This window comes from Chlamydotis macqueenii, chromosome Z, assembly GCF_036417535.1.
Source record: "Chlamydotis macqueenii isolate bChlMac1 chromosome Z, bChlMac1.mat, whole genome shotgun sequence".
NCBI lineage: Eukaryota > Metazoa > Chordata > Aves > Otidiformes > Otididae > Chlamydotis > Chlamydotis macqueenii.
In genome coordinates, this window is record NC_141593.1 from 34,603,101 (window position 1) to 35,168,446 (window position 565,346).

At 39.4% G+C, this 565,346-nt stretch overlaps 4 protein-coding genes and 1 non-coding gene across 6 annotated transcripts; 1 reads left to right on the forward strand and 4 right to left on the reverse strand.

Annotated features, from left to right (window-relative positions):
* The first annotated feature begins 7,693 nt into the window (after window positions 1-7,693).
* ADAMTSL1 (ADAMTS like 1) lies at window positions 7,694-445,634 on the forward strand. Of its 2 annotated transcripts, XM_086771491.1 has the most exons (30): window positions 7,694-7,896; window positions 117,532-117,651; window positions 273,749-273,876; window positions 285,401-285,446; window positions 296,171-296,407; window positions 315,151-315,277; window positions 321,369-321,443; window positions 324,435-324,592; window positions 336,323-336,434; window positions 337,025-337,163; window positions 349,977-350,027; window positions 354,099-354,303; window positions 356,133-356,280; window positions 360,346-360,430; window positions 369,147-369,448; window positions 370,971-371,100; window positions 389,937-390,147; window positions 399,877-400,056; window positions 400,605-400,758; window positions 402,071-403,211; window positions 407,707-407,834; window positions 411,357-411,485; window positions 420,985-421,164; window positions 423,009-423,143; window positions 435,483-435,683; window positions 437,259-437,439; window positions 440,165-440,372; window positions 441,620-441,729; window positions 442,716-442,936; window positions 444,493-445,634. In XM_086771491.1, exons 1-30 carry the CDS (start codon window positions 7,816-7,818, stop codon window positions 444,597-444,599), a joined length of 5,430 nt encoding a protein of 1,809 aa, XP_086627617.1. In that variant the 5' UTR covers window positions 7,694-7,815; the 3' UTR covers window positions 444,600-445,634. The 2 variants fall into 2 exon arrangements, with proteins under 2 accessions (XP_086627617.1, XP_086627616.1); XM_086771490.1 differs by lacking the exons at window positions 7,694-7,896; window positions 117,532-117,651 and adding an exon at window positions 256,679-256,783.
* An 11,863-nt stretch (window positions 445,635-457,497) lies between these two features.
* On the reverse strand, window positions 457,498-495,857 carry SAXO1 (stabilizer of axonemal microtubules 1). Its single transcript, XM_086770951.1, has 4 exons — window positions 495,781-495,857; window positions 465,630-465,809; window positions 462,558-462,760; window positions 457,498-458,450 (listed from the first exon to the last, which is right to left on the reverse strand). The coding sequence occupies exons 1-4, from the start codon at window positions 495,855-495,857 to the stop codon at window positions 457,498-457,500; spliced, it is 1,413 nt and encodes a 470-aa protein (XP_086627077.1).
* A 1,105-nt stretch (window positions 495,858-496,962) lies between these two features.
* On the reverse strand, window positions 496,963-520,379 carry HAUS6 (HAUS augmin like complex subunit 6). Its single transcript, XM_086770950.1, has 17 exons — window positions 520,214-520,379; window positions 519,639-519,734; window positions 518,849-518,927; window positions 517,705-517,837; window positions 516,999-517,146; window positions 513,608-513,673; window positions 513,439-513,490; window positions 513,046-513,228; window positions 505,650-505,834; window positions 505,107-505,236; window positions 504,435-504,531; window positions 502,538-502,631; window positions 501,046-501,109; window positions 500,153-500,335; window positions 499,573-499,708; window positions 498,176-499,192; window positions 496,963-497,326 (listed from the first exon to the last, which is right to left on the reverse strand). The coding sequence occupies exons 1-17, from the start codon at window positions 520,306-520,308 to the stop codon at window positions 497,274-497,276; spliced, it is 2,811 nt and encodes a 936-aa protein (XP_086627076.1). The 5' UTR covers window positions 520,309-520,379; the 3' UTR covers window positions 496,963-497,273.
* LOC147596303 (small Cajal body-specific RNA 8) lies at window positions 501,208-501,337 on the reverse strand. Its single transcript, XR_015261530.1, has one exon.
* Window positions 520,380-521,093: 714 nt separating the features above from the next.
* PLIN2 (perilipin 2) lies at window positions 521,094-535,157 on the reverse strand. Its single transcript, XM_086770061.1, has 9 exons — window positions 535,024-535,157; window positions 532,848-532,904; window positions 532,570-532,765; window positions 531,823-531,905; window positions 531,014-531,299; window positions 530,516-530,700; window positions 529,625-529,759; window positions 528,657-528,947; window positions 521,094-522,086 (listed from the first exon to the last, which is right to left on the reverse strand). Exons 2-9 carry the CDS (start codon window positions 532,875-532,877, stop codon window positions 521,952-521,954), a joined length of 1,341 nt encoding a protein of 446 aa, XP_086626187.1. The 5' UTR covers window positions 532,878-532,904; window positions 535,024-535,157; the 3' UTR covers window positions 521,094-521,951.
* Window positions 535,158-565,346: the final 30,189 nt, after the last annotated feature.

A 565,346-nucleotide genomic window follows, 5' to 3' on the forward strand; every position in this document is an offset into this window, starting at 1 on the left:
TTACTTTAACACTGAGATGTGACGTGTTTCTTGGTGCCAAAAGAGAGGATAGTTAAGACTGCCTAAACTGTTCAGGTTGCTTTGTTTTTAGGAATACATGGGCTGTTCTTTCATCATTGCTAGGAAGGAGAAAAGTTATTTGGTTATCTGTGCATGCCACTGGTGAATGTAAATATTTTTACTATGCATACACTGTATATGTTACGTTAAATTAAGATATTCTATGCTGGCAATTTTTCTACACATGTTGCCTGCCTTCCACACAGACAGCCTAGGCTCATCGAAGATTTTGGGCCTGATTCTGCTTTCATCCAACTGATGATCAAGGGTAACTCCTGAAAAACTGGACAAATTGTTCTGGCAGGAAAGAATATTTGGTCTTATGAGTAGTTCTCATGGTTTTCAAAAAAGTGGATTGTTTATGTAGTGTTTTAACTTGAGGAATTGTGGATTGTGTGCTTCCCTATATCTGAGACTGATGCATGACAGTGAATTCAATATTGGGAGAGAGAAAGTGGGAATAACATTTTAAAAATGCTGATACTGGATGGTTTACATCACTAGATTTTTTTTTGTCTTCAATAACTCTATCAAAAGACAATGGTGCACAGAATACCTTATTGCTTACAAATAACTTCTGGGATTTTTGGAGGATGTAAGAGGAAAAAGAGTAAGTTTCCCTCTTCAAAAAAATCTTCCTGTGCTATAACCAAATGAAGCCAAATTATGGCTATGAAGACCTGACAAGGAATAAGGTAAATAGTTCTGCTTTTGTGGAAAATGAACCCATCTTCTGTAGAGAAGGAAAGGAACACACGATGAAAAGAGCAACAACCCTTCCGAAATGGCTGCTGCTCTATCTATCCAAAGTCAACATGTCGGGAAGAAACTTGATCATTCCATAAAAACATGCAGATAAGCCCCAAATACTGGGTATTATACTGATTTGATTTATATACTAGAGTATGATCATTCTCAGCAACAGAGAATGATTTGGACTTTTTCTGAGCAAGGTAGGTGGAAATGGACTGTGTACATTTTTTTAACTCAAGTATGTTCCTACCTGTACCTTCAAAGAAACACAACTTGTATAATGGGGTAGAAGACTACTGGAAAAGATTTGTACCTTGTAGTTGGTACTATGAGCCAGTGATACAGTGGCCAAAAGGTTTTATGCAACCATTGGGTGTGTGAAAAATGAAAACTAACTAGTGGTTAATAGCTGATATTACCGGTGTATTTAGCACAGATGCAAGTATTGCTGATCGTTTTCTTACATCTGTAACTCATACAGGATACTGAACTACAGAAGGCTCTGAGAAGAGCCAAAGGAATGATTAAGGAGAGGGAATCAAATCTACTGAAGTTTGTCAGAGAATAAAACTGGTAAGGCCATAGTTTGCATTGGTTCAAGAAGTCTTATGGCCTTTCTTACAAGGTAAGTCAGCATAGGGGATCAAAATGGTGTCTTTTACCTTTCAGTCTGTGAAAATAAAGTCTTAGAGTGGATCTTCAAATACAGAACTGCTTCAGGTTGCTAGCTTTCCGGTTGGCACAGTAAAAGTGGCATGTGGCTCCAACCTGCCATTTATCATGTGACGTGAAATAAGCAGTGTTTCACACTGAGAACTGCAGTGATAGTGTTTCCAGTCAACTTACTGACTACAACATGTTTGGTGCTCTGTAGCAAACACTGAATGATGTTAGTTCAGAAACATCTTTGACCTGCAGAGTTAAGTGTTTGGAGTGATGCAGGAGCTAGGGACCAGGTTTGGATTCAAGTAGAACAACAGATACTGTACTAAAATTTCAGTAATATAGCACTTTGGAAAGATAATCAGATGTCAATTTAACAGTATCTGAACAGCATAAATGAAACAATTGTATGAAATCACTTATGGATTTGTTTGGTTTTTTTTAACCAGGCCTTTGGAATTGAAAGGGCGTGGATGTTTACTCCTTGTATTTTCATTGCCTACTGTTATAAATCTATCTGTTACATTGTAAGTCACAAAAAAAAAAAAAAATTGGATTTTGCTCCAAAATAGTGTGAAAGGATCAGGTTAATAGAAGTTAGTGGCATGTTTGGTATTGCAGAAGAGGTCTGCAGATGACAATCTAATTTAAAGGGAGAAAGTATGTATTAATTTTTATTGCAATTAATCTCACTAAGAGTGAGATCACAATCTCACACAAGAGAGCATCACAAGCAAAAGCTCATATCACTGAAAAGTTCCTTAGGAGGCAAACAAGACTGCTTATTTTTATTATCAGATAAGACTAATAAGAAATACTTAATGAACTCCAAAAGTTGTATTGCTAAAAGATTATGACAGAATGTAAGAATTGCCATTATTTTTTTTTGGAATAAATACCAAACCTCAGGAAAGAGTTTTCCAGATATGCTATAAGTACACAAAAGTAACAAAAAATATGCCTACTTGTTCTATGCTAACATGATGCTTTAATGAAGGAAAAAAAGCACCAAGGTATGCAAACAAGTACTTCAGCCATAGAGAGTGCTATTCTGCTGCAGCAGAAAATGGTTTCTGGGGCTGGAATGTGTAACTGCCTGACAGCCCCTGTATCAGCAGAGGGTTTCCTATGACACTCCATCTTCCCATAGTGCATACGTGCACCATGCTAAAATACTGATGTCTGCATCACAAATGGTCATTTACAGGTCAACAAGAAGGTGAATCTCTTTTTCCACAGCTGCTTACATAACATATTTAAATGCTATTGACGGTATTCTGCTCCTATCCCCTTTTCTGAGTGATGAAATTGCTTGAAAAGAGTTGAGGAACAGGAAAGAGGTGGTAGAGTTTTGCTACCACCTGTCTCTTCCTCCAGCACATGCAAGGAGACCAAGAATTGCAGGTGCAGGATGAAGAACTGGATTAATCCTAACAGAAAATGGATTTTAATTAGATCTGGGAGAGGCTTCCTTCCCTGAGATGTTGCTGCACTTTTCCTGGGTTGGATCTACCTTGCCCTATGTAAAAGGATACTAGCAAGTAACTTTGAGACCTACAGGGTTCTATCCACCAGTTTGGGTTTATACGCTCCCTAACATCACAGCCTGCATTCACAAGACAAGAGAGTTGCATTTTTTTTTGCTATTGTCATTTGTTTTCCCTAAATGATGATGGAGAACTGCTAGAGGAAACTGTCCCGGAACTGCCCTGAATTGATGCACTTCTTACTGTAGACATGACCACATATTTTGGCAGCACGGTTGACTTCCACTTCTGAGGCTTCCTTATTTGGATAAAGGAAGTATCTTTAAAAAAAAAAAAAAGCCACAGATCCTTGAAAAATCATAGTGCTACTAAATGTGGTCTGAAACTAAATTCAGTACAATATATGTGACGGTTTCCCGATTATATTGCAAGTATAGAGACTTCTAAACTACAAAAGAGGTGGTAAAGGAATCAGAAATAACTTCTGCGTCAGTCTGCCTCTTCCACAAATGTTATGTATCTTTGTATTTTAAGTACCTCCTGTGTATCCTTGGGGAAGAGCAATGGTAAGTGATTTGGGAAGGTCTTTAAACACTCTATGACAATTTCAACAGCTTTTTATTGTTATTAATCCTAGATCTTGTATAGCTAGTTAAGCCTCACCCAGAAAGCCTCACCCAACAGAGTTTATATGTGTTATTATACTTTGGAATGTTAAGTGTTTTAGATGCAGTCTCTGCTGGGAGCTCTTATATAAAGAACAGGTTTTCTGCCATGAAACAAGCAAGTATTCAAAACATGCTCCCCCCACCCCCTCACCCCAATCCTGAAGTTGTGCTGTATTGTTTAACTTCTTAACAGCTTGTGATGTTGGTTTTTTATAATATAAGAAAAACAAATGCTGTCACATTCTGAGTTTTGAACAAGCCAAAATCAAGAGATTAAGTGTTCCAAACACTTAAACATTTCATCCAATTAGTTAGTTCAGTCTGGCTTCTCTGTCTCTGAACTGCTTCCAATAAACTGCGGATTTGAATATAGAAAGATAAACCCCTTGATAAGTTTCTACTACTGTACAGATATAATGTTTCTTTTCATATAAAGTAGTTTTAATGTTTAAATTTGCATGTGAATGCTTTGTTCTTTTTCTATGCTGATTCCTGAATTTCTGTGACGTATTTTACTAATTCACTGTATTCTGTCACTCTGAAACAGATTCTGAAGGGGTCTGATTCTGAAGACTCTGAAAGACCACCTCAGATGTCTGCTGGCTGGAGGGGAGGCAGGGCAAGGGCAAGGGAGGGGAGTTGTAGACGTTCTGCTTCACTGTTCTTATCATTAGTAGTAAGGCATATTCTAGAGGAGGATCCCCTTCAACTTCACCATCTGGGATGGAATTACACTATCAAACCTACGTGTTCTAAGGAAAATAATTAACTTTTCAAGAACGAGAATTACAGCTCACTAATAAATTTAATATTTCAAACATCACTGTTTTCTGCTTAAAACGCTTCCTCCACTGGTTATAATTAAACTTGTGAGGTTCAAGTCAAAGTCATGCCAGACACTAACTATAAAGAAAAATCATGTTTGCTACTTATTACTGATTTTTAATAATGTGTAGCTAAAAATGCAGAAGAAAAGGAATGTGAAGATACTTAATCATACAATGTAGTTTGTCCACCCTGTACCTGAGCTAACTCTAGCTATGGAATGGAACCTGTCAGACAAGCTGGAAATCATTGTATTAGTGGCAAGTAGTGGAGGAAAAGAAGGGAAAACTTATACACATATTTTCTATATTCTTTTAAAAGTGCTGGGGCTCTTCACTGCCTTAGCAGCAGGTGACATACAGGAGCGAAGAAGGGTCTACCTACCCTGTGAGACACCCGAGGGCTGCCATGTTCAGACCCTGCCAATCATCTAAGCAGGACCAAAGAATCCCAACAACTTTCTACATTTATGAAAGGATTGTGTACTCACAATATGAGCTGCTGCTCACTGAAAGCGAGTTGTATGTATTCAAGCACCTAAGTCGAAACTGTGAATATCTAAGTGGAAATGTGGCTCCCTTCAGACTTTCTGAGCTACTGGAAAACTTGGGCCCCAGGAATTAATCCTGCAGAAATACTGAGAGTGGTGGGTCATCACTATTGTAGCACAGAGGAGCATTTTGGCCAAACATGCAGTGAAACTCTGAGAACAATGTAGGAAAATGCCTAAAGCCTCAGATGTTCAATCTAACATCAGCCTACCCTGTATTACATCTGCTCGGAGACACTACCTGAATTTAGAGTTGCAAGTCTGTGTTACCATTTCTGCAGGAAATAAAGAAGTTTCATAGGAAACAGAAAGAGACACCGAACAATCCTATCTTGTAATACCAAGGCAATGTTGCTGGGAGGGAAAAGTTGGATTTTTTAAGAGTGTACCCTGCCTGCTTCTAAATATGGAGAAAAACATATCCTTGCTAAGCATATTTTTTTTTGCCTTCTTCTGGCTAAAAATGACTTCAAAGTTGTTAACCTGTCTCTTTTTCTGAAGAAGGAGAGTCATTCCTTTGGAAACCTCCTTACATACATTCCCTGCCTACACATGAAGCCTTGATCTTTTCTGAGATCTTGAAAGATCTTAAATCATTCTAAGTTTTCTCAGGTCCCTGGGCTGATGACAGTGTAGATTTGATATCTGGTGCCTGGCAATACCGTTGTGAGTCTCACAAAAGAGTAAGAAGCATAATTCTGTAAGTTCTGTTCAGTTCTTCTCTGGTTAAAAATAGCTGTCTTCATGTCCGTTTAACTGGGAAGACACTTTCAGAAAGCTCTTCCTGCCCCCCCACCCCAGTCATTAATGCATAACTCTACTGTTCTTCTAGACTCAACTGTAAGAAAAAAATACCCTTTTTTTTTTTTTTTGTTAAATCACTATTAGACAACAATGGAACACTTTCAATAGCAAAGGACTGCAAAACTACCTGTAGCTAGAAAGTCAATGTAAGAGCAGAGAAATCTTGTATTTTGTATACTAATAACATAGAATTCATACTGTAAATAGTAACAATTGTCAACAAAACATTTCATGAACATTAACATATAGCTCTCAGGCCCGTCAGGCAGTTGTAAATGCCAGGAAACGTCCTACTCATTTCTTAAAAGATAAGCATAGTTTGCAACATGAAACTTGTAAACTACTCATTCCTGACAAATTGGATGTCATGTTTTGTTCAGTCAAATTGTATTTCTTGGATCGTGCAGCATTTATGACATATTTTAGACCACACTATTCCATGCATACAGGAGCCTTCACCTCTATAATTACATGCTAATAAAAACAAGAACCACAGAATGTTTACATCTTTGTCCAATCATATGTCTTTAGAAAGAAAACAAAAATTCCAGAAGTTCATCTGTCATGCATATTCATAGGTTATTACTGGGTGTACTTGAATAAGCAAGCACTTTTCAATTTAAGCTACTGTGCTTTATGTACCTGTACTTGAAAGAGCATTTCAAAATGTTAACCATAGCACTTCTGTTTGTGGTATAAATAACAGGTTGTAGAAAGTTATCAGATGAAATAGGTTATAAATCTCAATGTAAAAGAGCTGTTATGATTTCACATGCAGATCTGAGCCTTAAACCCAACATACCTTCTCTGTGCGGGGCAAAGACTTTCTCAACAACGCCTGACATAACGCGTAAAAGATGAAGAGAAATGTGGCAGTCTTTAGTCCATGCACATGCTGCTGCATCAACATATAGTTTTATTTAGGATTCCCCTATGATTTATTTGGCTTTTCAATGAGGTGTGCATTTTCCAGGGATAATCGAAGTATGTAAATACATGTGCCCGGATGCTATGGAGCATCTGAGTAGGCTCACGGTGAGAACTTTAGAAACGTGTGTAATAACAGTACATATTCTTGTGGTTCTTCAAGAGACTTACAGGAGCTGCCATGAACCTTTCGCAAGCAGCCAACACAAATTTCGCCAGGTTGATGTTCTAGTTTGAGCTCTGCCTTTGACTGTTGCTTGCCTTTTGACTGTTGTATCAGCAGATGATGGGGTTGCGGGTAGCAGCCAACACCCTCACGTGAAGGCTTGAAGGCGACCGAGAGAGCTGTAGGAAGGGGCTTCACACCCCAGGCCAACTGCCTGCAGCCTTTACCTCTAGGCAGATGTGAGCAGCAAGTGTCACAGCACACCAGCATTTGTCGGAGAAATGCTCCTAGGCCTAGAAGGCAGGCACATCAGAGAAAGCAGACCCCCATGGTGGGAGGAAGCCCGTCCCTGAATCGCCTGCATGAGTAGCTATGCTCGCCCGCCTTGCGCTAGCCTCTGCGTTCCTCCCTTGCCAATATGTGACTTGTGCCAGCTTTAGCCATCCCTGCCTGCGCGCCCCGTCCCTGCGCGCCCCGTCCCTGCCTGCCTCACCCTGTCAGTCCCATCCCTGCCTGCGCGCCCCGTCCCTCCCCAAACGCCGCACCCCCGCCTGCGCGCCGTCTCCCTCTGCGACCCCCACCGCTGCCTCAGCGCCCCATCCCTGCCCGTGCGCCCGCCTCTGCTCGCCCGCGCACCCTCCGCCCTGCCCGCTCCCCCGGGGGAGCCTCGGGAGAAGCGGCGGCGGCGGGCGGGGGCGGACCGGCGGCGGCGGCTGCTCCCCGCCTCCCTCCCCGCCGCCCGGCAGCGGGGGGCCGCGCCCCCGCGCACCTCCCTGCCCTGCGGGGCCCGGAGGCGCCGCGTAACTCCGCGCCGCTCGCAGAGGCGCGCAGCGGCGTGCGGCGAGACAGGCGCGGAGCGGGCGGAGCGGCTGCCCCCGGTGCGCGGCAGCGGAGCGCCGCGGGAGGAGGAGGATGGCCGCGGCGGCAGGGCAGCGCTGGGGCACCGCCGCCCCCCTGCTCGTCCTCGCCCTCGGGCTCCTCGCCGCCGCGCAGGTAAGGGCCACCGGGGGCTCGTCCGCCTCCCCGGGGGGCAGCGCCGGGCCGGAGCTTCCCCTGCTGCGGAGTGGGTGGGGGGCGGTGCGGGCTGCGAGAGCTCTGCGGGGCGCGGCGGCGGGACCCCCGCACCTGCAGCCCCTGGGCTCGGGCAGCGCTGCCGCGGGCGGCGGCAGGGCAGCCCCCCTCAACCGCAGGTGCCCGCAGCCGCTGCCCAGCACGGCGGTCGGGCGGGTGGGGGGCTCTGCCGGCGGCTGCCTGTGCCGGCGCCGGGCCGGCCGCTCGGCTGTGGGCAAGGGAGGGTGGGAGTGTCTTTATCACAAAAGTTACGGTGCTGCGGAGCTTTGCTGAGTGTCGGGGCGGGGGGAGCGGGGGGCTGAGGTCCCGTAAGGAGGGGGGACTTACTCCCAAGTTTGAGAGTCCCCCCGCTGCGTTTCTCCGACGGGTATTTCGTTCCGAGGGCAGAGCGCTGAGGCGGGCTGTGTCACTGCGCTTCTCCTGGGTGTCACTTACATCCTCTAGCAGGCTCTACAGGTAGTTTGCTTTGCGTGGTCATCCATTTGCCATTGCCCAGCTTTTATTCCAGATTCTAGCCAAGGCGAAAAAAAAAAAAAAAAAGGAAAAAAAAATAGAAAAATAGCCTGTGATAATGCCTCAGTCAGCCCTCTGGAGACAATAAATGAACTCACTTTCAGCTTTTTATGTGCCCTAAAGAAAAACAAGTGTGAGCATGGGTCTCTTAAATCATTCCCATTTTGTTTTATTTTCAAATTTTGAATATGAGTTTTAAATAAATAATAGCACACTTGCAGTAAAGATGATGATCCTTTTGTGTTTAGGGCATTAGCTTAATTTAACCCTCTCAAGAAATAAAATACTTAAGAATTAAAAATAATTTTTAATAACTAAAGAATTTTTAAAAAAAAAAAGTACAGGATGACTTGAATTTAGAAACATTATTCTTCATATAACTTCAGGCTGCTGCTGGATGGGACATTTCAGCCCTCGTCCTGTGCTCCTGACCATGTATTTCCTCCTCCCCTGAAACTCTGTGGTGACTGTACATCCATGAGCAGGTTAGCCTAGCGATCCCAGCGAAGTTCTTAATTTTAGTAGAGAAACTTTTATGTTAGATTATTTTGCCTTCTGTTGTTCTGGATCCCATGTGAAGGAGATGATTCAAAAGCACAGTAGAGGGTGGTGGGGGCTGAGCTGTGACGCCACTGCACACCTGCAGGTGTGTGGTCGGCACTGCGTCATGACCATGTCACCGGAAAAGTTGTTGAGAAAAGGCTGCAGGGTGCATTGGTAGCACTGCTGCGCCTCAGGAACCCACACACTGGCCCGTAGAGACCAATGTCCAATGGGATCTGGTATATCTTTCTGATAAAGGCCGCTAGCACCATTATAGCTTTGATCCTGCGATGGAAACCTCACCTGTCACATCCTTTAGCCCTACCACAAGCTCTGTTCCCAGGGCTGACATTGGGCTGATCTCCCCTGGCACTCAGCTCCATCCCTGCTTCTTCTGGCCCTGTGCACCTGCTTGCCCTCTTTCTTGCAAGCAGCTCCTCTTTGTGGGGAATTAAAATAGGTCCTTACTTCTTTTTTATGTGCAAATACAGAATATTCTGACGTACTTTTGAAAATTGTGGAGTGAGTGAGATGCAGCACAGTGGCCTGCGAGGTGGAACAGACAGGTGATGTAGATTCCTTTGGCTTTTATGTTGGGTACTTGGTTACATGAATTTCATTTCACAGTTACTGAGATATATGTTACCCTTGAAATAGCAGTGTTTGGTGCTGCCTCCTGCCTCTGGTCTCAAATTTACATGGTGATAGTGTGAATAAAATTGGTTGACCTCCGGGACAGCATTTCCTAGGGCTGAGAACATAATCAGCCCCGGAAGCCTTCTGTTGTTTTTCTAGCATTTGTAATGCGAGGTAGTGGAATAAGTTGGGATTAAAGTTATGCCTTACTAAGCAGTGACAGGTATGTGTACATATCAGAAAAAGATCTTAAAAAGGACTGTAATTCTGTATAATGCTGCATTGCATTAATCTAAATTTTTGATTAAATTAAGATGAAAAATTATTCTTCTCATGTACTAAGTATGACCATGAGTTTAGGATTTGAACCTGTTGCCTTTTTTTAGAAGGAGAAGTAAACTGAGTCTTCAAATTGTGTTGCTGTTGTAACTATTTTATAAAATAGTTCCAGTAGATCCAAATATGATCTTTTAATAAGTAATAAATAGGATAAATTAGTAATTATAGGTCTGAACTCTACTTTCAAGTTGTATTTTGGACTTAAATGCTTCTCTGCTGGGGATGACATGCATTCCTCCTGCATCCTCAGTTCAGTGTTCCTGTGGAATTTCAATTTACTCTTCTTTTTTTGCATTTTTTTTTTTTTTATAATTTTGTCCTCCTTTAGGTCTGTAAACCAATATATTGGGTTTTAGTGGAACTCCTCTGCTTAGAATGATTATTGTCACAGTGATTTTTTTTTCTTTTACATTCGCTGTTGCAAATTTAAAAAATGTGGAAGAATTTATAGTAGATATTCCAACAAAAGAGCCTAAACTGGCTTTTAAAATTTCTTTGTGACATAATAGTTATTGTAGTAGCCCCAGCTTTTACCTTTGCGTAAGACTTCATGTATGAGCTTCGTGGATAAATGCAGGCATTTTCACATGTTTTCTATGGGCTGACTGGGTATGAGCAGGTTTAGGTCCGGAAGGGGTGTAGGGAAATGTAGGCCATTGATAAATTGAATTTTCATGCTTGCCATTGTACTCCTAGACTTTTTTTTGTGCCTCATATTTGCTAAATCCTATTCTGTTTTCCTATTTAAATGGTGCGGTAGCTACAGTGTTCCCTTTTTTATGACCAGGATACGTGTTATAGGGTGGGAGGGAGCGAACTGGGGGTATTTTGTGTATTAGGAAATAATTCATATGGAAAAGAAAGTATCCTTCTGAAATACTTACATGTAGTGCATGTAGTGACACAATAGTAAATTATATTAAACATCTACTTCTATCTTTTCCCCAATACTTACCAAATAAAAATTATCTGAGTTTTTTTCCACTGTCCAGAGAAGACTGTAACTTTCTTGTCTATTGAATAAAGTAAGAAACAAAGATAGTCAAAGATACTGAAAACAGGAATACAGTCAGAATCCCTACATTTGAAAAATTGACCATGTTGCAGTTAGGTCAAAATACTTTGGTCTGGAAGCATTGTAGATAAGACTGTACAGAAAAAAAAAAAAAAAAAAGATAAGGACAAAATATTAGAATACAAGTAGTAAATTTACATAGTTCAACTAGTCAGCCAGTACCAAAATATCACCATGCCCCTACTTGTTTCATGTAGAATCATCTTGAAGGCAGTTTGTACCCATCAAGATAATTTTGTAGTGTGTTTGTTATGGATCTTGGCAGTATTATCACCAAAATTATATTGATGAACGTAATTATGGTTGGTAATGTTTAAGTTGAGCAAACTCAAAGAAATTTCTCCATATTGTGGAGGACTTGAATAAACTTCTGTCACTTTAATGATTGGAGTTGTGTTTTGAGTTTTCTAGTAGATAAAATGAGTTCTTGTTTATATTGTCATCTGAAGGCATAAAGCTGCAGGAGGGTATATTCTTTTTGTGTCATCGTTGTATCATTGAAGTTCCTGTTGTTTCAATAATAAGGCTCCCTCTCCCTTTCTAATTAGACTCAGAATCATAGACTGGTTGAAGGTGACAGGAACCTCTGGAGGTCATTTTTTCCAATCACCTCTGCTCAAGCAGGGTCACTTACCACCAGTTGCTTAGGACTGTGTCCAGATGGCTTTGGAATATCTTCAGGGGTGAAGACTCCACCATTTCTCTGGGCAGCCTGTGCCAGTTCTCAGTCACCTTCACAGTTAAAAAGTGTTTCCTGGTGTTCAGAAGGAACCTCCTGTGCTTCAGTTTGTGGCCATTTTCTCTGGTCCTGTCACTGGGCACCATTGAAAAGAGCCTGGTTCCATCTTCTTTGTGGCCTCCCTTCAGGTATTTATCTACTTTAGTAAGATGCCCCTGAGCCTGCTTTTCTCCAGGCTGAACACTCCCTCTTAGCTGTTCCTCATGACGCAGGTGATCCAGTCCCTCGTCATCTTTGTGGCCCTTTGTTGGACTCTAGCATGCCCATCTCTCTCTTGTACTTGAGAGCACAGAACTGGACACAGAACTCCATGTGTGGCCTTGTCAGTTCTGAGTAGAATCTCCCTTGTTCTACTGGCAATGCTTTGTCTAATGCTGTTCAGGATACCATTTGCCGTCTACCAGCACTGCCCCTGCCTCATCCTTTTCTGCAGAGCTGCTCTTTATTTACCAGTTTGGTAAAGAGAAGGCTTTGGGCTAGCTTTTTATCATGGTGGTGGGCACCTGACTTCAGCCAAATGTTCTTAGGAAGGTTTCGTGAAAAACTGTAAAGCCATTTCTGAAAATTGAGGTGCATGGAGAAAAGTGTAATTTAAAGTAATTCTAATGAGCTTCCTTTCGTGAAAGCCTTAAATCCCCTTAATTTCATTGTGAAGAAGGGCTGACAATTTAGCAAGAGGAAGGCCTTTGCACTGGAGCTGTCTGTTGCTAAAATTGTGAAAGTGAGACTAAATTTGCTTAAGTTACAGATCTCTGAGCATTCATAGCCTGCAGCTCACTGGAGATTTAGACTGTCAGCGTTTTCACACGTTTTCACAGGCCATATGTGAATATGTGCATATGTCAGGGAAAGAAGCTGTATTTCCTCTTCTCCTGTAGCACCAGGCAAAGTGAGATTATGCAGAAACTCATATTACATCTGGATCCTAAGGTCATGTTTTCATCTGGTTATGTTGTACAAAGGTGGGGTGAGTGAAGGACTTGTGAGATCCAGATGTAGATGAAACGAGCTACAACAGGTCGAGAGATAAGTACAGGGAATGGGAATATTTTACCACAGATCTGATTGTACAGCTTCTGACAAGTTATATGATCTCTGACAATATTACTTGTTGCTCTCTTGTGTGACCCCAATAAACAACTCTTCTGTAATAATTTTGCCTCCTTAATAGGAAGGGAAAGGAAGGAATCATACTGTACTTTTATGTCATCTCTCTGATCTGAAATGTTATCTTTTAGAGCTGTATGCCAAATTTCACGGACTTAAAAATATTGTTGTGCTTGTGAGTATTTCCAACAATAATTGGGTCGATAATGCAGTCGTACAGTTAGGTATACACTTATCATTAATGAGTGATGGCAGAATTTATTGCTGAACATATCCTTCAAAAGTTGAAGGTATAATATTTGATAATCTAAATTAGACTACTAGCATCATTTTCCAGTCTCACGTCCCTGTAAATTACTTCTCTTAATAAAAATGTAAGTTGTGCATTAAAATGCATCTCTGTTTTTGGTGCAGAAGTTCACACTGGATGAAGAAAGTAGGCACTACTAGAGCTTTATGGAAACATCGGAGGATTTAAATTATTGCTGCTAGGTGTCCCAGGGATTAAGGAATTCTATGTGGCTATTAGATAAACGTGTACTTTATATGAGGAGTTTAGAAAATCTTGGTTAGAGGTTGAATCTTTTCCTTAGACTTTGAGGTCAGTTAGTGTGGGGAAAAAAAAAAAAAAAAAGGGAGCCCAGGTATGCTTTATTGCGATAGGACAAGAGGGAATGGTTTTAAAATAGAGGGGGGTAGATTTAGATTAGAAATTAGGAAAAAATTTTTACAATGAGAGTTATAGAACACTGGAACAGGTTGCCCAGAGAGGTGGTGGAGGCCCCATCTCTGGAAACGTTCAAGGACAGGCTGGATGAGGCTCTGAGCAACCTGATCTAGTCAGGGATGTCCCTGCTCCTTGCAGGGGGGTTGGACTAGAGGACCTTTGAAGGTTCCTTCCAACCCTAACCATTCTATGATTCTATGATTCTAATCCTCTTTCACTGCAAATCACACGTCAATGTTTTTAATCTCCAGTATCTTCTTCTAAATTTTTTCCCCCTACAAAATAGAATAAATTGTGCCTTACCTGTGATCAAAAAGATGATCAAACATGAAGAAGTCTACTAATGGGATGGTGTATAGTGAGTGTACTAGCAAGTCATAAGCTGGATTTCACAGCCGCAGCATTCCCTGTATGCTGTTCCTGTAGTTTAAATCTTCCCGTAACAGCTCAAGTATGTGTTACCATTGTGCACCTTAAGCCACTTTGCACCCTAAAAATGCAGTTGTGTCCCAGCTGCAAACAAGGTGTTTCTGTTTTAGTAAGCAACCTAACAGCAATGTAACATGTCATTTACAAGACTTGGTGAATAATGCCGTGTGCATCTGAGTCATGCCTCTATTAAATTTAATTAAACTCTTTAGACCCTTCTCAGTCTTAAGGGTATGTATTTTGTATGCCTTCTGAGAGAAATGTGCAGTCAGCATAATGGTTGAACATGTATGTGCAAGGAAAGTTATGAAGAGGGGGAGAAATGGAAAGTAAAGAGACAATTCAAGGCCTTTGGGAATTACATTAAGTAGAGCTGCACTGGGTAGCCTGGAATAAATCGTGAGATGAATAGAACACTAGTGTTCTATTCTGTATGCAGTTACATTTTCTAGAATTAGGAGAAAAAAGAAAGGAGAGAAAAAAAGAAATTGCATAATTTGGACTGAACATGCAGAGGAAATCAAATTATAATAGTGATTTTGGGCAGATAACAGAAAGCCTGGTTCTTTAAGTATGTAGTTCTATTGAGCGGACAAGAGCAGTATTATATGTGCTGCTTACACACCAGCTCAGGACTGGTGTGGGAATGGAGTGGGTGATCTAGCAGGACTGTCCCATCTCAGCCAATAATATCCATCAGAGGAGTTAGACAAAGCCTATTCTTGCATCCATGCTTCAGTTTGTTCATCATCCTGTATGGCTAGGTGCCATAAATAATGACTGCATTACATCAGTCCCAGATATGGCTTGTAGGGTGCTGTTTGGTATTCTTACTTTTGACTCAACCAAGTGTTTCCAGAATTTTCATCTGTACAAATATGTATTTTTAAACTAATCCTATATATGTCAGTTCTTTCAATGAGGCATTTAATAATAAGGGTGGACTTATGCAAAACTGCCAGTAATTGTTTCATTTAGTTTTGTTTTGACTTGAGGATTAAACAGGCATATGTATTGCATTGAATGGAAAGACCTGCTTGTGGATTTTGACGTAATTATAATAATACCCCCACTCTCTTTGTAGCTCAGATGGGCTTCAGAAACCAGTTTTCCTTTGGACTGCACATGTTTTTTGATTCTATGAAGAGCTGGTATGAAGGAAAGACTTCAGGTATAAGAATGACACTGCTATGTAGTATAATAGCCAAAACCAAGTCCTGTGCGGCTGCATGTTTTATTTCTTGATATTTATCTCAGTGGGGATTTTTGGAGGAAATGGAAGGGAGGCAGACTCATCCTGACTTATGCTAACTCCTGAGGAAATGACTGACCAATGGCTGCACTCAAGAACACCCTTACTTTTTTGTCATGAGCTTGGCTGAGCTACGTTGTGGTAGAGAAGGGGAAATGAAGAAGGAAAGATTTTTTTTTTAACAGATGAATGACACTTCAAGCTTTCCTTTCAATTTCAGAAAATTTGATATTTAACTGTTTAAAATTTTTCAGTTGGCTGGAGAATTAAGGGGGCAGCAAAGGTCAGAGCTGAATGTCTCTGTGGTCATTTTGCTTAACTAATGTTTGGAAAAATGGCACATTTGTAAAGCTACTCTTTTTTTTTCAAGGAAAGAATAACTGCTTCATTGTAATAGGCAGTGTCAGTAATTTAATGGCAATTTACTATGGTAGACTGGTGCATAGAGTGGTGCATGGGACCATTTTGAAGTGAAAATAGTTTAATTTTTCTCTGAAGTTTTCTTAGAAAATTCTCCTTTTGATACGTGACATTTTAAACATCTGTATGTTTCAATGAGAAAAAAACTGCCTTTGCAAAATCTCTTGAAGGAAAAAAAAGTGTGCCAATGTAAAAGAGAGAAATTAATTTCCAAATAGTTTTTCTCTTCCCACACTACTTCTACCCAGCTTTCTGAATCCTCTTGCTACAGCAGTGCTACTGCTAAAAAGTGTGTGTGTTGCGTATTTGTAGCTTTGGTTGTAAGTGATCCCAGTGAACACAGGAAATCAGTCATATGAATCAACTTATGTGTTTGCAGCTTTGGAGACTGTGTCTGAACAGTCCTCAGAAAGGCAACAAGACCTCTGCGTTTGTTATGTTCTCCCCCATTGCCTTTTACTTTTAACCTTTAACTCGCGGATAGTGGCACCGGATATTGCATCTGAAAGCTTTTTATGGGCACTGCCACTGAAGCATAATGCTTCGCCTGCAATTTGTACAGTGGCTTTTCAAATTCTGTTCAGTGGAAGACCCCTGTCAAGAGTTAAACTCTTGAAATCCACTTGGAGTTTAAATAAAGTATCTATGAGTTTCTGTGTTGTACTGCCATGATTAATTGAAGGTGGTGTTTTTCCTGGAGGTGAGTGATTTTCGAACTTTGAATATAAAATATAACCTTTCTTCTTGTTTGTTTAACAGATGCTTTTCAGGCATGAGTCAGCATTATATTTAATGACCTGTCTACAAATATGTTTTTGTAGAAACTGTCCTGTTTAGGGTTAAATTCTATAACATGTTAACCAACATTTATTCTGTCTTCATGAAGAAGTATTTCAAAAGACTAAAGAGAGTTGCTAGATGGGTCAGAACCTTTGACTTTCATTGGAATCTTTGTGTTGGTATTTAGGTTCCTACTGAAGTTCATTTCATGAGCAAGTGAGCTCTCTGTTTGCTTTCTAAATTCCATATTTTTATGTTGCGTAGTTCATAAATGCTTAAGCATTTTCATTTGCTAACAAAATGTACACTTATCCTGTAGTCCCTTACAGGAATAAGCTGTTAGAACAGTCTTGCACCTGTAGTCCTGAACATGCGTATGTGGGGCAAAGGCAGAAGTAGTGAAAAAAAGATCTCTTTTACATTTGAAAATTACTTGCCCTCATTTGCTTCGCATTTGATTACAGAGGGTAGAGAGAAGACGTTTTAACAGGTGATTTTGAATATGAATTACGCACTGTCAAAAATGTGCTTAATTTGTAGTAAGCAAAACTAAGAGAACAAATACAAGTTCCACTCAGACTGTTTTTCTTTTAACCTAAAAGCTTGTGCTCTATTAACGTTTTTATTAGCAAAATGTTTCTATCCTCTCCGTTCTGTATTCAGTCTCTGATACTTTTGGGAACAGTGTCGTAACATTGTTAGGATGTTTTGCACTGAAGAGTAAATGGGCATACTAACGTGAGGACTGTGTAGTTCTGGGTTTTGAATCAAAGCCCAGGAAATGACTTTATCTTTGCCTTGTTTTATTTATTTAATTTTCCCGATTTAAAACATTTTGAAACAGTGTGGTTACAGAACATACACATCTTCAATGGCAAATTTTAAACATACCTGCCATGGGTTAATCATAGTGAGGTGGTAGTGTAGAAAGGATTTATTATTTGATGACTGTATTCTTCAAGGAGGTTGAGCTTAGAGGTACCTGACTGCCATTAATTTTAATAAAGTTTGGAAACCTAACTTAATCTTCTTATTACAGTAACTGAGAAATCCACTAGACACTGAACAGCCACACAGTGAAGAATGTTTTTATCTGCTAGAAAAGACACCTAAGGGAAAGAACAAGGAAAAGCTGATGCTTTGTTGTTGTTCAGAGGGAGAAATACAACAGAACTCATCAGACGGGTGGTAGTTCCTGCACTTCCCTGACTGACTGACCTGTGGCAGCCAGGGGACAGCAAACCGAAAAGTGATGTGCTTAACATTTCGGATAGATAATATAAAAGTGACTGCATGCTGATAGTGGGGAAGTGACCTTATTAGATGTGCATATGAATAAGAACTCCATTAAATTTTTAGACTTGTTGCTAAAAGATCATTTTGGGAAAGTATTTTAAAGCTATAGTTGAACATTTTTGAAATAAATATCTATTTGTCAGAAGAAAATTCTTCTTAGGAAAAGCTTACATCTAGAGCTTTTAGAAATTTTAGAAACTATTCTTTTTTTTTTTTTAAAGCTTTATTTGTATTATATTTGAAGTAAAGAAGTTTTACTCTGTTAGGCTGTTTTTTTTTTTTTCTGCAGTTATCTGAAACTTCGTACTTCATATCTGGTTAAAGTGGACTATTCTGAAATTAATTTAATTAGTGAAACCTGCAAGCTCTTCAAAGGATTTTGGCATGGAATGAGTGCTTTTTGGCAGTTTGTTTTCTCTCCAGATTTGTAAGATTTCTTAGGGAGTAGGGTACTGTTTGTGATTTATTTTTTTTCTTCTTGTCTTTTTTCTTAAACTGTGTCAAGAACATTTCTGATATCTCACATTTCTGTGAGAGAGGAACATGGATTCCTGATCGGGCTTAAAACACTAAAATCAGCTTGCACCATGTCCTTGCTTCCCTGTCTCCTGAAGTTGAAATGATGCAGCAATCTTTGAACATGTTGATGTAAATTAAATTTTTATACAGAATCTGAAATATTTTTCAATAAATCATAACAGAGTTCTATTTTTTTTTTTAGTGGCAATGCTTTTAATTTTTATTTCCTTAAACCTCAAATTTTTACCTAGAACAGTATGTCAATTGTAAAGCAGTAGTCTGGGGAGAAGCAAAAGAGGCTTGTATAACATCAAAACTATCTTCAACTGTAATGAATAACTGTAATTCCAGAGTCTTACCACATGTCTAGCACTGGCATACTGCTATTAATTGGTTGCTGACGAAAAGGAAGGAGAACTCTGATATTTTAACAGGATCCCTGAAATGTTCTGAGTTGCGGAACAACCCTTTTCCTGGTCTTGGAGACTGCATGTTTTCATGTCAGATCACACATAAAGAATTCTAGATGTTGGAGTGCAGTTAAAATGAGTATTTACTGGGTCCCTTTCAAATTGGTTTACTACCAAGAAAAATATTACAACTGTAAGCTATGCCATTTATATGACATAGACCTCCAAAAAGGTGAGAATATAGAGGAAAACTCAAGAATTTATTAAAATAATTTGAAACATTTATAGGACAATAATGAAAAAAAGGACCTGTGCAGTGAAGGATGGGCTAGTTTTGTTTGATTCTGTCCTTAATATAACTTGGCACTGTATTGAGACTATGCCAATACTAGGAGGAAAACAGGTGTGTTTAAAAAATGTGTGAAAGCTCTTATATATGTATTTTATGCTAGTGGTTTGGAATTAACTGCTGCCTGTGTTGGATTTTACGGCAGATGTGATGTTGTGTTTTTGAAAGCTTACTCTACAAAGCTGAAGTGGGCTGTTTCCCTATGAAACATTGGTTTGACTCAGATAGTTCCATGCAGAGTTTCAGCGCTGGTCTGTGTCTGCTTTTGTGCAGAACAGATTCTGGGTTTGTGTACCTGGATCTTCCTAGGCATCCTTAAAAATTCATGCCAAGATGAAAACATGGAAGAAGGCTAAGTATAAAGCTGCTCTCAAGGCTTTTTCTAAAAGTATATTTTAAGCCTTGTCAGGCTCCTGTAATACCCTTACAGGGTTTTGACTATAGTAGAACATGTTCTGAAACAGTGACCATAGCTGCAGAAGAAAGCTGACTTATCACAGGGTCACTGTGGGCCCGTAGTATGATAAAATGTAGTAGTTCACCAGCCTATTTAGAAAAACACCATAGATAAATAGATTGTTAGTCAGCAATCCGTATGATCCAAAAATATTTCATCATGTAATGACCATTTTAAGATTGAGCAGATATGAATATGTGACTCGAGTGGCTAATAAAAGTACAAGTACAAAAGTAGTGCTGGCATAGCTATTTACTGGCATAGCTGGTGTTTTATTTTTTTTTTTGTTTGTTGTTTGTTTGTTTGTAATTTGGAAAATGGCTCTTGGGATTAATACGAGAGTTAAAATATTTTTGCATGTTATGAAACCAATCTTAGGATGATTTTTGCGTTCCTGTGTCCAAATTGCATCAAATATTCAGTGAATGAATTTCAGTTAGAGAAGAAGGGATGGAAAGATATATTTTTTCATTTATTTTGTTATCTTTTACTCTCTGAAGGACTTTAGTCTGTCCCACAGAAAAAAAAAAAACAGGAATCTGTTACATGAGGAAGCGGTTTTGCAGAAACATAATTTTCAAAGCATACTTTGTTAAGAAGATGTCCCTGTGATCATGCAGCTGAAAGCTGAAGTTTGTATGTTTCATTCCTCTTGCAAATTTTGCTGTCACAGCCTTCTATGAAGGGGTTGCAGCATTGGTGAATAAGGGAAGAGTCACGTGGACTTAATGCAAAGCATTTGATACTGTCCCAGACAACACCCTTGTGTTTTAGATGGAGAGACATGGATTTGACAGGTGGACCACTTGGTGGATAAGGAATTGGCTGGATGATCGCACTCAGAGAGTTGCCGTCAACAGCTCAGTGTCCAAGTGGAGACCAGTGACAAGTGGTGTCCCTCAGGGGTCTGTACTGGGACCAGTATTATTTAATGTCTTTGTTGGGGACATAGACTGTGGGATTGAGTGCACTCCTAGGAAGTCTGCTGACAACACCAAGCTGTGTGGTGCAGTCAACAAGCTGGAGGGAAGGGGTACCATCCAAAGGGACCTTGCAAGGCTTCAAGGGTGGGCCCATGTGAACCTTATGAAGTTCTATAAGGCCAAGGGCAAGGTCCTGCTCTTGGGTTGGGGCAATCTCAAATGTGGATACAGGTTGGAGGATGAGTGGATGGAGAGCAGCCCTATGGAAAAGGAATTGGGGGAATTGGAAGATGCAAAACGGAATGAGAGCCAGCAATGTGCACTTGCAGCCCAGAAAGTTGATCGTATCCTGGCCTCCACCAAAAGAAGCATGACCAGCAGGTCAAGGGAGGTGATTCTGCCCGTTTAGTCTGCTCTGACGAGACCTTACCTGTAGGGTATTGTATTCAGCTCTGGAGCCCCCAGCATGAGAAAACATGGACCTGTTGGAACAAGTTCAGAGCAGGGCCACAAAGATAGCCAGAGGGCTGGAGCATCTCCTGTATGAGGACAGGCTGAGAGAGCTGGGGTTGTTTAGCCTACAGAAGAGAAGGCTCTTCTTGCAGTCTTCCAGTACTTAAAGGAGGCCTACAGAAAAGATGAGGAGGAACTGTTTATAAGGGAGTGTAGTGGTAGGATGAGGGGTAACAGTTTTAAACTGAGAAAGGGTAGATTTAGGTTAGGTATTATGAAGAAATTATTTACTGTGGGTGGTGAGACACTGCAACAGGTTGCCTAGAGAAGTTGTGGGTGCCCCATCCTTGGAAATCTTCAAGGCCAGGTTGGACGGGGCTTTGAGCGACCTGATCTAGTGGAAGGTGTCCCTGCCCATGACCAGAGCAAGACACTGCAGAAGACCTTCAGCTAGATGTCACTTGCTTTTTCCTTAGCTTTTGTACCCTGGTGAATCTTGACTTCAGCAGCCTTAAAAAGTAACCCAGCTCCTTTCAGTGTAGGAGGAAGAGGTATCGCTGTCTTTTGCCCTCCTGTACTCTAGCAGAACTCTGACTCATATAGAGCATCAGGTGCAATGACAATTTTTGCTTATGGAGAAGCACACACAAATTTTTGCTAAATGAATTTTTAAATATCTAGAATGCGTTTAAAAATTTTGAGTTGAAAACTTTTAGATATTTGGCAAAATGGGTTTAAGTACATAAATATTATTTATTGCATCAGGCTTATATGTGCATCAATAGATATTTTCCAAATGTCCACTACTCCCACTACTTAAAAAAAAAATCTGTGAAAATAAAATTGATTTTTGGATTTGAATAATAAACAATTTACCATTAAATATCTAAAAGAAAAAAAAAACATTCATATGGATGAGTGGGTTTTGAACATGCAGACCCAGATGATTTGGGCCAGATTCATGCATGAACACTGTTAAATGTTGTGTATGATGTACAGCATTCTGTAAATATAGCTTATGAATTGCTGTATGCTGTGACCATAAGAAAAAGAAGTAGGCTTTTCAGGGCTCCTTGTGATTGTTGTCTTTACAGAAAGAAAAAAAATAACCAGTTGATACTGACACAGTTTCAAAACCTTCAGTTTCAGAAAGAAGCAAATGCTAAACAAAAGAAGTTATTAAATTTTATTCAAAGCCTCTTTTTTAAAAAAAAAAAAAGGCTCAATAGATTAAACTAAAGATAAAATGCTGAAGCTCCATACAGAAATCTGCACAACATTTGTGGCACATGGAGCAATAATTGAAAACTGACCAGATTTGTACCAGTTCCTTGCTCCCAAGGAAGCTGCATCACAATACTAAGAGGTCAGTTACAGCCAGTGGAGGCTTTGTAATGAATCACTGCTTTAATTTTTTTTAGTGTTTCTTCTGTAAAGTGTAGAATAATAATATGACTTTGAAATTATAAGTAAACCTGAAAATTGCCCAAGTACTGCAGTTAACTCCACTTAGTTAATGAAATCAGTTTTGAAGGACTGGATTTATAAACAAAGGTCCAAGTGGGAAGAAACTGAATGAAACTAATGAGCTGATTCAGCAAGGCTAAGTCTAGGCTGAGTGTCTAATTTGGGCTCAAGTAAGTGGGGCAGGAAGACCTGATTTAATCACTTGATCTCCAGATTTGGGAGTTCAGGCAAGGGCTGGTTTGAGACCACATGTGCCTCTTTTTTTACTGCTCTGTTGCCCAGGTGCCCTAGTCATACTAGGCCTCAAGTTGCAATCAGGTGCAGGGAAAACGTGGTAACTGTGCTAATCTGATTCATAGGCTTTTTCCAGATGTGAGTGGAGACAGGGGGATGGGACTGCACTGGGTGGGAAGATGTTGGTGTAGGGTTTAGCAGCAGATAGAGCTGACCAGATATTACTGGGTCTAGGATCTGTATTTCTCAATGGCTTGAAAACTGGGAGGATTAAAAAGTTGATTTTGTGAGTGCTGCAAGAGCCTACTGTGATTAATTCAGTATGTTATTTGGAGGAATTTTTTTTTTTTGTTAGGATGAGAGTAATGTATGTTGAAACAAGTAGAATCAGTGCTAAAAGAAGTGTGCTAGTGCTGACACATCTTACTGCAGCTCAATTCCACACATCAGACCTGAAAAATATTTCTGAAAATATCACTGCAAGTGGTTTATCGTGAGTGAAACTGCAAAAGTAGGAGAGAGAGTAATTTTCTGTTTTTCACCTGTATGAATGCAATAGAGCAATATGTGTAGATTTTGCTACAAGTTAGGGGTTTTTTTGTAACATTTTGTTTCAAGACTTTTTCAAAGGAAGCTAGCAGAACTGTAGTTGTGGAGATCCTTAGTTTCTGAACTGATTTTTAATGATTTGACATGTTCCTTTCATCTACTGTTTAGTCTGTACAGGATATCTGCTTCTCTTTTTCAAGTTATTTTCTGGAGATAGGTAGTGGTGTAACATGACAGCCTTATGAAACCGGTTTGCTTCATGATTAAGGGTCCGTAAGTTTTGCTGAGCGAGGTACGATAAGATGTAAATTGAAACAATCTGTGGATAGATCAAGTATGTGTAAACAGGTTACTTATAAAAGATTTCTCCAATAGATTGTCTTATTACAGATTAGTTCTCTAAATGTTTGGGTGTGTAGGAGTATAGCATATATAAAAGTGCATTTCAATGTATGCTACTTCTTTCCATCTATTCTTTATGAGGCATATTTGTGTTTCTATACATAGTGGATTAGCATTCACCCTTTGGGACCTAAAGTTTTACAGATGGCATATCTATTTGTGATAACATCTATTACCTACTGCAACCATATTTTATCTACGACAACTGTATTTTATAGTAGGTATATTTATTGCTGATTTTGTCTTCATTGCAGTCAAGACCAATGTTTATTCAAAGGATGCTAATCCACTGTAGTTTATCACTTTTATTTGAAGTCTGTGTGCCCTGCTTTCTAAGGTAAATAATTCCTCAGTATAAATTTACATGTCTCTGACTGGTTGAGGGTTACCCCAGGAAAGGGTCCACTAAAACAAAACAATCGATCTAAAAAAAAAAAAAAAAGACATTGTGTGATCTGAGAAGGAAGGAATGACATTTATATGATATTAAAATGCTGAATGCAGACTGATAGAGAGAGGAAGAGACAAAGTCTTAGATATTTACTCATTAAAGGATGGGTAATAGAGGCATGAATTCACTGCCAGCTTCATCACAAAGCCTCCATGGCCTTTTGCTAGGCCATTTTAGGACTGTGATTGTCTTATGGTGACTATACTTCATCTACCTGAAAAAGTGGGTTAGGAGAAGGAAAAGATTTGTAATGTACATTGAAAATGAAATGTCCTTTCTTTTTAAATTCACTGATTGTTAGAAATAAACGACATTTTTAAAGTGCACGTCGGCATTTGAAAGACTGTTTTGTCACTGAAGTGTCAGTGGTTCAGCAGTGTCATGGAGATGAAGAGCTGGAGAGACCTGTGAGGATGGTACTGCCAGTGTTTCAAACAAAGCTGCTTCTTTCAGGTGGTGTACAGTTTCTCAGCCATTATTTCTCTCTTAATAGAGAAGATGTAATGAAAGGATGCTTATGCAGGCAATTACCTGGGGAGACAGGAATCCAAAACTATAGATGAAATTTAGGTGTTTTTTCCTCTAATCAATTGTGAGGGAGTACATGGAATTAATTTCTTTTTTTTTCTCCTAGAAACAAAGTTGTCCTGGAGCACAGAGGTGCCAAGTTATTTTTAAACAAAATTTAAGAGTTAACTGGAAGGACAGCACCAAGTTTTAAAATTATTATACTTACTGGCAATGTTGCTGAAATATAGACAAAATGTTTTGAATAACTATAAGATAAATATGTAATAAAAGTGGAATAATAAATTTTTTATATAGCTGTTGCACAGTCAAGTTACAGAATAGACCTACTGGCTACTATACTGGAAACAAACAGGTCTGTAAGACTTAAGGGAAATTTCCCCTTGTGTTGTATAGCTATATTAGTCAATTGTCTATTTGAAGTTGTTATTGAAAGGCCAGAATTCAGTGTTTTGCCTGTGTGCCTGCGTGAGGATGGAGCGAGGCACAGAGGTACATATAATCTGTAGCAGGGAAAAGCTGAATTTTCCGTTTGAACTGGTTGTTTGATTTTTTGGGGGATGAAAAGAGATAGTCACTTGCAGAAGAATCTCACTCTGTGTCGTTTTTAGGGCAATGGGATAGGAGGCAAAGGTTCACTTCTTTGAGTGCTATATCCTGCAACAAGGAAACAGGGTTGATATGGACTATTTAGAAAAGGATACAAGTACTGAAATACGTTAAATGTGGCTGAAAAAAGGAAATTGATTAGTGTTACCCTCTAAGAAGAATGTTATGTAAGTGAAAAGGAATACAGTATGTGTATTTACATCTCAAAGAAAAGAGGCAGAATTTTTGTTTGTTTTCGTAAGCTTAAACTCTGATACCACATTCAAGATTTTATCCTCAACTTCAAATGTTTACCTGTCTGTCTGATGAACGAGACAGCGTTCTGTATATTGCCCATTTCTGTGTCAGGAGGGGGAAACCCTTTTAACAGCGAGAAAGGAAAAATTATTGCTGCTAGTCTTTAGCACACCCTTTAAAAACTGGTGGATGGAGAAGAGGGAGAACACAAGGAGGATGTTGGACCTGCATCTTACTAGTGTTTTCCTTGCGGCTGTGAATTGAAGCCTCTTAAAAACCTTTTACTTCCAGACTGTTCTTCCTGACCCCATGCAGCAGTGTACTCAGAGGGTGATACTTTGTTCATAGATCCTTCCAAGACCTCAAGCTAAGGTCTTGAATTTCTGACATCTCTTAAGTACCCAGTATTTTACACTCTTTATACAATTTTTCCAGTTGTAGAATAGAGATGAGAATTTGTATTTTCTTGTGTCTTCTGTGTTTCTGGTTGGTTTGTTTGCAGTGCATAGCACAACACAACTTAATTCTTTGCAATGTTCTTCAGAAAACCTTGCAATTTAAATAACAACTGTGAAAACCACAAGTTTTAGTGGCCAGACCTTTGCTAACTGCATTCTTGCTAGCTGAATGTTTTTGGATTACAGGATTAACACCTGAAAATGATGTTTAAAAAAGCTGAAGTTAGATTTTTGCACATGTCAGCTCTGAAACTCAGGTGAGGATCTGTAGGGAGCATTTTTCTTACTTGTAATAACAAGATTGCATGTCTTCTCCCGAAAGTCTGCGTTGTGCAAAGAATCAGTCATGAGCCCATACCCTTCAAACTCCTCAGTGCTTTTTCCGTCACTATCCCTGCTTTAGTCATGATATCCAACTTTTTTTAGGATTATAGCTGCTGATAAATTTATCTGCAATACTAGGTAAAATCATGGTCTGGAAAGACATTTCTAAAACAGTATTAGGAGGAAATAACTTATTTTTAAATACCATGTTTTAATGCTTTTGTCAACACTTTGTAGTATAGCTGAAATACAGGACACAGAAGCCAAAGAACTGACAGAACGTCCCTTGCTCTGGAGACACCACCTTCAGGAAAAATTCCATCTACGGTTCTGCATATTGGTATATGTGTCAAGTGAATTGTCTTTGTACTACAGAAATTTTATAGTAAGCAAAATTGGCAGTGGGGATATTTAACTTGACAGCTGTATTTCATTTATCGAACGTGAGTTTTTGGCACAGTTGCAATTCTTGCAGTAGGCAGTGTTTGCCTTAACAGTGTCATCTATTATGAACTCAGAATTTAGGATAGGTTCTTAATTGCATAAAAAGTGCAGAATGTCAAATATGCTAAGACCAAAATCATGTTTACAGCAATTATTTTTGTCCACTACATACTATTTTAACAAAGTAGGAGGATTTTTTTTTTCTTTTTTACTTTTTACGACTGTTTTGGAAGCACTTCATGCTGTTCATATTTAGTTTGTTTGTAGGGCTTTTACTTCTGTTTACTCCTTCTGAATATCCAAAACCACCTAGATGAAGGACTGGATTTCTTAAATGGCCTAAGTTAGAAAGATACAGATGGTTCTATGAGATGAAGACAACATGGGATTTAATTTAACCTGATAGAATTTTCCCACTTAATCTGAAATCGAAAGCCTAGGGCTCCAAAGATGGCTAGTTTCTTAAAACCTCTGGGATTTATTCTTGTAACTCTGAGAAGGAGAAATAACTTATACTGGATTTTAAAAGTTAAGACATTTTAAATAATTTTCAACATGTGCTAGAATGATCAGAAGGAATATACTTGTAATTGGTGAGACCCAGTTTTGTGTGCCTTTAGTCTAAAAGGGTGGATTCTAAAATCGTCAGATTTTGAAAATGGGTTTTTTTTTTTTCATGTTTAACAGCAGCTTCTTCACTTGATGCTAAATTTTCAAAGTTGTGAAAGAGTTAGCAAGAGAAAGCTGAGGAACTCTTTTGAATCTAGGAACTTACCTAGAGGGTTTTTTTTCAGTGTTTCAGAGATAAATGTTGCCTTTATATTCTCAGTATGACTTGGTTCTTAGGAATCAAATCATTAGGTTCAGAAATTCTAAGGGTTCTCCCCTATAGCAAAGAGAAGAGAATGAAATTATATGGGATTATAGCTTCAAATCACTTCAGCTGTTTTCGTGTCACTGAGGAGTGCAGCAAGAGTTGGTTTTGGTTTTGGTTTTGTTTTTTTTTTTTTTAAATAAAGTGGGACAAATGATCTATGGAGATTCAAACAGTAAGTGTTTGGAAGTGTTCCTTTCCAGTTGTGTCTGGTGGGTTTAGACAAGCATGTCACTAATCTTACTGAGGTCAACAACAGGTAGAAAAGCTCCTTTAACTTTCTCATAGTTGAACTGAAGGAATATATCTATCTTTCACCTTTTAAACACAATCTGTAAAATAGGAAATCACTGCATGTCATTGAAAGCTGAGGGCTTACTGTGGGTTTGCTATACATTACTGGATGCAAGAATAAAAGTAATTGAGCTACAAAAGAAGGAAGCATGAATTTTTAAACAATTAATTTGAAAGTATTTTAAAATAATTAACTACAATATAGTCAATATGAAATTTGAGATTGTGTTTGTCTTTAGTAGCAGCAAGTAGTTTCACTTCTTGAGTGATAGCAAGTAACCATATAATTACTATGTTTAAGTAGCTGGGCAAAGGATAGATTTGCCTTTGGACAGGTTGTTTAGATAATTCACAGGATTCACACAGACACTATGTGTTTATAATCTTAACTGCAGTGATAAACTACTAAAGAAAACCAAGAGAGTATTGTTCTTCTGTGTTTGAGCACTATGAGAAGAAAGCAAACAATGAAAGTTATTCTATGCCATTTCCCGATTAGAGTGTGTAGTTATTGCTTTGAAAGAGTTTCCTTAAATATGGTATCTTCTTCACATTATGTCATGATTTTTGTTACACCACGACCAATTTTAAATGCTTGCAAACCAAGAGATCTAGCAAGATTATCTTCAGAACAGAGTACTTCAGAAAACACTATTTCGTTTCCAAGAAGGAGAAAATTCTAAAAATGAGAAAAGATATAGTTCAAAGGAAGTTATGAAAACAGAATAGAGGATGACCCTGGATTTTCACTTAATGAATTCCTCTAGCAACATTCACGAGCAGGCACAGGAATCTCACTGGAAATGTTTTGAATAGTTATATGCAATATATATTGCACATTGGAAAAGGGTTTAGAGAAAGGTATGGACAGAAACAACTAACTGAGAAGGTAACCAGAACTTCATTATGATAAACACTGAAATAGCGCCTTCTTATGTTCCTTAATCTTTTGGGTAGGCATTTCCTTTTTTTTTTTAACAAGCCTTTAACTAAACATTTATTTATTTATTTATTTTAATCTAAACATTATATTATTCTCATGCAGCTTTTAGACTTGAACTTCTATTGGCTAACAGTTCATCCATTAAATTTAAAAAGAAAGAAGGAAAAAAAAAGTGATTAGTTTAATGTTGGCAGTAGCTTATTTTAATGAAATTGCTATAACCATTGCATTCTGTATGGACACAGGGCTTTTCTCATGTTTCTCTCTCTTCTTCCTCTCCTATTTCCTCAGGTCTACCAGCGACATACTGTGTCCTGTTGAAAGCAAAGTTTAATACAAAGATTTAATTATATTAATTATACCAAATCAATGATAGTAGAAATATGACTTTGTTCCTTCTTAGCCTTGAATACAGGATGACATGCTCCAGTTATCTCCAGAATCTTGGAAGAATTATTTACAACCTCTACTGATGCAGATTATTTGTTTCTCCCTCCCCTTCTTCCACCACCCACATTCCTCTGAAGTGCTGGATGTTTGCCATGGCTCAAAGGATGTTAAGCTGCACGTGCTAGTGTTACTGTTTACTTGAGAAACTTCACTGGTGCTTGGTTGTGTCATTTTGCTCACTCTTAAACCACTTGCCCAATTTTTAAGTCAGCATCCCTGTGCTTTTCTTATTATCATCTAACTTCAATTCAACAAATTCTTTGTTGTAGGGGTGCCAATGATGTGTTTGACTTTCCCCTTCCTCGTGAAGTGCACTGATTTGTGACCTTAGGTATTTGTACAAAAGTGATGTGTCTAACCGTCATTCCCAGGGGCGTTTGTCTGTATGTGTGTGGTAAGCATGCTATGAAGCATTCTGAAATAGGACTCTTATGTGAAATTAGTGACCCACGTGATTCTATCCAGCTCTGTTCTCATAGCCCTACAAAAAAATGTACCCTCAAGTGGGTCTCCTCTCTTGTCAGGTAATTGCTTTTTGTAAATAATCCATTATCAGCTTTTGTATTATCCATTGTCACGGGCTCTTCAAACTCCCTGTCTTGATTAGTACGGTAATAAAATTTCATACTGTGATTAATCCTGTTAATCAGTCTTTTTCATTTTCTTTAGAAGGGTTTGGATAATTAGATCAGTGTTCTCTGGAGCTGTATTTTGTTCAATAGAAAGAAACATGAGAGAAGGTTTTAACAGAAGATTAATCCTTTTTGAACCTTCCATTAAACTTCTCTTTTCTAGTCGAAGCAAATTGCCAATGCATCCATTTATGTTTGAAAAAATATTTTTACTCTCTTCATCAGGAGCTGTCACAGTGCTGTTCAAGGATTTTAGTGTTATCTTACTATGTTAGAGACTGGAAAATACAAAATACCTAAAAACAACTGGATTGGTAATCACAACCTGAGATAAATTAATTGTCACTGAAAAGCTAAGAACGACATTTGTCCTTGATTTATCTATGTATGAATTCAGTGGCATTTTAATGCAATAATGCATAGGCACTGTTGAATTAAAAACTCAAACTATGTAATGCAGATATTATTTTCTGTGGTGGTGTTTTTTTTCTTTTCTTAGTGTCCCCACCTTCACCCCAAATCCTGCAGGTGCACTGACACAATTTCACAGAAAAATTTAAAGGAGTTTTGTTTTGTTTTGTTTTGTTTTTTAAATACTGTTTCCTGGCCCAGAAACCTAAAATTTAGAAGGTGGTGGCTTGTCCATCTTTGAAGGCCTGTGCTTAGAAGAGGAAAAAGAAGCATGTTGTGGATTAAAGTCACCAGCATGCAAGCAATAGTGAGGGAAACATAGCTAAAAGCCTGTATGTGAAAGGAGCAGTGATGAGTAAGTGTGACAGTAGAGCAGTAGATACAGTAGAATGACATGTGAGTGAGCCATAAACACAGAAAATCTAGAGGGACAGAAAACAAGAGAGGCAATTTTTTTTTTCTTGTGGGATTTTTTGGCATATATGAGGCAAAATAAAATTATGTTAATTCTGGTCAGAACGTAACATGCATTTCTAGACAATTGCTACATATAACAAAAATGAGACTGTAATTAGGAACCACACTGTTTTTTTTTTTAATCTTAATCTCACCTTCTGCTTTATCTACACCATAGAATTTTATCCAAAGAATCTGTAGCTAGACGTGACTTGTGTTGAAATTTAGTCTATTCAAGATACCAATATATTGATTCAAATTTTTTAATTTTAATTACATTGTAATAGCATTGCTGCTCAAAACCAAGACTAGCTGCCCCTTACAGAAGGTGCAACATTTTAACATGGTACAAGAGATGGCTTTTGTTCTACAATAAGGTTGTTTGGACTGGGAGATGAAAGAGGCAGCCTCACTAACTCAGGTTTGTAGGGTAAACTCTTCTCATAGCTATGAGACCCAAACACATCCCAGACACCTTGATGAGCAGAGCTCAGAGGCAAGGGATGACTCCACAGGGAACCCCATCGGGGGACAATGCAGGGACTGAGAGCCTGCTGGATCCTGGGGTTTCTTTGCAGATCCTTCCACCCTATCTGGGAATTTAAATCAAACAGTAGGCCCCACATCAGTGAAGGTCTGCTGCTCATGTGAACTAACTAGTAGCATTGCAAGAGAGTTGTTCATAAGCCACATGTGGCTAAAAACCTCATGTTGATTGCCCATCCATTACGTATGTGAGCATATAAGAAATGCTGTAGTGCCGTTGGTATGATGTTCTGTATCAGCAGGAGATAAATTTAACCACAAAGGGATAAATTCGATAGAACTAATGAAGCACACATTCCAGAATGTGGGCAATTAGCCAAAGATGCATATTTTGACTCTGTAAGGTATGTGATGCCATTTTAAGTAGGTGGGAAAGCAGAAAAACAGGTTTGCACATGTTACTTCTGCTTGGGAACCATCCTGTGTTGTATAGGAACACTGTTTAGCTTGGATAGTCTGGGAGGTAACAATAATTGGTAAGATCATCACTTAATTCAAGGAGATTGAAACTTTTGAATCCAATGCTACAGAATTACTCTTCTGTTTTTAGCTTACACTGTGCTGCACGGAATTGAAGAGCACTGAATAATTAGAACAGTAGTAGGCTAGATTAACCCTGGAGTGAATATAACCACTATAAGAATTTGTTATTTGCATTTTTGAAGTTTTCTTTAACCATTTGAGCATGCTTAGTTTCACTTTTTTTTTTGTGAAAAGGTTTTCTATTTATTGGAATGTTAGCTGGGAGCAATGACCATTAGCCTCTGCTTTTCTAGGAGGTGACTGAGCCAACATGCCAAAATCACCATGTATGGTATGGTGGGTACGTTCAGTTCCTAAACAGCATGTACTGCGTGTTCTGTGATCTTACTGGTTCAGAATTTAGCACAGATGCCTTTTTCAGGTAAAATAAATAAAACAAACTGCATACCCCTCATCACAACACACTTTAAAGGAATGTGTACATATATGTAAATGTGTATTTATATATAAGTGTGTGATTACAAATTCAGATAAGGACAGAGTGAGTACTAAGAATATTTTTAATATAAATTTATATGTCTGGTGTGCAAACAGAACTAACCATTTTATTTCTATGAAAAATAGCTTGATACTGAATGCAAAATACAGCCTGGTTATAAAAGGGAATAAGTATTTTTCTTAATAATTTTTAGATACAACTTTTGTTTTCCTGCCTCTAGCTGAGCAAAAAATTGATATCATTAATCGATCATTTTAAAATGTTAAACTAAATTGTAATTTCAAAGTGTCAAAGTTGTCTAACACTGAATAAGTACTCATTTTAATACTAGTTAACTACATGGCAGCCAGCAGTCATTTTTTTTGGTAGACTTATGGGCTAAGGAAATACAGATTTATTTGCAAACTGGTAAGCAGTGGTTTTAATCCGTGTGGCAGTAACAGTATGTGGTTCTGATACTGTCTTCTTTGGGACATTACAGAGACAATCTATAAAGAGGTGTATCAAGGCTATTAATTTTTCTTATATGGTATATTTCCAAAAGGATAGGGCTGCTAAAATAATGGTGCACAGGATAGTTTTTGTAATACTAGATTTTTCTGAATTTGTTCTACATGTGCTCTGAACTGCTTCTTTTGAAGAGTGCAGAAGGCCTTCCTGATCCTCCTGTGAACTAAATGCTGTCTAAATACAAAATAGAAAGAAAATAGAATTATTTGTCCAATGAAAGTAGCTAAAGGACATGTGATTGGAGTTGGCAGAAGGAAGGAATAATGGCTAAAAATTGTTGAAAGTCACTGTCCAGCTGAACATAAGGAGAGGTGAGAGATGTGGTGGTGTCAGTTAACCACATGTAAATTCTTTCCTCGTATTTGTGGAGAGTTCAGTGAACCATAAGATGGCTTGATGAGGAATGCCTTTGGTGTAGATAAAATGGTGAAGAAGAGTTATTTTAATATCCTCAGGTTTGCGTTCAAGTCTGTCTTTTGACAAAGATGAATAGAAGGCTTTTCAATGAGATCTCCTCCATTGCTTTTCCAATGCAAGCAAACGATAATTCATTCATAGGTTGTCATAAAGATACAGTAAAATGGATTTGTTCAAGGACCAGGTGTGGAAACAGCGCCACTATTTGACTTTTCCCTTTGACAGATGACTGGATTTGAAGATTTGTCTGGGGCAAACATTACCTCATAACATATTTGGCACCAGCACAACTGGAAAGATTATAAAAAAAAAATAGTAACGTGCTAAAATATGAAAGAGAAAAGAATATTATTTCCTCTATCCAAAATTCACAATTTGTCCATTAATGCAGCATAGATTGTTTGAGAGTAGATTATTTTACTATTTTTAAAATGGAAATAGGTCATGCTTGCTGGACAAGGTATGTGTGGACATCTCTGACATTTGAATGAACAATTATTTCTTGTGTGATGATAGGCAGTCTTATTTATCGTGCTTGAGGAGGGTGAACAAGGTGGTCATGCTGTCATTTTGCGTACTAGCATACCAAGCTGCCACTTTCTTCCTGTTTTCTCAGGCCTAATTACCTGTGAGCTATTAGTGAGCTAGTAGCTTGCTACGTTTGGAGTAATTTCTGTAGTAACACCTGGTAAGAGGGAGGCCTACCAGCTCTAAGATCCCTGGCCATTGAGTCCACCCAGCAATCTGCTTTCAATTTTCTCACAAGCATTCCTGGTTTTGCTTTTCAGCCGTTGGGAACTTTATGGACCAGTTTTCCTTTTCCTCTCTGAAACAAATGTCAGCAGAGTCAAGATCCATAAACTCACTGTTGAAAAGTGAAAACAAAGTGCTGACTCAGCCACAGGGAGTTGGAACCAGCTTGGTCCCATAACAGGTTTGCGTGGAAATAGCTGCTATGATACTTGGGAGGGTCCTGTAAGTTTGTTTTTTATTGACATTTCCATCTGGGCATCTGGCATTGTGCTTTTGCATCATTGCTTGAATTACATGGGCTGCACAAACTCTTTTGGGACACCGGAACAGTAACTCCTGTTGCGCCCATTCACTTATTTGTGTGGTTTTGAATCTGTATGGCCTGGTGTTAATCATCGCATCCCTTTGCTCTGAAATGTAGTGGTGTTCACTTCTGGGAACCGTGCTGATGTAACTATGAACTGGCAGGTGCAGGTGCTTTCTGGCTTTTATTTTATTTCTCCTGATTACGTTTTGAAGGTGAAATCAGAACTATTCTTTGCTTTTAAAGAGTTATATCTCTGAATTAGGTAGGGTTTGTTCCCTTGAAGACATGCCATGTGCTGCTATCCATTTATATAATCTCTGCATTTATATAATCTCTGCAGTGAGAAATAAATCTAGCAAACAAAACTGGTTTCATTAGCCTTAACTTTATAAATTTTCCACACTAGGCAGTTATCTAGTTAACATATGGATCGTACAATACATGATCCCAATGTGCCTATGCTGTAAGCCACTCGAGGGATTCTGCTGCTGTGATCAATCACAAGAGCATTTGCTCTAGGGCCATGTGTTATTATTTGTAATATATACTGTTTATACTTCATAAAAATCCCTTATCACTCCTTATTTCATAAAATCAATTTATTGAAAGAAAGAGCCAAAAGATTCATCATTTTTGTAATAAAATATCTGACTTCACCTGCCAGAAGTAGCCAAATTGATTTTTAACGTCTGTTAATGATTTAACTTTCCCTTTTTACTGACGTCAATAAAAGGGTGTTACCACTCCCAGTTCTCAGTGAAAGGATATTTTCAGTTTACAGAAAAATATACTGCTTGTCTCTGCATCTATATATATGTAATGTGCACTACAATTTAATTGCTTACCTGTAAAATGTTGAAAATTTATGTAGAGCCTAGGTAACAGGAAAACTGGGTAAGCGGGCATAAGGACAGGTTTCTTAATAATTCACATCTTATGTTTGCTCTTTGCCTATTTATTATGAATACGTAAAGTAAGAAGTCACTTTGATTTGCTTAATTATCAATACACCCAGTTACCATTCAGATCAAGTACTGATTAAGTTAAGTGCCAAGAAGTGTGTGCACATATGCATTTTTAGAAAGAAAATAAATTTCAAAAGGAATTAAAGTAATTAATTTAATCAGTGCTGTCTTATGCCTCATAGTATATAACATAAACACAGATACTCTTTTCCTTATTTCACAGTAAAAACCATCTTCTTAAAGATATCATTAGCATCGTGTGCTGCGTAAGGCTAGGGTGAATTTCAACCTTAATTGTGCTTGTGTGGTAGGTTTTCTTTGTCCAAATGAATTCTCTTCTCTTATTAAAAGGTAGATATAAATACCTAATCTTGAATATAAAGGGATGTGATTACTTTGTAAGTAAGATCATATCAGTTGAACAAAAAATACCTTTGTTTACATGTTCCTCCTGAAACCAGGTTAGACAGAGGTTCTTATCTAACATAATTTGAATTATTGCCTGATATTTGTTTGTCACAACATTTTGTAGACATTTAACAATTTCAGTTTACCAAAACTTTTGTTATAAGGGTTGTCCGCATCCAGGATGGTTCTCTTGTTTCACAGTACGTAAAAGAAAAAGAGCACCCATTACAGTGTAGCCAGAGAGTAGGGCAATGAGGAATCTGAATCCATTTCTGCTGCACTTCATTTGTAAGCTGTCACTGATAATAATTATTACTAAGTCTTATGGTATGGTTCTTTGTTATTGAAGAAGGAAGCTGGGATGGAAAGGTCATTCACTCTGCTTAATTCTCAAACAGGGGAAATTTTTTTTTTTACTCCCTATTCTGTCAAAAGCAGGCAAGTTTATGCACCTTCTGGAAGACGTGAATTGTTTTCTGAAAGTGCCTATTTTTCTCTCTTTGGTATGCAGTGAGCTTAGGAAGACTACCTTTGTGATTTAGCACGTGTATGTTGACTTCTGGTATCTTGGTGATGAACTACTCTAAATCTGTGGCCTAGTGACACAACCTGATGAAGAGGGCACTAAGCTGCTTTGTAAGAGTCCTAGGAGTCTGAACCTAAATACTGATTCCCATATGCTTGGTCTTAACTTGCTGTCCTTAAATTTCAAATGATTAAATTTGGTTGTTTTTTTTTTCCTGATAGGAAAAAAAGAGATTCTTAATTTTTTGAGATAGTTGTTGGCATGAGCTGTAATCATGAATACATTTACCTGTTGCCTTAATTGCTTAGAAGTGAAAGGATCTTAACTGTCACTCACTTTGAAGTCTCAAATCAGATCCAGTCATTAAAAAAAAAAAAATTACTATGTCTATTTTCTGAATAATAATCACTTCTCACTAACACTTATTTAAGATCATATTTTTACTTGTTAAAATTATATTCTTAAAATTATTATTTTTTAAAGGTCTGTCTAAAGAGCCTAGCCTTTTGGCTACTTTGCTCTTGGCAACAGTGAAATGTTGCATTCTTCTTAAAATCCACTTCCTGCAGCTTGAACAGTGGGTAAGCAGAACTCGGTCAAGATAATCTTGATATTTCAAATTCTTTCTTTTTTTTTTTTTTTTCAGAAAAGTTATATTTAAATGAAGTATGGACCTCTTCCTTTTTTTTTTTTCCTTTTCTTTCCCCTCTCCACCCTCTGGGAAGATCACTCTCCAAAGAGTAGAAATCAGTGTTGGGATTATCATCAGGAGACTGACCATTTCAGTAGTCCATTTACATAGATGGATATCTGTATTAATGTTCGTAATCATTTTTCAGGCTCGAGAGGAGAAGACTATTCTTACTCTCTCAAGGTCTTGCTTACACTCAGGTTTGTAATAGCTGAAGTAGTTTGTTGCCTACTCTAATAAGTGCATGAACTGTTATACCTATATAACTGCATTTTACTCTGATAGAAACCGCGTTTTGAGGGCTGAGCTGTTTTGGACAACAGAGTATATGACTGAGCTTCTGTGTGCTTACATTACTGATCATGGCAGGAGCTTAATTATACCAGAGGGAAAGAAATTCCGAGTACAATAGCAGTTCATAAAAAAAAATGGTGTCTAAAGAGATTTCAAACTTGGTGGGAAGCACCAAAAGGTAATTGGGAGCCTGTAAATGTGGAAATAGGTCTGACAGAGGGGTGAAGATATTTTTCTCTTCATTAGCAAGTCAGCTAACTCTGGCAGGAATGAGAGGACAAGCAAAGCTTGGCAAAGACAGGTCACAGGCTATTTAAATAATTATCAGGCTTTTCCAGTGCTTTGCAGGGCATAGTAAATTGCAGCAACTTCAGCTACTGGGTAGTTAGTTCAGTGTTAGTGACTGAAACACTATTTCTTCAGTGAGACACCCAGGAGCCAGCTGTTACCTGATATGAACGAACGTGTAATTCCCTTAATTTTGTTACCAGTTTCTGGAGAGTAGGATAGGTCTGCTAAATCTCTTCTCTTGAAAGCCTGGCTATTGCTGGGAACTGTGTTTTGGGTTTATGTGGAGAACCAACTGCAACTGGCAGGACAGATACCTCTTACAATGACGAGTGTATGGTTCAATCAAACCGAATGCTAAAGTTTCCTTTTCCTTTGGGATCCATACAGCTCATTTTTGGTTACATAGCTAACATATACCATTTTTCATCAAGAAGCATGATTGCCCATATGGTGAGCAAGTCCATGCAATGTAACTATATCACTCCAGAAAATTAGTTTCTAAGCTGTCTATAGTTGGGAGAAACACTTTGAAATTACACGTGGGGGCCCACTGAAGTACTGCTGTGAGTCTTGGCTGGCAATGTAGCAGCCTCTCCATTTGTTTGCCTAATTGCATAAATACTCTGTCAGGGAGGTAACACAACTGACAAAAGGAAGTTTAGCCTCATGGAAAAAATGGTAGAGAAAAAGGACTTGGTTTAATCGTTGACACAGGATTAAGAATGCAGGCTTCACATTAGATCATAGTACAAAGCATGCACTGCAAAAAGTTGTCTGTGAAATAGTTGTATTCAACTTACTATATATAAAATAGCTTTCGTAAAAGACAAAAATGTAATAATGGGCATGAGGAACTTAAGAATAAGGTTCTCCAAATTTTTTTTTTTTTACAAAAGAAAAAAAAAAAGTAAAGGTTTGATAAGACAAGCTGAAATAATTAGTGATTCAAACCAGAACTGTGTCCTCAGATTTCTGGTGGCAATTAACTGTTAGGTAAAATGTGAACGGAGCATCTACCACGACACTGTGTAATCCACTGCAAGTGCAAAACTGGTCCTATAAAACAGATTGACGTGTTACTCTTTGATTGTTTGATTTGGTATTTGATTGACAGTTCTTACTATATGAAGCACAAATAGTACTTATTGCTGATAGTGGATAAATAGTTCACAGACCCTAGCCTTCTGTGGCAGGCAAGGTGTACTGGGTGTTGCGCTTCAAACAAAGAGAGCGTGTAATCTCCATTGGCAAAAGAGAGACAAGCCAGTACAAGCAAGAGTCGGAAAGTTAAGAATGCAGTGATCTTTTAACATAGAGTAGTAATAATACATATTGTGTTTTCTTTCCTGAGGTAATTAACCATTTGTTTTAATCTTTTGACAGAGGTTCCAATTGTCTTTCCCTGCATGTGTGTCTTTTATTGAAAATGGAAACAGAAGTTAAATTAAGCATAGATCTTTTACTTTTTAATGTGAATGTTTTTTAACAATTGTATACACATTGAAGTCACAAAATAACAAGAGTGTTTTTACTCTGGGTTTTGATCCAAGCTTTGAAGAAGCCTGCCTGTTTTGAAGACCTGAATAGAATTTGACCTCCAAAGTTCTGTAGCAATCTGCCTTACAAACTGCATTTAATACCCCATACAAGCAATTATATATGCTAGAATAGGCTTGGGATATATACATACATAAGACAAAAATTTTGAAAAAGTAAAAAAATTGCAAAATATTAAAATCTTGTTTTCAGAGGTAAAAATGTCTTACTAAGAATCAATGAGGTCTGGGAGCATAGGTATATGTTAGCATTTTACAAAACAACTTTTTGGTTAGGTTAAGGAGTTTAAAGCAGTGTGGATAGGACTCTGAATCGTTTATTTAGTGCAAATATTTTTCTCAGGCTAAGCTGGCTTTTTTATTTTTTCTTTAGAAACTCATCAGTTATTCCACTGAACCATGCCAAAGTCCTTCTCAATCCAACATTTCCTTAACTTTTCCTCACATTACACCCACCTTGTCCCATTGAGTTCAGTAGCTAACCAAAAATAGTGTGGCAAAGTGCTTACTGGAAATAGTAAGGCGTGACTGTTTTATTTTTTCTAACATAATCTACTAGAGTCACAAATGCTGCACTATTTACTGTAAAAATAAACCTATTTCCTTTTGACCGGAGATAACTGCATTTTTAATTAAACTTCTTTGCCTTTCAGACGCAAAGGAAAAGGACCTCCATTTGTACAGGCAGTTTGCTTAACTTTGAGCTATTGATAGAGAGGTTCCCAGAACTCTGCTGCATTCCACAAGTGCCTTTAGTTCCAAGTGAACACGAAAAGGGTGTAGTGTGGCACTGGATTTGTCCCAGTCAGGTTAGAATGTAACTCAAATTCAAATAGACATTCAAATAGGAGTATATACTTAAAAGATACTAACCTGCCAGAAGCAGGCTTTTAATTAATTTCTATTAATTAGCTGCATGTTGTAGAAGTCTGATCTCTGTTCTGTGTGACCTGAGTACTCTGCTTCAGCTCTTAAGCTCTGTACCTCACTGTGGGCTTGTCAAACCCTGGTACTTACTTAAAAGGAAAGATGCTGTAGTTAATCTAGGGCAGTAGACAGGACAAGTCCCAGGGTGATGCCTTGTTGTTTTGATGTGTATACTTTCCTTTCCTTTTTGTTTTCATGCATGTTTTAATTTTCATCAAGATCCGTCTCCAGCTGTGGAATAAAAACACTATTAAGGTTATGGTTCAGAAACACTGTAGACTTTGCAGGCTTAAATGTTTCTCGATAAAACTTCTATCTAGCATGGTAAAAAAAAAATGGCTTTGATATCTGTCTCCCTGTTCTGTAGATGATGATCCTTTTCTTTTGCAAAATAATTTATAGGAATGGAATAAGCAGAATGAAAAGTGCTTGGGGACTGGGAAAGCACGGCTGAGAGCAAATTCTTCAATAGGCAGATGAGAGTGGATAATTTGGCAATATCTCTTCTCTTGCTCCCTTCATCCTCCTTTCTCCTGGGACACAGATGAGTAGGATATCCTGTCTGTCAAATGCTGTCGGACAGAGCATGCATCCTGTGACTTCAGGTTTCTTTCAGACCTTTACTTTGATAACATGTGCAGAAAACTCTCCAGAATGAGACAGTTTGGAACAAAGTCAGATAGTTTGTGGAAGCATTACAAACTTCACAAATCAGCTGTTTTGTGTTTGTTTTTTTTTTTGTAAGTACTGACAGTGACAGGTTGCATGCTACATCTGATAAATTCCATGGGCTAATTCCCTTCACAAGACTTGAAAAAGACTATATCTGAAGTATCAGCTGAAAAGGGACTTTGCTTGATCACCCATGTGGATCGTGAAGATTAGAAAGAATGACTGACATAGAAACTAGGAAATGTAGAATGAAACAGAGGATCCTGCAAAGATTTTTCTTCAGAAAGCTGAGTAATATTAACTCTGCTCTTTATAAAATGAGAGCTGTGGATTTTCAGTGTGGTTTTTTTTAAGCTTTATTTCATTAGCTTTGTGAGTTCTTCTTAGTCAGTGTTGTGACTAGTAACATTAGTGCCAAGATCGTTATGTGCTAATGAAGGGGCAATATTCACAGCTTAAAATGTCATTGATCCATTGTGAAAGAGGACTGAAAAATGAAACCTGTGGCAAACAGAAGGAATATTTTCATGGCAAACAAAAAAATGAGGTTGTATTTCTTAGTCTTTTCCCTGTTCCTTTACAATTTTAAACTGTATCACATGCCCTGGTGGTTAATTATGATATAATCTTCCTGTGCTTCAAGTAACCTTTCACCTTTCTCTAACACAAAGAGAATCACACATGCTGGAGTTTGAAAAAAGTTAGCTTTCATTTCATAACAGAATACATTGTGGACTGGTCTGCATCTTTGGTCATTTCCAAGGAGCTCCTAGATGAAAAGAGCTGGTAGGCAGTTAAATATAACCTTGATTTTGTCGGTACTGAACCCATTCTGTACCAGTGAAGTTTACAGTATAAATCACAGCCAGCTACTGTGAAGCTGGCTGGCTGCCATTTGCTCCAGAGACCTAGTAAGGAATTTGGGGATGAGTGAATCAAGTGAAAGCCCAATCCATACCACTTCTTCCCTGGTTATGCTTACTACATGAAGAAGCAGGAGGACTATATCGTTTTGTACCATTTTAAAGTTCTGCTTTCATGTTCCATCTTAAAACTGGTCTGTACATATTCTAGCAAGATGGATAAAAATTACAGAGGAAAAGAGTGAAACTGGCTAGACCGTGGTAGGTATGGTACCAGACAACTGTCATTTACTCATGTCCTGGTGGAGTATTTCTTAATAACTGAATTAGACTCAAAATTTGAGATTTATGTAGAACATGTTAAAAATTTATACACTTCACTAGCTGCAAAATACAGTAAATCTTCAATGAAGCATTTAGTTCTAGATGTAGAGGACAGTTCTGATCAGCTCTGTAATTTACTGTGTAGATCTAGTGAGAACTAGTATAACTATAACTAACAACAGCAGGGCTTTTAAAATTGAATTACGCTTTTCAACTAAATATTAATTGATAGTCATCTGGTAGTAAGAAATGGATTCTCCAGTTTCTAAAACAGTGCCTCCAAAATGTATGCGTTTACTATGTCTTTCTAGTTAGCTCAACATAACTTTGAAATTATGTGCAACAGTGAGAGATTATGTGCACCTGTTTTGAGAAGATTAATGTAAGAGTAGGTAAGCGAAAGAATAGCTCAACAGATTATTGAAAATTAAAATTTATTCCTTTTTAGAATTCTTAAGACTAATTTAAAATTTGCTTTTAGAAAGAATACACTAAATATTTAAATGAGCTATTTAAGATTTCACCTCAGGGTGATTTGTAACTTACGCTCTTTTTATTCAAGGAATATGGGGAAATGCTACTTCAAGCACTAGCATCTAAAAAAAAATGCTGTGACTGTACATAAGGAATCCTGTCCCTACATTATTATTATGGGCTTGTTTTAGACTGCTCAGCGCAATGTTTAACACTTCCGATTACCTCTGACTAGCTGCTGTTTAATGATTCCTTATCCTCTAGAGATCCCAGTGATGCAGAGGAAAATTTATTAATTCAAGAAGTGAGATGAAGTCCCCTAATTCATAATCTATTAATCTCAGTTTTGAAGACACTTTTTCCTTCCAATTGAATCCTTTTTAGAAATGACCTCTTGTTTCTGCATCCTTTAATGGCTCCTGTATCCAAATACAAATAAGGCCCTATAACATCTACAGTATTTTCTTATACATATAAAATAAGGGAGTGAAAAGTGATGAATTTATATTATATTAATATACAAACTTATACTGTAATTTTTTATATTTTCAATCTCCAATGAAGCAACCATGTAAATATAAATATACTGTCTTATATTAAGTTGTCTACCATCAATGCGCTACCATCGGTGTTACTTTGGAATTACGTAAGCAGAGAAGAGAGTAAAAGAAATACCTTTGACAGTTAATTCCCTTTGCTGCACGTATCTTTATGTGTCCATTTAAAATATCCAAATTCAGAAGTAATTATTTTATGAATTTTCTTTTGCACTGAGGTGTACTTGCGCTTGAATAGTCCTAGTACTTTGGGAACAAATTGCCATCTTAAAATATCTTTTTTATTTTTTGATCATAAGTTTTTAAGAAAAGATAATAGAACACATGACATTATTCTTGTTATAACTTATTGTGAGAAAATAATATATTTATGGTCTATCATAATATATACTGTGGTACTGGTCAGGTGATACCTTATGCTTGACCTTTATTAAAGAAAAAAAACTTCAAATCTGAGAGTTTGGTACAGGTTAATAGCTTTTTCCCCCTCCAGTTTTTGCTTTACTGGACAATGACTTCATGTTTATATTCCAGTCTTCTTCCCTCGGTTAAATACAGAGGCCTGAAATTACCAAGTGCTTCAGTAAGGTGGCTGTATAAAGCTTCAGAGGTGGCAATGTTGTACCCAACACAGCAATATCTCTCAACAGAAGTTTTGTGGAAGAATTTACCTGAGAAACAAGCAGTCCTTCAGTGAGTCAAGCGAGGCCAGGAGGAACAACAGCTGAAGCAGGCTGTAGAGGGGTGGATTTGGACATTACTATGCTGAGAGAAGCAATCTAACCCAGTGCAAAAGCACAGATGCCCAACCTCATTGAAGCCAGAGGCCTTGTAATCTCTAGTCTTTGAAATAAGATTCCAATATGATGTTGTAACTGTGTTGGAAGTAGATTGGTGCCTGCTTTTTAGGAATGCATTTTACCTTGAAACTGCTAAAAGGCTGATGAAGTTGCACCTTTGTCTGCAGACCTGGCTGACCTTTGAAAACCTCTCTCATTAGTAGGACGTGGCCCCTGAACTGCCACTGGGCTCAGGGTCCACCACCAAATGCTGCAGGAACCTTGTCCTTGCACTGTTGGGAATGAGTAACAGGGCATAGAAAGGTCAGACTATAAGTGCCCGGCCGAGGTTAGGCTAAAGTAATCTCCTGGTAACTCTGCTACTGGCAAAGTTACGGGATTTAGCGATACAGGAGGACAAACTAAATGGATAGTAAAATTTGCCAACAAGAAGCTTGTGTTTCACAGTAAGCACTAGAGTAGGTGGGTTTCTAGGCTGTAAAAGTACCATTAAAGTACAGAACCCAGACCGCAGGATGAAATCTTGATCACTAGGTGGACTCAGTAAAACCACTCTGCCTGCAGTACACAACTATGCCACCACATGAAGTATGTTACAGGCCCCTTTCTACTTGTAAGAAATTTTGTATTTGCTTATGATACTGCAACAGGCTTTGTTTACCTGGTATATCAATTATACATGTAAACATTTCTATTTAAGACTTTAAACTGCAAGAAAATATTTTAAGTGAAGCCTGTTTTCTTTGGGTTTAGATGGCTATTTTTCTATTAGCTCCCTGTAAGTTTCTGTAATATTAATACTTCGAAATGTTTGAACAACTATCTCTGGCTTCTTTTACTTGTTAATTTAAAAGTTTGAGTTTGTTTTCTCAGTCCCATGACTAAACAAATTAAACAAAGATTTAATTTAAACAGGAAGCTCTGACCACAAAGAAATCAGATTAATGTGAAATTTTTTCTACTTCCGGTTTAATTTGTGCTACTACTGCAATGTCTAGTGAGACTGATGCTGGTGCTGCTCAGGAGGTGCAGAATTTCATTCTGACAGTCTTGTAGCCTCAACAAGGTTCAGTTATCACTTTTTCATGGTTTTTCTGTAAAGCTGGGTCTGTTTTTTTGCAAAGCTGGCCCTTCTTCTGCCCTATAATCATATCACAAAAGGCAAGATCAATCTGAAATATTCTGAATGCCAGTGCTGAAATACATCTCTCAGACATGCCATGAAACATCAAAGAAAGGTCACTAAGTGATATTACATTTGAAAGCAAGAGTCCCATTGGAACTGCTACCAGAGCCCTATTAGAACTTTTATTTTCAAGGAACTAACTACACTGATGTCCACTCTACATTCCCTGTGGTCAGCTTTTCAGTTACCTCCTGAAGTGCTAAAGAAACGATGGTGTGAACAAATAGGCTATGCACAGATGTGAAACGTTTTTCAAGCCTGCTGATGTAGCTCACCTTTGCAACTCAAAGCAAAACATATTTAGACGGTTCGCATTCCCTTTACATACATAATAACCTCTTTAAGGTAGAAAAATCTTACTGGGCTTTCATCATGTTAAAATTTTTGAAGTTGGATGGATACAGAAACCAGAAGCCATCTGTCATGGTGAAATTCCCCTGTAAAAAGTAATGATGGGCTGAACAGCCCTGAAGAAGTAATTTTATCAGTTTGTATACTCCTGTCATCCTCCATGTATCTTTCAGAAAGTAGTTGACCGTAGTCTTGCTTCCTGGTTTAGTGATATCCTCCAAGCATACTTCTAAGAAGATTCTGTTAAGTATAAAACCTAGAAAACTTCCCTCTCCGAGTAAAGCTGTTGAAAGCGCAATTTAAAAATTCTATATCTAATTCTAAAAAGTTTTACTATTATTTCAAATCTATTCCCCTGGAAACAGTTACTGGTTTTGAGAAAGCTGATTCCAGAGTCAGTACAAGAGCATGAGCAGTTAGGTGATAATGGATAGCACATGTGGCAATTAAAACCACACTCAGTAACTTGCATGCTGGAATGCGTTTCAGTGTTAGCTCCACTGTTTTGATACTCGGAATCGGGTCTCTGTCAGATTTACTCAGTAGGAAAATCTAGTTCCTTGCTGAAAATAAATAAGCCCTGAGGGTTTCAACTTCTCTGTCAATCAATGAGTTCTCTTGTCTCCACTGTTCTTCCCAAGCAGTGCCTTTCACTTTAATACCTTGTCTCTGTAAGGTCCTCTTCTTTTTATAGCACAAGGCAGTGGTACAGAAGGAGTTCAACAGTTTATTATTGTTATCGTTTTTCTGATCATATTCAGCGCTTTTCTATGAAGAGAGAATTTATATGCTCTTGTATGTTTACCAACAGCAATTCAGCTACTAAGGTTGCTCCGCCATTTTTGTGACAGCCTTATCCTCAACAGTATGAGAACAAGGCAGATGATTGTCTGAAATTGTGCTGAGAGTGACTTTCTATATAAGGTCCATATTTCACTTTAAATTTGTTGAAAGTTTGAGCAAAGTATTTGAAATAGGCTAGTGATCAGGGCTCTATTAGCAGACTTGAATCTTGATGTTTTTAGACATTTAGTTCCCCTGGTAATACCCACAGCCTTCCAAGCCCACTGTAATGTTCTTGTTTGGTCACATAGGTGTAGTTATAGACAAAGTTGCTTCTAGAGATGTCTGTCATGGTAGTGAATGAGGCAAGTATCCTGTGAGTAAGCACATAGTCTAACTAAATACTGAGTCTTAATGAATTCTCACAAAGTCACAGGTTAAGAATGCATCAACAATTCTAAGTTTTGACTGATCTAATTTCCCAATTCGTGAGACTGTGGCCACATACAGTCTGGGCTGGGTCTTAGCTTATGACCAGAGACTTTCCTAGGCTAAGTGCAGAGTGTAGCTCTTTGATTTTGCAAAGTTTTCAGGAGAACATTAGCTAAAATGTATCCTACAACTTTAAAATATTAGTTCTATCTTGAGATATTTCATCTTCACTGTACAGTCCATCACAATTTAAATATCATGGTTTTACTTTTGAATAATTGCCATGAAGGTAGAGGCTTGCTGTCAAATCTCAATGTAAATACCAATACCATCTAAAAATAATATTTATGGGGAGTGCACAAAGGATGAAAAGAAGTAAGCTGTTATTTTCAAGTGCTCATGCAGAGTTGAGCTATTCCTTTTATGCTGTGATGGTATGACAGTAAGTAATATATGTGACAGCATCTGCCAGTAAATTGATAGTATCTTTGACTAACTCAACCACAGTTCTCCTTGTTTCTTTATGTGCAATGTGATGACATGGTTGAAGTCCCACTGTGCTCATTATATGTGCACACCATCCCTGCATTTCATGTTATCTATGCGAAGTGTGGAGGACCAAGATAGGCCGGTGGTGTTGTGTTGACAGGCGTCACTTTGTATAACTGGTAGAAGAAGAACACCTGTTGGCTAATAACCTGTTCAGGTTTATGTACAGCAGATGTTGATGCACCAAGTAGTTGTATTAATGGCTGCAATTAGCCTGCTAACCTCTGGGCTTCCTTCCCTACCAGCCAGGAGGGTACAAAAGTAGAAAAAAAGCATTGAGGTACTTCAGAAGCAGTCTTTTTGAGAACACCAGCAGCAGGCGCACTTGACTCTTCGGAACTTGCTTCGCATTTTCCTCTATTTAGCAATCATTAGTAAGAAGAACTGTTGTAATTTCTGAGATTAAATTTTAGATCACATTGTAGCAATTTCATTTTTTCAACATGCTTAATCTGGATTATGTTTATTACGTTTTTTTTTTTAAAAAATATTGTTTTATTTAGATCATATTTTAATACAATTGTCATCCAAGTAACTGGAATATTTAAACAGAAAGAATTATCACAAAACCTAGGATTATTGTTACAGATATTCCTCCTTTCAGTCCGGCACCCCTTCCCCCAACACCAATTCAAAATACATCTAAAATGGATTTAAGTGTTCTGCTTCAGTGAGAACTGTTAGAAAGTTGGCTAAATGTAACGTTTCCTTGTCTACGGTATGACACTTAAGTGTTCAAGGATAAGTAGACTAAATAGAAATGGTGTGGTATTCTTCTAAGCTATTGAGGAGTCTCACCTTTCATGGTTAGGCCAGTGGAATTGTGAAAGCAGCATGATGCAATAGAGCGTATTAATGAGCATCTTAGTTTTGAAAGACAGTAGTTAGAATAATGATCTTCTTGACCGTAAAATTGGTAAATTTGATGTGGTCCTTGATGTGGAAATTTTGTGATGCCATTTTTACTGTCACTTGAACAAATTCAATGTTGTGTACTTTTAAAATACCAGTATACCAAAAGCATAATAGAATTCCTCATGTATATGACCACAAGCCACATACATTTTAAACTATGTGTTTCTGAAGAAAAAAAAACCAATACATTTTGAGATTAACTGGTTTTTAGGGGGGGGGAAATATATAAGTGGAGATAGTGGTTTTATTTTATAAAATCTTGGGATCAGAATGTAAATACAGTTATTTTCTTATCTCTAACAGAGTCTTTCCATGCAGCTTAGGCTTCTTTGTCTTTCCCTTTTTTTCTTCCATGTCTCTGTGTGTAAAATCAGGTTGTTATATTAAAAAAACCCCTTGTTCTTCTAACCCCTATTCTGTGTGTGTACAGTGGAAAGTACAACAGAATCCTGATTGTATGAGAAGGTCACCATTTTGATGCAGTAATTCTCAAACTTGGAAACAACCATGAAAGAAAAAAACACTTAAAAATTCCCATTACAACTCAGAAGAATTTGTACTAAGAGAAAGAACAGCCAATGGCTTCACCAGTTATGAATCACCCTTAAAACGGAATTATCTTAGTAAAAAACTGCAAATTGTGTATATATTCTGCAACAACATACTTGAGATTTTAATTCTTCCTTTTTTGTGTGTGTTGTTTTTGGCTGATTAGTTTGCGTCATATCTTGATCCCATGAACATTTATGACAAAGTCCTTAACAATTTGAGTGAGAATAGACTTGCAGTCAGGGTGCCATCTTGCTAGGACATAGGAATCTAAAGACTGGTGAAAACAACAATCCATCAAACCCAGAGTTTTTGGCTCTGACATTAGGCAATAATGAGTGCCGAGAGACTTTAGGCATGCAATGCAAGTATACAAGGCTGTTTTTCACTGTCATGCTTCTAGCAGTTTGTGGCTGTGGGTGTCCATGGCCCTTACTGGCAAATTATCTTATGAATATAACTAACAATTCTTTGGATCTGTCTGCGTGTTTGACATCCATAGCATCTCTCCAGTGGTGGTAGCAGCATTTTTAGTTAAGGGTAAAGGAAGAGCAAAATACATGTGCATATGTATATGTATGTTTGTTTCTTGAGAATAGATGATCACTGTAGTCAGTTTTCAGTATGTAGTTCCCTTGCAAGCTTCCAAGATGTGTTAGAAACTCTTAAAATTGCTCCTGGAAGCTTCAGCTGGTCTGTAGCCAGCCTCCCCACCTCACCTTCCAAAACAGCCAGCAAAGGAAGCACTCCCTGAAACTTGAACTCACAGAGCAGCTTACAGATGGCTCAGGCAACCACCGGAATAAACAATTATACCAGACGTGTGGAGGGCTGTTTATTGTAGGTAATGCATTGATAGTTTACAGTTTATTCCACATAAGGTTTTTAAAGAAAATCAGGGACATTTACAGGAATTAAAGGCAAAAGAAAAAAAGTGAGCTACGTTCTTCTGCACAGCTACACTGGGAGTAGAATTTGATCTCTTACTGAAATTGATTGTCTAAGGGCTTCTTGCTTGCTTTGCCTGTGATGCTGCTGTGTGGGACTGGTATGTGACAGTGCTGGCAGAGGTGGATGACACCTGTGAAATGAGAAGACTGAATGATAGTGAAGTAGTTGTCAACCCAAGCCATCAAGGGTTTTTAATTCTACCCAAGCACCACAGATACTTGGTTTGATACTTAAATTGGATACTTAAAGCAGAAAACTAATTTAAAAAATTACCTTTTCTTAAATCTTCATGCAGTTTTATGGCTGCTGCCTGATATGTTATTTTGTTATCCTTGTTGTTACATAGTAGTAAAGCTTCAGTTGTAAGCATACCATACAAATTTGCACCTCATCAAAAGGGACAGTATCAAAGGTATGCTAGCACATTTTTATATGCACAGGTCAGAGCAAAGTAAGTGCTGGCAAGATGCCCACTGCGGCAGTTTTCCTGTCATTGTCAGTATAGACCTAGACTGGGCTGGGCTGCAGCTTCAAAATAGGAAGTTTTACAATAGAGTAGATTCTAGTTGAGTCGGGGCACAGAGGTACAGAAATGATATTTGCATATATATTTGTCAGCCTTTTTGAAAGTACTTTGAAGTTCCAGAAAGTTAAACTACAGTTTACATAGCATCTTCTGTGTAAATAGCATGTCCTCTTTATAGAAGTGCTCTCTGTGGGCTCCTGTTATTTCACATGTATGGGACCATGCATGGTCGTACATGATGCCCTGGTTTAGGATTTCAAGAAAGCACAAGTTAAATGCATAAAGCTAAGGACTGTAGTGTGGTCTTTTATATATGAATATGCATATATTAGGAAGCATAATTAAGATTGTAGGAATCTTAGCTTTGGTAGATCTCTGACTCTTGAAAGCTTGATAGCACAATTTTAATGTTTGTTTCGTGTAGTTTTTTTCTATGTGGGATAGATGGATCACTGGTGGTCTCCATGCAGTCTTCCTGGGAAGGAAAATAAAATGAGGTCATGGTTTAAAAAAATGATTATGACATGAAAAATGATTATGCAAGGCATTTGGAGAGGAAGGAAGACTTAGTGATTACATCATGCTGCTAGTGATAATGCAGCAGTAGTGAAAAGAATTATTGTTATTTATGGCATTATAACAGAATATCTTAGAAAATATCTCTGATAATTCTCTGTCTGAAACTATGTGAATTTTGGTTTTGTTTTAGTTTCTATGGGTGTTTTCCTTTAATGACCTCAAGGACAGGATAGATACAAACATTCAAAGCTTTGGAATTTTTCTTCTGCTTTTTATATAAGAAAGACATCCTCTGTCTGCTCTGTAGATAGTGATATCTGTTTAACAGTATGTAGTCATGATACTACAAACAATAAGGAGGTAACCTGTCTTCCTGAAAATACAGCAGTTGAGAGTTACCATGATTTCTGTCAAAATTCTCTTTGGATTTGGTGTTCTTATTTTCCTTTTTTTTTTTTCTTTTTTTTTTTTTTTAAGCTCCCCCTTGTGGAACTGTGTGAATGTGAGATTCTTACCTTCCACTTGGAAAACATGGTTTCCAGTTGTTTTGATTATGGTGAAAATATTGAATAGGTGAATTCCAGTTATTTCAATGAAGATGACCAAATGAAAAAGAATCTTGTAATAATTTTACTTCATCACTTCTGGAGACCTGGAATGGAATTTTGGAAGACTTGGGGTGATCAATACTGAGATCTGGTTCACTGCATCTACCTACATTGGAAATTGAGTGCTTCTGCTCATGTTGACTTTTGTGTGAAGCATTACAGGCTTTTCTACATGTAAAATGTGTGGGCGAATCTTTGCTACATTTCATAGGCAGGATGGACAAAAGTCATAGGAAAGATATGATAATGTTGAAAGATTTTTGCATGAAATAGAAATTGAATGTCTGGTGGACATCTGGAGGCTGTGTTTAAGTCTTTCTGAAAACTTTATGGCTATTCCAAATTGGTTAGCTAGACTAAAGCTATAATGTCTGACTGTTAATCCATGGAACAATGTTTTCTTCAGCTGGAGGCACAGTTCCAGGCAGAGAGCTACCTCTTACTGTTAAAAGTATTGGTCACCCAAGGTGATTCTTTGTCATCAGGCACTTCCTCTTCTTTCTCCATCAGTTCTGTGGTAATTGTGATAGATAAAACTAGACTACTGTAATAGATTAAAATCTATTTCACAATGGGATAAAATACTACAGAAGCCTGTCATTCAGAGTTACTTACAGTTATGCTCTGATGGACAAAACCTTTTAGCTCTGGAGTACAGCCATGAGGTAATATTGTTATAAACCATGCTTGAGAATGCTCAGCTATTTCTGTTAACAGAGAATTTTCTTCTGTATTGTAAGCACCGTAGAGTCCACTGGTGTGGCCTAGCCAGGGGAGCCATTGCTGAGCTGATGCTTTAGTCTTATTTCTACCTGGCTTGCAGGAAAGAAAGCAGAATCTTTGCTTCTGGAAGTCTTTTTCAGATGCTCAACACTAGAAAGCATCATGTTTTCTCATTTTGAGTGGTCATGGTTGTAACTGTTTGGGAATTTTTGAACAGTATATAGAGAGCTTTTTTTTTTCCTTAAGAGAAAACACCGATTCATCAAAACTTAAACAAGAAAAACTCAGTTTCTAAAAAGTTTTGATTGAGTTCTAAGCATATGTAAAAATTTTCAGAACAAATGCAATTGTTCTGTTTACAATAGCCTTTTGTTTTGAAACATTGGTTACTTTAAAAAAAATAACAAAATTAAAGATTAAAAAATTAAAATTAAGTTAAACATTATTAGCTAAGTTATATATTAAAGTTATACTAATGAAAAGTGATAACCTAAATTTTATTTTTAAAAATTATTCACTATTTTACATACTTAGGTAACGAATTATAATAATAAATTAGATTTATAAAATAATAATGAATATGCTCTGGTAATTTCCAGTCCACAGTGGCCAGGCTTCTGTTTATGGGTAGTAGATATAGTTATGACTTCATTTGTCAGTTGAGAGAGCAATCTACTGCTAAAACTTAGGTAGATATTTATGATTGAATTTAAACATTTTATTTTTCTTTCACTTATTAAATGAAGTTTCTGAAAGCATTTGTCATGAGACAAAATATTTCCTTAATTCCTCAAGTTATTTTTGTAATTCACTCAGATTCTTTTTAAATTTTCCGTGTCTATTTTGAAGTACAGGTGCCAAAACTGAATTAAGTGGTCTCATCACTGCTCTAAATGTGTAATATTACAACAAACATCTCTACATTGTTAAGACACCCTCTGGCAAGGGAAGGTGGATTTGATATTTCTGTTACTTTTAAAATGGAAAGGAGCATGTATGTATGCAAACATCTTGGTTAACAATTCACAAGTAATACTGATAGTGACAAAATCACCTATATAGGATCTCTTAACTAGAGAACAAAATCCCTTCAACTACTTGTGGATGTGAAGAAATTATTTTGCCTGATAGGTAAAATATGGATAGGTCAGGTAGCATTTAAAGAATACATTAGCTTTGTACTTGCAAACACTCACTATGATGTGATACAGTCTAAATATCTGTATAGGTTTAAGCTAATCCTGAGATTGGGTATTTCTTGAGTTTGAATGTTGCTCATTGCATGCATTATATAGTTATTGCTTTAGATCACTGGTGATGAGCAGTAGCATATACCTGTACATACACAATGCAGTTCAAGTACAAGTTAAGGTAACTACATTTGTTCAGCATTTGAAACTCTGCCTGCTGAGATTTATGGCAACTTTAATAGGTCAACGACCATTCTAACCCATCATAACTTCTGGCTGCTGTTCTTCTGTTGGGGCATGTTTCATCTGCTATACACTTTTAACTACCCTGTTTGGTATAAATATGATGTGATATCTGCTGATGAGTTTTACACAGTTCTCAGAAAGTACGGAGCCCAGCAAATTAATGGTGACTTTCTTAGTTCCAGATTAAGTTAAAGAAACTACTGAATAAACTGCTTAATTATGAAGCTGATTTATCTCTTAGTCTTTCCTTTCCTGGTGTTCCTTCTTGGAGAACACCATAATTCAGCTTTCGTGCAAGGATAGAATCTGGACCTGTGGAAATTTTCTGTGAAATATTAACAAAGATAGAATAAAATAATAAAATTATTAATTGTATTTAAATTGAAGTGCTAGTGGGGTGGAGCTATTAATTAATTTCACAGGTTTTGTGACATCCTTTGGATTGTACCGTAAATTCTTTGCAATATCAAAATTCTCCTATGAACATGCGTCTTTTTTCAGTTAAAGGTGACAAAAGTTGTATCTAGTCTGCCGTCCTGAAATACTGACTCTCAGTTCAGCTGACAGGACCTTTCTTGTCTCATGGTCTGCAGGAGTAAAAATGTATGTTAGTAGAGCTAAATGAAACTTTAAAGAAAAAAAAGGAGGAAAAAAATGGAGGAATATGTATAATAAGAAAAACACCTATCTACTGGGTGAAGTTTGAGCTTTAACCTCTTACTGGTGGATAAACACAGCCTTGCTCCCCTGATTCGTCTGTACATACGCAATACTTCTGCCTCCTGCAGAGAACTCTTTACTCTAGAAAATTTGAAAAGTCCACAAAGTGCCTAGTGCTGTAAGAATTACAGATTTTTCAGCATGTAACAATAACTAGCCTGCAAATATCCATTGGGCAATTTTGTTCGTGTGAACTGGGAAAGATCTCTTCTTATTATGTTTCTTGTGCATACCAGTGTGAACAACTTGTTTGTTCTGTAATTACCTCTGAGGTGGTCGTCAAAATAATCCCAAGCCAATTAGTTTGCATTTCCCTGAGCTTAAGCGTGATGGCCAGGTTGGTAGCTGTGGAGAAATAGCTTGGCACTGTTGCTGTTTGACCAAGCTTGAGGACGAAGATAAAAAGGAACACCAAGCCAGGAGATATCTCCTCTTCCCCTCCTAGACTAAATAAGGGATTTGTTTGGCATCACTGAAAGCTGCTAGGGAGCTTTTCTGCACAAAGGCAGAATTTGTACTGCAAGGAGGATATTTTAACTTTAGTCACGGAAAGACCAATGGAAATTTAGAGAAGCTAGCATTAGAAATTAAGGGCTGAACAAGAACACATGCATAGTGGCCCAATGGTCATTTTATCCTTGGCTCAACTGGGGTTTTGCGTTTACAGAAATTAATACATATGATTTATTTGTTGAGATTTTTTTTTAATAGTTTGCTTTAATCAAAGGTCCCAGGAATGAAAGTATTGGTGAGTGTCAAAAAATAGTGTTGCTATTCTTGAATCAACCTCAGCAGCAAAGTCAGAGATGGCCTTGGACAGAGACCCAGTATGAGTCGGGGAACCAACTGCCAACTCTGAGCAAAAATCAGAAGACTATACTGTACCTGAAAGGGACTGGGGAAAACAGAAACCTATCTTCTACTGCAGTGGTGCCAGTAGGCAAAGGTATGCATTTTAAAGGTTATTTTAAAATTTTTTGACCTATTAGTTCATCCTGCTGTATTATTAGCACACTTCTCAATATCTTTTCATTGGTGTAGATGCTTTATGATTTTTTTCCCCTTTACTGATATAGCAGTGATAGATCTGTGGTGGACCAAGCTTCTCTTACACTTCTTAATGTTTTTGCACAGTGAGATGCTTCGCAAGAGAGGAGCCTTACTAGCCTAATACGTAGATCTACATTAGTACATTAATAATACCCTGAATGCTGATTGTTATTGCCTCCATGGTTCAGTTGAAAATGGTTGATAATTGTTTCAGAAAATGTTGATATTTAGTCAGCTTCCTCAAAATATGCTGATCCATAAATATTTTATCAATGAATTGGAATTTTTCAGTTGCAATTCAGGAATGGGTATACTTATACTTAAGCTGCCTCAGAATCATAGAATGATAGAATGGTTAGGGTTGGAAGGGACCTTCAAAGGTCATCTAGTCCAACCCCCCTGCAAGGAGCAAGGACATCCCTGACTAGGTCAGGTTGCTCAGAGCCTCATCCAGCCTGGCCTTGAACGTTTCCAGAGATGGGGCCTCCACCACCTCTCTGGGCAACCTGTTCCAGTGTTCTATAACTTGCATTGTAAAAAGTTTTTTCCTAATTTCTAATCTAAATCTACCCCCCTCTATTTTAAAACCATTACCTCTCGTCCTAAAAAAACATTACCTCTCGTCCTATAAAACCATTACCTCTCGTCCTAATGTTAGGATAAGGTTGGCATACCTTATTTTCACAGAACTGAGCACATAGCTTTGTTACTGTGTGAATGTCACCACTTTGAATTGGCTGAACTATTATGACAGAATCACAGCATCACAGAATGGTTGAAGTTGGAAGGGACCTCTGGAGATCATATTGTGCAGCCCCCCACAGCTCAAGCAGGGTCATCTAGAACTTGTTACTCAGGAGCATGTGCAGATGGCTTTTTCATATCTCCAAGGATGGAGATTCCACAACCTCTCTGAGCAATCTGTGGCAGTGCTTAGTCACCCTCACAGTGAAAAAGTGTTTTTTGATGTTCAAACCAAGCCTCTTCTGTTCCAGTTGCCTCTGGTGCTGTCACTGGGCCCCATTGGAAAGAGCTTCCCTTCAGGTATTTATGTACGTTGATGAGATCGCCTGTGAGTTTTTACTCCCCAGGCTGAGCAGCCCCAGCTCTCTCAACCTTTCCTCCAGTCCCTTCATCATTTTGGTGGCCTATCATTGGACTCTCTTCAGTATAGCATCATAGAATCATAGAATGGTTAGGGTTGGAAGGGACCTTTAAAGGCCATCTAGTCCAAACCCCCGGCAAAGAGCAGGGACATCTCCAACTAGATCAGGTTGCTCTGAGCCCCATCCAGCCTAGCCTTGAATGTTTCCGGGGATGGGGCATCTACCACCTCTCTGGACAACCTGTTCCAGAGTTTCACCACCCTAATTGTAAAAAATTTCTTCCGTATATCAAGTCTGAATCTACTTCCTATTTTTAAACCATTATCCCTTGTCCTATCACAACAGACAGGCGTTTCTCCCCTACTTTCTTATAAGCCCCCTTGAGGTACTGGAAGACCACTATAAGGTCTCCCTGAAGCCTTCTCTTCTCCAGGCTGAACAGCCCCAACTCTCTCAGCCTGTCCTCATAGGAGAGGCGCTCCAGCCCTCCAGAGATCTTCATGGCCCTCCTCTGGACTTGCTCCAACAGGCCCACGTTCTTATGTTGGGGGCTTCAGAGCTGGATGCAGTTCTCCGGGTGAGGTCTTACGAGAGCAGAGTAGATGAGCAGAATCATGTCCCTCAACTTGCTGGCCATGCTTTTTTGGATGCAGCCCAAGATGTGGTTGGCTTTCTGGGCTGCAAGTGCACATTGCCAGCTCATGTTCAGCTTGTCGTCCACCATCACATCCAAGTCCTTCTCCTCATGACTGCTCTTGATCCATTCTCTGCCCAGCCTGTATTTGTGCCTGGGATTGCCCCGACCCAGGTGCAGGACCTTGCACTTGGCCTTGTTGAACTTCAGGAGACTCTCACAGGCCTACCTCTCCAGCCTGTCGAGGTCCCTCTGGATGGCATCCTTTCCCTCCAGCATGTCAACTGCACCACACAGATTGGTGTCATCAGCAAACTTGCTGAGGGTGCACTCTATCCCACTGTCCATGTCGCTGACAAAGATGCTAAACAGAGTTGGTCCCAGTATCAAACCCTGAGGAACATCACTCACTGGTCTCCACTTGGACATCGAACTGTTGATGGCAACTCTTTTGAGTGCAGCCATCCAGTCAGTTCCTTATCCACCATGTAGTCCATCTGTCAAATCCATGTCTCTCCAGTTTAGAGACAAGGATGTTGTGTGGGACACTATTAAAGGCTTTGCACAAGTCCAGGTAGATGATGTCAGTTGCTCATTCCTTGTCCACCACTGCTGTAACCCCATCATAGAAGGCCTTCAGATTGGTTAGGCATGCTTTGCCCTTAGTGAAGCTGTGTTGACTGTCACCAGTCACCTCCTTATTGTCCATGTGCCTTTAGCATGGTTTCCATGAGTATCTGCTCCATGACCTTGCCACGTACAGATGTGAGACTGACTGGCCTGTACTTCCCTGAGTCTTCTTTGTTTCCCTTTTTAAAAATGTGGGTTATGTCTCCCCTTTTCCAGTCAGTGGGAACCTCACCAGACTGCCACAACTTCTCAAATACGATGGCCAGCCGTTTGGCAACTTCATCTGCCATTTCCGTCAGGACCAGCGGATGCATCTTATCAGGTCCCATGGACGTGTGCACCTTCAGGTTCCTTAGCTGTTCTTGAACTTGCTCTTCTGCTGCAGTGGCTGGGTCTTCATTTTCCCAGTTCCTTCTTTTGCCTTCTGTGACTTGGGCAGTGTGGCTAGAGCCCTTAATGAAGACTGAGGCAAAAAAAAGTCATTTGAATGACTTCTCCATGTCCCGGGTAAGCAGGTCTCCTGTTTCATTCTGGAGAGGGCCTACATGCTTCCTGGTCTTCCTTTTGTCCCTGATATACCTAAAGAAGCTTTTCCTGTTGTCCATGTTGTCCTTGGCCAGATTTAATTTTGTCAGGGCTTTAGCCTTTCTTATCTCTACTTGGACAACCTTTCTGTAATCTTCCCATGCTACCTCTCGTTGCTGCCACTCTCCATGGCCTTCCTTTTTTTGTTTTTCAGTTGGTCCAGGAGCTCCTTGTTCATCCATGCAGGCCTCCTGGTCTTTTTACCCAACTATGTGTCCATATCTCTCTTGTACCTGGACAAGTGCTGGGCATGGCATTCTAGGTGTGGGCTAATCAGTGCTAAGTAGACGGGAAGGTTCATCTCCCTTGATTGCTGGCAAAGCTTATGCTAATACAGCTTAGGACACCACTTGCCTTATTTTCCACAAGGACACTTTACTGGCTTGTATTTAACTTGATGTGCACCAGCACCTCCATGTCCTTTTCTGCAAAGCTGATTTCCAACCACTCATTCTCTAGCATACACTGATGCATGGGATTATTCCTCCCCTGGTTCTGTTTGTTAAATTGTATGAAGTTCCTATCAGCTCATTTCTCCAGTCTGTCATGGTCCCTTTCATGAGTCATGATTTAAGTACTATATAAAGCATTAACTCAGTTGACACTGCAATATATTGCTATTAATGAATTAGTTACAATTAAACTTTTACTTTACCACAAGAGTTACCTAACTGCTGTAGCATTGATGAACCATACCTAAATATAAGATGTGTTTTTAGGAGCTGTTAAGTAAACAGTCAAAGCTGATTTTATCTGTTCTGAAACAGAGTTCAAGTTTAGTTTTGGGAGGTTTTTTTTGTTTGTTTTGGTGGGTTGGGGTTTTTGGGTTTGTTTTTTTTTTTTTTGGTTTTTAGTGATATTTGGGTTTGGGGGTTATTTTGTAGAAAAGTTCCTACAAAATTTCATACATGAACAGTATGCAAACAAAAACAATAAATAGGACTTTTTTGTTTGTCTTATAGCTTCTCTTCCTGACTTATCAGACCTTTTCTTTAGATTTCGCTAGGTACGCCACCTTAGGAAAATAAGAGAGTTGTATAGAATTTCTTCCTCTTTCTTTTGTGATTTAATCTTTGACCAAAATTTCCTCTTGGTTTTCTTACTGTGGTCTACAAGGTATAACACATAACACAGATTTCATAGCCTAACAGTAGAATCACTGTCAGTACATAGTTATGGTGTGTGAATAAGTGCCAAGTAAATAATACTATTGTAGGGATCGCAGCTGTTGAATTTTACAGAAAATGAGTCTTTGGATTTAACTATTTCACAGTGCTTGCAATCAGAGATAAGATTGGGAGGACTTTCCTGCACTGAAGACAGGGTTGGCAGGCAGCCTTCTGGGAAGCCATATGTGCGTGTGTATATTGAAGGACACTGTAGGAGGATGGGAGCTGCTCATATTGAACAATCTGCCTGAAAACCAATATTTCCTACCTCAGCTGCTAGATGTGTCATTACAGCACGTGGCATAAACATATGCAGTTTATCTGAAACCTCTTCCTTCAAAGACAACAACCGGATTTTCACACATTTACCTGGTGTAAAATTGTCCTCTGAGTAGAAAATTTCGGTTAAGTTGTTAAAAAAGAAATATTTATTCTTACATATTTTTATGTTAACATTGATGCAATCATGTCTCAGCAAATGGGATAAATGGTGATAAATGGCTAATGTGAAATATGGCTAGCCAATTTGAGATACGTGTCCTGGATAAAATAAAGAACTGGAGACTGGCTTCTTACTTTTTGCAAAAGCAAATTGAAAGCTTTTACCTGATAATGTATGTGTTTGAGCCACAGAAACTGTAAGCATGTTCTGGAAAGCTCTACTTTAAGGTATTTTTCTTTTTCTTTGAACTGTCAATGGACAGGTTGTGACCAATCCTACTTAGATACCTTAAAAGATGCTATGGCTTTGCACAGAAATATTACAATGTTTTGTTCCTGTTCTGTTCTGTAAAAAAATAGAAGCTATGTACTAAAATTGGGCATTTACTCTTACTTGAATTCTTTCTCATTCTGGGAGTGGGGTGGGCAGGAAAAAATAAATTACTAACAGAGTTGGTAATAAAGACATTCATGATAGGGAAATAACTTGAATTGAATACCAGCTGTGACTGTGTCTTACTGCTGTTATTTTGATGACAATGTTAACAGTGATATAGTCACCAAGCATATTTAGAAGAACTGAGAAATACCAGAATTGTGACAGCTACAGGAAGGACTCTCAAAGGAGAAAGCTGGAGGCGCTTTACTTGACCAACACTCCTGCCTCCCCTTCAGGGAAGGGAAATTCAGCATTGTTTTCCTATATCCTACCAGCAGATACAGTTGGAGTATATATCTTCCCACATTTTTCTTTCTATATAATTCCATTATGCAATATGATCTGAGCAGTTTTATCATCTGTTCAGTGTACCTAAGAAATGGAAATAAATGAGCTGATACTGTGATGTCTTAACGAAGAAGTACACTGGGCCAATCATGTCACTTTCTTCAAGAAAAAAAATGAAATACTTTGTAAGGGTGTTGTTTTTATTTCCTCTGCTATTAAGATCGACAATGGAAGTCTTGTTCCTCTTTCTTCTTTAGTTAGTCCTAAAGCCTGTGGAAATGCCTGCTGGGATTGACATGTGTGTGTTTTCAAGCTGGGGTATTTGTGCAAGTTAATAATATTTTTTTTTTAAAACTGTATTAAAAACATCTTTTAAAATGCTCTAAATTTAAGGCAGGCCCAAACATTAGTGGACAGAAATGCAGAGAACAACATACTTGGTCTTCATACAAATGGTAGCAAGTCAATTTAAACAAAATACATAGTGCAAAGTGAGAGTCTTGTTTTCAGAACTGCTGCTTGAACTATCTCTAGCACAGAGAAATCAGAGGAATTAAAGTCTCAGAGGGCATATAACTCTTAAAGAACCTAGAGAAGTATTTGTTGGCAAAGTATTTGTCTCACTATGGAAAACAGTATTCAGCCTCTGTGGCTGGATGATGAGTGTTCTTCTCCAAATAAGTAAAAGGGCAAGATGGCATGCTCACTCATCAGCTTTAGTTCTTTTCTCAAGTGGTGAAATTTCCAGGCATGAAATAAGTTTTTTCATTAAAAATGCTAAGACTGCCTACATTAAAAATGTAACAAATCTGACAATTAATTTGGATTCCACGGGAGGGGAGAAAATTACCATTGATATAAAAAGATACATGAAATGGGAGCAAAGCAGTATGTGAAGTGATACACAACTCTAAAAGGAGTCTACCTTTGAATAATAATAACTGCATAGGCACAGTCATTTTTAGACCATGTAGGCGCAATGGGAATCACCAGAGAGTTTTCTTCATGCTTGAATGTAGTGTGACTCCTACATAAATGTGTAGTTAATACAAAATAGTAAAGAAAAACATACAGCAGCATGTCATAGTCATTTACAAGTTCTTTCTTTTGAGTAATTTCTTCTATTTTGCCATCTCCATATGTCTTCTCTGACACTAAGTGTCCAGAAATACTGAGATTTAGAACACTGATTTGTGGAAGTTCTTTTCCATGTGAAAACCTACAGTGTTTTTTAAAAAATAACTTCTTTCCATTGGTAGTTCAAAGAATTTAAACAGATTTGTCCAAACGTTGCATTCCTACATATGGAAATGTACCATAATATTAAAGGACAAAAATATGAGCCCTGTCTTCATGAAGAAGAATCAAGTTGTTGCTTAATTGTTCACTTGAAAGACTGCATGTATAAAGTGCTCACCTTTCCAGTGAAGTTCTGCCCTTTGTGTCTTGACATCTTGTTCCCTATAGAGCAAAAAATCACCCTGAAAAGACATTTTCTTGATGAAATAGTGCATTTTTGTACACTTACACTTAATAGCTGTAAATTTAAGTAGAATTTTGCATAAATGAGAGTATTTAAAGCTATGGGTTAATACCATGTGATTTCCCAGGATAATGAGTTCAGCAAATGCTTGATGAGGAAATGAAGAGTTAGGTATATGAGTACATAACTTTAACTCTGTTTTCTTGGAACTGGCAGAAGCCACTGGAAATTATCTGTAAGTGCTCCTGTTGCATTCATTATGTTCTTCTCTGTCCTCCTACTGTAACTATGTTTTTCCAAAGTGAGGAACACGCTGCGCTACAATTAGCAGTCCCAGCTTGGAAGCCACTTGTGCTTTCAGTTAGCCAACAGTTGAAAAACATTCTTGTAGAGGATGCCTCTACATCCTTATTCTGCCTGACCGCTCCACATGTGCAGGCAAAACACAGATTGTTCTTAATAAGTTTAAAGCATCTGCTAATGCTTATTGCTAATGCCTTGGCAGTACATTCTCTCAAAATAGCGTATACCTATCTTTCTCACATTGGGCATAAATAGGAATGGCACAAGCATACAAACTTGTGGCAATCCCGTGTTTTGTGTGTGTGCGCGCGCCTGCTTTTTGCCAGTTTTTCTAAGGAATACTATTTGTGTGAGAAATATGTGATAGATTTTGGTGTCACACCTTGCTGATAGATTTGGTTAGTGTTTCATTTAATAAATAGATATATCTTGAAGTAGAAAGGATTTTCAGGCAGTTAGCTCATTATCTTCATTTTTATTTTTTTCAGCTGAGTCAGAAAGCACAATTTGAAAGGGACCGTTTGGGAAAGGTGGATGCCTTTATTCATCACGGTGTCTGTTGTCCTTCTACTGATCTCTCCCTTCTCTCCCTCTAAGACCTGTGATGTATTTAAAGATGTTTCTTATGAATTCCTTAGCACTGTGTGCTTGGGATGTGTACCCATCCTTGTACATCTCAGCTCTCTGTTCGGGCAGAGGGCTGGCACTCCCTGTGTGTTCTCTCTGGTGGTTGACAGGGGAAAAAATTACATGCAGGCAGGTACATGTAGAGGAAAAAAGTGGAGGAGTTCAGGAGACCTCAGCTCCTTTTGTCGTTTCTTCTAATAATTACAAGGATTAAGGTGGGTAACGCAGGAGTAAGAACAAGGTAAGAAAGCCACATCTGGGGGGGCAGAAATTATTCAAAACCTGTGTTTCTGTGGTTTAAATTACAGATGCAGAAGAAAATGCATGAGGAGTAGGACACCTGTGATGGTGGTAAATTGCTGCTGTAGTTGTAAAATGGGAAGAAACATACTCATTAAGTCACTCTGTGTTGGAAGATTTTGAGGGAGTATACCTTTTGGCTACTCAGTGCACATGAATTATTTTGTGATGCTGATACTTGCCTGAAGAGGGATTTTGAGTGTGCTTCTACAGCTTTTGGTTTTATTCTTCCCAATGAGAAGTAAATGTCCTTCTGTATAAAATAACTGTCAAATGAGGCATGTACATACAGCAAAATGACCAATAACAGGCAATGAAAGGCAGTGGAGGGAGTGGCTTTTTTTTTTTTTTGTGAGGAGATGGGGAGTTGTAGGTTGTATCTCTACTCATTCCTCTGAGAGGCTGACGAAGCTGATGAAATCATGAATGGAATGGAGAGCACGGAATAGAGAAGAGTTGGTTACTATCCCTTCCAGTTGAAGAACTGGAAATCCTCAAATTACAGAAATAGATGCTAAATTAGGAGGAAAAAAAAAGGGACCTGTTTCTTAAAAACACACACAATTAAGCCATAGGAAGGCACAGAATCAAAGAGCTAGTATTGTAGCTGAGATGAAAATAGACTTATACTTGCTCTGTTCTTATACTCTCTCTTAAGTTACTGTTTTGGCCCTGATGGAGGCGGGATGCTGCTAGACAGTTCAATTGAAATCAATGCAAATTCTGTATTTGAAAAAGAAAAATATGAATTTCTATTGAGAGGAAAAAATAAAAAAAAAAAAACAAACCCTGCAGGCAAACATCTCCTTTCCTGATGAATCAATTTTAAATTAGCATAGTTGTAAGCAGAAAATATTTCCTATAGCAATACTGATCTTGCCTGACTGAGCCTTGTATGAACATTCTAAAATGATCTTAGATTGTGCACAGCACTTGTTTTTGAAAACAGTCTCGAATCACTAAGGAGAAAACTCCTTTGACTGAAACATTAGTATTTACCAAAGTTGACTGTATCTTAATTTTTAAAGAACAAATTGTGTACAGATGTTAATTTTTTCATTTTTATTTTGCATTTCTGTACTCCTTCCTTTCATTTTGAGGATGACAATTTAAGACATCTCCTTCAAATGGATTTTTTCCCATGTCCTGCTCTTCTGTTACTCCAAATATAAAGTAAGCTTCACCCTTGCATTTCTAGATTACTGTCAAATATAATTAAAAGTAGCATGAAACCTACCTGAAAAGATTTGGCTTGCGAGCTCTACACTACACTAACCTGAAGGAAACAGTAGTCTAAATGGAATAATCCCAGTGTTAGCAAAGCTTGTGCATTCTTGGCAGAAGTAGAGGGAGAGGGAAGAAAGATATCTCGCCCTCTACAGAATAATCTCAGCTGTCTGAATCTCTTGATATTCTAAATCTCTCTCCTATCCTGCCTGCACATTCCATCATGGAAATCTTCTGTAGTTGCTAAATACCTAGATTAGGAGTTTGTGCAGTGGCTGGCAGCCCTGCTTGTAAATCTCTGTCTGACATTTCAGCACACTTACATTGCTGTTTCACTGCTGGCTATTAATTTGCAATTTTGTTCACTGCTATTAAGAAAGATAGCATATGTCTGCTGCTGTTTCTGGAATACATAAAGAATTGAGCAGAAACATCAATTTCTTTGGTTTGTGGAGGCTTTCAGACTCCCTCACATACATGTAGAGAGAATATCTCTCCCTGCACCTCTTTGTCATAAACTCCATGGTCCCAGTGTGGATCCTGAGTGGTTTAAACTGATAATAAAGAAATTATAAAAGTGTAACTGTGAAAGATAACCATGGAAATAAAATTTAGAGGAACATTTAAAGCTGATACTTCAAATGTGCATAACTGAAGGCTAGAGAGATGTACAACTTGCATTTTACCTGATCTCTCTGTAGATCTCTCCTTGCAGTTGAAAATAGTTAATATTAAAAGTTCACCAAAAAAGAGATACTGTTCTATTTAAAAAATAGGGGTTTTTTTTGTGTGCCTTTGTATAGTGAATTACTCAAGTGCCTCTATAACATTTAATGGTTAGATATCTGGTGTAAATTGTAAAAAAATGCCATTTCTTATCACCATCTCTACAGGGTACTGAGTTTCAAAGTTGATGACATTTGATCACTAGCAATGAAGATTTTTCTATGCCTGGTTGCCTTCAGTAATGCTTGTGTGATGGTGTTACCCGGAATGCCGTTATTTGTCCTCTAAGGGAAAATTAGCAAAATGCTTTCTTTCAGGATGTGAAAGAAGCAAGAGCCTGTTTCCTTTACACCTTTTCAAGGTTAGTGGGAGTAAACAGCAGTAAACAGACATTTGTGTGTTAGCTCAGGAGAGCTAATGAACTGAGGTATCAACTATACATTAATATAACATTTGCCCAGAAAAGAGAAATATCACACTTCCTTGCTGTGAAGTACTTGTACTGAAGTACGGGGTTAATGTCTGATGTGTGGTAGAGAGTATTTTAATAGGAAGCTTTTCAATGGAGGTATTACTGTAGAACTGTTGGGCCAAATCCTCAAAGACTACGTGTTGTTTCCACTGTTTTAATATCGCTGGATAGCCTGGCAGGATGTCATGTCAGTATTACCTTAGCTCTAAGGATTTCTTTCAGCATCAGTTGGGTAAGTACTGCTTTACAATTACTTTTATATTGTCCTTTACTCACAGAAAGGGAAAACTCTCTCTTTGCAGACTGTGTGCAGTGTCTTTTGACATGGTATACTTGTCTGCATATGTGTATGTTTTTATGGTGACATATACAAATTCAGCAAGGTGAGTGATTTTAACTTGTTTCATCTTTTATGTACCTAAAGAGAAATAAATTTTACTTCGGGAAATGCAGATTAATATTTTTAATTGCAACTACTTAAATATCTTTAAAAGTTCTTTAGCCTTTTAGAGAAAAGATACTTTGGAATCCTCTCCAGCATGTGCCCTTGTTTAAAAGCTGACAGGTTGGCTGTCACATAATACAAACTCCTCTTTTACAACATGCCTCTTGCTGTTAGGCGGATTGTTTGGCCGTTGTAAACCTCTTTTGTCAAGTGGGTGTTCTGAGTATGAGCCAGGCTCTACTATAATTTCCGTCCAGGTTCTTAAAGGCGAAACCAAACTATTCACATACACTTCTATTACAATATCTCCTGGGTTTTGGCTTTTATTTGTTTGACGGGGTTTTTTTTTGTTTGTTTGTTTGTTTTAGTTTTTAAAATGTATTTAACTGTTTTGGGTTTTTTTACATAAAAAAAATAAAATTAGATAGGTATTATGTACAAGCACCACATTAATGATTAGCATCTGGAAAAATACGTTTTTCCATTGTATGCTAGGCAAACCATAGAAAAAATGAAAAAAACCTATATTGATCTCCATGTCCCTGAGACTGCGCAGCTGAATACAAAACTTTGCTTTCTTGCAAGCAAAGAGAAATGAGAAGAAAAGTGAACTGGCTGCCACACTCTTTTCAACAGGCAGATCTGTGGATCCTCATTTCATTTTAGACAACTTAACTCATCACAAGCCAATCTCAATAGTCTCTATGGATTAACAAGCCCTTTGTGAATTTGTTACTTTTAAGAAATTTCAGATGAGGTTTTGGATAGTAACTGCGCCTGATTTGTTTGGTGATGCTGTTGTGCCACCACATGTTATATAATTTTTATTGAAAAAAACACATCATCTTGGGGAATAATAATTTTGGTGTGATTCTAAAAATTTAACTCAAAGATTTGCAATATTGTTCTTCCTCCATCCTTGGTGAAAACTTGCTCATGAATGCTCTTATTCAACATAAGAAAATCAGGTCAATTAACTCAGTGAATTCTGATCAGTACCAATACAGCAACATTTGTCCTCTGGGGACAACTACCATGTATAGAATACTTCCATCTGCCCTTTCTGTGCAAGTGAGTTTATGATTTCCTATACTTGTAGCCCTTCTCTCTCTTTAACAGTCAGAAGAGGCTGTACGTTGCTCTAGGGAGACTTATATTAAGGGCTTGTGGCCTTTGCTGAAATTAGCTTAGGTTACTACTACTTGATGGGGGAATCTTGTGGCTCTGCTGAGCTGCCTTTGACTTTCACACCTGGCTTCATGAGTGAATTATAAACAATTTCTGCAGCAAGCATTCGTGTTGGAGAAAAAATAAAATATTATTAAATGTGTTTGGAGTGGCTCGATATTTTGGTGGTGGAAGGAGGAATGTTTCAAAACAGTGCTTTTCAACAGCTGGAAAAGCAACTACATGTAAAACTAACTTTCCAGTTTAACCCCCAAAAGGGAAGGTGCTGAATCATACAGGCTGCACTCACGCATCTATTTGCCCTTTGAGCATGTTTTCTCTGCAAAGCAGACCAAGAGCTTTCTCAGTTCTTATGTGAAGTATTATACTGCTTTGTAGAAAATATACCTCATTATTGCCTTTGGCAAGAAACACTTTCAGCTCATCTCATTTTTCTGTAATGATCACTATGATAAACAAAATGTTTTTTGTCCATGAACTTGATTTACTCTACTAAAGCCAATTTTCTGGCTGATTTGCATTTGTATGAGACCATCTTGTAGCAGTGGTAGCCTGGTGCTCTTACTTCTGGAGGTCAGTATCACGTCTTACTCTGTGTGACTTGTGCATTTAAAAGTCCTTAAAAGAAGGAAAAGTTTGTCTTGCCTGCTATGTGCTGTAACCAGGCAGGCCTTTGAAGATGGCAGCCAAGGCTGTATTTTCCTCCTCTCTGTTTCACCAGTTTGGAGGGAGATAAAGCCTCCTCAGTGCTAATTTTCATCTGTGAAATGGGAGCTCCAGTAGAACTGGAGTCTGCTGCAGAGGTTTTCCTGTCTTTCTGCTTTGAACACCCTTTTAGAACAGAAAGTTGTCCCCAGCTGAGTAACAATTCTGTTGACACTTGGCAAGGCAGACTGGCTCCAGACCCATGTTTTTGTGACCTCTGCTTGTGTCCAGTTTTACCTGATTTTTTTCTTTTTTAATAATTATTTTCTTAAGGGGCTCAAAACTTACTTTGAAATCAGATCTGCTTTTCAACCTGTTGCAGTGGTTGCCATTAAAAGGTCATCTTTCACTTCCAGTTAACATTTACATTGTTTGAAACAGGATTATCCAGGTTTAGAACAGGAAGTTAGTTCAGTTTCATGTAGCAAATGCTCCAATATAGAAACTGAAGAACAAGGAATTGGATCTGTGAGAAGGGACTTCCATATTTCAGAGAAAAAAGAGTAGAGAGAGAGAAGTGAATGCTTTTGAGTAAATCAAAGATTGTATGCTTGTGGCATTAAAAAAAATATTTGGGGATTATGTGATATTTGGAAATGGAATATTTGTCTAAGATACTCTGTTGTAAGCACCTATACCGCGTTACCTGTCTAATGAACTGAGACTCATTCAGCCTCTCAGCTAACAGAGATTGACCTATTCTAGTTCAGCTTACTTTTGAGGGTCACAAATGTTTATGCCTTAATTAAAACATGCAACAAGTAAGAAATACAGGATTGAGGATTATAAAGTCCTCTTAATGGTACAGTTACAACCAAACTCCTTTATTCATGCCAATTTTTTTTTTTCCCCACAAATAATCTAATGAATAGTTCAGTCTGAATAAAGGAAAAACAGACCTTCAGAATAACTTTTTACCAGATGTCGATCTTCAAAAATGGATTTCTGTGCAGCATTGTAATTCTTACTGCACTACCGATTTTGACTTTGTTCTCTTGATTTACCATTATTTACAAAATACCTATAATGGCACTCATATTGCTGAAGAGCAGCCACTGTCATCCATGTGATCCATGTTGTACAGCTGTGGCTGTTTGGGGCAGGGATTCCTTGAACAATTTTTATACAATGGCTTCCAGCCGCTTCCCCATTTTGTACTCTTATCTTGCAAAATCTGGTGGGAATGTGGGAGAGTATAACTCGTTGAATACATGTGATGTTTTCCATAGATATCACCGAATCCTTTGAACTGGAAGCTTGATCTAGTGGCTTGAACCCTGGAGTGAGAGACAAAAGACTGTTTCTGTTCACTATTTTACCAGAGAATTCTTGTGGAAGAAGGTGTAATTCTGGTGAGGTACTTGTGACATAACACATTCATGAAGTTGAAATGAACTTCAGTTAGCTAAAATTGGTCTGGTTCTTTGATATTTTTAATGGAATGCTTGCAGAGTTGACTCTGCACACACATAATTTTCATGCCTTTAAACATCTTAAGCACTCTTCAGTGAGGACACAAGAATGTTTTTACTGTGTGAAATTTGGTTAGTTTGGCTGATATCATTTGTGAACTTAAAACATATGGTCAAGCTTATTTGCTTTTCCTCAGGGAGATTAGCAAGTCTGGGCTTATGTGAAACCCCAAACAAACAAAATAAAATAACCACTTTTGATTTTGATGACTATCTACAAGCAAAGATCATCTTAAGGGAGGTGACACAGGTCATACAATGGGTTCAGAAAGGAGAGACTGTAAGTCATGGACACATCTTCAAATAACAACACCCATTTGAGGGACACTTCCTGAAGTCCCCTGGAAGAATTGTACGGTCTTTGTGTCTTTCAGGTAGCAAAACCACAGCCCAGGCAAACTACATGTGTTTTTTTAAAGTAAGTTTCTCAGACCTCTTTTTTTTGTTGTTGTTGTTATTTTCACAACACTGTGCAGATGTTCAGTTCAGACTTTCTCTAGAGAATTGTTCACTTAGTACTCTGGAACTGATGCAAGAGGAACTTAGATCATTTTAAATTGTCCCAAATTTGTATACATAATCTGTAATAAAAAATGAGGAAAAGGAGGAAAGAGAGATGTCAGTTGCAAACTAAAAAGTAATTTGTTTTCTAATCTGTAATTTTATGAGTGTATGGAGTTTGAGTTTTCATTATTATTTTTACTAGGATATTTTAAAATGAAGGAGCACAGTGGGTTAAGGGGGGACAATTAAATCTGTTGTGTAATCAATTAACTTGGCTATTTGCAGACCTCACCAAATTCTTTTGGGAAGGCATTAATGTATGAAGTTGTTTCTTTTTGAAATGTGCTGCCATGGCTCTTTTAAAAGAGTTTTCTACAGCTCTTGAGAACTGTGGGCTCAAAATCAGTTTAAAAAATCTTTTCTTCATTGTAAAATAGCCCAAGATGAAGAAAATACATTGTCTCTGAAACCTGTTGGAGTTCTTGAGAGAACTCCACTTTCTATCCAAATATGAGTATAGAATGTCCTGTTGATATCACAGAATCACAGGGTGGCTGAGGCTGAAAGGGACCTCTGGAGGTCACCTGGTCCAATGTCCCTGTCACCTAGAGCTGGTTGCCCAGGACCGTGTCCAGGTGGTTCTAGAATATCTCCAGGGAAGGAGACTCCACAACCACTCTGGGCAGCCTGTGCCAGTCCTCAGTCATCCTCACAGTAAAAAGTGTCTCCTTATATTCACACAGATCCTCCTGTGTTTCAGTTTGTTCCTATTGCCTCTGGTCCTGTCACTGGGGACCACTAAAAACAGCTGTCTTCATCCTCTTTGCACCCTTTCTTAGTGTATTTGTATACACTGATGAGATCCACCGTGAGTCTTTTCTTCTCCAGGCTGAACAGTCCCAGCTCTCCTAGCCTTTCCTCACAGGAGAGGTAATCCAGTTCCTTCATAATCTTTGTGGCCATTCGTTGGACCCTCTCCAGTACGTCTGTGTCTGTCTTGTACTGGAGAGCCCAGAACCAGACATGGGACCCTAGGCATGGCCTTACTAGTGCTGAGTAGAGATATATCCTCTTTCGTTTCCAGAAGTAATTTGACAAGATCTCTCACCACTGAATATTTTAGTATTAAAGAAGTTAAATATGGGTAAATGTGAAGTGATATTTTATGGGAGGAAGGAGGTATCTTAGGACAGAGCCTGTGATTTTGTAAGTGAAGGAGAATCAGTTTGAAATAATAACTGAAATAGGAGGTTGTATCGAAATGATAATGCCTAGTATCAATCAAAAAATGCTGAAAATTATTAGGAAAAGAACAGAGAAAAAAATAGAGAGCATTACTATGGCCCTGTATAAATATATGGTGCCTGTTATTTTGATTGACATGCATAGGACCGATCTAACCAATCTAGAAAATAAAAAAAAAGAAAAAAGCAGCAACTGAAAAAGCTTCAGAGAAGGGTGACAAGGTTAATCAAAAGTACAGATGGCTTCCCAGGAAGAATGAATAGCACAAATCTGTACCTGTAAAACTACTAGTTACAAAGGGAGGATGTACAGAAAATGGTTTCTTCTTTTTCCACCCAGTATAAGAACTGTGAGGCATCAGATAAAACTAGCCTATGGCAAAGCAAACAAAAGAAGATTGTTCTTCACTCAGTGTATAGTGAAGCTATGGGATTCATTGTTTCAGGCTTATATGGACACTAAAATTTTGTGTGGATAGTAAGATGACTGGATGTTCTCATCGAAAAAGAAGTCCAGCAGAGGCTATCTAAAAAACCCTGTAAAAATGCCATTTTTGGCCAAGCAAGTTATTTCAGTACAAATTATTGGAATCAATGACAGTATTGTAGGGAAAAGCTGTGTTTTTACATTCTTCTAGGGGTGTGCATTGTTGGAGGCAAGACAGGGGTCAATGGAAGTGTGATTTCACTGAGTACGGTTGCCCTAATGATTGTGTTGCCCTTTGTATATTGTATAAGCCAAAGTAACAGTGACATCTGCTCATCATTCTCCTGTGGACTTTGGGGTAAAATTAATACTTACAAAGAGTTGAACTTCAAGGAAATTAACCTTAAGCTGATGTTTCCAAAGAAGCTAGTTCAAAAACCAGATGTTTTTCAGAGGAAGTTTATGTACAGCTAAGGTGTTCTGTAGTTTCTAGGAAGTTGGTCTTCATTGCTTTACTTCTGCAAGATCACACTGTTGGCAACTGAAGCTCTATAGTCACAGCTCCAGAGGCTCTTGCAACTATATGTAAGATTATTTGGGTTTAGCATGGGAATGTTCGGGATAAGTAGAGTGAAAAAGAGGGAAACAAATGTATAAAGTTCAGAGTGGTAATAGAACTGAAACAGTAATTTTAAAGTCCTGGCACTAGATCTCTGTATAATTTTATTCTGTGATTAATTTTTTCATATTTTTGTGGCATTAACAATCTTAAATATGAATTTTTAAAAAGGCAATCAGGATCTGGGGAAAGTGTAATTGTTATTTTTTGTGCAAAATTTTAAATCGATAGTACATTTTCTTTAAAAAGAATAAAAGTCTTCCTAGACTGAGATATGAAGCCAATAGCAGAAAGTTTACTTCTGAGTTTGAAACAAGAATCAGAAATGGAAATGGGGCATCCTGTATCTTTAGCTATAACTTTCCACAAGGCCATCAAAATAAAGATACTTTATGTTATACATAACTGATATCATAAATTGTGTATAATCATTCATAACCTCTCATTGATCCCCAGTGAAGAAAAAAGCAGCTGGACACTGTATTTTAGGAAATGAAGGACTACATCTTGAAAATACAGATATTGATCCTTTCAGCATACTAGCTAGAAACAAATCTAAACAACAGCATAAATTAAAAGCTTATTTTTGCAATATCCAAGCTGAAAGAAATGCATGATGCATAAGGCAAAAACACACAAACAGCAACCCTTTAAAATAAAAAAAAAATTAAAGTATTTCTAGTTTTTACTATCTAGGTATCCGTCAGTTACATACTAGATAACTTGTTTCACATCAAAATTATGACTTCATAGGAAAGAGGGAAAGAAATAAAGACAATGTCAAGAAACAAAGAATCTATGCTTAAGAAAACAGTTGAACAGTCCTTTAGGCTCGATAGTCTGCACTGGTCCTGTTCATTTAATAGTTGACCTGGTTGGTAGGAACATTCTCCAGTCTGTCAGCCACTGAACCAAGACCTAAAAATATAGGAAATCACCTAGCTATGTTTATTCTCCCAGACTGTGCATAGTTCCTTTCAGGTCACAAACATATCAGTAACCTCCATCATGTGCTTATAATTGCTCTGCGATCATGCTTTCGAATAAGTGTGCAGCGTGTTGTTTCAAGTTAGCTGAGCTTCTATAGAATACTTTGTCATGTGGAGCCTATGTAACCTATCCTCATCCTAGTTGTCCTCTGGTCACATCTAGGCCACAGAGTGAAAAGGTTAAACCTACCAGCTGAATGCTGTGGCGATAGATGCTGTCAGCTCAGTAGGAAGTTACCTATACTGAGCTGAGTGTGGCTCATTCCAGTAAGTTGGTCTTCAACTAGTTACAGTTACTGGACATTTATGGTGCATCTTCAGGGCAGGAATGGTGAAAAACTGTAGTTGAGAGACAGTTAAATTTTACTGCGGCAATGAACTAGCTAGAGCATTTAGTATGAATAGTATTAACTTGGATAAAGCTTTTGGCATTAACTCTTTGCTCTAGAAGGGTTTTTTTTTTTAAACAAACAAACAAACAAATAAAAACCAGCAAGGCGTCATGCCAGTGCAGAGGCCTGCAATTTTGAATGTGATTAGCAGACCAAATAATGCACCAGAAAAGACTGCTTGTTTAAATGATGGGGAGATAAAAGCTAGAACAGTCGTTCACTGAAGACCTTGCCAATTGATCAGAATACGACTAGTTTTGATTGGTAACTAGTTGTAATTTTACCTAATTACATAAGGTACTTGGGGAAAGTACCTAGGGGAAAGGGCTCACTTCAGTAGAAATATATTAACTAAAATAAAGCTCAACTCCTGCTGGCTGGAAAAAAAAAAGTGATAAATATAGCAAAAGAAAGCAAAAATAGGAACTTTCAAGAAAAACTTGAAACCAAGACCTGGGAAAGTTGTTCTGTTACTAAATGTTAAAACAAGCTAACTCACTGCCACAAGGCGCTGCTAAATTGTTGTGATTGTTTTCCCCACCTTTTTATTAATCTTGCTGGAAATTTAAAACTAGAAAAATGACATTTTTTTCTACTTGGCTACTAGTTGCTTAGTAACAGATTTAAAGCCTATTGAAGTTCTTAAAGAGGTTCCCAGTGTCTACTGTGAGACTTTGGTCTAAGTCTTATTTCTCAGTTTCATGTGGTCAAAAGCTTTTTAAACGCCTTTGGAGTCATGTAAAAGCACAGACTTGATCTGTCAGTGAGTTCCATGTACATTCAGAGTTTCGTTTGTATATGTCAGGGTTCATAGGGGTTTATCTTAGCAGTAGCAGTAGCAAAATTTCTGACCTTGCTTACATGACTTAAAGTATATTTATACAAGCAGCTGATATGTGAAATGAAGATGCCTGAAATAAACTAAGATTGGAAATTTTTAGGCTGGATCACTGTGCTGCCCTGGTTACCAGACCAGCTTGAGTGTGAATATAGCACTGGAGTTGCCCTAAGGGTAATAGATCAGAGGTTTGATTTTCCCAAGTCATGTAAACAGTTAAGAAACTTTTTCTTGCTCTTCAACTTGGAATCTAGCAAGGAAAAGCTATTTAAAAAGTAACGTAGATTCTATACCTTTTCAGTTTCTCTGTCAGATTTTTACACTTCTTGTTAGTTTGCTTTATGTTAAAGTAAGTATTCTTCAAATGGCAAGAAAAAAGAATATGTTGGGGAACAAACATCCTCTGCAGTGTGGTCTCTCTGCTTTTATATTTTTTAGCTAGATTTAATTTTTTTTCCCCTAGAGAGAAAGAGCAACATAACAGCACTGCAAATTGTTGGGACATGTAAGGTCACTTTTTGCTTTCCTATGGAGTAATTTATAAAAGTCCTGTTTAATTTTAAGGGTTGCGTAACCTAGTCTATTTTAATTATTTACTATGATATTGTTGTAAATCTTTTAAAATGGGAACTGAATATTTTACTAAATGTTAGTCTCACATTTTATCCAATGCACATAGGTATAAACACTGATTTAAATACTATGGCCTATTTTTCAGGATGTCAGATAGAATTATAGAGTCATAGAATCATAGAATAGTTGGGTTGGAAGGGACCTTTAAAGGAGCAGGGACATCTCCAGCTAGATCATGTTGCTCAGAGCCCCATCCAACCTGACCTTGAATGTTTCCAGGAATGGGGCATCTACCAGCTCTCTGTGGAACCACCCTCACTGTAAAAATTTTTTTGCTTGTGTTTAGTGTGAATCTACCTCCCTCTGTTTTAAAACCATTACTCCTCATCCTATCACAACAGACCCTGCTAAAGAGTTTCTTCCCATCTTTCTGGTAGGCCCCCTTTCGGTACTGGAAGGCTGCTCTATAAGGTGTCCCCGGAACCTTCTCATCTCCAGACTGAACAGCCCCGACTCTCTCAGCCTTTCTTTATAGGAGAGGTCCTTCACCCCTCTGATCATCTTCTACATCTTCCCCCTGAGTGGTGCAGCAGGATGAGGAATGGGGGTAGGGGACAATTCGTAATGCTTTATCTCTGTCAGTCCTTCCTCTGAGTGCTTTTCCCCTTCTCTAGTGAGGGATCCCTCCCACAAGATACAGTTCTTCATGACTTTCTACAATGTGGGTCTTTCCCACCAGATGCAGTTCTTTAACAACTGCACCAGCATCGGTCCTTTCCGCATGGCACAATCCTTCAGGAAGAGACTGCTCCAGTGTGGCTTCCCCATGGGGTCACAGGTCCTGTCGGAAAACATGGTCCTGTGTGGTTTCCTCTCCAAAAAACCTTGAATAAGAGATATGACTTTCTCAGAATCATGACTGCCTAAACTATAGGATGGTAATTGACCATTTACTTTTCAGAAGAGGAGAACATGACATATTTTATTTTCATTACCTCATTTTCCCACTTTCTTCAGACAGATTGGTCTACATTAATCTCCTGTGAAACTCAATGAAAGTCAAAGATGACTTGAAGGATTAATTTGTGCCAGGAATAAAGATGAATCGTATTGTAATCTAGGAGTGACTCATCTGAACTTTTGATGCAACAAATTATAGTTTTAGAGTATGATATCCACAACCTTTCATGACAGTAATGTCATCCAATTCCTCATCATTACTGCATAAATAAAATTACTGGATACTCTTTACTAACTCTTTTCCTGTAACTTCCAAGTTGACAGTGTTTGTGTTTTGAAAAAGAAGGATTCTTACAAGTAATGTAAAAAGCTTTTCTTGGATGAAGCTAAGTTAGAGATTTCACCAGGGAAAACAGGTATCCGTAAAGCTTTGATAGGAAGTCTAAGGGGATAGCACACGTGGAGGTGTTACAGGACACATTTTATGAGGAGAAAAACATGTTTCAAGTTCAAGTGGAACTTTAAACATAGTCATTGGAACTTGAAGATAATAGACCTGACAAAATTTAAACTTTTTCAGAATAAGCCCAGGATACTTTATGCATCCTGCTGCTCTGCTAAAGGTCCATGTTGTTAGAACAACCCTCTGTAAACATCTTGAACACAGTGGGCAGGATGCTGCTTTAAAACATCTCTAAAGCCTTTTGCTATTTCTAAATTGCACAGATAAATTCAGTTAAGTTTGACAGTTGCATAAATGATTTCAGGTGTCAGGACCTAGTGAGCTCTGCTTTCAACATGTTCGGATGCCGCCTGGCAAACAGGCAAGAGCTCAGGCTTTTCCTTCCTTGACAGCAAATCTGTTGACTAATCCTGTGGATTTCAAAGGGAGATAATTACCATCCTGGAGCTGTTCGAGGTTCTAACCCTCACTTTCTTTGACCACTTTGGTCTACCTGTATTAATCCAGCAATTTTACATACTGATTATTCCTATCAATAGGAAAGTGATGTAGAAAAGATATAGAGAAACAGAATCTGCAAAATTAAAAAAATAATTACCTTTTGCTCAGCCACTGCTAGACAGAAATGTACATGTATTGTTCACATGCTGAGTTAAGACTTACTTATTTTGACCAGATGTAGTTGGTGCTACTGTAAAAGGTGAATTAATTAGTCCTATTTGGCACAAACATCAGTTCTCTCTTTTTTCGGGCTGCACTGTCAGCTTCATGCAGCGAATACCTTGTCTTCTCTTGTAGGTGATGATCCGTGGGCTGGTAACATGGATAAAAGCATGAGAAAGACAACTTGGAGAAAGTAGCAGTACTTTAAAAATCTTCTCTGCTCTAAGGGAAAGCAGCTTTCATTGCTGAAGGTTCTGCATCTGGTGCCTCCAGAAAATGTGCCTGGTGTCTTACAGTAAAAGAATCGTTCCTGCACCATAGAATTGAACGAGTGTTTCAAGGACATAATGTGGAAAAACAAACTAATCTTAACTCCTGAGGAAGTAAAAGGCATGCCAGAGATTTAAGCAGATCAGTCAATACTTTGTCGTCAGGGTAATAAACACCTAAAGTAATTCTGGCAAAGGTCCTTATTTCACCCTGAACTAGAGACATTATAGATGTTATTTTTGTACAAATTAGCATTTTGTTCAATGGCAGTCCAGTGAGTTACTGAACCTTAGAAATTCATATACAGACTGAATTTCTAAGACATTACCCATTTATTTCAGGAACTACCTCTCTACCTTTGTGGAATATTCCCATTAAATCTTTCACTACAGAATTATAGTGAATATTTAGAGCCTAACTTTTTGATGTGCAATGTCCTTTTCTTTTCCTGTCAGCAGGAATTCTATTTGCAGAGGCTGAAATATAAGTATAGCAATAGTCCTAATTTAATGATAAATTGTAAACTACCTAAAAAGCCTAACTGGAAAAGTCTTTGCACCTTTTTTTTTTGTCAAAGATTTCTACTGAAATGCCTAATTGGGCAACCCCACCCCCGGAATACTCACAGCGGTATATGCAGACAATTAAGGAGAATGGAGAGGATCATCTTGTCCATACCTGCTGATAATCATCTGAACATGCTGGTCGTTCTTTGTGGATCAGTCAGACACACAACATAAAATTACAAGGTTTGATGTGTGTAAAACTAGGAAGGAACCCTTTTTGGGTTAAAAAGGTTGTTCTTGAAAGGATAAGCAAAACATCAATGGTATAAATATCAGTCAGATAGGGGTCTGCATTTCAGTAAGATGTTTAGAGTTCTTGAGTGGTTTGTATTTTCATTTTTAGCATTTATCTTTGTTCGAGACATGGAGTCAAACCCAAACGTGATATTTAAGTAAGTTCTTCTCATTGTGTTCACTGCCTTCTGTTACTCTCACTTTATAAAATGTTCTCAATCTTTAGAAACAGTTAACAAGCCTACAAATAACTTTATGTATCATGGCGCTCCAAAGTCCTATTAAATATTTAACAAGTCTTAAAAAAATTGCATGTGGGTGGATTATGGTGAGAGATCTTTAACATACAGTGAATTTTATATTGTGATATGCTGCATGCTATTTGTTCATGATAACTTGTTGTAACTGGGATCACCAAGATCAACATGAAAAAACTACAGGAAATCTGAGTGTGTCTTTTCTCACTTAATTCTTAGATCTTGATAAAAGATAAAAGAATATGGGAATCCTCAGACGTAAGCTGTCTTTGAATAATTTTCTATTTATTCGGCTTTTCAAAATCCTTTACAGAGAACACATAGCAGTCTTTACAGTAAACCGTTAGCTGTACTTCTGAGAAAAAATTCTAACCTGTAAAACAAATGCTTGTATCTTTTTAAATAGACAGATCCACCTTCTGAGTTGTAAATGCTATGGTGTGCAACTCCTTACACAGTCAATTTTTTTAAAAAATCCTTTACTAGTCAAGCAAAGTGCTAATGCAGAAGCAACCAGGAGTAATTGCAGGCCGTGACACTACTGCTGGCAAATCCTTCCAGCTGACTATTTGTTTTGGTTCTGTAGGCGCTAATCTACTATTAGCAATCCTTCCTTCTGGTTTTCAGAAACTGCTAATTATTTCCAGTAGACTAACACTGTACCATTGCAACGTGTTTGTAACATGTATGTTGGATAGTTGGGGTTGTGTTTTTTTTGGTTTACAGCAGCAGCACAGCTATTCTGATACAGGTGTAGAAGAGGGTGGAAGAATTGAAACTGGTTTTAAATAGACAAAAGCTCCAGACAGGCTGAAGCATAATTCCTTCCCTGCTCCCACCCATACATTAGATGACTGGTACTACTAATTAGCTTGGCTTCCTGGAGTGCTTTCTTCTGGTCTCTGGGGTCCCAGGCAATTGCCCTGCTAGTTAAATCCATAAAACTCTCTCTGAAACATGGATTTGTGGCATGCATTATGTCAATCTGGTGAAGTTGTGAGTAGTGGAGACCTGTGCGTTGGAAAGTGTGTGTGATGTTAAGTATTAATTTGGACTTTTTATGCCTGCCCCCCCGCCCCCGGTATTACTATTCTTAAGCTTTTAGTGTAAAAAAGTTTCCTTTTAAACAGACGTGGTTTAGCTCTTACAGTGCTTTAGTAGTTGGCCTTGTCCCTTAGAAATGTGAGGTGTTTTAAAAAAGAGAGTTTGTGTGTTTATGTCTCTTTTATAGGCACGTTTCTGAGTGAGTTCAGGTGAAACAAGTGATACTGAGAATTACCTGCACTTTCTCTCAATTCTTGGTTAGATATGATTCCTCGCCATGAAAAAAAAAATAGCTCTGTCTGATTCAAGTCTAAAAATGAAAGTACCAGTAAGCAGCATGAAGACACTGAGTTTTAGCCCTGTGGCTCAAATTCTTCTGACATAAGCTGAGGATGACAATGCATTAGCTTTCTAACACTGAAGCAGACAAATGTTTTTTAAGTTCCCTAATCTGGAAATGAAAGAGAGTGAAACGAGTAATTAGTATGTAGATGACAAGCATTAATTAAGCTTGGAAAGGGAAAAAGTAATTCTTCAACATGAATAATATGTGATTAGGACTACTGTATTAAATTTCAGGAAGGAATTGTCTTTCACGGAGAATTCCCCCTCCATTTTCAGTCTCACTATTTGCATCTTGCTCTTTACTTTCCTGAAATGAATCTGTGCAGTGCAATTAGTCATGGACCTAGTGTGTCAGAAGCATAGCGGGTAGAGTTGGTATCCTTTTTATAGTCTATCTTGATGAGGAGAAATGGAATCTCTTTATAACATTTCATGTGGAGCCTTGTCAAGGGCCATTTGAAAATCCAGGTCAGTTTTATCCACATGGTTATTGTTACCCTTCTGCAATTCCAGCAGGTTAATGAAGCAGGATTTCCCTTTACAGAAGCCACACTGATGCCTCCCTAACAAACTGTGTTAATCTGTGTATATTAAGTAATCTTTTATTTATCTCCCTTTTTCTTTTCTTTTTTTTTTTTTCTTTTTTTAAAGGAGCCCTTTTGTAGATGGCAGTTACAATGGCAACCTGCCAGTCCACTGGCACCGCGGCTGTTTATAATGGTGGCTTGCATACCTTGGCCAGCAATTCTGTAATCTCACATTTGAGTGCTGAAGGAACTACAAGTTCATCTCAAAGAAGAAGGAAGGGTGTCTTTTCCTTCTCAATTTTAGTGTAAAACCACTTAATTCTTTTGGTAGTACAGTGATTTTTTTTACAGAGACGGGAAGAAGTCATTGCATTTCACACTTTACTAGATAATTTTGTTTAGTTATGCATTTGATCTGTTTGACTTAAACCAAAATTCCCAAAACTCAAAAAATTCCCTTCAAATCATGTTTTTTTTTTTAATTTTGATGTGAGTGTATGGACTAGCTTGGTTTGCAAAAAGCTACTTAAGAAGGGTTTTAAATACAAATATTTACAAATAACGAATTGAAACTAAGAACTTTGCACTGTTACTTTAGTGATTTTTTTTTTCATGTAACACTCAGTAGACTGTTATAATTCATAGTGGAGTTGAAGATTTTGAATACTTTACAGACATCAAATTGACATGTGAAATTCACAAGTGAGATAAGTGTTTTTGGGGATGGACTGCAGAACTCTCCCCTCTCTTTTTTTTTCCTTTTCTTTTATTCTTTTTTTTTAAGGACAGATTGCCATTTTCCCATGGATGGGAGCAGTCTGGCTCACTGGTCCGTCATTTGCACGATTCGCTCTGGAGCCCTTTTTGTAGATGGCAGTTGTAATGGCAATGTGCCGGTCAGCTGGCACCCTGTCACCAGTGTGTTAGCTATCTATTCCCACTGTCAGTAAGAGAAAAAAGTAGTCTCTCTTGTGGGTTTTCTAATGCTCTTTTAACTCCTTGGGTAAATGAATAACAGTTTTCCACCTTTTACTTTGAAGTAGCGTGTCAATTTCTCTTTCTGTCTGGCCTTGCAGCTGCTTAGGTACTCGCACATGGCAAATTCATGCTCTAGAGTGATCCTTGTAGTGATTAGCTCATCTGCTACAGCTTCCTCGCTGGAGCTGGTGCTGCCTCCCACCAGTATAGTCTAGTCAGGATACTTTTGGGCCACCAACAGAATAGGGAGTTGCCAAAATAAATGTTTTCAAGCAAGATTTCACACTCATGCCTAATGAAATAGACATTTTTCTAACTGTTGCTTTAGAGCTTAGATTTTCTTCAAGGTTTGTAATGAAAATATTTCATGACCTGTTGACATATTCATATGGTGATTTTCAAAAGAGAGATTTCGTTTACAAAATGGTCTTGGCAACAAGCTGGAGTATCTGGGAAGTTGAACAAGACTGTTGACAGGCAAAATTAGGGCTGAATCACAACTGACATTAACTTTGCAGCTGAGCCATTTTTAAAACTGACCAATAGAGTTTGCTCTGGTGTTTTTGAGAGTACAAAAGTGACATGGGTAATCAGTGCATACTCACAGTGGTGATTATGGTTGTGGAGGCAGTAACATGAATGGCAGGTTTTGACAGAACTGGCTAGCCCTTAACTCCTGTGGCTGTGCACACTACAAGAACAGCACAAAGAAAATGCTTGGCTTTTAAGAAATAACTCATGGTGAGAAAAACTCTTTTTTCATTGCCAGCAAAACAATAAATGAAATCAAACCTTTAGGTTCCCCTTTTCTCTGTATTTTTCCCTCCTATCTACATTTATGTTCTTATCACAAAGCGGTGATGCTAAGTTTCGTCTTACTGCTCAGACTCCCAAGTGCATCAGGAACTGGTGATTAATTTCTGCTGGTTCTGAAGTTTGCAAATACCCCAATAATTCTTCATATTTATTCAAGAAGTGAGCACAAAGGTTTATGTAGAATTGAACTGTAAGTTCCCTCCTGTTGGAAAGTCATGTTTTTGTGTAATGCAAAGTACTTAATAAATTCTGACATTTTAATTATAGTTGCAGTCTTTTGACAGCATACAAATGTAGCCTTCACCTTTTAAGAGGCACGCCATTTACTGCAGGAGGGTGAACAGGGTTCTTTATAGTAGTAGAAACAATAGTTCAGCCTTTTAACAGTATCACTCTCAGGGAAATGAAGCATATTCCATGCAAGCAGTTGCAATATAAAACTTAGGAACCAATTGATGAATATAATGCTAATCACTGGAGTGATTATTTTTTTATATTTGAGTGTTTCACAGAAATGTGATAAGCATACACTGTGATGTAAATTCGGAAACATAGGTGACTTTCAGATGACAATTCAGGACAAAAGTGTTGATCCAGTATAGTATAATTTTGATTGTTCTAAAATTTAATAGAGCTTGTAAATTGATTTTACTGAGACAGTGCAAAATAGAGAGTCACATCTCGGGCAAACAGGGAATTGACAAATTGTGTCTAATATAACTGAGCAATTGCTAGGCCTAAAATCTGAATGCTTCCTTCAGATAATATCATGATACTTTGGTAGTACCATCAGGGTAAATGAGGATGGCTGTAAAGTAGATTTGATAGAATCATAGAATACTTTGGGTTGGAAGGGACCTTTAAAGGTCATCTAGCCGAACCCCCCTGCAAGGAGCAGGGACATCTCCAACCAGATCAGGTTACTCAGAGTCCTGTCCAACCTGGCCTTGAATGTCTCCAGGGATGGGGCATCTACTACCTCTCTGGGCATCCTATCCCAGTGTTTCACCACCCTCACTGTAAAATTTTTTTTCTTGTGTCCAGTCTGAATCTACCTCCTTCTGTTTTAAAACAACTACCTCTCATCCTGTCACAACAGGCCCTGCTAAAGAGTTCAACCCCATCTTGTAGAGCAGTGGAGTACTCTTCTTAAAAGAGAGAAGGCTCCTTGTAAGCTCTAAAATAAATTTGTATTGATAGAATCAGTGACATTTTGAAGAGTTTCCATTTATTGTTTATTTTTAAAGTTTCAGCTGTTCAGGAAAAAGGAAGATGCAGTTGACAAAAATTAAATTTTGAATTATTGGAAACTCCTGAGCAGATTTCACTCAGTTTAAAGACATTGGAACTTTTAATTTTTAATTTTTTTTTTTACTTTCAGATGGAGTTCTGGTTGTTCATGAAGCTTTATCTGATTTTTTTTTTTTTTTGCATTGTTTCAGTGGTATTTTGAACTGATGTCAAGATGATGAAATATACACTAAAGCTTACTTGGCTGTGTTTTGAACTCCTGGAAAGTAGCCAACTATTTTCCTTTAGGCAATCTGTTGGCGTCAAAGCAAGAAGATGCTATTCTACTATAATATCAATATAGAATGAACTCAGAGAATAATATTTTTCTGATGTTTACTGATCCCAAAATATTTTCAAATAACTTAGTTTTTTAAACCTTATCTTCAGTAAAGGATGATGGAAAGAGAGGAATTCCGACTACATGAGACTGTCATGTACCATATGTAAAACAGGTTGTTGGGTTCAACTAATTTCACAGCAAACAGGTGTGTCTATTACAAAACCAACATTTCTACAAGTAATACTAATTGAAACTCATGTTGCTGGGTGTTTAAGAACAAATGCCAAGGATTAAGCTGGCATGAGGCCTAAACTAACCTTTCCCTCTGTAATAGGTACATAAAAAAAGCTGTTCCAGTTTCATGAAAGAGCTGAATTTATTCTTTATATAATGCTTGTTGGAGTATTATGTGCACACAGAAAGCAAACCAAGAAGCCTAAGTAAATAATTGCTTCTCATTGTTTTCTGTAAATTCAAGTGTAGGACTTAAATGCAACTCTGGCTCAGCAATGCTTTTTAAAATTTAAATGTTAACTTGTTGTTTTGGAAAATAACATTCATTTTACATACAGAAAATTAATTTAGCTGCATTAGATGATTATGATGCTTTTATGTTGCCCCATACCTCAGAGTTTTTAAGGCATATCTTAGGTAGATAATAAATGGAAATAATTTTCATTGTATAAAAAGCAGTGCAGAGAAAGTATTGTTTGAAGGGATTGAAGCTTTCCTTTTCCCTGATTAAAGAAAATAACAAACATCTATTTCTTCCAAAAAAGTGAGAAAGAACAGGACTAATGAAGACAAAATTAAATGGCAGTAATAAGATGTAGATTCAGTGAGAGCTTTGAAGTGGGTGTGCTTAAATTTTCTCCTATAATGAATTTCCCAAAATTTTTAAACTTAATAAAGCAATTAAAAAATAAAGCAAATAAACGGAGCTTTCTAAATGGAGAAAAAAACAACTTAGTGTGAAATACTTCAGTAAGAGTAGAAACAGATGGAAGATTTATAATAGTAGTTCTTTCTCTGTTGTTTCGGTCCTTACAGGTTTTACTTGCTTCCAGCTAACTCAGTGGTAGCAAACTTAAATTTCTCCCTGGTTCCAAGGAAATGCTTCTTTCTACCATCTCGGAGATATCATGCCATCTCTTGAACTTTCTTCTCTTTTGGCATACTTAGCTTCTTTCCCTGTGAAAAAGAAATTATCTTTTTTCTTCTGAGGAATCTCCCCTACTTTTACTTTTCAAAATAATAGAGGCTTAGAAAGAGGTTCAAGTAGATGTGAATAAAACAGAGGCGCTCAGTTCTTTCTTTGCTTCAGTCTTCTCAAATATGGTCTGTTTGATCCACTTGACTGCCTTTTATGAAGTATGAAAATGCTGGATTTGTGAATAATGTCAGGGCACTGGATGTCATTTACATTGTTTCTAGCAAAGCTTTGGACATTGTCTACCACAATATTCTTGTATCCATTTTAGGACAATGAAGCTTGGGTAGGTGGATGAGCAAAACGGTATTTGGATGGTCGTGTGGAGAGGGTTGTACTCTGCCTGGAGACCAGTAACAAGGGGGCATTCAACAGGGTCGGTCCTGGGAGCTGTTCTGTTTCATATCTCTCTCAGTAATCAGGAGGAGGTGACAAAAGGTATATTTGTCAGGTTTGCAGATGACTCCAAACTGTGATGACCACTCCTCTGGCCAAGTTTTGAGTGCTTTCCTAGGATGTTTCTCATAATTTCCGAAAGGCATGTAAGTGAAGAATAAAAAATAGCAATGTTTGTGAGCTCAAAATGCCATAACATCTGTTTCTTAACTGCTTCTAATTCAGAGATATAGATTAGATTATCAAAAATGAAAATAAGTAAGTTGATTATATAAAATACATAATGTTTAGCTTAGTATGTTTACCTTGGCTTCATCCATTCAGTTGGTGAACTTGTGAGCTACAGCTATCATAAGTGAAAATTCGAAAAAGTAAGTTGTCTATTGTTTTTTGCCCTGATTAAATTTAATGGTTTTTTTCCTTTCTTTTTCCCCCTGTTTGACTCCTTTTGTCAGACTAGCGTAAAGCAATGATGTGATTTTGCCAATGCTTCACATATTGATTAAATCATTCCCAGGGAAGCTTTCTTGCCTGCGCCAGAGGATCGTTTAGAGGAGAATTTTATATTTGTTAATCCTAAGCATGCTAGGATTAAGTTGATTTTAAAATTAATAGCCTTATTGTTTCTGGTAATTTGAGAAATCTCACAAACTTGAAAATCTTGGAACTTTCGGTGTTATAAGGCTGCTATTTGTTGTTCTTGTTGAAGCTGAATGAAAGAGCAAGCAGGTTTATCAGAACAGCTAGCAGTTATTGAGGAGAACAAAGACAGTGCGAAATGATTAAAACACTCTCTTTGGAGATGTGTGTTGGAAATCTAGGGCATAGTGTTAAATTTATTTCTATTTTTGCTTAAGAATGTTTTAACAATAAACAGTCTCTTGTGCTAATAACTTTCCAAGGAGACTTGCCTAACATTAACCTATCTTGTTTTAACATTCTGTTAATAGGCATAGGGCAGTTGGACAGGGTCCCGTTGTTAGGAACACCCCTGAATGAAATGCCCCTCATTACTCATGATCCAAGTGGTATGTATAAAAAGGCAAAGCAGCCAACTCTCAATCTGTGGTCGCCTTTAATGGGGGCGAAGAGGGATACTCTGGAGCCACGGAAGTTGAAAACAGAGACAAACATAGAAACAGCGTGATCGGGGGCTGTTTTAATCACATAATGGGGACATGATGGTTTGATCCGGCTACACTCAACAGTTTGAAATAGATGGGGTTTCTGAAAACTGAGTGTATTCCAAAGTGTAATAGTTTCAGGTTCAAATGAGTTGGACTGCTTTCAACTGAATAATCAAATATATTTCTCTCATTCTCTTGTATTTATTACTCAGATGAAAGAAAGATTTGAACAGCAAATTATCACAGGCTGCCTTCTGACTATAGAACAAACTATGTTAATAGGGAGTGCTTCAGGAGTTGGCACTACTGTATTTCAGGCATAGACTCTGCACAGTGATAATGAGACAGCATAGATTTAGCATTACATGTTCCACCGCCTCACAAAGAGAGGAGGAATAAATAGTCCTTGTCTGCTGCTTAGCTACTGTTTTCAGAAAACAGAAACAAAATGTCTTCCAAACCCTTGAACTCATTGTGCTCTTATTTTTGTGGTAGCACTAGTGCAGCCGTATCTTTAGGGAGTTCTTTTAAATATAATTTGTTTTTTAGCAGTGTCTTTTCTGGAGGTGAATGATTCATAATTCTAATGTGAGATGATTACAAGCAAAATCGTTGTTCCTACTCAACGCTACCTGCTGTTATTAAAAGAATTAGTAACTTCTATAAATTCCTTAACTGTTATTAGAGATTCAGATCTGAGTTTCTGATATAATCACCATGAATTTGTGAAATAGTAAATTTATCGTGAATATAGGCATACATCTATGCTGTCCTACTAAGGGCTACATGCTCAGAGAAGTATGCCTGTTGTATTTCCACTCTTCCCTAAGTGGCTTATCTTCAATTAATGTACTGATAACTGACTTGAAGCTGAGATGAGGTGGTTTGAGCAAAGTACCATATTAGCAGTGAGCCTGGTCCAGATGGCAGCTGAATCTCCACTGGGAGGTCATACAGTTTGCTCAGTAAGCGAGACTTCTGATCAAGTACGAGCACGAAGGGTCAGGGTGAAATGTGTAGTTTTACACACTCTGAAAATGTGACTTTAAATCTCAGCTCTCGTTATTCTGAAGATAATATTTGGAATATGAACTGTGTTTAGGCAAGTCTGATTGTTTCTACATGAAGCCTTACAAAGCAGCGTTAGGAATCTGGCAGCTGTCCTAATTTCCTCTGAAGAATTACAAATTCTTTTCTACTAGGTACCATAGTGTTTTGATTTGCCATATAATGCTGAGTTTCCTACCTGATTGTTTTCAGCATACTGAACACCTAGGGCTTGAGCTGAGGGGCTTGTGTATTGACCTGAGACAGTGGAGATAGTATCAGCATACCTTAAAGTAACCGTAACCCTAAGGAGTGTATGAAGACAGTTTCCTGTGAAAGCAAAATTTCTTCTTGCAGTTTGCATTAAGTAGTATTTGAATAAACTTGTATTCTTGAGTAGAGTTTTATCACTCTTTTGTTGTAAATGTAAGTTTTAAAGATGATGAATGCTTCATTTTGCAGTGTTTTAACTTCCTGGTTTGACTTCAGTGCACCTGAGATTCCCAGCCTTGGGAACATTTGAGGGAATATTTTGGCCTCTCTGCCCATCCTCACTGAAATTATAAGACAAAGACAGAAATGACCCTAGTTTAACAAAAAATCCCAATCAAGTAAATATGTAACTATAAAAATAAAGAATGATGACTTTTATAATGGTTTACTAAATGAATATAATGTTTTATTGCTTCTTAAATATATATACCTACTGTTTCTGTGTTTCTTACATGCAATGGAAACAGTTGTGTGCATGAATCACCAGGTTTGGGACATTAATATTTACCCAACATGCTGCTGATTTTTGTTGTTAAACAATTGAACTAGTAAAACTTCTCGGTGCCACTGTGACTGATGAATTAAGTACACTGAAACTTTGAGGTACAAACGTGTAGCTCAGCGTACTGATGTTTTTCAAGTAGATGCTGCAACTTTAATACATTTGATCTGCAAAATGCATTGCTATTATGACAGCTAAATATTTTGTGTGTTTTTTAAAAGAGATTTTCCTGTAAAATCTGGGCCATTATCTCCTCTGTGGGATAATCAGAAGGTGCACTAGAGTATAAGCACGTCCACACAGCCAGTGGCAGACGTCCTGGTTACACAGCTGTCAGCTGACACTGCTTGCGCTCAGCTGAAGCTGCTGCTCAGTGCTTTTCTTAGTTAGCCTGCAGTATATACAGGGTTTTAAGCAACCAAATAACATGCTGGCCTGACAAAACAGCAGCAAGAAGTAGAATGAAGGTTTAAGAACATTTACATCTTAAAAAAAAAACTATTTTAAGACACCACTGATGGGAGTGGCCTGAAATACCAAGGAATGCTCTAACCTGTAGGCAAATGATGTCTATATCAACGTTTGTCTTATTTGCACAATTTCAACAACCGAGTAATTAAATCTACATGAGTGGGTCTTGTGCTTGTAATTCACAAGCCAGGCTTGCGATGGGGGAGGAGTGGAGCAGGGAGGGGGAACCTGAGGCGAAAGGTCCTTACTACTTTAGAGTTTGTTCTAGCTGTATTTTGAAAATTATCTTGGGAGTTCCCAGAGAAGGTTGGTTTTTATTGTTCGCTAATACCTCTGTTGCCAGACAAGGGGGCAGGGCTGGTCTCCCAAACTGTCTGTCATCCTCGTAGAATGTGGGGAGTGGAGATTTGAGAAGCGCAAAATGAAATTTCATCGTGTAAGCGGGGACTCATTGTTAACGCTGTCAGGCATATGGCACAGCTGTGAAATCTTTGTGCCAGGCCTGGTGAGCTAGTGGGAAAACTCACAAAGCCAAGCAAGCCGTTTGGACCGATGGTGTTGTTAGTAGGAAGACGCAGATGATAAAACAATTTTATTCAAAAGCTTAGAAAAATAGTCCTGTGATTTATTACCTAAGCCACCAGATGTACTGTACTATACTGTACTACATCATTGAGACAGCATTCTCTGATATAATAAAGATATAAAATGTGTGTGGGTGTGTGGGGGAGAAAGGAGTAGTGGAATTGAGGGCAAGTTGAATAAACTGTTGGAGATTTGTTATTGGCTTTTTTTTTCCTCTCATTGCGGAGTGTAAAATCCTAATATGCCCCATAACCAAAAGGCTCTTAAAAATAATGGCAGGCTCAGAAGGGCTGATTTTTGCCACAGATCAAATCCTTGGCAAGCCCTTCCATGTGTGTGGAAAGATGGTTTAGATTTTGTCATTCTTTTTCAGAGAGTCGTTGTTGTCAGCGCTGGGAAGGTTAGTGACCTAGGGATTGGGTGTGGAGAGGGGAGAGGTTCGAGCTACTTTGGCAGACTTCAGATTATTAGCAGGAAGCAGCCAGGAAGAATTGTGCTGTTTCTGGAGCCCCGTTCAGTGCTGCTAGCACAATAAGAAACATGCAGGGTTTTTTTGGTAGCACAAATGGCTGTGCTGGACACAAAGTTTGTGCTGTGCTCAGATGGTTCCCTCAGACCACAAGATTTTTATGTTGCCTCCCACCCACAATCTGAGAAGTCTTCCATAGTTGTACGTGAAAGGCATTGCCCGGATGGTGGGGCCAGGAATTTAGGCCAGCCGCAGAGAAAGCAGGAGGGGAAGAGAGGTGGTTGGTGCTGGCAGATATCTACCATGTCAGAAATACATTTGGAACCAGCTAAATGTTAGTCAAATGCTGCAGATGTCACTTGCTTTGCATCATAATTGCACAAGAATCAAAAGCCTTGCAAGAACTCTGAGGAAAGCATTGAAAAGCTGTGTGAGATGTTAGTTTTAAAAAATAAATCAGAATATTTCAATGCTGTGCTGAAAGTGTTATTTTCTTAATGGCGATTCAGGCAGTAGAGTTAACGGCAAGAAGGAAGGGATAAGGGTAGAATAAATGCATATATAATTTCTGTGAACCTTCACCCAAACAAATTTTTCTAGGTCTAAATTTCTGGATATCATATGCCTCTTTTGATAGCAGAGGTAGCACTATACAGATACAGAGAGTTTTTGTTTTCAAAGAAGATAAACTGAGGTTTCGAGTAAGAGTGATTATTTAAGAAAAGGGAAAGGGAAAAGGAAGAGGAAAAGAAAAAAGAACTGTTATATCAGTAGATTATTTACTACTTGGAATTTGATTTTGAAGAACAAAATTTCTAATTATTTTTTTCCTGTCTCTAAAACAGAGCAGTTTTACTGTACGTACTTGATGTAGCATGAGCAAAAGAGATGAGATTGCTGTAAGTGAAAAGCAATTCAGTAAGGAAAGAAATGGAGCCATTTCCCTACTCTCCCCTCATCTCAGAAACTAAGTGGTGTAAGAAATTGTAAGATGTATCTGTGCAAATTTCTCACAAAAATGTGGTTTTGACTGAAAATAAGCAAATCCTTACGCAGGGGAAGTGTTGATTTTGCTGAAAATTTTTATTAAAATGTGAATTGAGACTTTATAAAAATATGTTATGTTCAAATATTTAATTCTGAATATAAGAATAATTTGATAAAGCATAATTTGCTGTTAAAAATATCTTTATTCTAGCACTTTTTTTTCCATGTTTCGAGGCAAAAGCTTGTAAGCAAAAAATACAGACTTGTCCATGAAGACAGATACAAATCTATCTTAAAAAAGAAGTATCAGAGACTTTATTGGAGAGCCAGGAGAAGGCAAGTATGGATGCGGGTGTTTGAGACTGGAATTTAGGTCTTGTAATGTAGCAGAGGCAAAAAGGCTAGTTTTTAACCCTTAAAAGTTACACTCATCTGTTGGACTCATATGTTAATATTTCAAATTCTGACTTGTGCAATTATTATTACAATTTATTGTTTTCGCATCAATTTGACATTACTCCTTCCTGAAATAACACAACCCTTTTGATGTCTGATTTATTCTGTAAATTATAACTCCTTGATGGACCAAGTCTCGATAAGTGCCTGAAGTGTATGAGGCAATATAGAACGTGTAGTCTGTAAAGTGACTCTATTATTATAGAAGAATGGAGGGTAGAGATTGTTTTAAGACATAAGAATAATTTAAAAATACTTATTTGCTATTGTATTTGTAACTGTAAAGGTAAAAATGTATCAGATTTTTTCTCTTTGTTTGTTTCCCAGTACTTCAATTTTTTTTTTTTTTTTTACTCTGTTCTTAACATGAGACAAAAGGAATTGTTGAAATTTCAATTTTCCAGTCAGGCTTAACAATATTAAAAAACATTGTAAAGCCTGTGGATGAAATCAGTACGGGCATTTCCTGATATTTGCAGATTTAAAATTACTTTAAGATTTATTTTCATTGTGTTAAATTTAGGCCATTATCACATGTGATATTTTCAGTTTTTCAAGAAAAAGTATGTACCATGAAAAGAAGATGGCTTACAGTAGTGACTGATGAAGTAATAATTTTATTCTGTTTATATCACAGAAGACAGTTTTGTAAAAATGACAGGTCTTATACAGTTTACTCAAAAAGATCTTTTCAGAAGATGGATTGTTTTATTTTCATCTTGTATGCATATGAAATATCTGCTTAGGTTCTAAAATATTTTTGGCTCTTTGTAGAATATTCTCATAAATCACATTCAGTTTGGCACAGCAAAAGATACTTTCTTGCTTACATTACTAATGTTAATTAAATGAAGTAGAATAATTGTCATCATGCCAGCAAGATGTCCATCAGCACATGATCTCTCTTTTTTGATAACCTGCAGACAAAGACTGTGTGATGTTCCTATGGTCTAATCTTTGAGGAAATGTTCTAGAACATTTTGGCAAAGGAATTTTTGTGCAGCTCAGTTACATAATTTATACTTTTACTGTGAAACTTTCAATATTTCGGGCTGGCCGTTCTTTAACTTCTCACATATTTCTGATTTATGCATTTTTAGGAAATATTGCTCTAAATCAAAATAAGTCCTACCTCCCTACTCTTTTCAGTAAAGACTCCATTTTACTAAAAAGTAAAAGGAGGAAGAGTGTGCAGGAGCTATGCATGGACCTCCCCATCTACTTATCTTGACCAAAGCAAATAATCTCTGGCTCTGAAGAATTATTACCTGATTTTTTTGTGGAAAGGTTATTATGTTAAAGGCCAAGAAAGAGATAGGAGGGTACAGTGGTTCCTGGAAAAGGACTACGTTACATGCCCAGAATTTTCAGTCAGCATACTTTGCAGCCACCAAAGGGGTGCCATGACTTTTTCCTATCCTCACTCTATCTTGACACATTGTGCAGTAACATTCACCTTGTCTCCCAGGGACCTATCTTGCAGGTACTCCTGCATCTTGCATCCTGTATCTCAGGCTTTCAGGTGCTGAGAGGTGGGAGCTTTGCGTTTTTTGTATGAGATTTGTTAGGGCTGAGAAGTGGTGAAAGCTCCTGGAGACCCATACGTATCTACTGACAAAAAAAAAGAGATGAGATAATAGAAGACTGTGGAAGAAATGGGAGAGAAAATATGAGTAGAGCACGAAGCAAGAGAATGAGCTGAAGTTGTTGCATATCTTGTGTAGATAAGGTGTCAAATCAGCAAAGAAAGGTCTTGGATCTAGGTCATCTCTTCTCCACAGAACTGTTTTTTATACAGTGTTAGTTACTGTGCTGAGTATAGGGTTAATCAGAAGTTGAATTCAGTGCAAAATATGTAGGAAACTACAGTAAAGCTTATTTTAAGTTTTAATGAATTAGAATTACTTTTTTTTTTTCTAGCCAGTGCTAGATTTTTGCCATAGGATGCTTGCAAATTGGACTGAGAGAGCGCAGTTGCCCCAGAGTAACAACATAAAAATATCTGAGAAGTTAAACGAAAACAAACGCCATAGTTTTTTATAGAACTTCTGCAGCTCATGATTTTTAAACCAGTCATTAATGTTTTGAGCCTGATTTAAAACTCTTAGGCTTTGAAGGCATCTCAGAATAAGAATTATCCAATTTAAATATCCCTTTTCTACTATGTGTATGAAGTCTAGGGTTCTGTAATACCTCTTTTCTTTGTACGGTCAGAAGTTATCATAAACAGGATTCTACACTGTGAATTTTGTGGAACAGGATATCTGTGTGTGATTTTCACTTCATACTACCCAATGTCATTTCTTTTCTATCCCTTTATTTCTCAAGGTTACATAATGCTTCTTTGTGTTGACAATATGTCATCATCACATTTTGCTTTTTGTGCCGAAGTCATGAGTAAAGTATCATAAAATATTGACTATGAGACCCTTAGAATCCTACTTGGGTTCCTGTCAGCTCTCATAGTTTCTTAATTTGCTATTTTTTCACCATTTGCTACAGAAGAACTATTAAATGCCAGACATTTGATGTCATAAATACCAGCTTGTTCTTATCCTCACATGGAGCTTATTTACTGTGTCTTCCCTTCCTTACCTTCCCCTTACTATATTGTTTGAATTGCATTTCAGTATTTGCTATGGCAGTTAACATTTGTAGGTTCTTACTTCATATCACTCATTCTATACCTTTACCCATGTGGTCAATGCTGCTAGTCTTGTTTAAAATTTATATAAAATTCTCTGTTTTTTCTAGGCTGAAATTCCCTACCTTTGAGCGTGATTCAGGTTTTACCCAGTAGCATTTCTCCTTTTTCCCATCTCATAATCTTTATTATTTTCTTTCTCAGAGTTATATTCAGTTTGGCTTTTAGTGAATGTTGTTTTATCATCACAGTGCTAAATTCCAGCCGTTTTTGAAATCTAGTCTCTTTTTTCTTTCTTCCTTTTTTTTTGCAGGCACACATATTATTACTGATATGCCTTTATACACAATGATTCATTACATTAGTTCTGGATGCATTTCTTACTTGTTTAGGATTTGTGTTCCAAGTAGGGCTTTTATTTAGTTTTAATTTGGGGAAATTTAAGCCTCTCTACAGTTTGAGACTTTGAACTCTTTAGCTTTACTGAATGTGCTTACCAGAGGCCTTAATTCTTCACAGGCTGACATTTTGGCAGTAAAAGCTTATTCTACCAACTTATTTTTTTGTCTTTCCACCTGTTTATTAAAATAAAGAAACATACAGCTACTTCATTCAAGTATATTTTCCATTATTTCACTCCTGCTTACCTAAAGTAGTCTAAAGTAGTTGCTTTTTTTTTTTTTTAATGTTTTTCATTTATTTTTCAAGTTCTCTTAGCCTCTGCATCTAGAAATTACTGAGCCTACCATTGTTAACAGTTATTTCTTTTCCAAAGTGTGTTTGGAGGATTATTTTTCCGTAATGACACTGTTCTTGCCAGTAGTTTCCTCGCTAATAATAATTCTGAGATTTATGCCTATATCCAAATGGGATTGTAATTGTGATGGGCAGACTTATTCTACAGTCCCATTAGAATCTTTTTTTTAACAATTATTTAGCAAAATAATTTTGTCCCAGATCATTTTTAAATACATGAATGCTTACCCAGTAGTTTTATTTCCACTCTTCTTGAACAATTCTTTCCTCACAGTATCTGTATTCAGAAGTTTTTGGGTTTTATGTTTCACTTAGCGTTACATGTTATGTATGTCTCTCTAGTTTGTTCAGTGTGTTGGTTAGCCTTCTTGCATAATTCTATGAAAATCACGCTTATTTCTCATTGACTTCATTCATTCTTCAAGCCAAGTTTGTAAACTTTTTCACGCTCCTTATTTCCTACTGTATTTTTGCTTTCCACTTATTGATGTTTTCTATCATTTTTGTTTTGTTTAACTTCTCTGTGGATTATTAAAATCTATTTTTGTATTGTGTTTCACCTCATTTTCTGTGTTCTGGGATGCAGCATTGTGAAAAAATAGTCTTTCTTCTCCATATGTTTAACTCCCTTCAGCCTCCCACTGGCTCTGACCTGAGAAAGCTATTGTTTTACATTTTTGGACTACATACATTCAGAGTAGTTTTTCCATTTCTGCCTTCTGACAGCTAAAGGCAGTCTAGAGCAACAGGTCTTGACTTTTGTCATTATGTAATTATTTTTTTTTCTAATAAGCAAAAGAATTCTCCTACAAGTCTACTTGAATGCTTGTTTCTCTGAAACTTCTTCCCCAACATGGAAGATTTACAACTTGCCTGGAAACATCCTGTCTCAAGGATAGCTTAGGTTGATCGGTGACATCTCCCACCACCACCATTTTAAGTTATTTTTCAGCGTTTAGAGTGCACTTCATAGCATTATTTTGACAGATAGATGGATATTCTGCCTTTGGTCTCTTTGGTGTCAAGCATGGACTCTCTTTGCAAAGGCCCTGAGTTATCTAGTTATTTAGCCAATCAGACTAGATGATCATTGTAGGTCTACTATTCTATTCTATTCTATTCTATTCTATTCTATTCTATTCTATTCTATTCTATTCTGTCCTGTCCTGTCCTGTCCTGTCCTGTCCTGTTTGGATTTTTTTCTTACTGATTGGAAAGTCAGATCTTTCTTTTGCACATGAATTGTATGTATTTGTGAAACACATTTCGTGTATAACTGTTCTCCAGAAGCTTGCTTCTTGTGTTATCTCTGATTACGGCTACGTACTTCAATGATTGCTTTCTGTAGCTAGTGCCTTGTTATCACAAAGAAACTCATAGGCAGAAAAGTTTGTTTAAAAAAACCCACTTAAATGTATTTGGATCGATGCATAGGATAGAGCTCTCATGAATTCTTTCAGACAGGATGATTGGTTACTGTCCAAATAGTGATAGCAAGGGTCCTTTCTGTCTTCAGAAGGATCAAGTGAAACTCTGAACCACTTTTTACAGTGAGCTGATCCTGCGTGACCACCTCAGAGCGTGCATGATCCTTCATTACTGGTTGGCTTGCATTACATACAAATATTTCCTAACCATATGAACCATGTACAAAGGACTGTTGTATATGACCATGTTTGTATCTGCAGGGAGAGTTTCTACTGACTATTTGTAACTGTCTTATTTATCCACTTTTTATTCAGTTCTGCAGAGGAATCTCCTAGGGAGCATCTGTAAGGAAGGGTGGGATTTTTCCATCTGGGGTGTTAATCACCGTATTGGAACATACAAACTGCTCCATCTTTCAGGAGGCATGTTCAAAACAGTCCAAAATTCCCACCTTAAGCACTCCTGGACCAAGTAGTCAGATACTTTGTTCTGAAGATGGCTAGGATTTCACCTTTGTTGTAGTCAACTCACTGTTTCAAATCAGTCAGCTTTTCTTACCTGTGCAGATAACTCTCTGGGGAGTTCCTGAATCATGCAGGGGTTAATGACTTAAGCTCACCTCGTGCATGCACAGGCACACCCCTGATCCTAGACTAGACCACGTGTATAGCTATAGGACAATCTTGGATTTCATCCTTATATCTCAGCTATTAGCTAAATTCTATAGCTTTTGCTACACTACCCTTGTGTTGTGTAGATTTGTAAAATTTAGTTTTCTATGCAGCTTCCTCCGTCCTATCTCCAAATTCATCTGGTTTCCTACTTCTTGTCAACTGTCATTTTTTCCATGAGTTAATTTTGGAAATAATTCAGGCATAACTAACTTCTAAGAGATAACCGTTCAAAGAAGAGAGATCTTTCCATCTAGTAAGGAAACCTTGCTGCATGCTGAAGTTTACAACTGAGCGAGAATTTGTTGAAGCCATATTACTATTACACTGTTGAGGAAGAGGAAAAAATACCAGTCACCAACTTTTGCAAGGTTTTTAGCTGTCTTGGGTTTCAGAATGTCTCACCTTTTCATTTCCAGATGAATTGAAAGGACAGGGAGAACATTAGAATTGAAGATAAGAATCTGCATTGATCAGAATTAGAGAAACAAGAGGCACAGGTGGTTGCATTGTGTAGAGTCATGTTAACCTTCAGAGTGGGGGTACAAAGGTGTTGGAGAAGTACAGTCTTACATTCAGAGAGAGAAAGGAATGAAAAGGAGTGAATAGGCCTAGGGTGAAAGAAATAGTGAGTTTGTATTTTCCTTTCAAATTTAATTGACTCTTCCTTACTTTATTTTTGTTTTTGAAAAAAATCCTCAGTTTGATCTTCACTGTAATGTCTCTCAGGAGAATGAGAGACAACAGGCACACGTTGAAATGAGATATGTGTTAGCTTTCCTATAAAATGAGGAAAGCTAGCCAGCAATTACCTAACATTATTTTTTTCAGCATCTCTTCCACTTATTTGTATTGTCTTGGTTTTCTGAATTGCTAGCCCTTTCTTCTGAAGGACTAATGTTGCCCCTTTTTTTCAGACTTGATTTTACGGTGTTGTCTGTTTGTATCACTGCTCAGAAAATGGACTAGTTACCCAGAGGCTGGAGACTTTGAACAGCTTTTTCAAGTATTTTCCTTGTTTTAGCACTTATATTCCTTAAATTTTACCAGCATGTCTTAATACTTTGGGATTACTTTGCTTAATAACCCTTGTCTCATTAAGGCTGGATGTTGGCCATACCAGTGACCCATTGCAGTTCTCTGTAATCTCCTCCTTTCCTGTGTCTTCTTTGGGGAAGACAGAAGTAACAGCTACAAGATGCTTTCATGCATGTGGCCAATCTTCTACCGAGTAAAGGATGTAGATTGCACAGCTGCAATTCCTTAGTGGAAGCAGATGAACCGTGACCTACTGCCGACGGCCACTTTGGGTTACATCATCCCGCTCGTCACCACCCACTGCTGCAGACAGCCAGCCGGAGGGATGCGGTGAACAGGCGGCCTTTCATTGACACTTCATGAATTAGCGGCTAGGGGCTGCTCAAGAGGAGCACAGTTGGCATCTCTCCCTCCTCAGAGACCCAGTATTTTGAGATCCCTATGGCAGAAATTCAGGGAAAAGAGGATGGATTGCAACAAGCATCTCCTTGCTGTTTTGGAATTGTGTTATCCTTCTGGCAGCAGTGCTTTTTTTTTGTTTTGGGTTTTTCCTTCTGTGCTACTAGATTAGTATATTACCTAAAAAGATAACCCTTTTCATGCAGAATGCTTGGGGGAAAGTGCTGAAGATGAATTCCCATTCTTCTTGCATGACATCCTTTTGGTTCTTATTAAAAGATGACTGCATGTCTCTGTTTCTTATCATCCATGTTTTATACTTTAGCACTCAAAAGGAGTAATGTGCACTGTGATGAGCAAATGCTTCCTCCCTCTGTCTTGCTGATTTGAGATCTGCTCCTATGATGTGATCTGTCAGGCTGCCCTCAGTTTGAATATGGTTTTACTTTCCAATTAGAAATCGAATGATAGATGAAACAAAAAGTAGCTAAACAATGGCTTGCTGTTCGGTGTCAGACCAGCAAAAACTATTTGTTCAGTCCCTGCATTCAATATAGTGAGACAAAAGCTGCTGAAAAGACACGCTACTTCTGAGTGTCATTTATCTGCAATCACAGCTAATCTGATGTGATGACCTCTTAATAAAGAAGCAAAGAAATTCTCCAGTGCAAAAGATTTTTGAACCTGAATCAGCGTCTCAAAATTTTTCAGCATCAATGCCCTATGTAGAGTGAAGGGTAAAGAAGAGATGCTAGGAAAGCAGGATGATTACATATAATTTGTAGCCTGATCCTAGTTACTAGTATATAGTTTTGTGTAAATTACTTTATACAGATGGTTTTTCATCTCAGTAAAACTGCATTTATTATTTGAATCCAACTTTGCAATTTTCTATTCCACAGAGGCATTTGTGACTTTGAAAACGAAACAGAGATTTTGAAAATTCAAATTATACTGAAAGGCAGCAACTCTGACTTGTTCTTACTTGAAAGATACCTAATAGCAGCTGCATCTATGCTGTGTTTTAAAAAAAAAAGTAGTGCAAGTATCTAATAATCTCTGCTTATTTGTTTTGAAGTACAGTAACCAAAGATCTATCTACCTACAGTACTTTTGAAAATGGCTACCAAACCGGACATTTAAAAAAATTTATCTAGTAGCAACTACTTCTATTACTTCATTTCCTTATTTATTTTGTTAGAATTATATTTGGAAATTAAACAAGGAAGGGAAATCTTTGGATCAGTAGAATTTTTTTTTTCAAAATTCAAATGTGCTTCAGGTGAGGTAAAAAGCAAAAAGTGATAGCTTGAAATAGAATTGAAGGTTTTAGTTTATGTTGGCTTCAGTTTATTTTTATTCAGTGACATTCATAGCAGTTTTCTGTATGATATTAGACAGTCTTAGGCCAGAGTTAATTAAATAAACTTGTTTCTAAAATAAAATTGAAATATTACTGAAGATAAGATTAATGCAGCCTCTGTCTGTATTTTATCTTGGAAGTTAATTCTACAAAGAGCTGCATACTCGTCATTCAGTGATCCCTGGTTGGGTATGTTTATAAAGGTAAGGAGTAATATCTTGGAAGACACAGATTCTACATTTAATTTGCCTAAATCCCTTAAAGATTTCTGACGTTTGTCTCAAATTTTATCTGAGTCACTAGAATCTGCAAAATTTAGCTAATAATTGCTTGAAAATTTAGAATAAGACTGTTAGTATTTCCTGCCCTTTCTTGATCTGAGATGGCTGTAAGAGCACTTGGTCTGTCTTAATGGAGTTTTAGCACTTTTCTCTCCTGGGAGAAATGAAACTGATGGGAAAAACAGGAGACCATGCATCTTAGCAGCTTCAAAACCATTTGTGGTTTTAGTTTTAGAAAAATAAAGGGTTTTTTTTAGGTGGAGGAACACACTTATTTTTCTGAAGCAATTTATAAGCCCATAAAAAGTTCGTCAGACCAATGACCGTTAGTTGCTCCCTTCTTATCCACACGTTGTGGTGTTTAGATTATGTAAGTACTACAGTAATACAGATAAAAATTATTTGAATAAAACAGAAGTGATCCATTTTCTTGAGAATGAAACATTAAGCGAACAGTTGAACAATCTTTAAAACTTTTCCTGCTGTCACATGAATAAATATAACAACTCTGGAACTGGGTCACTGTCAGGCAAGAGAGAAGAAGGGAAATCTATTTAATGGAATGGTGCAACTGGGAACTGAGTTCTTATTGGAAAACACCTGTTTCTTCCATTATTTCAGTAATGCGAATATACTCTAGTGATCACATTTCCCATTTTGTAAAATTAAAGTTATAGGAAGAGAGCCCTCTTTAGTTCTGCTAAATCCTGGAAGAGCGCTCACAGATGGCTGAGAGTGCGTAATAGCTGAGAAAATATGTACTATAAAGAGGACTTATGATTACCTGAGGTGAGTAAAGTGATTATATCCCTGGTTCATGATAGTCTGTAAATTCCTGCTATAGTTTAGATGAAAATACTTCTTAGAAACACATTTTAGGGATTATAAGGAGGTATCATTAATATTCATGTACTGGATGAGATGCCTGAAACACACCATTATCCTTAAATAATCCTTTTCTAAAGTTTGCCAAAATGTTTTCTGAGTTTAGTCCTGTTCTTCAAAATGACTAATAAAATAAAGTAATATATAATAAACATTACATTTGAAGTTACTTCTGCCTGTGTCTGATTAAAACTTTTAACGTGAAGGAGAAAAATCTGTATTTGAAACAAGACGATTTAAAGACTTTATGTCTAGTAAAAGATACAGTATTTTGCCCTTTTTTTTTTTGTCAAATAAATGTGACTTGTATGCTTAGGTACATTTATTAGAAGAAGGAAGTACTCCAGAATAGATATTGAAAAAGAAATATTTTTTTTTCCTGCTGTGTGAATCGATTTTCCTACCTATGAAAATAAAACTAGGAGGAGTTTCCAGGACCACGTAGTCCCATCACCATCATTGTTACACACCCTCATTTTTTTACAGGTTGATTTTTAGGTTCCATTTTTAAATATGTTGAGGTTTTGTTTGTTTGTTTGTTTTTGTTTTTTTTTTTTCCCACCAGTGCTCCAGTAGAGAAGCTGTTTAAGAATAACTCCCGTCTGGTACTAAAATAAAAGTGTGAAACATAACTTCCTATGTCAGGACAATAATTTTTTTTTCAATTCCCTGATTTCCTACTGGAAATAAATTAGTTTGTATCTTTAATGTAACATACACTTAAATAAGACAGAAGCAAGTGTCAATAGGTTATGCATTGTGTTGCACAAAGTATGAACAACTTTGAGGATGGATGGGGCTCTGAGTAACCTGCTCTAGTGGAAGGTATCCCTGCCCAGGGCAGGAGAGTTGGCAGTAGATGATCTTCAAGGTCCCTTCCAACCCAAACCACTCCATGATTGTATGGTTCTACAAAGTAAGAAAGATCCCAATACGTAATGTGTGTAATGGAAGGTAAAAATACAGAGAAATAGAAGAGAACAGGACAATTGAAATCTAGGCTACACAGTAATTTCCATATCATGTCTGGATTTTCTATTTAGGCAGATGTATTTATGTATTGAACAGACAGCTTTAAATTAGTTACCGTGACCACTCTTCTACTTAAATTGGTGAGGTTTCAGTGTAAAACCCAAACTCCTCATAAATTTAAATTCTATCATAAGAGCAAAGGTGGCTTTATTTTATGATTGTTAAAAATGCAAAATAATGAGGTCTAATACTACTATACTCATTCAAACATCTCCTTCCTCTGTGATTCACAGAAGTATCTAAACAAATGGGCTGCTGTATTTCTAGTCCCACTTAGCCTTAGCCTTACTCACCACTGAAACAAATATTAAGGTAGTTTTTATGACCATACACCTGTTTTTTACAAACTGTAGTGAGACAATTGCTCTATTTTATACAAACTGCTTAATTGTATTTTAGAAACTGTCATTGCTGAGCAAGTTTTTGTGCAGTAAATGGTTAATTAAATTTGTTTAGCTGTCTGATTGCACGTTATCCATAAACAGATCTGTTCACAGAATGTCAGTCAGGTTTTTAATTGTTCCCCATCTCACCATAGAGTCTCATGCTTTTTCTCTTCATTTACAGATTTATAAGATATTGAGGAACAAGGATGAATTCAAAATTTGACTGATCTGTATTTAAAGATTGTTAAAAATTGTTGAGAGGTTGTTAAAACTAAGTTGAACTTACTTGGAAAAAGAAAACAAAAGCTCATACATGGTCACTGGAAGCTTATAAAGACTTTTCTTAATTTTAAACAACAATGAAGGACTGCTATGAAAGCTAGTAGAGTCAGAATAAACAGGATTGTGAGGATACAAAATAAAATTGGCAAAATTTACGGAATATATTTTGAGTGTTTGCTCAGCTGTTATAACTACCACTCAACTGCATTTCAATAGGCAAAGTAAAAATGTTTTTGTTTTTTTTTTTATCAACTCTTTGAGCAAGTCAGTAACTTTCATATAAAGAAGTTTTGCACTTGGTTTTATTAAGGGGGGAAAATTGTTATTCTAGTAAATGAGCAGATGAGTAAAAACTGGGAACAATCTTGAACTTAATAAGTGGTCTTTTGTGAATTCTCTGCCTGCTCTGTGCTTTATCTACAGATTTTATGATAAGTATTTGTGCACAATATTAATTAAAGATATTTTTACAATAGCATCAGTTTGGATGGAAGGCAGCTGTGTATACCATGTGGCAGATGCCTTTATTTCTTTTAAGTTTACTGAAAAAGAAGCAGCCATAAACATGTAAAAAGTAAGAAGATTTCAAACTGGAAAATCAGCAACAGAGCATAAAGAGATGTATTTTAAACAAATAATCTTATGCATAGCGTTCAGGCCAAAGAGGAGAAACAGTGTGGTGTATTAGACCTTTAAAAGACTTTTTTTCCTATATCACTGAGACAGTGAATCAAAAGTTTTTTTTAGCACTGCCTGATACTCATTTTCTACCACTGAAATACACTGTTATGTCTAATTTAGTGTGATGGATGTTATATTCTTCTTTTCCAAATCTACTGAGTGTAATAATATCCTCTAATAATACTATGTTTACTTTCTCTTACTGCATTCTTATGCCTCTTTTTCTTTATTCTCTCGATATATGGCACCTATGTCAGAAAGTAAATACTGCTTTTCTGAGTAAATAGATTCTATTTATCTTTCTTGTGTTTGAAAAAAAAATTGTAAAAAAAATTCTAAGAAATTTCTTAGATACTTGCATTAACTCATTTGAATTAATTGTGTTTTCTGACTTCTGATCTGTCTCAAAAGTTCTGGATTCTGAGACCAGAAAAAGAATAAGCTTCTCAACACTTATCCATGAGTTCTCATCCATCATTTCCACTACCAATGTGTAAGAGTTGATTTTCCTTGCTTTCCTTGCCTCTGTGTGTTGCTGGAGTGCCAAGGAGATAGATGATAGTGGCATTGGACTTAGGAAGTAGTGAGAGCTCTTTGGCAGATGTTACGCATAGTGTTTCTTGACACTTAGAGCACATTTGGTGCTTTAAGATTCAGAGTATATTAGGTCTTATAAAGTTTTTCATTGCCATTCATAACATCAGCTGCCTTTTTCTGAGTGTAAATGCAGTAGCACAACACTTCTTTATCCCAGGAATTATTTATATGGAATTTTAAGTCCTCCATCAAGATACGCTTGTGAATGAAGTCACTACAGGAGGTACTCCTAAATGTCTTTGGGAAGAATTTCAGTTTTTGTAGTCTGTAGACATTCCAGATACCCATAACAGTTTTCTCCCTAGTCTTGAAGATTATGAGAAGGATGTAAGAAACACAGTCAGAGGACTCATTCTTGAGATAAGAAAAGAATTGCAGACTCTGTAGAAAAAACTAAGTTCAGCTCAGAGGATTTACTTTGCTACTAAAGGTATCAAGGCAGGTGATAAATCTTATTTCAGCCTGTCAACAGACTCTAAAGTTAGTTTTAAATAATCTTACTCATTGTTAACAAAAAATAGATTCCTACCTTGCCTCTTGGAAACCGTAACTTGATGCTATCTTCCAGAATCATGATGGCTTGGCATGATTAAATCCGGTGGTGTAAAGCATGTGACATTTAAAGACATTTTTGTTATTTTTATCACGGTGGCTGTTTCACAGCTGTTGAAACAGCACTTCATTTTTCTTTCCAACCTTTCTTTGATTATACTGTGACTTGATATACTCTGTTGGAGATTCAAGAAGGAGAATCTTTCCGTCACTCCTTATAACGGCCTGGTTCTGGGCTTCTGGATAGGAGGCAACGTCATGTTTTATATACTGTTCTTTGTGCCAGGTATTCTACTTCAAGTCGACACTGACTGTTGATAGGCATCTACAACATCAAAGTTCTCTGATAGCTGTCTTCTGGAGGTCTACAGCGGAGTGTGGGTAAACAAATATGAAAAGGAAGATACTCTGCCTGTTAATAGATGATGTTCTTCTAGTTTAAAATTCAAATTTGAAAATCTAGGAGCTTTTAACTTCATTGCTTTATCCACTTCTGCTTAGTGGTGGACTCTTCCAGACCTTCATGATGAACATCATAAATGCATTGCTTTGTTGTATTCTTAAAGGAACATATTCTATACAAAAACTTATTTCTGAATAAAGTCAGTCTAGTTTCTGTTTCCTTGTTTTGCTAATATAACTGTAAAACTTACAGACTAAAACTGAAAAAAATATCTGCTTGAGGTTCAGAACTTCTTGTGGATGTACCAGCTGGTTGTGGAAAGAAAAATCAGCTTCTTTTTAGGAAATACCTCACTTTTATGATAAACAAGGTCCAGTCCATAGGCTAAATAGACAAAAAGTTCTAATTTAGGAAAGTGTACAATAAATTCTCTGAAATGTATTGCAGCAGGAATATTAGATAAAATCAAAAGGTTATTTTCTGGTATGCTAGCACTGACATCCTGAATCAGACTGGTGTTCACCTGGTCCTTTGGTACATATCCAACTTGAAAAATTAGTGACTTCAGTCAGAAGTCCAGATACAGTGAGCAGACATAGTGTAAGCTGCCTTTTGCAAACAGAATGTACAGATGTCTCTGATTTTCTTGTTCCCTGAGCCCTAACACATTCTAGTATATGTTATCATTCTCTGTAATAACCCTGTGTACTCTTCACATTAACTTACATGTCTGGTTCTGTTCTAACGTATTTTAATTGCGATCCTACTATATTCAGTTCATTCTTTACTAATAAGTTTCACAGCTCACTTATCGTTGGTGAGTGTGATCACAACACCACTCTGTTTCAACTGTACGTCTTCTAGGCAGCTTGGAGGACTGGACAGTGGCATCTGAATTCTGAGTTGATAGACCCACAGCATTGATGCAATGAGACACTGCATTTGGCAGGATGCTCAGTTACTTGTATACTAGTGGGATATTGCCTTAAATTAGTTTAAAATGGAGAATTAACATATTAAGGTGATTTGTCTAAAAAGTGCAGCAGCAAGGACTGGTGGTGAAAGCTGTCAAGAGGTTTAGATCAACTGGAAGATTCTTTCCCTGTGGATTTTTGATGTGTTGTGAGCTTTTAATCTGGAAACTTCTGTGCTTCTTTTGTTTCTACTAGAGATAATCTAATGAGACTAAGAGGTGTATCTAAAAAAAAACAAGCTTCAAATAACTTGGTCACAAAAGGTGTGTAACTCATTTTCTAGGAAATACTCTCATTACTGACTGTAGGAACACAACACAATGTAAAAGAGGTACCTGTTGTATGTGCTATAGATAGGGGGACATCCTGTAATGCAGGTGATGAAAGGTACCTTGGTTGTGCTAAGGAGAGACAGTGGAGTTTGTTATGAGCTGGGAAGGGCGTGGCAAAGATGTTGTCTGGCTGTATGCATCAGCTCGTAGCATTGGGCAGCTGCTGCATCACTGCCCACTGCGCTCGGTCGACATGGACTAAAATATTCTGAGAAGTGAATTAGAGACATAGTATCTTGCTAAACAGTACAGCCAGAAAGATGTATGGAAAAACCAATACATAATTAGAAAGTCCTGCAGTGATTAAAAAAAAAAAAAAGTATTTTTGTTAAAACAGGTATAATTCTTCAGCTGGTTTAAATCAATAGCTTAAATGAAGCTGTGCTAATTTACTCCAGCTTAGTATCTGGTCTGTTACTTGCTAGTTTGTGTTAAATATGAAGCTCTGCTATCATCCCCAGAAACCATTCGGCTCCTTATTTAGAGTATAAAGATCTGAAAGAAGTTAGACATTTTAATTGCAAGAGTCTGACCCAACTGACTTCATTGATAACACATGTGATAGAGTTTTCATATACTAAATATGGAGAGATAAAAAAAAGGAAACCTCCAACCCTATAAAGACAAAGCTTTTTTTTGATTATTATTATTTTTCCCAGGGGAAAAAAGGGAAAAAAAAAAACCAACTCCTTTATCCACATACTGTTCAGAATTAAAAGGACTCTAAAGCTATTAAAACCAGTTTTACCATTGGCAGAAAGCACTACAAATCTCATCAAATATATTTTTAAACTAAAATACAGGACATAAAATCCAATGTGAAGAAAAAGATTCCTCAGAGTCTAGGAATCAAGTCTTCTAGACAATCTTCTTCAAGACAATCATATTGGAAAGATTTACACAAAATCTTATGCCATGAAGCTACTTATTCTGATACTTTTCTTACTGGATGTCTTAATATTTCACAAACATGAGAAAATCCTGGCTTCTATTTCAGCATTGTGCAAGCTGTAACAAAAGCTTATGAATCTGATCACAAAATACAAACAAAGCCAATCATTGTATTGATGGAAATAATGGTAGCTTAGCTACTCAGCCAAGGAAAACTGTGTTTACCTGGACTGAAGAGAATTGGCAATAATTTATTATGAAGAAATTAGGTAACCGAAACCTATCTGATTGAATTGCAGGCCATAAAGATAGTGTTACTACTGTTTTCTAATCTCTATGTTGGCTATTTAAGGTATCTAGCTTGCTGTAAATATGGTAGGATTTGATTAGCAGAGAATAGTATATACGTAATAAATACCAATCAGTGGTCTGACAAGACATTCCTGAAGTTCTAGTCCCTAATAAAGCAAAGAGATGGTCAGAAGCCCAACAATATGATAAGACTGTAATGAATAAACTATGACTTGTGTAAAGAACTGCACCTTGCAAAGGATTATGTTGTGATAGTTGCCTTACTTTGCAATAATATGATAAAGATAAAATAAAAATAACCAGGACCTTCCACCAGTAGTACTTGAACTCTATGTAACTAGGATTTGAGCCAAGGTCCATAATGTCAGCTCAATGAATTTTCTACAGAGTCCATTATTCTGGTCTGTGATAAAGTTTAACAGTAAAAAAAAAAAAAAAAAAAAAAAAGAAAGAAAAAAAAAGTATTAATAGTTTTATTCCTTTGCTTTAAAATTCTTTGATGTTCGTTGGTCCTGGATCACAAAGGCCCAAGATTCAAGTACTGAAGAAAATGTGAGGAATATCACTGTGAAATTTTATTTTCATGAGCTAAATATTGTGCTCAGAGTGCCCAGGAAGACTGATGAAGTGATTCTGGAGAACTTACCAGTTTCCTCTTCCAAAATTCAGTCAAAATTGAAGAAGGAAGCCTAGAGGATTCAGTAGTTCAGTTGAAATAATAAAACACTGAGCGGGATTCAATGAAGAACAACAATGACTTCTTTAAATTATTTGGTCTCTAGATTAAATTAGATATCTAAGTTAATTATTTTCTGGATGCACATTTGCCATTTGTTACTTACTACAAGAAAGTTGTATTAGTATCATTTTTTCTAACATGCATAAAAATATGAAGTGCAATAAATTATGATAGCCCAGGCTCAGCTAATTATGATATATGTTGCAAAACAATGGTAAGTCTTGTTTTCTGCTTTATTCCATGCTAATAATAATTTGAAATCATATACTGCTGATTAGATATCATTTGGAAATGGGCTGATCTTGCTAATCCCAAATGACCATTTGTTCATGCAATTTGGCATAGGTTGTTGTCTGTTGTGGCCTTTAGGAAGATACTGTAGGTCAGCAACAAGGTGCAGTGAAGCTTGCACAATGATTTCTGAATCTGTTACTTGCTCCGGTTTCTCATATGGCACATACTGATACTGATACTGATCATTTTAAAAATGATTCATCTTTTGAAAAATGACAGAGGAGTTAACCATTTCTTACCTGTTGATGGTCAGCCCAGTGAGGGAAAGAAACAAGTGGTAGAAAATGAGTTCTCCAGACTGTATGTCTTGGTTTCCTTTAATTGTGTGTCACATAGCAACTTGTGTGTCTGCTTTCAAGTATTTTGAACAACAGTATTTTTTTCGCATGTTTTGGAAAGCAAATCTGGCTTGAATTCAGACACAATCTTGCTCAAACCGCAGTAGTTTTTTTAATTTTTTTTTAAATAGCTTGCTTGAGCAGCACAAGTCATACCCATCTAAATCTCTCTTGTGTATCCTGTAAATGAGAAATCAGATAATGTTCTCAAATATAATTCCAGCTCTTATTCATTCAGCTTCTAATGTCTGTGCAATTCGTGTTAACTATAGCTAGAAAGAAGGTTCTACTCAGCAGGATTTAAAAGGACTTGTATAACTTTGATTTGTTTGCTTCTATGTGACTTCACCTTTCTTTCCCCGCAGTCTGAGCTTTTTTTTTTCTTTCCTCTCCTATTTTTTTCTTGTTCTTTCTCCACTTCCCCTCTCCCACTTTCTCTTTTGGCTAAGGTTGCTTGGCAGCAGGAGAATTGCTGTGTTTTTGTGCATTCTGCGTTTTTGCCACTCCATTTAATGGGGCCATATTGGCTTTCTCCCCTGTTGGTACACTGTGGGTCAAGTGTAGGCGTGTGCATGCTTTACAAATTTATCCCCATCATTGCTAATGTCTGTCCAAGATGTTAGTAGCTGGTGGTTTTGTTTGAGGGACACTTCATGCTGTAATTCTTGAGTGCAAATCACTTTTTGTTTCTTTTGTTCATTTATAATGAGAGACTGAAATGGAGCTTAAATAATTCCTTCAATGAATACATTAACCAAACTCTTCTGTTGTGGCTGTTTAAGGACTGAAAATAATTAGCACAAAGCCACATTTCCTTCACAGAGCTTTAAAAGAAGTCAGAGCATTACCATTAAGATAATAATGAATTCAGTCTCTGTGGAAAGGCATGGAGGAAAGAAAAAACGATTAAATATAGTTCAAGACAAGCAAAAAGATTTCTGGTGGGAACATTTCACCGTTGAATAAAATGTTCCCTTGGGAAATAAATTGCTATTTGGGTTTGCATTTTGAGGCGCTTTGTGAGTACCTTCAGAAAAGCCAAATAAGAATCTCCTTCTCTCTTTAAAAATTCTAGACCTACAAAACCACTACAAACAGTAGCCAGTTTCCTAAGAGACATGCTGTTAATTCAGAAACAATAATATCATCACTGTTTGGTAAGATTGTAATTAGAAAGTAATATTGTTGATATTCAAGTCCTGGAAAAAAAATGTTTTCAACAGACGTAAAGATTTGTTTATCTGTTTGTTTGTTTGTTTCTGTCATGCAACTTCTCTTTCCTAGGACATGCAATCCTATTTTTGAGACTTCAGAAGAGGATTTTGCAGTAGGGAAAAATGATAGTTTAGGATTGATTTAATTTGTATGTTTAGATAACCTGGGAATAGATAAGCTGGGAATCTAACCTCTAACAGTTACCTTAAAAAAAATTCTGCATGAACAACATAGCAGGCTAACAGGACAGACAGGAAGAAATCTTGCTGATAGCAGTTAGCTGAAACCTGTAACAGTCTCTTCTAACTTCACTAGAGATGCTGAACTTCTTCTAGTGGTAATAAGGAGTTGAGGCTAAGAGGAAAACACAGAGAACCTCCAGAGAATGTGACTACTTTCTTATAAGCTTTCTATTTGCTGTGACTGCATGAGAGTCATGTATAAAATCACTTGGGTTTTCTCCTGCCTTCTCTTCTTGACATGCTGTCAAATACTTTCTATACAGTGACACCACTCCAGTGGGTGACAGTCCAACACGCCAGTAATGGAGATGATCATGTGAAAGAGATCTACACCCACATAAGAACATTTGTCATTGGGGTATGGGGTCACTGGGAACTTAAGCTCATCACCTGTGGCAAATTTATTACAATAGCCCACAATTTCCTTTAATTTTGTTACAGTGGCCTAGAAATGAAAGAAAGCATCTGCCAGACCTCACAAAAATGAAAGAAAAAAAAGCTTTTGGGTTTTGTTCTTGTTGTGATTTTGGCAAGGAAACAATTTATATGGACTGAATACAAACAGAATTAAATTTTATAGAAGAGAAGGGAGTTTTCATGGGGAGAACAGTCATCTTCACAGTTCTAGTTCAACCTGTTAAAGCGCAATGGTAAAAGACAAAGAAAAATCTAAGCTGGAGGTATTACTAACTCTGCCTGAAAATAAGATTTTTTTTTTTGTTTTGGGGTACACCGTATCTCTCAATTCACATTAGATATGGATTCTTCTAGTCTTCTACTCTTCTAGAGTAAGAGATGACATGACAGTAAAGGCTTCAAATTATCAACTCCATTACAAATGCATTGACACAACCTTTCTTATTACCTGGGCCTGCATAGTTCACTATGGGGACCTAAAATATTTGTTTGGAAAATTTTGAATATTTCTGAGGGACCAGTGTATTAATGTGTAATACAGAAAAATAGCATTTGAAGGATGATGTCCTTAACTAAATAAGGTAGTATCTCTTTTTGTGTGTATTCCTCTGAAAAATATAATGTGCTCATACCCAAAAAATTTCCAGAAGGAAACATACAGAGTAGATTTTAAATTGTGCATACCTTTCTGGCTCTCCATGGAGGAATGAAAAGTGTTCAGAATGATTAACAGTGGCAGAATCAAGCTGTAAAGTCTGTGCATTTTCAGTTCTTACGTGGACTTTGGTAAAGACAAACAGCTTTCAGAATCTGGATTTGGGGCCAGATTATAACAGCTTCTAAATCTGGGACCTGGTATTGGGCCTGTATCCCTCTCTACCCATCCTGATTTGATTTTGGAGAATAAACAAAAAAAAGAAAATTTGGATCAAAATTGCAGCACAAAACCATGAAAGATTAAAAGTTATGGTAATAATTTTCTTAAGTCTGAGATTTTGTTAAACATTTGCTTGAGGCATCGCGGTACTAATCAAGTTCATTTGGCAGCTAGCAGCTGCTTAGACATGCCTGTGAGTCTTCTAGGATGCCTTTCCTTCTTAGAGGATTGCATCTTGCAGGGCTGATGGATGCAGTAAAACTCTTGTCACTGATATAAAAGTGTGGCACTCTCACTTGGAAGTGCACAGGCAATGAAGTGGAATTCTGTTGTTAGCTTTTATTTTTTATTATTGTTAGCTTTCACAGTTGAAATACATGGTCAAGTTGCTATGCTCTTTAAAGTGGAGTTTAAACCAAAAAGCATGTTGCACAGTAACTTGATTTGTGAAAAGCCTGCATTCCTCATCCCTCATTATAAATGTCATTGCTACCTTCCTGGTATTTAATACCTTAATTTCTGTCATATGCTTCATGTTCTAATTTGTTTTTGTCATAAAATCCAAGAGATTCATGCCTAAGAATGTTACTAATAAGGAAAAGTAATCCTTCTTATCATTGTCAAGACACTCTAGGCGTCTCAAAAAAAAAAAACACCAGTAAGCTCAAGAACCTGATTTTTAAGTTCATTTTGTCAGAAGAAATTTTTTAATAAACCAGTACGTATTTTTTACCTGAAGTTTTGGTATTAGTAATAATTTTATGGGTGCTTTGGGCTTTGAATATACAAAATAGGAAAGCTTCAACTGAGCAACTGTCACCTTGAACCTGCTCCTGGGATGTGTCCAAATAGTTAATTATAAATATTTGAGGCCACATTTGATATTTCTGCTTTGCGAGTGAGATACTTCGGAATCCCTCGGCCTCTGTGCTCAGAAAGGGGCTATCGAAGCTACCATGATTATTTGCATCAGATTCCTGGCCTGTATTGTTATTTCTGTGCCTCTTGAATTCAGCAAAGTATCAGTGTTACACCTTGTTAACAAAGAATTATTAGTAGTTTACTTTATTGCTGGTCACAGCAAAATTAATGAAGCTACTTCCACAGTGGGACAGTACTCGAGTGCAAGAAGACTTTGACACTATCAGCTGGAGTGCATCCTTCCAGCCCATGGTTTGTATTAGGTGTTTTATTTTCTAATTCTGTGTTTGTCTGCCCAACTTCTCGAAGATTTCTGCACACACCAATGGATTTAATGGAACAACTCGTTTTTTGACACTGCTCTGAGACAGGAGCTGAGCTAAACCAAGAAAGACTTTTGCTTAGATGTTTACTGGAATTTTGTCCCACCTGAATTTCATAAAAGTCTCCTTTGTAATGTCAGTTGGGCATCTGAATACCCAGATGGCTTCCTCATGCTGAGAAACTTTGGTGCTACGCTGTTGATCTTCCTGTATCTGTTAGCAAAACCTCATCTCCAATGTTGTTTGCAGGTTCTTGAAAAGCCACATGTTGCTGTGGATGATTACTGCTGCTAAGGGTCAGACTTCTGCCAGGCCACTCTCTTCCTGTGGTTTGCTCACTGCAAAGGGTTTAGCTGCCTTGTTTTTAGAGACTGTTCTCTGGGTTCATCTGATCATAAACTGAAGGACTGGAGATGAGAGATGTGGTGGCTGTGCTCCAATGATAACAGGTTTTCTGAGAAAATGAAAGGGTGATATGTATGTAGCCAAGACTTTAAAAAAAATTGAAAAACGGGGAACAGTCTTTCCGGATATTAATCCCATTTACTGACACTCATCTTAAGTGAATTGATTCCAGCTCTCTCAGTAGAGATGGCCATACTCTACTAGGACTAAGTTTCGTCAGCAGATATATACATTACAATGAACCCTGGAGAAATTAACTGCTCAAAGCAGAAGAGTATATGACATAAATCAAGAGAAGAATAATCTTTTTTAGATGGCTGCATGCTTTTCAATCCTCTCCTTTTTTTCAAGACTTTATCATTCAGGTTTGCTGAGTGAAAAAAAAAATCATGCTTTCATTACTGCTTTTCTTGGTTTTTATTTCTCATGTTCTTCCTTCATTGTCAGTTTCCTGGTGTCTTTTTTCAACTCTTTTGGTCTGTCTCTTTTTCCTGAATAGTTTCTCTAGCACCCACTTTCCTCCCATGTAATTATCAGCAGTTAAAGTGTAAATATTGATATGATAAATAGAATCATAGAATGATAGAATGGTTAGGGTTGGAAGGGACCTTCAAAGGTCATCTAGTCCAACCCCCCTGCAAGGAGCAGGGACATCCCTGACTAGATCAGGTTGCTCAGAGCCTCATCCAGCCTGGCCTTGAACGCTTCCAGAGATGGGGCCTCCACCACCTTTCTGGGCAACCTGTTCCAGTGTTCTATAACCCGCATCGTAAAAAATTTTTTCCTAATTTCTAATCTAAATGTACCCCCCTCTATTTTAAAACCATTACTGAGATTATTGATACTGCAAATACATTCCTTATAAAGTCTTTATTTTAACAACTGATAACTTAGGAAGTTAACACAGGATTTAAGTAAGTTTGGCTTGTTTTTGCAAACGAGTTAGAAATTTTAATAATAGGAAGCTGACTGCTCTTAAAAGGATAGATTTTGCAGAATCTGAGTACATTTGTATAGGGGTAAAATAAGCAAAGTGGAAAGGTGAATCATTGGTGAGGAAGTGGCTTTTTTACACTGTTTGTAATTTGACTTCTGAAATTAGAAGCACAAAATCTTAAGAAAATCTAATTAATCATAATGTTATCATTATATTTGAGAGAATATTACTTAAAAGTAAAATAGAACTACAGATTTTCTCTCTTGAAATAATTTTAACTGCTGAACATTTATTGCCACTCCTGGGATGAAATGTTTTTTATGAAATATGAGCTATTTCAGGAACATTTATATTTGTAAAATAATAATTGCTCCATAATTTTTATTACAAAGATAATATATGTCAGAGGGAGGGCTTCTTTTTCTTTTTGACACATGCATGTTTCTTCCTCTGACACCCAGGAGGATTCTTCATTGCCATGACTCAATAATAGAAGAGCAATATCAGTGAGTGTGCCTCTCAATGTTATCCACAAGACAGGAGGCTAAGTATAAAGTTTTAAACCCTACACTTGTAAAACTCCATTCCTTTTATAGAAAGTGAGGTTTTGGGGTTTTTGTTTTTTAATTTAAAATTTACAGCAGAGAAGCTCAAAGCATCTGAAAGAATTAGATGCCTTCTATTTTACTACTAGACACAAGAGGCTCAGGCCAAAGAAAATGTCTGCTATTTTAACCAGCGTAAGATTTGGATTCAAAGACTCTTACTTCTTCCCATTACGCACTTCATATTAAGATATTCCCATCCCCCAGTTTAATTTTATTAGCTCATCTCTTTCTAGTCACCCCATTATAGCTGCACTAGCTTTGTAGCAGCTCTGATCTCACTCCCCAGCTGGCAGGGAGGACTACCTCCTCCCAGAAAGCAATACCAACTCACTTGTAGGGTGTGGCAAAGCAAATCTATACTTCATCCTCCCGCTGGACACTACACATCATATTCATGGTACTCCCAGGCCCTTCTTTTTCTCTGAACTTCTCAGCCAGGATAAGTAGAGCCAGGATAACTATGGCATCTGGCTGTGCAGATGGATGAATACAAGAAATAGTCATAATAAAAGCAGCAGAGCGTGGACTTTCTTCTTAGTAAAATAAATTTAGTAATACAGCACTTGTGAGTAAAAACAACAGTCCTTTTATAAGTCCTGTGCTTATCTTAAATACATGAGGAGATACCACATCTACCGTTCCTGATTGTAGTGTCTTGTCTTCAGATGAAGAAACTGAAAAAGATAACCAGAAACTCCAAGCTCCACAATTACCATGCATGTATATCTCATATACCTTTATAAGAAGATAAATCAATGTCATATAAATAAATTATTTATTATTGTTACACTTGCCTAATTTGTACTAGAGTTGCAGTCTCTGTTGTCAAATAATAAAGTATAAAATATTCTTCCTTAGCCATTTTAATAAAACATACTGTTCTCACATGCTGAGTCACGTTCAAAACATCTTGTGAAGTGCTGAAAACTGAAAAATCTGCCAGATTTCCAGTTGATAATATAATCCGTATTTATGACTTTTAACAACCTTTGCAGATATTTCACCTGTAGTGGAATTCTTTATAGTCCTGCTAATGAAAGCATATATATTCCATTAAGGTGTACGAAGCCCACGCTGATACTTCACTGGTTTTAAAATATAAAATTTACTTTATACCTAAAAAAGATATAATTCTTTGGCTTGGATAACTAAAGAAAAAAAGAATGTGGGAGCATGAGAATGATGTGGATTTGTTTTCATTATTTATTTAAAAAAAAAAAAATAATGCCATAGTAGTATCTGGAACATTTTGATAGGTATTGGCTAGACACTTAGTGGAGAAAAAACCTCTTTCTCAAGTAGCTTATAAAAAGTAATAGAGTAGAATTACAGAATAGTTTGGGCTGGAAGGGACATTTAAACACACCTAGTCCACGCCTCCTGCAAGGACCAGGGACATCTTCAACCAGATCAGGTTGCTCAGAGCCCCGTCCAACCTGACCTTCAATGTTTACAGGGATGGGGCATCAACTGCCTCTCTGGACAACCTGTTCCAATATTCCACCACCCTCAGTGTAAAAATGTTTTACCTAATGTATAATCTGAATCTACCTTCCTCTAGTTTAAAACCATTACCCCTCGTCCTATCACAACAGGCCCTGCTGAACAACCTCTCCCCATCTTTCTTGTTGGCCCCCTTTAGATACTGGAAAACTGCTATAAAGAGCCTTCTCTTCTCCAGGCTGAAAAGCCCCAGCTCTCTCAACCTGTCCTCATAGGAGGCATGTTCCAGCCTTCTCATCATCTTAGTGGCCCTCCTCCAGACTTGCTCCAACAGGTCCATGTCCTTCTTATGCTCGGGGCTCCAGAACTGGATGGAGTACTGCAGGTGAGGTCTCACCAGAGCAGAATAGATGGGCAGAATCACGTCCCTCAACTTGCTGGCCATGCTTCTTTGGATGCAGCCCAGGATGGGGCTGGCTTTCTGGGCTGCAAGTGCACATTGCCAACTCATGTTGAGCTTCTCATCAACCAGCACCTCCAAGTCTTTCTCCTCAGGGCTGGTCTCAATCCATTCTCCACCCAGGCTGTGTTTGTGCTTGGGATTGCCCCAACCAACGTGTAAGACCTTGCACTTGGCCTTCATGAGGTTTGTGCAGGCCCAGTTCACCAGCCTGTCAAGATCCCTCTGGATGGCATCCCTTCCCTCCAGCATGTCAGCTACACCACACAGTTTGGTGTCATCAGCAAACTTGCTGAGGGTGCACTCTATCCCACTGTCCATATTGCCAACAAGATGTTAAATAGTGCCAGTCCCAATATTGACCCCTGAGGAACGCCACTCATCACTGGTCTCCACTTCGACACCGAGTCATTGAATGCAACTCTTTGAGTGCAGCCATCCAGTCAGTTCCTTATCCACCAAGTGGTCCATCCATCAAATCCACATCTCTCCAGTTTAGAGACGAGGATGTTGTGTGGACAGTGTCAAATGCCTTGCACAAGTCCAGGTAGATGATGTCAGTTGGTCGTCCCTTATCCACCGATTCTCTAACCCTATCATAGAAGGCCACCAGATTTGTCAGGCACGATTTGCCCTTGGTGAAGCCATGTTGGCTGTCACCAATCACCTCCTTATTGTCCATGTGCCTTAGCACAGTTTCCAGGAGCATCTGCTCCATGATCTTGCCAGGCACAGAGGAGAGACCGGCCAGTCTGTAGTTCCCTCGGTCTTTCTCCTTTCCCTTTTCAAAAATGGGGGTTATGTTACCCCTTTTCCGATCAGTGGGAACCTCAAGGGACTACCATGACCTCTTGTATATGATGGATGGTGCTTACCAGCTTCGTCTGTCAGTTCCTTCAGGACTCGTGGGTGCATCTCATCAGGTTCTGTGTACTTGTGCACCTTCAGGTTCCTTAGAAGATCTTGGATAAGTCTTCCTAAACTTAAAAACAATAGGTGTAAATTTAATTTAAGTTATGCTGATTGCATGTGTGTATTTAAGTTTGCTAGCCAAAGTACTTATATATAAATTTTACCTGGCCCTCGGAAGTTTTAACTAACTTCTTATCATAGAGCAGTCAAAATTCTGCTCTATCCAGAAAGCATTATCTGTTCCAAAAAGTATAAATACACTCTAAATATTAATTCATTCACAAAAAAAGTTTTTAACTGTTGACTACTTATAGACTATACTTGTAAGTAACAACATAGAAACTTATTTTACAACAGAATCTCATGTAAATAGCAGTTATTCATTACCTTGTTGACTTTCTTTAAATGCATGTCTTTGTTTTCATTAATGGCAATGCTGACTGATTAGAATGACTTTAGTAATGGAAGGCAAAGGATAATTAATGGACATTTTAGTCTTGTAGTCTGATTTATCTGGATATTATGATTATACCTGTGACAGAATTAAAATTTTGCTTTTCCTAATATCATCTTTTCCTTTTAGGTTTGTGGAGACCAAAATCAAGGAGCAGTTTTCCTACGTGAATTTACATTGATTCGGAGAGAAAGTCTTCATGATGATTTCCTGTCTGATTTGCTGAATAACCACAAAACAGAAGATCCGGTAGGAATCTTGTATTATTCTAAAATATTTAATCAGAAATGCTTAATCATTCTGCTTCATCAGCTTATGGAAAGTTACAACATGAGATTTGCTACTTAAAAATATTTCCCTAAAAATATAGGAAATTCCATGTAAATAAAGACTTGTTCATAGGATGCGTGTCAAGTGCATATAAGGTTTCATTATTTTAACCACAGATATTTTCAAAAGAAGCACAGATTGGTCTTTTGCTTTCTAATGAAAATTTTTCTCATTCAGAATTTTGGCAGTCTGTTTTGCTACCATTGTTTCGCTTGCACGTGTGAAGGGAATTTATTTTTCATTAAATATGAATGAGTAAAGTCAAATTCATGAATTATGTAAAAATAAATAATACTTTGGAAATAATAATTTTATAAAATGTAACAAACATGGAAGACAGTTATACGAAAAATGTATTTTCTCTCTTCTTTATATGTCTGGCAATCTGTTTGTTTCAGGTCTGAAGGATTTAATGTCTGTCTAGCAGCTTATTCTCAGATGTTTTTGAAGAAAAAAAGTGGTAGGAAAGAATTTGGGTGTCATGCCTAATCATGCTTTAGCATGAAATAAAGCAAGCCAGGTGATTTTAAGCTGCAGTAAATTTATAGGTCTGATATTTTCAAGGGCTAATATATTATGTTGTCCAACACATTGCGGTTTAACAGAAGTGGTGGTGCATTAGCATCTGATATTACCATGAATTGGTGATGTACTTTGGAGATTAACATCCAAAATAAAGACTCTATAGGATAGGAAAAGAATAGAAAGTAATTCTAGAAGAATTAAGTATTGGCACAGCCATGCTTACTGCCTTTTTAATCAACTTTTTCTCATAGCCTCCGAGGGCAATGCCTGAAGTTACCTTTCTTACTGCATGAGTGAATGTTAGCCCATTATCATTAGAGGGAGTGTGTAGAGCTAAGACTTTGGAAGGATGGGGTGGATGTCTTTTGATAAGTCTTGTTGCTCAGGTCAAAGAATCCAGTTAACAAAAGGAGTGAGGGCATTAAACAGTCCACTGTGTTTGTGCTAATCCGTCTGTTCTCAGACAAGTTATCCGTAGTGCTTCACAACTACTAAAAGAGATTTCGGGTTAGGCAAAACCAACACTTTGTTCTGCTACTGCAAGTGGTTTTGTGGTAATTCAGGATTGTATCAAGCAACAGCTTTACTGCCAGGGCAATAAAGATTCATTAAACAGAGAGTGTCGGTCTTCCACTACCCCCATCCACTCACTGGGGAGGTATGGCTGAAATTGTTATTCACTAAAACCGTTTATTCTCTGTTGTCCAGACAGGTAAGTAGCATTTTATTGCTATTGTTGGTACCAGCAAACTGGTTTCTTGTTTTTCTGAGTTGTATTTATCTTATGCCGTGACTATGTTCACACAAGCAGGAAGTACTCTGCAAATTATTAATAGATTTGATTTCAAGTCAGTGTTCTTTTTTTATTATTATTTCACAAGGGTGTTGTGTCATTCCTGTGATCTTCTTTCTGTGCCGCTATGGGTGTATGAAAACACAGCTACACTGAAAGAATATCACACAGGAAATATGAGTTTGCACATACTGTTTTCTCGTCATGACCTATTCAGTAGGGAACAGGTAGTATGGGAGAGCTTGAAGTAACTTTTCTGTGTTTTGCCTGAAATATTTTAAATGTATGTATGGTCTTGTGACTTGTTTACCATGTGCTACACAGAGTTTATTTTAAAGACAGGCATTAATTTCAACAAGGCACTTAGTCTAAATGTCTTAAATATTTGTGAATTTGTTTTCCTAAATTTCTGTAGCATATACAGGATGTTGTTCCTGTTTTATGGATGTAAACTCAAAGGCTCACAGACATTAACACGAAAAGCATCTACATTTCTTGAGTGGTCTGTGAGACACAAGGATCCATTTTTTTTTTTAATTTACCTTACATGACATAGAAATAATTTCAGAGAGGAACTGTTGACCTCAGAGGGGACTAGAGACCTCATGAGTGCTCAGCATCTTTGCCTCTGTCAAGCTGAAGATAACAGGGAAGTCACCTACAGGAACAAAGAATATGTGACTACTAACGTATCAGAAAAAGTGCCTCAAGTGTCTTGGCTGGAGTGATACAAAAACTGTTGCAGAGGCAGAGATATAGAGTGTAGTTTTCCAGAACAGAAAGTGCAAGATATATTTGAGGACCAATTCTTCTCAATTCATAGACCAATCCTTTTTTTTCCTGTGATTTCCACTGTTATCATGGTATATCTAATGAGAAAAGCTACTGCCAAGAAGTTTTTCTAACAAATGAGACACAGAGAAAATAGTCTCTTTTATCACACTTCTCCAATAAATCTCCCACTTTGGTTCTTTTTAGTCATCCTGTGACTAACAGGATGACTGAAGGGTCAGGATGACTAGAGGGTGGGCTTATCTGTTTGCAACTTTTCAAAATCAGTGTGTGCACAGAGCTTTGATGAAAGCTGTGCAGCTAGTGTCTTAATTATAATTTATAAACGTCTTTAACCTTTGTATTTTCCCCTGATGATGCCATGAGCTGATTTGATGCTTTCTGGGAAAATTTAGGCTGATGATCCAGATTTAGAAGTTACTATCTGAAGAATGTGTCTTCACTCTTTAAAAAAAGAACAAGTATGGCTATTTCTGTGGGTAGCTGAGAGCATCCAGAAAGGTTAATTCACTTCTAATATTGAAAAGTAATATCCCCATGACTCCATAACCATTTGGGACATGAGATGCATTTCTAGAGGTACTAGATAAGTCTCTTGTGGTGTAAATAAGAGAATGGCCAGTCAGTGAGCAATATAGCTTTCTGGGCTTATGCCTTAAAGCTATTAGCAATGATGCTATAATAATACCTTGCAATTCCCAATAAAAATTGGAGAGGTTAAAAAAGTTCTTGATTTTTGTAACCAGTTACTACAGCAAATACACTTAATGAAGAAATACTCACACCAGCTGTTTGCAAGGCATTTTTAAGCAATTGTTTACAAGCTTGTGTGTTAAAAAGTGTAAGTTAACCGAAATATCTTAACTTGCAATACTCAATGTCCAATGAATAATACAGAACAGTATGCCACCTTTTTTGCTGTACCATAGTGGATGACCTCTTTCTACAATCTGTAAGCTTTATCTTAGTCATTGAAATGGCTCACAGAGATGCTTTCCTTATCTTTCAATTGTATTTCCATCCTTGCACATTATGTGATTTAGCGTCTTAATACTGTAGCAATCAGGTCTTAGAATTTCCATTTCAACGTGAGTACTACAAAACAAGTCTATTGGTGCAGCTCTACCATCATTATTTTAAGGCGGAGAAAATTACTAGAAAACAGAGGAAGATTTATATTTTTATAATTTTCTGTCTTGGGCAAAGCCAATAGCTGAGATTACACTAACAAAATTATTCAAAGGAAGCCACTGAGGCATGAAACTACAAATTCCCAAATTACAATGTTTTTCTTAATTTTTCTGGAAAAAAATATTGAAAATAATTTAAGAACTAGGGTAAAATAATTAAAATATAGTGCGGCAGATGATTTAGAATGTTTAGTGGAAGTAAAACTTAGGGTTAAGGAAATTCTTAGTTTAAAGAATATCTCAAAGATTATTCTACAATTTTCTGAAGGTTCCTATTTATGTGTTCTTGAAAGTCAGGAATAATACTATTTGGGATTCCTGAATCCTAAGGCAACTCTATAAAAAGTAACAGTTTTACTGAGAAATTATTCAAAAACTCCCCCCAAAAATCCAAACTTTATTCAAAAATCCAAAGCTTTCTGAGCTGAGATCTTATTCTGAGATAAAGCTATTGACTAGAATTTCTCTACATAATTATGAAGTAAGAAAGTAAGAAAGAAAGCAAGCCCTGTAAACAGTAAGGAAAATCTAAGATGGATATCTAAACTTTTTCATTTCTAACAGTTGATTCTGGTATTTAGCGTCTTGCTGATGCATTTTAGATGTAGGGGATAATTTTCATCATTTAAATATCATTAACATTTATTTCATACTATTTTTTGAGACATACTTTTTTTTCCTTTTGTACTCTGAATTATTTGGTGTATAATAGCAGAGGATGCTCAGCCTGCTGACTAAAGAATTTCCAAGCTTCCCAGCTAAAGCTCGTGTTTTTCTAAATGGTTATAAAAGGGTGCTGCAGAATCCAGCTTTGAGGTCCTTAGGGATGGGAAATCACCAGACCACAGGAAATACAGGACCTTCCCCATGCAACAGCTGACATGACAGAGAAAGAAAAATCCTTTATGACAAGAGAGACTCTTGTTAGAGAGTCTCTTATTAGACATACCTTATATTTGTTCTTTGTAGAGAACACATTTCCCTGGTGCATGTTAAGATAGCCCAACGTATGTTGTTTCCAAAAAATAATTTGAAAATCGTGAGTCCATGCTTGCAAAACCATGAGATTGACCTCAATATTTTGGGGTGTAAAGTAGAGCTGCCTGAATTTCTGCTTGCACTCAGAGACCAGGAAATGCTTAGGAGTTCTCTGGAAAATAATGCCCTCAGAGAGGTCCAAATCAAACTGGGTCTTTATCTAGGATGGTAAGGAAAGCAATGGGAAACAATTAGGGCACAGACTTCTGAGAGGCCACCTGTAGCAGCTGCATGGCATGGAAGAAAATAATTTGTGAAGCTCAGTTTCATACCATAATCGCTTGGTTTCTTTAGAACGACAGGATGCCTCTAGGCCACAGGTTAAATATCATTGCTGTGTGATAATCTCATATCTTTAGAGATGAGAGAAGCCTTTTCAGTTTTTTTTCAGTGAAAGAAAACTTGACTGCAGATAGTGGGATTCTCTTCTTCCGTATAACCTGACTCAACTGTTTCATCAGTTCAAAAAGATCACTTGGCGACTGGCTGATAACTGTGTTCTGATTTTACTGAGTATCATCATTCTTTGTGTTACTCTTCCCACAACTGACAGTTGTCAAGTTCTTAACACATCATTGCAATCTTTAAAAAACTTATTTTGTTAGCCTTCTGTCTCACGATTCAGCCCACATTCATGATTGCTTCTTATCCAAGTTGCTGTTTTGAACATAGACTGTTTTCAGTGAAAATAATTTCCTGCTACAAATGTCTTGAAATATTTTTCAGTCTATTCTTTAAAAACTTGTTAATTGTTTCCTCCAGACTAAGGTCCTCTAAGTTGATCAAGGTTTTTATCTTAAAGGTTCACCTGCTTTAAAAGGGAAAAGTATTAAGTATATTTAGAAATCTGTGGATTAAAAAAAAACTTCAAAAATAGGATGGACCATCGGCATTTCTCACTTGCTTTAATTCTGAATGTCCTCAAGGGCTCAGGTACCAAAAGTTTCTAATGCTTCCTTGTACATTTTTCTGTTTGCCTCTTAATAATATTATTTACACCCCTTTAAAAATAGAAGCATAACCATTGAATATTTTGGATCCCTAACTCTTTCTGTATTTTTCTTTTTCTGTTAGAAAGCCAATCAAGACACTACTGGTCAGAAAAAGAAAGATTACATTCCAAAGCTTTGACTCCAGGTCCCACAGCTGCCAAAACTGTCCTGTGACCGTATGTAGTGCTGGAGTTAATGCAGGAGGAAAGGAGGCTGTTTTTAGAAGGACAGACTTCTTAGCCTTGCCCACATTAGGAAGATGAAAAAATGAAACACCACCAAGTCACTGTTTGTTTAATGATAGAGAACACTATTTGGTCCACCACAGTATTTAAACAGAGTTAAATTTGTTCATATTTGTTCCAGATACCTCTTCGCTGCAAGTGCATCAGATTTCCATCAGATTAAGTAGCTTTTCTGTTTTCTTCACTGAAGTACCAGTTTTAATTACACTGTTTCCACTCTACAGGAGCTTAATTCAAACAACTAGTAGCTTATTTTGCACTAATACAATGTGGGGATGCTCTTTATGTGTGCATTTTAATAAAGGTCTTTTGAAACTGTAAATTGCAACTACAGTATAAATAGTTTGTGAAGGAAATTAGTTAAGAAGAGTGATTACACTCAAAATATGTATAGTTCTAGCTTTTCAAAGCAAACACTCAACATCACTGTATTAAAAGGTTAATTAAATTAAAAGGTTAATTAAAATGAGCAATTCCTCTTTTTTTATCATAGGCAAAACTTATATAGTAATTTTTATGGAATTTATTGATTAAGGTACAATGGGTAACCATCAAGTAGATGAAAAAATAATATAAGTGGTCTCTAGCAGGGAAGATGGCATACTGACCCGAGGTATTCCACCTTCCTCCTTTACCTGAGGTAATGAATTTCACCTCAAATTATTCTATAGAAGGCAAACCATGCGTGAATAGAGCTATAGTCTTCTAACAACTAGTAATGATGAAATGAGTAGCTCATTTGAACTTCTAGGAGGAAACTATCTTTTTGTTGGACTTAGATTACATCCTTGACTAAGAATACCTTTTTCAACTGGTAGGCAAATGTTTGCTGATTTTCTGTTTTATAAATATTATCTGATCTCACTAGTAAAAAATGTGGTTGCATAGCCTTAGCTTCTTGCAAGTCTACCATTGCTCATGCCTTCATATTTCTATGTCAGCCTGGTATATCTTTGGAATTCTGTTAGTTTTCTTTCTTTCTTTGTAGGTGCGTATACAATAAATACATGCCATATACAGATAATTGCAGATATGGATACACACACATATCCCTTTATAATAGGCATATGCCTAGATATTATCTATGCCTAGATAACATGTTTGCAACATGAGTCTCAGCAGTCTGAAGTAGGTATTTTAGCAAATGCTCACTTCTAAGTTGTCTGAAACAGACTAGAGGAACAAGTCATAGCTTATTTTTTCAGTTTTGCTCTTCCAGTAGTTATAAAGAAACTTCTGAACTGTGGCCTAGGATGCTTTAAGACCATGAGTTTTTAAAGAACACTTCTGCTTCCCAGTTGTACAGAGCTTTCTTAGCTGCACTAAGTATAGGCATAGAGACTTTGGGATCAACACTGACTGTGTCTGCAGTCCTCAAGCCTTGGTCAGTGCCTCTCAGCAACACTGCAAATGAGTGGGGATTTATTTTTTGCCATGCTCTGTTTACATGGGCCCAGGCTGCCTCCTGAGGATGAGGGCTGGAGAATCCAGCCTGGGGAACTTTGACTATCTAAGGGAGAGGTAGCACATCAGAGGGATTAGAGAATGTTAGAAATGCTTAAACTTTTTCCTTTTTGGGTCACACTAAGCTATGCCAGGACATTATTCCTAGAAAAATCATACTACTGAAAAATCACTGGCAGGATTCAGAGTCTAAATTTAGTTTTCTGTCCTAAAAGTAAGTCTATATGCTAGCATATTTCCTAGCAGTCATGTGTGCCATCGTATCCTGGCCTGGTTTATTGATTTACCTCTGGTCTAGGATCCTGAAGAAGGGGTTTGGAAACTCCTCCTGAACTGTGTTAAGTAGGACACTGCCAATTTCAATATCAACAAAAAGCACTAGTGGATAAGTATATAGTTTACGTCAACCATCAGAAGGCATAGGTTCCAACATCTTCCTTGTCAGTGCTGGAAAGTCTGTTTCCCTTTCCCTTGGTCTCTTTCCTTTTCTCTCTTTTTTTTTTCTTTTTTTTTTTTTTTTTAAGGATGTTAATGTGGTCTTCATCTCATAGTTTCCATAAAACTTACAGCGATGATATTCAAGAGGGTAAACTTTTAGAAGTTACTTTGTGGAAGCATACCTGTAGCTAAATCTCGTATGTTTCCATGTTCAGGTGAAGAAAGCTGCGTATTTTTAGACCTGACTAAAACCCATAGATGGTCAGAATCAAGTGGTCACTTGCAGAACAGTTTTGTAGCATTTACTCTGCTCCTAAAATCTAGATTTAGAATGGTAATTACTTGAAAAACTATGAATGGGTGACCGCAGAATCACAATAAATCCTAAACTGCTCATCCTTGGTTGCAGTACCGTTAAACACAATGTGGTTTCAATAGTCAGTTGTCACATACTGAACCATTAAATCATGATGAATGTGTTTATTCTGTTGGTATTTTTAATTAACATTCCATAATTGTCTTATTAAATCCTTATTTGAAAACTGCATTCAACTCAGCTTCAGTTTTGTTCTTGTATGCTTTCCATGGCTTCTCTTCCTAACTTGTAGCTTTCACATTAGTAGTGCAGATGTGTATCCGGATATTTTGGCTGTACTCCATTATGCCTTACAGCAAGATATTTGTCAGTCTGATCATACCAGATTTTTTGCAGACTTTTGGGAAAGCAAGCAGGAAAAGATTATTGGTAGATTCTAAACAGTGAGTTTATCAGAAAAAAAAAATATGCTCTAAGATGTAGGACATGTAATATCTAGCCTTGAAATGGCAATCCACTGTCATACTTTTTCTGCTACACAGAGATTGTTGCTGGATTGTGCTTTCAAAATAAATGTATTGAATTTTTGCATCATCTTCTACAACCTTTTATACCGACAATGTCTTATCCAAAGAGTATTAGTTATTTATCATTCTACTGAGAGATCACTATTTGAATGGGAAGCTTACTTCTGTTCCATGTATGTTTTTGCTCTGTGTCATTCTTACCTGATCTCTTTCAGTAGCAACAATATTTGTTCTTCCCTCGTCCTCCAGTAGAATAGTATGGCCACTAAAACAGTCACCTTTTTTTGAATTTGAATGTACTATGATAAGTATTTATTATCATTCCTGTTTATGATGAGGTTAGTAATGAATCTGCATTAGGACCAGAAGATAGTGGGGTTTGGACAAGAAGGAAGGGTGAAATATCATCCTTCCAGGAATTCATTTTTTCAGTATAGTACTCACCCCTAAAAAAGTTTGTTTTGTGCAGCAGTGAGTTTTCCCTATGCTGTAATGGATCATAGAAAAAAAAACTGTTGACCACTCCCTGTGTACTGAATTAAGTTTTCAGATGCTATATGCGTTGCCCGTAGCATAGACTAAGACCTGGAACAAGAATTTTATCAAGAATTTATGGTTAGTAAAAGATGGTTTTAATGTAGTCTAAGAACTCAGAGATAGTTCCTTCACTTGCCACTGAAAATTCTAGATGCAATCTTCTACATTATAAGAATTTTTACTCCTTTCCTATCTTGTAGAAAAAAAATTCTGTTCCATTTTTATGTTGCAAGAAATGTGTGATGTGACTTTTATTCCTACATATATTGCTGACCAGTAGTGTTATCTTCATGAGAGATAAACTTTCTTTTTGCTTTCAGTTCTCTCTTATTTAAACTGGAACTGTGATAAAATAGGTTGCAGAAGCATTTTTCACCTTTTTACACTAATCTTGATGAATCACTCTGGCTTCCGTGTATTAATCTAAAACAATCAAATAGATTATATTTTAAATACATTAAGAAATATATGTAAGGATTTGCAAGGTGTAATGGATACTCTGTGTCTATTTATTTAGTGATTTATTCCAGAAGCAGCTCTATGAGATTTTTATTTCTCCATTCCTCTTCCCTCCTCCCCTAAAAAATCAGCCTGTTATACCTCTTTGTCTTAAGCTGGTGGATTTGTTGGAAGCCTGATATCTGATATAGAGCTTAGGTATATAGTAATGTCAGTAACAGTGAGTGAATTTTTCCTTATTAATTCAAAAACACTTGCTTTTCATGGTTTCAAAATCCAACAAGATGAATTAGTGGTCTGCTTTGGTGAAACTGCTTGAAAAGGAGCAAGGAAAGAAGAGAGCAAGAAAAACTGTAAAGGCAAAATACTTTGTATTGGGCAGGTATTTGTTCTACTGTTTCTGAACTGATAGTCTGCTAAGCTTAGTGCATAGCAAAGGCTTTTTTGAACTTCAGAAGACAGAGCTGCATTTTATTTTTAACTGATACTTTAACAAAACAAAATTATTAATTTACATTACAGGAATGTGTCTTCACTGACTTATGCAGACATTTACTTATTTTTTTCACAAAAAAACCCGGTTTAGTTGTGTTAACAAATATGCTTGCCTGGTGCTGTATGTAACCAAATCCACATTTCAATGGACTGGGGAGGTCTCAAGTTCCAGCCCTTGCCCAGAGCAGGCTCAGCCATGGGATCAAACCAGGCTGCTCAAGGCTTCACACACTCAGGGCGTGAAACTCCGCAAGCAGGAGATATTCCAGCTTTCCCAGACCCCAGCTCCACCACTGGCCCATCTTCCTGAAGGAAAAGCTTCTCGTTATCTCCAGCCTGAGCCTCTCCTGTTTCAGATTTTGCTGCTGTGTCTCACCCTCCCTCCACAGGATCAAGACCAGCCCTGAGGAGAGGGACTTGGAAGTGAAGGTGGACAAGAAGCTCGACATGAACCAGCAATGCGCCCTTGTGGCCCAGAAGGCCAACCGCATCCTGGGCTGCATCAAGAGGAGTGTGGCCAGCAGGTCGAGGGAGGTGATTCTCCCCCTCTACTCTGGTCTTGTGAGACCTCACCTGGAGTACTGCATCCAGTTCTGGAGCCCCCAACATCAGAAGGACATGGAGCAGTTGGCGAGAGTCCAGAGGAGGGCCACAAAGATGATAAGAGGGTTGGAGCACCTCTTCTATGAGGACAGGCTGAGAGAGTTGGGGCTGTTCAGCCTGGAGAAGAGGAGGCTCCAGGGAGACCTGATAGCGGTCTTCCAGTACCTTAAGGGGGCCTATAAGAAAGACAGGGAGAAACTCTTCAGTAGGGCCTGTTGTGACAGGACTAGGGGTAGTGGTTTTAAAATAGAGGGGGGTAGATTTAGATTAGAAATTAGGAAAATTTTTTTTACAGTGAGGGTGGTGGAACACTGGAACAGGTTGCCCGGATAGGTGCTTGATGCCGCATCCCTGGAAATATTCAAGGCCCGGTTGGATGGGGCTCTGAGCAACCTGATCTAGTTGGAGATGTCCCTGTTCCTTGCAGGGGGGTTGGACTAGATGACCTTTGAAGGTCCCTTCCAACCCTAACCATTCTATGATTCTATGATCTCCTCCATCCCCTCCCATCTGTGCCAGGGATGCTGTTATGTGCCCAAGAAGCTGCTCTTCCTCCCAGTTGAACCAGCCCTGGTCCCGCAGCCTCTTCTTGCAGGGTCAGGACTCCAGTCCCACTGCCTTGGTGGGTTCCTCTTGCCTCCAGCCAGTTTGTTGATGTCTTTCCTGCATGCAGGTTGATATTCCTGATGTCAATTTATGAACTCAGTGTAGAGGGGATAATCTCTTCCCTGGCTCTTGGGGCTATCTTGTCCTCACATTGTCTGGCAATACTGTTCCTCCTTGCTGCCCAGGTAGATGGGTGGCACCTGCTCAGCTCACTCCCCACCAGGGCCATCCCCCAGAGTTGCTCCTTCTCCCCACTGGCCCCAGCCCCCACCCCACAGTGTTCTGTCTTCCCAGGGAAGATGTTCCTGTCAGCAAATTTCTCTCAAGTTCCTCCTGGATGGCAGCCATGCCCTCAAGAATGTATGCTGTTCAAACAAATTAGTGTTGAAATATAAATAACAGTGTCCAAGACAGTCACGTGAACATAACTTTGGTGTCCACAGGAGGTCCAATAGGAGCAGGTATGAAAGTGTAGGCAGGAATAACAGATAATTAATTGTCTAGTTATAAATTGCTTAAGACCGCAAGACTTCATCACGAGTTTAGTGATTTTCAAAGGCTCTCATTCTGTGTTCTTCAGCAGCTACAAACTTCAGAATATTAGAAGTATTTTAGTATTTTAGAAGAGTTGCGATATAAGCAATCACTGGCATTGGTTCAATACTAACTTACTGGTAGAAGTGCTAACACCTATTACATGCGGAAATGACAAATACATATAAAGTAGGGGCTCCAGAATCAGGGAGCAAATGTTTTAGATAAAGAGATATTTTAATAACGAATATACATAAGCCCAGGGAACATTACAGTATCATTTACACTAAATAAGTATCCTGTTATAGTAATGGATCATTAAAAGAACAACTAGTTAACAAATATGACCCACTCTGTACAGAAACCAGACCTTCTTTTCCATTTCTGTTTCCTTGTTTAGGTGGTGTTACTTGTGGGGATTTTTTATTTTCCTTTTTTTCACTTGGATTTGCTTTAAAATCTGTTGTGAAAAATAAGGGTATGATTTCTGATTTTATTTCTGCTATTGAGGTCTTTGTCTGATGGTGACTTTTCTGGTGCAGAAGGTAATCTGTAGGCTAAATCAGAGCATACTAAATGCGAACAAATTGCCTTATAGAATTAATACCCATTGGACTGCAAAGAGTCACAGACATATGGGCACATACTGAAGTCTTTTATTGCTTTTAGGTTTGAGGATAAAGAACTACACGCCCCTAGGGAAGATGTGCCATTGCTTTTAACCAGAAGATACAGTGCTGACATCTAAAGCCTAATATCAAATTTAAATTTAATTTGAGTCTTACAGTTCATATCTTTCTGTTTTCTGTTCCACACAGATAATATCCTATATAGCTGTGTGGTCATAGCCTTCTGTTTAAACAGATAGAGGTCTGGAGTTCTTTCCTTTAATATAAAAAGGTGAAAATTAGGAGAGGAATATTTCTGTCTACTTAGCTACACATGTTTCTTTGGGTTATGTAATACAGATACATGTAATTGTTCTTCTGTCTTTCTTTAATTTCATTGTTCTTCATACAGTTAATGTTGATTATATTAAATTTATGAATAACAAAATGATTTTAAATTTCCCGTATAGGTAACCTAATAGTTTAAAAGCATAGATACAAGTAATCTTATTTATATTTGTGTATTTTAAGTGTCTGTTCTGGTTTTGTTAGTGAGGGGGGGCCTAAGGTGGTAGCTTCTGTAGGAAACTGCTAGAAGTCGCTCCCCTTTGTTCGGTGGACTCGGCCGGGCCTAGGGCGGACCCGCTGCTGGCCAAGGCCGAGCCAATTGGTAGCAGAATGTCCCGTGATAACGCCTCTGCGATAACGTATTTAAGTAGGGGAAAACAGGAAAAAGGAGAGGGGAAGATGTGAAGCAGCTGAGCGGGGGGCAGAGAGGGGGAGGCGCGAGCCTCATGGGCCTTGCAGGCCTCACCCTCTGGCCTCCCGCCGGGCAGCCGACTGGGCCCGACTCGGCCCGGCCCGGTTGCAAGAAGTGGAGAGGAGATGAGAAGTGAATAAGATGTAAAAAGGATCCTGAGAGGCGTCTGCCAGCCTGTTGTGAGGACCGGCTGCAGACGCCAAGGTCAGTGAAGAAGGAGGGGGAGGAGTAATATGGCTCCTGGCCAAGATTCCTCTGCAACTCATGGTGAAGACCATGGTGGAGCGGGTTGTCCCCCTGCAGCCCATGGAGGTCCACGGAGGGGCAGAGATCCACCTGCAGCCCGTGGAGGACCCCACGCCAGAGCAGGTGGAGGCCTGAAGGAGGCTGTGGCCTGTGGAGGGCCCGCTGGGACAGCTGTTCTAGAGGGACTGCACCCCGTGGAAGAGATGACCCACGCCGGAGCAGTTTCACGAAGGACTGTGGCCCGTGGGAGGGACCCCACGCTGGAGCAGAGGAGGAATGCGAGGAGTTCTTCCCCTGACGATGATACAGCGGCGTAAAACAACGCGTGATGAACTGACCGCGACCCCCATTCCCTTTTCCCCCCCGTGCCGCTCGGGAGGGGAAGGTAGTAGAGATAATGTTAAGCCCGGGAAGAGGGAGGGGTGGGGGGAGGTTATCTTGTTCCCTGTCTCATTCTCCTGCTAATTTTAGAAAATAAATGAATAGTTTTCCCCAAGTCGAGTCTGTTTTGCCCGTGACGGTAACTTTAAGGATTTCTCCCTGTCCTTATCTCAAACCTTGAGCTGTTTTTTCTTATATCATCTCCTCCTATTCTCTCGGAGGGTGGGGGGAGCGAGAGACAGACTGCGTAGTCTGGTCCTGATCAGGGCTGAACTACGACAGTGTCTCTGAACAAACATAAATTCATAGTAAATATGTGTTCATACTGCTAGCCACAAATGTAGTATAAATATAAATATTATAATTACCTATCCATAATCTCTGTTTTCAGATAAACAGCTTTCAGATACAGAAGATATAATAATATGTAGTTAGAATGTACTTGTGGCTTAGTGAAGCACATTCAAAATTTTAAAAAAATTCCAAAAGTACGTCTATTAGGGTAAGCAATGAATAGATGTCCTGGAACTTACTGTTATGGATGCTACAGTATCTCAATTATTAAAACAAAAAAAAAAAATTAAGTGAGAGATTTTTTTAAAACATAGATTAAGATCTGCAGTACAAAATCACTTCACATATCAGTAAAGGTTAGCCACATGCAATATTTTTTGCCCTCATTAACCAATGAAAAATCAGAAGATTACAATTATCAATCACATTTATGGTCAGTCTTTTCCTTTCTTTTTGTGGTAATTTTTATAGATGTAGTTAAGGAACTAATGGATCTTTGATAGTATTTTAGTTGAAAGATGTTGCTTATGGTAACAAGAAGTGCATCTGATACTGTCCTCATTGAGGCCTTCAGTAAAATACATTGCCCATGGGCTGGTGAAGGTTACAAAGCACCATCAGGTTGACATCATTCCAGTTAAGAGATATGTTTGAGAAAGAAGAATTTGTTCTTGAGTTTTATTTGAGTTCTGCAGAAAATAAAACCTATCTTATTCTCTTGTGAAAGTCTGTATGTGTGTATGATTATAAACATATAGTTCCCTTATTACATGAATAATAATACTAAAATATTATGAATACAGATAGAAATTGTCCTTTTTAAATTTTTTTACTATTAATATTAGTTAAAAATATGTTGAAATAAATAAACAGTACAGAAAAACAAGCATTTTATGATTATTTACCTCTCTTTCAATAATTTCTTCCTTATTTTACTATAATTCTTAAGCCTTTCATAAAAATTTTATTTTATTTTATCCTTTATTCTTCCTCTGGGTATGCCTGGACTCTCTTTGTCTGCTATTTGTTCTCTTTCCCTTCTTAAGAGGTCGTCTAGTTCTGTGGGATATAAGTAAAGTGGGATCTGTGTTAACCAAGTCTTGCCAGTTTCCACATCTGTTTTTTTCAGTCATTTCTGTGTTAAATTTTATTTCCTAAATGCCAATCCTGTAGTTCATCTCTGAAAAAAACCTCTTTACCCAAGTAAAGTTAAGGATGTTTGACTATAATCTTCTGTGAGGCTTTTGCCTGCCAAAAGTACCTTTCACTTCATTTTGAGCAAACTAATCTCAAATTTAGCACATGAAGATAACAAGAGGGAAAGATAGAAAGAAATATATGAACGGAATATACCTCTGTGGCAGGAAACTTAATCCTGTAATTCATTTTATAAATCTCTCAGGATTAATCAGAATTCTATTTAAGTTGTTTGCTCTGCAGCTTTTAGTGCAAGGTTATTCTAAAGCTTCGTTTCTTTCGTAGTTAGAAATACTATTTCCAACTTTACTTATGTTGTTTTTTACATTTATCTTACAAAATAAATCTAATAAGACTACCTTGCCAGATTTTTTTTTTTCTGTGTATTTTTTAAACTTCTTGATGTTGTGGGATGGGTGGATAGCTTTCTGCCTTCTGATTTGAGTGCCTTAAACTACTGAGTTCTTCCTTAGATGGTTGCTTTCCTTTCCATGTCGATAGCTCTTTTTCCAGTTTTAACTTTGTCCTCATATTCTGTATCACTTGTCTTTATGGGAGAAGAAATCTTTACGTGCTTTCCCAGCTGTATATAAACATTCTTTCACCTCAATTCCCTGCCCGTTACAGAACTGTCTTTTTTTTTTTTTTTACCTTGTTTATTTCATTGTATTTATCACATTATTCTATTTATTAGTTATAGGCTGAAGAACTTCTTTGAATTTTCTCCACAAAGCTTAAAGAGAAGGACACAATTGTCTATTTTGGCATGAGACTATTTTCTGTGACAAGTTCTATAATTTCTCTGTCTAAATTATCAAATATAAAATAGCACTTCCTCTTACAGGTTTAGTGACTCATTGATGAAGAATCTCTGAGCTGCTGCATCCAGAAGCCTCAGTATCTTGTTGCTAGTAACTATCCATGTCTGAAAAGATAGCCTCACAATTCCTATTCATATCAATTCCACCGGTAACATTGCAGAACTCCACCTCCAAAACCAATCCCTGATTGTCCCGATCCGAGAACATTTTGATCTGAGTTAATGCCATTTTTAAGACACTGTGTTGCTTCTTAGTCTTTTACAGGCTATCCTAACCAAGTGGTGTTATGGTCAAAAAATTTTAACCAACTGAACAAATTTTAGCAAAAGGAAATGTTCCAGGATAAGATTTGTAGATGACAGTGACCTGAAAGTGGGAGAAGGCATATGGATAACATTGATATATTGTGTATACACCTTTGCTTTTGTTCTTGTCTTTGCAGCATGTATAATACTTTTCAGCAGTTATATTCTAGCCATAATTGCAGGTCCCCAGGGTGGGAACCTCCAATTTTAGGGATTCCTCCACCCTTAGAAGTCTATTTTTCCTGTGCATCACAAATCACATCCTGTCTATTGTGCTGCCTGGGATCCTTGCTCAAGTGCATGTTTCCTTCTTCCATCCAGGCTACAGTCCTATGTGATTATGTGGTTTCTGTTCCCACCCGTATTGCCACACTTTTATTCTGTGTTATTCTTTGTCTATTCTTATGTTGCCGTTTGCCTGTTTCCTTTATCCTCCTCTGTACCACAGTCAGGTGAGAAACATGTTTGTTAAATGTCCCCCGTCACCATAGAGCTTATCCGTTGATTTGGTGGCTGATCTGGTTTGTGATGAGGACCAAAATAGTATGACCAACACTATATATCAGTCCAGCACAAAGATTCTCTCTTTACAGTGGAAATGTTTGGCTTAATGGAAGGAGTGGAAAGCAGAAAGCAGGAAAAAATCCTGAAGGCTTATTTCAACCTCTAATGTCATATTGCAAACACAAGACTGTGTTGATCCAGTTATGAGTAAGTATGGATGTTTTTCCACATGTGTCATCTTTAGGATAAACAATGCACAAAAAACCAACCTGGTACATGTTGTTCAGTGTTTATTACAATAATTTGTCAGTTTATTTGATAAAGAAGAGAGGAGCAGCACAACATTCATGATCGAAATATCAATTCAAGTGCATAATTTCTTAAACATCACCACCTATCAATTACCATCTGCAATGTTCAGTAGGCTTTTTCAGAAAATGAAAAACATTTCACAAGATTAAACAGTACAAATTGTGTTGTCTGAAAGGCATTATCTTTACAGTTTTGTCAATAGTGTATACATTTTTCCTAATGAGTAGTGTTATACATAAAATGATGGAATAAAGATTCAATGGCAAAGCAAGTTTGGGAGTTGCAGAATCATGCTTGAAAAAAGTTTTAGAGTAATATTTAAAAGAAAATAAAATTTTAATTTTTTTAGAATTTCAAAATTATGAAATGACAAGTCCATTTAACATCAAATATATTTTTAAAAGAATATAAGACATTGGGGTTTTTTTCCAACTGTAATTTTGCTATGTTTATTGTTTTTTCCCCTTCATTTAATATCAAATATATTTTTAAAAGAATATGGTACTGGTTTTTTTCCTAACTGTAATTTTGCTAGCTTTATTGGTTTTCCCCTTCATTTTATATAAAACAATATGTATTTGTGAATACAATCTTTGCAAAGAATTCTGATTCCCAGATAATGGATTTACGGTCTGCTGGTTGCTGTTGCATATTCAGGAAGGGCTGCAAGTAAAAATCTCACTGCAGGAATCTTTTTCCCTTTCCTTCTCTCTTGAGAAATACCATGTCATAACTGACTGTGTGAAATGATATATGGTGTGAATTGCCCTCTGAGCTGCAGAGGAGCTGAGTACTTTAGAGACATACAACTGGATAATAGTGAAGATTAATGAAGATAGATGCAGTAAAAAAACCTGCTGTTAGTAGAAGTATTTTTAAAATGTGACATCAAATTGAGAAATGAGTAGTCTTAATGTTAAAAAGAAAGACAAATGCTGAGAAGCAACTGCCTTAAGGAATGATTTTTTAAGCACTAGTGATCAAGAAACTATGGATATTGGACAGGGAGATGCTACATTAGCTTATCTTATCACTCCCAATTCCACAGCAGGAAATTAAATTCTTTACTGCTTTGTTCAGCACACTGTCAAATGTTTTACCCAGCCTAGTTTTAAATGGCTTAAGCAATGGATATGGGAAATTCCTTGGTATTTTTCTGGCTGATTTATGTGGAACTTAAACACAAATGATGAAATTCCAAAACGTGGTCGATACCCTGAAGGAATACCTGGATAAGGACAATAAATACTGTGTAAAATGTTCCTAATGATGAGGCTGGTGATAAGGGAGTGTAAACATGCTAACGCATGAAATCAGAGCCCTCTGAATTTAAAAGCCGGCAGAAAATGCCAACCTTCATTGGCAACCTTCATTTCAGAAGGCAGCCCAGATAAAGGAGTCTATTTTAAAATAGAGGGAGGTAGATTAGATACTAGGAAATTTTTTTTTACAATTAGGATGGTAGAACACTGGAACAGGTTGCCCAGAGAGGTGGTGGATGCCCCATCCCTGGAAACATTCAAGGGCAGGTTGGATGGGGCTGTGAGCAACCTGACCTGGTTGGAGATGTCCCTGTTCCTTGCAGGAAGGTTAGACTAGATGACCTTTGAAGGTCCCTTCCAACCCTAACTTTTGCAACCTCTGGATGACATCTAGAAATAGCATCTTCCTCATAAGCAGCTTAATCACATTCTTCAACTTTCAATTATTTTATCATAGTAGTTTTTATTATAATTTTTCCATTTGTTCTTCAAAAAAGTCCATTTGATTTAGCTTGATGCAATCAGCTGGAAACTATGCAGTAAACAGAGGTAGTTTGAATATTATCCTTGTTCTCTAAAGACATAATACATCGAATTTCTCATTAGCAAAATTACATTGGATTGTGGCATCTGTTGGTGTCATTGTCTGTAGAAGTAAATTTTGAAAACTTAAGTTTTGTGCTTAGGAATAAAAATACATGGATTAAATATTAGGGTTACTTATAGCTAGGAAATATGATATTATGAACCATTTAAGGATTTCTGCTTTGCAGCATTTGCAAGATATCTGATTTTAAATGGATATAATAAACCAATTACATGAACTATTCTTGCAAGGTGTCTCTTACAGTGGAATTTAACAATGATACAGGGAAAAAAGGAATCTTGCATCTGACTGAAATGAAATAAAAGCTCAAGTTGAGTGTAGAAAGTAATAAAATTATGTTTCTTCCAGGAATATTTCCCCTGTTTTTTATTTTTCATGCTTGTGTTCTTTACATATTAGTCATGCTAGGCCAAATTTGTTCCTAATACATCTCTGCTAACATCAGCTGAATTTACAGCGATAGTGTAATTTCTTATTTACAGCACTTAATGTGTTATTTCTTACAATGTTACTGAATTTAGTAAGTCTAAACTTTATGTGGTTATTTTGCACTGTACTTACATGCAACAACTATCTCCCTTCTCCAGCATTACCTTTCTTTCACTTCAGAAAAGAACCTTTAACAAAGGAAATATTCCTGTGAATGCACCCAAGTGTGTCTTTTTTTCAGGAACATCCCATTTCTCCCTGTTTTATCAGATCAGTTACCAGCTGATTCATCAAACCAAACAACACCAAACATGACTCTTCAAATCTGAAACTGGCAAGGTTGGTCTTTATGTGCAGAGAGAGGACTTGCGTGAAGGCCTTAGGAGGTAAAGATAAATGCATGCTCCTTTTTTCTAACTGGAGTTCATCCGAGTTCCGTCTTCTATTGCAATGCATTATCGCAGACTCTTAATATTGGTTTGCCATGTTTTCCAGTCATTAACATGCTGGGCATCTTAAGGACTGATTGCTGTTAAATTTCATAAGCAACCCCTCTACTTTTGTCGTTCAGATGATTTTATCTGAATTTCTCTGGGTGTAATTTATCTAAAAAAACAATGAAGCAACCCTATTACTTCAGAATTTAGTTGCAATTTCTAAAAGTTCATTAATGATTTGCACTTTTGGCCATGTTTCCTTCCCTTTTTTTACTGCATAATGTGAGTTTTGCAAAGTTTAGAGAATATTATCTTCTTTTGCTTTCTCTCCTCTTTCTTTGAATTATTTTGCTAACACTGATTTTACTTAGATAGGTTCTCTTGTCTTTCTGGCTCTGTTTCAGCTTTGTTTTCTCTGTTCCCATCTACACAGTTCAGAACACTTGTTCATAATATTTTTGCAAGTAGGCTTTATCTGGAACCCATCCATAAATGTGTGCTTAGGCTATTCACAAATATACAGCTGATAAACTATCGGTTGACACATCCAATTTTCTAATGAGTTGACAAGACATTAACTTATATGATGAAGAAATAAAATGGCATGCAAATAATGCTTTCAGGAACTCTGCAAGCTATAAATAATTTGCAGGTTGTTTGCAGGAAAGTCACATCCAACTGATGGTAGCACTTAAAATGAAACTGTTGAAACAGATTATGATATATTGCAATCAGTTTGAAATCCAACTCCAAGTAAGAAGAACGAGTATTGTAATAAACATAATACCACATAATATGCTTAATGTTTTTTTGTATTTATATTAAAAATCCTGCCTATAAAGTATGTCAATTTCCATGAAAACTAGTTATTTCATATGACTTTTTTTGATATATCTGTCTTTAAGCTTATCCTCCTTGTTCTTCACCTAGTATGTGCTTGTGATGGGAGTTATCTTTTCTGAACAAATAATGAATCAACAGTCTGCTATAATGCGTCAGTTGCACCACTCTGCTACTGAAACGCCATGTGATAGCTCCTTTTTGTGGAGTACCATTGCCTGTGGCCTCTGTCACGTATGTGTTCACTGTTTTTTTTTACCTCTCACATCTACTTCAGCCACCAGTCTAGCTGCTGAAAGGAGTTCTGTGGCAGACAGAAGTTGCAAATGAGTTTTTCTTTTTTATTTTATGGCTTAACAGACTCAGAACTATTTTTCTGTGACAGCTAAGGTTGCCTGTGGCTGTCACTGAAAGGCAAAACATTATCTTTTTAGATTTTTTAATTAGTGATAAAGAAGTGGTGTAGACTTTTTGACTTATTTCACAAGTTACTTGTCAAAATGTATACATTTGTGTTTTGGAACATGTTAACTTTGACTTCCAAATATGGTAAAACAAGTGTACATTTTTCAGATTACAAATGTGTATTTCCTAATGGATATGTTCATTCTCAAAGTTGCATGGCAAAGAATTCCTCCAAGCATGTTCCAAACTATTAAAAATTATGTCACAGATTTTAGAAGGTGGTTTTCTATCTTCCTGGGTTACGTAATTACAGATATACTACTAAGACACAACTGAACAGTTTATAGTGGCTATTCCTAACTATCTCTTAACTTGTGTAATTCTCTAGTGAGTTTCAATGTGTCGTATTACTGTTACGTCATACCTCAGGCCAAACATTTTTAAACCCTCAAATGTTTTACATTTCTGTAAATAAGTGGCTTTGCCTCAGGTGCGTATTATATTGTTTACAGAGCCCACCCGTGAGCCTGTGTTGATTTTTTCTGGTGAGTAGGCAGTAAACAATCAGGAAGAAGAAGCTTTTGAATGTTTTTGTTAGAAAGATTTAGAAATAAATAAACTAGTGCCCCAAAACAATGAGTGGCTGGTGGAAAAAAGATGGTATGGGCTTTCTGTGAAATTATTAGTTGAATGTCAAGCTGAATTCCTTACCTGAGATCTGTGCTAAACCTTTATTCTGGGAGCTAAATCCTTTTTATAATGTTTGGTTACCTATATGATCTACTGATAGACACTTTAAATCTGGACTCACAGATTAATGTGAGTCTGTTCAATTTTTTTTTTGCGTGATACTGGATTTTTTTACAAGGTCTAGTGTATCTGTCCATATAAATGAAATCAAATTGTGCATGATTGATTGGATAATTGTAGGGAGTGAATCTAGCCTTTATAGTGCATAGAAACTTTTTTGGTAAATTATTAGTCCTCTTACTAAAAACTTACTGTTGAGATTGAAAAAAATCTAGTAGCTTAGTATGACATGAGTTTGGGAAGTGTCAGAAAGCTTTGATGCATTCAAGCCCTGACGCTTCTTTGCATTCAGCCCTCAGTTATTAAATTTACAGAATTCAAGGAAGAGAACAGAAATTTATTCTAGTATCTAAATTACGTTCTCCTGAATGTCGAGTTGGACACTTGGGCTCTAATATATACTATATGTATTACTATATATACAACTCTAATATGTACTAGATCAAGAAGCTTCAAACTTCTTTGAGGACCCTGTGCATGCTATGTGGAACAAAAATAGCTTTTTTGTTTTTTTTTTTTTGTTCCCTAAACTGACGTATGTTGAAGTGCCTTATATATATCAGTACAGCTATCAATGTTTAAATATCAGTTAAATGCATCACTTTGATTACTCCAAGAAAAAAATAAGTCCTTCCTCTGCATATCTCAGCAATTCTGAGACAAACAACAATTTTTAATGTTTGTCTAAAAAGCTCACAGGCCACCTAACAGTGGGCAGTTAGGCTTGTAGTGAATTTATGAGATTAGGGAGCCTTATATACAAGCGATATTGTTTGCCACACGTCTTGTTTGTAACTAGTAGAGCTGTTGGTTATGAATGAAAAACTTTTTCAAGCTAGTTTGATTTTCCTCTCTATGTGAATTCTGTATAACAAATTTCAAACCTTGGTCTTGTCCAACTTCCAGACCTTGAAGAAAGTTATAGTTTCATGAGCTAAGTGTGCCTTTGCAGTGAGTCTTCTGTATCAAGATCCTCCAAGACTAAGTTAGAGATACTTGAGTTTTTGGATGGCATTTTTTCTTCTTGTTTTTAAACATAGATGACTACTTCTATGTTATCTCATCATATCCTCTCCATTTGGTTTGTTCAATAGTGACAACAGTGGTACTATTAGTAGCACGATTAGTGAAAAGTCTTGTAATTGACTTCCAGGTCCCTAACTCTTTGGTCAGGATATCTGGTGACAGACTTGCATATTGTTCAATTATGTTTATGTAGAAGTCACCTATAGTATGTGGCTGAAAAATGCGCCTTTCTCTGCTCTCCCTTTCTGCCTCATGTATCAGAGTGAAACAGCTTTTTCATGTTTGGAAAGAGACTTAATGGAATAGGATCCCTCTGACTTTTTTTATAGAAGCCTTATCACACTGGCATGTATCTCACTTTCCTTGAAATTTCCCCGTATAGCTTTTAAAATTTTTAATTATTTTTCCTTCCCAGGGGTTTCAGTGAAAAGGGAATTTACCTGCCTCTGCCAGCACATGTCCTGCACAATGATCTGTAGTTGGACCATTTCTTCAAGGTCATCATATACTGCACAGTAGTACACTGAACATCCAAACCTGAATGAAGTCTGAGAGGAAGTGGGAAAAAGTGAAAAAACAATAACATTATATCAGTTTCACAGCACTGCCAATTCTCATGAGATTTTTTTAAAGCCTTAATCTTTTAAGGCTTGCCTTTTACACTGCTCATGAAATATAGCTGTCCCATTGCAAGTTAATCTCATGTTTTGTTTTTTTTTTGTTTTCCAAAGCCACAGGTGTAGGAACACTGGATCACAGACTAGCAATGCTCCCTCTCCATGTTGTAAGGTCCCTGGCTTCTAAGGTTTCACTGAAAGATTAAGTGATGTGTTAACAGCAAAAAAAAAAAAGCTGTGATAATTACAAGGCCTTCTGTTGTCCTTTCTGTTGAAGTCCTTGTAGGAACTTTTACTCTGCTTATGATTTAAAAATACTTAGTGTGTTGTTTACTTCACATTTTTCATTAAAGATGACTTGACCGCAGATAGTACCTGAAACAATTCCCAGACATATCAATACAGTCTACATTAGTTTGTATTCACCTGAAGTGCCCATCAAATGCATCTCTATAAATCTGTCATACTTGCTAATTCGTACCCACAATTCTGTAACATTTACCTGAGACTAGACTTTTGGCTTGCCATCTTTTTCTCCAGAGAATGTAGAATACTTGAGCTTTATATCCAACTCCAGACAGAATCTGGACTTCTGGAGAAAGAGGAACAGTTGTTCTACTGCTTATGTTTTTGAGGAGAATGTTAAAAGGGAGCGAGTGGTTTGCCTCTTCAAAATTCCTAACCAAGATCTGAGAGAGCAATCAAAAAAAATGGCCAACAACTAGTGGAAATTAGGAGGACTTGCAAGTTTGTAGAACTGATAGGACCCATTAGAAGTTGAATTAAGTTTTTGGTTACAGACACACCTATAAATACTTAACATAACCCTAAACACTTCAGCTGAGCCTGAAACTGCTCTGCGCTAGGAACTGTTTATATGCACAGAAATCAGACAGTCCTTGCCTCAGGGAGCTGGCAATCCAAAGCAAATCAGGAAGAGGAATATTGATGCAGTGAGCTGAAAGACACCTCTGGGTCAGACAGAACTGAGAACAGAACTTCTGTTTTCCAACTGCTTGTCTGAGCCTATAAAGGAGTCTGAAGCCTGACATGATCTAAGTAAGTTCCTATAGATATTATATAAATGTAAATATAAATATGAAGGAACTCAGAGAAGTTTTGCTGTACTTTGTGTTTTACATCATTCACAGTGCTAGCATCCATCTGCTGCTACCACAAGAGACTGTTTCAGGCTTGTAAAGAGGAAGCAAACACACTTGTTAATTGTTGTGGTCAGGAACTCCTTCCAATGCTCTCCCCATTACTTGCCAAATGATTGCACTAGCATCTCTCAAAAAGTACTCTGACTTCAGCATTATTAGGATTAGTTTTCTCAGATGCTTCTTTATTTTTATTCTCTGATGTATTTTCTGCCAAATATCTCAAGAACAAATATCTTTGTCTCTCCAAACAGGTCCCTGAGGTCAAATAGAATATTTCAGGATAATACAAGAGGAAAACAGTGATGATATTCTCACAAATAGAAATAAATACTGGATTTTTGCCCCTTTGTGATACTTCTAAAGCATACTTGCGTTAACAACGACATTTAAAATTTTTTGTTCTAATACACCTTCCCCCAAATTTTTATTTTTTTTATTCTAAGCATAGGTAGGTATTTCTTTAATTTGACATTTAATTAAACTATTTGTGAATTGCAGTATAGTGGACCAGTCTGATTCTAATTTCTGATATCTAATCCTTGTTTCCTGTAAATGAATATTGGCTATAATGTGAAAACAAATCTTGTTTTCTTCAGACTAGTTCAGAATTTTATTTTGCATTGAACTGAATTTAAGCAACTTGCTGAGAGCAAAATAAAATGGTCTTCTTCCTCAAGTCCCGTCTGAGTTTCGTGCATGGGAAAAATAACTTTTTAATGTTCCTGTGCCATGTCCTTATTTCACTCTGTATTTTTATTCCCCTTTGGACTTCAGCAAAACACAGCTGAAATTTAACTGTAAAGCAAAGGATGTTGTCTTAGAAGGATTAGCAGGATTTCCAACAAGGAAGCATTATCCTTATACTTAACAAAAGCTAATGAAAGTTATTAAGTGCTTGTAAGAAAGAACATACTATATCTCCAAAAGTTAGTGAGAAGAGTTCTAACCAAACTGTAAAGAGTGCAAATCTGTTTGGAAAATCATAGAGTTCTTGGCTCTGGTAACTTCCTCTAGGGCTAAAATCTCTACATACATCTTGCTCTGGAAACTTTATCCATGTTTCATCCCATCATTTAGGATTACCGTGGATTATATTATGAGTCATCCTAACTTGTTAATTAGAACATACTTTGACTTTTATTAGCTGTTAATGCAATGGGTATTTCTGCCTAGTGTTTGGTATGCTTTACCTGCAGGGAACAAAAGTCAGCTTTTAGAAATCACGGGACATGCAGATTAAGCAATAAGGAAAAGTGCTTACAAGTTTCAGGATGTGAAACCATTTTAAATTTATTATTCAGATAAAATAACTTACTTATTCATAGCTATCCTACAAAATGTTGTACTTTGACTCAAAGCCTAGAACAAGTTGAGGCATAGTTAAAGGACTCTTGTGCCCTGAAGACTCTCTTTTTCCTGTTTCATTTTTCTGTTCCTTTTCCCTTTAATTCTTGTGTATTTGCTTTGCGACATGTTTTAAAAACAGATGAGTGTAGGTCTAGGATAATGAGATGCTGGATGCTGAAGAATACAGTCTTATCTTCTTGTTTTGTTATTTAAAGCTACAGTTATAACTTCTACAAGTTGAAATCTGGTATAAAACAGTATCAGATTGTATTATTTCTCTTTCCTTTACATGTTTCTGTATCTTGGTAAAACTATTTGTTCCTGTATGAGTAGTGTGCTGTTTGAAAATATTTCTGGTTTTGACGCCACAAAACTCAGCAGCAATACTTATTATATTATTCTCAAGATATCCTTTGTCTCAAAAAATACAATTTAGAAAAGTTCCTCTGTACCTGAGAGAAGAAATTTATTTTGGTAGGAGAGAAGAAGTACCAAAAGGAAAAGATCACATCTATTTTGCTTAAGCAAATGTCTGGATCTAATCATATATACACGGAAAATTACTATCTGCAGAAAAGTAATTCTAGTTAAAGATTTAATTTATGGACAGAAGTGATGTTGCAATAAAAAAAAAAGGATAGTCTTTAAGACATATATTTTCTTTGCCTTTGGATACATCTATAGCTGATATTGTCACTGAAGTTTTCAATGTAGTAGTTACTAAAGGAGGTATGAGCCACTGAATATTTGCTTTCTTCTATTCCGTATGTTTTAAATGTGAATACAAAAGTTAACACAAAATATGTTTTCTAATGAGAAGATTCTTTAAATTTAAGATTAGTTTGATGACTACCTTTTTAAAGGGTATAGAAATACCAAGAAGATATTCCTGGTTTCTGGCTGAAAAGACTTAAAAATTTAGATAGACATCTACTGTTCAGATTTTCATGAGTTTCTGCTTTTCTAACTTAATTCTGTTGCATCTTTGGTCGTTTTTTTTTTTCTTATTTCTCTTCATACTCGTATATCTTTTACTGATATAACATAAAAATTCAGGCAATTATAGTTTCTTCATTCTCAGCTTTGAGGCAGCAAAATCATTAAGAAAGCCAATTAATCTCTTTTAGAGGGATATCCTCCACATCTCTGCCTTCAGAAAGCAGTGGGAAGATGTATCTCTTTCTTCAGCCTGAGACTTTAAAACTTTTGAGGGATCATCTGGGCCAAAAGACTTAATTTAGAAATATCTAAGGTTTTTAAAGTGTATATTTTTCCACCCTGCCAGCAGAAAGGAAACTCAGAATACTCCTTTGATCAGTTTGGGTCAGCCGTCCCAGCTATGTCCCCTCCCAAACTCTGACCCACTACCAGTCTACTGACCTTTGGGGATGCAGGTGGTTGAACAGAAATCTTTGATGCTGTGTGAGCATCATTCAGCATGGTGTGATTGACACTGTTTTATCCACAAATGCAAAGCATAGCATCATGCGAGCTGCTGTGAAGAAAGTGAACTCCATCCTAGCGAGGCTGAGTACAATGTGGAAATTGGTCAGCCTGTTGGTGTAGTGACTGTTTTATTAAAATGCTCATAGTGAGGCTATAGATGCCCCTGCAGGCTGAAAAGCACAAGGGCACGAGTCAACATCTTTCTCACAGAGAAAGAGATCATGTGTTCACAACTGGATTTAAGAAATCTGAACCAATTTCACTCATTTGCTTGAAGAATTAACCATGTAAGAGTGATTATATTCTACTTACCTAACAATTTTCGACTGTGAAGCATTGACTTCTGCTTCCTGTCCTAAGGTCTTTCATTAAATTTCCAAGTAGTATTAAGCATGGCCACGTATCAGTGGAAATGTTCAGTGTTGGAAGAAGTAGATGTGTAGGGAAAATTAAATTACAGTATTCTATTTAATTAACAATTGTGTATCTGAAGGGAATTCTAGAGTGCTCTATGTAATTAGACAGTTGCATTAGTCCATTTAACCACAAACCTTGATGCGAAGTATTAGACTGATTACAGATTACCCATCAGGATTCCTGGTGTGTTATAAATAAATAAACTTTTCCTTTTGCACTGTATGAACATGGTCCTGCAGCTCTTTTGAAATGCATCTTATGTCTTGGATTACAACCTTAGGTTATACAATGTGAATTGAACTGCCTAGGTTCTTTCATATGACAGTCCTCTTTCCCCGATGAGACGAATGTCAGCCTAAAGAAGGCCACCCATTGGCTGTCTCCCTTCTGTACCAGATTTTTCCATACTTGGATAATAATAGCTGAGACCACTCTGAATAACTTCCATGCCTATGTTTTTGATGAGAAGTAAGAAAAACACTTATGCCCTTAAGGGCAAACACTTTTCAGTTCTTCAGCAAGTTTTGCAAGAACCATCCAGGTTCAGCTAGCTCATTATAACAAAAATAATATGGAACAGCTCTTACTGCTTCTCTTCACAGCAAGCAAAGTGGGAAAAACCCGCAGAGCAGGTCCCAGCAGCATCTCGTTGCCCCACAGCTCAGGAAAACCCACAGGCAGTAAAAAGCAGAGAAGCCAGCACACACTTCCATGTTTTTCCAAAGCTATATAGCTTCTGTACCTCAATGACACAGCTAAGGGCTGTTGTGAGTGCCTCTTTGCCAGTCTGAGGGGCAGTCAGGCTCTGAGACGTCACAAAAACATTTGACACAAAGGGAGAGATCCTTTCATCCCCCTGGATCCACCTACCTGAAACATCTACTTGCGCTCACATTTCAGAAGCCTGATTAATCAGCAAATTTTGCAGTATCCCAGACTGCGGTTTTCATCGCTATTCCTGAACTAGTTTCCCCTTGTACAAAGACTGTACAGTCACAGGAACAGAAAAATACTACTTGACTTTCCCACATTTTACAGAGCTATCTTAATGCAGAATCAGTTTCCCTTTTCCTGGACGAAGAAAGGAGGAGTAGCTTCAGGAAGGAAGACACAATGAAACAATTTTCTCTTCTCCAGTGATCTAATGAGCTACCATACCTTGTTAGAGTACAAAAACTAGAGGTCAAGTTCTTGCTGTTGATCAGGCAGAACACAGATTCAATAGGCATCCAAAGTGACCTTCCCCAAAGCACCCTGTTCCTATGTTTGCTCACCTCTCCCAAAAAGAGATTCTGGGAAAATGTCTAGCTTTAAGAATGTCACTGCTGTTCAGTAGGAAGACCTTGTGATTATACATTTATTAGATTTACTTACATTAGTATATTTTGATGAAATATTGTTTTAAAACATGGCTGTATACTCTGGTAGTGAAAAAAGCCTGAGAAATATGAGTGGAATCATGAGCCAGAGGTACTCATAAATCAGAATGTAGGTTTTAAATACGTTGGAGATCTGTGTGTAACAGTACGAGAAAGCAGTGACTCACCTCGAGCTCAGTGGTGGGGCGCAAGGCCAGCTTTACTCAGCACCTGAGGCAAGCAGTTATCTTTTAATAACTTTTCGTGTTGTTTCACAGATAGAACAGAGATTATTAAATTAAACTGAAACACAATTAAACAATTGTTCATTGTCAAATGTCTGCCTCTTCTAGAGAACATTTTATCAGTAGATTGCATAGGGATATAAAATGAGTTGGAGTATATATTTAATTATATTACTTCATTTTAATACATTTACAGTTTAATTTTGGAAAATGTTATTGAGTCCTGGATCCTGAAATCTCCAAAGTCAACCTCAGTCCCAGCCACTGTGTCTGCACTTTGAAGCCTTTTGAAGTAGCTTTGGATTGGACCAAAGCTGATGGATAAGTCAAAACTTGGCTGTACGCAGAGGACTTTTTCCTCCTTCAAACCGCTGATTCCTCCCTTGAGTTGCTGAGGGCAGTGTCAGCCCAAACTGTAGATACTTCAAAGGCTTCAACAGCAGACATCATGGCTAGAGCTGAAGCTGAAACAGACAGTTTGAAGGAACCAAAGGATCTCAGGGCCTCCTAGTGCTTTTCAGTGCATTTTAAAGTAGATTAAAGCTGCTATAAAATGGAAAGAAAAGTGTATAAGGCTTCCTCGCTTTTTCTTTGCGTGTGATCTGGATTTTACAAAGAAGAACATCTGTCTACCTTCAGATCTAAGTGAAGCTCTTCCCCAGAAAAAAAAAGAATGAAAAAATCTTTAGCCAGTCAGTTTTACAAAGCCAAATATCCAGTCTCACTGCTCACTTAGTTTTGCTAGTTTTATTGGCTTACTGTTGAATTTTCTGCTGATGGTGGAGAGCTGCTCACTTGAACGCTGAAAGATTTAAATATAAGCAAAAGGAATTAAAAAATACTCTGCATGTGAAACAAAAATTTATGCAACAAAATAATAAGTATGTTTATCTCTTATATTTAATATCTTCCACTAACAATTAAAATGTTTTTAATTTATTTTCAATGTCTATTTCTGTTTTGCATTCAGATATGGGATGAGGTTCATGACAAATAGGCTTTTAAAATGTTGTGAATTTTAGTTATTGGGCTTTCTCTTCTAATACCTATAAGAAGTAACACCTGTACACTTTAGGCTTTGTTTCAAACTAGTACTCCTTGCTTACATCTTAGAGAGAAGGTACCGTGTTCACTCCAAGCTGTGTGGATTTACCTACACTTTTGTCATACGTAGTAAAAACTGACTTACATGTTACTGGAGAAGTTGCATGTTTATCATAATATAAACCTTGACTGAAAAAATAATGAGGTGGGTATAAAAGAATAAAAAAAAAATATGACATTGATCTGCTTGGTACTAAGAGTCTTCTGTTTTAGTTGATTTCCTTAGACATCACAGCATCTGTCAAAGAGAATAACATTTTGCCTCCATAGTCTATAATCACATTGTTAAGAAATGTGAAAGGTGAAATTCTCAGCAAGTCATTAGCAATACAGAATCATATAATAGTTTGGGTTTGAAGAGACCTTTAAAGGTCATCCAGTCCAACCCCCCTGCAAGGAGCAGGGACATCTCCAACTAGATCAGGTTGCTCAGAGCCTCATCCAACCTGGCCTTGAATGTTTCCAGGGATGGGGCCTCCACCACCTCTCTGGGCAACCTGTGCCAGTATTCTACCACCCTCATTGTAAAAAAAAATTTTGCCACCCTCTCATCTGAATCTACCTCCCTCTATTTTGAAACCATTACCCCTCGTCCTATCACAACAGGCCCTACTGAAGAGTTTCTCTCCGTCTTTCCTGTAGGTCCCTTTTAGGTACTGGAAGGCTGCTATAATGTCTCCCTGAAGCTCTCTCTTCTCCAGGCAGAGCCCAGCTCTCTCAGCCTGTCCTCATAGGAGAGGTGCTCCAGGCCACTTTTATTGCCAAGGACTAGACACATCATAGTGCAAAATCATTCTTTTGCTGAATAATCCTAGCAATACAAATAGACAAAATGTTTGTTTTCCTAAGTTGTTTACTTTTAAAGCAGCTGTTCATAAGAACAAGTGATGGTTCTTTATTCAGAGTATGGGAATCAATACAGAACAAAGATCTTTTTAGATGAGAAGTTGAATTAATGATTCTGCACTGATACTCTGGAGTGCTGGAAGTAGCCTAGATTTATGGGGAAAAAAATGTTACCTCAATCTTTCAGCTAGATCTTCAGTGTGTTGAATTATAGTATTATGATACTTTGATAACAAATACATTAAAAATGTTGTTAATTGCATGTATGAGACCTTTGGGCATGACAATAGGCCAAGCAGAGTTGGAAGAACAAAAAGAAAGAAGTACATTCAGCATACAAGCTTAGATAAGGAGTAGGCAGATTCAGACATCTGCAAATGATAATTTAGATCTTTTACTGTCTATTTTTTATACCTTTTGTAGAAAAGTGTCTGCTCTGTGTAGTGACCTGAACGTTGAGATTCTGTTATGTTGAAATCTTTTTGATGCCTCATATTGAACAGCCTTTTGAAATATCAGCTAAATGTGACTTAGATGATAATGTAAAACTTGACCACTGGAAAGGTTTCCAGGTGTAACTGGATGTCATATGTACTGGCAAAGGCTTTGCACTGGGGAGAAATGCAGTGAAAGGTATGACCAGAGGCAAAAATTCCACACTAAAGAGGCTTCTATCTACATGCTGTATTCTCACATTATTCTCAGCTTCTGGGTTGGATCAACATTCAAGAAAGAAACATTTTTTTTTTACAAGGAGAGGTGTTTTCCTTTTAATCTCAATTAAAACAGCTACAGGAAATAATTTCTTGATAGGCTGTCTTGGCATAGATACTGGATATGCTTCACTGTTTGCTAAGATGGTCATATTGCTGATCAGCAGGCTTAAATCATAGCAACTGGCTGGTGTCGCAGAAAAGGCTGCTTGGAGCTGCTTGATACAAAGCTAATGGTAAGATCATCCTGCTTATATGGTTTCTAAGCTCCATGGACAAACAAAAAGAGAGAACAGGAGAGTCAACGACACCATTTTACGGTTGAAAAAGGTAGATTACCTTCTTTCAGGTGTGTCTTAGGTGGTTTATTCACAAAATCAAAAAAACTCACTCCTGAGATAGCAGAACTGGCTGTACCCATATGCATGTGACACAAAGGAAGTTTACTCTGAATTTCCGTCTTATCTGTTACCTATCTCTAATTCCATTTAGTTCCTCTTTCTCTCTTTTTTTTTTTTCAATAAATAAATGAGGATTTATTTTCAAAGAACAGTACTGCAAAAGGATGCAGGTTATCTGTGTTGAGTCATGTGGGGGAAGTTATGACAAGTGACTTGCCCAAAGACACCAGGTCTGTCTCGGGCATGACGAGGACCTGAGTTCCAGGCTTTGCTTTTGTCTGGGACTAAGCTAATGCCAGAGTTCTCAGGTCCAGATCACTCTTCCATACTTCACAGATCACATCTACGCCCAGCTGTGAGTTCCTCTGAGCTGCAAGTAACTGAGGGAAAGCAAGTACAGTTGGTGTGAGTCTCTTGGGAGGGACAACAGGCTGAGGTGGCCTGTAGCTGGAGGTAGCAAAGTAGCAGGGCTCTGTGTCCCTCCTCCTGCTGTGGTTGCTCCACCCTTGAGGAGCTGCGAGTAAGAGGAGTCATTGCTGTTTTCCCTGGGGTGCACTGCTCTGTATAACTGTGCTAGCACTGAGCAACAGCATCCAGTGACCCATCCATTCTGAAGTAGCAATGTAAGAAGAAGTTATTCTAGTTTCAGTGAAGCTCAGGAGTAGTTTGCGTTGCTCTAGTTTGACTGGATTCAGCACCAGTGAATGGTGCTCGCAGTTGGTTTTGGGGGCAGGTTTGGTTCCAGGTTACCAACTCACCTCTGGACACAATTTTCTGTCTGGAAGTAGTATAGGAAACAATGGGTGGTGGAAATTTTGATTGTGCTGACACTGCCAATTTAACCCTTTTCATTAGTCCAAGTTGCCACCTTTTTCCTTTTCCTGAAACAAGAAATAGCTGAATTAGCAGGTGTGGTTCCTGTGTACTAATGTTTCCTGAAGACAAGATAAATATATATTTTTTTCTTCTCACTAGTTCTTACTAAGAATTTCCACAGATAAAGCTATTAAGTGGAAAAGCAATGATTACAAAAATTACATGGCTGCACTGGGTGGTGTGGAGAAAGGGTTTCAGTAAGTAGAGATGACGGTGCAGAACTATGCAATGAAAAGGCACACAAACAACAAAGAGAAGGCAGCAATACTGCCACTGTGTGGGTGATGAGAGGTAAACTCTCACCCATTTCCCTATAGTAAAAAATATAAATCTTTAAAAAAAAAAGAGAAAAAAGAGAGCTTACACTTCTACTAATTAATAGACTTTAGAGAAACAGCTGGTTTTTGGTGCCTCCTCTTTGCACTGCATTATAAGTTTGCTCCAGAGCAAACCCTGTAGTGAGCAGTGAACTTAACTTTTAGAGATCAGGAACAGACAGAATAGCAAATGTTTAACTCAAGTATTCTGAGTTTTCCTATTCCTAGGTTGATTTTCTAAAAAGGCACATATGTAGCAGAAAAAGACCCAATTACTGTCCTTACTCAAGGGAAGTCTACAGGTTGGGCTGAAGTGTTTTTAATCACCTGAGAAACCACATAGGAAAGTGCTAGTATGAGCTATCACTACTATGGAAAGAGGATGGGGCAATATTCAGCCCTCATTCAATTCCAAGGGACTCCCCAAGACATGGAAGGATATTAGAAATCAAGCTGCAATCAACAACAGAGACAATTAATGGGGTGCTCTTTGGTCTGGGACTGAGATATCTGGAGACCAGTATGTCTGCAGGCAGTCTGTATTCCTTTAAAATAGTGAAGAAGCAGCTGACAGCATTAAGAGAGCTAGAACATATATAAAGTATACATGTTATTTTCTGCACAATATGGGCATGTCTGTTTTCACTGTGCATTATTTCTGGTGTAGACATGCTCCATGCAGGTATTAATATGATTTTAACTTTAATAAGCACTAACGACATTAAATAGTGTCTAACAGTTCAGCCTGGATGATGTGTTGGTGCATGAAGGAGAATTGACTGCCCCTATTCTAATCCATGTGCAGCCAGAAAAAAGGCAAACCTTTTCTCCTCTTCTTCCAGTGCTGCAGATGGGACAGGAAGCATCAGTCCTCTGCCAAGGTGGGAGACTTCTTCCTCATTTAGCCCTTAACCTTGTTGAAACAAAAGCTGTAAAGATAGCAAAACATAATGTGGAGTTTTGTGGAAACTACAATTCCTAGCAGAATTGAGGTGAAAGTATAGTTAAATTCTCCACCCAGCGCCCTTAGTATTTAGAGCTATCACACTAGAAGGATATTTAACCGAGTGTTACAAATATTATGGGAGAGCTCCATCAATGGCAAATGGCTGCTAGACTTTGTAAATAATGACTTTATTTGAACGTGAATCTTAAATAATAGCATTAAAATGTTTGAGTCTGTTTTAGTTCCCTTATTTGGTCCTGTGGTTCTTTGCTTTCCTGACCAAACTGTCTGCTAGGCCTAATGCATGAGGTGTCTGTCTTTGCAGTGGACAGTTGTGGTATGAACTGCATTTGTGGCTGATGTTGTATTTCTAGGCAGATATTTGTATGACTGGCACTTTCTGAATACCACAGAAATGAATTCTTCTCTTTCCACCACACTGTACTGCTCACACTACTCATCCCTCCTGCCTTTTGAGGTTCGTCATCGTTACTGCCAATGGTAGTTGCGGAGGGTAATTTTCAAAGTCTGGCCATATTAGAATGGATATTGGCAGAGACAGTCAGAACAAACACAATACCCCTTAGCCCACTGACTCATAAAGATCTGATGGTGGGGAGAGGGTTGAGATCTATAAGAGAAATCCAGTAAACTACTGATTATCATAAAGTGTCTTAGATATTGTCGGGTAACACAATTATCTTGATAAATCCTGTACTGCATTTTCGCAGTGTGATAGTATAGGCCTTCTGAATACTCTCGTCACGTCCTGACAACAGAATTACCTGAAGTACAGTATTAATAACTGTCATGATATTCTGTAAAAGCCACAGACTGGTGCCTCACAGCCACAGTTATGCCTCAGTAGTTTGCTAGAAGTTAGAAATGAACACTCCAAGTATGACTGCAGCCAGTAGCGCATTGCTGAACCTCGTTTGTTTGACCTTGTTTTAGCTTCATTTACTGCCACTATTGCTGTGGATTCTTGGATGGGGCAACCCAATGCAGTTAAGCCTTTTCTGATTTGAAGCAATCCTGGATTTTATCTTTTGCCTTTAAATTAATTTTATTCAGAAGGAATAAAGTTGTAAAGTATGTATTGTGGTAGCCCTGCCTTCCTTCCTCCCATTCACTGAGTTGGTTTTGAGCAGAAATTATCTCTTTTCTCAATTAACTTACTTTCCTCAGGTGAAATTTCCTCTGTCCGTAGTGACAGCTGAAGGAATACTACCTGCTCACCTGGGCATGAACTCTCCCATGGAAGCACTGACCTAAGCGTAGGTTGCTGAGATCCCACTGTCCATGCTGCGCTTGCAGCTGATGTCCTGTGCTCTCCCCAGCCAGCACAAGGCTCTCTTCAGCCCAGGGCAAGCTGATTCAGGCAGCTGTGGTAAACAGACACTTGTCTTGCCTGGAGTGTTATTGCAGGGTCAGAAAAGTGCCAGCACCAGCACAAGGAAAGGGGCATGCTTTCATAAAATGTGATGCATAGGAGTTACTCATACTTCTGCAGTGAAAGTGCTTTGGCTGTGTGTTTGAAAAGTGTGATAAACTGGTAAGACTTGACAAATTGTGTTGCTGTGAAAGCAACTTAGAATTACATTTAAAGGAAAACTGAAAGAGTACAGATACTTCTGCCTTAAGAAGAGTTAACTTTCTGCTAAATGAAGTTATTCTTTATGTTAATTGTTTTTCCAATACGCAATTTTTTTCCTGCCTTTCATCAGAGAGTGCTAGATAATCTGCATAAACTGGTGGCAAAGATGAAATCAATAAACACTCATTTTCTTAAATATTTGTATTGATAGCTATTGTTACATTTAAGAAGTTTTTGTTTTTTTTTTAAATTTAGTCTAATGTCTCAAGTATTAGTTTTGTATATGATATGCATTCTGAGGGGAATTTAATGTCTGCTAGGCTTCAAATCTGAAAATGCATTTTGTCAATTATGTGCGGTACTTAAGGAGTTTTGTCAAATAGGAGTATGTTCAGATCTCAAGGATTGCCTGTCCAGTGACTGATACATCCTGACAGATAAATTAAATATGTACTAATTAGGGTTTTAAAAAACTATAATTACAGAACACTAACTCAATATGATTTTTGCAGAAGGTATCTTAACTGTACTTGTAAAGCAGGAGAAATGTGTGTTGTACACACATTGGATGTTGTTCATTTTATATTCTGTCCCTACAGCAAGACCAGAAGAAGCAGTTGTGCCTCTACCTGAATTGCTGGGGGAAAAATAAAAAGCATGTCTGATTACCTGTTCTTTGTGAGAACGGTGTGAACCTGTTTGTCTTTACCCCTGAACCCTGCTGACCAGATGACATTTGCAACTTAGTCAAACCCAACAAACAGTACATTCATGCTTCAAAGAAGCAAACAAACAAGCAAACAAAGCAGCCCAACATTAAATTCCCTATTAAAACGTGCAGTCTGTAATGAAGGCCACCATGTTCACTGCGTGTTCTCTCATGAGGACAAAGAGTGGGGCTGAGATGTGCCTCTGAGTCATAGGGCTGACTTTAACTGTTCTCTCATAGAATCATAGAATGGTTAGAGTTGGAAGGGACCTTCAAAGGTCATCTAGTCCAACCCCCCTGCAAGGAGCAGGGACATCCCCAACTAGATCAGGTTGCTCAGAGCCTCATCCAGCCTGGCCTTGAACGTTTCCAGGGATGGGGCATCCACCACCTTTCTGGGCAACCTGTTCCAGTGTTCTATAACTTGCATTGTAAAAAATCTTTTTCCTAATTTCCAATCTAAATCTAGCCCCCTCTATTTTAAAACCATTACCCCTCACTTAATAAAAGACAACCTTAAATTGCGTGTTGCTAACCTACAGCAAAAATCACATCTTCAATACAGTTTTAAAACTAATTTAAACAAATAGCACTTTTAAACTCCGTTCTTAGAGATACGCTTTCATTAGTGCTCATGTCACATTGGACTTTTTCCGAAGCCTAGGTTAAATGGCTTTCATTGTTCAGTTGTAGAATTTGGGAGTAGTCCTTCTGATAATTGTCTAAGTTTTAGCACTTTAGAAATTAGGAGAGCTTTGGATAAACAAGTGTATAATTTACCAAAGGGATTCACCCTGCAGGAGAGCAGGTGATGTTATTGCCAGCTGGCTTTTGTCGTCATTTCAATGGGGTTGGAAAGTTCCCATTGTCACCGGAGGGTGTGAGTGAACCTCTTCAGATATGTCTGCTGGATGGGTGGGATGAATAGCAATCATCAGCATACAGCCTTTCATCTGTACACTTCAGAGCACTTCACAGTGGTTGAGTTGCATCATGAAGTGACTTACCCTTTATCACATGGCGAGTCAGTGGCAAATTTAGGAGAAAAAAGCGGACAGCATCATTTTCAGCTTGCTAGTCCACACTGTTTCTGTCACTGTCCTGTGCACACTTGAATCTGGAGCACATTTTTGTAATCTGTGCTAACCTATATGCCACTTTTATTTTTTTCTCCTGGAGACTAAATCAATAGAAATTGCGATAATGGTGGTGGTTAGTAGCAAGAAAATTTCTTGTGCGTTCTTTGACCAGTGAAAAACAGAAGCTTTACCTACTTACTGCAATTTATCTATCAGATTTTGTCAAGTGTAATTGTATTGCATTCGTAGTGGTTTCTTCATGACAAAGAAGAAAGAGTATGAAATGTAAAGGGATTTGACACAAATATAGCCGCAGCTATATTTGAGCATTAGCAACAGGTTTTGAGCATTAGCAATATCACATAAGCCTCTGACAAGTGAGGCCCTAGAGCTACCGGAAAGAAATCTTTCAGTTTCTGCAGTTGCAGGTTACGGGTTATATAATTAATCCAGGCATACAGCAGCAATATCTTGGCTTCATCTTGCTTTGACAGTATAGCATGCCATTAGGTATTTCTTTGTCTACATGCAAGTGTTTTTCCTCTTCTCCATCTCCATCTTTTCTCCTCTCCTTTTCTGTCTTCACACACTGAGTAAATGTTGAACAACTTCCAAAATATTTTTCCCTCCCTCTTCTCCCATTAGATCTGTCCCTTGTCATAGCCAGGAGTGAGATTTTGATTTTCTAATAGACAGATTTTTCTCATGACTGAGATTGTACATGTGCGCGTGAGAAATGCCTCAATTGCATTCCTCATCTATCAACAGTTCCCTTGATTTGTGGCTGCGTCACCATTTTAAGCAGAGCTGAAAGCACTGGAAGTTTAGACATCATGTGTCGCAGTGATGATATGCTGCTATGGGGAATATAATTCATATGGTGTTGCATCCTGCTTTATTATTAGGTTTCACTCCTAATGCTACAGGCGTTCATTTTATATTTCCTCATTGTTAATCAAGACTCCCAGCTAGAGATTGCTATTGGGTTTTGTATTATTCTTTTTTTTGCTGGATTTTTCACTTTCTACTGAGAGCAGCATGGATTACTGTTACGCCAAGAAGTAAGATTTGCACAAAGCATGGTGATTTTATTCCAGTGCTACAAAATATACTATGACTATTGAATGTTAAAGAGAATTTTTTTTCTTATCACAAGTGATGGGAACTGAAGTGTAGTCGGTGTGAGATCTGACTCCACTCTTCAGTATGTGCAGTTCTGATAAATCCATGGATATAGAATCATAGAATGGTTAGGGTTGGAAGGGACCTTCAAAAGTCATCTAGTCCAACCCCCCTGCAAGGAGCCGGGACATCTCCAACTAGATCAGGTTGCTCAGAGCCTCATCCAACCTGGCCTTAAATGTTTCCAGAGATGGGGCCTCCACCACCTCTCTGGGCAACCTGTTCCAGTGTTCTACCACCCTCAGTGTAAAGAACTTTTTCCTAATATCTAAATCTACCTCCCTCTATTTTAAAACCCTTACCCCTAGTTCTGTCACAACAGGCCCTACTGAAGAGTTTGTCCCCATCTTTCTTGTAGGCCCCCTTGAGGTATTAGAAGACCGCTATCAGGTCTTCCCAGAGCCTTCTCTTCTCCAGGCTGAACAGCCCCAGCTCTCTCAGCCTGTCCTCATAGGAGGGGTGCTCCAGCCCTCTGATCATCTTTGTGGCCCTCCTCTGGACCTTCTCCCACTGGTCCATGTCCTTCTGATGTTGGGGGCTCCAGAACTGGACACAGTACTCCAGGTGGGGTCTCACCAGGGCAGAGTAGAGGGGGAGAATCATCTCCCTCGACCTGCTGGCCACGCTTACCTTGATGCAACCCAGGATGCGGTTGGCCTTCTGGGCCGCAAGGGCGCATAATATAACTGAATTGGTAAAATTTTGTCAATGTAAGGGGTCCTGTTAGTTGTAATGGTGGCGGGAGCAGAATGTGATGTTTTCTAGGACTGTGGGAAAATAACACCACTTTCACAGATATCCTTTTACCATTCAAAGCCTGCTGTTTGTCACCTCTCTTGTGTAATACTGGCATTTTAATGATATCCATCCTCCTCCAAGAGAGTAAAATTAATGGGACACATACATTACCCTGGGTATCTTGTAACAGTATTAGGCAATTAGACTCAGTCATAAGAGTTCCAAAAATAAAATACGGTAGCTGAATGCTGACTTAGCAAACAGAATAAGCAAGGTGAACTTCATTCTTGTATTTAATTTCAAAATAAAAGCTTAATTACAACAAACAAGTGGGAGGTCTATTGACTCTTTTAAGAAAACTTTCAAAGTGTATAAGAGAAGACTTAAAGTTAATGAAAGAGAGGAACAAAAGAAATAAGCTGATTATAGTTGCTTGCTTTTTCCTCTCTGTTTCTGAAGTGCTACACTGAATGGAGGGAAATATACAAATTCAAATGTGCTCTGACTCAGGAGCATCATCCAACTATTTGATGGTGAGCTAAACAGCCCTTTTTCTGTGTCGCCCCTTCAGTTCCATCTCAGACAAATTCTTTAGTGTAATGAGAGGTTTTCTTTCATTCCAATAAGGATACAGAAGTAGTTGATACATCTGGTGAGTCTGTAAAATCTGTGTCACAGAACATCTTTATGATTGTTAGATGAAGTTTTGTCAAAAATGTTAACAGTATAGTTGTTCCATAAGAGAAAGATGAAAAGACTCTGTTGAAACTTCCAGTGGCATGGAAATTTATAAGTTATGGTTTGTCTAGGAAAGCTGGAGAAGGCTCTTTACCCTCCATTTGTTCCACTATACATTCATTTGCTGTGCCATCAGTGGCTCCTTACTACTGGCTGCAGCTCAGAGCTACACCTCTCCCGGTTCCTCCAAAACCACATAGCATCCTGTCTCATCTCCATCCTGCAGCAGCCCTGCAAAGCATGGGATTTATTCCTAGCCCTGACTTCCCATATTGTCTGCATGTCAGGCTGCATTTTCCCCTCTTGCACCACAAAAAGTGCTAAGCCCAGCAAAAACACTGTTAAAAATTCTCTCATTCCTCACTTCCAAATGATAAGCTGAACTTATTAGCCCCTGTTAATCCCAAAAGCTTTTGTTAAGACTTGAGCACTTTCAGTCTTAATAGGCTAAAAGGGTGAGAATGAGACATGAAGATTCCAAAAAATGCCTGTAATAGTAAGGAAAATTGATTAGCCATTTTCAGTTGTCCGCAGATGAGTAGTCCTTCTTACATAATGTAGCACTTAATTCAGGTTGAATTCCCTTATAGATTGGCAGCACCCAAGCCAATCAAGCAGCACCCAAGCCAATCAAGAAGCACATCTTACAGTCTGATTACACCCTGTCCTGGGTATCCATTCTGGCCTACCTTGAACCAGGTTCGTTTTGATTTTTCTTCATAGTGAAAGTTCTAAATTTAAACATTATTATCTGCCTTTTTCTCAGCCATTCTCTCTCTGTCCTGCTTACCGTATCAAACCTAAGACATTAAAAGGTAAAGGTATTTATCCAGAGTTTTGAAAGAAATATTCCCATTATGTTTGCATGGAATGAAGGTATTATATATATTCTGAACATGTGATTGGCACTCTGTCCCAGATAGATGTTGCCATAGAGCCATCTGGTGCATTTTTCTTGCAACTCCACTGAAAAAGTACTAGTGCTGCACGAAACCAAGAATCTATTACAAAAAAAAAATTGATTATTCACAGTACTGAATTACATGGAAAACAGCTATTTCATGTTGTTTTGGTCAGATAATGAAAAAGTAAAAATTATTTAATGGCTTTTATATTTTAAGAAACAAAGAATCCTTGCTCCAAGAAGTCTTATCTATTGTTCTTCCCATGCATTTGTCAGCTGTTGCAGCTATTGCTGTTCTTAGGGGTTTGGGAGCTAATTCAGCTAGTACCACATTATTTGTGAGAATTCATGACACAGGAAGTGTGTAACTCAGGTTTTTTTCAATTAGAGCACCTGGTGATGAGTCGGAGTGCTCGTATGTTGGGAAGGCAAGAGAAGACAATAAGAGCACAGGGAGTATTGGAAAGTACTGGCGTCAATGTTAGTGATTCTTACTGCCTATTTGTTTCTCTTCTGGATTTTAATTTGTTGTAAATTAGATCACTGTCTTTAGGAAAAGAGTAGTGCACAGAAATAAAACTACAAGGGTCAGAGATTTTGAAAGCATATAAATCATACAAGCAGCTGTGCAGATGATCCACGCAGTCATTGCACAGCCAGTGTCACTTGTGCCATTTCTGTAAATCCACAGAGTGAACGAAATCAGAAAAGAGTGGCAAAAAACACACGTGGCTAGAGAAGAGGGGCTGTCAGGGAAAAGCAGAAAGAAAGATTTTTGTGTTATTAGCAATCTTTATTTAAGACTCTGGTTTCAGTGTAAAATTATGGAAAGAGCATGTAGTTTCTAATACTGTCAGATACAAGCTCTGGACAATTTTATTACTGTAACAAAAGAAGGGATGTTTCCCTTTAGTCTAATTGAAGTTGGCTGCTGCTGTGCTCAGCTTTCGGAAGTTCATGCCATTCAGTATGAACCTCTTTTGCCATCTACTGAAAATACTAGAGAAGATCAGTTGCCTGCATTTTATTTTTTGATAGGTTGTGTTAGGCAAAGGGGCTGATGCTCCTTGTGTGCCAAAGAATGACTGTTACACAAAAGAAAAATAGGACAGGGGAATGGGAAGAGTATACCAAAATAATGCAACCTTCATTGTTTAATCACCGTGCAGTGAAGCAGAGCCGTTTGAGCAATGCCTTGTGCTAAGCTACTTCACTGGCAGGGCTGCAGCAAATGTGCCATATCTGGATTTCAGGTTTCTGTGCATTTATTCTGACGTTGGCTGAAGGGTGCATGTGACTTGTCTGTGACAAAAGTGATGGAATGATGAGTGATGTCACTGCATACAACTTTTGTTTAATTTTTAACACAGGCTGGAAAGCAAATAGCGTGTTCTTTTTCCATTTATACTGTACATTCCTTGCTTTTCAAAGATGAGTATAAACTCAATTTAGCTTAACCTTACCTTTCATAACCGTCTCAGGGAAAGGTGAAGAATGAGCAATTTGATGTCTGAAACACTGACCAGCACATTTACCTCTTCAAAATTTCCTGGATTTTCCACCGATGAAAACCATTTCCCTATTTTCTATGAAAACTAGTTCATCCAACACTGTCAGTCTTAGAGCTTTTGGAATCTAAAATCATGATTTAAGAAAGTGAGTAGGGATATTAACGTGCTTACAATAACAATTTTCAAATGCACAATTTTCAGAGGAAGATCAAATATCTTTATTGGTCAGGTCTTTTTTTTTTTCACTGCATTTAAAATTGGACACTCAAAGTCAATCACAACTTTTGAAACTCCAGCTAGTTGTATAAGAAACTAGCCTGAAGCATAGAAGCTAGAAATAATCAGATGACTCTAAGTAACCTGGGAATCTAACTCTCATGTAAAATTAGTCCAGGCACTTTAGAAAGAAAGACTCATTACTGGGGCTAAAGGCCTAACTATGACTAGGGGCTATCGCTCCTAAATAGCTTTTCAGACATGGGACTTGCAAGTCCTTAAGTCACTTACTTCCGAGAGGTTTACACACCTAGAAAAGTAGACTTTTTGTTACATATAGCTTCAATTATTTGTCTTCTTAAGCATCATAAACATTATTATTAATGTTATTATTTTCTTTTTTTTTTTAAGTATTTTTCCCTTTTAAAATTTCCATCTAGCTTAAAAGCTCATGAATTAAAAAACTCATGAATATTGAAGAGCTCATAACAGACTGCAGACATGATTGTAGCAACATACTGGTAAGGATCAGCATGATTTATGCTGCCATATATTTTTTAAAAAGGTTTAGTATTTGTGGCAAAGATAAAATGTGAAGCAGTCTTATTATCCATGGAAGCCGAACAGCAGAACAGCAGCAGTGCAAGCATCTGCCTGTCAATACTCCTCAGTCCTCAACTGAGACCCCCTGCAGGAGGGTAGGACAGGTGGACAATTGATTTATGAGATGGGCCGTGCATGTGGGTATAATATCCACCTCCTGTGGTAGTGCCTTCTTACTGGCCAAGTAACATGTGTGACAGCTGTGGAACACTGTTTCTCATGTCTAGTTCTCTTGGCTTTCTGAAAAGGAGCAAGCAGCTGAGTAGGGGAAACTCACAGGTGAAGAATAGTTAGGAAACCTGCTCAGCTTCAAACAGGCAAAAATTCTGCAAAGGCCTTATCCACTCTTCACAAAGGTCAGGAAGATCAGATTATTTATCAACTATTAAAAATAACAATCTCTGAAGTAAAAGTTTCCAGGAGATACAGGGAAAAAAGTGCTGCAGATAATGCATACTCTCTAACAGCAGTGATTATGTAAGACTGTAAAAACATTCAGGCACAAAAAGGCAACATTTCATGTCTCCTCTCTCCATCAGATGCCACTGTCAGCTTTTCAGCAGCTCAGTATCTTTCAATCAATTGTGATTTCCTTAATGGGACCTATTAGCAAAACAATACCTTTTGATAGGATCTGGAAAACACTCAATGAAGAATACATTTTAAGAAAGTGTGAAGTTACTATTTTGTAAAAACAGAAATGTGATCCAAGACACATATTGTGCTGCAATAATTTTCTACATGTACTTGAAAAAGGACTGATGTGTTTTTACAAGAATTGTAAGAACAGATCAGTCATTTCTTAGCATCTCAAGGCGTGCTCGTGCTAGTCCTCTTAAACCCATTTACACCACCGTTCCAAAATGCTGAAAGATCAATAAGCTGATGCACACAATACATGGTATTGAACCTCCAGACTTAAGAGAAGCTTGACTCCAGGTACAAATTTGGCACCATTGTGCTAACTCTGAACAGATGTCATTATGGTAAGACCTAGGAAGTGGATTTTGTGTCATCTAGGTGTTATCTTGAACAGGTGTTCATTCCTGTTAAAGGTTGTGTGAACTTACTACGAAGAACATGACAGACGGTGGCTTGCTGTAGGTGCTTAGGCTGCTTCCTCAAGTATTTTCCAGATTTCATTTACCAACATATAAGATTTCTAAAAGAGCAAAACCACTACACATAATACTAAATTCATATTTATTTTGAAAACCTAATGAAATATTTAAAAAAAAAGAAATTCAGCTATTTATGATCTTTTCCCATGAACTTGGGTGCCAAGAAATTCTGCCAGAAGAATTTGGCAAATTCTTAGCTATACTGCTGCAGATCACAAGGTCCTCCATTAGAGGGTCCCATAACACTAGTTTAAGCAGAATATGGTACCACTGGTAAAACTATGAGAATGACCATTAAAGTGCAGGAAGTATCTGAGATAAACAATGGTATTTTGCTGTGACATGTAAGAGCAGATGTGAAGAAACTCAAAGACATTAAAAAGCAATGTAGTTGAATGACACAATGCAGATCTAAATTTAAAGTAGTCGTGGGTAATCATAAATTATGTCATTTTTCCTTTGGTTTAGTGTAGTTGTTTAGTTCATTCCACACAAGTTATTGTTCAGCATGTCTTTGAGAGTGTAAACTTCATATTACATTGGCATATTAATGTCATATCTTTATGGTCCTTCTTTGAGCCTTATCATCTGTATTTCAACATTTGTTTCAGGCCTTGGAATGCCCTCCTCTTCATTATGTAATATAATCTTCGGTTTTTAGAAAACAGCATTCTTTACACACCTGGTCTCTAATTCTTTAGAATATATTTGTTTCCATTGGGAACGCTAATATGGTATCACAAAATATTTCTGCAGTGACTTAAAAATTGATTCAATTTTTGTAATCAAAGGACAGTAGAATTCACATAATGCAAGGTAAATTTATACAATATAGATACATTTTGGATTTATGCCATAGTTTCACTAAAAAGTAGACCATTGTCAAGCAATTCATAGTATTCAAATTAGTTCTTATCTTCTCTATTTTTAGAATAATTATGGTACTTAAGATAGCTTTGATAATTAATTAATAGCTCTTATAACTTGTGATTAGATAACGATTTTACATATTATTAGAAAAACAAAACCCTTTTCTAAGATTTACTCTCTAATAACTGTGATGCCTATGTTTCAGCAGGGAGAATTTCAAGCAGGATAAATATTTCCTCCATAAAACTAGTTCAAAGAAAACTTTCACCTGGAAGGTACTTTGGGAATAATCTGAGGATTAGAAGATTACATTTTCTTTTAGCTCAATGCAAAGACTGCTATGAGTAAGATTCTACTAGATAACTACAATAAGCTTTTGTTCAAGCCCTGTAATTCATAAGGTAGTTAGCGCATTATATCCCTTTTCCCGTGGAAAGGTAAAACTCCACTTTTATTACTTTTTATGGTCTGTAATGCAGCCCTAGGACTTATACTTGCTCAACGGCCCATATCTTTTAAAAATGCCATTGTAACTGAATATTGATTATTTGAAGAAGGGAATTTTTTTTTTTTGTTTGATTTGTGAATTATTTATTGGAAAGTGATCATTTACCATTTAGTTGCCAAAACATTCAGACACTGGTGTGGGAGAGAGGATACTGTAAAATCTGCAAGATTTAGAAAATTAATTTCCTGAAAGAAAGAAAATGGGAAATTATTATCTATAAATTGAAATGTCCATTGATCAGGATACAGTGTTCCTACTGGAAGACTTGGTAAGGATTTTTCACTGAAGATTTTTCAGAAAAACTGGCCAAAAAATGGGAAAGCTGTTTCAAAATATGTAAGAATCGTAAAGTTTTACACTAAATCTAACTTTTACATGGCAAAACCTTAGCTGCAGAACCTCAGAGCCTCAAATCATCAAATTTGAGGTTGTAACTTCTCTCTGTTAGAATAAACTCTCTAAATTTTTCTGCCCAGGAGTATAAGCGTACTAATAGACAATCTGCAGTTTACATGTGGTAAGGACAGACATGTATTATCATCTAGTTCTATTTTCAGCATTCTTTGATCACCATTCTTTGTCTTCAGCTGTGCCTAAAATTTCGGGCTATATACGTTACCGAAATCTGGAATAAAACTCCTTAACAGCAATGAGAAATTAAGAAGCAGGCATTCCTTTATTGCAGCGCTGGGTGCACGGAGGATCTCTCCACCTAGCATGCACACCTGTTTGATCCAATAGCTCAGGTGAAATACACACCTATTATACATATTCACTAGATTTCTGAGAAATATTATACATAAACATTAATTTTCCTAGAAATCATTATAATATTCCCCCATCCACTTGGGCATGCTCAGTCTTTTGAGTCGAGGGTCTTCTGGTGGTCTTGGGGGTCGTCGGAGCGCCTGCTCCTCGAATTCGCTGGTCGAACTCCTCCTTAAAATCTCAATATATAGTCTTGAGAACAGATCACATTGCTCCTTGACTTTTCTGGCTCCAAAGTGATGGCTTAGGGCCTATTTTCACAGCTGGTGTTTGAGGCCTACCTTTGTTCTGCCACTCCTCTTAATTACCCCAGACATGCTAGGCTAACTTTTAACAAACGAGATGTTGTAGCAGTTCTAAGACTCCCCATTCCCTCTAAGGACAAATAGATTTCATATAAAATTTAACCTATATGACTACAGTTAGCAAGAATCATCTCATATCAAAAATATTGATATTTAATTATCAAAAGTCATATTATTCTAAAATTTTCTTGATTAAGCATTTTATGTCATGTAACATTTATACAATGCTGTTTTCCTGTCATTCTCTAAGTTTCAGAAATAAACATTTGAAATAAACAATTTTGCTTCCTTGAAACTTCTATAGCATTTGTTGTTCATTGTCACAATACTGACCAGATGTTAATTTCTGGAATACTGGTAAATTAAGCTTTTAAAATTACTATTGCACTATATTTCATAGATATTTTTTTTAAAGATGAATTTAATAGGATTATAGAGACCTCTAACAGTTCCATCATTCCAGATTTCCTGCCCTATGTATTTTCAGGTTCAAAAAAAGATGAACAGATGACAGTATACTGCATTTATAAACCTTTATATCTAGTGTATAAGTCATTTAACTACTGAAGTATCAATGAATAAGGTATGTTGAGCTGCCTCGTTTTAGCAATGTTACCTGCCTGAATTGTGAGGCAGAAAAATATGTCCAGAATCATAGAATCATAGAATCATAAAATAGTTTGAGTTGGAAGGGAGCTTTAAAGGTCATCTGGTCCAACCCGCCTGCAAGGAGCAGGGACGTCTCCAACCAGATCAGGTTGCTCAGAGCCCCGTCCAACCTGGCCTTGAACATTTCCAGGGATGGGGCCTCCACCACCTTTCTGGGCAACCTGTTCCAGTGTTCTATTACTCGCATTGTGAAAAATTTTTTCCTAATTTCCAATCTAAATCTACCTCCATTTTAAAACCATTACCCCTCGTCCTATCACAACAGGCCCTGCTGAACAGTCTCTCCCCATCTTTCTTGTAGGCCCCCTTGAGGTCCTGGAAGACCGCTATCAGGTCTCCCCGGAGCCTCCTCTTCTCCAGGCTGAACAGCCCCAACTCTCTCAGCCTGTCCTCATAAGAGAGGTGCTCCAGCCCTTTTATCATCTTCGTGGCCCTCCTCTGGACCTTCTCCCACTGGTCCATGTCCTTTTTGTGTTGGGGGCTCCAGAACTGGACACAGTACTCCATGTGGGGTCTCACCAGGGCAGAGTAGAGGGGAAGAATCACCTCCCTCGACCTGCTGGCCACGCTCCTCTTGATGCAGCCCAGGATGCGGTTGGCTTTCTGGGCTGCAAGTGCACATTGCCAGCTCACGTTGAGCTTCTGGTCCACTAGCACTCCCAAGTCCTTCTTCTTAGGGCTGCTCTCAATGCATTCTCTGCTGAGCCTGTATTTGTGCTATAATATTTATAGTTTCAAATTGCAGATGGAAATATAGCAAATAGCCTGGGAGTTTACTTTGTAAAGATTAAAAAACCCCACAAAAGAGCGAAGTTAAGACAGTGGAGGATAATGGATAGCCAGCACTTCTGAAAATTCAGTCACAATTCTAGATAGTCCAGAATACAGGTTTAACTTTATATATTCATCTTTGAAAGCCTTAGTGTACAGGTACATATTATGACTATTTCTTGAGGACCTGTAGCTATCAGCTGTAGCCTGGGCTCCTTCCCATTAGTGCATATGCAAAATGTGGACATGTACTTTCAGTGATTTTGTGATCATAGCTTTCATCTTTTCTCTATTTTTTTTTACATACATTCAAAATGAATTAATTTTTTAGGAACTAAATACATTCATTTGAAAAGGTTTAATCTGAAGGTTTAAGACATTTCCTGTTTATATAATAGTTTGTCAAGTAATGGGGAAAGATCAGCATGTCAAAACACATTTCGCAAAGTTTAGTATTAGTAAAGTTTGTGAACTTTGCTGCCAACAAATGCTGTCTTTGATTCTCATTAAATTAATTTTTAAATCTGGGAGAAGGATCTTCTGCTAGCTTGAAATAGGAAAAATAACTTGCGTGTTTTTCAGATTATAATCTTTTTATCTGAGCTTCAACATCTAACTGAGAGCTCAGAAATAAAAAGATTTTCTGCAGGAACCATTTTATTCTCTTTAATAGCTGGAGGCACAAGACAACCTTTCTACATGGGAGGTATAACCATACCACTCTGAGTTGTAGATTCTGGGGGGACAAAGCACGTTTGCATGTCTAATTGAAATATTGAGGTAATCCTGAACTTGCAGTTTAGAGTCCATATCATATCAATTAGGTGCAGAGCTGATCATAATATATACCTCTCTGAGACTGAATAATATTTCTCATTATATGTTTTCAATGAGAATTCTTTAAACTGTCTAGAGACCAGTTACAAAATTAGCACTGTTTAGGATGAAAAAAAAAGTAGTTAAGAATGATATGGCATTGCTTTTAAAGTGGAAATGCTATGTACCCATTGTTTGAGTATCTCTTTTGTTTTGCAGTATCTCATTTTGAGTTTGAGACTAAACACTCAGGTTTTTTTTCTAGGCCAGGAAAAAAAAGATGCAGTTCATGGAGTAAAATGCTCTTGTTACCTTGATTAGTTTTGGTTATTTAGGCAGTTACCTACTTAATTTCATATTTTTATTTGGTGAGAATAAATTCTGAAAGAAATAGACAGAAGTTGATTTATATAACAGTGTAATGTTGTTGATACATTTATTAGAGCTTACCTTTCAAGACATACAGAATAGAGATGGGAATGAAGGGTCACACAGAAATATGAGAGATAATACTTGACTTCTTTTCTTATCAGAACTGAAAAGCTTTTATGTAGATTTGTCCGTGTACTTGTTTCTGCATCCTGAATCAGATCAAAATTCTTAGGAAAAAAAAAGCCTATTCATTTCTCAGCAATTATGTTTTAGAGGATATTGGAACTGAATTCTGTATGGTTTTAGGCCATCTGAAATAAGGGAATGACTACTCTCAGTATCTTGGGATATACACAGGCTTACATATGCTACAAGTCAATATTGCGTTACCTTCCAAAGTAGTGCACATTGCAGAACTGCATTGTGCTAGCTGGTGTTAAGAAAAAGAACTTTTTTTCAAATGTGATGGTGACAAATAGTAGGAGGGAGATGCTAAGTGTATTAAGAGAATGTAATTTATCTCTCGTCTCCATGTGGTACTCTTGAGAACATTAAATATGGTCTTTCATATAAAAAAAAAAAAAAAGAAAAAAAGCAAAAAATCTCCCCCCACCCCTATCCCAAAACAAATCCCAGAAATATCAGCCAAGATGGACTGTTTCTGAGCTAGATTATTACTATCTGGTGTATTTCTGTATGCATGTTGGCTGAAAGTTATGGTAGAATAAAGGTTAGCTCTTAGAATTGGAATCTTGTGAAACCACTTCCTACATAACAACAAGCCCAGCATATCTCTTTCTCAATGTAATTGTATGGATCTGGGGAAACGGTTTAATGGGATGATACATTCTCACTCTGATGTGTTCTTCTAGACCCTCTGTTGTTCTTCCTAGCTGATAAGTTTTGCTCGGTATGGACAAAGATATTCTTGCTGAGGGCAGAGGAAGATGATGTTATTCACCACATTGAGAATCCAGTTCATAGCAAATGAGGTCATCTGCTAACTGAACACAGCAGTCAGGAACAGTTAAAACTGATGTTCATGATGCTAAGATTTGGTCTTTCTACCATCCCTCTTTGGGAGGTAGTGCACAAATAGGTGAAGCTTCTCTGAGAGGAATTTTCTTTGATGTTAGCCTAAACTGTAAGAAAAGAACCTTCACCATCATCTCTCTCCTTTGAGAATCTTTGACATTTTCTTTTGGTACTACTGCTCTTTATACAGTCCAATTATATCTTTCTTAACATTTTACAGACAACAGCAGTATTCTTTGTGTTTTACATAGGTCTACTAGGTATAGTTGAAAAGTTATGCTTTCCTACTCTTTTTCTATGATAGCATTGATTTTAAAGAGAGTCTGTTTTCAGAGGCTTTAATAAATTCGATGTTGTTCATCTTTTAACGTTTTTTTTCCTGATGGTTTTGCTGCAACTGATCAACTGGACACTAAATGGTGCTGTTTCATATTCTTTGTGTGCAATCTCTCCCGCCTGCACACACATACATGCCACTGCACTTAGGGTCCCTACAACTTTACCTCCAAGTTAAAAAAGACGACGTGAAATACAAGCAGGTAAACTTTTTGGATCTGATATGTAAAACCTGATTAGCACAGAATGAGGAAATCATAATTGCTGTCAGCTGTGCAACAGAATCGAGGTAGTGATGAAGATATTCAGCGAACAAAAAAGCCTAAGTAGAGCTCCAGTATAATGTGAGGAAGGCACACTAGAAATCCAAAACTGCCTGCATATGATGGGCAAAAGTGTTTGAAATGGGGATCATCGATCTAAATTCACTTTAAAAATAACCAACTAAACAGGCCAATATCTAAACCCTATGTATAATCAGGTCTGTGAAAATATGTGCTAGCTTGTGGTGGAGCATGTGATTGGAGTGGTTGTGGCTAACTTAAATAGACTTGAAAAACTTCAGCTAACTAAAAAATACTATCCCTTATGTACATTAAGTACTTCTGTTAAATCATGGGAGAAAAGTATATGGATGAATTTTGTCAGAAATGATATGACAGTATATCTTTCTTGAAAAACAACATAGCCAAATTGCTTTTGTATTTTGTATAGCTCCAGCAGATGTCAAAGTAAATGCATAAAGCTATGACTAACAGGATTAGTCAGGTGAGGTAAACTACAATACAGGAATTTAGTATGAAGGTTAGCTATTGGATCCATTTTGGTAGAAGCAGCACATATTTTTTGTTTCCTATTTATGTGCTAAAGCTCAAAAAGGCACATGTTTTCCCTATTTTGACGTTCTTTACATTAATCGCATTCCCTAGCTAACAATGCATCATGGTGTTTTGGCTTCACTGGAAGTGAGTCAAGTTTTGTTCTGCAGAACCATTCTTGGTTTTGAATTTACTACCTCTCTGAAAAGGGAATGCTGCTGTATACGTATGTAGTAATTGATCATCAGAGGATTCTTATTGCCTCCTCCTCTACCCCTTCAGGAAATCCTGGCCCTGATTCTAAAGCTGACAGTGAAACACAAATTACATACAGCTTTTCCAGCTTGCATCTGACTTGGAATTCTCTAACTAAAATAAATATGTTTTGTCGCTCCTTTGAACTTAAGTAACTATTCACGTTATTAACTCAGCATTTCAAACTGACATCAATGTTGTATGCCAGTTTTAAAAAGGAAAAATTGCGCTTTTGTACCAAGGAGTGATTTAATAAGATACTGAAGCTGTCTGGTGACCTCACAGCTCCAGTCTGCTTCTGCTCTTGTATTTTGTCTCTCCCACAAAGTTTTGCAGTGATGAGCATTGGACTTCCAGCCAAAGGAAATAAAGCTTCTGAAGGCAAGCTGTACTGCAGGTATGCTCATCAAATTGCCACATACGACAAGCTAGGCAGTAAAGAAGGTAAATCTTAGCAGCGAATGATTGTGGCCAGAGGGAAGAGCTGTTTCATTGGCAGTTTCAGAGGTGATTAGTGCCTGACTAGATATTCAGGTTTTGGTTGCTTAACTTTAACACAACGATTTTTGTGTTTGGGCTCATGTTTAGTTTTCTCCTCAAGGAACCTGGATTTACTATCTGAAAATCAATTTTCTTCAAGGCAACTTAAGTAGTGCCCTCAAAAACGTCAGTGAAGTCAGAAAAACTTTAGCAGAAAAATCTGCTGTTCATCTTTTAAAGCCAACTAAAGGTCCATCTTTGAAGAAAAGCATGAGATATTGGGATGGCAAAGATGACATTCAGAAGGATGGAGTGGAAAAAAGTTTGTAAGCATATAATTTAGTATAAGGGTTTATTCACAAAGATATGACATGGATAAAAATTTGCCCAGTAAAGTACAGAGTGGACACATGCGTATAAATGCTACCTCTATAGGACAGAAACAAATAAACTGTACAGCTTGCAGTCTTTGTAGAGTTTATTTGCCTACCTGTGGAATATACTCCTGCACTTTTCTCTTGCAACCCTATTCACACTGATATTTCAACTTTCTTTTAGAAAAGATTAAAAATGTCTTATTCTACAGTAGTCATCTTGGGGCAAAACATTTTATCTTCTCCAGAGTTCCATGCTCATTTAATGAAAGATGCAAACTATATTGAACCTGTGTTAACAGCTCTGAACCTGAATGTAACTTGATGGTGCACGCACTGGTGGTGACTGATGATATCCAGAAGAACTAGATATATTAGCAAATAATCATTGCACAATTCTTTCATTCAGCATCAGTTAGAAAGAATGATAGCAGTATGTTTTTTGATGGGTCTTCACCATGTTCACAAAATCACAGAAGCACACAGTGGCTGAAGCTGGCAGACACCTCTGGAGGTCTCCTAGTCCCACCTCTGCTCAAACAGAGTCATTGCAGTGTGTTACCTGGTGGCTTGCTCAGCAGTTTGCTCAGGGCCATGACCAGGCTGATTTCAGTATCTCTGAGGAGGGACACTCCACAGTCTCTCTGGGCAATCTGTGCCAGAGTTTGTTCACATTCATAGTAGATTTTTTTGTTTGTTTTTTTCCTTAAATGGAATTTCAACTTGTGCCCGTTGCCCACATACCCCTTTCCACATACCCCCCTATGATATTAACAAACACTGAGCCGGCTCCTCTTTAGGTTAAAAACTCTGCCTAATGTAGCCCAGGGTGCTACTGGCATTCTTTGCCACAAGGCCATATACCTGGCTTATGGTCAACATGGTGTCCACCAGGATCCTCAGGGCATTTCCTGACATACTGCTTTCTAGCCGGTCAACCCCAGACTGTGCTGGTGCCTGGGCTTATTCCTCCCCAGGAGAATGGGTTGTCACTTTCCCTTTGTTGAACTTCTTGAAGTTTCTGTTGTCCCATTTCTCCAGCCTGTCTGCATTCATCTGAATGGCAGCAGGTCCCTCTGGTGTATCAACCACTTCTCCAATTTTGTCTCACCTGCAAACTTGCTGAGAGTGCACTCTCACCCACCATCTAGGTCATTCAGGAAGATATTAAATACTGTTGGCCCCTGTGGTCCTACACTGCAGACTCCAGACTCTAGCTGGACCTTGTGGTGTTGATTACAACCCTTTGAGCCCAGCAATTTAGTAGTTTTCAGTTCACCGCACTGGCTACTTATCTAGCCCACAGTTAATCTTTTTTTTTTAGAAGAATGTGACTGTATTAAAGAGCGGCTTCATGCTGCTAGTAGTGATGTGTTTTGCTTTAGGCTTTATAAGACTGTATTGTATATCATCTGTTTGCACCATCTTCTCAAACATGGAGGCTAGAAACAATGGCTTTGTCATTTAAACTTTGAATCTGCTAATATAGCAATCCAATTTCTGTACTGTCAAAGACATTGACATTCCCACATTCTTTGATGTAGAAAATATGCAAAAGATGACCTAGTTAAGTTTAGATAAATTTTCAGTTTCAAACAAAGCCTTTCTTAACCTCTTGTTTCATCAACAGTTGTTCATTTTCTTCTCTTAAATTATTGGACTTAAACAGCAAGCCAGTAGAAGAGTAAGAAAACTCGCACTGAAAAGGGAAAAGCAGTATTTTAAAACAGATGTTTATGGAAGCCACAATGCCTGTAGGCTCCAGAGATATCTGCAATAAAGAAATCTGACCTAGAGCACAGTTTATCACATGGCACAAGGGAAAATGCTTAAAATATGAGTTGTTTGGCAACCAGTGAGATGAAAAGAGCACTCCATGTATGGCAAAATAGCTTCCAGGATACAGACTGAATAGACATAAAAATCCATACTCTGCATTACGTTTCACATGCAAAGATGTTTCACACAGCTGTCTTAGGTTTCAGTGAACACTGCAAAGATATTATTTTCAAGATGTAAAAGCATGTGTAAACCTCCTATCGTGTTTGTCATGTTAGTGCTGGGGGAGGAGGTCATCCATGCTCAAAATGCTTCCCTCTGTTATCTGATGGCTCGTTTACTTCGTCCCATCTGCTGGTCACTGGGTCTGTCTCTCGTGTGGACAGATGAGCCATTTCAGATGCCTGCCTTCTCTTCGCCAAGACCGAAAGTTGGCACAGTCTAATTGCCAGTCTGGTTGCTTTCTTGTTGCCTTTGGAAGGCTGTGCTCTCACTGCGGCTTTTGTGGTTGTTTCCATCAGGCAGTGTGGTCCCTCTCAGAGGCACAAGCATGCCAGACCAGTCTTTTTGAATTGGTGCCAGCCCTCTTACTTGGGAGGTGAAGCCAAATATCATATATTTAAAACTGTAATGCTTTTCTTGTCCACCTAGCTCCTGTCTCCTAAAGTCATTAGTTGTGGTTTTACTTCACTGTTAAAATACTCTTCAGTTTTTTCACTCTCAGCTCTAGCTGTTTTCAACTCTCTGTTCAGCAAGCTGTGTGTAGGTAAAATGGAGAGATTCTGCTCTTCTACTTAAGGTCTTTTATTTTTTATTCTTTTTGTGTCCTAAGGAAGTAGAATGTGTTTCTTATTAAATGTGAAACGCTATTTAAATAATATTTAGGAGCTGTCTTGAATCAACTAAAGCCAGGCTATTTAAACTTATTTTTGACATTCTATCTCTAGCAAGAGACTATACACCATAGTGGACAATGAAGACTAAACAGTGCTGGCTAAGATACTTCTTAATATGTTAAATTAATGTTATTTCAAGATTTTGGTGCTGATTTGCATACAGTGTCTCCCTAATAACGTACACGTCTCAACAACAGGTGATTAGAGAAGGCATGACTTTCCCAACATCAAAACTAGTCATGTGAGACCAGAGTCCTGACTCTCAGCATCCATTCTCTAAATCCCCGAAAAGTGCTAGGTTCACTTACATGGCTTGCTCTATCAAGAGATACTCAGGCTCATTATTAAATACTTAGTCAGCTAAAGGTCTTGGTCTTGCTGTTCAAGATTCACAGTCATAAAGGCAAAGTCACCTTCTCACACGATGAGTATAAAATACTGATGGTCAGGTGAGGACAACAGAGAGTCTGTCTCCATTTTCTCTTCAGTCTTTCTGTTTATCTTGCAATAAATTGTTAGTCAGACTGCAGTGAGACATTTCTGTTAACTGACAGGAATCCACAGAAAGATAGATTTATACTGGTCTCATATAGCACACTAGATATCTGGCACAAATAGACCACTTTAGTTTACCTCCAAATATGGTTACTAAAGTAATCTCAGTTTTCAAGACATATTGAAACAAGTATAGCAGAAGGAATGCCTTCAGTTATAATGAATCAACATTGTTTCTTGTAATACTGTGAATTTATTTTATTTCAACAAATCTGGTTGTCAGACAAGAAATGAAATCTCTTACAGTCTTCTCAAATCTTCCAGTTATCTTAATAAGGAAATCTGAGATGAGCAAATAATTTATCATTTTTATATAACAGGTTAATCAGAAGATTCTATTTGTGTTTGTATTTTGGATGCACACGTAATGGATGGTTTTGTTTTTTTCTCACATATTCACATGTTGAATAAAAGGAAACAGGCTTTTCTGATGCCAATCTAAGTATGACACAGTTGGATAATACCAAGGAGTATCATGATTCATCATTTTAAATTGTTGATCATAAAGAACTCTGGCAGAAAAATTTGTGTACCAGCAGCACTCTTGGATATTTCAAAACATTTGGGCTCAGTTTAATTTTTTTTTTTTTAGTTACCAATGTCTTTCTCATTCTAACAAATAAAAATATTCACGTACAGTATCTAGATATTCCCATATATACCATGTATTCTTGTAGTAAACTACCATGGTAAATGAAAACTTATAGAGACACTCAATAGACACAGAAGCAAAGACTACTGAAGGAGTCAAGAAAAAGTTAGCATAGTGTGTTAACAAAATCCATTATATGGGATTTATGTTTCACCACTGGAGAATATACCGAAGCCCAGTATCAAGACAGCAGTATGACCAGTACTGCACTGATTAATTTAAAGTAAGAGAAATGGATAAGGATGATTAATCTGTGACTAGGACTGCTGTTAAATTAGCAGTGAACAGAAAAGGAAAAAAAAGAAGTACTAAAGTCACCTCAAATAATTGTTATTGAAAAAATAATGATGGGCAAATCTGATGCACAGGATGTCATCAGTGCTATGTAATTCAAGACTTATATGTAGTTTACTCATTTCATTTTACATTTAATGATTGATAAATTTCTGCTTAAAAGAATGCTAGATTCTTGAATCCTTCCGGAACAAGGCCTGGAATTGCTTTTCTTGTTTTCAAATCTAGATAAAGACAAAAATCATGGACATTTTGAAAGATAAATATTTTCCTAACTACTACAGCTACATGACTTTTAAAAAATACAGAATAGCATTATATTATCAGGAGTTTATTTTCACTTGGAGGTTTGATTTATACTGGAAATCTATTATATTTTTCTCTTTCTGTTATAAAATACATTTTGTTACTGTTCAGCAAAGGTTTTGTTAGGAAGTTGAGACATTACAACCCCAAGTCTGTAATTTCTGTCCTTTTTAACATCCTCAGCCCTTACCTGTCTCTAATTAAATTCAGAAACTTGAGTGATCTACAAATTGTATAAGATTTATAGGCTGTTTTTTATATAATTTCTATAATTCAGTGAGTTTGTGAGAAACTGACTGTTTCAAGGATGTCAGAATTACACAGGTAGCAAGGGAAAGCAAGACAGTAATAACCTGTAAACTAAAAAGATTCGCTTTTTTAACCTAAGAAAAGTAATAAGCTGTCAGATTTGTGACAAAAATTTGCTGTGTTGAAAAATTTTACTATATTTAGTGTGATAATGGCATCCACTGTGAACTGAATGCTGGCTAAGTGGTATGCCAAACGTATCAGTGATTGCCACAGCTTTGAAAGGTGGCAGCAACAAATAGTTGATAGAAACTTTAGGAGCAAGACAAGTTAAGAAGAAGTGTCCATTAGACAATTAAAAAATTAATCTTCTGGAAAACATGCCTCAGGTCATTCACATTTTACAGACTTATAGATTATGTATTACATAGAGAAAAAAGAAGAGCAAGAGAGTTCCAGCAAGCAGTTTTGAGTCTAAACCAATCAAGGAAATAGAGTGAAAGCAGATGATACATGTAGTATGACTTATCAGCTTACTTTTTCTCAGATTTGTTCTTTCCACAGCTACACATTCAAATCAATTAAGATTTGTTCCTCTAAAAAAATTATTTTCTACTGCTTTTACGCAGCAACAGGTGACGGAGATATGGGAGTGGGATGCAGTTTGCCTACCAATAACTCCTTAAAACATAGGAAAGAAATGTGGTAAAGCATAGCCTTACTCCTTAGTAACTTTAGGCCAGCTAATCTCTAGAGAACAACCCTTTTGAATTGTCTAAGTGAGCTGAAAGTTATGCTAAAATTAATTGTACATGTATTTAAAAAGTCATTATTCATTCTATATTTCCTTTTGAGCAAAGGATTGACTGGTTTACTCTAAGCTAAATGCTTTTTCTGTACCTATGACCTAAGCTATGAAGCTTGTAAATGACTTGGTTTAGGATACATAACTGCTGTTAATGCTAATAGCACTCTGAAATAATTAAGATAGGAGGAAGTGTATAACACTTTTCCAGTCAGTTTTCTAAAATGTGTATTTGAGAAATTAAATTGTTTGATTTATTGATTTATCTTAATTTTTGTTCGTTTTCATATGGTTGGATTGGTATATTAAAAGAAAAAAATTCTTTTGAAGTTTACAGACTGGAACAAAGCTAAGAAGTGGTTCAACTTTATTAATTTTTCTCCTCCTGATATCTGGTTTGAAGGCCTTACATTTAGTGAATCTTTATACTGTCCTCCCATTTCCTCTTCCTTCTCTTAGTATCAGAACTGTTTTTTGCTGATGTTGTACATGAGGAAAAAAAGAGAATAAGACAGCTACAAAGTTGTATTACACTACTTCAAAATATTTTTTTTCCTTATAATGGATACTATTGGCCCCTGATTATCAAACATCTGCACAGTGTTTACATTAAATTATTAGTCTATAGTTTGTATTAAACTTTTTATGTGTGTGTGTGAAATAAGTGAAAGCTAAGGTATGCCACTGTGCTTAGGTGATCTGGCATACCTCTGAAAAGGCAAGGACTTTATTTTGAAACTCAATGTAGTCTTGTAACCAGTGGAGTATTTGTGCCCATTCCAATTTTAAGGAGTCCTCTTTGCTGTCTTACACTGTTATGAAACTATATTCTGAGCACAGAACACTCCGCTTAAGGACACTTGCTTATACATGGAAGTTTACATTACTTTATATACTTACTATAAGGCAGTTTTACATCTATCAAACCCAGTTGGATGTGAAACCTATACATTATGATGTTCAGTGAAGAACCTTGCTGAAGATTAGGAAGGTACTTCAATAATAAAAATAATATATAGTGTATTAAAATCCATGGCAAAATGCCGTAGTCAAGTGGTTAGCATCTTTGTGGCTGAGATTTTTTTCCCTGGGACTATTTACTATCCTATTTGAATGTGTTTCTCATCCCTTCTCATCCATGTGGTGACGCTTTTGTAGATATATGACTTGCAAGAACATCAATGCCAAATGTGTTCTTTATTGCATTCATATCAAAGGGCAACCTCACAGGTCTGAGAGTTCAGACCATCTGCACAATTCATATTGGGATCTTCTGTATAGTCTTTCATATGCAGTTTGGGTAAGATAGATAAGATTGTAAGAAATAGAGGCTCTGGCAGGGGGAGGTGATATTTCAGTACTAATCAGGTGTATGTCCTGAAGCACGCATATGTGCTTCATTTGTCAAATAGTCCTTCCAGGTTTGCAGTCCACCAGACTTTAGTGCCTGATAAGAACTTACTTCATGGTCAACTGTATTAGACAGAGGATCCTATGGATCACTAGGTGCCTTATTCCTGAAAGAGTTTGTATTTGTTCATTTATTTAGCCAGCGAGAATGAAGGCAAACACACCTGTCTGTAATGGAGCCTAGTTTTGTCTGTAAACAGAAAGACTTTTTTTATGTCAGTCATCAATATCTGCCAAAGTACTATAATTTTTCATGGTGATCATACTGGACCACCTTCACCTTCTCTGTACGATGGATGTGGAGTCCTCCATATTTCCCAAGTTTTAGAAGCTCCGTAATTTTAGCCACTCTACTAACCTTGCCCTCCTTTAACTTCGAGTTTACTTCTGTAGTTTCCAGCTTCCTTTAAGTGACTGGAAGGTCTGTCCTTTGCCTTCCAAGACTCAGCTCCTGTGCTTTACTGGCTTTCATGTCTTCCATACTTCTATACTTCTATATATTTCAAAGACACAGGATAATGAGACTTCTAATGAGTTTTTGGCCTTCACATAAAGTTGGTAATTCAGTTGTATGCATTTGGCTACTTAATCTGTAATAAGCACATCAAGCAGTCTCCCTGAGAGCTCTAATTGTGTTAATAATTATTATATTTTCTTATGAGAATGCTAAGGTTATCAAGTTCCCATTGTCAAAGGCCCTATAACATTCCAAAATGACCACAGAAATATTTTCTTCCTTTAAATTGCAATGTGAGATTTACCCGTGCAATTATCATAATGTGTGGATTGAGTTAACCTAAATTACCTTTAGAATTGCAACATTTGCATATTAAAATGCTGTTTAAAAGTCTGTTAAGGAAGGATTTGAATTCTTATATTTAAAGTCTTTTGAGTATCATTAATTTTTATAGTAGAAACAGAGCAGCATGCAAGATAATGTCACTTACTCTTATTTGATAAATTCTAACCTATGCCGGAAGGTTCGTCTTGTAACGAACAAATTATAGCAGTGCATAAAGATTTTATTTTTGCTTCTTTAAAGTCACCTGCACAGTTAGCTCATGACTTAACTCTTGGGAGTTCTTATGGGCTTTTTGAACTCGTGCTGTGCCATCATGTGCCTCTCTGTAATATTTATTTTTGGTATTTTATACTTTTGCATAATGAACCTGCCAAAGAAAACCTGACCCACTGCTTTATGTGGTTGCCTAATGCCATGAATTAGTGGCAATAGCTTCTCCAGGGAGAGCTATCGAACTCTGATGAACTTGAAATATTAGCTCAGAATGTACTTCGGATCTCATCCAGGGTGAACTTCCTGTTATCTGAGGTCCCAGCTGCTCCTCAGTTTCTTGCATGCTGACCTGAGCTGAGCTGTCAGAATTTCAAGTGTAGCTCTCAGGCAAGCCTTCCATCAGGTGTCTTCTCATGACCTAGTGGGTAATTCTAGGTCTGAGGCATTCCCACAGGACTTTACTTCAGATCACTAAACACAGTTTCAAGGGTATCCTCTGAAGGAAGCTCTTCATTGTTATTGATCCTTAGAGGCCTCCAATGCTCAAAAGACAGATTTGTAAAGTGAGTGAATAAAATTTGTATTGCTATTCTGTGAGCTTCTTATTAGAAATACACATGCCATTAGTAAAAGCAAGGCAAATATCAGAGAATTTTAAAAGCAAAGTTTTTCAAAGCTAAGTGTGTGACTTGTGAAATCACAGTCTCTTTAAACCCAGAGGTGTTCCTGCTTAGGAGCCAAATTTGCTCTCCAACCCAAAACCAAACATTCAAGGCTGAAAATACTTTTCTCAAGGCAATGAAGGTCTCTATCCCATCTGAATGAATGTTTTGAGAATGGATTGAGTGCAGCCCGGAGAGAAGGACTTGGGTGTGCTCGTGGACAAGAAGCTCAATATGAGCCAATAATGCGCGCTTGCAGCCCAGAAAGCCAACTGCATCCTAGGCTGCATCAAAAGGAGCATGGCCAGCAGGTCGAGGGAGGTGATTCTCCCCCTCTACTCTGCTCTCGTAAGACCACACCTGCAGTACTGTGTCCAGTTCTGGAGCTCCCAACGTAAGAAGGACATGGACCTGTTGGAGAGGGTCCAGAGGAGGGCAACAAAGATGATCATAAGGCTGGAGCACCTCTCCTATGAGGGCAGGATAAGAGAGTTGAGGTTGTTCGGTCTGGAGAAGAGGAGGCTTCGGGGAGACCTTGTAGTGGCCTTCCAGTACCTAAAAGGGGCTTATAAGAAAGATGGGGACAAATTCTTTATCAGGGCCTGTTGTGATAGGACGAGGGGTAATGGTTTTAAAATAGAAGGAGGTTGATTCAGACTGGATATAAGGAAGAAATTTTTTACAATGAGGGTAGTGGAACACTGAAACAGGTTGCCCAGAGAGCTGGTAGATGGGCCATCCCTGGAAATGTTCAAGGCCAGGTTGGATGGGGCTCTGAGCAACCTGCTGTAGTTGGAGATGTCCCTGCTGCTTGCAGGGGGTGTTGGACTAGATGACCTTTAAAGGTCCCTTCCAACCCTAACTATTCTATGATTCTATGATTTTGTCTTCACAGGAGAGGTGCACCAGCCCTCTGATCGCTGCACTCACAGCTTTACTGCTATGATCTGTTCAGGCTCCTGGGTAGGCCTATCAGTCGCCTGGCATCTTATGTGTGTTTCACAAAACAGCTTACCTGGGTACAAGGATGTGGGTAGCACAAAGCTGTCTAGTCTGGTGGCTCAAGGCATGCCCAGGTCCACAGGCAGTTTTATAGGCAGTTCATGTGCAATGAGCAAAGTCAAGCCTCTTGCAACTGCTTATCGAGAACCAGCGAGGCCACAAGACGATCTACTTTTCTCTAGTATTTTATCCTCTTCCTTTGGTAAAGTCTTTTCTGCCTAGGAAGGTTAATTCTTGCATCTAGGCCAGGGTCCTGTCATCTGTAGAGTCAGACTGCTTGGAACAGGGTCAGAGGGGCCTGTCAACAGCAGCTACATGCCAAGCAAGATATCATAACTAAAATCCTGTCTTGTAGGTGCAGATGACAGAGCATAATTATGTTTGACATGCAACTAAAAGAGGAGGGAGGCAAGCCACAGAACACTACTTTCTCTTTTCTTAGTGCTTTATTCACCCCCTCACTGCTGCTAACGCGCTCTGTTAACTGATCATTTTAGGTTGCCGACATAATGGGAGCCCTGGGGAATTAGTCTGCATGAGATGTAAGAAGCCGCTTCTTGGTAATGTATTAGTCATTTCAAAACACTTTAAGGAGGAAGCAGAAAAAAATGACAAGCTAATTCTCTGATATATTTCAGAGGTATTCAGGCCCCTGTGAGAACAATACCTCTATTCATGCCTCAGCACTGTTGGGAATTCATTTTTCCTTCATTCGAAAGAGTGGCCTGACCAGAAACAAAAAGAGAGAGAGAGCAACGTGCTCTTCCCTAAGCCATGATGTCTGCAACTATCAGAGTGGATGACTGCCAGTGTTCATTGACTATAGTAGGAGAGAAAGCCTGAGGATGCATTACCTTTACAAAGCATTCGGCATGCAGTGTTTCCTCTGGAAATCTTCCTTGCATCTTCCTGCATGCAGGAATCGGGCAGATCTGACAGCTTCCTGTCTTCTGATACCTGTCTTACTGCCCTGTATGTAGGGCAGTAAGTTTATGAGGACTGTATAACATTTGATTTATTGTGAAAGTATGTGTAAACCAGGATCATCTAGCTGCCCATTGTATGAAGGAAATGGCAGCAGAACGAAACAAGGTAAATAATATTGTAGCATGCTATAGGGATAAGGGTTGGCTGTTTTCCCAGCACTATGTTAGCTTGTCCAGCTCTAATGGGTGTAGGTAAAGGCAATCATCTCATGATGGAATAGGGCATGATGAATAGAACTGTGAGTAGATTGGCTTTAATTAATTAGAATGGTAGCCAATTTCAAAACTAGGAGTTGTGAGTTGCTGATAAAAAATTCTGAGAGCATTACAATACTTTGTTTCGGTGTATATGATTATTGAACAATGGGAGTGCAATTTTCATCTTCAGCCAGTTGTACCCATGTACAAATATATTTTAGTTTACAACCAATCAGCTTCAAAGAGTAGTAAGCAGTATAAACACCATCTTTATGAACAAGGGTATAGACATGGCTCTGGAAATTTGAGTTGGGCTTCTTTCAAAACTGAGGCCCTCTAAACGTTTCCCAGAACTCGAAATAAGCTGAATTGTTACCACAAACCAAAGTAGGAAACTCCACTGAGAGATAATTTCCTCTTTTTCTTAGTCTTTTATTATGCAACCCAACTATATATTTAACTCATTCTATTTTCACATGCTCTGTGTTACATCCCTGTCTTGTGACTTGGGAAATTCTTTTGTAAGTGACAGAGACATGGTAGAGTATGCTGTATTGCTTAGAGTTATACCTCTTCTGGATGCTACTTCCCAGCTTTCTGAACCAAGGAAGTTAATGGAGTTATTAAAAGCTATAGCTATGTCTTCCCCAGAATTCTGTCAAAGTGATTCAACAAAGTATTTAAGCAGTTGTCACCAAAAATAAGTATTCAAATGCTTTGGTAAGTGTGGATAAAACTGAACTGAGTCTTCTCCTGGACATAGAAAATTTGCCTGAGAAAACAAGTGCTAATAAGAAAGCCTATTAAAATGCACATATTCTCTAAACAGTTTTAAATAACCAACTACAAAGAACTAATTTTTTTTTTTTGGAAGACCAAATAATTCAGTTGAGTTTTAGTGAGTTGTATGAAGAATAGTAGAATCTTTTTCTAGTGACACAGCAAACAGAGCAGGAACAACAACAACATAAAACTTACTTGATATGAACCTGAATGTTTCCTTAGAGAAATTAAGCATGACTGTGACTTTTGTGATAGATGCTGGCAGTGATACAGTTTGTTTGCACAAACAGGTTCCTAATAAAAAGGAAAGAAAATGGAAGAAGCAGGAACAGGTGACCCGGAGGACTATAGATACACCCTCTGGGCCTGCAGGTATGCAACTAGGAATGCCAAATCCCAATTGGAGTTGACTAGTGAGGGAGGTGAAGGACAATAAGAAAGGTTTCTATGAGTACATTAGATGCAAATGGAAGACTAAGAAAAACTGGAGCTGGTGCTGAATATGGCAGGGGCTCTGGTGGGCCCCTGAGAAGGGCAGGGTATTCAATGTCTCCTGCACCACCTGATAGCACTGTGACAGCCCGGAGCAAGGAATATTTACAGTAACTGGAGGAGGATCAGATTAGGAAATATTTAAACAAATTGGACACAGCCAGGTTCATTGGTCCTCGTGGGATGTACCTGAAAGTGCTGAGGGAGCTGCCCCACATCATTGTGAACCTACTCTCAATTATCTTTGAGTGGTCAGCAACTGACATACCAAATGTCATCCCTATCTTGAAGAAGTGCAAGAAGGAGGACCTGGAAAACTAGAGGCAAGTCAGCTTCATCTCAGTTCCTGAGAAGGTGACAGAGCAAATAACCCTGGAAACCATTTCCTAAGACATGAAGGATAAGGAGGTAACTGGGAGCAGTTACATGAATTTACAAGGGGAGAAGTCATACCTAGCCATATGATATTGTTCAACAATGAAACAACTGACTCAGTGGATAAGGGGAACGATGGACGTTGTTAGGTCAACTTTAGTGAGGATTTGCACTCTCTCTCTCATTTTCAAGCTGATGAACTATGTCCTGGATAATTGGTCAGCGAGGCAGACTGACAGCTGGTTGAACTATTAAACTCAAAGGGCACCAGCAGGTCCAGCTAGAAGCTGGTCGGCAGGGCACGACTGCAGGGGTGGACCACAGGGGCCAACAGTATTTAATATCTTCCTGAATGACCTAGATGGTAGGTGAGAGTGCACTCTCAGCAAGTTTGCAGGTGAGACAAAATTGGAGAAGTGGTTGATACACCAGAGAGACCTGTTGCCATTCAGATGAATGCGGACAGGCTGAAGAAATGGGACAACAGAAACTTCAAGAAGTTCAACAAAGGGAAAGTGACAACCCATTCTCCTGGGGAGGAATAAGCCCAGGCACCAGCACAGTCTGGGGTTGACCGGCTAGAAAGCAGTATGTCAGGAAATGCCCTGAGGATCCTGGTGGACACCATGTTGACCATAAGCCAGGTATGTGGCCTTGTGGCAAAGAATGCCAGTAGCACCCTGGGCTACATTAGGCAGAGTTTTTAACCTAAAGAGGAGCCGGCTCAGTGTTTGTTAATATCATATGGAGGTGTGTGGGAAGGAGAGGCAGACTCTTCTCGGTGGTGCCCAGCTGCAGGACAGCAGACAATGGGCACAAGTTGAAACACTGGAAATTCCATTTAAACATAAGGAAAAAAAAAATACTGGAAGTGTGAACAAAGTGTGGCACGGATTGCCCAGAGAGACTGTGGAGTGTCCCTCCTCAGAGATACTGAAATCAGCCTGGTCATGGCCCTGAGCAACCTGCTGCAACTGACTCTGCTTGAGCAAAAGTGGGAGAGATTGATCTCCAGAGATGCTGACCAGCCTCAGCCACTGTGGGGTTCTGTGATTCCATGATTTGGTGACAATAATGATATATTCCACTCAGTACATTGAAAACCTGTGGGATGTAAAACACCTTTGGTGGCCTTTAAGTTGATGTTGTATTGCAGCATGAAGTATGAAAGCCTTCTATCATTTAATTGTACAGTAGTGGATATTATGCTTCTGGATATGTAATGTTAGGTATTGTTATTGTGTAGAAATCATAGTAGAGCAAACATTAAAATATTACATGATTTTTACAAACCAAAATGTCATACTGGCAGGGTTTGCATGTACTGAATTAGATTAGCAGAGCTGTTTACTCACCCACTGCAACATGTGGTACAGAGCAGTTCAAATGTCTATAGTGGATTTATTTCTGCAATTTCAAGGTGTCTGCATAGTGCTGTGGTGGTGGAAGTTACAGCAGGATAAGATTTCAGTTCTAACACCAGCACTGAATAATAAGGAAAGGTAAAGGGGTTTTTTTATAACAATAGAAGTTCTGACGAATAGGCCAATTTCTATTTCAAATTATATTTTTATGATGAAGAATCAGAATTTATATATTATTTCTCTTCTTCACATTCTTTCATGGGACTTTGAAGTTTAAAACAGGCAAGTGCGAAAGCCTGTGTATAAGGAAATAGTAAATGTGCATTTAAATTCTCATTCAGAATTATTTCAGAAGTAGAATCCAGTAGATTTCTGTAATTAATGGTGCCCAGGGTGATCCTTGATCCTTTTCTTTTGATAGTTTTGTCCCATGAGCAATTATTTTTTTTAACTTGTCTTTTATGTTTGTTTTTTTTTAGGGTCTGAAGCAATATTCACTTTGCTGTTCTAACTAAAAGAAATTATTATTCGACAGATTCTTGACTTTTTCCACGTATATCGTTACTTTCTTGCTTTCTTACTAAAAAATACTGACGATGTCGCTGGTTTCCTCAATTGTGCTTTCTGAGATGTTAAGCATCCAAGCATGTTTTCCAGCACTGGACATTGACTCAGTTCTTTCCTAGAGTATATCTCTATTTGGCTATTGTATAGGACCCAGAATGTTAACATTTAGATTCCACTCTTGGAAGTATTTAACACTATTTATTAAAAGCATTCTCACCTCAGCATAGGTGAGTCATCCCATTCTGCAGATACGCAAAAAGCACAGAGAGACTGTAAACCACATCCACCAGAGGACATAGGATTCTCTTGCTTTAAAGAGAATCTTAAATTATAGAGTTGCACTGCCTACCCTCTACATGAAAGATCCATCTGAGATCCAAAAATTATGAGTTTACTAACCAAGGGGATAAGCATCCCTCTAAGCTAAAGGCTTAAAATTAACATGTTTGGAGTATCTGTTCCTAACCACATAAAATGACAAAACAGTATGTCTTCAATCTTGCCCCCATGACAGCTGCTATGAGAAACTCCCATCCATTCAAGACACAGTTTGTATATCCTGTTCCTAAAGACAAGTGCCTACGGCCTTCTTTTAAGGAGCTGAGGAAAGCCCACATTTTTTTCTTTTATATTTGGGAAATTCAAAGGAATTTGAGCCTCTGTTGCCTGCCACCTGAATGAATGTTACAAACAGTGAAGCGTGTCATAGTTTAGCCTCCATTGGGACCAGACTACGCAATGTCTCTCTCATTCCCCCCACCCTCCAAGGGAAGAGGGAGAGATAATATAACAAAAAAAAAAAAGGCTCAAGATTCAAGATAAGGATGGGTAAAACAGACTCGACTTGGGGAAAACTATTTGTTTATTATTAAAACTAAAGCAGGATAATGAGAAAGTGAACAAGATAACTTCCCCCCACCTCTCCTTCTTCCTGGGTTAACATTATCTGTACCACCTTCCCCTCCCCGAGCAGCACAGGGGGGAAGAGGGAATGGGCGTTTATGGTCAGTTCATCACTTGTCGCTTTATGCTGCTCCTTCCTCCTCGGGGGAAGAGCTCCTCACATTTCTCCTCTCCTCCAGCATGGAGTCCCACCCACGCATTACAGTCCTTCATGAACTGCTCCGGCGTGGGTAATTTTTCCATGGGGTGCAGTCCCTCCAGAACGGCTGCGCCAGTGTGGGCCCTCCATGGGCCACAGCCTCCTTCAGGCATCCGCCTGCCCTGGCGTGGGGTCCTTCCCAGGCTGCAGGTGGATCTCTGCCCCTCCGTGGGCCTCCATGGGCTGCAGGGGCACAGCCGGCCTCACCATGGGCTGCACCACGGGCTGCAGGGGAATCTCTGCCTGGAGCCGCATTACTCCTCCCCTTCTTTCTTCACTGACCTTGGCATCTGCAGCCGTTCCTCTCACAAGAAATTCTTCACAACAGGCAGGCAGACGCCTCTCAGGTTCTCTTCACATCTCATCTCCTCTCCACTTCTTGCAGCCGGGTCCAGGCTGAGTCGGGCCCAGGTGGCTGCCCGGCGGGAGGCCAGAGGGTGAGGCCTGCAAGGCCCACAAGGCTCACACCTTCCCCTCTCTGCCTCCACTCCAGTTTCTTCACATCTTCTTTTCTTTTCTTGTTTTTATTTTTTTCCCCTGTTTTTCCCCTTCTGAAATACGTTATCGCAGAGGTGTTAGCAGGGAACATTCTGCTACCACTTGGCCTGGCCCTGGCCAGGAGCGGGTCCGCCCTAGGCCCAGCCGAGTCCACTGAACAAAGGGGAAACAGCTTCTAGCAGCTTCTTACAGAAGTTCCCACTGTAGCCCCCCCCTCACTAAACAAAACCAGGACAAAGCGTTACCCGATTCAGAGTGGAGACACTTCCAACTTCTGTTGTGCTTCAGTGCAGAAAATGGGAATAGGACTCCTTAGAACATAAGGCCCAAGTGTGATTTTGTTCCTGTGGGATGAACTGTGAAGTAGAACGTAAAAAAATGTAAAAAAAAAGTGATGTAAAATTAGAAACTAGGGTCAGGTTTTATCCAGAACTGAGAGAAGCTAAGTTACTAGTTTGTTATAGAAAAATAGGGATTTTGAATCTTTATTTACATTCCTATTTCTTTCATATTAATCCTGAGAAACTCCAGAAAAGTTATCTCTAGAAATAGACTAGATGTTTAGTAAATGGAATATTTTTAAAATAATAGAGAAAGATTAAAAAGAATTTCCAGTTATTTGCAGAGAATTTCTGTCAACCAGGGAAGTTTCTCACAAAATATTGGAGAAAGGTTTTCAAACAGAGGCATTCTATCATCAGGTGGCATTATGAGACTTGCAAAAAAAAAGATGTTTTCTACTGTACTAAAATTTTAAAAAATATTGTGTGCAGTCAGCAATTTTTTGGAACAATGTGACTTCATATATGAAGTTTACTAACAATTACAACAAGTGTTACCCATTCTGAGATCAGTGTTTGAAGAACTATAGTGATGTCTCAAACACTGTGGGCTTGAGACCAGGCGTGGACCATTCTATAGGCTATTCTAATAAAGCCTTACAGAGAAAATATAACTTTATGCATATAGCAAGGAGAAGTAATAATTTTTTAATATTACACAGATATATTTTTAAATGCAGACAAGAAATACTGTGTTTGCACTAGAAAGTTAAATTGCTCTGACTATAGAGAATAAATGTCTCTGTCTTGTATCTTTCTGTGGTCCTGAAAACTTGTTAAACATTTTAGAAACACATTAGTGTAAATTCTGTGCTATGTACAAGTAAAATGGTCGGCCAGAGTCTTTACTGGTAGTAGGAAGTTTGCCTTTGCTTGCACTGCATATAAATATGGAACTGTATTTTTTTTATTGCAAAGAGTGAAATTTCTTAACATGTTTGTTCTTTGACCTTTTATTTTATGCTCAGTAATAATGTATTTACTGAATAAGTAACTAAATAGATACAATTTTATTTTATAATGAAATGTAATCCCCAGTTCTCCTGATGTGCATAGGGGCTGGTTTTGCTTATTTCACTGGGAGTAAATCAGATGATATCTGTCACACAGGAAGAAAAATCAAAATTTGATCTCAGTGAAAGAGGTTGGTCTTTGTAGAACTTTAACAGACTTTTACAAAACTAGAAAAATGGAAGCCCATACTGCTGTCCTGAAACTATATGTGTCTGGACATTATTCTAGGGAACTTATCCTTTAAAGACAGAAAGAAAATTGGTTTTAAACAGTAAAAGGATATTTAAAAGTCAAAATTGCTTTAATTAAGCAGATAAATTTGGGAGTAATTTTTAAAAAGTTACTAAATAAAGAGATTGATTCAATTAACTATTTCTTATGTAATTGTGGTGCACTGCATGAAAACAGCAATTACATAATTGTATTTGGAGTTTGTGGATTGTTCTGCACGTCACAAATCCACAAAGCATGTGTATTTGCACACTGGTGATGAGTTTTCTGAATGAGTTAAAGGATTGTGAGAGAAAATGACATTCTGAACATTCCATGGTTTCAGAATTCCCATGAATCCACAATTTTCTCTGTGCTCACTTGTCATTAATGCTTCTTAATAGCTATGTACGCTCAATAAAAAAAACAAACTTAAATTGTTTGCTGTAACTTTCTTGTTGGAACGACACTAGCCACAAAATGCACTGAGTCTGGTGAGATCTATAGGATAGATGTTGGCTGGTATCCTTATAGTCCTTCAGCAATCACAGAATCACAGAATCACAGATGGTTAGGGTTGGAAGGAACCTTCAAAGGTCATCTAGTCCAACCCCCCTGCAAGGAGCAGGGACATCCCCAGCTAGATCAGGTTGCTCCCCAACTAGATCAGGTTGCATACAGCAATGCTGTATGCTTTTCTGCATTCGCCCAAGGACTGTTCCAGTGAATTACAAAATACTTGTTATCAGAAACAAATTGAAAGAGCATGATTTTGTTACTTTGACAGTTACAGAATTACGCATTAAAAATTAATAGATATGTTAAAAGGCAGCTGAACATTTTCTTTCTAGTAACTTAGATTATCTGGGTCATGTTTCTCTGTGAGGTACAAAACTTGGTTCCTGCTAAGTTGTTTGAAATAGAGAAAGGAATAGAAAACTTTTAAAATTTTAAACCAGAGTATTTTCTGATATTAAGTATGCAAAATTCTACTTAAAATACTTCTGTTGTTTAGGGAAAGTGGTGTTATTTCAAGAGCTGCATGCTGTCAATTGTTATGCAAGGTTCTGCATATTATATAATTTAATTTAAAAGTATTTATTTCCTGATAATGTCTCAATGGCAAAACATGAAGTAAAGAAAAAAACTTTAAAAAAATAATCTTCATAAAGTTCTGCACAGCATTCTGCCTATAGCACAACATGGTACTGTGTACATACAGACATGCAGCATCCATTACTTTGTACTTATTCGCAAACACACTCTCAGCAAACAATTACTTTCCTTTTTAAACATGTTTTTCTGAAAGCCGTAATAACTCAGAAATTAATCAGTGGGCAGAGATATGACTCAACATTGCTGCAAATCTGTGATCGTAAAGTAAATAAATAAATGTACCTCAAACAAATTATTGTAGTTTGTTTTTACAGTCCTATTCATTTATAATCATGCATGAAGAGCCATCTGTCTCTGTCAGCTGCTCTCCATGAGGCCTTCTTCTATTAGTAAAACCCCTACATTTGTTGATACCATTCATGTCTGTATTAAATCAGGTTGTGTGACGGATTTGGGTTTTCCATTTGAAGCTCCTGAACGTTGGCTCTAAGTTCTTTCAAATGAGAACGGAGTGTTCTGATTTGAAAAATGCAAACCATAAGTCAAAATAAGCTCCATTTGGGGCTTTTTGGGTTGTTTTTTTTTTTTTTTGTTCTATCAGGTTTCAGATGTTAAGTCCAGTATGAAGTCCTTTTATATGTTTTTATTCAAATAATTGTAATGTCCAATCAGACACAGTCTTTCTGGTTTGTTTTTTTTTAAAAAAAAAACTACCTCTGCATATTCCTGGTGTAGCAAGTTTGGCCAAATGCTTCAGAAGACTTTTTTTTTTTCTCTGGCATTTCTGTGGTATTCACTGACAAAGGATTTGATGTTTTGCAGTGCCCTGTTCAGAGAGAGTGCTGCACTACTGTTGACTTTACATAAAGGTGAATACTGAGACAAAGTTAAATAAGTGATATACCAGCGGTTGCATGGACAGGAAGAGGGTACAGAACTCTGATGTCAGGATTCTTAGCCCTCTGCTTAAGTGTACACCCATATTACTCCATATAAATGATCTATGCCTAACATAATAACAAGGAGTCCTCTGTGCTTCAGTTTAGCTGAAAGAGAAAAGAAGAGAGAGACTGCTGGAAGACGGAAGCTGGTGTTGTCAAGAATTTGAAAAATGTGATTCTTTTTGATTAGGGTTGTGAGTAACGATTGGCTGTTTTCTGAGTAAGATCGTAACAAATATGGAAACGATATACACTTTGTATACAATTTATTTTCTTCATAAACCAGGTTTACAAAAAATAATTGTTAAGTGTTCTTCAGGGTTTATTGTGTAATTGGTTATCAATAATCTTCCACACCTTAATTTTCATACAGTTTTTTGTTGTGCTCTTTTGATCTTAACTAAGAAACTAAAAGGCTTAGAATAACTTCTTCAGAAGTTAACAGCCTCAAAGTTGTCTTGACAATTTAGCACAGAATATTATAAATAAGTGTCATTTTGAAAACTGAGAAATCAAGTGACATCTAAGTGAATGATAATAAAATATGATTCTGTGGTACATTCCTTCCATGAAACAGTCAATGCTGAATTTCTTATAAATAGACTCAAAATAGTATCAATATGGCTTTACATCTCAAGCAGAGTAAGAATTAAGAGATGTGATAGTGTGTACAAAGAACTCTGCTAGCTCGTGCATCTTTGTAATTTAGGAATTTGATTTTGGAGTATTATAAAGACCTCTATAAAGTGCACTTCAGCCCAAATTAGCATATATCTGGGTTACTATGCTAATTTTTTTTTTTTTTTTTGTGAGACAGAAATCTAAACTGAGTCTAGAGTACTAGAGCCTTAAGGCTGAAAACTGTGACTTCATACATGTATAATGGAACTGACACCCAGATCCATTTAGAAATCAAGAAGAAATCATATCATAAGATTTATTCCAACCAAGACATCTGTAGTAAGCTAACAACTAGGAGTTACCGTGAAGTTAATGATTAAAGGGAACAACTACAAACGAATGTAGTTTGGTTTTGTTTTTTTTTTTTACAAAAATTCTTTTATTTGTTAGCTCTAGGCCTACAGCAGTAATCTCTGGCTAGAGATCTATGTTATGTTTGCAATGTGAGGATATTTACTGCATAAGAAGTAATTACTTTCTCATGCTGTGAAGGACTTTGTGGTAATGTACCCCCTACTATCACACAAGAGGTGAGATGAATAGAGTACATGCTTAGTTTCATGCTTATTCACAATGGTATAGCCTATGTATTTTATTCATGGGACTCATTTTACCATTAAATTTCATAGCAACTTTAAATTTCCTAACCCCGTATTTTAATAAGCCAGGTTCAACCCAAGCGTACTGTTTAAGGTGCTAGAAATATTTCACAACATCAGTGGAGGAAGAAATCCAGGATGTCTTAACTCAGTTTTTCCTTTTGTATATTTTCCTCTTATACTATAGGTTATAGAGTAAGACAAATGGCTTGAATCTGGTACCCTTCGTCCAAACTCTTGATTTTCCTCCTCTTCTTTCCATTATTTTCAGTTTTATTGCCCCCTGGGTAACTGAGAAAAGGGCAGGCTGTAATACTGAGAGTGAAAAGGAGAAGAGAGAATGGGAAATTCTTGCTCCTGTAGGGAAGGAGTAATTATAGAGATGACAGTTATTATGAAAAGTTAGAAGGGAAATACCATCTGGACTAGCTCTTTGGAAAATATTGCTGTATCTTTGATGAAAGTCCCCTTTTCCTAAGCCTCCTAAGTTTTGTTTTCTCTCCTCTTCCGATTGTTCTTAATTTCAAACCCATGAACCCTTTTTAAGAAATCCCAAGAGCAGCTCAATGTGCTCCCTTCACACTTCTGCTGTTCTAAACCTCTTATTGCCCATCGCAGTGGTATTTGAATGCCTGACAGAGTCCCAGGCATCATCAATAATTGCCATCATCAAAATAGTTTCCTTTCCACACTTCGTCTGTTCAGTGTTTCCTCATCTTGTAGAGCGTACACTCAGGGGAAAGACTCACTTTCCAACAGCTCCTCAGCTGTTCTGCATGGCTGAGCAGGCCCCGAGAATTTTCAATAAATTTTTAAGTAGTCAAGTAGCATTGAAGACACAGTAATTTAAAAAGAACATTTTGCAAAATGGTTTATTTCTGCCATTTTATTTAATTATTTCCATCTTTTCATCTGAAATCTGAATGTTTATCAGTAGTTGTACTCCACTGTACAGAGCACTGCAATTTCTATGATAAAAATAGATCTTTTTCTCTTCTAAATTCTTTTGAGACTTTCGCTTCTTCACCTTCCAAATCATGAACTTTCAGGTAGTACCTACAAAATGGAGCTGCCTGTCACTTCATAAACAAAATATGATTTTTTTTTTCATCTTTTGTTAAATATTGTTATTTTCTTCTCTATTGAGCAAATGCCATTATGCTGAACATATACCATGGCACTTCTAGCCTGAAGTGAGCCCTGAAGGAAGAACTGTTGACTGGCAGAAAATGTGAGATTCCTAGCATTTCCTGTTACTTGAGAAAAGAATAGAAGCACAACAGAAAAGGAGAGGTGGAAGAAAATTTCCTTCCTCCTATGCTTCTTCCTTGCTGATGCTTTTGTTACTATACAGGAAAGACAAGTGAAAAAACAAATCATGCACATATGATGTAGAGATCTTTTAAGATTCTTAAATCTGAATAGTGTGGGGTTGAATTATCGTGAAGAGCACAAACATAGATTAAGGATGAGAGGACAGAATAGAATGGCATTGTCGAACAGGTTTGATTTAAAGAATATTCTCATTAAATTCCAGATTTGGTCCTCCTTAGCGCGTTTGTCCCCTGGGTTGAGTATGGCTCCAGAAAATTCAGAATGGAGTGTTAATTCTCAGCTGACAGCAGCAACACAGGGCTGTCACAGTAGTGGAAATGTTAGGGCAAAAACTTGCTCAGTAAGAGTAATTTTAACACAAGAAGGATGTGGACTTGTTGGAGCGGGTCCAGAGGAGGACTACAAAGATGATCACGGGGCTGGAGCACCTCTCCTATGAGGACAGGCTGAGAGAGTTGGGGCTGTTCAGCCTGGAGAAGAGGAGGCTCCGGGAAGACGTTATAGCGGCCTCCCAGTACCTAAAGGGGGCTTATAAGAAAGATGTGGAGAAACACTTCAGCAGGGCCTGTTGTTATAGGATGAAGGGTAATGGTTTTAAAGTAGAAGGAGGTAGATTCAGATTGGATATAAGGAAGACATTTTTTACACTGAGGGTGGCGGAACACCGGAACAGGTTGCCCGGAGAGGTGGTAGATGCCCCTTCCCTGGAAATATTCAAGGCCGGGTTGGACAGGGCTCTGAGCAACCTGATCTGGTTGGAGATGTCCCTGCTTCTGGCAGGGGGGTTGGACTAGATGACCTTTAAAGGTCCCTTCCAACCGAAACTATTCTACGATTCTATCATTCTAATTTCTGGTCACCATGCTCTACTCCCTGTTGCCAGGTTTATTACACAGTTAAATAATCTGGCTTCTGGAACTCAGGAGGGCTTTGTAGTTGTGAAAATGAAGATGTATCCTTTTCACCTATCAAATTTGCATACATACACTGCTAGAAAGGAAAATACTTGAGAAGCATTTGGGCATTATCCAAATTTATCTAGTAATTTATCTAGTAATAGGTGAGATATAAACATACTTTTAAAAAATTGACTTGTTTGGAAAACAAGGGAGGGAAAAGCAACAGCAAGAGAGCTGTAGCTTAAATTGAGCAAAATAAATCCTGGACCGTACATCTCACACTCTGAATAAAATAGAAGTGATTCATCTGTGAGTTGGCTATTTCATGTCAACGTCCTGTATAAACTGTTTGAACATGATTCCTGTGGGTTATGGAAGCATCAGAATCCTGAAATGATATTACAGTACTGTAATTCATATCTGCCTTTTGTTCATTTTCTCTGTATATAGTTACATAATTTATTTTTTTTTTCACTTAGACTGTGCTGTGAAATGGAAAGCAAACATAGAAAACACTTGGCAATGTGATTTCTTCCCCTGCACTGGACATTGAATGATTGTAAATGAAAATGACTTTAAAATCTTCTAATGCAAGCATGACTATTATCAGCTTTAGATGTGAAGCAAGAAAAGTTGTGTATATACTGTATATACTTAACCTCAACTCAACAAATGAGTTCTAATATAGGTCGAATAATAGATAATGCAGTAACTGTAATGCAACTGTGAACCAATGTCAGATATCCAGTTCTTGCAGGAAATCAGTGAGATAACTCAGCCATATTAATGGAAAACATAGTACTATTGAGGTCTGTTCCCCCCTTATTATGTGCTTACAATTCCAGTTGCAAGTCATGAGGGTGCATGTGTTGACTGGAGGATGCAGCGTCATTACCTACAGCAGAGCAATTATTTCTGCAAGTTCCCCAGAAATTTTAGTATATATTTCCTTTGCATAATTGCTTATAGATTTCAGAACAGACAGATATGGTTATGGCAACACTGTATATCTTTTAATAAAGATTAAATATTTCCTTTTCATATTTGAATATGAAAGGAAAAGGGCCTCTCTCCTTGCCTCTAGAAATACTGGGCTGGAAGGCAGAAGCTGTGGTATCAAAGGGCTGTAACAGTCCTTGGAAAGCCCTTGGTAAGTGACAATGCCAGCTTAATGAGCTCCAAGCAAGTAGCAACAGAGAGACATATCCAATTCTGCCATTACATACAAGAAATGTGGCCAGCTCTCCCCTTTCTAGTAATCATGTTGTCTCTGAGTGAGCACTTCTCATCCAGAGCCACTGATTAAAGGTTTAAGAAACACAGAGACATGTACATATCTGCAAATATTGAACGGTGAAACCAGGAAGAGAAATAAAGAAATATTCTTGTTCTACACAGTATTTCAAGACTAGCAGTAATGTAATTGTTTTGACCATCTGCTTCACACCCACAAAGAAAGGCTGTAAAAAATACTGTAGACTTTTTTCCACTGCTGTAATTACAATTCTTTATAGTACCTTGCGGCTAGAAGAAAGTTATTTTTTTCTTTTACCTTAGGACAAGATCAGTATTAAACTATCTTTCATCTAGCCTTGAAGTAGCTATAGTTCACAGTTCACCCCCCCCCCCCATACACCTTCAGCTGTTAGAACTGATTGCACCTGAAATAATTTTATCAATGCTATAGTAAGAGAAAAAACATAGTTACATCACAGTGGCTGCTGGGTGTTTTCTTAAATTACATCTATTAATAGGGGTATTTAACAGGAGTATTGGGCTGTTTCTATATGTCTTGTAGTAAAAGACAATAGACACCAGCTACAAAAATATGTCTAATGCTAATGTTCGTTTCTATGTGCATAATCCAAATAATATATAATATATAGCATGAGAAGCAAAATTTATCTCTCCTATGAGGAAAGGCTGAGAGAGCTGGGACTGTTCATTCTGGAGAAGAGAAGGTGCAGGGAGGATCTTATTAATATTTGTAAATACCTGAATGGAGGATACAAAGAGGACGGTGTCAGGCTGTTTTCTGTAATTCCCAGTGACTGGAACAGAAGCGGCCACAAACTACAACTCAAAAGTCTTCACCTGAACACCACACTTTTTCACTGTGAGGGTGACTCAGCACTGGCGCAGGTTGCCCAGGGAAGTTGTGAGTCTCCATCCTTGGAGAAACCAGCTCTGGGTGACCTTGCTTGAACAGGAGACTTGGACAAGATCACCTCCAGAGGTCCCTTGCAACATTAACCATACTGTGAAATTGTTTATGATCAGTTATCTATTTCATGGGAAATACAATTAAAAACTTTTTATAGACACAGTTTGGATTGATCACTACAAGGCCTTGCAACACAAAGAGGTGGAGGAAAAAGGATATGCAAAGGCAAAATTAACTGCAGAGCCTCTGTTGCTGTGCTATGTAACAAATTTGTGACAAAACCAGCTTCCTTTACAGGACATTTTAGTTCGGCAGCTTATAAAATATGCAACTAAATAGTACTCAATCAGATGGCTTTGTGCTAAAGCTGGTGAGTGCCAGTAGCCCCAGCATCACCTGGAGCCTTCAGCAATTCAGGAATTGAACTGAAATGAAAATAAGATTAAAGATTTCATATCTTATAACACTTCTATTATATTAGTTGCCTAGACAGAAGGGGAGTGTATAGTAGCATCAACTTGCAATGGTCTCGTCTGTAATTATATTTTTTATAAGATATTGGCAAGTAGCCCAACAAAATATTAACATGAAATCTGATCTGCCAGCACTGTGGAAATTCTTCTGTGTTGGAACTGAGACGGGAGGTTTGAAAGTGTTTGGCAGCTGTTGTAAATTCAGGAGCTGGAGGCAAGGAACAATTCTTCTAGAGCAAACCAGAAGTTAATATTTCATATGGCTTTACAAACTGTGCTATCTTCTGCATATGCATACGTGTATAACCAGTATTTTTTCCTCTCTGGTTCAGACACACATTCATTTAATTTTGCTACCTTAAGTTAATAAAATTCACTTTTCTTCTATTAATTTTTAATGAGACTTTTCAGTGATGACATTTAATATCCCCAAATAAAATCATCCAGTAAGAAACAAAATTGTACTGTTAAATCCAATTACTCCCCATTTCTCCCAAAGAAGCACACAAGCACAGAAAGATTTACCATGTGTTGTAGTCATTAACACCTTCAGTCTCTAGCAAATCACTGGAATATAAAACTTAGAAAGCATGGGATGCATCTCTACAGTACTCTGCCAATAGCTTCCTTTTCAGCAAGAGGTTCAGTTAGCTGGTGTGGTTAATCTGACCTCAACGGTTGTTTGGTCATGTGGAAGCATGACTTTTGAGGCAAAGAGTTCTCAAACCAAACAACTTATAAAGTTGTAAAGCTTGTATGCTTACTCACTGGAGGCAGTGCTTAGCCTTCAAAAATGTACAGAATGTTGTCTGCAAGAGCCACTCCATAAGACAAAAGTTGCAAGACCATTGAACACTGCATTTATTTAAAAGGTTACTAAATAGAAGATTGCATACAGAAGCAGCTCAGTCATTCACTTAAAGAGGCTTACCCAAAATTTAAAGAAAAAGTCACCTAATTCTGTTAAATCCAGTCCATACTGCCTGACAGCAAATAGCATTTGTGTAATCTAATGGCATTAATCATTGTCTATATAAAGTACAAGACAACAGAACCTAGTAGACTTGAGTGAGGCCCAGCGCAGCTGTCTTATAGGCTTTTCTAGCATAAAGGGAGATTCGAGGTGGGGCAACACATGATAATGCTATCCATGCTCATAGTAAAAGCTTAGCAATTGCTTCCTTATGTAAAGCAGGAACATTGCTTTCCTAGAAAGGAACATAAGATTTTCATCCAGACACCAACAAGATACCAACTATCACGTATTCCTCCAGTCACCTAAAAAGCCTTGTTTTATAATGTTACTTAGATGGGTCTTTACCTCTCTAGAAACTTGCCTAGTGCTAGGTGCTAAAAACTTGATGTAATTTGAGAAGTTTTAGAGTCTAATGTTCAGAAAAAATAATCTGTTACTTGAAAGGTTTATCAGCAGACTCTTTATGTAGATCGAGTTTGCACTATAACTCTGCTTTGATTTCTGAAGAAGCATCAATTAAAATTTCAATTATAATCATATAGGAGGAAAACTATTAATGTTTAATGATCACTTGCTTAGTGAGGTCGTATGCTTGCAATCAGTGAAACCATCACTAAAGTGCGGAAACCTCTGCAGACAAAAAGCAAAAGGATTCCACTATTTGTCATGCTTTTTTCCTTTTTTTTTCCTCCATATTTCTGGAGTTCATTTACACTGGAAATACTAGACCCGATTTGGGTGGCAATGAGTGATGTTTGTATGTTCAGTAAAGTCTCATAATGTGCTATGAATTACCAGCAAGATTTGTAATAGATGGATAAAAAATTCTTAAAGATGTGCATTTCATTGGGTGGGGTTCTGGATGGTATGTTGACCAATAATTTCAGCATAGAAACACAGTACTTTAATTTTTCTGATAATAGCTAGGTATATTCAGCTTGTAAGTGTAAAAAAATAAAGTTAAATGAATTGCAGTAAGTCATACTGATGATGAATTCACATTAACAGAAATCAGTCTGTACTCTATCACCAGTTAGATGTGGGCTCTGAAAGCATATATCTCACAGTTGTCTCTGTCCTGCTTGTCTGAGTTACCAGTAGTATATTCTCTGTCTCATTTCCTTAGGGTTTTTCTTTTGTACAAAACTGGATTTCCTATTTAGCTCCATCTCCCACAGCTTGGTTCTAAAATAGTTATTGTCAAAACTATGTGGACTCCCTGGAAAACTGATTACCAGTAACTGAACTCTAGAAGGGTATTTTGTAGAATGTAACCAGAGTCTCTGAAACATAGAAGATAGTTGAAGATCAGTGGGAAAAGGTGGATTTAAATAAAAGAGAGAATGAGACAGAAAACAAAGAAAGGAGGCATATTTCTTCTGAGGTGGTCCATCTGTTTCATTTGATACACTTGAGATATTTGCTTGAAGACTTAGCTGTCTGTGTAAAGTGTGTTCCTGAAATTGAAAAGATGATGCTTTATGAAAGAGACTGTGGCAAGAGTTTTGCATTGTGTTCTTGATTATGCTAGCCACTTTTTATCCTGTGTAGTTCAGGCAAGATACAAGCCATGTGTTAGATTATTCATTCAGCAAATCATTGGTTGATCCAGGTGTTTGCTCTGGGATGATGAGCCTCCTGCTAAGATCTACAGAATATATCAGAACAGTTTTACCCTCAAAGAAACTTGCTCTGGGTCAACAAATCTGGCAAATATGGGAAAGCAGAGTTGTCACTGCTGCCATAGCATGAGATATTCACTGTATGCTACTTTCAACCTTGTCAGTGATTTTAATGCCCAGTATTGAAGAGCTCTGCCAACCCTAAAAATTCAATCTGAGATCAGACAGTCTCTTACTAATTACATTGATTATTCTGTAATAACAGTAACTGTAGAAAAGAAATCTTAATTTGTTGCTTCAAGGAAGGTTATATGGTTCTGAATTTGTCAACAGGTCTGTATAATTTTGTTGTACTGTTGGGAATGATGGATAGTTTTTTGGGACTGACATTTGATTTTTCAGAATACAATGGTATTTTAAACTTCACCAAGATTCTGTTTCAGAAAAACATGCAGAAATTTAGTAATTTAAATAAAAATATCTCCACAGGCTCCAATCTGACAGCTAAACACGTCACAGAACCTTGTAATTTGACCCTCCTCTGGTTTTGACTGATTTCAAAGCATCAGGGAAGAAAAGGCGACGCTACACTAGAGGATTTCAGGAGGTCCCTTCCAACCTCAGCCATTCTATGGTTCTCCGAGTCTGTGGTCTTCCCAAGCTAATCCTGCAGACTAAATCCTTATTACGACACATTTGCAAATTAATGACTGAAGCTATGCACCTGAATCTTCATCTAAGTAACATAAGAAAGGATAATGAAAACTCGGGTTTTCAGCACTTCTGACATTTAGGCTGTATATTAAAATTTTCTTGATACAGATTTTCTTGTCATAGAATCATAGAATGGTTAGAGTTGGAAGGGGCCTTCAAAGGTCATCTAGTCCAACCCCCCTGCAAGGAGCAGGGGGTCCTGCTTTAACATTCAGTTTTAATCAGAAGTATAACTTAACTCATTGTCTTTATATGAGTGAAGGTATGCAAGTGCTGTACTCCTGTGTAGACCACGTAGTATAAGACACAGGGCAACCTGTAGAACTCTGGTTATGGTGGGGATTGGACTGGTATAACTCCTTCAGAAAATCTCATAACTGTAGATGTAACAGCACTCTTGTTTTTAAAATCGCTTTAAGAATCTAAGTGTGCACTTAGTGCTGGGCAGGCAAATGTGGATTTCGTTTGTCAAAGAAGAGTCCTTGAGAAGTTTATTCCACTCACTGAGATCACCTTGTGATGAACAGACTATGAATGTTTTGGCATTGAGTTTAGCTTGGTTAAGCAACCAAATTCCCAGATGCCTGTCTCCAAACTGTTATTGAAGCATTTAATAGACTTTTGATGAAACAATTATAGAATGGCAACTACACTTTTCACCTTAGGCTCTTTACCTGGCATGACATGTAGCACCAGAGCATTTTCAGGACTCTAATACAGAGTTTAGACACACTTCGAGTACCTGTCTGGGGCAGCCTGCACAGCAATACTCCAAGCTCTGTCTCATGCATATATCAGCGTATTTTGCTGTGGCAGCAGGACACCACCTATTCCAAAGCTGTTCTGGAATACTAAATTTTTTTGCCTCTCACCCTAACCAAAACTAAGAACTGCAGAAGTGTGCCAAAGTAATGAAACATGAACAAAGTGTTTAGGATTTTTGAAGACATTTGTTTAGCTTAATCTTTGAACAAAACTTTTGGGTCTTATTTCCCTTTTACCCGAGATGGTTTATGGGCGGTTAAGCAGGTTTTATAGTAAAGTGCTAAAGCTTTCTCTATGTTTAACATAGCTAGTTGTGTATGTATGTCCATTTGACTGATCTGTAGTTTCTTCAAGATAAGCATCTTGCAGCATGACTTTATAATTTCTGGCACCATGGCCTAAACAAATTGGGATGACTGTTTAAATGTTATGTAGCTCTTATCTTGAATCAGGAGTGAGCTAACAATTTCCGTACATCCCTTACTTCAAATGCATCCTTTTCTCATCTGCATTCACACCCTGTAGTTGAGTTTATGGCTGTTAGCACTTAAGGTAATTTATATTATTGCAGTGAATGGCAGGGTCAGTTGTTATTTGACAGGGGTAAGCAATTAGACTATAGAAACTATCCTTTTTTTCACTGTTCCATCAGCAAGCCCCTGTAGAGGCCATTCAGTCACTCTCAGTATGTAAATCTGAGTTTTGTTTTTCTTTTCATATCAAATGGTGCAGGATTTTCCCTGTTCTCTCTTCTGATTGCCCTTCTTATGTATCAACAGTTTTAATTCGTTGCACATACAGAGCTTAGAACCATCTTTACATGAAGTGTGTAACAGAAAGGGCTTCATGAATCAGTGATAACCTCAGAGTTTAGCTGTCAGGTGATCTGAACTGAGATGCTACAAAGTACTGTTGTATTAAGACTTCTTTAAGGCAGTACTTCAGGAAATAAAATCCAAATGCAGCAAAAAAGCCTGAAGTGAAGCCTTCAAGGAATTGCAAGGGACAGGTGATCAAAAAAGTCTTGGTGAAGAAGTCGTGAAGAAACATGGTTTGATCTAAAGATCTATTAGCTACAGAAAGATGAAACCAAACATTAAGACAAAGACAGAAGTGAATACATTAACATTATACTTTGAATTTTGATAGTTATTAACCCTCCTTGTTTCCAATAGTTCATATTAACCTTAAAGGGCTTAATTGGATGCTGGAATTATAAATGTTTTGTGGAAAAGTAAGTAACAGCCATGAATAACATTCTGCTTTTTTTTTTCTCCTTGCAAAGAGACCTTGCTGTTGATGAAGAAAGGAGGAAAGTATACAAGGAAGACTGTTTAATTTAATCAGGGAATAAATCAGAAGTGGTGTAAGACAGAAATAAACACAGAGACAAGAATAATATTCAGATCAGAGGATATAGAACCACAACTGTATTTTGAAGTTTCTCAAATAAAGTCTTTCAATTTGGCATAATGAGCAAGCAACAAGTTGGAACTACAAACTGTTTTAGAGGGCTTAGGTTCAGCTTAATATCCGGTATGAATGCATCTTTTGGACTCTTATTCCACTCCAATCCCCTTTCCCTAAGTTATTTTGTTAGATTTAAGAACCATTCTTCTCTCGGTGTCCTTAATTCTCTCTCTCCCCTGCCCCCAATTACAATACTTGAAATGATATTTCCTTTTCCTAGATCTCTGCCTGAGCAGTGATAAATGAAGTGAACATTAATTGTAAGTTGTAGCCCAACAGGAGCCAGTTTGGCTTCAAGTCAACCTCCCTTGGCAAACCAGGGAAATACATAATCCTGACTGATTACTCCCAGAGAATATTTTTGTCATTTTCTGTGCATGTGTTTGAATTTCAGCTGTTCATTTTCCCCCAAGGTTTTCTCTATTAACATTATAAAAGGAAGGGAAAAAGAGGTAGAGATGAAAGCTTGGATTGTGGTCATGTGCAGCAGTAGGAAAACACCACCATCCAGGCTGTGGATGGAGCCAAGCCTAGCTTTTATTTTATACGGAGTAATAGTCTGTGATGGATGTCACATGGCAACTTGACTAAAAGCATTTATGCTTTTTATGCACCAGTTGTTTTGCTCTTTGGGAAGAAGATGCTGTTTACTAAATAACCAATGAGAAAATGCTTCAGGTACTGGCAAAACAGTTCATCAGGGTCACTGTTCTCTCAGCAGGGAAGAGTGAATCTTCATTTTGAAAAATGTTCCCTTTTATATAAATTCTATTAATTAATGTAATCCTATCTAGTAATAATGTTATATTTTATATAATCCCATATATTAATATAACCTTATATAGCTAACAACATAACACAACACAACATAATAATGTAATGTAATGTAATATAATATAATATAATATAATAGTATAAATAATACAATATACTATAATAGCTATTAATTAATGTAATTATACCCAAAAGCCCAGACTGGTTGCTCTGCAACCTGGGGAGCCTGCCACAGCACAAGTACATCACAAGCAGCAGTGGTGCCAGCAGCAATACCAGACTTCAGCCCTTGAATTTGGCACACTGCTGGTGACATCTGGTATTTAGATAATGAAACGTGTTAAAGGAGTCCTTCAGCTAAAGCAAGAGCTAACACAAGGACTGGATCTGAGTGTGATGTTCCTCAAAGCTGAGGCCTGCACTGCAATGTTCAGATGAAGGCAGCAATCCCTGTGCAATTTTAAAGTGTCGTTAATCAGCATTTGTTCAGATCCCTCAGTTAAAGATTAGAAAACCAAGAGCATGATGATAAGCAGAATTGATCTGTGTTTCTTCATGAAATTAAAAAACCATCATGCTTACTTTCTACCAAATACAGATTAATATAAATTAAGTCGGTGAAGTTATCCAGAGGAAGGTTAATGCATAACTCTGAAAGTGCTGTTGACTTTGTATTCTTTTCCACAAAAGCTTTCCTAACTGCTTTCCCACTACAGGACTTGAATAAATCTGCCCAGATCCAGATATTTTCCTGAGTGGGAAATGATCCTTTCTTATAGTCTTCTCTGGTTTTTTACACAGTTCTAGAATAAAATGCTTCAGAATAGAAATTAAATACTACAAAACTGAGAATATTGTAAATAAATCACAAAAAAAAAAATGAGTTAAAAGGTGGAAATATTTACAAATACTGTTGATTAGTGCGAGGAGAACGGAGAAAAGAGTACAGGAGAAGTACTCCAGAATACCCTTTCTTTAAAATGAAAGTAACTTTTTAACCACTACTCTGTGCATTGTGTATCTTCTGCTGGAGCCAGGTGACCATCATCTGTGCACCCTGAGGCTAATGATGTGCCTCAGAAGCCCTCCACAGTTTCTGTCAACATAGAAGCATTTGACATCATGGAAGAGTTAATAATTCAGGTACTTTGTAAGTTCTACTGAAAAAAAACTCCATGGCTGACTAGTACATTAACCATTCTTTGCAAATCTGTTATGCTACTACTTGTGTTTAAGGGGGGGGGGGGAGGTAAAAACAATATTTATTTTATTTTTGCCTCATATTTAGTCATTATGACTGAACATAAACAAGACAGAACATATTGATGCTTTCTGACACTTTCAATAAGGATATTTCAGCAATTTAATCCACTGTAGTCCATTAAGTACTTTTATTTGAGGGGGAAAATGTAAAATATGCGTTAAAATCTCAAAACTATACTTTTAACTTCTGACTGTGAATTGCAGTTTAAGTAAGAAATTTATTTTTGTTATTACTGAAAACATACTTTTAGGAGAATGTGTGCTTGAAATAGAACCACATTATTCTGTTGTCACAGTGTTTTCAGTGTTCTATATGCATCTTTCTTTTATCTTTTTGGAGAATTTTTAATATATTTTTGGCTTTCCATGTGGTTTTGGTTGTTTTTTTTTTGACAAGAGATGTTGCAGGAATTCTTTTTGTGTTGTGTTTTGATTTTTTTTTGCTGAGACTATACAGTTTTATGTAGCAGTTTTATTGCCAATCCATATAACTGAACATGGGCTTCTCTCTGTGCAGATGGGCATAGGAGATCCAGACTGTCAATCTATCTTCCTTATAGAAAGGGAAAACTGTTAGCTGTATTAAAAATGTAATTCCTAACTTCTGCAACTGAAGTCCCAGTACTGTTCTTTGCCCCCTCCTAAAGGGGTGCACATTGTTGGAGTTCACTGTCGTGCTGTAAAGAGAACAGTGCACGTTTCCTAGTGGTATCAGGGTGGCTGTTAACAGAAAATACTTCTTTTCAGTATGGGTGGACTTCCCTGGACAAACTTACAGAGTTCCACTAGCACTACCTTCTGCAACATGATGTTACTCGCAGAAGTATTCATCTTGGTTCTAATATGTATTGTAAAAATGAGAAAGTTCATTTGTTCTTTTTTTTTTTTTATGTTATGCATAAAAACCCACAGGAAGTGGGGAGTTGCTTTAAGAAGCCACTGTTCTCAGTCAGATCTTTAGTTAAGTAGTCATGTAAGCAGAATATGTGTAATGGAAATGCCAAAACAATGATTCAGATGTGTAATCATAGAATAGTTTGGGTTGGAAGGGATCTTTAAAGGTCATCTAGTCCAACCCCCCTGCAATTGATTTTGATTAAGAGCCAAGGGACAATGCATGCTTCTGACATTCTCACTGAGCACCAAACAGCAGAGACAAAACTCTGGCCTGTTGGAAGTGCTGGGGAAGATTACTGACGTCAGCAGGGCCAGAATTTTCATCTTTTGGGACTGTCTTGCCAATGCATAGATTTTATCCACAGAAAGCTGTGGCAGCTTTGCACAAGCAGGCTGGTTTTTGCCTTGCCTATTTAGTAGAAAGCCTAGGCAACATTATGAAAAGTTTTCTTTCTGCAGATCACAAAGCACTTTCCAAAAATACTAAGTATTATTTAGGCATAGACCAGAGAAGTGACTGTTCCATGTTTACAAAGCAGGTAACCTGAAACAACCAGAGAAAAGGTCTTCCACTACAATTGTTCTAAGTGAAAAAATAAACCAAACCATACCAAACCAAAAAACCCCACTCCAAGAAAACTGAGCTTCCTGATTGAACTTGTATATTGTTTCTGATGAGTCATGCCATCAATTCTGATGTTTTGGGGTTGCTAAACTTTTATCAAGCTTAAGTGCTTTTAATAAATATGTTTGGGAGGAACAAAAAGAAAACAAATATTAATAAAATTGAAATGAAGGACCTCAATTAGCATTAGAATTCTTAGTTGTAACATAGCTGGCATGACTGTAATTCTCTGGATATTGTTATCCAATTAACAGGGTACTTCTGACTACCGAAAGGGTTGCTGCAGAAAAGGTCAGTCATTGATATGGCTCTATTTGCATTCATCCCATGTACCCCTTGGACTCCAAGAGAGATGCATTATAGTCTGAAAGAAGGTGCCCAATGAAACTGCCTCTTGTGCTTTGTGGTGTAAATGCAGTTGGAATCTGTCCCCAAAGCAACTTAGGAACAAGTTTTGTTAGTCTTTTCTTTAAGGATTAGCAAGGAGGAGAGGAAAGGGACCAGCCTTCCCAGCCTATTTGCTGTCATCACTGTTATTCTGTACTTTCCTATATAAAACAATCCTGTGTTTTCTTTTCTGTCTTGGTAGTTTTTAATTGACTATACTTGTAATTTTGAATTGCTTATGCTGCTAAATCAGCTTGAGGGAGGAAGCCTAGAACCCTAGAAATTCATATAAATGGATATTTTGAATTGTCTTTATAACAGATACAGGAGAAACTCCCCAGTAATTACCACAAAAATAACATACATGATTCAAGATTTTAGCAGGTTGCCCTCGAGTTACATGTGGTTTCGGAAAGGACTTTTCCATATTGTATTCTGCGTTCTGTCTCCTTTTATTCTTTAACTCACAAGAAGAATTTAGGAATCTTTAGTATGGTTTGTTTCTGAAACCATAATCTCTCTTCTTTGGGTTTGTTTTTTTTTTTTTTTTTCTGTTTGCTTGATTTTGTTTTTTTTCCCTAGCCAGCTCCTGAATCATATGCAGGTTATTTTCAGGTGATCAGTTCACTGCTGCCAGCATCCGTTCTCTGTGTGGCTCAGGGTGTGGGTGCAGGTCAGGATCAGACACTTATTTGTATACTATTCTCTGCAAAGTAAAGTTAGTGTTCAGGTTTAGTATTTTCTGATCTGAGAAGTATCAACCACCTTTTCAGTTTGTTTAAAAATAAAAATCAGTGTATGGAGACTGGTCTTGTTGGAAATTCCAGTTTTTGTTTTTATAATTTGTCCAGGAAAAAAAAAATATATTAGGAGAAAGATTGTTGAGTTACTTCTGATTTAACATCACTGCTCTTCCTAGCACTGCAGTGGTCACGGAGAAAGGTACATGCCCCAGAGTTCATGCAGTTTAAGGATTCCATTTTAGAGTTCAGTTTAAGTATTACCCTGAGAGAATATGTGGCTGGGGGTTTTGTGCTCTTGCAGAGTGAAGAAAGGCTTGAGACTTGTGCAAGAAGTGGATAAAGTGCTGGCCAGTTGCTCTCAGTGGAATTTAAAAAGCACTGCTACCTTTCCACCAGGACTGAGGAACAGGCACTGATGGTAGTGGGAGATTTTTGCCTGCGTTCTGTAGAGGCTCAAGCAAGCTGAGGTCGTGTCTCTCAGTCCTGGTGGGTCTGAGCTGCTTTTTCCCATGCCTATGCCCTCTGACATGGTATGGCCTGCATTATTTCCTGGACCAAATGGAGGGAGAAGGAAACAGCTGGTGCCAGAGAGCCTTTTTACCCGGCTTTACCATCAGATCATGACAAGCATTGGACTCTAGCACTCAGTCCCTCAGAGTAGAGGATGTGTTAGTCCTTTCTTAACATATTGATATTTCTATAAAACATCTTCCTCACCCGCTCTTGGACTCCTTGCACCCTTATCACGGCCCCACTGTTTTTGTGGTACTCGGTCATTCATGTTGCATGATCTCAGAAACAGTGATGCAAACTATGTAATCTGGTTATAACTGTATGTAATATGTTCAGAGAAATTTACCAAGACTGCTAGTGTTCCAGAATCCAAATGTGACAGTGGTATCAAAGGATCAAAGGCAGTAGCTAACCTTGCACACTTGGGCAGTTAGCCTACAAAACAAGCAGACAAAGAGAGACATACTATAAGGAGGCAAAATGGGCAATGGAAAATAATACTTCACATTTTAAAAACCTTCAACCTAAAGCCTTGCTTTTTAGGCTTGTGTTGCTTTTTTTTTTTTTCTAATACTAGTCTAGTTGAATCATCTTGTGCTTCTGTTTTCTATGATGAAATAAATGAAGCAAAAATAAAATGAAAATTAAAAAAGTTGTGTATTTTTCCAAGGGTTCTTTCCTAAACAAAAATTTATGAATTACTTAATAGTTGCTACTGCGGCATGAAGATAAAGGGGAAAAAAACCACACATCTATAATTATTGTTGAATTAACTAGCAGGTTATTTTGTTTTTCTTTCTTCTTCAAAATAATTTTAGAGGCACGTAGCAATTCATGTTAGCCAGAGGGATGATGGTGTGATTTCACAGCATATCACAAAGCCTTGTCCCACTGAGTGCACCAAACAGAAGGGACAAAGCAAGAAGCATAAAATTGATTCCATTAGTTGTGTGGAAGGTTCTGGTTTGGGATTCAGATATTTTGAGAGTGAAAAAAAAAAAGTCTCCAAAGACTGTATTTTAGTGAGTGAAGTCCTGGACACAAGCCAAACCAAACTTAAATAAGTATGAAGGTCTCGGTTGAGTTCCTAGCAAACTCCTGCCTGCACTGCAAATTCGTAATGAACAATTATATATAATTTGGTGCAATTGCCAGCTCCTGCTTAGAGGCCCTTTATGCTGAGCTCTAGAAGAGACTGAATTACTTCCCATAGCTAATGGAAGCATTAGTCCTTGCTCAAGGGTGTGTCATGAATACAGGCACTGCTGTCAAATCCTCTCTGAGTAAATACCAACCCTCATGCTGGACTGTGGGCAGAATGTCTCTGCTGATATTCAAGAATCAGAGTAGGTTCCTCACAGCAGGCACATTTTCTTGGCTTTAATGTCTGGATGTAATGCTCAGATGTAGTCCTAAGAGCTTATGTTTAAGATGTATGCACACATATACATTATCTTTCAAATTGTTGACATTTCTAGATAGGAGTTTTTGGAGGAGTAAAGGGCAATTAGGTGTCTAAATGTCAATGAAAATCCATTAAACTCTTAATCTTAGTGTTTAAAACTACCCAAGCGGCAGCCACAATAAAGTGAGATTAAAGCTGGCATTACTTGGCATTCCCTGGGAAGATCAGGACTCAGGGAACTTCAAGGCTCTTGAAAGATATAAGCATATAATACTTTCTTCAACACAAATGTGATATTGTGTCACGAAGCTGAGTGTATTCAGCTGAAACAGAATTTCAACTTCACTTCTTCAAACATTAAGTTCATATTTTATGAATAGAGGATGTCTTGTGAGGTCTGTCCTCTGAGGTCCTTTAATGCTATATAAATGTAATAAGCTTTAAGAGATAAGACAGTAGGCTAAGTTCCTGAGTGAACTAAGTCCACTGCATTTCGAATAATGCTTTTAGATATGATAAGGTCACAAATTTGAGGCTTATGTGTAGCCTGGTTCTTGCTAAATCATTTTCTATGCCTTTTTAGTTGGGTTGCTGTTCTGTGCAGATTCATTGCATTTTGTTCAATCTTCACATTGTTACTCTTTGATATCCAGGATATCCTTCTCTGGCTACCTGAGGAGCTGCAGGTAGCAGCAGGCCTGGAAAACTGTCGCTTGTTTACACATTTACAGTTATATCCACAAAGAAAGAGAGGATAGTAAATTATAATCTGGTCTTCAGGCTACTTACTGTATGTTTCAAGAAGTACAAGTCTGATGTAGATATGCAAAATATGAATATAAATATTGACAAGATCCTCTTTAGAATTTATTATATTTCTTATACATATATATATGTGAAAAAACTGTATTGAAATATATTATTAACCATGAATGCATTAACTTACAAAAGCAGTAAAAAATTCTGCATACTTTGAGAGCCAGACTGCCTCATTCTTCCTGTTTCTTCTTTGTTTCTTCTTGCAACACTTCTAAGGATGAGAAGGATTTGTACTGAGAAAGACAAAATGCATCTTTAAGATGCTCTGGGCTGACCATGCTGTCAACTCAAACATGCTATCCTATCCAGGCTGACAAAATGCTTCTGCAGGCTCCCCATTGTATCTCTCACTGCACTAATAAAAACTGTCTTCGTGTCATGAAGTAACAGGCCAGATCACTGTACTAGGATTTCCTTTGTATGCTACTTCTCTCTTTTCTGCAGCTTCAAGTTATTGGCTGCCACTCTGCTACTTAAAGGAATGTATATTGTTGAAGTGCCCTAGCAGATGTGGTCATCAAAAGAACTATGAATTCCTGTGTCACAAAACATTAAGATCCCTTGGAAGTTTTTCTGTCCCTGAATAGGCTTTTAAGTATGGCATGCTTGTGTAATTTTTTTTGTTTTCTGTCTGAGCTATATCTCACATGACCTAAACCTGTCTGCCTTCTGTGTATGCAGACCAGTGCATTCTTCTCTCCTGAATGTGTTAGGTCTGCTTAGTATTTAGAAAGAGCACTGCTATGCCCAACAGGATTATGAGGTCTGAAAGCAGATAAATATGAAAGCATCAGAAACACATGAAGACAAATCACAGAGGAATAGCAAGAGACATATAATGAAACCAAAGAAATTTGAACTGCTTAATGCTGTAGCAGAAAAATTACAGACGAAGTGGAAAAAGGCTATAAAGTCACGGCCATAAAAATATGTTGAAGAAAGTATATTAGATTAATTTACTGTTTCTTATTAGGCTTTCAAATAAAACTCTATCAGTTGTAAATGTGTTTCAAGATTCTAATAAATACTTATTTTCCATGGTGTGTAAGTAACAACAGAAGTGTGCTGTGATAAGGCATAAATACAGATAGACACTGTCAGAAAGCAACAAGCGGTGCTTCTGGGAGGGAATCTGAGCTGGGAGTTGATGGTGACTCCAGTGTAGGCCTTTCTTACACTGGCAGGCACAGTCCTGCAGGGTCTGACCACAGTGGGTAGCTGGGTGCTGGTAACAGGGTCCCTGAACATCTCAGGCATGGCAAGGGGACGAATCAAGGCCGGGGTACAACAACAACAGGCTCCTAGATGTAGCACAGCTCAAGTCTTAAATAGCAGCTTTGATGTTGCTATGCTGCTAAGTTCAACTCATGATAGGTAGTGGGAGACTTTGTGATAGCTTGTGACAGGCTTACAAATATCAGTAGATGAGTGATTAATCATGTGAATATTTCAGAGTCCTGTAAAGATGTATGTAGCACATCTGTGCTGTAGTCACTTCTGCATTGCCATTTTGTAATTCATGAGACACAAGTGAACTACTCAAGCTGTTACTCAAGCTCCCAAAAGCTTGTTGTCATGTCAACTGTAAAAGCTGAGCCACCATAAGAACTCATGTGGAGGGAATTTGAGAAAATAGTTTTTGGAACAGGATAGTCCATAACATGCCTGACCTAGGAGAAGACAGGCTGCAGAGGCTTCAAACAGCCAACAAAAGGCAAGAGACCCTTTGCACCAGCTTATGGTGTAACAAGATCAAATGAACAATGTGAGGTTACCTCAAGAATAGCTGGAAGAATCAATGGAAGCTGTGGCAGAAGGGAGAACTCCAGCGGGTAAGGCTTCAGTCTCTTAGCACTCCAGTGGCTTGCAGAGCAGCTACAAAATTATTGTTGGTGGGTTGGGAACCATCAGGTTAGAGCAGGGTTTGGCAGTATCCTGTTTCTGCCAGGTCCATGGCCATGAAGCAGTGACACTGCTCTCCAGAGTGTGACTGGTGTGTGCATGTACATGAAAAGTGATGGTGACACTCTTTGTGCATGATTAATGGTAATTTGCCATTGCCATTACACATAAAAATTTCCCAATAGGAAAAGAAATGTGTTCCAACAGTGAATCTGACCAGTTACATGCAGTAAAAGCCAGTACTGCAGACTAAATATGCCTCTGCCATGTTTGTACTCTGAGCCAAAACGAAATGTTCAAGCCAGAACTGTTTGGCAACACCAGACGTAAGAGAGAGGCAAACTAAGCCCCTGTCATTTGTTTTCATGTTACTAAAACTGAAGATCATTGCAAACAATTATCTTTTACTTTGTGGGTACTGTTTCGGTTTTATTTTAAATCACGGTGGTAATTATTTAATAAAAGTTGGTGAAGTAAGGCAGAAAGCTGAACAATGTACATTAAATATTCTATCAAGCAAAAGCTTTAGCTCTGCCCATTCAATCTCTTTAGAGCCTTTTCTTACTATGAGGGCTTGATATTCTTTATTACATCTAGAGGATGTGCTTGTAATGCTAAACTTAACAACTGAACTTCTTTAAACATGCACTATCCATTAAATCATACCCTTTATGGAGGAAATCAACACAAGTTTGCAAAAGCCAAGTTTAGCCTTGCACAGCAGGTCTGTCTGACAAGGCTTCTGGTAAAATCTCTGAGGAACGTGGTCTGCAATGAGATGAAGTATCTATTTTTAAATACAGGAAGAACACTAAAAGGTAGATGAGAACTGACAGGCTATGCATAAGCAGGAAACATGAGCTGTCCAAAAGAAAAAAAAAAACCCAACCTTTCATCAGCACAAGAAGTACAAACAGATAGATGAAATCTACCAAATTCTCCTTTACTTTGGGTTGTTAAAGCTGGAGAGTTTGAAAAACCAAGAGGTAACAGAAAGTTGTGCACTGATCAGCAAGATGAATGTGAGCAAACATTTTGTGAGCAGTTCATTTGCTGTTTGCTGTTCCGTTGGCTGAGTTAGAATGACGGAGTTTGGCCAAGTGTCCAGTTTTTGGCATAAAGCAGAACACATCAGCATCCTATTAAAAGAAATTCCACTTTCAGATCTTTTCCCAGTTTTTCTTTTCTCCTTCTGTTTTTGAGTGTGCAGTTACTACAATGCCATGCATAACTTTTCAGTTCTATCTTGCCTTCTGCGTAGGCAGTAACAAGGCAAGACTCTCAAAATCCTTGACCAGGTTGCCGTGCCCAATCAGACTTTTAACATAATGAGTCAAATCCTCGGGTTCTGTTTTCTTTTTGACTTTGACATTTGCGTTCTACCTGTCTTCACGGCTCAGACTTACAGCATTGGATAAGTAACAGAGCAAGGAAAGACGCCGGATCTGGTGTTGAAGTACTACAGCCACTGTCAGTTCCCCCATATAATTTTGGTATCACCTATTTGGCCAGCCACTAGCATTTGAGCTAGTACCCTTCTGTTGAAGGGAGGGGAAAGTCTTTCCTGAACTGGTGAAATGCAGGACTCATGTTTCCCCCAGTGTCAGGGAAGGTAATGATGAATTTAATGATGTTGTTACTCCTGATTCTGGATTGTATATGGAGTGATGAAACTTTTTTAGCTATATATGTCCTGCAGTCTCTCTCCCAGGATGATCTCTTCTAATTTATGTGGCACACCTCGTGTGTAGAAGTTAATGAAAAACTTAGAGGCTATTCCTGAAGTTTAAACTGGGAGTAATCTTTACTGGCCAAACTAAGAGCTTTTAAATGCTCTTTATCTGGCTTTATCCTATGTGAAACATTAGTGAAAAGGGAGAAGACTTCATGAGTACACATAATACGTTGAAAAACTGTATTGTAATTAGCTTGTTAAACCTCATTATTTCCTCTTTGGGAGTTGCAACTAGTATCCTGCGCTGTATTCCATAATAACACTGGCCCTTTCCTTCTTCCGTATTTCATGGAGCTGTGGTTTGATATTACTTTGCCAACTCATTTCATACTTTCATGGTATATCCAGCACAGTAAAAATGTAGCATTTCTGCTTTAGTATGCTGTTTGTATACTAAAAGCAATAACTTTTTTTTTTTCAATTCAGGCAGGTTTTGATTTGACTGATACACTTGGCTCTTACCTTTATAAAAACATATTAGTGTACAAAAATAAGCTAGTCTATTAGGTAATACAGTTTGTTGTTGACTTGAGCATATTTTAAGAAATGTTTGCATTCTGGGAGTAAGTAGCATTGCTTCTTTCATCCATAACCAGGCCCAATTTGAGCTGTGATGTTTTCCCACTTGGTTTGAAACTGGTGCATTTTAAGCATCACAGAAATAATCTTCTAGTGTTTTATTTTCTCCTCTTTAAATTTTGGAGCCAGAGTTAGTCTTGGCTGTAGAATTTAAATGTAATGTTTAACGTGTTATTCTGTAAAGCAGGAGCCGCTTTGGTCTGAAGACGCGTTGGTTTCAAAGTGAACAGAGAAACATTGCAGATCAAGTAAGGCCAAGGGGAGGATCAAAAGATGGAATTTAACTGCACTTCTTCTGCCTGCAGTCTCTTCTTGAAAGCAGAATGAAGTCATTCTGAGTACTGTAATTTGCTTCATTGTTTATGGTTATTCCAAGTGATCAATTAACAATACTATTCACAAATGATAAAATCATAACAAAACACAACAGCAGTAAATTCATTCACTGTGCATGAGCTCAGAAGCAAGAAAATGCTCTTTAAAAGCTTACAACTTTCCCATTCCACTGCTATCCTAAGAAACACTGGGTTTGGTACAAACCTGTGGTCAAACTTGATGTAATGGGAGTTCATAACAGCTTTTGGCTGACTTGTACCTTATTAACACTGGAGATTTTCCGTTTTCTTCCCCACGTTTTGTTGAGTTCGTGGAAACATACACCTCTTGGTATGGGTCAAGCCCTGAACTCAGCTATGTGTTCAGTGCAGTGAGCATTGCAATGTGTTTGGACAGTCAACAAGTTCATGCATTCCAGGACAAGAGTGAAAGGAAATTGTGAGGACAAGGGTTTCTCTAGGAGAGTATCATGCTGTCAAACCCTTTCCTCTCTACTGAAAGGAGCCATGATATGACCTTAAAACAGCTGTGGGCTGTTAGGGAAGAGTTTATCACAGGTGGCAATATCAGACAACTTAAATTTTAAATAAACGTGGTGAAGTACTAGAAGATATTCTCCTGAAAGTTACATGCTAATAATCTGCTCTTCAGAATTTGTTTTCTGAGTAGACGCAAACTGTACTGCTGTCGGCTAGTCCAGATAGCTAAAACATGGCTGTTTCTACCCATAGAAAGATGATAACATCCTGCTGCTGTAAAAAAAAATGATTAATTTTCTTTCATGCCTGATAATCTATCTAGTTTGAAATCTTTTCACAAATAATAGGTGTGGGAAAACCTTGTAGGATATGGAGTTTTACAGATTCCCTCACATACTGTAATCACATCGACCTAGACATCAGTCATGTTGCTATCATTTCTGTTCCTGTATTGCCCAGTCTTGGGACTGGGCAAGTGTCTGATATGCAGGGAAGACAGGAAAACCCAGAGCAAGTGAAATACAGCAGTTTTCTGGAACTGCTTGTTGGCATTTTGCAGAAAAAAAAAAAAAAAGAATCACATATCTTCTAGTATGTGAAGCCACACTGTGCATAACGTCTGCCAAAACTCAGATTGATGTTAAGAGTCCTCTACTGAGTGCTCTCTTTCATATAAGGTGTCTTAGCTTGTCTTTAAAAGTGTCATAATAACTTGATTTTTTTTTACCTAATGTATACCAACTGAAAACAATTCAGATATAATTGGCTATAATTCTCTGTCTCCAAGTTTTGAAACACATTATCTATTTGCCTGGTTCACAGCCCATGAAAAAAAATTTCTTTACTAATGTTTGCTACTTAGGATTGTAACACCACTCACTGCTTTCCTTCTTGCTTCATCTGTTATGGGTTATTTTATGGGTTATCTGGATATTTCTTTTCATTTTAATAGTTTCTGGTTTGCATAGAATCTTCATGGCTGGACAAATGTAGGAAAAAGATGAGTTGGTACTACTCAATTTTTTTCCTTTCTGCATTGTTTCATTTTGGTACATGCTGAATTCAGCTTTCTCTGGCTATTTCTGTAGTTCTTATTTATGCTCTGAGATACCCAATTCTGTGGTAGAAGACAAGCTGAAAAAGAGCTTGTTAACAAAGTAAGACAAGGTTGTATCTGTAGCTGAGGGTCTTGTAATTTTCAGAAATTCATGTCTATTGTGATGAACTATGCTGAAGCTAAGGAAAGAGAAGGATTGGGTAGTTGTGTTTAAAAAAATATTAAAATATGGTAAATTCACAGTCTGGAAGTTTTGGTGGCTGGGTTTTGTTGGGCTTTTTAAAAAATAATAATATTCTCACCATTCCATACTCAATTCTTTTCAGTTTTCAAATAAAGCTCATTTACAAGCTAATGGTTTGTATAATCTTTCACACATACATACTCTTCCTTCATTGTGAAGCAGTCTCTGTTGGACTACGCTGTTTAGTGTAAAGCTCCAGTGCACCTATCATACATACCATCATCAGAAAAACATAGCTCAAAAATGACAGTTTCCTGAAGCTGGTGTTTTAACAAGGGTGATGTGCATCTGTAACATATATTACATCACAACAAGTTATTACACCAAATGTTAAATGTAAACTACATCTACTAGACAATTTCTTGTGTAACAGAAAAAGGTATTTTAGTTGTTCATGTGACCTTAGATTTGTTTTGTATTTTTGTGTATTAGTATACACTTGTTAAAACAAAGCATGCTTGACATGAGTGTTTCAGCAAATCTGAAAATTAAATCTGTGCTTGGATACAAAACAATAAATAAGAACAGAATACATTTAAGTTTTTCTACATCATGGTTAAGATCACAGTCTGAAACTTAATATTCTTCACTATATGTCAGATTCAAGATTACCAAAGTCCATGTCAATTTGCGATGAAAATTTGCTTATCACAGGTGAAGAAATCATCCTTTTGTATTTGACATATATTTGTTGAAACAGATTTGCTTAGCATCAATATTGAATTTGTCAGGACAAAAATAATGTCTATGCCTAGCTTCAGGCAAATGTTTATTGATTGGTTAGTATTATAATACAAGGATAAAACCTGAAGACTGAGAACGGCAATCAAATCACTCCTGCACTTGAAAGAGAATTTACTTGAGTATTTTTGATTTTTTTTTTCTATGAGGACCTGACAAAACACACTTCACTATTTAAAGCCAAAATTGTTCCTGACATATTTCAGTGGAGTTAGGTTTTTTAGCTACAATCCTGCTTCTGTTTCAAAACAGCTGTGAAGGCACCACTGCTTTTTAAAATAAATTAGACGTGGAGATAATTTCTAGGCATTTGGATGACAGCACATTAAGTGTACCTGGATCTGAAAGTTGAAACTCTCTTCATTTTTGCTGGGCTACTTAGGAATACTGAATGTTCATTAGCTTTCAGCCTGATTTGCAGACACAGAAATCACTCCTAAATATGTAGTGATTTCCCTGGACAGTTGTCATAGTTCAGCCCCGATCGGGACCAGACTATGCAGTCTCTCTCTCACTCCCCCCACCCTCCAAGAGAATAGGGGGAGATGATATAAGAAAAACAGCTCGAGGTTTGAGATAAGGACAGGGAGAAATCCTTAAAGTTACCGTCACGGGCAAAACAGAATTGACTTGGGGAAAACTATTCATTTATTACTAAAAATAGCAGGATAATGAGACAGAGAACAAGATAACCTCCCCCCACCCCTCCCTCTTCCCAAGCTTAACATTATCTCTACTACCTTCCCCTCTCGAGCGGAACAGGGGGGAAGAGGGAATGGGGGTCGCGGTCAGTTCATCACACGTTGTTTTACGCCGCTGCTTCATGGGTGGGGGAAGAACTCCTCACATTCCTCCCCTGCTCTGTTGTGCGATCCCACCCCTACGCCACAGTCCATCGTGAAACTGCTCCGGCATGGGTCATCTCTTCCATGGAGTGCAGTCTCTCCAGAACGGCTTTCCCAGCAGGCCCTCCACGGGCCACAGCCACCTTCAGGCATCCACCTTCCCAGATGTGGGGTCCTTCACGGGCTCCAAGTGGATCTCTGCTCCTCCGTCGACCTCCATGTACTGCAGGGGGACAACCTGCTCCACCATGTCCTGCAGGGGAATCTTGGCCAGGAGCCGCATTACTCCCCCCTCCTCCTTCTGAACTGACCTTGGCGTCTGCAGCCGTTCCTCACAACAGGCTGGCAGATGTCTCTCAGGATTTTTTTACATCTTATTCACTTCTCATCTCCTCTCCACTTCTTGCAGCCGGACCAGACCGAGTCAGGCCCAGTCAGCCGCCTGGCAAGAGGCCAGAGGGTGAGGCCTGCAAGGCCCACGAGGACTGCGCCTCCCCCTCTGCACCTCTGTCCCCGCTCAGCTGCTTCACATCTTCTCTCTTTTTTTTTCTGTTTTCCCCTTCTTAAATATGTTGTCACAGAGGCATTATCACAGAACATTCTGCCACCAATCGGCTCGGCCTTGGCCAGCAGTGGGTCCGCCCTAGGCCTGGCCAAGTCCACTGAACAAAGGGGAGCAACTTCTAGCAGTTTCCTACAGAAGCTACCACCTTGGGCCCCCCCTCACTAAACAAAACCATGACAACAGTTTTGTAAAGCAAAAATAAAATAAAATAAAATAAATTTCTTTAAAACTTCACTTACATTTTGCATCAAATTTGTATCACTGAAGATTCTCTCCTAATCAACAGAAACTTCAGTCTGAACCGACTGAGCATTGGAAATTGCTCCAAGGTCTACTGAAATGACATGGAGCGTCCAGTCTCTGTTAGAGCCCAAATACTTTTTTGCACTAAAAAATCCGTGTATTATCCTTAAAGGTATTACCATTTGTAGGTTAAAACATTCTGTAGTAGGTGATAATACAAATGATAATACAAAAAATAGGGGCTCATGAAGTTGTCTCAGTTTTATCTTGCGGTTGAAAAAGGCTGTGCTTTATAAGGGACAAAGAATGGTTTAGCTTCCATAATTTCTGACAGTAGCAGAAATTGAGGCTTTTAGAGTAGGAAATGCGTCAGTCTAAAGGTTTGCTCAAGATGTCACATAGCTGTGACTTCATCTGAGGAAAACTATCTCATTGTCACTGGTTTCTGAAGTTGATTCTTAGAACTGAGACAGCTGTAGCAAATATCACACTTTTTATTTCTTTGACAGCAGTACAGCAGATTTTCAGTGTGCCTAGGGGGTCAAGGGAACAGAGCCTGGAGATTCAGGGAGGATATGAGGGGAGAGGCCACAAAAAGAGCAGGGGAAGTTTTGGAGGGCAGATGAGGAGATATCTCTCCTTACCATGCATTTCACTGCTGCTGATGCTTCAGGAGTGATACCGGTGTCTTGTTTTCTCCTGAGAGTCTACTATCCACTCAAGGTGCATTGCACATTTTCCTTTTTGCTGAGTGGTTGCTGAGGGCTTCCAATGCAAAGATTTCTGTGAGCTACCACGCCTGAGCTTATACATGGATCATATGTTTCAGACTATTACCTTTCCATTTCATTTTGTACAGGAAATTCCAAATGTCTAAAGTGTTCTATTTTTCCTGTGAGTTTAGGCTGAAATAAGTGTAGGGAAAACATCAGATGAGAATTTACTGCTCGACCAATTCCCCAAGACAGAAGTATAACGTAGGTTTATGTTAGTCAGAACATGTGCAACCTCATGTGCATGGAATCAAACTCACTGAAGTTGTGTTCTACCAGGGGCTGCACAGCAGAAATTACACTTCTTACAGTATTTATTATTCAACTGCTGCTTTTCAGTGTAGGTTTGCTTGAGAGACAAGTTCCAGGTCTGTACCTCTTTTGTCCTTTGCTCCACAAAAGAAGGAAAATCAAGTCAAACCAAGGGTATAACATTAAATCAATGATAAGAAGTATGTGTAAGTGGAAATTACAAATTGTGTCTTCCCCAGAGTTTGTGTATGTAGTCAAAGACAATGTTTTGCAAACTGTTGGAGGCTGTATAAAGATTTCCTTTCTATTTTAAGCAGTTATCATGCATTAACAGTCCTACTCTGCCATCCTTTGGGATTAATAGAAGTTGCCTGATCAGATTTTTACAGAAGTGGGGATTGATCTGTAGAACATTGTATCTTATGGAAATCAGCAGTGAAGACAGAATTCAACAAGTACAATTTTTTTTTTTTGTATTATCACCTACTACAGTTAGTATTTTCCATCTATTTCAAAGCCCACTATTTGCTGAAGATTCTCTATTATAAAGAGCAAGAACATGTGTGGAGCACATTGTAGAGAGAACTTTCTGTTTTAAACATCTCTGTTTTGTGGATGAGTCAGAACATCCTTCAGATGGCTCAATCTCTCTCTGCACTTTAACTTGGCTACTTTGCTGTGACCAGTGGTTCTCATAAGAAGATTACTTAGTATTGCTGTTCACTGCTCTTTTAAGGAATACATTGGTTTGGGAGAGGATTGTATATGTAGCCTCAGTGTATGTCAGCTGTCTGCAGTTGTGGTCTGAGTACCTCCAGCTTGGCAGGTTAACTTCCCTAGAGAAGACTCTGGGAAATGATTTAAGGGGACTTTAGGACAGGGATAGAATGGGTGAAGCTTTGTAGTGAAAATACGGGGACAGAAGAGAAACAATTTTTCACTCTACTTCCATAAATTTGGTAGTGACTGAACCAGAGCAAAGGTTTCACCTCAATCCGACACATGGGAGTGGTGAAATGTTGTCCATATATTGTCCCATTCTTTGAAGTGTTTTTTTACCTTTCAAACCAGTACAGGAGTAAGCTTTCTGGCTGATTTTAACCCATTCATTTTCTTTGGAGTTGATCTTCTTTCAGCTTTCTGAGAACTGTATGATGCCTTTGCAAATCGGAAAGATGCTGTCATTGTAGGCTCTCTCTCCTCAGCTATTAGCTGTGTATTGTATATGCTAACGAAGTGTGGCTTATTTTACTGTTTTTTGGTAGCATGGGCACCTCCTTTCTCCACCCTTTTCTTTTTTTTCACTGATACTGAGCTTTGAACTTTCTTCCCCGTTGGCAGGTGTCAAAGAGTTAGTTCTTCAGCACAGGAGTGAGTGGGGCTATTGAAAGGTCTGGCATTCAGCAGCTCTGTTTGCTGCCAAGACTTCAGAGCTGATCAGTGCTGCTTTTAAAACCCATAGGATTTGCTGTGGCTATGGAAATGTTTTCTGGGTTATTGTGGATGCGAAGAAGGACCAGTGATTAGAGGCATGTGAATGCTCAAAGGCTGAGAGTGGTGAGGCACTGGAACAGGTTTCCCAGAGAAGCTGTGGCTGCCCCATCCCATGGAGTTAAATATTCTAGGATGGGTTGCTACTAAATGTTATTTTCTTCTGCTACAAGTTGGAGACAAAGAAAGTGCAGTCTTGAGGTTATCAAAGTGTATAATGTACCAATTATTCCTACTTAATCCTGGTTCAGTAACCAATTCCTACTGGTTTTTTAAAACCAGATACTGAGCCAGATAGCACCATGAGAATGAAGAGTACTAACTCACTTTTAAAGTTATATTCTCAATAGCAATAATGATTCTCAAACTTTGGGTTTTTTGCTTGTTTTTTTCTTGTTGTTTTGTTTGTATTGTTGAAATATAAAACAAAATATTATATTAAAAAATCTTTGAAATATAGCTTTAGTTACACACAAATCCACATTCTTAAAATGAGAATACACCATGCCTGCTTTGAAGTTGATGTGGCAGAAGGGATAGCAGCACCTCTATACTAGTTATATAACTTTCTGACTTCATAGGCAAACTGATCTTCACTTCTGCCAGTCAGAGGTTAGCCATGCTGCGTATTTTCCTGGATTCCAAAACCAGTAAACCACTGCATGAAAGCTGGTCCAGTGAATGTACAGATTACATGAAGTCAGAAAATAATTGAGTGTTCCAGGATTTCTGGAGTTCGTTAAATCAAGGCGATAAGGAGTGGTCAGTAAGTCCTACTTTGTGTAAGGTACTGTAGTGCACTGCGTCATATTATGTGTTAGGGTGGGATTCATAGTATGAAGATGAAGGAGAGGCAAGAAAATCTACACGTATGTGTGTGTAAGTGTGCACATGTGTGCTTGCTGTGTGGCACGTGCAGAAGGTGGAGTGGAACAGGGAAATTTATTATTAACTTGCACATTCACCACCCCAATTTCTGTCAGAAATTTACTATGCTGTTGTGAATGAATATAGAAAACTGACAAATTCATCCTGTCCCCAACTAATTCAAGCTAATGGCAGGTTCTCTTGTCCTGTCCTGGAGGGAAGAAGGAGCTGCAGGTAAGTGGGAATATGAGAAGGAAAACTTCCCATGAAAGACAAAAATTAGAGGATTTCCAACCTGAACAAACTTTCCATCATGGTAGTCATGTTCCCTTTACTAGTAAACGGCTTTGAAGTTTGGGTAAACCTGAAATCAAACACCTCCTTCTTCTTTTGTTCCCCCAAGTGAGATTCTTTTACCTTGAACCTTCATGAATCTTTATTTTAGTGGTCAGTGAAATATAGGAGCGTTTTTAAAAAGCTATGCTGTCCCCAATGTTAGAGAGCAGATGAAGAGCTTCGGTCTCTCCATTTTCTTCATGTTGCTGCTGTTGGACATTCTTGGATGGACAAATAGCAGGTCTCTCTGAGCTCATTGACTTAGCGGTTCTCAACTACTGGGCTGCTGCCAGCATACAGGCTTTTTGTGTGATTATTCTGTAAATACAGCTACCTTGCTGTGATAATGCTACAGCATAAACGTCTTTTAAACTCTTGGCTCAGAAACACCCTCTTATTTGTCTGAGGTCAATGTCCAAGTTTGAATGTTTCTGAGCCAGTGTCTCTGTCTTGTTTTGTACAGGCACAGGCTCTTCTTTACGAAGTTTTGGCTAAGCAATTCCTAACTGGGCTGATGCGCAACTCATTGCACCTACTGGATCATCAGAGCCTCTTTTTTAGTAGTTTGATGTTGACAGGTTGTATAAGCATGGGAACTGGTTTTGTAGTGGTATGCTGGTTTGGTGTTGATGGCCAGACTGCTATAGAGGTTCCTGTCTCCAAAATAAGCTTAGTGAAATGCTATCAGAGCACTTCTGGCTTTTTTTTTTTTGCTTTCCTTCTTTTTCTTTGGGAGAGGGGTGTGTGTCTGGGTATGTGTGTGTGTGTGTGTGTATGTGCATTGGGGAATGGGATTGCTGCCTGGTCTGCTCAAGCTGCCTGGTTTTGTGTGAGAGCCCAGACTTCTGCAGTGTTACTAGCTCAGCATTTCCAACTTGTCACTTTGATTTCTATGCTCAAGCCTCTCTTTGTAGGATTACTGGCTCAGTAACTTCATTTCATTCAGCTAGTGTCAAGATCTAGTGAACAGGAAAAGTCGTTTGCCCCTAACATGACAGAGCTGGCGTCAAGGCACAAGTTTCTCAGGAGCTATTTGCTCGACACTTCCAGGTAACTTTGGTTGTGTTTTCCAAGTTATGTACAGTGTTTGATGTCCTAGGTGAGCACATTTGGATACAGCTATCTCCAGCTGCACGGGACAAGAATTGTTCAACTATTCCATAGTTCACCTGTTACAGAGAGCTTATCAGCTCCTGAGGGTGAAATTTGTCCTTTTGATTAGATCATTGCTTCTAACATCTGCTGCACCACCATGTAACTTGCCAACTCTGTTATAACACTCTGACAGAGAGCTATATATTTGGAATAAAGCTAATAGTTTTCAGTTTCAGTATCAATACATGAACCTTGTATCTAGAGTTAGATCCTTCTGTATTTTTACAATTCCACATTTTTTGTGACTCTGCAACATAAAGTTCAGTGTTCAAGTGGATCTACATGTTCCAACACTAGTTGTACCCACACTGCATCCTATGAGGAGGAAAATTTGCATGGTATCTGGATGTTGATTTAGATATCTCAGGCTCTCAAGTCACCATGGTGTTTGTTTTCTTGGCTACCTTCTGTGGAGGCAGACTAGGGTTTCAAAATAAATTGAATTTAAAACAGTGTGATTACTGTGGTAGTGGTTTCTGGGAAATAGGGCATGATAAAACTGGAAGAAGACAGCAGGTAAGATGTTTGGGTCTTATGATATCAATGACCAAAAGGCTTACCTCATTGTAGTGTAACTACGTTATTCAATTTGATTCAATACCAGTTGTAGATGTACAAACAAAAGAGTTGACAGAGCTCCGTTTGGTCAGAAGGGGAACGGCGGCCTTGTTTGAAGAAAGTATTCCTTGCATCATGTTATTAAATGGAACACTTAATCAGCTTCTTTGCCAAAAGAAAACTTCCCATTATACTTGTTATAAAAACTACAATAGAAGAAAAACATAAAGGGAAATTCTTCTGTATGCTAGTCTAAGGTAAAAAAGTTGACTGAACATTAGTATTAGAAAATCTAGGTTTAGCTAGAGCTATGTGTTCTGGGAGGTTTGAGTTTCAGATTTTGTAAACAGCTCAAGCAATTCCCTGAAAGGTTTTGTCAGTCGGCTTTCTTCTTTACTCTTTTTCTGAGCTCTTTCCAAGTTTAGTATTATTTCATTCAAAATAAATTACATCATGGAAAATAAGAAATACTGTCCTGAAAAGCTGGTTTCAAAAGATACTTCACATAAGTCTGCATGAATTTACATAGGATTAATATAAATCTGTTGTAGATTTTACCATATAAGTTTGTTTGGAGCTTTGCTCCAGGGAAGCTGAATAAGTGGGAAAATTGTGTATCACTCTGATTAGAGCCAATATTTGCCTTCAGAGATTCACACAGAAATGAAGTACTGCATGTTATCCTTTGTTTTACCCCAAAGTACTTCTACCATAGTATTACTTTGATACACTGAGAAAAAAAATGCTTGTTTTCCTACAGCGATCAAATTATAATATCTGGACCAAGATACTGTCAAAAACAAATGGCGAAAGCTGCGAAGATTACCTCTCTCTGACTTCTGTGGTACCCATTTCTTTGCATACTCTTTCTCCATTTTGTCCATCATCTTTTAAGAGAAGTTCTCCCAAAAAATACGTCTGTGAAGTCTATTGTAGCCTTGAAATAGAAATACACAAACATTTTGAGTGAATTTGCTAAAATGATCAATGCTTCTATTTAGATCAGAGAGTGTATGATCATCCTAGGATGGCGTGATTTAACAGAGGTGAAAGGAACCATAAACAGAAGCTTTGAAATAGCTAAAGAAATTGTTTTTGCTGAAGCAGTGATATCACATTATTTGAATACAGGTAAAAGAAGTATACTTGTAGTACTTTTGACTAACTTTTCAAATAAATGTATTTTTGTAATGTTTACAAATTTTCAGATGTTACCTTTTAGGCATTCTGTAAGCACAACATATTAGCATCTGGCACCGAAGGAAATTGTACAGCAATAGTCTACACGTGTAAAATACAGTCTTCCACTCCTCTCCCACAGGACTTAAAGAAGCCAATGTTATTCCTCACATGTGCAAGCTATTAGGGTATTTATGAGTACCCTGTGGGCACACCTTTACCAGCATAAAATCAATCACACTGCTGTCACATTTGGGAGGTACAATTTTTCTGACATTTCAGGGATGGTGTGGTAAGCCAGTGAACTTGTGCAGAACTCAGTCCTTGTGACATTGACAGAGTGACTCTGCCTGCTGGGAGTTCATGACAGTTTGGTGCTTGGCATATGACAGGATTGGTTTGGTTTCACTGTTGAGAAGGGAACAAAGCAAACAGAGGAAGCAAGCATCTTGCATTTTAAAAAAAGTAGTTACAATTTATGCCTAGTAAGAGACATATCTCGATGTAGAGGGAAAAGGACATTTGTCAAAAACTAGAAAATTCTTTTCAGCAGTTAATTGCTCAAAACTTTGCATAGCGTATGTAGATTTATGTGTCAAGCTGCTATAAAGTACCTGAACTCAGGTATCTCTGCATATGTATATATGCAGAACACAGACAAATCTGTTTGTATTTTGAAAAGCTCTTAGAGGATCCCAGTCATGACGGGACTTTATTCACATGTTTCAAATAAAAGCAATCACACTTCAAATCAAACACTCAAGGACATGTAAAGAACTACTCTTGCACTGCTGTTACAATAGGTCTTTCTTTTCTTTCCTGATTATTCATTTTCCTAAAACTAGTAACCAGCATCCGTGTATTTTAATTGAGTAAAAGTAAAGGAAGTCAGGAATAACTGAAAACTTGTAAGCAAAGCAGTATCTGTTAGACATTATCTGATTCAACAGAAATAATCTTTCCAGTTCTTACAGTATGGTTGTAGTCTTTCCAGTTCCAACATGTTACGGTTGAATGCTTTCCTTAAGGCCAGACAGTGTGGATGCTGGCTCGGGGGTTTTTTTTCCTGATCTTGGATATTCAAAACATAGAGTTAGTGCACATTTGGAACCAGGGTTTAGAATAATCACTGGAGCTGTCAGTCTCATCCCGTATAATTGTAGGCAACTGAACAGAAGACCCCTAATGAAAAAGAGCCTCAGAACAGCCACACGCTGGAAAACATCAGGTAGAAGCACCGTTCTAGCACACAGTGCTGACCTCATTCCCTCTGCTCTTCTCCCAGTATTAAATAACTTGCACCTCTAGTTCCTTTCCATTTCTACTGTTTCACCTTGCCTCACGTTATTCTTCTAATATATTCTTTGTAGTCCAAATGAGAATTCAAGTTCATCTGTATTTGTTGCTCAGGCCACTTGAATCGATAGACAAGTATTTCAACTTCACACAAAAGAACATTATTACTATTTGTAAAAAGACAAACTGAAGAGAGGTTATTTGATGGAGAGATTATATGGTTTGATGTAACATGTCATCTGAAAAGCCAGGAATGCTACCCTTTTCTTCAGACTAGAGACTTAGTTCCTTTCACACTGCTTGTACTAGCCTGCATTTTATATTTATGTAATATTGAACTTGGTCTATGTTTCTGATGATCCTTGAGTAAAATACCTTTTCATATTTGGAGAAAATTCAAAGAACATAACAAGGCAAACAAGAGCACTCGTACTCCATTTCCGAGATTTAATAGGATAATTATGTGTTCAAGATTGTTCAGTCCTTAGTCTTGCTGATGGTTAGAGGTATCATTACAGATTAACTACTAGCACCATCACACATCATCAAATTTCAGCCAGTGGAGGAGTTACCACTGATTTTGATCATGTTCTTTAATATTATCATCCAAAAGCTCGTTGTTGGCAGATCTTTTTTCTCTTTTTCTCATAAACTCCCTGCATTTTATGTAAGAGCTCTTGTTTCCTGTTCCTGAGACTGAAGGATGCGTTTGTCTTCCATTTGGCTGGCTACTTTTATGTAATACAGGAAAATTTTTAGACAAGTTGGAATTGTCTTGATTTCTTTCAGTGGTGCACTTCTTTGGTCATGTTAATGTTTAGAAGCTACTGGCCTTCATTTTCCCCAAATTCAGACAATGGCCACAGTTTTTCAGATCCTATATAAAGGAAACCAGAGAATCTTATGTTACTCCCCCTACATACACAGTTCACTTTGAATGTATTCCAAAATTGACATATTCTTAGCTAATACCACAAACCTAATGTGATGCATGCTAAAGCCTGTAAAAGACATCTGACATGTTCAGCACTGACTGAAAATGACTACTGAAAATGACATCATTATTTGCATTCATTTAGTCATTTTGCTATCTGCACCTTACATTTGTTCCCCAAAATCATGGTGTCCCCTTCATTCTAAATATGGAATTGGAAAGGAAATGTGAAGATTATTCCTGTGTTATCGAGTTGAGTACTTTACCTCTCACACACAGGGTGAAAACTGATCGTAGAACCTGGATTCACTAGAGTCTGTACAGTACAATGATCCTATTTTAATTAAATGCAATAATTTACAGAAGAAGATTAAATGTTTACGCAACTAATTACTGACTGATAGTGCTTAAAAGTCATTATCATCTCTAGTAGTTCGGTGGCTCAAAAGAGACACAAGCATGATGGCCTTCCGCCACAAAATGCTAAGAAGAAAATGAAAAATACAAAATGGAAAACATTACACTAGTGGGTTTCAACAGAATTTGCATTATATAGTTGAATTATTCAACAAGGAATTAATTCAGTCTGTAATTTGACTGAGCTTTCATTTAAGATTCTTCCTCAAATACAGAAGAACAGAACCTTTTTTTAAAAGGTAGGTAAAAAAGCCATTTTCCATGACATATAATGGATTTTTTCCACATATGCAGGTAGCAATTAGTGACATTAAAATGAAAATTGAAATATGTTTGAGGTAGTCTACACAAAGAGGCCAACAAACAACAAGTTGGACTGCAGGCCAATATGCAATGAAATCCTACAGACAATAAAGTCAGTGGGACTTTTTGTTTGGGATTAAGAAGGCAAGACTTGATTTATCCTCTCTTCAACTGAAAGCTATATGGCCGAGAAGAGTATCTTTATACCTATGCCACATTTGGTTTATATTTAGAGAACTTTGATGCCCTGGGTTATGAATGTGTTACTGCTCAGTAATCCTAAATTATCTTAAAAAATGGTGGGAGAAACTCTGTAATATACCAATTTTGAGAATCAAACAATGATACTTCAAGAAATAGCAAATCTTCTGATTATTGAGAAGTACGTTTGTAATTGCTAAAAAACTTTAAATTGAAAACTAACAGAAACTCTGCTACCTGCTGTCTGTCTTTGAAACTGGCTGTTACTTATTTTCTAACTACTGTGTTTCATGCTTGAAACATGCAGCTCAGACTTGAAAATATGACAGTTTCTGCAGCTACTGCTTGCCTTCTGAATTTTGGAGGTGACTCTCAGTGTTTATTTTTGGCATGCAAATTGGCATTTCATTGATAGGTAGGTTTCATTGGTCACCAACCTATACTGAAGCCCATTTTAGATTAGTACATCATATGAAAGCAGAAAAGGAGTTTAGAAAAGGGAGCATGAAATAGCTGCCACTGTAAATTGAACAATGCTGCTGCATAACCTGGGCTACCCAGAGGTCTCAAGTCACTTTGGTGCTTAATGGTGTATCCCACTTATAGCTGATGAACATTTGTTACTAATGTTTTAAAAGGAAGATTTGTGTGTTGAAGTACAGTGGATTTAATATTAGCATGGTATGATTTGGCTAAGTGTTAAACCTCTTGCTTGCACTCTTATAATGATGTGCTTATGTCAGTGTAAGCAAAAACCAACTGATCTGTGTACTCATGTGGTTGAGAAAAATGCTGTACTTTGTCTCCTAACAAGCCTGCTTCATGTGTAACTTTGTCGTTTGGAGCAGACAGTAATCAAGAATCAAGAACAACAGCCATTGTTCAGCTGGTGTAATCCTGTATCTGTTTGAAGAGCAACTAGACTTAATTTACATCAACTGAGTGTCAGGCTTGGAGGTTTTCTTTTACAGTTATGTTGCTTGAGGCTCAGGCCAGTTAAAACACCATCTACTAGTTTTACCCTAAAACTTAGCTATAGCTCAGCTCTTAGGTAGATAGGTTTGCAGTTGCCGTTTAGGAGTTACTTCCCCTTTTAAGTAAAGATACATGGTGATTAGAAGCTTTCAAGTCTTTGCTTTATGCTGAGAAATAAAATCTGCATTTCTTTCATAAACCACATCCATAGGAGTTATATTAAAATGGCATGAGACTGTCAAGCATCTAGTTGAATTTCTAATTTAAAATGTGTAAGTTCTTTTTTGTGTTTATTTCAGCTTTTGGATTTGTAAATGATTACCAGCATTTGCATAGGCACTATGAGAAGTCTTCTGAGTTTTAACATCTGAAGGAATAAATTAAAAACATAAAGAAGCAGACAGCAGAATATCAGATGCAAAATGTCAGGAAATTCTGATTGAAAACCAAACTAAGTGAGTTAGACATGTCAGTAGTAGATGTGTTCGAACTGGGAAATATTCTAGTTTTTGCTGTCTCTTCAAAAAGTCCCAAATTTGAGTCTTCCACCAAGCTCTGTGTCTCTTCTCTAGATCAGATCTGGTCTGTAAAAGTGACTGCTTAAACACATTTTCAGTGTGGTTTAATTTTTTGTTGCTGAGAACAATGAAGAAAATTAAATAATTGATGAAAAATTGAAATACTGATACTTATAACCAGTATTGATTATAATAACTTATTTTACTCAGATGATGCTTAGGTAAAGAATCCATACATTTGTTCCTGTGTTTATCTTCCTTCCGGGACACTAGCTATTGGCCATTTGTGGAGGCAGGATAGTGAAGAAGACCTTCGTTATAACCCAGAACATCTCTTAATGTATTCCTACAGCAACGAATCTGGTGAGAAAATACTATATATCTAAGTGGATTTTTTTTTTTTCCCAATTTGGCAATCATATTTTGAGGAAAAATATAAGCAGACAAATGGACGTGCACATGCATGTGTAGTATTATACTGCAAATGGACAGATTACTTGCTATTCCATATGATTAAATGTACTCTCAGAAAAAATACCCTCAAGAGTTCTGGACTGTTTTAGAAGATGAACACTGAGTTGGATCTTACATATATTTTGTAACTCTGTTAGGTTCATCTCTAACATACTGTAAGTGATGCTTTGCTGCCGTAGCCTAACTAAAGCACAACCTCTCAAAGATCGTATGCATTCGTGCCTTTGTTTTTGTTTATTCAGGGCAAAGAGGTGTTTTGACTTTTGATTTATAAATGATCAAATTTAGTTGTAGTTAAAACTAATTTCCTCACAGTTACTGTGAGTAACTGGAAGAGTACAATAATTTCCTCACATTTAAAAGGAAAAAAAATTGTTACCCCAGATACTAGTCTATGTAAACTGAAAAGGAACATCAGCTGTGATATATGTAACGTGTACCCATGGCTAGTTTTCTTTGCATCACTCTTCCCCAAAAGGGAAAATACTACTGGCAGACAAATAAAATTTTGTCAATTTCTGTCCTTCTCCACTGAAAGGAAATGCCACTGTAACATATATGTTATTATTACACAATTAGTGATTTGCCTGCTCAAATATAGCATCTAATGTCCTTACCCAGTGAGACTCTCACATTTCAGTAGCTAGAGTAAGTCTATTATTTACATAAAATAAACAGTTACAGGAAATAAATAATATAATTATATAATATTGTTATAGATAAGATGTACATATAAAAACTAGTTTGAAATAAATTTTTGTACTGGAGAAATATTTTGACCCTTAAATATTTTGAAATCATGCCTATACAGACAGGGGGAAAAGGCCTAGCGGAATCCAGTAATATTGCATAGTTTCTTGTTGCAGCATGACTTACAGAAAATAATGATTTGCAAAAATTAGTGGCTTCATTTTTTTATTGTCGGTAAAGTAATTTTAATGTTTCCTTTGACGAAAGACAGGAGGCTTTTTAGGGGAAGAAAGCTGTACTGAAGGATAGGTAGAAGTTACGCTAGCTGTCATCTGGTTACCCTACTGCTTGTATGGTGTAAGGGTTAATGAACTACCCAGCCTTCCTGCCAGCCTCTAGCATGTCATGCTTGTAAGATCCTTATAGATTAACTCCCTCTCTTATTTGGTGGTAGCTAACTGTATCAGCTCCGAAGTTCTTCCTGGAACCCACTTTTACCAGTTTTTCTAAGGTATTTTACTGGTGTCCTGAAGGCCCACAGGAGTTTCATGTTGTTGAACAAATCTGGCCACATGCCAAATTCTCATGGTGTTTTTATTGCTTTGTAGAAAGAAACTACTTTCTGCTCAACTTAAACACGAATTCATATTTCTGCTTCGGTTCTGCAGAAGAGAAGATTAATAATAAAGAAAGAAAAGCTTTTAAATGACAGCTGAAGTGGAGTCAGTGACATGCTTCTCTGGTCTAATCCTTCCTTCTAATCTGTGCCTTTTCTTTAGCAGCCCCCAAGCCTGGGGATGCTCTTCCTCCCCTTTGGAGAAGGGAGATCAAGCTGGCAAGGCAAGATTACCAGCAAGCCAAAAAGACAAAAGGTTTTAAAATTGGACCATCTTGACCCTTTTGGGGTAATTTTGATCCATCTTTGTTCACATGCTGATCTGTCATTTGATGAGGCGTGTTGGTGTGACATCAGAAAAATGCAGGGCTTTGCTTCCTTCTTCCAGCTGTCTCTCCATCACTGTCTCTCCATGCACCCCTATTAACTGTCCTGCTTTTAGCTGCCTGTCTGAATAGAACAGTGATTTCCCCGGTAAAGCGTGAATTGCAGTCTCCCTGTATAACCACTGTCACCTTAGCTGGTCTGTGTCAGTGTCAAGAGCCCTGTGTTTCCAGTGCCTATAGCTTAATGACAGTGATAATCCACAACTGAAGAGCTTCCTTAAAATAGTATCTATTAAAAGCGGAAAGCAGTACCAAAAGAAGTTACAGTCAAAAAAAAAAAAAAAGAAAAGAAAAAGAAAAGAAAAAGATATCACTATATATGCATTTCTGACTTCCAGGAGAAAACCATGCTCTTCACAGGCAGCCTGAATATAACTCTGTAGGATCCCCAGGTATAGTCAAGGTGAGCTAATGGTGGGGATATGGATGGTTCAGACCTTCTGCTCAGGGTGTAGAAGTTGGCAAGTCTTCTTGAAGTACCTGAGGAAGTCTGCAGGTCACAGACTGTGGGCAAGGTAAGCCCGTCAAGGTGACCAGAATTTGTTGCCCAGGGACACAGCTGAAGATGTGCAAGATGTACAACATGGCTGTGGTTGCAGCAGACATGAAGAAGTGGATCCTGCGATGAGTGAGGAGCATGAGTAACAGGATATGGTTTCTGCAGTCAAGGGGAGCAGATCCAGACTTACTCAGGAAGCCAGATGGGTTCCCTTGGGAAGCAGCTCTGAAGGGCAGGGGAGTTCAGGAAAGCTGGCAGGGATGTAAGAACAGCCTCCTGCAAGCACAAGAGCATTCTGTCGCAGAACGCAGATGTATTGGGAGACCAGCTTGGCTAAGCAGAGAACTCATAACAGAGCTACAATGCCAGGGTGGGAACAGGGGGCATGCTGTGAGGCCACACCTCAAATGTGTTCAGATTTGGGCCTCTCACTACAAGAAAGACATTGATGTGCTGGAGTGCATGCAAAGAAGAGCCATGAAGCTGGTGAAGGGTCTAGAGAACAAATCCCCTGAGGAGAGGCTGAAGGAACTGGGATTGTTCAGTCTGGAAAAAAGGAAGCTGAGGGGAGACCTTATTGCTCTCTACAGCCACCTGAAAGGAGGTTGTGCTGAGGTGAATGTCAGTCTCTTTTCCCAAGTGACAAGTGATAGGACAAGAAGAAGCAGCCTCAGGTTGTGTCGGGGAGGTTTAGATTGTATATTAGGAAAAATTTCTTCACTGAAAGAGTTGTCAAGCGTTGGAGCAGGCTGCCTGGGGAAGTGGTTGAGTCACCATCCCTGGAGGTAGTTAAAAGCTGTGTAGATGTGGTGCTTAGGGACATGGTTTAGTGCTGGACTTGGCAGTGTTAGGTTTATGGTTGGACCTGATAATCTCAAAAGTCTTTTCCAACCTAAATGATTCTATGAATCTATGGTTTTCTTTTATCTTCTCTGACAGATAAATGTTTAGTTAAAATTTTGAAATTTTACTAAAACCTGTGGATCCCCTGGCTGCCAAGGACTAACCTTTGTTGCTCTGTTTTATTAAATCTCCCTTACATAGCATGTAGCATTCCAGTCTCCTCTGAGTACATCATTATTTTTTTAAACTTTTAATTCAAAAATTGGTGAGAAATAGAGGGTAGCAAGAAATCTGCATGAGCCTAGCTGTTTCAGAAATTTTGGGCCAAGTTCAGAAGTTTATAGTAGGATCATGTTTAACTGATGACAAGTGAAGTTCAGAATCACACAATACTTCTTTGTCAGTTGCTTTTTAACATTTGGGGCTGTGGAAACTGCATGCATCTATAATACATGAGCACAAACCTACTGTGCTTTTTAGGTACAGTATGCTCATTTTAAAGTGGTTTTGCCTATGCAGCTGAATTTTTAAATATGCACTGAATGAACATATTTTAAAACAATGTTCAAGTATATAAGACTGACATTTTAAAGCAAACACTATAACTGTTACAGAATAGAGTAGGCATTTATGACTTCAGGGAACCACAAAAAACAAAAGGAACACTAACATTTGAATGCAGAGAAATTAAATAAATTTAATTTCTTCAAAAATAAGTGGGTAACAGTCTTTTGTCAGGACAATATTTGCTTCTTTTTCTCTCTATAGGTAGATGATTGGATACACAATATCATATTCTTACATGGCTTTCTACTATCCTGCATCTCATTGGTTTTTGGCATTCATATCAGTGGAGCCTCAGGTCAGGATAGATAGACAAGGACTGCTAAAGTAGATGGGACTGGTGTGGAAGAAAGCACATCAAACTCTGTATTGTTAGTATTTGGAAAAGAAAATGTAATCTCACATTAATGGCTGAATTAATATAAATATGAAAAAATAACCTAAATTAATTAGCATATGTGTATGTAAGATACAGTTTGTTGTTTCACATCTGCAAGCTGAATCAGGAGGCCAAACATAAAACACAACATGCAGAACAATTATCTGGATTTGTGACACTCCTTGGAGGAATTTAGACTGTGTATGGATTACCTGGAGACATGAATATAGTGTTTTCCTCTGTGACAGATGTAACCTGGTCTTGTTATGTCAAAGAAAACCACACTCATTTTCCTCAAAGGACAAGCACTTCTATATTTCAAGTGATAAAAGGCACCTCCAAGCAGCCATAAACTAAGAAATATTCATGACACTTTATCTGTCATACTCTTTTAAAGCTTTCAGGAAGAGCGGAATGTGTGCTGTTTTCTATTTATGATTCTACAGCACCATGTGTGGGCAAAAAATGTAGGAAAGGATTTACTTATTGAACATAGGAGATTAATTTCTCAAATGTTATGGCATGTCTGGCATGTAAGCTCCATATTAGAGATGATATGTCACAACGAAGTAAGTGGTATCCACAAAATCGTACATTAAGGGAGAATAATTTGCCAAAATTATTAGACAGTAATATTTTCCCTTAGCACCACATGTGTAAGTTCACTCCTGTTCAGAGTTACACAATGAGGTAATTAGAACATCCTCTGCAAGCTCTAACTTTACCTAACTTTTTTGTTACCCTGGGCTGCTGGCGCAGAGGCAGAAGCCTGCAGGCCAGTCAGGGCAGACAGGAAGTCCCCATTTTGGGGGCAGCATGCATGGTAGGGTTGCCCTGGTGCATCAGGTTTTCACAAAGCTACAGTAGTCAGTGCTCCGGTCTGGATGGCAGGACTCTCTCTAAGGCAAAATTTTAGGAGTCCAAGCTCCTGAGCAGTCCATGAGATAAGCTGGCAGAACCAAAGTTTCTACAGGCTGCTATGGGAATGATTGTGCACAACATTTCTGATGAAAATACATTTCATTGACATATCCCTGTGTTTTCTTACGGATATATTTCCATATATCAGTATATACATTTCCCCCCCACCCCAGCATCATAGGGTCCTTTATAACAGCCTGTTATTTTATACTGTGTTATGCTGAATTATATCTAGATCTGTTTTCTTGGACTTAGTAGTTGCATATAATATGGGAAGTCTCGCTGTGCCTGCTGTTAGTCCTCCAAATACAACTGAAAACATAGCTACACTAGTTCAAAGAGTTCATAGTTCAGCTACTGCTTTTCTCTGCAAGCTCTGTAATATACATTTCTTTGAGTCTTAGAACTCTGTCACAATAAATCAAAAGCAATGTACTGATTTTAGTGGTTTGCAAATATTTTTTTCGCTTATACATGCTGCACATAGAGTTCTGATCTCATAAAATTTCATAGAAGTTTACTGAAAGAAATTTTCCACATGCATATAGGTAAATAAATTTTGTGTCCATTCCTGCTAGAGTGCCGGAACTATTTTGGGCAATATTACACAACTGTGCTTGGAATTCACAAGTTTAGACTTTCTAAATTTGACTTAATGTCTTTTGCAGCTTCTACCACATATTGTATTACTTTTTGCAAAAACTTTGTTTTCTTTGCTTAGTAAATGACTGCATTGTGGTATAATGGAAATCTCTACCATCTTCAAAAAAGCACTTTACATTTTGCCTTGAGAGGAATTTTTATGTGGTGGGGGTAGGAAAAAATGCATGTTGGAGGGGGGGTGCTATATTTAAATTAAATCACATCTCTGCTTTCCTAGTTCTCTAGCCACTATTTTGATTAAAGTTGAATCACACTTACAGAAGCCTTCAGGGTAGCTCTCTCTGTTCTGTGAAGTAAGCTAAATGCTTCAGGTTTCACATGAAAAAAAAAAATCTTTACTGGTTTTACATACCCTTTTGGATTTGCTTCTGCGAGCCTTTCGTATACTGAACTCCAACTGATGTAGATGGAAATTCCACATATGGAGGGCCTGGAGAGTCAAACCCCTTGCTTTTCACATGTTTTTCCCTCTCATTCAAATATGCAGGAATGCGTGCATTGTACTGGTGTTTTATAAATTTTATTACTATTTCCAGAGCCAGCTCCAGACTTCTCAGCAATGAAAGCAAAACTCTGCCTTCCCTCCCCCCATCCTTCACGGGTAAAAGCCGAATGACTTTATTCTCATTCTTAGGTCAGCAAAATTTGATTATCTCATGGCAGCTGAGTGCTTTCTGGAAGAGGCAAGAGGAGGAGGAGAGCCAGCCTGGGTCAGTCAGAGGGCAAGGGGCTGCAAAGGGTCAGTGGGTCTGATCATGCCTTCCTCTCTCCCTTTTTCTTTCTCCTCGCACTCTCTACCAGCTGCAACGTTTCTCCCTTCTCAAACTCCTTGATTCTGCTGTATTTGAAAAAAATGGATAGGAAATCTCTATAACTTGAGACACAGTAAAAGGTGTAAGGAAAGTAAAGTTATAAGAAAAGATAAATTTATTAAATAACAATTTTTTTTTTCTTTTTTAAAACTTTTTTTCAGAACACGAGTCAGGGAATCTGTGGAAGTGTGTCAATGGGAAAAAATACAGACAATCTAGCTTTGGAAATTTCTTTTGAATGGTTACAAGAGGTGAAAACCTGCAGGCATTGAGAAGAAAATGCTCACCTGTGTTAAGATAAAAATACTGGAGTTGCAATTTCATAGTGCTGGTGTGTAGCAGTCGTAAATCCATACTATTGGTGACTTGCACATCACTGAAGTCATGAACATTCTTTAATTTTTTACTGTATGGTATTTCCACATTTTTTCTCATACTATTCAGTGCCAAGTTGTTTAGACAGTCAATATACATGTCCCTTGTTTGCTTTTATTAAGATACATGTTTTGCAATAATGTTGCTCTAACTGACATGTCAAGACTTTTAGGAAGATTTCCACAAAATTTTCTCATAAGTATGCTGTCAAGTAGAATTTTCTTTTAGAAGGGGATAGGCATTAAATTATGAATATTCCTTGAGGTACATATCATGGCAGTTCAACACATCAATTGTAATTTAAAATAAGTCTGAAACTATACAATGTAAGCAGTCACAAGATGGGAAAGTTCCCATTCATTTAAAGAGGTTATACATGCACGAATTCCCACCGGATCTCCAGAGCAAAACCATAGCAAACTGGCTTCTGAACAGCACTGCCAACTTTTGACTCAATTGAAGAGAGTAATACATCACCAACAGATGTCTTTGAAACAGCTGGAAAGTACTAGGATTGAAAAGAATTGCATTCATGTGGAAGCATGAAAAAAATGGCTTACCTGTCTCTCCATTCTGAGTTTTAAATCTTTTCCTCCTTGTTCCCTTTCTTCTTTCCTTCCTTGGGCTCTGCAGGAAGACAAAATGAAAGTCTGGTGAAATGTGACAGTTGCTTTGGAGAGACCTGCTCTTTGGTTAACACTTGAGTAATAACCTGTAAAATATTTTCAGCTAGCTTGGAATCAGTGAACAGGAATTATAGTATCTAAACTACTAAATTAATGTTAATCGAATAGAGGCATAAGAATACACCATTGTCTCTACTTGTTACCAGCCACTCTGATAAGGTTAACATTTATCTGTCACAACGGATGACAAATTTAATTTTTGCATTTTCCTCATAGTTGTAAAGAGCGGAAGAAACTCATAGATTATTTTATACAATATGTAGGTTTGGACCCCCACTGTTGTGCAGTATGCAATGAAAGCACGCTAAAGAAGAGGCACATCCCATAAACTGATATTTAGTACATTTGAAAATGAAGAATACACCCAGGAACTGCAGATCTTGTGAGCAGTATATATCTCATTTCTATTAAAACCAGTTGCATACTGTGAACAGTATATACTCTCAGAGCTCTGTGCTGCTGGCCGGTGAGCAGCACTGACTCCCCAGGGTCCCGTCAGATTCTGCATGAGCTGATGAATTTATGTCAATGTCAGCCAAGAGGAGAATCAGGCTCTTTCTTTGAGGTTCTCGTGAGCTTAACAAAATATGCAGAAAAGTAGAATAATATTTGCAATAAGTTTACACTACTTATTTCTTTTTTGAAAATCTCTGCTTTGATCTAAGCAGCAACAGCAGGCAAACCATCTGTATTTAGCTATTTGGTTATCAAAAACTGAGGGAACTCCTCTCATATTTTTGTGGTGATTTTTTTTAGTCATTAATTTTTCATTGCCAAGTATTGTTTTCTCTGGGACTTCAGCTGAGTTTGTCTGTAGCAGCATGATCATTAGAAACCATTGGAAACTAGGCAGGAGACCCTTGGTCTCTGGTTGCTGCTTACAAAAATCATTGTAACCTTTGCCCTTAAACTGGAGCCTCAGCCTCCTGCTTTGTGCTGTAATTCCCATTTTGCCTGCTGCTCAGCCTCTGGCTTTTAACGTTTATCAATTTTATTTTCTTTGACTGTGAGAGGCCAGTCTTCTTCACTGCAGGCTATTTTGCCTTCTATGGAGAGATCTTGCAGTGGAGCCCTCTTCCTAGTCCTCTCCAGCCAGATGGTCTCTGGTGTCCACTGGGCCTCCTTGCTCCATCACTTCCACCTTGCATATCTGTTTAGAGAACAGTGAGGAGGAGTGAAGAGCCAGTTCAAGTGATATCAATTTGTTGAAATAGCTAGACTGGACAGTCCTATTTTCTGAAAATTATAGTAACCATCGTTTGCTTGCCAACGGATGACCTACATTTGCAGAGAGTTAAGATATACTAGCAATGCCTTTGAACTCTCATCCTGAGGTCTGGGTTTTTTATTTTGTTTCTTATTTTATTACTTGCATTATTTGGAAGCATGTGAGGTAGGTATTCTGTGAATCTGTCTGGTTTGAACCTATGACAGGTCTCCAACTATTATGCCATTTTGGATTCTAGTGGCTCAGATGATCCAATGTCATGCTTTTGTTTCTGTCTTATATCCCTGGCTTTATTCTGTTCTATTTCACTGTCTTCGGAGAAAAAAAAAAAACCAGAAAAGAAAAGCAGAAATGCAAGGAAGACTGGAAGAGTTGAAGAGTGCAAAGAAAGACTCAAAGAAAAAGCAAGGTATAGGAAAATGTGTTTAGGGATAGAGAAAAGGGATAGAAACTCTTCAAAGAATGCAAGGCATGTTCTTCCTACCAATAAAAGAAATAATCATGGGCTAATGTGATGGTTTGAATAATAGATTCACCTTGTAAAGATCCTGGGACCATGACAGCCACAAACATCCTCCAATGGCTTTGCATTCTATACTTCAAAGAAACAGTATGAGCAGTACAACATAGCCTTTTTGTTGAAGATAGTGTTACAGAGAAGCATGCTAATCTCATAAATGTTTATACTTGAGTACCTTGGTAGCTGAAATTCTTTCAGTCAACTTTTTAGGCCAGAGATTCCAACTTAGTTCCCAAAGCTGACAGATTTGTGAATTCAGTAGCTAGAGACCACATATCTCTTCTATGGCCTCTAACACTGGTGAGGATTCTGCTTCTGTTTACGGCCATTGAAAAATGTCAGTTTGTCGTGTTGTATTGAAATGATTCCACCACACCATCTGAGATGATGACAGGAGATGAAGTTGTGCTGGGATGCTGAAGCAAACTTTCCTGTGTTACGAGAAAAAGCCATAAAATGTGAAATCTCCAGCATGAGTGCCATGGGAATATTGTGCAATGCAGTATTTGTTAGACATGGCAAAATGATCGATAAAACTAATAAACCTATAAAGCATGCGCAAGTGATCTACCACAAGTTGGCCAAAAAAAAAAAAAAAAAAAAAAGGGGAAATAAAAACAATAAGTGGCAGTTTGAACTTTGTCTTAGTTTTCTTTTGGTTGTAGTTTATTATCATTGGCAACACCACAAAAGATGATCTTTGGAAATTTTTTCCTCTCCCTAAAGGCATGATGTTCCTCTTCGTTTATAGATAGTGAGAAATGGTGGTATCATTGACTATGTCACTGTGGAAAATCTTGTGAGTTTGGACTATTGATTCCAAGATACTTTGAAGAAATGTGAACTGTTTTGTTTCTCCAGAACTACTACTTTGTAGGAATGGATATTAAAATTACTGATTCCTTAAGTAGTTTCTGATTTTCACCACATAGCTACAATTTAAAAATTGTCAGTCAATTATGTACACAACAAAAGTTCATTTTGAATCAGTTGCCTGTATTGCAAGTTTAAAAGGCATTAAATGAAAATAAAATTATTTTTCCCATCTGACATTTTGATTTGAACTGATTATATTCTGGAAAAGTACATAAGACTAAAGGTATAGAAAGGTAAGAAAAAGACAATGCACAGCATTATTTTACTATTTCTTACTATGATTTTGTTTATTGTTTCTAACCTGGCATTCAAGAATTAAAATGCAAGTAACTTTCCTCTCCTATTTTTCCTCCTCCTTTCACACAAAAACTCAAAGGGTATTAGAGAATTTCTGATCTGATTTGTGAGTAGAAAAAATCTTAAGCCTTAAGCACAATGAGAAAAATAACTAAAGAAGATGGAATAAGACTTAGAGACAAAAAAAAAAATCCATAGTTAAAAATGGGCATTTCCAGTAACTTAAAAAAAATTGTTATTGTTTGCACACTTCCTGTACAAATATTTGTAAATAAAATTTGCAATGTATTTATTTTCATAGTTCTGTTATGTTTGATTGATCATTCACATGAAATTATAATTTCTTCAAATTATAAAAATGATATTATAAATAAAAGTAGGTATTATAAAATTTGAGATGCAAACTGTCTTTGCAAATAAAGCAATGAAGCTGGTGCTTACAGTTCAAATTTTATTTGGTCTCAAGATCTATCAGGTTAAACAATAAAATGTGATTGTAACTTAGGTATTGAAACAAGCATTGTACTCAACACAAAAAGAGATTACAGATGGCATCAGCTGTGGGATTTTGTAGATCTAGATTAGGCATCTGATCCTTGTGGCTAAAAAATGGGGCAAAGGAGAAAATCATCATGCTGATGGAAACAGCCATGTTTTTAACAGAGATCCCTTTGCTGGTGCTGTGCACCCAGGGCTGCGCTTCCTGTCAGTTTCTTCTGCCTACCTGCCTGTCACCCACACATGGATTGCATGGTCTTGAAGGCCATTAGAAACCAGTCATAATTAAAATCTCAGGGGTCTGTATTGGGATTAGAGCTGTTTAACATCTATGTTGGCAACATGGACAATGGGATAGAGTGTACCCTCAGCAGGTTCACTGATGATACCAAACTGTGTGGTGCCGTCGACGTACTGGAGGGGAGGGATGCCATCTAGAGGGACTTTCACAGGCTGGAGAGGTGGGCCCGTGTAAACCTCATGAAGTACAACAAGGCCAAGTGTAAGATCCTGCACATGGGTCAGGGCAATCTCATGCACAAATACAGGCTGGGCAGAGAATGGGTTGTGACCAGCCCTGAGGAGAAGGACTTTTAGAGTGCTGGTGGATGGGAAGCTAAACATGAGCCAAAAATGTGTGCTTGCAGCCCAGAAAGCCAACCACATCCTGGGCTGCATGAAGAGAAGCATGGCCAGCAGGTCGAGTAAGGTGATTCTCCCCTTCTGCTCTGGTCTTGTGAGACCTCACCTGGAGTACTGTGTCCAGCTCAGGAGCCCCCAACATAAGAAGGACATGGGCCTGTTGGAGCAAGTCCAGAGAAGGGCCACAAAGATAATCAGAGGGTTGGAGCACCTCTCCTATGAGGACAGACTGAGAGAGTTGGGGCTGTTCCGCCTAGAGAACAGAAGGCTTCAGGGAGGTCTTACAGCAGTCTTCCAGTGTCTAAAGGGGGCCTACAGAAAAACTTGGGAGGGACTTTGGAGAAGGGCACATAGCGACAGGACAAAAGGTAATAGCTTTAATCTGGAAGAGAGTAGATTTAGGTTTAGACATAAGGAAGGAATTCTGTACTCTGAGGGTGGTGAGGCACTGGAATAGGTTGCACAGAGAAGTTGTGGATGCCCCATCCCTGGAACTGTTCAAGGCCTAGTTGGCTGGGGCTTTGAGTGACCTGGCCTAGTGGAAGGTGCCCAAGGCATGGGGGTTGGAACAAAATGATCTTTAAAGTCTCTTCTAACCCAAACTATTCCATGATGATATGATTCTATTTTAGGTTTACTTCTTGGTTTTGTTGTTCTGAGCAAGGAAAAGAGAAAGCATAAGAGAAAGCAAAATACTTTATAGTTGAACTTTCAAACAATCAGTATAATTATAGCTTGCAGTTAATGCCTACATTCTGTAAACTTGCAGTCTGTGTGTTTGGCATTGCAGGGAGAGAACAAAATGTACTCTGTTTCAGAGGACTTTTGATACATAGTGCCTCAGCTCTCAAGTGAATTGCAGTATGTAAGCCATCAGAGTTGACAAAATGTCTATGACAGAGGCTTTTACTGCTGCTACAAGCATTTTTGAACTCTTAGGTCTTCCAAAAAGGAGGGTGTTTAAGCAGGAAAACCACTTCTGTTGACTACAACAAAATCTATGTGTAGGGTTCCTATGTCTATTAACTTCATTTAGCTTCACCTGCAGGCAAAATCTGGCCTATTGCATACTGCAGCATTAAATAGCATCTCTCCTATACAGCCTTTGAAGAAATTTAAAAGACATCTAAGTAAATTCTTTCACTTGTATTGATATGACTTTGTGTGAGCACCTTACTGATTCAGTGATTCAGTTTTTAAAGACAAACTGAATTAAGTATCATCCAATTGAACACTTGTAATCAGTAGGGCTATACTGAGAATCTGACCCAGTTATTTTTTCCCTGGATACTGGCAAGTTTTGTGAACAAAAGTGAATAGCCTATGTTGAAAGGTTAGTAAGGTAGCACATAGTACTACTGCTAATTATTATTCACAGAAGTAATCTTTTAATTAGGAACACAGCCACTGACCTAACAATGCAACGAGAGAGATGTTAATAAATACAAGAGGACCATGTGACGTTTATGTTGCTCAGTGCTGCTTAGAAAGCAGAGTCCGTGTGAAACACTAAGGAATCTGAGCGCTGAAAATTGCCATTGAATATGACATGCTCCCAGCTGTTACTTTTGCTGCTCTGTCAGAGAAGGGGATAGATGTCATTCCCAGGGTGCTTCATCACCTCCTCTGGATTCTTGAATTCTTTGAGCAAGGACAAGGACAGGATGGGAGAAAAGGGCTCATTAAGGAGCCCTTTATAACAGTTTTACTGTCCACTTTGTAACTTGAGCACTTGTGCTGTTTTCACCTGGGGAAACAAACGTGCTAACTTTACAGAGAAAGCCACCTGGACTAGCACAGCAGCCTGCTACTCATTTCAAGCAGTTGGGACTAACCCAGTTGAGTAGAATTAAATTAATACAGCTGTTTTGACGTTCTTGATGACGGGGATGCTGTCATCTACTGCCTGTTGTCTTTCTGCTCTCCCATCTAGGGGAGATCTCATTTTCCATCCATGACAACCCTGGCCCTTCCTGGGCTACAAAGGGGTTGTTTCAGGGTGGTGATGGAGCCTGACTGCCAACGTGCCTGGACGTGCATCCCTTCGAGGGGTGAGTCCTTCATTCTGTCCAGCAGGACTTTGGGGGCTCATTCTTGGCTGGTCCTTTAGTTTATCTCCCTGCCACCCTCTCCAAGTCGTTTTCTGTCTTGCCGCCGTATCCGCCTGATCATTTCGGCATACCCTAGAGGGGGCTGCCGCACTGCAGTGGTCGGCTGCTAAGCTGGGTGCTGAGCCAGTCCATCAGCATCACCAGACTCTTGCTCTTTCCTTTGAAACACACTTCCTACGTACATCTGCATACAGCGGTGCAGTATTCATTTCTGGCTGGCTTGTGGTGTCCCTTATTTTGGCAATGAGGGCGTGTAAGGCAAAGCACAGAGATTTCATCGTTCAAAATTTACGCAGATATACTGCTCCTTATAAACCAGTGATTGTGCCAGAAGTGTACGCAGTCTGTGTGAGAGAACATGCATTAACATTACATGGAGTTCCGAAAGTATTTCCTAGCCAACAAATACCCTAAAAAGTATGAAAGCAATCGCCGTGATGACTCCTTGCTACAATCAGCCCATGCTCCAGGCCCCTCACTGTCAGTGAGGAAGGTTGTTTCTTACAGACATGCCATTAAATATCCTGGCTGTGTTTAAACAGTTCTGCCCACAGAACTTAATATGCAGACTTGATGGCACTAAAAATAGAGATGATTTGGTTTGCAGATTACTGTCTGTTGGGGTTGTAAATCTGTTTTCATGCAAATGCCTAGTTTACCCAGTTTATGAAAGCAGCTACTTTTTCATTAATCTCTGGGGCTGTATTTGGAAGATGAGGCATTCTTTACAAAGAAGCTTATGACTGGAAATACTTAGCAGGGGTATAGCAAGCATATAAAGCTTGATCCTATGCTGTTCAGTGGGTTTTCAGAAGAGTTCAGTATTTCATAGACAAGCTTTTAGGCAGAGGTGTCAGGTCAATGCAAAGAACATACTATGCAGACACAGGCCACTGCCTCTTAAAAAATCCGCTTTCCACAGAAGCACTACAATGCCAATGAATATACCTTTGCAAATCCTCTGGGTCAGGCACCAACACAGGTCATTAGTTACTTGAGAGCCTAGTATCTTTGACTCAGGACCTCTTCAGGGAACATGGCATATTATGTTCCCTGAAACTGTATTAGTTGTTCCAGTCATGATATACAGGAAGGAAGCAGGATAAATCACCACAAGCGATGACACACGCACATTGAGGAAGCATTCATTCATATGCTTTCAAAAAATAATGAAGAGTTTCCAGTCACACAAGACACTTCAAAAATCTTGTGATGTAGAAGCCAGTAACTGTGTGGCTAGCAGTGGAAAATCTGGCACTATTTATTGCAAGATGCATTGGTTTATAGTTGCCAAGTAGATGCAACTGAATTCTCTCTATACTGCTCTACCTCCTGTGTTGTCTTCATGAGAGCAGTGAGATGAAGAACAGGTCAGTCAACATTACTTGAACTGCTGTTTTCAGCTGATTATCCTTGACATAGAGTCTTACATCTTGTTCTTACTAAGGATCAATAAATGGTTGTCTGAAATGCAATCAACCATCCATGCTCCTGAACCACAGATTCAGAGAGAACCCTTGTTTGGGAAATGCTCATTGTAATGGAAACAGAAAGAAATTTTAGGAGATGGGAAATAAAAGTATTAAAACTTTGTGCAAAATGTTATTTGGAATCTAAATATATACTGTTTAATTAAACTCATAATTATTTCTCCCTAATGAAGCTTGGCTTTGATTGCTTTCCCTTCTGGCAATAGCCTTAACAATGTGTAAGATTTTTTTCATGTGCGATGCAGGAGTATGTAATCTGGGGAAATGGCTAGCTTTCTCTGCATGTCCAGGCCAGTGTTTTGCGGAACAGTGGCAGCACAGTCTACAGGTTACACGGTGATGCCATAGTAAAACATTCAGACTCAGTGTTTCCCAGAAGAATAAAAGAAAACATACAATGAGTGGAAGAAAAATATAGGTGGAAAAGGATGTCTTTTTCCTCAAGTACTGAATCTCAGCTGCAGAGTTTGACTGCCCTGACCAACATCCACTCCATTCTTACTGGAATCACTGGGCTATTTGTCTGGCCAGAGCAAGTCACTATTTTTTATTATGCAGTAAAAAGTACTTCTTTTTCATTTTTAGCTCTTTTTAAAATATTAAAATGCAGAGGGGAGCCTTAACTCTGCTCTGTCTCTCCCACAACTTAAGTGGCAGAGCTGCTGCTATATTCATGCTTCAGGAGAGGAAAATAAAGCCAAGGCTGAGAAAATTCGAACCAGTAACTTAACTAGTGTTTTACCACTATCCTTGGATGCATGCACCAGCTTCCTAAAGGGAGCTCTAGCTACCCCTTCAACAGCAAAAATTGTATCTTGATGTTGTACACATTTAATTTTTTTTTTTTTTAATATTTTATCCCACAACACCTAATCACTGTAGAGGAATGGTGGATTTTACCTACCCAGGTATCAGATAATAGATAATCAAAGCTGTTTTTTAATTAAAGTAGCCTTGAGCAGCATTACCTCAAACACAATTCACATGACACCTGGACATATGCTTAAAAGAATATTCTTTATTTATCAGTAAGCCAGTTAGGCAGAGAGTGGTTTGGTGATCATTGACCAGGATCTTCACACTTCTAGACAATCTTGAATTCATGTGATTTTAAGCATGTCGTGCACCTCACTTGCCTGTATCTTGTATTCTTACATTTGAACGTGGAAAGTAAAAGATACTTCTGAATCACATGGTGGTAACTATGGTAATGAAAAGGCATACCTATAAATTGCAAAACCTCAGTTTAATGTGACTCACAGTGAAGGAGCTGGCTAATTTTGTACTTTGTCAGACACTTGGCACAGTGATCCTAAAATGTGCATTATATTCACCATGTGAGCCTCATTTGTATGTGGCATCTTCTTCATTGAGGTAGATGTTTGTTTGGAAGGGCTGCCCCTAACCATGAATATTAGTGAGACAGTGGGATTAATGGCATACACTTTGCTTCTCAGCCTGCATTTTAAAGACTCCAAGAAAAGATTGCCTGTCAGTTAACGGAAACAAAGCTCTGTGGGACAGAAAGGCCTTAGAAATGCAAAGCCTAATGATTATAGATGGCACTATAGGAGATGTATTAAAGACAAGTAAAACTCCTGGCGTTACAGCCTCTGCTGCTAGGTGATACTACAAACCCACAATTCTTTAACCTTACCCATTGCTGTTGCACAGTATTTTGGAGTGGTTTTCCTCTCCCCACCAGACAGAGGCTTTAGTTAGCATATATCTTTCTGAATGTCCAACTACATATAGGTTTTAGAAAGCTGACCCTTCAGTGTACTTTGTGCAGATAAGGAAATATATATTACAGTATATGCCGTTAGGCATATAGTCCTGTATTGCTGTGTCAGTATAGAATCATAGAATCATAGAATGGTTAGGGTTGGAAGGCACCTTCAAAGGTCATCTAGTCCAACCCCCCTGCAAGGAGCAGGGGCATCCCTGACTAGATCAGGTGGCTCAGAGCCTCATCCAGCCTGGCCTTGAACGTTTCCAGGGATGGGGCTTCCACCACCTTTCTGGACAACCTGTTCCAGTGTTCTATAACTCGCATTGTAAAAAATTTTTTCCTAACTTCCAATCTAAATCTACTCCCCACTATTTTAAAACCATTGCTCTTTGTTAAAACCATTACTCCTTGGAAAGCTGTATGAAAGCTATGTATCTCCAGCTTCTTCCAGCATACTTGCATTACATTTTCAACTGATGATGGCATTGCAGGAAGTTATTGATTTGCTGACAGTGTTTTATGGTGCAGTGACATATCATTTACTCTTTTTCTCTCTGTCTTCTCTACTGAAGGTCTGAAGGTCTGTGCTCAAAAATGTTAAGGAATTACCAGCAAAAGAAACCAAACCCTCCTCACAATTCACAGAGAAGATACAATGCAGATCTGTGATAAAAACATGTCTGTTCTCCTTTGTCTTTTGCTCTGAACTGTGACAGAAGAACCAGTCCATACATGCATGGTCAAAGACTTCAAACCAGATGCCAGATGTTGCAAACTAAAGGCCAGTCTGTCATAGACTATCATATGAAATAGCTAAAAAGACACTGTAAAAAGCTGTCAGAGAACCTGTGACATACAAAAGACAATAAGACTATAAGCTTCTCATGTGCAGACAAAAGAAGTCCTTTCGTTCTCTTATTTTTCTCATAATTATATTGTGCTTCAGGATTAAAAAATATATGATGCCACAAGGTACCTGACAATAGTAGATTTTCATTAGAATTAATCTGGTAAATGGCCTTTGAGGTTAAAGCTCTGAATTATAGTAGGATGTAGGACTCAGTCTTATGTGCTTTTCCCATGCAAGAAATGTTGGCACAGAAGGCTTTGAACCATTGAGCAAGTGAATAAATGATGGTTCTGAATAATCTAGTTCTGAAATTCAGTTAAAGAAAACTGTTCCCTTATTTACTGACAAGGTTACTGGATATCAGAAGGGCAACAGAACCAAATCATTTGGCTTCTGACTCTGAGTAACTCCCGCCAACCAAGTCCTGCATGCTTACCCATGCAGCACTACCTGTTCTCCTCTCAACATGTCCTTTAATATATTTTTATATCTATTGACCAGTTTGGTCAAAACAGACTATGCATGGAGTTTAGGGGCAGATATTAAGTTCTTGTAGGACTGAGGAATTTAGGTTTTACTGATTAAAGCTGGTGAGGTCTATATTCCTTATCTTCCATTCTTCAGAAATTTGTGTCTACTGCAGTAATTGATTTGATTGGGGAATCACATTGTTTTTATTTGAGGAGAGGGCTTAATGCTCTTAGTCAAGATAGTTTTCTTCATTTCCTGTGTGAGCATTTGTTACACTAAGTGCCATGATCATCTTTATCTTTGATTGCCACATGAAAGGTTTTTATTTTTGAAATTCAGATTATGTGACCACACATTGAATTACATGATAAAAGATATTATAATGCAGACTGAATGTCATACAAATTAAGATTTTTGGTCCAATTTTCACCTGTTTTAGTTTGTAAAAGACCCGACTGAGTTCACTTTCATTATTCCTGATTTATTCCATGAATGACGGAAGGACAAGGCTCGTTAAGATTCTATCATCTAACCGCATGCCTGGCTCAGTGCAAACTACTCATATATTTACCAGCCACAATCATTCCTTAAACGATTTTTTTTTAAAAAAGAGTCTTTTTAAGGAAGATTTGGTCCACATGTGGACGAGAATTTTGAGTTGGAAATCTTCATGATTTCAAACTAGAGGGTCACTAGATCCCACCAGATGTAAACACATGAAATAAAAATTATTTCATTTTTTTCACCTGCTTCTCTGATAGTAAGAATATTTTCTGCTTAGCTCAAAAGGAGAGTACTGTCTGTCTTGTTTCACTGCTTCCTGTATTTCTATCATTTTGAAACTGTTTAATCCATCAAGTAGAAACTGCTACTCCTTGCATAGTGAACTGCAGTGCTGCGAAATTTAATATGGAACATGATAGCCTCCGAGTTATTAACATTATAATTTCTTCCAGTATTTTACTGGTTGCTTATAAATACATTTTTGTTACAACATAATAGTGCATTCATGGTCACAATTGTATATAGGTAGAAGTTGTTCACTTTTCTCAAATATTTGCAAGAAACATAAACAAAAACCATATGTTTCAAATATTTCACTGAATACCTTTTTCCACTTCTATGCATGTGTTGCAGCCATTTGAGCCCTGTGCTGTTTCAAAATCCTGCCACTTACCGTCATGTTTTATGACATATTCTTTATCTTTCTATATTTTTAAATGTGCTTTGTGCTCTCAAGTGAAGATTTTTCCTCAGGACTGGCCCTCAGTTCTTCTCCTTCTCTGTGATTGTCATGAGGGCAATATTAATTCCAGCTTTTAAACAGATTATTAGGTGTTTTTGTGCTAGAATCCTTGCTATTTGTCTGCATTGTTAATTTTTATTAACTTGGCCAGCTTGGGGGTAAATATGCTTTGTTTTTTTGCATGGAGAAACCCATTGTGATTGAGTGGGTGTTCCATCCACGTGGCATCTTCACTAGTGTTTTGGTATTCAAAACCCTTTGCTAAGAAAGAAAGGTTTCTCCACTGCTTAAATATCTTTCTGGCTCAACATTTCAAAGTATGCTTTGTGTGGTCCAGGCATTCTCATTAATTGCTAGGACAAGAGATGGGCCAAAACCCAAAAACTTTGAATCCAGCTCCTCTCGTTCCTGCACACCCCTCGTCTTTTGGAAACATTGGAAAGCTGAATCCAGACACAGAGCTGAGTATTGCAAATTGGCAAACCCCAATCTCACCTCCCCCACCTTAGGGGTTTTCCAAATTGTGATCCAAAATGCACTCCTTAGTCGTCTTTTCTTCATCATTTCTTTGTAAGCTTCTTAAAAACTCCGTATTTTTTACTCAAAACTTTGGCAGTTTCACCTGCTTAATTTTAGGTTTGCTCACGATGGTCTAAGCCTGCCTGTAGAGTCTGAATTTCGATAAGAAGAAAAGGAAAATGGAAATGAATCCCATTTGCATTACAAAAGCTAAAAGTTATATAAAGAATTACCTATACTCTACAGCCATAGAAGGAAAAAAGACAAGACAAAAGCCTTGTGAATTAGTGATCCAAAGAGGTTTAAAAGTGTGTCATGGTTTTTGTTTCATTTGCTTTTGTTTCTTCAGTAAAGTAATTTATAACTCATGAAGTTCCAACTGAGTTCCAGCTGGGGTGGTTTACAAAAATATAGGCTCTGTTCCTGCAATATTCAAAAGCAATATCATTAACCCCAAGTGTTGCTATGTATTATCTCTAAAATCACAAGCTTGAGAGCTCTAATTATGAGACTTTCAATAATTGCATGAGAACCTGTCAGTATCTGAGCCTTTAAAGATCATATTTTCTGGTTATTTTTTGCTAACAGTGAGTCTAGAAACTTTTATAAAAAGTGAAACTCGCATATTGACCTGACATCTGAAGGTGGGCCTGTGACTATGAAACTGGTAATGGATTTGCAAGAGTTGTCAGCATAGAACAGGTCTCTTACTTGCTTGAAGTTCATTGCAAGCCCTGAATGTGTTCTATAAGGTAATGGAAGCACTCTGTGGTTAATGTCAGTTTACTGACATACTACTCACAGTGTATTTCTTCTTGCCATACTTACTTAAATGAGATTTACTTTTATGTGATTTCTCAGGGAACTAACCAACGTATTGGTCCATGTAGCTAAGGCTGCTAGTCTGCATCTTCAGAGATCTTGTACACTTCTGTGCTCTGTCAGTGACTTAATGTGAAATCATGGGCAAGTTAGTTAATCTCCCTGAACCTACAGTGCCCTGTTTGTAAAGCATAAAAACAGTATTTCCTGTATTTTGTGGAGTATATCATGTGAATACAGTGCTACCTGAGAGGCAAGAGGCATGGAAAGACTGGAGAAAAATAAATTGCACAGGCTTCTGAAAGTAAGCTTGAAAAGAAGCATGCAGCCGCACAACAATAAGGCAAACAGTCTTATGTGAGGAAAAAATATTGAAAGGTAGAGGCTCACTTTCCAGAAGGACAGTGTGAGTAGCCCAGAGTCGTGTGTGAGCCCATTCACAAGACAGGTACTGGGATGACTCTAAAAACAGGAACCTATTTCAGTCTGTCTACAGGGAGCATGTCCAAAAATTGAGGAGAGATATTAAGGCCATGTTAGTGGTACTGGGGGAAAGGAATAAGCCTGAGAGTGAAACAATGATGGAAAAATGATGGATACATGCTTGTCTGTGTTACCTGTGATTCTCCACCAAAATAGGAGGAGGAAGCAATTTTGCATTTGCTGTTGCAGAATTCCCCTATTTTGCTGCTGTAATTCAGATCTCAAGCATGCCAGTTCAAGATGCTTGGCTCATCCGCTAAATTACCACACCCTTCCAATGAAAAAATGTGACTACATGTTAAATTGTTGTGAAAAATACTGCAAGAGTCTATAAACTTTTAGATATTCTGGTGAGATTTTGGTTTAGATTTTGCTGTTGCCAAAGGTTAAAGGCTGTTACTGAAGTGCAACAGACATCTTAATTCGTAAGGTAAATGGTGACAGTCTAACATGGGAAAAGGGGGAGGTCTTCATAGCTCATCACTTCAATGAAGCAGTTAAATTTCTAGAAAGAAGCAGTACTCACAAATGAATTCACTTCACCTCTTCCCACAATTTCTGTGGTGGAAGCAATATTGAAAGATCAAAATGTTTAATGTGAAAGCACCTCATCAGTCTGATTTCTGTCCAGTTAAACAAAATGGATTAAGTAGTGTTACGTATTGTCTCCTTCTTGAGACTCCTCCTCACATTAGATGCAGAGGTTCATGTGGGTGCCAAAGACAGAGAGGTCGCAGCACACCACTTCTGAGCTGACCTCACTGCACCCAGTGCTCGTGGCAAGTAGTCTCTCATACTGAGCAAAGACTGGATGAGTCTGAAGGATGAACTATCTATCTACTGCCCTACTAGATGTGAATGAGGGTGTTCACACTCCTCAGAGATATATTGCTCCTGCTATCATATGCTCGAATTTTATCTCAAGTCAGAGGTCTAGCTAGAGGTTCTGTACGCACCAGCACTTAAACTTTGAGGAAAGTGCTTTTGAAATCAGAGGGCATATACATCTCAGTACTCTTCACACAAGCAATCCAGAATATTGCAGTCTTTATAACTTTCACTCTAGTTTCTTTCACATCTACTGAAGGCACACACACAGGTAAACACAAATCCTACCTAAAGCTCCTTATAAAGCACTGGCTCCCTCCTGCTTCTCGCTTTCCATACTTGAGCAAGCTTCCAGGTTCTCAGAAAAAGTGAAAAGAAACAAAAAATCCTGGTTGCTACAGACCTCATGTCAAAAAAAAAAAAAAAAAAAAAAGAGATCCAACCTGGGGGAAGAGACAGGTGGCTCCTGAGTGAAAATTGTAACATATTGTCCTGAAGGAGATCAGCTCCAAAGTTGACTTCACTCTTTCCTGCTAGAAAACATATTGATATTAACAGTTTTCTTCTGCCTGCATGTGTGTTTTTCAAATTAAGTATTGTTAAATCTATGGAGCTTAAAATAATCTGCTATAGGTGTACAGCAGTGATAAACATCTCTGCTCACAAACAGATGAAAACAGATTTAATTCAAACACCTGGCAGAGGTGAAGGAGAACTGGAACGAATGACTAGTTCAGAAAGTGGAAGGGGTAATTTTCAGGGCATGGAGTAGCGTGCATTTGTGCATTCACTCTCTCCAAAGATGATGAAGGGCTTATGTTTGTAGTATCAGAGTTTGGAGGTGACATTGGCATGTGTATACTCAGAAAGCTATACTGAATGCAATTGTGGACTCACCAAATTCCAGTATAAATTTTTCCAAATGAAAGGACTCAGAGCTTCATCTGTAGCATTAAGATTTTGCTGAGAACAGCCTCTTAGTGGTGAAACAAAGTGCTAGGCACAGGAAGCACTGTCCACAGTGGCCAACACCTCCTTTGAAGTTTCAGCTATTACTTCTGCTGCAGATAGAAGTCTTTTATTGCTCTGAGTTCTTGCATTCATTTGGGGTGCATTACAGAGAGAGTTTGGAGATGAACAGGGCCTGAGGCTTTGTACGTTTCAGGCACTGTTACCTTGTTTAGGGCATATTTTGCTTCATACTGTAGGCTTTACTTTTGTGTATACATGCAACCCAAAAATAAATACCCCCACCCCCAAACTAGTGTTCCATATATAGAACAACCTTTCAGCAAGATAAATAAATGAACTCCATACAAAATGCATATGAGCAGTTTGACAAAACCCTGGACTTGAGCCGCAAGATATGGAGAAGTTCAGCTCCAGAACACTTCCAGGCACCTCATGCCTTTAAGTAATTTTTCAATAAAACCACATTTCTTTTTCAGGTGGTTTGTTGTTTTTTTTTTTTTTCAGTTAAGAATAATTCAAATGAGCCTTTAGGTAGATGCAACATTGCTCTGCAGAAACTGGCAGATACTGGGCATGATTTCTCATTAAAGTTGTATGCAAGAATTTGAGTAGACCTTTCCTTTGCACTTGATTCATGTGACTTTCCATTCCTTGAATTTCTCTTTGGTTTCTAGGTTAACATACGTGCAGAAAACTGAAAGTCAGACTGTTGAAAGTATGATATTCATGTGGTTTCATGAAAAAAAATCTGGAGTTTGCATTCGTTTGTTGTGAAAACAAAATTCAAGCTGCATGTTAGAATCTGGTTGGAATTTTAAATGTGCAACAAAATATCAGATCTCGTGAATTTCATGTAACTTTTGATGCTATTATGAACATCTTGCTGCTCTGCTACTGATTAAGCACATATCTTCAATAAACAAAGCTCTTTATATCTACATCACCTTTTACAACATGTCTGAACGTTGCAGGCCACGTAATTTGGTAACATTACTAAAAGATCTTCAGCTCACTGCAAGAAAGACATTGAGGTGCTGGAGTCTGTTGAGAGAAGAGCAACAAAGCTGGTGAAGGCTCTAGTGAATAAGTCCTATGAGGAGCAGCTGAGGGAACTGGCGTTGTTTAGTCTGGAGAAAAGAAGGCTGAGAGGAGACCTTATGGCTCTCTACAGCTACCTGAAAGGAGGCTGTAACGAGGTGCATGTCTGTCTCTTCTCCAGGTAACAAGTAATAGGATGAGAGGAAAAGGCCTAAAGTTGTGCCAGGGGAGATTTAGATTCGATATTAGGAAAAATTTATTCTCTGAAAGGGTTGTGAAGCATTGGAGCAGGCTGCCCAGGGAAGTGGTTGAGTCACCATCCCTCGAGGTAGTTAAAAGCTGTGGAGACATGGTGCTTAGGGACATGGTTTAGTGCTGGACTTGGCAGTGTTAGGTTGATGACACCTGCCATGTTGTCATCCTGTGGTGTTTTTCTCACTTCTGAGTATGTGCAACGTGGTCCATCCCTACCCTGCCTTCCAGGAATGGTCTCACAAGTTGCTGTGTGAGGGAATTTGGACACACTGGTGGTAGATGAATCTTATTACTCATTTTAGGCCTCTTCTCACCCCTGCTACGTTTAGTCCACTTAGCTGGTTTTCCATGATAGCCCCTTCCCACTGGGTCTTTTCAGTCTTCCTGGCTCTGTTTCCTTGCCTGACAAGTCCAAAGGTCCCCAACCAAGCTACTTCTGGCCAGTGCAAGCTGAAATCTGTTTCTCCCAGTGTTCCTAATTAATTTGTTTCTTGTTCCAAATTTCTTTCTTCAGTTTAGTTTCCCAACCCCAGCTCTCTCTACTTAATCTCTTTTCTATTTTGGCCTTCAGATGTCTTCAGCATTTATGTCTCTGTTCCTGTCGTGCCAAGCCAGATCCTCCTCTTTCCTCCTATCTGAATTCTCAACATCTGCAACTCTTTTTTCCCTCTCAGTTCCTTCCCTCTTGCAAACTCTGTATCAGTCTCCATCTGCTTGTCCATCTTTTTCTCCAGGCTGTTTTTCATTTCTACAGATGTGCAGCACTCTTAAGTGGTCTGTGGTCTATGCTTGCTCCTTTTTCCTTTCTGTCACCAGTCCTGGTGCCCTTGGCAGACTTTCCCTTTCCTCTGCTAGCTCCTGACTTCCCTCACTTTTCAGGCTCATTGCTAGCATACTGTTCTCCATCCCTAACACATGTGTACCTTAGTTTTCTCCTTCATTGCCTGAGCTTACTGAGGTACCACAGCCAAGAGCTTAGGAAGGACAGGTCTTTCTACCTGCCCTGCATGGACGCAGCATGCCCTGCAGCACCGTAATGTTGCGACTGCAAGAAACATCCAGCTCAGCCCCATGTGGGAGAATGCCTACTGTGTTGAGAAAGAGTTCTTGGATCCAGTTTGCAATTTCTGCTTCAGAAAATAAAACTAACAGACAGATAGGAAAAAAAAAAAGAGCTAAAGGCTTCAGGCAATGCAGGGGCATAGGCATGCAAACTGGATGAATCCTGAACAGAGAGAAAGCAGTGATTTCAAACTCCTATCTGTCAAACTAATACTTAAAAAGCAGAGTTCCCTGCTTTCCTGAGGTGTGTGGATCTTCGCTTTTCTGTGCAAAATTCTTCCTTCTGTAAGCTCACTTTCCTTCTAACACAGATTACGGTAGGTTTTAAATTTCCACCCAAAAGAAAAAAGTAGTGACAGAAAGCCTATCACTCGGTCCTGTTAGAACGCTCCTGCTTTGCAATTTGGGAGCAGAGTCAGGCTCCTTTCTTGCCAAACAAATGGTGTAAAAGGGCTCTAGAAAGCATTTTTTTTTCTGTAGAGAATACACAGCTTTAGTAAAACATACATTCTCCCTGGAGGATTTCAGCATTTTCCGATTGGTGCCTTTTATGGCATATGTTATGTATTGACACAGATTAAGTTTCCCTCCTGTCTGGAACAACTCGCGCTCAGGAGGAGAGCTACTGACCTAGCAATAAGCGTGAACAGCTCATGGCAAGCGGTGGAGCAGAGCTCCTGGAGGACGTTTGGCTGAAGGCAGAGCACTCCCTTCAGCTCTGCTGTCCTGCCTCTCTCCTCCTCCTTTGCCTCCTCCTCCTCCTCTCTCTTTTTTCTTCCCCTCTGACTTTCGCTGTTACGCTTTCCCCAGACCCCTTGGCTTTTTTGTGCTGCGTGACTGACTAGCAAGGAGGGGGACTGGCAGCTCGCTGGCTCAGGGAGCTCTTCCCTACCGCTCACCCCAACCCACCCACCCACGCCTGGGTCAGGAAATGTGAGCAGGGCTGATGGAGGCGGAGAAGCGGGGCTGAAGGTTTGCCCCAGCACTGGATGTGACAGCAGGCAGTTGAGCACTTCGCAGCTTGCACGGTATTGACCTCAGGTCCAGCACGGACCCCACCATGGAGGGCTGCTGCTGGGTGACTGCTGGCACGCTGCTTCTGGCTTCCCTCCTCCTGGTAAATGCTATTTCTTTCCTGTAAATATGTATCACTTGTAGCTGGTATTGTGTGTGCCTATATATGTGAGTGGGTATGGTTTTAATCTTTAATCACAGTTAGAGAGAGTTTGTTTTGAACAAATCGTATAAATCTTATCCTCTCTGAAGTACTGCAGGCTTGGAGCCTTGATATTCTGGGTTGCTGCAGGTAGAACCAAGAAGTTGGTGTTGGCATCACTTTTATAAACTTGGAGACGAATGTCCTGTGAATGCTGATTTAACTGCCTGGGATTTAGAGAAGAGCTGTTTTTCCCCTCTCTAAATCAAACTATATCACACTGTAATGTTCCTGGAATTCTCTTCCTTCCTAAAAAAAAAAAAAAAAAAAATTCAGTTGTGCACATGCAGAGAGACCAGGTACAGCATGTACTGAACTTTTTCCTGCAGCCAGTCTCAATGAATTCTCATTACTGCTATAACTCATTACAGAGACAAATTTATACCAACCTTTGGAAGATATTTTATGTGATATCTGGTATACTTCAGGGCTGTAAAACTGATCATTACTATATGATTTTCTCACATACTTCCACTGATTATCCTGATAGGATGCTCTACAGCTGAGTGCTGCTGCAGCTCTACTGTTTGATTCAGATGAAATGTTTCATTTTGACTTATACTGAGTTTTATAAGCATGAGCTGTATGTTTGCTATCAGAAAATCTGCAATAAGAATATTAATATTACATACACTTTTGATACTATCGTCATCTTGGCATACATTTATGTTGCCTTTTTCTGAAGAGTTGTCTGGATCTTCAATCAATTCAAATAGCAAAGAATCTTAAAGAAATATATGAACTTTATAGCAGCTTGCATCTTCTTATTTATCTATATAAAATAATCTATGGTAATCATTGTAAATAAATCTTAACACATTTTTTAGTAGCCACATGGGGACCTAAACAGTGAGATAACCCTATTTGAAATGCCTATTACAAATTATTGTGTGATTTAAAAAAAAAACTTTTTTTGATATAGAATCACTAAAGACTAATAAATCACTAGAAATAAGAATGCTGTCTGGACTGATTTAAAAGTCTTTTTTTCCTTAAAGGTCTATTTTCCATTTAAAATACTGAATTCACACAAAACATGAGCATAGATTCTCTTTCATTTGTGAAAACGAGAAGTTTATATCCTGATGGCTGTAATATATTATGAGCCAATCCTGCAGTACTAATTTAGGGAAGATCAACAGGAGATGTGACTCAATAAGACTGTGTAAGGACTGTAGGATTTGGCCCTGTATTAAGCTCATATTCATAACATTTGTACTTCACTCTGCTGCTTGTGAATTAAGTTCTCAGTCCCTAATTCATGAAAATAAATAGTGCATTCTGCTGCCAACTATTATGCATTATATTCCATACTATACTAGTTTGTATTTGTATGACTTACCCTGCCTCAAGAGATTTCCCCCCCACCTCCCACCAAATCTCTTTGTGCCTCAAGAATAGTTATGTGAAGCAAGCTTAACTTTCTTTTTTGAATCAGGCCATTCTTTTGCTCCTTCCATACTCAGGAAAATATCTCACTTGCTTTCAGCAGGAGATTAGGTAAACATGCAAGAATTTGACTTATAGCTTGGATAGAGATAGAGATAAGTCGTAGGATACCTCCGTGTACATGTTAGTACTATAATTTATTAGAGCATGAGTTCACATAGGGCACAGCAGAAAGCTCCTTGATATTTTTGAGAAAAAATAAGGCATTGAATCAGGCTTATGACCTGGCTACTAAATTCATAGCTATTAGTCTTTAGTCAAGTAGGTGGAATGAGTGTGAAAAGTATGACAATCAGCATTTTGGTTTATGTGTTTCACCTTGTATCCCTCTAAAACCCCTGTCTTGCCCACACTGAGCAACATGAGCAGCCTCTAGTCATGTAGCACTCCAGTAACATCAGAAGTTCACTGTTGTAAGCACTAAGGCCAGGGAACAAATGCTTACAGGATTAGTCTTAGAATAATTTATCACGTATTCCTGTATTTTCAGTAAGACACTGAAGAGCAAAGTAGCACCTAGTGTTTCTTTGCCATCCTTGCCTCAGAAAGGAGGTTACACATCCCAGACATATGCGCAGCCCACGTGCACATCATGGTAAAGGGATGGACAAGCCGAGAGGCACTATCAGCAATAACCTCTCCTGTTCCCCTCATTGCCCAGCAGATATAGTCTACTTCAGGGCAGACTCCCTGGAGTGGTGTAGTAGTGAGTTTAGCTCACTGTTCCATCTGGGTTCTTCATACTCTTCCGGAGAAATTGTTTGCATTTTCAGTTGAGTGGTGCTTGTGTAAGGTGTATGTGGTTCAGTAGTTTATTTGTTAACTACCCTAGAACTTGCTCCATATTCAGACATCCTGTTTCCCTAGCATAAATGAGAGTTAGGTACTTCATAGATACTTTCAAGAATCTGAGCTGTAACACTGTCTTGAAAAGGTAATGTCAGACTGAAAGCAACTGGAAAAGACAGCTTCTGTCTTTCCAGACTGTGACCAGATATTTGGAGAATTTTGGTCATTGCTCTGTGAACTTTTGCATGCTAAGAAAATATTAGCACATCACTTTTAAGATAAACAAAAGAAAGCAGGCATTCTGTTCTGAAGATTTCCCTTTCTATTGATTAAAAAATAAAAGCCTAACACAAGCAAATCACAGTTGTCTAACTCAGAGGAAGTGTGGCCAAAACCATAACCAGTCATTGACATGTGTTCATCCAAACTTGAAGTCAAATCGCTTGTGTTAGAAGGGCATTTAACCACATTTGCATTTGTTGTTTGCATCTTTTCAGCAGCTTTTTCTAGCTCTCTTTGTTGCTGTTGTTGTACTTGCAGAAGTAACACTAGGAACTGTAATAAAGTACAAGTGTTTTTCTGCAGGATTTCTTTCTTTTGCTGTGCTAATTTGTACATGGAAAATAGTCAAATACAATAGTCCATTCCTTCCAGGCTCTTTGGCATTACATTCCCCTATTATCTAACTGAGTCTCAGATGACCACAAGCACAACTAGCCAGTGGAATGAATATAATGTTTCTTGTTTACATTTGAATGTGCAAAGCTTGACAGTTTTTCCTTTCATGTGTAGATAGGTCTACCTACTGTTGTAGGTCTGCTCCTCTGCTTCTACAGTCGTAGCTGTACACAGAGGGATTTTTCCAGTAAAGAGTCCAAACTGCACACCTATATTTTCATACGTAGTCATGTATATGTACAGACTGGCATTTGATACACCTGTTGGGTAAGGATGCCTTCAAATACAGAGTTCAGCTATACAAAGTTAAGATTTATTCATGTGAAGGAGTGCAAAATTTCTCATCATTGTGCTTTGTGGCAGTGCTGCTTTACTCCAAATGTCTCATGTCTGTAAAACAAAGCAATTTCTTACATGAAGGTCTAGATGCTGCTAAGTATGTACTCTCATCACTTTCTTCCTACATTACTCTAAAATGTTGTGTTTGGACTTTTTTATTGACTTCTTTTTTTTTAAAGTATATTATTTATTTATTCTTTTTCTACGAAGTGCAAAGGTTTGCATGAGCTAAATTAAGGTTGTGCGATTAAATTTTTTTCTTTTGGACTTCAGTGAATGGCAGTCAGTACTCAGTGTTGGCTGTTGAGCTGTTGGTCTGCTTCACCAGTGTCAGTAAATTTAAACAGCTTTTGTTTTAATGACTTTTGCCAGATTCATATGTCTGGCAAAGAATAATAAAAGAAACTATCAAACTGAACACTGTGGAGAGTCTGAAGACTGGAATATGGTCACCTGTAGTCATGGATCTCTCAGCTGAACAAACTAGTATGGTCAGAAGGTCCATGAGTTAATGTAAAGCCTGAGTAGTCCACATGCCCAGACAAACAATTCTTTAGGAGAGGGCTATCAAGCTCTGCGTGAATGAATTTTCACTGAAGTAGATGAAAACTGAATCTGTTGTACCTGTGTTGTTAACGATCAAAATATAACCTCATGGTTTCTCTTACAATGTTGTCTTGTCAAATCTGCAGACAACCCTGTTGTTTTTATTGCTTTTCGTAGCTATTTTCTTAAGCTTTTAAAAGTCAGAGCTATATGGGCAGCAATTACATGGAAAAAAAAAATGAGAAATTGCAGTCTGTTGCCGCAGAGGCATGTGTTCTCTCATAGAAGGAAGGAAAGCAGAATAATAAGATCATCCTAATAGAAACAACCAGAAAGCTGAAGGTAGTGAAAAAAAACAGTGAAAACACATCAACCACCGGATGCTATGGTATCAGGATGAGAAGCAGGAAAAGGGGAAAGAAACTGCTTGTTCCAGCCCAAGCCAAGGACAGATGTAAAAGAAGACTTCTCATGTGGTGGACAGCAACTAATCAAAAGCTGGCATGAAACAAATTCAATCAGAATAACATACTCTGGTATAAATCACAACTTCTTCCTAAGTGGTGTACAGGAATGGCTAAATTTTGCTTTTAATATCTCAATCTTTTCATATCAGCAGATGGACAGCAGACTTGTGTTAACAGATGGCTGACCAGCTTTGAATATTCAAGTTTATTATAACATGCCCTAGCCCTTAAATGTATGTTGTTCAGGCAAAATGGGAAATTAAGCAAGAGATAATACATTCCATGGAGTAATGGAAAATCTTCTCTAGGTCCTTAACCCTGTGTAGTGTTGAACAGAGACCAATAGTACTCAATACTTAGTGCAATCTGATCATTTAGATCTATCTCAGGGAATATAAAACATTTCATCACAGGTCTGAGATTTATTATCATGCATGCTAAGACTCACTGTATGTGTTCAGACTTATTTTTTTAATCAGATAAAATTTTTCCTTATGCAAAGGGGACAGAGATTATAGATACTAGAAAGATTTAAAGATCGGTATCATGGTTTTAAAGATGTCATTCTCAAATATTTCATTTATCTTTCAAGATAATAGTATGAAGTATCTTATCTGTCTGTTGAAGACTCTCCCACAATCGGGTAGGATCATCAGCTTTTAAATTTTTTGCCCTTCTTTTTGGAAGTAGCAAATACCATTCTCAGAATACTAACTCTTAATACAAATATGGTTTGTAAGCATAGCGTTAGCTGAGATTTGAGAGGAAGCTTCTCATCTATATAAAATTATTTACCTCTGTTAACGGCAATAGAGATATATTTAATTTTGCCTGCTTAGATTTCGTACTAAAGTCTTTTCGTTTAACAACAATTTTTATTTTGAGCTTTTACATGTGGTGTTTAGATGTCATGTACAGGATCAGTTAAAATACCTCCAAACAGCATTGCTCATGAATATATTCTTGTAAAACCTCTGAGTGGCCAATTTATCTTATTTTCAACAGGACGCCTTTGCTGGATGTTGTGAGTTTGTCATGCCCTGAATGTGAGTGTGCACATTGAAGACTGCTGTAGGCCAGGACCTTCTCTCTGCTTCTCTTAGAGTGTGATGTTACCATATCAGAGATTCCTAACTCAGGGTGCATTGCCAGCTTTTTTTTCTTTTTTTTTTCTCCCTTTAAGTACCCTGATTAGAATTGCATTTCACATATGAGCTTTTTTTTTCCTTTTTGCTGCCAGAACCCAACTTTTCCAAATTTCTTATAAAAGTAGCTAAAGTTGTGGTGAAGTTGGAAGGCAATACAGACAGGTGACTGGGGGAGGGAAAGTAGTCTGTGTACTTGTGAGATTTAATCTACTTCCAAGGCAAGCATATGTAGAAATCTTAATAGTTTTGCCACCTGTGAATTATTTGGACACTGCTTATAGGAGCGGTCCTTCTTCTAGCTGTGTAGAGAAGTAAGTGGTATGTTCACTGATTCTACAGTACATTAATTTTCACATTGTTTCCATTTTTCACTGCCTTTATGGAATTTCTTCCAAAGCTTCAACCCTTTAGAGGTTGCCCTGGGATTTCTGCCTTTCAGAGACTTCTTGTAGAGCAAGTTCAGCAAAGAGAGTGTCAGGGTGGAGGGAAGGGGTGTGTGATAACGTAAGACATCCTGAAATAAATTCCAAGAGTGCTCAAGAAATGAGACAGGAAATTATATGCAACTTATAATAAATTCAAACTGTCCCATAAAATAAATATAACTCATTTTGTTTCCATATGAATGTACTGTAAGGGTGTCAAATTTCCCCTTCTAGCTTTGTTGGATATAATCTCAGTCCCTGTTTGAAGTTTGCTAGTGCATTGTTCAGATCCTGCGCTATATCAACAGACCAGAAATGAAAGGGAATAAAGGAAGCAATAAGATCTCCTACCGTTCTGGTGCTGGCATCAGATTGGTGGATTATTTATTTATTTACTTACTTACTGGCTCATTTAAATCCCTGTATTTCTTTCAGCCTGGACTGCTAAAAGCATCTGCTGTGGAGGGCAAATATAACTGCCCTTAAAAAGCCCAGGGCTGTCTTTTCTTTTTTCATTTCAGTATGTGGCTGGATAATGATTGTAAATGTGTTTTAGATATGACATTTTTATAGTTCCTGTAACTTTTAAAAAAGAGAGTGGGAGATTTTCAAGTTACTGTGGTATCATCAGTATGTTCCTTGCAGGTCTAGCCAGGGCCGTGTTTTAAAGATGAAAGACCTGAATTAGCTGAAGGAGACAGGGAAGTAATTCAGTAGAAATCTCTGAAACTAAAAACTTGAACGGCCACAGCTTGAATTGTAAGATTCTGCTTTGCTAATCCAGACTTTAGCAGTCTCGTCATTCTCAGCCAACCGTCAGTGCTGGTGACCACCTCGGCAAGCAGGATGGTGTATCACATTTTACCGGTGTTGAAGACTGGCATAGAGAGGAATGCATGTCCTTTATGTACACTCCAAAGTGTGGATATGTCTTGTCTTTTCTTTCGTGAGAGCAATGGAAACATAAATATTTTCATTGTGTGTGATATTAGAGGGCAGCATGAGAGTAGCAGTGGCCTGTATCCTGACAGTGTTTAGGTCCTTCCATCTTTGTAATTCAATGTAAAATCATGAAAAAAAAAAATCTATTACTCCTAGAAAACTCCTCCACCTTGGTACTGCAAACTCTTAACAAATGAAAGTACTTTCCTTTAAAGAAACATATTCATTAATTTGAGGTCAATTACTGGGTGATCAAGGGGGGAATAAATATGTTAGACAAATTCCAGTGTTTATAGTTAATTCTCAAGGGTCCCATGAGCAATTTTTTCCTGTCTGCCCTTTATTTTTTGTTATGAGTTGGGATCTTGAGCTTTCTCAGTGATTTATTTATTTCTTTACATCTCTGTCTTCCCTTCCTCCCCCTTTCTTCCTTCCTTTCGTTCTTCCTTCCTTCCCCTCTCCCTTTTTCTCTTCCTCTCTTCCCCTTTTTCTCTCTCTTTCAGTCCTATTTTTTCACATAAATATTTCCCTTTCAGTTTTCCTGCCTCCACTGAGGCTTAATGTTTCAACCCTTTACATGGCCCCTTGTTGTTAAAATAAACACATACACAGCTCAGTGAGGTAACTAAGGGAGATGGCAGATCCTCAGAAGAATAAGAGGTTTCACTTATTTTGAATAAACCTCAAAATTGCGGATGTTTATCTGAAATTACGCAAATCTTCGGAGAGCTCTCCTCCCTTCTCTGAAAGGCCTCCTGACCAGAGTGCCATCTTCCTGTTGCAGCCTATGGCACCCTGGTTTAATGCTCTGGCTTGCTCCAGAGGAGGCTGAGCCATCGTAGGGTGGATGGGCCTGTTTGAATCTAGGCTGATGTGGCAAGGTCTTTTAGGTCAGAATTTCAGAACCAGAGTTCCTAAATCCAGTCCACATGGGGGTAGGTGCACACAGAGAGGCCTCACTGTTTGACGATGTGACCTGTACGGAGAGTTAGGCAGGGTCAGTATCTGAAGCCAAAGGTCAGTTTACTAAAGCAAGGGAAAATGGCTGACAGACACTTCTGCAGTGTGTATAGATACACTTCTTCCGCCACTCTTCGGGGGAGACAGTGGTTCACCTGTGGAGCTGGGAGTGTCAGCCATATGTCAGACTTTTTTTTCTGGAAGCTGATGAGCGCAGCCCAGCCAGCACACAGCTTTCACTTCTCCCCGCTTAGGAAACACTTGGCATGCAATAGGCCTTGTCGCTGATAACAATTTGACTTTTCTCTCTTCTCCTTGCTGTGTGCCTCTGTGGGCTCTTTCCCCACCCACAGTTCTTTGCTACGTGGAAGGCAAACTTGAAGTCCTGGAGTGCAAGATGCACTTTTGAACCCATGCTGTTGGGTGGGTTCCGAATTCTGGAAAGTGATTTCACCCATCCTGCATCTGAACCAGTCCTTGCCTCGAAAACCCTTCTGAGTCAATTAGGCGACAAGTCTGAGGCTGAGCCAGCTTGGACCTGCTCTGTATTGGATCACCCATGCCTGGTGTTTACACCAGCACGGCAGGATTTAAATACAATGGGGTGTTGTAACTCAGGTCTGTGAGAGCGAGAAAGAAAGCTCTTGTATTCACATTGCTCTCCTGGTGTATATTTTCATATGAGTAAGTGGAGTGAGAGATAGGACTAATCTGAGTTTTATAAGGCACTGTTATAAAATCTTATAGGGAGCACAGTGTGCAGCGTGTTGAAGTGATACGGTGTCAGCTCCATCCTCTGCCAGCAACCTCCCCCCACTCAGCTGGCTGCTGCCCTTTTAGGAGAAGAAATGAGCTCACGTTTGGCACATTTCTCCTGGGATGCAACTTCCAGTCCAGCTTTGGCAATGGCTGTTTAGCTCCTAAAGTCCTGAGATGGCTGTTGATCATTTTCTCCCTGTTTTGTTGCAGACTAGAAGCTATGTACTCCCTATTAGAAGTGTTAAGAAACTGCATACATACAGCTACATGACTTGCTTCAGGCAGGAAGAATCCCGTGGGATTATGGGAATAGTAATGGCAGTGTTTTTATGAGGGGACTTGATATGTGGAACTAATGACTGTCAGAGGGTGCAGATGTGTACAACACTGAGACTGCTAACATTCTGTTTTCAAGACAACAGAGTTCAGTGTGACACTTTGTCCTTATTGTGCAATAACCGTATCTTGTCACATACAGCTAGGAAGGCAGGAGGGGTTATTTCCTCCTCAATGAACTTTTGCTTTCCTGTGCAAAAGGAAAAGATGCCACAACTTCCCTTCTTCTTTTCCCCTAGTAATGAGCCTGCCTTGCATGATGACTGTATTGTTAAAAGAAGACAAAAAGGAACGCAGTGCTGGAAAGGACTACCACAGCAAATTTTTACTTATGTCCCTGAACTAGCTAGCTGTATGTGTATCAGGTGTCTTCCTTCAGGGTAAAGAAAAACTGTCCACCTATTGCTCTTTCCCTTGTCTGTGTTCACAGCAGCAGAATAAGCATTGAAGAACTGCAGGAGGATCTCAGCGAGATTTCCTCTTCTCTCCTTCTCATCAAGGTGTCTTCTCCTGTTTCTTCTAAATGATGGATTATTTCGATCCGGAAGAAAGAGTAAATTAAAAACTACCCAGAAGGGGATTTGGACTTTATTGTGTATTCCTTTTTAAGAGGCTGAAATGGAAAAATAAATCCTGGCCTGTTTATCTGCACTAGCAAAGTCTGAGCAATTACCCAAAATACAGTATATACCCTCATGTGTGCATGCTCCTGTGCCAGTGCCTTCCTTGAGGCGCTGAGTCACTCAGATCAAGGGTTCCCCGTGCCAGGGGTTTTCCATAGGAAATGCTCTCTTGATCCCCTCGTGGGCCTTTTGCTTAGTCTTGCAAGTGCGAAGGAGGCACGAATTCCTCAGTTAGTTTCCAAGTCTGTGGAAGCCTGGGGGGAGTGGGCTGGTGCTGTTCAGCTCGCAGCCCCACGCCTGGCAGGATGGAGCTGCTGCCCTCGAGGGAGCAAGGAAGCCAGTGCACAAGGTACAGCCACCTCCACCTCAAGGCGTCTGATGCTTGTTGCAGCTACTTTTCTTTCCAGGTTGTTTGCCAGAGAAAACAGTGTGTCAATAGTAGTTTGAACAGTTCTGTAGGCATCCTTTTGATTTGGCAATATGGAATAGTATGCAATTAACCATGGAAGCAGTTGCACCTGTGGTTGCTCAGTATCTCAGGTGCAGTAAACAGCTCTGGCAGCTTGGGCACTGAGTTCTGAGAACAGAACTCCTATTACTTTGGTAAAAATGCCAGGTAGGCAGCTTTTTCTGGCTTGTCTGATCCTTCTGGAGGGTGGCTGTTTGGCAGGTCTGGTGGCTGAAGTCCTCCCTTCATCTTTGCATGGGGTGCAGCCAGGATAACGGGAAGATAAGCTATCTAACACACCAGCTAAAAAGTGTTCATCCATTCTGTCCCTGAAACAGACCCCTTCAGAAAAGTAAATAGGTCAGCATTTGTTCCCATTCAGTCCTTGGATATATTGCTAAGGCTGGCTTGGGGACATCTGCTTTCATGAGATGTGTGAAATGCGCAGATGTCTGCTTGGAGCTGGAGGACAGCTATTGCTAAGGGGAGTCCTAGTGCTTCCAGGGAACTGTGCTACTCACAAGAATAAGGCTTACCTTACTCAGCCCTTTCTTCAGTATGGTACAATTATTCTGGAGGAGTGGATGTCCTTTGCTCATGTAATATCTTTAAAATGATGTGCAACTCTGCCTAGACACATTAAACATGGTTTTTTGTGCACATGTCAGAATATTTTACATACAGTGCTTTCAAGATAATCACTCTGAAAAGTTTCAAAAGCTAGACAGGAATGTCTTGGATGTTAACATTTAGTTTGACAGTAATTACCAATATTAATTCAACTGGCTGTGATTTGCTCTGCCTTGCCTTCCTTCAAAAGCTAGAGATTTCAAAGTAGTTTCCCACCTGAGCTGTAATCCAGGTGTTACCTTGGATGGAAAGGAACAAAGATATGCAACATCATGCAAATGACACCTTATAAACCGTATATTTACATGAGTTGAAGGTTTGAAATACACATTTCTTAAACAGAGATACAGTCACTAGCCTTGTCTGCTGCTGTTACACACCTAGGTAAGTGCTGAGAGCAGTTTAGTCCTGGTTCACTACAGACAGCATTTCAGTACAGTGTGAAGTATATATTTGACGTCAGTGACAAACTAACATCAAAGGATGATCAAAGATTACTCAAAGACAGAGAATTTATGGCCTGGCAAGAATTCATATGGGGATGCACTTGGACATAGCTGAAAAGGGAGGGCAGAAAGACCATATAACAGGGAAAAATACTGGTTTTCTGTCCCTAATATAATTTTCACAGTAGCAAAAGACAAGTTTAGGCAGTGGCCTCAGAGGAGCCTTGCATATTGTCACTGACCTGACAGTTCATCATATCCCTAAACAGTGGGGATATGATAAGAACCAGATGATTTAGATTTCTTAACCAAACCCAGCAGTGCACATCACTGGGGAAATAACTGTGGTTTGAAGTTTGTATCAGTGCCTTAGTCCAACAAGAGGTTAACAGCATCTTTCACTATCTATATGGCAGTTTAATCTGGGCAACACACTGGGTGCTTGAAAAATATTACTTTAGCAGCATTTTACTGAACAAGAAGCGAGACTGGAACCCTTGGAAACTGAGGAGCAATTAAACAACATGATCTGCATTTATAAGCACTCTTTTTTTCTGTGACAATGACAAATAGTTGGATTCTGTTGGCATAGCGCAGTTCCAAACAAAATTTTAAATTCACAGTGCAGTATATGACTAAGATTTATTTTCTTAAGGCTGAACTCCTTTTATAGGTCTCAAAATACAGAGGTCTTACTACTTTTCATGTTTCCTTCTCTGTGCACCCCCACACATGTGTACACACATGCTCTTAGAAGAAACATGGTTCTTTCATCAGGGATGGGGCTCCTGGATGGTCAGGCAGCTGTTGTGATTTAAGGAAGTGTGACAGGTGTTGTGTCTTTTACATACTATTCCAGATAGTTTAAATGATTTCTGTCTACTGTGCATTAGTGGAGAGCAAAGAAAAGGCCTTTTATTCATCTCATAATCTGAAAATAAGATGAATGCCTTGCAACTCTTTAATAAATTCAAAAATTACTGTTAAACACTGAAGCTGGAATTTTTATTTTAAGAATAAAATTGGATACCTAGCTCTTTTAGTCTTACTTGATTATGTCAGGTTATTTTTGTTTGTATTATAAGAAGTCCTTTGTCCAGCTCGTAGTTTAAAGCCTTTTTTTTTTCTTTTGTAGGCATCCTCACCTGAGTGCCCTATCCACGGACAGTGATTTTATTTTGTAAAGACAATCCTTAATACCTTCTTATCCAAAGGCACAGGGTGTTCCTTCTCTTTCTCATCAAAGAATTCTTTGGGAGCTCTTATGCCCATTTCCTCTGGAGCTGCTGTGTGGGTTGGTACCTGCAGGATCACCCTCAGGTTACATGTATATTAAGGAAATGAGGGATGAAGAAAGAGCTGATTTTGGTTAGTGTTGGAAGACTTATTTGTTTTACATAGGTCATTGATAAGCAAATATCTTGCGGGCAACATTTCTACCCTTGATGCTGTAAGTGTCAGGATGTTATGAGTTTTGTGTGGACAAAGCAGTGGGTGTTTCCTGGGAAGCTCAGGCTGAGATCCACCTAGAAGGGATGGAAGGGAGAAGGAAGCTCTTCTGATACCAGCATCGAGGCATAATGAGCCTTGATGACTGCATTTTGCTCCTTTGGCGTACACTGGCATTTCAAGAAGCACCAACCCGTGGTACTTCTGGCAGACATAAAAGACTTTTTTAAGAGGGAAGTGTTACCTAAAGGAAGCTTTAAGTATTGGCAGCTTTACTCCTTGCAGCTTTAAGGGCACATACCCCTCCTCTGCTTTATTCATCTTTCCCCCCTCTGCCCCCTTTTTTTTTTTCTGTTTACTTTTTGTGGCAAGAAATTTAGGGCTTTAAAGGAGTACCACATAACTTCTTGTATTGCAGAACAGTGTTCTTGACTGTTATCAGGAGTATTTTAATGTAGGTTCTTCAGTTTAGTTCACTTTGTTGAAAGGAGGTAAAAATTATTAATTAGTGGTATAAGCTACTTTTGAAAAATCCGTGCTAAACAGTGAATTAGCTAGTCATGGTATATATCCTTTGGAGCCACAGTAGACATGCAACAGGCATTCTTCTTCAGATTTAAAATGGCTTTTCAGGCACTGCTAGAATGTCAAGCTCAGTCTTAACTGTGTAGATCACAGGAGGGAAAACTACTTAACTTTTTTAACATTAAACATGGACGGAGTTGAAATGAATTATGTTTATTCCACTTGTTAAAAGAAAACTTGGAGCCTGTTCCAGCTTGAGATCACATGCTTTCTGGGAATATATAGGTCTTATAGCAAATCTTGGAATGCAAATAACAGGCACATGGCTCTCCTCTGGGTGGGAGTACAATTTATTTCAGAAAAAAATTTGGACCCTTAGAATGTCTAGCTGTGCTGATGCTTATAATTTGTGATGAGGTAAGAGTACTCAGTTCACATGACTTTACACTGCAACCCTTTTTAATGTCTTTAGGCTTTCAAACAGTGGTTAATGATCAGGACAAGCACTCATTTGCAGTTTGAAGATATTTGTTTCCTTGTAAACTAAAAGCACAGAAACACTTTTTTTTTTAGCAGACTAAAAGTGCAAACACACATTTTCGTTTTATAAAAAATGCCCTTCAGAAAGCAGTCAGCTGAAATAACCTCAGTAAATTGTTGTGCTACTCTTCTTGTTTCACATGTAAATTATAATGAGATTGTATCTAGAGCATGGATCACATCTGGCTATAGTCAGAATTTAATCACCTATGTTCCTTTGATTTTTGCATTTACTTTTGCAATTATTGTGTTGAAATTAAATCCCTTCGCATTTTAATAAAGGTAAGATAAACTGAGAGTGTTAAATAATTATTATACACTCATTAGGCAAATGCAGTATCATGTCTCACAGGTTAAATTAGTTTACCTTTTTCTTCCCCCATCAGGAAATCCGGAACAAAATTACATCATACTAAGTGCTGCAGCAACAAAAAATGGATTCAATTACCTGCCTAAGCTATCTTCCAAAAGCTCTTCTTCAGAAAGAAGTGCTACATGTGTGTAAAATGCAATTACAAACTGTGCATCATGGGGCAAATTGAAAATTGAGGTTGGCCCCACCATTGAATAATTCTATTTGGCATAGCTGGCAACTTCCGCTTGGCAAACATGCTGAGATGGGGCAGCAGGATCAGAGGGGAGGTGCTTCAGCAGAGCTGTCTGAAGAAAGCTTACCTTCTGCCTGCTTGGTTTAGCTTCCTTCTCATTCATAAGATTTATTTGATTAATTAAAAAAAAAGTAATCTTTATAAATTGTGTTAGGTCACCTTTTTAGCCTGTCTTTTAATGTTCTGCTCCCAAACCATTTTATTTGGTGGAATTTTCAGTTGCGTTTCAGCACACTTTGGACCAGATCCCAAAGGTCTCTCTGAAGGGTTGACCTTCTTTGTGTCACAAGGCCAAACAGACTCCACTCTCTTTAAGTGGCATTTGTGTATTTGCCTTTTAAAATAGTCTGGTTTAAAACAAGGAGCACTCGTGCCCGTGAAGGGTCTGTGGGCAGCAACCTGAGGAATGCAGCAGATGATTATTGTGAACGGCTGGGGAGCCACACCTGGGTGGATGGTCTGGTGTGTTGATATGCGTTGGACCTGCACCCGACCCTTTCCACTCACTGAGCTATTCCTTTCAGAAGAAATAACCATATTCGGTATGTTCACAGGGAGGAACATCCATTCTTTAACCCATTCTGCCCAAACAAACTGACTTACTCTTCAAGATCAAGTTTGGACTCTACCTTGATAAAAGTAAGAATGGGAAAATAGGGAAAGAAGAGAAAGTGTATGGACAGATGTCCTGAAAATCCCACTTTTTGTTTTCCTTTAAACAATATCTCCATAGAAGTTTGCCAGTTTGGCATACATTCTGAGCCCACTTAAGCAGGTTTAACGCAATCAACTTTCATTTAGTTACCACTAATTTATTGTGCCAATGTACCTCAGAGTAGCATCAGGCTTTTGGAAGGAATATAACAATACAATTACTCTGTCAGCCTGAGTAAGGTAAGTACTGATCCATGAGCTAGTGGCTTGCTTCAGGGCAGGATGACTCCCATGAGACAATGGGAACAGAACTGGTAATGTTTTCATCCTTCAGACGCATGGAGCTAATCACTGTCAGAGAGTGCAGATATGTGCAACACTGAGATTACGGGCTTTTTCTTTTCAGAAGAACAGATTTCAGTGCAAGACTTTGGCCTTATCAATCATCTGAGTGTAGAGACAGCTAATAAAAGACAGGGGCTTTCACTTCAGCTAATCTTAAGCCTGGCTGTTTATTCAATGTCATGGACACTAGTGGGTGAACTGCAATCCCCTTGCAGAATTTTATAGGACTAAATGGTTTCCATATTGGAAAGTTCTCTCGTTATTAATGGTTAGCTTATATAATGGATTTCTGGTTCCTTAAAACATACTGAATAGTTAACCTCTCATCTTGATAAATCCTAATTAATACACATTTCCTATTCTAATGTGCTGGGCTTAGTCCTTTGCTCCACAGACATGGACTGTTCAGTTTAGGATCTTGGTTATGTGTGACAAATTCAGTATATCACTTAAACAGATGTGTATTGAAACAGTTCACAGCCTTAAACCGTCACCAATGTTTTCTTTTTTGCCTGTGAATAAAAATAATCAAGACTGGTATATTTCACTGGTATTTCAGATTTCCTGACAAAACTTTCATACAGATAAAATTATTTTAGTGTTAAGCTATCTCTGTGTTTCAAATAATCTCTCAATGTTGAAAGCTAAAGTTGATTCCTCTGTCATGAGCTAGCAATGATGCTTGCTGATGTTTCTCTGTTGAAGATTTACCATCAAAGTCTCCCTCATACAGTTGTCTTGCCTTCTCATTTATTCCAGATACAGTTAGAAGTTCACCAAGTGTGGGCCCATAGCACAAGCCAAGCTTTGAAGGAGAGCACTGCCTGGTCTCTATCAGACGAAGGTGTTTTCCATGCATCCTTGCTTGCTTTTGTAGGTTATTCTTTCAGCAAAGCCACATTGTCCATGAGGGACAATATCTACCTAAATGGTTAAATTATTTGTGGCCTTATAAAGCAGTGTTTCTGAGGTGCATTCACATGAATAAAATTGAAATGCTGGATACATGCATGACTGCATTATCTGAGAGAAGTACTGCCCTACATTTATGAGTTAATCCTAGAATACGTGAGCATTTCTGAGTCCATCAGGGCTGCTTCTCTATAAAGTTTTTTGCACTTAACCACTAGCATTACTAATAGCATTGCCTGGGTCTGTGCCTGGCATTAGAGAACTCCAGCTCTTCAGGTAGTGTGCACTTTCTTTTTGAAGTTAGCAAATAGTAGGGATAAAACAGTTAAGGAATCTTTATCTAGAAAGTTTTATGGGAGATCTTTGGACAGAGAAAAAGTAATGATAGTTCCAGTTCCTTATGATGAGTGCATGAAAGCCGGTATGTTGAATGTCTTTGTATCACTTTGTTTCACTGCATTGTAGTTCTTTATTTCCTCAAGACCATCTTGCAAGGCACATTTTAATATGCCCTTTCGTTGCTTCTAGCACAGCAACAAAACTTCAAAGAACAATTTCTAACATCTGCAATACTCCAACTCTCCCTTCTAACCAGGAAAAATCCCTTGCCTCACTGTTATTCAAAGTGTTCTTTTATAATAGTCATCACCAGTCTCAAATTGAGGCAGAGTATGACACCCAAAGGATGAAACCAGCTGCCAATCAGTAGGAAGGTCAGAGAATAACAGATTCATTCAGTGCTTTCAATTACCAAGATGATATCCAGTGAAAAGAAGGTTAAGCCAGCAACAATAGTTTTTGTACTTTAAATTACTTTTCCTGATTTTTTTCCTTCTCCCTCTCCTCAGAGCTCCAGAACAGCTCGCTCAGAGGAAGATCGAGACTCATTGTGGGATGCCTGGGGCTCGTGGAGCGAATGTTCACGCACTTGTGGAGGAGGGGCTTCATATTCACTGAGACGCTGCCTGAGCAGCAAGTAAGTGGGTGAATGATTTTTACTTTACTAACAGGAGAATCCAACCTACTTATGTGTCACATCATAAGAAGTAATCAGTAGACATGTTGAACTATGCTGAAATTTCCAACTTAGTGTCAAAAAATTATGGTGGTGTACTTTTTGATTCAGGCAAGCAGCCAACATGTTTGGTAAGGTGTTGTGGTTTTGTTTAGTAGGGGGGGCCTAAGGCCTTTAATGTAAATATGAATCCAGACATAATAGGAGATCTGGGGAACCTGAGTAATACAAGGACTTGCTGACTATACCTCTGCCTCCTCATGGAGAGCTGCCTCAGTAGTTTCTAGAGGGGAAAAGTCTTGGAGATCCATGACAGTAGTAGTAGTACTTGTAGTGGTCTGTAGTATGTAAGTATATCCTGCTCCCTCTGGGCAGACTCTCCTCATCTGCTTCTCTTTGATTCTTATACTATTTGGGATGTCCCTGAAGCTACCCCAGTAGAACGCGACACAAACTTATAAATCACACAGTACTTGTTTTTCATACAATACCTTACTACTGTCTTGTCAGTACATAAGCAATGCTTCCTGCCTTCGGAAATCAGCTCCAAACTTTGACCCATTCAAGATGTGGAAGCCCCCTGTTTCCAGAACAGGATGCAGGGGTTTAATTAGTTGCACAACTTTTATTAGCCGGTAGCAATAAATCATAAATAGTAAAATTTGACCTGGAATTAGCACACTATCAAATGTGTGATAGTTTTTCACTTTTCCTGGTCTGTGTGCAACTGCTAATGGAATAAAGGGTTTAAATATTTTTTTTTTTTTGTGCAAACATTTTAAATTGCTAAGAAAAATTCAGAGAGGGAGCAGGGGAAAGAAGCTCATCCAGACTTTGAAGGTCTGGAAAAAAGCCTGTGAACATGAGTATTTCAAACCTGGCAAGGCTAGAATGAAATGCCACTTCTCTGGGACAATTTCTTGGTTGGTACAGTTTGTCACATGTATTTGCATATGTATTATTTCATGGCAGCATGATGGAATATAGTAGATATTTCTAACAAATGAAAACTGGCAACACATTTAGATGTTTTGGAACAAATTAATCCTAAATATTTCTCATCCTGGGAGGAATGTTCATAATGCCTTATGTCTTTTAGTTCTGTATGAGGTGACTTTCAGAGCATTATAGGAGAAGAGAGAGCCCAGTGCCTCTGCTTTGGAGAAATGCAAAGACTAATTGCTCGTTCCTAAACACCGTTAGTATATGCAGCCAAACAAAGGAAACCAGTTTTCTTTCCAGCTTTCATTTGCCAAAGTTTTGTTAGTGCTTGTATTGTTTGTTTTGGGAACATGTTTTGTGTTAGGCCTTTGCAGCTGTGATGAAAGAATGGAAAGCGTTAGTGAGAAATTCTATTTTCTAGTGTTTTAGATGGCAAACATTTCAGAGTAGGGGCTGTTTAACAGTACATTTCATTAGAACAACTGGTCCTGATTAAGCTAAGGACATTTAGTATGATAGTAATATAGATAAATATGTCAGTCACATAAGCAGACAGTAGTTGTCAGCCCAAAGCAACCATGCTTCCTGGTGTCCCATGCCGACAGTGAGCAGCATTGGGTCACTCCAGTGACAGAATAAGCCCCAGGAAAATAACATTTTGAGAATTAGTAGTGAAAGACTGGGCTAATCCTCAAAGCATGACACTTTTCATGCTCTGTATTGGCATTAACTCATTATGTCTTCAGATATTGTTATTTCCACAAAAGGACAGGTTTTGTGTAAAAATATGTTCAAATGTTGCAGTTGTTTGCCTCAGTTCACTTGGAAGTGAACTTCCCAGCTTAATTATTTACTGGATGAGGAAATATTTATTTTTATCATTCCAGAGTGTTTTGCCCTTCAGTTTCAGTATCGCTCTCTTTTTTCTTCCTTTTTTTTTAAAAAAAAAAAAAAAAAAAGCTCAGGAAGGAGAAACTCCTCATCGTCTCCTCTCCATCATGAACTCTCATGCAGCACTGCTGGTCAAAACCTGTAGAAAGGACAACCACAGACCCCTCCTGTTTTTCTTGAGGGCCAAACTAGCAACTGTTGTGCTTCTGTGGAGGACAGAGTTTTATTAGCTGTGTGGGATACTTTGGCCACAGTGACACTGGGAATACATAGGCAGAGCAGGTGGAGAGACACTGCAATATGGTCTTCGCGCTCTTCCTCAGAATCTGGCTATTATTTGTTGTGGTCTGTGTATTGCACAGCACAGCTGGACTTCGTCATCTAGCACAGTGATCGATAGTATTCACATACCTTCAATACAGATATTAATAAGTGTGCATGTTGATTCAAGCAAACTCAAACAGAGTAAGAAATTGTTGAATGTTCTTTAGATGTCTGAAATTCATGTGCATTTATTTAATTTCCTTATATTGGAAGAAATTTTCAATTCATAAAATAAATTCTAAATTCTCCTATGCTAAATTCACCCATCTTGGTCCTAAAAATATTCTATGTGTTCTGGAATTGTACTTTATATATTGAAAAGCACTGCAATGATATCAGTAGTGTTTTACTGTTTCTAGACTTGGCAGGAAGATAATTGTGATTTTTTTTTTTCCTATCATCTTCCAAATTCATCATCACTTTCTAGTAAAGGAAGGTTGTACGTAGCAGAAGAGCAGGATGTTGCAGAGTTTTGGGAATGATTTCAGCAGATAATAGGTAACTAGTCTTTTATACTATCTGCTTAGAACCCATACCTGTGCTGCTGCTTCTGGCTAAAGCATGAAACAGGGAACAGTTTCGTAAGTGTATAGTAGAGTGCTAAGCTGGCTAATAAATATGGGTTTAAGGGGTCAAAATTTGAGATCATCACTCTTACCTCTGGGAAATCATGTGTAAATTACTGAACAGAGTGGAGGTTTTCCACCATTAGATGAGGGAGGTATATTTAGAAGCAGAAGAAAGTCGACATTAGCATCTTCCTGACAAGTTTCCCTCAGTAACAAAAGTGACAGAGATTTAAAAAAAGAAAAAAAAAAAGAAAACAAAACAAAGGGGAACACATAGGAGGGACTCACAGTCCCAGTTTTGTTTAGGTGCTTCATACTGTCTCTGTTACTTGCTAGAATGTATTTTCCCCTCTTTTCAAATACCGCCCTTGCTTCCCTCAGCTGACAGCTGCCTTTTGGTAATGCAAGCAAACCACCAGTATGAAATACCCTTTCTGCCAGCTCTGCTTGCTACATTAGCTGAAGTGATTCACTGGTTTGATTGTTCAGCCCACTGCCATTGCATTCTGCAGGGTGAAAACAGTAGATCTGCAAAAATGACTCGCAGTCTTATTGCCTTTGACTCGATTGATCAGTAAAATAGCCACTGAAACATACCTTTGAGTGTTAGGTTTAATAAACTAGCTAAATTAGCTAAAATTTGGTCAATTTTATGCTATGTGACATTTGTCATATGACAGAAGAAACTCAAAATAAATTTGATTTATTTCATTAAGGAGTAATATTTTCTCTTTTTGATCATGTAGATTTTCAGTTCACAAATCAAGCATCTAATGGTTTGTTGCGTGTCAGACAATCATGGAGTAAATGCGTATTGTTTATGTTAGTTTAAACTTAAAGAATAGAATGAGAACCCATTACAACAACACTGACTAGCACTGAAAAGGGAATACATCAAATGCTATGTATTCAAAAAGTACTATTTAAAGTTTCAGCTGTGTGTACTTTTGATACCAAAACATTGTCCACTGTTGTGTTGCTACCCCACAACTGAATTTGGAGTTTAAGTCCAAGCATGTGACTATGTGCTTGCTTTCAGGCTACAGTCACAGACTCATCTGTTTCAGGGGCTTAGATTGTAAGAGAATCTGAAGATTTTAGTATCTAACATTGATAAACTTTCTTAGTGAAAATTACAATTGAACAGTTATTCTATTTTTTTTGATTGCTTCTTCACCAGATAGAAGCTAAGATAACTTACTGCAGCTGTTGTCCAATTGTACAAATGCAGTCTGGTCTAATCCCGGCATTGCTAAATAAGGCAAATTATGTCACTTTATGAAATATTCTTATGCTTATCAGAAAGATCATTTTAAATACTGTGGGGTTTTATGGCTTCTGGAATAAGCCCTTCATTATCTTAAGGTCTGCAGAAAAAAGAGCAAAATATTTTTGCACGAATGCTGTCATAACTGCTGTATACATCCATGAAAGTAAATAGTCTTCTGATGAAGCCTACCGTGTCACTCAATTTGAGTACAATCAATATCATAAAATTCTTAGGTCATCTGTGCTACCAAATGATTTTGCAGGATGATTCTCATTACCCTGATGAAAACTGTATCTGAATGCTCACTTAGTGTAATAGTTCCTGCAAATTACCTTCAGGATCCCTCCATAGCTGGCTCATTGTCTCCTTCAGTTGATAACTATAACTGATTTACTCTACAAAGGACATCCTCTGTGCTATAGTGGGTGATTTTAAACATTTGGAAGAAATTTTGAGTGTACTTAGTTTGCAGATGCTTCTAATTAAAGCTGTGCCATCTAGCAGCATTTTTAAAAGGATTTTAAAATTCTGTTTACTCTAGGGTTAGTTAAATCTGTAACTATGACAACATTTCCTGCTTTCATTTGATGGAGAAGCATTTCCATTTTTTTTTGAGAAAAATTACAATTCTAACCCTTCCTAATGACAGAAGCAGCAAGTGACAGTAAATTCGAGTCAATAGTATAAAAAGCTGCAAATTTCACACAGTCTAGATCAGCACTGTAATCTGCGGAGTGATTGCTGGTGTTCTTTGGAGAACCAAGTAGTCACATTGTGTTGGTTGTCCTAGTTTTCAGCTTCTGTGCCTCAGTGAAGTAACTAAAAATATATCAAATGCCTTCCTGGTGTTGTTTTCCCATGTAATCCATTGGTAGAGTTGCTACAGGGATGTTATATGTCAGTGTATTCAGTGAGAAACTGATCTGTGTTAGAATGAACGGTAGTCAGCATTGTACCTACAGATGAGTGATAGATATGGTCTCCATAAACCTGTCTCTCTGTTGAGAAGTAGCCTACCTAACAAAAATGTCTGTAAAGCCTTTACTTGGATAATATACTGTTCCTAAGTCCAGGTTCACTGGAAGAGCTCTTGTATATTCATAATTCTTTCAATAAATCTGTTCTGGGATTTAAATGAAAAAGAATCAAGTCAGCCATGTTCTTTGTATGATGTGGAGTTTTTGTAAGCCTTACTACCTATAAAAAAAGATGTTAAGACATGATTCTCTAAAGCCCCCCAGCAATAGATTGTACATGAGAAAGCATGAGCATTTTGATGCAGCTGGGCTAACACACATGATCCAGACCCAGGTTCAAACTTCCTCGAAGCATGGGGAACCTTTTCAGCACACAGAACCTTTGTTTTGTAAAGACCAGATGAAAACCTTGGATCCAGGTCCGAGCTCAGGGAAGTTCAAATTTGGGACGTTAGTACTCTTGGGTCTGCATTATGTTCTAGATGCTGTCTTTGGGATACAGCAGGCCAGGTTAAATTTAGTATTGTATTTGCTTTCCACTTGGACTGTGAAAAGACCTCTTGCCATTGTTTTGGTAAAAGACACTTCTTTAATTCTTGCTTTTCTTCTACCTTTCTTGGCTAGTGAGCAACTGAAGAATGTTTGCAACTGTAATTGCTTTCTATGTATCTGCAATATGTGTTGTATGTGCAAATCTAAAGCTAAAGACAATTTTTAAAGCTTCTTAAGAAAACAAAAAATACTGCAGTGACAAAAAAAAAGAGAGAAACTAAATGCATTACACAGAGGTCTGAAAGCACTCTGACAATTTTTTATCCTTCTTTTCCTTTATTTTTCTCAAATTTGATTTTGTTATTTTAAATGGACTAGCTAGTTTTATTTTACTGAGAGTTTATGAAGTGTCATTTAATGCCAGCTGATACTTAGAAAATAACATTCATCAGCTCTGAATAATGCAAAGAAGAATTTGAAAGTAAAAGTTGGAATATATTCTGTTCAGCAATTTGTACAGCAAAAGTCCAAGGTCTGCCTTACTTTTCAGTAAATATAATGCCAACCTTGAACTCCAAGGGTAGCAGAAGCTTCCCAGAGTAAGAGCTTTGTGTGAGTTGGAGCACTGCTGGAATTGCAGCTGATCGTTGTTTGTATAACATTCCCAAGAAAATTCTCAAATTTGAACTGTTCCCCTCATCAGACTTCCATAATTCAAAATGAAATTGTAGCACAAGCCTGATCATACTTTTAGAAGGAAAAGCTTATCTCTGCAAGACCAATAGACATATTAGCTTTTTCTGGGCTCTATGCTATTTTGGCTAGACTGCTAGAAATAGCCAGCCTGATATATCAGTAGCTGGACTAACTGCCTTTGCGTTACTTTGGTTATTTCTTGCACTATAGCCTATAGTATAAACAAAACTTCAGAAGAGATTGGATGGCATTCTGTAAAAAGCATTCAAACAACTTCAACAAACATCAGGTAGCCAGAAGCAAGCAGGTGTTTTGTACTTGTATTACCATGAAACAGACTTCATCTTTGAGAAACAGTATTTGCTTGTCATTCAAATTCGTAAACAGTCAGACAGGTTTTGTTTCAGGTTAAGTATTGAATAAGGGCCTTTTTTTTTTCTTTTTTTTTTTTCTAACACCATCTCCTTGGTGTAACACATAGTAATATTTCTTATGTGTATAGCCTTATTCCATTATTTTGATTCCAGTGAATTTACTGTAGATGTACAGCAGAGTTTCCCAGAGTAAAGCCCAGTACTGTGGCTTGTTAGTGTCGTACTCATCCCTTTCACATACATGAGGGTCAATAGAATCATAGAATTATTTGGGTCAGAAGTGACCTTTCAGGATCACTTAGTTCAAGCCCCTTCCATGGCCAGGGACATCTTTCAATGAGATCAGGTTGATAAACCCTTCTTCAATCCCAGCTCTCTCAGCCTTTCCTCATAGGAGAGGTGTTCCAGCCCTTTGATAATTTTTGTAGCCTTCCTCTGTATCCGCTCTAACAAGTTAATGTCTGTAAGGGAACCTAGAGCTGGATGCAGTACTCCAGGTGGGGTCTTGCCAGAGTGGAGCACTAGAAGGGGAGAATCACCTCCCTCAACCTGCTGGTCCCACTTCTTTTTATGCACCCCAGCTTGCTTTATGCAGCCCATTGACCTTCTGGACTGTAAGCTCACATTGCTGGCTCATATTTAATTTTTCACCCACTAATGTCCCCAAGCCCTTCTCTGCAGGGCTGCTCTCAGCTAATTCATTACTCAGTCTGTATTGATATTGGGGATTGCCCCCACCCAGGTGCAGGACCTTGTACTTGGCCTTGTTGAATTTCATGAGGTTCACATGGGCCCATTCTTGCTGAGTATGATACATTATTTACATCAGAATAAATTATTCCCTAATAATGAGATTGTGGAAAACATTATTTATGCAAAAACTAGGCCTTTGGTGGCCACAATCAGTACCTGTGGGTTTATTTGCCCAGCCAGTGACTCAAGTTGGTATTTTTCCTCCTGGTTGTTTATTTTTTTACTCCTGCAGAAAGAATATTCGTAAGACCTGTAACTAAATTTGCCAGAGAAAGTTGGCTTGTCTATCCATGCCTGCGTTTCCTGTCTCAAAGTTAACTATTCCTGTAATATTTCGGGTATTTCACTATTTCAAAAAGGTGCAGAAGTCTGTAGGAGAGAGTCTTCTAAATATAAAGAATGAAAGATTTTTACAGTTGCAATGCAAAGCTGCATGGCAAAACATACCAGTGGATCTGCACAACCCTTTGTGGCAGGCAAGGTGCTTAGTAACAAAAGGATATGGAAAAATTTTTACACATCCTTTCCATTTATTGTCAATTGAATAATTTGAACATGAAGTTGGGCAGACCCAACCAGACAATTTGAAAAAGTGAACTCGTAAAGTCAATGCAGACTTGATGCATCTTCCTTTTTCATAACAACTTGGTGTCAACGGCCTCCTCTCACATTTTCTTTATGGGAAAAGGGATATGCTGAAAGCATAAAAAGGACTCTCTTTTCCCCAGAGAAGAACAAACACAGAAATTGTATTGAGGGTGCAGGGGTCATAACACTGTGCAACATTTGGGAAAGAGGTAAGAGCAACAGGCTGAGGAAAGAGAGATGCAAGATGGTGTTGCTGTGCATGTAGCACAGCCCCATGCCTGCTAGCACCAGAGGAAGGGGAGGGCTGATGCAGCGTACCTAAAATCTCGTAGGAGGAGAAAGTCCCACAGCATACTTTTATCACAGGTACGGTGCAGAAACCAGGGTCTGTCCCAGAAGAGTGGTTATCAAGTGGTTATTGAGAGTGGTTATTATGTGAAAATAAAGGAGAGTGAAGATTGTCCAACATTACATCGACTTTCAAACTCCTGTAGCCAACAGTTGCATCAAAACTCAGATCCAAAAAAAGAACCCACCTCTGGCTCATAGTTGCTTGCTTATGTGGAGACTGTTTCTTAAGAAAAGCATTTCAAACTTTGATGACTGCTGGGAGTGGCAGGAGTTGATGATGTCCTCCTCTACAAATCTCTTTCATCGTCTTTGGTAATTACAGATAAAGGCAACTTTGGCCTGATGTTGATGTTCTTTCTGGCATGGATTATTGCAGGGCTTCTAACTCTAGCTGCGCAAGGGGAGACTTGAACTAAGTCCCTCTGCAAACTGGAGCCTGGAGAAATAAATACCAGTGTTTCAGGTTGTTTACATTAAGAGAGGTGAATATTTTAATACATTAAAAGTTGTTAAACTCTTTCAGAAACTTTACTGGAAACAAGTGACTAGATTTGAAGAATGAAACATGATTCCCAATAGCTTGCTTTTCTTTCATATTCACATGATAATAATTGCCTGTCAAGCCAAATCCTCAGCTACCTTTTTCCTCCTCAAAATCCCCTGCAGTGTATAGGTAATGGAGAAGACTGTAGAAATCCCTCTTACTGCTCCCTCTCTTTGTGTGCTCTCCAAGATGAACTTGCCGTTTTGGGTGACGTCTGACTTTTCCGAGTGGCTACGTGTGCTCCTTGTTGATGCGAGTTCTCGTTTGTACCCTGCAGGGGTCAGAGGCTGTATGGTGGCTGTATCTCATAACACTTTCTCACTGACTTGCTGTGGTCCTTCCTTGCATGTTAAATGCTTTGTCCTGTGGCATTCTGCAAAGCTTCCATGCTGAGATATGGGATTCATACCATCAATTCGAACTCTGCCTTGAGGAGAAAACCTAGTCTGGCCTGGTGTCATGCAAGATGCTGTGTATTTCACTCTAGCAGAATTCAGTTCACTAGGTGGTTTCAGCTTCCCCGTTTCAAGCACAGATAGGGTCAGAAGCAGGATTTACTTTTTAAAATCAAAATTTATGCCCCCTGCTATGTAATATTTTTTTTCAAGGTCTTTTAAAATATCTATGTTTTTTTCTACAAATCTCATGATTTTGAATCCAAAAATAGATTAAGCTTGAGCTTAAGAGAATCTGGAACACTGACTTAAAGCAGCGTAGATCTGAAACACAAACTACTCTGCAAACCTATTGTGAAAATATATCAGCTCAGGCTGAAAGCAGTTTGCCTGTTTTTGGTTGATGAGTGATAACTGAGAAATTAATAAGCTTAAACAACAGAATCCCAAAGTTTGGTGTTGGAGAGGCGACAAGGGGAGTTTTGCAAGAGTGATTCCTAGTATTCATGAATCATCACAGCACTAGCTGCATCCAGAATTGCACATTTTTTTCTGAACAACCTTGGCCATTAACCAAAGGAGGGAAATTGGAAGAAATATCTGAGTAGTTCTGTGGCATACTTCTAATGAAAGTACCTATTCTTTTCCCTAATGCAAAATATAAGTGAAGAATATCTGGTTTTTCGTTTCAAAACAGACAATATGAAGAAACTGTGAAAAGAAGAAGAAGAAACTGTGAAGCAAATGATAGAAAGGAAGTTTACATTTCTTTGGCAGTTCTATGATTAATAAATTATGGTAATTGAAATTGTCCTAACAGCAGTTCTTTGTGAAGCAAAGAGATGTCTGATGTGTTGTATGGCACTTCTGAGAGGCAGATGGGGCATGTATCAAGCTTGCCAAACAAGCTATTCGGTGTGGTGTACAAGACCTGCACTAGAACTGCTTGTATGCTGCATAATGTGCTTTTTCCTATGTTACCTATCGGTGTAAATCAAGACTACCTCTACTGAATGTAGTGAAGTGCAAACAGGTTTGGCCTGCACCACAGTATCTCTACCAGCTTGTCTCTGTTTCTCAGGAATAACTGGGATAGTGTGGGGTAGCTTGTTTTTTTTGTTTGGTTTTTTTTTTTTTTTTAGTTCATAGCCTATCGTGAATATAATTTTTATTATTGTACTGCTAAAATTGTTTTTTCTAGTGCTAGATACTCTCTGCACACTTTTCACTTCTGTGCATGCTTGCAATGATAAAAATTTAATTGAATTAATTATATAATAGTACAAAAGCTTTGAATTAGTCATATTTTTATTGTGCTTCTAATAGCATTCTTTATATGCCAAATGCTACACAATAGAATATGTTGTTTTTCTGCTTACATTTCTTCTGAAAAAGTGAGGATTTATCTACTTGTTTATCTTCTTTTGTGATCATTTGCACCACTATGATACGTTTGCAAAAAAATGTGTTTTGCCCTGATTTTGTCCTAATGTAGGTGTAAATGACTGTTGGAGGAATTTTACTATTAAGTCTTGTGGAGCAAGGATGACTTCAATAATTTAAAGGAAAACTGTTCAGTTTATTTTAGAGTTAACTCAGTATGGAAAAAGTTTTTCTGCTTTTAAAAAAAATGAAGGAAAAAAGAACGACAGAAATGCATGCAGATGCTGTCCTTTCTCTTGGATAGTTCAAAATGGTTTGGATTTAAAACTTCAGTCTTGGCAGGGGTTTAGTCCTCAAGGAATGTGTGCTTGTTAAATCCTGGCCAAAAAAAAAAAAAAAAAAGAAAAAAAAAGAAAGTTGTGAAATTAAGAAATTAAAAATGTAAGGAATTCTATTCTGTTGAAGGATAATATTTAAAAGCCAGACTGTGCATTTTGATTTGTACTGAAGACCACCACAGAGTATGCTGTCCGAACTCACAGAACACGTGAATCTTCACCTAAGGTCAAATACTCAGTATACATGCTGCTGAGTGCTAAAAAAAATATCTGGGTGTTGAGCTTTCTTCTAGGAGCCTCACCAGCATCAGGGCTGGTATGGGTCTGCTGTGGAGGAGAAGGAGGACCTCTTTTATAAACTGATGCCACCTTCTAGAAACGCTTTTTAAAAGCAAAGGTAGGAAGCTGAGGCGTTGTAGAATTTGTACCTCAATAGTGTACAAAGACAGAGAGACCTTTACTTTGGGGACCAGGGTTGGTGGGGGATTAGGTGGTTAGAGAACTTTGTAGGAAACATGCTGACACAGTAAACGTTATATGTTTGCTTTTTATATTCAACTATTAATATTTTGGGTTTGTTTTTAATTTTTGGACACAGGACCTGTGAAGGGCGAAACATCCGGTACAGGACATGCAGCAATGTGGTAAGTGAAGTACAGCTTTGATGTCACACACATCATCACATGTGACAGTCACAACTATATTACATCAAATAATTTTGTAAGGTCATAATGAGAATACCGTTAGCTATCTAAACTGCCTTCATACCACCGGACCACAGGCAAACCTTTGTCAGTTTCCTGAAAAGCCGGAGAGATTATGGCATTAGCATGATGCTAAAACTGTTTGGAAGGGATTGCAGTCACAACCTTTCCAAATAGAGTGTCAGTGAAACTTCAGAGTTGCTCTTTATAATCCCCCTGGCAGAATCAAGACCACTCGTGTTCGCAGTATTACTTTGGTAACCAGCTGGTTCACATTGGGCAGTCTGTCAGGCTGGAGGATTAAGCTGTTAAGGATTGAAGACAAGTTACTAAGAGATATATGTTTCTCTTCACCTGTGCCCTCCCAGCATTGGAATTCTGTTGCATGTCTTAGAAAACCTGTTTTAGATAGCCTGCACCAGTGTTTTGGCCTTTCCAAAGGCTCTTGCTTGTTTTTTTATAAATGGTGAATATAATTTTCAATACAATAAAATAAGAAACTTCAACTTCTGTGTTCACCAAAGTGAAAGTGTGTTTTCACTGGTGAAAATGGAAATAAAGACTTTTGTATGGAAAGTTTTATTGGGTGCCAAGAATAGTAAAAGCTCTCAAATTACATGGAGAAATGTCAGTTTTACCAGTAAAGATGGAAAATGAAATCAAACATGCACTGGGCCAAGCTTTCTCAAGCATGATAGGGACATATTCAGAAGCCTTTCAATAGGTGCTTTGTCTAAAAAAGTTTAAAAGTTTAAGTTAAAAAAATGAATACGTTCCGTCATACTTAGCTTGTATTTTCTTCAACAGACCAGTTTATAATGAAAGAAACTGCTTCTATCTGAGTTGTAGTCTCCCATGCAGTAAGATTTCTCACACTTCTTCATCTGAAATTTGTTCTGGGTGTATCCTTTGGGTTCCTGAAATCTCTCATCAGTCTAGAGATCTTCTTCACTAACTGACAACAACTAGAGGAGTCAATAAATAGGTATGGTGGCTGCGTAACAGTCCAGTTTCTGTCTCTGAGATACTTAGGCCACACCGTGACCATGGAGGGAAGGAGGAGGTTGATTTACATCAGTCAAAATGCATCCTCTGTGGAATATGACACGAAAAGAAAAGAAAAAAAAAAAAAGAGGAATACTGTTAAAGGCTAGTTCGACTATAGTTAGACCCACCAGTTTTGGTTTGTTTTGTGGATGCATGCCCATTGTGACAGTCCCCTTCCCCTTCTGACCTGCCCTTGCTAAGAGCAGTGAGACAAGCTAGCGTCCTGCTCTGCTGCCATTAGCTCTTCCTGGATCACCCTCATGAGAGGCTGGGGTTTTAAATGTGTTGCAACCCTTACTTTGGGATCACTGAGCTTAACTTTCCAAGATAAGGAAAAGTTTTTAAATATTATTTTTAGCTTAGATTCTGTTTTGGAAATGTGCATCTGAACAGTTTTTGTTCAAAATAAAACCTTGCATAGTTTTGTTAGGCAATTCCTTAACATACCTCATATTTGGCAGTACTGACTGCAGACTATCCAACATATCAGTGAGGCATGCAGCTGCAGAACTCAGTTATTTCATACCAAATAATCCAAACTGAAACTTGCGAAGTGCTTTACTATGCTGAAATCAGTGACAGTTTTGCCACTGAATTATGAAGACCCAGGACTGCATTTGTGGTTTTCCTCCCTTTTTTTTTGAGCGAGTAAGGAATGGATTGTGCTACATTGCTCTTTTCCTTAATAAAAGGATTAAATGAGTTTTCATTTGTTTGGTTTTGGTAAACTTGCAAAACTAGCAATAAATGAAACCATTCTCAGGCTTCTGACTGCATCACACTTTGATCAGCCCCTTCAAATATGGCTTTGTGTCATAAGGAAAGTACTTGGCTGTATTAATTTTGCAGACAGTTGATTTCAGGGGAAAGTATTTCTATTTTTAAAGTATGTTGAGTCTTTGATTCAGATGCTATGCCCTTCCACTCCTTATCTTTACTAATCTGAGATACTGTGCATCTGTATTCACATCATCAGCCATTGTAAGGGTGCTGCCATCATGATGAACATCAGAATTGGCGCTAGAATCCTGCCACAGCCATTGTGATCCTCAGCTCCATGTTTCTGGGGCTAGGTACCACTTAGAAAGACCTTGTGCAGCACTAGTAGAAACCCAAAGCAGGGTGGCATCTCTGCACTGAAATCCATTCTGTTGCTGAATTGCGTAGCTATACAACTGAAATACTGTTTGTCTCTTTCAGAAGAGTGAAAAAAGAGTCATATACTTTCTCTTTAATTAAGTCTACTGTCTTTGTCTCCAAAATCCAGGTATACATACACACAAATTGGGTCTTGGAAACAATTTATTATCCTCATAGTTTGTTGTGGAATTCTGCACTGGAAAAGTCACACAATATTGTGTGTATTTTTGTTAACTCAGAATTTGCCTTTTAAGATTTCATCCACAAAGATACTGAAAATCAGGAAGACAGAACTTCCAGGCACAATGAGACCTACATTTTCATCTCTTAGATGGCAGTCTGTTGCTTTAAAGGAAAATGAGAGCAAATCCCCTCCTTCCACCCCTGCAAATGAAGCTAGCTAGCATGCATTGTGGAAAATTCCTTTTTGATTCTTGTGGAAATCAGTGAGTCCTGAAATACAAGCTTTTATTACCATTAGCTTGTGCATAACTTGAGGACTGATGTTTTGTTCATAAAGCAACCGATGTTTTTGTTTTCTGCAAACTGTCTTTCTGTGAATTTACATGTTTTTGTTTATATGAATGTCCTCTTCTGAGAAAGGATGGGTAGTCACATATACTAAAAGCAAACTCTTTATTTCAAAGGTGAAATTGGAGAATGGAAAGAATACTTCTCGGAGTCTGGCAAAGAACGCGTTTTCATAGGCACTATCATTTGCAAGATTTTGCTACAGCTGTTTTTAATTCATCTGAAATTAAATTACAGGAGGGAAAAAAAAGAATGAGATAAAGAAAAAGAGAGGCAAGAGGAGAGAGTGGGTTGTCTGTTTCTTCAGTGGTCTGTATTATTCTAGGGATGCAGAACCATTTTGCGTAGTGTAAACTGTAAGAGAGATTGATACTGCTGTCTACAAAGCTTGTGAGCAGTCCTTAAAAGAACAAATCCAGTCCACTGTGTTCACCACTTGCATTGCCTGGTGTTGTTCAGAAACTGAAGAAATTATGGGTATGAAGCCACATGTGTAAACAGTAAAAGAAGGAATGAGGGAATCTGAAGATGATTTAAGATTGAATTGCATCCCTTTTTTTTTTTCTTCCTACTATTCATATTGACTCCAAGTATGTTTCCAGCCATTTCAGAATATAATCATTGGGGGAGAGAGGGAGTAATTTGTCTTTAGAAAATTACTCTGAATGCAATGAAAACATGTTTTCCTATCTAGCTGGGTTGTCATACTAAACATTATACAAAATAAACAAAAATATTTCCAAACTGGAAGTACAATATTTTACTAGTTATTTTGTTTTCCAGGTACTCTCTGTCCCTTCTAGACACGTTCTTAGTTGCCAGGTTCTCTCCAGCTTTTGTACCAAGATATCATGCCACCTCATTCACTCTCTTTTTCAGTCCTTCTCCCACTGTGGTGTTTTTTGCTCTCTCTTCCCCCATTTACATGAAAATCTATCAGAAGAATTTTTGTTGGATTGTGTACAGTCTTCATGCCTTCTCTCTTCTCCTCAATTATCAAACCTGTTTTTGTGATTCAAAACATTTTTGTTTTCCCTGATATTTTTCCTTTTATTGCACTGCTTTCTGATTCAGACAAGAAAAAAAAATAAGATGCATGAAACTGGCACTTTGTTCCCAAAGGACTTTGCTTTTCCTATTTACTTTCTTATACCTGCCAGCATGACGATGAACACTACATAGAAAGCTGCTCTTGAGATTTTGCTGTTTGACATGAAAATAGACAATGATGAAAGCTGCACAACGTTACTAGCTCTTTCGACAAGGATTTACAGCACTTCCGTTAAGCCTAGGACAAAATCTGTAGATGGTAGATCTCATTAATCAGACCACCAAAGCTTGTAAACACCACCTGCAGCTCTTTTTATATATACCTCACTTTCTTCATTTGCCTAAAATACCAACAGCAGTGACATCCCCCATTTTTTGGCTTGCATTCAGACAAGCTACTTCCATCCCTGTTTTTTATCAACTCATGCTCATTTTGTACACACCAGCACTAATATTGCCCATTTTACTTTTGACAAAATGACATTATCTTCTTTCCATGCACCAAAGCCCAGACTGTTGGAAAGTGTCAAACGTAAATTTCCATATAAGTGCATAATTCTAGGAAGCATTGACTTATATGTCTAAAAAGCAGCATCAGCAGGTAGAATTTTTTTTCAGAACTACAAAAATGATTAGCAGGATTTATTTTTTCTGCCCTCTGGTGGGTAGAAATGCCATGTGAAGTCTTTTGCAATCAAACCTCCCAGTTTTCATTTTCCAGTAAAATAAAAAAAAAATAAATTTAAGAAATAAAGTATAAGCACTACACGTATCTCCTTACTAACACCAGATTTACTTAATGTCAGTTTACTTTTTAGGTGGAAAGTCTTCCAAACTCAGATCATTTATTGTGACTACAGTCTGTTCTTCAAAATGCCATCTTATTTCTGAATGGGTGCATTTTAAAACCTGAGTATGTCATCTAGGAATTATTTATTGGTGCTTGGAAACAAGTGCTTTTAGTATGTTGCTAATGGTAGCATCTTTCACTTCTGGATTTGTTATCGTCTCAGACCTGTGAATCTTTGACTCTTATGAAATAGAACAAAAAGACTCCTTTTGTTGTCATTCTGTGTAAATGCATCAAGAATCTTTGTAGACCAAACAACCCAGATCACTTCCATGACAGGGCATTTCAGGACTTTCTTCAGGACTCTTCAGGATTCTGGATGATTCATAGATTTAAATTCAATATTTCTGATAATATATTTTTTTAAATTTTGATGTCTCTTTTTCATCTGCCAATATGGCAGCCATGGTGGTTTTAGGAAAATATACTCTAATATTAGGTACTTGTATTAGTTTTTGACTGAAAAATTTGAACATTTTTCAAGCTGAAATATAAGGTACTGTATCTAATTTAAACATTTCACTTAGATATTTCAAAGGTATCAAAACCCAAAAATTTTAAAATGACATTAGAAGCTGCATATTGAAGTATTGGAACATAGTTTAAAGAAAGCTTTTTCATAAGAAAATTATTTTATAAGTATTTCTAATGACAAATATTCACAGAGTTTTATACTTCACCAACTGTTTAGTCCTCATCTCCATTCCGTGTTTATTTAATACAGACTAGAAGCATCTGCTGATATTCTCCCATTTACTTTGTTCATATTGTTTCTCCCGTGCTTCTCCTGGTCAGATATTGCACTGTCTTGAGGCTGTCAGAGAAAGTTATAGTGTGAGCCCCTCTCCATCTAAGCAGCTAAGGATGATCCTAACCTATTTAGAAGTTCACAGGACTAGACTAGTGAAAAATCTGGCTGCAAGGAACTTAATTCAACCAGGGCACTCAACAAGGCTTCAAGGCCAAGTGAAGCTTCGTCAAATCCCTAGATCTCCTAAGTTTCTGTACTTTTATCTAAAGTTCTCATTTAGTTTTGGGCAAGCCCCTGCTTGAGGACTTCAGGCTTTCTTTTTCAGTAGGGAAATCGGTGTGACAGAAACACCGTGCGTACTTTATGGAACTGTTTCAATAAGCTGTTCTATCAGATGCTGCACAGACTAGTCTAGTTGTTAGTCATTTTTTGCACAGAGGAAAAGATCCAGGTATAGTAAATCATTCTTGGCCTTTGCAAATATACAAGCACATATCTTGTAAACTGTTTTAGGGTTCCTCGACTGTTTCCACCTCTCATGGCTTAGATATGATCTACCACATTTCACCCACTAAGTAAACTTTAAAAAGCCTGACCCTCTTTTGTCCCATGAAATCTGATCTACCTATCACCATCAAGGGACATCTGGGATTCATCTTATCTTTTCCACTGGTTTGTTGATTAATAAAAATTGTTTTGAATGTATTTCAAACATGGCAAAACTCCATGTATCTTATGAATTATAATAGGGTCAAATAAGAGGTCAAGTTGAAAAAAAAAATTTGGATGTGAGGAAGAGAATGAAGCCACAATAATGTGGCCAGCATTAGGTGCCTAAGAGGTGAAGATGAAACTCCTGTGTTTATTTTAAAATAGGTTTCATACATCAAAGGGGTTTCTGATCATCTTTAAAATGATATATATTTTCATTGCAGTGAAGGAAATCTTGACCCGATGGGATGAACAGAGATTATAGGTATCCAAAACAGGCTCAGTGTTTCAGAAATATCTCATGAGCCTTCACAAGCTAAAGGTCATGAAACAGCCATCTAGGACTCACAGAGTTAGAGAAGGAACAGTTGTTTTCTATTCACTGGAAATTTTCTTCCCTAAAAACTCTTAATGAATAGGAAGCTTGAAGATACATGGATTTAGATGAGACTTTCAAGTTTATTAGTTCTTTCTGATTCTTCAAGGATTGCAATGGCAGCAGTTCCTCATATCTGCAGGGGCCACAGGTAATTTCCAAGAGAAAACAAAACTAGTAAGATCTGAATATAGCACAAAAGCTGGAGTAACCTGAAGCAGGACTGTAGTGCATTTGTAGCCAGATACCAGCGTGGCTGCATGCTCCAAGCCAAACACAGGCCGTGTGGATGTGGTGAGCAAAATACTTTGCAGAACTACATAACCCGTGCAAAGATATTCTGCCTCGGGTTCACTGACTTGGCCCTGTGACTTCTGGCTATCTCAAAGCATGGGCTCACTCTTGTCTGCTCATCTGTTGTGCAGGTAAACAAACTGCGTAGTGTTAGATAGCTTGCAGGATCAGACCCTTCGGTGGAGTAAAACATAACTTTGCTCTGATCAAGGAAGCAGGACTAGCTGGCAGCAGTAGAAGAGGATCCCCTTCCACCAAGCCCCCATGCACATACTGAAAGCAGGCTGATTTTTTTAAAAGGGGGAAAGAGTTTGTGGAGTCAGAGTCTGTAACCTCTCCTGTCCAGGAGCCAGCACTGCACTGGTGAGGCACAGGCGCAGGCCTCAAAATGACAAACCCTCTTATCTAAAGGGGTGCAAAGTGTTTAGAAGAAAATAGCAATTTATTGCTTGAACAAATATGCAGCAAAACACTGGCTTTGCCCTACCTGTTATTTCAGCAATTAAAATACTCATTTATAGGCTGTAAACTTGTATCTGTCTTTCATTATACAATTGCACAAAGCCCAGCACAAAAAGGCTCTGATCCCCACTGATATATAATACAAACAATAAATAGTAAGTTTAGAAATAAAAAAAAAAAACAAAACATGGACAAGAGACTAATATGCAGTGCCAAATTCTGTACAGTTCCTAATTTCTCAGTCTCAGTGGCCTGTGTCTAATAATGACTAATATTCAGATCAGTACTTTTCTTAACATTATCTGTTTTGGTATAAAAAAACATTACATAGGTTATGCAGGTGTTATGAGTATAGGTGCAAGTACATGCGCTTTCCTAACTGGCAGAAAAATTCCCGCCTCAGGGAAAGGGAACTTCAAGGCCTTCAGGTAGATTTAGGATCCAGGATTTCAGCAGGAGAAAAGTGGTGGGTCAGGCTGTGACCCTTTTTCATATCTGTCTGCCAAGACAAGTGTGCATGTCTGCGTTTCTAACTGCTTAAATGTATTCTTTGAGCGGCTTCAAGTTTCACATTAAAACTTTTTTAAACACAAGCTCTACTATTTAAATCCATTGTTTTATTTTGATCAGGATATCAAAGACTGGAGGCATTTAACATTGGTCCTGGTCACCTGCCGTGTCCTGAAAGCTTATGTTGACTGTACATTTTTTCTTTCTTTGATTTAAAAATAAAATCCAACACAACAAACATAGTATTGAATGCTGTACAAAGCAGGATTATGAACTCTGTAAGTCGTGTGCTTTATTGGGCCTTTCTGTCTTTGTAAAAATAAAGCTATTGCAAGCCAAGAAGTTTCAAAGGTAGAGCCAAGCTTGAACCAAACAAGAGAGTTGGCTTGGATCTTTGCAACTAGACTAAGCCAAGCAAATAGACCTGACTGTATTCATTTATGGACAGAAAAACTCAGAGAAGGGTATGCACCAGATGATTTTGTGGCAGGAAATAAGGCCACAGTGTTCCTCTTTGCTTGTCTCTTCTCTATTCGAAAATAGAGCTAAACCAGATCTTGGGTCAAGCTGTAACTGTCTTGTTCATCCTCTGTTTCAAAGGAAAACATAAAGACCACTTTTTCTGTAATTACACAGCTATAGAGGAATAATGAAATTCCCACATATTTTTCGGCTCTCTTCACTCTGTGGTGCTGTCCAAACTTTGTCCTATATCAGCAGTTTGCTCAGATAACAAAAAGGGCCTGATTGCCTGTAAGATTTTCTGGAGATTTTAAAATCAAACTGAAGTACTTCCAACATTTTACTTTTTTTTTTTTTTTTTATTCTTCCATAACATGAATAGAAAAACTGTCTGCTGTCTAAGTCCTCCAGCAGTAAATTACAGTTGCTAGCTTGGACTTTCAACCTCCACTTTCAAAAAGGATGAATGAGCTCTGGATTATTGCTTTTTGATACATATTTTTCTAGAGTAAGATTTAGCCCAAATCCTTTTTTTTTTTTTTTTACACCTTAATCCATTTAACCTTTTGTAGCAGAGACACTATTCCCTTGTACTGAAACAATAGAACTTTTGACTGGACTTGACCCCTTACTTTTGGGTTGCATCACACTCAAATGCGAAGCAAATTAACTAAGAATTTGATCTCATGGTACAAAGCAAATTAGCTGACGATCTGTGGCTTAAGGCCATGGCTTTTATGTGTGCATAGTTCATTATAAGACATGTTTGGAGCAGTGTGATCCAGCATCATTCAGCATTCAAACAAAATGGGCACAACTACATCACTATACAGTGAATGAGAGGCCAGATTGGTTATTCCAGTTTTGAGCAAAGGGTATACAAATGACAAATTTATAGCCAGTTTGCTTCAGGAGGAGATTTGAAGGCTTGATGTTAAGACATGTTTTATTTTAGGCCTTAATGCTAAACAATGATCCTTTAATGTTATAAAGTGGCAGGGAAGTCCCATGCCATTCATGTTGAAAGCTGTAATAACCTGTCCTGTTGAAAAGAGGCAGAAAAGAATTAGGGAATGAAGGTGTAGAAAAAGGTCTGAGAAAAAAAAGGTGATTATTTACACCTCAGAAGAGAAGTTTTGCCTCAGTAGCAGCAAGACTTTCCTAGCTGGGAGGGTAAGAAGTCTGTGAATCAGGTTGTCATCACTGATACTTTCTATAGATTGAAGTAGTTTGAGGACAAATAGAGAGTACAAGCATTTCATAAGGATATTATCTCATTATGTGGTTGTATATCCTTCACTATCAAGTCTATGATTGACATTTATGATTGTCTATTAAAAACGTTACAGTGCTACCCTTTGTTACAGCAAAGGGTATAACAGATACTCATTTCACCTGCTATTTCACTGGATGTCATCGAAGACCAGATTTCCTTATAGCAGCATGGTGGAGGACTATGGGACTTTAATAATCTGAGGCAGTCATATGCCAACATTTGCTTTTTTGTCACAGTTCTCATTATGCTTAACATTTTTCCTAAAGCTTAGCTCCTGTATTCCTGTAATTATGTGAAAAATTCAGATTTCTTCTAAAAAAAACCAATTATCTCTAGCCTCTGTGGTTGCTTGCCTAGGAAAACTTGAAAGATCGTTTTCAAGGATCAAAAACTAGAAAGGAGATAAAAAAGAATTTATGTTTATTTTGCCTGAAGTCGCATGATTTTGAATTTCTTCTTGCTTTCTTGAGAACTTGACTCATGGTTTTCAGTGCTAAATGATGACAAGAAAGTATACATCTGTAAGAAAAGCTTCACATTCTCATCAGCAAGAGACTTTAACTAATATGACTGGACTTTGTTTTTTATATCAGGTGTACTGTCTTCAGAGTAGTGTTTCTGTGTCTCATATCTCTTACAAATCTCCTGATCTTTATAAAGATCTTCCCAGTAAAATAGTACTAAGTAGCTAATTATGTGAGTTATGAAATCTCAAGTTAAAGAAATCTAAATAAGTATCACATTTTTCTGATTCCTGTTGCCCTACCAGCTGATTTAGGTCACTGAAGGGAAAAAAAAGCTAGTGAAGAGAGCTTAAATAAACAAACAATTAAATCACGTAATTCTTTTTTCTTTCTCTTCAAACAAAGAGGAAAATGTGGCTGGCAGAGAGCAGCTGTGCAAACATACTTCTCCACATATGTGCACAAGTGGAAGGAGATTCAGCAGGAGCATTTCAGGGCTGTGGTTACAACACGTACAGTCCATTTCTTATGTCCCAAACATATTTACACATGGTCTTGATGTTCTTTCAGTACTTTAGCGGAAAGAAGAAAGAAAGGTATAATTACCCAGTTGAATTATGTGTAGCTGTAGCTATTTCAATCAGTCATCTTTGTCTAAACAGAAAAACTGTCTACATCTGGCAACTGTGACTGGCTGTCCCTAACAGACCTGCTGAGCTTTTCCTCTTTATTTTCTACAGGACTGCCCGCCTGAAGCAGGTGATTTTCGTGCCCAGCAGTGCTCTGCTCACAACGACGTCAAGTACCAGGGACAGTTTTATGAGTGGCTTCCGGTCTCTAACGACCCCGACAACCCATGTTCACTGAAGTGCCAGGCCAGAGGAGTGGCTCTGGTTGTGGAGCTGGCACCAAAGGTTCTGGATGGGACCCGATGCTACACTGAATCCCTGGATATGTGCATCAGTGGCTTGTGCCAAGTAAGGAGAGAAGCCGTACCCTAACGCCTTTCCTCATGACTCCTTCCCTCAGATCTCTCTCATGTGATGAATCTCTCTCCTCATCCATATCTGTGTCATTTTAGGGTCTTCATTTTAATAATCTGTTTTCATTCTTTTAAGCTTACTTCTTCTACTTTGTTTGGAAGGCATACAAATTCAAAGGTTATTTTCTCACTTTATGCTATTTCCTTGGGGTTTTTTTTTTGAGGAATGTATTATCAGTTTTTGAATTGTTTTGTATAGTTAGCTGTAGTAGCAGATCTCATTTCAAAGCACCATAATAAAATAATGTTTTAAATTTAATTTGGATATATCACAGTTTTCCAAGTCTACGAAATTACATTCTCTTTAAGGGTTATTGCTTCCTGTAAGTCATAAACCACATAGCAGTAGATGAAGTACTAACCTGGAAAATCTGCCATTGATTTGCCACAGAACTAAGCAAGCTGCTACATCTCCTTGGTCCTCAGCTTCCATGTTTGTTAAAAGCAAGATAGGAAGACTTTTTAACCCTCCACTTCACAGTGCATGGAGATCTATTGATCATTCAAACAACTTATTGTCATCCAGATTTGGTTTTATATTACTTTTGTGCTTTTACTTCTTATTGCTGCTCTTTTGAACCTATTTACATCACATTTTGGTCTCCTGAACTACATGTAGGTTATGGGTTTTTGGAGGGGAGGAGATTTGTGCCATCTCTGTTAAGTACTGAGCACACCTAAATCTCAGAAAAGGCTGAGTCTAGATTCATGTTTTGGTGCCTAATCTCCTTCAAATCTATGTAGACTCAATGTGTTGTTTGCTTTCTAGTGTGTTTTCAGCCACTTTATGTGCCTTTGGAAGCTTTCCTCCCTGTTTGCTTTCTCTTTGATTATCTGTTCTGAGCCAGAAGCAGTCCTGCAGTAAATGAAACAGAGTAGGCAGTTATTGGGCTAATCTCATTTGTGATCTGAAGAAGGCAATCATCTAGACCTCTTGACCTCAGCCAAGTGCATAAGTTTCTCAAAATTCCAGATTGCCTGATGAGACAGACTAATTTCAGTCTTCTTTTGTGTTTTTTAATCTTTTAAAAACTTAACTGGGGGCATAGGAATCTGGATGGGAAAACGATTCAAAGTATTCTGCCTATAGTGACCTGGGAATTAAAAGCAGTGTATTCAGGCTCTGCGTCAGGCTGATTTCTGGTTTGGTCCAAATATGAAGCATACCTTTCCAAGAAAACCTTCCCTTAGGAACAGAGCTCATAAGCATCCACTACTAAAACAGACTCATTTGCATTTTCATGACACTTCTTACTCCTGGAAGCCTGAAGGTAGCTTCAGTATTACAACTGTGAAGATTGATGTTTTTTCTTAATTATCTCTGTGGCTAAGGTAAGTATTTTGAAAACAGACAAGTATACTAGCCCTGGTGTCCCTGGGGAATTTCAGTTAAACTCTTTCCTTATATAGCCTAGAATGATAGAATAATTTTTAATGCATAAACACAATGACTGTATATTTTCCATGATCTTCAGCGTTCAGTTTCTTCATCAACATTTCCATATGCTTTACAGTTACTGCATAATTTTTTAGGATGGCCAAAAAAAAAATTAAAATAGAAATGCTCATGCTACATTCCTCACAGAGAATAATTTTGTAGTTTTGACTGCGTTAAATTTAAAGCAATTCAAAATATTCTTGTCACAGTGCATCCCTGCTAGCCAGTCATATCTTTATGAGGGTAGAGGTATTGCATTAGAAACTTCATAGCTAGATTTGCCCTGATTTTATGCTTTAGGACAGCAACTGCTTTACCGTCACAGCAGTAGCTAATAATACCTAAGCAGTTCAGGAAGGTAAACAATATGAGATTTGCTGGAATTAATGATGAACCTTCTCTGAAAGCAATATTCTTCCATGGCCTCTAAAAAAGGTCTTTTAAAAGAATGGGAGACCATAGTATTATGGAAGAACAAACCAGACCATTCTTGCTCAGTAACATTTGTGTGAATAAGCTTTCTTCTGTAAGCATGGTGAACGCATGTAGATTTCAGAGGAGACAAAATATGATCTTAGAAGTTATTTCTGTGCATTTGGAGTAGTAGCTGCAGGCTACCACTTACCTAAAATCGTTAACACACTTTAAACACAACAATCACAGGTCTCAGTAGTTTGTGAGAGTTCATAATGATCCTGGGGGTTCAACAACATTTTCATGAGATGTTACTGGAACTGCGTAATTTGGAGCAGTGCAGCAGACAGCTGTAACAATACAAAGGCATCGTTTTGTCATAACTGGAAAAAATGCAGTTTCCTGAGATTTGTATTCAGTCTAAGGTCCTGATGATTAAAAACTGGAATTATGTTTCATAACAGGTTTTTTGCAACAAGCAGTTACACTGTCTCGGGGATGAAGAGCAAAACAACTGAAAGCAACTATGAGTTTGCCATCCTAGGGGGCTTGCATTGATCCAAGTATTATTTGAATGGGTCTTTATTACAGTATATGGATTTTTATAGTACATTCTGATTACATGCATAGGTATGATTTTTTTATGCTGTAGTTGACAGTCAAGAAGAAATTGAATGTCGTTCAGATAGAACATTTTATAAAACATATAAACATGCCTATTCAATTAAAGTCTGTGCAAGAATCCTGAAGTAGTAAAAGTGACATTAAGAACAGCGTATGCTTACGCAGACATAGTGCATTTTTCCCAGCAGATGAAACAACTGGGTCAGCTTTCTGAACTAACCACAAGGACAGTTCTTAGCATGTGAGATTTGGGCCATCGCGTGCCCTGTTGTTTGCTCACAAGCTGTTCCTGAGGTTATTAATGGCAGAAATGAAGAGTTATATTGCCTTCTGTGTGCCTCAGTACACTTTCCTAATTAAAAGGTGCTGGTTTTCACTCTCATGGGTAAATATGCGTTTGTTCACAAGATGCAACAGTGCAAAATTAAAAGATCTCTCTCTCGTATTTATCCCTTCTTTTTTTTTTCCTATTGTTTGGAGGTTTAGAATTACTATTAGCTTATTAGCATATTTATGAGTCTTTGTTTAATTACTAGTTATCCAGCTGTTGTCTTTGTTTTATGTGCTGACCACCTACCAGTTAAAGTCAGAAGAGACTTCTGATTGTATTCAAGACAAGAAAAGGCACCTTTGTGTGTAAAGCAAGCTGTATCCCTGAATCTTTGATTTAATGAAGAGTATGGTTAGAAATTCTTAAAAATATGTTTAAATTATTTATATTTACAGAGGTAGGGTATGTGAGAGGTTATGCAGTTGCTGCTTCAGACATGCTTCATGCTATAGGGCAATACACATGACTGTACCAGTTCAGGAATCATGCAAGCTGTGTGTGTCTTGCCGCTCCCCATATTACATAAACAAAATGTATTTATCTTCCGTGTAGAGACAGGCTATATCTTACCATTGTTCTTTGTGTAAAACACCTAAGAAATTAATGGGAATTAATTTCTGAGCAGTCTTTTTTTTCTTTCTGGAGTTTCACTTTTAAATCCATAGGTGACAGATATTTTTTTTTGTAATGTCTTTTATTACTTCCTAATTTGTCTTGTTCCTTTCTACATATATCTGTGTTATTTGGGCCTCTTTTTCTTTATCTTTTTTTTTTTTTAAGATATACAGATTACTTCTCAGATGCAATCTCTGGGTCTTGTTTTGAGTTTACCTCAGGATAAAGTATTTCCCATTGGTATAATGCAACTAGACTGAACTATTATGCTCAAGTCAATAGAATGCTCTTTAAGAAAAATAGAGCTTTAATGTTCCACATTAGGAAATGTCTATATGGACAGAATTAATGGAGATCAAGAGCACAACACATTTTAAAACTTCCAATTTCTAGTTTAATTTTCCCTGTTTTTACATAAATTCCCGTACTCTAAATCCATTATTGATTTTTTCAGGGTATAAGCAATTTCTACCTGGAGTTACAAAGTTGGAGTTACTGGTCTCACTTTGCGAGTGATCCTCGGTTGCACCTGTGAGACTCAGAATAAATTGTCTATACTTTGTGGAAGCAGCATTTCAGACTCATTAATGATTGTTCACACTGAAGTACAAACAAGAGTTTCCTGCTCATCTTCATATCCACTGAGGACAAGAGCTTTAAAAAACTTCTGTCTCCATTATTAGGAGTAAAAATTCATTTTTTTGAGTATTGCATGTTGACTGTCTTAATGATACATGTCTATGTCAGAAAAATTGACAGTCCTATTTTTTTAAAAAATATCTTGTATTATGCTTTTATTTGAAATCAGGGCTATCCTTTCTTATCACACTTTATATCATCATAGAAGGACATGGACCAGTTGGAGAAGGTCCAGAGGAGGACCACAAAGATGATAAAAGGGCTGGAGCACCTCTCTTATGAGGACAGGCTGAGAGAGTTGGGGCTGTTCAGCCTGGAGAAGAGGAGGCTCTGGGGAGACCTGATAGCGGTCTTCCAGTACCTCAAGGGGGCCTACAAGAAAGATGAGGAAAGTCTGTTTAGTAGGGCCTGTTGCAATAGGACAAGAGGTAATGGTTTTAAAATAGAGGGGGGTAGATTTAGATTAGAAATTAGGAAAAAATTTTTTACGATGCGAGTTATAGAACACTGCAACAGGTTGCCCAGAGAGGTGGTGGAGGCCCCATCCCTGGAAACGTTCAAGGCCAGGCTGGATGAGGCTCTGAGCAACCTGATCTAGTCAGGGATGTCCCTGCTCCTTGCAGGGGAGTTGGACTAGATGACCTTTGAAGCTCCCTTCCAACCCTAACCATTCTATGATTCTATGATTCTATAGCAACAAAAAGAGAGAATCATTCCACTGAGTATGTGTGTTAGAACACTGATTTCTCCACCCTGCTTCATGCAGCTCCCTCCTAATATTTAATCTCTAAAAAGGAAATAACATGGATCTTGTCTGGATTTGTCCTTCATTCTCTCCTCATTTGGTTTGTTTCTTTCTTTCTTTCCTTTCTCTCTCTCTCTCCCCCTCCCTGTTTCTTCCTTTCCTTTTCCCTTTTTTTTTCCTCCTTCTTGCTCTATTTCTTTATGTTTTTCCTTCCTTCTTTCTTTTTAGTTAGCTTAAAAGAGCTGAAGCTCTTGCTCCTGTCCTATGTCTCTTCTGCATTTATTGCAGTTTGAAAGATGTTGGGTTTTATCTTTTTTTCTTCTGTGAGAAGGCTGCACAAGCAGAAGGAAGTGGCTGACTCTTCAGAAAGAATGAAAATTGCTGTCACATGTACTGAGTAGCACTAGATTCTTCCCCACCCCCAAATTTCTTTCCGTTCTAATATACTCTACTAAAACTTCTAGCAAGTTTAAAACAAGCTGAATGTTTTCAGGCAAAATTGTGATAGTTAGATTGAATGTCCTTGCTTCTAACAAGGATTTGGTCTAGTTTCTGGAGCATCCATTTCTCAGTCATCTGAGGGGTCAGATAGACAGGCATCTGCCACCACCTTCTGCTTTACAAGGTGCTCCTGCTCTGGAGGGGGTATTCCAGACCACAGTACTATGAATGGATTGTTGGAAATTCACCTGGAGAAAACGTCTCTTGTATGTCATTCATTTCATTACACAACATTCTGGTGAAGAACCAGCCTTATATGGTGCTCACCAAAATCATACTGTAATTTGGTAAAAGCATGGACTTCTCTGTTTCTGTGATTTTAAATACATCTGTTTTGTTCTCTGTCACCACACATTTTTTATCCTCTTTCACCTGATGCCTTCAGTTGGTTGTGGACTGTGACCTTTCCTGACACGTCCCCGTTACTGCCTGCCATGTCTCTAACTGGGTGGTCTCCCTTGCTTGTTCACTTAAGCAGCTGCCTGTCAGTGCATCTCTTTCTTCCCTCACGCTTTGGGTTCTAGAGAAATGCAGCCATGTTGCAGCAGTGGTTGGAACCTTTACTAATGAAAACAAAATCTTCTTGTTATCCAAGGTCCCTGCCAAAATAAAAATTATCTTGGATTTCTCTCTCTGCTGAAGGGGAAATATTCCATTTTCATTTCTGGCTCTTTCTGTTTTCCTTATGCCTTTCACTTGTTCTTCCTGTTGTCATAGTCTTCATACTTGGTTCTCTCTCAGTTTAAATTTTGTCTTGTGCTTGTGTGAATTCCACAAATGTTCTTTTTATTAACTCTGGCAAGGAAGAACAAGAAAAATCAGTCTTTGCCTTCTCAAATGAGTGATCAAGAATTATTAAAGGCTTCTTCTATCTCCAGTACTAATGGTAGAATCTACGTGTTACTGTACAGCACCAAATCAGGAATTTTTTTAAAAATAAATATTATTATTTTTATTAAATATCAGACTGTAATACAGACTGGCCAGACTGTAAGATGCTGCACTGTGTTTCCAAAAAGCATGTCCCATCAATATAATAGCCAAATTCTCACTGGATATAAATGAGTATTGCATCCCTGAAGTTACATTCGTTGATGAGATCCTTGCAGTCTGGGAAGTCTCTTTTACTTACAGTTGTGGAATAGCCCTCCTCTGCTATCCTTTTCTCCTCCCAGCCCAGGGATACCAGCTTCACAGGAACCAGGAAAGTGAAAATATGGCAACTTTCTTGTCCACACAGAATTGCTGCCTCCCCTTCATTCTCACAGGCATTTAATATTTTAATGCACCGTTTTTTTTTTTTTTTTGGCCTGCAATACAAGCCACAGTGAGGTGTGTAATTTGGAGTCTTTCTTTAAATGTTTCAGCCACAACTCCTCAACAGGAGTCCTTCTCTGCAACAAATCATGACAGCCTCTACAAAGCTTATTTCGTTTTCATATTGGAAGATTACACATTGAAAATGTCCAGAACTAGAATACTGCCTTTTACCTAGCTGCTGAAAGGGAGCAACTATGTAAGGTCTCCCATCAGAGACAAAAAGTGTAGCCACTGTCTCTGAAAAATAGTGTCAATTGTATTGCAAAAACTTTTAAAAAAGAATGATGCTACACTTAATAGAAAATTTAGTTGAATGATTAAAGAATCAAAATCAGTCTTACTAGCCCAAGGAATTGGTGAGACATGTGTCTGGGATGTGTTAAATATCTACTGGTTTCTTATACATACAGGTGTATAAGACCTATTGACTCCTTTAAGTTTCTCCAAAGAATCAAGATAGAAGAGATCTACTTTTACTTTCTGTTATTTGTACATAAACCTGGAATAATTTTACAGCAGTTTCAGACCATCCTGCTGTAGAAAAAACAACTCTGATCCTAATTGTCTGAGTAGTAGTATTATTATTACTGCTACTATTATTGTTGTTGTTTATATTAAAGACCATTAAATTATTTAATACGTATTGTGGAATAACAGAATTAATCATATTATAGCTCTAATAGCAGGATTAGACCAGTGATAAAAATGCTGGGAATTTCTAAGAAGGCCTTTAAATAAGTTTGTTACTACAAAAATGTTCAGGATTGGAAAAATCACTTTCATTTCTTTTTCCCAAACTGTCCATCTTTCTCCATCACATACTTTCAGTTTTAAAGCTTGTCAGTTAAAAGCTGCATCCCAGAAATGCTTACCTTACTATTAAATTGTTCTTTACAGATCTACTACCAAATACTACTAGAGGTAGCTTTTAACTTTTCTGGTTTATTGATTCCTAAGACTTTTTCCTGCTGGGCTGCATAGTGAATTCAAGTCAGTTGACAACAAGCTTAGTTGCCTTAGTTACCTTTCACAGACAGTGAAGAATACCTGTCATGTAAGTGATCAGTCTATGGGCCCCAGTACACTATGGACACAGGCTGAAAAACACTGGTTTTAAAAAACATTAGAAAAGATGATTTAATAAAGTGCAATGACTTTCTACAGCTTGTTTATTTTTTAAGTCAGTATTGCAATAGAATTGTAACCAACAAAACTCATCTGAATTTTCAAAGCTATTGTTTGTCTCAAACTGAGGCAGTGAATGCACTGGGTTAAGAACATTTTGCCAGAAGTGTATTGAGGATAGTTGCATACAGCTTCTTCACAAATAAAAAATATTTATTTTAAATATTAGCATCAAATACTGTTGCTTATTATCTTGATGTTACTTATTTGTTGTTATGAATCTGTAATAGGTGAAGAAATTTATTGTGTTGAGATTCACAAATTCTAAAAATATTTTTAATCTAAGGGAAAAATTACCTTCTGAATGATCATATGCTGCTTTCTTCAGTACGGTTTGGAGATTTAATAGGTGAAGCAACATTTCAATACAAGAATGTGATAAACAGGAACATCTGTCATTACATGGGGGTTTTAAACTTACACACCTGATCTTTTCCCATATCATGCTTTGCAGATGTTTTTGCAGATTTTTCTGCGGCACAGCTACATTTTGTTAAATAGTTTTTCCCACTGGGTAGTTACCAGTTTACCAAATTATTATGTTCTGTATATATATATACTCAAATGGCTGTATGCACACACATATGTGTGCTTCTAAGTCTTTTCATCAGAGACAGAGACTACATTGACTGGTGCGTTATGTCAGAAGAGTGGAAAAATCTGCTCTCCTTTAAATAGATGACTCTGTAATATTGCCTATCTGCCATGATTTCAGGATGGACATTTTCTTTTTCTTCTTTCTCTTTGCAAATGTTGTGGCAGAGGTCCTTTCCTGTATGCAACTCAGGCCAAAATATAGAGCTAATCAGGATAACAGTGTCACTTAACACTGTGTTTGGTGTGTTTGGAGAGTGGATATTGTACTGACTGGCACAGGAAACCTGCTTGATACAGGTAAAATATGGATTTTAAAGAACACGAAGTAGGTGATCACCTCGGGAGGCTCTTGAAGGCTCATTAAACTGCCTTGGGCCACGACAGTCCCTGTGGGATGAACCTGGGCCCATGGCCATTCCTAGTTATTCCTTAGCTTGGGCCCTGACTTCTTTGCATGCCCCGCTCAGACCCTTCCAGTCAACTCCAGTTTTGAGGAGTTGAAGGAGAAGGCCAGGACTCTTTCCCACCCTGTCTGATGTCCTGGAAGACAGTGGCCTGCATTTTTCCACCCTGCAACACTTATTGCTCTATAATATTAGAGACTACTCTCATCCTTGCTTGCTATTGGTAACACTGGGCATCATGTGCTTATTTTGAGATCCCATTTTTCTGCACTTTAATTTGGCATATTATCTAACTGTGAAATCTCTGAGAGACAATGATTTCCAGAAAGAGATTTTCACCTGTGTTGCTGTTTTACATTAACACAAAAGGACTGAAAGAGCCTGTAATTTGCCTATTTGTTGGCAAAGTAGAGACATGAATGGCCTTTGTCCATTAATTCTCTACAAACCGGCATCATTTGTGTTCCTACCAGTGTGTATTCATCTTTAGAGGCATTCAGTCCCCCTTGACAGTATCCAGTAATGATCTTTTCCTTCTGCCAAGGCTATAACAGAAGTCAGGTTAAGACAAAGGAGAGCACTGGGGATAAAAAAAGGCTAAGCATTTACGTGTTGCTGGGATTTCAGTCTCCTGTAGTTCAGCTATTTCTGGCTCCTGTTTGTAGCTGTCTTTTTTTTTTTTTCTTTTTTGAGCTATAAAATGCTAGAAGAAAAATGCAAAAGGTGTAATAACAACTGTATTATTTAGGCAAGAGGGTGGATATTTTTCCTCAGATATGTAGAAGGCATTATAACAGGATCAGTTCTAAGTTGTCTTTCAATTTAGCCCAGCATTTTGGCATGGAAATTATAATGGCTTTTCAGTTTCCAGCTCCTGGGCCTAAATGTTCAAAATGAATCCATCTTTTTTTAGAGTATACTGAAACCTAGATGCTTTCTGGGGAGATAACATTTCAGAAAGTACTGAATTCTTTATTTCTGATGGTCAGGTGCTTTTGAACTGTGCCAGGCTGAACAGCTGAACTGCTGTTCGAACTTTTTGTCTAATACTCCGCGTCCTCATCTACCTCATGTTCTGTGGATAAGAAATCTTGATTTTGTTTTCTTGTTGAAGAATATTATTGTTCTAAGATGAAAGAAGTAGCTTTTCCCCCAGCCTGACATCTTTCCAGCACACAGAAAGGAGTGAGGTGGAGAACCTAATGACTCCTAAGTGTAATAGCCAAATGCTTAAAATGCTATCATCACGCCAGGTAACAACATTTTTGTGGCAAACAGTGGTAAGGAAATGGGAATATGTTTATTGTGTGAAAGAATCTGCACTTGCATTATTAGAAATCCACTCCCCTGCCCTGAGCTATCAGTTTTCCGCTTTATGGTCCAACAGAGATTGGCACCAGTACAGAGATATTTTGTTCTAGTCATTCAGCAGAAACAATACCTGCTCTTACTCTCAAGCAGATGAACTGTCTGCCGTGGGTATTCTTTGACGAGCAGCCCACACAGCACCTTCCTTTGCTGAGAGGGAAGCACATTGTAATTTGAGTGCTTAGCAAAAAGAATAAATTCAAAAGAGTGGTTTGGAGACTCCTAAGAGTTCTGTTACAATTACCGAGAAGTTATTTGTGTCCATGTATTTCCGTAGCACACCTAAAAGCCTGAGGTGTGTAGAGTGGCACAGAGCGTTTAATGCTATGTGAAGATAGCAAGACGTCCACACTGGTTGGGCAGTTTTGAGGGTCCCTACCAAAACAGGTGTGTGATTGTCACTGAAGACCATGGCAAGGCTTCCAGTTAAGTTCCAGGACAGGGGGCCTGCAGGCATTTTAGCTTGTTTCCTCTGTCATCCCAAGTGTCTTCCCATAAAGCCTGCATGCAGTCCTACTCCCTGAGCAGCAGGTTCGAATACCATGTAGACTAAGTAGTTTCAGCAGTGGCTTGGGGACATGCAGTCTCTCTCAAATATTTGAACTGTGGGTGAAGTCTTTTCCTTGACAGCACAGATTATGTGCTGTTCAGACTGCCTGAAGCACCAGAAAGTCTGTGCTGGCACTGTTAGTAGCAAAGAACTGCGACCAGATCTCCATTGATCCAGTTGACAGAGGACTGGCTCCTATCAACAGAAGAAGCCTCTCTGAGGGAAGGAAGCTTGTACACCCAACAGAAGAGACGTCTGAGTGGCATTATCAAGCATGGCATGAAGTCACCAGAACTGACAAAGGATCACAGTGAAATGCAATGTGTCACAAATGCCACTTAAATACTTTTACGGTTAAATGATTTATAATCTAGGAGAAGAGAATGGGTCCAGAGGGAGGACTTAGTTGAATTCAAGCATGTTTTTCCAAGGAAGCTGAAGGAGAGGTGCCTTGATGGATTTTCACATATAATGGCCTTTGTAATCACCTTCTGTTGTAGTATTTTCATCTTCTTCAAAGCTTGGCAAATCTTTCCCCTGGAAATGTTAAATAAGCTCTCTATCCAGTACAATATGTGCAATTCTTCTGAAGAAAATCAAGCATTTCAATATTGACCTTCTATAGAACACTGACTAAAAAAAAATTTAGGGATTTTGTTCTCCATCATTAAGAGCACAAGCATGCAAGAATGACACAGAAACTTATTCTTAGTCTGGCAGAAAATAGACGTGTGAACCCAAATCTAGCCATAGATGAAGAACAAAGCAGATTCAGACCGGACATAAGGAAGAAATTTTTTACAATGAGGGTGGTGGAACATTGGCACAGGTTGCCCAGAGAGGTGGTGGATGCCCCATCCCTGGAAACATTCAAGGCCAGGTTGGATGAGGCTCTGAGCAACCTGATCTAGTCAGGGATGTCCCTGCTCCTTGCAGGGGGGTTGGACTAGATGACCTTTGAAGGTCCCTTCCAACCCTAACTGTCCTATGATTCTATGGTTCTATGCAAAGTGTGAAAGAAATGTATATGTGAATATGAATAATCACAAAAGCCTCTTTTCTCCTTTTTGTCATCTGTTAATAAACTCTTGGAACTTAATTCTGTTTAAATGTTGCTCCCTACAGAATGGCAGCCTCTAGATTTCTGTATTGTCAGAGAATGAAAAAGATACAGCTTCGTTTCTATATCCGTGGGCTCTCTTATGTTGACTTACAAAAGAAGTTGGTTGGTTATGTATAATTAAACCTGAAAAATTCAATAATTTTTATGTAGGAAGATTCCTTCTCATGAAATGTGCATGTAAGGATAGGAGTTGCCTTTTTCCCACATCCAAGATTTTAATGCCTCTATAAATCCTCATTTAGAAGTTGTAGCTTTTAGACTTTAAGCTTTTTTTTTTTAATTACTTCTTTTTAAATCAAGGATGGTTTCAGAATGAGGTTATATTTATTCTTTTCCCTGAGGGAAACCTAAGAAATAGAAATTTATCTTAAGTTCCTTCTGCTGATACATTTTTGCTGTTTGTTTCTGGAGCTTTGGCTGAACCACTGATTATCATAGAATCATGGAGTCATATAATAGTTTGGGTTGGAAGGGACCTTTAAAGGTCATCTAGTCCAACCCGCCTGCAAGGAGCAGGGACATCTCCAAATAGATCAGGTTGTTCAGAGCCCCGTCCAGCCTGGCCTTGAATGTTTCCAGGGATGGGGCATCTACCACCACTCTGGGCAACCTGTTCCAGTGTTTTACCACATCAGTGTATTTTTTCTGCCACGCTGGTCGGGTGAGGCTCCATGAGAGTCTTGGTCCGTGTTAAAAATAGTAATAGCAGAGAACCTTGGCTAGCTGGGACTGCTAGGCTGATGGGGCAGATGCTAAGCAGGATCTGCAAACTGGTTCCAGTGAATGAGTGGTAGATAAGGCAACAAGCAGCAACAAATCACTGAGCTGGCCAGACACATGCTTGGAATTGTGTTGGAAGGTGGATCTCAGTCACTCCAGTGATTATATTTAAAAATTTGGCTACTGATTGGTGACTGAAGTTTGTTTACATTGCCTGAACAGTTGCAAGTTGTGTTTGGGTCAAGTGCCAAGTGAGTGCATTGGCTGCACATGTCGCTGGGCCTACTGTTACCAGCACAGTTACAAATTGCCTTGCTGTTGTGAAAATCATCTAACGGTCTTCAACTGTAGTTGTTGATTGTGGTGTGCTTGCACCTAAATTCTTTGGGACATAGGAATGTGCTCGGTGCTGCACAAGATTGCTTGTCACAGGAAAACGTTGGCAGGCTGTGCCAGAAAAATGCTGAGGCTGCAAAATATCATTGTAAGGTGTCAGTGAACTGAAGGACAGATATCACTTTGGTGGGGGGGTTGTGAGTCCCAGTATCACAGACACCAGCCCAGTTCCAGTTCACTGTACAGCCTGAAGCTTGTACTCTCCACCGTAATTTAAAGACTACAACAACTCTTCATCCTGATTGTAAAACAGGATTTTGGATCCCACTGAAACAGTGGCTCTGGTCCAAAACTTTCTTCAGCTGAGCAGTGACGATCAACACAACTCCCAGACCGAGCCCCACATTAGTATCCATGTGAAGGGCAACTTTGTTTTTCTCGTATTCTCAGAATTTCTGGTGTTTGAACTGCAGACGTGCCCTTTGAAAAACAGAGAGATTTATTTATAATTGGCTAGATTTGCAAGCTTGCTTTATTACATTGTTTCCTGCCCAGAGTTTCTTAATACTGAATAGAAATTATTATGAAAACTTCTTACTTCAGGGCATTTCCAGGCTAGCAGGGCTGAAGCAGAATCTGTCATTGCTGGTCCAGTTTTATTTCTGGAAAAGTCTGTTAAACTGAGCCAGAGTTCAAGTCCACAAGGGGAACACATACACACATAACATTCACGCACGCACTCAGTGAGTTAGTTCCAGCTCCTTCTGTGGGACTTTCAGCCTGACACTTTTAAACCACACAGGAGCAGTTGCTCTGCTAACTTCATGCCCATCTTTTTTTCGTGCAGTGTCTTGCAAAAAAATTATTTTTCAAATAATTTCAAAGTCAGGAATATCCCTATTCTTCTGTTTTGCCAACTCACTGGCTGTCAGTGGAGTAGAAGTGGGAGTAGGGGGGAGAATAAAACTCAGCATGAAATATGGGACTTCAGCCTAAAATGTAATATGGAATCTTTACCTCTGTGCAGAACTGTGGTATCTTATGGCAGAAAACAATACAGCCTCAGCCAACTAGGGATTAGCTGTTATTATTCTGGCTTTTTGTTGCTAACATTTTTATGCTAAGCCTATAAGGAGAATAAAATATCAGCTCACTTCAGAGATGGTAAAGAACTGGGCAGGGAGCTGGTACTCACCTGTAATCTCATTTCGGTACTGCATGGTTGACATCTTCCATATACTGAGAAGACTCCAGAGCTCTGCACAGTGTGCCTTTACTGCTATGAGGGAATTTAACCACAATAGAAGTGAGCTTCCTAGGAACACCTTTGGAAATATGCAAGAGCTTCATCCAAAGCCTATTGAACTTATAAGTGCAGTTTCTTTATTTTAATGGGGTTTGGATTAGATTGTCAGGGAACAGAATGGAGCTGCTTCTGACATTTTGTGCGGTAACAATCTACAGTTCAAGCCTCTGACCACACTTCAGCAACTGGAAACTCAAAAAGATTTCACTGTGGAAAGTCTGTGCTTCATTACACTGCTTTAAGGGAAGGAAGCTTAACATGTAATAGAAATGAATATGAAAACTGCTTACTTCAGGCACAACTTGTTGCAGTAATCCATTTTTGTTCCTGGTGGGGGCTTCCTCCCTAGTCCTTTATGGATTGAAAAAGACTTCATCTCCCTAAACCCCCCAGGATATATTAAGATCAGGAATAGAATGCATTGGAAAAGGAAGTTTCCATCCCACAGAAATTTCAGAATTACAACATTGGTTCTAGTTTCAAACCAAGACGAGGAGTTGACATTTCAAAGCTTTTCAGAGAGTGAAATATACCCCAGACCATTGATTCAAAAATGTCAATATTTTGTTTCAAACTGTGTCCACCAAACCATTACTCTGAGCTGGATATTAGAGGTACAATATACTTACTTAATCAGTCCTTTGCTTAGCGAGCTGATCAAGCAGTATCTTCCGAGGTGCTTATTTTCACGATGAGTCCTGAAACACCCCTAGTCAGCAGGCTTTTCTAGCTCTGCAGCCTAAGTGAATCTGCTTTTTCTGATAGTTGCATCTCTGCTAGTGTGTTGGATCTTTGGCATCCCTCATAACAGCCACTCCAAAACCTCCCCTCTGTGTTTTGTTCGTGTTGTGGGTGGATGCTGAAAGAAACAAATCTGCCTTCCTATTCCTTGCTAACTCTGCAAATTTCTTGGTGACATATTTTCACGCATACCTTCATATTGAAAAGGAGAAGGACCTGGGGATTCTGGTGGATGAGAAGCTCAACATGAGCTGAAAATGTGTGCTTGCAGCCCAGAAAGCCAACAACATCCTTGGGCTGCATCAAAAGAAGCGTGACCAGCAGGTCAAGGGAGATGATTCTGCTGCTCTGTTCTGCTCTCTCTCCTTCATCCAGCTCTGGAGCCTCCAGCATAAGAAGGACATGGACCAGTAGGAGAGAGTCCAGAGGAGGGCCACAAAGATGATAAGAGGGCTGGAGCACATCTCCTCTGAGGACAGGCTGAGAGAGCTGGGGCTGTTCAGCCTGGAGAAGAGAAGGCTCCAGGGAGACCTTATAGCAGCCTTCCAGTACCTAAAGGAGGCTTATAAGAAAGACAGAGACAAACTTTTTACCAGGGCCTATTGTGACAGGGGAATGGTTTTAAGCTAGAAGGAGGTAGATTTAGATTAGATATAAGGAACATCTTTTTTTACGATGAGGGTGGTGGAACACTGGAACAGGTTGCCCGGAGATGTGGTAGATGCCCCATCCCTGGAAACATTCAAGGCCAGGTTGGATGGGGCTCCTGATGGAGCAACCTGATCTAGTTGGAGATGTCCCTGCTCTTTGCAGGAGGGTTGCACTAGATGACCTTTAAGGGTCCCTTCCAACCGAAACTATTGTATGATTCTATGATCTTTTGCAGGAATCCTCTGCAGTTTTGATGGCGAGTGAAAATAATGTTATGGAAATACATATTCTCATCTCAACTCAGCCAAAACTATGTTTCTTCTGCTCATAGAGACAAAAGCTATAATTCTTATGAGTGGTGCTTTTTTTCAGGAGCACTTTAATATTTCCTTGTCTGATCTTTTGCTTTCATAAGGCTCCAGCCTATATAATGTTTTCACTTAAGAGCTACTAAAAAGTAATATAAGAGATCTGGAGTAGTGTGTTTCATTTTAAAGCATCAGTGACTCTATTGCAAACACTACCAACCTTTTTACTGAATGTAATTACCTCCAAAATATGGAAGAAGGGTTTTCTTAGGTTGTGAGGGTGAAAAAAAAGAAAAAAAAAGTTGTGAACTTGGAAACATTTTTTATTTCACACATTAGTTAATCACTCATAGGGTTTTTAATGAAAATTTCATGCATATTCCCAGAGCTCTGGATATCTATTAAGACAGATAATCTAACAGACTAAAAGAAAAAGCTCTGCAGAAACCTTAGGGAGAAATAGGCCATTTATTTAATTTAATCAAAATTTCTAATAGCATAAAATTAGCTGGGAGACTACCAAGTACAGGAAGATTAGAATACATTTTGTACATACTACCTAAGTTTTGATATTCAGAAGAGATCTCCACTTTGCTTATACTTCCATTTGAAATACAGCATTTCAGCAAAATAATTCTTTTTATGCTGTACACTGGCAGTGGCTGTCCATCTCAAAAAGAGCAGCAAACCTTAATATAACTTCCTTTCACACCTGAAATTTTCCTGGCAGTTTCTTCTACAAGTTGCAACTTTGCTCCAAATTGCTCAATTTATAAATTAACTTTAATCAGAGTTGAGCCCGTGGCGATGTGTGAGCTAATGAGTCATAAAGTTGAAAAGGCTTTAAAGTAGCAAAGTCTGGTTTTGAAATTGGTTGCCTTATACCTGGATTTAAGATCCGGCCCTTTTAACATCCAGGCAGTTTGCATGTTCTTTTCAAAAGAGGTGAGGGCATGCAGATTTAGATATCGCTCTAGACTGAAGTGTTGAGTGAATATCAAACCTGTTAAGAGCAGATATGAAAGGGAATTCTGGCCTTTCCTCTCATATCTGGGTTCCTCAGCAGGACCCTTCTCACTATGGGTGCTAGGGAGCTGTAATGCACTTGAAGGAAATTAACCTGATTTGTAGTCATTATGTCATAACAGCTTTCAGATCATGCAAGTGATTGTTTTTCACATCTTGACTGTTGCTCCACTAGCCCTCATTAATTCCCCTGGAGACATCATAATATAATGCAGAAGCATGACCCAGTTCTGACTCACTGGAAGTGGGTAAAGTCAGAGAAATTTCATGACACCTTTCATGAAGTCTGAGTCTAAACTTACAATGATTTAAATTAAATTAATTATATTATCAATATGACAGATAACCAAGGAAACGGCTGTTATGCCACTAGTAAAATAATGATGTTAGAAATGGAAATTGGATTGCTAAAAGTAAATACTGGATATTAATTGAAGCCTGCATTTTCACAGGCAAGTGAAGAGAAAGTGTCAAACCCAGAAGTACATCTCACTCTAACAGAGATCTGTAATTCTGCACTTGTAGATTTGTGCAAATAAGGAATATTAGTCTGAATGTTTAAGTGGGCGAGTTTTTATGCAGCTTTCCTGAGCCTGGATGATAAGCGCCCCATTTGCTCTTTTCCTTTTCTAGGTCACAGCTCTCTGGTTTAGCTAGAACTCTCAGATGGAGGAAAATTTAAAGCTGAAACAAGTACTTTATTTAAAATTCACTGTGTTTATATATACTCTCTGTTTGGCTAAGAGTCTTAGCACAAACTCTTTAGAAGTAGTATTTATGCACAAATATTTTTTTTCATTGCTTACTTTGCAAGCCAGAATGCTAGAAGGCCTTTCATTTTCTAGTATGTGTAAAGGTAATTATAACACTGTATGGACTTGCTTAATTTCTTAGATTTCAATTATTTATGTGCAAAATTCATAACCTGGATGCCGAATTCGAAGTTCAAACAAAAGGCCCACATTAGCACTGTGCTAAATAAATTTAAATTCCATTTATTTAATTTTAAATGTGTTTAATTATAAATTTATATTTGATTCTCCTGGGAACTATAATTTTTTTTTCAAACTGAGAAGCCTAGGTTTTTAGTCAAGTTTTAAAATTTTGAATGAAAAAATTTGCACATAAGCATAAAGTCAATTTTAGAGCAGATAATGTATTTCTGACTCTCAGTTCCTTTGTTTTAACTATTGCCTCCTTCTTTATCAGATCTTTAACAATATTTGAACACAGGCATTTATAGTGTGGAGTAGGATTATTGTCAAACATAATTAAAACCACATGGTTTTCCCAACTGCATAGCAGGTAAAATTTCACTGAGTTCTCAGCCCTGTTACTGTTTATCTGTGCTGCCCTTTACCTTTATCTTATCTGTCAGCTTCCTATCTCTCTTCTTATCTATTTCAGGCATTTTTCTTTGTGAAACTCTAAGAAGTGTAATTTCTGATAGGACTGACCAAGAAATGTTCACAATGCCCTAAAAAACCAACCTGCAACAATACTCTTTTCTTTCTCTGGACTGCAAAAGCCATTGAGTACTAACCTGCTCACTGTCTCACGTCTGAATTCAGTTTGAGCTCCCGACCAGATTTGCTCAGCCTCTTTCATTGCTAAGGTACTTTATGGCCCTCTAGAGATGCAGAGAGAGAAATTTGACGGTAATTAGTTGCAGAGATGGATCCAGCAGTCAGTCAGTAGGTGCTCACGTTGAACTGCACATCTTTCTTTCTTGCCAGATCGTTGGCTGTGACCGCCAGCTGGGAAGCACTGTCAAGGAAGATAACTGTGGGGTCTGCAATGGCGATGGGTCCACTTGCCGGCTGGTTCGGGGCCAGTATAAGTCTCAGCTCTCCGCAAATAAACGTAAGCTGTCCCTTCTGGTAAAATGCCGTCTTCCCCGCTTAGTGAAAGACATGTTTCTTGCAAGGTAGATTGCACCCCACTCTTTCTTAGGCAGATCATGGTCAGTCTGGTTGTCTCCACAAATTGAGGACAACCCTTTAGGGTTAAAACTCAGGCTCGCTCGTATTACAGCTGGCTGTAGGGGTAGATAGAGGATTGTGGAAAGGCGTCACAAGTATATTCCCCATCTCAGCTAGCTATTTGCTTGGGAGTAGCAGGAGAACGAGAAGAGCTGGTTCTACCCGTGGTGCTCTGGCTATATTAGCTGGCTAGGGGTAGAAATCAGTCTGAACAGAGTGGTTTATGCTGCTCTACAGCAGAGGGGAACCCTGGGGTAATGACAGTGCCAACCTGGCACAGTGCTCCTTCCCAGACCTATGCCTGCAGCCCTGCCTGCATGCTGAGCATGGTGACTCACTCACTGCTAGTGCGGACTGAGGTGCTTGTGTCCTCAGGAAATGCCTACATGGATGGGTGTGGGTAGACATGGGCCTTCCCACATGCTGTCTGAGCCACCTTCAACTTAGAGTGGTAAAGTAGCATTAGTTTGCCCCAGTGACAGGGTTAGTTTATTCTGGACCCCAGGCAGGCTTTTCAGACTGATTACAGCACCATAGGTGGAGCTGGAAAAGTTCTGAGAAGAGAGATAGGGCATATCTGATCAGTTTGAAGGAAGAGTAAAAAGGCAGGCGTACTTTCATGCCTATGTAGACAGATCTAAGGGATCACGTGTGCTAGCCTGCAAACCTACCCCCAGCCCTACGCAGTGGTGTTAAGAGTTTAATCAGACCAGCTCCACCACTCTGGAGCACTTTTTCCAGTGCTGAAGAGCACATGACCTAAAAGGTTCATGTAGTAGTATAAGATCTACTGAAGACTGCACGTAGACTGGTGGATTCCTATATAGATAACATTTCGTTTCTGTGAGGAGCAGTGAGAGATGCTTTTTAAAAATGCTTCTCTCTTTCAGAGAATAACCTCATGGGTATGGAGCACAGCACACACAGGGGTAGTTAGCACAATGCATCTCTGGGACCGTGTTTGCTAACTGAGAGGGAGAGAGTGGGGAGAAAGAAAAAGAGAGAGAAGAAGGGAAGAAAGGAGGAAGGCAGGAAGGAAGGGGGGGAGGGAGGAAGGGAGAAAGAGAGGGAAAGAGAGAACAAAAGACAGAAAGAAAGGAGGAAAAAAAAGGAGGATGGAAGGATGGAAGAAACAAAGGAATGAACCAAGGAATGAAGGGAGAAAGAAAGAAAATGAATGAAAGAAAGAATGAAAGAGAAAGAAAGAAAGAGAATGAAAGAAAGGAAGAAAGAAAAACTATTTTGTATGAAGGAAGGAAAGGAATAATCCTCATAAGAGTTCCATTGCTGAGGCAGAACTGCACATTACAGGGCAAAGGAAATAATTCACAATGATTTAGGAATGGAATTTCACCTCATTGTTGCTGTTTTTGCAATGTACATGAATAGATTCAGAAATCTCCAGGCTACTTGAGACGTAATAGTATTTGTGAACTTTTTTGGCAGATATGTTTTCCTGTAGGAACAATTCATTGGTTTCCAGTTGCTTTGTGGTAAAAAGGTGGTCCTCTCTTTTCTACTGAGGATAAAGGCACTAATTTATTATGCACAGTACTAAAATGTTGATAAAATAGAGTCCCTACTCCCAATGTTTTGGTATTAAATATAAAGAATACTGTATCTTAGAAGAGCAGGTGGCAGAGAGCATAGACTTAAAGTAAGACAAATATGAAAAAAAGGTCAGGAAATAGATTGTTTAGACACATTTGCTTGCAAATAGTTGTGATACAGAACTGCAGTAGATAACTGGATTTTGTATGCACTCTGTGTAAACCACACGTCAGTATTCCTTCCCCTGCTGTAGACATACGTGTTGTTATGTAACACAGTATGAATTTCAAATATATAAAAAATGTATTCCTTTAAATTGGCTTTTTTACAATTGTAAATTCACACTTATGAATCTCCTTCACATGTGTGAATTAATATGAATTCTTTTTGCAGTTTGCTTCCAAATGTTTATGTACATCCTGTAAAAAATCGATATTTTAAAAGCTGAAAAACTTACAAAAATTTACTCTACATTTATTTTTTGATTTGTATTCCTCAGTGCTGTTTAAATACCTGTCACTTTGACACTTTGTCTGTGTCAGCATCTTGCTTATTTGTCATTGTAAAGGTATCTACATAAGCATATCTGGGATCAGGGCCTGATTTATTTGCTGGAATGGCTGGATTATGTTTGGCTAGTCAATAGCTTAATTCCAGGGTATCTCTATAAAATGATCCTTGTTTTTCAAGAATTAGATCTGTTTTGTCCATGGTATGAACAAGGCATTAAAAGCCTACATGAGCCAGACTGCCATGCAGCGTAAGAAAAACCAGAACGGGCATGTACAACAGTGACCAGATATCAGCAGAGGTGTTCTTTGGGCTCACTTGGGATTTTTATTTGCCTAACAGAGTACAGCATTCAGTTTTGAGAACTGTACTAGGGAAATTGGACAGTGACCTTTGTTCCAGCACTGTCCCAATATTTTCTGAAGTTGTTTATATCTCAAAACTACCCCAGACACAGTTTTGAGCTCATCATACTGAACTGATTCTCTCTTAGTGCTCATATCTAGTTCCCTTCTCTGTGCTGTTTATATCATGCAAAGGAATAGGAAAAGGATAGTACTAGAAAGAAATTCATAGGGCTTTTAAACACTTAGCACGTGCTATGGAAACAGCTTCCTCAGTATCTATAGGGGTAGTGTACATCTCCTAGTGGCCTCAGAAACAGAAGCAGGAGGCAATGTGACGTTGAATTCTCTCCTACATTTTTATGAAAAAGGAAGTACCTGGGTCTATGCTCTTGTTTCTATTAAAAAAAAAAAAAGAAAGCAAGCTACAAAATACTTAATTCATTATAGAAATATCCTTTTCTCTTAGTCCTAAGCTTGGTTGGTTCAATCTTTCTAAGTCAGCAGAGAGTGAACCTTTTTTTTCCCTTTTTCTTAATAATAGCTCCTTTTGGAAAGAGTGTATGTATCTTCCTATGGAGATGAGCTGTATTTAAGCAGGATTTTTTTGTATTCACTGAGGAGCTAGAGATGTAGTCCCATAAGTAGTGTGTGAATTCCACTGATTGCCTTCTGAAAAGTTAGTATTTCTCTAAAAAAGGATTGACATCTACTACTGAAGTAGATTACTTTTAAAAGAGAATTGTAGAAATTGCTATGCTGAGGCAGAATAGGTGTTTATCTGATTACTCTTGTCATGGTTGTCAAAACTAGATGCATTTCCAGATTTTCACTGAATGACAGTAGTAACGCTGAGATAGAAACAACTCAATTTTTCATCATGAGAACTTACAGTTGGACTGTTTGGGTAAAATAAAAATTGAAAATCCAAAACCAGAAGAAACTGATTTTTCACAGGAATCTGATGTAGATACCTGACATATAACCTTTGCCTAAATCCTTGCACTTTCTTCACAGCCCTGGGCCACTGTCCTCCCGGTTATCTAGCACTCTCCCTTCCTTTTCTATGCATCCTCTCTGGAGGAAACCAAGCCCCCGTTAACACACTTTGCACCTTTTCTTCTGAGTGCTCCACATGGCTGCTGCACAGTCTGCCTCTCTGCTTATTCTTGGAGGGAGCTGTGACTAAATATTACCATACTCACTTTCACATGCCTCTTCACAGGAAATGTCTCCTTCTTATCACTGTTAACCTCAGGAAATTATCCTTCAGTCCCTACTGCTTCTGCTTTGTGAAAGCAGGAAGCACTGTGATAAGCATAAATCCCACTGAGCTTTGCATTTCACATAAAGTATGCTAGGATTTCAAATGGAGAGCAACGACAAGATCAGATTAAATATAGTCCTAGTAATACCCTGGGGCAGAAGAGATATGCTAAGAATATATACTATATAAGCTTGCATGGTCTTTAAATGGTCCGATTTTTCTGTGATGTATCAGTGAGTTGTTAACTCTTCAGCATAGAGCCCGTAACTGAGAGACTAATATAATAATGTCATGAGACTGTCTTAAAATAAGACTTGTAAAAAGACCATTCATTTTTTTTTTAATTGAAGTTATTATTTTCCCAGACTCATTCCAATAAATGTGATATATATACAGCATATTTATATGTCATGCACGGATTTTGTTCCCCAAAACAGATAAAATCTATTTATCCTACTGGGGATCTTGAATATGAGAGACAGAATGGTACCAATAAAACCAGCATTAGGATATCAATATTTAATTAATTTTGTAAGACTTGAATATTTGTCTTTTCAAATAGAAAATTTTAATTCTGTGTAGAAAAGAAAGATGTCTATCTTTGCTGGTTAATGTGATATCAGAGGTATTTATGAGCAGAATGCATGTTGAATAGACTTTAACCCCAGTGTTACAGAAGTCTTAGGAGACACTTAAGTTTCTGGGTAGGTTAAGGAAACATATCAAATCAGATTCTGAAAATGGAGACAAGGTTCAGAAGGGCCTGGGCACATGAACAGGCTTTATCTCCGCGCAACTCGTGTGGTACTCAGAGATTTATCAGACAGCCTATATTTGCCCCCTCGCTTTTGGGACATTAAGAGGCCACAAAAATATGGATATTTCATCCCATAAAGCTCTCCAATACAGGAGTGTCAGAAATTCCTCTGACTGAATTTAAAATGGTTCTAGTTCATATTTTTGAGATATTGTAGCTTTGGATGAATGTGTTTAACGGAAGTCTCTGTTTCTTGTAACTTTCCGTTTTCCTGTTGCTGCTCTTCACTTTTTGACATGAAATAGCCACATGTAATAACTATTTTGCTGGTAACTGAGAATTCTAGCTAGTCTGGAACAGTTTTCCTAGTTTAGTCTGGTCAGAAACTTAAGGCCCCAGCTCATATGTTTGGATGAAAGATTATATGCTTTTATTGGCTGAGTTAGCTTTACCTGAAAAAGCAACGCATTGCTTTGAGAGCAGAACTATAGTTCTTGCTAGCAGGCATTACACACACAGATGTGAGAAGTTCTAACAAATAGATAGTGAAAGGGGCTTCATTTCTCTGACGCCTACCACTTCTTCCCCCCAAAAAATCCTGTTAGGCCTGTGTACTTTTTGTTTCCTGACTTGTTACAGGAGAAGGAGGCAGAAAGGACAGGGAAAGGTGAATGGAGAACCTGGGGGTGCTGGTTAGTCCAGGGCAGCGTTCTCTGGACACCCACTCCATGACACAGGAATAGAGTTGGGAGCATTTTCTACCATCTTTCCACACCTTTCCTTCCTGTCTTCCTTCAGGACATTACTGAGGTTGCTGTCTCTTTAGAAATGCTAACCTAACCAACTTTCCCAGCAACACATGACCTACATGCTAATTCACACCTCAGTTTAAATCCAATTGGCAAAGCTCCCAAGGGCTTCAGAGGTGTAAGATCCTGCTCTAAGATCTGTTTACATGACAGTCTAATGGGCTTCTGGTTTTCCAGGGGCTTCCTGTTAGTGGTATGGAAAGGGAAGCAAAATTACAGCACTTCTGGTTATTAAAATGAAAGGTCTGAAAAGGAAGGCTTGCCTGAGGGCAGCAGGAGATCATCACATAGCGTGAGCATGGTCTTGGAGAAGCTATAGGGTTTAACTGGGAAAGAGTCAAGTGAAGAAATGGACTGCCCTGTTTAAACGTCAGAACAGGCTTATTCTTCTCTACTTCACCACAAACACCAATTCAAAAGGCTTAGAAGAGGTGTAAGTGGAGTCATCGTGAAATAGAAAGCCATTAGTTACTCTTTAAATCCAGAAATGGTTATAAGGAGCTGAGAATAAAGAAAATCAACAGGTTTGGGTTCTTTTAAGTAAGAGATTCTTACCACATTTTAAAAGGGGTTTTTTTTTCAGATTTTTAATATTCTCTCATAATTCATAGGGTTGTTTAATTGGTCCGAAAGCTTTTATTTTAATTCCTTGTGAGTACCTATTTCACTGCTTATTTCAAAACAGATGGGAATGTCTTTTCTTATTTACTCCATGCATTTTTGCCTTTCTGCAGTGGATGATACAGTCGTTGCTATTCCCTATGGAAGCAGACAAGTTCGCCTCGTGCTGAAAGGACCTGATCATTTATGTAAGTAGTAAAAGTTAATGTAATTTAAGAAAGCCTTGCTAACCCTCAGTCTTCTGTTTACACTGTGGTGTCTGTTTTCCCTCTCTCAGATCCGTAATTTCAACACAGGGATGAATCTTGCCCTCAGAAGCTCTTCTCAGACTCAGTTACATCAGTGGTGCACACTCTCTTCAGAGCAGAGCTTGGCCAACATTGCAGAATCCTTTGCCTCTCCATTTTTTTTTAGTAATTTCTGTTTGTTTATCCTTCAGCTGGCTTATTTTGGTGCCAAGTGCTTTTGTTTGAAATTAATAAAATATATCCCACTGAATGAAGAAATATTGAGGACAGTAAAGTATAGGCTTCCCCACAGCTGAGCTTATCCATCAAGCTGTTCATGACTTCAACACATTTCTGTTATGATAATCCTTCTTACTTCCATAGATGCACACACACGTGCATGCACATACACACAAAATCACAGTCTAAAGATCAGAAACAGCATGCACAAGTCAAGCCGTGCTCCTTAGTAGTGATATTGCTCCAAGGAGTTAAGCCCACTGAGTGCTGCTAGCCCATCACTTGGCAGCTATAACACTTCCCTGCCTCGTCTTGACAGGGAGCTGTCTAACCCAGCAGCTGCGTATCCCTTTTCTCTGGGAGAAGAGTCTCAAGATTTGAGAATATGCGGGGAGAGCTAAAGGCAAATCTCTTGCTTTCATGAATAGAAACTTCTTGCATCCCTCTTGCTTACCTTCCAATGCAGTAGCTACTCGCAAACTGCTCCTTTTTTCATCAGCAGCAAATGAACACACAAGTGTTAAAAAATGAGTTTTACTGTCAGAAAAAAAATTCAAAAAGTGTATTGCATAAACTCTCAGAAGCACAAATTATTGTAAAATAAGTAGAGCTGTCTTTCTCCTTTTCCAAAAGGCAATAGGACTTTCCTGCAGCACAGACCAGTTAGAGTCCTCTATGCTTGTCAGTGTAAATACAAACATTAGCATCAGCAAGGAGGTGAAATATTAAATCATTCCCACTCTCTCCAGACTACTTTTGCCCAAAGAACTTATACTGAGAGGCAAAATAGGGGGTGGTTTGTCAGTCCTGTTCTGTAGCTCACTGCCTGAGTTGAGAAAGCAGTGGGTATGCCATAACCTTTTAATAGCTCTTTAGATTTAGAGCTGTGAATAAAGACCAGCAAATTACAGGTTATAAACTAAGAAAAAAAATATTTTTTTCTTAAAAAGTTAAAATGCCTGTACTTCAATTTTAAGCGGCCCTTCGGGTATTCCTGAGCTGCGTCAGTATGGTTGTTGGGATTTCCCCAGTAAATTATTTGCACTCTCGCTTTCTCTCCTGTCTTCTTTCCCAGTACAGATATTCTCTTCACAGGTAGAAAAATGTCATCCTTTTACTATTTTTTCAATGAAATTGAGCTATAAGACAACTTCGAGATAAATTAGTTTTTAGCAGGAAAGATTGATGGAAGGCGGTCTTCACTCAGGCCATACCACATTTCAGGACAAAAAGATTTGAATCGGGAAAGTCTGCCTGAGACACTGACTGACATTTAGATTAATTTCTCTAAATAAACATGAATAAGTCCAAATATATCTCATCTTGTTTCATATGTCTCTATGAATCTTTCTCTTCTGATTTTATATATGTATGAGCTACAATAAGTTAGGGGAGAAAGAGTATTTTGCCCTGTGAACTTTGGTTGTGGGAGAAGTCAACTGGAGGCTGATTACATATACACAGGTCATAAAACCATGCATCCCTAATGCATGCAGGCTTGCCCAGAAGTAAATATATGGCCGAGTGCCATCATAAAAGAAAAGACTAGTCTCACTGAAAACAAAATAATTCATTAATATGGGGCAAATTCTTAGTGTACTGCCTCAGAAACTTCCTTTATGAATTAATTCCTATGACCCATCCTGAAAAGCAGTCTAATTACTCCAGTTATCTTTTTTCCCTAATTAACAACTTAATACATGTTAATAAAAACATTTCTCCCATTTATTGTCTGTGAAAATATGAATCCATCTCAGATTAATAGTATGTTGCCATCTAATTCAGATTTTGCCTTAGCTGCCTTTCTGTGTGGAAGAAGATTTTGTGCATAACTTCACACATACATGTGAAAGAATTACAACTTTTCAGTCATTCATAAAGAAATGCATTGTCACTTTGAAATAACTACACAAAAGGGTTTACTGGTGAATGTGTAGTATGGCATAAGCTGGAGTTGTTGGGGAGGCCAGCTACATGATGGAACAGATCTACTTTCTGGCTGTTGATTTCCATCTAGTAAGTAATTTAATGCTTGCTATGAATTAACAATCAGAACTGCTACTGAACAGGATCTGAATTAATACCAACTTTTAGGGAGCTGTGAATGCAGGGAGAGCCAGAGGGAGAGCTCAGGAGCGTTCAGTGCTTGCCTTCCCTTCCTACTCCACCAGGATGGAACAGACTACTTCTGGAGAGGAGAGAGGACTGCTGTCTTACTGATCTTTCTTTCCTGGATGTCTTGCTTTCAGTTAATTGTCTACCACAGCAACATGTGGTTAGTGACCCACCTTTGAACTGAAAGAGGGAACAGCAGCTTAACAACGCCAGCACTCATGAGCAAAGGTCTGAGTCATGCTCCTCCTAGGAGCGTGACTTACTGAGAGTGAGTTAAACGACAGCAAATATTGGAATGGATTAATATGGATTAATATGTCTGGAAGAGAGTGAAAACATGGCCTATGGGTGAGGAGGTGAAAGTGGAACTAGAAATCTAAGGGTTGAACAAAACCAAAAAGCAGATGGAGAAGAAAAAAGAAAAGGAATGTGTGGGAATATGAATAAACTATGGAAAAGAAAAAAAAAAGTTGTGTTATCACTAATTTAAGAGGCAAATCTGCACCACCACTCTTTTGTATTAGTTTTCTTTTTCAGCTCTAAGTTACTGCAAATTATAACACTTGATTTTCCTGTTCATTGGTTTGTATTTGTCAGATTTGGAAACCAAGACTCTCCAAGGTGTGAAGAGTGAAAACAGTCTCAGCTCCACAGGCTCCTTCCTTGTGGACAATTGTAGCATCGACTTCCAGAAGTTTCCTGACAAGGAGATATTAAGAATATCTGGGCCTCTCACTGCAGACTTCACTGTCAAGGTGAGAGTCATTAACCTCTTAAAGTAACATAAAATGAGACAAGATGGCTTAGAAAGATGAGAGATATTTTTCTAGATCTTAATTTTCCAGTAAAGATTTACCGCAAAGCCTAGTCTAAGGTAGCTCCTGAACTTTACATGAAATTCTTTATGGTTAAATATCTGATGAAAGGCTTATTGGACACTCTTGGGAAAGAGACTGAGGTTGTGCCAAGAAAGGCATACCAAAAGTGTGCCCTTAAGAGAAAAAATGAACTGACTACAAGAAAAGGCAGATTACTTTCTGTATGTGCCGCAGAGGTACATACAACTCAAGGACATGCAGCTTGCTTTGTCTGTGACAAGCAAAAAGAAAGTCTGTATCTTTGTCCCATAATTTGTGGGGTTTATATTAGTGTAATTGCACAGAGGACTGTAAGGGAGTGGAGAATGAGGTTCCCAAGCTCCAAAATATATGGGATTACTTTACTTGAGAAGTCATGGTGTCATTTCAAAGTTCTGCTTTGTGTTGCACTAGCAATAAGAATAAAATTGTTTCCTCCCATTAGAGCATTTCTATTCTTCCAGGTAATGTAAAATACACTGCTGGAAGCAATGCACACATTCTGTAGGAAAACACACTTACAAAAATGAACATTTGGGAATTACAATAAAATAAATAATTTTCCACTAGTTCCAAGGAACTTGAAAGATTTCAGCTGTAAAACCTCTATCATGTCCAGGACTACATACCTTTTTCACCACGGGACCCAGAGGCAGATGACATTTGTTTTAACCTAGAGCTGATGGCAGCTAGAAGTTTGAGCAGTGAACTGGAAAATACGATCAGTTATTGGGTTGGCTTAAGCTGGGCTGGCTGGAAGGGGTTAGCTCAGGAAATAGCAGAGCACTGTAGACTGTACTCTACCGATCATGGTATGTTAGCAGCACAAAAAGCAAGCTGAAATTATCAGGACTGGTTTACAAGGAGACATCTGACCTAAAGAATGCATTCCTTTCTCTCTGAAGGTCAAAATGAAAATGCCTTAATAAAACAGACACCGGTGAATTCAAAATGTCTGAAACATGTTTACCTGTATTACAGGTGATATCCAGGTGATGAACATCAGTGCAATGTAAACAGTATTGCCCACTTTGCATTGTTTGTGCTGTCCATGGATTGAAGGCAGTCTGGTTAGTTAGAACATACCTGTTGGGGACAACAGGTCATGTAAACCAATGGACCTGAAATGGTAACAGGAGGGTTGGACTATGTTCCTAGTATTTCCACCGTTATCTTTTATGTCAGGGAAAATACCTTTATCCCTTGGTGCTTGCATTTCCTTCTCTATCAAAGCAATGTAAGAAGTGCTGGTTAAATCAAAGGCAATACCCTGCTCGTATGATGGCTGTCTGGCCAATTTGAGTGTACAAGCTGGCTAGGCATAGGCAGAATAGACAGTGCTGATCTGAAATCAAACTATTTTAATAGTTCTGCTATGTATTTCCACTTTTTAAACATCAGAGTAGCATGGCTCAGCAGGTGTTAATTTATTGACATATCTGTTGTCTTAAGTGGATATAGAAAAATGCACAAACAAAACCACTGTTCACAGTTGCAGGCTTTTTTTTCTAAGGTTAACATTAGATTTTGCCTTGGATCAGGCACTTAAAAATTCATAGCATTTGAATCACAGTTAGTTTTTTAATAAACAGCTATAGAAGATAGTTTTGATATTACTTCATGCAACAAGGTTGTTGTTCTGTACTATTTAATTATTTTTCTAACAAAAATTTTTAGCTTCTGGATATTTAATTTCTTAGATTTTGTTGGATACAGGAGTGCACATACAAATAAGGCTAATATAGGAGTCCCAAAATGCATGCATACCTGTCAGTTATGTCACACTTGGCAACTGCTTTCCATACTTACTATAGCCATGACTGTTCTGCCTTCAGCTTGTGAAGGTAAAATACTTTTCTTTAAAATATCAGATGAAAGGCTTCTCTGTGGTATTAGCAGGTTTTCCTTACAAAGTGAGATCTCTTTGGGTGTCAAGATTTACCTTCCTAGGAAAAGGTAGTTTTTTATGAAAACGGATCTAAAGGAATTTGTAGATGCAGCAGAACTCCAGTTTCAGAATCAGTCTCCAGAATGACTATAATCCTTTTCAGTTGACCCTGAATGCTCTTACTCAGAGAGGTCAAGTTAGACACCTGGATGTAATTCAGAAGTAGAAACTCAATGTGGGATCTGACATTTAAATTTCTTTACTGGTGACATGGAGTACTTTAAAATTGCAAGAAGAAACCTCATGCTATTCCTGCAGGAGCTGAATTGTATAATTGCTAGATTTCATGACTTTGTAATAGCTCATGGTACATTCCTCATGGACTAAACTCTTGGCAATCTTTTCACAAGACATGTAAATGGTAAAAATAATTCAGTTAAACAACTCTTTTTTTTTTTTAAATAATGATATTATCACAAAATAGGAGAAGTGGAGGTTTTCATGTTCTTATTTTTTATATTCCTAGTCTGAGAATTGTAAATCTCCATTATACACTTCTAATGTTTGAAAGGCAGAAAACCTAGAAAAGGTGCCAGCCAACTTAAATTCCACTTGAATTTTGTTCCTAAATTCTGAGGATTTCCCTATTTTGATGTTTTTAATGCAAAATTCTGGTTCACATAAATAGAAATGCCTTTTTCCTAAATGAAAAAAAGTGTCATGTTTCATAAAAGCCTGGTGAAATGAAGGTCAGTTTCACTTGGAAATCTTTCTGGCTGACACTGTGATCTAGAAAACAGAGCAGTAGTATCACACAGGGGGACTTCTCATTTATTGTCAGAGCTGCCACTGATCTGCTGTGTTGTCAAGGTCATGTATTCACTTGACTGTGCTAAAAAGTCTCCTCTGTCGATACAGTCTATTTCAGAAATGAAATAGAGAAACTTGGAGTGACCATTTCATGTCACACATCTGCACTCCTTTGAGCAGGACGAATCAATACTGTCAGATGGGGTTCTACAGATGATAATGTAATGCTAGCAGTCATCACTGATCAACTATTTAAAGCAATCAGCAGTGCAAATATGAACCACCCCAGTTACAGGCTCACTGAAGCAGGCAGTAGGGATGGCCAGGAAAGGGTTAGGGCTAGCGAAGCACAGCCTGTTAGGGTTTGTTTTACAGACTGTGGTTTTCACATAGGTAGGGCCCTAGCCCTTTGGCTCAGGTGTGAGGCAGGAAAGCCCATTTGGTTTAAAATAAGGTCTAGTTAAGGATGTTGTCCGGGCTTGGGGCTGGTTTGGAGGAGAAACCTCTGTTGGTCTAGATCTGGGCTAGACTAGCTTTATGTTGGTTTTCAATTCCTGGTATCAAGATGAAGGCTTGTTCAAAGGGCCTGCATGGACCAAAAGCTTTGCATCAGGGATGTATACAGTTGGATCAGAGAAGTGTTTGTCTGGAGGCTGTCAGAGGTATTTGGATTAGGATTGCATTTGTACTGATGTTGTCTTTTGCAGTCCTAGGGCTGACAAGCTTTGGTTAAGGGCTGCTGCCAGAAGAGACTACCTGGTGGGTTTTTTGTGCTGGTGGCTGGGGGTGCTGCTGGCTGATTTAGAAATGGTGTGGACTTTGTTCCCTTGAGCAGAATTACTGCTGAGATTAGGATTTCAGCCATCAATTGTTCAAAAAGTCATAAAATAGTGCTCACAACTGGATGCTGAGTTATGCAGAGCACTAGAGCTAGCTAGGAAATTTTTATCTCAGTTGTGATCTAGCAACGGCAGAAACTGCTAGTGAGAGAAATGCATTTGGTTAGAGTCCATGTTAACAAAAGAAAATAAGGTTAGGGCTTAGCCTGGACTTCCTGGGAATTGCAAGGGCATGCAGGAGGTAATGCATGTACTGGCAGCCAGCTGGCAGGGACATTTATCAGCCTTGTCAGGCTAGTGCCAGGATTGAATTAAATAACTGCTTTTGAACCAGGAGTAGTTCAAAATTCAGTGATCTACCTTGTGGAATGAAATAAGAAATTGCTTCAACACTCGCTTTAGGGCAGAGGCCAAAAGATGTAAATCTGCTGTAGCAGCAAGGACCTACTGTTTATGGCTAGCTTATTGTTGGATTTTAAAGACATTACCATATGAGGACTGGGGGTGATGACAGTAAGGGTTTTCTGTGTAATTTAGCTCTGATTCTGGCAAAGGTTTCCAGAGGAGATTATGTCTCATATTTGGGAGAGGGCTGCAGGTCAGGCAGGAAGTGGTGAAGGATCTAGTCCTGGAAGCACTGGTAAATCAGGGTTAGCATGGTGCTCCTGGGAGCAGATGAGCTAGAATTAAGGCCGAGTGCACAGAAATAGTAAGAGTTAAAGTTTGGTTGTGACTGACTCAAGTTTTGTGTTATCAAGGTCAAATGTCCAAAGCACTTTGCTTAATCTACAAGAGACCATCGGAATATAGTCCTTTCATCATAAAACAATATTGTGTCTTGAGATATGACAATTTTTACATATGCAATGTCGTAATAATTTACACTTGTTACAAACATACACAATTGTTGGGCTAACTTCTAGGTCAAGCTCACTAGTAATGACCAGCCTGAAAATAGACCTAATCATTATTTGTCTTAACTAGATCTTATGACAAGTTTAGAAGAATTCTGCCCTTTTTCTCCTGTTTTGATAAATGTAAAATTTATGGAAAGCCATGTAGTAATCTTTTTGGAAACAATGTATAGGTTCTATTTCATATCTACCTTTTTTTCTGTTTGATATAAATTATTTCAGTGACTAGTTCTTAGAACATGATCATTCTCCAAATCAGCATATTCCATCTATACGTTCGTTGGAACTGCCATACTAGGTCAAGCAAAAAGTCTGCTTCACTCAGGTTTCTGTTTTAGAGAGGAACTGGTTTCTGATATTGAAAGAAAGGGTGCAAGAAACAGATCAAGGTTACCCCCTGCTTGTACACCCTCCTTCTAGACCCCCCATGTCACATTGGGACTATTTTGTTTAATGACTCTAATGAGCTGGTCTTCAGAAATTTCTATAGGCCCTTTTGTGCTATATTTGCCCTTTTGCCAACATTTAGCTTGTGGAGTGACTTCCACAATGAATTATGCACTGTGTAATATAAAGAATGCATCTCATTTTTAAACCCTTAGTGTAATATTTTCACTGATTCCTTCAGGTTTTCTGACTCTGAGAAAAAGGGAATTGTTACTACTTGGGAACTGTAAACTCCTACAAGTTTCTTTGGGAACTCTGTAAACTCCTACTCTGCATGTTTAAATTTCTTCAGAGGGCGAGATACTGGCTCTAATGCAGACACTGGTTTAAGGGAGAAGAGCCCATATTGCCAGATGTGGCAGAGATCAGGAGCATGGGAGTGTCAGCCTGGGAGTTTACCCCCTTTCTCCATTACTCCTGTAGGTGAGATCTCTGTCATCATCAGTTGCCTCTTTCCTACTGTCCCATTCTATTTAATCTTTACTTTTATCAAAGATGATCCATACAAGGGTTATCCTTATTTCCCTTCTCTGTCCTTTTGCTGGTTCCACTGTGGTTATATATTCATGTTTTTATAATTACATAAATATGTAATTTCTGACTAGTATTTAAATATATACATGTGTATTTTGGAACTATCCATTCCCTATAAATAAATATGTAGTTTAATAAAATGTAATAAAATTAGTTAATATTTGTTTCATATAAATAGTTTAGTTATATATCTAGAGAGAGAAAAAGTGGAGTACACATAATGATCAGGACACAAATGTATTCTACTTGGCTGTGTAATGTTCTCTCCTTTTACCTTCCTCTCTGTAATTGTCCATTAATCTTCTTAACTGTTTTGGCACACTGAGCTGCTATATTCAGATGAAGACCTATTACAACCATTCTGAATAGTAGTAGCTAATGTGCAGGACATTTTAACTATATATAATTAATATATATAGTTAATAGTTTTCTCCCATAGGCATTATTTCTTTTTTAATGAACTTGAATTTAGTCTACCAAAGCTTTGTGTGCTTTCACATATAGTTTTATTTGTAGCTACCATTCATGGTTTTTTTCATTAGCAAACTTGGCCAGCTTCTGGTTGACCTTTTACCCTGTTTATCTGGGGGTCTGGCTAACAACTCATGCCCTAGCACAACTCTGAGGGATTCACAGGTCCTTTGTCCATTACAAGAACAGGTTATAGGACTCTTCTCTGTTACCCACTCATCAGTTCATGGGAGGCTTTTCTTAACTCATGTGAACTTTGTCTAGGACCTTTGGTGAGGGACCTAGAAGAAAACTGCTACCTAAGCTACCTTTATCAGTGTCCCTTGTGAATCTTTAGCAAAGCAAATGATCGGAAGACATCATTCTTCTCAGGGACCAATCTATGAGTTCTGTTCTTTGTTTTCATTCTGGCTCCATAACAGAGGTAGAGATTATTGGTCTGCAGTTTCAAACATTACTCATGAAGCCCCTTCTAAATTTTTTTTTACAATTTTCTATCTATTTTCCTATGGTTTAAACAATAGCTTGTTAATTAAACTAGACTAAGTGTGATCATACCTGATTTGCATTCTTGTGCTCTTCAAAAAGTACATGATTGGAAACTACTTGGTGAATATTGTTTGGATCTGGAGATGTGTTACCATTAATCTTATGTAGTTCTGTAAAATAGTGGTGATCTGAAATCTGCTGTCAGGTTTTAATTTGAGGCAATAGAGACAGTGTCTTACACATGTTTTTTTTTCTATTCCTCTGGTAAATTCTTCTTTGTAATTTTTCCTCTTCTTTTTTCTGTAACTTTTTTTCTGGTATCATGTGTAAATTTTCCAAGTCTATCTATTTCAAAAATCACTCACTTTTAAGTTCTGTCAAGCTTTGGTGCCAACCTTGTTCAGTTTTCATAATTTAATAATGTTTCTCTGTGACAACCATTGTCTTTTTTATTTAATTTTTTTTAATACAGTATTTATCACAATAGGATCCTGTTTTTTTACACTAACTTCTCAGGTATTCCCATGATTAAATTAGGGTTAGTAAACATTCTGCAGTGGAGACTAACGTGACTTGCTTAACCTAGGAGCATGTTGGCAGTGGTGAAATGGTCATTCTATAGACGAGTGTGGTGTTATGGGCGGTATCCACAGAAGAGATGCAGCAAGGCTAGTTTTAGTGTATTTGGGGTTGCCCTTGGTTCTGTGGAATAACTTTGGTCTTCTCAGTTGAGAAGCTTCTGCTTTTGTTGACTTTGTAATGTATTCTGTTCAGATTATCATAGCTGTTATAGCTGATACAGCAGGTTCCATTGCTGCCAGCTATCCTGGCTAGTCCGTTGCACTGATTTTCTATTTTGTTCTTCCTTTGGGAAGAATAATGGAATTTGAAAAAAAAAGATTTTAACCTTCTAGCTTTCTGTTTTGGCTTTGTGAAAGATTTAGTCTAAAGGCTTTTAAACAGTCATCTTAATCACCTAAAGGAACACAGCTTAATTCCAGATTGGGGCATGGTGAGCAAGATCAATTGAGAGGTGCTTTGTAAAGCACGTAAATTGGTGATAATGTAATTTCACAGTGATTTCTCTGGCTGATTTAGAGGCTGAATTGAGAAGCAACAGAGACAGCTTTCTTCCATATAAAGACAACCCCCAAAACAAGCTGATCCAACACAAAACAATCACAATGAAGGGACATGAATGCAGAAGTGGACAGTGGACATGTTCTCTGGAGCTCAATGGCAGAGCTCTTTTCACCATTGTAAGGAAATTAAACAGCAGTCTCGGAGAAGTCACGGTGTAGTCCTGTGTTAGACGGCATGCTTGAAAGCCTTCAGCATCTCTCATGTTTTACATTTTTTTGTACTTTTAATGTTATTTTAAATAAGCTTTTAAAATTGTTTTCCTGTGTCGAAGTCTCACACCTTTTCTGCTTCATGAACAAATTACAAACAATAACAAATCTCTTGCACATCGTCCTTCTTGTTCAGTGTAAGGTATCACTACGTACAAACACAAATATTAAAGCACTCTAAGTAGAGAAAGGAAAGCATCATACAAAAACTGTGGTTTTACTGATGTGAAATGGACAAAATTACAGATGCCACATGAGGATAGTTCTTCTCACCCTCATCCGCAGTTTCTTTGTATGTTACTTAGAAGACTTCAACACTGAACTTCTCATTAATAAATCAAACCCGTTGATTTGGTGCTTGGCACTTGCAGAAAGCATTTGTAATAATAATGTGGAAAAATCCATTAGAACTTTTTTAATAAGCGTAGTGGCATGGATCTAGATCATAATATACCAGCTCAAATTTTGCAAGACAAAAGATGGTATGCAATAATAATTCCCTTTCCCTGCACATAGTTTGGGACACATACACACAGAAGGAAATAGTATCTTTCCTCCTCTCCCAACAGACATAGTTTCATAAAATCAGATACACTTTTCATAGTTTAACCCTACAGTTAAAACCGATAATTGCTGGGTTATCGCTGCTGGTTATAAACTGCTGATTAAATTTCACAACCGCCCAAGTAAACTTAGTATAGTTTTGTAGGCCAGGCTGTGTGTTCTTCAGTGAACATAAACAAATGGTTTAGGCATATGCTGCCAGAATGAAGCATGAAAGTATTTGGCTTTGAGGGACTTTGCTTGTTTGTTTGTTTTTATGTGAACTAATAAAATCTGGGGGCTATAGGAAAAGCAGCACCATACAAAGGTCAAGTTAGATATTGCAGTCTATTGGTCACAGGATAGGTCAGAATAATTTAGAAAGATTTTGCTGCTTTTGTATTCAAATTATGAGGTCTGTTGTTTTCATTCAAATTTCTGTGGATAACCCCAAAATCAATACTGCATTTTATCAATGCCAAATTTCACCTGAGAAAGAGCTTGTGCCTCTATTTTACCATCCCAGTCATTCAGAAAATCATCAAGGTCTTTCTACCAGAAGAAATTACATCTCTGTTGCTAATGACTGTAGGCTAGACAGTTAATTTTTGGTGGATAGGCTAAGGACTCTGATTTTAACTAACTCTTTATAAGACTGGTGATATCCTCCTGGGTCTTACAAAGTGATGAGGTCTGCTCTGGTGTTTAGAATACTCCAAACTCCTATGAAACCTAAAGGTAGTCAAGGATGATCTCTAGGTGATTGTGATGCACAAATGCAAGAATGAGTGCTCAGCAGGATCTGAGTATTTCTGCTGTCTATTATCAATAAATTTAGATAGGATTTTATTTGCATACATAATGAATGATTGACATTTTTTTTTCTTCAGTGATGTAAGGCTGCAAAACACACTGTTACTTAGAGGGCTAGCTAAAGATGCTCAAGTATTGACCATCTCTTTTTGCAGCTCTAGCATTTCTCATAGCTAGCAGGGTGTTGCAAATACTACAAGGGTAAAAAATTTCACCATACCCCAGAGCGGAGTATTTCAGTGTATGGAAGTTGGCCCTGTGCAGCAAAACGAGGAGATTTCTTAAAGCATTTAGCTATTAAGTGTCACTTGGAGTTTTGCAAGACTCGAGCAGTCACTGATGTTTTCTGCTGGATCAAGATCTTAGCTTTAACAAACTGTAAAACAAATTCAGAAAGAAATTCTTGCTGTGTGGAATCACAATATATTATTCCTCTTCTGATTACAGTACTCCATAAAATATATATATATATACTGTGCCTGCTTCTTTCATTTGTTTGTTTTGTGTCATTTTAGCTCGTGGGTGTGGCTCATTATAATTCTTTCCCACCTATGTTGCTATCATGGCTGTATGAATGACTTCCACATTAGACTGGAAAAGAAAGATGTATGTCTGCCTTTTCTCTGTGTCAAAACAGACACATGGTTCTGCAGATATGCAGGAATAGTCTGCAGCACGAGGAACTCTTCCTGATTTTTTTTTTAAATGTGAACTCTTTTTCCTTCCCCTCCTTTTATAGTAGGCTCTTTTTGAGTTCTTGGTCTGTTCTTTGTGATTTGCTGAAGACTGTACTGCTAAGCAGATCTTCACAGTTTAAGAATCGCTGATGATCCTTTAAAACAAAGAGTAAGAGCAGAATTCTCCCCAGTGAATGCTTTTTCTGCGCATTCAGATCAGAGACGTCCCCAAATGGCTTCCAGCACAATAGAACATTTTTCCCAGGAGTCCATGAGGCTTTCATGAGCCCAGAAAGACCCTTCTGAAGTGTGTGATTAATGCACCATCCCCACACAAGGAATTAGATATCCTGTTTCTGATATACAGGCTCAAACTATATTAATCCGTGCAAAAGGCCTCCCATTTGCTGAAGAAACTGTATTGCTACAGCTGTATTTTTTTTTTACTGTTGGGAATTTACGTCACTGTTTACTCTAATTAGAAAAGGGCAGCCTTAGTCTCCACGGGCCAGATCTCTTACAGCCATCAACATATCCTGCAGTATTTTTGCCGTCCTCCTTCTCTTCCAGATATAGTTTGATTTGTAACCATGTTTCTGTCCATCTACCAGGAAACAAAACAAACAACCCAGATTACTCTGTTCAGCTCAATTTATCATATTTTTGCTTCTGTTTCACAGTCTACTCTTTGACGGTGTCTCTTGGTGTTTGGAATGAGAGAAAAGGAAGGGCAGATTGAAAAATGGTGTTGGGTAATTTGTACAAAAACATGGAAAAAGAAAAGGGTTCAGTGTTAAAAGATTTTAAGCTGTCTGAAAAAAAAGAACAGGGAGGACTGCTCCTGAGAGCAGGAATACTGGCTTGGAAAATGTAGTGTCTTCTTTGATTGTGATTTGGCAGCTTTGTCTTCTGCAAGCTGTTCATGCAAAGGCTTGGAGGTAAGGATAAGGGACACCTAACAGAGATTTTGAAGTCCCCATAGCAGTATTAATCAGCACAGCTATCAAACAGGTAGGATTTTTTCCTGAGCCAGGTGCAAGTGGTGCTGCTTTAGCAGTGTGAAGGTCTCTTTTCTTCTTGCACTCCTTGCACTACAAACTCTTGTTTACATGGGAAATCCATTTAGCACACAAAGTACTGGAAGCATAGTGAAGTTCAGGTGGTTTAAAAGTTGTCAGTAATGTAGGCTCAAAGAGTGTTTTCCAAACATGCACTTAGCTCCAGCCAAAAGCCTATGACTGAAAGGAGGATTTTTGCAGCCAAAATAAAGCAAGCAAGAGGATGGCCTTATAATAATAACAGTACCACAAAGAAGAATGAAAAAGAGACCTCACTTCAGAAACAATAAATCTTGGATTAGAGTTTTTATACTTTTATATTTCTCACAGCACATCCTCACATCTTTTACTCTGAACTATGTAATATAGAATATATGGTCTCAGAAATTTTTTGGGAAATATTAAAGGTCTAAAATCCATGTCAATGTGGCACGGACAGCAGGTAGTGGTAGATGATTTTCAGGTGGAATAAAGATCAGTCCATATCCTCTGTCCCCATGAAATTATTTAGTAGCAGTAACCATGCGTTTGCCATGCATTCTTTATCTCAGAAAACATGGTCTCAAAATGGTCAAAAATGCCACTGGTTATGCCCAGAAATTTATTTGGCTGTGTTTTGCAGCCAACATTTTGCCACCAAGATTTTGCTCTGTTTTGTGCAATTCATCTTCCTATTGCAAAATATCTCTGGTGCTTCATGTAGCTGCAAGATGTGTCAAAGCTGCAAAGGGTGTGTGGCAGAATGCTTCTTCCTGGTATTTAGTTTCACTCTTTGGCATTACATCTTTTTCAGATCCACTATGCTGGTGCTGCTGACAGTTCGGTTCAATTTATCTTCTATCAGCCTATCATTCACCAATGGAGGGAAACAGATTTTTTCCCTTGTTCAGCATCCTGTGGAGGAGGTAATGAATTGCCACTGTATTCCAGAAATAGTTGTTTGCATATAGTATCTGTCCCAACTGCTGCATTGAGATTTGGACCTTTAAAATGGGCAACATCTGAAAGTGAAAGTAGTTCCATCTAAATTAAGAGAGGAATGTAGCAACATTGGTAGTAGCCTGTAGATTTTTTAGCACCATGTCAGGCTCTGTACATAAGGTACATTTTGATATTTCTATGACTGCATTTAATGCTACAGCTGTCAAACATGAGGGCTGACGGGGTTTGGGCCTGCTTTGGAATCACAAGATGTCTCCATTTGACCCCATTCCCACAAGCAGCTTTACGCTCTGCACTCAAACTGAGTGTACAAGTCTTGGTGACCAAGAAGCCTCAGCCTTTGTTTTTCCGTTTTTCTGAATTTTCATGTGACCACATTGATTATCTTTTGTTTCCTACTACACTTGATTTAAATTGTTGTTTTCAGTCTAGTCTGTGAAAAAGCAGCTGATATTTTGAGTTCACTTTTTACTGAACCAGAACTTAGATGCACTTCAGAGAGAGACAGGAAGAACACCACATCATGTATTATTTCTTTGACTGTGTATTGCAGGTTATCAACTGACATCTGCTGAATGTTTTGATCTGAGAAGCAACCGGGTAGTAGCAGATCAGTACTGTCACTATTATCCTGAAAATATCAAGCCAAAGCCAAAACTTCAAGAGTGTAATCTGGATCCTTGTCCTGCAAGGTCAGTCAGCTCTAATTTTAAATGAGACTGGGCTCTAAAGGAGTAAATAAAATAGGAAAGTATTCTGTTGCTATTACTTACAATGTCATTTAGCCTAAGTAATTCAACCTCTTTCTCATCCTGAGGATGTACTATGTAGAAAAAGACCCCTGTTTAGCATCTCCACATTGCAAGGACTGATTTGAAATGGTTGTTTCTTCCCCTCAGATTGTGTTTTGCCTCATTAAATGTTATAAAGTGCGAGAAAACAACTTGTCCGTGATACCATTCCATGATCAACATGTGTCTCTTAAGTGTTAGTGAGACAGAAAAAATGATTTTGGAGTAAAAATGTTGTTGGAAAATGGTTGTCATCACAATTAGAGGCGTTTTTTTTTTTTTTTTTTACATTTTCTCCTTAATAAAAAGCTTACTTGCAGTCCCAGCAGCTTGGAAGAATGGAATGCTGGAATTTCTTCTACTTATCAATACCTTTTGGCTACACACAAAAGACTCCTTTCTGGTCTGCTGCCAGGCATTCTTCCTTAGAAGATTAATAGTAAAAATAGTAACATCAGAGAGTCAGATTTGCATGTATAAAAAAAAGGAACAATGCCACTAAAAGGATCAGTCCTTTGTTGCACTGATTTCCCTGAACTTTAGTGGAAGTCAGTTTGCAGCCACTTTAAGCAGCAAAAATTTATTTGTGTAATCTAAACCTTTTGGTCCTCGTCTGTGGCTTTGCTAAAAGACAGTTAAGTGCAGCCCAGCAGGCATGTATACAAGGATGCCCTAAAGCCATTTATTTACCTGCCACTTTCCCATTAGACTAGTTTTGTGCCAAGTTTGGTAATGGGAGTTCAAGCAAGTGTCACCTAAAAAGTTGCTATGGCCCTTCTGATTGCTGGAGGTTGCCATAGGAAAAAAAAAAAGATGTCCTAGCCACGGGAAGAAGGATGCTTTAGATACCTATGGGACTATGTATCCACTCAACTGAAGACAGTTGCTTCTGAAATGAGGTGTACCAGTTTTAGGCTGGCTAGACATTGTCAGAACAGAACAAATCACTCCAAGCCAAGATTGGTTTTATTTCTTCTAGAAAGTTTTCTTTGAAGTCCATTGATATTTTGTAACTGGATTTAACACTCAGGTTTCTTCATCACTGAAGACACAGTTACCGAGAGTGTATGGCAGTTTATATTCCTTTGTTCTAGTAAACACATTTTTAACAGTAATTCTGTTTGTAAATAAGTAAAAGCCATAAATGTTCTCATAGAGTTTTAAATTTGAAGTGAAAATCTCCCCAGAATTAAAAAGTGGAAATATCAAATCTTGAAATCCAACATTATCTCAGCTCTACTGTACATTCTTTAAGTCATATACTTTACCATCTATTTCATTAGGATCTATTAAGGATATAATATTAAAAATGTAGCTTTACTAGGGCTTTGTGAAAAGTTAAGTACATGCTTAACAGGAATGTTAAGTATGTACTCAGAAGTGATTTTCCAACTTCCCCAAAATGCAACAAGACCATTTTTTCCTTTAACAATATTCTGTCAAGTTCAGAATGTGGTTTCTCTTGTCCTAGTACTTTCCACAAAAAAATATATATATATATATATATATATTTAATTTCTCATGTTACTTAAATATATTAACAGTTGCAACTAGAAACCTTACTGTAATAAAGTTCTTGTATTTTTTTCCTCAGTGGTTTTCTTAGATCAAAACCTGTTTCTTTGAGTTTTTTGAGACAAATGTCAGTACAGTAGAGGCCAGTTATGATCAGATAAGAGACCTAAATATGAACATCTCAGAAGAAGGATTGCTGAAAGGTGTGAATCGATATGGAACCTGTCTTTTAGAGTCACCTCTCACAGTATCCATGAGAAAGTAATTTTATGTAGCTGCTTTTTTTTTTTTATTTTAAAGCCCAAGCTGCTATGTTTTAAAAACGCAGTTCTGACTCAAATATGTCATTTGCTTCTGGAATTTGTACTATGGATATTTTCCATACTTTTCCCAGTAATTTTAAATGACATATTCTCAAATGCTAAGATGGAAGACTGCATGGTACATGGGAGGAAAGAGTGGAAAAAAAATAACAGCTGGGCAGATGTCAGGAAGCAATTTTTGTTTTATATAAAACATAACAAGGCAAAGTTGTTGATATAAAGACCCTGAGGGGAGGGAGAGTCATTTAGAAGTACAGTTATGCAGTCCCAGGGTACAGGCAGTAACAGAGAGGAATTGGCTTTTTCGAAACATCCTCACGGAATGCCAAATTGCAAATTATTATTTTCAAAAGTGCCTTTGTAAAGAATTCGAGAATCAACAACCCAGATAGAAAACCAGAGGAAATTTGTGGTGACTTCTGGGATCCCAGTGCTTTCTTACGGTCAGGAAGAGGGTAGGTGAAGCAGAACAATGGGGTCAAGAGTGTGAGTGAGGAGGGCGTCTTGGCTCTGCAGTGTCTTTGCTGTGTGCGAGCCACTCTGCTCCGCCAATATAAAATGAAGATGTTAATTTTTCCTGGCAAACCCAGTTCCAGTGAGGTATAGCTGATTAGTGGTTGCTGCCTGTTCCTATGGTGTGTCATGGAATGCCACAGAAAATAATTGTGGAAGACCATGTGGCACTGAATAAAGCAACTGAGAGGGGTTACTGTAGGAGCACTTACATTAAAATTTTCAGCAAAGGGCAGGCTGAAAAAAAAGTTTAAATGAATACCAGCAGTATCGTGTGGGCCTGCAATTAGTTGCCTTTTTAGGCTTAGTGCATTGAAACATTTTACTTTATTGTGTTTATTATGGCAATAATTAGCAATATTGCTGCCATCATGAGTAGCGAAAGATGCGTAGACTGAACAAATGTGGAAAATTAATCAAATTTTCTTTCTGCAAACCCAGTTTCTCACATACACAGAGGAGCAATGTGTAGAAGTACTTATCAAACTTATAGATTTCATACATGTTCCTTTTTCTGGTTAAGTAAAGGTGACTGGTCCGCCTAAGTAAGACTGGTAATGAGTGTCTTGCAGGATAGATAACGTGTTGTGACACTGAGTTCTTTTTTGTTCCCGCAGAGTAACAATGCCCTATCCAGCCTCTCTTGTTGACCCTTTTTGGGATCTGATTCCCACCTTAGAAAGACAGAAAGAAAAGATGTTTCTTTACAGTCCATTAAGTTTTTACAACAGTTCATACATGACTGGCAATACATGTAAAACATTTACTGATGTTAATAGTGCCCAGTTCAAACTAGTCTGCTCCACTGTGGAAAAATACAACAATAAGATTTCACATATTTATCTAATTGCAAATCTTTTAACTATCCAAAACTTCAGAGGGTGGAGGGTTTAAAAGAAGTTTTTAACAATCATCAGTATCCTCCTGTGTGGAATTTTTTTCTGCTTTCAGGAAAAAGTCTGTTTAGATTTTACTTAACTGGGTGTGCTAAACACTTACTTAGCACAACTCTGAGGTGCTATAAGCTGAAGATACAATTTCTTTCATAATTCAAAGGCATTCCTCCAAAAAGCAATGTTAACAACTATGAAAAAGGCTTTTACTCCACTCATCACTCACTTACCAGGATACTCTCTAGAGCAATATCAGTGTTGCTTCTAGATTTCATCGTCAGCTTCTAAGTGGCATTCCTAGCTGCACTGTTCTGCATTTTTACCAGTCTCCTTTATTTTCTGGCTATCTCTGCTACATGTTACTTTGGAAATTTCTGAGTCACAAAAGCTCTACTGATGCTTTTACAGGGAGATATCAATGGTGTATAAAGATTTCTAAAGGCATCTTCAGCAAAAATACTAACTTACTGCGGCAACTGTCTTAAAAAATTCATATTATCAAGCCTCTGACATGTGGGCTTCTTTTTATCACTTTGCCAGTGATGCCACTCTGATCTGCATGGGCAAGAATCCTGGAATTTTCCTAGAGCATTATCTGTAAGCTTGCCACTAGAAATAATGTTAGTACTTGTGGGAAATTTGGGGAAAAATCCATAGTTCAAAGCAAGACTTTCAACACTCATAGACCTAACAGATATCCATAGTTTATGGAGTCCTCCAGCAAAATTACAAACGCCTCTTCCTACTCATCAAAGCTTTTCTTTTGCATTCTCGCTTAACTATCCATACTGGGTGGTGGCAGAGGCAGGCATCAACAAGAAGAAACTTAAATAAAATTGTACTTTTTGGTTGTTAAATTTTAGCTAATCTAACAAGAGCACTGAAATACAAGTAGAAGCACACAAAAGGCTGCTAGGATATTATGGTCATTCAGAGTAACCTCGAGTAGTGAGAATTCCCAAATGTCCTTGGTGGTGTGAAAGTGTATACAATATCCTGGACAAAAGTGCAAGACATGTGCATGATAACTTTTATACATTTCCCTCAAAATAAAAGGAGGTAGTGACGAGTAAATACACATGATTAAAAGGGCAACATAGAATATCCCTTTAATCAGTAACAGAGGTCTCCTCACTTCATTACAAATTGGCAGTTGAAGCAGGAAATTGCCAAACGCATACTTTTTTGCTTGTTAGCAGCTTCCCTAAAGGTATTATATTAGATAGCAATTGTAAACCAAGTATCACAGCAGTGCAATGCTCCCATTTTCACTACATTCTTTCTGGAAGATGAACAAAAGTGGAGTGCCGGTATGTTCCTGACAGGACAGGCTGCGCTTTCTGATTTACACAGTAGGAGCCATAGATCTGCAGTTATTAGAGGGGTCTGAGATACACCGACTCATTCATTGTTATTGTTCTCGACTGAGACATTGTCCTGGTTCTGACATATGATAGATTTAACTTTGTCTTGAATACTCTTTCAAATAAAATATCCCATAGTTACTGCAGATATTGGGCTTTTTGAAAACACCTCAGCTTTTTGCACAGGTGTGGCACACTGGTCATGACAATGTCCTTTCCTGATCTCTGCCTCACGCAAATGGTCATTTCTGTGGATTTGCATTTTTACTTAAGTTCTTAACTTGTTACAGGGGTGTTGAGAAAGCCTCTCTGCCTTGCAGTTCTCTCTGAAACTTGGTTGACTCTGTCTGGTCTCAATTTCCACACAATTTCCATATGTCTATGAATGATCCTAAGAGACAGCAAGAGATAGCCATTCCAGGGGAAGATGAGACATGAATGTTTTAGCCACTAAAGCCGAAGGCAGAACAAGCCTTTTCAACCAGCACAGCTGAAGTTTCAAGTGCTGGAAAAGTAAGACTGGTATTAGCAAAAAGTATGCTGCCTGCAAATGAGAGACCACAGTCAACAAACATCCGTAATTCCAACTGTATATTTAGGGAGTGTGATTTTTGAACAGTTCAGAATTTACCAAGGAACTACTAGTGTTGCTGGAGAAATGAGCTAAAATTATGCATTATGCATGAAAAAAAAAAACAGGGGAGAGGTTTAGGAGGCCAAAAAGAATTCAGAGCAGCAGGAGAGGAACCACGGGGTAAGTTTTCAGGAAGGCTGAATTGGAAATAGTGATACATTTCAGTAGAAATAGCAGTACATGTGCCTCCAGATACAGGAGTTGTAGATGGAGAGGGAGCTGAGAGCAGTGGGAATATTCTGATAGTCATAATCGGGGTCACCTGAGTTCAAGAGCAGGATAAAGATGAGCTGCAGATACTCCTAATCCCTAAAGAGAAAATTTTCTTCTCAACACAAATAGACAAAACCTTGAATTCTGGGATAAGTTGAAAGGCAAGTTAAGCTGTTTTGTCAGAACAAGTAGGGAGAGTGGACCAGGAAGCATTCATCAAAGTGTTAAAAGATGTGAGTAGCAGAGTAAGTTCAGCTGTAAGCAGGTAGTTCATATTAAAGAAAGACAGAAAGAAAGGCAGAAAGGAGCTGTCAGGATACATCAGATGACAAACTCTCAGATGGGAAAGTAGCTCTTGTACTACTAGGAGCATCAAATACAGATATCTATCTGACCAAGATAAAGTTATGGGAAATGTAGTCTATTTAAGTCCTAGAAGAGACTAAAACTGCAGCAAGTAATAAGATGGCTACATACAGTTTTTTTTTTTCCACTGGATATTCAGTTCTTAACATTTAATAGTGAAAAATAACAACAAATTTCTGTCTTTGTATCAAACACTGCTCATCCAAACCACCATAAAATATTAAACGGAATAAAAAGGGAGAAGATTTTTAGAAGTGTTACAGACATGCTACAGGAAGGAAGTACTTTTGCTGCCTGCAATTGATAACACCCATTTCAAGCCCTATAAAGAGATTAGTTTTTAGTGGTCTATTGCAATGAGAAGCAAACCAGATGTTTCTTAGAATTCAAAATCTGTACACCATGAACATGTCATTTATTATAAAGGTAAGATACTGTTGTGCTGAATAGACATGTCATCTAAAGTGTGAGGTTTTCCTGGAGGTTGACACATAAGGATAGCTTTCTCAGCAGCCCTGCATTTTTAAGTTCTTTAAGTATCCACTGACGCTCCATTTAAAAATATTTAGGTAGAAGACATTGGCTTTTACCAATCCATAAAGTACTAAGACCATATAAAAGGATATATAAATACAAAATACGTGGGGGTTCTTCAGGTTCCATACTAATAAAGTGTGGTGTGATAAGATGATCACAATACTGTCTATATCTCACGATTAAGGATGGTGGTCCAGAAACCAGAAGTGTAACTCGTACTGGTAGTGTAACTAAGAATTGCAATACTCGCTACCTACAAAGGTAGGCATTCAAAAGCCAGTGTTACCTATGCCTGTGGTGTTACTGTAGATGTCATCTACCCCAGCTCTGAATGGAAACAGTGATAGTTTTACAGAATAACACATGGGAATCATTAAAAGAGGCCATCTGTTTGAGGGCCTCAATACCTTTCTTAGGGCAGAAAGCGTTCTTGTAGCACAAGGTGATCATCTCACACTGTGGCATCTTCACAGAGCACTGTGAGGAGGGGCTGCAGTATCACACGCTACCTTAGCGTCAGGGTTTGTAGTGTTAAACTGGAGGCTTTCTCACAAGCCTGTTTTCTGTCTAGTTGATAGTCATGGCTATCAGAGAGATGCTCTCTCGGATGCTAAACTCTTGTCTTTTGTGATAAACTTTTTCAGGTCTTCCAAGTGCTTCCTTTCACTTAATGAATTAGGTATCCACAGCCAACATAAGCTGCTTCAACTTTTTATTATTATTTGCAGATTGCTATTAGTATCCTAGTCATACTTCAGACCATTCTTTAGATAGCATAGTCCCTGCCATGCAAATCATTCACTCTCAAGTCTGCCAGATTCCAGCGAAGGCCTAAATCTTCACTGTGCGAGTTCCCATCAGGAAAGAGGTGTAACAGCTCCAGTCACTCATGAGCGCAAGCGGCCTGGTGGCTGCAGCACTGTGGGGTAGAAAAGCCCCAGGAAAACAGAGCCCACAGCAGAAGTGAAGGCTGTGAGCCAGAGGAGTGCAAAAGTGTCCTGCAGAGGCTGGGCACTGGAATGACAAAGAGCAGGAGAACCAGGGCAGGAGCGGTGTCCCTACCCACTCTCATGGTCACCGTGCAGGGTGACACCACCCTGAGGCACCTCAGGATGGGGGATGCCCTGTCTCTCTGCTGGCTCTTCTCCCAGCTTTAGACCCCATGGTCCTGCTTGTCAGCAAGTGGCTGACCTGAGAGCCATGGGCAAGCAGGAGAGGGAGATGGGAAGGGCTGGCACCTTGTTGGAGAGAGAGAGAATCAACGGGGAGCTACAGGAGAAAGGCATTCACACCTGTCATTGGTGCTAAGGGTGTAGCTTAAGGAGGGAAGGGAGTTGCTGGGGAAGACGACACCAAATATAACTTTCAAGGAAGGCAGCTGTGGGTGCCCGTTTTGGGGAAAGCCAAATACTTGCAGAGATGGCAGTCCTGGGTGCAGCACACTCGCCTCTGGCACATGCAGCCCCCACTCCAGCTGGACGTGAGCCTGGGAAGAGCAACTGTGCCAAGGCTGCCGGCACTCAGGAGGAAATGAACCAGTCTGCAGAGTATATGACACAACTTGCTGGTCTGAAAGGCGTGGGAGATTTCAGACAGATGAGACACAACAGCTATTCCAAAGAATTGACTTTGTGCTCCTGTTCCTGCCAAAGCAGGTTTGCTCTAGGTGTTGTGTGAGTGAGTCCTGTTAGCTGCTGCCATATCAGCCAGAAATCTCAGTGTAGTTGAGGAATTACTATTATTTGCTCTGTTCATTTAGCACACGCTTTGCATTTTCTGAGTGTACTGTGAACAATGTGCTCTGAACAAAGCCCATAAGAGCAAACAAAAGCAAAACATAAGAACAAAGCCCATGGAGAGCAAGGAGGTGGTTGGTGACAGCCAACATGGCTTCACCAAGGGCAGATCGTGCCTGACCAATTTGGTGGCCTTCTATGACGGGGTGACGGCATCGGTGGACAAGGAACGAGCAACTGACATCATCTACCTGGACTTGTGCAAAGCTTTTGACACTGTCCCGCATGACATCCTTCTCTCTAAACTAGAAAGACATGGATTTGATGGACAGACCACTCGGTGGATAAGGAGTTGGCTGGATGGCCGCACTCAGAGAGTGGTGGTCAACGGCTCAATGTCCATGTGGAGACCGGTCACGAGTGGCATCCCTCAGGGACCCGTGCTGGGCCCAGCCCTGTTCAACATCTTTGTCGGCGACATGGACAGTGGGATAGAGTGCACCCTCAGCAAGTTCGCCGACGACACCAAGTTGTGTGGTGCCGTTGACACGCTGGAAGGGAGGGATGCCATCCAGAGGGACCTTGACAGGCTGGAGAGGTGGGCCCGTGCCAACCTCATGAAGTTCAACCAGGCCAAGTGCAAGGTCCTGCACCTGGGTCACGGCAATCCCAGGCACAAACACAGGCTGGGCGGGGAATGGATTGAGAGCAGCCCTGAGGAGAAGGACTTGGGAGTGCTGGAGGATGAGAAGCTTAACATGAGCAGGCAATGCGCCCTTGCGGCCCAGAAGGCCAACCGCATCCTGGGCTGCATCAAGAGGAGCGTGGCCAGCAGGTCGAGGGAGGTGATTCTCCCCCTCTACTCTGCCCTGGTGAGACCCCACCTGGAGTACTGTGTCCAGTTCGTCCAGTTCTGGAGCCCCCAACACAAGAAGGACATGGACCTGTTGGAGAAGGTCCAGAGGAGGGCCACAAAGATGATAAAAGGGCTGGAGCACCTCTCTTATGAGGACAGGCTGAGAGAGTTGGGGCTGTTCAGCCTGGAGAAGAGGAGGCTCCGGGGAGACCTGATAGCGGTCTTCCAGTACCTCAAGGGGGCCTACAAGAAAGATGGAGAAAGGCTGTTTAGTAGGGCCTGTTGCAATAGGACGAGAGGTAATGGTTTTAAAATAGAGGGGGGTAGATTTAGTTTGGATATTAGGAAAAATTTTTTTTACGATGCGAGTTATAGAACACTGAAACAGGTTGCCCAGAAAGGTGGTGGAGGCCCCATCCCTGGAAACGTTCAAGGCCAGGCTGGATGAGGCTCTGAGCAACCTGATCTAGTCAGGGATGTCCCTGCTTCTTGCAGGGGGGTTGGACTAGATGACCTTTGAAGGTCCCTTCCAACCCTAACCATTCTATGATTCTATGATTCTATAAACTAGAACTCTTCCATCTTATTGTAGGACTATGATGGCCTGATAGATTCATGGAATTTAAACCACTTTGTCCAGTCAAAAAGTACAGAATTCATGAAAGCGATCTCTAAGATGTTTTCTAAATAGTTCACTTAGGCTTAGATTTTTGTGGAACATACACAAAAAAACCCCCCACAAGACTAGCTCAGAAAGATGTAGTTCCCATTAATGTGTGCTGGTTTTGGCTGGGATGCAGTTAATTTTCTTCATAGTAGCTAGCATGGGGCTATGTTTTGGATTTGTGATGAAGAGACTGTTGATAACACAGAGATGTTTTTGTTATTGCTGAGCAGTGCTTACACAGAGTCAAGGCCCTTTCTGCTCCTCACCCCACCCCACCAGCAAGTGGGCTGGGAGTGCACAAGAAGTTGGGAGGGGACATAGCCAGGACAGCTGGCCCCAGCTGACCAGGGGGATATTCCATACCATATGATGGCATGCTCAGCAATAAAAGCTGGACGAAGATGAAGGGAGGGAGGAAATTCAGAGTCATGGCATTTTTTCTTCCCAAGTTACCATTACATGTGATGGCTGAACATCTGCCTGTCAATGGGAAGTAGTGAATTAACTACTCGTTTTGCTTTGTTTGTGTGTGCAGCTTTTGCTTTATCTATGCAACTGTTTTTATCTCAACCCATGAGTTTTCTCGCTTTTACCCTTCGGATTTTCTCCCTCATCCCACCGGGGCAGGAAAGAGCAAGCGGCTGTGTGGGGCTCAGCTGCCAGGTGGGGTTAAAACATGACATAATGGTACAACAGCCATCTGCTGTTCTGTTGTATCTTCAAATGCATTTTTAAAGTCATAAATTAAGCCATTGTGTATTATTGTGGGGGTCTTTTTCCTCACTGTGACCATGTCACTCACATGGCTGGGGATCATTATCTCACAGTAACAGAATGAGAGCCTTTGGCAGCCCCTCACATATGCACAGGGACAGTGTTAGTAATTCTGTGGAGCTCTATACCATTTACAGAGATGCAATTTATGTATGCAAAATTCTTTGAGGGTCAAACCTTTCCAATGAAAATATCAATCTAGTGCTTTGTAAATGTTATTTAATCTTCATAACAGTGTTTGGATGTGGTACGGTTATTTCCATTGGAATGGCCTTGGATATTATGCATTCTAATGTATGTAGACCTGGATTATGCATACAGATCATGTTTATTAGAAAGAAAACATTTCTCACTGCAGTGGGTGAGAAATGTTTTGAAATCTGTTTCTTTCTTAAGCAGTAGGTGCTTTTACAGTATAATTATTTAGTTTCAGAACTTGGTATATTAATCTTTTTTCCAACCGCTCCTCAGCAAGCTGATGAGCTGGAAAGTGCAAAAAGCTTCAGAGTGGAACTTCAGCAGCAGTGGTAGAAGAGTCAGAAAAACAACAGAGGTTCCCAAAAGCATGAGCAAAAAAAATCAGAAAAACTCTTCTTCCATTTTCTTAAAATACTTGTGCACAATTTCTCAAAGTTCTCCAGGCATTTACTTACCAAGCTAAGCCTGATAAGACTTTTTCATTGGCCGTACTCTAAATGACACGTTTGTCTTTTCTGAAGTTTCCCAGTGCCAGAACTGCCTCTCGTAGATTTTCAGATTTTTGTGAAGACAGGCAGCTCTCTGAAGATGCAAATATGCACACTCATGCAGAGGTCTCCTGTGACTGCAGAGGCTGCTAATCTTAGAGGGACTTATCTAGTCCCCATCACATACTCCCAGGGCTCCAGTGTCTTCCCGCACTTCAGCTGGAAAATTCCAGCATGCTGACCTGGCACTGACTCCTTGCTGTGAAAACACAATGGGATCCATTCTCCTATCATGGACAAGTTATGCACATAAAAACTCTGTTGACTGAAAGGAGAATAGACCCCTTTAGCTTTAGCAGGACAAGGCTTTGAATGCTTACAGCATTTTTCAGTGACTGTATTGAGGCTGGAGGATATATTCTCCCTTCTCCCTCCTTTGCTCCTTCCCCCTTGTAGAAATCTGTAGCAGCATACCTAGCAACTCTAATCTGTATAAGGCTCTCAAAACCCACCTTCATTCTTTTCTTCTCTCCATAACTTCAGTAAGGACAAACTTTTTATTTTAATGCAACTGGCATTCACTCTTTGATGATTCTGCCCACCTGCCCCATCTAAGTCTCCTGTTGCACAGTGGCTTTGATGAAACTGATCGATGAGATGTTCTGGGATCATCTATTTGATGTTAATAGATATGTCTGATAGTTGGGAGTCAAAATGGGTAGAGTTACTTTGAGTCAGAATGTATAAAGTGCAGACAGAAGATTAAATTCCAGACTAGCAATTTTGTGAGACGCTGTAGTTGTCAACAAGTCAAGTGACATTCATCTCACACATAACTGGCACAATAATGTTTCAGATAATTAGCAATTGTGATCTACACTATTGCCTTATATAACCTTTAGATGTGATATTATTTAGATATTATACCAATAACACAACAACAAACCAAGCCAACCAGTCACAGTACACCAAAACCAATCAAACAAACAAAACACCTATATCTCACATGTTACCCTTCTCTCCAGCTCCTTCTTTCTTCCAGAAAAACACAAATAAAGAGGCAGGTTCTGAAGATTAATGAAATTGGACTGAGTTGCATGTTTGAATTATTGCACTAAGATTCTCTGAATTTCTAATCCTAGCCCCTGTAAAAGCAGACATTTTATCTGAAGGGCAGAAACAACCATGTAATAGTTTTTTTAAGGGTTTGAACTAGAACTCTCTGAAGCAGATAGGAGTTCCCCTATTATCTTCAGTGACATTGAATCCAAGCTCTAATAAAGTATTAAGTGTAGAAAAAAAAATATTTTTAACAGTAGATAGTAACCTTATAAATTTAAATAATATTTGGACTACTCATTTGGATCACGTATGGTAATGGATTGCTTCTTAGTCAAACAATAATATATTCATAAGAATAAAGTAGTAATCAGTGGTTTATTCTTTGAACAACTCAGAAGAGTAGGATGGGAGCATAAGTTTTGTTTTAAATGTAGTAGCAACTTAGGCAAAATATCTCAGGGTTTTGGGGATTTCTTGTAATATTGTGTTTAAAACATTTTATAATGTAATCATTTAGTGTTTATTTTATTATGTGTACCTTCTACTCAGAGGGTTGGCATTATTGTTCCTAACAGTGACGGATACAAGCAGATCATGCCCTATGACCTCTACCATCCCCTTCCTCGGTACGTAAAGCAGTCAACCAGATGCTAGGATTAACATATACCTTTACTTGTTTTTTTTCTCTTCTCTGCATTTCTGATTTGCTCTCAAGCTAAGTTAACAGATGCCCCTTTTCTCTTGCTCTGAACTGTTGCAAATTAACCTAGAGATGTTCAAGTGTTAACCTGTTGTTAAATTCTGTTGATGCAGAACTGAAATGACGTTGTAGCTGAACCAGCAATGCACACCTGTTAAGTGTGTGGTCCCTTTCCTTTTCTCTTTTCTCAACCCCACCTCCCCATTTCTCTTACACTTTTCCTTTTTCTTCCCTTTACTCATCTCTGAACAGGACTATAACCTGTGGCTTTGTAATGAACCGTCAGACTTTTTCTCTCCAGCAGTGCTGCTTCTTGCATGCTTAGAAATTGAGAGATTTTGGGTTTAGACTGTGTAAGTCTTGTGTTCTGATCCTGCAAACCCAAGCTAATGCCTTCCCCACAGGCATTAATCCACTGGCTTTTCTAAGAAATCAGAGATCAAGGGCAGGACTAGGATCAAGGCTTGATTTCTATTATTGATTATCTTACAATTAAAATGTCTTTAATGTAAGACTTGAGATTCTTATGGAAATAATTACATGAGTAACTACTCATAGAGCAGTGAATAAGACTGGTGCTGATAAAAATGTTTGGTAGCTGAAGGTTAATAACATTTTCGTTTTGAAATACTGCCTAGACATGCAATAGTATTGTGCTGTGTTTCCTGCATTAATTTATTGTTTCATGGAGTATGAAATCACAGAAAAAAAAAAACCTAGGCAACTTGTTAGTCTTATCCTGGTGAGGAAACTACTCCCCTCAAACCATGGTGAAGCCTAATGCAGAGAACTTCCAGCATCAGTGTGCAAGCACTGTGGCATTCATGTTCAACAGACTCTCCAGCCAAATCACAGAACGACTCTGATCTGTGAGTGAGAAGACAAGGATGAGAGCATCTTACTTGCCAACCATTGTGGCTGCCATTCATATTGACTTCCTTTATCAGTGATCTGTGATTTGGATTCGGCTTTTCTCTTCCTTGCTAAGTGGTTGTGGTTATGTACATACAACCATTATCACCAAATATTTGTGAGATACATGTATAAAATATATTCCTGTGTCCAATTCCTTTTTTTTTCTGGAAAACACTTTTCTTTGTTCTTTATTTTTTTTAAAAAAAACCCACATACATAGCTCCTAACCTCAAAAATTAAAGCTTTTTTTTAGTAAGGAATATAGAAGCTAGAATACTAATACAGGGTTTAACACTCTAGCTTTGAATAAAACATATTTTATTTCAATTGTGTACAAAGGGCATATACATTGACAAAAGATGGAGAACAATTTTGTATCAGAGGATGATTCAGCAGTACTTAGTGGAGAGATTGTATTTAAGGAAAAAGCATCCTAAGATGGGAGCTAGGTAGAGGCTTTTTTACTGCTGAAGAAAATCCAAAATAAAGGATCAAAATGCCCTGAGGTATTTGGCTTTATACTGAAAGAAAAAAAAAAAAAGAAAGAAAAAATCATTCCCTGGAAATGATCAAAAGGCTAAGACTGTTTCTCAAGCTGTTCTGGATTATGGTCTCACCCCATAGCAGCCCGTTTTCATCCACTCTACCAGCCACACTGTTCTCCTTTAACCCCCCGCATTGATTGCTCAGGCTGCAACTGCTGTCTAGGACCTCTAGCTCCCTTTCTGCCTCTCCTGTTTTGCTGCTGTTTCCCCTCTTCTCCCTCTCCCCCACTCCCACATATGCTGCTGTGAACCCCCAAACAGGGCTCAGGTCTTCCTCCCTCACCCCCAGAGGGAAGACACAGCTGCATGTCTCTTCTCCAAACCTCAGAGGCAGCAGAAACTGAACAGACCACAGGGCTGGCATGAGACAGGGCCAAGTCAGGGGGACTTTCCTCTGACCCTGCAGAGTTTAGGAGAAAAACAAACAAACAAACAAACAAACAAACAAACAGAAAACCAACCAAAACCAAACAAATCAGAGAGACCCTGGTTGCATTATCTATCTGAGGCTGGCAACTAATACTAGGGTCAGAGGGAAGTGACAAACTCTCCAGGAGAAGTGGAGAACAAATCTGGAAAGGCATCTTTGTGAGATTTCACTACTGCAATCCCTCAGCCTTGAATTTTATCACAAAGAGTGGAAGGTATGGTTCAGCAGATACAGTGCTTACTTTTAATGCACCACCAATTCCCTTCACAAATTCTCAGTCAATGAGTCAAGGCATCCTTTGTACCTCAAAAGGAGCTGGGATACCTGCTTTAAGAGCTGTGCAACAGAGAAACTTCACCTTCCTTGTCTTACACTCATACAAAACCCGAGGACCAAACTGCTTGCCTAGATTTAAGCTGCTTGGTGCTGCTGAGTTTGCCTCAGGCATCTGGAAACTTGTCCCAAAGACTCCAGGGAATTCCCTGGTGTCAGGACTTTTTATGCCTGGGAAAAGCTGGCTCAGGCTGGCTGCAGAAATTTCTGCTGTTCGTGAATTTCAGCTTCAGGCCTATTCATTTAGATTTGTGGTAGTGAGAAACCATAGCTATATGCTGGGAAATTTGTTCAGCAGAGCCACAGGTAACACATTTGAACTAAAAACATTGTTAAATTTACCCATTCATGACATATGTGGCTTATGCTGAGCTCATGATGGTGGATATGGCATGGTCTAAACATGGTTTCACCACTTCTTAGTGATAAGTCATAGAATTAATCAGTGGCTTTACCATTCATAAACAACTATTAACATAAACCATTTCACGTTGAATTTTATGGCACTTTCAGCCAGTAGCCAAGTGTGGGTGGTGCTTACCTGCACTGAAACTGACAAGAAAAAGATGGGTTGATATGATGAAAAATCAAGGAGAAATATAAGCATTTTTCCTTATTGCTTAACAATCTTGCTGATCCTGTAATTGTTACTTAATAAAAATAATTCATTTGTTTTAATTAGGAGGAAAAAAATCCTCACCTTTTGGTTTTTTTACTTCTTGCCTGAAAGAGGGAACAGGTGGAGTATTTTCCAAAATAATAATTTTTTTTTAAGTCAAAAAATGAAAACTTATGACCAAAACCATTGTTCCAAGCAGTATTTCTAATGTCCTTATCAAAAGAGCATTTTCCTTTGTGGAAAAAAAAAAGATTTTGTGAAATATTTCCAGGTAGATAGAACATGCACACTTTTATAAGAACAGGGATGCTCAGGATTATACAGGAATAGCCACACTGAATCATGACAACAGTCCCAGATCTTCTCTATAACAATAGTTTGAGTCTAAGAGAGGAAGCACCAGACTATTTTATGTATTAAACAATACATACATTATTATATGAGCACCACTGTAAAAAAAAAAAGGATTATTCTCATAAGTGTGCATAGCTTTTCAGAACATATACATTGTTTTGCAGATTTCTCATTACATTCCTAAATGGCACCTGCAGAGAAAACAGGTTTCTCAGTTACTCTCACTGCCTCAACTGTAAGGAAACGAGGCCCATGTTGTTTAATCTATCAGAGGCCACATATCCTATCAGTACAGTCACATCTTCTTTTTGGTAATTTCCCCCCATCTTGTTTTTTCCTTTCTTCAACTCAGTTGTTTCCCTGTAAAGAAGAACTGCTGTTTCCCTGTATGTTCTTGCAAAAGGAGCATTAGCTTCAGAGCGCACTGAGCTTCCAGTAATTTGTGACAAAGATGCCTCAGAACATGACAAATTGTGAAGATATGGTTGATTCTATCAATTAAATAAAAGGAATTAAGTTGAAAGTATTTAAAGTTTCTGTGATAGTAGTCACTGGGTTAGTGGGAGAGAGGAGATTTCATGTTGTTAATCTGTGACTTAAAGACAGCAGCTATGAGAGTGCTTTGCAGTAATGGCCATTTATGAAAATATAGATAGGATTATTTTTACTGACATTAATCAGAAAAAAAAAAAGCCTCCTGCAGAAAGCAGTTTATGCACTTGGCGGGTGTGGGTGGGGGCAGCAGGAGTTCCTTTTCCTGATGCCTCCCTGTTTGTTTGTTTGTTTGTTTGTTTTCCACAGATGGGAAAGTACACCCTGGACTGCCTGTTCCTCATCCTGTGGAGGCGGCATTCAGAGCCGCAGCGTCTCATGTGTAGAGGAAGACATTCAGGGGCATATTAGCCCTGTGGAAGAATGGAAGTGCATGTATACTCCAAAGATGCCTGTTGTCCAGCCCTGCAATATATTTGACTGCCCAAAGTGGCTTGCTCAGGAATGGTCTCCGGTAATCATAGAATCAAAGAATCATAGAATGGTTAGAGTTGGAAGGGACCTTCAAAGGTCATCTAGTCCAACCCCCCTGCAAGGGGCAGGGACATCCCTGACTAGATCAGGTTGCTGAGAGCCTCATCCAACCTGGCCTTGAACGTTTCCAGGGATGGGGCCTCCACCACCTCTCTGGGCAACCTGTTCCAGTGTTCTACAACTCGCATTGTAAAAAAAATTTTTCCTAATATCCAATCTAAATCTACCCCCCTCTATTTTAAAACCATTACCCCTCGTCCTATCACAACAGGCCCTGCTGAACAGCCTCTCCCCATCTTTCTTGTAGGCCCCCTTGAGGTACTGGAAGACCGCTATCAGGTCTCCCCAGAGCCTCCTCTTCTCCAGGCTGAACAGCCCCAACTCTCGCAGCCTGTCCTCTAGCCCTCTGATCATCTTTGTGTCACTCCTCTGGACCTTCTCCAACTGGTCCATCTCCTTCTGATGTTGGGGGCTCCAGAACTGGACACAGTACTCCAGGTGGGGTCTCACTAGAGCAGAGTAGAGAGGGAAATCAGCTTAACTTGGTTGGTTTTGTATTTACTGCACTAGGAATACATCTTAAATTACAGTTTAGTGAGCTTTGGAAGTAGGAACATTCAGTACTTCGTTTCTATATTACCATGACCTCTGTTTTAAATTACGCTATTTGTCTAACTGCAAAGTAAATACTCAGGAATAATATATATTAATGAGATTAAGATGATTAAGGAGAATGACAGAAAAATAAATCAGATCTATAATGTTAATTAGTGACCTTCTACTAATAAAAGACTGGGAACATAAATGAAATATTCAAAACAAGACCAGTAAGCATGTAATGGTATATCTTTGTCACAACTTTTCAGCCATAAATTGAATATCACGAATTGCTGAGAAATTTCCAGAAATATGTAAAGCCATAAATGTCTCTGCTCTGTGGTGGTTGTAGTTGTCTGTTCCTGACTCACCTTTCCTTCTGTACAAAAGTAAATGTCTTTGAAATGTCCTTCTACAAAAGTAGAAAAGTACTTCAATTTTGTACATAAAGACTTAATCTGGAACATAGTTTCTCACCACCCCAGTTTCTCAACAAGTAAAATGGATTTTAGAAGCTAAGATAGCTCACCCACAGGTGAGGTGTTCTTGACTGATTGCAAAGTGTTTAGTGACTTCCAGACAAAAGCTGCTATCCAAGAGCAAAGTAATATTGACAGTATCCATAGGCCTCCCCACTGGTTGGTCGTTTTGATCCTCTCCTGTGCAACCATTTCGGAAACAGTCTGTTCAGGGTGAAAAATTGATGTACCTTACCAAAAATAAATGAAAAAAAAAGACTTAAGAAAGTTCCTGAGGGAAGAAAGCCCAAATAGTTTCCCATTCTGTTTGGTGCCATATTCCAAAATAGCTGAGTGCCACCTCTGTTAACCCATAAGCCCCAGTACTTTGTCCAAGCAGAGCAGAGTGGCTCCAGATGGAAGTGACAGAGTGTTACTGAGTATATCCAGTATGGGACAGATGGCCACAAGCCAAGTAGCCAACGCTGAGAGAATGACACTGTGAGAGAAATCCAGTGGCAAAATGTGCAAACCAAGCAAATGTGCAGATCAAAAAGTAAAAAAATTGTGTCGATTTTATACCTTACCGATAACTAACAAATTTTATGGATAATTTATGTTCAGGGTTGGGTGTTTCTGCATCATATTTTGATTTCTGATGTATACATAATTCTGTTGCATATTCCCCTTTCATTTACCACTCTTGTGGCATATCACACATACCTTTTTTTTTTCTTTCTTCATTTTTACCCAGTGCACTGTGACCTGTGGACAAGGACTCAGATACCGCGTGGTCCTTTGCATTGATCACAGAGGGATACATACAGGAGGCTGTAGTCCTAAAACAAAGCCACACATAAAAGAAGAATGCATCGTACCCACTCCTTGCTACAAACCTAAAGGTAATGAGGCAGAAGGGTTCTCATAAATTTTTCAGAGCTCTTCCATATTGAGCAGGTTTGTTTTGTTGCTGGTAGCACCGTTGCCACCTGCTCTGAGTTGTGAGTTTGCACCCTTAAGGCCTGCCATTCCTATTCCAGTCTACCTGCTAGCAACTTTGAGTGAGTGCTAGCCCCTTCCTCCTTCTTACAGGCTCTGGGGTTCTCACTGTTAATTTGTGATCCAGCAGACTAAGCAATTTAAATGTAAATTTGGCCATAGTGTAAGCAGGTTTGACCTCACTGATTGTGTCTGGGCTAAATTTGCCATGTATTTTAAAAGGAATTAAATATATGATTCTGTGATATAAATAACATCTGTGGTAAAGAAATGTAACCATAATTTTAAAGTGCCTGTTGACAATGTGGACCTTGAAATAGGTCACAAGCAAGCATTGTATATCCCAACATGAAATCCCCCTTACTACCAAGGCTGCAAAATTTCATAGAATCATAGAATGGTTTGGGTTGGAAGGGACTTTCAAAGGTCATCTAGTCCAACCCCCAAATTTGGCAGATTGTTTTACTTGAAGCAACTTATAGCAAGAAGTACTCTAACTTTGTATGGAAATGTTTCTTGACTTGGGTCTCAGGCAGTGATACTGGGGTAAATCCCCCACATTTTGTTAAGAGAAGGAGAAAATATTTCTGCAACTGTTTGGAGGTTCTTAGGTGTTAGAAAAAGTCCTGGAGACTGGATTGGATTAATGGGCAGTGGCCAGGTTCAGCAAACATAGGTATTTGACTGTTTCCACAGGTATGAGCGTGCATGTGTTTGTGCGTGTATACAACTCTATCAACACAACCTCTGTATGCTGACTAATTTATGGAAACTTGTGGGCTACAGCAATGCAGGTGAACTTAATTTCCCTAAACTGGAGACTTAAGCCATACCATAAGAAGAAATCAATTCCTCTTTAAAGAATGAGCTGCTATCCTAATACATATTAAGACCACTTACTGTGAAGCCCTGTGAAGTAAGAGTGACCCACGATCTTATGCTCATCCAAGATGGAACAGTGAAATTTGAAATTATAATTTCTGCCCTCAGTGGCTGAAGATGGGCAGACTTGCCAAGTTTTGAGATTCCAGGTTATCTGGACCATGAGAATTCACTGTGTCTGCCAGCCACCAAAGTGGCGTAACCCAGATGCAGGGCCTCTGGGGAGCAATGGATATGCTTGCACTGTATTTTGCTCTCCGACATGAGCTCACTCTGTCCACCTTCCAAGATGGAAAAAAAAAAAAGGCACTGTGATTGTGTGAGTGTGACTCTGAGCCTCATGCAGAGATTCAGTGGGTTTGGGCTCAGTCAGTCAGCTACTTTTATAGAGCTTTATCTGTTGATGGTGTTCAGACCACAGGTAAAGCAAGATTCTGTCTGCCTGCAGCATACAGTGTAATCAAAATGCAGTTAAGACATCCAAAAAAAAAAAAAAATCAGATATTGCAAACCATCCACAACTGACTTCTGCCTAGGGGACCTGAGAAGGGCGCAGGACCATATAGGAATGCTTTGCTTGCCTGCATCTGTTGAGAAGTCTCTACCAATGGGACTTACCTGGGAACAAAGTAAATTGCCGTTTGCTGTTTTGCAACAGGGTGGCATCTTTGCCCTGGATAAACTCTTATGCTGCTCTTTGCAGTACATATGTGAGTAATTTCTGATTAGAGGCAGTTATTTCTTCCTTTTTTTTTTTCCCATGGGACAGAAAGTTCTGTGTGACATGTACTCTTTCACTTGAGTTTAATTTTACTCTTCATCTTGGTTCTGCAATGGTGTCACACTTCTCTCTCCATAATGCAAGACCCATGTACCTGAAGGCTGAATCATGCTTTCTGAAGAGAATTGAACCAGATGATAACCAGAAGTCTCTTCCATTCCATTATTCTATTTATATACTGGAAGTTTGTCCTTTTTATTTCACAAATCTAGAATTAGAAACTAAGAGTGGTGGAGGCAGCAAACTACCGCTCCTATTTTGAATGTTTTAATCTTAGCTTTCTTTTTCCTTCTGGAGCTGGATTAACATAAAGCAGAAAAACAACCTTCTGCTGACTGAAAAAGCAAGACAAAAAATGTGTAATTCATTCTTGTTTTAACACACTGTTCTAAACAGAAATAGAATGCCAATAGCTCATGTAATTTACTTCCTTTTAGTTTATTCAAGCACTGAGACACTTTATCTTACTCCAATAATGGGGAAAAAAAATTAGGATATTCCTGGATTAAGTGATGATTTTCATTTTTAATGGAGAAGATATACCGATCTAATAGAACTTTCTGTATAATATAGCATTTAAGTGTTTTTACTGGAACTGTTTTATGAAAGAAGAGATTTTACTTTAATCTCCGAAGGTAAAAATTCCTCCTTAGCTTATGTTAGGACTGCTTTTTATTCTTTTTTTTTTTTTGTCAAAGAACACTGTACAACATCAACATTTCTAATCCTCTAACAAATTTTACAGTGTAGATGAGAATTAACTACACCTGTAAAAAAGAAAAGTTATTTTAAAAGTCACATAACAGGCAACAGTACACAAGAGCTTTTGCTTTTTACAAGCACTTGCATCCAAGAAAAAAAGCTTTCCAAAACCCATAAAACAAGCTACAGAACATATAAATAGAAATATCTCCTACATATTTTGGATAACAAATGCAGTAAAATATAGATTAAACTGAGAGCTGTGCTGGCAAATATTCATGCTTAAATGGCTCTAATAAATATGTTAGAGTAAGAGCTTGGCAAGCTGTTTCTAAGGAAGAGGCATAGTAATTCTATTACTGTCCCTTCTTTCCTCAGTTAATAACTTGCTCCAAGGAAATTTGCTTGACTAAAGCTGCAGTAGCTATGAAATCAAGTTGTAAGTTGGTTTTCCTCTATGATAAGACTGACAAAATTTCATGTGCCTGTGTGAAAAGTTCACTGTTGTGCACAACAGAGTCACAGAAAATTTTCAACTATTCTGAATTACATTAATCTTCTCCTGTTGATGAGTAAAAATCATGCATTATATAAACCCAAAAGGCTTAGGTGATATGTGAGTGGCAAATAGGTCTGGCCCTGGCTCTCCTCAGTGGTCTGAGTCTTACTCACTTTTATTTGTGGGTTTTTTTTCCCCCTGATCCTAGCTCAGAATGTTTTGTTGAAATGCAGAGCTCCTTCTCAAATTATAGTGCCAAAGTTGCTCTTGCTTTATACCCCTGTAGAGCTAAAACAGCTTCACCGTCTTCAGCTCAAATGTTCCACTTTGACACCGCATGAAAGCAGAGTTTGGCTCACAAAGTGGCGTGGCCCTGCGCTCCCAGAGCAGAGCAGCTCATTACGCTGCGCACACATCCTGAGGGGAAGAAAAGCAGCTCTACTGTTTTCCATCAGAAATGACAGAAAAAGTATCAAGCTTGTTTTTTTAAATCCACATAGCTGATGAACTGATAAAGTTGAAAAGTATAGCTGGGGCATTTTATTATAGTTTCTCTGTTTTTCTGTGCTATCACTCATCAAATAAGAATTTTTTTCCTTTTTGTAATCTGTCAAAACCAAGCTTAATGTGTTTTCTGAGGTTCTAAAATTTAAGGGTAAACACAAGGAGTTTATACATTTTGCCTTTGCAGTGTCAATGGAGGCCTTTTACGCTTGCAAGACTCCCTCCAAAAAATACCTTCCAAAGTGTTCCTTTGTCCACTTTTAGTAGTCCTTTAGTATTCCTTCGCCTAGGCCTATTCCAAAGCCTACTTTTACAGCCTGGTTGTATAGCCTGAGAAGTGACTTATTTTGCCTTTATTTTAGAACACCATGGCTGCAACAGTGGCCATATGACCATGTACGTGTTAGAGTCCATGTGATGAAGGAATTTCTTTCTCTCTCTCCTACTCTTCTTTCTCTCTCTTTCTTCTTTGAGCTCAGCCTTCATGCAGAGGAAGGCACACGTGCATCACAGGCACGCTCGATGAGAGAGGGGAAGCTGGCACACATAGCAGCATTACTGCATGCATCCTGTTTTCTCATGCTTGTGTTTGTTCCATAGAGAAACTTCCTGTGGAAGCAAAGTTGCCATGGTACAAGCAGGCTCAAGAGCTGGAGGAAGGAGCAGTGGTGTCTGAAGAACCATCGTAAGTCTTAAAAATTTGCTTACAACAGGTTCTTACGATGTGGGGATCTGGGGCTTGCGCTGAACTAGCACAATTGCTTGAAATTGTATTTGGCTTTCATTAAAGGGTAAAGGCTAAACCCAACCCTGGGGAAATCAATGGGCCTAAGACTGTGTCACACTTAGGTATGAACAGACAGAATTCAAGAGGGCAAATGCAGATTTGAGTAAAAATATACATGTTTTGTTTAAGGTCATTTACAATAATATTAAGACAAGAGTTTGTCTGCCTAGGTAGTTATATGTTCCCCACCACCGCTGTGTCTCTACAGCTCAGCACCTTTGTTTATTCTCACAACACTCCTGTGAAGTAAGAGATTAAATACAGGGCAGACAGTGATGATTCCCCCTCACTTCTCCTCTCAGGATGAGTGTAGTAGCAGCAAATAAAATGAATTAACTTCAGCAGAAAATAAACTAGAAACCTCAGCCTTATGATCTGGATTGCCTTATCATCACTTCTCTCATTTTCCCCTCTCTGCTTTTCTCACCGTTTCATGGTCTTTGCCCATCCACTTTTCCAAGGTGGATCTTAGTCACCACCTTGTCCCCCATTAGTAGCTCTTCCTCCTACTGCAAACTCTTTTGGATAGCAGGTTGGCCTATGTATATGCATGGACAATCCCCTCACATTAGGGCTGCCTGAAATGATGGAAAGTATGCATTTTCCTCCTAAATAGATAAAATTAAGTAATTATGTCCCTTAACTGTAACTTTTTGGTTTTTTCTTTTCCTGTTTGTTTGTCCTCTGTTTTGTGAAAAAATTACCATGAATTTAGAAAGAGGTGGAGGGCATTAAATAGTTACAGGTAGTGCTGAAGGAAAAAATATTGCAATAGAAAGATGGAAAAGAACTCTTGCACATAGAGTTGATACTTGCCTTTTTAATAGATTAACAAGAAAATCTGACTGTATGAATCTGACCTGGTGTAGCCAGGATTTTCACATAGTGCTATTGAAAATACTCTTTATAGGTTTCTGCATGTGCTTCATTTCGTTAATAGCAAGACTGCAGAAGAAGTTATAAAAACTAGGTGGTTTTTAAAAACCCTCAGAATTTCATTCAAAATTTACTTTTATTTTCATTTATAGATAATCAATCTTCCTTAGCCCAATAAAATTGCAATGAAAAGGAAGCTGCACTAGAACTGGTGTACTGTATAAAACTTTAGCAATGAGGCTGAGATCTTAAAAATACAGTTATAATTATGTTTTCGATTTTTTATTCTGGAACTGTGAAAAAGCATGCTATAATTGTAACCTCTGTACACATCTTTAATCAGTATCCAGTTCCCATGGCTGAGCACATGTCATTTTTAATTGCAACTGCAACTGTGTATTAGACTTAAAAACATTATTAATTATGTAATATAATTGCAGTTTTGGCATGGTTAATGTGAATTAAAGTAATTTGAAACTGGAACATTGAATTAGAGCTAGAGACATATATAATAAAACCCTCAAAATAAAAATTATTTTAATCCAACTGCATATATATATATGAATATGCACATATACACACATACATGTATACACACGCACATTTATGCACAGATATACAAAAACTTATATTCATATGTGTGTATATATGTATTAGTAGCAGCTATTGGAATTAATATAATGAGATATTTAACTGTTTCCAGAGTTCCATAGACTTTGTAGGTTGATTCATTCAAAGTCAAAGTCTAGAAAATTCAGTATTTTTGAATGTAAAGTTCACAAATATTTGTAAAGTGCAGTTTATTTTCTTGTGGCTATACTAAACCACTTACCTAAAAGTGCATTTATTAAGCTGTAAATAACCCCTGGAAGTATAGATAAAAACAGATGTATTATCAGGAAGTTTATCAAAAGGAATCATACTGATATGTGGTCATATCTGGAACAATTTGTTACATTAAGAAATATGTTAGATAAATTTTGTAAATAATGTTGGCAGTACTGTAGAAAAACAGTATAGTAATATATATATGAGTGTATGTAGTTTTAAATCCTAACAAAAAGGAATTTGTAGAGAATAGGCATAATCTGAAGGGAAAGATGAAGAGGCTTTTCTTTATCATTACATCTATTTTAGTAAGATATTCTGGAAAGCCTTATGGGTGTATTACTTGTGGTATTAAAGCAGACCTTGAGAGATATAAAGGGAAATGGGTTTAAGAACTTTAAAATGTTTTAAGTGCAGCTATGACACCTCCTCACTTCATAGTTCACTACTTTGCTGCAATAAAGGCTCTGTTCTGCAAAGACATCCTAATCTTTTTATCCCATCTCATGCAACACATCGGGGATACTCACATACCAATACAGTGGGGCAGAGTCCAGACTAGGTTCATTCTCCCATGGGGTGACATTTTGTACATTTTTTTCTCCTTGCAAAGCACAACTTCTGGAGCATGTATAAGCCTGGAGATATCCATGCTTTGTGTTTAGTTTGGAATGATTTTTAGTGATAAGGCATGAGACAGAAAGACCAAATAAAAGCTTAGAAGATTTGTGCTGAAGGGCAATCCATGCAATCCTCATCTGTAAACTATAACAACCATCTGCATGTTGTTCCAGAATAGCTAATCTGTTGACAATGACCTTGAGCAGTGAACTCCCACATAAAATTGGTTTTGGTGCCTCACTATTAATAGTGCTTTTCATTAATGTCTAACTTTAAACAGTTATTCATTTTATGTCCTGGTTATTGAAAAACTATATGTAATAACATAAAAACAGAGTCAAACATTCAGAACTCACCAAGATACAACCAACTGTCAATTTTGATGCCAGTTTTGTAGCACCACTTGTCCTCATTCAATTGTGTAGTGATTCCAAATACACCAAGTAGTTCAAAAGTAAGGTGCGTTACATGATAATGCACCTTTTGGCCTGTGTTTATGCAGCTGTGTGGAGACATAATGTAATCCTCCATGGCCTACCATGCTGACACATGTCAGGCAATCACCCACATATTTTGGCTGATGAAGGATCAGTCCAAAGTGTAGGTGCATGCTAATTTGAGGGTCGGAACGATCATGAGTTCTTAAATCAGGCACTAGCTGGTGTAAGACAGTGTGTGATGCTGTTTTGCTGACTGTGAATTTGAATACCTAGAACATGACCATCAATTTCTTACTACCTTACGCCTTAACATGTTGTAGTGTGTTACTTTGCTGGAAATATTTTCAGCAAACGTACCAGGGCTTGTAAATAACAGTTCAAGTTGCTTGGTCCCCCTCTTCTAAGGAAGCCATTTCTTTCCTATGACTCAATAGAGCATAGCCGGCTGAGCAGGGTTTGAGGGTGGGAGTTGAGCTGGGCAGCCAGGTTGGGCTTTCGGTAAGACCCTGCTCCTTTTCTCAGTGGGGACAGAAGGATGGGCAGAGGAGAGACAGCATGTAGGGGAAGGGGAGCAGTTGTAGAGCAGGAGGAACAGCAGAAGGCCTCCAGTGGCATGGTAAGCCAGATGTTGAAAAGGCAGCACTGGGTGCTCATGAGCCTGTTTGCTTGAAGTTGGAGTAATGGAAGTTTCTTCAGATAAGCTGTACTTATGAGATTTTCCTATTTGCTCTGTGTTGGTGCAGTAATTACCAATTTCATAATTGCACTTGGGCAGATGTCAGTGAGGACTCATTCTTTTCCTACACTTCATCTGAGGCGCTTCCCGAGCTTTCTTGTGCCACCAAGCCACTGCACTCATTCTTTCTAGCCAGCAGACCATTCTTCCCCTGCCACTGTCACCCTCACTTCCTTATTATTCTTCAAGCAGAGCAGGCAAACCCCATCTATAATAAATTCTATTATCCTTCTCAAAGTTTGTTTTTGATTGGAAGTTTAAAAGCTAAATATGAGCATTTTTTAAGATTTCTTCTGTGCAGTGAGTTCTTATATTTGTGAATCTCTATATTGCTGTCTTGTGACTTTTGTGACTTTCTATTGAATACAGTTTTCATTGGGAAATTGCATACTATGAGTTATAAAGTTACTTTTTTTTTTATGTTGTCCTTCCATCTGTAATTTGTGATCATTCTCAAATGTGTACTGCTAGAGCAGCAGACACCTCATTTTTATTCCATCTACGTGTAGTGCCTTCCATTATTTATTTATTCAGGAATTTCTCAAGGAAGCAAGTCTTAGAGTTTAATTTTGTCTGTATGTGTCTGTCTGTCAGTTGCCTTCCTCTTCCTTCAGTAATGTCTGAATTTATTCCTATTAACTGAATTTGACAGAGGTATAAAGTTATCACAGGGAATTTTACCCCTCTGTCAAATTTAGTTGCTATTCGCCAGGAAATTCAGTGGCAGTATTTTCCACATGGTTCACTGAACTAAATGACTAGGTAGAAAACTGACACCCTACAATTCCCTAGTTGAAGAAAAAGTTTCTAAAGCAGTTTAGTCCTTAAGAGATACCAGCAAATCCACCTGGGCACTCAGCGTTCAAATATAAATCCATGTTAAATAGGTCTTTATGGGTTCTGCTGCTCAAGGAATTAATCATTAATCATAACCACTTTGTACAATTGAAGGCTAGAGGGGATAGTTATGTTTGTGTTGTCTGACCTGCTGCACCCCGAGGCTGGGTCAATTAAAGATCAGTTCCTGACAGAACCACTATGAAATGCTCTAGGTTGGTAAGAAAGAATTGTAATCTTTGTGAGGACAAAGGTTTAAAGCGAGGAGTCCTTACTGTCCTGTGTTGTTTTACATCTAGTTCTCTTATTCCTGTCCATCTCTGGAGTGACCATTCACCAGGCTTTAGAAATATGTTATCTAAGGGAGACATGTCAGTATGTTTCTGTCTGACCTCTTTCACTGGAGCTCATTACACCAGCACAGCATGGCAGCCCGAGTCAGAAAGAGCAGCACTCATGATTAAAAAAGCATGTGTTTTTCTGTGTATAATGATATTGGTTTTATGGATGGTGGAGAGTTGTTTAAAAGATTTCTGCCTCTAACTCTTGAAAAATCCTTTTGTATGTTAACACTATATCCAGCTTTTAACATACTGCCATAAATAACCCTGGTGCTAGCCATAAAAAGAAGGGGTAGGGGAAAGAGGGCAAACAATAATATCTGGATGCCAGATGGCACCATCGTAGTGATGGGGTCGATTCAGTAAAAAACAAAAGGAAATTCCTGATATGCATCAGTTGAGGGGACAAAGCCCTGAGGAAACTGGATAGGGACAGAGCAGCCAGTGTGGCAGAGTCACCCAATATCTCTTTCTTAATTTTTAGTAAGTGTTTACATTTCCAAAGACACATAAGCTATTTTATTTTCATTTTCCTTGTAAAATAGTTTCCTTCATGATGTTTGTACCTGATTCCCAGGTTAATAAGTAAGTTTAAAACTTCCTACAAATGTTTTACTTTAAAAATAAAGCATATTAGGATTATTGGCTTGCAAAAAAAAAATATTGAGAACATGCACAAATACTGTCAACTGCTAGGCTATTACTTGTCCACTTCAGTGTCATGCAGTGAAGAAGATGAAGGAAGTTTAGGGAAACTTCTCCGTATTAAGATGCAATAGCAAAAAAGTTAAACTGTGTATGTGGTTGGTCGTAGAGAAGATCAGCAGTGCAGTGGCCTAACATTAGGTAACGATTTCTATCTATTCATTCAAAGAGCCCCTTTAGACAGTCACCACTATTTAGGATTTATGTGTAATACCTATTCAGGGTAGAAGCAGTTACCTTTCCCTGGGAGAAAGGCAGTGGTGAATTTATGGAGAGAACCAACAGTACAGAATTATTTGACACAAAGCTGAAGTAAAAGATCGTATTCAAACTAAACTAAAGAGAAACTATAGAGGGACAGATTGTAATCAGTCAATTGGAATAGGACCCATGCAGCTGGCTTTGCTGCCTTTACTCTTACAGATGAAGCCCTGAGATTTTATTGACTAGTGGTCATGACCTCTATTTCACTTCTCTGAACAATGGCACCAGCAGCTACCCAGTGCTGTGTGTGAGCATCCTGTGGTGTTATCCACACCTTAAAGCCTATGGAAAGGTGGCCTCTCCTGGAGAAAAAGGACAGGTTTGCATTTCAGCTCAAGACAAGGAGTCTGGAAGTCTGAGCTCAGTTCCTGGTTCTATCACAGAAAATTTCTAAGCCTTTGAACAAGACACCGAGCATTTTTTTTCACCAGTAGTATCTTGTTTTAAATGCCTTAACAGATGGGTGTCTGTGCCTTCGAACACTGGCTCTTACTGATATGTGATGTTCTTAATCATTAATGACCACAAAAAGATATTTGAAAACCTTTGTAACTTCCTGGTTTTAGAAAAATTCAGAACTATTGTGTATTTATATTATACATTCACATTACAGAAATGTTTGGTATCTAATGACAAGTCCTATATGGAGAATTTGTTTGCAGCATTTTCTTGGTTTTCCCCCTTTTTTCCTGCTTTCAAGTCTTTTGATTCTACCAATTCCCTCTTCAGCAACCAACAATTACATTAAAATTAAATTATACTCCCAAATGTATCACTTAAAAGTTAGAAATTGGGCCTAGAAAGCTGTATAATATATAATCTCCTGAAGGTATTACAGTGTTTTCATTATGAGTTGCTGACTAGAGTAAAATAATATAATATGTGGCATTTATAGATCAAGCATTATTTCAGAAAGGATCCAGTCTGCTTTAATAATGTTCTTACTTCCTTTTTGTTTCCTCTCTCTATTGTTCCTGTGTTTGTATGTGTGACATACATACTGTGTAAATATTCTGAGTATCTGAAGTATCTCTGCTTTTCTAAATGAGGAATTTTAATACTTTGCAAAGTATCCCCCCTTTTGGTTTGGAATACAACAGCTCTTCAACAAAGCAAATTTGCACAACAATTCACAGTGTTAAAAAAAATAGAAGGAAGACAGCTTCTGATGAAGGCCAGTGCCATTTTTTTTGTAACCTGATTAGGAGTCCTACCTCTTTGTTGGTCAGGTCGAGAAGCTATACCCTTAAACTAATCAAAATATCTAAGTCACAGTGGCTGACGTGAACTGTTTAATATATGACAGGGGATATTCCATGTCAAAATAATAGAGAAAACAAGATGAGTGGCTCACCTGTACTGTTAAAGACTAGAATCTTTTCAAAATTAAGGATATAATCTTTCAAACAAGACTGATCTTTTAAGATAAAGTGTGTCAGAGTAGGGAAATGAAATCGCTTTACGTCATTAGCTTCCCAGAGGCTTTGCTCCAGAAAGAAATCTTGCAGTGTTTGTAGAAGCACTGTAGACAGTTTCAAATGTTCCAATAATATATACACTCCATTTCTTTTCTTTCTATTACTTCCTGTTGTAGTGCTAGCAGTGGATATCACGTTTATAACAAGATGTTATAAACACCCACAAAAAGGGTGTAAAGAAATGCACACTCTCTCCTCTAGGAGACCTTGCTGTTCCAGTCAGGCATCCTGGTATATACAAGCCCGAGAGGGTGTGAGGCATCAGGTTCCTTTCTTGGTTTTGGATTCTTTTTTTAACCCCAGAGTAAAGGGAAAGTCCTTTTGTCAACTAGAGAAAGGCAGTGGATGAAAAAGAAAAGGGCATAAGAATACTTTCAAACATGCTGATCACAAAACTCCGTTTCCTTTTTCTCCCTATCAGACTGTTATTGGGATTCTCAAGGTGAGAAATTAGTTTCCTATACCCCCAAGTAGCTCTAGACCATAGAAGAGATGGACGTGTGTATTGCCTCTGGGCAAAGCTGTCCAAGTCTGGTGTGACGTACCTAAATGAAGACCGAAAGAAGAGAAGTACTGTCAGTGACAGCCATGTTTTAACCAAAAATGTGACCATTCTGTTTAATGTTACTTTGAGTAAAATGCTAAGCCAATTTTCAGCACTGATTTTTTTTTAAGATGTTGAAGAAGTGGTGACAACACAGAAAAATTGAGAAATTATTCCATTGTTGAGTAAAACAAAACAAAAAAAATGTTATTCCATCTATTTTGCCTATTGTAATGATGGCTGCAAGGTGCTTTTATTAAAGTATGTGTGGACTTCCAGAGGTAAAAATTTGGAGCATGAAAGGGTTCCTAATCAGTGAGATAATAGCAACAGCGAGAGAAATCCAGAATAGAAATGAAACACTGTTTTTTTTTTTTCATTGAGAAGGGAAATGAAATGTGTTAGGGAAAAAAAAAAGGCAGCTAGATAAATAGTGGGTTGTTTAGCTTTTTTATGGCTTGAAATTAAGGCTTAAAAATGGTTACCACAATACAGGAACAATAACTGAAATTATTTTCCCTGTAACACTGCAACTAGCTGATAAGAGCAGCCTGTTCAGTACTTATTGGTGACATAATTGTGATATTAACTAAGGCCAAGGTGATGCAGGCTGAATACTAGCAGAAAGTAGCTAGTGGGATCATGATGCGTATTGGGAGACTGCAGGATGCCTTGCACTGAGATGTTTTTTGATCATGGCAGCTTCTTTCTTCCTGCATATAAGGAGATGCTTCACACAAATACTTGAAAGCCTTTCTGCTGTTGCTATTGAGTTGTCAACAATATGTCATGGCTATTATGTGTATTTTGTGCCCTCATCATGCCCTATGATGAAGTGAAGCATTTTTTCTCACTAAACAGAATTTGGCCTGGACAGGACTATACTACTTTTGCTTGCCTGGGCGTTTGTGGATGTAACTTTCCTTGCTCTGTTCCTTTCACAGGTTTATTCCTGAGGCTTGGTCTACCTGTAGTGTCACCTGTGGAGTGGGCAGCCAGGTGCGGCTTGTGAAATGTCAAGTGCTACTGTCTTTCTCTCAGTCTGTGGCTGACTTGCCCATCGATGAGTGTGAAGGTCCCAAACCCATCTCACAGAGAGCCTGTTACAGCGGTCCCTGCAGTGGGGAGGCAACCGAATACACCCCAGAGGAAACTGAGCTGCTTTATGGTAGCTTGCAGGAGTTTGATGAGCTCTATGACTGGGAGTATGAGGGCTTTACGGAGTGTTCAGAGTCCTGCGGAGGAGGTAAGTGCAAAATGTTTCTGTGCTGCGTTTGCTTTCCCTCTTCAAGTGTGTGCTTTGCAGTTAACACCCATGGACGTGCTGCTTTGCTACGGCTATTTGGAATCATAGAATCATTTATGTTGGAGAAGAACTTTAAGATCATTGAGTCCAGCTGTAAGATCATTGAATCCAACCGTATCTGAAAAGGCATGGATGAAAATTGTGAAAAAAAGCCATATGGACAACGTATTTTAGCTCAGGACTTTCAGGCTGCATGCTCAGGCTGTCACCAAGAGTGATCAATGTATCACATATTTCTGTTTCCTTGTATCAGCTGGTAACTCAAAAGGCACTCACGCCAAAAAGTTGAATGTTAGAGTGGTCTGGTGATACAGGCTAAGAATCATGAGTCATTTTTTGTTTTTATCTCTTGGTTTATACTGTTTAAGTATAAACATGTGGAAGTAAGTTGTCCTTCCATAGCAGATATACTAAATTACTGATATTTTAAGGGCTCAGCCAGTTCCCTAATTCCTGTCACTAAGTGACATTAGCTCTGATCCCAGTGCAGAAGAAAACATACGGTAAAAAAAGCACTAATGGTGTGATTGTCTGAAGCAAGCAGGCTTGGGACTTGGAGTTTCTCAAAGTTAATCAAGACCCCAAGTTCCACATGTTGTAGACTATTAATGCACAGTTCTCTGATATCCTTTTCTCCCATCATTTTCTCTAGCTAGTTCTTAGAAATATCTCCACTCCAGTATTTTTTTAATTAACCTTAGACTTCTCAGCTGCTGTCTTTTTATATTACAAGTTTCAGGCTATTTAAAAAAGGATTACTATAGATAAATACAGAATAGATACTGTAGAACTGAAAACCACTCAGCACTTTATGAATGGTTAATCGTGTGATTTGTACAGATTCACCAGTAATCAGTTACAAACTTAACAAACGTAGTTAATAGAAAATAATGCAAGGGTTTTCCATGCTTACTTTTACCTTGCTAATGGTAGTCAGTGTTTAGAGCAGTTCACAGAGAGTTGTCAGACCATTGCTGCTATTGCTTTGTTTCTTGCATTAAATATATGACAGTAATGTATGTTAAGTGGTGATGAACATTGACTTTATAGGAGTATCTGTCATACTTTGAGGCTACAAGCGAGCAATACCAATTTGTCACACTTAAGCTGGGAATGCTAAAACCTGAAGAGCATCTAGAAATATACTCTTGAAGTAATTTCTTTGAATATAGTGACTATGCATGTATTTTTCAAATGTAATTCACAGAGGCTGATATGACAGAGACATTTTGCTTTATAAATTTAATCACTTTCAATTGTGGACAACAAACACCTCGCCATGGTGCGGGAAGCAGCCTTCTTCCTCTCTGCAGCCGGGGCTGGCAGCCCTAGGTGTGAGGCTGTGCTTCCCCATACGCAGCACCCCCAGAGCAGCCCCACTGGCTCCACTGGGCCCGTCTCTGCTCTCGGCTCCCCCTCGGGGTAGAGGGAGCTGGCTGTGACCATGCGTTGTTGTGTGCAGGTGTCCAGGAGGCTGTGGTGACCTGCCTGAACAAACAGACCAGGGAGACTGTGGACGAGACACAGTGTGTAAGCAGCCGCCGTCCTCCACAGCTGCTGAAAGCCTGTAGCCTGGACCCCTGCCCCCCAAGGTAGGCTTCTTACATCTTATCATCAAGCATACATTTTTTTCCAGATTTAAGAGAGTTGTGATCACTGATGAAGTTGAGAAACTGGTCTTCAAGCTCCTCATAACTCTGAGATGTTCAGGGCCAGGGGTGCTTGAAGTACAGGAGTAAAACATGCAGGCGAGAGCCTGAGATGGCTCCCCAGGTTGCAGTCCCACAGACTCGACTGTCTGGGCCCAGCAGATCTGTGTCACTCCCTTGGGACTCCTTTGAACTGACATGAAGTGAGCAGAGGTGACGTGACTGAGTAAAACTCTGCTGATGTGTAAGGTAGCATATTGGCGCAGACAGGTCGGTCTTGTTATCACAGGTGAGGATACCTGGGCCAGGGCTCTTCTGTCTTGTCCAGACATTGTTTAATGGATTTTGAGGAATCCATGACAAAAGCAAAATAAATACACAAATGTGGGTGATCATAGTCCAGTATGTTGCTCAGAGCCATTTAAACACTAGCAATGTGGAAAAAAAAAAATTTAAATACGTTGTGACCCCAGACTCAATGGTTTTTCAATCTGGAGGCAAGTGCTGCCTCACACATGCTCTTTCTCAGACTGCACGGGCTTACGGCCTCTCTGCGCCACAGTCGTATTGGCTGGGAAGTGCAAGGCTGTGGTGAAACCAAAGGGCAAACTTCAGACTCCTTGCCTGTTCAGGTCCTGCAGGCAGACAGTTTATGGATTGGCTTAACTTTACACAGAGTTGTGTCAAGTTTAAGGAGACTTCTCCAGCCTCCCCTCTCACAAAAGGTTTTGCAGAACCTGTTCCTCCCTGGCCTCAGGCAGCTTCCACAATCCTGACACTAAAAATAGCAGATCTTTGTCTGCTGATTCACATCTGTACCATCTATGACAGAAAATAGCTGTTGTGAGGTTCCTGTGGTTTGTTTAAATAGAGCTGGGCCTGTCAAGTCTTCAAGATGTACTGTATACATACTGTCTTTATTCCCAACTGCACCCAGGTGCATTTACTCTCTTCTGGTAGCATGGCAGATTTGAAATACATTGATTTATAACTTTGCACTATTTAAAACACTCAGTGCTGTCCAGATGGTAGACAGTGTATATTGGTAAGTGTATGTATGCCTTATATGACAACAGACTATACAGAGAATATATCATTTTGAATATTAGTAGATTTGGGGTACACACAGAAGGTTCATATTAAAAATAAAATATGGTATCAAATATGGCCAGCATCCAAGAATCATAAGGACAGAAATAACAGTTTGATTGTATGATCAGGAATTTGAGTCTGTGACAAGCAGAACCAAATAGGCTGACACATTTCACCAAAGCGTTAAAAGAATTGGTTATGAGGATATTCAATGCCTTTGTTAAACTGTCTGTGTTGCTGGCAATAACACACAAATCTTATATCAATGCTTGTAAAGAACTCTGTAGGAGGAAATCTCACTGTAATTGACAGGTAGGAGCATCACTGGAGCTGGGAGTGCATGGTAGGATATTGATCACCCATTGATTCTGACATGGAAAATAAATATTCACTGGTTAAGAAAAAATAAAGCACACTCATGTAGGCCAGTATTTATGTGAGTTCTGTTACAAAAGTAGTCTGAGAAATTGGATTAATACTGGTTTTAATTGGTCTGTGCAATAATCCATACCACTGTGGTAACCTTGCTACCGGTGCGGAGCTAGTTTAAAGCAACCTTGGCACATAGTTCACCCTACGGATTACAAGATGATCGTACTGTAGGTGAGAATCAGGCCGTTAAGTAGAGGGGAAAGGGGGGAGACTAAAAAGCTTTCATCCACCCGTAAGACTGCAATTGAGAAGAGGGGAAATGACTCCCTTCCCTGTATATACATCTCCTCTTCCTCCAGCCCCCTCAGTCTGGAGGAAATTGCCTGTCTGCAGAGATTTAAGTGGCACAAGATGAAGAACAGCACGTGTTCTGCAGAATGGCTCCTCTGGTAAGAGCAAGGAGCCTTAAAACTCAAGGCTGCAGACAGCAGGCAGCGTAGCTAATGGAAAGAGAGGCAAGAAGGAAAGCTGACCTGTCTCCCAGGCAGGCTGTGACAGGATAACTTCCTATTTCCTGCAAGCTTCTGAAGTGCTATGTCTACTAATACCATTGTAAACTTATTGTATATACTGTACAAAGATTATTGCTTTATAATCATTCATTGCAACAGTCTTGAGACTTCCAAAGAGAACACATGAAAAATAAGGAAAAAAAAAAAGGTTCAAGAAGTCTTGGTCCAGGAATCAGATGGAAATTTAGGCTAAAATCCCTTCCTTATGAAAGCTGGTGAAGGCATTGCTACTGACTGACAAGTCCAAAACTTGTAATATACTGTGTCTGTGAATTTAGATCTCTGTTACAGAAGTTCCCAAAGTGCGATCTGTGAACCATTGATACTTCCCAGAGCTTTTGCTGACGGCTTATAGAGAGAGCTGGCTGGTCTCATAGTGTTGGCTCTTCGCTCTGTTTTCCAGCTACTGAAGTGCATTAACAGAAGCTAAAAATATAAAAAACTCTTTCCTAAAATGACCTTGATGTGTAAGTGACTGTTGGAGCATGCAGTTGTGGTGGGTAGAGGAGGCAGTCTGCTAAAAAGGCAACTCAGACAGTGACAAATATCTCAGTTCAGTACACAAGTGAATGTTGTCCACAGCATGAAGAAAAAGCTGATAAGTCTTGCCCAAGAGAACAAAAATTCCCTCCTACTGTATTTAGAGAAATTATTCCAGTGATGTTTCTTGAACCGAAACAGCTCAGCATGCTTAGAATTTGATGGATATGTCTAGAATTTAATACAGTTCAAGATCTTGTTTAGCTTAAGAGGGAGAACGTTTGAAAATTAGAACTGCCAAGCTTAAAGTTGCTTCTGCTGCAGGCACTTTTGGTTACATGTGTCATTCTCTATAGCCTATTAAATGGTTAGTCATGTAGGCCTCTCTTGGTCAACAATTGGTTTAGGTGGTTTAATACACATAAACAAAAGCGCTGAACCACAGTTAGCTTTTCTGGACGCGCAGAAGGCATACACCTCAAGACAGATGCTGTAGGAGTAGTCAGTGAAGAGTAATTTCGTTCTGGTTTTGTTTCATCATTCTTTTTGGATACTTAAGAAGAATGATGCTAAAGGCAGCTTCATTATTGCTGTTCTTTTTGCTCCCTACTGAGAATAGATGTGGATAGACTAGAAGACTTCATTACTCACTTAATGCTTCACCTTGAAATTAGTCTATGGTATCATCATCTTCTTCAATTTCTAACTGCTTTGGTCTCTCCTGGAATAAAATATGGTAAAAGTTAGAATATACTGGCAATACTTCAGATTTATGAAAACACTGAAAGTTGATGGTGCTTGTATAGCAGCTGGGAGAGCTTTATAATTTTGGTTGAAATTCTGGCTTCTTATCTTAGCAGATTGCTATTCTGAGTCCATTGAAGACAGACAGAAAGACTAAACCACAGAAATCTGTCTTCAAATGTTCACAGCTGTATGGAGTCAGCAAAGTCTCATGCTAAAAATTCTTACAGAAGAAAGAAGAGGAACCAGGAAGAGCTGCGCACAAAAATTGGAAGAGTTCATCCGTATTCAAATCCCAAAGCAGATGAGTTTCCTGTAGTTTCAAACTTTATTGAGAGTTTTCTGCTTATTACTTCAAGAACAACAGCAGAAAAAGAGCTCGTTCACTTTTCTCCTGGAAAACTGTATAACCAAATTCCCATTTTGCACTGAACTAAGAAGTAGTGAAACACTGAGCAGCTGTTTCCTAAGTTGGGAGCTAATAACTGATTTTCAGCACAGTACATACAAAGTGAAATTTCATATCATTAACTTAGTATGTTCTTGTTTGATGTTTCTATAAAAAGGATATAGCCTGTTTTGATGTATTGGGAGACTCAGCATGCTTTCTTCAGGAAAAAGATGACTGAAGACTATGACCATTTTAATTCAGTCATTCAGTCACTTAATTTATGTGAATCAAGCTTTATCACTTCCAGAATCACTTAGCAGTACTTGTGCAGAGCACAGTCATCCCAGAAGTAAAAGCAGAATAGCTGTTCAATGTCCAGAAGTTTCTTCTCTAAGCTGAAAAACCTAAAGGGCAGATCACTCAGTTTTGCTAATTGCTATGTTTGTATTCTCAATTACTACAAAAAACAATCAGAAAAACTCTGTTTCAATGTTGGCTTTATTGTTTTCAACAACAAAATGACTTAGATTCAAAATGTGTCTTTTCCTCAGCTTCCACAACCCAAAATATAGAGGCAGTCATCATCTAATCAGATGCAATTGGTCTTGTTTATAACAGCATCAGCATGAGCACCTCATGGAGCCAACAAACTGTACCAAAGGGGTGAAAGAGAATGTTGTAACTGTGTTATTAATTACAACTGCTCAATAGCTTGGTCAATGTGTGTTGAAAAGATTTGGTAAACATGTATGAAGGGGTGGAGAGAGAAGCAAAGCAATGAAAGGCAGATGGCTGAAAATGGAGGAAATTCCAGGCAGTTTCTACAGCTTTGTTCTTGCATATTTTCAAAACTGAACTTTTATTCCTGTAAAACAAAGAACAGCTGAATGCTACAAAACAAACAAACAAACAAACAAAAAACGTGAAGAAAAAGCAGATGTTACTAGGAATAGCACACTATTTCACCCCAACACTCTCCCTTTAATCCTTCAAGCATCTGTTGTTAGCAAGAAAATCTAGGAAACCATTTGAGTGGTCCTTATACCTGATTGAAGGGTCAAGATAGCCTGAGTTAAGCTGGGCTTCAGCTTATTGCACAGTATCTTCTTTTTCTCTTCCTTTTCTTCTTTTTTCCTCCTGCATCTGCTTGTGTTTGTGTTTGCACAATAGATTACCTGTTATTATTTTAATGTTTCTTCTGTGAATGCAGTATTGTCCATCTATTTTGCTCTATTTCCTTTCCCAGATGAAGTCAAACTATAAAGGAGAAAAAAATCAACATGTGATACATCTGGGGACATGAGGCATTAGGTTGGTGGTAGATCAGACTTAGCATAAGATGTGCTTCTGTTGACAATCTGAAATGAATTCAGGATGTACAGAAGGACCAGAGCTTTCTTTAATCCATTACAAGTGACCTCTGTGCGTGGGAGAGTGTCAATGCATGTGTTTTGCATCACTCAGGTGAAATACTAGAGCATTTCTGTCTAGTTCAAGAAAAAGGTTAAAAGATTTGGAAATCATTATGTCTACAGATACTGCAGTATAGCCTTACTGGCAGGAGATAGTAGTCGTTGTTTCATTGAAGTCTTTTCTCAGAAGCATAAATTAGAATCAGCATTAATGAGGTAATAATGATGTTACTGTCTCTTTGTGCCACAGAAAGATTTTCAACTGCTCACAAACCCCTGACATTTTTTTTTAAGTGTGATATATTTAAGTCTCTTTTGAACTGAATTCCATTGAGAGTATCTTCGACAGCCTCTTCAGATGCAACCCACAGAGCCTTCTAGGATCACAGGCCATAGCTTGAACCATTGATGGATGTAGGTTGGAGAATCAGACATTAAAAGGATTATGCTGCCAGACAGGGTAGATTCGCCCTTGTTTGAAGCCTTTAGGTCCAGAAACAGCTTAAACAGGAGTCGTGGGCTCAGTGAGAAAATCATAATCCCATAATCCAGATTTACTTTGATAAAGACAGGACTATACAAAGAAGTCTAAACAGGTTCCTGTCCCTAGGAGGCTCTGTTATGATGTACCTGCATTACCTGCATGCCTACCCTGCACTACTGTAATACCATCCTTGCCTTAAAATGTATTAATCTGTGATGTAAAAACATTTATCTTTCTCTCCGCTTTTTTATAATATGAACTCCACCTTTGTACCCTGTACAGTTGTTAACAGATTGTCCAAGATGTGTCTGAAAGCCCAGCCTTCCTCTTTCTCACTGAGTGCATTGCCTGTGGTGGAGCAGTAACTGCATGCTCCTTGGTATCTCTTACTTTTTCACTGTAGCAGCAGTTATAGTGAAGTCAGCAAGGGGATCCATAGCGAGTGGTCCTTTTCATACAAGCGTGTGACATCTAAATGTGAAGCAAAGCAACTGCAACTTAACGGTGTCAGTGGATCAGTTCTGGATTCTCCATCACAGTCTGCCTCCAGCTCTTCTAGTTTAAAATTTCAGAACTCTTCCCCAGCCATTTTGATTTTTTACATAATATGATAGTTCCTTCATTAGATAAGATTTCACTCATAGACATTTTCCTCCATTTCAGTTTATGTTCCATTCAGACTACTATGTTTGCAAAATACTAGACCACAACTGTAAATAACTTTTTAATAACTTATTATTTCCTTCTTACTTCAAAGAATTGTAGATCACACTTCTTATTCAGAATCCTATATAGCGAGATTATCTTCCTCTACACAAATCTCCAGGTCACAGAGTTTCACTGAATTAGTACACCCTTGTGTTGAGACAATCTCACTATGCTCTGCAACACGTTTTTTTATAGCTTGGTTTGTGATGAGCATGAGTTTAAAAGCATGGCAGAGACTTAGTGAGTCCCTCTGCAAAAGACAAGTTCTTTTCCTTTTTTCCTGGAACTGTTAATTTCCCAGCTTTAGTCACCTTAATACAGTCCACTTCTCTCCATCCTTCTCTTCTCTGTGTTAATCAGAACTTAATATTCACTGACACTTGATATTTTACAGTATTTTGAGCAAATATGCTCTCACTTCAGTGTTTCATACATTAACTTCTATTTCTTAGTTTTTTCTCTAAATTTATTTTCCATTTTCTTGAGTACTGATTTTCTACCTCAATAGTAGGATTTCACTCCCGAAAGAAAACTTTCCCAGCAGTGACGATAAAGAGCATGTCTTTGCTCTTGTGCCAAATATGAATCACAGAATCATAGAATAGTTTGGGTTGGAAGGGACCTTTAAAGGTCGTCTAGTCCAACCCCTCTGCAAGCAGCAGGGACATCTTCAACTAAATCAGGTTGCTCAGAGCCTTATCCAACCTGGCCTTGGACGTTTCCTGGGGTGGGGCATCAACCACCTCTCTGGGCAACCTGTGCCAGTGTTCCACCACCCTCATCGTAAAAAACTTCTACTTTATATCCAGTCTGCATGTACCTCCTTCTATTTTAAAACCATCACCCCTCATCCTGTCACAACACGTCCTACTGAAGAGTTTCTCCCCATCTTTCCTATAAGCCCCCTTTAGGTACTGGAAGGCCACTGTAAGGTCTCTCTGGAGCCTTCTGTTCTCCAGACTGAACAACCCCAACTCTCTCAGCCTGTCCTCGCAGGAGAGGTGTTGCAGCCCTCTGATCATCTTCATGGCCCTCCTCTGGACTCACTCCAACAGGTCCACATCCTTCTTGTGTTGGGGGCTCTAGAGCTGGACGCAGTACTCCACATGGGCTCAAATGCTTTGTAGCATAATGACCAGGATTAACTTTTTCACTGCACCATTAACCTGTGAAATAAGATACAGAGTCTTATAGATGGTTGATTTTACTATGCATCATTACTTCCTTTACAAAGGGGGGAAATGAAGAGCACCATTACATCTTCCATTTAGAGTACTGCTGAAGTAACTTATTATAGCAGTAGTCTGAGAGATACCTAATACTTTTAAATAAATAAAAATTTATGGATTTAAAGATAAGGTGTGTAAAAGGAGAATAAAAATAAGGCCCTAACTGCTCAAAATGTACTGTACAGTTCTGTATCATATTTACAGATCAGAAAGATTCACACATTAAATAAATGGAGGAGATACGTTCATTTCCATTCAATTTGGAGTGAATTAAGTACGTATATAAGGAGCCAGGCTGATTAAACAAAGTGTACTGTATCTGCCAAGTAGGTCTGTCACATCTACAGAAGCATAGTGAGCCTTCTTACTTGAGTCCATCAGAATTTCCATCTTCAGTTGTGTGATCTCCATTCCTCTGACTTCTCTGCTAACACTGTTAAGCACTGAAGATCTCACTGATGGAGTAGAGTTTGTAGTGTGTAGTTGCCTATTTAAAATGTCACTAAGCTGACACTTTCTACCCTGTAACCAGCTGTTAGTAGATCTTTAGACATTCACAGCTGTGGTAAAGACTTGAACCACTCACACAAGGGCGAACAGCAAAGCATTTAATTACCACTCAATTAATCCACAGATTTGTATAGTTATAACTATATTGGGTGGAGATTTGAGGTTGTTTGTTTTATTTAATTATAATAATTACACAGCTGTGGTTCCTGATCTGAACAAAGGGGTTCAAATACATCAGAAAAATTAATTCCTCTTCGCACGAGGAAGGAAACTGTACTCTCTAAAGTCATTCTTTTCTTCAAGATCTAAGAAGCCAGTTTCTGACTCAGGAAAAGTTAGGGGAGAACTGTCTTAAGAAACCATTCTGTAGTCTGTGGTTTCTGCACACAAACCTATATTGATATAACTATTAGGATGGAGATACAAAGTGTTTTAGTACAAATTTACCTATATAAATAATAACTTTTCTGATACCATCACTTTGAATACGATAACTTTTCCTTACATGCATTTTTTGAGTCAGAATCAGACTTTGGTTGATACTTGCATAAATCTGAATACTTTACCATGCTTATTTTTTGTTGTTTGTGGTGTAACATGAGTTTAGAGCCTCCTCGCTCTGGGTGAGGAGCTCCCGCATGTTTGGATCTCTGCATGACAATGTGAGGAAAAACATCTTTTATTGCAGAACAGTGGATGAGTTACTAAATAGATTATCAGTTACAGTTTCAGGATTTCAAAATGGAAAGTAAAAACAAAATATTGGATCTGGATGTGCCCTTGGAACAAAATTACTGCACTGCCTTGCTGACAGTATGTTGCAAGAAAGGCACTGGAGGGAACTCAAACATACATAGGCATTGGGAGTTTCCTAAGTTCAGTCACAGTACCATATAGATATATATATCTAAGTTCAAGTATTCTCCCCTCCCCCTACTAAAAAACTAGAGAAAAAACTTGTATGCCTGATTTTGAGAGATAGCCTGTTTGTACCTTCTGCACTGGTGAAATAGTTCAGGAACAGTTCATCCTAATGAAAATATTATCCCTGTAACGCTGCCAGCCAGGTCAGCAAGAAGCTCATGTTATCTGCTGTTTTTGTGGCAGTACTGCTCATAAAACGTGGGCTTGCTAGAGAATGATTTAAGCCCTCTCACTGTTATCTGAACACTATTTCATTCATGAATCTTCTTTTTTTTGTCCATTCAATCCAGTGACATCTCCTTTACTTCTTTCCTGCACTGATAATTTCAGCAAAGGCATACATAGATTTTAGGAAGCGTCTTGTTACTGTGTGGGACAAAATCACATGTTCATGAATATTGATCTTACAGGTTGTGAAGATAAGACTGCTTAGATATTCTTTCCATGCTATCTACATGCAATTTCAACTATCTCATTTTTTGAATGCTTCATTTTAGATGGTATTTCAGATTACAGATAATCAGTTTATTGCACATCTTTCTCAGCCACTGAGCTTTTTCTCTTTCTCTTCTGATGTCTTGTTCTCCTTCGGGAACAGCTGTTTTCCATTTTCCATATGGCATAAAGTTGGGCCTATGAAGAGGTGTTGCTTTATGAGACAGTCCAGCATGGAGAGCACCAGTGTGAAAAGAGTCAGGAAGTCTTCAGCATAGAGCAATTCTGTCATGGGCAGCAGAGTGTTCAACCGTCTCTCTGCTTCTTTGCAGAAGAACCATATGTGAGTGCTTCATAGACTGATGTACACAATTTATTGCATATATTAACAGCTCTTGTGTTTTTGCATTACTTCAATGTAGGTTTAGAGCAAGGGGTATTATCCCACTCCACTCTAGTTCCCAAACTGTTTGTTCCTTCCTGCACTCCTCATTCAGTTTCTGCCATTTGCCATTACAGGTGCAATTCATGCAATTTCTGTCCTATTCCTCAAACCTCCCTATATTACTTTTTAACCAGCTTTCCACCTTTACACTAATTTACTACACTCCTCAACTGTTTCCCATCTTCATTTTTGAGAGGGGCTACCAAGGACCTATTTCCATGTATCTGACATAAAATATTCAACAACCGCCTTGTAAGAAGTTGCTCCATGAGCCCAAGTCTGAACTTAAGACAAAAACTGGTACTCATCTGTCTATCAAGCCTAATCTGTACAGCCATATCAAAGACAGCCATTGCTATCATTTATCTCAATGCTGCAGTTATCCTATAGAGTAAAAGTCTCTTGTGAGACATTTTTCAGCAGTGTGTCTGCTAATGTCTCAAATCAGTTCTCTGCCAAGCCAGTTCCTATGAAGTTGTCTTTTCACGTTCCTTTGTGTTTCATGCATTCTGCATCTGCAGTAGTCTCCTGAAAGACCCGCTAGAAAACCTCCTGCTGTTCAAAGTGTCAGCAGAAAAACATAAACCCTCTTTTCTCACCTGCTCTAATGGGTGATGTTCTTTAACTTCAACTCAAAGGACAGCAAGACTCTTTTACTGTAAGGAACTTTATATAAATATTGCTTGAAGCATGTCAGAAGGTTACTTCAGCAACTGAAATTGCCATTTGTAGAGTTGTTGTGTACTCCATTTACCCTCTGTTCTTCTCTGACTTTTGAGTTCCTCCTCTATTTTGCTCTGCTCTGTAAATATTGGCACCTCACCATGTTCAGCTGTAATGAGCTGCAATATAAATTGGTACTGATAAGTCTACAGAGTGAATACAGACCACTTCTGCCAGTGCTCAGAGCTCTCTCGTTGAGCCTCTGATCTGCTTGCATGTCTTAGGTGCACAGGCATCTCTTTAATGAATTCCCTTCGCTTGCAAGGAAGATGCTTGTTAAAGAAAAACACTTCACTATCCCTTGTGCACAATGATCCAGTGAAACCTTCCCTGCTTGTTCAGCTCCATTGTCCTGTTGGTGATACCGAACAACAGATTTTGTCACGCTCGCACTGACCATCAACTGAGCCTGTATTATTTTTCTGTTGCTGCTGCTACTAATTTTAAAATACTTTGCCTTTTCATTTTTATTTATTAATAAGAGTATTAATAAATACTCTATTAATAAATACTCAAAGCTTAGATAAATCTCAGTTTTCCTCTGAGGTGTGTGTATATTGTACATATATTTGTAATGTCTCTAACATGAACTAAACCATAGCAGTAGACAGATCACTTTGTGGAGACTCAAATCCATGTTTAAACACCTGAGTAGACGTCTTAGTTCTCACACTTACTTCAAAGAAGTAGTCTAATTTTACTGTGAGTGATTTAACAGCTGAATGACAATTTAATTATAGTTAAATTCTGCAGCTTCACTGCAGAAAAGTATGCTACCCAAACAGGATTGACAGTAACTCTCTCTGCTGTCCAAAGTTTAAGATCACTTTCGGATGGTATTTAAGACCTGCCACTGAGGATACCAACTCAAACCAAGATAAATTTGCTAAAGGAGCCTCAAGGCTCAAGGAAAGCTTTCACTGGCCTTCCTATGAAACAGGAAGGCCAGTCAGTCTCACCTCTGTGCCCAGAAAGATCATGGAGCAGATCCTCCTGGAAACCACGCTAAGGTGCATGGAATATAAGGAGGTGATTGGTGACAGTCAACGTGACTTCACTAAGGGCGAATCATGCCTGACAAATTTGGTGGCCTTCTATGGCAAGATTACAGCATTGGTAGACAAGAGACAACCAGCTGACATCATCTGGACTTGCGCAAAGCATTTGACACTGTCTTGCATAATGTCCTTGTCTCTAAACTGGAGAGATATGGGTTTGACAGATGGACTACTCAATGGATAAGGAATTGGCTGGATGATCACACACAAAGAGTTGTGGTCAATGGCTCGTCCAAGTGGAGGACACTGATGAGTGGTATTCCTCAGGGGTCGGTATTAAGACCAGCCCTGTTTTACATCTTTGTCGGCAACATGTACAGTAGGATTGCATGCACTCTCAGGAAGTTTGACAATGACACCGAGCTGTGTGGTGTGGTTGACACACTGGACCGAAGGGATACCATCCAGAGGGACCTTGACAGGCTGGAGGGGTGGGCCTGTGCAAACCTCGGGAAGTTCAACAAGGCCAAGTGCAGGGTCCTGCATGTGGGTCAGGGCAATCCCAAGCACTATTACAGGCTGGGCAGAGAATGGATTGTGAGCAGCCCTTAGAGGTAGGGGGGTGTTGGTTGATGAGAAGCTCAACATGAGCCGACAATGCAGGCTCACTGTCCAGAAAGCCGACTGTATCCTGGCTTGCATCAGAAGAAGTGTGACCAGCAGGTTGAGGGAGGTGATTCTGCCCCTTTTCTTTTGTGAGACCCCACTTGCAGTAGTGAGCCCAGCTCTGGAGCCCTCAGCATAAGAAGGACATGCGCCTGCTGGAGCGAGTCCAGAGTAGGGCCACAAAGATGATGAGAGTGCTGGAGCACCTCTCGTATGAGGACAGGCTGAGAGAGTTGAGACTGTTCAGCCTGCAGAAGAGAAAGCTCCAGGGAGACCATAGAGCAGCCTTCTGGTACCTAAACAGGGCCTACAAGAAAACTGGAGAGGGACTTTTGACAAGGGCATGTGGTGATAGGACAAGGGGTAATGGCTTTAAACTGGAAGAGGGTAGATTTAAATTAGATATCAGGAAGAAATTTTTTACAATGAGGCACTGGAACAGGTTTCCCAGAGAAGCTGTGGATGTCCCATCCCTGCAAGGATTCAAGGCCAAGTAGAATGGTGCTTTGAACAACCTGGTCTAGTGGAAAGTGTCTCCGCCTATGGCAGGGGTACTGGAACTAGATGATCCTTAAGGTCCCTTCCAACTCAAACAATTATATGATTTGCCACAAACACAGCTGCAGGTCAATAATAGAAAGGGAAGGGAGAAGATGTATGGGTTCTGAGTAGACTTCTCAGTCTGCATGGTCCAGTGCAGGATGTAAAGGTTGAAAGAGGACAAGAAGAAGCCAGTATTGACATAGTATATACTCAGTCTGTTGCATGTGCATATACACAGCTGCCACCCAGCTCTTGTGCATTGAGGAATGTCTCTATGCAGGCAGGTGTGAGATGTTAAGTAAGACACTTCCAGGCAAACCTCTCTTCACACTGATGAATGTTTATTTTAGAAATAGGAAGAGTTCTTTCAGATCACTTTCATATGGTTTAACTACATAAAAAATGACAATAATTCCATTTTTTTCAAACTCATTTGGGAGGTCTTTGTGTAGAAAGGTGTTTACTTTTCCTGTGCAGTGTTCAATTTTCTTGGCAGTTGTTGAAGGGATTCTGTCAGGATGAAATCATATATCTGTAGAAAATATTCTTTACTTATAACACCTAAGAGCTTAGAATACTTTTGTTTTTACCATAAATACTGTGCATATAGAGACTGATCCGAAGCTGTTCAATCCATAGTGCTTTGGCTCAAGACTATAGATTTTTCAAGTTCTACCTACATCATCTACTTTTTCCAGACTGACTATGAGGGTGTAAGAGTGCTTTTTTTCTGAAAGCTCGTGGCTCCACTGAGGCAACAACTCTACCTCTAGCATCTTTTCCTGCCATGAGTAGCTGCTTACTAGCTGGTACCACTTTCTGGTCTAACTGGCTAGCAGAATTATTATGTGGGCTCCAGTTCTTGTAGCTATGAGAGGGACATTTCAAAACTGAGGCAACAGTGCCTTGTCCCTGTAGTTATTTGTAACATGCTAATGGCTAGAGGCTTCTGTCAAGCTGAGAGTCCCATTGTGCTAGGCAGTAGATAAAGACAGAGTAAGAGATCATCCCTGCTGTAGGACCACAACCTAAGCAGACAACATGGATGAAGAAGCTTAGGAGAAAAAAAAAGTATTGTTATGTTTCTGAAAATTTGAAGTTGAGACACACATGGGAGGAGAGTGTGATCCAGCTCAGCAGCTGAGTCTTCCCATTGGACTCAAAGGGTATATTCACACACGCAGGGACTAGCCCACGTTTCAGCAGTTCTGGTCACAGTCACCTCTGAGCCAGGAACAAGGTCCTGCTCACTTGATCCTGCAGTTCTTCAGCTGAACTGCTTGGGCAGGATATGACCTTGATACTTTTTGTTCTGTCACAAGAAGGAAAGTTCATTTCTAACTAAAATTAAATGTATAGAACTATTTAGACGTTCATGCTCATGTTATGTGTTACAAGCTTTTTTCCTTTTAAAGAACTTGAGGCTGATCACAAATGTCCAGGCTATATTTGAGTTGAATATATGGGCCCTCACAAAACTTGAAACTCATTAAAGTATAATATGATAAAGTTTAATTTAGGGTTCGCAGACAAGATGTTTGTTAACGATGTCAAGATAATTTCCCTTACCAGAAATAGCATTGTTAAGCTGTTTTTTGAAAGCATCTCTGACATTTTTAGACTTACATTAATGATACAGAATAATTGTGCTGTAATACAAATCAAGATTTTCAGATTATTGGGCCTTTTTTGGCAACTGGAGCTTCACAATTGTTCTCTTTCTTTTATTCAAGGGAGCTTCAAAATATTTGTGTTTTAGAACATACCGACCATGACTAATTGTGGAAATTGCTTGTTTATCTGATGTTAAGCACATGCATAAACACTGCTTAGCCAAGCCTAATTTATTGAATGAGTGTTCCAGAAAATTACAGTTTCTCAGTGGCCCTTTAGAAATTAGCATTTTAATTCATGAAATTAATAGTATAGTATAGAGTATTAGTCTAATTCATAATTTGAACTAACTGTTATATTTCCTAACTGGTGTTTTTGAGTTCATAAAATCTGACCATTACTAATTCAGTTTGTTAGTTTATAGCTTCTGAAAGTGCAAGAAATTTTGTGCTCTGGTTGGTTGGGCTTTTAATGAATTTATGTCCAGTTTTTAGACCACATCCTTCGCATTGTATATAAGGAAACCTAAAGGAAAACCATTGTCTTGAGCAGGCAGATCAAGTTCACTATTTTGTTTGCCTGTCTTCATATGCATTTTATGACTCCATATACTTCACCAACTCTAAAAAAACTACAAAGGCGTCCCAACAGTGTGCTGGAAGCAGGAGATTGGTCATTTGGAAAGTGAAAAGTTCCTGCTATCAGTTTTGTAGTTTGAATTTGTGATGGTACTTGAAATAAGCTGTATTTTGGGACCATCCTCTGCTCCCTTTACATTTCCAGTGCAAACTTATTTTCATTTATGTTAATCTGAAAAGCATGCATGTATGTGTATTCTAATATATGTATAGCTAGTATGCACATACCCATTTCAACACATCTAGCCCTATGAATTGCCTTTTTCCTGTTACATTCCTGTCTGTTAGCCATCTCTAAATGTCTCTGTGGTTTTCTATCAATATAGTTTTCCTTCATTCAGTTCAAATAGTCAATGTATCGTATGTATGTCAGCCTCTGAAGAGGATGAAAAGCTTCTGAATTCTGGTTTTTATGAAGTACAGTAGTTGAAATATTTTAAAAGTCAAGTTTGTGCTTAAATCTATAACCACTACTTAGGTATTTAGGAGATGGAGAGAGACTGCTGATGGACGAATAGCCCTAGAGTTAGGACAATCCAGGCGTTTAGGGGCACAGATGTGCCAAAGCCCTGCTGTAAAAAAAAAAAAAAAAAAAAAAACTAGAAAGAGATTGTTTCTTTATTGCTACATATTAGTGTAGCTTTGGGCACTAGTGGAGGAGAGAGAAGGAGGGATAAAAAGGATGTTTTGAATGAAAAACATGCAATCTCTTCACTGGGCTCTGGGAAGCAATACAGGAAGTACCAAACTGATGACTTTCAGTTGGACTATAAACTCTCAGGTATGCAGATTTTTCCTAAAGTCTATACCTTAACAACAACCACAGTTAGCTCACAAATATGCCAGTTCCACTTGCAGAAGGTTCCCTTAGCTTGATCCTGTAACTACCACATTCACCTTTTTAAGAACAGAATTATTTCCTACTTGAATCTTAATTCTGTTATTGTCAGATACCTGCAGGACATAATGGCATTATTATTTTCTGTATCCCACAGGCATTAGAAGAGTCAGTTCAGTATGGCCAAAACACTCAAAAGAAAGAAGAGACAGAGGAATGCAGAGATAAGGACCATATGAAATGAGACAGGAATTACTTCAGCAGTTAGTGTCACGTAACACGCTATAGTAAGGGTAAAACTGTGTTACTACAGAGAGGCAGTATTTTTTAAAAAAAAAAAGTATTATTATCTACAACAGTACAAATAGCTTAAAAACTAAATTGTAAATTTAGTAGGATAATATTAGTTCAAAGTGTGGCAAGTACCTTTACCTGTAACAAAATATTTCTACAGGTCTGTGATTCCATTCTATAAGGTTATTGATGGTCCTCTTTGTGTTTTTTAGAACTTTCTTCCAATCACAGATATCATTCAAATTTATTTGAGGAAATTCTTCCAATCATATATATCATTTATTATTTTGGTTACTTGCACGTCCCTACTCCGCTTTGCATGTCTCTGCTTTACTGTACATTCTTTATTTTGCATCTATGAAAGCCCATAAAAGTCACCAGGGACTATGAAAGTACAAGGATAAACGAGAATTTGATCTCACACTTCCTGAGCACCTCTAAGGAATCTCCTGTTTAAAACAGCTGGAAAGAATTGTGAGCAAACCGATGTTATGGGTAGGGCAACAGATGCAACCTGCAACAGATATCTCAAACACTGGAAAAACAAATCCTTTCTCTTTACTGAAACACAGCTTTTATTTCTGGAAGAAGAAACAGACACCCTCTTCTGCAGAAGCCAAGATGTCCAAAGAGTTTATGTGGCCTGCTAGCCACTGAGATGCGAACTGCCAACAGAAATATTGTGCACTTATACCAATAACAATGAGTTGCTGGAGGAAGCAGCTATTACCATCACTTGACTAAAAGAAACTCTGGCAACTAACCATGTATCAAAATAGATTCTGAAATAAGAAAATGCCTTCTTTTCAGCCCCTACTCAAGTATCTTATTTTAGATTGTGCCAAAACTAAAGGGTAGCTGATATCCACATTAATTCTGACTGAGAACTTTATGGGAAAATCTGGGAAGACCTCTCCCCCAAGATCATTCATATGGAGAACATACTCCAGATTAGCTTAACTGGCTTCCAGATGTCACTCCTGTTCCACTGCTAAATAGCTCCCAGTACACGTATCAGGCTTTAGTGGCCTTTGGTGTATTACGGCCTGGAAGATGACCGTGGAAACTTCTAACTCAGTATGAAAGATGTGTTTATTGTCAGAAAGGTTTAAACAGATTTTTGTCATTGCTACCAGCAGAAGGAACGCTGTTGTCTACAAGTGAACTACAGTGTCGTTAGTGCTTACAGTAATGCTCAGGACATATCCTATCCTGTTATAAAATCAGAGAATGTCATCAGCAGATGGAGCACAGAGAGGGAGCAATGTGGCTTTTTGGTCCATCAGCATTGTCAACTAGGGATGAAAAAATTATTTCTTACTTAGTAGCTGTTTTTTGTTATGGGTGTTACTGAGAAGAAGGGAACAAATGCTCGAAACAACTTTATAAAATAATTAGAGAAGTTAGAATTGTTCTGTGACTGTAGAATGGCACAACCTTGAATGATTATTTCCATAATATGTTTATTAACATAATGTGTTTTAAACATGCTGAGCAGTTTCCATTGATGGCTTATCTCAGACTGTCAGAGTGGTTTTTCTCTGCTTCTTCCACAAATTCTGCTTCATGCTGATGACATGTTTCACAACTTTCCTTCATTGTCTGCCTCCATCCTGCTTGGAGCCTGAGGGTGTCTTTCTTCATACTCAGTCTCTTTAGTTTCTGCCTCACTTTGCTTTCTTCAAGGGCAGGTTCCCTGAGCCTTCCTTGTCCTGAATGTTTAATTTAGTCCCCCAGCAATCAGTTTCAATAACTTTAGGCAGAAATGGAAGCTGTTCTTCAGGATTAGAAAAAGTGGCAGTGTCTAGCTCTCGTATTTTCATTTTGGATGTGGGTCAGTATGTCTAAGTCAGTGTAATGTTTTGCATAAAGTTGATGGAAAGACTATTTTCTTATGTTCTCATACTGAATGTGTACATATTTTTGCATATCTCTGAAGTGCCTTCTAGTAGAGTACAAGAGTGGAAGATCTAATATTTTAAGCACTTTTCTGTGTGTGGCTGACAGAACTAGGGATTGTATCTAGTACAGCTAAAACAGCAGACATCTAGTTTTAATGTGATGAACACTGAAATTCAGTCATCAGCAACACTGTTGATTCAGGATTACATAGCTAGTGCAAAGGAGTGCTGGCTCAGTGGCAGGTGTTCACCTTGGGCTTGAAGAGGATCTCTCTGCTCTCCCGTTGTATCTCTCAAGGCCTTATCACTCCCTACCTCCACAACAAGGAAAAGTCAGTCAGTAACACCACAACTGAATCTTCCGGAACAAACTTCTGGTCAGCAATTCAATGATACATTCCTTTGATGGACTTTCTTAATCTCTTCTTTTTTTGTGTGTGTGTTAAAAAAAATCAGTCTTAAAATATATTGGCCAGGCTTCTGCACACCAAAAACTTTAAATTTAGGACACAAAACTTTTCCTACAGTATTGAAGAAATCTCAAAGTCTTGAAGTCCAACAACTTTTGACAAGAATTGAAAATGCAGAGGAACAGTAAATATTCTTCTTAGCCTCATCTTGGAGCTACAAGAAGAGTGATGGTGATCAGAGAAGGAGAATTCCCTTTCATTTACTGCTTCTTCACTCTGTCTGTCATTATAAAAAGAAAAAAAATTAAGGTGACATTATTCTGTGCTTAAGGTTTTCTCTCCTAACCCCTTCACAGATGGGAGATTGGGAAATGGAGCACCTGCAGTCTTACCTGTGGGGTTGGACTGCAAACACGAGATGTCTTCTGTTCTCATCTACTATCAAGAGAAACTAACGAGACGGTGATTTTGGCAGACGAGTTGTGCTATAAACCTAAGCCACCCCTTGTGCAAGCTTGTAATCGGTTTGACTGCCCACCCTCCTGGTATCCTACAGAATGGCAAGAGGTAAGAATGTATGTGAAATCTCATTTTATGACTGTCAAAAGTAGTCATTACATGCATTGCTGATGCATCATTTTGCTTTAGCTCATCAAGTGGATTCATTAATTATTCCGTTAAAAAACTGAAAATTTATACCTTTTGCTCTTTAAAAAAAAAGGGCATCAACATTTTCAAAGGTAAGTAATTACTATAGTTACTTCTAATGCAAAGTTTATGGAAACTCTTAACAGCTGACTGTAGAATCCAGAGAAAAATATCTGGAATATGATGGTCAACTGCTGTGAGTGGATATGGGTTAGCAATGTCAATGTTTCTAGGGACACAAACCTGTAAGTATCAAGGAGGAGAGAATCTCTGAAGGGTTTTGGGTATTCCATATATTCTCAAATACTCATTAAATCATAGAATTGTTGGGTTGGAAGAGATGTTTAAAAGTCATCTCGTCCAACCCTCCTGTAAGGAGCAGGGACATCTCCAACTACAGCAGGTTGCTCAGCACCACACCCAATCTGGCCTTGAACACTTCAGGGATGGGGCATCTACCACATCTCTGGGCAATCTGTTCCAGTGTTTCACTGCCCTCATTGTAAAGAATTTCTTCCTTATATCCCATCTGAATCTACCTCCTTCTATTTTAAAACCATTACCCCTTGTCCTGTCACAACAGGCCTTGCTAAAGAGTTTCCCCTCGTCTTTCTTATAAACCTCCTTTACGTACTGGAAGACCACTATAAGGTCTCCCCGGAGGCTCCTCTTCTGCAGCTGAACAGCCCCAACTCTCTCAGCGTGTCCTTGCAGGAGAGGTGCTGCAGCGCTCTGATCATCTTCGTGGCCCTCCTCTGGACCTTCTCCAACTGGTCGGACCATGTCCTTCTTATGTTGGGGCCTCCAGAACTGGACACAGTACTCCAGGTGGGGTCTCACCTGAGCAGAGTAGAAGGGCAGAATCACCTCCCTCAATCTGCTGGCCACGCTTTTGATGCAGCCCATGATGCAGTTGGCTTTCTGGGCTGCGAGCGCACATTGCTGGCTCATGTTGAGCTTCTCATCAACTAACACTCCCAAGTCCTTCTCCTTGGGGCTGCTCTCAATCCATTCTCCACCCAGCCTGTATTTGTGCCTAGGATTGCTCCAACCCATGTGCAGGACCTTGCACTTGGCTTTGTTGAACTTCATGAGGTTTGCCCAGGGCCACCTCTCCAGCCTGTCAAGGTCCCTCTGGATGGCATCCTTTCCCTCCAGCCTGTCAACCACACTACACAGCTTGATGTCATTGCCAAACTTGCTGAGGGTGCAAACAATCTCACTGTCTATGTCACCAACAAAGATGTTAAACAGCGACAGTCCCAATACCAGGTCCTGAGGAATGCCACTCGTCAGTGTTCTCCACTTGGACAACGAGCTGTTGACCACAACTCTTTGTGACCATCCAGCCAATTCCTTATCCATTCAGTGAGCCATCTGTCAAATCCATGTCTCTTCAGTTTAGAGACAAGGGTGTTGTGTGGGACAGTGTCAAATGCTTTGCACAGGTCCAGGTAGATGATGTCAGTTGGTCGTCTCTTATCCACTAATGCTGTAACATTGTCATAGAAGGCCACCAAATCTGTCAGGCCCACTTTGCCCTTAGTGAAGTCACGTTGACTGCCACCAACCACCTCCTTATATTCCATGTGCCTTAGCAAAGTTTCCAGGAGGATCTGCTCCATGACCTTGCCAGGCAAAGAGGCAGGACTGACTCACCTGTAGTTCCCCAGGTCTTCTTTATTTCCCTTTTTTTTAAATGGGAATTATGTTTCCCCTTTTCCAGTTAGTGTGAACCTCCCCAGACTCCCAAAACTTCTGAAATATGATGGACAGCGGCTTGGTGACTTCATCCACCAGTTCGCTCAGGACCTGCAGATGCATCTCGTTAGATCCCATGGACTTGTGCACCTTCACATTCCTTAGATGATCTTAAACCTGCTCTTCTCCTACAGTGGGCGGTTCTTCATTCTCCCAGTCCCTGCTTTTGCTTCTGCAACCTGGGTGAAGAGCGAGGCAAAAAAGTCTTTGAGTACCTCAATTTTCTCCATGTCCCAGGTAACCAGGTCTCCCGTTTCCTTACAGAGAGGGCCCACACTCTCCCTGGTCTTCCTTTTATCCCCGATGTACCTAAAAATGTTTTTCTTGTTGCCCTTGACGTCCTTGGCCAGATTTAATTTTGTCAGGGCTTTACCTTACCTAATCCTTGGCTGCCTGGACAATCTCTCTGTATTCCTCCCAGGCTACCTGTCCTTGTTTCCACCCTCTGTAGGCTTTCTTGTTGTTTTTTAGTTGGTCCAGGAGCTCCTTGTTCATCCATGCAGGCCGTCTGGCGTTTTTGCTTGGCTTTCTCTTTGTTGGGATGCATCACTCCTGAGCTTGGAGGAGGTGCTCCTTGAATATGAACCAATTTCTTGGGCCCCTCTTCACTACAGAGCTTTATCCCATGGCACTTTACCCATCAGATCCCTGAAGAGGCCAAAGTCTGCTCTTCTGAAGTCCCAGGTAGAGAGCTTGCTGCATGCCCTCCTCACTGCCCTAAGGATCTTGAACTCCACCATCTCATGGTCAATGCAGCCAAAGCTGCCCTTGAACTCCAAAATCCCCACAAGCTTCTCTCTGTTGGCGAGAAAAAGGTCCAGCATAGCACCTCTCCTCATTGTATTACAGGAACCTCCTGGATTGCTTGTGCCCTGCTGTGTTGTCCTTCCAACAGATATCGGGGTGGTTGAAGTCCCCCATGAGGACCAGGGCTTGTGACCGTAAGGCTGTTCCTATCTGTATTTAGAGGGCCTCATCCTCTCAGTCCTCCTGGTTAGGTGGCCTGTAACAGACCCCCACTACAATGTCACCTGTCCCTGCACTCCTGACCCATAATCTCTCTGTCAGGTCCTAATCCATCCCCAAGGCAGAGCTCCATGCACTCCAGCTGGTCACTGCCATACAAGGTGACACCCCCTCCTCATCTCCCCTGCCTGTCCTTCCTAAAGAGCCAATATCCCTCCATTCCAACATTCCAGTCATAGGAGACATCCCATCAAGTCTCCGTGATGCCAATAAGGTCGCAGCCCTGCAGGCTGCTGCACATCTTTAACTCTTCTTGTTTGTTCCCCGTGCTGTGTGCATTAGCATAGAGGCATTTAAGGCCCCTAATGAAGCCAACTTGCTGGCTGTAGTGGCTGGTATTCCTTTGAGCTGCACTTCAGATGGTCTCCCACTTACCTGCGATACTTGCCCAGGTTCTGGGCACCTGTTGCTGGCACTGGTACCATACTGACAGTAGTGGGATGGAGTGTGGTTCCCCTCCCCCGGCAACATTAGTTTAAAGCCTTCTTTATCAGCTTGGAAAGCCTTCGGCCAAAGACGTTCTTCCCCTTCTCTGTTAGGTGTAGCCCATCAGCCCCCAGTAGACTAGGTTTCTCAAAGCAAGTCCCATGGTCTAAGTAGCCAAATCCCTGGCTGTGGCACCATTCCTGTAGGGATTTGTTGATCTGCCAGAATCAACTGGCCCTTTCAGGCCCCTTCCCTGTAACTGGGAGGATTGATGAAGAAACTACCTGCACTCAAGAGTCCTTAATCTCTGCTCCCAGGGCTTTGTAATCCTTCTTGATAGTTCTCAGGCTGCTCCTGGCTGTATCACTCGTGTCCATGTAAAACAGCAGCAGCGGATAATAGTTTAGTTTAGGACAAGAAACACTCCTCATCCTTCAGAGTGACAAATGAGTATTAGGCACTTCCCTTTGGGAGACGGATGTCTTACGATACTAATGCTGAAAATCGCTGCCTACACAATGAATCTGTACAAAGTTTTCCATCTTTGGAAAGCACCCTGAAATCAGTTTATTTGTTGCCATCTGTTTGCAAATGAAAATACTTGTGTAATTAAAAGACTTAAAGATGCTTCTGTTGGATATAATACTGCACAGGAAGAAAGGCTCCTGCCTTATTTGTCAGGTGTAAAGGGCAAATTTGCTGTGTGGTGGAGGTACAAGCAAAACACCTATTGAAATCTTCACTTTTGCTGGGTGCAAAGTTTCATCTCATTCTATGAGAAAACTATGAGCACTTGGCATGGTGCTTACATATGCCTACTCTGTCTCCATCTATAAAATGCTCTTTGCTGAACAACCAGGGAGATATTAATTTGCTCACTTAATGGAGCTGATAAGTCTGTAAAGCCGTACGTCATGGGAGAGCTCTGGGTTTGGGCACCTTTCCCAGTAACAAAAATCTGTGGCAGCCTGGTGTTCTGTCAAAGCTAGAGAACTTGTCTATGGCATTAGTCCTAGTTTGAAACAATTCAGTGATGTTCCATACTTCAATTTGTCTGCTGATATTCACATACATGTATTTGCTTAGTTGTTCTTTTAGTATTTCTATGCTGTAGTGATACATAAATGCTGTATTTGTAAACAGCAGGAAGTATTCTACTAGCACATAATGTAATAAAGCATTTAAGAATTAGGATATGCTAGAAGGGGTGCCTATGCTCATTAAAATCCTATAACTGGCCACAGTCTTTACAGAAAGCAATTTTCTGTAGGTTTATTTGAAGAGTCAGAAAAGACATACATTACAACATGCTGAAAAATTGGCTTTCTGCTAAGAATGACCACTAGCTATAGGCCAGCCTAATAGTTTCCACTGGAGCAATTTTGAAACTGATTTTTTTTCAAGATTTTAGTATCTTCCTTTGCAGTGTAAACATGCATATTTCCACCTGTCTAAAGCAATGTTTTAGCCGGTTTTTTTATCTGCTCAGGGGCTGAGTATGCTGTCTTTTTGAAAGACATAGCAGAGCTTAGGGAGAAGTAAGCTCAATTAAGTATCAAGGCTTTAACAAGCATATTAATCAGGAATGAAATCAAATTGCTCATTTCACACTTTTTGTGTTAGCTGCTGCCTTCTCTGGGCTGGGTGGAGAGAGAGAACCGTGCTGTGATTCATTGCTGCAGCTTAACAAAGGTCACGTTATAGCTCTTCTGTGCTGGCCAGCTGTGTACATAGCTCCTCACTACATGGGCACTGAGTATTTCCTCTGCTTACCTTTCACCGAAAGAAAGCAGCACAAAATATGGATTGCTCTTCCTACTGTCTTCTGCCTCTGTTTAGATGAGTATACTGCAAGAAAAAAAAAAAAGCCTAATCCATCAAAATTAATTTCCATTCTGTCATTTTTTAAAGGCATCTGTCTTCCTTCTTTGCACCACCGACCTCTGTACAGATATTTCCACCCCATAGGAAAGCCCGCAGGAAAGTTCAGTCTCACACAGGTTTCACATGGATGACCTCCATGTGAAAACCTGCACCATCAGGCCAATGCATCCCACTCAGGGATTATTACAGCTATTGGCTCCTGGGATGTGTGAGGAAAAAGACCGTTTGGACAGGATGTGAGTGGCTGAGACTCCTCCAGCCATGCAGCAGAGCTGCCACTGAGCCCTCCAGCCAAAGAAATCCTGCAGGAGGACTTCTTTCCTTGCATTAAGAGACCCACAACACCTTCCATCTCCCCAAATCCCTGAGAGGGTTCACCACATATAGGGAGACAGAGGGCCCTGGGGGGAGGTGCCTCCCTCACCCTAAGGAAGGTCCTTTAAAGCTCCACCGACACGGGAGGGTAACATCTGCTCTCCACACAGCCTGGTTTGAAGCCATTTCTTTGGTCTCATCTGTGAAGTTCATTGTGCTTTTCTGAGCGCTCTCTCACAATAGTTTCAAGCAAACAAACAAACAACAGATTAAACTGCAATGAGCAATGTTTTCTTTTCTAAGGCCTTTTATGCTTGTTAAGAAAGGGTTGATCTGAATTAAATGCCATTAGAAGTCCCAGTGTTCCTGGCAGATAAACACACGATAATTATCAGTGCTGTAACATTCCAAGTGATTTTTTAAATATGTCTTTACAGATTCAAGACTATTTATTTTTAAAGAGTTCTGTTTCTTAGCTAAATCCATTAGGATGTTTATCTTCTCTTCAGTAGTGTGCTTCTGGAGGAAAGTGGATATGAATTTTCATTTTTACAAGGCCCTGTAAATATCTACTTTGCAGACCTCAAATGGGAGGCATCCATTAGTAAATCTTCATTCTTCTTTGTTTATGACTGAATAAGCACCATAGTCTCTGTCCCATTATTCTGTTTTAGCTGCTTGGTGCTATCCTTGCTCCAAAGCTAATTAGAAGAATGGCTTGACAACAGAGTCAGCATGGGAAAACTGCTAACGTTTTCAGTTATTTTCCTAGCTATTTTTTTTCTCAGCATTGTGAAAAGTCCTTTCTAAATCTTCAAGTGTCAGGCCTTAGAAAGCAACAGAAATACTTGCTGAGAGAAAAATGTTTACTCCCTTTGCAGAGGCTTTATCTTACTGTAGAGCCATAGCAGAGAATTCATTTTTGGGAGCAAGACCAAAACTTGTACTGCTGTAGTCCCATCGCCCTGAGCAAAGGGCAATGCAAACTTGAACCACCTGGGAGAGCTAAGGGGTAGGACAACCCCTTCCTTAACTGTACCTGTAAGCAAGACTGACTGTAAAATGACATCCTTTCAAACATTCAGCTACTGCCCTAAATCATTATGATGCTGAGGAACAGTTGCTGAGCCCCTTATTTTTCATTAATAACTGCCTTTTCTTCCACAAGTTTAAGAAAAGACCACCTTCCCTGCCTCCCAAATAATGGGAATGGTCATTTTGCCTGAATCCTGTGGATTGTATGCATGTGCATCAAGGCTATTGGCATGTGCTGAGGCAGAGAAACGTCCCGCTTTCCCTCTCTGCTTTCTGCAGTGACCATTAATTCTCTGTGTTAATTATTGTTTACAGATGTTTGTATGAGCAGAACAGATACCAAAGCAATGACTGTGAGAGAGGCCATATGTCATCCTAAACTGGAGTTCCACCAGCAGTTTAGGATGACATATGCCAGCACTTCTACCAAAAAAGAAAATAGCTGCTGCAGGGATGTCTTTCTTGCCCTTAGAGCACCCACTCCCTTATATCTTCAGAAGTACTGTGCAATCACATAATGATCCTGGTTAAAGCTAGCCAGAAATACAACTAGCTTTAACCTACATTAATCTTCCGCTGTGGTTCACTGTGCAGCCCCACAAATGCTTACAGCAGCATACGGGGAAAAGCAGCACAAAATCAGGAATGACTTGCTGGCAGAATTGGGTGTATAGGTTGTCTTCTTTGGTGTCAGCCTTGCTTCGTGTTTGCTTAAGCTAGTTGTTGAACTAGGCATAATTAGGCAGCAATGTAGAGACATGCCCCTCTGGAAGTTGGTACCCTGGTGGAGTCCCAGATCCCAGGCAAAGAAATATCAAGGGGTATCAGGCTTGGCTCTGCTTAGAAGCTGTGGGGAGCAGGAACATCAGGAGACATAGGTGAAATAGCCGCACTGAGGTGAGGTGAAACCACCTGGTGGTACAAGTGGCTTTCTCTGTTGTAATGGTGCTGTGAGATCTTTCTGAACAGCATAGAGAGATAGCACGTTATTCAGATGAGCTATGTCTCAATGAGGATCCTCTAGAAACTACTGTTCCATATTGCCAGTAAATACAAGCAGATGTTGCTGTCTCTGATTACCTCCTTTCTTGGAAAAAAAATGTAAGGGCTGGAAGCTTCCATTAGAGAAAAATCAGCAAAGATCCCAGGGTAGTGAAGGCTCCAGAAGTGACATACAGGTACAGACACAGCTCCAGTGCAGTAATCCAGGACTGTCCTAGAAGAACATTCCTGCAGACAAGGAGGAATCTTGTTACTGCATTTGGCTCTCTCTGGCACTAGGCCATAGAGTTTGGTGTTGAGCAGCTTCATGGAACAAAGCTATGGAAGGGACTGAAGGGCAAGAAGCAAAAAAACAAAAGATCTGTTTTGGCTTACTTTTTTATCTGGTAGTGATAGAACAGCAGGGAGACTTCCTGGGATTTGATTGATTGACAGAAGGAACATGCTTTTGTTGTATTCATAGAGTGCCTAACCCATTTTGGCTCTGGTATATGATGACAGTCCTTAGGCAATCTTGAAATAATACTTTTAATCATATTTTTCTTTATTTACTCTCTCCTCAGGAATGAATTGTCCTCAAGTGAAAGGTTGATAAATGTTTTCTTTTGTTGAAAACTGAAGTATTGTTTTACTTGTTTAATTTTTTGAAGCCTTTGAGCTTTGTAGTGTTCTAAGTAGGACAAAAGCTATTTTTACTCATAAGAAAACAAACCAAACTGAATATGAATATGTCCTTTCTGCACTTCCTTTCTGTCTTTCCAGGAAAATGTATAGCCTAAGTAATCAGGCTAGCATTAAAGTTTATGCAGCTCTCTCTAAAAGAGAAGGGCCTTTCATGACTGCAAGAATTTCTGAAACAGTCCCTTTTTGACTACTTGAGTATAAGTTTTAATATTTCTTCATATGGTTTTCTGCTTCTCAGGCATAATTCTCATGTTGCAAGCTACAAGCAACTCCTGGTCATGTCAGTGTAGTGCAAGCTCCCTCTTCTTTGCTCAGAGAAGGAAGAAAAGAAGTTGAGCTGGCAGGACTGAGCAGAAGAACTGGGAGCTTGTTACCAACCTCAGGAAAAAGATGCTCAGGAAAAAGGGCTGACCAACCAAGTTTACAAAAAAAAAGTTTCAGGAAAGCTATTAAATCTGTTTGTTCAAAATTTCCTGCCCTAGTTGAATATAAAATGGATACAGAGAGGAATATTTACATTAAAGTGAGAGGGGAGGTGGGTTCTCTGGATATGAATCATCCCAATTTACTTTGACTCAAATAAACCTTCCTCCTTACCTTTTGGAAAGAGTACACACTGTTGTCATGACAGTCATAAATATAAAAGGGCTGTGTGGATATTTAATGGTTTATTATATTACTTTTTAAAGCAATTACTGAGATTAACAACAGATTGCAGCTGATACACAGTTTCGCATGAATTAAAAATCAGGGAAATGTCATGATGCAAGAAGTCTTCAAGGACAGGAATTCTGGGCTGGACAGTTAAGTTTTGAGCTGCATTAGTGATAGATTTCATCTAGGTCAGAAACAAGAAATGAGAAAATTACAAAAGGAAGAAAAAGCAAAGTGATAAACTCAGGAAATTTGTATTTATCACACCTTCAAACTTCCATTTGTTCTTCTTGCTAATACAAACCTTTTTCTAACAAGCTAAATTTGAATATTTATGTCAAACTAACTATTCAGTTCATAGGTGCTGTTCTCTAACATATGTAATCAAACCCTGGAAATGAAGATCTTGAATCATCTACTGCTGGAGAGGACTTTTCCACTCTCTCTAGCACTGTCAGTAGCACAGTCATAGCTCAGACAGAGACATTGGGATGTAGATCCTCCACATCATGTGCAAGTATCTCATTTTCCAGTGATGGTTACAGGAAAGGACAGCTCTTCCACCTCCATACTGCAATTTCGACCCATTGTTTCCATATGTTTGTACAAACATCTGAAAACTGAACATTTCAGAAATACTGAAGCAGTTTTTCTAAATATTGGTAAAATAAGATACTTCCACTTTCCAAACTATTTTTTACATATTTAAAGGAAATCTGCTTTGCTATATCTGAATTTTTTTTTTCATTTTCTATTTGGCCAAAACTGAGCGTTGATTTCTACACAATTCACAAGTAACTTTTGCTGAAAGTTGCCATGGTGTAAGTGTGATGTAAGGTGGCTGACTCTTATCTCCCACAGTGTTCACAGACATGTGGCGGTGGTGTCCAGAAGCGAGATATGCTTTGTAAGCAGCGCCTGGCAGATGGAAGCTTGTTAGAGCTCCCAGAAACCTTCTGCTCCATGCCAAGACCAGTTACCCAACAAGGCTGCAAAAATGAGGATTGTCCTAATGAGTGGCTTCTCTCTGACTGGACACAGGTATGCTATTTGTATGCATAAGTATTGTGCTGTTCTTGGCGATTAAGTTCTTCTGTGACTTGGGATAGAGAAGCCAAATGAGCTCAGACTGCACAAAGCTTGTTATGCTCAGTTTTGTCCTGTAATCTGGCCTTATCATCCTAGTGGGGGATGTGATCACTAGCTCAATTTTCCCCTTTGGAGATTGTCTCCACAGATGTGGTTTAGCCACCCAGCCAGACCATTTAGACCTCTTTTCTGATGTAAACACAAGCCATTCACAAAATAATAAACCCCTGCCTCTGTCCATGCCTATGCTTATGTTCATCCAAGACATCAACAAAGAGTAATCTGCTCCCACAAGCTAAATACTTCTTCTTCCAAAGACCTGGCTGTTCTGATGTCAATAGTCTTTTCCTCTTGGAGCCACTCCAACCTTTCCCTATGATCTATACCGTGGTGTGAGTATGCAATGTGGATATGGGAGGTGACGGGGGGTGTGTGTTACAAGAAGCACCCTTTTGCTTTTAATACACCTTTTTCCTTAATGTTTCTCATTCTGTTCCTAGTGTTCAGTGAGCTGTGGAGAGGGCACCCAGAGTCGAAATGCCATTTGCAGAAAGGTGCTGAAAACTGGGGGTTCTGTCATCATCAATTCCTCACTGTGCCCACCTTTGCCATTCTCATCCTTGATCAGGCCATGTGCACTAGGCAGCTGTGCAAGTAAGTGAAAAAGATGCTTGGGAGTGTCTGGGGAAACAGGGATTGGATATTTACGACTAAGAAATTCATGTTGCTCCATAACCTTCTCATGCACTAGTGTTACTCAGCCTTGCAAAGTGGCCGCGGCTGCTGAGTTTTTCTGTCTGTGAACAACTATGCTTTGTTTAGCAGTAACGCAAGTCAGTGAGTGAGAGCTATAAATTTTACTGTTGGAGTTGGGTCTGAGCCGATGTGCTGGAAAGGAGCTACTAGTTTCTGGAAGAACTGGCTCAAAATTCTGACCCAAATCTAGATCTAAATTTCACAGTTATAATTTAGAGGCTCAGAGATACAGCACAGCAGCCTGAGGGCAGCTGCAAATAAACTCTCTGCTAGAAAAACTGCAGATAAAATGGTTGGTAAAGGGACTTCGTTGAAGATCATTTAAAAACATTTTATTTCATTATGTGACTCAGAACCCTCTATGACCTGGGATTTCTAATGAACCATGCAACATAAGTTAGGTGTATCTTATGTTGGTATTTCATGCATTTGTTGCTGCCCTTCACAAGAGCAGTAGCCTCCATATATGCCCTTCCCTGGCTTGCAGTAAGCTAGCTGCATATGTGCAAATTTGAAAGTCAGCCTAGCTTCAGCTTAAAGCTGACTATGAACTCTGAAACTGCTGAACTTCTGGTATGACAGGGAGAAAAGAGGATCTGACATTTAGAACCAAAACCAGGACCACATGTTACATGGTACTCACTAATAATATACCTATGCTGCTTTATTTGGTGCTTAATAACAAAGCTCTCTGTCATAGAGATCTGGAAGCTGGATGGACACTCTGAACTATTGCACTTTAATAGTAATTACCATGTTTTTAAGCCTAGTCCAGACAGTCTTGTTCTCTTCAACGATACTCCCTGAGGTAGCAGCCCTTTCACTCTTCCTTACTCCTGTGAGCTGCAAGATCATGTTGTCTTTAAGGGTTTGGATGGTAAACACTTGTCTTTTCAATGTTTTTATTAAGCAATAATCTTCATTTAAATACTTAACAGCAAGAACTATATTTCCACTCAAGTCTTCTCCTTTTGATAAAGCTTTTGTCCCTGGCTGTTTGGTTTCTGCATGTACCCAAGGCAGGACTACTTTTGCATTCCTAAAGTGCGCCTTGTTATTCCTGTTATTTCGCTTGCATCAATTTAATGTTCAGCAGCTGGTGACCGGTTTCTGCCATTACTGTCTAATGGGTGAAATGCTGCCAGCACCAAAGTAAATTGTTTGTTTTGTTTAATGGTATCACATACTAATAGTATTAATGATATTTCAGGGCACAACAGGCCAGCTCATAAGCAAAGCCCCCATATTATGGCCGTAAAGAAAGTTTACATCCAGACAAGGAAGCAGAAGAAGCTACACTTTATTGTGGGTGGGTATGCCTACCTGCTGCCCAAAACCTCCATTATTCTCCGATGCCCCACAAGGAGGTTCCGGAAATCAATGATCACTTGGGAGAAGGATGATAAGAGGCTTGTCAGCTCAGCTCACATCACCATTGCACCCTATGGGTACATGAAAATCCATCGTTTGAAGCCTTCAGACACTGGGACATACACTTGCACAGCAGGGCCAGCCCAGGAGCATTTTGTAATTAAACTGATTGGGAGCAACAAGAAGATCATTACCAGGCAGCCAACTGGTATTAGGGAGGAAGAGGCCATGAGAAAGGCCAGCTCAAAGGAAGCCTTGCGAGCAGAGGAGAAACATATCAACGGGATTCTCTTCAATGGCAGCAAGGCTGAAAAGCGAGGGCACCTTTCTGACCCCAGCAGGTGGTATGATGATATTATCTCAAGGCTACTACAGCACAGGGGCTGGCCAGGGGAAAACCTGGAGTCCTGGGAAGCTCAGGAGTCCACGGAGAGAAATGCTTCCTCAGAGGAGGACCAGAACCGGGAGTATAGCCTGCCATTTACTATGGTCACAGAGCAGAAACGCTTGGATGATATCATAAGGAATTTGTCTCAACAGCCTGAGGAGCTTAAAGATGTCTACACTGAACAGCTTGTTGTGCAGCTGGCTCACGAGGTTTTCAAGAGCCACTTGGAGCATCAGGAATCTGTCCTCAAAGCATCAAGACGAAGAGTAGAATCAGCGTCAGTGGAGTACCCTCTCCACAGACATGTTTCTGGATTTACCAGCTCCCTGAGGACATCATCTGCTGAAGCATTTCTTCCCACCTCTGTGGACCTGGCAAATGGCTTGCGCAGACCTCATCAAAAGCCTGCCATCCTCAGAAAGATTTCAGCAGCACAACAGCTTTCTGCCTCAGAGGTTGTTACCCACCTGGGACAGACGGTGGTCCTAGCCAGCGGCACACTGAGCGTGCTGCTTCACTGCGAAGCGGTGGGAAACCCAAAGCCCACCATCAGCTGGGCTAAGAATGGAGAGGAGGTGAAATACAATGATAGGTAAAATACAATGATAGGTAAAACATATTATTTAACTTTAAGAAAATAATTGATATTTTGACTCTTCAGTTTCCATGTTCTACTGCTCGTCAGCCCCACAGACAAAACCCTTTTTTGCTGTAGTCTGTTTTCAGAGCAGAAAGAAAGGCTAACACATGTGAAGTGGTAAACAGGGCACTGTAACTCTTCAGCAAGGTCTGGATGCTGGGTCAGGCCAGTGTGGCAGAGAGGAGTTTTACTTGTCTTTCAGTAAGTAAAGGCTAGTAAGTATATGAAGTTTCACACAAAAAAAAATTCTAACTTTTGCAGGGGAGGGGACACGAAGAGCAAGAATGTATCTCTTGTGGAAATCACATGCAGTCTTAATGAAGACTTGGACCTATAGCATCCCTTTGGTTGGCCTTATTCCTGTGAAAATATCTTCATGGCCTCCGAAAATTTCATATATAGATTGTCATTGCCAGTGGTTACATCCTGTTGGAATTGTGCTATTAGAGGATTTTTTTTTTTTCTCTACTTATAATGACTGTGATTTCTATAGTACGCTTGAAAGGGAATGGAAGTTACATAAAGTCCACATGAGGTTAATGCTGGACACTATACTCATGAGAAAACTACAAGTTTCTCTCACATCATAGAAGCAGCCATGGTGTAGCAACGGGCAGATTCATTTACCTGACAACAAATAGTCTTATGATTTCTGAAATTTTAATTTGGAATTTTTTTTTTAATTTACAATGCCTTTCAACCTTTTTTTTTTTTCCCATTTAATTTGGCTGACATAGTATTAAATGCTGTGTTGTATTTCTGAATTATCAGGCAACTATGTGTGCTCAAAATTTATATCAGAAAGACTCAGAGAAGTACAGTTTATTTGCCAGTTAGCAGTGTTATTCACTGACAACTCTTCTTTAAAGGCTGAGGCACTTTCCACTTTATCAACTTTCTTCTGTACTCATCACTTGTGGTTCCTCCAGGTTGGTGGGTGGAGGAGCAGTACTCTGGGCTGCAGAGACACTCAGCATCTGTAACTTTGGAGTTAATTGAAGTTTAGAAATCATGGCACATATAAAAACTGGATAGTGGATGTTTTTCTGGGTCCTTAACAGCAGTATTCTGTTTCTGGCTCAGAATGCTTTTGCTGGCTGCCAATCAGCTATGTAAATGAAAGCCAGAGTTTAAGCAGTCTCGCAGTGTACTGCTGTAAACTGCACGGCCATCTGCATGTGGTGGTGTTTGGTGTCCTCGAGCTGTCTTTCAGCTCTGCAGCTTGTCTTCTTCATACTTTGCTAGCCACTGAATGGAGAAGAGAAAACAGTTTTCCAGCCCACCTCTGTCTTAACAGGAATAACAAAATTAATTTAGATGGACTTTCTTGTACCAGTATCAAAGAGACACTGTTTTGGTGAGGAAGGTCAGAGAGTTGTGCTGAGGTCCCTCAGCTCATGCCTTACTGAGTACACTGAGATTCTGATTGCATCTAGTTTGTCTTGTGATTTTTGGAGTGTAGGCTGCTGATTTTAGATTAGGTAATGGCTATCTGTATGTGTATTACCGAATACGGAGATAAAGGCACTCACTTTCATGCATTGTGGCCATGGATTTTGTCTGGACCAGTGACAAAAAATGGCTCTATTCCCACTGTCTCCTTCCATGATCTGTTCCATCCTCTTAAAAGTATTTATGACTCCTACTGGATAGCTCCACTTGCAAAAATTAACTTCTTTATCTTTAGTCTAGGTACTGTCACAAAAAGATAAAACACAGGCCTCAGAAAAGTGTTGGTTTTCAGTTACTCAATATAATGAAAACATATGACACAAAAAGCTGCAGCAGTTGAAAATGTCTGTGTGGTTCCGATAGAAGATCCTTGACTTAAGTCTCCATGTTCAGCCTGAGTGCATATTTAATATGAGTGTCCATACTCTCTCCTAAGTTTAAAGTGTCAGGTTAACACCAGCATGGGTTCCAAGTGCAGTTTCAAAGCCTGCTATCTATGAGTATCTATACCAAAGTCTGAAGACTTCTGTAAATGATGGAATATGTTTTATTTCAAAGAAAATTCAGATTAACTTCCTTAGGAATAAATTTTAAAAGTGAAAAATCTTCAAAGGATTTATGCATTGTTTAGTAAGTCTTCCAAGTATGCTGTCATTTCCATCACTGGGAACCCATTGGTACTTGATAATTCAACTTTTCTAAAACATAAATGTATTTTATAAATAGACATGAAGCAGAATGTAAACAGTACGTGATACAGGTGTTTGCTAGGTGCCATCTGAATTGGTCACTGATACAGGTCCTGTAAAATACACTTTTGTCTTGGAGACAATGCAGTGTGGATCAACTGAGATGAGACTGATCAAATATTAAGCTGTATTATTTTAAGTCCATAAATGAGATTCTGAAGACATGCTGCTGACAGAAAGAGTTGCCACAGCTGGTATTTTTTTCACCACTGACAAGCAACTCAGTACTTAACCAAAATAGTAATCTACGAGCAAATAGGGAATCCAGCCAAAATCATTCTATACAAAGAGGGATAATAAAAGATCTGCTTTCAAGAAAAGCAGCTATGCCAAATTGGGACACACAAATAACAAAGAATTATTGAAAAGAAGAAGACATTAACTTTGATTCTAGAGAAGGACATTAACACTTGGGTTGAAAATATAGGAAGATGGAGCTGCATTGGAGTTCATTTATTTTAAAGAAGACAGGTACCTACTTGGCCTATTTCTATTTCTAAAAATATTTGTGCTGTATCTTGAGGTGACTTAAACTGACAAAGACAGATTTACATCAGCAGAGCTGATTAACAAGTGATGATCCCTTGTGTTTTACAAGGCGCAATATTAAGCAAGCTTTTTCCTCAACCTGAAGGTGAAGTAAACATTTTAAAAAACTATTTTTAGGGAGTTGTAGGTGTTAGTTTGATGTAGGACTGACTGATCAGCCTACATACTGTATTTGCACACATGCAGGCAAAACACACACAACTTTTAACTGTTATATACTAGTATAATCTGGGACAAATTCTGAAGTTCTAATGATTTCCATGTAGAGATTGAAACAGTCAGTCTTGAACTAAAAAGTTTACATGTGAGATACTGATGCATGCTAATGCTAGTATTGTAAGTAAAGAAATCTTTTCGTTGCTGGCAATGTTAGAAGTGGTTAACTAGAAGTCTGCTCTGTTTATGACTAAGTGGTAAGAAAGAAAATATCTTTGAATGCAGAAGTGGGGAGGGAATTCTTTCAACCATTAGGGAATTTTTTTTTTGCTGTGCAAGCAAAGATGCAATTTAAAAATGATGAATGTTTGGTTTACAAATGTGCATTTTTCTAGGAACTTGCAAAACTTGTTTGACAAAAGGCAGCTCTTTCCTTTTATTAATAATAATTATTACTTTTAAAAGGTCAAGAAAGAATTTTAACTCTAGATTTTTTCTGTAATAGATTTTGATGGGTGGCCCTAATCTGGTTTGGTTTAGAGATCTACCACCCACAGTGTTGTGCAAGATCAAGTATCTGCTGCTTTTTGGTCCATGAGACAAGAGTTTTCATTGAGGGGATGGGAAAGGAAAGAAACTCATCAATTCCAGGATCTGTGAGCAGACTTTTATTGCATGTGGTTTACAGGCATATCCCTCCCCCACTTTCACCCTTGTCACTGTCACAGCCTTAATTAAGAGTTTACATACAACAGCTGCTGAAAGTTGCTGATGAGAAAAGTGAGCCTATGGACTGAATTCTTGCTTAAATAGGTACACATCAGGACCTGCTGGAATTATGCCACTCTAAAAACCAGACTGTGAAAAGGAAGCAGTTCGTAAGAGCTCTAAGGCTATATTCAACCCATTTAACCTTGGGCTGTACACTGAGATCACGGCATGCTCTTTTTACTGGCAAAGGAAAGAAACACTTGGTTCAGCCCAAGGAGTCACTGAGCATTCCTCTCTGCCTTCACTATTAGAGGAGCTGAGTTTGTACAAACTGCCCAGCAGTCAAAAAATCTGGAGCCTATTTCAGGCTTTGACACTGAGCCTGGGCTACACTTCACTTCTTTCTGCTTAGCTTCAGCAGGTTTCATGATTTTTTTTATTTGCAATAATTTGGCTTTTTCTTTCCTATTGCTACACCTGCTTTGTAGAACTGAGAGACAGGAAGGCTAGGCAACTCATTCAGCATCATATAGGAAGTGACACAGCAGAGGAGGAGGTTTCACCAACCATAGTCAGGTGTCCTAAGTACTCAGCAATTTTTCTTTATCACACATATCAGCAGTAGAAGAGCTGGGAGTGAGACTAAACTTTAATTTAAGTAATCACATCTCATAGTCTCAATGGAAGCCTTTAAATTTCTTCATAGATTTTGAAATACACCTAAAGGCTTGAACTGTAAAAAGAATACCTCAGTGTGAAAACATTCCAGTAAATGTTCATGCTCACACAAACTAAGAGAATATTACATCTTTCTTTCTGCTTTACTCCAGGATGCTACTTCAGCCTGATGACTCCTTGCAGATTCTAGCACCCGTGGAAGCTGATGTGGGTTTCTATGCTTGCAATGCATCCAATGCCCTGGGATCTGATGCTGTCTCCATTGCTGTCACTCTGGCAGGTAATAGTTCACTCTCTGTGATTGCAGGATGGTCCCTACCACTTGTGTGATTCTGGACAGATATTGTTTGTAGGGGAACAGATGGCTGTGGATGCTGGGTGAGCAAGGTGGGTCAACAGAGGTACACTGGTGAAAACACAGAGCGTGAACTCTGGAAAACCCTGAGGCATAGTCCAGCTTGCACGGGCAGTTCATGAGTTTTGTGGATTTCTGCAAGAGATTAATGTTTTTTCTCACTTGCCGCATCGAACGTGCTCTCAAGACAGTGCTCATCCTGGTTTTTCACAGCCTGTATGGGCAGTGCAGTCCAGGCCTCCCAATTTGTATGCTTAATTTTAAACCTATTGCTGATCTCTTCAAGTCTGACAGACTGCTTGAAGGACTTATTCAGATGTACATTAGGCAAGCCTGATAAACACCAGAGCTGAAAAGCTAGCTCCTTGCAGGATCAAGCCCTGTATCATTTTCAATCCATTGTGGCACAGTCATGGCTGACATTGCTGGCAAAAAGAGGTTTACAAAAAATTAACTTCCACGCTTATATTTCTCTAGTAACGGTTGAGTTCTAAAGCAGACTAAATATCCTTTGGTAGTTTAAATTTCAGTTCTAAACAAAACTCACCTAAATAAAAGCCAAGGGAAACTGGAGGTAGTGCACGAATCTGGTTTCTTCAAGGTTTGTTGGTAGGCAATGTCAGCAGGCTCACAACCACGTCATGCTAGCAGAAGGACAGAGAAGCAAACATGATTGAGGAGCTGTTGAGTAATATGAAGGGATAGAAGACTCAGCTAAGGACTGTGACGAGGCAGAGAGGTCTTAGAGAAGGAGGATCGTATTTATCACAAAGGCAAAAGGAATGCTAGAAAACATTGATTTTTCAGACCTCTCCATTTCATGCTCCAGAACTTGGAAGCATTTGGAGGCCTTCAACATGCAGGCAGTGACCATCAGCTGCCAGTGTATCCATGTATGATTAGAGGAAGGAATAGCTGTTGATGAACTTGAGTTCTTTACACACAAAACACAGAGAAAATTTCAGGTAAGAGAAGTGTAAAGAAAATCTAAGTACACAGCAATGGCCAGCAGTGAAGCTCTGAAGACCAGTAAACCAACTGGAAAGAGACCTTATCGGTCCTTTAGAAGAACAGCTGAATCCTCCAGAGTGGAAAAGTATGATCTGCATCAGAGCTACGTATTACATGTAGGCAAAACCAAAGAGACTGATCCTTTTTACACTACTGCAGATCAGGAGTATCTTTGCTGAATCCCAGACAGCAAGGCAGTGATGCTGCTGCTAAGACAGCATAGTATTTTATAAGGAGCGACTCCACAGTAAACTTCTTGTGTTGCACCAGCAGGAAGCTCAATATGAAGTTAAAAAATCATCAGTCAAAACTGCTGTTCTGTCCATATTCCTCCAGTGAGTTTAAAAGCTGTAGTCTTTGTACAACGTAATTTTTGGAGACAATTTTGTGTGAAGCTACAGAAAAATAAACTGAGCATTAGGTATACATGTGGCACAGGAAGCTATTAGGTTTTTTTATTATAATTAATTATCAAGGCTATAGTTTAACCTTTTTAGATGAATTAATATTCATGCATCCCAGACTGGAGCTGAACTCTGCTTAGGAACTGGTTTACATTTCCATCTCACACCCAAGGCAAAGAGCTGAACATCTTCTAAAATGAGACCATAAATATCAAAATGAGATGCTGAGAGTTTTTGGAAGAAAGCTACAACCTTTTTGGCATAATGGAAGTACTTTCTAAAAAAAAAAAAAAAAGTAAAGCTGAGACCATATTTATATGGCTCAGGAGTGGGGCTGAAAGCTTATTTCATTGAAGAATTTTCTGATTAGTTTAACACATGCATGGAAAAAAAAGACAGTGGAATATGCTTCCATTTTCTCAATGGTTTGCTACTCATTTATGGGTTGAACAGCTAACAGACTTTTAATCTTTTGATGAGATTGTGGAAACTAATCAGTAAAATGAAAGGCTGATGGCTGGCTGAAGAATTTTTCTTTCTTTAGGCTTTGCCACAAAGCATCGAAACTTTTGGAGGTATTTCAACAATAAAATGTAGTATTTTACTTTGCTATTCTTAGACATTAAAAGGCCCAAAAGAAAAATTTTTAAAATATAAAAAAAAAAACCCCAAACTGATACAACAAGGCTTCCAGATGAAAGACAACTTTTAAAAGACCTGGAAGTATAGCTATATGGAGAAATTTATAGTGAGGGCTGAATTAAATTTTCAGGACTCTCCATGAGCTCAGTGAAACCAAATTCTCCAATTCTTTTTCTCACCTCCATCTTTTCTTTCTTAGTCACCTCCAGATTAACACACAAATTAAGCCAGTGGTAGACATTAGCCTAAAACTGCAGCTTCTGTAGGCAAATGATGATATCTGAACTTGTTTTGTATCTGACCAATTATTTAAAGGGGGGCAGGGGGGAACAGTGTTTATAGTTTTTTTTTTATAAGGGTTAGTTTGAAAATATAACACGGAGTCAAAAACATCCAAGTCCCATATCATCTAAAGCATTGTTGTCATGTTCTGCCCCTCCTGCCAACATCCTGCCTGCAGAGAATTTTGGCTGGGGCAGGGGGCTGCCTTAACCCAGCTCTGTCAGCTCTGCTGCTTCACTCTCCTCTACCAGAGCTAAGCTTGAGTATCTCTGAACTGTTTTGTGTCGTGTAGGCATGCCTTTACAGTGCCCCTACAAACAGAGTTGCAGAATGCTCCTTGAGCCCCTGATGGTGGATAACTCCATAGCTAATCCCCCACAGGCAAGCACAACGACAGGGGGAACACCTTGACCCGCTTGCTCGGTGTCACCAGTGTTGGAAGCACACTGAAAAGAATTTGAAAAGTTTGTTGCAGGCAAAGCAGGTATATCTTTGTTAGAGATAAACAATGTTAATACCTAACACTGTTACTGTACATTTAGATAACACAAAACACATTATCTGACAGAAAGGAGTTTGTTTATGTCCCTCATCTTCTTACTCTAGCCATTATGAGAAAACTTTCTGGTTATGGTCTGGTCTTCCCAATCCAAGTGTTTCCACTGCAGGTTAAAGAAAACATGATCAATGTTTAGAAATGGCTTGCATGCTGCTTTAAACCTCCTGCACTATTAATGTGCCTGTAGCTATCACTCAGGCTTATTTTTCCTTTGGCAAATGGTGGTATTTTGGTTGCAGTACCGGGCACACATCTTGCTGCAGCTTCAATTGCGGTGGTGTTTATTGATTCAGCTGGTTCTCATATACATCCAGCTTTAGGGCTGTTCTGCCTCTGCTCTAACTATGCTTTTTCTTTTTCCAAGACAGCTTTTCCCATGGAATTTGGTGACACTGTAGTATTATAAAGAGCAGGTGGCCTCATGCTCCAGCATTTTCCCTTACCCATCTGTCCTGTTGTAGGCACTTTCACACAGCATGTCCCAGGCCATCTGTCCCATGCGAGTCCAGTGTGCTTGGTCTGATGAACTGTGGTGCTTCTTTTATACAGGAAAGCCACTGATAAAGGCATCAAGAGCTACCGTGATCAACACTGAATTGCCTGCTGTCACTGTTGATATTGGAAGCACAGTGAAAACAATCCAGAGAGCAAATGTTACCATTAACTGTCAGGTTGCAGGTGAGAAATTACTTGGTCTCCCATGCAGGTGCCTTCGGCTATAAATTTCTGTGGGGTTCTTTGCTAAATTGGGATCTCCAGGTGTGGGTGGGTGAAGCTGCAAGGTTTTCCTTGGACTCAGGCAAACTTCATTGCTTCCATTAATTCTTAATATTGAAATTGTCCTTCTTTTATGAATACCAACAAGAAAAGTATAGTAGCTTCAGAAAATTGGTCTGGGACAATATGAAAGTGTCGTAGTTCAGCCCCGATCGGGACCAGACTACGCAGTCTCTCTCTCGCTCCCCCCACCCTCCGAGAGAATAGGGGGAGATGATATAAGAAAAACGGCTCAAGGTTTGAGATAAGGACGGGGAGAAATCCTTAAAGTTACCGTCACGGGCAAAACAGACTCGACTTGGGGAAAACTATTCATTTATTTCTAAAATTAGCAGGAGAATGAGACAGGGAACAAGATAACCTCCCCCCACCCCTCCCTCTTCCCGGGCTTAACATTATCTCTACTACCTTCCCCTCCCGAGCGGCACGGGGGGGGAAAAGGGAATGGGGGTCGCGGTCAGTTCATCACGCGTTGTTTTTTACGCCGCTGTATCATTGTCGGGGGAAGAACTCCTCGCATTCCTCCTCTGCTCCAGCGTGGGGTCCCTCCCACGGGCCACAGTCCTTCGTGAAACTGCTCCGGCGTGGGTCATCTCTTCCACGGGGTGCAGTCCCTCTAGAACAGCTGTCCCAGCAGGCCCTCCACGGGCCACAGCCTCCTTCAGGCCTCCACCTGCTCTGGCGTGGGGTCCTCCACGAGCTGCAGGTGGATCTCTGCCCCTCCGTGGACCTCCATGGGCTGCAGGGGGACAACCCGCTCCACCATGGTCTTCACCATGAGTTGCACAGGAATCTTGGCCAGGAGCCATATTACTCCTCCCCCTCCTTCTTCACTGACCTTGGCGTCTGCAGCCGTTCCTCACAACAGGCTGGCAGACGTCTCTCAGGATTCTTTTTACATCTTATTCACTTCTCATCTCCTCTCCACTTCTTGCAGCCGGGCCGGGCCGAGTTGGGCCCAGTCGGCTGCCCGGCGGGAGGCCAGAGGGTGAGGCCTGCAAGGCCCATGAGGCTCGCGCCTCCCCCTCTCTGCCCCCCGCTCAGCTGCGTCACATCTTCTCCTCCTCTTTTTCCTGTTTTCCCCTACTTAAATACGTTATCGCAGAGGCGTTATCATGGGACATTCTGCTACCAATTGGCTCGGCCTTGGCCAGCAGCGGGTCCGCCCTAGGCCCGGCCGAGTCCACTGAACAAAGGGGAGCGACTTCTAGCAGTTTCCGACAGAAGCTACCACCTTAGGCCCCCCCTCACTAACAAAACCAGAACAGAAAGATATCTTTGTTAGAGATACACAGTATGATGTGGATCCAACAAAACTAATGCACATTCCTACCTGTTGAGGATGTTTGGTGAGAATATACAAGCATGGACTGACTCACTTCCTCATTGATGGGATTTTCAAATTCCATTCCATTTAGTTCCTTCTTTTCCTGCCAAACTCTGGTTTTTTCAAATGAAGGGAGTGTTAGTACACTTTTTTTTCCTGATTTTTCTTTTTTCATCTTGGGAGTGCAGGAATTCAGAGAAATTCTACTGAAACAGGGTTCTCCCTGAAGCTGTTCTCCAGCCCGAGACTGAATGTCCCTCAGTCTTGCAATGACAGTTTGCCTCTTTCCAATGATGACTAAAAAAGTTTTACCTTACCTGTGTGTTGCAGTCCTACAGCTGTTGGTGGGAACTGTTGGTTTGGGGAGGAGAGGTGGGGGAAGAAAGAGATCTGGGAACTCTCTAAAGACCCAGGGCCAGACCTTTGATTCATTACACTTTCATGCATAGTATGAGGAGGAACAGGGTGGGAAGGGAGCAGCTTATAAACCACAAAGTGCGCCATACTGAGCCTTACACAAATAATCTGCAGTGGAGGCTTGTATGAAGTCCCTTAGACCCTTGCTTGAACTTCTTGGCCCCAGCAGCTACTTTAGATGACTCTAAATAAGAATCTGCACTGCAAATATACAAATGTCCTGCTTTCTTTACAAGTCCTGCTCACCTCAAGCGCTTAGTAGTTGTCAAGTTTGCCTTTTTCAAGTGCTGTCAACCACGCTCCTATGCAAATTCTTAACTGAAAAGAGTATTTGGCTCAAGTTTCACTATTTGGTCATCCGTCTTTTAGCAAAGTGTTCCCAATAGCTGTACAAACACTACGTTGCTATCCTGATTTATTAATTACTCCTAATGGGATAAATGAAAGAAAAATACAGTATCATTTTTCCTAGTGGTTCATAAAGGAGTAAATTCAGTAATTCTGTTGCCCTCTCGACACAGACACTAGACACTCTCTTGCAATCAGGCTGATGTCCAGTGTCTTTCAAGGAAGAAGGAGATGAAAGTTGTACCCTTTTTCCCCAGGCCCCTGCATGGCCACCTGCACTGACAGTGTGTGAAAGATACTAAGTATTATATGAACATAAATTATTTCAGATGTCTTTCTGGGTTCTCTCAGCTGCAGATGGAGAGGCCCCGCAGATATAGGCAGTGATTGCTGATTTAAGAAGTGCAGCCATTTCCCTTCAGTATAAAGACACCATGAAAAAAACAGGCCATGGCTGAGCAAAGCTGCCACAGGACTTATCGCATCAGAAGACTACAGGAAGGGAGCACAGCATGGTCAGGGGCACAGATTCAGTGTCTTTTCTGAGAGGAAAATAATCTCTAGCAATTTTATGAAGCCTATGTACTATGACAATGTATATCCACAATGGAAAATTTTAGCAGTGTCACAGCAGAATCACTGTCTTCTCTCCCCGGAAGTCTTTTTGCAATCCAGTAGCATTACTGTCTATGGGATTCTCCTGTGATACAGAAGAAATTTGCTTAAATCATAGTTTTCTTCCTAAGTGTTTATCTTTTGCTACTGCTTCCTCAGAAAATGTCAGCTATGTTTGACGCTAGAGATTAATACTGTTGAAATTATGATAAAGTCATAAACTACAAGCTCTGGTGTTACACAGGGAATAAGAGAGTGAGTAATGAGGGCAGAAATATTTTATAGGCACAATAATCCTATTTTCATACAAATAGTGTTCATAATTCAACAGCAACTTTAAAAAGCTACATAGGGGAAGAGGTCCAGGAACAGAGTGATTTGTATCAGCTGTTTCACCTGTGCCTGGAAAATATACCGTCTCATAAAACCTGTTAAAGAACATGACAGTAAATATAATTTCCTTCTAATGTAAACATAATTTTTTTTTTGTTTTAGCATAAGGGTTGTGATTATCCAATCTTTTAACGAATTTCTGATCATCTGTTTAGAATGATCAGTTCTAAGGAGAAGAGTAACGTGCACTGTTGCTTCAGTGAGCAAACGTTGTATCCTAGTGATCTCTTCACAGTAAATGAACTTTACAGCTATGTAGTTTGCCAAAGTTCCCTAGGAGGCATTAACACAGAAATGGTCATCAAGTCATAGTAAGTTAATATGCAATGGTTAATGCAATAACATCTGATAATAAAAAAGTGTGAGAATGAAGTGAACATATTTCCAAAGCAAACTAACATATCCAGAAATTGTGTGGAAACCTGTCTAGATTTAAAAGCTCTTCACACAGCTTTGTAATGCTATAGTTTTTTCCTTCTAGTACTTTCCTTCTAGTCATTTCAGGATGCCCTGAGCCAGCACAGTAAATGAGAGTTGTTCCAGAACAGAATTTGGTGCCTGTTAATCTCATCATTGTAAGCTGTGTTGCTATCACTGTGCTGTATATGCTTTAGTACAGGAGCATGCATTTATTGGATCTTGATGTCTTGGCTCATATAAGAACACGTCTTTACTGTGAGTCAGTAGGACAGCAGAATAAATATTTGTAAGAGAAATATTAAGTATGAGGATCCATTATGACATTTTCCAAAGCTGCTTTTGCTGTCAAGGGACAGAAATATACCCTTGCTGCTGATGGGTGTTGATAAGCCTGGAGAAGGTTTCTTAAAAACAAGAGATAATGAAAGAGAGCATTACCAGAGCCTAGGGAGTAATTTTATATTGCTCTTTAACTTCTTATGAAAGGCATAAGCACTGTCAAAATCTCTGTTCTGAGCTGAAATCTGTAGATATTAGCTGTAAGACAAGGGAAAATAAAATCATCCTGGATGCATTAGAGTTTAATTGGCCCCTGATATGAATTACATCAGGATGAAACTCTGTTTTGGTTATACCACAAAGACGGTGGTGTGGTTTTGTTCAAGCTTGAAAATCAGCCTTATTTCACTTGACATAAGTTTGCCAATTTGTCTATAGAGGTGAAATAATATTTTTAAGCACAATTAGGTGATTGTGGTCAATCCCAGACTTCTCCAAAACTAATCCTAAGGAAACTCCCATCCAAAAGTCACTCAGGATTCTTGCAGATGCCTGTGACTTCCAGTTGGAGGATTTTCTCCAAGCTTCAGAAAGCCAGCAGGATTTCTGGTGTGGGCAATTTGATTGCTGTGAGCAATTTCACTTCCAAATAGGACATGGGAGCAACTTGGGTGACATCAGTATCACTAGGAAGCTTTCTGTTGACTTCAGCACTTAAATTACACAGATATTCATTCAGATACCAGAAGCCTCAATCAATCTGGCTCAAGCTGTTACTGAAAATACAGTTGGATGTGAAAAAAGGAACCAATTTTAAAAATCTAGTTCTTAGGGCATTTCTCCAGAGTATCCTTCAGGCCATAAGACTTCTTATAGAGGCACCTGCCCACAAAGTGTCATGTACCATCAGTCACTGTTGAGTCAGAACAGGTCTGGAAGACTGACTTAAAATATATTACCACCCTGCCCTGTATATCCTTCTCTCTCTAGTGGTTCAGCTTGCAGCTTCTTCAACTGTCCTAAACATGCCTTTCTTCTTTATTTCATCTATATGCTGGAGATTATATTTTTCTAGTTCTTACTTTGCTTTATAGCCCATGTTTGTTCTTCAGCTATACCACATTCTGACATGCAAGTCACTATTTCAAGAATGTTGTGCCATTGGAAACAAGTCACCACTGCTAGATCCTTGTATTGCTATGCTTCCTTTCCCCAAAAGCTCCTGGTTTAGCAAGATTATCTTGATTGACACGCATAGTTCTGTTTGCTGCATATTCCACATCATAGCCTTTTTGTGATGGATACAAGCACTGTGATGGAGGGGAAAGCTGAAGAAGAATAAACTTGGGTAACTATTCGCCACCTGAAGTCTTGCCTGTGCAGCAAAGCGGGTTTTGTTTCCAGCTGGCACCTCTCGGAGTTTCAGTCCTGTGATTGTTTCTGCAAGGCAAACACAGTGAGCCCTCTGTCCTCTGTTTACCCAACAAAACTGATGGAAATGCTCTTGCTACCCCTTGTGGCAATGCTGCGCAATGATGTTCGCTCATCCGTGTGCCCACTGCCTCCTATTCCTGTGGAATAATAGGTGGAAACAAAGGAAAATGAAGCTGCTGCTCACTGATATATACTGCTTGTCTTCTCTAAAGCAAATTATAGGAACATCTGTACAAATTAGTTTCAAACAATCTTCTGTTAGTGTGGAAAATTCACATTAAAGACAAAGGAAAAGCCCACCTTGTAGAGTAGTAGTCAGGAAAAGATTTTTGTGGAGCTGCTGGACATTTTGTAGGTACAATGCACCTTTCCGAGACTTAACAGAAATACCTCAACAGTAAGGGGTCTTATGTTTAACCCCTTGTTGCTTCTTCTGCTTGTAAAGTGTATGCAAGAGGAATCTAACTTTCTGGAATAAGACTATCTGAGCAGCAAGTACCAAATTAGTTTTGTCTATGTCTCTGTTTTTTTTTATTTATGTTATTTGAATCCCTGCTTTTGAGAACTGTGCTCATATGAAATCCTTATTGTTCCTTTCGCTTCTTCATTACCCTTCTCAGCACTCCTCATCCCTTCCTATTTCTCCATTATTTACATTTATAATGCAAATAATGGGAGGTGATTCTGCCCCTCTACTCTGCTCTTGTGAGAGTGCACGTGGAGTACTGCATTCAGCTCTGGAGCCCCCAGCGTAAGAAGGACATGGAGCTGTTGGAGTGAGTCCAGAGGAAGGCCACAAAGATGATCAGAGGGCTGGAGCACCTCTACTGTGAGGACAGGCTGAGAGAGTTGGGGCTGTTCAGTCTGGAGAAGAGAAGGCTCCAGGAAGACCTTAGAGCGGCCTTCCAGTGCTTAAAGGAGGCCTAAAAGAAAGATGGAGAGAAACTGTTCAGTAGGACCTGTTGTGATAGGATGAGGGGTAATGGCTTTAAAATAGAGGGAGGTAGATTCAGACTGGATATAAGGAAAATTTTTTTTACAATGAGGGTGGTGGAACATTGGAACAGATTGCCCAGAGATGTGGTAGATGCCCCATCCCTGGAAACATTCAAGGCCAGGCTGAATGAGGCTCTGAGCAACCTGATCTAGTTGGAGATGTCCCTGCTTCTTGCAGGGGGGGTTGGACTAGATGACCTTTAAAGGTCCCTTCCAATCCTAACTATTCTATGATTCTATGATTTATTTTCCCTTATTTTCAATAAAAGCTTGAAAGCTTGTGGTGGTTTAGCCCGGATCACCACACAGTTTCTCACTCACCCTCCCCCTACCCAGGGGGAGAGAAATTGGGAAGAAAGGAAAACTCATGGGTTGAGATAAAAACAGTTTACTAAAATACTAAAAACTACAAAAATAACATAAGGATATTAATATATACAAAATATACAAAATGAACAATGTGCGATTTCTCACCACCCAACGTCCAAATGACCGATGCAGCCCGACCCGAGCAGAAATCACGGAAACAACACCGAGCAGCAAGCAAAGTGGGGGAGAGCAAGCTAGTAAGGTAGAGGGAACGATGCCAGCAAGCAAGGGAGAAGAAAAGGATGCCAAGGGTGCCCGAACAGATACCCAAATGGAATGGAAGCCAGAAAAGAATGCCCCCTCCCATGGGCAACCCCCACTTATATACTGAGCATGACATTTATGGCATGGAATACTCTCTTTGGCCAGTTTGGGTCAATTATTCTGTCTGTCTTTCACCCAGCTTCCCGCATCTGCACGTTAATGAGACTTTGGACGTGGAAAGCCAGACAGTGTCCTTGGTCTCATTAACAACAACTAATATCATCAGAGTGTTTTTATCAACATTCTTCACACTTGAAATCCAAAACACACCAGCTACTGAGAGGAAAATTAACTCCATCCCTGCTGAAACCAGGACAAAGCTCTACCCAGTTGTAGTCTTCAAAACAAAGAAAGAATACGAGCTCTGATTGAAACTGGAGAAAGCTTTATAATTTTATAATCTTATGATTGTTTATTTTTGAGGTGCATTTCTTGATATTTTCATGCCTAAGTTTGGCAATAGCCATAATGTGAAAATCTGTGAATCGCAAGTAGCTTAAACTGCAGGAGAGAATGGATCATCCCTTTACTAGGGTGACACTAGGAGGACAAGTGCTGAGGTGTGAGTGTTTTTCCATCTTGGGGACTGCAGAAATGCAAGAGTCTCCATTTTCTCTCCTTTGCTCTCCAAAGCTCGCCTCTCAAACTTCCTTTCTTCTCAATGGAAACACAATAAACACGCAACCTTGAATAAACTCAAGAGCTGGGGTTGTTTGCTGTCCAGTGGTTGTCTGAATTCCCTTGAGGACTCTGCCTAGATGCTCTGGAAAAAATCAGAGTGAGGTTTTAAGTGGTGGTCAGCCCACCCATGCCACATAGGTCAAAGAGCAGCAACCAGATGGAGAGCTGTGTACTGGTCCTATCCCAGTGGGTAGGGTCAGAAGCAGGCCGACAGCCCACCCTTTTAAAAAAGCTGAGTTGCAGGAACACAAACAAGGGTAAGCCTTTGGAAAACAGCATCATAGACAGGAATGATTAGTTCTCTGGGTATGTCGTGAAGAGTCCACATCAGCATATGCTATTTACCATCAGACAAAGGTGAGAAAACCCTGCAGTCTTTTACAGCCTGCTTCCTGCTAGTTTCTGAGTGTGGTCGAGACCCTCTGCCCTTACAGAGCTTCAGCTTTCCTTCCTGGCTGGCAAGCTTGGACATACTCATTCCAGATGTCTTGACAGAATCACCAGGTGACTCTAGGAGAGGTGGAAAAAAGGCCATAATGCTTTGATGTGGAAAAGCAGGGAAAATCTACCCTTCCCACTTCCATCTGCACATACTTAGCAAGGCACCTATAATCAAGCAGTCCCTATGAATGCAGACAAATAGGCGGTCATGCTCAGTGAGCACAGCTCAAGTGAGGTATTTCTGATGCCAGGGCCACAGAACTGACAAACAGAGTGGGTTTGTATTTTTGACATGGAGGCACGACCAGAAAGGTACTGGCAATGGGCAGAGGAACATGTTGCTGTGACATAGGGCAGGGAAGGAATTTAGGTGGGCAGCAGATACTTAAGAATAACTGCCTGTGCAAATGCCCTTAATCTAGAGTAAGCACAAGGAAACTGCATGTTCATGTAGGAGATATTAACTGCCTCCCACATACAGAGGGTACCACAAATGGTAGAGCATGCATTCCAGCTGTTGCCAGGATGAGTGATGTGCTGCTCCTTACAACCATGGGTCCAGACAGTATCCTTTTCTCCCAGACACAGCTCCACCAATCTGTCCCATCTGATAAGAATTCCAATACCATTTCACATAAACCAATTGTTTAGTAGTCAGTGACACTAAATTACCTGATCTAGTACGCATTTAAATCACGGCAGAAATCCCTATGCCAAGGGAATACTATCTACTGCAAGGTCTTGCCAGCTACACATTAGAACCCGTTCCTAGAAGAGGGTACTCAACATAGATGGCTGGACCTTAGATCCAAGGTAATTCTTCCTATAGTAGGTGATGAATCTGTAACAATCTTTGTCTGAAAACTCCTGGTGAGACCAGTGAAGCTGCTTTTCTGAAGATGTAAATACTAATTGTTTGCATAATTTCAAAAAGGAAGATCAGGTGAATTAATAGAAGTCCATGGAGGGATACTAACTGCACAGAAACAACTTCTGGCTCAGAAGGTTCCTGATCTATAACCAAGTGGGAGGCTGGGAGAGGCACTAGGTAATGGCTTCTTCCAGAGACAGGATACTAGGCTAGATTAATCTCCATTCTTATCCATCAAAGGCTTGCTTGTAAGAGTGATGAGTTCAGAGTTCACTTGTACAATTCCAGGACACTGAAAGGGAAGACTTCAGTTCAGTTTTAACTCTTTGCTCCAGCTCGGAGACATCTAAGAAACATAAAGGCAGGCAATATGAAAGAGTTGACTAAACACTTCTGAACTGTGAAAAATGTCACGTAGAAGTCATATTAAAATCTTGCTTTAATTGTTCTATGTTAACAATTTTGTCTGTAGCAACCATAACACTGTTGGGAACCACTATCTTACTTGCACTTACTTGCACTATGTTTTGTCAATGTTTTTCCAGGTGTTCCTGAAGCAGAAGTTACTTGGTTTAAGAACAAGGTCAAGCTGTCCTCTGCTCACCATCTGCACGATGGGGTGCTGCTAATTGCAAATGTTTCTCTGTCAGATCAGGGGTTGTACACCTGCAAGGCAGCCAATCTTCGTGGGGAGGTAACTGAAAGCTCCCAGCTGTTGGTGCTTGGTAAGTCCAGGGTATTTTGCGCTTGCAGCACTAGTAATGTGGCTGCTGGCACATCTAGCCTGCAGCACTAACCAGAGGATGTGGAAAGAGGAAACCACATACAAGCAGCCCTGTTATAAGATAATCAGTCTGTATTTGTTCTCTGGGCAGCATCGCCTGAGGCAAGGTGGTGGTAAAAGAAAGATGGAAAAGGAGAAAATGTCTAAGCACAGGGACTGCACCTCCCAGTCCTGAGATATCCAGTTTCACTCTTTCAGACTTACTAGCTTAGAAAAGCATTTATTAATCATTTCTTAAAGTAACTCTCTTGAAATGAGAATGATGCCACTTTTTCCCTGTAAAGTGCCCTGGCTCTGCTGAGCAGCCTTTCACTGGTTGATATTGACCTGTTTCACATCTAACAGATGCATAAACCCAGTGTGCTTTTAAAAAGCACTTCCCAAGTTCAGAGTAGGGCAATGTTTGCTTTTTCTTTGGTTACTAAAAAAAAAAACCAGCCCATCTGGGCAATTTGAAAAGACAATATCAGCTGTGGAGTATGGGCGGAAGTGTTACCTGGTGGTAATTGGATGTGTGGGAAAGGGCTTTCCTTGTAACTCATCTTCTGTTATTTCTCCGTGCCCGGTAGATGACTGATCCAGCCAGACTTTGTAAGTGCTTTTGTACATTTGATAGTGAAGTGTCAAATTTTGAAACCTACTCCTTGTTATTGGTGCAACACCATTAAAGCATCCATTACAGCTCTCATCTTTCATTATTTGAGTGAGCACAGGTCCCATGGATGATGCAGCTTCCTGAGGAAGTTTTAAAGTGAGATTTCTCAGTTTCACAGACAACACTAAAACCCCTTTATGAATGCTCACATGATTTCTCTGTGAATCCAGACTGGCCCCAGAAACTCAATCTGAAAAATTCTGAAAAAAAAAAATCAACTGGGTTTCAACCTATAAATAAAAACTCTCACATTGTCTTTAAATCCTTTTCTGATCTTTATACATGGCTTAGTTTTTAAAGATGTAAAGTTACTGTGCGTTATGTAAGCTGCTTATGTTTGTAGGCAAATTACATTTTTAGTTCGTTGATGGAAGAGAGAGTTCAAGCATTCATGAGTCGTACTTCTTCTGGTGCTGAATGTGATCATTAATAGAAAACTTGCTTAGTGTGTGTCATGATCTAATGGAAAGAGGATAAAGCCACCATTCACTTAAATCAAATATCCCTTCATTTCCATGACAAACAGAATTGTGAATGATAGGCAACACAACTGATTTTTAAAATAGCACTATGGTCAGTAAAGAACTAAATCCTGCAGTTCCCATCATAGATTGATCCTCTTGAGCTCTGAACTCCTATTCCTTTGGAGGTCTGCCGAAGTATACCACAGGTTTTGGCAGGGTTATAACCATATTTAATCAGGGCTTGATCCAGGTTGTAGCAGACATTAAAAAATTTTCCACTGACTACCATTGGCATTTGATTCAGCTTCTACACCGTATGAATTTACTCTTTCATCCAAGCTGCTGTAGCTCCTGATAACATATACCTTCATCACATACAAAGACAGTCAACCAGAATGCTATGGTAGCCTTCAGAGATAGTGTCTTTTATTTTGTGGTCAGACTCACCCTGATGTTATTTTAATAATTTCTTTACTGCCTTTACCTAATATGAGGCAAAGCACACCTTTAGTAGTTGCCCAAAGTTGCTTAGATTGCCCCTCTGAAATGGTAATACTGCAGAACAGCAAATAAAGCAGCAATGTCTGGTGGTGGGTTTTTTGACATGCCTGAGAAGTTTTCTGCTGTAGTGCTGCTCATCACTTCGGTCTCCCAATCTGTTACCAGAGCCTCCACGACCTCTTCCTTACCTAGAAGACCTGACAGCAGTGCTTTCCAGTGCTGGGACCAGCACTCGTTCAGTGCTGACCTCTCCTTCAGGAACAAAAATAACCGTCAGTCCAGGGAGCTCTGCTCTTATAGGTAAGTCAAGTGCTTTAAGATTTATTTAGATTTAAAAGGGTTCAGAGATTAGATTACAGTTATGTATCCAGTTATCCATCACAGTTATACAGCTGGTTATCCAGCCATGGAGTACTGCGGCAAAAGACATCAAACCAACAGTACATTGTCAGTCATAATCACTGCTGAATTGTTCTGAGAACTCAGAAACTCATTTTAAAAAAGGAGGTCCTCTTAATAGTGTAGTGCATGCAAAATAAGGGCTCCATTGTGCCATGCTTTGTAACACCCTGTAAGAAACAGTTCCTGCTCACAGGGGCTGGCAATCACATTCAACACAAGGCATGGCAAACTGGTGTACCAGCTGATCTAAAATAAGAAATGCTTGTGGTTCTGTTTTTCTTTTTCTTCTGCATTTGTGTACTGGTCTTTCTGCTGTCTGCTATTCATATTTTATGTCCTTCTTCTTCTTCAAAGCCTTTGCTAGAGTTTTGCCTATCCATCTAGACATGTTTTTCTCTTGCATGTTTTTCTCTGTTTCATTCTGTTCATTTTATTCCTCTTTGTTATATCACACAACTAATGTCTGCATAAAGCCATATAAGGAAATAATCCCCAATGAAATGCTTCTTTTCATCCTTTTCTGCCTTCCATATAGCTTTCTCATCTTTACTCTGCAAGTTCTGTTACATGCTGTAAACTCCTTTCAGATCTGTGGGTGTGATTTGTTTGCAAAGGGACTCTCATCCTTTTCTAAAGTTCAGGGTATGTTTGTTTTAAAAATTCATTTCCTGCACTGATCTTGAGCCTCTACTTACTGTCAGGCTCAGATAGGCAAACAGCTTCTCTAATGGCTTTGTTACTGCATATGGTGAAATCTTGTGAAGTCCTGCAGTCTCAGAACAATCTTTTATCTTTTCAGAGGTAGGGATCTGACACTTCTAGCAAAGGGTCTGTAGCTGGCCTGAATGTTTATAGCTCTGGTCTCTGTACCTTCCAAAACATTCTTTGCTTACATTTAGTAGCAATTTTAAGATTTTATTTTCACAATGGAGGCTTTGTATTTATGTTTTTAGTTTTGTATGGTTTACTTTTCCCCAGTGCTGACATCTGCACATTTGCAATGGCTTTTAGCATGCAGCTCTGGATTACATTTCTGCTTGCTAGAACAGACTCAGGGTTAGGGTTTCTGAAGTAACATCAATTTATATCTCTTTGGAAAGCTTTCATGTTAGAAGGTTATTAACCTTATTAAAGTTTCTGTCTTTGAGAATTTTTTTAAGTTTGAATACAGTTTTCCTGAATGTTGGTAATGAAAGTGTTGTAAGAAACTCTGCCCTTTTCCTCAGAAACAAATTCTTTTGTTTGCCACTTGATAAGAATCTTCAGGTTTTATCATGACCATTTGAACTCTGTAAGCCTGATTACTTTGTGGAATTATCTTTTTGACTTAAAGGAACATCCTAAGTTCATATATTTTCAGTAGAGTTTCTTTATCTATGCTACAAGTATTACTGAATTTTTTTTACGCAACTCCGTGGGCACATGTCCATGGGTCTTGAGCTTTGTAAATGTTAATTTTGGCAAAACTGCAGTTGTAGGACCCAGTGTTCCAAACTTCTAACACTGCTGCAGAAAAGGCTTTGGGCCTACCAAGAATACTTGTTTCCATTTGGATTCAAGCTTGTTTTTTCCTGTATTTGAAGATATTTCAGTGAGAAAATCTGAGAATCTTACAAATTCTGGCGGGGATTCACTACAGTTCCTCAAGTTTATTGTTATCTTATTGGAAACCTCAGCAGACTTCTTAAAAGATACAAAATATAATATAAAAATGTCTCCTTATCTTAGAACAGAGGAGCAGTGTATTTATTGCAGTCATGTGGCATAGTGAAAACTGAAACTTTAATGACTTTGACTTATATAGGTGAATTATATTTAAGTAAGGATACTTGCAGCAACATTGGAAGAAAGGTCAGAAATGAATACTTCCAGGAATACAGAAATGTAGGAGTACCTATAAAATGTCACAGTGAAGGAAAAAAAGATTGAAGGAGAATGTACTTTGCTTGTAACAGCACAGTAAATTTTGGCATCTGTTGCTGTGTTTAAATATTTTGTTGCAGAGGAGCTCTTTGAGTTGCACAGAAAATGTCTATGGACACAGTGGAAAAACTTCTTCCCCAAAGCTTCAGGTTCATCTCCCACAAGTCTTTTCAGAAATCTCTATCATGTTTGAAAATTTCTGAAAACATAATGCACACTTGAGGACATGCGTATTAAAGGAAGGAGAATTGCTGCATTGCACATTGTATATAATTAAATAAAGGCTTTGGACTGCATTTATGAGGCAGCCAAGGGAAGAGAAGCATCTTTATTTTGGAATGCAGCACAGGCTCATGAATTTAAAGATAAATGGGAGCATAAACAGCTAAGATAGCTAGGATCTCAAATGAAGAGAAAATCTAGCTCTTACTTGGTGCAGTGCAAGACTTTATCAATGTCTTTAAAAAGAGAAGATACCCAAGAAGAATTAAATAGTGAAATAATGGTAGCTAGCCTATTTGAAAATAAATATTGAGATAATAGCAGCTACTGTGTATAGCTGCAGTGTATATTTTTAAGGCTTACTGTATCCTGATGAAATGTTCACATTTTGGTAAAAAAAAAATAGCAACAATTTTTTGGTTTTTTTTTTTTTTTGTGAAAATAAGAGATGTCATCATTATGTAAATTATTGGCCTTTCTTCTGCTTTTATTTTTGGGTTAAAAGAATGCAATGCAAATCCTGGCATATAATGGTTATTCTAGGGAATCTGGAGATATGAGTGAACCTATGGGGAAAAACCTAGGCAATTATTTTGAATCTTGTTCCCATCCCTTTTGTCTCTCAGACTACCTATTTTCCAGTTTGTTCACTGGGAACATGCAGTCATTCTCAGCTTAGGCCTCTGGATTGTCACTTTTTGAGGTGATGCTACATCTATCCAATTTTGTGTATTTAGCAAAAAAAAAAAGTCCCTATTAGTAAGACATACTGAAAATAACTGTAAAGTTAGGTGATAAAGTGTACTTTTTTATGGCCAGAAAAGCACAGTCAGTTGTAAAAAAACAGGACATATTGCTGCTGCATATTTATTGCCTTCTCCCTGCTGACTTCCATATCAAATTTACTCACTTCACAAATCAGAACATGATTTTGCTAACTGCCAGCACTGCAAATACAGTCCTAGAAAGCAGGTTTATTTCTGGTTTTATACATTATCCCCAATGACCACAGAGTCAGAGCAGCTTAGCTGCCAATTTCACTGCTGGTTTAGAAGATAAAGAGCTGGACTATAAACTCCTGTTCTGCAAAAACCAATGTTATTTAGCAATAAAGCTGTTTTTAAAACAAAATAATAACAAAAGCCTTTAATGTAAAAGATGCAAAGGATTCCTCTTTCCAAACCCAATATTTCCCTCTCATTTTTCTTTTACTGGCAATAGTATATCCCCCTTAATTTTCTAGTAGAGTCACTTAAATGCCCAGAAGAGGCCTCAGAAAGCAGAATGGAAAAAAATTAGTTATGGTAGCCACTTTGTTTGCAATGACCAACCTTTTGAGTATGAATAAATTACTTATTCTGCAAGGGTCAACTGCATTAAAGCCAAGGCCCAAAGTTCAGGAGTGTTTTCAGTCTTCCCCCGCCCCCCCCCCCGCCCCGCAGAGGGGCTCTCTTCAAGTTTGTGGCTAGTATTTGCCTACCTGCGGATTTAAGGGTTATCTAAATGTGACAATGAACAGAAAAATTAACATGGAACTTTTTGAATGTTCTGAGGGGTATTATAGAGAGTTAAATGCTGTGCCACTGACTACTCCAGGAGAAGAAACAGATGATATAGATAGACTGATGCCATGATTAGGAACAAACCCTTTCAGCAGAGCCAGAGAAGTTAGTGCTGCATTTGCTTACTATGTATCTTGCTTTTGAGCCGTAACATCTGTAAACATAGGACTGATACTTGTTCAAAATCAGTGTAAAAAGCCATAAATGATCCATATGAACACAAATGATCTCACCAGTACAAATTTCTTGCAGTGTTTGGTGATATATTCCAGAGTAAGAATATATCCTCAGGAAAAATAAGTTTTCCTTTACTCCCTCTTGTCCTTCCACTCCCTACCATAAGCCTGCTCTAAATTTGCCTAGTTTTGAGGAGCTACTGCTGCATTAAAACTGGAAGCAGAAATGCAAAATACAAAATTATTTACAGGCTGCACAGAGTCAACAAAGAGAAAACTAATGCATAATTATGATTAAACCAGTGTCTGTGCTCCCCTAAGGAAAAAGACAGCTGCAGAAGTTGTGTAGTAGAAGTCAGATAAAATTGCGGCTATCTATCTGGGAAGTTATTTTGCACAACATCAATTTTAGCCTCCTCACTCTCTGTACTAAATTGGCCACCATGTTTGAAAAGTAGGTCTAATGCTAAAGAATATTTTTTAACAACTTTATTTTACACTAATAATACTTCCACTGTGATGAGGATAAAGCACTAGGTGCATTCATGGGATAATTTTTCCTGTTAATTGTGTTTTCCACTCCCTTCCATTTTTGTCTCAGTTAAAATTCTGCCTTGTCATACTATTTAGGAGAATTCTTAGGTCAGTGACATTTCTATAAAGATGATAATTAGAATTATTATCAACAGTATGCCATTATCATTGCAATTAATTCCATAGTCAGAGTCTATCACATTGATTACATTCTAAATTTTGTATAAAGTTCATACAGTATTGCAGTGTCTTCCTTCTGTATCAGAGTGCACCGTAGCGCTTCACGGAAACATGTGGCTTTTCATTTGCAGATGCACACTGTGTACATTTCAGTGTACACCGTCTGCGATGATCCCTCTGCTTGGTTAAGCATTTTCACCACTCTGATAGAGTGTTTGTTTTTTAGACAATCAGGCACTAGTCCTCCTGTTGCCAAGCTCTGAAACCAGAGTCAAAAGAGCAAGGTGCTCTAGGCAATCTCTTGCCTTGGGTTTTTTTTCTTGCCTGCTGTTTGGTGCCATGAATGAGCTAATCTGAGAACCACTGGTTTACAGCAGTGGCCCAGAATGCTGACACATAAATTAATATCACTGTCCTCTGAGGCAACATCTGTTTAATTTGGGGTTTTGGTAAGAGTTGCAGCTCTTGAGCTTGTGTCTCTAAACTTTTCCAGGATCACTGACCTAGATTCTGTTCTGACATAGATATAAATGATGCAGAGCTCCACCAAGGCAAGTTCTGATGAAAAACTAAGGGTATCAGGTTTGCCACAGGTATCCCAGTCTGGAGACCTGTCATTCTGACAGCTCCTTCACATAAAAGATCTTTTAGCCTCTTGCACAACTTAAGCTTTCCTCTAGAGTAAGTGTTAAGGGAGTTGTCAAACACTCTGGGATTTCCGACCTGTGGACTAAAGGACTTACACATTTTAAGTTTTGGAGCACCCTCTCCCTCCGTGTTGGTTCTCAAAACCTCTCCCAAACAGCTACAGCACTTTGTTAATAGGACAGAAGTGACAGCCTCTCTGGAGCAAGGAGCACTGGCTTTCCTGCACCTACCTGCCCTGCACCTACCTGTCCTCCACCTCCTCTGCTCTGCACTTATGTCATAGGAGTACCACCTCAGGCCCCCCCACCCCCCCCACTAAACAAAACCGCAACAACTTGTTATTTTCCTTGTGCTGCAGGAAGTTTCCTGAGCTGCTGATGTCTCAGGATGGAGCAAGTTTGTATCAGCTTAAGAGATACAGGAAGGCTTCTAGGGCAGCACTGACCTTCACAATGTGGGCTGGTACTCATGTTACACATCAGCTCTTACTCTGTTTTTTGTTGAACTCCTTGTGCTGCCCAGTTGTTCAGTGCTTGGTCCACACACCTCTTTTGAGTGTTTTTTTTTGTCCCATAAATGTACAGTTAACGTGGAGCAATGGTCAGGGAGAAGTTTACACTGAAGGGTACTCCTCTTCATTTTTGTCATGCCCTGAATAAACCCATCAGAGTTAGCTCAGGAGGTCATTTCAGCATGCGATATCCATTCTCATTGGCTCTGATTTCGTTATTTGCCACTGGTGATTTTTTTCAGCCCTATCCTTATTAATACAAGATTTCTCGGTGTGTAGGATTCCTGTTGTCAGAGTCATTTTTAGAAAACAGTATTACTACCAGAGCTTGAAAATTCACTTGCTTTTTTAGTGGGCCCACCATGTGGCTGTATATTAGGGAACATTTTTTACAACCAGGGAATGGGCCTAACTCAATTTTTGTCGAACAGTGTAAATTTACAATGTTATGTAAATGGTATCTAATAATAACAACATGTGTGGCATTGGGTAACCAGTTTAGGTGTTTTGAGAACTGTTTAAAAACCATGTCATATGTTTAGTATAGTAAGTTTCAACCACTCCTCTGGAGCCATAAATAATTCTTTAAAATACCTTATTTTTTTTTAAATGCTACTGTCATCAGCTGAATTGGCCTATTGCAAGAATTCCTAAATACATGACTTTCCCTTTCTAGCATAAATTCATGTTAATTTGACCTCCCTTAAACTATTAAAAATAAAGGTTATATTTACACTGACATTAATTCTTTCTTTTGGGGATTTTCAGGATCACATTACCTTATATAAGTTTTATTTCGTTCAGTGTATGAAAGCACTGAGAAGTAATTTGAGTAACACCCTGAGATAAGTGTCTGTATAAATTTACACTTTGTGCTATATTGAAAAGTCTTTCTCCATAACACAAACTAAAAAGACTTGTGTCTTAGTTTTTCCACTTGAGCAAAGTGGGTTTTACATACATACGACTTTCAGATGTGATCTTGCCTACCTTCATTTGGATTGATAGCATTTTAAAAATTTAAATACATCCTGTCAAATTTTCTTCCTTATGTTAGATACAGAATGGAATTAAGTTTAACTCCAGTGGGTTTAACATGCGTTTCTCATGTCAGTCACCGAAGGAGAAAGTCAGGGTTATGACAGGAAATTGGGGAAGGATTTCTCTGTGCCAGCCTGATCTCACCTACATAGAGTGAACACAGTAGCGCAGTGTGAACTACAACATAGTAGTTCAGCACCAAACTTGTGCCTGTTCAGACTGATCTGTGCCTTCTCTACATTTTGTTCCAAGCATTTTGTTCTTCATTTCACCCTTAATCTTGTTTCTATTTTGAAACTATACTTTAACTCTTTGGGTGTAGAGATTAGAGTGGAAATACTGTCAGATTTCAAACCTTGCAGCTGCATTGTATTTGTCACTTTTACACAGTGTATTGTGGTCTACCACACTTTTCTGTCAGAGTTCAGTAAAATACATACAGAATTATTGAATTTTTTTTTAGCTTGCTTTGTTTCAGTTGTAATATAACTAATAATTCTGCTGCCAAATCCCTTCTTTCCTCTTTTGTCAGGCATTTCAGATACCAGTTGGCAATAATCTTTCATCTCCCAATTTTTTGTTTGGATAGGTATAGGTTGTGACTTGCAGAGACAGGGGCATAGGCCTTGTCGTTTTTAAGTCTCCCTGAAGTCTTCTGTGAACTTTCTCTGCTACATTTATTGTACTTTGTGATGTCCTGAAACATGCAGTCCCTAACCAATTGGGATTCTTACTTTTTTTTTCAAATTCGGCCTTTTTTTGTTGATTCGAAATATTTTTAACTAATTCAGCACAAACATTTGTCTATTTTGCAAGGAGTGATCACTGATGAATAGCAAGGGTGTAAAACTGAACTTTAAGGTAGAAGCATGTAGTTGAACATTAATATCCGTGGATCCAAACTGCATACCACAGCGTGTGTTTATATCCAGACTGAGCTGCCCAGATGTACCTCTTAAATAGGAAATAATTTCCAAAGATGAAAGCATTGGCCTGAGACTAAGAAGACAAGAGTTTGATTTCCAGCTCCACTGCTGGCACATGGCTTGACCTCAGGTAAGACAGCATGCACTTCCGTGTGCCTTGGTTAGCTGCTGGGAGACTGGAAAAGGTGAGCTTACCTCCCACAGCACAGCAGCTTCAGGGCTGCAGTTGAAAAGTTAAGTAGTTTGTTGAACTCAGACCATAGGACTATTTTATTTAAAGAAATTTCAAAGAAACTGCCTCATCTTGATCTGGAGACTTCACTCAGATTCCATCTTTAATAAATATTAGAAATATTGCCTGGGATTAATCAGCAGGTCAATAGTAGGTTGCAGAGCTATTTGTTAGACAAATATGAATGCATGAAAATAATCTATATTTTAAGAATAGGTATATTTTTAAGGCAATGCTATATTTTTTTCTACTTGTATTACAAATGGTATTTAGTACTTGCAAAATTTGTTTGATGTTTTCACCATTGCTTTACGTACAGTTATGCTGATTTAAGGTATCAGGCTGCTAAAATCAACAGGTTTTGCACTTCTTTTTTTTCTGTCATTCAAGTTTGCAATTGAAAGAGTGATGCACTCTTCGTATTTTTTTCTCCTAGCATTAGCACAGTAGCCCAGAGTCTTTCTGCAGCGACAGTCATACAGAAAGTGTTGCAGAGGTACAATGGGGAGCTGAATTTGGCCTGCACTGCGCATTTATTCTTTCCTCTCAATAAATTATTACCATTATTGTGAAATGTTGATCTTCCCTTTCCAAATACCCCTTGTTATTCTTGAAGTATTACCGTTTTACCTACTAAAATATGTGATTTGTGTTAGATTTTTGTTTGTATCTCCAGCTGTTGCACACCTGTGACTCGTCCTGGCTTTGACTGAATTCAGAGTTACAGCAGACTTTGGAAGGGAGGCTGAAGGCAGTATTTTCTTCCTCTACTTAAGAAGGACTGAAGGAGGAGGGTACTCTCATGCCAGAGTTTTCACTGCTCAGAAATAGTGCCAAAAATGTTCCCTTGTCGCCCTCCAAAGGGTTCTGATGCACTAAAGCTCTGCAATAGCTCTGCTGTCTGGAAACAAAACCAGGTTTTCCTTCTCACGAATTATAGAGACAGGTGTTGAGCTTTGGAAGGATAAAGCAGTCAATGTCCACAGGGATGGGAGGAAATAAAGAATAGGTGTTGGTAATCTACATTAAATGGTTTTAAAATTATTCCTGGGAGATAACAAGGAAATATGAATGGAATATGGCTTTTTATTGTACTCTGGTTTGCACTTAATATACGTAAAACATTATCCCACAGCTTATACATCCATACATGTGGGAAACATATAGGAAATGTCACTTGTGAAATGTGATTGATGCTTGTTCTGCATACACAAATGAGAAGTATCCATTACATATAAGTCTCATAGGTGTTAGTAAAGTTTCATGGTTAAATGTTAAAAAACATAATAATTGTTCACTGGTAGAACGTATCTAGGGAATAGCATTTGAGTTTTTTCCCCTGTATTATCGATTACTGTCTGTTCCTTTAATTAATATTTTATATATACGTTTGGAAGAAGAAATAATATATAAGGCAAGTAAAATAGTACTAGGAAAACTATACTGTTTTGCATTACAATAAAATTTTAAAATAAAACCAGGCATGAACTAGTACCATTTGCACACTGAAGGCAATTTCAGATCCTCTGTGTTTAACATCAAACTGACCTTTCTGCTTTCTTCATTTATCCTGTGCAGACTGTTTGCAAATGCAAACAATAAAACTGAGCTGACAGCACATCTTTGTCAGCTGTCATGGCTATATGCTGACGTGTGGAAATCCCTGCAATTATCTTAAAAGACAAGCAAACTGTAAAAAAATGGGATACTGTAGGCAAGAGACAGTCACTTATTTTTAGGTTTGTCCATTTCCTGTATATTGCTTTGTTTTCTGTTGGTTTTAAGTGAGGCAGCCTTAAACCCGTGAAGCTGAAATCTTTCATTTCACTCATTTACTTGAGAATGAGTATCTTGGAAATTGGATGAGTTGTTTTTCACCACAAAGGTAGGAAAAAACATGTCAATACTCAGGACAAAAGAAATAATGTAAAATGAGGCATAGCAGGAATAAATGGAGAGCTTAGAGAAATAAGAAAAAGGACTGAGCAGCAAAGCAAGCTGTGTCTTTGTGGTCAGGAAGTGAGCGCTGAGCTGCCAACAGTAAAACTGCATTAGACCTTGCCAAGAAAATTAAAACAAATAGCAAAGGCTCTTTTCCCTTATAAATAAAAGTGGAAAAAGGGAAGAGAGGAGACCACTGTGAGCAGTGTGCACTCTCTCATTCTGCCTTTTTCTTCCCTTTTTTCCTTCTTTTTTAATATTTAGCTACATTAACTAGTTATTTGCCAGTGAAACACTGTCATTGCAATCACAGAGCCTGTTGTGTGTACCACCCACCTGCTGCCAGGAATTGGCTGGACGGCCACACTCAGAGAGTGGTGGTCAATGGCTCAATGTCCAAATGGACACCGGTGACGAGTGGGACTCCTCAGGGGTCTGTATTGGGCCCAGCCCTGTTCAACATCTTTGTCAGCGACATGTACAATAGGATAGAGTGCACCCTCAGCAAGTTCGGCAACAACACCAAGCTGTGTGGTGCCATCGACATGCTGGAGGGGAAGGACGCCATCCAGAGGGACCTTGACAGGCTGGAGAGGTGGGCCCATGCCAACCTCATGAAGTTCAACCAGGCCAAGTGCAAGGTCCTGCACCTGGGTCATGGCAATCCCAGGCACAAATACAGGCTGGGCGGGGAATGGATTGAGAGCAGCCCTGAGGAGCAGGACTTCGGAGTGCTGGTGGACGAAAAGCTCAACATGAGCAAGCAATGCACCCTTGCAGCCCAGAAGTCCAATCGCATCCTAGGCTGCATCAAGAGGAGCGTGGCCCGCAGGTCAAGGGAGGTGATTCTCCCCCTCTACTCTGCTCTGGTAAGACCCCACCTGGAGTACTGCGTCCAGTTCTGGAGCCCCCAACATAAGAAGGACATGGACTAGCTGGAGAAGGTCCAGAGGAGGGCCATGAAGATGGTAAGAGGGCTGGAGCACCTCTCCTGTGAGGACAGGCTGAGAGAGTTGGGGCTGTTCAGCCTGGAGAAGAGGAGGGTCTGGGGAGACCTGATAGCGGTCTTCCAGTACCTGAAGGGGGCCTAAAAGAAAAATGGGGAGAAACTCTTCAGTAGGTCCTGTTGTGACAGGACTAGGGGTAATGGTCTCAGAATAGAGGGAGGAAGATTTAGATTAGGTATTAGGAAAAATTTTTTTACCATAAGGGTGGTGAAACACTGGAACAGGTTGCCCAGAGAGGTGGTGGATGCCCCATCCCTGGAAATATTCATGGCCAGGTTGGACGGGGCTCTGAGCAACCTGATCTGGTTGGAGATGTCCCTGCTACTTGCAGGGGGGTTGGCCTAGATGACCTTTGAAGGTCCCTTCCAGCCCTAACCGTTCTATAATTCTATGATTCTATGAGATGCATCAAAGTGCAGAACTAGCCTAAGCCACAGACAGTCCAAGCAATATGTGCCATCCCTTGTGCATGGTTTTTCTGGCACCCAAGCCCTGCAATTGGTGTGGATGGGTTGCACCTCAGGAAATAAGTAAGGCAATGTAGCTCTCTTTCCCATGATATGCAAGTCTCACAAACCCTCTGCAATTCTTCATGAAACTGTCAAAGTGTGCAGCTGGTATGAGGATCACAGGAGATAGTATCTTACAGATACTCTGCCTCAGCTCATCAGGCAAAGAACTTGCTGTGTACCTAAACCTCATCAATTATGCTGAGGACCCGTAGGTATACTCATACAATGCCTCAGAACAGCAAGTTTTCTTCAGTTGGTGGTTTTGGTTGGTTATTGCTTGGAGAATTGCCCATTGCTGTGACCAAAAAAAAAAAAAAAAAAAAAACCCAAAAACAAAACCTCTAAAGGCCCAATTTTATCTATTTGGTTTTTTCCACAGTTTTTTTCTGTAACAAAAATTTTGTGTAAACTTCTGTGTAACAAAAACTTCTGATTTTTAATAAAAAAAAAAAAAACCAAGAGAGGAACATGACCCTGTGGTATAAAAAAGAGGTTAGGAGACTAAGTTCTGGAGCTCAGGCTAGGTGTGTAAACTCCCTGTCCCACTTTCCTCTGTACTAAAGTGAGGATGTCCTAAACCAATGGGAACCTTAGGACACTTAATATAAATATTTCCAAACTGATCTGAGATTTTCATATCTGATGATTAACTGGCTGATGAGAAGGTATTCTTTACCACAGTATTCCTGTTTTTCATTGTGAGAAACGGAGGAGAAAATGAGGTAGAATTGGTTTTTTCCCCATATTTTGACCCCTACAAAGCACCTAACTTTGCAGCAAGTTCAGTACTCAGCAGGTTTCTTTCATGTCCTTGTTTTTTAGGTTGCGCTGTGGATGGTCATCCAACTCCAAACATCACCTGGCTTTACTCTGGTGAGCCTGTCAATCTGCAGCATCGCCTCCTGGCAGCGGGCCGGATTCTTCAGATACTCAACGTCAGTGATGCTGCTGATGGTGAATTCAGCTGCCTTGCTCAGAATGAGGCTGGCTCGCTCACACAGAAATCATCTCTGGCAATACAAGGTAACTTTCCAGTTTAATCCCTGCTGCCCTGTGAAGCTCTTGACGTGAACTTCCCTGCACTGCCTTTTTCATCCTGGATTTCTGCTCTCTGAAGCCAGGACAGTCACCCGCAGCAGGAAATAGGTGTTTTGGTGTTTCACTGCTGTGGATATAGATTTGCAGGACTATCAGGTACCTTACAGTGTCTTAGGTTTTACTTTACCAAAATGACACCTGGTATTTCTGGCCTGCTGAGCATAAAATACACCTTACTGATTCAAACTATATTTATGTTTGTTGAGACTGGACAAGATTCTTATCCAGAGGCTTAAGACAGAGGTGTCACAGTTTGAACTCCTAAAATTAGAAACCCCTCTGTTAATCTACTAAAGTCAGTGTGTGTTTTACCGTCTCTTCTTGTTTGAAAACTCTTCACTTGTAAAAATGTTGCAACTGTTACATTTACCCTACAAATAAGCTGAAGGTGACAAAGAAACAGAACAGAGCAATGCGGATGGATTGGAACAGAATATGCAGCTGTTGTTGCTCTAATTGTCAGGGATGGAGTGGAGCAGAATTGAACTTTTCCATAATTTTGCCATAAAACCTTAAGTGTGTGGCAACTCCCCATTCATCTTCAGGATGGATGATCTGTATGATCTACCTGGTGAGAAACCCACTGTTGTACAATCAGGGAATCATAGATACTGCTGGTAACTGCAGTCAACCACATCTTGAAAAATTCATACACCTTTAAAAATAAACATGGAATGTCCTGTATCACTGGTGTCTGGCTATGCTTAGCTATTCTACCATGTCATTTCACTTTCAAAGAATCATAGAATAATAGAAAGGTTTGGGTTGGAAGGGACCTTTAAAGGCCATCTAGTCCAATCCCCCTGCAAGGAGCAGGGACATCTCCAACTACATGAGGTTGCTCAGAGCCCCATCCAACCTGGCCTTGAATGTTTCCAGGGATGGGGCATCTACCACCTCTCTGGGCAACCTATGCCAGTGTTCCATCACCCTCAGTGTAAAAAATTTTTTTTGTTATATCAAGTCTGAATCTGCCTCCCTCTATTTTAAAACCATTACCCCTCGTCCTATCACAACAGGCCTTGCTACAGAGTTTCTCCTCATCTTTCTTTTAGGCCTCCGTTAGGTACTGTAAGGCAGCTATAAGATCCCCCTGGAGCCTTCTCTTCTCCAGGCTGAACAGCCCCAACTCTCTCAGCCTGTCCTCATAGGAGAGGTGCTCCAGCCCTCTTATCATCTTTGTGGCCCTCCTCTGGACTCTCTCCTACTGGTCCACATCCTTCTTGTGTTGGGGGATCCACAGCTGGATGCAGTACTTTCCATGACTGATGCTTCTAAGCACCAAAAAATTGAGTTTGTTACACCAAAGACATTCAGTGGCTTACATCAGCTAGAATCCTGTTCCTTCTTTGGTGCCTTGTAGGCAAGGCTAGCTCCCCTTCACATGAGACACTGAGTTCAAATATTTAATCCTGGAAACATCTCTGACTCTTTCTTTTCTACGGGTCTCCTGCTGGCAGTTTTTTAGTGTTAATGTGTCTCTCCCACACTCTTTGGCAGAATACCGGTGGTCAGTGGACAAGCTGATGGCTTGTTCAGCTTCCTGCGGCCACAAAGGGGTACAGCTACCCCAGCTGAGGTGCTTACTGGATGGGGGCGAAGTCAACATATCCCACTGCAAAGAGAAGCCAAAGCCAGCCCTGCAGCCCATCGCATGCAACAGGAGAGACTGCCCTTCACGGTTTGTCTGCCTCATGTTAAGATGTCATATGTGCTTTTAAGATGTACTTAAAGAGTTCTTTGCACTAGATATCATGCTATTGCAGCCCGTTTGGTGCCTGTCTGGAGAAAAGTCATGGCTAAAAGAGAGTTTATGAGTGCTTAACATAGACAGTTGGGAATTTGTAGCAGGATTTGTGGAAAACGTTGGCAGTGCATGGTTTCTACCATGTACTCTACCACTCTCTAGAAAGAGAGTTTAGTCCTTCAGTAATTAGGTTAGAAAATAAGAGGGAGGCTATTGTGTCTTTACTAGCAAAGTTCACAACTTGATTTGCCTTGGGTAATTCCCACCCTATGTTGGACATAAATATCATGCCTGTTCCTGAGCTCTGTACATACGGGAGTTTCATCACCCAAGAACTTTAGGGCCATACCTTTTTTGTGTTCCATACAGCTTCATACCAGTTTATCCCAACGATATAATAGACAAGAAGCTAGGTGAGTGTTCTGGTTTTATTTAGTGAGCTAATGTATTTATGTGGGTGTTTTGGGGTTTTATTCTGATTTCTTGTGTTGCCTGAATATTAAGGGCAGAACTGTAGCTGTGGCTCAAAGAATTCCCTGAGCAGAGTGGAAACATCTTCTATAAAATGGGCACATCATATCAGATCTAGTGAGCATGAGGGGGGATCAGACTGAGTTCTGCCTCCTTTTGGAGATTGCTAGCTTGTGGTTTCCTTGGGACTAACTCTCTGCCCCCATAATCCCCTGTTTTTCGGTTACTGTTAAACACAATGGAGCCAGGACAGCTTGAAAGATTTATGACTACACTTAGATCTAACTCTGCTGCTTCCTCCCCACACAAAACACTTTCCTTCTTTGGCATCCTTTGATGCAAAGAAAAATACATCCTGAGTGCCAATCTAGAGGGTCAGTGTTAAAAATGTCCTGCTTCTGGAATTCGGTGGCTCCTTAGCTGAGATGTGTAAACATACTTTTCCATGTTTTTCTTGGTTTTCACTCCCTCGTCTCCCTTATTTCCACTGTGGACATGGTGTGTTTCAGTATACAAGCACTTTAAAGTAGTCCAGATCTCAAGAGAAATTTAGTACAACTTCTCTTATTCAACAGTGATTTGGTACTTGTATTAAATAAGAGTCTTACCTGAGGCAAGGAGAGGTGCTAAGCAACCTGATGAGAAGTAAACAGCCAGATTTACCACTCTTGCTGTGTCTTGGGTATGTGGCAAGGTTCTGTTTAATTACCTTTGAAAATATATTCCTACCCCTCTTTGCAGGAAAATGTTTTCTGAGTTGCCAGCTGAGTAATAAGAAGGAAACTGAAAGAGATTTTTATGAAATACAAAACACACTCATTAGCAGCAGTTTTCCTTGGTGATGGCAGTAAATTCCGCAGGAGTGGTTTATGTCTTTTTCTTCCCTGAACTATAATGCAACCCACAATTCTCCCTCAGCTGCTGAGAAACTGCTGAGATGTAAGCTTCAAAATAAACGTTGATTGAAATGCAGAGCAGAGCTTTATGAGGGATGCAGAAACTTCAGATTCAACCTCACCAAACTGCACAAAAAAAAAAAGTAGCAGTGGTTTTGTTTTCCGTGTTGGCAGTGTGTTTGTTTATATACCTGTTTCTGTGACCACGAGAGTTAATCACCCACAGAAGACTGAGGAATAGCAATGGGTGGCTCTCTATGGGACTGGAGAACACCTATTGCCTATTTTGAAAAGTAATGATAAACTCTGCTGATGAGGGATGTGATAGGCACCATTTTCCTCCCAATAACACACAAATCCTGCCAAGTATCCTGAAACTTATTGAAGCAAACTGCTGACTTGGCCATAAAATTCTTCAGGAAACTAATACTCAGTTGCATCCTTCCTGTTCCTACCTACCTCCTTCCCACTGCACAAGTGTTTCCCTTAATGATCCTTAAAGAAACAAAATGTGTCCTCCATCTTGGTAACAGTTTGGACCTGGACTACTATTTTCTGTTGTTACAGGCTTTTTAGTAGTTAGACTGGATTTTTTAAACCCCAGCACACAGGGATTCGAGCCTCAGCCTCAGCTGACAAATGCATGGTCTGAGCTCGAGAGGAAAGAACAAAGGTGTCCTCTGACCCTGGGCTGACTATGCACCAGCCCCATCCCTGAACAACCTTCAGGCTTTTCTGGATTATCCCAGCTGTCAGGGGCATAACAGAGCAGGCAGACACCAGCAGGACCCAGCAGGCTTTAAGCTATTCTGTCAGCAGTGAGGTCAGAGTGGCCCGTGAGCTACTCCAGCAGCTTTACAGAGATAGTTTTCCCTACTAAGGAGTGTAAATGCGCTAGTCATTGCTGGCGTTGTGACTGTCACCTGTGACTGAGGCCTCTGTGGCACACTGGTATAAAACTAGCCATGCCGAACACCTATGCCCGGGCTAAAAATATTTACTGAGCCTTTTAAAATAGCCTTAAGGGCTAGAAAATGAATTCTGACCCCAAAGAGCCTTGAGAAAGACAATTTCATGAAAAATGTTCTCTTTTCTCAACTGTCATCCTCTGAGCAGTTTTCAATGACTACTGTGGGAGGATGAGGCCCTCAGCACCTTCCAGGATCACACCCTAAATGAACCAAGCCATTGTTGCCTTTCTTGGGTCGAACATACAAAGACCTGTTGACACCAGTGGTCCTGCAGATAGTGGCACGTATCTGCTTCCTGACCCGTTCACCTTCCTCCCACAGATGGATGGTAACATCATGGTCTCCTTGCACACGGAGCTGCGGTGGAGGCATCCAGATGCGGCGAGTGACGTGTCAGCGCCTGACAGCGAAAGGCAGCTCGGTCCCAATGTCGAATGACGCTTGTGCCCAGGTGTCAAAGCGCCCCATGGACACACAGAACTGTAACAGGCAGCCCTGTGTTGAGTGGGTGGCCTCCTCCTGGGGCCAGGTAAGGAACAAGCCAGCAGTCCAAGGACAGCCTTATAGTGTGGGCTAGGAAAAAGTGACAGAAAATGAGAGGAGTGATTTTGCACCCTCGTACCTTTACGTTATGGTCTGTGGGCTTTTGAGTTTGTTCATCTCTTTCAACTTCATATTTGATGCACTGCATGCTTGGTTTTTCTGTAGCTTTCCGTGATCCCTAGAAATGCGGCTTGTGAACAGGACTTTTACTGCAGACCCCTGTATTGTCCCTCGTGGAAAGATCTGCAGCTCCTCTTTATAGTGACAGGTGACACATCTGGAAAATAGCCTTCTCCAAGTCTTCATTCCTCTTTGCACCCAGTAATTGTGTTTCAGTTTTGGTTGGCAGGAGTTAGGACTGATGACTGGGACACGGAGGCTGTGTAATAACCTGGTTTTACAAAGGTGCTGATGTGCCTGAGCATGGCAAGATGTGGGATATTTCTGTATTTGCTTCATGCTGAAAAGCAGAATGGAGAGCTAAAAGCATTTGCAGGCTACTTCATGCTGTTTTGCAGATCTTCAAATCCTCGGTCTGTCCTTGAATATAATTTGCAGATACTTAGAAAAACAAACTGTTTCCTGACAGTTGATATAATTTTAAAAGAACACATGCTTCATACCTATAGCTAATTACAGTTTCATTGAAGGAGAGGATTAGAAGAGTTAAACAGTAAGGTAGTGATTGATAAGCTTGAGCAGGTTAGGATAAGCTCAGTACTGGAGCAAGCTTGCAGATCAGCTGTGTTCATCATGCTTACTACTTCTTTTAATTGTCCTACAATGCTTTAAAATTATTAAATAGAGCGACTATGTTCTTGGTTCAATGTGTTCTTGGTTATTGACTATTTGCCCATAAATTGTGATAGTACAAGCTGCAAAATGCACAGTAAAATGAATATATTGAGGTTTCCTGTGTGGATCATAGGCTTTTGGCTAATGACATGAGACCATTTTATTTTCCCTAACAGATGTGTTTAAGGTTGAACTATTGAAGAGGTTATGAATCTACAGAGCAGATACAGAAATGCAGTTTTAATGCTGCTGGAGCAGAGTGAGGTAGGGCAGAAGATGACTGTGCACTCAGCCTTCAAAGCCCGCAGAGCTGCAGGAAGTGCTTGAAAGCTCAACACTGGCTGCGCAGCAGTATGAACTTTATTTCACCAGCAGTCGTATAAAAAGGGAACATGTCCTGCCTTATAGCTCCATTAAGTGATTTTTCTGTGTTCACAGTGTAATGGGCCTTGTATTGGCCCACGGCTGGCTGTACAGCACAGACAGATATTTTGCCAGACCAAAGATGGGACTTCTGTGTCATCTGATCAATGCAGTGCCTTGCCAAGGTAGGACAGAAATCCCTTATGTTTGAAACCACTACCCTTTGCAGAGATGTTGAATGAACTAGTGACTTAACTGACAGTTTATAGGCTTCCTCTATTTTACAAAGAGGTCATGCTGCAAGCCATACTGTTAGGTGGTACAGATCTCACCAGGCTTAAGCCTAGGCTTCACTATTTGTTCCTATGAGCCCCAGAAAAAAAAACACTAGTTGTCCAACAACTGGGAAGTCTTCTAGGCATCCAGATCCTGACTGAAAGGCTGTGCTATCTCTTCTTAAACTGACAATCTCCTTCCCTTTTATTTAAACACAATCTGGGGAAAAAAAAAAGGGGACTCCACAGTCTTTGTTTCCTTGCAGATAAACTCCACTGTCAATATTATAAAGATATATTTACTTTACATGAGACTGCCTGATCATGCCTGATTGTGACTGAAAATTAATATAATTGGCTCTTTGGCTCCCATTCATCTATTTTCACCATCTGTGTGATAAATAGGTGGGAAAAAAGTGTGCCTGTGCATCTTCTGTGAGACTGTACTGAAGGGAAAAGGAGGGTTTTAGAGAATTGGTTTTGTTCCCACCAGCTGTAAAGCCATAAAAAAGTTACAAAGCCCTACTGAGTCTTGCTGGTCACCACTTCTCTCATTGCATTTTTTTCAGTAGACCTTTGGTTTGGCACTTGGTGGAAAGGACGTTTCAGCCAAATCCTTAAATAGTTCAAATGGTCATTTAGCTCCAGTATTGCTACACCAGTGTGCGCTCGCTGAGGGTCTGGTCCTTCAGTGAAGTTACAAACTGCCTTTCAGTGCAATGGAGTTACCCCCACTTGCACTTGTTGAAGACCTAACCCACACGGTGCTCTGAGTGAATTACATTTGGGATATGGAAGGCTTGTTGTCCCCAGAACTTGCATGACACTGGAGTGGTGTGCAGTTGCTCCCTGGGCAGCATGGTGATGGGTCACCCCTCCCTCCCTCTTGCCTGCAGGCCCTTGAGCACCCAGAACTGCTGGACTGATGTCTGCGGCGTGCACTGGAGGGTCAGCCTGTGGACTGTCTGCACGGCTACATGTGGAAACTACGGCTTCCAGTCCCGACGTGTGGACTGTGTGCATGTCCGCACCAACAAGCCCGTGCTGGAGCACCACTGCTCCTGGAGGCCGCGGCCGGCGAACTGGCAACGGTGCAACATCACACCTTGTGAAAACGGTACTTTGCTGAGAGGAAGGGAGGTGGTGTGGCACAAGGGGAGGAAAGAGCTGTCTCTCAGAAATGCACCACGTGACCTTGCAGCTGGGCATCCTGGGGAACCTCCAGCCCGAATATGTGCAAAATGCCATGTCCAAAATTTAGCATCCAGTGGGGAATGATGCCCATTGTGGTTTGTTGGCAATGGTGTTATTGCTGGGATTGCATCCCCTGCTTGATAGTGTGAAATAGCTGGTGCAGTCTTAATGGTACAGACAGAAAGAAAAACACGAATCAGAAGCAGACTGCTGGCTGTAGTTAAAATACTGTAAGTCTAAATCCAGTGGGTAGGTTGATGATGGAAATTCCTGACATGGAAGCTGCTTGCTTTCAGGTGATAAACAACTAACTGGGCCTGCAAAAGGACTAGAAAAGTTACAAGTATTTAAAGACCAAAAAAGAACAGATGGTGTGCCTTTTTGGAAACAATGCCCCACTATGGCAACGTCTGCTTCGGAAACTCCAGGCAGCACAAATTTAAATCACTGTCTTTTCATTTGCCCCAGCTCCCACTTCACGTGCTGATTTTGATGGGCAGACCCATCCTCTAGCATGCAAGCCAGTTGCTGTGCAGTCACCGCAGAAGCAGCAGCAAAACCCACCTGCACTTGCCTACAGCCATGTCAGCTCTGATGCTCCCTCTCAGCAGAGGCAAAGCAGACTCTGTAGGCCCAAACCCGTGAGCTGATATTTTGGGTGCCCTATTGGAACTGGAAGGGCTGAGGAAGCTTACAGGTACCAAGCAAGACCTTTGCTGCCACTCCAGCCTCTTCCTGCTGTACAGAAATGTCCCACATCTAGACAACAGTGGAGTTGTTTGGCACAGCTATTACTGGAGAGAGCCGTACAACTGCCCTCTGATGATCCCCCTTTCCAGCCTTAGCATAGGAAGTGGGACTCCCTCAGGCAACAACACACTTAAGGTCTTGCAGGGATATTGGACAGTCTTCAAATCTGGAGCTCAAAAGCTGGAGGCTGTGGGCCTCAAGAACTGTCCAGATCATACCAGGACCTTCAAAAGGTGTTTTGACATCTTCACCCTGGGCTGTGCTTTGCAACACCTGTGTGAAAAACACAACCCAACACCTGGTCAGCTGGGGTGGTGCTCCCACATCTGTCTCTTCAAATGCAAAAGGTTGGCCCAAGTGCCTTTGAGCTACTCTGTTAAAATAAGTTTCCAGTTTTATTAACTACTTCATCTTTGGTTTAACAACTATTTTGAAGCTCCTAGAGCATCCTTCGTAGATGGCAAACTGACAGAGTGTTTGAGCAGCCTCAGAAGCCCTCTCCCCAGGCTCTGAAAGCACAGGTTGCCCACCACTTTCTCCTTTGAGCCTTCGGCTTCTTGAAGTCCCCACTCAGTCTTTGCAGCAAGTCAAGCTCATGCTCGTGGTGAGACCTCCCAGCACAAAGCTGTCTTGGTTCCACTCTTGGCCACCCTTGGAAATGTTCTGAAGTAAGAAATCCTTCTTTCATTGCTTCATCACCATTTCTCCTTTTTGTTTCCCCTTTGGCAGTGGAGTGCAGAGACACCACGAGGTACTGTGAGAAAGTGAAGCAGCTCAAACTCTGCCAGCTCACCCAGTTCAAGTCGCGTTGCTGTGGGACTTGTGGAAAAGCTTGAAGATAACAGCGATGAAAACGGAGGAACAAGGGGATCACAGCCTTTGCTTCACTGAGGCAAGGACTCTTATAGAAAATATAAATGGAATGGAATTCTTTTTTTTTCATTTTATTTATTTATTTCCCTTTGAAAAAAAAAAGAAAAGTTTTAACCAAATCATTGTTCTAAAGGGACTTGACAAGTTTCCCTTCTATGAATCTGAGAGACAGACTGCAGCAAAACATGGTCATGAGAGTAGACCACAAAGAGTCAGTGAGCCCCACACCACCAGCAATGGGCCTCAGAGGAGTGGGGCTGCCCCATAATCCATGTACATGCCTGGAGACACACCAAGAGACAGATGGGGAAGTTGCTTTATAAACCTATTTGTTACATTCTAGATTGAATTCCTTTTTTTCTTTTGAAATCACTCTCTCCTTCTCACACCAGGCCTTCAAACAATTCCAGAAATCCTTGTGATCTTTGAGGATCTGGTGTCTGGGGAAGTTGAACAATGGTGTGTAACGTGAGTTAGTCTCACACACACCTGAAACACACCTGAAAATGTTCACAGGTTATGCTTGTGAGGGAAGACTGGGGCCAGAAGGGTTGCCCTCAGCACAGGGTCAAGGTGATGATGTTAATTATTATCCAGGAGAAGGAGAGAAAGTGTGATCTGCTATTGACAGACTGTAGTACAAACCTGCAAATAGTGTCCTGTAGTGAGCATGACAGGAAAGACAGACATTGTCTGTGATATAGAGGAGCCTCTTCGCATACTGCATCCCACGAACACTTATTTGGAAGAGAGAGGAGTACCAGTTCCCAGAGTTCAGGTGCTTTCAGACCTGGGGTTTTGGAAAGGAACTTGAGGAAGTGGGTTTTCCTACCCTGCTAACATGAAATTTCACTCTCCTGGCAGCCAAGCCTTTTGGATAAATAGTAGAAAAGAGCTGTATTCTGATTTCCTGTGGTTATTCCTACTCAGTAGAAACAGAATGGATTCAGCAGAGGACTAATGCCAATAGTTTTTAACAAACTTGCTCCTCTCCACCTGCCTCCTTAGGCGCTATAAAGCAGGCGCTATAAAACAGGCGCTATAAAGCAGTACGGTTTTAAGCCCGTGTATAATGCCCTGAAGAGATGATCTAGAAAGTGAGGCTTAGACAACACACCCACAGCATGACTTTGCTTGCTGTCTGGGAGTTTTTCTCCCTGGCCAGCTGCAGTGGTTATTCAGCCAGTGAAGTGCTTCATCCTTTTAGTTCCTGAGCACTCTCTGCTCTGCTCTGCTCAGAATAGGACCCTAAAATTAGAGGAAATCTCCAAAGTAGAGGGTTTGAGCACTGTGAAACTTTCAAGAAGAGCTATCTGGATCTAAGGCTTTGGTTCAAAACCATATCTAAATTAAAGGCTTGGCTGTGCCCCCCCGTCACCTCCAGTGGGGCTCATGTCTTGTGGTATATTAATGAAATGCTGTTCAAGTCCTGCTGTGTTACAGCTTCCATGATATGTGGATTTTTCAGCAAAACTGGGAGTCCACTTTGAGGTCAGTGCCAGGTTAATGACATTAAACTGTCTTGAGTTGGGTTACGTCCAAACACATCTGGCAGTGAACGCTCTTACTACAAATGGGTCTTCAAGAAATAGTGTCGCTAAGCATCAGTGTAACTTTTTATTTAAAAAAAAAAAAAAGAAGAATGTCTTTCTATGTATGTAAATGTATATCTTTTCTGTATATTTATTAGGATTTCTTGTATAAAAAGTGCAATATTAATAATTGTACATTATTTTGTCCGGATAAAAGTATTTTGTTGTTTTTTTTTTAATCTCCCCCAAATTTTGTTCCTCTAAAATCAACAGTAATATTGTATTTCTCTTAATTTTAATAGCACTTGTATTTAATTTGGGATCTGCTTCACTGTGCACAGAGTGCTTTATGAACTATGACATGAGTGAGGGATGATTTTTTAATTTGTGAAATGATAGTTATGCATGGAATGAAGGACAATTCCTTAATAACAATAACGATGATGATGATGACAATGTGGTGGATATTTCTAGTATAGTAGTTAACAAAGAGAAGTATGGGGAAGTATTTTAATTTCTTTAATAGCAAAACATATTCAGGTGATCGCATGTTGAACAGTAGCTGTGTAACTGTGCACAGGATAAACATGAAGGATCAGATCTGGAGGGGTCACTGTGTTGTCCCTGCACAGTGTGGATTTAATGTCACATGTCTCTCCTCTGAATTGTGACTTGGCAGCATCTCAGTAAGATGAGGATTGCTGGATAGTTTATGAAAGGATGCTTTCCTTCTCTAAAAAGAAAACAAAACAGCAAACTTGTATTTATATAACTTTTTGTACAAGTAATGCAGGTTACTTATTTAACTACTGCTGTCTGATGTGTTGTTTATTAATCTTGAAAACAAAAACCAAACAAAGTAGCAAAGCTGTTGGAGTACTCTGTCCTTATTCTGCAGTATGATAGCAGCATATAGCTGTTACACAAAGTGCACGTGATATACCCGCCTTGGGGAAGGGGATATCTTAACTTGTTTTTAGAAGTATCCAGTCATTAAGATTCTGCACCTTGCCTTGAAAATCTGTTTTAATTCTTTATTTGCCTTACTTTATTCTTTTTTTGCTAATGTCTTGCCTCTATTACTCTTGCAGAAGTATAAAGCCATCGCTGCTGGTCCTAGGATAATGGAAATCAGTAAAAGTATACTCCTTTTTTTCTGTGCAGCAATGCTTAAAGACATCTTGTAACTCTCCTCAGCAGCCTATGGCATGAAGCAACCCCTGTTACTTCAGTCTTTCTTTATACGTCATTTCTGCCTGCAGTAATGGAGCTTCCAACTCCATGAAGCATCAAGTGTAGAAGAAATCCTGGTAATGGTCAGAATTATGAAGGGGAGAGGAAAGAAGAAAAAAAAATTAATAAAGCAAAATAATCTTCCCTTAGCAAAGACAAAAACAAGTTTTGAAAATTAAGCTGGTTCTGCTATTGACCTTTTCAAACAAATGACACAACGTCTCTTCTAAAGGGAACAGTGATTTTGCTCTGATTTGCTGACCATTTCCCTTGTATGATATTCCTGCATATGCTCTTTACACGTCCACACTGCATGCAAATAATATCTCACAGATACATAAAAACACAAAGAAATGCAAGCCAAAGACCAGACCTAAGACTTCCAAGCAACAGTACTGAAGGTAATGGGAATTTGGTCGTTCATTTAGAGTAAAACAAGTATAGAAGCTGGTGGTGATGTAAAATGAACAGCAGCCCAGCTTAGATTCTCAGGAGAATAATTATTCTCTTTTTATGCATATGGCTCTAGTTACCAGTCAAGTCAAAAAGCCTTCAAAACCTTCAAAGCAAGCTTCCAGTTTTGTTCTCCCTACTAATTTTCCTTAAAGAAGAAAAACAGTTCTGCAACAAGCGGAAAAATGCAGTGCTGAAAGGTTCCCCGCAGGAGACCTCCCATCCCCTGTTATGTGGCAAAGTAAGCATAGCTAACCTACTCCGGGCATGTATGTCTGCATACATGCTCTTAAAACCATGAAGGCCATAGGCAGAGTTTTCCAAAGTAACCTTTAGCTGGAAATGTTTTTCTTACTATCTGGCTGCAGTCTTATGGACTGCAGTTTAAGCTTTTTTTCTTTTTAAGTTTTGCAAATTACTCTGGCAAAAAGCTAATGAACACCTTATTATCTGTTCAGTGCCCAAATACTGATTCATAAATAAATTTTAATATTCTTCATCAGCATAAGTTGACAATCTATTTGTAGAAAAAGGTGAAAAAAAAAGCTTACTCTCTTCCAGATTTTCGGGAGCGTAGATGTCCTTATAAGTTCTTAATGGCTGCTGTCAGTGAATCACTGATCATTTCAGCTGGTTAGTTGAATTAACTTCATTCATTCAATTATCTAATTTTTAACACAGAAGCTTTCAAACTGTTTTGAATGTCAGACTTTCTCACAGACTACCAGTGTATACAGATGGGAAGCTCAGAACGGCTAACTATGGCTCTGCAGATGAGCAGCAGGCCACAGTTCGGCAATCATCAATTTACCATTCCCTTCATCCTCTTGTTTATAGGTATATGTATATTTATCAATAGAGTTATATATTAACTGTCACATCAACTTTTATTTGTGGAAGCTAAACCAAAGAAGATGCCAGATACTGTAGTTTGCCCAAAATTTACAGAGGGGACAATCAGACATCCTTTTTCTACTGATCTTACACATTTCTCACACTAAAAGCATATTGAGTCATCAACATTTTCACCTACTGTGCTTTTCATCATCTCCACCCAACATCTCCCTCTAGTCGATCAAAATCAGATCTAAAATCTGTTCGTATACATAGCCATTTTATTCAATTGTTGATATAAATTTCTCACTAAGGCACGTCAGTAATATGCAACACCATATGTTCTTTGCCCAGATAAGGGGAAAAGCCACGTCTCAGCATCTCATCATAGAATCGTAGAGTATTTAGGGCTGGAAGGGACCTTCAAAGGTCGTCTAGTCCAACCCCCCTGCAAGAAGCAGGGACATCTCCAACTACATGAGGTTGCTCAGAGCCCCATCCAGCCTGGCCTTGAACGATTCCAGGGATGGGGCATCCACCACCTCTCTGGGCAACCTGTTCCAGTGTTTTACCACCCTCACTGTAAAAAAATTCTTCCTTATATCCACTCTGAATCTACCCTCCTTTAGTTTAAAGCCATTCCCCCTCATCCTATCGCGACAGTCCATGCTAAAGACTTTCTCCCTGTCTTTCTATAAGCCCCCTTTAGGTTCTGGAAGGCTGCTATAAGGTCTCCCTGGAGCCTTCTCTTCTCCAGGCTGAATAGCCCCAGCTCTCTCAACCTGTCATCACAGGAGAGGTGCTCCAGCCCTCTGATCATCTTTTTGTGTAGCTCCTCATGCTCATATAAAGAGAGCTTTATGCAGGGAAAAAGAAGGTTAGCACAGCCAAAAATGGCTTCTGACCAATAAAAAAACAACCAACCAAAAAAACGAAAGTAAGATAAACAAAATCAGTTTGTAAGTACTATTGCTAGAGATACTAAGGGCAAAGCATACCCTGTCACTGACATGGAAAGTGGCTGACAGTATAAAGTAACAAATAAAGGTGAGAAAGTTTAAATATTTGCTGCCAATATGACCAGCCAGAACCACAGCCACGTGTGATTCGTTCTCTTGAGAATCTTGCCAGTGCTTTTTGTTTTGCAGGAAACCCAGTGGACACGCTTTGGCCTTCATGCGTATCAGCTTTACACCGGTGCCTGCCTTTGGCACTGTGACTGATGAGCACACACACTTGAAGATCTTCACACGCTGGCTTCACACAGAAACAGGGAATTGCATGAGATTTTTTTAGTGCCCCTCTCTGAGTTTGTATCAGTCTGTACCATGTGCAAGTTATACTGCCTCAGGCTGCTCTGAATGGCACATGTTGATTGTCCATGAAGTGTGGCGGATAGGAAGCAGCGATGCAGCATTGCGTCACCCGTCACACATCCATTTCTCCTTGCCACCTGACTGTCCCGGTGACAAGAACCCAGAGCCACTCCTCTCTCCTCTCACTTGCTTACATAGCTTCAAAGAGCTCTGTAGGTCTTTGACAGCTGAATTAATTACCAAATTTATCTACTAAACATTACTTCTTTCCAAGGACAAACTCCATCCTGTCATGCTCCTTTCCCAGTCCCTTCAAAAGGACAGCATCTCTCCACAAGAGGAGCTGCTTTGAAGGAAGATGGGCACTGTGTTTCTAGAGGCTAGAGTCCTCTGCACAGCATGTCGGTAAAGCTCGTGCAGCATCTTCTCTAAGCTCACACAACAAAAGCGACCCTAGTACCACAAAATGCTCATCCTTCGACAGAGGCACCATTCTTGTCTCGCAGGGCCCCCACATTCCCCCAGACACACAAATTTCCCAGGTACCAGCTGAAAGGCCGGGCATTTGGCTACTTTCCGGAGGCAATAGGAGGGCTGCAGCACAGCGGGCAGGACCACAACAGCAAGGCCCCAGCTGCACAGCGCCCAGGCAGGAGGGTCCTCTCTGCAGGGAAGCCAGCTCTGCAACCAGGGAGGAGCAGGGAGGCACTTCAGCCGGCTTGAGCAAGGGGTAGGTGTGTCACACTAGGGCTCTTAAGCCAAAACAATGAATAAAAGGTGTTCTGCTTGTTCAGGTTGCAGTTCTCTGTCCTTCCTGCTAACACACTTCCCCTCTTAGGAGAGGGGAAAAAAGGGAGAAACAAGAGTGTTGCCTAAACTTTTAAGCCCTTTGAAAAGAGAAGCTTTATATTCGTGTATGTATAAATAAAAGCATGCAGTTTTATGTGGCTACAAGGGCAGGAGACACCGGAGGGCTGTACTCTGGCTACATACAAATAGAGTTTGCTTAAACAGTGGCAGGATGTGAACAATTGCATAGTAAGCGTATAGTTATCCACACATGCTTAGAATGACATGGGCATGGGAAACCTACTACTACCCTCTTTAATCCTGTAAAGTAGTCTGCTCCTTCTAGGTCTCACATGAGGTCTGAGCCTACCTTGTTTACAAACTCCCTAGGGCCCGTGGCAAAGCACAATAATAAAACCTGAACCAGAAAGATCAGACCAGACAGGCTGTGAACAGCTTGCTCCCCATATGAGGAGCCAGGATGTTTTCCTTTTCTCTTAAGAAAGTGCTTAATGGTTGGGCTGAGGTATAATTTGGTTTGGGCTATAAGGAGACTTCCCCTCACCCTTTTCAACATGCTGCTTTTTTTTAAAAAAAAAGCATAAGTTATTGGTTTAAATAAATAGCCCATGAAGTTGGTGGATGCTTGTTAAAACACTTCACCTACTGAAATACTGGTGGAGTCAGTTTTCAACTAACAGCATACAACCTAGTGATTTTATTACCAAAAAAAAAAGAAAAATCTCACTGTTAACCCACTACATACAAATCACAGCAAATCAAATCCAGCTGCACAGGCACTTTTCTGTTTTAGCAGAGAGAAAACCAGAGCAGAAGCCTGCTTGCCCAGGAAAGCAGGACCCTTGAGCCCATGGAATGGCTCTGGGTAGTGCTGCGTGAGCCCTCTGTCCTGTCTGGGAACAGTTTGCACCAGCAAGCACAGTGCTAGTGAGCTGGTGGGAGCAGGGAATATAGAGCCAGACATATCGTTGCCTCTTTAATAGTTATCCTGTTTCTTTCCTGCTGAATGCAGCCTAAAACATCTGTGGGACTGACATGCAGGCAGATGGAGGAGTGAAAATCAAGTTGCCCCAAAGCGGTATTTCCCCACAAAAGCAAGAAGAGAGGCACAAATCATCAAACTACTGCTTTCAATGTGAGAAAGGGGTGAAGAGAGACACTAGTACAGTGGGGGAAGAGGGATTTGTAATGGGGTCAACCAAAAGCAAACTCCGCTCAGAAAATTCATTATGGAAGTTTCCCATCCCAGTGAACCCAGACCGCAGTTCTCAGCCCAAGTGCCCCTTTCCAAATGAGGTGACATTGCTCCCTCAGCGAGATCCTATTCATCCCCTGGGAAAGTCCTTTTATTTTGTCCTGCAGAGAAACAAAGAAAGGGTTTGCTTTTTCACATATTAAGTTCAGCTGCCTCCTGTCTCCAGAGTACCATGCCCAGGTTCGATATTGATTCCTTCTGTGATACGAACACTCTCAGTCCTTGCTGCAGCATACCACTTATCTTTCAGCACTTTCTTCATAGCTCTAAAACACTTGAGGTGCTGACAATTTGCTCACTCTAGCAATCTATAGCATTGGGTGAAGCCCTTTTTAGAGTTTGCAGTGGTAAACTTTTCACAAATTCACTGCTTGTTCATGTTTCTAGACCATAAGTATGTAACTTCCTGATTTTTTTGACCTCTCACCTATTGCCAGCTGCAAATCTTCTCCAGATGGAATAACTGTCTCCAGCAGATGTGAGGCACTGGGGTTTGCAGCCCTTGCAGACACAAGTGGTTGAAAGGCTGGTATCGAGCAAGTCAAAATTGAACTGGTTAGCTGTCTCCCCCATTACTCCAGATAACTTGGTTTCTTTTGAGGTTGTTTTATTTTGTTTCCCATTGAGGAAGTATTTTTGCTCAGCCTTTCCACAGGCAGGAACCACAGTCCTGGCCGCCTCTTGGCTGAGCAGACATTCAGGACATTCCAGGAAGGTGCTACCTTTCTAAAATTTAGTTTGGACATGTCTCGTTAGTTCAGCTTTTGTGCTTAAGACTTGCCTAATGGATCGTGCTTTGCCCTGGAGATCAGTAGCACTGGTGAGTTCTCCTCTTCTGCACTTTCAGGGATGCAGGAAGAAGCTATCCCTCCAAATGGGCTCTGCGGTGTGAATATAGGAGACAGTTCCTGTGCACAGCTGACATCTATTGGCAACGATTACAGTAACCAATACCAGTGGAGTAATCTGCTCTGGCCATGACAGTTTTCATCTGTTATTGCTTAGCACAGTCCTCCTCGTTCTTTTTTGCATGCTTCACAGTGCAACACCCCTGGATGCCTTTCTCAACCCTGCCAAGGACCAAAGCCCTTTGCTTTCATCCTTATTTCAGCTTTTGAAACACTTTTCAGCAGCAGCCTTTGTACTCAGGCCAGTGTTTAGGTATTCATGCCATTATCCAATCTTCAAAAGTACCAGCGAATTAAATAGGAGGTTGATTACAGCCAATTCCCCTCTTTCTACTCACTCACTCCCTGAGTGAGAAGTGTTGTCTTGTGCTGCATCATGAGTGCAAGTTTCATGAGCTCCTCAAAGTCACTCCCAACACTGGAAGCTGGGCCAAAGGCTGGGAGTCTTTTTTTTCACTGGCTATTATCCCACAAAACACATGAAAGAGTATCTGAGGGGTTTCTGAAGAAGTGCTAGTTCATCTAGCACTAGCATCTAGTTCTGCTATGCACATAAGTATAGTTTCATTTTCCTGCTCCTCCTGTATGTAACTTCAAAAACAATCACACAAACCTGTGGTGTAGTTCAGTGAACTTTTAAGCTCTTTTTCAGGGCTTCTAACTTGTACTTTCTGCTTTCTGGCATTGTGACCACTCTAAGATAAAGTTAAATTTCATTGGCACGAACATAAGGTAAAACTAACTTCTGCTCAAGTTTATCCATAAATTCATTCTGCATGAAAACAATAGCCAAATCCCGTGTACCACAGTGCAGCCCATCTTTACTTTCTGTGTTAAACACAGAATTCAATTCTCCTTCAAATTAGAATTTTCACTTACGCTGATTCTTTACAGACGCTGCCCATTTTAATAAAAATTTAACGGCAGGCTGGGAAGATGTTGTTTTACTTTAAGTGTGTTACAGAGCTTCAGGGCAACGCCAAACTAGGAGGCATTGAACAATTTGTTTGTGAAGTGGGGATGCACTTCCACAACAGTTTCAGCCAAGCCAAGCCTGAGCTACCTAAGCCATGAGTTTTGTTCTGCACTGAAACCTAAGCTGGTAACCGTACAACTGTATGGTGCACTGGTTCAGGGAAATGAAGTAAATGGGTGTCGTGGTTTTGTTAGTGAGGGGGGACCTAAGGTGGTAGCTTCTGTAGGAAACTGCTAGAAGTCGCTCCCCTTTGTTCAGTGGACTCGGCTGGGCCTAGGGCGGACCCGCTGCTGGCCAAGGCCAAGCCGACTGGTAGCAGAATGTTCCGTTATAATGCTTCTGCAATAACATATTTAAGAAGGGGAAAACAGAAAAAAAAAGAGAGAAGAGAAGATGTGAAGAAGCTGAGCGGGGGCAGAGGTGCAGAGGGGGAGGCGTAGGCCTCATGGGCCTTGCAGGCCTCACCCTCTGGCCTCTCGCCAGGCAGCCGACTGGGCCCGACCCGGTCCAGCCTGGCTGCAAGAAGTGGAAAGGAAATGAGAAGTGAATAAGATGTAAAAAAATATCTTGAGAGACATCTACCAGCCTGTTGTGAGGAACGGCTGCAGACGCCAAGGTCAGTTCAGAAGGAGGGGGAGGAGTAGTGCGACTCCTGGCCAAGATTCCCCTGCAGCCTGTGGTGACGACCATGGTGGAGAAGGTTGTCCCCCTGCAGCCCATGGAGGTCCACGGAGGAGCAGAGATCCACTTGGAGCCCGTGAAGGACCCCACATCTGGGAAGGTGGATGCCTGAAGGTGGCTGTGGCCCATGGAGGGCCCGCTGGGACAGCTGTTCTAGAGGGACTGCACCCGTGGAAGAGATGACCCACACCGGAGCAGTTCCACGAAGGACTGTGGCCCGTGGGAGGGACCCCACGATGGAGCAGGGGAGGAATGTGAGGAGTTCTTCCCCCGACCATGAAGTAGCGGCGTGAAACAACGTATGATGAACTGACTGCAACCGCCATTCCCTCTTCCCCGCTGTGCCACTTGGTGGGGGAAGGTAGTAGAGATAATGTTAAGCTTGGGAAGAGGGAGGGGTGGAGGGAGGTTATCTTGTTCTTGGTCTCATTATCCTGCTGTTTGTAGTAATAAATGAATAGTTTTCCCCAAGTCGAGTCTGTTTTGCCCGTGACGGTAACTTTAAGGATTTCTCCCTGTCCTTATCTCAAACCTCGAGCCGTTTTTCCTTATATTTTCTCTCCCTGTTCTCTCGGAGGGTGGGGGGAGTGAGAGAGAGACTGCGTAGTCTGGTCCTGATCGGGGCTGAACTACGAAATGGGTCTTAACCTTACTAAAACACTGATTTACCTTCAGCCAGGCCAGTCTCCTGATCTAGGCCATCATGCAGTCAAACAGCACTAATGTTGTTACTGGAAAGAGAGACAAGGTGGGAAACACAGCTACAAGCAGAGAGAAAGGTGAGGGTGCAGCAGCCCAAGCTTTAATCAGTTTTAATTTCTGTGGAACCACACCATTAGTCACTCAGCTGAAGACACATTGTTCCTTAGTGCCATCATATATTGGTTTTAATAAATTTTTTACACGTTTAGGTACAAGTCAGGAAAAGTACGCAAACCTGTGTCTCACACTGTGAAAGTGCTGGAATTAAACCAGTCATGTCTGCTTGATGCTGCTATGAGCTGGTCCACTCTCTGCAAAATCAAGACTCTTGTTGGTAGTGTTAAAAATCCACCAATTACTAATGGTAAGTATCATATTGCATTGCTATCCATTTTGAAAAGGCTAACTTCCACCCAGCAACGGAACCCACAAACCTGTAATAAAGATTTACACGTTACGCTCTCCTGGCTCTGCATTCACTGCCAATCTCACATCAAAGAGTTGAAAGAACAGTCGAGGAGATTTCCTGCACAGAACAATCTCTTCTGCAGTCACAAGGCTCAGCTGTTTCTTTCAAATAAGCTCTGTTTCAGAACTGACAGAATTACAGCCTGATAAATAAAATCAGAAAAATAAGTTAATAAAGAGAGATGGGAAAGAAAAAGTATTTTCCTGTCAAAGCTCAATTTTAAAGACATCAAGACTCAAGAAGGCTGGTAAGACAGCAGAAGCTGAAAAAAATGCCAAACATACTCTAGGTCAATATCTGACTACGAGTGACTGAATGTTTTACAGATTCCTGAATTTCTGAAGGCTGTGTGGAGCCATCAATGACTACATCGTTTGGCCCTTCTGTATGTCTCAGTAGAGATTTGCCTAGTTGTTCCTGCTGCAAGCACAAAATTTTTCACTGAACTAGAGCACGTATTTCAAAAAGGCCTCTAGGACTGATTTAAGGATTTCAAGTGATGCACAGCCGCCATGCCTCTAGGGTGATTGTTCCAGTGGTTCCCCACCCTCAGGGTTAAGCATTCAGGATTCCAGATGGAATGTGTTTGGCTTTAGCTTGCAGAAGCTTATAGAAGACTTCTATCCCGATGGGTTTCAAAGCTTTTCAAAAGTTTTAAAATGCGTTTATACAGAAAATTGTCTTCCACTTCCTCTTTAAATGCAGCCACTGTGATGTGAGACACAAGCCTTTCCTCCAGCATGCAACAGTTCTACCTAGCACTTGAGCTCAATACTCAGGAAAGAGTTAGACTTGCCAGGAGTAAGGGAGAGGAGGATTTAGGAAAGTAGAATGTAAATTTCATAGTTCCAATGTAACACTCGTAAGCCTACAGAAAAGCATCTTGGACGTAGAAATGAACAGTTCTGGTCAGGACCTTAATATTGCCCTAATAAGATAATACAACTCTAGCTGCTGACTGAACTGTAGAAGCACATGACAATTTCAACCCTTTGATGTTTCTGGTACCCTTGCTGCATCCTGCAGCGAAGAGCTTTTACTTTCCCTTGCAAGCGGTCGGCCTAGGGTGGCATCTTTGACATGGCAAACTCACATCTGATAGCTTAGCTCTGGGCAGCACAGTGACACAACAAATGAAGGCACAATCTTATTGAATATTATTCAATATTCAATTATTATTGAATAATATTCATCCCTTAATTGTATCTTTTGTATGGGAGTGACTGAGGAGACCTGATCTCAGACTTTGTTATCCAGCCATGACTTTCAAGTGTGACTTCACAGCGTGTAATTCCTCCAAAGAGGCTGTTCTACCGCTGTCATCACAGACACGGCTGAACCCTCGTTATGCTAATAATAATGTATGTTACTATGAGATCTCTCTTTCAGTGCCTCAGTGGGAGGATGTCTCTCTCAATTAAAGGGCATGAGCTAGGTGGGAAAAAGGAAAAAAATCCAGAGAAATAAATATTAATGTGTCTTTCCCCTGGATTTTATGTTTTTCCCTTGTGCAAAGGATCAAGAAAAAGCCAATGCCTAGGAATTAAGTTTATTTTAAGAACTCTTTAAATATTAAATCAGTAATTTGTTTGAAAGAAGGTTACAACCAAAATCAAGTTGTCATTTGTAGCTCACTGAGGCCCTGGTCTTTGAATCAATTTCCAAGCAGGCTGCATCCGCTCTATTTTTCCTTCAGTGTCCACCTTGCAGGCACTCACTCTTGGAAGCACGGGTATAGAAATCGTGACCATGAGCATCAGTTCCCTCAAAGATGTAACCAGGTGGGTTTTTGTAAGAGGCCAGGCACTTAACAATGTTCTTTGGTGTGTAGCTGATAGCATAGGTGGTATCAGCATCCAGCCGAGTGTCATGCTTTGGGCCTGACCAGTCAGGTTTACAGCTCTTCGTAACTGTGAGTGGATGAGGCACATAATGGGTCTGAAAGGTAGTCAAGAAATCCCTTGGTTTTGCTGGGAAAGTCAGCTCCGGAGCATGAATTATAGGTTTTTGTCTCTTGCAGACCCAAGGCTTATAGTCTTCCTTCATTGTAGAAGAGCTGTTGAATGGTGCAGTAGTTTGTTTAAGCATGGTGGAAGAGCAACAAATCTTGGCTGGCTCGCCATTTGGGTGCTTGTAATGTAGCTGAGTAGTGGTGTGAAGGTCCATTTTCTCCAGAGGAGGAAGATATACTTCACGTTTTTTGGTGAATATGGGAAGCCGTGGCCAAGGCTGATATTTTTCCTGAAACTCAGTTGTAGAAGAAAATGGAAGATCAGGGCCAAGCTTCTGCTGGTACGGTTTTGCAAGCTTGGCTGGCTCACCAGCCATACCCTTGTAAGAAATTTTGTGGGTAGTGAGGCCATCAAATGGGACCTCATTGACCTTGTATTTCTCAGTTTTATGGACATAACGTTTCTGCAGAGGATGTGGCACATAATTCACTCTGTAATTGGTTAAGTTCTCAAAGGGAGTCTTGGCTTTCCGGACCAGATTCAGAGGTTTGAAGCTTTTAGTGGCAACAGGCCCCCTGTAGAGATAGTCATCCTGGACAATGGTTCTGTAGTCAAACTTTTCTTCTGATGGCTGAAACCCGTTGTTTGGTTGGATCATCTCTGTCTTTGGTTCATCCCATAGCACATAGTCATCTGAAACACAAGAGGAATCCTATCTAAGTGCTCAACTGAAGTTCTTTGATGAGTTTAGGCATATACCATATTATGTTTTGATTACTACATTTTCTTCTGTAATAAATATTTGTTGATATTCTAATGACTGACAAATCCTATGAAAAGAGCTACTTTAACATTATACACATTATACACTAGTGTGCTAAGCCCTGGAAATGCTCAGCATCTACATAGAAAATGGAATGAAAATAGTCCCGTATCCACCCACACTTACAGAGATGCTGAAATACAACATGGAAAGATTAATTTATGTTCTCAATCTTGCAGAGACATTTTCTACAGTTGACTGAGTGGCTGCTGTCCTCATGCTCAGTCAACCAGAACTGATGAAAGTGGAGTGTCCTGGTACTGACTTCAACTCCCTTCATTTGCCTTCCTGCAGCTATGTCATGGCCGGCTCAGAGCACAGGCAGAGTATGCCTATGTCTGCAGAAGGCCGTTCAGGTGTCTCTCACAGTATATCTGGGGCAAGGAGAACCAGATGTCCACCATTCCTCTCTAAAGGCCAAGTTGCAGTGCTACCCTTTGTCTTTGTGCCTTCTCATTTGGGGATGCCTTGATCTCTCAGCTGTACAGATGTGGTGCTGCCTACTGTTTGCTGAGTTCAGGGTTTTACGGCTCATCTTGGTGTCAGCAAGCTGTGCTGAGTGGCATCTCCTCAGCTCTTGGCTTTGCTCTCTGTGGTACTTCTGCTGTCAGTACAAGCAGGAACTGAGAATGAGCTTGTAACTCGGTCTCAAATTCTTCCTTATTAGAAAAACTGTGCTGGAATTTGCAGGCCAAGACTACACTGAACTGAAGCAATGAATCGTATCGCAGAGGTAATCCATACTCCAGAAATCTTGCTATGCAATTTAATGACAAAGAAAATGTTTTAGGCAGCATTTTAGAGACATTCGTATCTTCCTTCACTGGCAGGATATGAGGGGAAAAAAATGAGGCATTGAGACATAAAAAGATTTGCACTCAGTCACACTAGAAATCTATTGAAAAGCTGCCTAACTCTCCAACCAGTGCTGCAGCCACAAGACCATCATTTTTTCCCTTCCTAGTAATCTTGTGCAGCTTCCCCTAGAGAGCATTATGGTTACTGGTAGGAAGTTGAAATGAAATAGTCTTGGAGCTAACTCAAGTCTTTTTTTTTTTAATTTTCCCTCCTTTCAAACCGCATTGAGAGTCATGAGGCAAATCAGCTTCCAGCTGACTCTGCACAGGAAGGAAATCTGGATTTCAAAGTACTAGAGAGTAAATGATGCAATTAGGTACCAGGATATTTGAACTCTCCAGTCCAAACAGAGTTATTCCTCTTGAATGGCAGTGGCTATCGTACTGCACAAACACAATTACACAAAGAATGTGTTCATTACAGTGTGAAGTTAACCCCCCCAAAAAAGGGGCTTTTTGCCCCAATTAGGTGTTCATTTAAGGTCCTTCTCATTCAAATCAAGTTGTTCTGCCCTCGCAGAAGAGCAGAAGCAGCAGCCACATGGGCTGTGCTGCTCCCAACAAGCACCCTGGCCCTTGGGTACAGAGCTGCCCTCATGCTGCTAATTCATGTAGCCAGCTGAGAACACAGGCCTGCCTATATGCACTGGCACAGATGTTTATTTGCCACTGTTGGTGACACAGAAGCCCACGTCACATGCCCTGCTAATGCCAGGGTTGTTTAAATGCCCCAGGTGCTCCTGTTTCCCTGGGGGAAGAGAAGATCTCCAGCCACCACTGCACTGGTGGGATGCTGACCTTGTGCCTGTGCCTAGGTTACATCACTTTCCTGGAGAGATGGTCCAGCACAGGACATACAGGGACATGTGTCATTACAGAGGATGTAGTAACAAAGTGCTAAAAAGTGAGAAGCTTATTATGTTCTCCCATCATCTTTGCTGGACAATCGTCTGTGTTTTGGATGTAACCACAGCTTTTGTGAAATATTCAAAATATGACAAGCAAGTCCATCTGTCTTCAATTTTTAAAATTTACAAGCTCTACACATTTGGAGACCTCATAGGCATTATGAATTTATTTCATTTAGTGTAAGCCAGCAGTGCTACTATTCCTTCAAAATATGTTACAATTTTATTGTAACTCTAATTCTTCTCCTATAGATATTAATAGTTTCCTATGTAGCACAATCTTGAAAGCATTAGGGGGTACAGGAGGGAACGGAGGACAGAAACCATATGTTACTGGAGGGTTAGGCACATCTCGCTATAACTAAGCAAGACAAACTAAAATTAGATTATGTGCCTGCAGACGGATAGAAACAGCTACAGGTGTCGCTTGGAGGAGACGAGAATTTTGAAACCTCAAGTTGCAAAGTCATCTCACATTAATTGCGATAGGCAATAGCACATTCATAAACTTACAGTGTCATTTGGGATATGGTGTGTTTAGTGGGAAGGACTATAACAATACAGTAGGAAAGGTAATTTGATACCAATGCAGCACGGTTTTATATGCTGCTTAAATATCTGAATTATAATCTATTGAATAGCGTGTTTCAAAATTTCACACTTGAGTAGTAATGAATAAAACCTAGCAATGTTTAAAGAATAGCACAATGAAAACTTTTTTTTTTGCGAACCTAGGCCTTTAAAATGGAATTCATTCAGTATGCAACTTGATCGTTGAGGGGGTTTAGACAAAGATTTCCATTTGCAGTCATTTGGAAAAAAAAATATTAAAATCATAACCAAATGTCACTGTGATACATTCTAATAGAGCTCTGGAGTAAGAGTTAAGATGCTGACCTAAACACTGATAAAAGACAAAGATGTACATCTGGTTCAGATACAGAAAAGTTGAGGATATCTAAACACAGAAGGAAAGATCCTCTGCTTGCCCAAAACAGCCTTCTTTTTTATTGGCTTCACTGAAGCTATTTCAATGAATACCATCTGATGACACTGCCTGTGCAAAGCAAACTGTTCAAAATTGTGTACACGTGGGTATTTTGCACCTGTGGGTCATAGTCTTCACGACTCAAGTCACTCTAAATGGACACTATTTCCAATGTGCTTAATGTAAAAAACTCCAGTTGCAAACATGTAGCTGCACTAAAGTCTGACTTTCAGTCATTTCTGTTGGGTAATCTTAACACTGCATTCACATACCTTTTATTTCATTACTTCTTTCATCATTTTGAGTTTTAAGAAAAAAAAAATAGTTTTGTACATTGCAACAAACCTCAGTGCCAGCATCAATCATAAGCTTTTATATTTGCACAGCACAATAAAAATAAAATACGATAAAATAATTTAAAATTATTTGAATAAATATACAAATGCTAGCTATCCGCCTAGCAATGGTAGCTAACTGGAAGACATGCACAGGGGAGGCAAAATCCTCTGATTTTCTACTTAGGACTTACTACCTAAACTAGCACAGCTGCTGTAACTGTGTAACTGGAAATTTTCTCCCAGTGCATCCAGAGGAAAATTTGTGCTGGTGGAAAAAAAAAGGAACAAAGCCCCCACAAAGACAAACTGCCTACACCAAGCTATTGCTACTGAGAAACAAGGGTATAGTTAGCTGTGCAGTTCACTTGTTTTAATGGGAGTAGCGCTTGAGTGCTGTGGACATTTGTGTGGAAGTTCCATGTGTTTGAAATTCCCATATAAATCCCTTGCACATTCACAGATTAACTCTGTGGCATACACAAAAAGGGCCCCATGCTTCATGACCTGCTCAGACCTAGAAAATTCTACCTATGTCAGATGAGTTTGATCCACTGAATGTGTGGACCAGTCCTGCAGCATGGCAAGAGTACGTTCTGTATGTCCTAAAGATGATGCTGCTGAGCCCACTTGAAGGTGTTCACATGGCCCTGCTTCTACCTGGGACGCCTGCAGGCCTGTCAGACATGCAAAGGAGACGAATTCAGAGAGATCCCAATGCTACCATTAATGCAGCACTGTATTCCCAACAATTTTGTTTTGTGTGGTTCCCGCACAGCTTGTTGGCATACACAGACAGAAGGAATAACAACTGCACACTGTTTTGATCGGTCATCTTCAAACACAAAGCTACTGGTGACGTCCTGAAAGAAGCTGCAAGGGCACATACCTTTGTAAGTGGTTGTTGTGTTCATCTTGCCGCTGGGGATGTGTTGTGTCATACGGGGGATGCATGGAGGTACTTGCAAGACAGGGAAGAAGTTATAATCTTTTTTGTAAGTGGAGGTCAAATCCATACTCTTATCACTCTTCACGTGTTTTTCAGGTCGTTTACGTATCTGTGGCAACACTGGATGAGCTACGTAATCTCTTCTGTGAAGAATAATTTCACAATGTCTTTTGTCTTAAGGAAAAAATGATGTTAACTTTTTCTGGAGACACAAATAAATTAATATTTCCCCTTATCTCCACAGCCTAAAAAAGTCTGGATAGGATAAAAACAGTTAATGAAACACACAAGTCTTTCACTTTTGGAAATCTGGGCTCTGAAAAAGGAATTGAGGCAGCTCTGGACAACCTCAGGCATGGGGAGGTATCAACAAAACAGTTTTTACAACAAAACACCAGTTGAGGAAAGAAACATCAGTATGGTCAGACAGTAAGCTTTTCCTCAGGTACTGCTGTAAAAGAGCTGCTTTGAGATACTGAAGTAGCGTTACTTAACTCCAACAAAACATTACAGAAACAAGATGGAGAAGGAAATAACATCACCATCCAACATTCACTAACCTGAACCTACTTCATTGCCAGCATCCTTTGTACAGGGCAGAGAGTCTGATGCCTGGCACCAGTGAATTCAATCTCTAGTGTCAGACTGCTTTTCCACTGGTGTGCAGATCTCTTTACACCATCGGCAGCTGGCCAGGAGAAGCGGCCAGTACAGGAGCTCTTCTAGTATTAATATTGCACTTTGCTTTGCATCTGAAGTGATGCTGAGTGGGCAAGAGTCTGAGCCTCTGAACATACTCTATTTATTACATATTTTAGCAAACAAACAATGTTCTCAAAAGTCTGTTTGGTGCAGACAGGAAGAGAATTCACATTGCAAAGTATTATGTACAGGGGTAAAAACAGAAATGCAGAAGTAAAAAAACCCATCCCAGAGCATCAAGAGGCGCTTATGTTGACATCATACGCGTTGTAGCCCCTTGGCATAATTTTGTCAGCAACTTTAAATCAATGTGTTTTTTAAGAAGGGTCAAGAAAAGACAAGCAGGAACACAACAGGCATGCAGCATCCTTGGTAGCAGGGAGGGTTCAGCAACAGAGAGGCTCTTTCCCAAGCCATTCACACTGTACAACTCCACCTTTGAAACAGCCAAGCCTGTACCAGAGGCAAGTAGATTACAGACAGCTCTTCACCAGTGATCAAGGGTTTTCTGGCAGTGTGAATACCTTTTCCCCCTCTGACTATTCCAGTACAACAGAACCTGCAGTGAGATTACTGAGGAGAGATCGTTCTGCTGATAAATCAGTGGCAACCTGCATCCAAGAGGCTATGAAAAATGGTACTGCCTGCAACTCCCAGACTTTTGTCAACGGGGCTTGCTGTTGCAACATGACATCTAACACTCTGCAAAGTGTTATTAGAGAAGACTGCCAGCCAGCCTCGCAGTCCCTGTGGTTATTCTCATAGACTCCATCAATTCATTCTCTCTGAGTTTAGCCACGCAGAACCAGAGCTTTTAGCAGCCCTCTAACAGGTGGTGGCACTTTTCTACTAGGCCTTGGTACGTTCACGCTAGGTATATTTTCTTACCAGCATTGCCCAGAGGACAGCAAGATTTGCAACCTGATGGCTAACTCTTCAGGCTCTGCGCTCTCTCCTCTTACAAGGGTAGGCAAGTTTTGCATATTTGGCAGAGTGCATGCTCTGAAAAAGCAAATATAAGTAGTTTCTGCATTTTCTTACTGGTCTGCTTTTCAGAATCCAGGAGTGGGAATCACTAGCCTTGTCTTAGCAATGATAATTTTGCTGATTGGATGGGAAGTGTATAAAGACCCCTTGACAGACCCTACATGGTGGCTGCCCTTCCTCGGCTGCCTTAAGAGGACACCAATGAGCCCAGGATTTAGTTACAGGCAGACACAAAGATGTCTAGCTGCTTCGGCTCATGCTGGAGATGGAAGGCATACACAGAATTGAAGTCTGCTTTTTGAAACTGTCTTTTGGTTGTTGCTGAAAACTCCCGCATACACAGAGGCATCCCAAATGTGAGTAACTTGTGCATTTCAGACTTCATCAGCCACATTTGCAATTTAAATCAACAACTCTTAAAAAGTCATAGGTACGGGAAGGAGCTGGTAGAGCTTCCATGTCAGGATGAGGACAAATGGGTGGTGCCAGCTGTTAAGATTTTCTTAATAGTCATTGGCATCTCCTAGCTCTCTAATTCGGTTCAGCTAAGGCAAGAGTGATGTTGCTCATGACTATGCCTGTGATGATAAAGGAAGCAAACATCAAGATCAGGCAGCAGCCCCTGTTTGAGGGAAGGGAAGCTCTCAGATTCATATTAAAGGATCAGATAACTATTTTTCATGAGTTTCTTCTGTGGACAAGTGCTTGGCACATCACTCTACTGGCAGCAGGGAAGAGCCTTGGAAATTACTTCCATAAGGGAAACGGGCACAGTGCAAGTGTGGGGACTTCTGCTGAACACCAACACTGAGCAACAACATAGCTGAGAAGCAGAAACAGCCCAGCAATACACAGTGACTGCCACATCCCCTTTCCAGTCACAAAGCTGTACTATATTCACACTTCCTTGGAAACCAGTCTTTCATGTTACACTGTACAAAGTGCCACACAAAAAAAAAAAACAGAACAGAAGAAAAATACTGCTCCAATATCATCTCTACTTTCCCAGACAACATTTCTGCCGGTTTCCCAGAAACATTCCCAGAACAGAAAGTAAGGAAAAGTCAAGACCATTACTGTGCTTCTATGGCCCATGTATCATCTGATCAGATCACATCTCAGAGTCCGGGAAGTTCAAGAAAAATAGCTGCTTTCCTCCACTACAACAACTGGCCTTCATGCCTCCTTCATAGAGCCCTCATGTTTGTACAACTGCAATGTTGTCCTTTGCAGGCTCCCCTTGCAAAAACCAAACCATTACCCATCTCTCATACACACATTATCTAAGTCACTGTTCCCACTCTCTTTCACTGTTTTTCATACTTTGTAGTCGAGATGCCTTCCATGGGTAACTGCAGCATCTTGTACGCTTCCTTTGGCTTCATTGAGTGTCTGGGAACAGTGAAGGGATGAAGCGGATATTTCACCATGTACTCCGACAGCATGCATGGCTTCTCACTCCCCTCATAGGGTCTGATGGACAGGTATGGACAACGGTGACATCTGCAAGGGGAAAAAACAGCACAGGAGTCAGTGACTCACTGGTAGCTGATTGTACCTCATTGTACGTCAGACACAGATGGCAACTACAAAATAGTGGGTAAGCGAACACTGCAATGACTGCTACAGCCTTTATTATTTAAAGTGCAAAAGCATAATCTGCACCAAAAAAAAAAAGTGTTATTTCTCTCTACTACTATAGCCTGCATTCAAGACAACAAAAACAGCCTAAGAAAAGCAAGATGAAGAAAAAAGCAAGTTAATCTGAAATACAACGAAGTGTGCTATGTTGTGCAGGACTAGAAACTCTATTTAGTATCCCTTTTGTTCCATTTCTCATAAATTTATTATCCTACTTTACCCACATATTGAGCTCACTTGTGTAGGCAAGTACATGACTAAAGGGTAACAGTTTGGGAGTCTCTACTCACTCACACTTGGGCAGCACTTCTGTGCCCATCTCTCTTTCTGAAAGCCATTCAGTCCAAGGACTGCAAGACCTCTCCCACAATGTGCACCAAAATGAGAGTAGTGAGAACAAACTGACTTGCTGAGGAAGCTCCCTCCTGACTGAAACTAAAATGCCAGCATGGATGGTCCATCATTGGTGACCTCCTTCTTTGCACATTGGGACCAGGCCAGAGTAGGAAGGGCAAGGTTCGTCCTGTCAAAAAGTGGTTTGGGATCCTACCTTCAGATTTCTTCCCAGAGACATAACATTTTATGTCCCTTTCTGGTTTGAGTCAAACCTGCTAGAGGTAATACAAGGCTACTGATCCAGGACTTCAGGAACCAACCCACAGGAAATACAGTGAGAGGAGTAGGCCTCTGGTTTTATGTCTCATACATCAAACCTGCCAAAGTCAGTGTGCTCCTTACTGGATGTGTTTTCCAGTGCTACATCTTATCTAGATACTAATTACTCATTTGAAAGCACTTCTATACTTAACAAAGTCCTTGTTAAACTAAATGTTGAGCAGTCTAGGATCAGTAGATGTCTGATTACCTTTATTTATACAGATAACCTCTAGTCTATATTCAAGAGTACACCCTCATACATGGAATCATTTTCCAAACTAGCACAAGAGGGGAAGAAAGGCCCAGAGGGCTCAAATAAAATTCAGCATCTTTTTGACAAACCAGCTTCTCACTCAGATTACAAATCCTCCTGTGAAATCATAAATCAGGAGGAGTCCTAGTAGATTAATTTTTGCCTTAGAGAAGTTTTGAGTTTGCACCCAAAGGGAGTCCTTATAGGAAGTATGGCAGACTATCTCTGCCAGATAAAACATTAGAAGAAAAGTCTTCTAGGTGGAAATTTAAAAAAAAAAAAAAAAAAGAGGGAGATGCCCCACTCTCTTATAAAATTCTAGCTTTCACATAACTGGAGGAGAGGCAAACAGGAAAATTAAAATAAGATTAATATGCTCACTCTTGCTGTGGTCAATGTGACCTTGCTGAAATGGATTTTGTGACAAAAACCTTCCAAACGCAGGCTGCACTGACACTTCCTAGCCGCACTTGTGGTCTTCCAGCATTCCTAGGAATTATTCCTCATTTTTCCAAGGCAAAACAATCTGTCTATTCTTTCTGGTTCAGATCTGCTGGCTTCACAACACCTCTAAGTGCACTTTCATCCCCTTGCTCTCTTAAAGTCTATGACGCAGCAAGCTAGTTTTCAGTTTGGCTTTGGAATGTGTTGATGAGGCTCTTATGTTAGCTTTTCATTATAAAACCGTGCTTAGACCAAAGTGAGAAAAACAGCTATACTACCTAGTTCATCATGGCCCTGCATACAGCGCAGACACTGGCCACCAGTAGCATTTTGCAAATAAAGAAGGAATGATCAGGAGCAAATTAGTGACACTGCATGAACACCATAAGTTAGTATCTCATTACAGCTCAGCTGCATGCACAGGTTTTGGAGAGGTTTGCTTGCAACACTGGGTTTCTCAAGTGGTCCACAGCAGAGGCTTTGTGCAGCTCCCTGCCCATACCAGGCAGGCTCTCCGCTGCAGACACGTTATCCCGCATCCTGATGGACATTTGAGAGATGGAGTCCTGCACCTGCCCAGTAGCACTCTTACCACTGGGGAAGGAGAGGTGTCCTGCGGATCAGCAAGACAAGGGTGGGTAATGCAGACCCCACCTGAAGATCCCACAGGAGCAGGCAGGGAACAACTTGCGGAACCTATGTTTTTCCCCTTGCAGACATTGCTGGCAGCGTGAACGGTGGAGGAATTCTCAACAGCCCAGGATGGGAAAAAGGCCAGGATCTCCTGCAGATAGCAGCAGCCCCAGGCTGCCAAGCCCTAGGATGAAGTTAAGCCTTCAGTGTGATCTAGCAACACAGGTGGCTTTACACCTCAAGTATTCACCTGTACAGTTCTGTTTTCTTTATTGAACTTCAGAGCACCCAACAAAAACAGAACAAGATATTTCAGAGTTAGCTCTTGGGAAAAGCACTTTCCCACAAATAAATCCTTCCTGACAGGGTAGAGGAGTAAACCCAAATGTTTTGTCTCCTATTACTTTGCACTAGATTCTGAGTATGATTTTACAGTAACACTCACTGTATTACAGACTATGAGCAGAAAATGATCACCAGTGATAATTCACCGCCAATAGATAATACTGGAGAAGCCTTGCTTCTGGTTCCAGAGAGATATTCCTAAAAATATTTTTCACTGAAGACTAATACAAATAACAGAGCAAGACTCTTAACAACAAGGAGTGGAACAATGCTAAACTTCAAGGTTTGCTACACTTTACTACTCCTTCTGGCATGATAAATATTTATGAAACAGCTACATGATTCTTCAGTACTGAAGTCACTGCTATGTCACTAATATGCAGCAAGTCGGCACATTAGTGCCAGAGCCGAACAGTTAAAATTACTGTATAAATGTTTTAATAGTGCAGTTATCAAACTGTACTCTATTTTCTAAAAAACTGGTAAGACCTACATTTTGACATTTGTTATGCTTGCCTGCTTAGATATTTGGGGTTTTGGCTAATTCTACTCTGATTTTCACTTGTGCAAATTATGCTTTACTTGATTTAAGTCTATCAATTTTGCCTGGCCAATATTAGTTATAAAACGTAAGCAATAAAATATAATAACAAGGAAGCACATGGGGTTTTTTTTATTTACTAAGAATTATGGAAGAACAGCAGACTCTTTAAGGGCAAAAAGAATGCAGTCGCCCTGCTGTCAAAGGAACTGGCTTCATCTAAACAGAAGCTGAGATTAACCATGTGAATATCAGCTTACATTAAACACTTGTTTAAACTAGGAAGAACAACGTGGAGCTACGGCTCAGGACGAGAATTCAGGATGTTTGAATTCAATTTCTGCATTCACCACAATCTCCCTGGCCAGCACAGTTCTCTGCCAACTACAGATAAAATATAGCCTTCTCCAGAGGAGAAAGAGGAGGAATCCTGTAACATTTAGTAATTTCTCAAGATAATCCTCTGAGACTTTTCTGATTTTTTAAATGTCTGTGATTAATAATAAAAGATTATGACAGTAGGCTTGAAATGCAGGTGGAATGGTAAGGTAGTTGTACTATTAAAATCCTAATTTATCCCACTTATATGGTTTATTATTGGTAACTACTGCTCATAGAGGTCATGGATGCCATGATATCGCTCCTTGAGAGAAAAAAAACATAAGGCTCAGAAATGGCTAAGCTGCCACTCAGGAGAATTTCTTTTTCCCTTCAAAAAAAACCCTGGTACTCAGACCCAACCCTCACAGCAAAAGCAACATCTCCTTGACCATATAATCTACTTCTTGTGCCATCTCTAATGTCCATAGGTGGTCAGATCAAGTCAATATTATAGAGATCTCTAGTTTAAATGGAATGACGATGCTGTCCAAAGAAAGACAGGGATGCAATATGCCAAAGAACTGGGGCAGGCTCTAATAGCTGGAACTGATTATCAAAAATCAGGCTGCAAAGATCACTAAAGGTGAGTCACCATTTGTGCGAATCTCTTCTCTCTCAAGCAATGGAAATACAATAGGAGGCACAGTTACCTGATTGAGTTATAAAATTACGATGACAGACTAGACGTTTGTGAAGGGAAGAAGAGCATCCGTGTGCAAAGTATCAAAGTGTATCAAATATAAATATTGAATATGGTCATAATATCAGGAAAATGAAAACACATCATGGACAGGGACATATGGCCAGTACAAGGTTCTGCTTTTAGATGGTGACTGGTTTTGAAACAAAAAGTAAATGCACAATAAAAGCAAGAGATCCCTTGAGAGAAGTTTGAAGTCCTTGTGATCATAACAGTACAAAAAAAAATATTAATCCGAAACCTTTGGAAGGTTAACTGTAGTTCCCACACAGCTCAGAAACTTTTTCCTTTGTGTCATATCAGAACACTGATGCTAGACTTGACTTTTTCCCCAACACACCCATTCACCAAATGTTAGAACAGATGGATCAGTAATCACCTCAAAATGAATAAAAGTGACAGTGGAGAAAGAGAGGCTTGATACATCTGCACACAGTCTTCACTGTGATTTTAGGCAAAAGTTTAACAAAAGAGAAACATGTATTTGTAGATGTATGGTGCTCATCAGTGCCAAAAGAATTAAATAAACGATTGCTTAGTCTTCCAAATTCACCCTCATCAGAATGTCACCACTAGAAACCCAGGGCAGCTGGAAGGAGTATAGTATCCTGGAAGAGGACAAAACCTTGGGGTTTGCGATGACATGCCATTGTGGTTGTGTCCCTTTCAAAAGCTGCAAAAATTCATCGTGGTTATCCCTTTTTAGCGGTCTAGTGAACTCTGAGCAAGGCTCTGTATTAAGCTTACTATAGTTCTCAAGGCCACTCTTGCCTTTATTCACACTTTTTGTCTTGCCTTCCACATGTGCAACAAGAAAAGAAAATCTTTGATATAATAGTCCTACTAATCTCATCTCCAATAACCCTCCATGTACAAGAATTGTATTGTTTCTTCACACTGTCATTATTATGATTTTAGGTACTACCAACACAGGGATTGGAGGGACTTGTTCACTTATCTGTATTTTAGTACCTGAAGGTTCACAGGAGACAATTTGCAGAAATAAATACTATCTTCCTACCTCTTTCATACATGCCCTCTTGGTAATGTAACATAAGCAAATATTGACCCATTTAAAACAGAAAGTATAGCAAATGGAAAGGAAGGCTTACAGATCCTGACTGTCATTACCCCAAAAAATAGCTGTGCAAAGCCAGGCAATCATGCAGATTTAGTAACTCTTTTATGTTGTCAGAGTTCACTCATCCTAGCTAAAAGCATCAAACAATGGAGAAACTGATGCCAAAACTCAGTCATGGCGAGAGCACACACTAAACATTTGTGGCTGCATTACTTTTGGCAGCTGACCCAGGACATTACCAAAAGGAAGGTCCAGACAGTCCCATAACTTTAGGAAATTATTTGTGGAAATAGTATCTTTTGAAACTGGAATACACTTTTGATGGAAAACAGGTAGATATCTATGTCCAGGGATACTAAATTTGGGTGGTAATGTGTTTAACTTTCACAAAATGGATACAGTGATTTATCTGTGCCCTCCAAAAACAAAGTTTCATAACCCTCTCCCCCAAGAGAGCAGTACAAGTGTAATTAGACCCATCATGAAATCCTATAATGCCATCCCCACTGCAAGCCTGAGAGCTCTAAGATTTCAGCACATTAACACAATCACTGCAGATCACATTTTACACAAACTTATTATGATGGATTTTGTGGCTTACAAAAGCAAGACCTGGGGAGGTCTGTCCTTGTATGTGCATACCCATTGCACCGAACTAGCAACGACAGAGCAAATACCCATTTCTTTTACATCTTAGCTTGCACAGCACTGCCATAGATCAAGCAGAGGTGCACACTTGATATTTATCTGAGATGAGACAGAAAGCTAAAAAGGTATTTCAGGCAACTAAAAACCTAAGAGATTCACATATTGGTCCTTGGAGAATTCATCTGTAAGCCACAAAGATTACCCAGCTTGAGCAGACAATGTTGTTTCTGTATGTGAAGCAAGGCTTTTGAATGCTTAATGTCAGAATTGTGACTGCGGACAGATGCCAATGAGTTCTGCCTGTGCTTAGGATGCAGATGAGGTCAGTCAATGAGTGCTGATGACATCACAGTACATCTGGTGTGCCTGCTGAAACGCTAGGGGACGGATTACATAGATTAATTGTGCCATCCTGCCTCACTCTGAGATATACTGATCATACAATACCTCAAGTGGCAGTAAGATAGCACATCTAGAGTGAAGAACGATTTAGTGTAAAACAATCATCAGGTTCTTCTGGACAGATGGCTACCAGTCCTTTCAGAGAGGATGGAGGGTTAGAAAAATCAAATACACCCACATACGATGAGGTCAGGAACGGCACACGGACAGGAAACAAAGACAGGCACCCGTTCCCCTATTACTTGTTCGCAAGCCCAGGATACAGCAATGCTATGCCAAAAAAAATGGAAAACATGCATCCTCGTGAAGGAGCTGTTGAACCAAAGTTTATTGTGTGTCAGGTACTCACAAACATGTGGGATCTTAAATGGAGAGATTGTTCTTCTACAAATATGAAGCAAAAGCGAATCTCTCAATCCAAGCTCCCCAGTTCTGAACAGCCTTGGACTTTCACGTTGGATACAATGTCATGTTCAGCCTCTACTTAACAGGGAGCTGAGACTAAATCTTGGCTATCTAGGCATCACAAAGATTTAAGAAAATTTAGATTTAATTCAAATGTTGATGACTTCAGTTCTAAATAGAAAAAACGGTTAGATTTTTACTAATTGCTCCTATTCCAGCTAATAGTTTGCTGTTGTTTCCTCAGATGAAGGAAAATATAGTACAGCTAAGTGATGGGGAGAAAGAAGAAGTTGATAAATAATGGAGAGAGCTGAAACATCTGTGAAAACTGAAAGGAACGTAAGCTACATAACAAAGTGCACAAGTTTCTCAATAATGAGGTCCAAAGTCGCTTTCCTTCACACCACTGCAAGGCACGGGTAAGTCCAGGAGGCCATATGAGCCAAGACAGCAGCACAGAAACTATCATAAACTATACACAAATTAGTCCAGCTGAAACAAGTGCTGTATAACCATGCTTTAATGCAGGCATATCCTTCAAAGGTTAGAGTCGGGACCGAAACCGTTGCAAAATGAAGGCAGGATTCTCAGACAGAACTTTCCAGGGCTACTTTAGCTTGTTCCATGACACAGAGAAGGAAGAAAACTTTTTTTGAGAAGAAGACTGAATTTCCCTGGTCTGAAATAATAGGATGTCTGCACTGAACTGTATCTTCAAGTGTTTCTTTACTACAAATACAAGAAAACTGTGCTACACATGGAGACTTTTTTGATACCTGTATTAAAGCCTTTCAAGCCCAGTGTGGGAAACTACTCTACATTTTATAAGACTGTCAGTTGCTGTCACACCAAATCAGATGTAACAGACAAGCACTGGTCTTTGAAAAAATTTCTTCTGAAGATATGTATTGCTAGGAATCACTGTGAACTGCAGTTTTGAACCAGAATTGCCAGAACTGACCTCAGAATCGGTGCAGAAATTTATTTCTACATACTCAGCACTTCAACTGCCATTAAAAACACCAAAAATTATGACCTTGCTTTCTGGATGCTGGAATAAAACCCATCACAAAAGCAGAAGCAAATGTCCCAGTTTTCAAGAAAGGAAAGAAGGAAGACCCTGGCAATTACAGGTCTGTCAGTCTCACTTCAGTGCCTGGTAAAATTATGGAGAAGGTTATTCTGGGAGTTATTGAAAAACACTTGGGAGACAATGGAGTCAATAGCAAATGCAAGATCACAAGGGGAAAGTCCTGTTTGAGCAACCTTATTTCCTTTTATAACAAGGTCATCTATCTAGTTAACCAGAGGGAAGCCAGCAGATATGGATTTTTTTGATCTTGGCAAAGCTTTTGACACTGTCTCTCACAGTATCCCTCTGGACAAAGTGTCCAGTGTACAGCTAGACAAGTCCATAATATGATGGGCAAGCAATTGGCTAATGGGTTGGGCTCAAAGAGTTACAGCAGATGGGGCTACATCAGGCTGGTGGTAGGTCATTAGTGGGGTACCTCACAGCTCAGTTTCAGGGCCAGTGTTCTTTAATGTTTTTATAAATTATCTGGATGCAGGAGTTGAATGCACATTAAGTAAGATTGTTGAGAATACTAAATTAGCAGGAGCTATGGACTCTGTTGAGGGCAGAGAAGCCTTAGAGAGAGATCTGGACAGACTAGAGAGCTGGGCAATCACCAACTATATGAACTTTCAAAGAGCAAGTGCAGGATTTTCCACTTGGTAAGGAGTAATCCTGGTTATGTGTGCACACGAGGGGATGAGAGGCTGAAGAGCAGCCCCATGGAGAGAGATCTGGGGTTTTGGGTTGATGGCAAGTTGAATATCAGTCAACAATGTGTCCTGGCAGCCAAAAGGGCCAACCATGTCCTGAGGTGCATCAAGCACAGCACAGCTAGCCAGTCAGGGGAGGCTATTGTCCCATGCTACACTGCACTGGTATAGCCCTACCTGGAGTACTGTGTGCAGTTTTGGGCCCCTTAATATAAGAAGGACACCAAACTGTCAAAGTGTGTGCAGAGAAGGGTGACCAAGATGGTGAAAGGCCTTGAGGGCAAGACTTCCAAGGAGCGGCTGAGGTCATTTGGCTTGTTCAGCTTGGAGAAGACAAGGCTGAGGAGTGACCTCATTGCAGTCTACAACTTCCTCAAAGTGGGCAGTGGAGGGGGAGGTGCTGATCCCCTCTGTCTGGTGACCAGCAATAGGACACAAGAAAACAGAGAAGTTTTCATGTGCACCATGAGAAGTTCAGATTGTACATTAGAAAAAACTTCTTCACTGAGAAGGTGGTCAGTCACCGGAACAGGCTCCCCGGGAAAGTGATCTTGGAACCAAGCTGGTCAGAGTTCAAGGAGCATCTGATAGTGTTATGGTTTAGTTTTAGGTAGCCCTGCGAGAAGCAGGGAGTTGGACTCTGTGATCTTCATGGGTCCCTTACAACTTCAGATATTCTATGGTCCTATGATTCCATGGAGTTCTTCTACATCATGGTGGTAGCCTGAGTCCCTTCCCTCTGCTAAAACACCCCACTTTTTGCTCTCTCACAGTGACTGTCTTCTTTAGAAAGGAGAAATTCTTTGCCCAGCAATCTCTGATTCCTCCCAGAATCTCATCTATTTTTTCAAACCTTGCCTTAAAACCTGCATGCCACGTGCACCTCCACAAACACAGCCTGGAGCCAGTGGAAATCCCTAAGACAAGTGGAGTGGAGATCCAACCCACAGTTTGCTCACTTTGCCTATGCCTTTAATTCTTCTTCAGATTTATCACTGCTTTAGCATGTTCTATAAGCTTGGCTGATTCACCTGACACAGCAGTGGGATGCTGTGCAATCTGTAAATATATGGACCACAGCTCATTGTCCTGAAATTCAAGTAAGACTTAGAATATTTATTTTTTTTTGTAAAGTAATGCCACCAATTAATTTCTGTGTCATAAAGAATGGGAACGGATTTCCATTGATTTTAGGGCAAAACAGTGATTTTCTTTAAGAGACAGCTGAAGAGGACTTTAAAAACTGTTGTAGATTCAGAGAACCTGGGGCAATACCTTCTACACATAATTTCCTTTTATACTAGTGAAATGAGGATCTGTTCCTCTGCAATCAGTAGATTTAAAGCGGTGTATAACAGGAGTATTTGAGAAGGAAATAAGGTCCTGTATTCTTTTAACAGGACTCAAGCTTGGTGCCATAGTAAAAAATGAAGGCTTCTGCAAAACAATTTCCAAAAGTGTGTTTTCACCAACTGCTCCAACTTTCAGGAAGCGTAAGACGAGTGCTGATAAAACTTTGCCAGAAGGTCTCCAAAATCTGTTTGCTGTGATCTGTGTAATTTCTAACACACTCCCCATAATGCAAGCCAAAAAACGAAAGGTTAAGGAGGGGAAGATATTTAAACAAGTCCCTCACACCTACATAAAATTTGTCCCTCCTCATGCAAAAAGAAAGGCAGTTTTCCTACTTTTACCTTTGTATTAAATTTACAACCTGAAGTGCTATGGAAAAGTCTGGTTAGCAACATGGCACTACAATCTGACAGCATAAAGAGCCTGGAAAGATCATAAGCTGCTCTAGGAGTCCATCGCGCTTAGAAAATTGCAGGCAAATTTTGGCCAACTGTTAAAAGAGACAGTCACCTTGCTTTGCCAGCACAGAAGTTCTTAAGCCATAAAAAAAACCCTTTTTGACTGGAAAAAAAGTCAAATGGAGTGAGTTACACATCAGGAAAAATTTAAGTTTCCTGTTGAACTATTCCCTCTACAGAAGAATTCCAGCCATGAGGAAGCTGTCAGAAATCCTGAAATTCTTAACAGCTTTCTGTTTCTGGAAATGGAAAAATGGATAGTCATTTTTTACTGGTTATAGGTGATGGGCTTCTGTACTTCCAGAGTTATAAAGTACGAACACAGTCAGTCCTTTTGATAAGAGATTAATTTCTTAGTTCATCCTTTCCCGTAGTAAAACACTTTTTGTATTTAACCTCTGTTTTATCAAACTTTCATCAGCTTTAAGTTTGAACTGGATCTTGAATTATCTAGAGCTTTTCTTGGTCAACATTGTCTCATCCTAAGAAAACAATAATTAACAATAACTAAGAATAACTACTATGTCTATACCTTGGATGGATTCTGTTAACTGTGGAAAAAGCACACATTTTGGGTGAAAACTTTGAGGAGTTTTCTGCAAACAGAAACAGATACTTGACATCAAAGTGGACCTATTAATAGTGGGTTCATCACAGGGCCCTCTAAGCAAAAGCTAAACAATGTTGTAGCTACCATCGCCTTTTTTTTTTTCCCCATTCACTTGATTATTTTTAAAAGTCTGGAAATGGCAAGGAAAAAAAAAATAGAGACATGCAAAACTTGCATATAAGTATATGACTTGGTTTTTCCTATGATGCTTACATTGGATATCTATATTACCATTGCATGTGGCTAGAATCTATTAAGGTATTTTGATTATCTGGCTTTCCTAAAAACTTCAGAGAAACCTAAGATATTTCCAGATTGCACAGCTTCTAATGACGGTAAACTTGCACAGAGTGAACTTCAGATACCTATCAACAGCCATCCGTAACAATCTGAATACTAGAGCCCTTTTGGCAGAAAAAAAAGCTGAGGCCGTCAGTTTGTAAACTAGGAATTTGTAAGAATAAAAAGTAGAATTCAACTTTCATAAGCTTTAGGTAGGTTTTTAAATACTAGTTTTTACTACAATAAAGTTAACAAAATCAGCAAGCACTGTTAGATTTTGGAGGGAAAATATATATATTCTTTTACTTAAAACTGCCATAATATTTTCAGGGTTTTCTTTCCCAAAACCTGCAACTTGTGTACTTCTTACAAAGCATTAACTTGTGAAGCTTTTTCTTTAGGAAGCTTTGTACGCAAAAGCACAATACAGCCAGAACAGACGCCAAAGCACTCAAGGCAGAGCGCCTGGCAGCCAGTGGCTAAGTCAGGGCAGGCAGAGCATCGCCTAGCAGTCTATTCCATTTTGGCCAGAAAATATAGCAAACGCCTCACTGCAGAGAGAGCTGAAAACACAGCTGCAGCAGCACCACCAATGAAAAAGCCACAGCTATTTGTGACTTGTGATCACCCATGGCCCCTGCCAGCCTGACAGACAATCCAATACAGAAGGTAACACAGGGCAAAGAGAACAACTCCTCAGAAGCAGTAGAACATCACATTTCATGTTGTGCACAAGGCCATGACTCCAGGCTCAAAATGGTCAGGAGATCAGAGTGAGTGTCCTCTGCCCTGAGGTCTGAGGTTTTTTTTTTATTTAAAAACCGTGAGCCAGCTGGATTGTGCCTACGCGGGTGAAGCCACGCTCACCGCTCTTTCGTTCACTCTTGACAGTCAGGTTGATTGGCTTTCCGAAATGCATGAGATCATGCTAAAATGGTCACATAGTTTCATGTTCTTTCTCATATCTACATGCATCTGTCAAACTTTGCAAATTGCTGGCCTGACCTACAGATGGGAATTTTAATTGCTCCGTTTTCCTTTTCCCTAATATATACAATTGCTTCCCATATGGCCATTTCTTATGAAAATAAGTGCAAATTATTCTGGAAATTTAAATTTGGGAAGTCTTATGTAACTACTGATGTCTTAGTGCAGTTTACCTGCATTCCTGATCAAGTCCCTCGGCTGACTCCAGAGTGCAGAATAACACATTTTCATTGACACAGTGCTTTCTACATAGTGTTGCTAAATACTGTAATTGACAAAGCACACCGATATTTTAAAAGCAGGTTTTGGAAATGCTAGGAAACATGAAGGGGCCTTTCTCCAGGATTTTTCTCTTTTGAAGAAGCAGGCTGTGAGCTGTGAGCAGGTAAATAACATGGGAGCACAGTAAAGACCTCCTCCAGCCTTTTTGACAGGCAGCGAGGATCACCTTGTTCACACACGTTAAAACACAGTTCCTGCTGGTTTCCCATCAGAAAAGTCCCTGCATGAGTCAGGTATGTGGAGCAAAAAAAAAGCTGTAAGCTGAGAACAGATGGTCTCAGATGTATAAAGAGATGTTAGAAAGACACTGGGGGCTGGAAGCAGCAGAGGAACACCTGAAACTAGAAGAAGCAAATGTGCCTAGAGGGAGGATGGGGAGAAAACACACAGGAAGACAATAAAGGCACTGTCTGGCCTTAGACCAGAGGACAGACAGTGTAGAGGGACGTCAGTGGGTTGAAAGGAATTATGGAAAGCCCTCAGAGGCAAAAGCATACCCAGGGCTTAAGTGGGAAGGAAGAAGAATGGGAGAAGGGAGAAGTTGTGTCAAAGTGCTAGGACGAAATTCGGATTTTGCTTTTAGTGATCAATTTAATTACACAATAAGGCAAGTTGCACTAGCTGCACAATAACCTGGCAAAATATACGCTATGTCTTTGGCATGTCAAAGCCCCCTTATACTACTGCATTCAGTTGCAGGTATGTGAACTCATGATAGCTCACTAGCCAGAGGTTCTCAGGCCCTTCAAAACCCAAATACAACAGTTTGTAGATCTAGATACAGAAGTATGTCTGTGTGCAGCCTTTTAATGCTAAGTAATATGTATAATAAGATTTATAACAAAAACATATGTGAATGTTTGAAATCTGACATTCTTCATACCTTACATTTGCCTTCTGCAATGCTGGTCATCAGACAGACTTGAAAGCCCCAACAGTGGCGTTTACTGGGAATGCAAGCGCACATCTTAAGCTAACTGAATGTCAGAAATGAATTAACTTCTGCCATCTTGCATATTGAAAGAACGACTTTGATAACAACATTGTGGTTACTTTTTCATAAACATGCCTGGAAAGGTTGTTCTCAAATTATGGAATTGGAAGTTTTCTGATGCAATATTCCTCTTAAGCACTACACACAATACCTAGACCTTATAACAGTTCAAGGAACTGTGAAATGAAGCATTCAAAAGGGGGGAAACACTGGAATTACCATTGCCTGTAGAAGATCAGTCCAGCCCTGTTGTCGATGTGGAGTGTGGTATAGTTTAGCTTACACAATCAAACACCAAATTTTCCACAGGTAAAGACTTACTTAAGAGCCATGGTTTCAGTGAGTTTGGATCTTTTACTTTGGCTTGTTTGTTTTGGAATTGTTAGCATGTTTTGCTGTAAAGAGGTCATTAAAACCAGCTGCAGGCACATCACTGTTATGGATGTGGATTAGGAAGAAGCACGTAGCAAAAAGTGGCAAAGGCACACAGTATTTAGGCTGTGGCATCTGGGACTCAGTCTGTAGTTCATCTCTGTTAGCTGGCAACTCTGTCTGGCAAACCCAAGAGACCTTAGGCCAGGTAACATCTTCTTATGTCTGCCCATATTGAATACCTTAAAGGAACCCAACCTCAGGCACATAGGGAAATACAAAGGTTTAGCATTAAATTTTATCAAGCCACAGTGCAATGGATCACACAGACTGGACTTGGTAGTTTACTTCTCATTTAAGAAAAACACCTGCATTTTCCTCTCCTTACATTCTTCAGAAGGAGGTTTTTGCCAATAGTGAAGTTATTCTGCAATATTTGAGTGCACTGAAAATAGAAAATTCATAAATGTATCTAACTGACATTTTGTGCTTGTTAACATGCTCAACGTTTACTATGGTGGATATTAACTTCTGGCTACAGGGTAAAAAACGTATTTGTTTCTCTGGCCAACGTAGCTTATTTTCCATTAAAGATGCCACAAAACATCTGCAAGAGCTGCTGAACTCCACATTTTTTATCAATATTTACATAGGCTTTTCATTGAAAAGAATTCTTTCTGCATTGTGCAATATCAGTTCCAGTCCTTTCTCCGCTTCTGCTGTCTCCATCACAGAAAACGTGCATTCACATTTAACTGAAATTTATTGCCAGGAAAATTAATTCTAGGAACAGAATGAAACATTTTCCTGAACTGAAAGGCAATGTGCAACAAATGCAATCTTATTTAAACAACACCTCTACCTGCTTTGATTTTCCTTCCAAAATAAATGCTCTTGAAAGACTGTCACATGAAAGCACGTCACTGAACAATGGCCAGGACTTGCAGAAGACTTGCAGGCCAGCAGCCAGACACACCTACAAACCCACAAAACTGCTTGACATGCAATGCTTTGCAATGCCCAGTTTCTCAGGGTGAGCTAGGGTAAACTATTCAGTTCAAAGTACTTAGCACAGTATCTCCACATTTACCCAATGGTAAGCCACCAAAATATTTACGGCTAGCATCAGCCTGCTGCCATCTTCTGGTGAAAAGTCTAAGACACTAGAAGACTGCAAGTACCACCAACTCTTGCTTGCTCCCATTATCTTGGGCTGTTATCTCACAGTAAGGCAATGCGGTATTAGTTGTGCACTAATATTATTCAGAGAGAAACAAGCAAGCTGGTGATCTCACAGCGAGTAAGGATCCTTTTCACAAATCCCTGTTCACTGACCCTTTACCATATCTGCACTAATCTGGACAGTGACTGCCAGAGCAACAAAGTGCCTTCAGCGTGTAGTAGTAGCTACTACTTTACTTGGAAAAATACACCAATCCAGCAATAATAAAATACACGTCAGAATCCATCTATTTGCATGCACTGTAAATAGGAGAGACAAAACACAAGTGAAATCAGGAAAGGCAGAATTTGATACTAAATAGGCAAAAAAAAAAGGTTATATTAACCAAGCCAGAACTGCAGGAGTATAAATGGATGCCACTTCACTCACCTCTCCTACCAGTTAGTCTTGATTCTTGCCTGTTCTTTGCACTAAGTACAGGTAGCTGGGACATATCTATAGAGTGACATGTCCTGGGACATGAGAAACCAGCACGTGATAATTCAAAGGGGAGACACAGGATTCACATGCCCTCGTCACTCCTTCCTGTATTTACAACAAAGCAGCAAATTCTAAATTACAACATATCCAAACCAATGGCGAGGACAAGGAATACAGATGAGAAAATTACCTTAAGCTCATTGCGTTATTAGCTTTGATGCTTAGAATAACCTGTACAAAGATGACAGCAATTTGCAATCCTTTAGCCCATTTTATCCAACCATAACAAGCTCTTGATGAACTGATGTTGACTCACATGAAAAATTATTACTGAGAGCACCACTATTTCAAACATTTAGATGAACACGCTCACAGTAAGATTGCTCAGAAGGTAGTGCTGCCATAGCTCAAGAAATTAAACACTGCTAGGGGTACAACATGCAGGTCTGCAAATTACTCTGGCAGACCAAGCAACAAAAAGTTCAATGCACAATTTGCAGAATGCTTTACAAGGCTGAAAAAAAAAAATACAGTACTTATAGACAGTCTCACCTCTGTGCCTGGCTAGGTCATGGAGCAGATCCTCCTAGAAACCATGCTAAGGCACGTGGAATAGAAAGAGGTGATTGTTGACAGCAAACATGGCTTCACTGAGGGCAAACTGAACAATTTGGTGGCCTTCTATGATGGGGTTACAGCACCAGTGGAAAAGGACGAACAACTGATGTAAACTACCTGGACTTGTGCAAAGTATTTGACACTGTCCCTCAAGACATCCTTCTTTCTAAACTGGAGAAACATGCATTTGATGAACAGACCACTTGGTGGATAAGGAATTGGCTGGATGGCTGCACTCAGAAAGTGCTGGTCAATGGCTCAATGTCCACGAGACCAGCAATGAGTGGCATTCCTCAGGGGTCAGTGTTGGGCCCAGCCCTGTTTAAGACCTTCATTGGCAACATGGACGGTGGGATAGAGTGCACTCCCAGCAAGTTCGTCAACAACATCAAACTTTGCAGTGCCATCAACATGCTGGAGGGGAGGGATGCTATCCAGAGGGACCTTGACATGGTGGAAAGGTGGGCCCATGCAGACCTCATGAAGTTCAACAAGGCCAAGTGCAAGGTCCTGCACATGGGTTGTGACAATCCCAGGCACAAATACAGGCTGGGTGGAGAGTGGATTTAGAACAGCCCTGAGGAGAAGGACTTGGGGGTGCTGGTGGATGAGAAGCTCAACATGAGCTGAAAATGTGTGCTTGGACTCCAGAAAGCCAACCACATCTTGAGCTGCATCAAAATAAGTGTGGCCAGCAGGTCGAGGGAGGTGATTCTGCGCCACTCCTCCACTCTCATGAGACCCCACCTGCAGTACTGTGTCCAGCTCTGGAGCCCCTAACATAAGAAGGACATGGGCCTGTCGGAGTGAGTCCAGAGAAGGGCCACGAAGATGGTCAGAGGGCTGGAGCACCTCTCCTGTGAGAACAGGCCGAGAGAGTTGGGGCTGTTCAGCCTGGAGCAGAGGAGGCTCTGAGAAGACCTTATAGTGGCCTTCCAGTACCTAAAGAGGGCCTACAGGAAAGACACTGAGAAACTCTTCAGCAGGGCCTGTTGCGATAGGACGAGAGGTAATGGTTTTAAAATAGAGAGAGGTAGATTCAGACTTGATAAAAGGAAGAAGTTTTTTACACTGAGGGTTGTAGAACACTGGCACACGTTTCCCAAAGAGGTGGTAGATGCCCCATCCCTGGAAACATTCAAGGCCAGGTTGGATGAGGCTCTGAGCAACCTGATCTAGTCAGGGATGTCCCTGCTCCTTGCAGGACTGTTGTACTAGATGACCTTTAAAGGTCCCTTCCAACCTTAACTATTCCATGGTTCATGTACATTCATTCTTTTCCTTAGGTGCAGTCAAATACAAGCTTCATCATAGCCTGAAAAGCAGACTAAAGGAGGAAACTGAAAATGGATTGAAGGTCACAAGTTCCCAGCTGACATCAGAAACCCAACATCTATAGCAGTACCTATCTGCAAAATCCTGCCAAGAACAACCATCTGTGCCATCATAACACCAATTCAACTTGTAATAGAAAGAGATAATCATTGTGGGCAGCTGTTTTCCTTCAGAAGGTACTGATGGAAATAACCCATGAAAATAGGTTGATTTTCAGGCAACTTAATGTAATACTTTTGTTTGTTTTTAAAAACAGGTGTGTTTTCCTGTTAATCTGTCTTCATATTTTCCCTTTTTATTAGTTTAATGTTTTAATGTTTTATTTCATGTTCTGACATCTTATTCTACAATTGCTATGTTGATGGCTCTGAAAGAAGTTACATCAGAACATCTGATATCACAAAACATCTCTTCTCAATCCACTCACACTACAATTCACTAAATAGAAATTTTGAAATAACATGTAAAAAAAAAGATTACTTTTGTACTCCGCCTATGCAATAAGGGAAGAATTTAATGCTTCAGCAGTATTTTCTAAGTCCTTGATAAAGTCAGGATTTTCTAACCATTAGCACTTCCCACTATTTGAGAAACAATGGTTGCAAGAAATATTTACTGATGCTTAATACTGACTTCCATGTCTAAACATGCTAAGCAGCAGGGAGAGACCTTAGAGACAAATGTTGAGTAAAGCTTACTCTCCTGAGCAGCAGAGGTTGTTCCCTCTGCAGCACAAAATCTGCTGGAAAAGAAAGCCAGCACAGCTGATCAAGCCCCAGGAAATTATTTTTGGCTCACACAAATGGTTTGCATCTTTCTCAAGATCAACAGCTTTGATTTGCAAGAACCAGCTGTTCATACTTCCTAAGCACCTAATTATATTAAAGAGTGAGGCCGTGACCTCTGAATCTCAGTCTCAGCCCCGGTCTTTACTGGTATGACCAGCTTTCAGCAATCTCAGCTCCCTAAAATCAGTGGCAAAGTCTAGGACAAGGAAGACTTACCATTGGTGGAGGAGAAGCAGGTTAGGAAAAAACCAAAGAGCATACTTAGGCCTATGGAGCACCCATAAGCACTGAGGGAATTGGCTCATGTCACTTTGAGGCCATTCTCTTTATCATTGAAAGGTTGTGACAATAGAGGGGAGGTTCCTTAGGGCTGGGAGAAAGTAAATGTCATTCCTGTCTTCAAAAAAGGCAAGAAGGAGGATCTGGAGAACTACAGGCCAGTCAGCCTCAATCCCTGTGAAGATAACTGAGTAAATAATCCTGGGCACTGGCTGTCAAAAAGGGTCAAGGAGGTCATCTCAAGTGGTCAGCACAGATTTCTGAAGAGGAAATCATGCTTAAACCAAACTGAAAGCCTCCTACAATGAGAAGATTGGCTTGGTAGGTGAGGGGAGAGCAGTAGATGTTGCTTATCTTGACTTTTGGTAAGGCTTTTGACACTGTCTCCCATAACATCCTCATTGACAAACTGATGGGAGTATGGGCTAGGTAAGTGGACACTGAGGTGGACTAAATAATGCCTGAGCTGCTGGAGTCAAAGGGTTGTGATCAGTGGCACAAAGTCCAGCCAGAAGCCAGACACCAGCTGTGTGCCCCAGCTATAATGGGGTAAATACTATTGAATATCTTTATGAAGGACCTGGATGATGGGACAGATGGCATCACCAGCAGGTTTGCAAATGATACAAAACTGGAAAAGGTTGTTGATAGATCCACTGTGTGTGCTGCCATTCAGAAGGGCCCCACTAGGACGAAGAAATGGGTCAACAGGAATATCATGAAATTCAACAAAGGTAACTGCAAAGTCTTGCATTTGGAGAGGAATAACCCCAGGCAGTAGGACAGTGTTATATCCAACCAGCTGAAGAGCAGTTTGTCAGAAAAGGCTGTGGTGGTCCTGGTAGACAAGCTGGCCAGGAGACAGCAACATGCCCTTATGCTAAAGGCCAGTGGCACTCTGGATTGCATGTAACAGAGCATTGCCAGCTCACCAAGGGAAGTGATCCCTCCTCTACTCAGCACTAAGGAAAAGTCATCTGAATGCTGTGTCCGGTTCTGGACTCCGCCGTATGAGACATGGACATACTGGAGCAAGGGGCGACAAGGATGCTAAAGGACTGGAACATTTCTCGTACAAGGAGAGACTGAGAAAGCTTAGAGGAGAGAAGGCTCAGAGAGAATAAATAGCTGGTGGGGCTAGGCATAAAAGAGGAGGGAGCTGGGCTCTTCTCGGTGGTGCCCGGTGACAGGACAGGTATGCCATACACAGAAGAAGGGAAGAAGTAATCCAGGACAACCTTTGCCACAACACTACCTGACAAAAATACACACAGTATCCAAGCCCCGTCTTCCCCTGAGATTTCTTTGTTCTACATATTGATTCCTTTGTACTACTTTTTTATTGTATTGATATAAAAGCACAAGTTAAACCGGACTGGGAATTTATATGCACTTTTGCTGGTTTTATGCCTTTTCTAGATAAATTATGTGCTGTACTGAAGACAAGGACTCTGAGCACTCCAGGTCTGAGTTTTTAAGCAGTGCTTTGAGTCTGCATCTCCTCCATTGGTTTAAATGGGATTGGTAGCTACCCTTTACTGGCTCATCTCCGCACAATTTTTTTTCTCTTCAAGCCAAGGCCAGAAGAATAAACCTACATCTTTCCCAAAATCAAGAAGAATCAACCACTCACTTTACAGTCTTTAAGTTGAGAGAAGGTGTTTCATAAAAGGATGAGACCCATTCTGCATGGGCCCAGTGAGACTAAGTACATGAAGACATATTTTTTTCCTGCCTTTGAAATCCCTCCTTTGATTATGTCATGTGAAGTATACTCCAAACATTTCCTGTGTTCAAGAATATCACAGGAATCTAGAAAATACTTCTAAACTTTCCTTTTGATTCCCCACTCACTCTCTAATCGTTTAAGCATTACATAGACTGAATATTGGAGCCAGTGACACACAGCCAGTGGAGATACATCAAGATACACAACTGCTGTAAAGAACTAATGCCGCAATGCCATCTCTCTTCCTGCATTTTGGAGATGAGATCAGTCCAAATGCTACCTTTTCCCAACTGAAAGTATTTTATAAAAACCCCACATTTTCTATGGGAAGAGAAGGGAACAGAAAAAGAAGAGTTTAAAAAATCATCTTGAAAAAACAAAGGACCTCTGTTCTTGCAATGCTAAAAGACTCTGATGTCTATAAGGCTTTCATTCTACGGCACTTTACTCATACATAGTAACCAGGGATTGAACTGGCAATAGGTAACTGTAATAGGCCGTAATATGTGAAAGAAATAGGTAGGAAATTGCCAGTCACTATGAGGAGGACTGACAGAACTAAAATCAAATAATTTAGAGTCTCCAGTATAGGCTTTCCATTTATATATTTATTTTTAGAATCAATTTGGTTCTTCTGTAGGAATAAAGAAATTTTTTTTTTTATGTTAGGATTCTAAGAACTGTACTGAAACTGAATCCAATTCTGGCCTTTTCTAAAGCTCTTTCTACACATGCAGCTGTCAGTTTGTTAGCAAACTATTTCCAATATAGCAAAAATGATGAAGCCTTAAGCATCTTTAGTATCTGCTAAAAGAAATCCCACTCAGTTTTTTAAAGATTGGTTAAAACGTAAAAGCCAGAATTCATTTAGAAAAAGGGCTCTGTGGAAAGAATTTCATCTTGGTCTTGCTCAGTTTTTCTTGAGTTTGCAATGTTTGGTCTGTGTGAAAACTAACACTCTGCACTGTGAAAATGACATCACAAACTGCTGAAAATGAAAGTGATCTCGCAAGTGCTGTGTAGGACGTCTCATCTCGGGAGACTTCCACAGTTTGATATTTCCAGGCTATTATATTTCTGCTCTCCAAGTTACTGAAGTTTCAGTGCTTTCCATACCGGTGCTCTTCATTTACAGAAGCTGCGTCTTGGAGATGGGTTCATTCTGACAGACACTGTTTCAAGTTCTTAAACCAGTTCAGAAGCAAAATAATCTTAGTAACTCCCACTGAAACTAGTTATCACTGCAGTCACTCAGCACCTAAGTGCTTTATTTCACTTTACTCCCAAGAAATGTTCACAAGAACTGCAACAGGCAGTAACAAAAACCCTTTCAAACATCTTCAGAAAGGGACTTCAGGATTTTAAGATGGAGATAAGCAGAATATGCTACAATGTAAACAGATGCACCTTATTTAAAATAAATAAATAAATAAAAATAAAAAGACACACTCCAGCGGCCAACTCACTTTCCACACAAAAACTGCCACAAGTAAAATCAAACTCCCCTTGCACTGGGAGATGACATCACTCAGCAACATGACATCATCATCTCCATCAGTGAAAAGATGCATCTAAGTGTCCAGAATCGGCACAAAGTGACAGGTGAAAAAAATACTCACAGTATAGCTGCACCTAGCATTCAGCATCGAAAAACGCTTGTTAAAAGGACCAGTATTTCCACCACAGATGTCTAACTATGCAAACCTCACACTGAGCTAACCTTTCTCTGAGCTGATACATACTGCATTCAGATCAGCACCTTTCATAAAAATTACTGTCAAGAATCTTCATTTGGTCATTTGATCTTTCCATCGCCACAAATTACCTGAGAGTCAAACAACTTCCACCACGTGGGACAGTGTGGAATGCAATAAGAGCACTGCATAAGAGGGAAACAGAACAGCTACAGTAAATCTGTTTCAAGGACAAGGAGTCAGACATTTCTCACACAACATATTTCATGGCCTTTGATGATCTGTGCAGCACCGTACCAATGGAATTTTTCCAAATGATGCAACACAGAAGATCGCACCAGAACTATCAAGCCATGAATGTAATTCAGGCTTGCAAAAGGACCCCATGGCCTAGCTCAAACTGGAGCACTCATATCCTTTTCAGTCCCTACTCATCCCATCTTCTCCTAATCTCCACTAAAAAAAGTTTCCTGAGTAGCTACCAAGTATTTTAGACCATTTACCAGCTCAGCTCTGATCAGAAACCTCTCTGTACTTATACTGAAAATTAATATACACTCTTCTACAGGCAAAACAATTAAAACTATGAGTTATTAGGCAAAAACATATGATCACTTCAACATATACCTCAAATACACTGCAAAAATCTACTTTCTTCTATTCAGTTGTCCTCATGACACTGTGGAAGACTGCTTATCCCTTGTGCAAGGCATTACAAGAACCTCAGTTCATGGAATTACTAAAGGTTTTGTTTTACTTCCTTATGCATAAATGGGTTTCACACAAGATGAAGGAGCAAGAAAAGAAGTAATCCTTGCCTGCAGTCACTCTTGCCCTCACACACTCTTAATTTAAGAGATTTGAGCCGGTAGATCCACATAAATTGTGGGTACAGAAATAAGAAAACATGGCTGTGAACCCACCAGTTATCTCAAACATCTTTTCACTGTACAGCTGCTGCTACAAAGAGACAGTTTGCATTGCTGCCCTAATACACTGCATTTCTGACACTTCATCCATCATCTCACACACACACACAGACCATCCATGAATGAAAGGAACCTGATGTGAATTTGACCCATAAGAAACGTATCTCTGTATCTCTCCGTACCTGCTGTGGGATACTAGCCTTGTTCAGATTTGTTGGTGCCAGGTGCAGACACTTACCTTTCAAGCAGGAGGCAGCAGGCTAAGACCCGAGAGTTGAGCAGCATGCTTACCTTGCAAGCGTTGAGACACTGGTCTTGCAAGACAAAAGCAACATGCTTAATATAGTGGGTTAAACACAGCAGGTTAGTCTAACGATCAGAGCAACTGAGTGATGCATGGGGTGGGGTGAAGGCCTCCCAGCCCAATATTGGTACAGTATAACCAGAAAGACCAACCCCCAGTACACCTCTACCAAATGCTTTGCCTCACGCTGAACCATCCAGTCTCACTGCTCTTCCACAATTAACAACGCTAGAAAAGCATTGGTAGACCCAGGTAACTACAGGCCAGTCAGCCTCACCTCTGTGCCTGGCCAGGTCATGGAGCAGATTCTCCTGGAAACCATGCTAAGGCACATGGAGAGCAAGGAGGTGGTTGGTGACAGCCAACATGGCTTCACCAAGGGCAGATCGTGCCTGACCAATTTGGTGGCCTTCTATGACGGGGTGACGGCATCGGTGGACAAGGGACGAGCAACTGACATCATCTACCTGGACTTGTGCAAAGCTTTTGACACTGTCCCACAGGACATCCTTCTCTCTAAACTAGAGAGACATGGGTTTGATGGACGGACCACTCGGTGGATAAGGAGTTGGCTGGATGGCCGCACTCAGAGAGTGGTGGTCAACGGCTCAATGTCCATGTGGAGACCGGTCACGAGTGGCGTCCCTCAGGGGTCCGTGCTGGGCCTGGCCCTGTTCAACATCTTTGTCGGCAACATGGACAGTGGGATAGAGTGCACCCTCAGCAAGTTCGCCGACGACACCAAGTTGTGTGGTGCCGTCGACATGCTGGAAGGGAGGGATGCCATCCAGAGGGACCTTGACAGGCTGGAGAGGTGGGCCCGTGCCAACCTCATGAAGTTCAACCAGGCCAAGTGCAAGGTCCTGCACCTGGGTCATGGCAATCCCAGGCACAAATACAGGCTGGGCGGGGAATGGATTGAGAGCAGCCCTGAGGAGAAGGACTTGGGAGTGCTGGTGGATGAGAAGCTTAACATGAGCAGGCAATGCGCCCTTGCGGCCCAGAAGGCCAACTGCATCCTGGGCTGCATCAAGAGAAGCGTGGCCAGCAGGTCGAGGGAGGTGATTCTCCCCCTCTACTCTGCCCTGGTGAGACCCCACCTGGAGTACTGTGTCCAGTTCTGGAGCCCCCAGCACAAGAAGGACATGGACCAGTTGGAGAAGGTCCAGAGAAGGGCCACGAAGATGATAAAAGGGCTGGGGCACCTCTCTTATGAGGACAGGCTGAGAGAGTTGGGGCTGTTCAGCCTGGAGAAGAGGAGGCTCCAGGGAGACCTGATAGCAGTCTTCTAATACCTCAAGGGGGCCTACAAGAAAGATGGGGAAAGGCTGTTTAGTAGGGCCTGTTGCGATAGGACGAGAGGTAATGGTTTTAAAATAGAGGGGGGTAGATTTAGATTAGAAATTAGGAAAAAATTTTTTACGATGCGAGTTATAGAACACTGGAACAGGTTGCCCAGAAAGGTGGTGGAGGCCCCATCCCTGCAAACGTTCAAGGCCAGGCTGGATGAGGCTCTGAGCAACCTGATCTAGTCAGGGATGTCCCTGCTCCTTGCAGGCAGGTTGGACTAGATGACCTTTGAAGGTCCCTTCCAACCCTAACCATTCTATGATTCTATGATTCTAAAAGGGCCAGTCTGTATACAATAATTGACTTGGTCCCACCTTGTCAAAAGTATAAATCTTGCATTTAGAATCCACAATATTGAGCACAAAAACTACAACTGGATGGCTTGACAGGCCTGGACCTCTCTTCTCCCCAGGGAGGGACACGTCTTTGGTAAGATTTGCGCCTCCAACTACATCAGATGTTACCCAGGAAATTATTCTTAACAAAAGCACTGCACTATTAATACGAGCTCGATTTCTGCAATAAGTGCATTTATCAATGGCAATTCCTGTTATATCTGCCAACTTAATATATTCTCTATCTTTGCAACTTTGCACAGCTGTCTCCACAAAAGTCATTGAGAGGGAGCTGACAGACAAAAGTTGAACACACACACACACACACACACACACACAGAGTCATAGAATCATAGAATGGTTAGGGTTGGAAGGGACCCTTAAAGATCACCTAGTCCAACCCCTCTGCAAGAAGCAGGGACATCTCCAACTAGATCAGGTTGCTCAGAGCCTCATCCAACCTGGCCTTGAATGTTTCCAGGGATGGGGCATCTACCACCTCTCTGGGCAACCTGTTCCAGTGTCCCACCACCCTCATTGTAAAAAATTTCTTCATCAAGTCTGAATCTACCTCCCTCTACTTTAAAATCATTACCTCTCATCCTATCACAACAGACCCTGCTAAAGAGTCTCTCCCCTTTAGGTACTGGAAGACGACTGTAAGGTCTCCCTGGAGCCTTCTCTGCTCCAGGCTGAACAGCCCCAGCTCTCTCAGCCTGTCCTCACAGGAGAGGTGCCCCAGCTCTCTCAGCCTGTCCTCACAGGAGAGGTGCTCCAGCCCTCTGACCATCTTTGTGGCCCTTCTCTGGACTCACTCCAACGGGCCCATGTCCTTCTTATGTTAGCGGCTCCAGAGCTGGACACAGTACTGCAGGTGGGGTCTCACGAGAGCAGAGTAGTGGGGCAGAATCACCTCCCTTGACTTGCTTGCCACGCTTCTTTTGATGCAGCTCAAGATGTGGTTGGCTTTCTGGAGTGCAAGCACACATTGCCAGCTCATGTTGAGCTTCTCGTCCACCACCACAGTCAAGTCCTCCTCAGGGCTGTTCTCAATTCATTCTCTGCCCAGCCTGTATTTGTGCCTGGGATTGTCACAACCCATGTGCAGGACCTTGCACTTGGCCTTGTTGAACTTCATGAGATCTGCAAGGGCCCACCTTTCCAGCCTGTCAAGGTCCTTCTGGATGGCATCCCTCCCTTCCAGCATGTCAACGGCACCGCACAGCTTGGTGTCATCGGCGAACTTGCTGAGGGTGCATGCTATCCCACTGTCTAGGTTACCGACAAAGGTGTTAAAAAGGCCCAGCGCCAGTACCGACTCCTGAGGGACGCCACTTGTCACTGTTCTCCACTTGGACATTGAGCTGTTGACCAGCACTCTCTTGAGTGCGGCCATCCAGCCAACTCCTTATCCACCAAGTGGTCCATCCATCAAATCCATGTCTCTCCAGTTTAGAAAGAAGGATGTCTTGAGGGACAGCATCAAATGCTTTGCACAAGTCCAGGTAGATGATGTTCATCCTTTGTCCACTGCTGCTGTAAGCCCATCATAGAAGACCAACAAATTAGTCAGGCACAATCTGCCCTTGGTGAAGCCATGTTGGCTATCACCAACCACCTCTTTCTATTCCATGTGCCTTAGCATGCTTTCCAGGAGAATCTACTCCATGACCTTGCCAGGCACAGAGGTGAGACTGACCAGCCTGTAGTTCCCTGGGTCTTCCTTGTTTCCTTTTTAAAAAATGGGAGTTGTGTTACCCCTCTTCCAGTCATCAGGAACCTCACCAGACCGCCACTTCTCAAGTATGATGGCCATCGGCTGGGCAACTTCATCTGCCAGTTCCCTCAGGACCCATGGATGCATCTCATCATGTCCCATGGACTTGTGCACCTTCAGGTTCCTTAGAGGGTCCCAAACCTGATCTTCTGCTACAGTGGGCAGTTCTTCATTCTCCCACTCCCTACCTTTACCTTCTGTGACTTGGGCGATGTGGCTAGAGCCCTCACCAGTGAAGACTGAGGCAAAAAAGTCATTGAGTACCTCAGTCTTCTCCATGTCTCGGGTAACTAGGTCTCCTGTTTCCTTCTGGAGAGGGCTCACATTCTCCCTAGTCTTCCTTTTATTCCTGATGTACTTAAAGAAGCTTTTCTTGCTGTCTTTGATGTCCCTGGCTAGATTTAATCCTTTAGACATAAACTGTTGACCAAGTCTGGGACTAAGACTGGACCTACCTGCACCTAGACTCCTCTCTGAGAAGGAGTTCAAGAAAGCAAGGGATTCCTTTCTGAACCTCATGACTCAACAGGAGGGCTTTCCCTACTCCTCCCAGCCACTCGTCAGACTCATACTCTTAATGCTATGCATCCGTATATATGGACACATCCATAAACGTCATTTACCATTTTGCAGTTGTGTGGTAAACATCCATACTGAGAAGTATTGAGCACTGCACACCCTGGAATCATTAGAAAATTTGTAGCTCTACGATGGCACCCATACTCCAGTGGCCTGGTCACTGTTGCTTGTAGTATATTAGCTAGAAGAGCCAAGTCAAAAGAGCCTAATCCTAGCATCCCAAAGCTGTGATGGAACAGGAAAGAGATATGTATTTCATAGCCTCTACTTCTTCTGCCTTTCCCAGCTGACTAAAAAAAAAAAAAAAAAAAAAAAAAAAAAGTATTTTCTCAAGCCATACCACCACAGACAGTAGAAAATGCATTAAAAACTCCCTAAAATCTTATCTTTCTGCCTTTATGCAGAATTATATAGCCATTCCCAGCACAAAGCAGAAATTTTATCTCTCAGCTAGTGCAACTACCGGCCACAATGAGCAGTTCTAAAAGCAGCAGCTACACAACTAACAGAGGGGACTTGCTATTCATTAAGTCTTGTAATTGAGATTGCTTCTCCCATTACTTGCAGAAATCCACTGACAGAACTGTATTGCTATTTTTCAATGCTCACTAAACTAGTGACAGTCAATTATATGTTCTTTTAGCTTTCCTTCTCAATAAAAATAGATTGATGTATGTTCAGTACAGACAGAACATACATGGGAGAGACTGCAGTTATTTGTCATCTTGCAAAAGTTACAGTAATCTATGTTTTGTTATAGCTACACGTTATTTGATATGCTACTACCAAACATAGTACCAGTTGATATTATACTTGGAGGAAAGATATTCCAGACACCTCACCATACCTTTATGAGCAATAGGTAGTGCCTTGGTAAGAAGAGATAGTGCAATCTTCCAAAGTAAAAAAAGAGACCAAGGAGTACAGAAGCTCGTAAACCTGTCCTTTGGGAATTCACCTGGTAAGGATGGGTAAACCTAGACTGTGAAATACCGACTGCTCTGCAGTGGTGTACTAAATTATGGCACATTCTCCCCTGGAGAGGAAAGTGAGGTATTCGCACTGTGTACTTTAGCTAGTGACAATCCAGCACACCTAACTTCAGAAGCCCAAATTCCTTATTCTTAGGAAGCTAAATAGACTAGCTTCTGACTAGGAAGTTAATGAGAAAATTAATTTCCCAAGCTTATCAGCATGTACTTCTGAATGGTACTTCAGGAGAGATACCTCAGACACTTAACACTCTACATTATGAATACTCCATTCCTTTCCAGTATATTATTTTAAAGAAGTCACAGAAATATATACAAAGTTGTATTTGCAGCCACTGGTAATACACTGCTGTTCTCCCAACTCCCCCTCAGTAATTAGTAAGTCATCGCTCTGCAAGAGAAGGATTTTATCATCAAGTTCAACATAATTACAATGGCCTTCTAATATAAGCCTAACAAAAATTTGCCAAGTATCCATTACAAACTAGTGGACAACTACTACTTAAAACACAAAACCCATAGTGTTGCACATATCTGCAAGCAGTAAAGATCTCTAAGGTGCACCAGCATATAATTTCTGCTTTTATATATTTATTACTTGGAATCTGAGGCCAGGTCTTCACAAGAAACTCAAAATTCTAAGCTGTCACTTCTTAATCCAGAACTGTCAATGTAGTAGCAACCCAAAATGCAGTTTAATTTTTCTTACAGGACATGATCAAGGTATTATCCACATCCTTACATTTAGCTACCCTTGGAGCTCATCTAGCATCTGAAAGATTACTGCAGGCCTCAAAGACAGACCTATACTTCAGTACATTACTTGATTAGAACCATAGGATCCTTCTCCATCCACATCTCAGTGCTGCATGTTTAGGTTCTTGATAGCACAGTTCTCTAACACAATAATCAAATCACTGTTACTTCTCTCTGGAACACGTATATTGATTTTTAAAAGGAATGATATATACAAGAATGAGGAACGAAGGGAGCAGATGCACTTGTACCTTACAAATAAGAGCTTGACAAAAGTACTCAAAAATACAGTTTATAATCTGCTTGGTATCAAGATTTCTATTGGTTTTCTCTTTGGACTACACATGCTTGCTACTCATGATGAATAACAACAATGCATACCAGCCTGATAGAAACTCTGGGTGGGGACTTTGTACTTTTAAACTCTCTTCAAAATTATTTAGTAGCTTTAAAACAAACTAAGGCATGTCATCTGAACAGGTCAGAAAGATTTTTTTTTTTTTTCCCCTTATAATAATTTTATTCTTAACCTGCAAATATGGGAGAACGCATGTAATGCTGAAGGGCCTAAAGCTAATTTGCTTTCGAGAAAAAGAGTTTGCGTACATTCACAAGTCTAACACTAACTGAACCACTAATGAATCTTGGTATTTTCCATTGTCTCTTTCATTTGTAAAGCTCTACCCCTGTATCATGCACATGTTCACAGAGGAAGTATCACTTTGTATTCCATTGAAACACTGCCTCAAAGCCAGTAATACCCAGTCAAACGCAAGTTCATGGCCAAAAAGTGGAAAGCTCTCCTCTTAGAGATGTAATCTACCTAAATAGGAAAAATGGGAAGCCTCCCTGACATTTGTTTACTCCTACAAAAAAAAAAAAAAAAACAAGAGCCATATGGTTGAATAAGCAGAATGGGGACAAATACTTCTTGTTTTAAAGCTTTAAAAATGCTCTACAATATCTTTATGTATAATTTTTCACATAGAACTTAAAACAGTGAATAATACTGCAGCCCTAAAGAGCAGCGCAGCTGGCTAGCCAAGTACCCACGACTCCAAGCTCTCTTCCCCAATCTCTTGTACATACCCACAGGAGCACAGCTGACAAACGCACTTCTTCAAGGATGGAACTACATGTGAAGGTATAGGTGATTTAGGAGACATGTTCACTGAGAAAAAGTTATGGTTCAGGTCTTTCCCAGCAGATGCTCTACAGCAGAACAACAAAAAAAAAAACCAAAAACCAAAACCACCCCACTCTTCAGCAGCAGTCCTTGAAGCCAATTACGGCAGATGATGTAGGAAGCTCCAGAAGCAGAGACAGAGCACATTACATTGGTGCAGACCGTACTACACATCCCAGCTGACCAGATTCTCCCCTAGGGCAGTATGCCCAGGTTCCTCTGGTGATGTCCCAACCACATCTCCATGGTCCTGCTTCCAAGCCTCTTCTGACCATGGCATGAAACCCTTGACAGTCACCTGGTGAACCTTTGTGAAGTCACCAGCACCAAGCTCTAGAACCCAGGTGTGCAAGGAACACTGCTGGGCCTGTTCCAGACAGCCAAGGTCAGACCTTAGGATTCTCTAGCTGTCTGCCCATGACTAGATCAACATGTAGATGGGCTAGTAAGAAGCACCTCCCTCTTAGCTGTTAACATGTTAGCAGCTATATTACAGCTTCTACAACCAACCACATAAATCTCTTTTCATAAAGCTGGTCAAATTCTGCTTTATAAGGAGCATGTCAAATACAGGTGGAAATTCTTCTCAAACCTATTTGCAACTGTTTCAGAAAGAAGGAGGAGAAAGATATGCCAGATCATAAAAACAATATTACTTAGCAATGCTTTAAAGCACTGTAAACACATCATGACAGGAGTCAGTACTGGTACAACAGGAAGCTTATCTGCTAGAACCTTAACTTTTACATTGCCACTCCTCCACAATCTGTATGATCAGTTACTTACATCACAACGTCATAAATGTATACCAACTACTTGAAAATAAAATAGCATTAGTGCTACCACAAGTAGGAATTTTTAAGAAACTTCAGGTAAAAACACGTCTGGAAAAAATAGGCACTTCAGTGGAAGTTTATAAAAAGATAGTAGCCTCTATAAAGAGCCAGAATTGATAGCAATATCAGCCAGAAGTCTCACTAAGAGAGAAGAATCCAACTAATGTGGAGCACCAAGTAAAAATTGGGTGGGTTTCTTTTTTTTTTTTTTTGCGGGAGGTAGATTGCGAGCGAAATAGAGACACCAAAGATTTTGTTTTCCCATTTTATAGGCTTATGATTTCTACTCAACAACTGACATTTTAAAAAATATTCCTAAAAAGGAATATATCATTCTGTACAGAAATGATGGGCTGCACACAGAACACTACCATGGATTACAGGAAATCAGAAGAATGAGAGCAGGCAACTGACAATCTTAAACAAGGAGACTGGAATACAGTCTCCACAAAAGCAGAAAGGAATGCAACGTCTCCATCTGGGCAGTGCTTGTAGGAGATACCACATTCTGAAGTGAACCTTAATTGCGCTGCTACAGCTATGCTTCTGCTTTACAAATTCTATCCTGATGATGGTTCCTTCATGCCCGGCTTCTCATCCAACTGCCCTTTACCTGGAAGAAAAAGTGTATTAGTTAGTATTCTACAATATTAAAATAATTTATAGAAATACTGCTTCAGAAGTGTTTAATGTATATTAAAAAAATTAATGAATTGGTACTTGAAATTTTGGTAACTGTTCCAAGTAAGGTAAATCACCTGCTATCAGTACAACCACAACTTTAAGCAGAAGCTAAACTGCAACAAGCCTTAGCACAAAGTATACATCTCACTACTTCTTGCTGTGTTAAATTCCTAGTACTTCATTAAATACCATCTGTTTTGGTGAAAGCCTTGTGTATAACCATTACTGGCTGATTTCTACTAATGCATTTCAAAAGTTTACCCCACATGTAATTAAACACTGCTCTGCTGGTTAAACAAAGTTAACGCTTCTGTTGGAAATGGGGCGAGGGGGCAGGCAGGCTGGAATGCAGGATATTTCAGAATAGAAAGTATATTAATAAAGTATTACAGACTGTGAACACCTGACTGAACTCAAAAAAGTCCCAACGACCTACAACATATCTCTACATAGCCAAATTTGTTCAGAGTAAACACACTATTTCAAACTAACTTTGTGAATTCCCAAAATTTAACTTCAGATTACTCCATTGCTAATGCACCTTAAGGTGCTTTTTTAAAGTCTGATGAGCACCTTTTCCCCCACCTGCAAGATGCTGATACAACTGAAGGAAGCATGCTTCCTTTGATTTTATGTCTCATCTTCCATAAGGAATAAGCATATAAATAATCCATCTCCTTACACTTCCACAATAGGGTTCAGCTATTCACATACTTATGATATCTTAACCAGTGGCAGAATGGACAAAATCTTGTTGCTAAAGTACATGGGAACTTACCCTTCAATTTATCAACTAAGTCTAACGGGACTTCATGCACCATTGATGCCATTTCCTCCAGATGTTGACAGGATACCAGCAAAGATGACAGGGAATATTTTCTTTCATTAAGAAATTTTGGTGATGGTGCCTTGGTAAATTCTTCCTCCAAACAGAAGAGTTCTAGAGGTCTGCATAATTCATCTCTTTCTCTTTTTTCTGGTGAAAGATTTATGTCTGATCTACAACTTCCAGATTCACCTCCATTATGTGTTTGATGCAGCTCATCTTCACTTTTAGATGCAGTCTTTTCCAGTGCTTTATCTCTGTTGAAAACGGACTGTAGATCTAGCTTTGATATTTTAATGTCTCCCTTATTTTCTAAACCACCTGTTACACATGCACTGTCTATTACATCCAAATCAGACCCTGAGCTTGCAGATTTGTTGGAATCTATACTATCAAGTTCTTCTGGAAGTGTCTCATCCAATATCCCCAAGTGAGCAGCTTTACAATTGGTAGAACTTAATGAAGATACATTGTAGTGCAGCATCCCATCCGTTAAGGAATTCTGAAAGTGGTCTGAAGGTAGGACAGTGGTTCTACTATCATTTTCTGACCAAATATCCAGACTATTCATGCTCTTCTTCACATATTGAGAAGTCTGTTCTTCCGGATCTTCTACAGAACTTTTCTGCAAATTATTACATTTTAATACTTGTGCTTCAGTTCTCTCACTCTCTTGCATTCCAGATGTTCCCAAAACTGGAGATTCAGTGATATGACTTATCCCCATGTGCTCTTGAGGTCTAAATTCTGTAGAACTTAAATGGGACTTCATTTCTGTCAAGGGAGGATTAAAGTCAGGTAGAAGAGATGCAGCCGTAGAGCAAGCTAATCTAGAGTCTGCCGCCTTCTGCGTTACAGGTCCAGCATTCATTGGAGTTTCTTCTACCATTACTTCAGTTAGAGCCAGCTCTGTGTCTGATGAGCCCTCAGCCTGAATAGCTTTTCTCCATGAGCTTCTAATGTCAGTAACTAAATGGAACAAACCAAGGTAAAAATTTAGTACTTTCATACTGTCAATCCATCTGTTTTACTTCTGTCCCTTCAGTAACACAAGCAATACAAAGAAGATGTATAGCTACTTTATATTGCTTATGCCTAGTTTTCTTCCTCAGCACAAAGGGGATTCTACACAGGGAAAAAAATCTACGTTAAATCAAATTCACAGTATTCATATCTTATTAGGTCTGCATCTTATTAGGCCTACAATGTTGTGCTACAGAGTGAGCCATTAGGATAACTTGCAGCTTCACTGAAATAATTACCTTTTCCTTCTTGTGTGACATGTACAACGTCAATGAACTAATCGCATTTCTAATCAAGAAACATTATAAAAAGAGTTTTAGACTTACGTAGATTTTCTGGAGTTCGGGGAATTTGTTTCCTTGTTAAAAATGGGTTAGAAGCCAGCGAGCTAATGAGATCTTCTAATGCCATTCGTTTCCCTTCATCACTCTGAGGAGACTCAGATACGACTGTTTTTGCAACCTGTAGAACATTAGAGAAGGTCAAATCCTGAGAAAGCAAAATTATAACCTCTTTGTTTTTGTCTGTTACGGCAGTTAAGCCCCTGTTAAATATATAACCTGCATAACTTCAGAAATAAAAGAGGACTGTTGAATTCTTAATACATGCTGTTGTTCATAGATTAAAGTATGAGAGGTATTAAAAATTGTACCTCAATTCTACTGAAAGTGCTATTCACCATGGTTTATAAGTAGGATAACTGCACAAGCTCCATGCTTTCAGAGTGACTTAACTGGGCAGTCACCTCTAAAACTTAGTGACACGTTACCATCTAGCAGAAAAAAAAGTAACTTTTGACATACGCGGATTATGACAGGCATTTTATAATATAATTAGTAATTTGTTCTCTGAACTTAACGATCATTTATTTTAAAAGAAAAAATATTAAAAATAACTTTTCCTAACCTCTTCTGCCAGATCATCTCTGGCTTTCTTAAGAAGGTCTTCTTCTTTGACAGGAGACTCTGCCTGGATAACATGATCGCTTGCATTCTCCAGCATTTCTGAAGTGCCAGACTCATCCTTTTCATTTTTTAAGGTCCTTGAAAGCATAGGCTTCTCTTCTTCCTTGCACATTTCAGTATGCAACTTCAAGAGGAATACACAAGAATTATTAGAAGTTTCAAATTCAAGTGTCAGAAGATTAGCACACAGAAGCTGCTGTACAGATTCTGAACAGCAACAGCCTTAGTGTTTAGTCAATAAAAATATTTCAGTCTTAAATTCTAACTAAACATAAAATATTCTGACAATCATATTTAAAGTAGAACCTAAGTAGTGGCTAGGATAGAGTGTTGAGTATAACACAGATGACTCAACTGCAACTACCTTGAACAAACTATAGTGAACAATTGTGCAACGGACAACTGTACATCCAAGTTGCTTTTAGGCCACATTAAAACCCTTAATTTCACACACAAATAGAAGAACATCAAAGTCTGACCACTGCTCACAACAAAGACTTTCAGAAAGTAAGCAGCCAATCAGTGACATGTTGTATGTTGTACTGCAGGTCAGGTGCAAGTGCACCTACTTCCCACTGTCCTTTCCCAAAGTTTAATTAAGTCCATGACTTAAGTCAGCTTTTACAGTTTTACAGGAGTGACTCAGATCTGTAAAAATATTACTTAAAAAAACCCAACCAAACAAAAACAAAACAAAACAAAAAAAAAAAAACAAACAGGAACAAAAAATTACTGCCCTCCCCCCAGATACTAAGTCTAGGCTTCAATCAATGTAAAAAGCAAAATATCATGAGATTAACTTATTTGACAGGTAGGAAATTACTGAAGAATAACCTTTTCAATTAACACGTCTCTGTTTTCAGATGCTTTTGACAACTCCAAAGGCACTGAAGAGATCCTTGGGTGAGTGGGGGAGAGGAGAGGGGGGAAAAAAAAAAAAAAATTAAGAGGCAGATTAAACAAGTGGCATGTGAGTCTTAGTAGAAGGTCATCACGTATTGTGTGCCCCGTATCTGTCCGTTACGATTTCCCTCAGTTCGTCCCGGTCATCAGAAGGCAATTTTAGTATAGGGAGAACATGTGACAATTAGAGCAGATTGCGCCCTAGTTGTGTATCAGCCTCCCAAAATTAATAAACTACAAAACTTTTTCCTTGATTACCAAACAGAAAAATAAGTTATTTTGTGATACATTTTGTAAACAAGTCTTCTGTATTCTGCACTCAAAGATAACGGGAAAGTCTTCTGCAGACTTGTCAATGTTTTTCCCTAGATATTCTTCCTATGAATCGCCTCTGGCATGCAAAGGTCTATTCCTATATTAACTTACTGCTTTTTAACAATCACGTGGCTACCAAAAACTTCTGTCTTATCATTTTTGATAAGCATAGTGCTAATTGCATAGCTGTCTAAAAGGTAAAGTACAGTCCTCACCTGTTCGGAAGAATACACCTTAAAATATTCATATTTGCTGGTATCTGTCTTTAGAACCAGAACCAGACAAAAATCCACACTATACGAAGTCACAGAGAGAAATCTGCTTTAGTTGATAACTACTTGGACAACTTTTGACACCTATATGCAACTACATCTACTGATGTCTAAGTATAGGACAACCTTCCTTTGTCAATTCCCTTTCTCTCCTAGTAGGTAACTTTTAAGTATCTGTAGCAGACATATTATGAAATACAGTCTTATTCAAAATTTCATGAAACCTTGCTGGACTAAGTAAATGACAAACAGGCCAAAACTTTTCAGAATATAGTTGTTTTGTGTTCTATCCTTTGCTGATACTGTAGTAAGAGAAGTCACAGAACAAAGTGATTTTAGAAGATTAATTAAAAAAGCCTTGTTGATAATGTTTAGCACAGTAATTCTGCTTCAGAGTCAAGCTTTTTGCTTGTTTGGTTTTGGTTGTTTTTTTCTTTTAAAAATAACAAAAGAAGGGCTCCTGTGAATGTCTGTTCTTTCTTTCTCAGGCTATAGTAAATATATACGCCTACCGCAACCCAGTCTGAGAAGCAGAATTGTTTCCTCCACTCACCTCTTAAAACTTCAAAGAACACAGTTAAAAAGCAAGATAAAAACCTTGCAACTTGGTTGCTGCACATCCTATTCAGCAGCAACTAGTTGATCGATCAGTCACCAGCTGGAGAAAGCAGCAATTACTTTAGGACTACCTTACTAAATCAGGCAGATGTGACTTGTAAGGAGTGGGCTACTGAAATACTCCACTAAGGATCAAGGAATGCAATATATTCAGCTCCAACAAGTAAATTTCTATTTTTTTCCACTGCTTTTTTATCAATTTCTCATTAACATCATACCATCTTGGTGGCGGTGTTGACTTATCCATCACAGTTTCCGATGTCTCACCATCTTTCTCATCATAACACACTTCATTAGTAGAGTCGCAAACATCTGGAAAAGCAAGCAAAGAGCTTTATTATTGCTTCCATTTTTTTTGCTCGGGCTTCCCAGGTGACACAAGTGACTCACACCACTTCTGTAGACTATTCACAGGATCACCTTTATGAACACTTCAAGAAAAAGAAATTAATACATAACCAGGACAGTGGAATCAATCCTTTTGCTCAGGTACCACCTGCAGTCACAGATGCCACTAGCAGCCAGCAACTACTTGTGTTGTTCCTGAACACATGTTCAAGAGGCATGATTCTATCTGCTGCCCTGTACATATCAATCACACATGCCACCTTCCACTAAACTACAATCGCAGCCACATGTCATCATCATCCCCTCCTCTCCACATACACATCAAGTGCACGGCACATCAACTCCGCAAAGCGAAATTCCACCCATGTTTTCTCCACCATCATCACTTGCATTTATCAAGAAACATACTAATCTCTGGTCAATGCTGCCTCAGTTCAAGCAAGGCAAGGTACACTGTAAGCAAGTGTTTTGCACATTATCAGAGATACATATAACTCAGCTCAGGACTCTCTAGAACAAAAAGATAAATTCTGGCATATCATTTGGATAAACAGATGAAGTTTAACCTCAGTAGTTCTCTACTAACCATAAATTTCAGCCTCTACAAACATAGGTGGCATTTCCTTTTGTATTACCTCAACAACACCTCCAAAATCCAAGCTCACTTCAAGAAGTTAAGTGAGGTTAAGCTTTTTTTTTTTTTAAAGCTTACAATGTTAACATGCAGAAAGTTATTTTTCTAACTGGCTGGATTCTCAGATCAAACATCTTAATCACAGAGTAGAGAGCATGCCACAGACACCAGTTTGTCTCAAGCTTTCTGACATTACCAGAGGCTCACAGCATTATTACACAGTGCTTTAATCTTTGAAATTTATAAGGCAAATGACCTTCCATTTGCCATTCTGTAGCCTTTCCTTTGCATTTCTAGCCTTATACCTACGTACTCTCAGACTGCTGGAGCACTAATTTCACCTTTGTATCCAAAAGGATCTTCTCCTTGCTTTGCACCTTGAAACTCCAACACACATCTGCTATGTCATTTTTCCTAAAATGGACTGCAAATGACATATGATTCAAGCTGTCTTCCCCCTTGCTTTGTAGCTTCTAATTTATATCTCTATACAGGGACAGTCAACACTTGGTCAATAAGCACTATCCAATAAAATAGAATCAGGTCATCAACCAATTAGCATGTGCAACATCCATGTCTGATCAAAGTGAGCTCTCATCAGCACTGTTAACCAAATGACTGAAAGCAATCAACACATAGACCAAGTAAGGTCCCAATCAAATGGCACAGTTACTGTGGAGTACTTCAGAATGCACCAGGGAAAGATGCTCCTCTGGGAGGACACCTTAAATTTCTTTTCCCAGTTGGCCAAGGGAAAAGTTTTATCTTCTTTCTCTCTTTCTTACTACTCTTCCAACCTGAAGCAACTTTTACTGCTAGAGTGAATGTATTCTCAAGAACCCATGAATGAACCTTTGTACATGGAAATCTGTCTCAACATCCTTCATGCAAGAACAACAAAATACCAAACAGCTCCAGCATTTTTTTTGCCACATCAAAGCTTCAGAGAACCTTTGAGATATGATAAGGTTGAAAAATGTAAGGCAATTGTGACAAGGAGTCATTGAGAGCCAGATTATCAGATACTATCAAAGATACTTGCAAATGGAAGCATGGAGTCTTCAACTTCAAGTAACATTTAACATTTGTGGCAGTGAGGGGAGAAGGAAAAGAAGCTGCTCGTGTTCACCCACCTGAAACTGATTCCAGGTATTGACAAAACATGCTACCTTCATCATCTTCTGGAAAAGTAAAAGAACAGGGTGGCGAAGCTCTCAAAAAATCAAGTCTCTTTCAAAAGAAAAAAAGTTACAGAAGCAGGCTGAAAAAAATCTGCATCTCAACAGCAATTAACAGACAACTGTTTACAATGGCTTTTCTGCAAACCAGCTTTCAGACTCAACATTAAACTTTTCCTCTCTGCTGGATAGCTAGGCAAGAGTATAACCTCAGATCAGTGTGAGTGTCAGAACAGAAGTTATTGTTCATTCATCAAGCAGATCACTTTAAAAGGGAAAAACAGAACTCAACAGATGTTCAGATCAACAGCACATGAAAGCTCAGTTTCCACAGTGAGATGGACACAGACAAAATCAAAACCAAAAAGCTCACTCCTACACTGATCTACTGTCTTGACAAGATGATCCCATTCCCATCTCAAATTAAGACAACAGCTGTTATTAAGTCAAATGTATCTTAAGAAATATTACTTCCTAAAGTAATTTCTGCTATATTGTGCTATCTAATTCCCTAATCTTACATACAAAGGTTAAGTGTTGCAACAGAACACACTAGCTTAAACGTACAATCTATCTCACCTTCATCCTTTCTCTTGCCTAGAATCAGATAAATTTAACACTACTCACCAGATCCTGATCTAAGATCAGATTAAAAGGACACAGGCCGAGAAAGCTTTTCCACTTCACTTCCCAGTCTTCCTGGTTAGTAGAAATGTTTACACTCGTTGACACACTATGCTGTTGCTCCATTTTTAGCCTGTAACACACGAGCATGGAAAATGAACATAACACATCTGTTGGTGGAGATAACAATTCTCCATAAAGATGGAAAGTATTACATATTCCCCTTACCTTGCAAAATCTTTGGTATGTATCAACTTATTCATGCATTTGTGCATGCTCTAAGAATTAACTAAAATTCACAACCTAAAAAGCAGCTGCTAGGTAGAATTGGAAGAACTATACTAAAATACACATCTACACAATAAGATACACAAACTTTCCCTAAGCCCAGAACTGATTAACTCAACATGAAAAAAAATAAAAATCAGATAGCTAACCAACATGTTCCCACTATAAATGATATAATTTTAGAAAAGACTTCAATGTAGGAAAATATGATCCTTAGACTAAGGAAAAAGGAATTAAAGAAAATTTCCAGACAATTACCTTTTTGCTTCCAAATCCTCTAGTACATTTTTCTGGATTGTAACCTTATCCTCAATGATCTGAAGTTGTTGATTTACTTCAGATTGACAATGTTCACCTCTCAATGTCCTCAGTGCTTCATTTAATAGCTGAATGACTGTTAAGAAATTCAGTTTTTCAGCTTCATATAAATTTCCTGTACAGAGCTTGAAGTGTAGTAAGTAAGGAAAAAAAAAAAAAAAAGAACAGCATCAGTATCTGAAAGTTACACCTTCTGCAGTCAAGAAGGGATACAAAGCTCTACTCTGTATTTTGACTCAGTTCCTGACTGTTTCATTTTTCAAAAACACACTCTAGTTTCCTAGAATCAGCTGCCTGAAAGTTGCCTATACAGCTAAGAGGTATCCTGTTTACTCACTGCCCCAAAAGATGTGTCAGGCAGCATGTACTAAACACTAAACAGCACCATGTACTAAACACTAGAAACAAAAGTCCATTAGTTAAAGCAATAGTTAAACTGGTCAAGTCAGTTTTAATGTCTAAACAACAAAAAACCCCAAGTACTAATCAAGCAGACTTAACAATTGAAATTAGGCTAGGACAGAGTTAATTTTCACCTGAGCTAGGAGAGGATCTGGAGCTGGTGGCACCTGTGGCTGGGGGACACAGCTGGGATAGTTTGCTCCCTACCCAACAACTGGGATAACTACCCAAATTAGCCAAAGGGCTATTCCATCCCATGGGACATCATGCTCAGTATAAAAGTGAGGAGGGTACTGAAGGTAGCAGCCTCTTGCTACTTGGAAGGAGCTAGGCATCAGGATCTGTGTGTACTATAAATTATGTGCTTCAGTATTTTCTGTTATTGGGGTTGGTTTGCTTGTTTTCTATCTCTTTTGTTTTCTTGTTATTCTCCTAAACTTTTTTTTATCTCAACCCAAAAGTTTTGCCTTCTTTTCTTTACCAGTTCTCCTCCCTGTCCCACAGGGGTGGGAATGAGAGAGAGACTGTGTAGCTTGGCCCTGAGCAGGGCTAAACTACAGCAGTTGTTTTGGTGCTCAATGTGAGGCACGAAGGGTTGAGATAACCACAGATCTGACTTGACTGGCTTGAAACAAAATTTGTTATACACCCTTATTGTACTGGTTATTAGTTGCTGGCCATGATGTTGCAGTGTTTGGTCATGTTGTTGTGTTATCTGCACTCTTACATGTACTATTTGTTCCCAGGGGTGTTGTTTATCACTTCAGGGAAAATTATTAGAATTATCATTCCGTTGTACTATGCAATATCAATTTATGAAATGGTAACATCAATGGCTTTAAAGATAAGTCAGTATCTGTATGTGGATGACTTTTCCAACTCTTTCACCTCCAGGGTAGTTACAACAGTTCTTGAGAACTTTGAGTATCTGGGGGATATTCAAGCTAGCTTATTATTGCTATGTTTCTTGAATGTGTGCCAAGTCTTGTTTAGGGTTACAAAAGCACTCTTTAGGAATATCCTCCAGAGATCTGCCCTGAGGCAAGGTAGTCATGTGTGGCACGGTATGTGGGGGAACATGGGCAGGTATCTAGAAAACTTTTCACCTCCCATAATTTGGAATTTTAGTACTGAACTACTAAAGTACCCTGATAAAGTGACAGAATATTTGAGAGAAGAAAAAAAAAAAAAAAAAAACAAAACAAAAAACTGTTGCGGCTACTCTAACAAAGCACAACTTCCTGCACTCTGCTGGGCCCTGGCTCGTATCTACCAAACACTGCTCAATGTTATGCAGCACCCTCAAGAGTAAGAAAGGGAAAACATACTGACCCACACTCTAGCTACTCAAACCGCACTGACAGGCACTGCAGCTGAAGCAGAGAATGAACCTGTGCTGGTATCAGTTGCCCCTGTACACAAGAAGGAAACTTGGAAGTAGAAGTCAGCTCATTTACTAAGGGATGAAGTTTTCTCTTAAGAGGGAGCAGGAGGAAGAAACATACTGCCCTGTCAGCAAGGAGACAGACTACTCTGAAGCAGGGCCATCACAAAGACAGGAGGAGGAAGAATTACCTGCTTCATGCCAAGGAAGAACTCAGCAGGAGGGTTCCTCCTCTTCCTCAGAGGAAGAACTCATAAATGAGACAGTAACCACCCGATCTCTCTCCCTGAGTGAGCTGCAAGACATGCAAAAAGACTTCAGCTGTTGTCCAGGTGAGCACGTTGTCAGCTGGCTGCTGCAGTGCTGGGATAATGGGGCCAGTAGCCTGGAATTAGAGGGCAGAGAAGCTAGGCAGCCGGGGTCCATTTCTAGAGAGGCAGGCATTGATAAAGCAATTGGAAAAGGGACACAAGCCCTCAGCCTCTGGAGGTGACTCCTGTCATGTGTCAAGAAAAGGTATCCTTTCAAGGAGGGTGTAATATGCCATCCAGGCAAGCGGGTCACCGTGGAGAGGGGCATCCAGTACCTGAGGGAATTAGCTATTCTGGAGGTCATTTATAATGACCCAGACTATGAGCAGTTATTTAAAGATTCAGATGAAGTCAAGTGCACATGACAAATGTGGCAGAAGCTTGGTTTAAGCACACCATCACCATATGCCAGCTCATTGGCAGTTATGACCTGAAAAGACGGAGAAACAAACAGCAGATGAACTGGCTGTATGAAGAAAGTCGGTCTTCCTCCCTATGGGCCTGTGTCTCGGCTGTGGAGAAACTGTCCCGGCAGTTCCAGCAATTCAAAGAGGATATGTCCTATTCCCCACGGGTATAGGCCAGTATTTCAGCTATTAGGAGTAAACATTACCCCACTCAAGAGAGACTGTACACACGGCAAGGTGACCTGTGGTTTACCTTACATGACCAAGGGGAGGGCATGAGGAAGTGGGATGGGAAACCTACCTCAGCCCTAGAGACACAGGTAGAGGAGTTGCAGGGGAAAAACAACTACAAATAGAGGTACTCTCTGGAAAATAGCTGCACCAGTCTCCAGTAGGCAGAGTAGAAGGAATAGCCTTGGTTCTGACCCTATCAAAGGAACTTCTGATGCATATTTAAAAGAAATGAACAATGAATACTGTGGCCAGGATTAGAGAGGCCCTGCCTCCAGCCAGGTGGAGGAGAGGGACAACAGTTTATCGGACTGTCTGGATCCAATGGCCTGGCACACCAGACCCACAAGAGTATAAAGCTCTGGTGGACACTGGTGCACAATGTACCTTGATGCCATCAAGATATAATGGGGTAGAACCCATTTGTATTTCTGGAGTGACAGGGGGATCCCAACAGCTGACTGCACTAGAGGCTGAAGTGAACCTAACAGGGAATGAGTAGCAAAAGCACCCCATAGTGACTGCTCAGATGTTCTGTGCATTCTTCTGTGTATAAATTACCTCAGAAGGGGGCATTTCAAGGACCCAGAAGTGTACCAGTGGGCTTTTGGTGTAGGTGCTTTGGAGATGGAGGAAACTGTACAGTTGTCCATGTTGCCTTGTCTCTCAGAGTATCCTTCTGTTGCGGGGCCGCTGAGGGCTGAAGAGCTGATCACTACCACCACTGTGCACCAGCAGCAGTATCATATCAACTGAGACTCCTTGATCCCCATCCATAAGCTGATTTGCCAATGGGAGAGCCAGGGAGTAATCAGCAAGTCCTGCTCACTCTTTAACAGTCTCATAAGGCCAATGAGAAAATCAAGTGGAAAGTGGAGGTTAACAGTGGGCTACTGTGGCCTGAATGAGGTGACACCACCGAGTGCTGCTGCGACAAACATGCTAGAACTTCAGTATGAACTGGAATCAAAGGCAGACAATTGGTATGCCACCACTGATATCTCTAATGCGTTTTTCTTAATCCTGTTGGCAGCAGATTGCAGGCCACAGTTTGCTTTCACTGGGAGGGGCATCCAGTATACCTAGAATCGATTGCCCCAGAGGTGGAAACACAGCCCCACTACTTGCCATGGGCTGATACAGACTGCACTGGAAAAGGGTGAAGCTCCAGAACGCTTGCAGTACACTGATCATATAATTGTGTGGGGCAATACGGCATCAGAAGCTTTTGAAAAAGGGGAGAAAATAATTAAAATCCTCCTGAAAGCAGGGTTTGCCATAAAATGAAGTAAGGTCAAAGGACCTGCATAAGACATCCAGTTTTTAGGAATAAAATGGCAAGATAGATGTTGTTGGATTCCAATGGATGTGGTCAACAAAACAGCAGCTATAGCTCTACCAACTGATAAAGAAGAAACAAAACCTCTCCTGGGTGTTGTGGGTTTTTGGAGAATACACATCCCAAATTACTTTGTGACTGTAAGCCCTCTGTATAAAGTGACCTGAAAGATGAATGATTTTAAATTGGGCCTGAACAACAGCAAGCCTTTGAATAAGTTAAACAGGAGATTGTTCATGTAGAAGCCCTTGGGCCAGTCCAGACAGGGCAAGAGGTAAAAAACATGCTCTACGCTGCAGCTGGGGAGAATGGCCCTACCTGGAGTCTCTGGCAGAAAACACCAGGGGAAACGTGAGGTCGACCCCTTGGGTTTTGGAGCTGGGGATACAGAGGATCTGAGGCCCACTCTACTTCAACTGAAAAATAAATATTGGCAGCGTATGAAGGAGTTTGAGCTGCTTCGGAAGTGGTTGGTATGGAAGCACAGCTCCTCCTGGCACCCCAACTGGACTGGGCTGGATGTTCAAAGGGAGGGTCTGCTCTACGCATCATGCAAACGATGTTAGTGGCGTAAGTGGGTAGCACTGCTCACACAACGGGCTTGAATAGGAAACCCCAATCACCCAGGGATTAGAAGTAATCACAGACTGGTGGAATGCCACCAGAGGAAGAGGTGACGTGCTGAAAAGGCTCCACCATGTAACAACCTACCAGAAGATGAGAAGTGGTATGCCCTATTTACTGATGGGTCCTGTCGTATTGTAGGAAAACATCAAAAGTGGAAAGCTGCTGTGTGGAGTTCTACATGATGAGTTGCAGAAGCCACTGAAGGCCAAGAGTCAGTTTGTGGAGGTGAAAGACATCCAGCTGACTTTTGATATTGCTAAACAGGAAAAATGGCCAAAACTCTATCTCTACACCGGCTCATGGATGGTGGCAAATGCCCTGGGGGGGTGGTTAAAGCAATGGAAGCAGAGCAACTGGCAGCACAGAGGGAAACCCATTCAGGCTGCTGCAGTGTGGCAAGATATTGCTGCCTGGTTAGACAAGCTGGTTGTAAAAGTACGTCATGAAGATGCCTACATACCCAAGAGTCGAGCCACTGAAGAAGAGTAAACAACCAGCAAGTGGATCCTAAAATTGAAGTGGCTTAAGTGGATCCGGACTGGCAGCACAAGGGTGAATTATTTTTAGCTCAGTGGGCCCATGACATCCCAGGTCATTAAGGAAGAGATGCAGCATACAGACGGGCTCATGATCAAGGGGTGGACTTGACCATGGACACTATCGCACAGGTTATCCATGAATGTGAAATGCGCTGCAATCAAGTGAGCAAAGCAGTTAAAGCCTCTGTGGTACAGAGGACGATGGCTGATGATGGTTCCTCTATATCCCTGTCTCCATATTTACATATGGAGAAGCCTGGCAAATTGATTATATCACACTCGCACAAACTCGCCAAGGCAAGTGCCACATTCTTACAACGATAGAAGCAACCACCAGATGGCTGGAAACATATTCTGTGCCCCATGCCACTGCCCAGAACACTCTCCAGGGCCTTGAGAATCAACTCTTATGGTGACATGGCACTCCAGAAAGAATTGAATCAGACAATGGGACCCATTTCCAAAACAACCTCATAGACACCTGAGCCAAAGAGCATAGCATTGAGTGAGTATTTCACATCCCCTATCACACACCAGCCTCTGGAAAAAATTGAAAGGTACAATGGGCTGTTGAAAACTACACTGAGAGCAATGGGCAGTAGGACGTTCAAACACTGAAGTACACATTTAGCAAAAGCTACCTGGTTAGTCAACACTCAGGGATCCACCAATTGAGCTGCCCCCCCCCAAATCCAAACTTCTATGTACTGTAGAAGGGGACAGAGTCCCTGTGGTGCATGTAAGGAATATGTTGGGGAAGACAGTCTGAGTTATTCCTCCCGTGAGCAAAGGCAAACCCATGCACGTGTACTTGGTGGGTAATGCAGGAGGATGGGGAAGTCTGATGTGTACCTCAAAGGAGATCTGATTTTAGGCGAAAACAGCCTCCAGATAGTCTTGCATATAACTGCAATAATTTGAACTGTATGATGTTAATTAGTGTATAATACTGTATGTCATTACTTCTCTAGCTGTTTCATGTCATATCAAAGGTATTATAGTAAGAATCACCTGGATCAACAAAGAATGAACTTTGACAAAATTAAGCGAAATGCAGCAGTGATGGAACCAGAACTGGCTTTAGCAACTAGCACCCGCAACTTGAGAGTAACATCTCCAACTTACAGACCATGAACATAAACCAGTTGCACCAGATACACCAACTGAACAAACACTGCAAACACTGTCCTGCCCTGAGACCACTACAACAGGTTGAGCCCAAAGCCATGGACTAAATGAACTCAACAGATCTTTTGGAGGGATGGCCCATAAACTAAGGGAGTGATATCTGTATGTGTATATACATGTACATCAAAGACAGAAAAAAGGGTCATGATTAGTTGGAAGGTGTAGGATCTGGGCATGATGTAGACAGTATGGAAGAAGGGGTGGATAACGTTCTGGTACCAGCTAGGATAGAGTTAGTTTTCACCTGAGCTAGGAGAGGATCTGGAGCTGGTGGCACCTATGGCTGGGGGACACAGCTGGGATAGTTTACTCACTAGCCAACAACTGTGATAACTTCACCCAAATTAGCCAAAGGGCTGTTCCACACCATGGGACATTATGCTCAGTATATAAGTGGAGAGGGTGCTGAGGGGAGCCTCCAGCTACTTGGGAGGGAGCGGAGCATCAGGATCTGCTGGGAGCTATTGTACTGTATATTATGTGCTTAGTGTTTTCTGTTATTGGGGTTTGTTTGTTTGTTTTCCATCTCTGTTTCGTTTTCTTCTGTTATTCTCCTAAGCTTTTATCTCAACCCATGAGTTTTGCCTTCTTTTCTTTACCAATTCTCTTCCCTGTTCCACTGGAGGGTGAGGGGAGTAAGCAAGAGACTGTGTAGCTTGGACCTGAGTGCGGCTAAACTATGACACCAATGCAGTTCCTGAACTTTAAAAGCATAACCAATAAAAAACAGCACCATAATTATAACAAACTTTTACATACAAATTCGATTTATTTTTCTCCATCCCCAAGCAATCATCTCTTATAATCTGTGAAGTAGTTTTTTGGGTTTTTTTTAAAGACATCTAATTACACACCTGGGGACTATAAAAAAAAAATACAGTTTAAGAAGAAGGACAAGAATTACTTACTTGGTGTACGTCACTTTCAACTCTGTGAGCCAACAGCTGTGGAACACTGAAAACAACATTAGTTCCGTCTAAAACGCACTGATCAACAGAACCTTCAAGTACATCAAGTACAGAATCCACAACTTCCTTTTCCTTTTTCAGTGATGTAAGCATTTCCATTATAAGCGACCACATACTGCGGACCTTAATAGGCAAGAAGGACAAAAATGCTACGTTAAAATGTTTTCCATAATGCCTATAATGACAGAGTATCAAAACAGCATAAAGGCACATGAAAGGGCTAGCATACTCACAGGCAGGTAAGTGGAAATAACAGTATCTGAGTGTAAGTGTTGCAAAAATGTAAGAAAAAATACAGTACATTACAACAGCAGAAAAAAAAAAACCACTCACCTTTTGAATTCTCTCAGTTTTGTCAGTTTTGTTTTGGTCCTCTTGTTTCATCCTATATGCAAAACAAAAGTTCAAGTGGACTACAAAGAAATCATAGATCGTATTTCATAAAATTGATTAAGAAATCAGTTTTACATATGCTAACTTAGTTACAATGAAAATCACTTACTTGCAAGACTGCATCTGAAGGACTGCATATTCAGACTTTATTTGGTTTATTTCTTTAATTAAAAGCCTAGGAAAAAAAGATAACAGTTACCACAAATTAAAAGAAAAAAATTTAAAAAAAAATTCTAAGTTTCTACTCTGCTATTCTCAGAACTCCTTACAATCAAGCTCATTCTTTCCAAATTTGCATACTGATGTGGTTTTGGGACCATGCCAAAAAACCTTATCCTTGATTTCCTCATTACGACCTTGTACAGAAAGACATCCAGGAAAGCCACTAAGATATCTGTAAATTAAGCAATTAAGCTGTGACTTATTCTATTGCAATGGAATGGCTTTTATTAGATCCAAGAACAATAATGAAGTTACTAAAAATCTACAGTATCAATATAAATGTCCACATATATATATATATCCAACAATTGTACAGTATGCAAATCCTTCAGTTTAAACAAACTAGAGAATAGAATACTGGAGTACAAGCAGTTGGACCAGCATAGCTCTTTTGTGAAAGTGCTTTTATTAAATTTTTAAGCACGTAAAAACACAGTGGCCTTATTTTCAGATATACTGAATCATGCTGGATTCTAAAGGAGTTAGAACTCTTTGAAGTTCTGATGCCTTGTTGAGAACGAAAAAACTATAGAGAACTTTGTTTCTGATGGGTACCACTCACAAGGTAAGTAAGAGCACTAACATCTCCCTAGCACGCTAAGGAGGAGATGCAGAATTACAGAAATCAGAGAAGTTTAGGAGACTCTGACCTCTGGAAAATATATTGTTGAGCCTTCTATTGAAAGCAGAGCCTTAAATTATGTTTCTTATGGTCCTGCCAAGACAAGTTTTGAATGTTTCCAGCAAGGGAAATTCCACCACTTTTCCAGGCAACTTATTCCAGTGTTAAATTGTTCTCACATTATTATTTTTTTTTAATCCAGATGGAGTTTTCCCTTAAGCACCTTGCACATGTTGCCTCTTGTCCTGTCACCATACATCCTCGTGAAGAGAGTATGTGTCAAGTTCTCCAACTCTCTAACCATTGTTGTCCTCTGCTAGAATATCTCCTGTCTTTCAGTTTCTCTCAACTAGGGGATGACAACTGAATAGAGTGTTCCAGATGCAGCCTTAGAATCACCAAGTAGAGTGAAATACATCTCTTGATCTGCTGGCTGTGCCTCATTTCATACAGTCTAGGAGGCTGTTGATCTTCTTGGCTACCAGGGCAGACTGATGACTTGTGCTCAGCTTGTGGCCCAACACTACTCTCATCTCTGATTCTCCTCATTTCCCCAGCCACCACCCACAAGCCTGTGCTACTGTTGAGGATTATTCCATCTCAGATGCAGGACTTGACAAAGATTTTTGTTAAACCTCACACAATTTTTGTCTGGCAAATCTCCAAACCCAGCAAGGTCTCTCTATGTAACGGCTCTTCATTCCAGTTTACCTACTTTTTCTCACAGTTTGGCATCCTCTGCAAGCCTGGCAGGTTTGCATTCAATCCTGTAATTCATATTCCTTATAAAGACAAGGAGTAGTGTAAGATGCAGTCTCAACCACACAGGAACTCCACTCATGATCAGCTACCAGTTAGACTTTGATGCACTACCACCCTTTGGGCTCACCCCTTTAGCTAGCCTTCATTCCAAAGATGACAGTGGTTCTGAAATGATGCCAGTAAGTACCTCTGCACCCCTGGATGCATTCCATTAGGTAGCAAAGGTTTGTGTACGTCCAGTTTGCATACATGAACCTGCGCTTTACCCTCTTCTACTGTCAGTGGTTTGTTGCTTCTTTCATCATTACTTCTTGGTACAGAGACCAAGATACTGACCTTACTTGTGAAGACTGAGGCAAAGAAGGCATTGGCTTCAGCCTGTGACCCTTCTAACCTAACTTACCATTTCATTCAGAAGCAGACCTAAATCCTCCATGTACTTCCACTTCCTAATAACATCCCTATGGAAGCCTTTTTTGAGGCTTTTACCAGGATCTTGGAGCTTTAGCTGAACTTTGGCCTTCATAGCTACATCACTGCACACCTGAGAAATATTTCTGGTTTTATATCTGGGAGTTACTCCCCTTTCCCATATTTAATGGGCTGCTGCTCTGGTTTCTGAGCTCTACCACTAGCTCATTGTTTTAACCAGACTGGTTTCTTGTTATGTCTGTTTCTTTTTCCATTTAAGGGGATGGGCCCTGCTGGAGCTTCAGCAAAGATCTCTGACAATATCCTAGCAGTCCTTCTGCATTACACAAGATACCTCCTAGTAGTTCCCTAAGCAAGTGGAAATCTGCTCTTTAAGATCAGTGTCATTACTCTTCCACGTCTTCCTCACGTTACTTAGGATCTCAAGTTCTACAGTCTTTGCTGCAGTGACCATAAGGCTCCTGTTGTCAGTTGCATCTCCAGAAAAGTCTCTCCTACTTGTAGACAGTGAGTCCAAAAGAGCACCACTCCAACTCAGCACAGCCAGTGTCTGCATTACAAAGTCATCCTTAAGGCACTCCAGTTTCCCAGATTGCTAACGGACCTTCTGCTCTTCCAGCAAATACCAGGGTAAGTTGAAGTCCTCTATAAGAATCAAGGCCTGCAGGTCTGAGGTGTGTATGATTTGTTTGAAGAAGGCTTCATACACCTTCCCATGCACAGAGGAAGACGTGTATAGCAGACACTCACCATGAGGTCTCCCTTGATGATAAACCCTCTGATCTTGGATCCAAAGGCATGAAACAGACTGCTCCTCTTGTACCAAGCTATGCCAGATGCACTGAAACTGCTCTTTTACCTACAGTGAAACTTCTTTTCTACCAGTTACTGAATAGCTTGCAACTGTCCATGACAGTGCGCCAGTCATGCAAACTATCCCACCCAAATTCTGTAAATTCCAATGATATATAACTCTGTGCCTGCACAGAAAGTTCAAGTTCTTCTTGTTTCTCAAAGTAGGAATGCTTTGCATATCCTATTCTTTATTGTGTAACTTTGGTGAAATAATATAAATAAAATGTGTCCCACAATAATTAAGCAAAGATCAAATGTTTCATCCTGAAAAAGTTATATTCTAAGACACGACCCTTCAAAGGTTAAGAAATCATAGTGCTATAAACGCAGAATTCCCTGAGGATTTTTACTGCTCAAGTAACCATATCTTCCAAAATACAGCATCTCCCAATTGAAGAATTTATTTCTTTAGACCACCATGCTTCACAAAAGACCCTACAAACACTAGAATTGTCAACGAAAGTAGGCAAAGGGCAAAAAAAATGGGGAGAAGCTCTACAGAACTGTTGATGTAAAGCAGAAGCAGCCTCCTCAAATCTTTTTAAAAATAGACACACAAAACTTAGCTTTTATGAAAAAACTCCACTTCTTTAAATGTAATACTTACTGTGCTTTTTTCTCATATTCTTGAATAACAAAATCTTCCTTTTGAAAAGTTTGCAGAAGTTTATTGTATGCGACTCTACATCTTGCATTTGCCATGTACATATCCTCAGGTGTCGATTTTACAGCTTCAGCAAAAGGTATATCGGTGTCTAAATGAAAGTTAATGTTTGGATTATATCATTCACTTTTAGCAAATAGATAACTTTGTAATCTACCTAGTTTGAATTGAAAGAATCACAAATCAAGATGCCCATTTTACCTGGTCTGAAATAAGAGTATGCAGTGTATTATCTTTTTTGTCAGTTCTTTCTGTTGTATACATTTTCATTTCCTTTAGGTCACCAAAACTATACAAGACGCCTAGAATAGACAACTCTGATCCTTCACAACTCCCCAAGTTGTCAGAAAGAGTACAGCATACACTTTTCAATACTTTGGACCAAACCAGTGCTTGTGCGTCTAACAGTGTACAGTGTTACACAGATGAACCTTGGAGCAAGACCCTTAAAGCAACAGAAAGCAAAACAACCTGCACTGATCTATCAGCAGTAGCTCAGTGCAAGTGCACAGAACTCTGTGGAAGATTTTGAACCCAGTAGCGAGCTCAGAATTACTTGAAGCTCTCAGCATATATTAAAGACTTGACAGACTGTCAAAACTGTCAAACACAAAAAATTAAGCATTTTTATTGTTCCACTACAGCTTACCTGTGTAGTTCATTTTCATGTCAGAAATCACTACATATCTTGCTAACTGATATAATAGCTGAATAAATTTAGGACCAGTAGGAAAAACAAATGAAGAAGGTGCAATGTACGGAAGGCAGTTTTTGTCTTCATTCTAGAAAAGTGAAATTGGTTTTAAACACAAAGCTAAGAAACAAAGTCTAAACAACAACCATCAAACATTTAGCTGAGTACCAAAACATTGCAGCCTACTTGATAGCAAGCCTGATGCAAACCTAAACTACTTTGCCTCAACAGCTGACATCTACCCTAAGCAGCCAAAGTGACTTATCTTTTTGAGTGTTCCCCCACCATCGCTAGTTCTGTACACAAAACAGAGTTTCAATGCAAAGAACGAAACCACTGGTGGGCAAGCGTTAGAAAACTCTGCCCTCCTCACTCCTAAGTGGTAACCCCTACCTTTGAAAAAACATTCAAGTTTTCTTTCATATTTTCTAGTGAAGTCATTAATCAGAGTACTTTGTTCTGCTTTTATCTTACTCAAAGGCATTGTGTTGTTGGCTTTTACCTTGTCCATCATGAGTAAAAAAATAAGTGTTGTGATACCTAAAGATATGATTTCTAGAACTATCATTAAAACAAAAGCAACATGAGAAGATAACATAATAAACAATGATATCTGAAGCAATCAATTTTAGTTTGTGTCTTTTCCTTCAGAAAGCGTGCCTTAAACTTTAGTCCCTTTCCCCATATACAAGGAATGACTAAGGTTAAGTTTTTCACATATTCGAAACCATTTTGACAATAATAATCCCCTTCCCAGGCAACTTAAGCACCTCTCCAGCTGAAGTAAATTATTCTCACCTAGAGCTGAGGAACCCTGCAGACCTCTGTTTAATCAAATATCATTACGCAGAAGCAAGCCAGAGCAGTTTTAAGACCTGAGATTAAGTCTCTGACATCTAAATTCCACGATGCCATAATCTTTTCCTCAAACAAGTTTAACATAAACTATGTGAAGTAAGACACAAGGTAAAATTGAATTCTTTGTTAATATAACCTTATTTAAAACTCTTATTTAAAAGCATTATGTATTCTCTCAAAAAAAAAAAGTGAGGTCACAGAAACCAGGAGAGCATCAATTTCCACTCTTCACAATACTCACTGCAATATCTTTTAGCCACATATAGCACTTCTTCCTAAATTCAGCATCTGCGAAGCTTCCTACTGAAAAGGAACAGTCTCTTTCCATTTAAAAAGGATGGGGAAAAAGAAGAAAAAAAAAAAAGAAGAAAAAGCAATTTCAAAACAAGTTCAAATATTAAGTTAGCTGATTAATCACTACAAGAACAAGACTAAGACAAAGATTTCTTAGTGATGCCTCCTGGAGGAGCCAGAAAATGAGGGAATATAGCCTAGACCAAGAAACGCTAAAATTTGTTAAATTATAAGATTTTCTTGGCATATAACTTAATTACAGACTACATCAGAGACAGTTTTGTCTGCAGCAATTTTTAACTCAGGTGGAGGAAAGAGGGAGAAAAAAAGGGTCAGAAAGCTGACAATGTTCATATCACTGGTCTTTCTCCAGCCATTTCTTTAATGTGTAACCTAAAAAAGCTCACCTATATGATTTAAAACACTAAGGAAGATGGGGTTCTTGCCATGTTGAAGATCCTGGCAGCAATCCATAACTGGGAAATGTTACTTGCTGTTTGGTCAGGGAAATGAATGTTTTCACCAAACTTGCCAAGTTGCAGATACTATCAGAAACAACTTTAATTAAGACAAAGCTTCTCATACATTACACAGTTGTGATCCAAAGGAAACAAATTCTCTGTCTGGATGTTCTTCCACAGCATTCACCAAGAGATTACTTTTACCCCCCTCAGCAACTGCATAAACCATATTCTTGATTATGCGCATAACAGTAACCTCACAAGCCAAATACTTACCTGAAAGTTTCTGCTGCACGGGACACATCCAGCTTAGCAAACAAGAAGAGGGTAATGACTTGAAATGCACGGTTGTTTGCTATATCAAACATCTTCCTAATACACAAATAAACAGCTACATCAGAAGTAAGTAGGACACCGAATTAACACAGCATTTTTAACACACGCTTAAGATTACAAAACACTGCTTTATATTAAAGTGTTGCAAGTTATACACAGAATGCTTTATTTTCTGCCTAGTTAAAAATATATATCCTCCAGCCTATTTTGATCTAACTGGAGACGTCCCCGCTCCCTGCAAAGACTTGGACCAGCAATTCGGGCACCTCCTCTGCCTCGCATCGCCGAGGGCACCACCCCCTCAGCGGCCACGACAAGAAACGCCCCCCGGGCCCTTCACCGCCCCCCCACCCCCGCCTTGAGGCGTGGACTCCTGGGTGAAACCCAGGGCCCTGCTCGGCAGCTGGCGGCCGCAAAAGGGGACCCCCCCCCACCTCGCCCCTTCCCCTCCCCCTCTTCTTCTTCTTCTTCTTCTCCCCCACTTCCCGCCCCCGACTCTCCCCTCTCGTACTCACGCTCCTAGCTGGCAGCCTCCGCCCTCGGCCTCTGCATCGAAGCCCAGGGCCAGTGCGTACAGCCAGAGGTGGTCACTCTTCCAGTCGGCGGCCATGGCGCCAGGCAGCCCACCGCCAAAACCAGGCGGACAGCACCGGCCGCCGCCTTCTTGCCGCCGCCCGCCAAAACCGCTCGCGCGCGCGCCCACGGGCACCTCCCGCAAATCGCCGGAAACGAGGCCGCGCAAGGCAAGCCGGGAGTCCGGCCCTCTGCCTCCTGGGAGGTGTAGTCCGGGAGGCCGGAAGCCAGCGGGGAGGCCGGGCGCCTGCGCGAGGCCCACCCGCTCGCTGTACGCCGTACGCGCCGTATGCGGGGGCGGAGGCCGCGAGGTGGCGGGCGTCGCCTTACGGGTCGGTCGGTCGGTCAAAACCCGCCCCGAGCAGGCCCTGAGCGGTGTGAGCTGACCGTAGAGGGCGTCGCGCTGCGGGCCGCCGCGACCTCCGGAGGACCCTTCCGATTGACGTTGTTTTGTGACCGGATTACAACGTCTAGCGCGAAAACCCAGTAAAACTCGCGCCGGCAGCAGACTGTGCGGTTCAGACTTTTATTCCAAGGCATTTCAGTGACTATAGACTCCAAAGGTCTCACGGCAACCAAGCGTTACCCGAGGCGGCACCCTGAGGGCTGTACCAGCTGCCGAGCGGGGCTCCCGGGAGGCGGGGCTCCGCGACACGGCCAGGCCCGCTGCCCTCACCCCGGCGACATCGAGGAGAGGCTCTGCGGGAGGAGTTCAGCCCGATCCTCGGGGAAGAAATGGCACAAGCCCGCCTCCAGTCCAGTTCCCCCTCGCCCCAGCTCCTACCGAAGTCACTGTCTGCGAGCAAATGCAGATTCGGCATCCCTTAGCAAATATTTGGTTGAGATTTTATTTAAACATTAAAAAATGATCACTGTCGCCAGAAGTATCCCTACCTCCAGTTCACTTTCTTTTTTTTTTGCCATTTCCTTTTGTCCCACATCTGCTTGTATCTCTTTGCTCTCCATTTTCCCTTACTTTTTGCAGTCTCTTCCACTTTCTCTTTAACTGTCATCCTTATTCCTGCAGAACTTTCCTTTTAAAGCATTTACCCTCTTTCAGTCCTAGGCCCCAAAACTGGTAGCGTCAGGATGGTCAAAATCTTTGCACACAGAAGGCATGTAGAGAGAAAGGGAGTCCTTTTGTGCATGAATCACTCTTGCAAAAGGGTAGCTCTAAGCTTCTAAGCTCTGTAGGCGGAGAGCCTACCAAAAAAAAAGTACCTGAGAGAATCGGAGACAGACAGTCTCTTACCCCTTCCAGCAGCAAAGAGGTAGTTGCAGAAGTGCTTTTCAGGTAGACTGAAAGGGGAAATTTTGTGGGCAAATCCTCATCAACTCCTTTTATTGGCAGCCCTTTATGCAAAGCACTGAAGTGTTCTCCTGGCTGCTGCCAGCAGGAGAACAAATAATTAACAAAGATTAGATCACTTGGTTACACTGGTTAGGCTATACCTGGCTTATAGAATGGGAGTCTGACACTCATGCTAATGAATTAATGTAGCATGCATTCCTTAGGTGGAAAAAAACCCCAGAATTTTGATACAGCTAAGTGAAACAGTAGTGATTAAAAAAAAAATATCCCCAAAATACCTAAGCTAGGCAGGTTCATCTTTAAAAACGAGAAATATAAGTTAAACATGGCAAAAGTACATTGTATCAAAAAGACATTTTTATGCTTCTCTATTCAGCTCTTTGCCCTGTAGTGTAAGGGCCATTTGTGCGTGAAAAGTCTTGCTGATCATCTTCATCCAAATCCAGAATGTCTGGGATATCATCTGACTCTGAAGACAGGTCTGTAATAGTGAAATCTGGAACCTGTGTAGGAATGAAATTTCAATCAATTTAAAAGTAAAAATAAATAAATTTGTGCAGTACTCCTCACTGAAGTCAGGAGACAAAGATGCGCAGCATCTCTAGAAATCAGACTCAAAATACTCAGCATAGAGTGGAATATGTCAGTCACATACAAAACACATAGCATTAAGACAGACCAAATACTACGCCAACGTGTAGATCGGTTGCCTAGAAGACAGGATTTTATAGTAGAGATGGAACAGAGCTGACCTTACTGGAGTGTATTTAGTGAAACTGGAAAATTAAGAAGGGCGGTTTTTAAACTTATTTTGCCTTTCTTCTTTCCTTGGGAGCAACAGGCTATACAAAGGAACCTGCCCTGAGGAGCCTGACGCGGATTGCTCTGTACTGCTCTGCCTGCCTACTACATCAAATATTTCCTGAGGAAACAGATAGCTGGAACTGCAGTCCCACTCTGACCTCTATTTTAACTGCATGTACAGTATTCTGTACTGTTAAGCAGCACCAGGTTTCAGGAATTGCCAGAGACATTAGTGGATACATGGATGTTACACACTTCTAAAAATGTTGGCTAAGACACTTAGGAGCTTAAGTCCCAACCCTTAAGTCCCCTTAGTAGGACTTAGATTACTTAGGCACTTCTGGAAATGGGATATAATTAAGCAATTTACTCATAACCGAAGTTTTTTTGCCCCAAGTGAAAAATACTTTTATCCATAGCTTGATTCATGGTTAGTTTTAATGTTGGTAATGTGACATACCTGGAGCCAGGCACAGTATCAGCACACAACGACTGCTGCATGCTGACAGGACTTTGGTTCTGCGTGCACAGGGAAGCAACAACTTGAAGAGGCTTCTAGCCATTTGTGTAACTTAAGCTCAGTGCTGACTGCAGAAGCAGTTTTAATCCATTCCCTAACTGCAAAACACCTTGCTTATGACTTACTTTTATGAAAGATAGTATGCCAGACAAATCTACACTTTGCCTGCTACAAAGACATGTCAGAAGAACAGAAAACACATCAAAGGATAAAGGGGTTACTGTTTCAGCCATCAGGTTGTAGGGAGCACTGGAGCACTGAACATGAATCACCTCCTTCCTTAAAGAGTAGGTAGCCACAGGGCACCAGGGATTAATTAAAACTGAGATTCAGAAGAATTTAAGCAGCACATCAGGCGCTAGTGTGAATACAATGAAATGCAGAGACCACTCTGAGAACCTAAGCTTGATCAAAATAAGATCAGTAATCTTTGTCTTCTAAAAAATCTAAAGGCACTAGGACTGGGGGAAACCAGCAAGAATTCTCTTGCATCTTTTGGCTTATAGCAGTTTACCTAAAACTCTAATTGCTGCTCTTAGAGAAATCAAGTTTTCCCATTATCAGCAGATGGCCCTGTACCTCATACTGCAGTACGAATGGGGCTATCTTAACAAGACCAAGACCAAGCAGTCCGTATGCAAACTCGTTTAAAAATGTGCCCAAATGGACGGTTTAAACAAGTTGTTTTATTTTGTATTTACACTGAGCAGGGCACATGGCCATGTTCAGTAACTTGCCTGACCACTGATGATTTTCACTATATCCTAGGTTTAAGACATTTTCATTATTTATATCCATGTTGCTCTTACTGACAACAGGATAATCACTCAAATTTAAGTTTGTGCTTTCTTTGCCTCCTTAATGCACACATTGTAAGCCGCTGACTCCTTTAAGATGTTCATAGCCATGAAAGAATTTCAAATGGGACTGTATCTTGTCAGCATCAGAGCAAAACAGAGCTGATGTCTGTATGATTCATCCCCAGTTATGAACATGCTAGATTGTATTAGGATAGGGTGCACTAGTCTAACTAAAACAATGCAAAGCCCTTAGTGTTGCAGGCTTGCTTTAGGTACAGGACCTTCACTTCCATGTCACTTTTCACAGTTGATAGGAAGCTGAAACAAAGCAATAAATCAATGCCTGCAGCAAAAAATAAGGCCAGGTATGAGTCTTCTTCGTTCCGTTTCTCCGTAAGATGCAGTTAGATCATTTACACAGAATAGTGCAAAACTTGCAAAATCCTTGCAAGGACCAGTGCAAAACATATTTCAGTGTTTTGCTATCCTCATATACAAATGTTGGTGTCAATACTAACTTAACTTTAAATTAATCCATTTTTCTTGCTTAATATATTTTCAGAACTGAGCCACCAGCAACTGGAGAGATGGTTATTTTGTGCACTTTCAGAACAGGCACTTATTTTTAGTCATCAGAGACTGTATCATCCAAAATAAATAACATTTCCATCTTAGTATGAAAATAAATACATTTAGCAAAGTGCTGTACACAATACCTCCAGCAAGCTGTTGCATGTAAGATTTTCTGATCATGCAAATGACCAACATATCATGCCTAAAAAATAAGATAGGTTCCATTTTCTGTTTTTAATTTGATGGCTTCGATAAGTTCTGGGGTCTTTTTTTCACTTTTTGGTTGGTTGGTTGTTTTTTTTTCTTAATAAAGATAAATAATTCAGCAATTGTTGACAAATCCTTTCACCTATTTTACTAGCTAAATAGTAGTACTGTGAGTTGCAGTTTGGGAAAGATTATTGCAAAAAAAAAGTCATCTTAAGGAACAGGAGCAACTTCAAAAGCTTTCCACCTTTCCTTAAAAACTAGTAAGTTTGCCTAGTTTCCTAGCTATATCCCTGCAACTCCAGTCCTTTTACAAATCTTGTCATTTGGATTTGACCAATGTGTATGCTGCTGTATATATGATGTTTGCAAAACTTTTATACCATATGGGGCTATTTACAAATGCATTTATTTAGAACTTCCATAGCAAGGGATTATCAGCAATGATAGAGTAATATTTCTCTGTTAAGTGAGCCTGGAAAGGGGAAGTGTCAACTAGTATGAATGATTTTTGAGTGATCTCTTGAAGAGAAAGAATCATTTTCTGAGTTCTAAATAAACCCTCAATAACCTTACTAGTGATAATTCCTTCATTAGTATTCTAACCTTTACCACTGCAGTTTTTGTGAGACTAGCAGCCTTTGACACTCTGTTCCATTTCCTCTAGTTTATCTGCCTTGCTGCAAATCAGTACAACTATTTCCTGCAATTTTCAAGATATCTGGTCTTATATTTTTCAAAAGGTTCCTGAGAGACTTCACAGCTTTCAAGCCTAAGCTATATCCTTAAAAGTGTTTTTCGACTAAGAGCAGGCAAGTTTCTGTGAGTGTACCTGAGCTGTTTGATAGATGCAATTACAGAGAAACAGGTAAGATGGCAGGAAAAATTTGTCAGCAGGCTCTGCTCTGTCAGTATCTTAGTTTTCCTCCTTCTATTTGAGAGTTTTCAGCAGTTATTAGCATGCACTTCAGTTTCAGTCCACTCTGGCAAAAACCCCAAAGACAGCTTTGGAAGGTTGTCTACATCATTCTTGCCTCCAGCAGGCACTTTAATAGTCACTCTCTCTACCTATGCTAGAGAAAAATGCCAAGTTTTGCCTGTAGACTTGTAACTAGGATAGTATTGGGATATGCTGTACTAGATTAGCAGCAAGAAGATACCCTTGCAAGCTATAGTTGCAATTCAATTTAAACATCCAGTGTTGTCCTTATTAGGAGAGTCTAATAATTTCAATCCAGAGATTTTATTCAATATAATAAAGCAGGAACTGATTTCCTGTTATTCAGCCCTCTCTTCCTCCAAGGAAGGGTTCCTAATTCTATTGGGGGGCTGAATAGAAACTTAAACACTTCTGTGGGTAGCGGGGCATGATCCAACAAAACAACCACACACCACAACAGCGTGATCCAAGAACCTGCGTACAGCCTTTTGGTATAACAAGCTGATATCCCAACCATTAGGTAAGCATTTAAACTAGGCATTCCTCTATTTGCAGCCACCAGTTGTAGGTCAGCTGTTGGAAGTCAGAGTAACTTTTACATAGAAGCCACCCAACAGCCTACAGTAAGGGAGAAATGATTTGAAGGTCTAGACTGGTAACATTTTTCCTTGCTTTCTACTTTTTCTGCTTGCCAACACTTGGTAAAGCTTGACAGCCATCTGAAAGAGTACAAAACTGTAGTTTTGTGCAACTTAAGGCAGAACAGAGAGATGTATTGCTCTTGCATTAATATTAGATGGTGGTGTTTATTTCTCAGGCCTCAAAGGATAGTGAACAGTTTGAATATCTTATTTGATTGTTCACCTCAGAATGAAGGCACATAGCCTTCACATTTTACAATACACATAAGAATGGGAATTCCCTTCTTTGAACTGCCAGCTGCTCCCAGATCTGATTATTCCCATTCTGTTCCTGAGCACCTCTGCAACAGTGGATGCACTCAACAAATTTTATTACAAATTGAGATTTAAAAAAAAAGGACTGTCTGGACTCATTCAATACTTAAAGTAAACAGAATTAACTGCTGAAAGAATTCCAGAAGTCTTAACTCATGCCCTAGCTGGAAAGGAATATCTCACCATCTCATGTTAATTTCATCTTAAAGAGCCCCTTTACAAAAAGTATTTAAAGCTGGAAGTTACAGAATCTTTATCTGTAATCCTTTGTTGTAACAATTGCTTAATATTGTGCTTAAAACACAGTCTTCCTAACACTTCTAGACCAATGCTGACTCAACAGCTAAGCAAGCCCTCTCACATTAGAAGGCCAGACAACATGTGATTTTCTTTTCTGTTCACATTGTGCCAGGTGGAGGCATCGTTCCATGTAGCAACATGTTACTAGGTGACAAGCTTCCTTTGAACTCCATTTTTGCTTTACTCTGTGTGGTAACCTGTTTGAAAATGGTAGCAAGCATTGCTACACTAAATAATGGCAACTCAAAGTTGCACAGGGCATGCATTAAGAACACCAACACAACTTACCTGGACAGCCCTAACCCAAGAAAGCTCATTTCTTAGTGATTGTAATTCTCTTCCAGGAGAGGGATTCACAGGATTTACTGAGGAACAATTCCACCCAAGTAACTCACTGTTAATGTACATTAGTCACACAAGTTCAAAAGAGGGTAAATAAAGTTAAACAAGTTAAAAAAAAAAAAAAAGGTGTTTGTAGCTGAGGAATATATACTGTTCACAGGGAGCCAGCAACCAAAGTAGCTAGCCAGCAGTCTTGTGTACACAGAACACCTCCTGCAAAGGCAGGACAGAAGGGTTTTTTTGTCCTTATCTTTCTCTTCTCAATATTAGAACATCCATCAGCTCACAGCTTAGGTCATCATTAAGGCAAGCAATAGCAAACACCAAAAAAGCAGCAGTAAAGCTAAGACTGAATGGAAAAACGTACAGGAACTCAAAAGGACAAAGGAAATACTGCAGCAATATCTTATCTACACATATACACACACAAATAACACTTGCAACGTGTATCTACTTCATTTGCATTTCAAGCTTGCTTTCTGCTGGACCCAGTTTGAAGGAGTCACAGAACAGCAAGTAACATTTATTTTAAACACCACTGAAATGGAGACAGACTTTGGCTACTAAAGCATTTATTGCTAACATACAAAATTACAAAAAGATTGCTACAAAAAAAAAACCACAACGCACACAGCAGCAGACACTTGGCTACAAACAGCATGAATCTTGTCTTTACACTGGATATTAAAAAAATGTATTGGTAATGATTTGTTTGGTCACTGGAACTGGCTCCCCAGGGAAGCAGTCACGGCACCAAGCCCATCAGACTTCAAGGTGCATCTGGATGATGCTTAGTCACACAGTTTAGCTTTTAGGTGCTCCTGCAAGGAGCAGGGAGTTGGACTGTATGATCCTTATGGGCCTCTTCCAACTTGAGATAGTCTCAGATTCTGTGGTCAGGTTACCATGTTATACAACAGTTAAGTTTGTATAATTAATATTAGCACTGTCACAGCATTTAAGTAACTCCAGCTGACTCATTCAGAAACCCCACTTTCAGCTTTGGAATTCTGCACAGAGCTTTTGCATAATTCACGACAACAGCAGAATTTGAGATAGTCAGACCCATTTATAAGCGAATGTGTAAACTGCAGCAAACATGGAACTTAAGCATACCTAACTAGACTGCAGGGCTTTTAAATGCATTTCATAGTATGTAAGGCTTTTATATTATTGTGGCACAGATGAAGCAAGAAATCAAATGTTTTTAGCTACGGTAGGTTTCATTTAGACTAATGCCATTAATACCATTCATAAGCATGGTGAGGTTTCTTAACTTGACAGACAAACAAGGCATCTGGACAACTGTAAGCTGCCAATATTTAGGCATTTGAGACAGTTTGAGTTTTTAGAGTGGCTTAACTGCACAGGACAATATGGCCAATGTGGGAGAGTATCCTTTCTCTGTATCATTCCCCCACTCCTACATTTGTAGATTTTTCTCCAAGGCTTTTTTGACAGCTACATTTGCTAAGGCCACTTGTTTGGTCAGTCAGCAGAGTACATGCATGCTATACAGTTTATTCAGTACTGTGTTCAGGCTGTTTGTCTTTCTGGCTGGAATTTTTGTGCCCTTCACCTTTGCTCTCAGCATGCTGAATGCCAGGCAGTTGTGGGTAAAAGGGACCTACCAGCCAGGTGAGTGGTGTGTTGTTAACAAGATAATCCATCACATCATCCAGAGATTCCTTCATTTTCTTCAGCTGTCCTTTGCTAGTGCTAAGAAAGCTTTCTGATAATTCTTGGAAGGAGGATGCTGACCGAAAGCTCTGGTAGACATCACCTGCCATTGACCCAACACTGTAAACCTGATCCTGCACGTTCTGTGGCAGCCCCTGTAGGCTTGAGACCAGTGTGAGGCAGGTGGTCTGAAGCTGCTGAGTGAGGCTTCGTGCAATAGCCAGAGTTCTTGACTCAACATGCTGGAAACAAAAACCATAACAGCACATTAGTATCTTTTTATTACTGTAGCAGCTTTATGTTACTCAAGATACACAAAGAAGAAAAGTAAAGAAGATGTAAGTAAAAAAAAAAAACCTAAAGCAGTAATAAAACAGGCCTTAAGTCTGAAGAGTGAGAGATTTGAAAGTACTTGATATTTCTTCAGTACTCAAGTACTTAGTGGAATAGAAACATTTGCAGCTTCTACCCAGCGATAAGTAAGCTGTCATTTCAACTCTAGATAACAAGTCACAGCAGGCAAGTATATTCTAATCAATGAATCACTGTTTAAAGCTACATATAAGGCTCAGTGAGTCTGTGCCTAAAACTGCTAGATGCTGAGAAATTGTTATTTCTGGCTATACCAGGCAAATGGGTCCTAGCTGATCTAGACATGGACATTCCAACACAGGTTTACATGCTAAACAGGATGAGCATGCTCTTGGAAGGAGAATGCTTGCAGGAAGTAGGCTCATTTAAGAATTTGGGCATCTCCTGCTTTTCATAGTAGCAACTAGTCAGCTTCAGCATTCAGGTTCCACATTTGCACATACGCTTCTGTGCTGTTAAGATGCTGCGCACTTTGGGACTGTTAGCTTGCCATTACCTTGACAGAATACAATCCATTTATTTCTGGTTTACATCTGCATCTATTTACCTCAGCACTACGCAGTTCATCACCATCATTTTGGCCTGTATTTTTCTTCCATTCTACCCAGGACTGATAAAGCTTTTCCTGAGCATCAAGAAGTTTCTGATTGGCACTATTCATGTTCTTTCTGGCATACTCGATCTGAAATACAGCCAAATAAGGAAGTAAAGCAAAGAGTTCAAACAGTTCCATTAAGGCTATGCTACCTTACCTGCTTTGTAATCCCCTTTTTAAATATTTTTAAAGTTCAGTATAAAAGACTTTGGGGAATATAAGAGTACGTTCCTCTCTTCAAAGAAGAGAAAACTAGAAGCAGTTTTGAGATGTTACGTAGTGTATCCCTCAGCCTCAACTATTTTCCGCTCCCCTACTAGAATCATATACAAGGATTTGAAAGCGTATAGAAGGCCGTGACTCTTTATGCACAGTTTGTCCTGTACATAAAGGTACATTGTTAGGATAAGACTACTAAAGTACCCAAGAATGCCCAGAGACACTCACAGCAAGAGCAAGGCCATAAAGAAACTGACATTTTAATAACAAAAAAAAAAAAAACTTAAAAGACTGAAGTGTTTCGAAATCACAAGACACTTTCTTCACTGAGTGAAGTCTGTGTCAAACTCAGTGCTCAAACAGGAATATTATTTTAAACATGTCACTTGTATTTCTGCAGTGCTAAAAATCACAAGCAATTGCTGGTTAGTTTACAGCTCAGCCTGATTTAGGACCTCACCTGAATGGTGGTGAAAAGCTCTGAACCAGAAATGCTTTACCTTTAGAAAATGCACTTAGTCACAGAGCAAGCCTAGTTTTCCTATGCCTGTTTTGGCTGTTTTCTGCACTCTAAAACTGTGCCAATATTTGATTTTTATACTTCAAGTGAAAGCTTAAACTTACCAGACTAACAGTGTGATGGAGTTGAGAGATGGTCTCCTGGCTTTTCTGTTTAGCATCTCTAACTTTGTTTAAGGCTTGTTGGTAGGCACGCATGCGGACCTTTGAAGACAGGGATCCTAGTCTTATGTAGTAGCTTGGCTTTGGAACTCCAACTTCAAAACCTTCAACTTTTGCAGCTTCTATCTCTAGATAGGTAGAAAGGAAGCAAACTGACTACTGGAAGAAAACTTAAGAGGTGTGAGGCAATTTTAGTTGCTGAGTAAGAGCTGACTACTAGACTTATTTAGTAGTCCTTTAGCACTAGGCTGACAGACCATACGTGGAAATCCTTACTTTCACTCTGCTTCCCTGTGAAGATGCTATTACAACCAGCAAGGCAAAAAGGCAGTTTGGGAAGCACATGCCCCCTCCCCACTACAAGTAAGTAATAAATGGATGATTGCTTGCTTCTCTCCAATACAAGCATTCCAACAAAATCAAACCTTGAATTGGTCTTACCTAGTTCTGCTTCTGTAAGTGGGAGATACTGGTCTACAAAGGTCTCTGATTTAGTCAGAGCACTGTCCACTCCACTGCTCACCATTTGCACGACACGACTTCCCAGGACAGTGCTAATGCTGCCATTGACAACTGACTTGGTCATTTCTACACTGTCTTGCATTGCTTCTTTAGTCTTGCCCACAACTCCAGTGATTGTGTGAGCAACAGTTTCCTTGGCACCAGTCACAGTGGTTGTTACAGCTTCTCTGGCTCCAACAACTACATCCTTGGCATTGGCAACAACCTGCCACAGGAAACAAGTTGGTTAACTAGAAATATTTTCTAGGGAGAGCTACACAATCCAGGAAATACACATTTACGCTAAAGCTTGTACGAAGTATTCGTTATCTAGGAGAAGTTCTCCCTTGAACACATATGTACAAGACAAAAACTATGACTGCCTTGCAGCCTTCAGGTCAGAACACTTCAGTGAACATACTTCAGGCATTATTTACTTCACACTGAACGGGAAAGAGAAAAGACTCAAATTTTTGAAAAGATGTCCTCCAGTGAACAGCAACTACAGATAGATGTGTCAAATGGTGGGCAAATTAAAAAAAAAAAAAAACCACAAACCAACAAAACCCTCCCCTAAAACCAACAAGGCTTAATGGCCTCCCAAGGCAACAAACAATTTACAGAAATACCTTTTACTTCCAAGCTGTGCTTCAGGTGTGGCTTATTGAAATCTGTCTCCCTGTATTTTTAGTGATAAAAGAAAAGAGGAAAAGTGTATAGCTCTTCTGCTTAGCATGAAAAGGACTTACCTTGTCAGTGGGCTGATTCAGTATAGGCAGTCTCTCTTCAATTTTGTCTAGACCTATACACGCATAGTTGTTGGCAACTACAACTATAAAAAGAAATTACAATAGTTGGTTTTAATTTCTGGTTTTTTCCTTACTATAAACGACTCCAGTTGAGAATTCCTTTTGAAACAGAGCTCATGCAACAGTGCTCTTAAAAGTAGTTGCCTCCCCTTTCCAGTAAGATTTGAGGCAGCAAAGCTCAAGAACAAGGCAGGTTTACAGTGCCAGAAAAAAAAGCTCACTTGCAGGCAGACAAAATCCCTTCAATACTTTAATACCAACTGTTAGAACAAGCTGAAACACCTGGCCTTTTGCCACTTTGTGAAACCAGGCTCCTGGTTACAAACAGCCTTGTGACACAGCTGCCAAATTTAACCACAAATGTTCTCTCTGAGAGAAAGTACAAAGTAGTATTTGAAACCAGGTGAAAGGTCAGGAAGGAGTTGAGCAAGAGGTTACATAACCATCTCGCATGTCAGGAGGAGTCAGTCAGTTTAGTATTACAAAAGCTGGAATCTGGATTTTTTTTTTTATTGTTGTTGTTAAATCACACTCATCTGTAATCAGTTACTCAACAAGCCAGGCAACAGGTTCAGCCACCTGAAACAGCACTCCAGACCAGCATGACCCTGCTAAACTGTAAGTGCATGCAAATAGATAAAGCCATCAGTTTAATTAAAGTTATCAATAGCTCCATCTTCTTCTTACTTTGTGGTTCCAGTTTCTGGATGATAGGCATAGCACTTGTCACGGCTACCGAAGTAATCGTCTTCACTCCTTTCTCTGCTATCTCACATACTGACTTCAGATAAGGATGGTTATCCTTTGTGGTGATGTAAGCCGTGGATACCATATCATAGGTGGAGCTCACCAAGGGAAGCTTGACAACCCTCGATACAATATTCTGTTTAAAAGAAAAAGAGGTTAGTTGACTCCTGTATAGTTTTCTGAACTAGGCATGAACTATGGGGCTAACTCAGATGTACCTGCTGTGGATCAATTGCTGCCAATGCCATTTTTTCAGGTCTTGAATCGTACAGAGCCTGTAAAAGAAGCATATCTGAGTTAGGGCATCCTCATATCCACTTATCTAATCACCAGACTTGGAAACCAACAACCTTTTGTAATCAACCCCGTTGATCAAAGGGATTAGGATGTTCACATTCTTGCATGCAGGAATTATATTTCACTGTATCAATTTAGAAATCCAAAACTCTGTTTCCCAATTGCTTTGTTTGGTTTAGACAAGCAAGAGACAGGCTTTGAAGTACAGCATTTAATTGCAGAATTACCAAAGAGTTACTGACTGATGGATTAATTTATTTTTCTAGGAGAAATATACACACTTGGGCTTATCTGTTGAGCAAACAACAATGAAATGCCAGCAAAAAAAGTCACTAAAACTCTAGTTTAGAAGGCGTAAGTCAGATGAAGAATCCACCACCACTATCTTTAATCACATTAGATCTGCTGCTGGCGAAAAGGAGTCAGCTTTGAAATTTGAGTCATCATTGCTGTCCACCTCTTGAAAATACGTGGCAGACTGAGCTAAAGTACTCATTTCAGTAAACTCTGCCCAATTCTCACAAGTCATGACACTGAACTCAAGGAGTTCATTATCTCTAATGCCACACCTGATGCCCACGCAGGGCTCTTCCTGCTCAGCTTGCTCAAAAATTAACATTTCTGTAACACACAGAGCATAGGACTTTCCCACCGCAGTAAAGAATTCTCTTTTATGCTAGTTTAGACTTAATTATAACCCATCCCACACTGAAACAGGCTGAGGACATCAGCCATTCAACAAGCCTATGCTACTCAATTATTTTCCAACAGGTATTCCCACTGAGAAAATACCAACAGCTCTCCCCATATGAACCCTATAAAAGCACAGGGGAGTATTGCAGTACCACTTCAGGAAAACACACAGAAGTGCACTGTCGTCCTATGCACGCATGCGTTCTGCAAGAAGCACTTTTTGCATTGGTAGTTTTATATGACACTTAAGTTCCAGAAGAACCTGCATACATGAAGGGAATAGGAGGGCAAGCTAAAAGTCAGTCCTTAAAAGAACTGTGGTTTTGAAGGCTAGCAGGAGTTTTCTTTCTCATACATAAGACAACATCAAAAGCAATGTGTCAAGATTCTGCCTGGGATCAAGTAAAACTCTTCCTCATTTGCATAACGGGGAACAAGCAGAAAGGCGTGCTGTTAATATTTTGCAGGCATATTTGCACATACTAACACACACGTGCCATAAGGTAACTAACGCCTGTAATGAGATTAACCGCTGTACACGGAACATACAAGCAGGGTTACAGCAGCGACAGAGGAATTTTCCTTCCATCTCTTGAGCACTGAAATACCCCCAGAAAGGCGCTGTGCTCCTCACATAGCATTAGGAGGCAGATTACTCAGAGCACAACCGAAGTTCACTTGGAACTGCAAAGCACGCTGTAGAAGAGGAGGAGAGGCTAACAGCGCAGAACCCCGCCTCTGCAGGAAGAGAGGGCCCGTACTTTAAGGATTACTCAGTATTTGTACCGTGTCCCAAATGATCGAGCCACGCACAGCATGGATTGGAATGTTAGTCACTAAAATAGGGGAATTCGTACGTGAACTTATTCCGCTCTTAAAGACAGGGCAGGCCGCCAGATCCTGCACCGTTTCGGAGATCCCTTGAATAGTTTCAGCTCTGGCCAAAGTCAGATCCGCTCCCCCACGGCAGCCGGGCGAATCACAGTCCGGGGTACAAAAGCAGACTTCGGAGGCAGCGTAAGACCCCGAACGGGAAAGTGAGCAAAGGAAGCCACACCCCTCCCCGCTATGCAAAGAAGTTACAGGCCCGACAGCAGCACGACGGGCCGGGCGGAAGAGTCAGGCTGCTCGCCCTGGCTACCGGGGTGCCCAGGGGAGGAGCCGTGGCCTCCAGGTGCCACCAGGGACCGCGGCCCCGGGGACAGGGGGTCGGGAGGGCGAGCGCCGCGGGCTTTTCTGGCCCCTACCGAAACGCACCGGGATTTGGGGCGGGGGGACCGCAGGGGCGATGACGGAGTCAGCGAGCGGGGCCCCGCCGAGAGCGGCAGCGCCCGCCGGGCTCCACCATGTTGCGGAGTCGGCGGCGCGCTCCCGCCGCCCCGCTCACCCCCGCGGCCGGCCGTACTCACCCAGGGAGGGAAGAGCCGGGGCCGCCGCTGCCACCTGAAGCACGGGCGCCGCCGCTGACTGAGGAGGCCCGGCCTCGCCCCGCTATTTATGGGGAGCGGCCGCGCGCCGCCCGCTCTCTCGCGAGAGGAGGGCGCGTCACCGCGGGAAGGACGGGGCGGGAAGGGGGGTGGGGTGCCGTCCCAGGCGGCGATCACGTGGCCGGACGGGAGGGTACCGCCCCATCCGAAAGCAGGATTTGTGGTAAGGGAAGCCGTTGTCCGACTGCTGCGTCGGGGCACCGGTCCTTCGTACTTCAGCACGCAGGGGCCAGACGGAGCGGCTGGTCCAGGCTTTCAGAGGAGGAACGTGGGGCCTCAGGCTGCCCCTGCCAGCAACAGACAGGCTACGGACAAAACCTGTGCTCTCTTCTCTCCTGCAGATCTTCCAGCTCTTCTAACTCGGGTGAAAAAAAAAAAAAAAATAGGAGAAAAAAAAAAACACAAGGCGAGAGTTTTGGCCGTGTGGCATGTTGGTCTTAAATTCAGGCAGCCGCACACCCCTAAGCAGGCTTCCTGCTTGGGAGGGCGGCCGAGCGCTGTGGTTCGGTTCGGTTCGTCTCGGAAGGTTTGAACATGCATCTGTGACTTCCGTAACGCCAAAGCCGCACTTCACTTTTAACCTAAAAACAAATGAGATGCACATCACAGTTAGGGATATGAGACCGGCAGGGACAAACAGTTGTGGGCAAGGGTCCAAATACATATTTGCAATAAAAGCAGTATTTAGCCCGTTGTTGCAGCGACGGGGTGTCAGAACAGAACAGCCTGACAAGAAAGGTTCAGGCCTCAAGGGTAGTCGTGCACTACAAACGTGTACAAACAAATTCTACTTCGGCCAGTCATTTTCACACAAGTATTTTTCCTAAAGGAAACTTTAACTTCCTTCCCAGAAAACTTTAATTGTTTTAATGATTAAAATTTACAACAAACCACCTTATCTCTAAGTCACAGAGTACAAAGGTTCCTTTATGCTGTTTCTGCTCCCTAAACACAAGTGAACCATACAGATTCTGTTTTAACTTCCACTGCTTAAAACAAATAGACCTCTTTTTCTGCTCCACAATGTGACAGGACAACAAATTCCACCAATACAGAGCAGTACAGTAAGAAATACAATTATCTGCCCAGGACAGGGGAAGAAGGCACCCTTCCTCATTGGACTGACTGCCAAGAAAAGTCCGAGCTTTACGTATAAGGAAGAGAAGACTTCTTGCAAAGCCTTGGTGGCAAAATATACAAGCTATCTATTCTTATAGTTTACTTATTTTGTATATTCACATGGTATAGTATTACAAAATGTCCTTTGCCTACTGGCAGAGAGATTCTGACCTTTGTTCCCACTAAATGCTATCTTCCCGAGGTGGGGGAGAGGGTATCTTTTTTCCAGCCTGTTTCAAGAAGACGTTCCCAGAATTGTTGGTCAGTTTACTTCTGCAAATAAATAACTTCTCTCTTCTCGTGCCAGAGCAGAGCAGATAGAAGACTATTCTGGAATAAAACAGGAATTTTCACGTCTCTGAACTGCCTTAGTATGCCTCTATTAGGATGCATACCAAACACTTTACAGGCACTTCACTCTTTTCCTTACATTTTTGTTATCCGAGACCTCTTTTTGTTTCTCATTCAGTCATGCGGCTTGTCAAGTGTAAAACATTAAATGAACCCATGACAACCACAAAATTAATTAAACCCTTTTGTCAGGGGTGTCTGTACTGAGAAGTCTAGAGTGTTCCAGGGATTTTAGTTACTAATATGTATCACCACTATTTGTAGTACAGAAACACTGGTGATTCATGCAGCCCAGGAACATACTCCGCGAGAATGGAAAAATTAGAGATAGTATTAACCCTTCAACAGTCCTTAGCTGGCTAACAATTCAGATTCTGGACATGTACTTATTCACAGCCAGGTCCTTTTCTATATTTGATGAACTCAGAGAGGCTTATCCAAAATTCTGAAAAACGAGAAATTTGCCTTCTGAGAACCTTATCTTGGTAACAGACATGGGAAGTGGGAGGTAAAGGCAGGGGAGAAGGAGGCGAGGATGTTACCTCTTGGGTGGACCAAATTCCTCAAATATCTTAAAACAGAGGTAGGTGTGATCCCAGATAAGGCTAAAGAAGAGAAAGGCAGGACAGCAGTAGTAACAGATAACACAAAAGCATGCCACACCAGCCATTGCTTAAGAGGAAGGCAATAGTAGTATACTCTACCCCTTCTTTTCCACAGGGCAAAGGTTAGGACATTCATCTATCCAAGTCTATTTAATTCACATTTCAGAATAGAAGTCAACCTACCTATCCTTAACTCCAGAAAAAAAAAAAAAAAAAGGCATAAAATCACGTATCAGACAAGAAACATATCTATCCTCTGGTGCATCTCTTCTGAATTCATTATAATATCCCCCACGACAGGGAATAGCTCAGGTTTCAGCCTCACAAGCTTTGCAACATATCTTTGCCAGAGATAGCAGCAGCAGATAGGATTCGAGTCCTCCAGCTTTTCTTAGGACCTTAGTACAGCAAAGACGAGGGTCTGCGCTCATCTTGCTCCAGTGTCAGAACCCAGTGTGAGCTGGTGGCTTTCCAGCAGCTGGGAGCCATGGGGACTCCCCATGGGAGGCAACAGGATTGGGGCCAGGTCCCACCACCCCGACCAGGAGCAAGGCAGCCAGGGTTGGGAGTGGGTGGCTGGAGGCCCCATGGCAGGATGGGGGAGGCCCTTGGGGAGGCTGTGTCAGTGCCATCAGGGCCCTGACAGACAGTTCCAGCTGGTTGCAGGTACATTCACTCAGCTATGAACCTCACAAGACCAGGGTATCAGCTGTTCACTAACAAGGTGACAGAAAGGCCAAACGAGAGAACAGTGTCTGTAGGGACCTGAGTGGGCTGACAGATACTATTCCTTTAGGAACAAGTTTAGTCTAATGATGCCAAGCCAGAGCGGCTAAAGCACCAGTGTTTTGGCAAGATCTGATACAAGGATCTGCACTTGGCCTCACAGCCAGTGGATGGAGGGATATCCTGGCGGTCAAAAATGGGGCAGTGAGAGCTCTCCCAACAAGTCAAAGCTACTTTAAATAAAAGTAGGCATGCTTCCACATCAAGATAGCTAACCAAAGTCTTTACTCAGTCTTCAGGATAACTGTTCAAAGCAGTGAAGTGGTGACATACTCTTAACCACATTACAAGAAACTATCTATGCTCTTGTCCTGCATAACAGAAGAGTGGCTCTTCGGAGCTGTCAAGAAAGCATGTCCAGTCTCAGCCTTAGGAATATGGCAGGCTTTAAAGGACTGCTTCCAGCTACAGTTTGAGACTGCCTGGAGTGAGCTAGAACCACAAGAAAACTCTGACATGCCTTCTCTGCCTCAAGTTCTGGTGGTACCAGCACTGCAGGAGTTCTCAGCAGTCAGGATTACTGTAGGGATGCAAAGAAAAAGAAGGTGTTCAGAACTGCGAAAAAGAGATGGTTCAGGTTCCATAACATAATAATCAAGTCAATTAATTACAATGCTGCTTCTGGCCTTAAAGATTTCTAACATTTAAAGCATGTTTTTCTTTTCCATGTTTATAAATGTTGCTTTGTTATGTGAGATGCAAGTGATTCTGTTGAACTGGGAATCAACATACTTGTGTTGGACACCCAGAGACTGCTGTCTGTGAAACAACACAACTGTCACAGCTATCTTATCATAGAATCATAGAATGGTTAGGGTTGGAAGGGAGCTTCAAAGGTCATCTAGTCCAGCCCCCCTGCAAGGAGCAGGGACATCCCTGACTAGGTCAGGTTGCTCAGAGCCTCATCCAGCCTGGCCTTGAATGTTTCCAGAGATGGGGCCTCCACCACCTTTCTGGGCAACCTGTTCCAGTGTTCTATAACTCGCATCGTAAAAAATTTTTTCCTAATTTCTAATCTAAATCTACCCCCCTCTATTTTAAAACCATTACCTCTCGTCCTATCGCAACAGGCCCTACTAAACAGCCTTTCCCCATCTTTCTTGTAGGCCCCCTTGAGGTATTAGAAGACCGCTATCAGGTCTCCCTGGAGCCTCCTCTTCTCCAGGTTGAACAGCCCCAACTCTCTCAGCCTGTCCTCATAAGAGAGGTGCTCCAGCCCTTTTATCATCTTCGTGGCCCTCCTCTGGACCTTCTCCAACTGGTCCATGTCCTTCTGATGCTGGGGGCTCCAGAGCTGGACACAGTACTCCAGGAGGGGTCTCACAAGACCAGAGTAGAGGGGGAGAATCACCTCCCTCGACCTGCTGGCCACACTCCTCTTGATGCAGCCCAGGATGCGGTTGGCCTTCTGGGCCGCAAGGGCGCATTGCCTGCTCATGTTAAGCTTCTCATCCACCAGCACTCCCAAGTCCTGCTCCTCAGGGCTGCTCTCAATCCATTCCCCGCCCAGCCTGTATTTGTGCCTGGGATTGCCATGACCCAGGTGCAGGACCTTGCACTTGGCCTGGTTGAACTTCTCTCCAGCCTGTCAAGGTCCCTCTGGATGGCATCCCTCCCTTCCAGCGTGTCGACGGCACCACACAGCTTGGTGTCGTCGGCGAACTTGCTGAGGGTGCACTCTATCCCACTGTCCATGTCGCCGACAAAGATGTTGAACAGGGCCGGGCCCAGCACGGACCCCTGAGGGACGCCACTCGTGACCGGTCTCCACATGGACATTGAGCCGTTGACCACCACTCTCTGAGTGCGGCCATCCAGCCAACTCCTTATCCACCGAGTGGTCTGTCCATCAAATCCATGTCTTTCTAGTTTAGAGAGAAGGATGTCGTGCGGGACAGTGTCAAAAGCTTTGCACAAGTCCAGGTAGATGATGTCAGTTGCTCGTCCCTTGTCCACCGATGCCGTCACCCCGTCATAGAAGGCCACCAAATTGGTCAGGCACGATCTGCCCCTTTCTTTCCAGTCCCACAGTAATCCATGTCTAGGCTTTGTAATCCTGCCTTGCACCATTCTGTCTTTGGACTTGCAACTAACTCCTTATCTCCTATCTACCTTACTTTTTGGTTTTGGGGTTAAGCCTTTTATACATTCCTGTATGAAGAGCTTTCCCCTGGTCTTGGTTAATCACATCAATAGTTTCCCTGCTGTGACTCACTTGGCTTTTCACTCTCCAGGAGAGAATATCAGGTTTGTGAGGCATGATCCTACTCCTGTGAGTCCACACTAATTGTCTTCCCAAAGAATAGCATCCTTATTCTGCTCTGCCCAAAAGTTAAACACTCTCACCTTTTGTTTCTGAGCAGCATGATCTGCTGGTTTTCTCTACTACATACTCCACTTCCTCTGAAGGTACTTATCTTCTGAGGTGTCTTATCTCTTGTTAGCTGTCCAAAGATCTTTACCTCTTACCTCTTCAGCTGTTACCCTGACATCTGATTCAAAAGTGAGGAATTGGGTAAAAGGTAATTCCCCTCTGAACACTGGAAGAAAGGCAAAGGCAAGCAAAAGTTACAGTCAGACAGGTACTTGTCATGGTTTAGCCCCAACTCAGCAGCTAAAATACCACATAGTCACTTGCTCACTCCCCCCTTACCACCCCCCACAAGGGTATGGGGAAGAGAACTGGGAAAGAAAAGAAGGCAAAACTCATAGGTTGAGACAAAAACAGTTTAAGAGAACAACAGAGGAAAAGAAAAAAGATTAAAAAAAAACCAAAAACCAAAAAACCACCAAAACCAGAAAATACTGAAGCACATAATATACAGTAGCTCACAGCAGATCCTGACGTCCAGCTTCCTCCCAGGTAACAAAAACTGCCCCTTAGCACAGTCTCCACTTACATACTGAGCATTATGTTCCATGGTGTGGAACAGCCCTTTGGCTAATTTGGGTAAAGTTATCTCAGCTGTTGGCTAGTGAGTAAACTATCCCAGCTGTGTCCCCCAGCCACAGGTGCCACCTGCTCCAGTTACTCTCCCAGCTCAGGTGAAAATTAACTCTATCCTAGCTGGAACCAGGACAGTACTATTGCCCATGCAGTGAGTATGAACCACTCCCACAACAGATATGACATGTTTAATTCAGACAGAAGAAGAGGGAAAGGGACCAACTCATGTCTGCCTCAGAGGGACAGAGAGTCAATTACCCATGTCTATATACTGTACATGAAATTTTTATTCATTTGGCTGCTGTTGCCTATAACCCTGCCAGATGTCCTCAGAAAGCTAGGCAGCAACGTGCTGTTATGGTAAAACGCAGCAGCTTCGGGAAGATCACAGCAAGCCTTCATGTCTCATGTGACATATGTGTTATAACTGCCAGCAGCCCACATATAGACCTGTAGTTTTCAGGCTTTACATAGTCAAACACACTAGGGGTGGCCATGACAGAAGTTATCAATAATGTAGCCTGTTTTGAAAGATAAATTACTTCATAATTACATACTAGCAGAAAGAAAAATGAATGTCCTAGGTATTTGGCAATTACCCAGGTACCATCAGTTAAACAATACAGCAAGTTTTTTATTGATGTTAACATGATCCTGTAATTGGTTTATTGTATTGCATCACCCAGGAGATGCAGTTAGAGGCGAGGACAAAAATATCCAGGTCCTGTTCTAGAACTAAGGAATAGATACATTATTGCTAGAAGATAAAGAGCAGCAAATTACAAGGATTTAAACTATGGAAATATCGTATTCAATGCAACTGAGAACAGAGATATGTAACCATCTAACCATGGGCACATGTCTGAAGTCATAATTTATAGCTGCCTAAAAGCTGCAGCAGAAACTGTTCTGCTAACCAGAGGCCAGAGAAATTTGTTCTTAAGCCCTTCTGACAAGGACATGCCTTCTTCACATGCCGCACACTTGCTTAGAAGAGGGCACAGAGCAAGGGAATTATGGTTAGTAGTGCGAAATCTGTGGTACTAAAAAAGCCCAACAGTTTTCAGACTGCTTTGCACTTTTCTTAAGAAATCAGCATTCCAAAAATGTTTCTGTGTATTTATGTAAAGTTATGGCTTATTCCTCTTTGAGAACATGATACTGTTCCATCAACAGTCAGTGCTGTAGCAGTTCATAGTTATCATCAGTGATAACAGTAACATCCAAGAATTCTCCACATGATGCATTTAAAGAGTCCCTGGAAGACAGTCCTTTCAGTATTAACCTGGTGAATTTCATATAATTTCATTTTCAGGGAATTTAGTCAGGCTTTTACAGTTATAACAGTAGATCTAAACCACAGACTCCTTCCTAGGCAATAAAATTGTTATGTATTTACTAAGCTGCATAGAATAATAGTTACCATTTGCACTTGACCGATGTCATAGAAACACTGGGTACAATACATTAAATGGATTGTGCTATGATGACATTACCAGTCTAGTATGCTACTCCAATACCCTCACTCATTTCCACTTCACCAAAATGCCTGTTTTCCTCTGTACACTATGTCCGTGAGTACCATCATTGCCTATATGTAAGGTGATCTTCTCTGCCAGGATTTATAACATAACCAGAGAACACTCTGTTGGTTGTTTTCAAGGCATTCTAACGTGGATGTTATTTTTAAGAGTGCACTGCCATTTCAGCAGACATCTGTGAGTCTGGGAAGGACAAGGTGTTGAAGAATAATTTAATATTGGTAATTGCTTGGCTAGAGATGTGTTCTCATATTAAAGATTAGTACATTCTAGACAACAGACAGATAAGAAAAACCTGTTTCTGTACCGTGCTTTACTTGTCAATTGGTAGTGGAACACAAGTAACATTCAACAACCGTCATGCTTGCTCAAGAAGTTGCACAAAACCCCTCAGGTTGGTGAAGGCTGTATTATCTAAAAGCAACAGTGAGAAATTTTAATAAATCAGAACAACAGTTTATTAAGTGTGGTTGCTGGTCTATTGAATTTCATTTTGGTATTGGTAGGAATTATTGTGATGGAAAACTAGGATACTTCTAAAGATAGTGGCTTTAAGTGTCAGGGATCAAAGAATCAAACTACTCGTTAAGTGAGAAAAAGTCATGAGTCGAGGGTGATCTCAACCACGCAGGCAGTGCCCTCAGTGACAGGATATAGTCTCACAGGGTCTGTCTGAACAGGGTACCCAAGCAGGATAAGGTTCAGGTTGATGATGATAACAGGTCTCATCAACAGTGTAGTAATCATCAGATAAGGTAAAGTAATACATCAGGTTTTAGGTGAAGTCAGGAAATCCAAACAATTCAGGAGCAATGGAAGACACATGATGACAATGACTCTAGGTCAGCTAATGGGATAACAGTTATCCTAGAAGGAGAGGGCTAGAAGACACATGAATGGATCATTGTTTCATTCTCCTATCTGGAAGGAAGAACAATAGTATCTGTCATTTCTGACAGAAATCTGTTCAACCTGTTTTGAAGACCCTCTAACAATGGAAGTTTCACATCACACACAAGCAATATGTGTCCTACCATCTACAAGGTTTCCTTAATGTTTATGCTGAGTTTTCCCAATGCATTTCAAGCTCATTTGTGCCTCTTTTGTCCCCTAGAGAGATAGAGACCAAGTATTCCTCTTCTCTTCTTTAGGTTGAAGAACTTAGTTCATCCAGCTCTTCTTCTTTGGTCAGATTTGTTAGCCTGAGGATACTCGTTCTCATCAGTTATCTCAGCTCGTTTTCAAGTAGAAGCACTGTGCTCAAACTGAAACCCTGCTAGTCAATCCATATGACCAGAATCTCACTACGATATTGACCTCTGTCCTAGTATTAAAGCAATATTGACCACATAGAGCTAGCCTGCAATCTGTTATAACTCTCAGAGTCTTCCCTGAAGAACACCTGCCTAACAAATTGTTCATTGTCTAGTACCTGTGTAGATATTTCAATATCAGACAACATCCTGCATTCAGTTTTAGTAAATTTTATCCTATTTTTAAATTCAGACCATATCTTCAGTATCTCCAATAAGCCAAGTTCATTTTGAAATCTGATGCTTTCCTTCATATTTCAAGTTATTTATAGTGGATTCTATTTCCTTGTTTCAAGAGGACAACTGCCAATGTAACATAATACTTCAGACAGACAGAGTAACATTCAGATGCCCTTCCTAACTGTGCAGTGAATTACCAGGGTTTTCCGTAAGACCTAGTACTATGAATCATGTAACTCCTGACCTTCGCAACATGACAAGGTGTGACTGAGATTACTCATTACATTATCTACGCTCTTTCTTAAAAGAAAAGAAAACCTTTTTTTGGTCATTCAGTAGGACTGCAAGTATGTAACTATTCTCTCAGACCACTGTGCTTAACAAGGTCCAAAGCCATGTAACACACACACTGTTGAGAAAGGAACCAACTCATATCCACTTGAGAGAGACAGGGACTCCATTACCCATGTCTATATACTGTACAGGAGGTTTTTATTCAGGATGCAGGAGTGAAAGAGGTTGCTGCTATTATTTTTGAGAGATGTGGAAAGTAGAAGTGACTTATTTGAAATCATATAGCAGATCACTGGCAATACTGAAAGGAGAACTGAATTCCACCAAAACCCACATTGCTTCACTGAGCAGTAAGACATTTAATAGTGTCGACTTGACAAGTAGTACCCAAGCCTTCACAACTGGAAACACTTTCATAGTTTGAAATTATACCAATCAGACAGCTACCATGAACTTGAAAAAAAAAAGGAAGGTCGTTTTTTCTGTGCCTTCTGTGCCTTCTTCTGCAACTTCCTCAAGTTCAACAAAAGACTAAACAGATTTAAGGAGAATCTCTTCACCAATTTAGCCCTCTCTACTGCCCTTAGGAATTTATACTGTGTGCTACTAGAAATTTTGACTTTCAGAGGGCATTTCAGATCACTTTTTTAAAAGAAATACTAAACTTGGCCGCAAAAGGTATAGTCTATATGAGTGCTGCATATATACTTAGCTTTCTAGAATACATCTATACCATGCAAGACAGGAATACAGCATACGGGAACACAGCATAAATAAGTTTCTCACAGACAATCCTAAAAAAGTTAAATCAGTTTCTCTGGCTGTAGCATAGGAGACCCTATCCTTTTAGTTTGTTTTTCCTTATATATCACCATTCTACAGTTTGGTTTTGAAGTTATGATGAAAAGCTTTTGTTATAGTCAGATCCAGGTCCCATTATTGCTGTGTTGAATCCTGACTGTGGATTCCAATGCAAACAACGATGTAAGATTGGGTATTCTGTCTTGACGTGGACATGGTTCGGCCTCTTCTGTCACATTCACTTGCAAGCCTCATGCACTTGTAAGGGAAAGACCTGTAAAGAAAGATGGATTGATTGTTGGCTGATACTGTATGTGAACAGTATTCTGTTTTCACAGCTTTTTGTTTTCCATCAATAATGAAGAATACTATTCCATCTGTTTTCCTTATAACAGAAGAAAACTGCCAGAGGTTTCCAATACATAACACATGAATCCTAAATAAAATATTAACTGGCTGAAGATGGTGATTTTAAGAAAAGGCTTAAACAATCTCTCAAGATCATAGGAGAAAGGTGTTCCACAGAAATCCAATCAGCCACTCTTCCTCAAAGACAAAGGTAGCTCCTTTACCAGAGCATTCCCATTTAGAGCAGTAATTTTCCCCCTTCTCCCATAGGCTCTCATATAGACTTTCCTACCGCAAAAGCTAAGATACCTCTTGTAATTCTCCACCTAAGCAACATTCTATTTTTCCTTTTAGAAACTAGCTACTTACTAGCAATTAACTATTCCTTTTTCATCTGGGTCTGAAGAATTTCATTTATTAAGCTCAAAGAGGTTCCATACCAGAAGGGTATGTATTCTTAGACATTACATAGAAACCTAAGAGGTGTGCACTACAACACAGTCAAGATTTCTCTACTTACATGTCCTTTTACTTGATGGAGAAATAGAAAACAAGGCCAGCTAGAGAGCTACTGTAAATCATTTTATCGTTACTGACTTCAGGGGTTCTGTGCTGACTTAGCTGCAGAAGATCTTGCTGCAAAAGCCTTTGGAGACAGAATCAAGTCTCGGGTCTGAAAGTGTGGGAAACATTCTTTTAGAACTCAAGGAGGCTTCCACTGCAGCCTTGCTCTTGCTACTTCACATATGTCCTTTGCTACTCTGAGCTTTCCACAAGCTCCCCACCTTTGTGTCTTCTTTCTTAAACAAGGCTAAATGTGTTTCTTTTAGAAGTATGTTAGTGTCCCTGGGAAGCACTGGAGAGTCTTTTGATAAGATACTGGTTTTGAACATGAGTTACTGGTATGCAACTAGTGCATGGTAATGTTAACAAATCCTGGTTAAACTCCACTTGGCTGCTTTGCCACAACCTGTGAAAATGACTCATCTGTTACTGTAGTACAGAGTTCACCAACCTGCTACATCAAACACTACTATTAAAACAGGCGATTAGGTGCTTGCTGAACTGTACAGTGCAGAGCGGGCATAAGATGCCAAAATTATTCCACGTGTACACAAGATGATGTAGTCTAGTCAGTGATGCAGAGGAGTAAGAATCAGCAGATCAAGGTTCAAAATCCACTCATTATGCAGAGGGCCTCCCCCAGACTTCATACAAACACAAACCTGGTGATGCAGAATATGTTATCACTTTGTTAGCATGCCATTCCTCTCAAACTCATCAGCCCAATTGAGAAGCAGAGCATTGAGGGGCAGAGCTTAGGCATCCCATTTCATTAACAGTTTTAAATGGCTTCTAAGCTGCAGATGCTTATCTCCCAGCCAGACTGGAGCATAAGGCACTGGAGTCCATCTGTGTTGACCTACCCTAACTTACAGAATTTTGAACCAGTCACTTAGTTTTTCTATATCTTCTATAAAAATGCTCCACAGGGACACTGTGAGGTTTAACTGATTGTTTAATTTTGAATGCTTTTATCATCTTCAGAAACAGAGCCCCTCACCCAGAGTGCTCAGGAACAGCAGTAAAACCAACTTAATAAACCAATAAAGCTAATGTAACTGTTTTTCGATTAATATCCTACTGTGCTTTATACTGTAATGTTATCCTTTTTCAAACTGGAAAGGCAGGCAGCTAACAAGACTTTGCACAAGGGCAAATTTTTCCTCAGCTCCAACTGGAATTCCTGGATATTCAATGCCTCAGAAAGGCATTCCCAAGTCAGTATCAGGCTACCTTAAAAGCTTAGTTATAGCTCTCAGTGCTTCAGTTTTCCAAAGTGTAAAGTTAAAAAGTTGAGTTCACTTTGTTATTAATAAATAAATATGAGATGCACTCACTGACCTTCAGTCTCTGCAGAAGTTTTGATCTACAGTCCTACATAGATATGTCTGTCCCACAAATTCATAACAGAGGCTCAGGAACATAGAATCATATAATAGTTTGGGTTGGAAGGGACCTTTAAAGGTCATCTAATCCAAACTCCCTGCAAGAAGCAGGGACATCTCCAACTAGGTCAGGTTGCTCAGAGTCTCATCCAGCCTGGCCTTGAATGTTTCCAGGGATGGGGCATCCACCACCTCTCTGAGCAACCTGTTCCAGTGTTCCACCACCCTCTGTTGTAGTTCGGCCCCAATCAGGACCAGACTACGCAGTCTCTCTCTCACTCCCCCCACCCTCCAAGAGAATAGGGAGAGATAATATAAGAAAAACGGCTCGAGGTTTGAGATAAGGACAGGGAGAAACTCCTTAGAGTTACCATTACGGGCAAAACAGACTCAACTTGGGGAAAACTATTCATTTATTACTAAAAACAGCAGGATAATGAGACCGAGAACAAGATAACCTCCCCCCACCCCTCCCTCTTCCCAAGCTTAACATTATCTCTACCACCTTCCTCCCCCGAGCAGCTCAGGGGGGAAGAGGGAATGGGGGTTGTGATCAGTTCATCACATGTTGTTTTACGCCGCTTCTTCATCGTCCGGGGAAGAACTCCTCACATTCCTCCCCTGCTCCTTCATGGAGTCCCTCCCATGGGCCACAGTCCTTCATGAAACTGCTCTGGCGTGGGTCATCTCTTCCACGGGGTGCAATCCCTCCAGAACGGCTGCCCCAGCCGGCCCTCTATGCGCCACAGCCTCCTTCAGGCCTCTGCCTGCCCCGGCGTGGGGTCCTCCATGGGCTGCAGGTGGATCTCTGCTCCTTCATGGGCCTCCATGGGCTTGGCATATGCAGCCATTCCTCTCACAAGAAATTCTTCACAACAGCCAGGCAGACGTCTCTCAGGTTTTCTTCACATCTCCTCTCCTCTCCACTTCTTGCAGCCGGGCCGGGTCGAGTTGGGCCCAGTCAGCCATCTGGTGGGAGGCCAGAGGGTGAGGCCTGCAAGGCCCACAAGGCTTGTGCCTCCTCCTCTGTGCCCCCGCTCAGCTTCTTCACATAATCTCTTTTTTTTTTTTTTCTGTTTTCCCCTTAAATACGTTATCACTGAGGCATTATCAGGGAACATTCCGCTACCAGTTGGCTCGGCCTTGGCCAGCAGTGGCTCCGCCCTAGGCCTGGCTGAGTCCACTGAACAAAAGGGAAACAACTTCTAGCAGCTTCTTACAGAAGCTACTACTGTAGCCCCCCTCCCCGCCCCCCCACTAAATAAAACCAGAACACCCTCATTGTAAATAATTTTTTCCTGATATCTAGTCTGAATCTAGTTCCTTCTATTTTAAAACCATTATCCCTTCTCCTATCACAAAAGGCCCTGCTAAAGAGTTTCTCCCTGTCTTTCTCATAAGCCCCCTTTAGGTACTGGAAGGTCACTATCAGGTCTCCCTGGAGCCTTCTCTTCTCCAGGCTGAACAGCCCTAACTCTCTCAGCCTGTGCTCATAGGAGAGGTTTTCCAGCCCTCTTATTATCTTCGTGGCCTCCTCTGGACTCACTCCAACAGGGTCATGTCCTTCTTGCGTTGGGGGCTCCAGAGCTGGACGCAGTACTCCAGGTGGGGTCTCACGAGAGCAGAGTAGAGGGGCAGAATCGCCTCCCTTGACCTGCTGGCCGTGCTTCTTTGGATGCACCTAGGATGTGGTTGGCTTTCTGGGCTGCAAGTGCACATTGCTGGCTCAATATCAATAAGCCAAAGAAGAAAAGACTTTACAAACCAGATTCTTGCCTTTGATAGCATTTCAGATGGAACAGGAGTGACTGAAAAGAGGAGGAGGAGTAAGGGGGCAACTGGACAACTGACAGCCAACAGGGCTGAACCTTAGGCTTACCAACCACAGGCAACTTATCAGTGAGTTCTCTTGACTGGAGAAACAGGATTCATCAAAGAATGGCTCATATTTATTGTAAACTGATCTGTTAAATCAAGGTGAGGCTCATCCATATTGATTCCCTTTTCTCCCATGGGATTTCCTGGCTATGTGCATGAGGGGTAATAGGTTTGCATAAAGAACAGAGCACACAGACTGCCAAGGGATATAATAGTGCAGCTGGTGAACAAAGTTAGGGCTGCCTGAAATATCTGTCACAAGAATACTGGACTTCCTGTAATCTGCTAGTTAAAAAATGTTTTTAGCAAGTCATCTGGTTTGTTAAGGGACAGTAAACAACAGCTGTTTTGGCAATTATTTTAAATTACACTCCGATATTTTAATCCAGGATTTAATAGTACCCAAGTCCTAAATTTCTCTTTGATTGAAGTCTTGCCCAGAGAATACCATCCAAACATCTGCTGTGCTCTTGCAGGCTGTGAAGGGCTAGTGAATGGCAGGAGAGCTGCTTTGGAGTGGCTGTTTTATCCCTGAGCTTGAATAATGTACTGTTCAACTTTTAAGTACTTCCAAATGCTTATGAATGATGCTTCTACCATCACTCTATCACATACAAAGCTTCCATGTGCAAAGATATCCATGGATAGTCTTCAGGCAGACTTAACAGTACTGGTATATGGTCTGAAATGTTGCTATTCTGGGCATTAGAACTGTATTGATTCTGTTGTAAAGGACTTCTTTCTATATTGGTGCGTGGTAAGTTACGGAGCTTTGCACATAAATTTGATTTTTGACCTACTGGCCATTCCTGAGTTTACATCTTTGTTTCTTAACATTTTACAAGAGGTCTTGTTTCATCCACAGTAAACATCTGAATAATTCCATGCTTAGGAGCTGAATCAGTGCGTACTGAAATCAGTGGAAAAGCTTCTGCTAGTTTAGAGGCATCTGTATCTAATCTAGCACTCTTATAGCTTTGTCTTTGCTACAGGAGGGGAAAAAGTTTTCGTACTTTCAGCGAGAAAGTATTCTTCATCTGAAAGAACTAAATAAAATGAATCCTAATGAAGGAAAAGTATTTGTAGGTTTTATACAAGTGGGAGAGTATGGGAAGTGAGGTACTTAATCTGTTAGTTTGTGTAAAAACCTATACCTTCACTGACTGTACATTCAGTAAGCTAATTTAAGAATACTTTTATTTTTTTTTTTAACAGAAGGCTAGGAGATTGTAGCTAGCATATTCTCTTCCAGATCCAATTTTGCAAGTGGAAGAGATTACTTTTCCAAGTTGCTTGTCTTCCTTTTTCTGTATGAAGTTACTTTTTCCTTAGATTTATTGGTAAACGACTTGCTGGAAGTGTTTCTTAATTTACTTCTGGCAATATGAGCTGAGCTCGCTTAGATAGGTTTAAGGCAGACAACAAGCAATTTGCTAGGCTATGGGAAGATGTTTCTCAATGTTCTATCCCTTGAAATTCAAGAAAAACTAGTAAAACAGACAGACACTGAAGGTTATTCCTTGCCAACTCCTGTTTTCAGTTAAAGCAACAGGAGTACAGACATCAGCAAGTCCATGACAGTCCAAGCTTCTAACAGCAATTGAAATGGAGCCCTGAAGGAGAAGAAAATGCACTTACAACAGAATAAAAATTAGTATCTCCATAAGCTTAGCTGAATTTCTGAAAGTGGAAGAAGTTCAGCTTTTATGCTGTATTTTGTTAAGCGTATTCTAAAGGTTTAAAGAAACTGGTCTACTTTCCCACATCCCTTTTGGGAATGTGGGGATCTAGGCAGTCTATACCACCACGGCAGGATTCCATCTGTAATGAACCTTCACAAATTTTTTTTGATAGCTCAGTAATTACCCATTTTAATTACTGCTTGTATCAAGTTCACACATAATTAATGGATCAACTATATTAATCTCCCATTTGTTATGATGGGGAGCAACCACATTTGCTTCAGGATATTATGATCCAATATTCTGAAATCTGTACAAAATTCACAGAAGAGGAGCTGAAAGGCCTTTTAGTCAATTAAATCACTACGTTCATATTTCTTTGATGCCCCTGCAAACAGATCAAATGCAAAGACAAAATGATACAATGAAATGGAGAAGAAATTCCTAACCTGTTCCCAGCTATCTACTGTTCTATGCCACGTCAGATGTGAGTGCCCTCTCATATGTGCCAAACGAGCCAATTGCATAATACTCCCCAACCCGTGGCCATCAAAATAAACTTGGCTATTTCAGATAGCTTAAATAACATTGTTAACTCATCTCACATTGCCTCACGTGGGTTAATGAATAAATAATTCACACAAGCAGTTCAACTGCTAGATTTGAAACACTAGTAACGCTTAGTAAAGGATAACAATCCGTTCCATCAGCATTGGTGAAATGAAAGGGAGTTGTGTCTCCCATGTACAACACTGTAATCATGCAGTAAGATCATCATAGAACAAAACTAGGTAGAATTACATTGTCACCAAAGTAAAATTTCACATGCAAATAGTCTTTCCTAGGATTTCACTTTTGAACAGTTTGAATGTGGGCTTGGCATACTACTGTGATATTCTATTCGTAAAGCTCTGTTCTGTAAACAAATGAACAACAGATGCTGAGTGTATGAAAAACTCTACAGTAAGCCAGTGAAACTGTGCTCATAAGAGATTTCAGGTCAAAGGTAAAACCAGCTTGAATTACGTGTACAGAACAAGAACAAAGCTCATTTGTTGCATACTCCAGTCACATAACGGATCACATAAGGAACAGAGCAGCTTGGCTATAAAAGGGAAAGATGTAAGGAATGCTCAAGGCCATCAGTCTCTTTTGGAGAGTGCGTCAACACCAGCTGAAGCTGCAGTGGGATTTTGTTTGTAGATTTTCTTCAGATATGCTCCTGGAAGGCATACGCGTCATGTCATATGTAGCTGTTACGGACTGGTGTAGTTCCTCTCTTTGGTCAATAGTTTTACATGAGCAGACTTAATTCTGGTTTCTAAGCTCCTAATTTCCTGGGTCTGGACAGTCCCTGTTCATTGTTCTGACTCTGTTAGGCATTTTCACTAGAGCAATTTTCTCCCAGGATACCTCACAGTATGACTGCTTCAAACACCAAAATAAATGCTAAACCTTTATGTATGTATGTACATAAAGCAACACATACAAAATGAGCAAGAACTCTGTTTAATCCTTTATCCTGTAAAGCAAGATAGCAGAAAAGTATGAGCAAACCTCACTCAGGACCTGAGAACCCTTCTCATGCTCTGCCAAAACAGCTTCTTGCTCCTTCCAGCCTTATTTTGCTCTTTCATTCTTCAGTCAGATACTTGAGGTTTCTATATTTAAGCTTAAAAGCAGAAGGATGATACAAAAGGAAAGCAGAATGGAATGCTCTACGTTACCGCATGATCGCTAAAAAGAGGTAACAGCATGTCTCCTCTTTTCCTTAAAGGAGTTAGGCCAATAGATTCAGAAGTTCATCCCAGTTTAGCTCCTTGGTAAGTAAATAGCATTAAGGTGGTGACTGGTCTTTCAAACAGGAACGAATACTCAGAATCCTCTGTCAGTGACTTTCCACCCAAATCCCAGGAAGCAGGCACTGAGCCTGCATGTCCTTCCTACCCCAGCAAGGGGAGAATCCCAGAGGACTGACTTTCCGAGGACTTGTTTTCTGAACATCTGCAAAATAGTATCTGGGAGGTATCTTCCCTTAATATCTTAAGCAGATGGAACCTACCTTTAACCATTACTTCTAAGAATATCACTAGTCTTTCTTCTGGCCCCTAACAAAAGCCCAGGCTTCTCCAGCTTCTCTTATTTTTGTCACAATCAGGTTCTATTGCAGGTATGCTTTTAGCTCAGTCAATACTCCTGTTCTAGCTAAACTGCCATTAAAAAAAAAAATTGCATATCATGTAAAGTTAAAACTCGTTCCTTTACTAGTGCTTACACTTCAAAACTCAGGGTTTTTTCCTTCACTTTCTTCAGAACTATTCAGCTAATTCTGAAGTCCTCTTCTCCTCAGGAAACACTTTTTCTGGTTGTGAAGTAATAGTGAGTCAGTGAGTCAGCACACAACAAGCTTCCCGAGTGAAGTCAGCACTCTATTTCTCCACTATTCTGTAATATGGTAGGATGTGTCAGACAGACATTGCCAGACTGCCATATGTATTTACCAGAATTGCCTGATACTTCATCTTTGAACTTTCCCCCAGTTTCTCTTTTTTTTTTTCTCCCTCTTTGTACTTCACAGTCTTTTGTGTCAAAATCAACACCCTTGATTTAAAAAATAAGGAAAGGAAACAGATTCACAAATTAGGGTATCTTCTCCCTCATCCTTTTTTACTTGATCAGCCCTCTGATCAGTAACTATATTTACACAAAATCCCTTCAGTAGGGCCTACTTATAAAGCTGTCTTTCTGATAAAGCTGGAAGATTATGGAGCTTCTGGCAGAAAACAAACATCTTGGCTTCCTTTACAGGCATGTAATGTTTCTCAGAACAGCTGCAACTTAGAAAAGCAAAGCAAAAAAAAACCCAGCTCTGTCCTGTTGTTTCATAAGAACTTTAAAATTTTGGAACCAGTAACAGTGACATCTGTAAATGTCATTCTGAAGAAAAAATATTAACTTTACAAAACCACAAAGGTCTTCTCAAAATGTAGTATATACTATTTGGAGCTCCAAACATCCTCATGGAAATTATACTAATAATACTAAGTAAAAACTATACTCAGAATGGTTTTGCACTGATAATTGATAAAAGATATAAGTACCTAATTACGAGTGGAAGAGTGTTTTTTTTTTTCTTAAACAGTCACTCCACATCTGGCAGTCCTAATTCTCAGACTTTAAAAATACATTAAAAATTCATTCTTGGCAAAATTCTTAACTCAGCTTTGGATTATACTCCAAGTTATCTGTGTAACATCTCTCAAGGAGCAGGCAGAGATTCCAACAGGTATTCATGGATCTCTCACAATTTGGAGGCCACTCTTCTATGACAGTTATTCTGAGGGAAAAGGTTGCATTTTCTTAGTTTATTGGCAGATAATGCTTCATTCAGATCTGAATCAAAACATAAAAATAACGCATTGTGCTGTAAAATGGCTGGTATCTGTAGGCTAAGACACCATTTTAAACCATGAAAGTACATATAATTTAATACTTCTGATGCAAAGGCCCTGTTCCCCCAGATGAAACAGCCTCACAGAATTGTATTTACTTTTGTAGAATGATTTAACTTTCATGCTCACTTTCACATCTTTCTTTCAAAAGACAACCCTTATGAACTTACCCAAGTTGCTCAAGTCTGTTTGCTTCCAAGCAAACTTTAGTGCAGCCTCTATTTGAATAAAAAATGAGTAGACATGACCTATGGACTGTTACAGTGAATACATATACAATTCATAAGCTTACTAATCTTCTTCCTTCTTAGAAACTATGGCTTTAGCAGCTTTTCAGCATTTTTCTCCCAGTACTCTTAACCCAGCACTGAACTTCCCAGCTTTTCTCACAAAGCTTCAATACATAAGTACATAAGTAACTTAAAATGAGTAAATTTATTTTCTTGCTCTTTGATGTGGGTTATTGTGTGGGAATCTATTTTAATTGTTTCATAACAGCATTTAAGTTTTAGCTCCACTCATGTGGTACTAAAAATCTTTGCATATCCACATATTGCTTATCAGTATCAGTAAAGTAGAAACTTTTGTAGTTTTATCATGGCTAGACATATAATGCTCCACAGTGAAATGAACCATTCATAAAATAAATATTCCAAACTCTTGAAATTTTTTACATAGCTAATGAGTCTTTTTATATAAGAAGAAAGGTACAGTATCATGAATGGTAATCAATTTTAAGATTATATGACCTACTTCTTAGAATGATGGGTACCTCATACAATATGCTTATACATATGCTTTTCATGCTCATAAGCTCTTATCGTAAGTATATTATTTCTTTAAGCTTTTGTGTAAAAGTTACTTCTGCACAGCTGTATGATTTTAAGTATAATTTCAATTATTTATTTAGGAAAACGCATTTCCTATTTCTCTTTACTGACATCACAGATATAGATAGTAGAAAACTAATCTTCTGGTAGTTTCCAGATATCATCCTGATATCATCTTGCAACTCCAACAAGATTTTGTAACAACATTAAAAAGAATATATTTTGATCATGTGGACTTACTAATATTTTCTCTCCTTTTCTAGCAACTATGGAAGTTACAAGAAACTGTGACTTTTTTTGGTTCGTTACAGCTCCCACTGTTGTTAATAAAAAGTTTACTGCAGATATCAATTACAGTAAGTCTTTTGATGGAAAAAATAATTGAGATAATGTAGTGAAAATACCCCCAGTGCACTTTGTAATATTTATGTGTTGATTACTAAATGAAAACTCATTGTGAATACCTCATTTGTTTCCTCTTACATTAGTAAGTCGTATGGCACACTAGCTGCACTTGAAAAGAGGACTGCACATTCTAGTCATGCCTATTCTGCAAGATACACATAAATAACATTAAGAAATATAATAGGCAATATGCTTTTTTTGACAAAACTAATTACTCTGGGTTCCTAATGACTTGTTTCCATCCACCATGGATTCGATCTCATAGAATCATAGAAGCAGTGAGGCTGGAAGACACCTTGGGAGGTCTCTAGTCCCATCCTGCACTCAGAGCAGAGTCAGCTACAACAGGTTGCCAAGGACTGTATTCAACTGGGTTCTGAATATTTCCAAGGGTGGACAGTCCACAGCTCTTCCAGGCAACTTGGTCCAGTGTTTGACCACCATCACAACAAAAAAAAAAGTTTTCTTGTATTTCAGATTGTGCTCATTGTCTCATATTATCTACTCACACCCCTCATCAGGTGTTCATATTTCTATTTAGCCTTCTCTTCTCACGGCTAAACAGTCCCAGTTCTCTCAGCCTCTCCTTGCTCCAAGCCCTTCATCATCTTTTTGGCTCTTCGCTGGACTTGCTCTAGGTTGTTTGTGTCTCTCTTGTACCAGTGAGGCTGGTACAAGCCAGACTTGGGCACAGAACCCAGGCATGTCGCACCAGCACTAAGCAGAGGGGAAGGATCATCTCCTTCAGCCTACTGGCAATACTCTGCCTAGTGCACCCCATGACACCATTGGCTTGCTCTGTTTCAGGGGCACACTGCTGGCTCATGCTCAGCTTGGTGTCCACCTAGACCTCCAGGGCTTTTTTCTGCCAAGCTGCTCTTCAGATGGTCAGTCCTCAGCACATGATGCTGCATAGGGTTATTCCCAGGCACAGAGTCTGGCGCTTCCCTTTGTTGAACTTCATGAGGTTCTTATCAGCCCATTTCTCCAGTGTGTTGAGATCTCTATACAAGAGTGCAGCCTTGATGTATACATTCAAGAGCATGCACCCTGGAGTTCCAAAAGTAAATGAAAATTATCTGAGTTTGTATGTCCATTAAAAGAGATGATTCTGCCTTCTCCCTGCCATTGACTGTTTGTTCCTGTCTCTACCCCTACACTAGCCTGCTCTCTTACACTAGCAAAACAATCTAGACAGCTGCTTCATTAATTAATTTGCAGAATTAATTATCATGTTTCTACATTAAATGTTACTGTCAGATTAAAATCATCATGACCTATAAGAAGATGTGTGCTAACACTAAGGATCAAGGCAATTTGGACAGAAGCAAGCTGCAGGGAATAAAAACAGTGGTATCCACCTTTTTTCTGTGGCAGTACTAGTCTGACTCAGCTTAGAGCACTCATGGAATTTCAGTAATAATGCTTACTTTTAAAATTTTAAGATAATAAATTAAACAAGCTCCAAAAAGTCTCTAGATCCAGTTCAGCAAAGGTTTTTGGGAATCAACAGCATAACTCACACACCAAATTAAGTGCAATATTTGGGTGTACATAAAAAAGATACATTACACACAAGAAGAATGTCAGTACTGTACACAGAGTTATATAACGGGGCAATTATTTCAGGATGCTGCAATTATTTATTGATTAGTGGCAAGATTGGTATATACATTTATGAAACATACATGAGGATCCTGAGTATAATAACAGCCTTTAATTGCACTGACCAGCCCTGTAACCATAATTCTCTGGTTTTTTTCTTCTGAAACCTCTTTTCCCAGTGAACTAGGGGTTTAGCTGACTTTGTTCAAGATCTGGTCTAATTGATGCAACTGTGCAACTTTGGATGAGACTACTGTGAGAACAGCTGTCAGGAGAAAGAGCTGTGAGAAGCAGCATCTGGGGCCTGCATCCATTCAACATCTGTCCATTGGCTTAGTAACTAGTTTTAAACTCCAACTCTTGCTTTTGATCCCTACCTAATCAAGGCATGATATAAGTATATTCTGCCTGAACTTTTACCTGACTGATCCTGAACCTCCCTTGCAAAATAAAATTCATAGAATCATAGAATAATTTAGGTTGGAAAAGACCCTTAAGATCATCGAGTCCGAACATTAACCTAACACTGCCAAGTCCAGCACTAAACCATGTCCCTAAGTGCCACATCTACACGTCTTTTAAATACCTCCAGGGATGACGACTCTACCATTTCCCTGGGAAACCTGTTCCAATGCTTGACAACCTTTTCAGTGAAGAAATTTTTCCTAATATCCAATCTCAAGCTTCCCTGGCACAACTTGAGGCTGCTTTCTCTCGTCCTATCACTTGCTAATTGGGAGAAGAGATCAACACCCACGTCACCACATCCTCCTTTCAGGTAGCTGTAGAGAGCAATAAGGTCTTCCCTCAGCCTCCTTTTCCCCAGTTCCCTCAGCCGCTCCTCATAAGACTTGTTCTCCAGAGCCTTCACCAGCTTTGTTGCCCTTTTTTGGACATGCTCCAGCACCTCGATATGCCTTTCTTGTAGCAGGTGGCCCAAAACTGAACACAGTGTTTGAGGTGTGGCTCATATTCAGGCAATTGTCATGTTTATGTTCATCTAAGCTACTGTATTCAGAAATTATTGAGTAGCCCATGCAAGACTAAGAAAACAAACTAAACCCAAGCAATTAATTTTGCCTTCAAAATTCTAGAAAGAAAGCTGTTGCAAATAGGAGTGCTTAAAAATTCCTCAGCAAACCGAGTAAATAATACAGAACCCACATGGTTGCAGTGGTATCCTTTACATTTCTCTAAGAATAGGTATATATTCCTGTCCTTCTTTACTTGTAATTCGGAGGGAATTTTTTGATTGAAAATGCTTTCCTTGATCTGTCCTGGTTATGCTGTGACACAGCTGGCAGTACCAGTAATTCTAGTACATTATCCTTTGGGTAAAGTCTACAAACGATACACAGCATAAAACCTGTCACTCTCATGAGTCTGATCAAAGTTTCATATGACAGTAACAGCTCTGTTGTGCAATTCCACATACATCAGCATTAAAACTATCTGTACAAGAGTGTAGCAATAGTTCAAGAAGAAATTATTCAGAAGTATACCATGTTGTGTAAGACATATATGAAACCTCTAACCATAGTAGCATGACAAAAGTGCTGCTTAGTTCAGCACACAAATAATAATTGAAGGGAAAAAATAATTCCTGTTACATTAATATTGATATGCATGTGCTGAGCAGTAAGATTAATTAACCACACTAATTCTAAAAAACTTCTGTCCTTCCCTAATTACCTGGGTACCTAATTACCTGTTCTCTTCTAAGAATATTTGTTACTCCTACAAAGTACTACCATAATTCTCAGTTAGTCTGGCTAACTCCAATCACATAGATACTGTAACACCCCATTCTTAAAGGGCAAGCAGTGTCAACCTAAACCACATAAAATTCCTCCTCACTTTTCAAGAGTTCTGAAAAAGATTATATTTCACTGTTCTGAGGGGCAGGAAGAAACTAATTTCAAAAGCCTTCAATGGACTGAGACAACTAACTAGGATAGTTTCACTTCAGGAGAAAATATTCTCTGAATCAGACTCCAAAACAGTGGCGAACAGTGGAGGCAGTAATTATCATCTCAGCAAAACCAATAGTAGGCACTACTACACCAAATGTTGGTTTACAATTTGTGTCCCTCAAATATCACAGAATAATCAGTTATTTGACAGAAATATTGTTTTTTTTTCCTAAGTATAGGTTTCTCCTCAATAAAAACAGTTGGAAGATTTGCTTCTGCCTTGCAGGTGTCATCTAGCCAAATCAGCAATGTTTTATGGCTTACCCTTTACAGGCATTTTAAACAAAAGACATGAATTAAAGATATTTAACGAATATGGCTTCTACATTTGCATGTCACATATGGAAAGAAATGTGTCACAGCAGAAAGAAAAGTTTAGACAATTAAACCCAATTTTAAATACCTTCTTATGAATGCTGCGCACATCACTAAAAAAAAATTGCAGAATCTTTACAAAAGGCTATTGTATGAAGAACAGTGGGAGGGAACAGCCAGGAGTTCTTAAAATTATCTCCATGGAATAAGAACAAAATAGAAACTTGAACAGCAGCTTTGCCTATCTATAATAACTACAAACATATATACAGAGTTTTGGAAGGAGTAGCTATAATTTGAAATATTTCCCCCTTTTCTACAAAAATCAGACTATTGCTAACAAACACAGAACCTGTTGTGCTTCCTCCCACCACCACATGGAAAAATAAATCCTGTGTACCACAAATCATCCCCTTCCTCCCCTGCTTCAGTATGCTTGTATATTCTGTGAATTACAAATAAAACTAGGGCATTCACATTTCAAATTACAGCCTGCTATTGTAACTGCATCTGTATTCAGTAACACTCTGCCTACACAAAGCCAATGCAACATCAGTTGGACAAAACACATTTAAACTAATTTGAATTGTCAAGACCCCCCAGATTATCAATTTTAGCCTATTTTCACAATTACAAGATTTGAATTGGAAAGGCAGGTAATTAGATAGGTAGTAAGGTTCATGTGATAAGCAGGTTTATCTGAACAGGTATTTTAGTGCAGCAATCCTGACATATGAGGAATGCATAAGATTCAATCCAGTAAAATGCTTAAATATTCATTTAACTTAAACAATACAGGTAAACACATTGATTTGCAGGAGTTCACTACTGTACAAACAAGCTCAAATCCTCTTTGCTTCTGTGTTATACTCCCTTTAGAAAACATGATGGTTAGAAGGATTTACTAAGGACTAGCACAAAATACTAAAACACTGTGATACACATTTCAAGTTCTGTAGAAAATACAGCTTGACAACATCCATAATTAGAGAAGCCTTCACACTTAAAATTTTATTGCTGAACTTTTAAAAACATTTTCAGCTTTTAAGGTAACACAGAAAAAGATTTCAGTGCCTGAAGTTTCCTGAGAGCAGCTTATATAAAAAGGCCACACTCTATCAGGGAAAATTGAGAGTACATCAAAACCAAATAGAAGCGCCGCCAACTTGATAGAGAAAACTGAAATTAACTTTTCCATTTACAGGATTTTTAGCTCCACCTAATGGTCAGAAAGGAAAATATTTTATTGTCCACCTCCTATTTGCTATATAATTACTGTTTGAGGACACAACTGAATAGGGCACATCAAAGCAATAGACATCACTATGTCAAAATAACATTAAGAGCAGGATTGACAGCAACAATAACTCAGAAACACCTGCAACTTTACTTCATACAATCAACAGCTAATGGACATTTGCTATCCTTGGATCTATTATCACTGCTTAGCACAGCAGTTTACAAAGAACAGGGTGTGCTGACTGTTTCAGCATTTGTACAGTAAATAATAGGAAAGATCCTTAGTGGGCAAAGATTGAGAGCCCTTGAGGGACCTCCATGAACTTACATTGGTGAGGATCTAGTCACTATGTTCTGCTTTATTTGCATAGGTCAACAGTTACTTGTGTAACATGCATTCTCTGGGTAAAAATGGTCTTTCATGCATGGCACTCAAAGCTCTATACAGTAATTCATTATTTACTTGCAGATGTTTTTTTTTTTTTCACCAGGCATGAACTTGGAGCACAGACCATCAGGCCAAGTCAGTGACATGCTGTGGATCTTTTTTTTTTTTTTTTTTTTTTATGTAGGTATGCACAAATTCTGTGTTTACTCCAATGTACGTAAGGGAAAATACCTTTCTTGTCAGTTTTGAGGAAAACAATGGGGAGGTACGTAGGGTTGTATAAGCTGGATTCCTACAGTAGGCAATACAGTTTGAATATTCTTGTGAACACTGCAATATGTAAGCTAAAAAATATTCTCCCAAAGTGACACAAATTAGTAAGCAAGGTTTGAAACTTTGTCCTTTTCCAAAAAAATAATGCTGTTCTCATATACATAATATCTGAATCCATATGCACTCTATCTTTACTAAAATATATAGAATACCTTCAATAGTGGTAGGTCTGTAAGGAAAATCTTTTAGTATTACAGTAGTTTCCATCTAATAATGTAAGTCTGACTCTAGGTACTAAGTCAGTAAGAATGGGCAGATTAGGGCTTAGTTATAAATTTTGTATCAAGGACCTGACTACAGCTGAAATGAGACCTGACTTGTTTAGTCATTTGCTCCAGGGAGGGGTAATTCTGTCCCAGATTGTATGCAAAACCAGGTAAACTCTCTGTGTTTCCCGAGTTGGTAATTTGATGGGAAATGAACATAGCTAATACAATTAAAATCACTCTTGCTCTGCTATCTAGTAAGAGAATATCAAGAGAAACTAATAACATACCACAAGATACTTCAAAAAGCATTTTATTCCCTATTCTGTTAAATAGGATTATGACTTATGTTAATTCTAGCTGCAAATACCACTGCTATTGTTCCTTGGGAATTTATGTGCACTTTCTATTTAAAAACAGAAGAAAAAACAAGAGGAGAAAACCAGGATTAGAAAGACAAGAGGAACGAGAAGACCCTAGAAATAGATTAACATGTGCCAACAGAAATACTTTTAAAAGTATATAAAATAATATTTTTAAAATTCTTGGTTTGTTCAGAATTGAGAAGAAAGCTTGCTGTACCTAAATCATAGCTACTCCAACTAACTTTTTTTTAGAACACATTGTCATTAACATTACTTTAAAGATAGGCTGTTCTGCAAAATTTTGTAGGTGTTTAAAAGAAAACAAATAAAATCATAATAGAAATATGTATGGAATATAACAATACCAGTTTCTCATTAGGATACTTAGTGATCCCAGATTCTAATCACGCTAAAGCTCCTTTGTCTCTTTTTAATAGTATTAGGAACCTTTCTATTTCTAGAGTTTTGCAAATAGGAAAACTTATTATTTTGGAAGTGTATGTATCTTAGTGTCAGAGTAAGTAAATTTAGTCTTCGACCTACAGTACAGAGTTATTGTGAAATTGATTAATATTACTATACATGTATTAAACTGTCCATATTTTCTCATAATATAAAACACTGAAGGAACAGCTTCTGCTGGTGTACAACAGAACCTGCTAAAAAAAAAAAGCACAAGCTAACAGCGAAGACTAGACAATGGGGAGTCCTAGCAGACACAGACATTGGAAGAGTCTTGTGCTTATTTAAAACCCCATTTTCTATGGGATGCCAAAATCAGAGGTATCATGTTCAATACTTTTTAGCAGGAGCTACCTCTCTTTTTCAGCTGCTGAGGACTCATGAAAAATAATACCTAAGGAAATCATAAGCATTTTGAAAACAATTCTAAGACCCATTATCTTCTAAGCTGGACACAAAGACACTGTAACTGAAAGCTTTTAAAGGGCAAGGGAATATAACATTTCTAGAAAAATAAACAGAGAAAGCCTTAGGAAGATAAATATTAAAAAATATCCTGCAATGCTTTTTGCAGAGAGTCTCGAGATAACTTGATTTGTTTAATAAATAATTACAAAATATTCCTGAATTTAGGCCAGTATTTTAAGCAGCATATGTTAATTCATTAAAGAAGACGGCATGAAGAAAGACATCCTTCTGCTCTCCTGCTGGTATTTCTGAAGACCGTTCCAGCAAGAAGATCCTATCTAACTTAAGTTTTGATCTCATAACACAGTAAAAACTAAAGAAAACTTAGAAGACTGGATTGAAATTCAGACAAAATGGTGGGTTTCTGATAGATGGTTTTGCTGAAATAGAGTTGTCAATTACAGTTACATTTTTAATTAAAGTGAATCAGATACATGTTTTAAGCTGAAGCTATGTATGACAATGAGTGTTATGTGCATCCTGTTTCTGTATGTCACTGATTAAATGATTAAAGCCAGGAAGAGCTTGTGAATCTTTGGTTTCCACCTCATATCATACAGTCTGAGAGAATAAATTGTGAAATCATAGCTAGCTGTACAATAAGATCAAACACTTAGGCCGGGAGAGTTGGGGCTGTTCAGCCTGGAGAAGAGAAGGCTCCAGGGAGACCTGATAGTGGCCTTCCAGTAACTAAAGGGGGCCTACAGGAAAGACGGGGAGAAACCCTTCAGTACAGCCTGTTGCAATAGGACAAGGGGTAATGGTTTTAATATAGAAGGATGTAGATTCAGACTAGACATCAGGAAAACATTTTTACAATGAGGGTGGTAAAACACTGGAACAGGTTTCCCAGGGAGGTGGTGGATGCCCCATGGCTGGAAACATTCAAAGCCAAGTTGGAGGGGGCTCTGAACAACCTGATCTGGTTGGAGATGTCCGTGCTCCTTGCAGGGGCTTGGAGTAGATAACCTTTAAAGGTCCCTTCCAACTCTAACTATTCTATAATTCTATGACTCAGAGCTTTCTGTTTTATATAATTATTCAAAAGTAAACAGTCATCAGGATCTTCCACATAATACAGTGACACCATTACTTCAAGTAATTTTTAACAGATTGTGATTAGTAGACTCCTTGGGATAGTAGTCAACTATCTCTTTGTTCATTTTCATTATCCACTTTCTGGACAATACTCCTACTCCATATGTCATTTCCAAAAGCCAGAGAAGATGAAATGGTCTCTGATGTCATGCCCATAATCCATATGACTGTGGAGGCAACTACAGGATTAAGAAATTAAATCTTCCATCAAGTTTTAAGAAATTATGAAGTGCTCAGTTAGGAATCTGTAAAGGGAAGGTATTTTTATTCCCAAAGACTCAAAGTAAGGTTATCACAGATTCAATCTGCATAAATCCTCACCTGTGCATGTCAGAGGCTCTCAAAGTAAACAAATTATGTATTCCAATGAGGCTAAGAAACCAGGCCTTCCTGGAGCTGTAGATTTGGTAATTGGTGACAAATGAAAGTCAGGACAATTCTTGAAAAGTGTCTGAACTTACTGTGAATATGGGGGTTGTGTGCTACCCAGACGGAAATTAAATTGAAAGATTTGCTACAACGTACAATTCCTAAATTGTAGGTTTTCAGCATCAGTCACAAGCTACCTGGCACATGCATGCTACGGAGTATTATTTTTGAACAAAAATCATAGACCTTGTCTTGCTATTAACATGCTTTAAAAATCCTTTCTTGTTGTCTGACACAATACTGGCCAGTTTCAACTTGAGTTCCACTTCAGCCCTTCATGCTACTGAGACTCGTGTCTTTGTTTCGGGCCCAGCAACAGCTTTTGGTGCCAAATCCAGCAGCTGCCCTCTGTTCTTCCCTTCATCTTGCATGGCTGGCTTGGCTGCAGAAGGGGTCACAGAGCAGTGTGTGAGAGGAAGGCAAGGGGCCCTGGAGAGCACAGAGATGTGCTGCCTTTTCTGTGGGGTTGACTTGCAGCAGAGAGCTGCTCTGCGGGGGGACATCCTGTGGAGAACATGCGATGGGAGGGATGGTGGGCATAATGATGAGAGGTGCTGGAGAACTGACAGTGCCCAGCTGCCACAGAGGAGTCCTTTCCAATTGGAGAGAAGAAATTCCAGTGCCTGTGGAGGAACAGGAAGAAAGCCTGTACTCGATGACAGAAGCACATGCATCTTTCTTGGCTTATGTCCCACAGCACTTGAATGAGGAGAAAGGGGGCCCAGCAAGACTAGACAACTCAGCTCAATGGTACTTGGATCAGTGCAAAAAGGCCCTTCAGGTCCGTAGGGCCAGGTCCCACAGTGCTCGAATCCGGAGAAAGGGCCCCCGCAAGAGCACAGGGCCAGGCACCACAGCACCTTGCTCAAGGGAAAGGT

Coding starts and splice junctions, on each gene's coding strand:
- PLIN2 (XM_086770061.1), bottom strand. CDS start 532,877: ATGGCATTGGCAGCAATTGATCCACAGCAG. Junction 531,300..531,822: donor TGAATCAGCCCACTGACAAG/GTAAGTCCTTTT, acceptor TTCCTGTGGCAG/GTTGTTGCCAATGCCAAGGA. Junction 530,701..531,013: donor ACTTACAGAAGCAGAACTAG/GTAAGACCAATT, acceptor CTACCTATCTAG/AGATAGAAGCTGCAAAAGTT.
- HAUS6 (XM_086770950.1), bottom strand. CDS start 520,308: ATGGCCGCCGACTGGAAGAGTGACCACCTCTGGCTGTACGCACTGGCC. Junction 513,229..513,438: donor AAACTGAGAGAATTCAAAAG/GTGAGTGGTTTT, acceptor TTGCCTATTAAG/GTCCGCAGTATGTGGTCGCT. Junction 505,237..505,649: donor GAGGATTTGGAAGCAAAAAG/GTAATTGTCTGG, acceptor CGTGTGTTACAG/GCTAAAAATGGAGCAACAGC.
- ADAMTSL1 (XM_086771491.1), top strand. CDS start 7,816: ATGGCCGCGGCGGCAGGGCAGCGCTGGGGCACCGCCGCCCCCCTGCTC. Junction 407,835..411,356: donor CATTGCTGTCACTCTGGCAG/GTAATAGTTCAC, acceptor TCTTTTATACAG/GAAAGCCACTGATAAAGGCA. Junction 437,440..440,164: donor AGGAGAGACTGCCCTTCACG/GTTTGTCTGCCT, acceptor TTCCTCCCACAG/ATGGATGGTAACATCATGGT.
- SAXO1 (XM_086770951.1), bottom strand. CDS start 495,857: ATGTCTCCTAAATCACCTATACCTTCACATGTAGTTCCATCCTTGAAG. Junction 465,810..495,780: donor TGTCAGCTGTGCTCCTGTGG/GTATGTACAAGA, acceptor TTCCCCTTGCAG/ATGTCACCGTTGTCCATACC. Junction 458,451..462,557: donor CACAACAACCACTTACAAAG/GTATGTGCCCTT, acceptor CTTGTGTTTCAG/ATGACTATGTGCTATGGGAT.